Source organism: Camelus dromedarius, chromosome 1, assembly GCF_036321535.1.
Source record: "Camelus dromedarius isolate mCamDro1 chromosome 1, mCamDro1.pat, whole genome shotgun sequence".
NCBI lineage: Eukaryota > Metazoa > Chordata > Mammalia > Artiodactyla > Camelidae > Camelus > Camelus dromedarius.
The window spans coordinates 25,362,516-25,939,231 of record NC_087436.1 but is presented as its reverse complement, the minus strand read 5'-3'; the positions used below and the strand labels follow the sequence as shown (position 1 = coordinate 25,939,231).

General features: G+C 35.4%; 2 protein-coding genes, 2 long non-coding RNA genes and 1 other non-coding gene across 6 annotated transcripts; 2 read left to right on the top strand and 3 right to left on the bottom strand.

Moving 5' to 3' along the window:
* Nucleotides 1-133,895: 133,895 nt before the first annotated feature.
* On the bottom strand, nucleotides 133,896-146,463 carry PCDH18 (protocadherin 18). 2 transcript variants are annotated; one of them, XM_010977686.3, is made up of 4 exons: nucleotides 143,498-146,463; nucleotides 142,626-142,714; nucleotides 142,372-142,535; nucleotides 133,896-135,859 (listed from the first exon to the last, which is right to left on the bottom strand). In XM_010977686.3, exons 1-4 carry the CDS (start codon nucleotides 145,982-145,984, stop codon nucleotides 135,192-135,194), a joined length of 3,408 nt encoding a protein of 1,135 aa, XP_010975988.2. In that variant the 5' UTR covers nucleotides 145,985-146,463; the 3' UTR covers nucleotides 133,896-135,191. The 2 variants fall into 2 exon arrangements, with proteins under 2 accessions (XP_010975988.2, XP_031321831.1); XM_031465971.2 differs by having other exon boundaries at nucleotides 142,626-142,711.
* Nucleotides 146,464-161,227: 14,764 nt separating this feature from the next.
* Nucleotides 161,228-498,180, top strand: LOC135323238 (uncharacterized). The gene is made up of 4 exons (XR_010384543.1): nucleotides 161,228-161,441; nucleotides 245,880-245,972; nucleotides 406,086-406,191; nucleotides 498,131-498,180. It is a non-coding gene; the product is annotated as an uncharacterized LOC135323238 (long non-coding RNA).
* On the bottom strand, nucleotides 190,586-190,689 carry LOC116149153 (U6 spliceosomal RNA). The gene has a single exon (XR_004132783.1). It is a non-coding gene; the product is annotated as a U6 spliceosomal RNA (small nuclear RNA).
* On the top strand, nucleotides 447,680-448,508 carry LOC116157192 (calmodulin-binding transcription activator 2-like). Its single transcript, XM_064489540.1, has one exon. It carries the CDS (start codon nucleotides 447,683-447,685, stop codon nucleotides 448,364-448,366), a length of 684 nt encoding a protein of 227 aa, XP_064345610.1. The 5' UTR covers nucleotides 447,680-447,682; the 3' UTR covers nucleotides 448,367-448,508.
* LOC135323233 (uncharacterized) lies at nucleotides 494,294-521,671 on the bottom strand. The gene is made up of 3 exons (XR_010384532.1): nucleotides 521,231-521,671; nucleotides 501,480-501,501; nucleotides 494,294-499,035 (listed from the first exon to the last, which is right to left on the bottom strand). It is a non-coding gene; the product is annotated as an uncharacterized LOC135323233 (long non-coding RNA).
* Between the last annotated feature and the right edge of the window lie 55,045 nt (nucleotides 521,672-576,716).

Below are 576,716 nucleotides of genomic sequence, written 5' to 3'. Positions count from 1 at the left end.
CAAGATAATGGCCTACCTTAAGTCCATAGATGGATAGATGTCTTCCTTTAACTCCATTGCAATAACTTCCCTGACCTATTGTCATCACACTCCAATGATAGAGAAGTACTTGTATTTCCCTCAATATGCTATGGTATTAGGTGGCTCCATGCAGTGATTGCCCCAATGCAAACATAGGTAGGTAACACCTCTGCCTTCAGTTCTACTTTCACATAAGTATTTCTATCACAGCATTTACACAGAGTAACTTATCTGTCTACATTCCTCACTTTCATTACCTATATTAGGCTTTATTTCTTGTAGGTGTAATCTATGTCCTTGCTACTCAAAGTTGCATTCTATGGACCAGGAACATTGGGTTCAACCTAGGAGCTGTTTAGAAATGAAGAACTGTGTGCCTCATCACAGGCTTAGTGAATCAGAATATGGACTTTAACAAAATTTCAGGTGATTCAAATGCACTTTAAATTTTGAGAAACACTGATTTTTGACATATTCCTTATGTTTTAATGGCACATGTCTACCAAATAGGTACTTATACTTGATATATAGTAAATGATTTACCTATTTTAGATTTAATTGCATTGAAAGAAGTTTATTTGCATCATGATATTTTTTGAGCCTCAGTAAAAAAAAAAAAAAAAAAAAATGCACTCTTCCTTGAGTGCTGAGCCTCCTAAGAAAATAAAGATCCTGTTATTATGTCATTGTCTCACTATGGCTTTGATATTTGGCTACATCTCTTCTTCAAATCTCAGAAAATTTCTCTCTGTTTCCTCTAAGCTCACCAGTTAACCCTGAAAGAGAAAGTAGTGGTGAGGAAATATATTAATAAGAATTCAAGCTGAGGTGCAGCCTGTTGCAGGAGATTGACTGCATTATTGGCCTTCAGTTTTACAGCATTTGGTCCTGGCCTCCCATACTGACTCTGAGCTTGAGCATGTGATTGCTTTAGCTAATGGAACAGGGACACACTTGATGTGAGCAGAGCTTGTGCACTTCCATTTCCTTCCTCTTGCTTTTTGCCTCCATTATTAGGACAAGGAACAGAGCCCAGCAGGCATAGTTGTACCAGTAGAGGCCTAGACATTACAAAAGGCTCAGCCAAGATCAGAAAAGCCAACTTGTAGCTGATGAACAGCTGACTACAGACAGGAGTGATCCCATGATCCCAGTTTAGCTCAGCAGAACTGTCCAGCTGATACACAGAACCATGAACAAAAATATTTATCATAACATTGTTGCATGTCACAGAGGTTTTGTGGTTGTTTGTTTTGCACCATTACTGGGGCAATAGATAACTGCTACAGCAATAGAGAGCAGTTTAAGTCCACTCAGTTTCCGCTGTAACTCATTCATAACTTGAATAATTTTATAGTTCTTAAACTTAAAAATGAACAGAAAGTGTTTTCTATACTTAAATACTTTAGATATCAGAAATCTTAATAATAGGAATAAAAAGGTAGTTTACAAATACAATCAAACTGCTCTCAAAAGGCTTTGAATCTCTGTAGGAACTGGGTTAAGCATTTTTATTTTCTTCTAGTTATACAGTCCCTACCTCTGGGTTCAGACGTTCAAATAAGACTGTTTACCTAACTATTATGTAAGAGTTGCTGAAAAGTACACACACACACATATATATATATGTGTGTGTGTATATATATATATAAACATAGATATAGCAAGAAATGTGTTAAACTAGGAAATGAGGCAGTTGTATGACTAGATACTTCTAAGAAAGAAATGACAGGAGGAAGTTTTGCTATTTAAACATCTTTCTTGTTGGGGTCTCATGATTCTTAATTGGGAAATCTATTCTTTGGATTATTCTTTTCCTAATCAATCCTTTATCTTTCAGATGGTTTGAATTATAATTACTAAAGAAAAATCAAAGATTTTTATGAAATCTAGTAACAGTACTTGTTTCTTAATCATGCCAGGCAACAAATAGCTGAAGTATTTACACAGTAATGATGGTACAATGAAAATTACTTTCAAATAAAATTATGAACTAATTCAGTCAAAGCATTTCAGTCAGCGGTTGGCCAAGGCCTGGAGATGGAAGGAGTGCAGTGGAGGCAGCAGCTGGGAGTGATCAGCTAACACTCACAGCAGCTGTGGAATGAGTTTATCACCAGTGAAGGTGATCTGGGCAGATCTGGGGGTTTCAATTTTCCTGATGATAAAACTGAATTTTTATTCCTGAATATTTTCCCACTCATTCTTCTTTTATGCAGTAATATATTCCTTGTTCTTGATGTTTTGCCTGCTTGTGATTCTTTTCCCTAGATATAAACCAAAGTATCATTCTTTGCCATCCACACTGCCTAGCTGAGATGCCATAAGAAGGAACTAAATGAGTCTCTGATTTTCAAGTAAAATTCTACCACAGTGCCTAGGAATGATTGGTGATTTTTCTTCTATCATATTCTTAAGCCATTCTAATTATACAGTAGATTTTATCAGTTTCAGCTTGGTCTGAGTCTATTATTTACTCCAAATTTTTCTAAAATTACATTATAGCAACTATAATCTAATCAGTGAAGAGTGGAGGATAATTTTCTTCCTTAAACTAATGAAAGTTAAGTAAATTTTATTAATGTCGCTTATATATTTTTAATTATAGAACTACAAAATAAGTCCATTTATCTTTTGGATATTTTAATAGCCACTTTTGTAAAATACAACAATTGTTTTGTTTTTCTTTAATTGAATCTTCTAGTACATCTGCAATAATAATTCAATGAAGAAATGTAAAAATACTTTTCACGTTTTTTGTTTGCTCTACATCCCTATAAGCTAAATATATGCTGCAAGAAACTTGCTAATATTGCAGAAGAACAACATAAAGTGGAGGTTGATTTACTTTCTCCCTTAAATGTAGTAACTATTTACTAAAGACTATGGGTCTTATGTGTAAGAGATTAGAGTTTTAAGATTACATTAAGCAAAATCTAAAAGAAGCATAGTACTTACTAATGACAGTGACACCAATTATAGAATATTACCTATTATAACTATATGAAGTTATTACTTATAAATTAACCCATTTTCATTTCAAATCATATAGGCATGTTATTAAGAGATGTATTATTAGAACTGTATAGAATTAAGTATTTCAGAAATGTTGTTTTGTGTCAATACAATGGTTTACTTCTATTGTCCAATTTTGAGAAAATTTCTAAAAGAAACAATATTTTATTTGCTATTTTTAGAAATTGAATACCCTTGACTGCTTTATCACGTAATATCCACTTATATAATGTTCATCTAGTGTTTAGAAATCCCTAATATTCCTCCTACTTTAATAACTGAGGAAAACCAATACATTCCTTAGCCTACCCACAGAAGTTACCGAGAGTCATAGACAGACCAATAGTCTAACAGCATGAAAGTGACAGAATTCTCACCCAGTCGATTGCTCTGACTCTACTCAAGAATTGACCTATTTCATTATAAATTGTAAAATGCTGTATCACACCAATCAGAATGGCCATCATTAAAAAGTCCACAAAAGATATATACTGGACAGGGTGTGGAGAAAAGGGAACCCTTCTACACTGTTGGTGGAAATGTAATTTGGTGCAGCCACTATGGAAAACAGTATGGAGATTTCTTATAAAAAGTAAAAATAGAGTTACCTTATAATCCAGCATTCCCATTCCTGGGCATGTATCTGGAGAAAACCCTAATTTGAAAAAACATATGCACTCCAGTGTTATTTACAATAGCTAAGACATGGAAACAACCTAAATGTCCATCGATAGATGATTGGATAAAGAAGTTGTGGTATATATCCACAATTGAATACTACTCAGCCATAAAGAAATATAAAATAATGTAATTTGCAGCAACATGGATGAACCTGAACATTGTCCTACTAAGTGAGGTCAAGTCAGACAGAGAAATGAAAATATGATATCACTTAAATGTGGAATTTTTTTTTAATAACACAAATGAACTTATTTACAAAACAGAAATGGACTCAGAGATTGAAAACAAACTTGTGGTTACCAAAGGGGAAAGGTGGCGGAGAGGGGCAGGATAAATTAGGAGTTTGGGATTATCAGATACAAACTACTATATATAAAATAGATAAACAACAAGGACCTACTGTGTAGCATTATACAATATCTTGTAATGTTCAGTATCCTGTAATAGCCTATAATGGAAAATAATATGGAAAAGTATACATATATATATTCAACTAAATCACTGTGTTATACACCAGAAGCTAACACAACATTGTAAATCAACTATACTTCAATTTAGAAAAATGCTGTATCAGCCAGGTGAGTTGGATAATACAACAATTATCTTCTGATACAAAGAAAATTGGCAATCTGTAGAAATTAGGGACAAGAGCCAACCATCCAAACAAAGCAAATAAACAAACAAAAATAAAACACACAAAAAAATTAACCTAAGTTTTACAGTTAGTTTCTCAAAGTATTTTTCATTGAAAGAATCAATTTTCATATATAAATTGTATTTTCATGTATCTCTTTGCTTAATATGCTGGTAACATAAACTGAGAGAATTGTCTCCATATAATGAATATAAAGATAAATTGTATATGATTCCTGTTTTTTTCAAATCTTTATGCAACTATGGAAACTAAACAATACATTTTAAAATATATCATTAATCTTGGTCCCAAATGAGTAACAGATAGCTAAATACAGAGACTATCAATACAATAATTTAAGATGTCATTAATAAAAGTGTATTGGCTATTTTGTTCTAAGCATTATTTCCACAGAATTTTCTTCATTTTGCATCTTTGTGTTTTGTAATTTCAGAAATCAACAAGGTAAATCTATAAAATAAAATGTTACTGTTTGATAGAAGTTAAATTTTGACTCCCCTAAATAAGGGTCATTTTGGAAGAAATGGCAAAAGTGTTAGTATGCTTGGATTAAGACTCAAGGTAATCTGCCCAGAGTTTAAAAAAAAAAGGTGTTCATGGAATTTTCTTCATAACAAGAGAAACAGAATATAAAGTCCAATGGGGCCTCCTGAGCCATTAAAAAAAAAAACACATCAAGAGGTGAAAAATGAAGTTATTCTCACACCATTATTTTTGGCATAATATATAATATATATGCATTAGTGGCAAAAATTGTTACACTTCTTTCAAGCATGAATACAAATTTATTCAATTAAAGTCCAATACTTGATTAGGTCAAAAGGAGAAGGATGAAAATATTATCTTATGCCTTAAAGATAAACAATCAAGGAACTGATGAAACAGGAAAAGAAAAAGCTTTTAAAGGCCAACCACAGAACTCTCCCTGCCAATAATCCTCTATTATCCAAGCTGAGGATCATGAGTTAGAGTTGTCCTGCCAGTACAAAGATGAATTGTAGTTCAGGAATTCTATGCCAAGAAGTATCCAGGGCTGAAATCAGAAATATCCCAGGAGGTTAAAAGAAGAACACTTTCAAAGGCTTTTCAGCAGAACAGCTGGTGTCATCAAATGGTCAGAGAAATCTTAGGCGGCACGGTTGCTACGACTTTATTGTTGGGTTCACCTGCTTCACGGCTGATGGGGTCTCTATCCTTAATGCTCCTTGTTTAGACTTAAATATTTTAAAAAGTATTCTAACAATTCCTATCAAAATCTTAGATCTTCAAAAAGAGAGATACTATTTTACCAGTTTGTCAAACATCATTCTACCATTATCTTTCAAAACATTTCATAAAATGTTCTAGTTACTCGATTCTTTTATTTTGGAATTTTCTTTGTCTTCCAAATTTACGTTTTTTCAAAGAGGAGAAAATCATCAACTTAGGAATTTAGATTCTCTGTTGACTAGATTGCCACACTGTGGGATCATGCAGTTTATTTACCCCATTCCACATCAGGTAGGTATGCAAAGGGGCCACCTGTGACCTGATAAATAGAATAATAATAAAAATGTATTTGATCTAGAATGAACAAGTATAAATTTACAAGATGCATTCTTATATATCATTACAAAAACAAAATAATGCTGACATGGAAATGATTTCTGTGTTTAGCAGAGATAGATGGACTGGTCATTCTAGTGGTTAAGAACTCTTGTGTCAGAGAATCCTAATTTTACACCCAATTCCTCAGTTAGTATTACCATGAGACCATGGACAAGTTAGAATCTCTAAGCTTTAAATTCTTAATTTAAAATTATGTTAATGATTGTGTCTGTCTCAGCGGATTGTTGAGAATATTAAATAAGTTCCTATGGGTTTAACACACAGCACAATGCCTGGTGTATTATAGTATCACACAAAAAATAGACAATGCTTTATATCTATTATATTTTATCATTTAGTGAGTGCCTATTATATTCCAAATAAAATATTTTATATTTTATTGACTTACTCCAAATCATTATAACATCCCTACAATTTGATACATTTAGCTCCATTATATAGATGTGGAACTTGAGGTTCAGAAAGAATTTTATTGCTCAAATTTATGCAGATACCAAGTAGTTTCATGACAAATGGACCTATATCTGCCTAATTATTTTTTGTTCCACATGTATAATTGGAAGCAAGAGTTCTGATAGTAAAATAAATCTCAGTTATATGTGACCTCAGTTGAATGTGACCTTTTTAGACCTAGTGGGAACCTAGTTGTGGATCTGGTACCTACTAAAGGATTTTGGAAAGGACATCTGCCTCTCACGTCCAAATATTATTCCTATTTACCTGATAATAAATTTCACATCACAAAATGTGATTCCTCTAAGTTAAACACTTGTTTTACAAATTTGTTTCTCTTTTAAAATACACATATACCCAGAGAAAGGAAAGAGCTATAACAAATTAAGAGATCCTCATGTCTGTATTTTTTGTTTCTTTAAGAATTTTTTCCTTGTTTTCATAGTTTCCAGGGAAGACTTTATGGCAATTCAAATCATACTGGGTGCCTAAAACAATGAAAGTGAGAAAAACTTAGATCACTAAAGGTACATTTCTAGTTTTAAAATAATACTCAGTATCTGGCTTGTCTTTTGCAGAAATTCAGCATTACTCCGAATCCCTGTTGAGGCTCTACTCCTTGAATATGAAATATTTTAAATTTTGTCATAGAGTCAGCCACAAAACTCTTAGACTCAGATTGCTGCAGCAACCTTGAAGTCAATGAATCCCACACACCTCAAAATAACTTTCTGTGTAACTCTTTTTATAAAAGAAATATGACAAATACTTTTAAAAAAGTTCTGGTGGGCACGAGATTTATCATCTGAAGTAGTTATATCCCAAAGGATCATCTTATCTATCAAAATGTATGTTTAAATTCGTGGTGATAGATGTAAAAACCCAGACTTTTAAACAAACAAAAAAATATGTACATAGATTTTCTGAAAAGGCTGAGACAATAATAGTATTTATCCATTTCAAAATGGTTCCCAGATAATCAAAGTATAAATTCAAAAGTGAGATATTCACAGACAGATATTCTACTGAATATTTTTCCCTTTTTGTCATAAAATAATGACAAATTTTCATTTGGAAGTCATTACAATCATAATATTTCCAATAGAAATGGGGTTTTAAATAATATCCAGATGAAATCATAGTAAAATAAATAAACCAGGGAGGAAGTTTGCATCACTAAGAAATGGAAGCAGACTTTTCAAAACTCCAGAAACTGTCAATGACAAGGGTAGGATTTCTACTAGTTTATGTGCTCAAAGCTTAGCTGTTGAAAAACCTGTTTCCTTCTTCACATCCTCTTGTCACAACAGAAAATGAGGCAGAAAAAAATTTAAAGTCTGAAAACATCATACAGGTTAAGATTTTTCTGACTCCTGTTGGGACCGTATAAACCATCAAGTTGTTACAGTGCATTCTCCACAGAACAAGTAATGAGGTACGAAGTGGCTCCATTTCTGCTTCCTCCGAGTTGGAAAATGTGGAGCAAAAATCGGACAGACACAAAGTGAACAATGAGCCACATGCCATTGGCTGAACTCTGAGAAAAGGAAGTAGTACACATGCGCTCTTCTGCACAAGACCATATGCTTCCCAGATTTTTGCTAAAGATGAAAGTAATTCTTTATGATTCAGGGGAACACAGACGATCCCTTAGTACAGCTGTAGAGTAGGAACCAGAGAGAAGTACCTACAGAGAATAAAGGTACAATCAATTGCTATTAGTAATTGCACATTTCAAAACAGAAAATTCTTTTCAATGTATTTATGTTGTTTGAGACCAATCGCTCTTTCAAACCCCCCTGTGTTTTTATTTCAGGTAGTATAATCCTATCTTGGGTTTCATAATTCTAAACACAGTGCCAAATGCCATGTGGTCTTAATAAAAATTAATCTGACTTTAAGCAGAAAAACCAGAGAAGACTGTTTGCTTTTAAATTCCTTTCCAATAAATTTCTCTCCTAAATATTTATAGTTCTAAGTATCTGTTACTTCAAATATATAACATAATATTATGTTAATAATATTATATATTTTTATATGTAGTATATAAATAGAATGCTTACCTAGCCATTTAAAATTCTTAGTGTCGTCTCTGAAAATTTCAAATCTAGTCAAGAGGATAGGTGCTCAAAACTTACCTTCCTGGCTGGAGTCAACAAAAACGTCTTGCCCACAGACCCATGTCACAAGCGAGGATCTGATCCTCTTCTAAGCCTACTGACACCCAGATGCTGTGAATGAATTTATACCCTCAATTTCTTTCCCCATGAAATAATTCAATTTTAAGTGGATAAATATTTTTACTAGTCATACAACTGGTTTCTCAAAAACAGTTGCCAAAAGACAGAAAGAGCAGTACAGAACCTCTTGGAATAACTTTCTTTAAACATCTAAAAAATTTTAAAGCAGCACTAATTTTACCTGTTTAAATGCTAGGCTTTGTAGCAAAATTTCATTTAAATACAGGGATAAGTTTTTTTTTGTTTGTTTGTGTTTTTGAAAAATGATGAGGCATTAAAAATAAAAAGCAAACACAAACACAGTCAGAGGATAATAAAATGTTTTACCAAAGGCAAACCATGTATTAGTGATAGAGCTAAACTTACAAGTCTTCTTCAGTGTCATGTAGACCACTCACAAGTACCTATCTTTCTGATTTTTTTTCTGTAATGAATTAAAGAAGGAGCCTCTTGTGTGTTTATATAGCCTACTTTCTCCTATGCACTCAGTTGAACCTGATCTAATTCAACCTTTGTTTAAACTAAAAGTTCAAAATCCAAGAATAGATAACCCAGTGCTTGGAGTTATTTATACAAATGTAGGAAACTCTTAGAAAATGCCATGTTTTAGCAATATGCACTTGAGTACCAAACTAAGGAAATAAGGTAATAAGTATCAATAAAATAACTTTCACTTTTATACTTGTGTCAATTAACCTTTATTTACATTTTAAATGTCCTAATAAAAAAGATAGTCTTATAGAGTATTTTAGAGCTCAAATATTCTTGTTCTTAAAATTTAAATATTTCAATTTAACAAATTTGTTCAGAGATATGATTGTCTTTTCAAATACATTTCCTTCATTAGTTTGTTTTTTCAGCACTCTTGTCACATCTTTACAGCATGACAAAATGTCATTTCCAAAACCATCCTTTAGATATATTCTAACTAGGCTTTTAAAGCAATTTAGAAGAGAGCTGTAACTGCCTAAATTGAGAAGCTTAAAGTAGAAGAACTAAAATAAAGTGAAGTATTTGTAAAAGTTTTAGGGTAAGATAAACTTCTAGAAGGCTGATGTTCCATAGACATTTTAAAGTTCTGAAGTATTTTGTCCAACTAAAACTAAAGTACACTGGGAAACTGTGCAGTCAGTTTACTTAAGCTTGAAAATTCCATTTCATTCAAATTGGATACAGTAGTTAAGTAAAATAATGGGCCTTCTATTTTCTGCCACATGTTATTTTTTTTTTTTTTAAATGTATATAAGAGCTGTCATACGAGCAGGCTGTTTGCCTGCTCGGTGCTAGGTTTTATGTTTCTGAAAGGCTTCCACCCCCATCTCTTAATGCTGAAAATAAATCAATTTCATCTGTTGGTTGTTTTATTTCTAGGAGTTTTTTTCCTGCTTCCTTTTAGGCCAGGTTCCACAAAGCCATATGGCAGCTGAGAGAAGGAAAGCAATGAGCTCGTATTTTAAGATCTGAACAAAAGGGGCTGTGGTGTCAGAGCTGCCCATGAATGCATGAGACACAGGCATGTATAGAAGGACCTCCAGCCCTGTCAGTGAAGACTAAAGAAAAGGCTGATGGCGCTGCCACTGCTTAAGCAGAGAAATACTGAGTGCTTTCTTTGCTCATGTCATCCACTTTCGTCTGCCCCCTCCTTTACCACATCCCCTCTCAGTCAGTCTAGTGCCAAAATCCCATTAGCTATATTAATGACATATAATTGGAGGAAGAAGTGTGTGGCAGGACAAGAAAGGCACCAGTTGAGCATTCTTTTTATTTATTTCTGGTGTTTGTATCACAAGATGCAAAAATTCCAACAAAGATTGTTTCGATCAAGTATTTAAAGAGCTCAGAACACGTTACAGAAAAGATCTCATAAAGCACTGACTTGTCTCTCATCTACTCATCTACAGTTGAACTCTTCTGTTCTCTAGTGATAGGAAATATTAGGCAGACCCTCTAAATATTGAAAGAATATAACATGTTTTTTGGCTTTAAGTTTTTGAGTCATAAGTTTTGATACATGATGTCCAGAAATTCTTGATCTTATGCTACACACACACACACACATGCATACACACATTCACACTCAGTCACTTGCTCACTCATACATCTATTCTTTTGTAGTTTGAGACTAAATAAATAAATATATGTACACATATGTAAAGATTAAAGCTATAAACTTGGAACAGTTAATCTTCAAACCTTTTTAGACATGTTAAATAATTGCATAGCATAGGATACAATTTTGTTGATTACCATTTAGAATCATAAGTCATGATGTACATAAGACAGTGATTGGACATTTTCAAAGGAGTATATAAACATAGATGCTGTTCCCTCTCACACCAGTGCCTTATACAGAACTTTATATTCGCATTGGCAGTTGGTTAATAAGATGGAGAAAAAGTTAGGTATGCATAATACTTACCCTTTCTAAAGTGAGAATATTGAAAGAGAAGAAAGGAGGATACGGGAAACAGCTCCTACCCATACATGTGAATATTCCTTTCATTTCAATCCATTTAAAACTATGGCCAAATTGGAATGTACAGCTGCAACTGCTTCTAATCCTGCCCAGCCTCTCTGAATTCTTTACTCAGTAATTGGATATTAGAATTATTATTTAGAGAAATAATATTCATTTAGATATGTAGGTCATAAAATAATTAGATGTATGAAGGCAGAGGTTAATGGATAACTAATTATCTACTATTAGAAAAATATATGATGACTAAGGGCAGGGGCTTGAGCAATGATAATGATGATCTAAAAAAATGGCTCAGGAGAAGTGCTGCAAAGTCATACTCCACCTTGGATAATTTGGGGCAGATAGATAAGAATATTGTGCTGCAGCAAATATACAAGTGAGATTATGTAATAATCCCAGAAGAAATATGTACAAAAATAAGTAACAATGCTAGTATAGCTTGAAAAGAGCTGGAAATTAGAGTTATTTAAAAAAGTATTTGGGATTTTTGATAATGGCAGTGTGAAGAAGGCAGGCAATTCCTCCTATAGATATCAATTATAAAAGCATCAAATCAGTATAAAAAACCAAAGTCAGGCAAAAAAACTGAGAAAAGTTTTATTGAAAAAAACTACCCTGTTAGATAAGAGATGTAAGCATATGACTTTTAACCTGGGTTCATTCTCCAACCCCAGCTCCAGTGAAGGAAAGTCACTGCCTTACCAGCTCAAGGTGGCAGATAATTGAATTCAGGAAAGGAAAAGAAAAGCCATAGAATGGCTGAAATCCAAAGTTGAATATAAATTCTTTCCAAATCTCTGTCTGACTAAACACTACACAGCAATGTGGTAGGTCCTTGATAGCATGAAGAACAACCCTGTAGAAACTAGGGAGAGTTCTACCTTTGTAAGACGTACTTGCTCCTGGTGAGATTTCAGAGTTTGCTGCAGCTTTGAGCATGTTTGTTACCTGAACATAGCATAGACATCAGCAAGTCAGAGGCTTCCTGGCTTGAGGTTAGAAAGTGGAACTCTGGAATGACTGAGTGGCTAGAAATTTAAAGGGAAACTAGAAGAAAGAGAATCACAGAAAGAGTAAGCCCCTAAATCCGAGTAAAAATTCTATCCAAATCCATGGTTGATTTCTATACTATGCCAGCAGAGGGGAGCCACCAGATTGCAAAGCTAAAAATGTGAGCTGCAAGAATCTAAAAAGAGTAGGCCGAGGCATCATTATTGACCACTGTGGGTTGACAAATTTCACATTTTAAACTCAGTCAGGTTATCTGCCTACTAGAAGAAAAGTGAGACAGTTTCAGTAGAAAAAAATGAAACACCACAGTCAAAAAACATATGGTGTAAAATGTCCAGTTTTCAAACAAAAACTAATTGACATGTAAAGAACAGACAAATATGACTCATACTTTAGGGAGGAAAGAAGCAGTTAATAGAAACTGACTCCATTTGGGTTAGATATTACATTTAGCCAATAAAGACTTCAAATTAACTAGTACAAATATGTCCCCAAATTGTAGAAAACTGTATTTAAAAAATTAAAGGACAGTATGAGATCAATGAGTAAACAGGAACTCAACAACAGCAAAAGTATTAAATAATAGAAAATCCAATTCTTAAAATTGAGTGACTGAAAAATTTACTAGAGGATTCAACAGAATATTTAATATGACAGAACACCTTGAAACAAGGTAAATAAAAATATGCAAAACTTAAAAAATTAAAAATATGAATAAAAATAAACTGTGCCTCAGACACATTTAAAACATAGAGTATAACTCAGATATAATGAAAGAAAATACATGAATATATGTAAAAGAAGAAACATGTATATACACTTAATTGCTTAAATGACAAAGTTCATTGTTGCTTTTATCTTCAAAGTTCATTATGATTCTCTCCAATATAGTTTCTCCAGTGTTACCCCCAAATAGCCTATCAATATCAAGAAATTGTGCCTCAAATATATATATATATATATATATATATATATATATATATATATAGTGCATTCTTTATATATATTTCTGTCCTACTTGAGATGTCTTAGGTCCTCAGACTAGGTTCAGAATCTAGTACATGCTCACATGGGATTTTACTGTTTTTTTCATCAGGCTGCTGCTGCTGAGTGCCTACTCAGTGTCCACTTTTCTCTTTTTCTTTACTACTAGGTCCAATACTCTTTAATGTAGAATTTCACCCATGTAAAAATATGTGGTTCAGTTTGGCAAAGGAGAAGTGAGAGGAATTCTACAAATGGAGGATTTCATAAAAATAACTATTTTTCTGATCAGAAGAACAGATTCAGCAGGCATATGTTTTTTTCTTCTTTTAAATAAATACTTTTGTAGCACTCATGTTTCTGGCATGATTCCAAATGCTTTATCCTTATTAACATATTTCATACCTAAAAGAAATCTATGAGGTATCTACTGTTATTAACCTCATTTTACTAGTTTTTTAATTGAGGCAAGAATGTCTAAATAACTCATACAACACTTGCCCTTTGCCCTTATCCTCCCTCCTGTGTGCAATGGGATGCATCCTAGAAATGCAACAGCCATCTTATAAATATGAGCATAAAATTAACATGGTTAATGTGGCAAAGCAGAAAGCTAAGCTGCTCTGGAATGTTAGTGTTGTTTATGGTTATCAATGCCATGAACAGCCCTCTGGATTTGATTTTTGGTCAGAAATCATTTCTTAGTGTTAGCATCTTTTTTTCTATCTAATCAGATTAGAAAATCTGACCAGATTTTCTATCTAAATGAGAAATGTCATTTGTTGAACTCAGCAATTCCTGGTTTTAATCTAATATTTCTTTCTCGAGCCTCAAACTCTTCTTCCTCATATTACTGTAGGCAGCTCGATGAAGGTAGACAGCATCTTCAGCACTTTGCCTGGTCAAGTTCATTAGACAAATATGCCATTTTTCATGTTATTGCAGGTGACAGAATATCTAAATTTTCTACTGCCACATAACAATTGCTCATTTTCCTCCAGTTTACAATGATATTTTCCTTACTTTCCTTAAAGCTTCCACTGACAGCCTTTTTGAGGGCCATGAGGCTTCTATTAATAGCCTCTTCCTTTTTGACTTTCATTAACTACCTCTTCAAGATTTTTCAAGCTTCCTTTGATCCACTCTCCACTAATTTCCACAGATATATGTGTGTCTGTGTATATATATATATGTACTTATATACAAAGATATATATTTATATATATATATATATAAATTTTTCTAGCACCTCACTTAAAGTTAGCAAAGTCTGCTCAAACAATTCCAAAACTTAGTGATTTAAACAATACCAATTCTAATCTTACTCACAAATCTGCAGTTTTTCAGGGTCTATCAGGGACAACTCATCTCTGCTCCATGCAGTGTCAGCTGAGGAGGTTTGAAGACAGTATTGTAACTATCTAAAGGCTCAAATAACAGATGTTGATGCTTACTGTTGACTGAGACTTCAGCTGGGCCTGAAGGGGCTGGGGCTGGAATGCCTACATATGGTTCTATGTAGCCTGGCAGCTGTTTTATAAAATCAAGTGTAGCAAGAGGATGAGGCAAAAGCTTTATTTCCTTTTAAAATCTAGTTATGGAATTCACATAGTGTCACATTTGCCATAGTTGAACCTCACCAAATTCAAGAGGAGAAAATATAAGATCCACCTCTAAATTGTAGGGAAAACATGTCACAACAGAACTTAAGCATGAGAAAATAAATTCCTATTTGATTAAGCCATTTTAGTCAAATTCCTGTAACATGCATATATTGTTATGAGTGCATATTATATATATATATTTTTTGTCCCATGTTTTATATCTGTTTCTCCTACTAGACTGTGAATTTCAGGAGAGCAGAGATTATTTCTGTGGTGTTTCCCACCCAGATCACACTGGCTATTAATTTTAATAAACATTTATTGAAATTAATAAGTAGATTACACTAGGCACTAGAAAGAGAAGGCTGAGAGCTTTGGGATTTAAACGTCTTTCACTGAAGTTGAATATGAAATTCTATGTTGTGTTACACTCTGACTCAGGACGAAGCCTTGTGGACCTGATCTACTCTTGAGGCTTGAAGGTGAGCTTCCCTCTTAGAATGCTCAGGAATTCCAAGTAATTTGTGTGTATGTGTGTGGAAGCAAAGATTCTGAAACCGAACAACCAAAAACTGAACAGTTCCTTGGCAATAGCTTTTTAAGGACATTATTGGCAAGCTCAGTCTGCTCCACTATTTTATAATGAAAGCAATTTTTAAGTAACCCTGAACTTGTACAGTAGAGCAAGTTGAAAGAGGTTAGACTGTTTTTAATTTAAGTATTATATTATGGCATAAAAATGTTTGAATTTTACATGAGAGGGCATGAAAAACAACATCAATGTGGAAATCTCTGAAATAATATACCCAGAAAGCATTAAAAAATAGCAGTGATGCCATTAGTCATTCTACATTCGCTAGAAATGAGAAACTGTTACCACGATTAATAAATGTATTGTTTAAAGTACTTTTGCATGATTTCATGCATTGGTCTGAATAATATTTACATTCATGTTTCTTCCAAGACTTAAATTCAATAATTAGGGAAAAAAAGTGTCTCACAGAAAAAATTGAAACTTCTTTTCTTCCTCTATGACATATGTGATTACCTCATGCTCTAAGGAATGTATGTTGTAAATACTGGATTTATAGCAACACCTCAGATAATTACACAGTTTTAGGGGTATTGAGCAGGGAAAGAATTGCTGACTATCCAGACAATGCCCTCTTTTATTCAGTATTAGTCTCAGAAGAATGTGACCGTATAGGTTAGCTATGTTTATGTTGTCCTTAAGGACAAGAAAGTTTATATTTTTTTAGAGGGCAATATTCTTTTAACAAGCTAAACCAACTCGTAGGAAAGAAATAAAGCCTTATAAAAATTGGAATAAATGTCTTCAAACCAATATGTTATTTGAAACACTATTTTACATGGTACATTCATTTTTGTCTCACCCTCACATAACTCTGCAAATAGCTATTGAATTCAAGCTGTCTCAAGGGTAAAAGTATAAAGCTGAATGTTTCTGTTGGATTTAGTTGAGCTCAAAGAGCATCTGTATTTGTTGGTCATGGCATTCCCTCTTAAACCCTCAAGTGTTTGTTTGAGCCCAGTTATACTAGAACAATTCAACAATTCAGGGTTTCTTTTCCATGTAAAAACATCTGTTTACATGGCTTATGTCTGAATGAATATGAACATGTTATCATTTACTGAAAAATGATAAGATGGTTTACAGCATTTGTATCTCACAATTGCTATTTAAGTATATTTTGTATATTCAGGGTTTGACCTTTCCAAAATTGATTCATATAAGTTAAGAGAAAGGAAACAGGAAGAACTAGAAAGTATTTACGTCACTTATACTGCTTGGTGTTACAGCATTAGCAATATCTGGTTTTCAAAGGTATGTATGCCAAAAACAGAACCAAAAAAAAAAAAAAAATTAGCAAATTGGTATCATTACATTCTTGAAGTAAAAATGTTTTGTGCAATCTAAATGCAAAAATAAGATGTCAAACTAATAATATATACCAGGGAGATGAATTCTACAATTTGAGAGTACTACAAATACAATGTCTACAGAAACTGAAGAATGTAATTAACAAGATGAAGCAATTTGACTCCTGGACAGTTTTTGGGTGTTCTTTGGAAAGTCTCTAACCCTGGGGATATCTGGCCTACAATTTCCTTGCTAAGGGCCATTTGCAACTCTTTGCTAATCCCTTGGGCATCTGGTAGTTCAGCCAGTTTTTTGGCCCAAGGTATTTTTGCCCTTTCAATTGATTCCCTTTGATAAAATCAAAGATGATCCTTTTTTGGTTATCTTTTATGAGTAAAGCCATTTGGGGTATATATACTTAACACTTCTTTTTTCTGCATGCCAACGTTGGAGTGCATGCTGCCTTCCCAGGCAACCATCATTTCTTCCTTCCCATTTGTGTGGCCTCAATTCTGATCTTGAGTGAATCCCAGGGGATATATGTGAAGTGCTCTTCCTGGTCACTTTGAAGATTTCCTTTCTTTACTTGAAGTGAGGGGCAAGGACTTGCCTGTCCTAGCCCCTTATGCAGGAATGGGGGTAGGGAGGGGAACTCAGGACACAAAGAGAGTTCCTTGTGTAACATCTCCTTCTCACACTTAACAAGTCTTCTCTCTACCTTGTGGTGTCTTGTATAAGCTGTTAAAGATTAAAGCCACTTTATTCAACTCAGCATTATGTAGACATTTCAGCTGACACTGAAATTAAAAGAATTGTATTTATAATCCTGTCACATAATTATAAACACCATATTTATTCTCTGATGTAAGTTAGGAGTTCTAGATAATCCACTGAAGGAAAGTGACTTGTCCGAAATAATAGAATTTGAGATTATATTACTGCACTGACAGTAGAGGAATTTTGCTGCATCTTGATTACACAGTTGTTTTTAATCTGAACATGGAAAGAAGTCAGATTAACATTCATTGGGCAGGGAAAGTAATATTTCTTGAGTATGTATTATGTGGCAAATTCTGTGATAGGCATGTCAACATGGATAATTTAATTGTATTTAATTACATCCTAATATCCATAAAGGAGATAGCTAATTTTTTTTCTCATTTTACAAAGAAGTAAATTGACACATGGAAAGCTAATTTTTATTCCCAGAGTGAGTTATTAAGTAACAGGGCAAAACTGTTTTATCCAAAGCTTCTTGTTTCAGGGACACCTTGCCGCCTCTTCATGAACTAGGAAGTTTTTTATCTACTACTACTATAGTTTTAGAAATTTAGACTGAGTCCTTTGGTCCAAAAGTGTGTGCCCCACTCAACATTGTATTTTTCGTCTAAAGCCTGTATTAAATATCTGCTTTGGCTATAATCTTGCTGATATGCATATATTTAGAATTTTCAGCAATAAATGGTAAAAGCAATTTTGGAAATCGTATAGCTAGTAACTTAGGGAAAGTAAAAAGGATAAAGGAGGAAAAAACCTGGAGTACAATATTTCTAAATTGTTTTTTTTGGGTTAATCCAAAATAATTGTGCCAAAAATGCTCCATTTAGGGTCTAGAAATGCAGTCATTGCCAATATAATAATAGGGGGCATGTTGAACAGTGGCCACAGTGGAAGCGGGGACAGTGAGGACACAGGTTTCCTACATGAGAGGCCTGTTGATCAACTTTGAATCCTCAGTTGTCTTTTGTTACTATGAAAAGCCTTCAATTTAAGAAATTACTAACTGCTTTTTATGATTTGATTTTGCTTAATCGACATCTTCAGTAGCAAGCAGCAAAGACAGAATATAGTAAGATGATAAGATTTAATTTACATTTGAAATCCACAAAGATATTTTATAATTTGTGATTCATTGTGTCCCACTGTTATCGCTGTGGTCTGATGTGGCTCCTCAAATTCATACATTGAAATTCCAATGCCAGTGTGGTGGTGTTAAGAGCTGGGGCCTTTGGTAGATGATTAGGCCATGAAGATAGAGCCCTCAGGAATGGGATTCATCCCATTATAAGAGACAACAGAGAACTTCCTAGCCCCTTCCACCACGTAAGGTTACAATGAGAAATCTGCAACCCAGGAGAAGGCCCTCACTTAACTGTTCTGGCATCCTGACCTCAGACTTCTGGCCTCCAGAACTTGGAGAAATAAATTTCTGTTGTTTATATGCTACCTAGTCCATAGTATTTTTTGTTACAGCAGTTTGAATGGACTAATGCAGTTATAAATATGAAAACATAACTGTACTTTTTAATCTGAAACTGTGAACATGAGCTTCAATTTCTCATTTTCAGTAGTACTTTTATTGGCTTTAGTGTGTAAATGACGCAGTTCCTCATTCTTGGTCAAATGCTGCCTTTGGTTCTCAAATTTTTTTCTTGCCTACAGCAGTTTCACTCGAATATACTGACTTAAACTATAATTGATTTAGTTTGAAAATAAATTCCTAAATTGTAAGTAAACAAGAGTGACTTTTAGATAAATGATTGTTCTCAAATCAGTTATTCTGAATTGATGCCTGATCAATTTAGTGTTTCAAACCAAAGATCAATTTTAAATTTAGTTTCTCAGAAGAAAGCTTTCATTAAAGATATTAGCCCAAATGTCTTTCTTTCATCATTTGGATTAGCAAGGGAAGAAGAAGGTCTTACTGTGAAGTGATATGCAAGTGAAGTTCATTACCAAGGTTAGTAATAACTATTTTCTGAAAAAAAAAAAGAAGTGGTGCAATTCACAGGGGTATACATTTCTGTTAAAAAATAATAATCAACATTTCATTCAATGTACTTCCCTTCTTCTATGTACTAATTCCATAGACCATAATCAAAACTGCATGTTTGTCATCACAGGTTTCTGTGGCTATAAGTACTTTTCCCAGCTAGTAACAGATTCATTTCTGCTAAAATTCTATTACTCTGGGCAATTTCTCTCAAGAATTGTAACAATTCTTCTGAAAACAGATCAGCAGCTTTCAGTATAATCTTACTTTATCTAACTGGAACAAGGTCCACTTCTGGTAAATCCTGCAACTGGATGTGACAGGAATAGAAAACTCTATTTCAGTACTTTGCAGAGTGTGGTAAAAGGCATTTGGAAGGTGGTTTGGATTGTTTTTGTTTTGTTTTGTTTTCAATTCTTGTCTTAGAATTAGCTTTTGTTCTCTTTTATTTTTAGTAATGCTTTAAAATGAAAGCTTTTGTATTTTAAGAGAAATGAAATAAAGTAATAAGGGAGGTTTCCCTTTCAACTGTTTACTGAACATATAAAAATATAAACAAAGACCTTTTTGATACATTTTGAACTTACTACATTAAAACAGGTTCAGAAATAAACTGCTGAATTCGACACTTAGCTATACACATTCACAAATCATTATCAACACACATGTATGTACTCAGAGGCTGGTACTGAAGATACTAAAATTGAAAAGAAAGAAAAATCAACTTTACTGAATATATATCTGAGGGAGAAGGTGAAAGAGGGGAGAACAGAAAGAAAACAAAAAGGGAGCAAGAGACAGGGCAGCAGAGAGGGAGAAAGAACGAGATAGAGGAACTGAAATCACTTCAACTGTATTTACTTTAACAATCTACAGGAGCTTGATGCAATTATTTAAAATTTAATTTGTTCAAGAAAGTTAATTTAAAGAAAGTTTAATTGAAAGTTTAATCTAAATGAAAAAAAAATCTCATGAAGAATATCAAATCCTTAAGATAGTTAAATTGGAGACAGGTATTAATTATCACTTTATAAGGAAATTAAATGATCTGCCCAAGGCTATAAAGCCTAAAAGTGATACAACCAGGTCTGTGGCAAATTAAAAAGAAAAAAAAAGAAAGAAAGAACACTGTATAGTAATCTAACATGTAAGGTTTTTATTGATTGAAATGGTATCAGTTTTCTCAAATTCTTTAAAATGTTTAACAGTTCCTAAAAAGAAAAAAAAAAACTCTTTCTGGGTGTGTTCAGAATAACTCATTTTAGCATACATAACAATCTTTGTAAGTATTGCAGAGCAGTGAACATCTCTGGGAAGGATAACCTTTGGTCTCTTCTTTCTCCCCTTTTCCCTGTCCATCTTTTCTTCCTCCATCTCCTCCTCTTCAAAGCGGCTACCATGTACTCAGTATTTAGTAGCCTTACAAATATTCATATTCAATACTGAGTATTTACATATACTGTCTGGTCTCATCTTCAAATCTATTCTACACTGTAATGTTTATTACCCAAATTTATAAACAAGGACTTTGAGACTAAGTTTGGAGAGCTAACTCCATTGCTGTGCTCTTTAGGCCACACATTGTATTACATTATTTCACAATTGGAGTGAATAGTTGCAAAGAGGTCAATACATATAAATAAGAGAGCAGAGAAATAGAGGATTCAAAATTTCCAGATGTGAAACCAACCCAGTATTTCAGAGAAGACATGAAGTAAGGAACCAAAGGAGAATATTAACCCCTAATTTGGGCAAGGAAAAGGACAATAACCAATATACAAAACTCAGGGAATATATAGACAGTTTTAATTAAGTCAAAACAGCCAGAGTCCTTTAAGACCAGGCAAGTACATAAGATTCAGACATACCCAAGTCTTGGATGTTGAAGTAGGGTGGGAAGAATAAAAAAAGGTATCTAATAAGCAATAAGGATAGGACACCAAGGCGCTAGGCAGAATAAGACTTTGAATTTTAAGTAACTTCCATCTCAAAGATACGATTCCTGCTGGTGCAAGAGACAGTCTCTGAGTCAAGATAGGTCATTGTTTTTAAGATCAGAAAAACATATTGTAGAGATTAATAAGTGAAAAATATGGGTCAGAGCTTGTTAGATGTCAGTAGAAACATATAACTTCAAATACAGTAAAGAATTATAGGCTGAGCAGAAGCATTGCCTAAAATAAGTTAATTTCTGTTACAGACTCTAAAATGTAGATTGCTCAAACACAATAGAAGTTTCTTTCTTTCTCACATGATGGTAATGGGAGATGCCATCCTCCATGCACTCATTCAGAAACTCAGACTGACAGAGTTCCCACCGTTTTCAACATGTGCTTTCCAAAGGGCCTATCTTCCTTCCAAGGGAGAGAAAAGCATTCTGGACTCTAGAATTCAGCAAAATACTTCTCTCCAATTTCTAACTACAGGAAATGAAACTGACTGATGGTCCCAGCTGCTACACTCTGAAAACAAACCCTGCCATGTGTGCCCGAGTCACACCAGTGGCTGAGCGTGGCCAAAACACTAAGACAGGCAGTCCTCTAATGGCAACTTTGTCTTGAAGACTCCCCATGTGCCTTGCTGCAACTTTCTTAGTACTGCACTATAGTCTAAGATTTCTCCTGCACAATTTTCCTTCCTTCCCCTTCTCCTTCATAGGAATCAGAACTACATCAAGATCTGAGCACTCTATCAACATCTTCTGACTCCTCATTTTCCTCATAGATGATTTTCCACAAAAAAAAAAAAAAATGACTTGCATGTGTAAATGTGTCTAACATCTGTTTCTCAGAGACCCCAAACTAATGCAAAGGGTGCCAGAAGGCGAGCAGTAAATTGGGGTCAAGGACTAGGTCACTCACTAGCTGGCAGTGAAAGAGGATGCTATTCTGAAGAATGTGGGGCACCGGTAATCCCTGGCACATAGTATAATTTAATTGCTCATGATTCCCCTAGAGGAGACCTGGGAAATTATCCCGGTGGAGAGAATTCCTTCACAGATTTAATAATTCAGGCATCTGAAAAATATTAGGGCAACAATACTTAGACGGCAAAGTTCAATTACTGCCCTGCAGAAAGACAATATGAAATTCAGGACTTAAAGACTGAGAGGCAGAAGGGTTCTATGGAAGATTGCAGAGAGCCCCTTGCCCCGTAGTGGAAGAGGGGACACAGGTAAGCATCCAACTCCAGTAATCACAGCTGCAGAATTTCAGATATGTTTAAATGCTCAGTAAAGGCAGGTGTGCCCTGCTACAATCAGGGCCTGGAGTGGCACCCTGAAACACAGAATGAGGAGTTTTGAATGGACCCTTGTGAACGAATTGTCTCTACAGACATTTGTGCTCCAAACCCTTAGAGTTCACACAGTTGGTCTACTTTTCCTTAGTAAGAGCCAGATGTCTTGCTGAAGATGCTGAAGAGGTCCAACCCCTGCAAGATGATAGGGGCTCCTCTCTGGACCGCCACTCAGCTCCTCTCCTAGCTACTAAGCCAATTAATAGGGGTTTAAATCCCAGGATGGCTGGGCTGGGGAAATGCTCAGCTGAGAAGGAAGGAAAAGAATTATACCTGGAAGGAAACATAATAGTCACTTACATACTAATAACATGAGCCAGGGGACTGCCCCTAGGATTGGATTTTGGGAGGACTTGATCAAGGGGACTAATATATATGACAGGATAAGCAATATTTTGGTGACTTAGAGGCACATTCTAGGGTTACAGGGATTTATCACCCTAGGAAGGACCCCAGAGGAGGAGACACACTACTCACCACTAGAGTGACTGTCACATGCCTGAAAAAGGGCTGTGACAATTGCTGAACGAAATGGAAAGGCTCAAGTTGCCTGAATGACAGTTAAGGAAAGAATAAAGGGACCAGGTAAAGAGGGCATGTTAGACTGGATATATTATGTGAGAAAAAAAAATCACCAAGTTATGCTCTTTGCAAGGATCCAAAAGACTTATTGTTTCACAGCCATCAGGTACATGCTGGTGAGAGGGGAACTGGTGTCACACAAGAATTTCAGTAGTGGCCCTTCTCTGCAGTCACAGAGCTCTCTTTAACATTCAAAATGATGTTGTGCCATAAAGTAACAGAGGTCAGATGGTGGTACTTAACTGCTGGAACTCAAGAAGCCAGAATTACCATATAAACATCAAGGTTGTGTGAGCAGCCACAAAGAGTTGATGAGAGTGTTTGGAGATAACTCATAGACAATGGCATCCCTAGGGGCAAATAGACTAGTAGCTAATAAGGGGATTGATCAAATTTTAGGATCAGAACAAGGCAAAAGTGGAGGAACAGGAGGCTGAGGGCAGTTGTCCCAATAGAAAGTTATTATTACTTGCTCAATTTTCAAACTTGAACCAATTTTCAGATCCAGAACTTACTAACTGAAGAAGGGGCCAGGTGTCCAAAAGGAAGGACTCTGCCATATTCCAGTAAATACATACTATAATGATCACCCCAGTCCTTCCTCAGGAGGACGTATGGCCATTTACTACGATGAGTACTTTGGAAAAAGTGGAATACCCAAACATTTCCAGGATCATTGAGCACCAGGTCTGAGAAAACATTGATACCCAATGACCTAAAATACGACATATACATTAAACTAGAGACCTTGAGGTGGTGCTCTGTCTTATAAAGGAAGACTACGTGGGTCTAGGAAGTAAATAATAAAAACAGGAGTAGCTCAGTCACCATCTGTACTGCAGGCTCTCAAGGCCTGGCAGGTTCATGGATTTGGACAGACAGAAGAACACTCTGCAGCCGCAGGTATCATGACGTGCCTTTATTGCAGCGGAGTACACAGGCTTCAATGGCCCCGGGGGGAGGAATGTCCCGTCCACCTTATATAACAACGCAAGCAAGGCCAGCATCCAGCCAACTATGATAGGAGCTAACCAGCACGCTTGCGCGGGGCAAGTCATGCATATATAACACTACTTGGGTACTGCGCATGCGGGATAGTACAGCTGCGTCACTCGGTGACTGGCGAGGGAACCTGAGTGACTCCATTTTCCCCTACACCATGTGTGGTAGTTGTGTCAACTTGTCTGCATCACAGTGTCCAGATGCTTAGTCAAATATTCTGGATATTTCCCTAAAAACGTTTTTTGTTTTTGTTTTTAATTCTGTGACTGGTCCTTCAGTCCTTCCGGTCCCTCAGAAACTTGCACTTGCGGTGGAACACGACCTCGCAGAGGTGCCGCTGCGCGCACAGCGCCACTCGGCCGCGCCTCCAGTCGCTCAGCGGAGAGCCGGCCAGCACCTGGCGCTCCACTGACACGCCTCTGGCCTCAGCCGCCAGCCCGCCGAGCTACCGCTGTGGTGAAGCGCCCATGCCTCGGCCGCAGCCTATCTGGCAGGTGCCGGGCAGACGCCCGCCCGCAAGCGGCGCCGCAGCTCCTCCAGCTGTAAGACACCCGCCACCCGGCCCTGAACAGCACCAGGGGCCCCTCGTGGAGGAGGGCGAGGGCCACCAGGACTGTCTGGCCCAGGACTGGAAGGACGTGGGCCACTCCCAGGGAGTCTGCAAGGTGTTTTTTAAGAATGAGAATAACATTTAAATCTTTGAGTAAAGCAGATTAGCCTCCACTACCCTCCATAATGCGGGTGGACCTCATTAAATCAGTCGAAGGCCTTAAGGAGGAAGGCTGAGCGCCCACAAGTGAGGAGAAATTCTGCAGCAACTACTTTTGGACACAAACTGCGACTCTTCCAGGGTCTCCAGCATGACAGCCTACCTCTTGGATTTTAGACTTGACAAGCCGCCACAATCAGGTAAGCCAGTTCCTTAAAATCTGTGTATACGCTCACATCCTGTTGTTTTTTTTTTTTTCTCTGAAGAGCCCTGACTCATACACCATCATTTCCAAAGGCCCACTGAGGGGTTCTTTGCTTCCAGTTTCCGCAGCTCTAGTCTTTGTAGGGTTAGAGGGTTTCTTCCCCAAAGGGGGTGCACTTTTGTCAGGGCAAACAATAAAGTTTCCATTGAAATATGAACCTTAGAGCGTTTTAGATCTTTACATCAAGGGACCAGGAGGCAACAAATATATCACCGTATTGGCAGGCATAATTTTTTTGTATCTTTTAAAAATTTTATTTATTTAATTTATTTATTATTGTATTATTTAATTATTATAGTTTGGCCAGGGGAGAGGTAATTAGGTTTATTTATTTATAGAGGAGGGACTGGGGACTGAACCCAGGACCTTGTGCACTCTAGGCATGCGCTCTACCACTTGAGCTGTACCCTCCCTGCTTGTTAGGGATAATTGAACCTGATTAGAAGTAGAGCTGTTTCTATACTAGAGGGATATGGAGGAATTTGTCACCCAGGTGGTCCATTTTAGTGCCCCTTGGTAATTTCATGCCCCACTGGAACTGTGATTGGACAGGTGCAACACCCTTGCCTTGAGAAAGGTATGATTACCGAGGACAGACTCCTCAGGAATGAAGGTTTGGGTTATATCACCAGCTAAGCCACAGAAAACTGCCAAGGTGAGAACTAAGGGTGAAAGAAATTTAGGATTTCCCCAGAATTGAACTGCAGTTTAAGATGTTTCCTACCCACTTTTCCCTTCGTTTCTCTCCTCCCATTGGGCTCAGACCTGGAAAGGAGTCTGAAGGCTTTTCCACATGTCTTCCCTCGCTGCCATTTTTTCTCACAGGCATTTTTCCCAGTAAATCTTTTGCATTTTCAATCCCATCTTGACCCCTACTATTTTGAGGTGCTGAACTAAACAAGGAACATGTTTGTGCGTGGGAGACCTGGAAAGGGCATCCATCACTTCCTCTCACAGGGCAATGCCTATGACTCAGTCATATACCTGTACGGATCCACAACAGAGTTAAGGAAATGTGGTCTAACTGTGCTCAGACAGAAGCGGAAAGTATAGATTTAGTGAGCAGAAAGAAAACGCTGCTACAGCAGTGTTGTAGAAGACTGGTGACTAGAGAAACTGAGGAAAAACATTTAAAATGGCATCTTCATCAGTGTTCAGTACTCCAAAGTAATGAGGTTTTCGTTGTTGGTAGTGGTGCTTGGTTTGTCTCTAGTTTGTGTGTTTGTTTCACATGTACGCAAGTACCCACTTACATTTATAAAATGATATTCAGATGTATAATTGGAATCATTATTAATTCAACATAGGTATTCATGTGATCATACACATTTCAGTCATTTTAATAACTTCATAATATTTCATGAGCTGTTTGTACCATAATTTTCATAGTCAGTCAGTCATCCATTACTGGACTGTTAGTTTTTTTTTCTTTCTCTATAATTATAGATAAGGCTGGATGATATTTATGCATATAAAACTCTTTTGTTTGTCAGTTGGTTGGCATGGGGCATTTACCCCTTTTACCTAAATAACTCCTCATATTTCAGCTCTGAACTTTATTATAATTTTCTTAGGATGCCTTTCCAGACTCTAGATTATAGTTTATTCTATCTCTTTTATCCTATCTCAGTTTGCTGTATTCCACAGCATGTGTTATATAGTTCGTTGCTACAAAAGTCTGCAAGTATTTAAGTTTTAAAAATTCTCTCTTTTGCTCATCAAAATGTGCTCTGCATGAGGGCGGGAACATTCTTGTTTTGTTTACTATATTATCTGTGGCACAGTAGCCACCACATAACATATAGTCAGTAAATATCAGTTTAATTAATAATCACATTTGCTTTTCAACAGTTTCTAATTAAACAGATTTTTGAATGCTTTCTTTAATTTTTAATCTATTTAAGAAATGCATTTATATATGGAAATATGTATGTTTTTATTTTGTGTGAGGTCTTTAGTAGGAAAATTAGCTTGTTGAGATACTCAGTACAAAATATTTTCTGAAAGCATGTTGTTTCTTGTTGTTAAATAATGTTTAAGGAGGTTGTTTAATTGGCCAGATAGGTGAAGAAATCTGTGGTTAATAGCTAATACATTTGACATCATAATGTAGGAGTGTGATCTACATGAATATGAATTTGTATCTTCTTCCAAACCTGTAAATGGTCAAACTAAGAAGTTTGATGGTAGTAAATGTCAATAGAAATGGAGGTTTTCTTTTAATAAAACAGATTAGTCATAATCAAGTGAATAATCAAAACAGGAGAGTAACCTAAGGTAAAGTCAAACAAATACATTGGAAATAAAACTATAGAAAAGAATAGACAAGCTTATTGATCTGTAAAATGATGGTAGAAAAATTTAGCTGCCTGCATTACTGCCTCTCAAGAAACAAATAAATCGGGCAACCCTGTGTTGGCAATGTTATCTTACCCTCCTCTCCTTTATTCTGCTTGGTGCTTATGTCATTTGAGGGAGGGTGAATCCTGTAGGCTGTACACTACTGTGCTTCTGATAAAAGTAGTTTTGAGTCTTTATATAGTATTGTGTGGAAGTAATATTTTTAAATCTACAACTAAGTAAGGCAATACTTTCTTGTTTTGTCCACATATTAAAAATTACTCAGTTGCCCAGAGTAGATATTTCCTGGGTTAGTTTTATCTATATATTTCTTCATAGCTTGGATAAACCTGATTGGTTGAAGAAAAAATCAAATGAACTTGATAGGAATTGTCTATTTATACACCTATTTTCATCAACCAACTAAGCACCATATGGATTGTTCCTGGCATTGAATTTGTGTGACGTGTGATGTGTGTTATTTCAAAAGATAAACAAGTCTCAGCCTTTGCTCTCAAAAGTCAAGATTTAATAAGGACGGGAAAGGAAATACATTTTCATTTTAAACTTTGCTAAATGAGCAGACTAAGCCTTATATACGATTAGTGTCTTTAACAAGACATAAGCTGGAGGGTCAATCAGAGCAAAACACACCTCTAAGTTTTAAGCATATCAAAAACAGCCTCCAGGTGGTGTGGTATTTGACTGCAGCCTTTAGTGATGGGTGTGATTTCAAAACTTGTAAATGAGAGGAAAAGAAATATGTTCCAAAAGAAGGGATAACATAATTAAAAGTTCAGTTATTACAAAAACAAAAATCACATGCATTGAACAGAGGGAGTTATTTGCCAGAGTTATTTGAAAATGGGGGAGATATATGGAAGGACAGACAGTTGCCCTAATTCTCTGAAGGGTGACTGACAGCTCTTGCTCATTTGTAAATTGGGGACTGTGTTGATATGAGTATGATATGATACTCTGTCTAATCTCACAGTGATGTAGGCTGTGTCTGAGTTGAGAGATGTATAAAGGAAGAAAAGAATTTATTAAAATAGACTTGAATTAGTCTGAAATAGGGAGAAGTCAATACAGAAAAAGAACTTTATAACTGTACAAAGCACTTTCAAGTTAATGTAGAATCTAACAAAATATTCAAAATATTGCTAAATGGGCATTAGAGAAGAGAAACACAAAAAAGATAAAGATAACCTGAAAGTTTCTAACTAAGTGAATCTGTGACACTAAGAGAATTGGAGGAAGGAAGAGAAGGAGCTGCCTGGTCCATAAATAATTTTATCCATTTTTTTTTAGCAATTAGTAGCTGAATCTGTATGTTAGCTACTAGTTTATGTCATATACCTTGGCTCTTGGAATGCTGTAGATTAAAAATGAAAATATAAAAAGTACAAGATTTGGTTTATATCACATTGAGTTTTAATTGTACATTAGGCCTCGGTAGAGATGTGCAGATAGCAGGTGGAAATAAAACCTTGAAACTGGGTATTATGCTCTGAATATTTCTGTCCCTCCCAAAATTCATACGTTGAAGCCCTAACCTCCAATGTAATGGAATTACAGGTGGAGTCTTTGGGAGGTAATTTAGGTTTACATGAGGTCATTAGGGTAGAACCCCATGATGGGATTAATGCCCTTATAAATAGATGAAGAGACACCAGAGCTTTCTGCAAGCCAGGAAGAGGACCCTCACCAAGAACTGAATCTGCTGGCAGTAGAACGTAGGACTTCTCAACCTCTAGAACTGTGCAAAATAAATGTCTATTGTTTAAGCCACTCAATATATGGTATTTTGTTATAGATGCCCAAATGAACTACAACACTAGGTTTGAGAAGACTGAACATTAGCAATAGGTAAAATTCATGAATTTGACCAAAGAACAAAATGTTAAACTTATTGGAAAAACAATAGTACTAGAAAGTATGGAATCAAAGAAGACAAGAGGATAAATTTAAGAAGAGATATTCAATAGTATCATATCCTATTTCAGAAGCAAAGTACAAAGAAGCCTGAGAAAGTAAATAAACTTAGAAAAGTGGTTATATTAAGAGAGTGGAAATGGCAAAATGATTCCAGAAGATATGGAAATTTTTTATTTACTTCAGTGCATGTTAACACTACTATTTTCAAGATGTTCTGCAAATCACTGGAGATTCAGAAACAGTAGAACAAGATAGACACAATCATCCCTTGTACAGGAGAATGTCAAAATTGTAAAATAATTTAAAAAATATAAATTGTAAAAGGAACACACAAGCTTTGTGATGGATAACAGAGCAACTACATAGTGTTCAGGAAAGACTGTTTAAACAAATTTGAAGGATAAGGACGAACCAACCATGAGAAGACTGAGGGGATGAGCATTCCAGGCAGAGAAAAAACACCATGCACAACAGCCCTTTGTGAGAGTTTACTCAATTCCAGGAACTGAAAGAAAGCCAATAAGACTAGAGCAAAAGAATAAGGTCGAGAGTGGATGGATGTGAGCCTGGAAAGGTAAGAAACGGAAACATATACTTGTTTAGCAACAATAAGGGATTTGGGATTTCTTTTTCTTTGTGCACCGAACATCCACTTAGGGTATCTAGTATGAGGTAATATTATTTCTGTAAACATAATAAACATTTGACAGCATTATGTTGAATTTATATAAGATGGAGCCAGTGATAAAGAGTACTAGTCAGAAGGCTACTACATTTTGGAAGAAAGAATAGTGACCTGGATTAGGGGTTTGGAGGAAAAACAAATAATGTTTAATAGCCAAGGAGGCTCTCAGTTAAAAATACCTGGGTCTAATAACATTCGTGCCATGTACTACATTGTGACATTAATCTCCACTCATTTCTAAAGAGCCTTAAATTTACCATAAATAAAATAGAAGAGTTGCAAGTCAAGTGCCTGGAAAAGAGTTTCTCAATCTTTGAGTTTATGAAGGAGGACTCAGAATCAACACTTGTGGTAGAGGAGAAAAAGCAGAATTAAGCATTTATATAGAAATGAAATCAACTTAGAACAACAAAGGTAATTTTAAAAATGAGAATAAATCCATAGAACATACATTACCTGATTTTAAGACTTAAAAAGTTACAGTAATCAAAAGGATTGTATTAGTGAAAGGATAAACATATAGATCAATGGAATAGAATAGAGAGTCAGAAATGCACGTATATCATCCTTGCTTTTAAATAAAAGTTCTAGACAGTTTATTGAAGGAAAAATGTCTTCTGACATACGGTGCTGGAAAAACTAAATATCTATATGAGAGATAAGTAAACATCAACACATAGCTCACACAATACACAAAAATCAAATTAAAATGGATTGTGGATCTGAAACTAAAAGTTAATAATGTAAAACTTTTAGAAGAAAATTTAATAGAAAATGTGTAACCTTTTGGAGAAAAGAAAGATTTCTAAAATAGGACACCAAAAGCATGAGCCTTTATAAAATGAACAGAATTTTCTCAAAATTAAAAGCTTTACCTCTTTAAAGAGCACCATTACAAAAACTAAAAACAAAAACAAAAACAAAAACAAGCTGCAGAATGTAAATTAATATTTGTAATATATGTTTCTGATAAAGACATATATTCAGATTATATAAAGAACACTCACACCTCAATAATAAGCCAACAATGCTACAGGCAAATAGTTCAACAGATACTTCAGAAGAGAAGTATGCTAATAATCAGCAAGTGCACAAGAAGATGTACTATATCACTAACTGCAAGGGAAATCCAAAGTTTAAACACAATTAAGATACCACTTCACACAAGCAATAATGGGAAAAATTTTAAAGACTTATGTTACTAAGTGTTGGCAAGGATTTAAAATGCCTATAATGCCAAACTGATGTTTCTTTGTCTTTGTGTGACATAGCCCAAAGGTCAGTGAACAAAGGAGTCCATAGATTACTCTTCAGCTATAACAGAACTTATTTTAGACCAACTCTCCCTCTGAGATCTGAGAATCCAAAAGAAGTACACCCTGACAGTAGGGCTTACAGGAAATAGAATTCCTTCCTTTGAAGGAATCTCAGCTTTGAGGCATCTCAATCATTGATTAGATTAAGTTTTTCTGCTCTTAATTAAACTATCTACCAGAAATGAAACAAAATATTCTCAGGAGGAGTACAAATTATACACAGCATCAAATTAAATCTAAAGTGTTTTCTTTTTAATTTACATTGTCTGACATTTGACAGAATTAATCCAGCATAAAAGTATGCAATAGCTGAGTGGCAATAATCAAGATGAAAAATAGACAACAGAAACAGAGGCACAGGAGAGTCATATATATTTGAGCTGCCTGAGGGAGATTAAAATAATTGTGATTAAAATGTTTAGGCTATTAAATGAAAGTCAGGAAGTCTCATCAGAGAACTAGAATTTATAAATATATTATACAGAAATTCTAGATCTGAAGAGCACCATACCATAACTGAATTTAATAATTCAACAAATAGCAAGAATATAAACTAAAGGATAGCATTTAACAAAACAAGACAAAACAAAACAAAACAAAAACAACAACAACCACAACCAAAACCAGAAAGACACAAACACACAGCAAGAGGCATATGGTATTTACTAACAAGTGTTAATACTGATAGACGAAATATTTACATACTGAGGTTAAGGGGAAGACACTCTGGCTTGTAAATGATTTAACTTAAACTTCAGGGTAACCAAAACAGCCTGCTTGTGGCCTATTAAACACGCACTGTATTTCTACTTTAACCATTAAAGAAAAGAATGTATTTAAAAAATCAAAATGGAGTAACTGTGGTTCAGACATTCAACATGGAGCTGGGTGGCCATTGTGGACATGGCTTAAGACATGTTCCTGTTTTACTGAGAAGTTCAATTTTCTGAACTGTATCAGACTCAAGAATACCACCAGCCTCTCTCAAAACACTATTTACTAGCTGCCAGCTGGAACCTTAGAGTCTCAAGGTCTCCCCTTGTAACTGTGCAACTATTTCAAGCCCCAACAGATCTTTGCTTAACAAGCACTGTTACTTCTTGCCAGCTCAAATTATAATCCTTGACAAGCAATTTATGTAAATTTGTGTTTTTTACCTTTCTATGCTTCTCCCAGTTTGTAGTCCAGAGGAACACAGTTCAGATGTGTCTTGAATCTCTCTCTCAGGCTATAGTTCTCAATTTGGCTCAAGTAAAACTCTTTTCTACTACTGTTATAGATTTTTTTTATTGATTATTTCTGTTGACATTGCACATTTAATTTGCAGTTCTAGAATGTGAGAAACTTGATTGTACAGAATCAATATTTGCAGTGTTAAGAGAATTCTCTAATGTCAGTAGAGTTTAAGTTACAGACGTAAGAAGCACTGTGAACCCCAAGTCTTGAGTGAAGTTTCATAATGATGAAAGAGATAATCCACCAAGAATATATAACAGTTCTGAATTTGTGTGTACCTAGTAACCTAGCTCAAAATATATAAAGCAAAAATTTACAGAACTAACAGGAAAAATAGATATTTCTAAAATCAAAGTGGGAAATTTCAACATACCTCTATTAGTTATTTATAGGAGAGGCAGACAAATTATCAATTAAATATAGGAAATTTAATATTATCCTTACAAGTTTGATCTAATTTAACCAATTAAATTATATATAACCTTGCACCAAACAATTGCAGAAAGGAACATTTAGGAGAGCAGTCTCCTCTCCCAATTTGTACAAAGCTAATTAGATTTGAGAAGTGAATATTTTGGCTTGTGGTTAATTTCTTGATGCCTTGTTTTTAGTTTCTGAGGCCATTTCAAATAAGTATATAGTAAATGAAATACATTGTATTAATAAATCACAGACTTAAAACTGGAATATTTTACCAAGAATAACATTTGTTTACTTGAGGGTACATGGACACAAACTTTCATTGTTTAAATATTGGCTTTCTGATTATTTTGACTCTAGATAAGAAACATGTCTTAACTTACCTCACACTCTTTCAGCTATCTTTTAAACCTTTTTTAATTTTCAAAAAGAAAATTTTAATGTCAATAAAGGTATTAGTTTCTAGGTACCCAGTAATACTGAACAATTATCTGCATCAGGAGTCAGCAAATTACAGTGGGTATTCTGTTTTTGTAAATAAATTTTTATTTGGATGTAGCCATATCTCTTTTTTACATACTGACTGTAGTGACTTTCACATTACAGTGGAAGATATGAGTAGTTAAGAACAAGAGCAAAATGCCCACAAGCCTGAAAATTTTATTCTCTGGCCCTTTAAGAAAAAAAGTTTTCCAGTCCCTGATCCCTGATTAAATGTTTGAACAAGCAGAGGCTAATTTGAAGAAATTTAAACCATATGGCTATCCTAAGTCTACTACTCATGTATGTTTAAAGATTTGCAAAAAGGTCAATTGTTGCATTGCTCTGATTGTTCAAGTATGAACCCTTCATATTGGAAATTGCTGTGTGTCTGTATGTAAGGCCCTGGGAACCCATACTGGAAACTTTAATGACTGAGAACTAATATTACAAATATTTCAACATGGTATGAAAAAATTGTGTAAATGTATAGACTTACCATATCCTTCTTTGCAAGTTGGAAGTAATTTGGGGGCAAGGGAAATTGTTGAAATCTCTCAACACAAATATTCAATATACTCTAAGGACCACCACACGATGAATTAGATAAACAGCATTTTAAAAGCAGGTAGAAAATAACACCTTATCATTTATAACCGTCTTCCCTGTTCCTCAGCATGTGCCTTTTTTTTTCCAGTTTGTTTATAAGGAATATCAAATGCATCCCAAGCTCACTCCACCATATAGTTGTAACAAAAGAAAGGAGGGAAAAAAAACAGACAAGGGAAATGAAATCACATCTCTACATTTCTGGAAACAATCATGCTGTATGAGTCAGACAGCGGGTCACTGCTATTTTGTCAGAATACCATAATATAACTCTATTGAAAAACCAAACCAACACAAAAAGTAGTAAAAAGAAAAAAAAGGATAGAGATTCAAAATACCTATAGTTTGACGCTGCCTGGTTTATCTTCATTTATGGCTAGGTATTGGAGGATCTGTCCTAGTGCCTGTCAAGATTGCATTGTTTTTCAGTCTAATCACACATACCTGCATACATTTTGTGCTCCAAGTATCCTGTAATAACTAAAAATAATACTGTCATAGGGATGCATCTTTCTAAATTTTAAATCTAATATACTTATTTTAATTCCACTATGCATTTTGTTAGTTTGTTTGCTTAACTTCCAGACAAACATATTAATCAGGATAGAATAGGTCGGGAAAACATGACTTTGAATTCACACTTGAGGATATGAGTACATTTCTGGATATATGCAATTCCTTTTATTTTATTGCTTCTCATTTTTGTCTATTTGTGAAAATATATCCTTGTATATGAATGTGTATTTGTACATAATTATTTATAAATATATATTAAACATTTAACCAAAATGTCAAGCATTATTGGAACATTTCTTTTTCTCTATGAAACCCATGAGGAAAAAAAGTAAGAGTTAACGAAAAATATTGACAAATGGATATTTCATATCAGATATTAAGTTGCATAGAGTTTCCTTAGTCTTGTTTAAATCCGTATGAAGAAAAACAGCCACTATTAAGTGGCTATCAGTACTGTCAAGATGAATAGATAGATGCTAGTATAGATGGATAGATAAATAGATGTACAGATGATAGATGATAGATGATGGGTAGATACATGCATACATACATATTACCACACACGCACAAACACATGCACATATATATAGACTGTTGTACAATTCAAGGCCACTTGGAATTTCTGATAATGGTCAGTAATGGATATTTTCACAAGACCTCTGAAAATTCATTTAATTAATTTAATATTGTTCATCAAACTTGAGAATGACTTAAGTACTCATTGAAAACATTAACATTGTTCCTTTTAACAAGACAATTTCTATTATCTTTCAAGTCAAATATTTGCTTTATATCAAAATTTTAAACAAAAGACTAAAATACGTTTTAACAACATGCCATTTTATCTCTGTAAAGAATACAATATGATTAATTATCTAGCCCCCATATTTCTTCTTTATCTGAAAAACTAATTATGATAGTATTTGCACATCTATTGATATCATTAACAATTTATTGCAAAATTTACTCAGCTAAAACACTTAACACATGTATAAATAAAATGTCAAGGAATTGTGGGAGAACCAGACCATTTTCATTATAGCTTTGTTTATAATTGAAAAAAAAATTTAATAATAATTCTTTATTGTTTTCAGAATGAATAGGTGAGACAAACATCAGCTAAGTATATTTTGACAAAGAATTATTCATTTATATTATTTAAAATTTATTCTTTAATTGTAGGATAAAGTACTATTAGCAGGTGGCTATTGATGAAGCTGATAAAAGTTCATTCATTTATCAAATTTTCATTGCCTCCATACTGAGTTTGTCTTTTAAATATTTAGTACACAGAAATGAAGTACTCCAGTCTAGTGGGAAATAGTGACTAGCAAACATTAAACATTATGCATTCAGCTAAAAATGAAGACATATCCTAAGAGCCCCATAGCCCAGTAAAAAATTTTTATACATTTTTTTCTCCACTTAACAAATGTATAGAACTTTTTAATAAATTTCTACTTTAGTGTTAAAAAGTCTTTGTCTTCCTGTTCTTCTTGTTTTTTTCTTTTGCAGTGTCTCCAGTAAATGCATTCATTTATCAATTGTCTGTTTGCTTTGTTTGTGCCTAGAATAAGACAAACAAAATGAAATACTAAATGTGTTAATCAAATTATTTACACTAAAAGATATTTTACCAAATGAACTGTCCTGAAAATTGAGGATTTCTGGTTTTTGTTTTTCTAGTATAAAACTTACATGATTTTAGATTATCAGGGGAGTAACTTCTAAAACTTTGAGTTTAACTACTAAATGAATATATCAATACTTAATTTGAAATTTGAGCTAATGTTTGCTTTATGTCATTTACCAGAGTTATAATAAAATAGTGGTAAGAGAACTAGCTTTGTAGTGGAAGTCCAAATAGTTTATTTTCATGTTAATATGGAAGTTTTCTAACTTTCAATAGATACTTTTAAAAAAAAGCATTAATCCTTCAAGAACAAGATAAAATCAATTGAAAAAACTGTTAATGTGGAAATCATTTTGTTCTAGGAGCAAATGTGGAAAATGATATAATCTTCAGACAATAAAACTGTGGTTGTTTTGAGGTTAAAATGATCAGTATTATTTTCTCTTGAGCAACACAGGAAGTAAAGGGACTTTTTGTTAATTCCATCTGGCTCACAGATGTCATTTATGGTGAAAATTGGTAATATATGAAAACCTTATGGCAAATCTGTTTTGAAACTCATTCATTTTTATGGTGAGATAAAAGGCCTAGTACATATTATAGACATGTTGAAAGAGGATATATTTATATAAGCAAATCTAAAAAAATTATGCTGCTAAGTGGTAATCTTTTTCAACTAATGATTCTCATCTAAAATAATTTTCAGCATTTTTTTACCAGTCTAAAGATTGACCTTTGAATAAAGTATTTTTAAAGAAATTTAATTCTATTACTAAATGATATATGGATATGTGTAGCGAATATATTAGAGGAATACTCTTACTCATTTAATCATGTTGTTAAGGTTTGGCTTATGAATCATTTCTTTGGAAATTCTGCTATATTCTTTCTTTCAACTTGAATTTGGTTTCTAAGAAAACATTAACTAGATACTTTTCATTTATTTTTTAAAATGTATGTACAATATAACAGTTTAAAGATTTGATTGTAACAGTACTAAAGCGAAACTTTAAAATGATGTCCATAGTCATAGCACTATATGTATTGAAAGTATATATAAATGGTTTTTATTCCATACCTGGCTTTCTCACCAGGACTGTCGTTCGCATTAGAAACAATCTGGCTGATAATATGGTGTGATATTCTTCTGATAGAGTCAGTTATTGTCCTGAGCCTGAATTACTGAATCTTATTTTCTTCCTGTTCTTCCCACCGGGGCATAAATTCTCAAATGTATCTAGAGTCCTTACAATTAGAAAGTCACACTCCCTCCTGCGGGTCAGCTAAGAGGCAAAGGTTGTAAGTTCAGAAAATACTGCTGAACAAAGCAGCTTATGCTTTCACCTATAAACTTACAGACACACAGATATATTTTCTCAATATCACACAGAAAGATGTGACCATTGCTTGTAGTTTCGGGGCAGGCGTCTGTGCTGAGATGATAACACTAAGGCCCAGTGAACACAGCATTACTGTGATATACAGGGTTCTTTTTAAACCAACAACAAGGTTACACTTAATTATGGCCTCATTGAAACTGAGTTAGATGTGCAATAGGCAGAAATTGAAGTGGGAAGGAAGGGTTAGAGGAGGTGAGTGTATAATTTAAAAAAATGCTTATCTGTGCCTTTTCTGTGCCTCTACAATATTTGAAAACAATTTGAAATTTTGAATCCAGGAAAACATCCTCCATTCTTTTCATTTCTTTGACCAGTAAATACCGTATTTGTTTGACAAGGTGCATATTGCTAAAATGGCATCAGGAATTTTCATTATTAGGTTTAGACTGGGAGAATTTAAATATGATGTCATAAAACTAAATGTTAATTCAGTGCAACAAGGATGACTTCATAGCTTCTCTGAGCAATTTGGGGCACACTGTAGGCAATGGCAGTCTCTTTTCACAGATATGAACCCGGCTTTTGGGAAAATGGGTGGAAAGTAACCAGAAAGAATGATAGCCAAATATACTCAAATTGCCTACCAAATTGCCGCTCAGCTGAGATTTAGAAGACTTCAAAGTTACATGCAAGCTTTAAAGCTGTTAACAATACTGCTTATTCATTGAGGCATTCCAACAGCTAACAGTGCAAATGAGTGAAATATTCAGTACAACTTTCTGATGTAATTACTTGGGGCTTCAGGCCCTGGCCAGTTTTGAGCTTCTGAAACTAACAACTCTACAGTCAACTTAAAAATCAATAACAGTACTTGATTTTAGTCATATTTGTTGCTCTCTAGAATTCTGATAGGTACCATGATTTTATAGCGTTGATCATCTACTGTGCTCTTTGTCGATGTGAAAAACACAAACATCAATTTCAGTTACTTGGAAAAGTTTATGAGAACTCATGAAAGCATTTCATCCATCTTAACATTCTCCTTACAGGAGTTAGCAAATCTGTCCTTTCTTTATGAGAATGTAGCTTTGCCTAGGAAGATAAGTAATCAGGTACTATTCAAGTGGAATCACCCAGTTTTAAAAATGCCTATTTAAGGGTTTTGTTGTTGTTTGTTTGTTTTCCAGTTTCTTGGCTGATTAGGATATATTTATAATAGAAAATCTTTTGAATAAAATATAATTTATTATTCAAAAAAGTGGATCTGTAGCAGATTTAGCTGTTTTTCAGAGTGTACACCTGTGTAGTGCAATGGAATTACAGGTTTTAAAAAGGACTGCTTCAAAAGACAACATTAATTTTCTTCCTTGTAGCTTAGGTCCTCAGTCTTTCTGGTGTGTGTGTTCAGCTGGTTCTCCAAACCTTGGTCACAGTCTTGCTGACCTTGGTTGCCTAGTTACAAAATCCTCTTTGTGATCTGTGAGATGCTTGTCTTGATGGAGAGCAATGGATTATTTTTTCCTAAAGTAAACTTAAGAGAGTTTCTATTTCAGAGTAGAACATATTAAAACCAGTATATTTTGCCAAATTTAGAATTTGTACTTCTTAGCAACTAAAATTATGAACTGGAATTTTTCCTGTCCAAATTCTATTTAATATTGCCAACATTTACTGCCTGGTTCTAGAGAGTAGTTTCTCAGCTAAAATTTCAATCTAAGCTCCTGAAAAAGTGAGGCAACTTTATAAAACATAAAGTATAAATATAAGAATGTGTTACAGAATGTCATTGTATGTCTTCTGAAGACAAATATTTTTAAATGAATCAATAATGTATATACACTTAGTTTTTCCATTCTTTCTAAAAGTGAACTTGAGAAGGACTATATTTCTAATAATCTTTGATGCCAGAAAAAGGATCTATGTTGTACATTTCTTCATGTTTGTTATCATAGTATTTTTCTCTAAAAGTTCCACATCCCCGTGCCAGACTATCATATTATTTATCAGATAAATATTTGTTCAAACTTTTATATCTAACTTTCTGGGGTTTTCCCTAGAAAATAAGATCTGCTGGTGTGTATATACAATTAGACAGTAATTTAATGAGCTTAAATACACAAAAATAATAACGCTTATTGTGAGAAAATAGGTATATAATTCTGGAGATTACTTGAAACAGAAACCAATCGGCAAACTGAGCACAAGCACCATGGTCAAGGTACAAAATCACAAATCTATTATATCATAGATCCAGTTTGCTACTTGGACACTTAAGTGTGGAGTCCCATTGAAGTTAGTATAATTGGTACCAGCTGTTTAACTGTTGCTTTTTGTTTTGTTTTGTTTTGGACAAGAGCCAACTTGACTTGAAAGCAATGCCACTAAAAAGAAGAGACTGAAGACTGATGCCAATGTGGATGTATGTATTTCTTTCAAGCCGTTTTCCCCGAGCAGTTCATCTCAAGGGCATGATGATTCAAACACAGTAATAGTGGTAATGGGTTGCTTGACTGCTAAAAGACAGCTGGACTGATTGAAGCTGAATGGAGTTAAAAAAAGAAAAATTCCCTTTTAGACTTTTTCTTTATAAAAGAGTAATTTCCCCTCAAAAATGTGGCAAATGATTTATTTTCGTCCTCCTGATATTTTTCTGTAACATAATATTCTATAAGACTTATTTGTAGCTAAAGTAAAAATGGGCCCTGAATCTCCAAATTTTAGTTTCTTCATAATTATTTTCCTTCATGAAAGTATTAAGCAAAAACTATTTTTTGCTAGAATCCAAATGTCAGATAATATTCTTTCCTCCCTCCAAATCATACTGACATAAAAGACTGTATAACTGAGACATAGCTCAGATATCATCTAAGAGGTTTATTGAAATTGATACTATTTAATATTGAAACCTGGATTAACACTGAGTCTCAATTCCTAGCCAATGATAGTTCTATTCTATGACATAATAACCTTCTTCCCTATTTTGCTAAATAGTGATTTTTAAAAAAATATTTGTTATTTTAAATACACTGTAAAATTCCAAGCTGATCAGTGAACACAAATTGACAAATCAAACTTTGCAAAACTAAAAGATAGAAGTTTCATTTTAGACAACAGGGACCTTTTACATGTACTAAAAGTAGTAGAAAGTATGCAAAGAAGTATGTTTAAAAGGAATGTTTAATCTGGCAGCAAGGGAGTTAAAAGAATGTTAATATTAAAGACATGAGAATTGAGAAACCAAGGCAAGAATGAAGGTGTCACTCTCAGAGGCACATTCAAAAGCGACAGGAAGAAAGAATAGGAGGAAAGCAATGAAAAAAGAAAAGTCTAGGCTTGAAAACAACTCTATAAAACAAAAGAGGAGTATTAGTGCATGAAGGGAGAGTTCATGTTCTGGATGATGAACCGTTTATTCATCTAACCAACATGTACTGAGCACATTACCATCTTTATCGTTGCTCAGCATCTTTGTCCTTAAGCATATTTGTTTAAATGGTCTTTTTGCATTCCTTGTGTCTCTGGAAGAACGTGGAAAGGAAAAAGCATCTAACGTACAGCGTAAGAACTGGAAGGGCCTTTTGTTATAACAGAGTACTCTGCAAATAGGTAATTTGGCACACCTGAAGATAAAGATGAATTGTCCTACACAGTTTGTTTTATTAATTATCCTCTCTTCACTCTTTCCAGATCTCCTATAAGTACCTTCTACTTTCTCCAGTATTGAGGATCTTACCTCTTCCCTACTTATTCTGAAGGAACCTTGAGTCAACATTTGATTTATGGGCGAGGAGAACATATTAACTTGGTCATCCTGAATGCACTCCTATGAGTTGATTTAGTACTATGACCAAAAGGTCTTTTTAAATAGAGAATAAGTCAGCCTCACAAAGAAGTATTCGCAATTACTCATATATTCCACCTCTAATTTTTCTCCCATATTACTAAAGCACAATATTTTTAAGGCCAGGTGAGGGTTGGCTAGTACTGGATACAGTAGGGCTTTTCTTGGACCATAATGTTATCAGTAGGTGGGTCCCCAACCTCAGCTATCTGTCAATGAGGAGAAAACAATGAATCAGCTCAGAGTTCCTCTCCCCTGGCACTACGGACATTTTGGGCCAAATCATTTTTTTGTTGTGAGGGACTGTCTTGTGCACTGTAAGATCCCTGGTCTCTACTCACTAGATCCAGTAGAGTGCCCCTTCCCCCCAAATTATGACAAATAGATGGCTCCAGACATTCCCCAGTGTCCCCTGGGGACAGCAGTTGAGATTTGCTGGTATAGCCGGACCAGAGTCCATCATACAAATACTCATAAATAGTTCAGTTTATAGAAGTCATACCAGTTGACCCATGCTCTCAGACTCTTAGTGCCTTCTTCCATCTGTGGATAAAAAGCATACCTTAAGTTCTTATATCAGAAATAAGTTCTTTCTTCTCTGCAGCTTAAACGCTTTAAGTCTATTCATTGGAAACACAGGCTATATTCTTGTGGGTTCAGTGGCTTTTCTACTTAATAAGATGCAAGTTTATTAACACTAGAAACCAAAATACTTTCATAGTATTTGTCTGCCAGTAAAATAATTTTACTCTTTCTTTGTTATCCCATTATATAAATTTTATAAAACAAACATAGGCTTGCTCTTTTTTTCTCATATCCCCAATACAAATGATCACAAAGAGAACTTTAAATCAGTTGATAAAATTTACTTGAATTCTCAGAGTTATCAAAGTGCTGACCCACACTTATCATATCAATTTGGGGTTCTGTTTTGAACAACTCGGACTTTAATATGATGACAATCTATGTATGCCTGCTCTATTAAAGAATTGTTCATGCATTTTACACAATAGGTAAGCATATTAAGCATAACTTCTAATTCTTTGGCTATAAAAATAATATTTATATTTTTTAATAAAAGTATAAAATCTCAGTTTAATGAAAAGAATCCCATTTATCATGTCTGCTCATCCTCAATCAGCATTTAACAGGAACATGCATTCTCATCAGATCTTTGTGTGTCTAGATTTAATCAGGAAGAGACCAAATTAAACCAAGTACTTAGGATAATTGGGACTATAAACAGAAGCAAAAAAATTTGCCTTCTTTTTCTTTAAGCACTGAATATAAAGATATATATCCTCTATTCTTTAATATATTTCAATGGTCTAATGCTTATCAAAGTCATTTTAATGCCATGACAATTCTAAAATTATTCTTGTGTAACAGTGACTGAGTTTTAGCTATAAAATAACTCATTACTTATGTTATCAAGGGCCAAATTTGAATCATCTGTATTGTCTAATTTTTTCTTCCTTAACTTGTCTTCACTCAATTTGTCAATAATATGCACTGGCAGAGTAAAGCCTACAGCTGATCAGTTTCTGATTGGAATTCATCCTTAGGAAATAATGTCATAATAGCTAATGTTTAGAACAGGAAAAAATATTTTAAAACTTTTTCTGTATATAGTATTCTCTCATTTACTTGATATCCTTGTAAATGCTCTAATGATCCTGTTCTGAAGCTTAAATTTTCGTGTCGTTTCAGAGGACTGTATTGCCAAAAAGAACCTTACAGACTCCATATATATGTCTTTTTCACCAACTATAGATATTATAATACTCGAGGTCATGAACTTCCTCTTTGTATCCTGTATGGGACCCTGAGCGCAGTAGGTACTCAGCTAATATTTGTTGATAGGTTACATGATTCATACATGTGATGATTTTAAGACTCTAGCAATTGATTTTATACTTCTTTAACACTGAATGACAGAAAAATAGACAATTTACAGGTTAAGAAATTAAGAGGTTTTGTACTGCGGGTGAGCTAATTGCAACCATGGTTTCTAGGTACAAGATATTCTTATCTATTAATGTTAAATTTTATGTGTGATGTGTGCTATTCAGTAGGTAAACTGAAATCTTAAATGTGTTTAAGATCCAACTTGACATGTGTTAAGCTTATTTATCTTACTTAATTTAGAGTTTGCTTTCAGGAAATATAATCATTTCAAAATTTGGAAAACACACAAGAAGGAAATAGTTTTGCCCATATTTTTGGCAATTGAAAGTGAAATAGATATCAATTATTTCCTCTAGTTATAATATTTGAAGAAAAGTACCTGGAATATTTCATACTTTTGCAGGACAGTTTGACTTCTAATTTAAATCTATATTTGAGAAATAAGAAAAGGTATTATTTTATTTTCTCTGAAGATAATCTTTAATTTTTCATTGCTGTAATTCCGCTGTATATGACTCCTTACTCATTTCCGCATAAAACCATCTTTTTTTTAACTCCCTTGGTGAGACTTTGGTATTTTGTCTAAGATATTAGTGGAAGAATTATTATTGGTGTCAGAAATGACTCCTTATAAAGACCATATTAAAATTTGTGTAGCTAGGTCCAACATATTGTCAGAGACACTGACACAAGTCCCAGTTAAGACCCCTTTAGTCATCCTAAGTCTGTGCTTCTGATTAATCATGTGGGCACAATGAAGAGTCAGACATTGGTTTATTGACTTCTATTCAAAACTATAAATATATCACAATAGATTCATAAAGATTCATAAATTTAAATTATTTCTAAGGGTACCATTGTATTATTTATGTATTTTAGAACACAAGAAAAAAGTAAGGAATTCTGTTATTTACTGGACACTCAGAATTTATAAAGTGCAATTAAAAAATAGGTATGGGTGATTTTTTAAGCCTGTATCCAAGTAGTCACTTAGGAGTTTATAGTCCCAATCCAGTGATGGTCCCATCTTTTAGACATTTTGGAAAACCTCTTTGGGAAGTAGCTTTATAGTTTGTGGTGTATTTTATTGAGTCACCCAGTAGAACTGGACTTTGATACCTTAAATTTGGATTTCATTCAAGAAAAAAGATGGAATGTATTTGGAACCAAAACTCATGAAAAATGTAAGTGATGGAATTGGTCTGTGCCATTTTTAGCCCCCAAATAGTCTGTGTTTTAAATAGTTATAAGATTGATTTTTGTTTCTGCAGGACTCACATGTTTGCAAGAAAATACAACAAAAGAGGTTTTCCAAATTCTTTGGTAATGGAATAAATAGACCCTCTCTCAAGATATTCATTTTAAAGAGCAGCTCTCCTTTGATGGACTAAATTTAGGCATGTTTATTAAAATAGGAATTATTTATAGTTACACTTTGTACTTTCACCTAGGAAAAATAAGAGGCTATCAGATTGGGGTCATAATCCAGCTTTGAGGCTATCCTGTGGCTTGTCAGAGATCTGCAAGACAGTCAAGGGTGGTAACAAAATTGTTATCAGTAGCTTTTTACAAGTTTTTTTGAAAGACAAAATGCCTTTCCCTGTGATCTTCTAATTTGGTCCTTACCTTTATTAAATTAACTGTTATAGTGTTACTTGAATTTTTAGCCTGGGAATTATTTGGGCTTAAACAATCAATCTAAGCTAATAACTCCCTGTTTCCCTTACTATTCTTGTAGGCAAGAATTGGGCAGTTTTCCAACAAAGAAAGTGCTGACTATAAATCCAGAAACTGAAGAATTACATCCTAGTTTCAGTTGCTGCCATAAATTAGGAAGGAACATAACAAGAGTGGCATTTTAAAATTGAGTCTAAATGTTTGTAGAAAATTCATCAAAAAGTGAGTTCCTCCTAAAAAGCCTGTGAAACCAGCTATAACTGAACAGATGCAATTTTGTGGAATTTATTTCCACAGAAACTTAGAGCTTCACTCTAAACTCTTTTTAATTATACATCTTCAGGAAGGGCCTCTGTCTCTTGAGGCTAGGCCAATACTGACTTGAACTTGGAAGTTTTGAGTCATAGTTCTTTTTTAAGTCTTGTTTAAGATAGTTATTGATCTCAGTGTTTCTTCTCTTTTTAAATTAATGTCTTAGTAATAATAATTGGGGCTTCATATAAGGCATATGTTATTAAAATTCTTAATTAATAAAATCAGAATAAATGAAGCATTATTTCCAAATTCATTCATACATTCATTTAATATATTTTTATTGAGTGTTTTAGTTTGGATGCAATGCTAAAAATTAGAGCTGTAAATATAAAAACAAAAATGAATACGTTTCATGCCCTTGTGAATCCAATAATTTATCAAAGTCAGGAAATTACTTCAGAGAATTATTACCCTATTGTAAGCCATACATACATCTCAGGTTTATCTAAATTGTTAGAAGTAGACAAGGAAAGCCAATAGTATTATCACTGATACCACCGTCTTTGAAATAGACATTTATAATAATAAAGCATATATATAAATATTAATTTTGAAGAATGATTTTCATTATCATTGAATATTATGATTGGATAACACTGTATATAATTTTGATAGGAGCCAGCTCTATGACTTACCATTTCAGGAATTTAATTCATACCCATAAGTTTTGCTTCTTTAAACAAAACAAATACCTAGAGTATCACCCATTTGTTTGTTTTGCTTTTCCCAGTAGAAACAGGAAACACTTCATTTTTAAAAAGCTGAAGCCAGCATTTTGCACTTAGTTAATTGACTTCTTTGATAACCAAGATGCTAAGTAATTACTTTTATTAATGTTGTGTGTGCATAGATACTATATTTATTCCCTACCAATATGCTGTATACTTCAGGCAGCTATGTTTTTCTTAACCATGTCTCTTGTGAAATAAGGATCCAGAAACCTTTGAGACAAGTCCAATTTTTAAACACAGTAAGGCTTCAGGATTAGGAAAGGTATCTAGTGAAACTGACTTGACCATTTCAAACAATAATTTATTATTAAATTGTTGTACTTAATAAAGCTAGTTAGAACCTCATGTGAATTTTTGGTTACATTCAACCAATGAAAAATGTTTAACTGAATAAAAAAATTTTCTTGTACTTCTGATTTCTTATAGTCAAACAGAAAAATGTATATTTTCCCCTGCATTTTGTTTTAATCTGAAAAGTGAGTTGTTTCTAGAAAGGAGCAGTTTTTGTAAAAATAAATCTTTTATCTTTTACATGTAAATCAAGGGTTAGAGTTGGCTTCAGTATAAGATGTTAGATATATTAAAGTTTATAAAATTAGTAGTACATATAACATCTGTTAAAACTTTTTTGTTTAGCTTAATAAACAAAAAAGATTTTTGTTTAGTTACTAGAACCACATTTAAACTAGATTTAACCACATTTTAAACAAGATTTTTCAATTTAGAATAGATACTCTCTTATTTAATAATGTTATCTATGTGTATAGTTCCTTTCTTCAGTGTCTGAAAGCACTTTACTAATAATCTTTACATGCCAGAAAAATATCTAGAATGAAGATAGAGATCAGAAAATAATATGATGATTTATTTTATAGAATATAGACTTGAGAATCAGTATGTGACATCCAAATTTGTTTGGCTTTATATGTACAGTTAGAAGTAGCATGACACTGACCATCGATATAAGGAGTATTGTGTGCTGTTAGGTTCTTTAAGTGAAAATGCATTTTTTTTAGTTTTTATGAATAGCAATGTAAGGGCTGATAAATATGAAATATGCTGATAGTGAATTGTAAGCTCATGATGAAGGAATTATATGTTTTGAACAGAAAATAAATATGTTATTCCAGGAAATGAATGGTAATTCTAGATATGGCATTGTAGAAATAAATAGAAAAGAGATTATTTCCCCTGAAAAATTTGACTGATGAAAAGAATAGATATACTCTATTTCAGAATTATGTGGTTATATAAATGGGGTGACTTTTTTCATGAAAACAACCAAAACAAACCCTTGTAAATAATGAATGTCAGTTAAAATGTATAATGTCTTTCTTTTTCCCCTTGAATATATGACTCTGGAAAAGTCAAAGATATTTTCAATAGTGATCTTGTGGATATAATTAACATAGTGATAACTGCCCAAACCCATTATCAGATCTACATTTTAGTTTTCATTGCTAACTATAATTTATAAATACATTTGCTAAGTTTTATGTAACGTCTTCTGTCAAGACACTTCCAGGGTACCAACCTGGTATGATAATAGTCACTGGATTAATAACTATGTCTGATTAAAAATTATTTGGGCCTGGATTCTGATTTGAACAGTCTATATCTAGAAAGGGATTAGGATAAAACTGAAAAACATCATGAGAAAAATAAGATACTAGAAGATTTTTAAAGGAAGAAAGTTTATTATGGTTTGCTAATAAAAATTACGATTCAGGGTATAATATTTGCTTTGCCCTTGAAGAATAAAAAAGTATGCAGTTGAAAATGTGAAACTAGAAATACACTTTTGAGAGTTGTCTTCACTGAACGTATAGTTAAAGTGCCATGATTAGATAAAATGGACAAAGAAGGGAGAAAGGCAACTCTATCCAAGGCACACAACTTGCCTGCTGTACACAAGGCATGAAACTTGCATTATTCCATTTCATTTATCAGCTAGACTGTGATGCAGGTTTTATTTCTGCTTACTACAGATGAATAACCTGAGGCGCAGGCTATGTAACTTGTCAAAAATTCCAAAATTTATAGTGTAGATCAAGGAATTGATCTGATGGGACAGACTTCAAAGTCCATGCTCTCAAGAAAGAAGAGAAAACATACATGTGGAAGATAAAATAACAAGCAGGACAAAGGCAGGACCAAAGAAGATGTGGAAGATGCTACTTATTTGCTATATTCTGATCTTGACACCTTCTTTCCTTTTCTTGAGTGAATGTCATTTGCTGCCAACCAAGTATTTATTACAGGAGCAAATATGACAGCCTAAAATTGAATTCGTTTTCTTGAAGGGTGAGATGTCTGCCCTCAGAATATGTGACATGAATTAATCCTGTACTTTTGATAAACAGGAGTTGAGCACCCACTTCAGTAATTGCTATTAATGATACCTCTAGTGAGTCATTCCTGGCTCATTTTTATCTTCTCCTTTCCTTTCAAACATCTTAGGTGAAACATTATATCAGCAATCTTTGTAGCGCTGCCATGTCTGTGTTTGTAAGTAGGAGAAAACATGTTCCCTTTTAAGATAAAGACACAGGAAGATCTCTAGGGAGAACTTTATCCTGGAGGACAGAATTAAGGGTGATTATGTCACAAGGCTTTGTACTGAAGGTTCAAATATTGGTCTGTGCTTAACTAGGGAAAGGACTTGGGAAATGGCTCACTGATACACAATGAAAGCTACAACTTACCGAGTTTCTACTATGCACCAAGTAATCCATCAAGTTCTGTTCTTTGATTTTCTTGGGTCCGTACGTTAGCCCTTCAAAGTAGCTATTACATTTTTCATTTTGCAGTGGAGGAAACTGATGCTAATCAAAGTTTACATTAGGTCTGTTCAACTCCAGATTACTGTTACTCAGTATGCTAATTGTCTGTCTGTCATCTAGACTATGGTAAATCTGTTCCCTGACCCTTCTCTTTCACTTCCATTCCTTCCATCTTCATGAGAACCTGGCTCAATGGAATATCCATCTCATCACTCAACATCTCCTTTAGGTTCCTTCTTATCAACATCTAAGACTCAAGTCTTTTCTGTCTTAGATGTTTCCTTTTGTGTTTAGGCACACTTTGTTGCTGCATATATTTCTCAAAACTTATTTACTCCTCAGTCCTTAAATGAATACAGTTTGATGTCTGCCCGCATCACTCCAGGGGAATAAACATCTGCAAAGTTCAAACAATGACTTTTTACTAAATCATATAAACCCTAGTCAGAGCTTATTTCACTTGACTGCTCTTCTTAGCAGCATTTCACATTCTTGACCACATTCTTCTTATCAACCCATACAAAATACTCTTTAATAGATGGGCATTGGATTTAGTGTACATGTGTTTGCATGCCAGTTCTATCTCTTCATTATAGAATTCTGGACAAAGTTTTATTTTATTTTAAAAATTCATAGGGACCTATTTGGAGGAGACAAAATACGTACACATAAAAATATGTTGGCATGCAGGGAATTAAAAATAAGAAGCAATAGACAGTTTCTGGTGTCTATTTTAGATTGAACAGACAAGGAGGACTTTTCTGAAAAGGACATGTTTAGGCTGATACATGGTAAGGGACACTGGGGTGATAATCTCAGGCCAGTCAGAAGGAACAATCTTGTTATTTTTGAGGACTCAAAAGGCCTGTGGGTCTAGAGGAAGGCTGAGCAAATAAGAGAGTGATATAACATGAAGGGGAAGAGAAACAAGTGCTAGAAGATATAGGGCTTTGTAAACAAAGGTAAGGAGTCAATATTTTATTCTTAGAGTGTTAAATGCTTACCCTTGTATGTCTGTAGCCAACTATATATGAACAGTTGATCAAAAAGACCCAGTAGGAAGCTGGATCTCATTTGACTATAAATCTGAAGTACTTGGAGGAGAACAAGACAGGATATAGGGATTTCTATTTTACATCAAGAGAAAATCAGACAAAAATACCTAGCTCAAATATGGGTTGAGCCATCAGGCATTTGGTCTTGGTGAGTTCTGCTCTATCTACTATCTGCACTTTTGAATTAAGATGGGAAGGTTGTAAACAGTCGCCCTTACACGATGTTGGTGGGGATCCTCAGCCCATTCATTGATGAAATGCTTTGAAATTCACCAATATTGGTGAATTTGCCAATAAATAATTCAGAGGAGTTTGATGAACAGTTCAAGGGATTTCTCTCATAGTGATTTATGGTTGTTATATGGATTAACAGAAATGCAGCTAGTGCAGCATTTGGAACATAGTAGGTGCTTCTGCTATAGATAGATATAGATAAAGATATAGATATAAATAAAGATATATAGATCTAACCAGAGGCACAGACATATACATATAATAGTTAGAGATGGCCCAGGATTTTAATTGAGATACTTTTACATTTTTTTTGCATCTTTATTCTGTCATAATTCAAGTTAGTTTTAGATCTCAACTTAAAGCTGTGAATTTAATCATAATTCTGGAAATTTTATTTGATTTATAGTGTTCACTTACCAATACATTATCTCAAATAATGCATACACTCTTACTATTTGTGTGCATTAATCTCATTTCGCAGATAAATTGTCTAGATTAATCAAGGACCAGGAAAGATGTAAAGACATCTGAATATATCAATAGGGCCCACTCTTGGCTGAAAAGGATCCTAAACAAGGAAAAAATAATAATACTGCGTTTTTAAAACATGGTCATGCTTTGACCTATTGTCAGCCCAAAATTCTGGAAAAATAAGTGCAAGAAAAGGAGTTACAAAGTGTCTCTGCATCTTGCCAAAACTTACACAGCTGCTCAGTGATAACCCTAGACCACACAACTCTTTTACAAATCTGATTGCCTTATATTTATAATATTGCAAGAATTTATTAAAAATCTTGACATTAGAGATGGGTAAATCATCTGAAGCAATACAGGAATCTCAGCTTCCAAAAGCAAAATGGAAGGCATATGGCACTACATATAATTTGTTTAATTGTATAACAAAAAATACCAAAACTAGTATGTATATAGGAAATGTTAACTTGGGAAATATTTGCAGTACAAATGGTAGACAAAGGATTATGCTTACCATAAAAAATGGCAAATATGCATTTATGCTTATCATAAAAATTACAAATGCAAACTAATTAAAAAACAGATAAGCAATAATAGTGGCCAAAGTTTATGGCATTTCAAACAATGGAGGTTTAAATGGCCAAAAACATAGAAGATGATCAATCATAGTAATCAGAATCAGAGAAATGCAAATTATATAAACTAATGTAGCACATGAGGTTGACAAAAATTTTAGAAAGGAAAAGCATCTAGTGATAGGGAGATTTCTCATTCTGATTGATGGAGTAGAAATCTGGGGGACCTTTGGAAATAAAATGGGAATTGGCATAAAAATCTGTCAGTAGCTATTAAAATTTAAAATACCATAATGTTTGACCCAGAAATCCTATTTTTTAGATGACCTTATAGAAATAAAATAAAATGTAACATATATACAAGAATTTTTACTGCAAGGATTTTTATGTGCATGTATTTTATTATATTTAAAGCAGCAAAAAGTAAAAAATCATCAGTGGCAGAGTTATTCAGTAATTATAACAAATCTGAATTAGATGTATATTAATTTAATGAGAAAAATGGCCATTATATTTTTAGGCTAAAAAATGTATAAAAGTTATAAAAATATATGCACAAATGTGTATAACAGCCTTTATCATAACAACTATAACAATAAACCATGCATATATGTATGCATATTTTTATGTATGTCCAATGAGCATTCATAAAAGTATGAAAAAAATATGTCATGCTCTTATTGTTGGTTAATTCAGTATGGTGGAAGGAGATTAAGAACTTTTGCCTTACACTTTGAATTGATCTGCTAGCTTTAGTAAACATGTGCTACTTTCATAATTTATATAGATAATACATTTTAAAAATAAATATAAATTATTTTTAATGGAATAAATGCAATAGTGTTACTCAGTTTTCAGAAAAAAATATTTTGATACTGTTTTCTGTCTTTTCTAGCTACAGCCTCATTTCCAATATTGCTTTTTCAAACTCACTTTCATCGTAAGTTTATTTGGATATTTCTCTGATCCATGGTATCTCAATTCTAATTAAGGGTTAAAACAGCTGAAGTGCAGAGTTTATGCTCCACAGAGCCCTAATATGGCTTAGAATATGTAACTATTTGGCAGACGAATCGAGCACAAGCCTACTTTCTTTTTAAAAAATGAGAATTTATCATTTCAAAGGAAGGTATATTTTTCTTTCAAGTTTCTCTGCTTTCTCTGAATATTACAAAACACTGCAACATAATCAAATTCCCAAACAGTGCTTATTTATCACCTTAATATACCAGTGCTCTACTAGCCAATACACGAAAGAAATTAAGCAGCTATTATCACTTTATCCCTGCTGATCAGAAACTAATAAAAACACATTAATAATAAAATATAGTTAAATATAAAAGGTCATGTAACAAGATGAAGCAATAGAAAAAGTAAACATTATACAATTAAACACACACCTCCACAAATTCTCACTACTGAGACTGTTTTGGCTGCAGGAAGAGCCAGAGTTATGATTAGGGAAAAGAGAATAAAGGAGGTTAAAAGACATGTAGATTGTATAGAGATGTATAAGGATCTTATATGAATGATTGATTCTTACATAAAGAAATAGGCTGAGAATGTCAACTCTTAAAAAAAAACCGAAGCAAAGTAACACAAACTTCAGAAAGCAGACATACAAACAAAACCTACATTCTTTGCAGGGCAGAGTCAGATAAACAGAATTAACCATTGTCTAAAAGTATCCTATTTGCCCTAGATTTTATAGATGAGTGTGTCCACTGACAGCAAAAAAAGACATACAGTAGGTAAGACCCAGTCACTTGGCGACTAAAGGACATGGAATCTTATGTCAAGTTAGAGAAATAAGGCGGGAATCTCAGTCATGTAGGGATCATTTGAAAAAATCCAAGACAGCCCCACTATTGGTAGCCAATTCTCCATAGGTCTCACCTTTTTTTTTTTTTTTTTTTTTTTTAACATTTTGTGAGCCAGAAGCATTGATTGCTTTGGTCCTGACTGTCGTTTTAAGTATGTTTGTATAGCAAAAAGCCTTGAAGTTAAAGATAGTGTCTCCCTCCAAAGCAGAGAACAGACATGCGTATTATCTGGGATAATAAGGAGAAGAACTGCCAAAAGAGAAAGGAAAGGCATACTTTTTCCCCACCGTGAAAGATCTGGGTTCTCTAAGCTCAGTGGTCCTCCCTCTAATGCCACCCACCTGGGCCCGTTTGTGTTTCCCTGTGGGACTTGGGAAAAGGAAAACTGATGCCCATGTGCTGCTCTGCTCCTTTCTGTGCAAAATATGATAAGTTCTTTGTTTTTGACCCAGGAGTCTCATGTCTTCCCCCAGCATCAGTGAAATTTTGCAGGTTAACTTGTGAGCTTGCAGGTAGTGTAAAATCTCAGACTTCACAGTTCTTGACATTACTGGTGACAGGGTTGGGGCAATTACACAGGTATGGCTTTTTGGAAGTGGGAGGAGGAGGGTGATGTGGCACAAGTAATGGGATTCAGTAGAAGTCTGTAGGGATCAGGAGTGAACTTATATTTTACAGAAGTATTTGTTTACAAGGGGTTGGAAACTTTACAAAGAAAGAGAGAAAGAAAAAGGAAGTGAGGGTGGGGGTGGGAGGAAGAAAGGGTAGGAAGGGAGAAAGAGATGGTGGAAGGGAGGGAATAAGGGAGGAGGGCCCATTACCACTGTGGTTTTTGAAGCACTGCTTAAAGAAAGTCTTTTAAATCCAAAAGTGTATGTGGATTGTTATAACAAGAAGATTCTTTGGGTGTGATAAATCCAATGCTGTTGTAATGTTGGTTAGTAAGTGTTTTGATATGCTTAATGTATGTGGTTTTAAGTTTGTGTTTGCTTAAAGTGTTTTGACTGTACTAGGTGACAGATGTGTGAGTTCAGCCTGAGGCTCTTCTTATTTCTAATGAACAAATTGACCTAGATAACCCTTCTTAACAAAATTTGACCTTTTATTTAATGTGTTAGCAAAGCCATTCAATCTCTTTGCATGACATTTCAAATGTATATTATTTGCAGCCACATCATATTATGTGTGTGTGTCTATGATCATCTTTCTCTTTCTCTGTAAGTCCCAAATCAAGACATTAACTGTCAATTTAGGATGATAATTTAAAATAAATGATGAAGAAATTCTGACTTAACTAACACACATATATATAGAAACCTTGTTAAATAATATAATTTTGCAGACCTGTGACTTTATTGATCAAAAGCTGAGTATTTCTTAAATGAGACATCTTGGTTCTTACAGTGTCAAAACCTGCATTTTAAAGAGGTCTCAGGAAATTCTGTCAAAAAACTAAAGAAGATGACTGAAAAGAACAATGAACATCTTCATGTGCTAGGTTTCATACTGAGTCTTTTCAAATTCTGTGGCTTATTTAAGCTTACTTTTTTTAAAAGTGTTGTTTGGTTAACATTCATTAGCCATACCCTGCTGATAACAAGAAATAAACTTAATAGGCAGCTGGGTGAGAATGAATGTAGCAGAGTTGAAATTGCCTTGGGCTAGTGACCCAAAGACTTATTTTTCTCCAGTGCCACTGCTTATTAAACATATTACCAAATAAAATATATATTAAAATTCCCTCTAAAGTCTTTTGAATGTATTATTGAGACTCAGGTATCACTGTACACTGATGTATTAGTTGGCAATATGTGTGCATACATACATATGCATATATCTGTATATACAAATATACACATACATACACATATATGCATATAATCACACACAAACACACAAGATCATTTATAACATTAATCTGTGGAGCTCAGTACTCATTCTATCAGCACTGGTTTGATCCTCATATCTGATATCCACAATTTTATACTGGAGAAATTGAGTGACACAGGAAAAAGTAATTGTATTTAAAAACATGGTTTAAATAAAAATTCATGTTTTCCTAGCTTAGTTGGATTCTTAATACTATTTATCAGTTGTCTCTGGTCAACATCAGGATCCAGCCTTTTTTTTAATATATTTTATTAAAGTACAGTCAGTTTATGATGTGTCAATTTCTGGTGTACAGCACAATACTTCAGTCACATAGGAACATACAGATATTCGTTTTCATATTCTGTTTCACTATAAGTTACTACAAGATATTGAATATAGTTCCCTGTGCTATACAGTATAAACTTGTTGTTTATCTATTTCATATATATTAGTACCTGCAAATCTCAAACTCCCAATTTATCCCTTCCCATCCCCTTCCCCTCCTGGTAACCACAAGTTTGTTTTCTATGTCTGTGAGTCTGTTTCTGTTTTATAAATAAGTTCATTTATCTTTTTTTTTTAAGATTCCACATATAAGTAATATCATACCATACCATATTTTTCTTTCTCTTTCCAGCTTACTTCACTTAGAATGACATTCTCCAGGTTCATCTATGTTGCTGCAAATGGCATTATTTTATTATTTTTTATGGTTTAGTAGTATTCCATTGTATAAATATACCAAATCTTTTTTATCCAGTCATTTGTTGATGGACATTTAGGTGGTTTCCATGTCTTGGCTATTGTAAATAGTGCTGCTGTTAACATTGGGGTGCATATGTCTTTTTGAATTAAGGTTCCCTCGGGATATATGCCCAGGAGTGGGATTGCTATATCATATGATAAATCTATTTTTAGTTTTTTGAGGAATCTCCATACTGTTTTCCATAGTGGCTATACCAAACTACATTGCCACCAACAATGTAGGAGGGTTCTGTTTTCTCCACAGCCTCTCTAGCATTTACCATTTTGTGAACTGGTATGAGGTGATACCTCATTGTAGTTTTGATTTGCATTTCTCTAATAATTAGCAATATTGAGCAGTTTTTCGTGTGCTTATTGACCATTCATATGTCTTCATTGGAATATTGCTTATTTAGGTCTTCTGCCCATTTTTGGATTGGGTTGTTTATTTTTTTCTTATTAAGTTGTATGATCTGTTTATATATTCTGGAGATTAAGCCCTTGTTAGTCTCATCTTTTGCAAATATTTTTTCATATTCTGTAGGTTGTCTTTTTGTTTTGCTTATGGTTTCCTTTGCTATGCAAAAGCTTATAAGTTTAAAAGGACCCACACTCTTTAGAGACTTTTCTAAACACTTTTTGTTATTAAAAAAATCTATAAATCTAGTCACCTCATTCTTAAATCTGCATCTATGTCATGCTTTCTTCTTCTAATAGCTTATTGTGAAGACTGAGTTGTATGCACATCATCCAATTCCCAGCTCAAGAAAGATATTCTATTTACCATATCCTCTTTTTCCTCTAATGGAGTCACTACCTATCTACCAGTTTTTGGTTTTTTTTTTTTTTTTTGTATTATACTGTAATCTGTTCAGCTTTCTGACTCTTAAAATGATCCTCCTTTAACTTCTGATACCTTTTTCCTTTCCATCTCAGGCACACCTCTTGCAAGAATACTTTTCATGTTCCCACCCACAATTCATAGGTCATTGCAGGCTAACATATGCTCCAACCCTGCTGGTAAAGGTGTACAATGATCTGATTGCTAATTTACTGTAAATTTCTCTTTGTCATACTTGAAATTTCAGGAGAGTTTAACAGTCTTCTTTTTAAATATTGTGAAGCCACAGATGCCATAATGGTGTGTTCTCCTCAGTCTTCTACCTCTCTTTTTATTCTCTTAGATTTTTTTAATTTGATCCTCTGTCTTTCTCTTTGATATTGATGTCTTTGTGACTGATGCTTTAAAATATTTTTTATTTAGCATTAACAATCCTTTTATAATTTTGACCCAACCTTTTCAACAATAGCTACTAAATGTCTTTTTCTAACCCAGACCACTCCTATTAATGTTTATGGAGCTTAGTAGGTAGATATTAAATAATTCACTGAATATTGACCTAGATTTCTGAGAAACATTTTAAGTGCATCATCTTCTGAATTCAGCTAATCATATTTTCCCTGAATTTGTTATTTTTCTTGAGTGCTCTTTTTGGTGGCTCTTTCTAATTCCCAAACAGAAACTTAAGAGTCATGCCAGAATCTTCTCTAGTTGTTTTCCCTACATCAAATTATTATCAGTGACTCTCCCTTCCTATTTATCAAGTCTATCCATTAGTCTTTTCTTTCAAATATTAACACAGTCTCTCATCAGCTCTCTTGCAAATTCTTTCATACCCTCCTGCTTATTGTCTTGTCCTCTCCTCCTTTATTCTTCCCATGGCCACAGAAGTGATTCCTCTAAAACACACACCTTAACTTGAGTCTCCTGCTTACAATGCTTATGACCCCTAGTTTCTTATACTTAAAAGCCCAAACTCCTTAGTTTGCTTATAAAAGCTTTCTTTGATATGGTCCCTATCTAAATTTCTTACCTCATGTCTTTTAAACTTACTTTAAGTTTTAGTAGAATAGATACATTATACACCCATTCTTCATATATATATATATATATATATATATATATATATATATGTATATGTATTTCTTCAGTTAAGAATAGTTTTGTACACAGACACACACACACACACACACACACACTTTCTTTCACACTCATACTTCATCAGCCTGGCATGGATAGCTAGAAAAGCTTCTTCACACTCATAGAGAGAGTTAATTACTACCATATTTGTGACAGTCCTTACATTGTGCATGCTTCTTACTATTGAATTTACTCTCTTGAACTGCCATGAACTTGTGTCTATATTTGTTTGATTACCACAGTGTTCTAGAAGCTGCTTTGTGCAAAGAGCATCTTACTCTTTCATTCATCTTCAGTATGAAGGGAGTCAAAAAAATATATGGTGAATAAAAAAGTGGATAAGCATTTATGTTTGTGAGGATTGGTATGATACTTTACTGATGTAGAAAGGAGATGAAGCACCATCCAAACATACACTAATAAGATTTCATGAAGAGCTGTGAGCATGCTGCAAAGAACCTGAACTCTCTTTGCTTCCCAAATAGTGTGTAGACATACTTCCCAGTTGGCTCTGTCATATGATCTATGACAAAAATAGCATATAAGACTCTCTCTAAATTAAAATATAATCCTCTGGGTATAGGTGTTACTGAAAACATAGACAATTCCCATATTATAAAAAAGGTTTTATTAAATATTTTTTCTTTTAATTTAACCATATAGAACTCAGAAGCTTTTTTTCTATGAAGTACCATTGTGAACTTTTAATTTTCCCAAACAGGTCTCAAAAGACAGTTCTACCCATAAAACATCTGATTATAATGGAGAGTTCTCTTTCAATTGTACTTAACCATTATTCTCAAATAAGTATGTTCAAAAACACACGTTTTCCCCTTCTGAAGATGCTCCATCTCCCACCAAAGTGTTCTTTAATCAGAATACTGAATCTTAGGCAAGAAATGGGATGCGGATTTGAGGTTTTTATATTTCATTAAGTTATCTACATTTTTGTAATAGTGTTTTCATGCACTTAAAAAGGTAGTCATGACATTGATATTCCCATTATATCCTACACATTGTGGTAGGTATTACTGAAGAAACGCGGAAATCTAAGACACTGGCTAAGTTTTAAGGACGGTAGAAAAAATAAGGAACTCAATTTCCCTACTTGCCTATCACATAAAATACTCAATATTAATAAATGTGGCTGGGGAAATGTGGGCTGAGGATATTTCTTATGGATCCTTGAATGTCATGCTAAGAGCTTTATCCCTAAGTATGATACATGAAGATGTCATTAAAAGCTTTGGAAGTACACTTTAGGAAGTTTAGTTAGGAAGCAATAGGATTGAAAGCTTAATAGGGAGAATGACTATTAGAAGACCAGTTATGCCACTGTAATAGTTTGGTTTCTTTTCTTAAAATAGAAAAACAGTGATCAGGTATCTCCAGTGTAGTAACAAAAGCCTGCCTGTATAGTGATTTCAGTACTTAACAGGAATTACTACATTTAAGGTTTGAAAGAAAGCTCAAATATTTCACATTAGGTACCTTTATATTAGGCATCTAAAGCAAATAACTATTTTTTGAGAAAATATCTCCTTTGTCTGTCACAATGATGGATAATCAGATTGTATAGAAATATATACCCTGAGGATGAAAATGCTTTGAAAAATATGTGATTTCCCATCTGTTATACAGAAAACAAGGCTGATTTCATAAAATATTGTAGATATGTCATCTCTGAAAGCCTGAAAATAATGCTCCTGACTAATAAAAAATTAAATTAACCAGAGAAGTAAAGTTAAAAAAACTGAAACTTTAACAGATGCTCAAAGAAACCCTGATATTAATAAGCATTTTGAGGCAAGCCTAATTTTTTGGATCACTGAGATCCCACTCTACAGTGGCTGGTTACAGGAAAATACTAAGCACCATGAGGAAATGTGAAAATTAAAGAATTTAGTGGCAACATATATGCCGTCACACTCTGGCATTTTCCTTTTCAAGATTTCATAACGGAAGAAATTGGCATGTGGTTGTTTATGGCAACTGTCTTTTTCTATCAAAAGGAGGAAAAACTTCGGTTTATTAATTTTTCTTCTTACATACACACACAACACACACACACACACACACACAAAAGAAAAATGCCATCATTTATAGCTGGAAAGTTATATTATACTTAAAGATACATATTTTAAAATCTAAACTGAAAAGTTTGAAAATTTTTAAAGGAAATTTCTTTTAACATTGAGAAAATGCTTAGGTCTCCCTTTCCTCTCAAGTTGAAAGGTATGTAATTGTGAATATTGAGTCCTCAGTAAACTATAACATTTAGATGTCTTATGTTCCAGTAATTTTCCTTTCAGGCCCTTGACCAGTCAAGTCATTGGTCACTGTTAAAAATCTGCACATAGTCTCACCTTGAGCCACTCTTTCTTCTGTATAAAGTAGATGGCCAGGTGCACTACTCACAGTTCTGCCCAGTGGGAAGGTATTTCCTGAATGGCTTTCAGAATCACCCCTGAATGTGACTGTCATGTAGCTTTCATCCATTCTTTGCATTTGCCTTCAAATCGAACTGGCCTATACATAAATGAGAAATTGGGAATTTTCCACCTCTGTTAGCTACTGATATGGACTTCCTACCGTCTAATCTGGGGTAGAGACTCTGGTAAAACTGTGGTGGGTGACCTGGGGGGTCTGGAATCCCTGCTCACTCAGTTTATCCATGGCTATTCTTCCTGCTCAATCTCAGATATACTATTTCCATTTTAGGATGAACTGCCATTTCATCCTACCCAACTTTCATGACTTGAAGATTGTCTTAGTCGGTTCGGACTACTATAACAAAATACCACTGAATGGATAGTTTGTAAACAACAGAAATTTATTTCTCACAATTCTGGAGACTGGAAGTCTGAGATCAGGGTAGCAGCCTGGTTGGATGAGGGCCCTCTTCCAGGTTACAGACTTCTCATTGTATCCTTACATGATGGGAGGGGCTGGGATCTCTCTGGAGTCTCTTTTATAATAGCACTAATCCCATTCATGACGGTTCCACCCTCATGACCTAATCACCTCCCAAAGGCTTTACCTCATAATGCCATAACAATCAGAAGTTAGGATTTTAACATATGAATTTTGGGGGGAAAAGTGTTCAGACCATAGCAGAGCATCTAAAATAACCTAGATCATAGGAGCAGCCCTGTATACATGGTCATTTGGTGGCCTATCATCTAGTGTTCCATCTGTGCAGAATCCCAGCAGCATGCGAAGAGCTACTCCTAGAAAGGTGCTTAAAACTCTACTCAGGATGGGTTGGGTTTTTCCAGTCTCAGGGGACTTTGTTGTGATTTTTTTTATGGGGGCTTGACAGATACTACATACTGTATTGTTTTTCAGTGATGGACATCTCTAGCACCATAGGGCTTAAGGTGTCACATGGACCCAGAGGTATAACAGCTTGCCTTATACCTGAGACCTGCCATAAAGCCCTTTTGTGCTCCAGGTGCCACTCAAAATTGGATAGCCTCTGACACTCAAGTCTGTGTCACCCAGCATGTCGGGCTGGAGCAGTATTCCTAGATCTGGAATATGTTGCCTCAAGAACTCAAAGAGGTCTATCAAGGGCTGTGTTTCATTCATTGTGGTTAGGGACTGATATGCCTGCAAATAAAAACTAACTTAAGTGGCAGGACATCTTAAGAGAGTTTATTTTCCACCCCCTGGAGCATATGTGTGGTACAACAGGGCTCTAAATAATTTAGCCACCTCTTGATCAACCTGATGTCACTGCTTTAATGGATCAGTGTAATATCCTATAGACTAAGGTGGCCCAATGTTAGCTGGACTTCAGCTCGGACTCCATTTACTGCCTGGCCCCATAAATCTCCATTCTAAGAGTGGGATCATAATGATACGGTGAGTCTCCAGGTATCAACGCCAACTCAGACTTTTTGTCCAATAATCTTCAAAATGTATAAGAACCACTTTCTCCAGAGTACTTGAGTAAATGTCCATCATTTCCTTTGGGCACGGCCTGGAGAAATCATTACTGTCCATATTCACTGCAGTCTTGTAAGTTCTTCCAACTTAGAAATCTAGAGACCAGTTCAGTCAATAGATTCAAGTTTAAAAATTGGCTCAGGACAGAATTCTAAACAGAAAATCATATTTTCAGTTTCTAGCTCCTCTAATTTTTGCCTTATTCTAGGTGTAGATATTACTTTTGGCTGCCTGTCTGTCTTGTTCCTGTTCCCCCAGAACACCATATTCTGTAAACCATTTCCACAGTTCTTTGTGGGTCAGTTGTTTTTCTACCTTACTGCTTCTTATGACAATTTTAGTTTCCTGGCCCATTCTGTGGTTAAGTGATGCCATCTGGTCTTTGCTAATTCAGGGCCCGATCAGCCCCATGTAGGATTCAGCTCTATGACTGACCTCCTTTCCTACTCATAGTCCTTGTCTGCAGGACAAATGAACTTGATAGTGATGCTTGTGCTCCTTGAAACAACTCACTCTTTGTGTGTCCTCTGGGACACGTAATCTTGTAGTGCTTTTTTTGACTTAACATAATACATCCATTGCCACATGTCTATTTCCTTTTATGGAAGTAGACTTTTTCATGCTTTTCTCTGCTCTCTGCCAGGGCAACTCAGTCATTTTGACATGACTCAGAAATGACCCATTGCTTTTTCCAGGCCTCTAAAAGTCACAAGAGCAGTGGGTTTACCCCTTCCTCCAGGGTCTTTGTCAGGGTGTTAAATCCTGTGTCCCCAGGGACTGCTCTAAATCACTGAATTCTTCTTTATCCTGTCTTATATTCTGAATCCCTTGATTAGATTCCAGCCTCGGAGGTAGTTTCTTGACTCTTGTACATGCTAGCTATTTTTTACAGCTCCTTGGGAATATAATCTCTTTCTTCCTCTATCACCAAGGTATTGGTCCAGTGTCCAAGAGAGGAAATGGGGACCACTCCTTAAGGAAGCTCCTCTAACTGCTGTTCTGAGAGGAGGAAGCTTCTTCAGTGTCTTTGGCACAGATATGCTAATTCTTTCTAGGGAAAGGTGAGCACTTATGCCAGCTCTGAGGGATGGGGAGGGTCTCCAGAGACAACATCCTTGGGGCAAAAACACAGATATTTCCACCTCATATCTCAGGGTCCAAAGTTCTTCCAACCAGGATTTGACCTTAGCATAACAGATCTTCAGCAGAGCATTTAAATGTTTCTAGAGCCCTGCAATTTTCAGTTTTCTGCTCAGCTGTGTTTGTTCTTCTCCAAGAAAGAAAAGCAACTTTTAAAGCCACTAAAATACCACTCTGAATCTTGCCTGTAGCCTTTAATTGCTGGTCTTCAGCTTCTCATTTTCATTCTGCATGCCATCAAGGCAACTTGGCAGTACTCAGACAACTCCACTGACTTTGTAGGCTTTGTTCTCCTCTATCTTTCAAGTGTCTAAATTATCTCACTTTCAAGACCTTTTTCGTTGACTGGAACATTTTCCAGAGTTACTGTTGGTGAAGTACTTGGCAATTGTGCTACCAGCTTGTTTCAGTTACTTTCTCTGTTCCTCTCTTACCACTCAGATGGCCTTCATTTTGCCCACAGAGATTTGCTTGTATGTTTTATGTATAAATTCAATTACATCACAGCAAGAATCTCTTAACATCCCAGTTTGTCTGATTTAAATCTGTGTTCTGGATATTCAGGGTCTTTTGTGGTTCCATACAAATTTTAGGATTGTTTTTCTATTTATGTGAAAAATGCCATTTGAATTTTGTTAGGTATTGCATTGAAACATTTTAACAATATTAATTCCTCCAATCCATGAGCATAGAATACCTTTCCATTTATTTGTATTGTCTTCAGTCTCTTTCATCAATATCTTGTATTCTTCAGTGTACAGGTATTTCACTTCCTAATTAAATTCATTTCAAGGGGATTTACTCTTTTTGATGCTATTGTAAGTGGGATTGTTTTCTTCATTTCTTTTTCAGATAGTTTGTTGTTGGTGTATAGAAATACAACTAATTTTTATATGTTGATTTTGTATCCTAAACTTCACGGAATTTTTTATTGGTTTTAACAGTTTTTGGTCTTTAGGGTTTTCTATATATAATAATATGTCATCTTAAAATAGAGACAATTTTACTTCTTCCTTTCTGGTTTGGAACAAAGCTGGAGACATCAAATATCCTGATTTAAAACTATATTCCAAAGCTATAGTTATCAAAACAGTATAGTATTGGCATAAATAAACAGACACATAGATCAATGGAACAGAATAGATAGCCCAGAAATAAACCCATGGCCAACTAATATTTGACAAAGAACCAAGAATATGCAATGAGGAAAGGATAGTTTCTTCAATGAATGTTGTTGGGAAAACTGAATAGCCACAAGGAAAAAGAATGAAACACCTCTATCTTGCACTATACACAAAAATGAAGACAAATGGATTAAAGACTTGAATTTAAGAGCTGAATCCATAAAAATCTTACAAGAAAACATAGGGAAAGAGCTCCTTGACATTGGTTTTCGTAGAGATTATTTGAATTTGACACCAGAAACAAAGGTTACAAAGTGAAAATAAAGTGGGACTTCATCAAACTAAAAAGCTTCTACCCAGCAGAGGAGACTGTGAACAAAATGAAAAATGAACCTATGAAATGGAAGAAAATATTTGAAAACCATGTATTCAATAAGAAGTTAATATCTAAAATATACAGGGAACTCATACAACTCAAGAACAACAAAAATGACAATTTAAAAATGAGCAAAGTACCTAAACAGACATTTTTCCAAAGAAGATATACAGATGGCCAACAGGTTCATGGAAGGTGCTCAATATCACTAATCATCAGGGAAATTTCAAATCAAAACCACCGTGAGATACTACCTCACACTTGTTAGGATATCTATTATCAAAAAGTCCAAGAGATGACAAATGCTGAAGAAGATGTGGAGAAAGAGAACTCTTATGTACTGTTGATGGGAATGTAAACTGGTACAGTCAATATGGAGAACAGTATGTTTCCTCAAGCAGTTAATAGTAAAATACCGTATGATCCAGCAATTCCACCTCTGGTTATTTATTCAAGGAACATAAAAACACTAATGCAAAAGGGTATATGCATCCCTGTGTTCATTGTAACATTATTTACAATAGCCAAGACATGGAAGCAAGCTATGTGGTGTCGATTAGTGGCTGAATGAGTAAAGAAGATGTGATATATATGAATATTATATGAATATTACTCATCCATAACCAAGAAGGAAATATTGCCATTTTCAACAACATGCATGGATCTTGAGGGCATCATGCTACGTGAAATGTCAGATAAGGAAAGACAAATACTATATCTCAATATATATGAAATTTAAAACAACAGCAACAACAACAAAAATGAACACATAGACACAGAGAACAGATTGATGGTTGCCAGAGGCAGAGAGTCAGAGGATGAGTAAAATGGGTGAAGGTGGTCAAAAGGAACAAACTTCCAGTTATAAAATAAATAAGTCATCGTGATGTAGTGTAGAACATGGTGACAATAGTTAATAATACTGTATTGTATATTTCAAGTTACTGAGAGAGTAGATCTTAAAGGTTCTCATCACAAGAAAAAGAATTTTTGTAACTGTATAGTGATGGATATTGACTAGACTTAGTGTAGTGACCATTTCTCAATACTGTATACACAAATATTGAAGCATTATGTTGTACACTGAAAACAAATATAATATGTCAATTAAATCCTTGTTTAAAAATGAAAATTAGAACTACCATACAATCCAGCAATCTCATTTTTGGGTTTATATCCAAAGGAAAAGAAATCATTTTCTTGAGGAGATATCTGTACTCCCATGTTCATAGCAGCATTATTCACAACAGTCAAGGTATGGAAACAACTTAAGTGTCTATTGATGGATGAATGGATAAAGAAAATGGCATATATATATACACACACACACACACACATACATATATATATGTATATTTATATATATATATACATACACACACATACAATGAAATATTACTCAGCATTACAAAAAAAAAAAAAAAGGAAATCCTGTCATTTGTGACAACACAAATGGATCTTAAGGGCATTATGCTAAGTGAAATAAGCCAGGCAGGGGAAAATAAACACTGTATGGTATCTCTTATATGTGGAGTCTAAAAAAAGAAAAAAGTATCTAATTCACAGAAACAGAGGGTAGAAAAGCGATTGCTAGGGACTCAAGGGAAATAGGAAAGTTTGATAAATGGGTACAAACAATCAGTTATAAGTTGAATAAGGTCTACAAATCTAATGTATAACATTGTGACCATAGTTGCTAAAATCCTGTATTGCATAGTTAATTCTCTTGGGGAAAATCCTTTCACAATGTATACATATATCATCAAATCATCATATTGTACTCTTTAAATATCTCACAATTTTATTTGTTATTTATATCTCAATAAAACTGTAACAAAATCTGTAATTAAAGTAACTACCAGGAAATGCCAAAAACAATAACAAAACACAAAAACCTGTGGTCTGGCCATTATTGCTAATAGCACCTTCATTCACATTCTCAGGAGCCTACTTTGCATGATAAACTTTATGGTCATCCTAATTAGAACAAAACTCTCCTATATTTTACCCACATCACAGATATATACTCTTAGCTCTGTCGGTGATAAAGCTATAATTTGTTGAGCATTATATTCTGGGTTAAATTTCATTTACTTTATCTCATTTAATCCAGTAAGTTATCATCTCTCATTTCTAAAATGAGGAACCAGAGTGTTGAGAGTGATTAAATAAATTGCCAGATATTATCTAGCTGATAAGGAGTAGAAAAAGAATGTGAAACCAGATCAGTCTGATTCCATAGCATCTATATTATGATCCTTTCTATTCATACTTATTGACGCATTTTTTAAATTAATTGAAAATAGTTCCATTTCTGTCACTAATTCCATTGGTCCTTAGTTTCCTCATCTCTAAAAGAAAGAGGCTGGATATATCATTTCAAATGTTTCTTTTAATAGGGATCTAAAATTCTATGATTTAAATTAAGAAGCTGGCTTTATTACTATGGCTATCAAAGCAGTTAACTGTGGCCTGAATTTTGCAAACACTGGAGAAACATACCCAGTTAGAAATATAGTTGTAGAAGATTCTTTTAAAAGCAGCTGCCAAATTTCATGGAGAGTTTAATTATTCTTTTGAAAAATGACATTTCTGTAAGGGCAATACCTTAGAGATAACTTAATATTATTCAGTAATACCAAATATTGATATCTCATACCCATTCTTTTTCTTTAATTTAATTTTTATTTTTAACATAGTTTCAACAATCAAAAGGATCCATTAAGCCTATTAAGAGCAATGACAGTCACGTGTTCTCATCTCATTCTTTCAGCTCTTTCTTTAGACATTTATCTCTGTCTCTATAAATAATATGCTTACAGTGCTACTCTGAGGTTTTTTTAAAGCCAATATCTATTCGCTTCCTCCTATAAAAATTAAGGACTCAATTCTCTCTTTTTTGCCATGTTTCAAACCACTGCCTGTGTGTGCACTTACACACACCACACACACTTCACACTTCTGCTTGCCTCCTTTTCAAAATATATTTAGAATTTTATTAGTTTAATTAGTATTCAGCATTTAAATTATGGCAACTAAAGGTATGAAGACTGGTCACAGTTTAGCCTTCCTATGTATCAGGATGGTGTTTCCCTTCTGGCAGAACTTTGGTTTTGACGGCAATTATCTTATAATTTGCTTAGCAATCTGAGAATTAAATCACTAATTTATGCCAAAATCTCTTCCATTAGTATTAACCTTTCCTTGATACATTCAAACACATCAGATATTTGGCTGACTTGATCTGTTAGAGAAATATTTATCAGGGTGGCTGAAAGTCTCCAGTCTGGGCTGACTGCTCCCGAGGTCTGTGGCTCCGTTGTCCCACTTCAAGTATCTATCTCTATCATCCTTCAGACCCCTTTCTCCTCTTTTTGCCTTAAATCTTCTTCCTAGGGCACGTAGGTTTCTTTTTTTTTTCTTCCTTGGTTTACATCTTTTATTTTGCTGGAGTCCCTCAACCAGTCTCTTGCTGAGAAAAGAGACAGTGAAAATGTTTTTGAGGCTATGCATGTCTGAATAAAGTTTCCTACCATCATATTTGTTTGATAGTTGAATGAGTACACAATTATACTTTAGAAACACAATTTCCTTCAGAACTTCGAAGATGTTGCTTTTTATTTTCTCCTGGTTGCCTTGCCACTGTTGAGATATCTACTGCCATTCTGATTCCTGATCCTTTTCCTGTGACCTCTACTTTCTTTTTCTCTGGAAGCTTTTAGGGCCCTCCTTTGTCAAACTTCGGTATTCCAGAATGTCAATATGATATGCTTTGATAGAGGTGGCACCGGGCACCAGGTGGTTTCCTTGAGTCTAGGAAACATGTTCTACTCCTTTGAGAAATTTTCTTGAATAATTTCTTTGCTATTTTTACACCTCTCTTTTTTCTCTCTGTTTCATTTTGGAAATACTTTTTTCAGGTAATGGAATTACTGATCCTCGAATTTTCTTAACTTCTCACAACTATTTCTCATCAGTTTTTCAATTTTCCAATTTTCTAGGATGCTTTTTCAGTTTTATTTTCCAGCCTCTCAAATGAGTATTTTCAAGAAATTTCTGAACATACACATACATAACACACGCAGTTATATTTTCCCCAAGAGTTCTTTTCAGCTCTCTGAATACTCATTTTGTTTCATAGCTTAGGCTTTCTTCTCTTTATTTCTCTGAGTACATTAATAAATTATTTGAAATTTTTTACCCCTGATTGTTTGTTTTCTCAAAGTTCCTTTTTACTTTTTCCTGTTTTATATTTTGATCTCTATCATTCCTGAAAGATCTTTCCTCAAATTAATGATTCCCAGTTATTCACTAATTTTTATGATTAGTGCACCAAAAGGAGGATTGGAAATTCTTTGGGCATGAGTGCAACTTATGTACCTACAGGCTGATAGAACCTGAAGTAAGACTCTTTTCTCTCCCGTCTGTGAGAATTAAATTTATTTGTGAACATTCTGATGATCAAGAGAAGGAGTCAGGAAGTCACAAGTCTTAGTATATGGACTTTCAGGTAATCCTTTATTTTTAAATGGTATATGTCCTTTTAAATGAAAGATAGGAAGAAAATTTCTCCTATTTCCTGTTTATTCAGATTATGCACAAATTGTTAGGTATTTATGTGAAAGTTACATATGAATGTCTTTTAAATAAGCATACTCAACATACAAATAAAAATATAAAGAAAACATTCTGGGATTTGTAGACAAAGATGTAAAAGTGATGCAGGAAAAACGGGTCTGGGGCATGGGGAGGGTCGTGTCCCCGGTCACCGTTGAGTCACTGGGACGTGCCCCACCAGGTATGGGTCCTTGGCTTCACGCAGGAAAGAATTCAAGAATGAGCCACAGTTGAGTAACAGCAGATTTATTTAGAGAGATACATGCTGCAGAGAGTATAGGCTGTTTCAGAAGGCAAGAGAAAGGCCAGGAGGTGTGGGGGATGGATGCTCAGGTTAGAGTAAAAGCAGGTATACACACCACAGACAAATTGCGGCTGTCTCCAAAGAGGAGGGAGCCAAAAAGGCATGCTCGAGGTGCTGTGTTGCCAGTTTTTATGGGCTTGGTAGCTTTATATGCTATTAAGTGGAAGGACCAGCCTAACTACCCTAGGCAAGGGGCTGGGATTCCCAGGAAGTTGGCCATTTCCACACTTTGACCTTTTGTGACTAGCCTTGGGGCTGTCATGGCACCTGTGGGCATGTTATTTATCATGCTGGTATGTTACAATGAGCATATTATGAAGCTCAAGTCCTACTAGAAGTCAAATCTCCTGACATCTTGAGCCTCAAGGCCTACTAGGGGTTGAATTCTCTGCCATCCTGGTGTTAATTGCTGTGTTATTCCTTGAATGAATGTCTTTTAAATAAGCATACTCAACATACAAATAAAAATATAAAGAAAATACTCAGGATTTATAGATAAAGATGTAAAGGCATATGACAAATGGTTGTGGTGCACAGTATGTATGTATATAGAATATACCAAGTCGTGTTTGACAAAGTGTTCCAATAAGGATCTGGTTGGAACACAAGACAATTATAGTTTTCCCAGGTATATACTACCAGTCATTCTGTTCTTTATCACAGATGCCAGTTTACATTTTCAATCCGATTCTGGAGAATTAGAATTCCTTTATAATTATATTCATTTGTACATGGACTGTATTGTGCATGGGGAACTATTGTTGGTTTTTTCATGATAATAACATAAAAAGTCTTCACTAAGAATGGGACATTCTATTCTCTGCTCCTTTTTTTGGTATTAAGGATATAATATCAAAATAGCTCTCTGTATTATTTCTTTTCTTATTATTCTTCAAAACCGAAACCAAAGATAAATCCTCACATAAAAAGATTCCCATCAGTATAATCATTTCAAAATTTTCAATGAAGGCTGAGCTTTCAGGTTTGATTCTCTCATCTCTTTAGATAAAATTCATGGGTACTGTCATCGCATGTACTATAGGTGATGGAAGGAAGAAGCTGATGAATTTTAAAAGCTTTTTCAATATGGAGGAGGCTGGTTTATAATGTATATAAATCTTTATAAAATGTTCACCCTTGAGCGAGGTGTGGAATATGGCAATGCCTACTTCTGTGCTGGTATCAGGCCTCATAAAAGCAAATCTTATGAAATTCAGCAAGCCGCAGTAATTCTACCTTCTCTAAAATACATGGGAATTTCATACAACATAGTGATTAGGGCAATCCATGTAATAGTAACTTTTGCTTACCAATCAGTTGTGAATTTGGTACTGGAATACAATTTTCCTGATCCTAACAGCTTTCATGGAATATACCTGAACCCTAAAAGTTTGTACTTTGACCATAACACAAACGGTGAGATTTTAGAAAGCTTTGGTATGTGAGACAGCCCCTCTTGGCTGTGTGTGGCAGAGAAAGTCTTTTTCTCACCTTTCCCTACAGAGCAAACAGGCATTTGACTTCCATTATATTGGTATTCAGAAGAATCCTTACTACGCATCAACAGGTTTGCTCCTTTGCTTTCTGTAAACTGGGCAGAGTGATTTTACTACACGCAGAGAATAATCCAGCCTGCGTATCTCATCAGCTAGTGCTGTACTGCACGGGGAGATCCAGGTAGTAGGTGGACAAGGACAACACAATGCGTTCACTCCCCAAGTTCTCCAGGTTAATCTGAGAGTCCCTTTTGAAACCTTTGAACTGGTATATACTACTGCATTTTTTTACTAGGTGTCATTTGGTACAGCTTCTCTGCTAATATGAGAAATTAAACTATCTGTGTTTACACTGTTCTTGTCTCAAATTAGTGAATTTACCACATTAAAATCCACTTTTACAGTCCAGGAAGAAGTTTACTGCACTTCTTACTACATATAAAATAATAATAACAACAACAACAGCAATAAAACATTTTGCTCATAAATGTTATTACCCACAAAACTCATCAGCAGTATCATCAGGAAAATAAGTTATAACACACCTAATATTGATTCGTTAACAATAGTTCAGGCAATGCTACTTAACCGAACTGGAAAATTTTAACACTGAGTTTATTAATACTGATTTTGATACTCTAAGACAGGTTATAAAAAATATTATGCACATTGGTAACAACCTCTCCTGTTAGAGGAGTAGAGTGACAAGGAATAAATAACCAATGAAATAAAATAGTGCATAAATAAGCCAGTGCACTCTACTGTAATATAAATTCTCCAGAAGAGGTAAGCTTGAGGGAAAAAAGTTTGTTCAATTTCTACTATTCTTTGAATCATATTTTCGCTGAAAATTTTTTTCTCAAGTTTATAAGGGACTATTTTGGCAGTAAGTAGACAGAATCCTCCATCAGTGATTACACATTTTATGTTCACTTTGATATTTAAAGGTTATTATGGAAATGCACATTTTCCTTTAACTTCATTTTTTAACATAAAGAATTTCCAGAATTAAATGGAAAGATTCATTTATCCTACATCAAAGTGTATCTAAAAATCTATAATGCACATTTAGAAATACTCTAACACTCCAATCAATTTTGCCTAAACTAATTTGGATTTGCTAAAATGCAAATAAGGTTAATTTAGTTACTTTTGCATTATTCACCATTATTGTCATCAAAAAACATTCATTAAAAAATATATTTCCACTTAACCTAGTTGTAGTTGCTATACATAAAATTTAATGAGGTATAATTATTGGCTATTAGTGACAAATTCTATGATAGTAATATACAGTAAATTAGAAATTTGTATTGCAGTTTTCCAGTGGTTTATCAATGTAGGCAGATTATATAGACCAAAGTACTTATCTTCACATATGTAAACCAAATTTAAATAAATTGTTCAATATTTGTTTTTATTCTTACTTCACATTTAACACAAATAATTCAGTCTCTGATCTATAAAGAATTAGAGTGTCCGGGTTCATTCGCCTCTTGATCACATATTTTCTTATGTGGAAATGCTCTTACAAAAACAGAAGTCTAAAATCGGAATCTGATCTTGTGGAGTAAAGAGATTTTTTAATTGGATCTAATTGCTACATTGCTTCCTTTGTTTTGAGATGACTTTACAAATCCTCTGCCAGCACCATCACTTAGAGAATTTCAGATCAGAGATTTTCAAAATCAGTGAAACAATAGTATAAAGAGAAATTCTTCTCCCTGAAAATAATTGAATTTGTGAAAAATAATATGGGATGAGAAATACAAATAAAGCTCAAGGTGGGCAAAGGATTTTAAATGAACATGGACTCAGAGAGACATTGCAATTTGATACATACTCTGTGAACCCCCAGAGAGAAACAGCAATGTGGAATTACCATTAGTTTTCTGAGGATGTGGAAACTTTATTTCTCGTGCCAGGATATGTGAAGCAAAACCGAGTTTCCAAATGTGAAACTGTCTGGCAGGCAGTTTTATTTTTAAAAATTTTACAACTGTTGGTTGAAACTTCAGCCATTTCGAGATACTGGATGGATTTTTAAAAAATCCTGTAGCAAAAGTATTGATTTGTATTCACTCAAAGTTTAATAGTATCCAGAAAAGTTTAAGAGAACCAAATAGCTAGATAACTCACAAAAACACATTTGCTTTTGACAGAAAAACAAACAATAAAACCATTTGGTTTTTACATTTAAGTATATTGCGGTGCTCTTACTGACTAAGCAATGGGATGACATTCTCAGAATAAGAATAAGGGTAGAGGAGGGGACCAATGCCTCAACTAAATAATGAAATATCAGAGAACAATTTTGGCTATAAATGTACCATCTTCTTAAATGAATGTGCTAATTTCCCTCTTTCCCCCATAACAATCGATTTTCCCTATTATAAAAATGGAAATATTTTTAAATGAATTGAAACATTACTCTCATGGAAATGTAATCTTCAGATTTCTCCATCATATATAGAAGATTTGAATGTAGAACAATATTTAAAAATAGTATCTTGCTCATACATTCATTCTGTTTTTATGTTCTAAAAAGCATTATATTAGTCACAGTGATATTTGTGGTGATTTTTAACTCATTCTTATCTTTTCATATTTTTGTCCACTTTGCATTCATTTCTGTTTTTTCACATTAAAATTTTAAATATGCTAATCACAAAAAATGTAACTAATATTTTAAAAAATAATTATCAGTGTGGAATCTATGCTAATCAATGTATTGACAATCAATGGACAAAACGAGATGCACAGAATGTTTAGAAAATACAGAGAATCTTTATCTTTAATATATTTATTCTTTGTATTTATAATCTTAGTTTACTGTCTGCATTTGGTCTTCAGAATGAAAGGGCTCACAGCTAATATAGCTGGGATAATTGAGCATTGATGCAATTAATAGTCTCATACTCTCAGAAGTCACACATCACATATTTGAGAAATAGAAAGCTGGATTTTCCCCAAGAAATGGAAACTCTTATGAAACATACAGAAACATATTTTCATGGTTACTTTGATACCTGAAATTCTCTCATCTTTGGATTTTTATCTGGACCCTTTTGCATCTGTAACTTCAACTCATTTGCTGATACTGCTTTAAATTTTTTGTATGATCTGTTTCTGTTAATTTATTTTATTTTCCCCTCTTTATATCCTCACTTGCCTCCAGGTCTGAATTTTCTTTCTTCCTTTTTAAAAATTAAGTTCTTATTTGGGAAACCGACCATTTTAAAATCAGCACTCTGCTCTGTAAACTTGTCCTTGGAGTTCACCTCAGTTGTGGATACATACCCTGGATTTAACACTTTTTTATCCATAAGCACTTGAGCATATTCCTGACCTTGCCTTTCCTCTACATACCAGTATCCCTGGGTTCCTGCCTCTAGGCTTTCCTACTGCCATTCTTTGTCATTCAAAACTGAGATTTTTAAGTTTTACCCGCCCCTTGATACTATTACCTAATAATCTTACCTCCGGATTAAATATACAATACAAATAGAAAAAGATTTCTGCAGCATTCTTTAAGCCTATGCAGCACAAGAGATAACATTGCTTTTAAAATCTTTTTTCTCTCTTATTGACCAATAAAACTCAGTTGAGAGCTTGTATGTCAGTGTCATTACCCACAATCATGATATTTGGGAATTCCTCTTAGAGATTTGGGTTCTCTTCACAAAATTAATCAGCAATATTAAAAGCCTTCATAATATTGCAACTGAGCCTTATATCATAAACCTTCCCAGCTTGTGAGTGAGTAAATCATGTTACCTTCTGTCTTCAAATTTTGCTAGTCTAAAAGCTCCACTGCACAGCCCCAGGAAGTCCAGTGTATTACAACAGATGTCTTCCTAAATATTTTGAAAAGTCCAGGATGCAGCTTTATCGTCCACAGGCTTGGCTAGTTTATGGCTTGGTTTTGCTGCCACTCCATTGGGACAGCTCAAGCCTGACCAGTCTGCCAAGACACTGCCTAGAAATGGCAGTTCTGCTGCTAACTCATTCGCCACCACTGCAGGTGCTGTTGCAGTTGAAATTCCACTTCAGTATTTTTCTGTACTGAGAGAAAAGTGTCATTATCCGTGATGGGAGAAGGCAGAAGATCTCATAATAAGGTTCTTGAAGGCTCAGAAATTTACAGTGCTGAGTTTTGCCTTCTCCATTATGGCCAACTTAGGCATCTTTCATAGCTTCAGCAAACACTCCTGATAGAGATTTTACCGTAACAGCTCTGTCTGGCCACCATCGTCAGATTTCTCATTGCCATTATTATTGCTGCCACTTTACATATAACAAGAGAGGCCCTAAAATTACAACTGGGGATGCATCCTGTGCTAGAAATTTGTAGCATGGACTCTACTCCACTTTCTGTCTTCTTCTCATTGCTCTCCAGTGCATTCAAAGAATTCTTTATTAAATTTTGTCCAATATTTATAATTACTATCCATGGGAGGTAGTCCAATGGAAGGAGTGCTATCATTACCTGGAAGAAGTTCCCATACTGTATTTTGAATCTTACACTTTCATATACATTCAAAAGGTCCTGTCATATTCTAGCTTATTGTGGGAAAATTCCTTTAGACCTACTACTTTTATACAGATCCATGATTTCCTTCCACATTTTTTTACGTGAAGTAGTCTCACTCTATTGTTTACAGTTTTTTGTTATTCTTTTCAATATGTCGTTACATCTCATTAATTTTCACACTAGCTGCATTCTTCCGCTATTAAGAGCAGTCCAAGATTTTTTTCCTGTCATAATTCTCTATACATAGAGCATAAAAATGGTATGCATACAAGGATATGGAATGACTACTAAAACCACAATCCTAGTATATTTTAACACCATCTATTTCCAACTCTGTAAAATAACTGGCTTTATTTCATATCAAATCCTTTTGAAACATGAATGATAAAAACAAATAAATATCAGAAATGCAGTCTTCATTTTTTGAGTTTCAACTTTCTCTTTAAAAAATTAAATGCTTTAGACTGTCTTTTATTTTATCCAGCTTAAAAATCCTATAACTTTATGTTTCTGTTTTTCTACAAATTTTTCTATCCAACTTTAATGTCATGCTTTCTCTTTTCTTCTTTAGCTCATTTACTCTATTAAAGTAGATCACACACAAAAAATGTATCATCTAATCACTGGATTTTGTGGGGTGTTTAAAGTTCCATTGTGCTATCTGTCCTTGGTGTGCACCACTCAGCTCTCCCTTCAGAAGGACTGTTGTTTCAGTAAGACTGACAGCCTCCAACTGGTATGCCTTCAGATTCTTTAGGGAGCTCACGCTGAGGCTATACTTTGTCCAGGCTGCTGACAAAGACTGAGGATGTCAAGGGTACTAAAGGTGGGCCATTTCTACCCAACATGTCGCTGCTTTAATGAGAAACCATTCTTAGGGTCTTTCTCAGAGCAGTTCTACAACAGGAGCTCTCCCTATCTCATCCTCCTTCTTTCCCTCTCTCCTTTCGTTGATGTCAGACCTGGAGCATGTTGTGAAGGCTCTTTCCATCACTTTTGAGATGTCCTCCTTTAACTCTAACAGCCATTTATCACAGTATGTCTCATGTCTAAACATATGTTGATGTCTTCTTCTTAGATGGCATGACAGGCAGAGTCGGTACTGAGAGTAGTTCAGGAAAAGAAGCATAAAGATGGATTCGGGGACTGGCTCACTTGCTGTCTGCTGGTAAGGAGAACTCAATCATAAGAAAAATAGGAAACAAAAATTGGTGACCCAATTGCTTAACATTTTGCTGGTAGTGAGTTAGGGAAATTCCCTAATGGAAATAATGACTCTTGCTGGTGGTGCAGTGATCCAGTCATTTGAATGATGAGGTGGGGGTGGGGATTGGGGTTGAAGACATGCTATAAGGACAGTGGATTTAGATGGCTATTTCTGAGTTATATTCATGTACTGCAGAGGGAAAACAGTAAAGTGATGGACAGTAAAAGTTAATTTGGCCATGTACAATATGGACCTAAGAGTCAAGTTGCTTTTTGTTTGTATCCCCTGTCACACAAAAGCAGCACAATGTCTGGAAAGCCTCATAGAATTCTAAAGGCAACACATTCCACACTTAGAATTACTGCTTTGGCCCACATACTTGGAGACTCAGAAGGCTGTTAGACTTGAGTGGGGCTCTGAACAACAATAACAACAACAAAAAAGCTTCACAGCAGGTCTTGGCTGCAGTGCAAGCAGCCTGTGGCTTGGATCATAGTATCTGTCAGACTCTATGAAGTTAGAGATTTCAGTGGTGAAAAGATACAAGTGTTTACAAGATTCAGTGAGAATCACAATGCAGTTCCTTGAAGCTTAAGTGCAAGGCCATGTGATTGGCACTAGAAAATTACACAACTTTCAGGAAACAGCTCCTGGGGTGCTGTTGAGCCCTGGTGGGAAAGAGAAGGCTGTCTGAGGGGCAGCAAAAGAGCATGCCATCCATAAATACCCACGATGAGCAGGGTCTGTTCCACAGGCCTAGTCATAAAGTCACACAGGGCCAGTAGCAGTCCATTACTAATATATTAATATTTAGATCTAAATGGGACATCAACGGTCAGACCAAGAAGGATTAGAGGGCATAAGTAAGTGGAGAGCAGGTATCCCAGATCTCCATACCACCCACCCAAACTACATCCACACTCAACCTCCACCTGTCCCTGTGACCATGTGGGCTGTACCTATGACTAGCTGAAGAAGGAGGGAAAAGCCCTATGGATGGGTTTACCTTGCTGTATGGATGCAAGTGAAAATGGATGGTGGCTTCATTACAACTATTTTCAGGGAGTGAATTGAGAGACAGAGGACAGGGAAAATCTTTAAGTAGTTGATTCTGCAAGTGATGCACCTGTCACACTTTTGGTGAAAGCAGAAGTAACCCTAGTTAAGACTCTATTCAGATTCTTGTGCTGTGGCAATGACCTGGTCAGTTGGTGAAGGTAAAAGGAAAAAACTGTAAGATTGAATGAAGAAGTCTGTCATGGAGAGTGGTTGGTGGATGGATGGACATAGGCACAAAGTGGGAAGATTTTGATATCACTCATTAATATCTACCAGAAAACAACCCTCATGGAAGAGTAGAAAAGCCAAGGAGAAAAATGACTTAGTCAGTAGATGTTAGCCAGACTTTGCCAATGGCCAGCCCCAGAACTGGCTCAGTGGGCACAAACACAGAGTGAACATGGTGGCAGAAGTACAGAAGTGGAGACTACATGTGGACCAACAGTATGTTCTCCTTCTTCCCCAGGGCAGTTTGACCAATGTCACCCTCTGAATTTCCTACTTCCCAGTGAAAGAGATCAACATAGAGCCCCTAATAGGTTATGATTTATCAGGAAAACCAGCTGGCCACTCAGTGGCAAGTTGAGTACATTGGACCCCTTCTATCTGAGAAGGGCCAGTGAGTCATCCTCACTGGGTACATGTTTTATTTTCTTGCCTGCAGGGCCTCATCCACACCACTAACTGGGGGCTGATGGAATGCCTGATCTGTGAGCGTAGAACCCTGTAGAGCAGTGACTTTTTGCACATTTTATTAGCCTTTTTCTTGCTGTATTTAAAATTCAGCAAATGCTGACAAAATGTAGAGTAATGACTGTGTCAAGTTCCCTTTCCTGGGCCTGCCCTCTCTCTAGGATCTTGCCCCTCTAATCTCTGCAGCCTTGGCAGCTCTGAACTCAGATTTTTGTCTCTCCAGTCGTTTGGTATTTCCAGTAGTTCTTCTGGCTTCTCTGTTGCTTGCCTATAGCCCTTTGCCTGTATTTTCTTCTCACACAGAGGGCGAGCATTGGCAGATGCCCTAAAAAGAAAAGCAGCTTGAAGACTGATGACTACTTTCTCCGTGGTTTCCTTCTCTTTGGAATCCTTAGCCTCTCTAGGCATGGTTGTCTTGACAGCTTCCAAGTTTTTTCAAAAAGAATATTGTGCACTTTACTTAGATTTCTGGCTTTTCTCAGGGAGGGGCATGGGCATTACAGTGCCACCAGATACTTCTTCCTAGCTGGACATAGATGTGCTCTGTAAGTGCTTAAATGAAACCTTGAGGGTCAAATGTCAGCAGTGACTGCTGTACAAATTAATCGTTTAGAAGTGACACTTGTTTTTTACAATATCCCAATATCAATGCTCAATTATCTATTAAATATTTCTTTCAGTCATCTTACTTTTTTACTTCCATAAATGGGAAACCAATACCACCTGAAGTAAACGCAAAATGATAAGAGAAAAAAATAAACAGTAATTCAGTAGTTAACATTTTTGAACTCATAATATATGACAGAAAATAAGTTTTTGAAATTCTTTATATGAATAAATATTATCTCATTATAGTTCAGTGCCCTCAAAAGTAGGTATTGTCACATATGAAGAAAACTGAAGCATGGAGAGGTTGAGAAACTTACCTGAGGTCACCAACCAGTAGGTAGTAGGGCCAGGGACTGGACAAAGCTGGTCTGGCTTCGGAGCCCAAACACTTAACATCTATATTCTATTACAACAGGAAAACATCTCAATAATATTAAACATTAGTTAAACTCTATCTCATGCCAACAGAGAGTGGAAAGTGTTAGAATAATCTTAAAATATACTAGCAACTAACTGATTTTTCTCCTTGATACATTAAAAAGTATTGAAAGAGAATTGATAAAGAAATAGTTGTCTTATATGATTCAGTGCTACTTCGTGCCTGTTTACCAGCTAAAATCATCTTGTGTATACATTCTGCACCGTGGAAAACACTGTTCTAACCAAATAAGTTTTAACAAAAATGGTTATAGCATTAAGCAAATCAAAGGATGGATACACTTTGTATTAAAAACTATTGTTAAAGTTCTATCAGATTTAATCATAGAATTTCTATTAAGAAACATAAGATCAATTTATTATGTACTGAAAATTACAGAATATTGACTTTCCACTATAAAAATCTTTAAGGTTACGTGGTCAAAATGAACAAATTCTGATCTTTGTGGTTTTCAGAATTGTGAGGATTGCTAATACAAGAAAAAACAAATGTATCAGAATAATTGGGGCAAAATGGTAAAAAATAAAAGGGAGGGGTTGGTTTATATTTACTTTAGTTGAATTGTCTAGGATGTCTATAATAATCAAATTAATTAGATAATTTATCAGATTTTCCTAAGATTTTTTGCAAAGTCCCTTATCCCCTCAAGAAAAAAAAAAGCTATAAGACCATATTGGTTGAGTGCCACTAAATGCTGATTAGGAACACCAATTAGTTAGTATTTCTTTATGACAAACATCAGCTGACATACGGATTAGTTTTTAATTCGTTTTCAGTGAAAGCAAATGATTGAAAATCAGCTGGCTTGAAATAAATTTTCTTAAAGTTGTTTCTTCTCAATTTCTGCTACTCCAATTAAGGCTTTACCCAGACATATCAAGTAACTATTATACCTATTTCTTTTTCACTTAGAGACACTATTTTTAACCAGCTGCACACAGAAGGGTTTGAGAAAATTAAAAAATCATTGTTAGTTTTTGGATAAAATGCTTCTGCAGCATCACGTGCTTTGTAACTTTGGGGCTGATGTTTTGGTTCATTCAATTAATGGGAAAAGGTCTGACATATAATCTAATTCCCAATGTCAGGACTGCTGTTAACCAAAGCAGCAAGTTCATTTTTACTTCCTGTCAGAAAAAAACCTGACTTTATTTTCCAATTTAAATAAATGCATCAACAACAATCTCACTTCTGAATTCTAATTCTGAGATACAGAGATGTTTAAATGATATTAGACAGATGACGGATAGACAGGTACATGGGTGGATGAAGCAGGGGGCCTTGCTGGGAGTTTGACGCCTAATGGCACAATGCTTTTTATCTCAGGGACAATGTGTTATTTGATGACAGTTGAGCAATGAACAAGTCAAGGTCATTAAATGAAGATCCAGAAGTTGTAAGAGGTTTACCTTTCTTTTGTAAGATGAAAGCATGGCAACTATGAAAAGGGAGGTGGGGGAAAAGATGCATGATTGGTCATCTCACCTATTGGAAAGAATACAGGTTTACCTGGGAGATATTACAGCTTCAGTTCCAGACCACCACAATAAAGGGAGTATCTCATAAAATAAAGTGAGTCACACAATTATTTTGGTTTCCCAGTGCATGTAAAAGTAATGTTTACACTACACTGTAGACTATTGTGTGCAATAAATAGCATTATGTCTAAAAAGCAATGTACATACCTTAATGAAAAAAATACTTTATTGCTAAAAAATGCTAACCATCATCTGAGTCTTTAGCAAGTGGTAATCTTTTTGCTTCTGTTAATGGCTGCTGACTGATCATGGTGGTGGTTGATGAAGGTTGGGGTGGCTGTGGCAATTTCTTAAAATAAGACAGCAGTGAAATTTGCCACATCAGTTGACTCTTCCTTTTATATACTATTTCTCTGTAGCACGCAGTGCTATTTGATAGCATTTTACACACAGTAAAACTTTCAAAATTGGAGTCAATCCTCTCAAACCTTGCTGCTGCTTTATCAACCAAGTTTATATAATATGCTAAATCCTTTGTTGTCATTTCAACAATCTTCACAGCATCTTCACTAGAAGTAGGTTCCGTCTCAAGAAACCACTAGAAGCAACTCCTCATCTGTTGAAGTTTGATCATGAGATTGCAGCACTTCAGCCACATCTTCAAGGTTCCACTTCAAATTCTAGTTCTCTTGCTGTTTTTGCCACATCTGCAGTTACTTCCTCCACTGAAGTCTTGAATTCCTCAAAGTCATCAATGAGGGTTAGAATCAACTTCTTCCAAACTCCTATGTCTATTGATATTTTGATGTCTTCCCATGAATCATGAATGTGCTTAATGGCATGCAGGATAATGAATCTTTTCCAGAGGGCTTTTGATTGACTTTGCCCAGATCCATCAGAGGAATTATTATCTATAGTAGCTTTAACCTTGTGAAATTTATTTCTTAAATAACAAGATTTGAAAGACAGAGTTACTCCTTGATTCATCAGCTGCAGAACAGATGTCGTTAGCAGGAATGAAAACTACATTAATCTTGTTGTACATCTTTATTAGAGATCTTGAGTGACCGGGTACACTGTCAATAAGCAGTAATATTTGAAGGAAGTCTTTTTTAATATGAAGTAAAGTTGATTTACAATATTGTGTTAAGGAAATCTTTTCTTGAGCAGTAAGTTTGAGTTTAAAGTAATCAGTAAACCATGTTGTAAGCAGATATGCTATCATCTAGACTTTGCTTTTCTATTTTGAGAGTACAAGCAGAGTAGATTCAGCATAATTCTTAAGGGTCCTAGGATTCTTAGTAGAGGAGCTCTGGCTTCAACTTAAAGTCATCAGCTGCATTAGTCCCTTACAAGAGTGTTGGCGTGTCCTTTGAAGCTTTGAAGCCAGGCATTGACTTCTCCTCTCTAGATGGCATCTTCTTCCAATATAAGAAGAAGATCTACACTGAGAATCTGTTGTTCAGTATAGCCACTTTCATTAATGATCTTAATTATCATAGCTAGATCTCCTGGATAACTTGCTGTAACTTCTGCATCAGCTACTTCACCTTGCACTTTGATATTATGGGTGGCTTCTTTTCTTAAACCTCATGAACCAACTTCTGCTAGCTTCAGACTTTTCTTCTGCAACTTCCTCATCTCTCTCAGGCTTCACAGGGTTGAAGAGAGTCAGGACTTTGCTTTGGATTGGTCTTTGGCTGAAGGAATGTTTTGGCTGGTTTGATTTTCTCTCCAGACCACTAAAACTTTTTCCATATCCGCAATTAAGGCTGTTTTACTTTCTTGTCATTTGTATGTTCTCTGTAGTAGCACTTTTAATTTCTTCCAAGAACTTTTCTTTTGTGTTCACAACTTGGCTGTTTGGCACAAAAAGCCTAGCTTTCTTCCTGTCTTGGCTTTTGACATGCCTTCTTCACTAAACTTAATCATCTCTAGCTTTTGATATAAAGTGAGAGATGTGTGACACTTCCTTTCACTTGAACATATAAAGGCCTTTGCACGGTTATTAATTGGCCTAATTTCAATATTCTGGTGACTCAGGGAATAGGGAGAGGGAGAAAGGACAATGGCCAGTTGGTGAAGCAGTCAGAACATACACAGTATTTACGGATTTAAGTTCACCATGTTATAGGGGCACAGTTCACAACACCCCAAAATAATTACAATAGTAACATCAAAGATCACAGATCACTATAAAAATAGTAATAATGAAAAAGTTTGAAATCTTGTGAGAATTACCAAAATGTAATTACAGAGACATAAAGTGAGAAGATGCCATTAGAAATATGATGCTGATAGACTTGCTCGATTTGAGGTTGCCACAAACCTTCAATATGTAAAAAAAAAACACAGTATCTGTGAAGCACAAGAAAGTGAGATAGGCCTGGTATATATGGAAATCTGAAATCTGGAAACTGATTTTCTTTAAATTATCTATGCTTGTTTTACCATTTGGAAAATCTTCTTGACCCCCTTCACCATCAGTTATTATTCTTCATTTCTAGTTTAAAGTTGACTAACTGTATTTTCAGTTACCCTAAAAACATCATCAAAGTTTAGGACAACATGGAAGACATTTATTTTTATAAGAAACCTGTTAAACATTGGCCACTGTTCCCACTTCAGTACATATAGGCATTGTTTTCATTTTTTTTTCAATGTTGAATTTTCCTTGGTGTAGTTAATATATCAGATATATTCAGATCTGTTTATGGAATAAAAAATAAGTTATAAGCTACCATCACACCAGATTTACTAAATGATTAATTTTATTTTGTGTAAAAGAACAAAACAAGAGGTCAGCATAATTAAACTGGTATTTTGAATATCACTACATATGCCCAGCAGTAGATTTTCAAATGCATAGCAAATAGTTCTTTTATACTTTTTCTTTAAAAATTCCATTCCATTTCTATTTTCATTAGAGTGTTTAATATGTAACAGGCTTTTCTGAAGAAGCCATTCCGTTTGACTCACAAGAAGAAGAAAACATTCTAGATCAATATTCCTACTTGGGATAGGACTCTTGTATTGTTTCTAATGTCCAAACAGATCTTTGAGAGAGGTTACTAAAAATGGGGTAGAATGGTAATGGGGAAAGGAAGGCACAGAAAACTCAAAGAGCCATGAGCAGCTGAGTCCCAGGTATATGATGTTATAGCTAGGAGCACAGTCTTTAACTATGAGAAAGCTTTCCATGCAGTAGAAAATAATAATAGCAATGTTTGCAGGTCCCTCATAATGAAGTGGAATTTTAAGGGAAGTCTTTCTGGCTGTTGTTTAACAAGGAAATTTTATAGAAATTCAAGAAGTAGAAGTTAAAATAATTCCCCTAAACAGTTTTCAGGTGTATTGAACCCTATTTCAGTGTTGCTGACTAGTTTCAGAATGGCTTTGAATAATTCATTTCTAGATTTTATTTTTTTTCAGGAAGCAGGCTCAGTAAAGAAGCCTGTCCTATTCCATTGCTGACTCACTTTATTCTTTCTTCCTTCCCACCTGACAAGTATGTTTCTAATTGAAATGCATAGTAACATTTGCCTGCTCAGGAAAAGAAATGGAAAAAAAAAAAGTTTATAGTTAATGTTATTTTAGTTTGGTTGCTTAAATTCAAAATTAAATTCTCTTGAAGTCTTGAATAAAGAAAAAGGAATAAGGCCACATTTGTCAAGCAACATACATTGTAGACTTATTTATAGCAAAAATAGATTATTATTTCTAAAATAAATGCTTTCCATAATAGCACACTTTGTTTTATATCCCAGGTGGTGAAAGAGCAATGTATTCTGCAGAGAATGCTAATAAAACCACACTGGTCATGCTTATACTATCAAAGAAACTCATATACTTCTTCATTTATAATGTAGAACTTGGAAAGTCTGAACAAATTTATTAAAACTTAATGCCGAGTGGTACAGGCTTTTGGAGTTTTCAGTATTGTTCACAGTTTAATGGGACTGCTCCTAACACTCTATAACCTTCCTCTGTTAACTGGCTTCTCCATTACAGTTAATCATCTTCACTCCCCAAGTAGCCTTTTTCTTAACATGCCTATTTCTGTCCGTGGCACCATCAGCCTTCCAGTGCCTGGGTCTCTGCTCTTGGTATATCTGTTAACTACTTTTCCTTCTTTGCCACCTACCTGCGTTGAGATAAGTGCTATATATTCCACTTCTGTGATTTCCTTACAGGTATCCCTTCTTTTCCATTGGCACTGCTGTTAGTCAGTTTAGACCTTTGTTAACTTTCACCTAACAAACTATGGGGCTTCCTGGGGTCAGAACCCCCTGCCCCCTATATCCTCTGCCTCTTTTTTGTAGAAAATTTTTAGGTTGTATTCATGGGTAGTACATATTATTTGGATGCAATTAAGACTCTAGACCTTTTCCTTTTAGGAAGTGAAAAAATTCAGGTCATCTATTAATCACTGGGCTTCATTAAGTCTGAGGATAGGAGTGCATACAGATTTGGGAGATGGTGAGGCTATAAATATGAACTTTGGCTAGTAAGATCAAAGCTTTTTACATTTTACTTGTATGACTCTGACTATATTGTATTGGGTTCCTCAGATATACATTGGAGGTAGTAATACATATTTTTCAGAGTTATATGTTTCAAATAAAATATAAATTAAGATAATTATTTCATAGTTTAGTCTATATTAGATATTTGTATGCAAATGAAATTTACTTTAATACTTTGAAGATTAAGAAAGGTAAAAATGCTGGCCTAACTTTTCCCTAACTGCAATATCTTAAAAGCTATTTAATGTAGTTCTTAACAGAAAATGCAATAGAAGTGCATTCAAAAAAATCCCATGGCCTTGGTGAAAATCTATGTGAAAAAAATGAACAGAATTCAGAAAATCGATTTTATAAATTCCTTCATCTGTAGTGGTATAAACAAGTAAATGGAATCTAAGTTCAAATTAAATTCTAGATATTTAATTTCCTATAGGCATCCTAAAATACTGTGAATAATTGTCATCATCTAGCTTATTTAAATGTCAATATTGTTTGTAAACAGCACTGCAGTATATAAGAAAATAAGACTCAAACTCAAGAATGTCTCATAATTCCACTCAGTATTACAATATTTCTTCAATAAAGTGTTTCAGGTACTTCAGAATTATCCATAACAATTTATACTTAATGAATAAATAATTTCTAGAAAATCTTAAAAAATTGTTCTACCCCAAAGAAATGTTTTGTCAAATAGCATTTACAGAGTTAGTTCTTTCTTAAGTAGTATTTGTTATATGTTATCTTGGGAACTAACTGAAAAACTTAATCATTCAATTTGAAAAAAATTTTTAAAAAGTAATCAAAGTATAGAGTATGAGATAAATACATTATCAGAAAATCTATTCTGTCTTTTCCTTGAAACTACTCACTTTCCAATTATACTGCTATAGGTATGCTTCTATATTTGATTTTACTCTAATATATTTTAGTTGCTACTTGATTGCATACATAACATTACCTGAATTCTTGCCTTAAAAAGTGGTATATAATATCATATCATTTAAAAACATATGTTAAGCTGGTAAGATTATGTGTAAAGATCTATCCAAAACTTGAAATTGTTTTCTTTACACTGTAATTCCATCATAAGTGAAATGATTGGTGTTTCCCTTGAAAACTAAATGTTAAATCGTCTAGGAAAATAACATATGCAGAGAATATTCAGATTGTCTTAAATTCCAGTTCCCAGGTTAAATAAAATGCAATCACTAATTTTTTTTTATTCTGTTCCAACTACCTATATTATACCTATTAATAAAAATACAAGTCTGACAGAATGTAGTAATTGTAATAGCTTTTTGCATATAAAATGTATCTCCAATTTTTATTTTTAATAAAGATCTGTCATTTTAAGATACATCTTTAATCACCATAAATTATATAGAAAATAAAAAATTACACTCTATACTTAGTAACAAAAACAGTGTATAAAAAATAATTTACTTTTAGAAAACACTAAAAGTGGGATGTTTTCTTATGAAGTAACAGAATGACAATTTCTCTATGTAATCTGATTAATAGTGTTACCCAAAGTGGATGATTCAGAACTTTGTCATGTTGTCACTGTTCTATTCAGATGAATTAGAGTATTCATTTCAAATGTATCAATGGGTGATATACAAAAATTTATCAAAGTACTTTAAATAGATTTTTATAGTTTAATATATTCATTTAATATTTTTACTAATTAAGATATGTGATAAAGAAAATATACTAAGAAGATCATATAAATTAAGGTTAGGCAAGAATGAAATTGTAAGAAATGCATGCAGTCATTTTGACATGGTGCTAAAATAGTCTAAATTTTAGACTGAGGAATCTAAATTGAGAATTAGGAAATATCTATGTTTAAAATCAAACATTTTTTAGGAAGTACATGCCCAAAGTAATGACATCTGGCAGTTTTTTATGTGTAACACTTTTCATCCACACAAAAACCAAGAAGAGACAAGTACATAAATGTAATGTTTGAATCACTTCACTCAGCTTTGAAAGAAATGAGATTTTAGTATGTCTTACAGAAACTACGGAATAACTAATCGTGTAGCAACAGAATCTGGCTCTGTCATTTCCCAAAATTTCCAATACTGACAATAATGAAAAGGTCATTAGCAAAAAGTCAGATTCATTGTCATCTCTAAACAAGACATGAAATAAACAATTCAGAGGCCTTTGGCATGACAGATAATATCTGTACGGGAGTTCAAAACCCCACCAATAGGCTACTCAGGATCCTAAAGAGACAGATCACTGTCAGACAAATTATTGTTCTAGTGAAAAACATTAAGAACACGTTCTCGTCAAAGTGGAGTTTCCATTTAGGTGCAATCAGCAAGGCTTAATTAGAAAACATGAATAATTGAATGTGCTGCTGCTCTCTCTCTGCAACAAACTCAAGACTGATGGAGAAGCAAATTCTTGTTAGACAAAAGGGCATGTTGTACTGAATCTTTCTCGAATGTTTTCCCCTCTGTGACGGCAACCTTTTCAGTGATAATTCAAATGAATACCCTCTGAGCAAACACTGTAAATATAGGTCTTTAGTTGAAACAGAAAAAACAAGCAAACAAAACAAAAATTCCTGCAATCTCTACATAAGGCCAAGTTTATGAAAATATAATAGAGAATGGGGGAGAGGAAAGGGGTAAGGGTTGAAAATACCTTAGAATATTGAAGTCTTCATAGAATTAGTCATTCTGGCAACCGTATTAAAGATAAAACTCACAAATATTCTCTGTGGGAGCACAATTTTAATTTAGGCACCTATTTCCCACTGCATATGTCCCTCCCTAATTGTATACTAATTGAGCCAATGCTCCCTGCTTGTCTACAGTCCCTGTTAGCTATTTCAGGTTCAGTATGGTTACGGGCTCTCTAAAAAGTCAGAGAATTAGTTGAGATGATTAAGAATATATCCATTGTTAAGTAGTATATAAGTGAACTCAAAAAATGTGTAGACACAAATATGCGACAGAATCCGAATACTTAAAAACATTAGCAAAAACCAAAACCAAACAAATAGAACAAAAAATAAAACAAAAATGACAAGTTTTTACTACTACCTAGCTAATCCCACCGAACACTGACTTCCCTAGGGCCATGCCCAACACTGCTAGTTCTTTGTCTTGCTTTTGTTTTTGTTCTCTTTTCCTATTCTGAGCCATGTGTCATCATCTTGGATCCTCTGTTTTCAGGTGAACTAGCCAGTGGAGCCTCATCTCTTTTCTGTGTTTATGAGTTTGTCTACTATAATATGAAATTGCAACCCACTCTCTGAAAGTTATAGCAACTGCTTCTGCTCTTGCTCTTGGTGGCCTTGCAAGGCCTCCCACTCCCTCTCTATAACCTTCCATTATATTACCCTCTGCCTCTCTCAGCTTACTTCTCTTTCCGTGATCTGTGCTATGCCTCGGGACTCCTTGAAGAAGGAGACATCAGAATACACCTTGAAAGCCCAAGACCCAGGGAGGTCACAGGGCATTCTTTCTCATTGGTTATGCTACTTAGACTGAGCCCATCACAGTGAGACTAGTACATGCTGACTAATTCTTCTACCTTTGCTTTCTTGGCTCACTTAGCCCTTCCGCTTGCTTCTCTCAGCCTTCCCATAACAGCCAACACAGTATTTCCATTTGAAATAACTTTCCAGGGCATTTGGTTTAGAAGGTAGCTCCTCACACAAGCCTCAGAATTCTACTCTTATCTCTGCGGCTTGATCCTCAAATTCCAGGATGCCAGTGGGAGGTAAATTGCTCTAGGGGGATGGGGTGGAGAGGGCATTTACACAAAGTTACTGCCTAGAAAAGACCCTAAAACATCTTTAAATTCTTACCTGGGATATTTGAACCACACACACAAAATTCCTTAGCCAGTTCCCATTTACTTACTGCTATCCTCAAACATTTTTATGTGTGAAATTTAAAAGTACCAAAATACCTCAGTTTGGAGAGGCAGAATAGTGCAGGGGTTCAGAATGCCTACCCACCTGACTGCCTGAGATTCCAAACTCAAGGCTGCTACTTCCTACATAAATAACCATCATCAAGTCACTTTACCTCTCTATGCCTCAATTGCCATATCTGTAAAATAGGACAATATTTCTCTTGAGGTTAATAGGAGGAATAAATGTGCTTAATTATGTAAAGTGCTTAGACAAATGCCTGCCACAATAATAAGCACTGTATCAAGTGTTAGCTATTAATATTATTATGATAAGTATTAATGGGAGATAATTGGATATTAATATTTTACTTTTCACTAATTCACTGAATACCTATATAATCCGTTTAAGCTCTTTGCAGTGTATTTTACTGTTTAAAAAAGAATTGCCATTTCATATCAAAGATCTTTTCCAACATTAAATTTATATAAATTACTCAAATTTCCTTGGGTAACTATAACTTCCAAACTGAAGCAAAGTTTTTCTTAAAATATTTACAATTAAGGCTACTTAGGACCACCTTGTATTACCTACTGTCAGGAGACAACCTATTAGATATTATAAATGCTGTTAAAATTTTTACAAACTATATACATATTTTAGACTGTCATTTCATTTTAAAATTTATGAATAGATACTCTTCTCACATTACTTTTTCTGACTCTATTACTGCTGTATGCATTGTTTATGTTGAAAAACTACTTACAATTATTTGTAAGAAGAGGAAGGAAAGTTTAAATTTGTTGTTTTCTTTTTTGATAATGAAATCTTATGTGAATATATGGATCTGAAATTTCTTCTCATTTCATTTCATTTTGCATGTAATATTACATAGCCTGAAGTATAAACAAAAGCTAAAATAAGAACTCATACTTCTTAGCTTAAAATAACCATGATGTGCTTCCTGTAAAGAACAAATAACCTTACCAAGACAAAGAGAAATTATTTAGAAAAAATACAGTCTTAGATTTGGAAAAGAACTGAAATGTCACATAGTAAAATAGTGTAACCAATATATCAAACACCTTTATAAAGCATCCTTTTTTTCTAACAGTCACTGACCATTGCTCAAAAATATCTGGGATTGGGGGGGCTCATTATTAATAAGGCACCCTATTCGATTGTATTTCTGGAACATCCAAATTCAGTCAAAATTCATCTCCATGTCATTTCTCTCCACAAATGCTGCTTCTACCATCTGGAATAAGAAATAAGTGCATTATTTTAAGATACATCTTATGATAATGATGTCTAGTTTTTAACTATCCTAATTGTTCTTCTCTAATCATTTTCTTCTTTGCTAGCTTCCCTCTGAAAATCTCAAAGCAGTTTCAGAATCCTTTCTCATTTCATTTTAGGCATCAACCATATAAACTTAAATTTAATGAAGCACCTAGTTAAAACTCAGAGGGCAAACTTACTTTTCTTCTTCCTATTCTGCTTTTTCAGCAGTTTCCTAAGAAAATAGTAGGAACAAAAACATCTACTTGGTACATAAATTAGAATGACCTACTTTAGTATATCTTTGAAACTAAAGCATACCATGAATCTCTCTGTTTTCCATATTACCATCAAGCACTATGTTACTGGTTTTAAAGCTCAGTCCACTACTTACCAATACCAATTTGTGGCTAACATTAATTTCTCCAGGTTTTCTATCATTGGGCAAATCAATTCTAAAAAGAGCAGTGAAAGTGTTATGCCTTAATTGTAAGATTGAGAAATAGGAAATGAACTTGATTTAACACATTTTTCAAACTATTTAACATGAAAGATTCTCTCCTTCGCAACTTGTGAGAAACTGAGCTCCTATCTTCTCAAAGATGATAACAAGAAAAACTTTCCCCAGTGACTCATCTCTGAATGAATAGGTGCGTATCTGTTAGCTTCACCCATTCTTGGTGGATTGAAATCCCACCGGTAGGTTGTATAAGTTTAGGGAAAAATATTTGAGAGATGATGTCACAAATGCTGTCCCACTCAGGATTTCAGGTGATTGCTTTATATCTGGAGAGCATAATAATAATATTTGTGGGGATTAGAGGTAGAAAGTTAAAAGTAATGATAATCAAAAGAAAAAAGAAAACATAAACCTATTGCTTTTTGGAACTTGAAATAATTCATTGTCTAGCCAAGTTGATTTTTACAAAAATTGCATGAAAACACTAAAAATCAAAAGCTATGAAATTGTTGAATTGCTGTTAGTAATGTGCTGGTGGAGGTTGGAAGGAAGATACGTTGTATTTAAATAAAGTTAATGTAGGTGAATCAAAAACGATGGGAAGAGGACTAGGCACTCTAATAATTCTGCACTTTGAAGTACATGTTTTATACGTTAGTGAAAATGCCCCCATAAATTAAGCAATATACTAAAGAATGAGAGAAAAAAGCAAACATTCTATTCAAACCAGTTGTTTTTCATTTCCCAGTTTTATTATATACCATGGAAAAGTGATTTAAAATTCATAACTAAACCCTGGCTTGCATCAGAAAACAATCTTTTATTCCCTTTTTAAACTTATTTTTAAAGGAAAAAATATGTATTTTACTGAGATTTTATATCTTGCATCAATAATAGAACTTTGGCTTTTTATATAACATTTTGGCCAGAAATCCTGACTTTTATCCTGTGTACTTTCAATTATCTGATGCAGCCTAACAATAATTCTGCAAGAGTTTAGACAAAACCAGTAAAAAAAAAGATTTTCAGTTAAACCAAAGCAAATCTCTGCTGAGGGTTGTGACATTATTTGCAGTAATTTCCAAGTGAAATGGGCAGGAGCTAATGTTACCAACTCAAAGATGGTCAGGTACTGTACTTAAGGCAACTATCATATGCAACTTGAAAACAATCCTAAAATTTAGTGTACAATTTTCATGAGACCTGGGAGATAATTTGATTCTAGCTTATGTCTGGGCACCTGGGATAGGATAAATAATTTAATCGCATATCTTAGAATTAGAGTCCAAAACTCTTACTCATACTCTAGGAAAACACAATTGACTCAAAAAAATAACTGGATTTTTTAAAACTTATACTGTATCTGATGTTGAATTGACTATCCTTTGCTAGTCATTGTCTATTTAGTATGCCTTTATGGGCAACTGAGTATAATAACACTGAATTTGGTACTTTCAGGCGAAGTGTAATATGGCCTTTCCTGTTCTTCAGTAAAGAACTGTCTTCCAAGAAGATCATTTAAAGCTGCCCTCATGGTCTATAAATATAGCCCAGGGGCCTGTCTCACTAGTAACCCCTATTCTCTAAACATTGTGTGAATGTGCAGTTTGCAATTTTTATCCTTCTCTTTGTATACATTGTCACTAGAATTTTGTATAAGCTATTATTTAACTTCTTCAGATAGAGACTGCTAATGTCTAGTAAACACACAGTGGAAAAAATACCACTAATTACCCACTCTGGGGAATTCATCCAAAGAAAATAATTCAACAAAGGAAAGTTAAATTTATAAATATGAATTACATATTATTTATAATTGAAAACAATTACAAATATCCTATGTCCAGCAAAAGAGAAATACTTAAAGATTTTTGAACACCTATTTAGACAAATATTTTTGGCTATAAAATTATAATTATGAATATATTAATGAAATAATGTGAACTGATAAAAGCACAATATGATTTCAATGATATAAGAAATATACATGTGAAATTGGTTAGAAGGACAAATGGACTTAGTCTTGAGAGGATGTTTGTAATTGTAAATAGATTTTTTTCTTTAAAAATGCTCTATACTAACTTTATTGTTACCTCATACACATATGTATGTATATGATTTTATATTGCATAAAATAAAATCACTCTAATCATTTGATTTGCAGTAAGACAGAAATAGCAGAATCCTAGCTCTGTCAGAAAACTGTCCGTGTTCTGAGTGTGTCTGATTAAAGTGATAAGAGTGATACGTATTTGACTTTACTCTCTACTAAGTAAGTATTGCACAGTATCAGCTAGGAAATGAGATCTCCTATGACATATAGAGGGGAAAAAGTCAAAAAGTGTATAAATCATAATATTCCATTCAAAGCGGAGCCAAAAGTGCTCACGCAAATGACATGAGTACCATTATTGAGCCTGTAGGTGCCCTTCACCATGCCTTGTATTTATTATGTCACTTAATTGCCACAGTTATGTTATAAGATTGCCATTATTATCAACTCAATTTCATAGATGAGGAAATCAATTCCTAAAGGAATGAAATGACTTGCCTGAAATCATAGAGCAAGCAAATGGCTCAATCAAATTCAAAGCCAGCTCTGTTTAGCCCAGGAGCCTTTGACTTGACTCCTTGTACTGTGCTGCCTTGACATTTACTCATTTGCTCCACGAAAAACCTGGATGTATTGGGAGATGGAGAGCTGTTGTGGTTACAGTGTCCTGTTGTTGTCAGGTTCAAGTTGCTCATTGTGAGCATAAACAAGACTGTTTACTTCTGCCCATTTCAGATTCCTCTTGGTAAAATGAAAACAATAGAAATACCTCCCCCACCCCCCAGAGGATTGTTGTGAGCTTTAACAATATAAAGGTTGTCATCTGCTCCAATTATTCAGCCAGTACTCATCTAGCCTTCAGGGAGGGCCTGGAGATACAAAGATGCATCAGTGTAGGAAGAGAGAAAAACATTCATTAAAATACTTATGTAAATCAATGCATGACTATCAAAAGTGTTAAGTACCATGAAAAAAAAAGGACGTAGGGTCTTAGATCGTTCAGAGGATAGATAAGTCCTCCAGGAGGAAGTATTGCATCATCTGGTTTCAGAATGATAAATCGACAGCTAATAAACTAAAGCATGAGGAAGCCTTTCAGGTAGAGGACAGCATGTGTTAAGACCCTGAAGCAGGAAGAAGTGTGTTTGAAGAATCAAAATAAGGCAAATAAGTGACATTTTGCCCTGGGAACGAAGGAGCTGCATAAAATGATACTGGAGAGAGAAGCAAGGGCTAGATAATAAGGTGCATTTAGACCCTTTAAAAGGTGATGTTCTTTTACCTCAAAGTAATGATCAGCTTTTCAAAGGTTTTGAGTAGAGGAGGGATCTCATCAGATTTGGGTTGAAAAAGAATTGAGGAACTGTGGGAGAGGTTTGGAGTCAGTGGGCGTAGGGAGACAAAATTGCAAACACAGTGGGAGAAGTAAGAGATACAGGTAGTATGGATTAAGGCTAAATTCTGAGAATTTCCAACATTTAAAAGTTGGCTAGAGGAGAGTGAGCTGAACAAGCCCCTTGACAAAGAGCAGCTGAGAGGTGCAGGAGAGTCACGCTAGCCAGTGTCATGAAGCCAAGGGCAGGGTTTCAAAGAGGGAGTGGTTAATACTGCCAAGTGCAGTATAAATATCAGGTGAGGTTGGAAATAAAAAGTGCCCTTGGATTTGGGGATGTTGAACTTATTATAATTGAAAATGACTTACTCGTTTTTATTATTCCCAGGGATGTAGGCTTTGGTTCTGTTAAAAGATAAATTGAGGCACATTAAAAAAATTTGGTGTTTATTTAAGCAAAGATTGATTCCAGCCAGCCAGTGCCAAACTGGAAGTGGTTCATGGTGTTCCACCAACAGGAGTTAGGGCAAGGTGTTTATAGAGAAGACGCAAAAGCACAGCAAGGTAATTATTTGATTGGCTGTAGATTAAGGGGTTGCATGATTCTGGATAGCCTAGTTGGCTTTTGTGATTGGTTGTTCTTCTCAGCCTTGAGGCTTTTACAGGAATTGACTCTGGTTTAAGTTTCAGTTTGCTCCCTCAGGGTACCAAAGTATTAGAGCCACCTCAGACTAATAACTTCCTTTTTGATTACTTTAACAGTTTGGCTTCTGATCTGTTTGTTTGTTTGTTCCATACTTACACTGTCCTTGTTAAACAACAATGGGATATTATCATTGAACTTTGGAGTTGTTTACAAGGGCATTTCTTTTTCAGAAAGTTTAAAGCCTTTCAAGAAACAATGAAAATAGAAGGCATTTGGTATTAACAGAGGCAAATCAGTTTCTACTGAGAGTTTGGATTTTCCCTGTGTTTTGTCAGTTAGACAGGTTATTATTTTCAAGGATGACTAGATATTTACTATTGTGGAAAGGGAATGTTGCCTGCCATTCCTGTAAATGAAGAATTTTGCCAGCCATTCCAGTTCTACAAGAATCAAGCCACCAGCCACTGTAGCCTCCCCCTGCCTTCCTCACCACAAAGGACCCTGAAGGGAATTCAGGATGCAGAAAAACAGGAAGCATTCGATGTTTTGCATACTGGCTCTAGATAGTTAAGATGCATATCTAAGGATAATTTCAGTGAGCCCAGACTCTTGCATCTTCCTGTACATAGAAAAGCACTAAAATCTTTAACTTGAGATATCTGTTCTTTGTGACTAGCAACAATCTTTTGATTTTCAACTACGTGGGGTTTTTTTTTTTCTTTTCTTTTTTTCCCCAGCAAGAACTTCCTGTGTATCCTGGCTCCTCCCTTACCTCTTCTGAGCAGTTCCTCAGAGCTAGCTGAGAGGCTGTGTCCCAGGCTATAGTCCTCAGTATGCTCCCTGAATAAAACTTAACTCGCAAATTTTAGGTTGTGTGTTTTTCTTCAGTCACAGTACTTTTTGTGTGTGATGACTCTAAAACTTTCAATATATGAAATAAGGCAACTGAAGTTTAACTCCAGAACTTTAGACTAAGGACAGTAAACTGAGCAAAGTTGATTTGTCTCATTTATTTTCTAAGTTAACTCCCAGATTATTTTATAATTCCTGATTTGAAATGCAGTCCTATGACCAAACGGATAAATTAAATTCAAACTAATATTCATTCTTTCCCTGGGAATTCCAATCCTTAAACAATTTTATGACACTTTCACTTGATTCTATTGTTTGGTTCTAAGAAATATTATTTTCTGAAAAGAAATCTCAATAATTCTTATCTACAGAGACTATCACTAATTTCTTTACTCTCTGAGTTAATAATTAGTCAAATTAGCAACTTTTTATGAGTCTTTTAAATCTTATGTTTCTTGTTTGTACAACTGCTTAACAAAGTGAAGGTTTTTTCCCCATTTTAACTTTCTAAAGAAAATTACCCTCCAAATCATAAGTGAATTCACATTCTCTTTGGAAAGACATTTTAATATCTGAAGTGTACTTTCAAACTTTTAAATATATTCTCATAGTCAGTTACCTTCCTATGGACAAGTAGTAGTTATTAGGATTTGTGAGCAAATAAAGGTGCAGCAAACACTGTAGTAATGGGTTTCTGAATTCAAACTAGATTGACCTTGTGTATTCTATATAATGTCACATGTTAAAGAATAAACTGCTAAAGTAGAAAGAAAACAACAAAAAGAGAGAATATGAATTTAATCAGTTAGACATTTTAGTGCCTTGAGGAACTGAACTGTCTCATTCTTCATGAACTGAATGATATTTATAAAAGTGCTGCTCTTTCTCTCGGTCTTGTGCTGTTTCATACCCTCATCAGCTTTTCAAGTCTTAAAGAAACTGGTGCTTTTGTTGTTGTTGATGCTGTTACTGTTCTGAAGAAGTCACTGTCACATCTTATGTGACAGACATTAACTCAAACTAACACATTCTTACAAGTTAGTTTCTAGTTTAATGATACTTGCAAAGGACTGAGCAGAGTTCCTCTGAAGTTTGTTATAAAGCACTGAAAACTAGGAGTGATGGCATATTAAAATCTGTCCACAGTGGAAGTATACAAATATTTATAACCATATGTTGTAGATCTAGAACCTGTATAATGAGAAATGAAATAGCAACATAATTATCAACTTAATTATCAAGTATCAGTAAAAAGCACAATTTTGAACTATATTAAAATTGTTTGTATTGTACAAAGAGAATCGTACATGCAATCCACTTTATGATGAAAAAAATATAACCAAAGGACAGAAATACTTGCTAAGTCAGTTGTTAAAAATGATATTTGGGATAAATTTCTTCACTTTTCTCTCTTATCCTTCCTTTCCCCACATTTTCAAATTGGGAATTTCTTAATTTATAGCTTATTTTAGGGAAGTAGAGCCTGCTGTTTCATTTACTTTTCTTTCTTTTTTTTCAACAAATACTGAGCATGTACTATTTGTCACGCCCTCTGCTAGGCTCTGGGTATGCAACAGGAAAGAAAACAAACATTGCCTGTACCTTCATGGCATGGCATGGCATGACTGGCACTTACAGTCAGGTTGTATAGAAAGAACCAATCCAGTCACCTCTGAAATAAACTACACATTGTACTTTGCAGTTGTGGTAGAGGAAAGGTACCTCTGGGAATTTGATGTGACTAAGAAAGTCAGGTAATGCTGATCAACTATATTAAGGAATCTACTAAGAAGGGAGTGGAAAGCCTATATGGTAGAAGGAACGGGAGCTACAAAGGAGTAGAGTGGGCACAAGAAATCTAAGTAATTCTGCTGTGGCTGGAGCGGGAAAAAAATGACAGCAAAAATTAAGCAAGAGGAGTGATTAAACATAGACCACGTAGAGTCTCTCAGGCAAGGTTAAGAATGTTGCCTTTGTGTTAAGAGTAATTGCAAGGCTTTGAACTACTTTGAGCAGCTGACAGATTTTGAAAGGCTTCTGTGACTACATAGTGGAGAGTGGGTTATAAGAGTACAGATTAGGTATGGAGAAGCCAGTGGGGGTCAGTTTTATACGTTATCCAAGTGAAATATAACAGCAACGCTAATCAGGGTGTTGGATCGCTCTTTAAGGGATATAACAGAGGGTGGTGACAGATTAGGTAGAAAAGCTTTCAGTATCAGTGATTCCATGGTTATACAGTTGTTTTTTTATTTTTTCTCTGTTATTCAGTGACATAAACAAGTCTAGCTCTCTAAGGTTGAGAGTGGGTACCTTAGCTGGATTTTCTACAAATTGAGTTTGTTTAGCATCAGAGAAGGTTAACTGTTACCAAGAACAGGGGTCAGAAAACTACAACCAAATCCAGACCACTGGCTGTTTTCATAAATGTGATGTATTGTAACACAGCATCACTCATTCATTTTTGCATCATCTGTGGCTGCTTTTGCACAACGTTAAAGTTGAGTCATTGCAACAGACTTAATAATGGGCCGCAAAGCAGGTATGATTTTCTACCTGACCCTTTACAGAAAAAGTTTACCAAACCCTGCTCTAGAAGATGGAGATGGGTTTATTTTACTTTTATTTTCCTTGATACACACCCTATTAATGTTTGTGGCCAAAAGGGCAATTCTTCCTTCTAATCAGCCACATTAATTGGCTGGTTCGTTCATGTAAACATTAATTCTTAAATTTCCACTACTTGCAGGCGCTAGTAGTATTTGGGATCCTGCTCCTACTTTAAGGCAACTCACAGTTGCATCCAATCAGTATGAAAGTTCTACATGATGAGGCCCATCCCTTTACAAAGCAACTTTGCCCAAACAGTATTCCCCCAGAAGAAAACAAACAAGCACATGAGCTCAATTTTTTATAACTTTTAATATTTTAGAAAATTCCTGAAGCATAGCAATTTTATTTATTTGCTTTAGTATCTTTTGTGTTTCAATAGTATCACTCTTTCTCTACCTTAGGAGATAAACTGAGGCATAAAATGTGCCCATGGTCACGCAATGACAGAACCAGAATTCTAACCCTCGTTGTGTGTTAAGAAGCTGTTGTCTTTAATCTATTTCATGTACTAGAATGACCACTGTAGTAAAATTCTAAATAAAGTTTGAACTGCATATGAGCCTTATAACCCTGTTGCTTCATTCAGTCCAAACAATAATAATTAGAAAATATTTAAAAATCTACTACATACAGTAGAGCAACAGCTATCTCATCTCTTAGAGATAAAGATTTTTTGAAGGCCTAAACCATTAAAACTGTTTTTGAATCTTCGATAGCAAAGACTGCTTTTTCTAAATTAAGATTTCCAAATGATTATGGAATGAAAAAATCTGCTGAGTCATTTATTGATAAAACTATTTCACTATGGCTTCGTACGTAGGCAGAAGGGTGAACTAAATGACCTTTAATGTAGTGCCTTTCAGTAAACCTTTATGAGTGCCATGCTGCGTCCCTGGGGTGCAAATGTGTATCAAACACAGGGAAAAGAGATGTGTAAATAGTATTGTTTGGGATATTTTCAGCATCATCTTCTTGTATAAACAAAACGTGTAATTACATATGATTACAAAAAAATAGCCACTTATTCTAGAAACAACTGGAAGGAAATACACCAAAATATTAATTTGGTGAATTTTTTTCTTATTGTCTAATTTCCTTGTCTTCTAAATGCATATTGGTGAAAATTCATTGCCATTTCAATAAAAATACACCTTATATAAAAAAGCATAAAAATATTAATAGATATTTTCAAAGATTTGTGCAGATTAAATTTAATCTTCATTGTATGTTTGTGATATTGTAGATCAATTTATAAATTATAAAGAAAATACACTTTTAAGACTAGTAACTAAAGGCAAAAAATAAATGTTAGCAGAACCCAAATCTTCTGATTTTTATCCATAGATTCAATGATACTAACTCTCCTTTATAATATAGCATAATGTTATATACTTCATTTTACTGTAAACATATAATTATTAAATAATACTCACCAGCCTGTTAGTGACAAATGGCATTGTTAAGCATATTAATGAGCATGAAAGTGTGTTCATGAAAAAGCATTGTTGTCCCTCATTTGTATCTTAACCTAGGGTATTAAAATATGTTAGAAAGAGCACTCTCACAAAGAGGTTTAGAGTAAACTGGATCTGTTTAATTTCTCTCTTGTTATTCCCCAACATTGTCTTAGCTTCTTCAACTTCAAAAATGAGGTTTAAATCTTTTTCCTTAATTACTAAGTATTAATTTGTATTTGTAACAATAATAGGTAACTTTTGCAGAATGTTTCCTGTGAGACAGGCACCTTGCATCTATTAAAATTATCTATTTAAAGTGGGTCCTACTGTGATCTTTATTTACAGGTGAGAACATTGAGGACCAGAGTGATTCAATAACCAGGTCAAGGTCTTATTAATAGTAGGGGCAGAGCTGGGAATCACACCCATTCTCCTATTTGAGTCAAGCTCTAAACAACTGTGGATGCATTCTCCTTTCCTAAGAGAAACTTGATTTGGCTTTTCATGTCAACTAATCTGCTAATACTAATACTTTGATTTCACTAACATCACCAGATTTTGATTAACTCCAGTTTCTTTTATATCAAAAAATGTCTTTAGGCTTTCAGATGCAAGGAGATTCATACTTTTAGCCAATCTTTCGCTTTTGGTTACAAGTAATTCTCTTTGACTTAGCTACAAAGGAATCCCACAAATGATTTTGTAGCAAACCTGTTATTTGTTTACTGCTAATTCAATATGAAACAAAGCAAAAAAGAAGGGAAGCTTTTTTTGTTTTTATTTTTTTTGACTTATTAATCCTCACAAAGTACATCCTGCTAGGATGCTGCAGGGTACTTTAAACCAGGTCATTTTGACTAACCATAAATACAGCACAAACTGGATGTCCCCTCAGGCCTTTGAACTGACTTGAAGCGAAGACTGTACCTAGGTCTTCGGTTTTATCTGTGCGAGTTCCTGGAGTAGAGCCAAATTCTCAGCAGAAACGCACATTTGCAGGAATAGGACCAGCTGCAGTATCTTTGGAAACTGTGAGCGCTGGTACTTTCTAAAAGCTGAAAAATGCAATCTCTGAACTTTAACTACTTGACTTCTCCAAAGACATGTCTTTGTCTAAACTGTTCGTTGCTGAGGGGTAGGATGGAAAAAAAATAGCTTTGGAGCTCAGCTGGTTTTACAATCCTGGTTTGCCATGTTGTGGCAAATCACTGAAGTTTTATCCTCAGTTTTGTCATACTGTAGTGGGGATTGTGTGTTCTTGGAACAGAAAGAAATACCAAGAGTTTTATCACTGTTATGTTGAGGCTGACCACTTAGCATTACCTGCAGCCTGAAGTGTGTCCTCCTAGATATTCATTTCTTTAATAAGGTTTAAAACTTCTTTCTCCTTCTATAGCTTTCTTTCCAGCTTTCCACCGTAGCTGTCTTTCTAATGACTGTATCATTTGGCACCATCATTGTATGGAAGCCTCATCTTTTACAGCAAATAAAGCACTCAGATTTGTAAAGCATTCATGAAATAATTTTTCCAACTTATTTAGGCTGAAGTGTTACGGCCTCAAGTACCAAATTCCTTAAAAAAAAAGACTTGAAAGATTTTGTAGTTAAGTGCGGGGAAAGAATGTTTCCCAAGTCTCCTGAAAAGAAATGCATATAAACAGTTCGATTAGGAAAGACAAAACAGATTTGCTCTTTTAAGTATGACAGTGGGAAAAGGCATCTTGCCAGGCAGTGTCTTCTGAATCCAAGTACATTCATTGATTTTTTTCCCCCAAGATTAGCTTATCTTACTGAACTCTGCAACTATATATCCTGTTATGTCAATATGCTGCCCTGGTTTAATGGCATCATGGATGTATTCCTTTTCCTTAGGAAAGGAGGAGTAGGCTGAAGGGAGCGTTCCTTGCCCTGTGTCCGGAAACTCAGAGAGTACCATGTTCTGCTTCAGCGATGTGAACATCACTGTTAAGCATGCCTGCTTATAATTATAATACAAGTAAAAAATGACAAATACAAACTTTGGAAGAATACAAAGGAAATGAATTTGAAGTAAACTATAGAAAGCTGTCTGTTTTCTTTTTCTGGGTTCTTGAGGTTAAATCAGGTGATGAAACATGCACTCCTAAGTATCTGGGTGGAAGCCTTTCAAATTAGTTCAATAGTTTACAATCACTTAATAAGTTAAAATACCTGAATGGCTGTTGATTAGAAACATTGGCTTCCAGCTGTACTGAGTGTTCTGGTGTTAACAGAACTTTCTAACATATACAAAAGATATTCACAGCTGAAACTCTGGGACAGAGAAAAGAAGACCTTCAAAGTCTGATGAATGATATGCCAACCCAAGGCCCTTGTAGCAGCAGACTAGCTCACACACTGAGGGATAAATCAAGGCATTAATCGGTCTTGTCAGAAAAGCAGGTGTTTTGATGGCCTTTATAGTTCATTTTCATGCAAAAGGGTTGTGGGATACAGAAATCACAGGGGATTGCAAATAAATGGCACTGACAGGATTGATCCCATTAGGCGAGGGGACCCAAATCAGCCTGTCTTTTCATATTATGAAATATACCTAATAGCAGTGCCTTCTTAAGCTCTAGTTCTACAATAGCCTATTTGTGAGCGCAGGAGTTTTCTTCTCTTGTTTTTCTTGTCTTTTCTTTCTTTCTTTCTTTCTTTCTTTCTTTCTTTCTTTCTTTCTTTCTTTCTTTCTTTCTTTCTTTCTTTCTTTCTTTCTTTCTTTCTTTCTTTCTTTCTTTCTTTCTTTCTTTCTTTCTTTCTTTCTCTCTCTCTCTCTCTCTCTCTCTCTCTCTCTCTCTCTCTCCCTCCCTCCCTCCCTCCCTCCCTCTCTTTCTTTCTTTCTTTCTTTCTTTCTTTTTTATATGCCAAAAGCACTTCTTTTCTTTTCATGATAAACCATTCCAGCAGCCATAGCAGGTTTATAATGTTAAAGAACCATGGCACACATGACTTTACAAAAGGATTTTTGTTTTTTAAAGATTTTAAGACAGGATATACAAACTGTGTAATCTGGTTCCAAGAAGACAAGGCAAGAGGAGGAGGAGGAGAGGCAAATCCTCAGTCTTACTCTTACTTCAAAATTCAGTGAGAACAGAAATATTAGTAAAAAAAAAAAAGAAGATCCAGGAACATAACTCTCAAGATTCTGGCTTATTAGAAATTGCTTGTCTTAAAGTGTAGTTAAATTTAGAAAAATAATATAAAACTTAGAAAATTTCAAGCAAATGTATGGTCACTGTGGCATCTTATAGAAAGGCAATATTGATTTATTATTTTGGGATTTTGCTAGATTTGTTAAGTGAACAGTTATTGATACAGTTAAATATAAGTTGTAAAAATGGCTAAAATTACAGTTGCAAATTCTCTAGTAGATTTCATAAGTTTTCTTCTAGCATATACTTTCTAGCATATACAAAAGATATTCACAGCTGAAACTCTGGGACAGAGTAGGGTAGTAGACTTTTGGATAAATCCAAAAATGACATGTCAATTAGTTAATAGGCAATTACTGAGTACTTATTATGTCCTGGAAATTATTCTAAGTACTTTATATGTGCAGTACTCATAAGTGTATGTGGCAAATAACATTATCTCCGTAAGGAAATATAAACACAGAGAAGATAAGTAATTTCTTCTAGGCTGCAATTTAAAAATAGTCTGACTTCTAGGCTGGAATTTAAACATGAGCCCTGATGCTCATTCTTAACACTCTTCTGCCCGTAGAGAATAATACATTAGGTTCCTTGTTGTCAATACTAATATTAATATTTTAGATTATTACACTAAATATATAGGTCTTTTTAAATGCAGATTTATTTTATTAAAAAAAAAAAAAAGAACAAACTGAGATGTGAATTTCTTAGGCCAGAGTATGTTTTCCACATGATTTTACATAGAACCTTTTGTTCATAATGTAGAATAACATCTTGCTGGGGAGTTCATACTACCTTTTCTAATAACAATTTGAAAGGTAACCTATAGTTTCCCCATTTTCCTGAGTCTTATAGAACCTAGGGTTCAGGAACGGGGAATGGCCTTGGGTAGCAAAGAAGCTGAAAGGTCGTTTGGAGAAAACATTACCTCAGCTTGCAATCTGATATAAATATTGTCTAGTCTCTGTGTTATGAAACTGGCAAGAACTATCAGGGTAAGATTTATACACAGACTTCTAGAACTATATATTTCTAAGGGAATGAAACTGGTCACATCATCTGGCAAGTACATTAGTACCATGCAGACGATCTGCGTGAGGAGTCTGCTCAAAGTCAGGAATTTGTTTGTTGAATACAGATTCCCAGAGCAGGAGTAAAGTTGCCTAACAAAAATGTTCTGTGCCATTAGGTTAAGAATACCCCACACATCCATCATCATAAAAGGGAGATGAAATTCTTGAGTAAGAGTGATTTCTTTTTGTGTTTAGTGTTTCCTAACTGGTTCACCTTTTCTTACAAACTAAGATTAACCCCCTTTGATTGACACATTGCTTTTAGAGTTATAAATACTGCATATTCAATCATATAGCAATCACAACTTTCTGGCCTGGGTATATTTTTGTCTCATTTGGAAAGAATTCTTAGCACAAACATTCATAATTAGATCTTGAAGGCCCTCTGTTGAAATTACCTACTAGCTAAAATTAAATATTGAATTTGAGTGTTACGTTAAGAACTTAAGAATTTGTGCCTTTTTCTGAGAAACATGATCTATAAATTGCATTATTTTTTCAGAGAATAGATGTTTCAAAATAGTAAGAAAACCTAATTTAGTAATTTTGTAAAATTCTGCTCTTACTTACTTATTATGTGTTGCTAGTGTATTATAACACCCATGAGGGCAAAAGCCATGATCCATTAAGAGACTGCAGTTTTGTTAATATTGATTTTTTTTAACTGATGAATAAAGAGATATAAGCTTTTCTTTTTACTGTGATAACATATACATAACATTTTAATGTATTAATCATTTTTATGTGTGCCGTTCAGTGACATTAGGTACATTCACATTGTTCTGCAACCATCACCACTATCTACCTCCAAAACTTCATCATCCCAAAAATTTTTTTTTAAAAAAACACTGATAGCATTCCCAATTTTAAATATGGGAAAAATGTGACTGTGGTTTTAACAGAAATTAATCCTTTGATTAAAAAACAAAAGTGAGAGTGTATTAATTTGAAAAGTAAGAGATTAACATAAATCTTTAATTAACGTTATTGAAAAAGTATTATCCTTCTTCTTTACTTTTAAAGTTTTAATATCCAATCTAATTGAATTATAGAATGGACTCTGATTTAAAAACAAAAATTTTTTTTTCACTAATAACAATTATTGTAGAAAATGTAAAAATACAAATAAAAGTGGAAGGAAAGGAAAATACATAAGCTTTTCTATACCATCTCAAATTGTGATTTTAGGTGATGTTGTAAAATGAAAAAATATGTTCTGTATAAAAGTTGTATCTTAACCTCTCTGGTAACCTTATATTTTATGCCAAAAATTAAAATTTATATTCATATATGTACGTTAAATTAGTTTGAAGTGCAGCATGGACACTTGGGTTGCTTTTTATCATTTATTTAACAAATATTTATTGAAACGTATGATGTGTCCTTATACTGTATTTATTGCAGAAAACATTTCCACTCTCTTTATTGTTTATAAAGCACACAAAATACACATAAAGAGAAGAGATCAAACATTAGTTTACAATCTATGATAATGAATTGAAAGCAACCCTGAAGACTTTATGGCAGCATATTTACTTCTAAATATGATTTAGAATGCTTTCACAGGATTGCATATTGATACTTTCCACAATTAATGTTGGTGAAGAACAAAATTTGAAAACTGGCTCTTCTAGATCCTGTTCCAGAGATTAGCTTTTAAGATACAAGGCTGCATAAGGAAACAACCGCGATGCTGCGACAGTTATTTTTACAGATAGGCTTTCTGCATTCACGCTGACTTCTTAACTTTGTTTTTATGTCAAAGCAAATTGATCAGGGCTGTGGGAAACACAGTTCCTAACTCTACAAATAACCTCTGTCAATAATGCACCTAGGCAAATTCAACTATAGTTTGTTTAAGTGTAGAAGAGACATACATTGATTTTTCTTCTACATTTGAGCATCCAGAGAGTAATATACATGTATTAAAAATATTAATATGAGTGATGATGAGTTAAAAAATCTAATGCATAACATCTATTCAGCTTGGCTTCTTAAACACATTTTTTTTTAGCAACATTAATAGCCAATTTCAAACTAAAAATGTCATATATTCTTAGCAGAACAATTTATTTTTGGATGGAAAGAATGATCAAGAACAGGTTAGAAACATACTTACAAATGTTTGGCTTTCTTATGGGAAAATAAAAATCTTTTAATAAAAGCACAATTTCTCTTGGAGTACTAAAGCTTCTTAAGTAGATGATAGCGACCTTCATCCCCCCCTACCATATGCCTGCCTCACTACCTTTTACTGCTGACTTACTGAACCAAGAACAGTTTCAAGGCCGTGTTGTGGGCCAAACAAACCCTCCAACTTCTAGCTTTTAAACTGGGTCCAGTGATAGCCACAGATGGCAGTTTAATCAGAAACATTTAGCAGATACACCTACTAACCTGTGAAATTGAATGTTAACCATTGCCTGCCTTGAGTTTTAACTTGGGCAAGAAAACAGAGAACAAAGAGTAATATACCCTCTGTGCTGAAAGGAGGAACCCCCAGATTTACTACTGTATCAAATTCCTGTGGTAGCTGTAACAAATCATCGCACACTTGGTGGCTTACATCAACAAACACTTATTCTCCTACAGTTTTGGAAGCCAGAAGTCCTGAATCAATGTATGGGCAAGGCTGTGATCGCTTCCAAAGACTCAAGGGAGAAAATCCTGTCTTGCTTGTGTCTTTCAGCTTCTGGTGACTCCAAGCTTTTGTTAGCTTCCAGCGGCAGAGCTCCAGCCTCTGCCTCTGCCTCCACGTGGCTTTCTTTTCTGTGCCTTCTATTCTCTGTCTTAGTATAAGGACACTATTACGCAGCGCTCGACTGTAGTAAGCCAAGGTGATCTCATGTCAAAATCCTTAACTTAATGACATCTGCGAAAACCCTTCAATAAGCTTACACAGAGTTTCCAGGGGTTAGAACATAGCCATATCTTTTAACAGGGCCACAGTTCAACCCAAGCAACTATTTATCACTGCTTATGCTGTTGTATTGTATGTACCACATAGAACTTTAATGATCATGCTACATTTTCTTTTGTGATGGCTACCTACCTGTCTTCTCCAGTACAGTGGTGCACATGCAACTAAATTGTTTAATGAAAATAATACTAACTGTGATAGTTAATAAATATGGAATTTCATTATGTGAAATGAAGTTGTTTTTTAACTTATTTACTCTTAACACAACTCCAGAAAGTAGATATCATTACGCCAGTTTACAGACCAGTTCACAAAGACACAGAAATGTAAAGTGGTCAGTCGAATTTACACAGGTGAAGGAGTTGGGGTTTGAATCCAAGCAAGCTGAGTTCAGGACCCTTGCTCTTTGGTTGACGTCTGTATTTTGCAGCCTTTCATATAATTTGAAGATTATCTGGAAAAAAAATCTTATCCCTCTTTAAGAAAATTTCTTACTCATATTTCCAAAACCCATAAAAAGTTTGAGACCACAATAATTTTAACCTTGAGAATTAACCAGTATATTTCAACTATGAATGATATTGAAAAATATTAGATTCAAGGGCGAGGAGAGTCAATTTATCACAGATGGAGAAATAAAATTTTACAAAAGCAGAGTTAATAAAATTTGCTGAGTAAATTAGGAATTCTAGAGAGAGAAGTCAATCTCCCTCCTGACTTATGGGCCTATTTTCTTTCTCTTTATATGTGCTAAAATAAAACATGAAACAAATTTAAAATGAAGTTAAAGGCAATGCGGCAGATTTTTTTGCTCCAAAGATGGCTTCACCAACATGTATCTCATTCCATATCCTCACAACTTTAACATGTCCTGTTAGGAGGTGGTGTCTGTTACCTTCCCAGAGCCTAAGTGAAACTTGTAACTGTCTCAACCAACAAGGCAGAACCGATGCTATGGGATTTTTGAGGCTACGTCTTAAAGGCAATATAGTGTCCATCAGCAGTCTTTCTCTCTCTTTCACCATCTCTCTCAATACTTGCTCTTGTGATGCATATGCTACACTTTGAGGAAGCACCAGCCACATGTAGAGGCCATGTGTGATTGTTCACACTGGCAGCCCCTGCCAGGTCCTCAGCTGATAGCCCACATCAACTGTCAGACCTGTGAAGGAGTAAGATTTTAGATAATAGCAGCCCTGAGTCTTTGAGTTTTCTTACTGTAGCCGCAGACAAACCATTCCTACTGTGTTCTAGTTCCTGAGCCACAGAACCATGAGAAGTAATAAAGGATTCTTGTTTTATAAAGCTGCTGTATTTGGGGGTAATTTGTTACAGAGCAACTAGATAATTAACATAAAGAAATATGTCATCCATCCCTTTTTTCTGTATTACATATTAGTTTGTCTCTTATTAGTTTACTTTTTTGACTAGTCAAGTTTCCATTCTGTATAGCCATTAAAGCACTCAGTAAATACCCATTTAGCATTTTCTATGTACCAGTCTTGTGGTGGCCCCTTGTGAAGGAATAATAAAGGAGACAGTCGAAGTCTCTGCTACTGTAGAGCTTACGTTCTAATCTGGTGGGAATGGACTTCCTCCACTGACCCTGCAGCTTTACATTTCTAATCCAGAGACACGGGACAGACTCTGACACGGGAGAATATTCTAGTCATCCTTTGTGTCCTGGCTCAGGTTCCCTGGGAGCAAACCCTGAATGGTTTTTGTGCAAATTGTAATTTGTTAAAGAACCAGTCCTAGGAAAAACCACAAAAGGAGAGGACAGAGCAGGAAAGGGAAACAGAATAAGCCAAGTGAAACCTGCAGGCAAGGTCCCAGGCTCAGCTGGATCCCGCAGGGTGGCTCTGCGGGTGCACTGCATCTAAGAGTTACATTAGATGCAGCAGAACTGGGCTTTCACGCTCGCGGATCAGTCGGTCATCTTAACATGTTGATTACCACTTGGGTGACAGGTGTGTTTCCTCAGGGGCACCCAATCCACAAGCTGGGTGATCAGCACCTAAGTGTAAACTGCCAGGTACTCTGGGTGATCAGCATCTAAGTGTAAACTGCCAGGTACTCTGTTCTTTCTAAATCTGAGCAGTGAAATTCCAGCAATGCAAGGGAAGTTTTGGTAAGAGATCAGCACAAGGTAGTCAGGGAAAGATACACTGAAATGATAAAAGTTATCTTAAGAGATCTGGGATGAGCATGGATACTGTCTCCTTAATTCACTGAGGATAAAAAAGATCAAGTATTCAAAATATAAAAACTCTCAGAGTGAAAGTTAAGAACCAAGAAGGTAAATACTGATTTAGACTTCCAGAAAGTAAAATATTTTGTAGCTCCAAAATAAAAGCATAATTTCTGACCCAAAATATATTTATTACTGCATAGATTGTTTTAATCCTTTATTATTTACTTAGAGTTATTTAGTGATATGATATCATGATATAATAAGATACAGTTATTTACTAATACTACATTATAATAGTATAATAAATTTCAAGTAGAATCAAGAATAATATAGATAGATGAAAGGATGGGGAAAGGAGGGGAGGGCATTCATTTTTGTATATACTAGATACAGATATTGCTTGTTCTTTTTCCAGTTTGGACTAGGCATGGATAATTCTCCTGATTATAATCAGCGTCACTTCTTTTTCTGCTACTCTTTGACCACTTTCCACCAGCTGGAAATTATTTACCTCTCCATAATCCATATGCAGGCAAAATCATTGACTCCCTCGTTTGAGTTTACCCCCCCGGGGTAGAGATAGGGACCTCCAAGTGTGTGTTTTATACATTTATTGGCTTATTTTAACGGGGAGAAGTTTTGTAAATGTCAAGACAAGTTTAAATTGAGAAGTATTGATTGAATATAGAATATTTAGAAGGGGCATATAGCTGTCTTTATTGATTTCTAACTGTTTCTGCAGTATGGTAAGAAGAACCCATCTCAGTGGTAGTATTAGAAAATTCGTTTGATTTTCTAACAAAGGGCTGAACTTGTGTTCTTTGCTCTTTGTGGTTAAATAAATTAAACAGTCTTTCATGTCTGACCTTTCTGAATAAAAATTATTCTTATTTGACCATTGATTTGTATCCATTAAATTAAAAAGTTGGTATCAATAAAAATCAGCCATTTCATAAAACAAAGCATGAGCTTAGTGTGACTAAATATATATATATAGTTGTATGAGTTATCTAAAGCTGCATAATAAATTGCTACAGTTTTTGTGGGTCAGCGATCCAGGTACGGCTTGCCTGGATCCTTTGCTTTAGCTACTCCCACAAGCTGCAATCCAAATGCCATTCTGGGCTGGGATCTCATCTGAGGCTCAAATGAGGAGGGGCTTATTTCTAAGCTTAAGTGTTTTTTTTTGTTTTTGTTTTTGTTTCTGTTTCTGTTTCTGTTTTTTTGCCAGGATTCAGTCCATTGTGTCCTACCCAGTTAAGTACCTCAGTTCTTTCCTTATTGTCACTTAGAGCCTCCCTCAGTTCCTTGTCTCTTGGGCTTGTCTATTTGCCAGCTTACTTCATCAAAGCCAGCAAGAGTCAATAGAAAAGATCTGCTAACAAGATAGAAGGCACAATCTTAGGCAATATAATCATGAAAATATTCCATGGTCTTTATCATATTCTATGGGTTAGCAACAAATCACAGATCCCACCCACACTAAGAGAGGATCTTACAGAAGCATGAACAACAGAAAGCAGGGGAAATTGGGAGCCATCCTGGAGCCTGTCCACACAATATTTTATGTGGTGAAATAATGCAAAAATGAAAATGAAATGAAAAAAATCATCCAATGAATAAAAGAGTTCTTTGTTCTAAGAGTTTGTAATCTAGTAATGAAAATATGACAATAAGCAGAAAGCATTGCAACACCTTAGTAATAGCTTATATGTTGACACATTCTTATTTCATTTGTGAAGCATGCATAATGGGTATAATTCTGAGGAACTTAGCAGCACAAACATGCCACCTTACTTACCCAAAATGACTACTAGGCAAAGAAGGCCAGTTGACCAATGAATAGGCACATGAGACCTGAAAAAGTATTATTGGGGAAAATTAAGAGACAGGAGCATTCATTACATCATTTCCCTGTTGCTCATCATACTCTGAAGCTGCACATAGTGGGACAAGAATTTGGATTCTGGAAGAGAGATCTAGTTCTCTGGGCTGGGAGCTTATATAGCTTCATATTAGAGGAAGCACATGCGCTTCCACCAGCTTGATTGAGAATGAAGTCCAAGACTTGAGCTTGCAGCTGTGTGATATGCTGTTCCAGTGGCTTCCAGACTCCATCCATCACCTCAGCACTTTGCTAGAATGGATTGTCCTAGCACTGAAGTCTACAGCTGGTTTCAGTGGAGTAGATTTTAGTTCCCAAATATTCTGCAAGAAGCCAGTTCCCTCTTGGATAAGTTCATCTTTAACTCTGAGTCAACACCCCAGATTCCAAAGGATGTCCTGTGTATCTCCTACCCCATCACCGCCCCTTGCTGTTTCAGCCCATGTTAGTTATTTGCTGATATTGCAGTGATGCAGCATTCTCACTGATACACATGAGTCTGAGTTCAGTGTAAAAGCAGGTTATTTAGTTCATGTTTAGATGTTTCCATATGATCTATATTTCTTCCATATAATTCTTTTTATGGAAGAATATTTTAATTTTAGATGTTTTTATCATGTTTCTATAAAATTGTTAATCACCTAAATCTTCTACTTTTCCTCTACATTCTGTCTCTTTTATAAGACTCCACAATTTCTTCCAAAAGAAATGCTCTAATTTAACTTGAAAAATATATATATATGATCCTCAACTTGCAATGGTTCAATTTAAAAAGTCAATTTTTCGACTACAATGGTGCAAAAGTGATAGGCATTCAGTAAAAACCATACTTTGAATTTTGAATTTTGATCTTTCCCTGGCTAGTGATGTGTGGTACAATACTCTGTTGTGCTGCTGGCAGTCACAGCCACAGCTCTGATCAGCCACGTGACCAGGGGGTAAACACTCCAGACACATACAACCATTCTCTACCTGGACAACCATTTTGTTTTTCACTTTCAGTACAGTTTTCAAACCATTACATGAGTTATTCAACACTTTATTATGAAATAGACTTTGTGTTAGGTGCATTTGCTCAACTGTAGGCTGATGTAAATGTCATGAGTGCATTAAGGTAGGCAAGGCTAAGCTGTGATGTTTGGTTGGTTAGATGTATTAAATGCATTTTGGCTTACAATATTTTCAATTTACAATAGGTTTATTGGGACATAACTCCATCGTAAGTCAAGGAAGATCTGTATCTTTAATTTTTCATCTCATTTTATTTCATAACTCTAGATAATGCTTTTTAATATATTTTATTGAGTGGGGTTATCTTATAGGTAGGAGTGTTTTATTTTGAAGTTTTGTATGTTTCTAATGAATAATTCTGTTTTTAGTTGGTCCAGGAGTTATGCTACTTACTCCAAGTTCTGTTGGAAGCCAGTAATACTAGAACAGTGTTCCAATATATTTCTTTTTTTGTCTTTTCTAAAGGTTAATGATCTAGTTTCTGAAATAGCCATTTAGAAAATGTTAACTTCATGCTAATTCAAATTATTCTCCAAAAATCTGCCCTGAAATAACCTCTTGCCATTTTTATTCTACATCTGGAAGAAAATAAAAATGCTGAGATTCCCATGGTGGATCTTGCAAATGGAAAAAAGTGCATTAAATGTATATTACTAAACTGGCTAAAATAGTTTTTTTGTTTGTTTTTTGGTTTTTGCCAGAGCTGCTTTGGCAGATATCTTGACTATCTTTTTAACTGGAAGAAGTTAAAAATAACCATCAGTGCGCAGACTCAACATTTTTGCCTTGGTATTTGTGTCAGAAGAAAATAAACCCACTTAGAAAACAAAGAAATATGTAACATGGAGCCTGTGGTTTGAATGATGAAAACGGCAGCTTAGAAGTTACAAAACTGCAAGAACTGGTGACCCAGGGCTGGTTTGGAGTATAAATTTAAAACTTAGGTTCTTTGAAAATTCATTAAAAAGCGATAAATGGATAGTGATCTTTTCAGAAAGTTTCAGGAATCCAAAATATCAAAACAAAATACTGCCTGAGGGGAAAAGATTAAATTTTCCAGATGCCTTAGCATTAAAATATTAGAGTAGGGAGGCAAAGGTTTTAACAATAATTGCTAACTACCCTTTTCTCTACTGTTAGACAATTTGTCTTCAGACATTTTCTGTCCCATTCTAAAGGCTAAATTCATTAAGCTCTACTCATTTTCTTTAAGCAAAAAATAGGAATATGCATAATATTTAGTTACTATTTCCTTCAAAGTATTGCTGCTTACATAATGTGTAGTGTTCTCAAAAAGCAATTAATGAGCCTTGGCGAACAGCATTCTTTAAGTCAGTGCTTTCCAAAGTGTCCTAGACCATGTCTCATTTTGAAAAACAGACAATAAAAATTAAAAAGTAAAACCTAGTTTTCTCTTATAATGCTTTGAGATTTCTAATTAGAATAAATATTGTTATTACAAACAAATAAAAGGAAACAAATGTGGACCCATCTGTTAAATCAAAAATCTGTTATATTCCCCCAACTCTTCCTATCTGTCCCAACCTGGTACTCCTGGATAAGAAACATTATGAGACTACTGTTTCCCTGGGTTTCTCATATTAGGTATATAAATCTAAACTACAGAGATAACTTGTGTTCTTCATAATTTAGATATCTACATATCATAGCACCAGGATAGATTCTGTGGGATGGACAGATAGTCAGAGAGCACCTGGAGCAAATCTCTGAGGTGCGCTAACACTCCATTGGTGCGTAGAAGAGAAGACACGAAGAAAATTTACTTATGGAAAAGATGTACTTGGAGAAACCATGAGACCTTAGAATGTTGTGATTAGATGGCTGCAGTGGTTTTAAATAGGTCCACAAATTATTTGATGCTCCTTCTTTCAAGAAGTAGAATCTAATTCCCCTCCTCTTAAGTGTGGCTGGACTAACTGATTTGCTTCTTTTTTTTTTTACTGTATGTTTGCGTTGAAGTATAGTCAGTTTACAATGTTGTGTCAATTTCTGGTGTACAGCAGTACTCTAATGCTGTAATATGGCAGTGTATTAACAATAAATTTCAATGCATAAACAGTATAAAACATGTAAATTATGATTGGAAAAGCATAAAATGTAGGAGAGAAGGAGTAAGAGGGGAGAACTTTTGTATGCAAGTGAAGTTAAGTGATCAGTTTAACATAGACTGTATTTCTATAAGATGTTTTATGTAAACCTAGTGATAAACACACAGAAAATCTACATAGATACACAAAAGATAAAGAGAAGGAAATTGAAGACTATCACCATGGGAAATGATCAAATCACAAAGGAAGACAGCAAGAGAGGAAAAAAGAAACAAAGGAACTATTCAACAGCCAGAAAACAGTAAAGGAGATGGCTTTAGTAAGTCCTTACCTATCAATAATTATTTAGTTGGGGATCTAAAGTACATAATGTTGATTATAACTAATTATACTGTAGTGTATGCCTACCTGTTTCTAAGAGAGATCTTTTTTTAAATTTTATTTATTTCTATTTTTATTTTATTGAGGTATAGTCAGTTTACAATGTTGTGTCAATTTCTGGTGTACAGGACAATTCTTCTGTCATAGTGAATATACATATATTCATTTTCATATTCTTTCTCACCATAAGCTATTACAAGATATTGAAAATATTTTCCTGTGCTATATAGTATAAACTTGTTCATCTATTTTATATATACCAGTCAGTATCTGAAAATCTCAAAGTCCCAGTTTTTCCCTTCCCACTCCCCTCCCCTCTGGCAACTGAAAGTCTGTATTCTATGTCTGTGAGTCTATTTATGTTTTATATATAAGTTTATTTGTCTTTTTTTTTTTTTTTTTAGATTCCACATATGTGAGTGATGTCACATGGTATTTTTTCTCTCTCTCTGGCTTACTTCACTTAGAATGACATTCTCCAGGGCCATCCGTGTTGCCACAAATGGCATTATTTTATATTTTTTATGGCTAAGTAGTATTCCATTGTATAAATAAACCACAGCCTCTTTATGCATTCATCTGTTGATGGACATTTAGGTTGTTTCCATGTGTGGACTATTGCAAACAACACTGCTATGAACATTGGAGTACCGGTGTCTTTTTGAATTAGGGTTCCCTCTGGATATATGTCCAGGAGTAGGATTGCTGGGTCATATGGTAAGTCTAGTTTTAGTCTTTTGAGGAATCTCCATACTGTTTTCCACAATGGCTATACCAAACTGCATTCCTACCAACAGTGTAGGAGACTTTCCTTTTCTCCACACTCTCTCGAGCATTTATCATTTGTGGACTTTTGAATGATGACCATTCTGACTGGTGTGAGGTGATACCTCATTGTAGTTTTGATTTGCATTTCTCTGATAATTAGTGATATTGAGCAATTTTTCATGTGCCTATTGGTCATTCATATGTCTTCATTGGAGAATTGCTTTTTTGGGTCTTCTGCCTGTTTTTGGATTGGGTTGTTTGTTTTTTTCTTACTAAGTCATATAAGCTGTTTATATATTCTGGAAATCAAGCCTTTGTCAGTTTCATGTTTTGCATATATTTTCTCCCATTCTGTAGGTTGTCGTTTTGTTTTCCTTATGGTTTCCTTTGCTGTGCGAAAGCTTGTAAGTTTAATTAGGTCCCATTTGTTTATTTTTACTTTTATTTCTATTGCTTGGGTAGACTGCTCTCAAAGAATATTGCTGAGATGTATGTGAGATAATGTTTTGCTTATGGTTTCTTCTAGGAGGTTTATTGTGTCTTATGTTTAAGTCTTTAAGCCATTTTGAGTTTATTTTTGTGTATAGTGTGAGGGAGTATTCTAACTTCATTGATTTACATGTAGCTGTCTAGTTTTCCCAACACCATTTGCTGAAGAAAGTGTCTTTATTGTATGTTCATTACATGTTCTTGCCTCCTTTGTCAAAGATTAATTGACTAAAAGTTTGTGGGTTCATTTCTGGGCTCTCTGTTCTATTTCATTGATCCCTATGTCTGTTTTTGTACTAATACCGTGGTATTTTGACTACTGTAGCTCTGTATTGTTATCTGAAGTCTGGGGGGATTATTCCTCCAGCTTTGTTCTTTTTCTTCAGTAGTGCTTTGGCAATTTTGGGTCTTTTGTGATTCCATATAAATTTTAATATGATTTGTTCTAGTTCTGTGAAATATGTTCTGGGCAATTTGATAAAGATCACATTGAATCTGTAGATTGCCTTGGGCAGTATGGCCATTTTAACAATATTGATTCTTCCAATCATGGAAGAGTATGGGATAACTTTCCATTTTTTTACATCTTTTTAAATTTTGTTCAGTGTTTTGTAGTTCTCCACGTATAAGTCTTTCACCTCGTTGGTTAGATTTATTCATAGGTATTTTATTACCTTGGGTGCTATTTTAAAATGGATTGCCTCTTTACTTTCTTTTCCTGTTGATTTATTGTTAGTGTAAAGAATGAGTAGATCTTAAATGTTCTCACCACACACACAAAAAAATGGTAATGATATGATGGGAGGGAGGTATTAGTTAATGCTACAGTAGTGATCATTTTACAATATATACATATATCAAAATACATTGTACACCTCAAACTTATAAAATGCTACATGTCAATTATATCTCAATAAAACTTGGGGGAAAAGTAATAAGAAACAAAAATTAAGTTAATGTTTTGATGAAAGAGAGACATTTGTAACCTCAAACCATAAATTATGAAGAAAGTACCATTTTTCCCAAAGTTAGAAAGGCAAATAGAAATTTGCTAAGATCCTGTAGTTGACTGAATAGTGACCCTAAAAACAGTATGTTCACTCAGAGCCTATGAATGTGACCTTATTTGGAAAAAGTGTTTTTGCAGATGTAATAAATTAAGGATCTCAAGATGAGATTAGAGTGGGCACTAAATCCAGTGACAGCTATCCTTTTTTTAAAAAAAGGGGGTGAAGACAAGGAAGAGAGGCTCATGTGAAGATAAAGGTTTAGACTGGACTTAGGTTGCCACCAGCCAAGAAAGGCCAGGGGTCACCAGAACCTGAGAGAGGCAAGGAAGTGCTCTTCTCAAGAGCTTTCAGAGGAAGCATGATGCTGCTGACATTTTGGTTCCAGATTTCTGGCCTACATTACTATAAAATAATTTATTTCTGTTGCTTTAAGCCACAAGTTTGTAGTAATTTTTTATGGCAGCCCCTTGCTCTTAAAATTCAGAAAAAGAAGCAAAGCACATTCACCAAATAATAGCCCACTCTGTGAACGGTTTACCAGTCAAACAATAAAACAGTTTGGAAACTTGATTGAAAAGTGAGACCTTAGAGGAACTGCTTTGGATGAAAGCCTAAATTACTGTTGGTACTTTAAATGAAGACAGACTAAAGATATGCAAGTCTTTTTCTTAATGATAATATGATGAGAATTCAGAAGGAAATAAAATGGGAAAATGCAAAGCACAGGAAAAAAGCCTAGAAAAACACAAACATAGATCCACACATATTCAAAACCACCAAAAAATGAATCCTCATTGGATTCAGCAATTAATGAATTATATATTGCTGAAAACAGTCATTGGCATGGGGGATAAAATTGGGCAAATACTAGTGGATGAATAATAAAATGAAGACAAAGAGTTTTTAAAAATAGAGAACAATGAATGATAAAAAAACACAGGCAGTGGTATTCCATTTTGCAAAATTGGTGTCCCAAAAGGAAAATGAATTGATTACTAGAAAAGAAAACAGTAAAACTATTCTAAGATAAAATAAAACTTTACAAAATAAAATAAAATAATGTAAACTTTCTAAAAATAAAAGATGGGAATCTGTAGGGGATTAAAAAGTCACCTATAGCAAGAAAAACTAACACAGAACAGTCAATACATGAATACTGAAATACAGCCTGGTAAATTTTACTGCACCTTAAATAAATAAAAGAAAAAAAATTTTAGGAATCTAAGCATAAAAAGTCAAGTCATATGTAAAGGAACAGAATTATTCTGATTCCCCTATTCCTTGTCACATCATTTAACTCTGGAAACAGGAGAGCATGTTTACAAAGCCTTCAAAGTAGGAATGGACAATGTACATATTCTGTGTCAATTTACATAAGTATCCAGGCAACTATGGGAAAATAAGTGACAGTGGACATTAATTTACCTGAACAACTAGGATAAAAACAAATATGGAGAATATGATAATAGGATGAAAACATTATATGCTCTGAAAACATAGAAATGGCATAACTAAAATTATACTATGAGGAAAACAATGGAATTACGGTGAATGAGATGATTATCTAATCTTTTATAAATACAAGTTAAATAAGCCATGTAATGGTATAAAGTTATAAGTGTATACTTTAATGTATAAAGCTAAACAACATAGGGGAAGAAGGAAGTAAAGGGAGAGAAAAGGAAGTACAAACACTGAATTATGCCATTGCTCATAGCAGGAAGTTAATAGACATTGTCAAAGAAAGAGGATTAAATTTCTTATACAAAGTTAGTATCATAAATGTATAAAAAACAGGAATAAAAGAAAAATAAAACTAATATCAAAAATTACAAAAAGAAATAATAAATAGGTTAACGTAAACATAGAATTTCAAGAGCCAAGGGAGAAAAAAAATTCATACCACTAAATGCAAATGGACTACACTTATTTATTAAAATAATAAAATTCTCAGACTGGACCTCAGAGCACAATATGGTATAATAAGAAAACATTCTTAACACAAAAATATTTATACTGATTAGAAATTAATAAATGGGTAAAGACATACTAACTAGGTAATTATCTATGCACCAAAAAAAAAGAAAAAGTTTCAACATTAATGGAGCTAAATCTACAGAAAAAACAGAAGTAGAATCCCATAGTAATAGTAAATTTTTAGGCACTTCTCAATAATATGAACATTATAATATATTCTATATTAAATGAACATGTAAATATGTGTGTGTATTTCCAAAGGATGAGAGAATACATATTTTTTCAAATTCCTAAGTAATAGTCACAAATTGACCTTATATTGGGCCCTAAAGAACAGCTTAATAAATTCCAGATTAAAAATAATATGACCTCAATGCAATAAAGTAAAAACTAATAAGAATGATTTTTCTGCCAGGAAATGAAAATTTTCTATTATGCATCTCTTATATAAAATAGGAAATCAAACTAAAATTGTAAATGATTCAGAAAATTATGTCAGTTAAAAAAATATTTTTAAATCTATGAAAAACACAGCTAAAATAGTGCACAGAGGAAACGTAATATATATTAAAAACTGTGCTTTCAATTTTTCGATGTTTGGAACAAGAGAAACAAATGGAAGAAAAGAGTGAGTCATAAAAATAAAAGCAAAAATTAATTAAGCATGAAGAGTTAAATATTAGTAAATAAAACCTATTGCCCTGTTTGTTGCAAATAAAATTGATAACATGAATAAAAAGAACAGTTACTTAATTTTATCAATGACAATAGTGAAATAACCACAAATACTATAGAAATTAGTAGAATTCCAAACAACTAATCTTTTCAAATCTTTGCAATTTAGTTTGAGAACATGGATGAAATAAATGCTTTCCTTGTAAAATATAAATCACCAAAACTGACCCCAGAAAGTGGGTCTGGAAAACTACACTCATGATTTACCATTCAAAAGATAAGGTTGTCTGATAGCTATTGCCCAGATGCTTTCTCAAAGGAATTCTTCCCAAACTTTAAGTAATAGATAACTGCAGTTAAACTTCAGTTGTTCAAAGCATATGAAAAAAGAAAAAGAAAAAGAAAATTTCCTATCTCTTTTAGAATTAGGGTGCATCACATTGATAACAAAATTCCATTAAAGATATACACACAAAAGAAAACCACAGGAAATTCAAATATATTAAAATAAAAATATTTTAAAAATAACTAGCAAAATTCAGTTGTTTATTTAACAAATAATAAAGCAAGTGCAGTTTATTCCTGGAATGTTAGTGTGGTTATATAGCAGGATAGCTATAACTATAAATCAACACATTTAGCAAGTCAAAAGAGACAGTCATACATATCTTCCTATAAAGAAATTCTCTTAATAAAATTTAACACCTATTCTTGATTTTTAAAATCATAATAGTGTCTATATGACCTGTTTATACATATGCAAAAATAGCTTGTATATTCTAATTGAGAAAACATTAATAACATTTTCTCAGAAATCAATAATGAAGCAACAAAATTTGCTGTCAACATTTTGATTAAAAATTTTCCAGAGGCATTAGCCAGTGATATTGGGGATACATTGAGGAATAAATTTAGAAACAAAAATTGAAACATAGAATTTTAAATTGTCATTACTTGAGAATAATAATTTTTATTTTCCTTGCAAAACCTAGAAGGATCAATTGGAAGACTATTATAAATAATAAGACAAAGCAGTTACAGGGCTGGGTGCAGAACTGATACATGTGGAATAAATGGGCTTCTTATAGGGATGATAACTAGGTAGAAGAATAAAACACCAAAAGATAAAATACAAAGCTTAACAGGTAGCATGTAAAATCTATGAAGAAAACCTTACATGCCACAGAGAAACACAGAGGAAGACTTCAGTGCAAGGAAAGACACATTCTTGGAAAAAAAAATTGGAACATCATAGGAATGTCAGTTCTCCCTCAAATTAATCTAAATTTAATGTGATCCTAGTAAAAATACCAACAGTATATTTTTGGAAACTAGACAAATTGGTGCCAGTGTTAAAATAGGAATAAAATAGATATGTCCTAAAAATAGACAAAAAGAGAAAGAAAGGGAGAGAATTATCATTCTCTATAGCTTTATCATTTTACACTTGTAATAATTAAAACAGCATGATACCAAATAGAAAGACAATTTATGTACTGTCATGCATTACAAGGTTGATATTTTTACATGGTTTTATTTGTTAATTTGAAACTAATCAATTGCTCAACATCATATAACTCATTTTTATGTTTTCAGTCTAAGGATTAAAAAAACACAGTTGAGGTGGAAAAAACATATTATACAAATTGAAGGAGAACATTTATCAGCAGTAGCTTTTTGCCTACACTAGAACTAAATAAAATGAGAAAAGTGTGGAGTCAAGTAGAGATATGATTAAATCAAATTTTTTTTCTCATAGAAGAGGGTGATATTCAGGATATGAGATCCTGGAGAGTGGTTAACTTTCTGAAGGCAGGTTAACAGAAAAAAAGAAAACTGAAAACCATTGAGAATAAAAATCAAATTTCTTTAAGAAAAGTTATTCTATCATAAAGTGGATTATTCTGAGTGACATTCTAAACCACCATAAAAACTGTGAGTAATTAGTGAGTATTTTTGAATTTGGATATTTTCATGGAAACTCAGAGAGTTAAATATCAACAGAGATTTTTCATGCTACATGAGAAGAAAGCTTCCCTTCACAGTAAAATAAATTATGGAGTTGAGAGAGTCTTTCTGTGGAAAACCAGATAGTCTATAAATCATTTGCTTTATGTGTTCCTTCATCTTGGACATTAGTATAATGTCTGGCCTGTCTTTGCTTTTATCAAACTGGATACATTATAATAAAAATGAGGGGTATGGAGGAAGAGACTATACCTTTGTTTAGCTATTTATTTATTTGCTTGTTTGTTTTCATAAAAAAAGCTAATGCTGTGAATCACAAACCTTCAACAATGACTCACTCAGCGTAAGAGGAAGGTTTCTGCAAACACTTCCCAGTGGGGAGTAGCATCTCTGTTAACTTCATGTGCAACGCCTAGTATGCTGTGGGCAGGTTGGATGCCTAAGGCACAGTGTAAGCTCTAAACTGACAGGTCATCATCAAAACTAAGAGCGATTAATAAGTACTTTTGAATATGGATATTGTCACTCTGACCACTTCTCTCGCTGTTTTATTACTATAATTTTGGAGCAACAATCTTGTTGCTCCTCAGAATCTTCATGTGATAGTTCTGGGTAAGTCTCATACTTATCTTATATGATAGCTGACATGAAATATTCCAAAAGTACTTTCAGAAAATTTAGTGAGAATTCTGTCTGTTGCACTATAACAGTGTGTATGTTACACTGTACACACACACACATATACATGCTGTATGATCAGGCCACCAGGATGGCTGTTTTCTTGCTCTCTGTCCATCCCCTGCTCTACCACTGGACCAGTGTCTGCTTCACCAACACCCCACTCACATAACTGACCTTCCTACATACTTGCTTCTGGCCCCAGCTAGTGATTGTTCTAACCTTTAGATCAGAACATCTTCACCATGATAGCTTATCAGAGGGGCAGTGAGGGGCGTGCCTTTCTGCTGGTTTCCCTGGTAACCTATAGCGCACCTGATGTCAATTCCCCTTAATACTGCTAATCTCCCCCTCCCACTGGGAGCGAAGGCTGTGGTCAGGTCCTGCTGGCTGGCTGCTGCTCATGGTGTTCCAGAAGTCACTCCAGGACCTTGCATCAGACATATAAGCTCCCTCTTATCCATTAAACCATTGACATCCCTGTCGCTGACCCTGGGATTTTTCTTCGGTCTCTAGGACAGGCAAGTACAGAACTTGCAGGACTGTGGGGTGCAGCCCAGCAACTGGAGGAGAAGCCAGGAGACCGAGGAAACTCCCATGAGTGCTGAGATACTGGGAATAAGGACAAGGGAATACAAAGTTGTGGGGAGCGTCCACTAAAATTTGGGGCCTAAAAGTTTCCAGGGTAATCCTGGGGTGGCTGTCCACTGGCATGTGGGTCCTGTGGTGGCTATTCTTGAAGAATGGAGGCTGCTAAGCAAGTATAGAGAACTCATGGACACCCCTAAGAGTGCTGCGGAGATAGTGGCCGCCATTACAATGGGAAAAACAAGTGGCCACAGCTGTGGGCTGGCCGTTGCTTTCTTAATTAAGAAAGGCTACAGAGGCTGAGCTACAGCTGAGGTGAAGGTTGCCGTGAATCTGATCCATGTTTCTCTGAAAGTGAACCATGTGACTGTGAGTGAATGCTATGCCTTATTGTCTGTTACTGTTACTTGTTTAAATTGAATTGGCTGTTTAAAAACTGAAGAAAAAAAAATCCCTGAAGATGTCCTCTTTTGATATTCTAAAACTGGTTTTTGCATATGCTGTTAGAGGAAATGAGCTTTTCTAGAAGGAATTGGTCTTTCTCTTCCTTAGCCTTTGAGATGTAAATAATCTACCTGGGGTCCCAGAAACTTTAATTATACGTGATCTCTAAGAGTGAAAAAAAAAAAAAGACGCCTTTTTAAACTCTCTAGGGATAATTGTGTTTTGGGAATGTCTACCTAAAATAGTCTCTCCAGATTTTGGTAACTTGAAACTAAGCTAAGTTAAATGAAGAGAATTCATTGACACCTGGGTCATTTCAAGTAGGATAAAATATTGGAACATTAATTGTTGGGCAGGCCTAAGTTTACCTACCTTCTTCTTCTTGGGAGAGGAAGACTAAAGTGTAAGTTTTCTGATCAGGAAATGCTGCTATGACAAACAGTTTGCAATTACTTGCTTCTTGGTGTTTGCCAGAGATTAAGGTTTTTAAGGGTAAAGATTATAGTCAGTCATAATTCTAGTTATTCTAACCAATGTTCTTTATTGATTACATTGTACTCAGGTGTTTAGCCGTGACTTTTAAGTCTTTTGTCACTTTAGACAGTTACTGTTGTATTCTGATGCTTTTGCAAAAGTGCTTCGTCCTCCAAAAGATTCACAGGAAGGATCTTTTGACAAGTGTAGGTCTGATAAATTTCAGATCATTCTGCTGAACCGAGTAAGAAATGAAAGAATCCTAAGGGAAAACCTATGGCTTCATAAAAAGTTAAAAGGATTGGTTACTGAGTGAACTGGTGGATATCATTATAATTTGTATGGTTTTTGTCTGAAATATTACTAGTTTTGATCTGTGTTTTGTAGGTATAGGGAAGCCCTTCCCCTCAAGTTCACTATGACTTACAGTAATTTGGTAAACTACACCTGTGGGTAGAACTGAAACATTTCTCTTTTCTCTCTGCCTCATCTGTCCAGAAATTGGAGACTCTTTGGTTCCATACAGCCTTATCAGGTGAATGGGAAAGACTGTCTCCTGGCAGGTGCAGGAATCTTGATGTTTTGGAGACCTCTAGAAAGAGAAATGCACCAAGTGGAGCCTGACAGCTGGCCTTTGGCGTGGCTTTCCTGGCCCTGAGACTCCTTCTGAGGAGCTCCACCACAGCCAGTGTGGAGGAGCCTGGGTGATCAATTGCAAATAAATTAGTCGATTTGGCTGGGTTTGGTGGAGATGACAGTAATTTTAGAGAGAAAATAATATGTTTCAGGGGATATTAAATTCTAGTTCTGCTAATTGAGGTCTGTATTTATGAAAGTTATTGTGTTAGCCATACTTCTGTCCTGATGTTCATCATGAAAATGATCTAGTGAAGCTGTCAAAGAGTATAACCACTCATGATGTACCACTGCTTGCTTTAACTCTTCGCTGAAAGCACATGTATAATGTTTGTGTAACAATGCAATATAAGTGGTAAAATGTATAGCCTATAAAGTGTTCCCCTGTTTACATACCTCTGAGCTTCAGGATGCCTGATCAGTTTTCCCCCAACGTGGATAACTAGGCAACTATAAAGGAGGCCTAGCACCAAGAGGCATAACCTGGCCCCAGGGCAGCATTCACCCTGGCTTCAAGGGACATATGCTTTGGTCTGTTGAAAGATAGGCCATCAAAAGGGGAATGACTAAAATCTTCACATATGGAGGTATGAGGAAGTCATTTTGGCTTATACATGGTTTACTTAAACTTTCCTGACCAGAGTTGCCTGTTTTGTGGCATAACATGCATTGTACATCTGCTTTGGCCATTGTGAGAGGTATTGCATTTGAAAGTCAAAATGGAGCAGCTGTGGTTCAGACATCCAAGGTAAAACTAGGAAGCCATTGTAGATGTGATTTTGGACACGTTCTTGTATTACTGATAATTCGAGTTTTCTGAACTGTATTGCAGACCAGGACAAAAACCACAGGCAGGTGTAGGATTATCTCAGAATGTGGGTACTGCTTGTATTTTGCTTAATGGTCAGGATCTCCCCTGTGTTGTGCCTGTTAGATGTCTCACATCTCATCCCTAGCCTTAGCAGAGGGAATCTATTCAAGGACTGGGGAGCAACCATGGCCTCACTGCAAAATGAGTCTGATTGCTGGGTCTACAGTGAGATGCCTTTGTTGCCCTTCTCCAGACTTCCAGGAAAAGTTGACCCAACTAATGTGACTCTGTGGGGATGACAGATAGCAGGGAAAAAAGACCCTCACCATCTTCCTTTCCACATGCCAATCTATCAGAAGATCCCTGCTGGTAAACATTACTGTACAACTGACTCCCCATGAACACTCCTGGGCTATGCTGTGTGGAATGGAATAGGCTGGCTTTTGGACACACAAGTCTAACTAGTGGTATTAACTGTTTTTTGTTTGGAAAGACCTAATGGGTCCACCCCTAATTGCACTCAACATAACATGGGGTGGCAGAGCTGTCATATTGCCAACTCCTGGCTAGGTCAACAGAATATTTCCATTAAAGATAGGCCTTCCTCTCCCAATGGGAGTGCCTCTGGGTTTGTGAAAACCATCGGTGGCCTTACCTTCCTTATAACTGGATAGGATGCTGCCACCATTGACTCCCTCTCCATTGACCAGGTAAGCACTGGCTCCAAAATTTGCCCACATCCTGGCAAATGACTATTCTTAGCATACTAAGTATCTTACTCTTGAAATCCTTTAGCTGCTGGTGTCTGTATTGTATTTGTGGTATCTGATTGCAGTGCCCCTCTATGTGTCTCCAGGGATATCACTGAAGAGGGGGCAAACCAAGATAGTAAGGGTCATACAGGATTTGTAGGGGTGGAGTGTATGGTCAGGCCACTCAAGATGACTGTTCTCTTGCTCTCTGTCCATACCCTGCTGGACCATACCTGCTTCATCTGCACCCCAGTCACATTATTGTTACATACGTGTTTCTGCCCCAGCTGGTAATTGTTCTAACCTTTAGATCGGAACATCTCCACTGTGATAGCTTGTCAGAGGGGTCAGTGAGGGGCTTGCTCTTTGGCTGGTTTCCCTGGTAACCAGTGAGCCAACCTGATGTCAGTTCCCCCATAACTAGTAACCCGACTCCTAGGAGCGAAGACTGCCACTATATCCTGCCCATCGTCTTCTGTACATGATGGAGTATCACTCCAGGACCTTGCTTCATACATGTAAGATCCCGTATCCATTAAACCATCCATGTCTCTGTCACTGAATTCAGGCTCTCTTTTTGTTCTTGAAGCTGGGCAAGCACAGCGTTTGTAGGCCTGTGGTGTGCAGCCCAACACAAACACACACACACACACACACAAATTTGCAATATATTTTGGGGGGATATACTTACTTTCTCAGATATTGCCACCCTGTTAATGCAGGTGGATTTTTCTCCTGTGTCACAATTTGGATTTCTGTTAAAACTAAACAAAGTCATAAGATTTTTCCTAAATATAGAAGGGTCCTTAAATGAAGTTTGTTCTTCAGGGTCCATAATGGTTTCTTCAGCACTGCTTCTCTGGTCACTGCTGATGGTGTAAGGTTAAGATGATTAGATCTAATTAGCTGTTCTCTTCCGTAAGAAACTTGAGGTTGAAATAGGAAGACAAGCATCTAGGTCACAGAACTGAGTCACTGCCAATGCAACATGCTATAGAATATCCTGCTCAAGACTTTCTCTGAACCAACTTACTATCAAATTAGGGAAGATTTGATTTGACTCAGTGAGAGATCACCAAATTCTCTGTTTTTTGCTTCTCAGCCATTATTTAATTGTGATTTTTTTTCTAGTTTATTGAAATATAATTTATAAGCAACAAAATGCACAGATACTAAATATACATTTTGGTGAGTTTTGACAAATGCAGTGGCCCACCCCAATCAAAATAAAGAACAGCTATTTTTGTTGTTGTTGTTTTGGTTTTTTGTTTGTTTGTTTGGTTTTTTTGTTTTTGATTTTTACCATAGAGAGTTCCCTGGATCTGCTTTGCAAGAAGTCTTCACCCTCTCCTCTCCATACCCTCACAACCAGGAAGCACTTTTTTGATATCTGTCAGAATTTGGGAAGAGTAGTCATATTCATTTTGGAAAAGTGGGTTGATTCTGATAATAACTATTGTTACCAATCTTTTCCCATCACACTCCCTTGCCAGCCACAAAAGATTACTGTGTAGGATTTGGATGTTATTCTGTTTTTTCCTTAATTTTAATTATTTATAGATTGAGTACCTTTGACAGGTCAAAAATTATGCCAGTCTCTGGAGCCAGAAAAATGAATCAAAATAAAAATAAGTTTTCCTATCAAGGTACTGAGATTTTAGTATGAGAATTAGAGTAGTAAACTGAAACTTTTGTAGATATTATATAAATGACTTTTCATGACATTCTAAGAGTGCAGGCACTCCTAAATATTGTGTGGAGACTGTTCTGCTGACCAAAATACAGCAGGCAGCCTCTCATGGCCTCCCTGTGTGGCCATGTGACGGCTTTCTGCCAGTGAGCTCTCACTGCAAGTGACTTAGGACACTTTCAGACTCGGTTCCCAATGACCTCCTAATTGTACTCCTCCATGACCGTTTCCCTCGGGTCTGTCTGGAAAGGAGCTCCCTCCCAGGGTAACCATGGAAATGACCGGTTAATGATGGTAGAGTCTTCATGAGTCTGGTCTTCAAATGACCTTCACTTAAGACTGAGTGTTATATGAGAAGAAAGAAACTTTTGCTACATTTGAGAACTTATTCATTTTGAGTTTATTTTTTGCAACTGTTAGCCTTCCTAACTGATATGATATAAACTGTAGTTTCTTTTCTCTAAATAAAATTATTTTTTTCCTTTCAAGACATCTGCTAAAGTCTCAAATGGCAAAGAAACTTATTATTAAATTCTCCATATCTACACCAGAACGGATGAGCTTTTCTGTAGGAAAAAATAACATGAGAAAACAGACGCTCCTGTTACAAATTCCCTAGTGCTTTCCTCTTCTAATTTAAAAGTTTCATTATTTGTTTCAGTTGAGGTGAATGGTGCTATGACTATTATTAACATTGTAGTACAGGTGTGGAGACCAAATTGTTCACTGGCCATGTGATACCAGAAAGAGGGTGGTTCTGGGAGCATCTGCTTTGAGATTTGGACTGTAGCACCCAATCTAGAAAAAAAAATGCCCAAGGGAAAGAGCAAAATATTACCAAATATCTAATTATACACTCATATTTGGTCTCAGTTTTTCTTGATTTCCAACTCATGCTGCTCACAGAAAACACTGAGTTTTACTGTATTTAATGCTACCATGATTTTCTTGAGGCTTAAAACTTAAGCATGTTTAGGTCATAACTGTTTTTTTTTTTTTTAATGGTAATAATGCAGTGTTTTTTCAGTCTTTCTACCTGGCTAGCATATATGGGTTTAAGGAAAAGCATACAGTCATCCACACATTCAACAGATACTTACTGAGCCTCTGTAATAGGCCAGATGCTGTTTGAGGCACTAGGGGTGTATTGGTTAACAAAGCAGGGCCTCTGGTCATTTCTCTATCCTGTTGTTCATTACACCTGATGTGAACTGTCTGCCTGTGCTGGTGTTATGTTGATCTGTTCTGTCATGGCAGTTATGGTCTGGGGCTTTCTCTCTGCTAGCTCTTTGCTCTTCACTTCTCTCTTTAAAGCTTTATTTATTTATTTTTTCAGAGCAACTTTAGATTAACAGAAAAATTGAGGAGATTTTCCACATATCCCCTGAACCCACACATGCAGAACCTGACCCATTAATACCATCCGTCACCAGAATGGTACATCTGTTACCATGATGAGCCTACATTGACACGTCATAATCACACAAAGTCCAAGACTTACATTAGGGTTTATTCTTGATGTTGTATGTTCTATGGATTTGGAAAAATGTATTATGACATATATCCACCATTAGAGTAATATACAGATTATTTTTACTGTCCTAAAAGTTCTCTGTGCTCCATCTATTCATTCCCCTTCTAGACCTCTGGCAACCACTGATCTTTCTACTGTCTTCATAGATTTGCCTTTGTTATAATGTCATACAGTTGGAGTATAGTGTATGTGGCCTTTTCAGTGGCTTCTTTCACTTAGTAACATACATTTAAGTTTCCTCCGTGTATTTTCAAAACTTTGACAGTTCATTTCTTTTTGGCACGGAATAGTATTCCATTGTCTGATTGTATCACAGTTTTCATTCACATACTGAAGGGCATCTTGGTTTCTCCTAAGTTTTGGCAATTAGGAAAAACATCCATAAACATCTGTGTGTAGGTTTCTGTGTGGCCATAAGTTTTGAACTCCTTTGGGTAAATACCAAGGAGCTCAATTGCTGGATCATATAGGAATAGTACGTTCAAGTCTGTAAGAAACTCCAAATTGTCTTCCAAAGTGGCTGTGTCATTTTGCATTTTCATCAGCAATGCATGAGAGTTTCTGCTGCCCTGTATCCTTGCCAGCAGTTGTGGTCAGTATTTCAGATTTTGACCATTCCAATCAGTGTGTAGTGGTCTTCAAGCCTTTTGTCTGTTTTGTTCATCAGTGTTTCTCAAACATCTGGATCAGTATCTGATAGTAAGTGCACAGTAAATATTTGTCAAATTAAGGAGTGATTTACATCCTGCCCCTTCTGCTCAAATGCCATCCAAGAGGAAAGTGGGGAGAAAAAAAATAGTGAAGGATTAAGTCAGTTGCAGTGATCGGTCCTTTGCAGACTTTTCCTACAATGATACTTTGCTCATTGCCATGTGGCCTTGTCCTGTATTTGCTAGCCTACACCTTTGGCAATTACAGAACATCTCCAGAGGAGGTTTACAAAATCCATACTGACAGCCTCTGGACATAAGTTTGCAGAAGAGATACAAATCACAAGGCAGAGACAGGTGAAATATTTTTCCGGTGAGAATTTATGAACCATTCTTAATTCCATTTTTGGATTGTGCATCTCATGTAATAAGATTTACTGAAAGTTGTATAGATTATTTGGAACCTAAAACTCTAACACAAAGGTCTTCTTCCAAAGGAAATGTCTGTACTTCTTCTGTCTAGAATATTTTGTGGTTAGTGATTTTAAACTACAGAATGTACCTGCTAATAAAACAAGAAATGCACCTGGGGTTTTTTAGAAAGGTTTCCTTCATTTAGATAAAAGCAGTTTGAAAGGCAGTACAGTTTATAATATCAGCTTCTCCCCCATTTTGGGTGAGGAAGAAAATCTGAATCTCCTCCAGGCTGTCCAAAGGCAGTGAGGAGGAGAGATGCTACCCTAGAGGCACACACCTGCCCTTATTCCTTCCCTGTCCGCTCTCCTGTGCAGCGAGGGTCAGGGAAAGGAGAAACACCTTCCCCAAAGGTATTGCTTTGTTCTACAAGTTCCTCTTAAGATCATTGAAGGTGGGGATAAAGACACTAACATCTGATATTTTACCCTTCTCAGTGTATTCACCTTGAGGGCTTTATGCTCTTAACAATTGCTGAAGTTACCTTTCTTTCCTGTGGTGATGGACCTTTCCTAGTTAATATTCATTTTCTAGCACTTAACTTTGGCTTATAGGAGCACTCCATGCTCACCTATCCCAGCCTGAACCTTAATACATACAGAGAAGTGTTTTATATTTAGAAAAAACAATTTCTTTCCTCAATAAACGTTTTCTATGCTAGTGTCTCTGTAAGCACTCAAAACATTTAACTTAAAACATAGAACAAATGAAATGACCCCTTTATCCTTTTTTTTTTTTTAATTGAGGTATAGTTGATTTACAATGTTGTGTTAGTTTCTGGTGTACAGCATAGTGATTCAGAATGACCTCTTTACTTCTAATTGTATAAATTTATCCTTCTATTAAAATAGTGAGTCAGAGGAGCAAAGTTTATTGAGAATGAAAAGGTATTAGCTTCATATCTCAAAAATATGATCCCTATTATATTAATAACAAAGAAAAGACATGAAAAAAATTGATAAAATCTTGGTGATTATATAAAGAACTATATACATGCAAAAATTTGGAGAAGATTGCTATAAAATGTGGACAGTAGGATAAGTTATCAAGGAGGAGTACCATAAAATAAATAAATTGAGGAGATAAAATCTGAAAAAGCAAACAAGAATTAGGAGCAACTTGCAGACGTCATAAAAGGAAATAGAAAACTATTACTTTAAAGTGCCAGGGTAGGATGTGTTACTGCAATTTTAAAAGTCAGGAAGTATGTAAATTTTGGTAGCAATTTTTGCAATGCCATCTCCCCATAAAAACCTTTTAACAGCTCCACAAGTTGTATAAGCTATCTTATCATAAAAATACAAATTAATGAGAAGTATATAGTATTTTCAGATCGATTATACAGTACCTACCTGTTCAATTATGTTTTGGTTTAGATTATGTTAAAGGTCCTGTTATTTCTGGTATATAAAATGTATAAACTTGACTATGATTCCAGTTACACAGATGAAGAATGAAACCACAATTTGGGCAATAAAGGTTTGTTTTTTGTTTTTTTTTTTTTCCAATTGCAATGTGGAACTGTAGATATCCTTCAGTTATTTAAAAAAAAAAGTGACATTTTTAGTTTGTTTTAGAAACTAAACTGAGTGAGATGAATCTTCAGTGGCCCAAATAGGCTAATTTATTAATTAAAATGCTATGTAACCACATAGAATTGTTTCTATCATTCACAATTAGAGGCATCCTAATGTATTAAAAAAATGATTACAATCAGTTTGGCATCTTATACTTTCATAATATATAAGGCAGCTTATAAATATAAGATAGCTTTGTTTGATGAATTTAACCTGCAATTAAGGAAGTCAGTATGCTGGCTTTTTTAAAATTCCTACACTGTTTTTTTCTTTTTTAAAACAACACAAATCTTTAAAATTTTCATATGGTTTGACTTAAATTTTGTATAACAATATTTAGTGCCTAGTCAGTGTTCAGTGTGTCCTTAATCTTTGATATTGCGATGATATGTTATCAAGATACATTGAATTGAAATGGAGACATAAAAACTTTTCAGTAGTTTAGCAAATTATCTGAATTGGTTTGGAACCATTCTGTGAATTCATGTAGGGTTGCAATTTTGCTTAATCAGGCAATCCATTTTTCACCCATACAACTAAATTTTAAATAGATTCACTATTTTTTGGATTTTTAATGTGTCAGTAATTCAAACTCGGTCTTGAATATTTTCTGACTTTAGTCAGTATCAAAAGGATGAAGCAGAGAAACTAAGCCAGTTTTCACAAATGACACTTCTTCAGTGACTCCAATAAGAAGGTAACTTTTTCCTTAGTAGTTATCTACCGGTAAATGGTAAATGTGATATACGTGTGACAGGAGAAGTAACAATTTAAATGATGAACAAAGTGATAAGTCCCATCTGCTAAATACCAAGAAAGATAGAAATGTTAAATGAATAACCATGTTAATAACATAGAAGAATTTGAAAAAAGCCAATTCTCATCATCCTATAAACAAGCATTTAAAAGGAAGACTTGTTAACCAACAGATTCAGTGTCAATTACATTTTTGGAAGATGAGTCCCTTCATGGATGGTTACCATTTAAGAACATTAAAAAGACGCCAGTGGGGCCAAGGAGTTAAGAAATAATGCATGGAGAAAGGAATCTCCTTGATTTAAGTGGTTTTTGGTTGTTTCAAACTGAGGAGGGGCAGGGTATCAAAGAAGAGGAAATACAGATTTGATGAGAGGTCAGTTGTTCTGATGGCACTGGACTGTCCAGCTTTCACTGGGGTACTATTACCTGTGAAAGAAACAGGAGGGAAAAGTGAAGGTATCACACTAGTAGCCCCTTAACCTGTAGGCATGGAAAGTACGAAGAGGTAGGGGAGGCTGGAGAAGCAAGGAGTTTGAGACTCAGAATGCTTACTACATGGACAAGATAACACAGGTCTTGTGTTTAATACAATATTGCATTTTATTTACTTCACATCATTCCAACATTGATTCCTAGCTTTGCTTCCTAAATTACTGTTGGCACTTTAAATGAAGACAGAATGAAGTTATGCAAATCTTTTTCTTAATGATAATATGTACGGAAAGGAAGTGAAGTTGAAAAGCAAAATGTATTTAAATGTGGTTAGCCTTCATGTGTGTAATCTATGGAAAAAATAAATTGAAATTTCATTTGTAATTGCAATCACTTCTACAAAGGGAAATGTGCCTTTTGAAAAGACATAACACATCTATTTGATGTGGTACTCATTTGAGAATTAAACTATCTAAGTTTCAGCCATTTTAAGGTTATTTAACTTTCCCAGTACTTCCGTTCCCTACTAGTAAACCAAGGGAGATCACATTTTCACCTCTTGGAAACATTCTAAGGGTACACTTTTCTTCCTCTGACACAACTTAATGCAAAATGTTCTGAGAAATCATTTTTTTTTTAATTGGAAAAAATGTTCAAGCAGTTACCATTTGATTATTCTTTTTTCTTTACACTTCAAATGCATATAAGTTCTTTCATTTACTGGGAATATGTTAGACTACTTTCATTCCCATTTCAGGTCTCAGATTCATTCCTTTTTCATTGTGGTTTTCTCCTTCTCTATCATTCAAATGCCAACAGTGGATTACCCCTCACAAAGGGTATGCTTCATGCCAAGTTTTTGAAGGTATAGGTAGGAACAGACTCTGATTTATGGACAGTTTTTAGCTTTACTTTAATTTTCCTTTTATTTTCACTGACAGCAAAATTTTCTGGAGAGTACAATCAAGATAGTGTATTCACAGAAATAACATTAATAGAAGCTTGGTCATAAATGAGAACAGTCATAACGATCTCCCTTACCAAGGCATTCCACACAGAGAGATAACAGCACAATAAATAAAGAATTTGCCGTTTGTCACACAACAAATAAAACAGAATTGCAGTAACAAAAATGCAATTTTATAAATGTTCTTATACTAAAAACAAAAGCAAAAATATGAGATCATGCACTAGAGACAAAAGCTAAAAGTGAATAGTTATAGCAAAAAAAAGGTTGCAAAAAATAAAAATATTCAAGTTTTGTGAGAGGAGAGAGGATGATTCAAATAGAACAGTTTTAGGGTAAATCAATTATATTTACTACCCTAGGAGGGATACTGACCTAACTCTTTGTCTGTTAATACTTTATGCTGTTAAAATACACACTGTTACCCATTTAAAGGACAGATTCCATTTCCTTGGGGCAGGTCTCATATTACAAGGATGGTATAAAATTCATTGTTTATAAATAGATGATAATACTTTAGGAAAAATGTTCTCAAGAACAGACCACTGTGATGCTCTGGAATAGTAGGAGCCTGGGATTTAGGAAACTGATTCTAGTTCTATTTTTTACATCGTCTTTGAAAGATACTTCCCAGTCCTGAAATAAAATTTCACCTCATGTTTCAATTTTACCGTTAATAGTTGAACTATCAGAACTAGCAGAGAGCAGTAAAAATAACAAAAACAACAATAATAAAATAGTTAGATTTTTTTATCAATACTTAATTTTTTAAAAAAAGGTAGAAAAAGAAAGCTGGGTCACTTAATGGAACTAAGACTTGAATAATGCTTTAGTGGGGTTGTTCCTACAGCATAACAATTTCTTCCCCAACATAACTAATCTAAGCAGTGCCTTTATACTTTGTGGTTGAATATTATATCAGATTTGAACAGTGGCTAGTTTCTACATGATTAGGAAAGACATGTTTGTCATGGGAGTAAAAAAATAAAATTTGTCTGTTAAATTACACATAAATATAAGGTACAAATGTATTTTTAAAATACAGATTAAAATAATCACACTTGCATTGTGTACATACGAAAATACAGTATTTAATATTCAATATACACAGACACATTTATGATAAATGCAACTATTTGGCAACGCCAGTTCTTTTCAGGGCTTCCGCTGTCCCCGTTTCCACATACATAGAAACAAACATGCCTTTCTGTAGTCTCCTAGCTCTGGCGGACATCCTGAAGCAGTTTGTTAATCTCAGCCACTAGCTCACTGGCATCCATGAGTTCGTGTTTGCCGTCATTGAGGTGGTTGAGCACGTTGTCGAAATCATCTTCTTCGTAGTTTTCAGGGATCTCCTCCATGGCCGGCAGCCATTTTGCAGAGGGCTGCACACTGGAGTGAGTCCCCAGCGGGGGCCCTGAGTTGGTGGTGGGATTCTGGAAATGCGTGCTGGCCGCCCAGGCCGCCACCCCCTGCGGGTAACCCACAGCCTTGGTGGGCAGAGGCCCCTTCCTGCGTTCCAGAGAGTTGGACCGATCCGCCTCGCTGCACTCAGAGTACGTGTCCAGGGAGGCGGGCAAGAGGCGCTGGAACACACTGCTCATTTCCGAGAGCAGAGAGGAGGTGCTGGTGTCCCCAGAGTCCTCATCGCTTGGGGAGTCCTTCCCAAAAGTGGAAAAACTCTTCTTCTTCTCACCAGAATCTGCAGGCTGGGCGTCATCTTCAAGGCTCTGATGCGGATTTTGCTGCTGGGGCTGGGATGGGAATTCTTCCCCCGGTATGAACATGTTACTCCTGTAATCCGAGGAAGGCGAGGGCAGCGGTGGCATCCAGCACTGGTCGGAGTGTCCCAGGACCCTGCATTCTTCCGTGCACAGCCTCATAGCTGCACTCAAGGAACGCAATGAGGATTGGTCATTAGGTGTAGCGTGACTCAAGATAATAGGAAAATTACAATTTGATTTAAATAGAATAAGACCATTTTAAACTATGACTGTGATACTAACGGATTATTTTACACACGAGATGGACTACGATTACGGCTTTGATTTGACTGCTGGTTTTATGGACCTGGTATATGTTTTATTCTTGTCTATCAAATATGACAAGGAGGGTTATGACTCATGCACTTCTCAGGAATATCATCTGCTACTCAAGTAATGAGAAAATAGATTGAAAACTTACACATGAGAAAGACTGCAAAAGAGCAAAGGTGTGGGTGATGAAATATTTGCCAAACATAAACTCTAAACAGTCCCAGAGATGTAAGGTGAAATCTATAACTTTAGAATGCCACCAGATAAGCCTTGAGTAATAATACCTTTGAATACCTGCTAGATATTGAGATCTGTCTGACCTACTTTACTTTTACTGGAGGCATTGAGAATATAATAAACTATCAAGTAATTATACTTATCAATCTCTCTTAAAAATATTCTGGTTTATTTATTGACTTGCTGCTTAAAATAGCAGTGCAAATTACCCTCAACTACCAGGCATGTGCAGTTACACTGTTAAGAAGTCTTTTAGAGGTTTGAGATTCAGAGAGTTGGAAAAGTCATCAAAGGATGAAGAATATGAAAAATCCATTGGTTAGTTCTTCCAGATGTTATGATGACCTGTTGGAATGTGAGTGGCTACACTCAGAACACCATCAGTGATATGAGAAAAGCAGAAAAATGAAGGGGTGGGATCTCTAAATTTGGCAAATATAATAACTAAACTATATAACAACCAAGAAATGTGAAGATGTAAAATATACTCCACAAAGCATCCATTTCTTTCAGTGACAGTTAGGTCTCTTCAACATCATGATTTTGTTTGAGAGCAAATGACACAATACAGAAAATGCAAGGTAATTATCTCAGATTTGAATGAAAACTGGATTGATATCAGCCATACCTATATATTCAGAGCGAATTCCATCCTTTGAGACTTCAAGATAATTCTGTTCCTATACCTCATGAATCCTGGACCTCAACTCTTAATAGAGAAGGGGACATTGAGAAACAGAAATGAGAACAACTGTGAGAGAAGATGTCTGATTGCTAGGAACACTAGAAATATAAATTAGGGAGAATGTTGGACAGTGTGAATGCCAATCCCAAAGAAATCCCTATGGAGTAAGGGAAAGAGCAATATTGAGAATCCTTATGTAATTTTTCTCTGAAGAAAGGTTAAATTTAAACAAGCAAGAAAAAAAATATTTTACATGTGCTGGCTTCATGTGTTATTACTAGTTGGAAATATTTACCAACCATTGTTGTTCATCATTTAAATGTGGACAAAACCAAAGCAAAAGGTGGTGAAAGTAACTGGAATATCTTAATAGCAATGAGGTTTATCAGCAGTGAAATAACTATCAAAGTGGTAATGAATTTTTTTCCTAATTCCCTGGGTCTCTGAAAATGGAAAGGAAGCCTGTCTACACTGTCTTACTCACATCCTGTTAGAAGGAAGGGGAACAGACCTGTTTATACCTCTTCATTTGTTTTCTGGCCTTTAACTCTGTGGGAAGGACTTAATTGTTTGATTGGCTTCGTTTTGTTTTAATGTTTAATGACACAGGAGAAAGGGAAAAATCACATAGGCTTCTAAGAATCCTGAGTATAATCAACTTTCTGGAGAACTGAGTATAATGAAAACAACAATACCATCTGGGTGATTAATATGACAGTTTATATTCAAAAATAAATGTGGTGAGAGGAAGTTTTAGAAAAGGAATGCTATTTTATAACTTCATAACAAATAAACAAGGCTTTAATTATAAAATGATAAATTAACATACAATTATAAAATTCAAAAAATATGGAAAATTGATGAATAAAGACACATGGAGAGAAGGATGCCCAAAATAATACAAGTGGAAGTGTGCTGGAACAGAAGAATTTCTCAATTTCATTAATATTTTCAGCTTTTCCCCTGAGACTCAACTGTTGGAAAGTGCTCTCAGCATACATGTAAGTTAGTGCCACAGATATTCCATACCATGTCCAATGAATCAGGACTTGTTGGCAAGTGGTGCAGTGGGGAGCCTTCTTGTCACTCTTTGAAAGCTCTGTCAGGTGGCTGAATTTCTGCTGAGGAGGAAAAGCCTTGGGGAAGTAGACAGCTCTTCCTTCCCACTGCATGACTGTCAATTTCAGCCCTCTGCTAGATGTTCTAGGTAGGGCAGGAAGCAAGCATCAGATGTAAGAACAAAGATGTATGCTTAACTTCTGTCAAGCCATTAATCACTGAGTCATCAATCAATTATTTATTAAGAGCCTGCCATATGTAAAGTGCTATGATAGCTCCCTACCCTCAGATGGTTTCAGGTATAATTCTGGGTCATGCATAACAAAGGAGGTCATAAATGCCCAGTTAACATGCCAAACTATATGAAGCTGAGGGCATGTCAAAAGAAGAAAAAAGGCAAATACTCTATGGTATCACTCATATGTGGAATCTAAAAAAATACAGCAAAAGAATGAATATAACAAAAAAAAGCAGACTTAGAGATTAAGAGAACAAACTAGTGGTTACCAGGGGGGAGAGGGAAGCGGGGAGGGGCATGATAGGGGTAGGGGAGTAAGAAGCAAACTATTAGATATAAAATAAGCTATAAGGATGTGCTGTATAACATGGGGAATATAGCCAAAATTTTATAATAACTATAAATGGAGTATAATTGTAAAAAAATTGTGAATCACTCTATTGTACACCTGTGATATTATGTAATGCTGTATAGCAACTATACTTCAATAAAAATAAAATTAAAAAAATAGAGTAGACATGGAGGCTGAAGTAATTAAAGAGCAACTTAAACCAACTTTGAGAGATGAATAGGATTCAGACAAAGTGATTTTTTCAGGTAGAAAGAGGGCATGAGCAAAGGACTGGTGTATTAGGTAGAGAGGAGGCTCTGCCTATTGCAAAAAATTCAAAAGGAAAATTGACAGTTAAGCAAAGAGTGGATGTCTCTGACCTTGGAATGCCAAGATAAATAGTTGAATCAAGTGTTGCTGGGCAACAAAAGTCAATTCTTGCTTTTGAACCCCCAAAACATAAGGGAAAATATTCTGAAAAAGCTCAAGCTAAATGAAAGAAAGATTTGACAAAGGGAGAAGTGATTGGAGAGTGAGTATTGGTTTGTGGGCTGGTACAGTACACCAGCCATGGACAAAGGGCCAGAAAGAGGACACCAGCCGTGAGAATGGAAAGGACATGGAGTTAAAGAGGACTGTTTGAATTAAGTGATCACTGATGACAGAATGAGAAAAAATAGAATGAGCTTAATCAAGAAGGAGTACCACATGAACGTCCTGGCATAGCGAATACTTCAGGGAAAGGGAGATTTGGCGGCCATCTATGTAGTGTTGTAGTTCAAAGCTGAATTAGTAAGGAAGAAAGTATGTTGACAAACATGAGCCAACAGACAAAAATGCACAGTGACTTTACTGCTTAGAATGCAGGATCCTTCTGTGGGAATTAATAGAATGAATGACCAGAAATGACCCTGCTGGCCGGCAGAGCTACATAACATAATTTATATTTGATCACAGACTAATGCAGAAAAAACAGTTGGAATGAGACACTGAAGTTCTAAAAATATACATGCTTTAGAAAACGGTGCTGGTATCTGTTAATGGCTTTCAGATGTGGATTTACATTTTTTTTTCTACTTGGAGTATTTTCTGGGAATATAAGTTCACAAAGCACAAGTTTTACCCCCTAATGTGCCAGTAGAGGCTGCCAGGATGAAGAATAAACCAGAATATGGTGATGTATCATCAGAGTAAGGGTCATAATTAAGGGATGGTTATCTATGTGTAGATAATGAGTTATGCACATTTCTATCTATACTAGCCAAACCTAAATAAAGCTTAAGATATTTTACAGATCATTGGTGATTTCCTGGTGCTCTGTGCCTCCAGAATAATTTCCACCAAACCCCACGTAGAGGTAGGTGGCTGGTACGGCAGGCGTGTATATACTGGAATACAGTGTATTGTAATACAATACCATGCCCTAGCGAAACAGCTCTCCCACCGAATACTCAGATTAAGTATGATTGTGTAACTAAAGAACTGTTTTGTAAAGGATTGTCTATATATTAGGTGGTGTTATTAATGATAATTAAAGGTTGAGCCTGTAACTTTGAACACAAATGTAACTTGGGAGGAGTCTAAAGTCACTCACTAAACAAGACCTACTATTATCTAGACTTCATCATTAGCTACCTATTGTTTCTCCAATGTCTTTATTCTTTAACATGTATTTTAATTTAATTATTTTAATTCAAGCATCAGATAACTCTCCTACCACGAACATATCTAGTGGTGGTAACTTTGAAAATATAGGATAGCGTGAAAGAGGAATCTTGACCTTTAAAAAAAAAATTAGCCCATGATTAGCTATTAAGTTACAGAATTTCAGAATTAAAAAGGACTTTAGGCATTATTTAGGCCCAGAAACTGCAAAGTTATCTCAGTAGGGGCAGTTATTCTCCTTTTAACTATGCTGATAAATTAAAATTTCAATGAATCAACTTTCTACAATTTAAAAAATAACATATATAATGAAATATTGATATACCCATGATGTTACTTTTCTGTTTTATGAAATAATGTAATTTGGGAAATTGTATTATTCAAAATTAGGGATCAATATTCAAAATTAAAAGTTCTAGCAATATTATAGGATCATAGAAATTCAGCCACCTTTTTCATTTCATGGCTACGAATAAAACTGGTTCTCTTTGAGCAAGTTATCTGAGGCCATATATATTCTACTAGGTTTTCAAGGATTTCTCTTTCAATTGGTCTAGGGAGTCTATGAATTAAAAAAAAAAAAGACACCGTGGGTGACTGTGTAAGTACTGGCTCTCTACACCAATTATGCCCTTAATTACACTAGAGGTTCTTCACGTACATTCATCCTGCCAGAAATGCAGTGTCTATTACAGCAATAGCATAATCAAGTAAGCAGCACTTAATAGTTTCACAGACAGTAGTTAGTCTTTAGAATGTAAGAACAAATACGTCACTCAACATATTTAAAAAAATAAAAACTGGTTACTTTACTCTAGATAGATTAGTGTCTAGGAGTAGAGGGATTGGTTCAAAGCCCACCTCTACCACATACAAATTGCTTGATTTTGGACATTTTTTAAAAATCTTTATAAGTTTCAGTTTTCAAATCTAAAAATAAAAAATAAGAACACTATTGTTATTACCACCACCACTAATTCCTATGTCAAAGTGTTGGGAGGGGCAGTGCAGATACAGAGCTCCTCCTGGGCTCAGAGTAAGCCCTGGGGCATCGTTGGTAACTAACTACTCCTGCGACTGCTGGAACTAATCCTAATACTCCTGCCACCACTATGACTCAGTCTATGAGAGCTAGAGTTTCTATTTACTGATTTCGACTGAATTTCTGTGGCTTTCTGAATCTCCCTCGTGTCTATTTCCTAAACGCTCTTACTTGTCTGTATTTAGAAAACAGATGTTCAGTGGAACTCAGATAAGTAATATAATTTTGCTCTGCCTTTCATTTATCATTTCATTTACTCGTTTATCAAGTGGCAGTCATCTGATCAATATTCAGTGGAATCTGGAAACCTAAGTAGCCAAAGGAGCATTTATATGTTCCTAAGGCTTGATTTACTATTACAGTCTTTAGTAACTGGGTTGCTAGGAGTGATGCAGTCGGTATTTACCCAGCTGGATCAGAGAATTTTTGCTGCAGGATTAGAGAGAAGGGACTCTAAGGAAAATGTGGCTCATAACTTAATAGGACTTCCTCCATCTAGCTGTGTCCTTGTAAGTTCCCCTCTTGGACTCCTGTTCCCCTTCATTACAGTGGAGACATAAAATGAAAGGTGGCAAAAAATATTCCATGCTTAACCACCTACAGAGATGCATTCTTTCTCCTATTTTTAGTGGTTAAAGTGTACCATTCCCTAGTGTATTTTAATCTCTGATTATGTGAGTTGGTTACCATCGCAGGAAATGTGTCCTCCAGATTATAGTCCAGTTCACCACTAGGCACCAAAACAGGCTGTCTGAATAAAAACGGCCACCCAGTAATTTTATAGAGTTGCTCAAGAGTGTCGTACAGCAGTAGGGGATGGGGTAGAGAGAGGAGGGAAGTGGTGTGGTTTCCTATCCTCCTTTCCACACATCTTCCTTGTCCTCTTAAGCTCTCATGCTTACTCCCTTTCTCTACCAGCTGTTTACTATGAATTTTAATGAAATCATTTAAAATTGTTTCAGTTTTTGTCCATCACTAAGAGTGTGCATATTACAGATACTTTTGTGCAAAGGAGAAAGAAGACATAAAAGCATAGGAGAAACTGCTCTTTTCACTGGTGTAGTTGATCTCAAAATAAAGATTTATCCATCACTACCCTCTTACCTGCTGGAATTCTTCCATCTGTAAGAAACAGGTCACTGAAGCCTTCGCCCAGCAGCCTATCTATTGGAGAATCTCGCCCCAAATCATAATCACTGTCCCCTGCTTCACTGTCACCACGGCCACTGTCTTTCAAGCTAAATTTGTCCATGTCTTGAAGGGCATATCTAGAAAGAGAAATCAGGCAAAGTATAGTTTTTACTCTTCAGGTTGTATGTTATTTGAGACCTAATAGATAGCACAAGGGTCATTCATACCTATAGCTCCTGGAATATTTGTTTCCTCGAAAACTTGGCCTTGGCTGATACTGTCCCTGGTGAAGCATTGAAAGAAGCTGGGAGACCTGCTGGAAACCAAATAGACAGTACTGATTCCTGGAAACAACCTCCCAGTACACACGAGCTTTATGCAAAGAAAAACAGTCACTCACTATTTCATCCTAATTAACTGAACATAGTATCTCTGTTTCAAAGATTTACATATACTGGACTATGACAGACCATGCAGCCAGCCACCCAAACAGAGCTGAAATAGATCCCAGAGAGATCTGGATGATCTCATACAGCTAGCTTTTTCTTTTAGAAGGAAGATTCCTTTGTAAATAACTGATTGATTTCCTCTGTTTTATAGTTCAGATTAAAGTGACCAGTTACCAAAATACCTGGAGGATGCTGTAGAATACAACACTCTAACACATGTAGTTAAAGGCACAAAAAATTCAAAAGTTGAACAAATACACATGTACTGAGATGGGATTATGGAGACCTCAGTTTTTTAATTTTTCTTGCAGAACATAACTATGAGAATCAAGCAAGCCCTTTTATTTCTGGCTTGAAGTATCAATCTGGGAAGTAAGGGGATTCTAATTAGGTAGACCTTTGCTAGCGTCACACTTATTTTTCAATATTATATATAGTACATGCAAGGAAATTCTTTATAAGAAACTTAAAACACTATGTTAAGATGTATATACTTGTTACACCTACATGATGTAAGTTGCATTCTATTTAACATGCATATTGTTAGTATTGTTACTTATCAGTGGAAGCGTTTAAGAACTAACACATACAGAACTTCTGATCACTAACAGCTGACTTTGTCAGTGATTAGGTGCAGGGTATGATCTTACCTCAACAGCAGGGGTGGCGTGGGTGAGTTCTAACGAGAAATTCTCTGGCACGTGGTTCGAGGAGATTGTCACCAAACTGTTGAGGGACTGGTGACTGTTGTGACTCTGCCGGCTGCCCATTTGCCCTCTTTCTAAGGTAGGAGATGAAGACGGAGACGACCTGTGATGAGATCTGATAGGCAGGGTGCCATTTACAGTAGGCACCAACGTGATGTCCCCTTTATGAATCTGTCTGGAGGGTCTTTTTGGGTGGTGCTGGTAAGTTGATTCTGCCACCCTGCAGTTGTAGGATCTCGTGTCTTTCTTTTCTCGGTTACACCTAGTTGCAAACAGCACCATAATAACCAACAACACTGCACAAATTGCTCCTAAGGAAATAATTATAATCATGGAGACATCCAAGGATGTCTGGCTTACTGAGGTCATTGCTGTACTTGTCACTGACTCTGCATATTCAAAGATGATACACTTCAGAAGGACTTTGGTATGCAGCTGAGGATTGCCTTTGTCCTGGATGACAACTGAGAGCTCCCATTCTGTGTAGGGAACAGATTCCATGCTTACGTTGGTATGGATGTCACATGATCGTGGATCAATGACAAAGATATTCTCCTCATTACCTGCTACTATGGAGCAGCTGAGTTCAGCATTCACACCAGAGTCTCTGTCAATTGCCCTTACTCTTGTGATGTGAAAGCCGCTTTCAGCCCCTCTGGGGATGGAGATTTCTGCGGTGTTATTGCGCAGTGCAGGCCCTATAACCACGGGGACATTGTCATTTTCATCGATGATGGTGAGCACAACTGTGGTATTGCTTACAAGTTGCTTTGGACTTCCACCATCTCTTGCTTCAACCACAAAAGTGATCTGACTCACTTCCTCATGATCAAAGATTCTGAGAGCATAGATGGCTCCATTAGATGGGTCGATGGTTACGTATGTAGTTATGGAACTTCCGAGGATAAAACTCTCCAAAATGGTATATGTAACTTGCCCATTTTCTCCAAGATCAGGATCTGTGGCTGTAACAGTGGTGATATATGCCCCTGGCGAGTTATTCTCCGAGATTGCAAATTCATATCGACTCCTCTGGAAGTGGGGTGGATTGTCATTTATATCATTGATTTGAACAGTAAAATGTTTTACTGTGGAGAGACTGGGTGTCCCCTTGTCCTCGGCGATTACAGTCAAACTGTATTCAGATCTCTTTTCTCTATCCAGCGTGGCGTTCGTCAAGATTAAATAATTGTTTTCATAAGTCTTCTGAAGTTTAAAGTGACCATGTCCGTGAAGCTTACAAACTATTTCTCCATTCAGCCCAGAATCCTTGTCCTGAACCCTGACCAAGGCAACAAATGTGTCAACAGGATCCCCTTCAAAAATATAAGATATTTCTTCTTTTCCAGGAGACATGAGGTTTATGTTAATTTCAGGTTTATTGTCATTAACATCCACAACCTTAATTATAATTTTGCAATGAGCTGGGATTGAATTCGGACCCAAATCTTGAGCCTGAACATCAATCTCATAGGATTTGGTGATTTCATAATCCACTTGCTTGAAAAGAGTCAAATGTCCTCTTTCTGAATCAATCTTAAAAGTCTCTATAATTTTGGGAGACACATGACTGCTGAAGGAATAGACAATTTTCCCATTAGCGCCCTCATCTGGATCAGTGGCATTCAGGTCTAGAAGCAAAGTGCCAACGGGGGAGTTTTCTAAGAGTTGTATTATATAAGACTGCTGCTCAAAAGCAGGGCTGTTGTCATTAGAGTCAGAAATGCTGATTTTTAGGATGGATGAGCCAGACCTCTGAGGCACCCCCATGTCCGAGGCGGTGAGCTGAAGCTCGTAGCTTGACTTCAGCTCCCGATCCAGCTCTCTGACCACTATGAGCTCTGCATACTTGGCTCCATCAGTCCTGGTCCGAACCTCGATATTAAAAAAATCATTGGCTGAGAGAGAGTACGTGTGGAGGGAATTTTCCCCAACATCTGGATCAAAGGCACTGTCCAGGGGAATACGAGTCCCGACTGCTGCACTCTCCGAGATCTCAATAGGTATGAGAGATCTTGAAAACTGGGGAGAATTGTCATTAATATCCAGCACTTCAACTTCAATATGGAAAAGCTGCAGATGCTCAGTCGGTAGAGTGATCACATCAAACTCTATAGAACAGTTTAAGTTTTTCTGGCATAGTTGTTCACGGTCAATCTTTGCCCCTATGCTGATTTCCCCATTATCCTCATTTACTACGAGGAGAGGAGAATTTCCCCTTTGCATGGCTCGAAAACGAACAGTAGAAGGATTAGGCAGCTTCACTAAAACATCAGCCACATCCTCTGATAGTCTTGCAATTACCGATCCAACCCTCTGCTCCTCATAAATCCTGTATTTTAAATTCTTGCCTAGTACATCGGAGTTGAAAGATACCACCAGGAGTGCAAACACAAATCTAAAGTGCATTTTAGCATTCATTTGGTGCATCAGTCAGTTTATGAGATTCCTCTCACAGAGCGAGGTAAAACAGCAAAGCAATTCCCTCAACTTCCTTTGGCAACTTAAAGCTAAGCTACATTTGGTACTGGAAACTTGAAAGCGTCTCTTAATAACACAGCACAGCAATTAACAGCTCGCAAACTTTTGTTTCATACACACCGTGTCACGACTTCCAGATATTACCGGCGTGGAGTCCATCCAATCCTTGCATTTGTTTGGCTGTTTGTCCTGTTGGCAGGCAAAAAGGTGTCACCTCCGCGTTTTCCCCCTTGTGTAGTCGGAATCCGTCTATTGCAGGGTGCCGGCAGAGTCTGCGGTGGATCTTTCCCGAGCGATTCTTTCTCCCTTTCTCTGCTCGGCTGCAGACTAAACACCCGTGATTGCTGACTCCAGTCGAAAATCTGTACAACTTCACTTCAACTCAGACAAAGCTCTCTTGCCCGGCGTGTGTTGAATCGCTTCCAGCCAATCAGCGTCCTTCCAAATCAAAAGCTGATGGAGTCCCCAAAGCGAGGGCAGGGCGGGCGGGAGTGGCGGGTGGGAGAGGGAGGGAGATGGAGAGAGAATCGGGGAGGAGGAGGGCGGGGGCTGGGGGTGCGGGAGCGAGCGGAGCGAGCAGGGCCATTGGGGGCTGGGGTGGAGGATGGGAGAGGCTCCTTCACTGCTCCTCCCTTCCTCCACCCCTCTCCCCCTCCTCTTCTCCTTCTACTGCGTTCACTTTCTCTGAGCGTGCCACGACAAAGGGAAGACAAATTATAGAAGAAAAACTTTAAATCAACTTCTGGTCGCTTTTATTTATATGGCATTTTAAATTGTCCTGGTTTTCTTAATTGCTCGTTCTTCTTACACAAACATGTAATCTTGCTTTTCATAGTCTTTGGGTACTGGTTTAACTTAACATGCTTCTAAGTGTATTTTGCTGGTGGAGGAATTTAATAAAATTTGAAAACTTGCTTCTAATTATGCTTCTCAGCCCGCCCCCTTCCCCTCCCCCTCTGGAAAGACTTGGGTCTTTCTCCTTGTGTGAGCACAAGCAGATTCTTAGGGCTCTGTTTTAAAGAACAGAACAAGTAAAGAGGTTTCATTTTCTGTTTTTCTTTCATCTTCATTCTTTGAAGATAAGTAAAGGGCTATTTTGCACTCTTGATTTCTCTTAATTAGCAAGATTTAAAGGAACACCTTAGGATTTGAAACTAATTAACAGTACGGTTCTACGTTATAACACTTCTTTCCTAGAGTTTGGGCAAAACTGGCTGTGATACTTCTTTGTCCTGTAGTTCAAAAATCCTATTTACCTTTGGTAAAAGACATTTCATGCTTTAGCATGTCATTTTATACCAAAGGGGAGAATCTATACATGGTGAGTCTTCACAATGAATACTGGGTGGGGCAAGGGGCTTGGGGGCATGGACTCAGTCGTTTACAAGTCAAATTTTTATAATATATGTATTATTTATGAGAATGTTTTTAGGATATGTATTTTAAAAGCCCAAAGCTTGTTTACATTGAAGAATAAAATGCCTGAGCTGAAAATTGCATTTTGTGTGCATCAAAATGCTAAGGAAGTATCATGGGAGGCTTGTGCTCTATCCAGGTCACAGAAACTGATATGGTATTCTTATTTGAAAATATGATTATTTATGATGTTCTTTCTGCTCTGCAATTCCTTTTAAGTTTATCATCATGGCTCTAGTCTTGCTGTTTTTTTTCATACGTCTTGCATTATTCCTTAGCTGTCTTCATCCACTTGCATATTTGCTGTTTCACATAATCTCACTGTCACTTTTTTCCATTTATTTTCTCCCACTCTCTGTTTTGCCCCCCAGAAACATATTTTTTAAGAAAGCAATTTTCTGATTTTTCCACTTTGCTTACTCTCAGCAGAGCTCAGCTAAATTCACTAAGAAGGTTCTTGCTAAAAAAGAAAGCAGAGGAGTCTCAGCGTGAACTCTCCTTCTTTTTAGGCATTCAAATCATTTTATAAGCCATTGTCTTCCCCGTCTCCCCCCACCCCCCACCCAGAAACCAGTGCTGTGTGGCAAATTGTGCAGAATAGAAATGTCTATAATGAATGTAGTTAGTACTGGGTCACGCTGGTGAACATTCTGCCCCCTTGAATAATACTGTTTTACAAGTTTGTAGCCCTTTCAGATTGCTGATCTCCAAACCCTATAGGCAAACTAGGAAAACTACCACAAGCAACTGGGACTTTAGAAACCCATAGCCATCTGGTCTAGATCTCGAACAATCTAAGCCAATAATTATATCAGTTCAGGCTTTAGTGAACCCCTTTGCAAACACCAAAAGAGCAAAGAAAGGAATTAGTGACTATTCAAAGTTGGGGTGAGAATTCAAAAGTAATCTAATTCTGTTAGTTCTAGGAGAGTTTTCTTTATGGATTTGATAAGTCTACCCCCCCAAAACCCCAAGAGCAATGGATTTGATTACCTTAATGTAGAGGACATTTTCCCCTAATGCTTAAAAAGTAGAAATATTTCTAAAATCTTGCTTTTATTTCTGACAGTGAGCTTGAACAGAACTGATTTTGTGAAAAAGAGCTTCAGAGTAACTTACTGAAATAGTTAAAGCAGGTTGTAAATTAATATATACTCATAAATGTGTTTCCATGAGTAAGTCTCTGAAGAACTTGGAATCTTTTCATAGAGAAGAGCTTTTTTCACTTGCTCCATCATCTTTACCAAATATTGCTTCAATTTCAGCTGGCCAGTCTCTCCCTGAGGAATTATATAGACCTACTTGATAGTATTTTGCTTTTGATTTCTCCTCAGTATATACTACTCTGTTTTTCAAACTAGTTTTCAAAAAGTACAGAATAGAAACTAAATCTTTCCTTTGAACTTTTGATTGGTTCCAGCAATTCAGAATGTCCTTATTTGGTAGTGTTGAAAAGAAAATACCCCAAAAAAGTATCTTCCTTATAAGTTGCTATTTCTGAAAAGATTTGAATCAGGGGAGAAAAACTGATAAACTTCGTTAGATGTCATCTAATGGTGACTGGATTGAACTTTCGTCTGGAATTTTACAAAGTCATGAAGAAGTAGTAGATTTCTAGAACAACTTCTTAGATATCCCAGTGAAGAAGCAGTGATTGAATGTTCCTTGAAGTCCTTCCACCTTTGCAATGGCAGCATTTGTTGACAAGAAAGGAGGTGGCTCCACCTCTGGAGGATGACCATGGCATTCTGAGTGATAATGGGCACTCGGCTCCTGCAGGAGGATGTCTCTGCTTCCATTGTCTTGTGCATATTTTATTCACAAATCTCCTTTTACCACTTCTACCTAAGTTGGCTGAAAATTGCTTTTTTCTAGAGACTAGAATAAAGATACCAGCTGGCATATGCAATATATCCTGTCACCTCTAATAACACGTTCTTCATGCCATTTATGGTGATTACTTTTGTTTTAAAACAAAGCTTTATAATATAAATCTTTAATGCATTTTTCTTTCCTGCTGAAGAGGAAAGGAAATGTAAGACTCAATTGTAAAGCTCATACATCTCTCCACTACATGAAGGATAGTGACTTTTTTGGTACTGGAATACAAAATTAAAGTCATTAAAATTTCTTACAAGCAGTTGTGAATTTTAAAAATTCTTAGTTATTAATTTGTATTAATATAGGATCTCACAATCTTCTTGTAGATTGACATAACATGATAACCTTTCTCATAGCATTTGTTGTGAAATGCCTTGTAGGAGGAACTCATGGTCTTCTTGACACCATATGGCTATAAGAAGCTTAAATAATTACTGTGTATCTGGTGAAATTAAAGAATAGAAAATGCTTTACTAGACAAAAGTTGGTGAAGTTAAGAAATCTCAATACACTGGAACTCTTTAAGATAAAAACCTTGAATTTTTATATGAGCCCAACATATATATGAATACAGGTACCACCAATTGGTAGCTATGTAATCATGAACAAATTATTCATTTCCTCTGAGTTTGTTTAATCTTCTGGGAATGGTAATAATTTACTGTAAAGAATTCTTATAAGAATTAAAAAGTTGCTTTCCACAGAGGCTGGCCTGGAGTAAACATACAACAAAGGTTAGTTTCCTTTTCTTAGCCTCTGTGTGTCTATTTTCTTCCTAACATCCATTGAAGAAAAAAAAAATGAAGTGAATTATAGCCATGGTCCTTGTTGCTTTTCAAGCTTTTGGTTTAGATGCTTATATAATTTTATACTGAAAAGATGAAGGTCTCCCCATTTTTTATTTATGAAGGTCACTTGTGAAACATAATTGACAAAACTAATAGTACTGATCTATGATGGTCTTGAAAACTTATTGGTTCACTGAAGAAAATTCTACAGGGTCAATCAAATATACCTACGTATACCTCCAGACTCTAAACAGTAGAAACATGTCTAATGATACAGTTAAAAGAAGTCTATCAAGTGCTTAATTATATATTTGGTAGGCTACGCATCTGATATTGCCGGCTCTCAAATCCTTTGTGAAACAGTGATTTCTTTTTAATATCATGTCATACCATACTGAGAAGACAAAAGGATGTAATTTGATATGATAGCTTGTCAAAGACAAGGAAAGATAAAACTTGTCAAATAAGATTTTCATTTAAAAAGTACTATTAGACCTTTTATCCGTCATTTTACATCTCTTCATGTTGTTGTCCCTGTCTTCCATTGACTAATCAAGAATATACAATGTAAAATCACTGAACAGTATGAACTCTTTATTGGAACAAAGCTATCAACATACGATCAAGGGTTGGGAAATGAGAATGGATCCTAAATTATCATGAGACTTGTGGGCTAGAAATAGAGTTTAGTAGAATTCTGATCAAAACAATGGGATAAATGCCCATGGGAGGGCCACACACATGGAGGCATAGCTGTGCAGGTGCCAGGAGGCAGCATCAGTGGGAGGCCAGGAAGAGCTGGAGTCCATGAAATACAGTGACAGGTGCTAGGCCAATTTTGTCTGAGTGGGCAATCAGCATTTGGGATGTCCTGCCAAAGGTAGAATGCCAAGTTCCAGCAGGTGACTTAAGGTCTGGCAACAGGCAATCAGCTGAGTCCAGATGCAAGGCATGTAGGTAAACTGCTGTTCATTTTAGGACTTCAGGCCTTCTGAACCAGACAGGTTGTGAAATTAGATATTACAACGGAGAGAAAAAGACAGGCACCTAAGATCCAGTATTCTGAAAATGGGCACATACAGGGAGCCTAGACAAAATCTGAGACATGATCGCAACATTAAACTCAATGGCAGCAAAGTTGATTTTAGGGTTAATTATCTGAACTGTTACACAGTCTCTTAAATTTCCTTCCCAACAGGGCCGTATCCTGAGGCAGAAACTAAGCCTGCAAATTGTGTTCCCCAAGTTGCTGCTAAGATTTGAGGGACGCAGGGGGAGAGCTAACCCTTAAGTGAGTTGAATCTCAGTTCTTAATTTAAAGCATTTCTGCACTGTGTATGGTCCATAGAGAGCAGGCTGGGCATTATCTGGAAGCTTGTTAGAAATGCAGAATCTCAGACAGCACCTCAGACCTACTCAAACAGATTCTGCATTTTAATAAGATCCTTGGCTGATTTCTATGCACATTAAAGTTTGAGACACAATGCTGCAAAGAGTAAGCTATTGTCTGAAGTGGTCGAAACCCTAGCATAATGGTACTCAGACCCTATGTGCTGTGAGATTTTGCTCCTCCAGGGAGTTTAGACAATTGGCATATGGTAAAGATTACCATAGAAAGGGCCAGAGCTGAGATTCCATTTACTCAAGATTATAAGTAGAAGTGATATAAGAAAACTTCTCTATTTAGTTAAATTCATAGAAAGAAAAGAGTTTCCCCCTGGATCCAATGTTTTATACCAGTTATCTCCCTGTCCTTATCTATTTAAGCAGTATACTTATCATTAGGGAAGGAAATACTTCTCAGAAAAAGAGATCTAATTCTTTTTGAAGAGCTGTTCCTAAAGGCAAAAATATTTCCAGTGTCATTACATAGATGTGTATTTGTACATATGAATGTCCTTAGGAATCTCTGAGTGGGTGTTTTCCATCTGTCCGGTATACATACATGACATGTTTGCTTTCTGTTTTCTTCATGCCAATAGTCCTTCATCACTGAGTGCTGTGGGAAAGCACATCTTGAGTGCACTGTTTATATATCCTTAACTATTTCTTGCTCAAGATAAAGAAAAGAAATTGAAGTGTGACAAAAAAATTATTGCCAATGCTTAAAGCTTTTGTGTTCATATTAAAATCTGTTTTATATATAATCCTTCTGGGTGAATTCTGATTTATCCAACCATTTTTCCCCCAACTAAAAGCATCCCCTGTACAGAGACTGGTGTCTACACTTAAGAATCATTTCTAAAAGTGTAAATGAGGACTAATGACTTAGCTGTATTAGCATCCACTTAAATAATGAAAAATCAAATCAATGCTATTTTAGAATATATTAGATTACCTTAAAACTTTTTGAAAGAAGGTAGGTTAAGCTTAAATAAGTATCTATTGACTATTACCATAAAAAGTATACAAAAAAACTTACTGTTATTAAATACAGCTAGGTTAATTGCAACTTCAATGTCCAATTGCTTTTTTACGTAGAATTTGTGGGAAATTATTCACTTCACAGTTACCACCCACCAGTTGAACCATTTTTAAGAGGGGCAATTGAGGCTTTGTAGTGCACAAGAGTAATGTTTCAAATTGACGGATGCTTAATTTCACAAGGAAAAGAAAAGGTTCAAGGTATTCTGTTAAATAGCACTTTTCATCAAGAATAATTGAAATTTCATAAAATAAAGAAAATCAGTGATTAATAGATTTATAACATGGAGTAGATACCTAGCTATATAGCTGGTCTCTGGAAATGTTCTTGTCATTCCTTTACCAACCTACAAAAGAAATAGTTTGTACATATTTTTTACATAATAAATGTCTTAATGTATGTCACTTATACAGAAAATGTTTCAACTGGAACAAAACTGTAGAGAGTTGCTCAGCGTTTATTGAAAATAATGCCTGTTTCCTATAAGGCACATAGCAGGCTACCATTTGTGAAAACATGATGCCTCTTTATTATCATTTAGTATTTATTTTGAAATTGGATAAGTTAATTGTTGTAATAAATTAGCTAATGATAGTCAGTAGTCTTTATCCACAGGAATTTAATTTCCAAAGAAGATTCTCATTTTAACAGTACAGCATTTTTTAAAATGCCTGCCTAAAAGCAGTAGAACATTTTAGAAAATATCTGTTCCAAAATGTAATTAAGAACGCAAATTTAAGAGTTCACACTTAGAATGAGTTACTCATAAAAAAATACTATCTAAAATAGTAATATCTCCCATAGCCATTAAATGTCAAGGTCTTGAAACACAATAAAAATAAAGGTAACAGTTATTGACCACCACTATGTGCCAAGTTCTTTATATATATGTATTTCCTCATTTAATTTGTACTGTAATCTTAATAATGACATGTTTATAATTGCTAGAAATAAGTGAGATACAAGTAATAGAACCGAGCCAGAGTGTCAACGTGAAGGAGTTTATTTAAACAAAACACAAGATACACAGAGATAGGACATTTTTGACACTGAATAATTAAGCAGCTCCGTGATGCCACCATGACCCATGTTTCTTCCATCCTTCTACTCCTTCATCTTGAATGTGCTATCTTATCCTTCTTAACAGGGGCTTATTCACCTTCCCAAGATCTGTTACAAATCTAAGAAGTGTCTCCCACCCCAGCTAAATGGACAGTTACAACAAGGTGTTACTCCCTTTATAGAGTTTTTTCATCAAGAAAAAAATATATTCTAGGAGCCTTCTGTTGATATCCCCTTAAATAAGCTCATTGGTCGGATTTGTGTCACACGATGATTCTTTACACTCTAGCAAGGAGAGGGGAGTTGTCATAATTGGTCGAGACTGATGAAGTTTTAGCCCTGGGTTCCAGGGAAAGCTCCTCTAGTTCATACAAAGTGTTAAGATATTGGGATTCAGTTAACAGAGTGGAGGAGAAAGTGGTTATTGAGTGGAGAGCAAGTATTGTCGGCCACATTAATCCTAGAACCATTTTATAATAAAGAAACTAAGCTTCACAAAGTTTAAGCACACTTTCACACAGCTAAATAAATAGTCAATATTGAGTTTGTGTATCTGTATTTGCCTCCAAAATCTACTTCTGATATAGTAATAACTACTTGTGTCTTAGATAGTAAATGAAAAAGAAATTCTTCCATCTTTGAAAACAGTGAAGCTGTGAGGAAGGATATCAGTACACATCAAAGTGAATTATCTCAGGAAAAAATGCTGCAATTCGTGTAACAAAACAACAACGACAAAAAAATCACTGTTTTGTCTTTTGGATGTTATCTTTGAAAATTATCAGTGCTACAGGTTAACTGAAATGATTCTTAGGCAGAGCTGGGAAAAAGGGAGGAGGTCAAGAAAGGTAGAGATAATATTCTGACTCTGTCCCAGGCATTGTGGTTTTTCTGAGCCCAGGCTCATCTACAAGGAAACACAACTCAATCAATTGTAGATTAAAAGATGCAAATAGAAAGTCTGGGAATCTGCAAAAAGGAGAGTAGACATTTAGATTCTTATTTATGTTATAATCAGAAACATTCCAGTTTTTGAGCAAAAGCCAATGAGGGGACTGACACAAGGGAGTAGCATAATGTGGTACAAGAGAGACTGACTTGAGATCAAAGGAACCCACTTCCCACTCAAGGGCTCTTTGATGTTGCATCATTGTTCATACCATCACCAGCCTTCCCAGTGGTAAGTCACTCTCCACAAATGTTTTCTTATATAGAGGACAGAATCCTAAATTTAGGAGGAAGACATAAAAGTGCACCTGGATATCCTGCTTACATTGAGTACTCAAGAGCATATTATTTATTTTGACAAACTTTTCTAGAGACTCTGCTTTCTGTTGTGAGGCTGAATGAAAGACACTAACATTCCTGGCAAAGAAAGAACATCATTTAAGGCAAGCAAATGTGCTTTATCTTTCTCAGCCAAAAGTATTGAATGTAACTGTCTAAATAAATAAAAACACTAAAAAACTTTCTTTAAATTTTAAGAAACATATGTAGTCCACACATCATTAAGTCTGCACAGAATGTCTGAATTTCTAACATTAATTTAATGAAATAATAAAATAAAATTCACTTTCTCCACAGCTCCCAGTACAAATTTTCTTAGACAAAATGACTCTGAATTTGCTTTAATGTGTTCTTCCAGTAATAGGAATATGAAAAAGCAAATCTCAACACCCACCCCCCATTTTTATCCAGGGCAGTTTACCAAAGCATGATGAAATCATTTTAAAATAATTTTGCTGGATTGTGTTAAACTTATAGAAATCCCTGATTTGCCCCCCCCCCAAAGTAAACATATTTGAGATTTTTCAGAAATATTCAGCAACTACAAAATTTGCTGTGGTTCTTTCTGTTTTGCTAGAACTATACAGTGTTTGAAATTCAAAAGGTTTCTGCTAGCATTGGATTATGATTATTATGCAGGAGCAGATCCCAGAATAAACAGCTTGCTTGGCATTTACATATTGCTCCCACATGCTTCTATATCTGACTTCTCAGTAAGTCAGAAGCGCAGATTTTATTATTATGAAAAGAACAGAGTTTTTTTATTTACTATAGAGTCTTGGGTCTTTACAAACAGAATAATCTAGCACCAGAGGGCTTATGTAGTCCAAAATCTGCACTGATAATAGTGATACCAACTTACAAAGCATGTAAATATTTCTAACTCTAATCTGTATTGCTGATGCAAGATCATCAGAGGTTGTCTACAATGAATTCAGAAATTCTAGCCTAACTAATTGCTTTTATAATAATCAGGGTCAACCAGCAGAACCAAAAGTGAGAACTGAAGCAGCTTTTGTTTAACCCAGACAGAGACACTGAGCCTCTCTTCTAGGGCAGGATAAAGGCGACAAATCTACCACACGTGCAGTCGCCATTGAAACTAACCCTATTTTCCAGTATTAGAAATAGGTCCACTTTTTCCAACAAGGAATATGATACCAAGATTTCTAAAGAGTAGGTATCTACATCCTCAAAATTGAAAGTAATATACAATATAATTTCTTTCAGTTTCATACCATTTTACTGTCCTCACAGAGAGCCCTAAACTGCCCAGTGGAAAACACTGTCACAGAAACCTCAACACCCAATATCTGAGGGTCTCTTCCAATTTCGCTTGCCTCCATTCTTATCACTCATTTTTCTAAGAATGACCATTCTGGACTCCATAGTCTTAGATATCTTAAAAAAATAAAAACACTGCCTCATCAGTAAGCAGGAACTCTAACTTGATTCAAAGACAGATCATTCACAGAGTATTTTGGCTAAGATGATTCAAAAGGGTTTTTACTTTTATTTAGAAATGAAAATTATCAATAACAATTCTACATCCTACCCTTTTACTCTTTTGATTTTTCTGTAGGGACAAACATGGCCATTTTTCTTCATGTCATTAAAAGCCATGAGGCCTTGTAAATCTGCTGCAGGATAAACAGGAGTTGGGGGGGAGTGACGAGAGGAAAAGGCAGGCGTGGTTTATCAGAAGAATCTGCATCACATACTATATACTGAACATGTAAGTCGTTAACTGCTTCGGGTGCAAATGTTTCCCTATAAAGAATCAGATGTTCCTTTTCCTTCCATTCCTCTACTCTGGTAAAAACCAGTGCCATAAAGTCACTGCAAAAGATAGCAAACAACTTTGTTATTTTAATGGGCACCTTTTTTTTTTAACAATAGGTCTAGCAGGTGGCATGTGGCTATGGCTGGGTCTCTCTGTATCTCCAGGGTGCCAAGATGTCCCTCAAAGTTTCTGTGGGAGGAACGGGTTGGTGGGATTTGGATTGTAAAGGCACGCGAGCATCTGCTGCCGCCCTGGTCTCATTACCATTCACACAATTAACTCCTGCGGCTCTCAGCGGCCAGGACCAGGGACTCAATTTTACTGCCTCTTTGACAATGCTCATTATCATTCATCTGAACTTACGAGTTCTCAGGCTTTCAACCCAGTGGAAAGTTTTCTCAGGAAAATAGATCACACACTGGAAAGCACTAGGAATGAGAGAGAAGGAGCACAAAAATGGCTAAGGACCAAACCAGGACCTGAAAGAAACTGAGGTTCTGGAATGTGGACTTGTACTTTACTTCATAATAGCTGACCCCATCTTTCAAGACAGTATCATATTTCAAGGGCCTGTGTCTGGTCTCCTAGTATTTTCCGTTAAGGCACTATGATCAGTTAGCAGTTGTTTTTTTCAACTGTCTTCATTGATTCCAGCTCCAATTTTGTACCCTGTAGATGCTTTGGTCAAGACTAAATCTCTGTCTCCAAAAAAGGTTTTTGAGCAATTTTCAGTAGAGACTAAAATAGAGCATTTTGAAGTGCAAGGCAGAAGAGATTCATGAAAGATAAGACAAATTCAGGCAAGCTTGTGTTTCTAAAGCCTCAGTCAGTCTGATTAATCAGTGTTAAGTTGCATAGTTATCAGAAATGTTACCTGATGATTAAATCTGTCCTGTCTCTTTAACCACTTGTCTCATGATAAATATTCATAAACGGCAGTTATTAACAAGTTTATCTTGGGCCAGATTGAGGTGATAATATATGACTTTTTTTCTAGATTAAATAACATCAGTCTGTCATGTATTGACATGTAGACTACAAAGAGGTTAAAAGAAAAAACCTCCTTCCTTCTTACTAAATAAATGATATAAAAACTACACCTTCTCTTAAGGATAAAACTTAATTTTGAAAAAGAAGCATTTAAAACAATCTGGCTCAAATGGAATAAAGCTTCTTTGTTTGAAACAACAAAAGTGATTAGGCTGTTAAAAGCTGGGAAAGCTGTGTTATGGTGGTGAAAGCTATGAAGTTTTATTTGTACTTTTATGAAAAAATTAGGTTGTGAAAGAGAAAGCTTACAAAACTAGTTTTCTGCAATAAGTAAAACTACTGCTGTGACTATAGTTGAGGAAAAATTACAATATTTGTGATATCACTATTGAAAAATTTTGCAATTATTGGGCTTTATATTTTTTTACAAATGGGAAAGTCTCATTGATCCTGATTATATTGCTTTTCCTTTGAATTCCATAAGTCAAAACATATAATTTTATTCATATATATATTTTTTTTAATTTGGAATTAAGAACAGATGTTTTGCTTAAGATTATAAATTTATATTATAAATTTAAATTACCTAATTTTATATGCCATTCTATACTGCCCTCCAAAATGCACATTTTTACAAATAAAACCCTGGAGAAAGAAAATAAAATAAATCTTTGGGATGTGATATAATTCAAACTCACCATCATGTGAATGGAGAAAAAAAACTTTAGATATTTTAATACTTACTGTTTATAATAATTCATGTTTGGGAGATGGGTAATATGTGGTGGAATTACAGCAAATGCGTTGCCCCCAGGCTGCTTAGACAAAATAAATGTATCTGAGTTCAATATAGCTTATCTTGATATAAGTGATAACACTCCATTAAGAAACTTTATGCACCTAGAATTTCTTGACAGCCTAGAATAAAATGCTTGAAGTTATTTCCATATGCTAGAGGTCTAATATAAACATCTCTGGTATATGCATGCCCATATAGGTTCTCACAGTAAGGCTGTAGAGCCAAATCCTGACTGCTCTTTAATTTGCAGAAGTGTGGTTGCAGATTGTTTTAAAAGTTGCATCCATGGGAATGACATTTATGTTACTTATTTCTTGAATTCTGGTACCCATGTGAAATGCTGTTTGGTTTCCAACCTTTGTATCTTTCCTCTTTCTCATCCCAGTCCACTTGAACCCTACCCCTTGCACCCCCAGAGCTATGCTCCAGAATATCAGGAAACAATCTTGTCCTGAGTCAAGAAGGGTATGTGAACGTTGGTGCTCACCAGTAACTGATGCTTCATTGAGTCTGCCCCACACCTGATACCTGGCTCTGATTAGACTTTTTCCTCATACCTGATGTATCATTCTCACCTACTGTCCTAACTGTAATAGTTGACCTTCAGACCCTCCTTGGTTTTACTAGTTTTATCCTCCTGCCATTCCAAGTCCAAGTTACTCAATCCTGCTCCAAACATTTTTGGCTGTTGCCCTTTTATCAGTTGGTGAAATTCTGTGATACTGACATTCCTTTGGGAATCTCCCCTGGAATCTCACTGTTTGAACCACCTACCCATGAGAGTACTGATGATTCATGTTGTGCTGCCAAGTGCTCACGGATTGATAGTTTGTGGTTTACTGCCAGACCCTCTGGTGTTCTGCCCGCTACTTTGGATCTTCATTCACCACTCTGGATGAGTCGCCTAGCATTTGTTCTGCTCCATGTAAGAGGTTTTGTTTACAGATTCTCTCCCCTCATGCCCTGTTCTAGCACATGTTTAACCCACCCTTGCTTGTCATGCTTGCCTATGTCTATAACATAAATAAGATTTTAGCAATATTTCTGCTTATTAGCTCATTGTAGAAAACGTGAACTTTGTGGAAACTGAGCACATGTCAACTAGTACTTAAATTCTGTTTAAAGTCTTGCACAAGTCTACAGTATGGAATATTGTTAAAAATAACAGAACACCAGCATATATGTTTTAATAGAATTAGATCTTCAAAAGCAACAAATTGCATCTTACCTTTGTGAATCATGTTAGTGATGTTTCAGTTATCATTTTTTTATTGTAACTGAAATAATACAAACCTATAAGCCAGGATGTGTCAATTAAGTCAATTTCAGTAGTTGCTTAAATCATTATTATGCTAAAGGAAATAAGAATCAAGTATAATCATTATAGCAAACATATTTGCTATACTTTCTCTAAGGATTCTAAAGTGGGTGTATATGTATACATATAGATATGTGTGTATACATATATACTTTCATTATTTACTTACGTTGATTAATGACTATTAAAGGAAGTAAGACTCAGCCACATGCTAAAATATAATTAAAATAGTAGAGTGCATATTCTCTCAAGAGTTATAAATATGACAACATCCAAATGTTTACTAAAATGTTTTTTAAAAAGCATATGCTCCCAGGCACATGAGTTAAATCCCTGAGCAGCTACAATGCATAATGAAGCAGCTGGTCTACCTCTTAGAAATTAAAAAAATGTATTAATTTTAATATTTTCATTATGGGAATTGAAAGTAACCCGAATTTGCGACCTCTAGCACACATACAGTTATGAACAAATGTTATCGTATTCTGCATATGTGAAAAAAATCACTTTCCTTATAAAAAATAAAATCTTACCATTCACGTAGGGAAAAAAAAATCTATGTATGTCACTAACAAAATTGATGCACTGAATTTAGTTTTAGATGGAATATCTGCATTATACTCATGTTACTAATCAATGTTAAAATGTCATATTCACATTTTGCCTTTGAGTGCCCTTTGAAACCCATCGTGTTATTAAGATATTTTTGACTGTTTTGCCCTTACAAATGTCCCCTTAAATCATGGGATAAGGCTGTTAAGCAAATGTAAAATAAGTCAACCATGAATTGTATGGCATATGGGCAATTTCCATTAAGGAAGTTTGTATGTGGGTAGAAGTAAAACTCTATAAAATGGAATATAAGCATCTAAACAGATTTGGAGGATAACTATTATGAATGCTACACTAGTCAGATTCCTTGGGTAAGCTGAATATTATTTCTAGCGTTTTATTCTGTATCTTGAACAGGTAGTTTAAATATTAGGCACTTAACTCTTTTTCAAAAAAAATCACAATATAGAGACATTTATATTATATTTTTCAAAAGAGTATTTTACCTTGGCTATTTTCAATTATAAATATAGATTAGTTAATGAGACTTTTGATGAATGATTGTTTTACAGACTGATAACGTTGATTTGCAAAACTTTTTCTGCTCAGGGTCATAACAATCTCCCTTTTTAGCCAAAGGCTTACTTACTAAGTAGTGATTCTCAACTGTGAAGGTATGAGCCTTAGAGAAAAGCATTTCTTTGTTTCCTCTTGGTTGGACACTGGAATCACTTGAAGAGCTTTACAAACTACCGTTGGCTGGGTCTGACCTCTAGAGATTCTGACTTAATTGATCTGTCTTCCTAGGTAGTTTGAGAAATTCCTCAGGTGATTATAATATGCAGTCAAGGTTTAGAATCAGTTCACTCAACTCTTTCTAAAACCAAGCAATTTGTGAAGAAGATTATGTCCACATTATGCATGAAATATTGAAACAAGCAAACTGACTTCTGATTTGATACTAAAATTGATGTTATGTATATCTTTTTTTTTCAGATTTGAGTACAGGCATGGAAGAGGAGCATAAAGAACACGGGTCACAGGGAGGAAATAGGAGGTGGACAGGCAGGAGCATCTGTGGAGAACAGGAAGGGAGAGTGAGCAGGTGAGTGATGGAGGGAGATGAGGACATGGTGAGTAAAAGCACTTCTGTCAGACTTTCTTTCTTACAGTCCTTTCTCTTCTAATGGATCATGTGCAAGTACACATTATGTATAAATGATTATATGTTGGAAGGAGGAAAAAAAAACAGCATTAAACAATAGCTATTTGCTGCTCCATTAAAAAAAAAAAAAGACATTAAATTGAAAACCAGCCTGCCTTTGGTGTGATTCTTTAGAAATAATGAGTTTCCTCTTGACCAGTGAGAAGCCAGGACTCATCCATTCATATATTAATGTCACATATCTCTATGCAGCCATTCCACCCAGGAAAATCAGATCCTTGATTCTGGCTTAAAAATCACCTTCACTCTCTGAAAAATGAGCTGTCAATTCAGCGGCAATCCTGAAGAGAAATGGTGATAGATGTGTTCCAATATATATGTTATGTTACGCTTTAAATAATTTACAGTGTTGTGAGGGGGAACCAATAAGAACTCTATGAGGCAAATTGGGAAGCCATGTGGTCCTATCAAATATGAACTTAAGTGCAGTAGTTTTCAGAGGGAACTGGATTAGGCTGTGCTTGTAAGGGAAATGGGGTGTCTAGGCTAGGCCAGGTGAACAGGGATGGCAGATGGTAGAGTTTTAAAGAGTTAAGAACTTTCTTTTTTCCCATCACTATGGGGGAGTGCCTGGAAAACGATTTAGTACCTTAAACATGTGCCAAGTTACTTGAGTAATGTGAAATTGATGCCCCACTCTATAGCTGAAGTACTGAAATGATTAAACATTAATTTTTCTCTTAAATGGTGTATTATGGAGGACAATTGACTAAAAAGGGCAAGGAGCAAGTGTTTAAAAAAATTTAAAAATAGATGAACACAATGAAAGCAGAGGTATAATATCAGAGAATTAGAGGGAAGAGTCTGACTGGGGAAGATTTCTGATGGACTCCATGCCCACGGTGGTCTGGTTATCATGGGCTTTGCCACTAATCTGAGATTTGACCTTCAGCCAAATGGAATGTGATGAGACATTACCCTCTTTCTGTCCTAATTTCTTTCACCAGTATGTATTACAGTTATTTGGCTAGATTGATCAATCAGTCAATTGGTCAGTCAATTAAAATTATTTTCTTAGCACTTCATTTTCTGATCAATATTCATCTTTCCTTTTAAAATAATTACCTACCTTAAAATGATTATTATAACATCAAATCACTGATGGCAGTACTACAAAATAAATTATTTGGACAAAGCTATTTACTACAGCACTATTTATAATCATAAAACAGATAAAAATAAAAAAAGATTTAAACTGGAAATAACTCAAATACCTATTAATAGTGTACCTATCATTTACATAAAATATGAAAATAATTCATACTGTGTAAGACTATGTAGCTGGCTGGGTACCCATTCTATGGAGAGACCAGCAGGACATGGAGAAAATTATGTAGACCATGTTGCAGGTTACCTAAAAAGTTTGGTTATCTATCCAAATGTGTATGAAAGTACTTGTTTATATTGCAAAACATCAAAAACTTATCAATGGAGGAGGGAGGGAGTAGGGTGTTTCTGAGAAAGTAAATTTCTTTGCATATATCCTACTTACATATTGAACTTCGAAATAATGAAAATAATTATGAAACAAGTACATTTTAAAAATAACATGAAATGAACATACATGTTATTTTTTAAAAATATATACTCATTCATAGGTATATTTCCTATATCTTGCAAATGAGAAGACCTAGAATCAATGACCAATAAGAATGATTTGCTTTTGTGCCCAAAGTGTGGTCTCTCAATACCATTTTTCATTGAAAGGACCTATGGTTCTTTGGAGAAATAGTTGCTTACAGGTCTGAGACAGGAAATGTGTAAGACGGGCCCGGATCATTTTGTCATAACAGAAAGGAAAAATACTGGCAAAGCCTAGATGGTTAATGTCTTTAAGACTCAGGAGCAAACTTGAAACTGTCAGCCAATATGGAATCATTTTTGCAGCATTAAGGATAATAACTGCAGTATATTAAAATGCATCAAAATTGTTTAAATCCATGAGTTCATAATGATAGTTTAAAACCTTTTTATTGGTCACCTCTTAAAAATGCTAAAGAACTAAATATATTGTAAATAGAGGGAAAGAACTGTGATTTATTCTGCCTTTTCTAAATAATCTCTACTTCTAGTTAACCAGAGCTGATACAGGGACGTTCCTTCTTTTAGGAACTCTTCTATCAGATAAAAGAAGAGGGATGTTAAAATCAGAATATAACCATTTTTCAATCTGTAATGAAATAGAGGATCTAGGCAATGATTATCAATGACTAATAATATCACAAAAGGACAACCAGAAACATTAGGTGCCTCCTGATGGAAACATACACCACCACTTAGAAAGCAGACTTTTCAAAATCACTTAAAAAAATCTGATCAATTCTCTAGATTAATAAATTACAGGAAATACAGGGAAAGAAACTCATGCTAGAGACACTACTGGGATGCATTCAGCAAACCCTGAAACTCTATGTAAAAATAACCTAGATCTTCAACAATTTCAGAAAAATTAAAGAGATGAAATGGTAAATTCTACATTAAAAGATATTTTAGTTAATCATAAAATATGTCCCTTCTTTTTGTTCAGATTTTAAAGAAACAAAGTAAATTTGAAAAATAGAACAATTGGGAAAGTTTTATAGTATTAAAGAATTATTTTTTAACATGTGACCATGGTATTGTGGTTATGTTTGATTAAAGAACCCCCATGAAAAAAAAATCAATTCAGTAAAAACTTTCACTTCAACCCTTATAGTTTTTGTAAGAAGCCCCCTAAAAGATAATTTATACAAAAATAACTAAATGTATGGTAATAACTTTAAATTTAAAAATACCTACTTGCACAATTAATAGCATCAAAAATCACTGTCTTATTTCAGATGTCACTTAAGCCGGTAGATTATTGTTGTTGTTTTAATCAATAAATCGATATGACAATATCCAGTGCCAGTAATTCAGAAATAGTTCCAAGCAGTGTGGCTTTCTGGCAACTGTCCTTCCTGAATCTGACATACGAGTCTAAAAGTACTAGGAATTTATAATCTCTTATTGATTTATATACTAACAAGTAATCTCCAGGCTGTTGATTCTCATATTCATGTTTTGGTAGGTAGAAATACAAACATTTAATATTGTGTAATTAATACTTAGGAAATAGATCCCAGAGTAACTGAAATACAAGAGAGTGAAATGGTAAATGTTAGCTGAAGCACATTTATTGTCAGTTCAGCTCCTTCTCTATGTTTTTCATTTAATCACCCAAGTTCATGAGCTTATAAGACATCCATTTATATTTTTCCAGACATTTATATTTTTATAAGTGCCTAAATAAGTATGTTTATACATGTTGATATATGCATGTGTGTAAATGATTCTTTGGAAATTGTGTGTGTGTGTGTGTGTGTGTGTGTGTGTATGAGAGAAAGAGAGAGAGACAGACATCTCACAGTGATAAAGAGCACAAACTAAGGGGTTAGATTTTCCTGGATTTGATTCTCAGTTCTGGATCTAGCAATTACCACTCTAGCCGACTCGGCCAAATTACTGATACTCACTGATTCTCAATTATCTCATCTTAAAATAGGGATAATAAAATCCCAACTTCATAGTCTTGCTCTGAGTAGTAAGAGATAATGAATTTGTAGACATAAGCACTGTTTCCTGGCACTTCCTCCGTACTGAGCAAGTGATACTGCAGGTAAACTAGGATGAATTATTTCCATTGATATTTTAAAAATAAATTACTAGAGAATGCAATGTAGAAGGCGACTGAGAATGCATGGAAGAGAGGTTAAATTTTGAGGAGAATCTTCTTAATATTGCTCCTTGTTTTACTTAGGTTATCTTTAACAAGCCTGAAAAATTCTATCCCAAAGCACTAATGCTGTAAAGAAGAGTCTAGAAGTCTGTGAACACCTCCCCCAACACCAGAAGTAGCGTGCATAATGATCAGACTTGCTGTTCGGGTTTGTCATAAGCCAGGACCCTCAGATTAGTACTCATTCAAATATTTTCATAGGAAAGTGCATGTTATACAGCAAAGTATCTCTAAGAACACTGAGGGGTCAGTGTCTGGTCCCACAGCTTACATGTCATCAGATAAGATTTCTGGAACTGTAGAAGTTCTACTTACAAATGATCTCAAGATATTTTAAAATGGTATCAGCATTACTGTTATTATTTAATTTTCCCTCAACAAATTTGATTGATTACAATACAAATTCCAAACTTTATTTTAAGCAATCTCTGCAAATCTCAAATCTTTCCTTCAAAAAACGTGTATATTAGACTAAAGCAGTGTTTCAGAAACTTTAGTCATTTATGTAACACCTATATAGTTTTTACCATATCGGAGTACCACCTGTGTTATTACTTAAAAAACTGTATTTTCTTCAAACTGACTCAATATTTTCACTTAAACATTTGAAAAATGAAAAATTTATATTATTATTATAAATAGTGATAGAAGAAACCAAATGGAAAACCAAATTTCCATTTATTAAAAAGATATGTAAACCTAATGAAAACAATACATTATTTAAAATTTTAAAAATCTGATTACATCAGCATTCCTTTGTCATGGACTTGCATAGTTATAAGACCTTGGTTTGTAACTTAGTTACCTCTCTAGCTTCTTCTCTCATTATGCCACTCCTCACTCTCTTTTGCAGGAAAAAGTCATTAATTTCCACGTACTTTTCGTGATTCCTCATCACAAGGCCTTTGCATTTATCATGACTTCTACTGGGATATTATTTCCTCTTCTTTATGTCTAGTTAATGATTATATATTCTTTACAGCTTAATTGAGCATTGCTTTTTCAAAGAAGTCTTTTCTGACCTCTGTGATCAGGTCAAATTGCCCTATTATAAGTTTTCCTAATTAGCTCTTGTGATTTTCCATTCACTTTTGTGGCTATTTGACTAATTTCTCTTCTATTAGTGTCTAACCTTCAAGGGGGCAGTGATTACAAATGGTTATGCATATTTTGTCTCTAGCAACTAATATCATGCCCAGCTCATGATAAATGCTGAAAATATTTTAAGTAAATGAATGAAAGAATAATGAAGTAAGAAGTAAATGAAAGGATTTTCACCATATTTTTAAAAACATAAGAAAGCAAATTTCTGTATATTTTTAGGATAACCACCCCCTTTACTACTCTTACTCGGCATTTTTCTCACTCCTAACCATGTTGGATTTGGATTTGATAACCAGCCAAGTGACAATTAAGTACGGCTTTTGAAATATTGCTAGTTTTCCAGAGAAAGGCCGTGTTTGCTTTCTCACGCGAGCGAGGGATTGTCAAGGTGATTTTGTTGTTCAAAATTTTGATTTTCAGAATTCTCGAGTCTATCAAATTGTCCGCGGCAGTGCCAGGCAACACTGGTGCACCATTGTTTTCAGATTAGGTCTCTGTTTTGACGTAATATATCTGTGTAGGTTGTACGTTCAACAAACAGATCACATAATTATTGAAATAAAAATGGAAATTCCTTCATCGATTGTCTAAAATCATATCATATACTTCCATAATCATGAATACCAGACTGGTTTATGAATACCAGTTTCAAAGTCATATCACTTCACATTTATGAAGATTCTATGGTGTACAAGGCATTTTCACATATGTTATGTGTTTTGATCCTCTCATAAAGAGTAGGGCAGAGCAGGTATCTACATCCCATTTAATTAATGTGAAGCCTCAGTGAAATGGCCAAAATCTTATTGATGTTTTGTGGTAGTTGTCTGGTTCCAAGAATCATACTACCTTTGAGTTAGAAGGGACTGGCTACTAAGGTAGAGTAGATGTTAATGAAAGTCAAGAAACTTTGAAGTTAGTATTGGGAGTAGCTCCACAGAGACATAAAATTGAGTATAGTAATGAAAGGAGTTTGGTTAAGATAGAATCAAAGGCAGAATGTACCAAAGATTTCAGTGAATGATGGGGAGGGATTGAAGTATTTATAGATAGAAACTATAAAGTGAGACAATAAGGTAACAACTTACCATATAATCAGGTGAAGTAAACCTGAAAGAACAATTCAGTGATTCCAAGAGAATATCAAGATTATCTCCTGATCAGATGTACATGAGTCACAGAAAAATTAGGGTTCTAGACTCCAGGAATCTATAAAAGAATCAACAGTTTTAAGAGAGAAGCTAGTAGTGGTTATGGAAAGGAAGTTCAGGGATCATCCTATGAAATATCTGAGGCCATTTCCCTGTGAGATGGGAGGGGACTACAACAAAGAAAGTGGAAGAGAAAACACCTTCGGGCAGTCGGAAAGCACGGAAGAAGTGAAAGAGCTCCTGGCAGAGGAGGACGCCTGCATATAAAGTGATGAGGTGGAGAAAGAGCTGGTCTGGGAGACGTGCACTGTGGGGAGAAGAGGACGATTACTGACTCAGTAGGAGTCCGTAGCTTTTGTAGAATACTCTTCAAATCTATAGAGAAAGAAAAGCCGAGAGATAACACATAAAGAAATACACAATTGGAAAGAAGACCTTTTGTGTCACTATGGCCATGAAAGTGACTAACGGGTGAGAACTTCTGTACTATTTTCTTTGCATTTTCACATCTGCTGAGATTCTGAAAGAAAATCAACAAAACCAAACTATGGCATGTTCAGTCTTGTATTTACATTCTGAATTCAAGGAATGAAAAAAAAAAGTTGCTAAATGTTACATTTCCATGAATTGTTATTATGTTCTTCCATAAATGACATTAGAAGATAGGAAAAAGTAATGGAATTCGATGAACTGTGCTTTCCCATACTGTTGTCTAAAGGAGGACAGGGGAAAAAAAAGAAAAGGAATTTCTGAATGAAGACAGAAACAACTTGAGAGCTTGGTAAACAAGGATTGCTCCGATTAGATGCTCCTAATTTTACTCCTTTCCTCTCTTCATCAGGGAATGCATGGAAAGTGGATGGTTTGAAATAAACGAGGAACTCGGTTTGATTTCTGTCAATCGTGTGCCTTACTCTGTATGAGGCTTGCACTAGTTTTTTGGAGACACAAAATAAACAAGGCTTCATAGACATTGACTACAGTAGGTGAGATGTGATGTACTTAAGAGAGCAGTATACACAAGTGTTGAATAGGGCCTTGCTGGGACATGAAGCTGTAGGAGAACAGGGGTTTAATTCTCAGGGATGTCACAGACTAATGGATGAGACCATCTGTAAACTGGACCCCAAGCATTGTGTAAAATTTGTACAGGTGGAGACGGAGCAAAAGAAAATGCTCAGAAGCCCAGGAATATTAAGATGGAGGGCAAGTTCCAGGAAAGGTGCCTTTTTGGGGGGATAAAAATGACCATTTAGACCAAAAAGAAAATAGGGAAAGTCTTAAACACTTCTAAAGGCGCTGTTCAAAGGCATTTGTATTACATTGGTTACAAACTCCTTTGCTGATCCAGTGAAAGCTTTTGCTTCTCCTGCACACATGCACTTCAGCAACAGACTGTTTCAGGGTTTCACAGAGGGCCTTTAACCATCTATAAGTTCTGAATGTAGGGAATGGGATTTAAAGGAAAACACAGAAGTCAGATGATAAAGTGCAAGCCATTTCTTTGTTCTGTGTGAATTTCATCACTACCCAACTAGAATTCTAGATACAACACAGACTTAAAATCCTGATGATACTTTCTAAATTTGGAAGGATTAAAGCCCTTCTCTGAAGAAGGCTACACAAATCCAGGGGTAGATGCCTTCAAGAAGTAAACATCACGTCTCTGAGCAAATATGCCTGATTGTGTGTATGCAGGTATAGCCCCCTGAGAAGTGGACAGCATAAATTGAAAAGAGTTTAATCTATTTTGAAAGCCAAGGAAAATGACTGGGTTTTGTTCCCCCCATGTTATTTGCATGGACAGATTTTTATCATACAGACATTTCTTGAATTAGAAAACAGCTTTCCCAGATTTTACCCTTTGAAAATGACAATACCTAATCTCTTTGCTTTCATGAGCCAGCTCTGCATTGCCAAACATCTCAGAAGGGGAATCATAAACTATTTTTCACAGATCTTCCATAATAGATGAGATATGAAATGAATTTCATGGAAGTTGAGCACCCTGGAGGTTATTAGTTTGCCTTAATATATAACAGTATTCTGACATCATATCATTAGCATTATTTTCTTGTGCAACGAACCTAAAACATTTGAAAAATTTATCGATTTTATCATGTATGGATCTTAATAAAGAATATGTGTCCTTTTCTTAAAACCATTAAGCTATAGACATATTTTATTTTAAGGTATACATACATGCACTGAATGTTTACTACATCAACTTAAAACTATATTGGGAAAATAATTAACCAATTTTTAGTTAAAACAAGATACAGTTTTCTTAGAGAGGGAAATGTATATTCAATTAAGTCACTAAATTACTGACATAAAAATGTTTAATAATATACACATGCTTAAAACATGTGTAGAACTTTAAAGTCAAAATATAATAATAGTTAGTGATCATTTTCAAAGCATTATGCTTGTGGTGCCACTATGTATTTTTTAATATTAGTGTGCATACGTGTATTTTTTCTGCCTCCAGTTCTATGAGAGAGCTGCATGTATGTATGTGTTTATATATGTATATATAAAATATGTGTTTATATACATATGCATACACACACACAAACAATCTTTCAAAGATTCAGTCTTGAAATTCCCTTAAGTAATTTTCAAGGAAGCTTCAGAGTCAGTTTTAAAATTTAAGATACTGTCTTTTATTGATAATTTTCTCCCCAAAGACTCTAGAAACCAGTGTTAAAATGTTAATGAAACACAAATGTATATGTTTGTTTAAACTAATAAAACTGTACACTTGAAAGGATGAAAGTCATGTTAAGTGACTCAATAAATCTGACTTCAAAATACTGTGCATAAGAAAAGGGGCAATGTAAAAATTTTAATGTACTTCATTAAAAAAATAGATAGTAGTATTGTTCACAATTGTCAGTATAACCATGAACTAAAGACCCTTTTGTCAATCAAAAAGCATTTCTCTTAGAGAGTACCACAATTAGAAAAAAAAACCCTTAAAATTCCCCACTGATCAATAATATTTTTCTTTTAAAAAATGTTAACTTAGCATTAATTTCACTATTAGGAAAGAAACCCTCCAGCACATTAAAAATTAAACAAATACCTCCTCTTAGGTTTCTGGTAGGAGATGTCAAAGATTTTTCTTGATATATGTATGACATTTTCTTGTTTTTATCATTTAAAAGATCCATGGTTATTTGTCTATTTAGCTAGCAGATGGGAAGTGATTTTGTGATGTTCTATATTCATCACAGAGTCACTGCTCCTTCCTATTTTCCTTCCATTTCAGAGGAAACCAAAAGAAAAATAACTTCCATTATACTGGTGCTAGTTTCATTACTGTGCTATTGTCAGAATCCTTTACACTAATTCTTGATATGAGTCCGAGCACCGGGTAGTCACTAAAATGAAACACACAGCCTTATTGTACTGTATCCCATGGTCTGGTTGTGTGATTCTGTGCTTTTACTCCAGCAAACTGACTACACACAATTCCAGTATTTGCTGACCCAGTCTTCCCCCTCTGTGTTTAATTGTGTGTCTTCTCTGCTAATCTCTTATTGCTCCTGCTGCTACCCACTTTTCTTCCAGTTTTAGATAAGGCTTTATTCTCTCATTACAGCAAAACTAAGACCAAAGAACCCGATGCTCCATAATGGGTCCAAGGAATATTACTTCTTTCAAAAGGAAGATAATGAATTCTCTCCTCTTTCCTATGTCATTAAAAGGAGGTACTTGATCCAGTGTGAGGTGTTCACAGACTTTCCATTTTCCTCTCCAAAGGCGGAGAGAGTAAGAGAGAGCTAATTACCAGTATTTGAATTATTAAATATTCAGTTCCCCTGCTCACCTAGGAGTAGCATCCCAACTCAAAAACAGATGAGAGAGCCTGAGTTTCTCCATCCCGGGCGATTCTTGGCTTTAGTCCCAGGACTAGCTCTCCCACAGCTTTCTTCTCCCCAGTGCAAAGCATAACCTGTCCCACCTGTAAGTGAGGAAGGTCCTATCCCTTTCCAAAAACCATGTCCTGGAACATTGTTGTTACTTAGGCAAATCCATACCATCTATTCAAAGGAAGAAGGACTCCCCATAGTGAACATAAGGAAATTCTCCAAAGCAGGAGCCTGTGTTAGAGTTTGCCCTTGTTGTTTTTCACCTGTTGCATCATTCTTTTTAAGGTCCCTGTATTTTAAGGGCCCTGTATCAGTTGACACTACATTACCTGGAGGTAACTTTTATACAAATCCCAGAACAAGGGTACCATTTAATGGTATTCTTTTTGCTTCTTTTTCATAAAAAGACTTCTATTTACATTGTTAATAAATATGTTATTAAATCACAGCAGACTCTGTTTAGCTATTCTTAAAATAACATACCTAGTAGCTACAATTTGGATTCATTCATATGAGGAGATATATTTGGGATATGTAGTCTCACAGTGCAACAAATTGAAATACACTAGTTTCTCATTAGCTGATTTCCCACTTCCACGTAAAGATAACACTTATGGAAATATATTAAAACTTCCTCTAGTAACTTTACACATATCATATGACTGGTTCCTCACCAAGACTTTATTAATGCCCATTTTAATGTTCAAGAGAATGAGGTAGAATTCTTCTTAAGTAACTTGCTCAAAGACAAGCAGATAGTAAAAGGTTGTACTTAGATTTGCATCTAGACATTCTGTCTCCAGAGCTCATGCTCTTAACGGTGCCTCTGTTCATCAGTTTAGCAGATGTCCATTTTAATCGAGGCTCTTCCCCCTTTCTGTCAGACACCTGAGTGGATTGTTATGACTCACAGATTTAGTGGAGTCAGTCGACTCTTGCTCCCAATCCCATTGTCCTCCTGCTAGTCCATGATGTTTGAAATAGATGGATGCCACCAAAAGATGTCCTGCCAAAATGTAAGGGTGGAGAAGAATTTTCAGTTACTGGATGGCAAAAACAACAACAACAACAACAACAACAACAACAACAACAACAACAAGCACAAGCCACTGCAGAATGGAAATAAGATTTTGAATTATTAAATTTTTCAAATTCCTAATCAGAAGCATGTATATCAATAAGATTTAATATGGGCTTTCTGAATTTTTTATCCCTCATTCCTGAAAGAGAGCTCATTGATCTTTCACCTGCTTGTCATCACATACTTCAAAAATTATATATAAGAACTGTGAGTTTGCAAAATACCTGGGTTTTAAAACTTGTTTCCTCCATCCATATTACAGCTTCTAAAAAGCAGTATCATATTTCCAAAGGTGAGTGACATCAAAAAGCAGTTATTTATAGAGGACATCCTTTATGCCATTCTTATAGATTACAGTTTCTAGAGAAAGTAAAAACTCTAATCTATTGTGGTTTAGGAAACTATTTTCTGTATATTCCTGAATCTTTTTATCTCACCCCTTAGCATATCCTTATAATATTGTTGTTTTATGCACCACCTCTTCCATCATTAACAGAATATGTACCTCTTAATTATTTTAACCCTGGAGTTCTTAACCTCAGCTAGTGACATAACTTAACCTTAACTTAACCTTAACCTTAACTAGTGACATATTGAGCAGGACAGTTCTTTGCTGTAGGAGGCTGTCCTGAGTGTTGTACAATGTTTAGCAGTATCCCTGGCCTCCATGCACTAGATGCTAAAGGCAACCCTTCCCTTCCTCACCTTCATTGCGATAACTAAATCTGTCTTGACATATTGCCGAATATCCCCTGGGGGACCCCTCCATGCCCCTATCCCACCCAGGTTGTTAACTTCTGTCTCAAAGCATGAAAAAACTTTCTAAGCTTCCTAAATGGATACAGGATCATCTACATTGTTCTCAGCTTTAAATTTTACTGTAAGGAAAATTCAACGTGTTAAGATACACAGGCAACAAGAGGCAGTTACATTATCTGTCGTGGTCTTTGGATTCAGACTCTGCCTCTAGTACTTGGTGAATCTCTAACCACAGTCCCTTCATCTGTAAAGCTGATACAATGGCCTTGTATGATGGTTTTCTTTCGGTCCTCCAGGTTTTCTCTGCCCTTGTCTTCCCTGCCCAGGAAACTGGTTTCCCAGGACTGATCCCATTCTGAGATTCTGTGATCTTAATAGACAATTTGCCTGAAAGTATAAAGCTTGTATATGGAAGCTGTGGAGCACTGTCTGAAATCAAACCAATGCTCACAACACTAATGAAATACTAACTTCCTACTTTAACAATTCTACTAATTAGGAGAGTTTTATAACCTTTATTTACTGTTTTCTCTGCCTCTGGAAATATATAGTCCTGCCTGTGCTTTCCATTAACTTTCAAAAATGCACACAAAGATTATCATCATCCCCCTTTAGCAGATGAAGAAACGCAAGCTGTCCTACTCCTTGACCATCTTTCCCTCAATCTCCGCTTGACTGGCTTCCTCCCAACAGTGGGATCTCATCACAGTATTATTACCTCACCTGAGAGGACTTTTGTGGTCACTGTTTTATCTGAAGGCAATTCCCTCTGCTCCTTCTTTATATCCTGTATAGCACTTATCTGTAATTTCTAATTATTTTATCTGTATATTCGTTTACTTGGCAAATGTCTTCCTCTCCACTAGGATTTAAAAGCAGAGGTTAACTCTTGTTTAACTTTACCTCTCCAACGCTTAGCATGTCAATGGATATCAACGCATGTTTAATAAGTGTTAAATGAATGAATGAATAGAGTCACAAGTCTAAGAAATGATAGAGTGAGGAATTGAACTCAGACACTTCTGAATAAAGCAAAACTTGAAACCACTCTGGCTATTTCTTTTTGTAATCCAGAAGAATCTCTGCTCCTGAGAATACAGGTGCAGTCAGGGGATATAAGCTTCTCCCCTCTGATTTTAGCACCTGAGTTTCATCCTTGCTCTTTCTCTTGCTATGGACCACTCCTTCTCCCAGCATCCGTAGTCACTGGTCAGTTTCATTGTACCATTTTCCAAAATACATAATTGAGCCAATCACTTATGATATCCATTGCTACCTTAGTCTGTGTAATGTCTGTGTTTCCCAGGCTACAACACAGTTTTCTTATTGGTCTTCTTAATCTACCCTTTCTCTCTTGATACATTCTTCCATAGAACAGATGGTAGGAATTTAAAAAATATATCATAATACCATATTATTTTAAATGATCCAACCATTTTCTTTTAAAATGGAAATAAATACAAATTCATCATGCTAGCCAACAAGACCCTAGCCCCTGGCATCCTTACCTATTGCTCAGCCCGTCATTCACTGCCTCTCTATGTACTGGCCTTCTTTAAGTGTTTGGAGCAAGACATTGTGTGTCAGGCAGCCTCATCTTTCAAGATTCTGCTTAAAGAAACATCCCCTGAATATCCATCCATTAATATCCCATAGCTGTTGTTTTTTTCTTCCTTTGTAGCATTCATTACTACTTGAAATTATTTATTTATGTGTTTAATGTGTACCACTCCACACTAGTGGTTTTAGAATCCTTATCTAGGGCGTAACTGTACTTGCATGTCCTAGAACAATGCCTGGCACAAAGTAGACACTCAATAAAACATTAGCGAATAAATGAACACATACTAAATGATACTCATTCTGGACTTCCAGAGGATTTTTAGAACAATGGCTTGATGTCATGTTCCCTTTTCTTCTTATCCAGCATGTTTCTAAGAAAAAAAAAACTAATATGCTTGAAATAAGGCAGGAGTTTTTCAACTCCAGGTCGTATATACTCAACTTCAAATACCTTAGACTAAAATGTAATTTCTCAGCTCTTGTTTCTGAGAAAGCCAAGGGGTGATACTCATGGTAGAACCTGAGCTGAAAACACTGTTGGCTACCTTCTCTCTCTCTCTCCCAATCTCTGCTTTTTATTCTCTGTTGGCTTCATTTTCAGATGGTATCTCTGTAACTGGTATCAGTGTGATCATTAACCACTCTAAGCTCATAGTTACTGATCTCAAGGTAAAGAGAGGAGCCCTTTCTCTCACAGTATATGTATAAGTCTTCTCAAATTATTTTTGCCCCACCCCAAAATGTAAACCCACCTCTGTAGTAGAGGAATTAGGTTTATCCTTGTGTTATAATCTCAGGAGAAAAACACAGAGTGGAAGAAGAGAGATGACTCCCCAAAATTAAAGTTCAGAAAAAAAGAGCACATAATGATCACAATGTGACATATTGTCCTTTCACTGACTTACTGAAGGAAATGTGCTGGCCATTCAAAGACATCAGAATAAGCAGATCTGCATTTACACTAGTCCTAGAAGGGTAGACCCAGGTCTATTTGGTTTTCCTTTTGGACCTGCATGGTAGCATAACTGGTTCAGCCTCTAGGAAATCTATTCAACTTAGATTGAATTTAGCCACGAGACAAGAAAGTATAGGGACCTCAACTAGTTATGCTCCATTACTTACTCAGTGATGCTAAATGAGAGATGAAAGATCAGCAATACATTTGGTTCATCATTAAACCATTGTAGCTATTGCTGTTTTTAACTTATATAGGGTGTGGTGTTTCTCTGGACGTGTGAATACTTGCATATTCTCTCTGACATGTCCATAGAATAAACAAATGTCCCTAGTAGTAAAGGTGCATTTCTCCATTTTAAATACATCAATCACCTATGTATGTGTTCTAGATTATATAAAGCATCAATTCTTAGTTTGCCAATACTGGCTGGAACAATTTTCTAAGGATTCTAGTAATTTAATGACATGAATAGGTAGAATTATCACAATTCCTAACAGTAGAAGTTTCCATATAAAACAAAGGATTGTAGTTAAAATAAAGTGTAATTTTGAAAAATACCTAAAAAAAATCTACTCTTCTAAACTGCTTATCTGAATTATTCCTCAGGTAGTAATAATACAGGAGCAACATATTAAAAACAATAATTTCCTGAAAAAAAGCATATTTCAGAGACTTCTGGAAAATTTGGAAAGTTAATTTTATGGAAAGAAAAATCTTGCTAAGCAACCAAAGCAATAGAGTAGAATGAGATAAGTTATAATCATTGACCACGTTTACATAAAGCTTAATTCTTTACAACAACAACAGGAAAAAAAGCTTACCTTGGATCCAGGTTTAATTATGAGGTATATTAAAAAATTCAAGTGGATATTGTTTTAACAATGACTAATATTATAATTTTAGCTAAGTTCCTTCTGATTTTGTGCTGTCTTACTACTCTTTCTACCATATCTTAAGACAGTAAATTGAAAAAATATAGTAATAAAAATAGGATTCAATCTATAATAAATATATCAGTGAATTCACACTATCAAAAAAACTTATAATTCTATGTATGAGAAATACCCTTTTCCCTGAAGTTTTTCCTAAAGTTTCCAAAAGTGAGATCAATGAGAGTAAGCAGGATCTTCTCTAATAATCTCTCTCTAGTCAGGAAATAAGAAAAAAAAAAAAAAAAAGGCCAAAAGATTTCTAATAAAGAGGATTATTTACTCTTAGCTATTTGCAAACATCTCTGAATCTCCCTCACATTGATTATGTTTAATAATTTAAACAGTATGTGGTAAGCAGTAAAAATTGAGTACTATGTAATGAACAAAAATATACTTGCTAAATCCAGTGGTCCCTGTTTAGTTTTTAACTTCTTAGAATTCTCTACCATCTTGAATTAACGCTAATTACAGTCCTTTTTGACCCTTCTTTTCTCTTCTCCCTCCTTCCTCCCTCCCTTCCTTCCTTCTTCCCTCCCTTCCTCTCTTCTTTCCTCTCTCCCCTCCTCTTTCTTTCTTTTATCTTTAGTAATCCTTTCTTTTCCCTTTGCTGGCTTCTCTTTAGGCTTCTTCCTTCAAAGTACAAATATTCCTGCAATTTAGGTTCCATCTTTGGCTTTTAAAATTCTACTTACCTACCATCTATCTAGCTATGTATCTATTAATCAATCATCTGTTTTTTCCCATGGGAATTCCATTTGCTACTTAACCAGTTTTCAAGCAGCATGGAAATTCTCATTACTAGACCAAACTGCAGATGGGTTTTTTGTATAGTCTACATCACTTGTTCCATGCAGATAGTCCACTGTAAATAAGACTCAGCTCAGTATCCTCCCTAAAATCTTTCATCTTCCTGGTTCCCCTTCTCTGCTAATGATCTCACCATTCCTCACAGTCTCAGGTATAAAACCTCAGTCATATTTAATTCCTTACTCTCTCAAACCAGTAACAATGAGTCAGTTTTAAATAATGTTATTATATATTCCAAAATATATTTCCCATTCTCCCCTTATCATTTCTTTCCAGGACTACCCTAGTCATCACGCGTCCCTGCCAGACTATAGTCTCACTCATAGTTTCATGCCGCAGGGCACCTTGTACAGTGTCCTATACCAATTAGGCATTGAAGTAAATGGTACATGGAGGCTGTCTAATTTGTAATTTGTGGTCTTTGTTTTCTAAAGAAACATTAGCTAAAATTTGGAGCTTCCCTTTAAATAAATCACAAATAAATAAATGACTAGGTATCAACGTTAATGTTAAATTTTGCATATTATAAAAAAACTTTTTATAATGTATTTTCTACCACCAAAAATTTAGGCTTTAACAATTGTACAGGTTGGAAAAACCTGATTTTCAGATTGATATAACTAAATAGTAGCAACTCATGAAAAGCAATACATTCAATTAAAAAATCGGACAAGAGACAGGATACTAACATTTACTGAGTGCTCAGTATCACAGGTACTGTGATGGATGCCATACATAGGCAGTTCAATTCAAACCTTACAGTAAGCTGGTGGAAAGGTATCATTTTATGGCATTTTACACATGGGAAAACTTTCATATTTTTATTTCTCCATGATCACACATGAAGTAAATGTCTCCCCTGAAACTCAAATCTAACTTTTTGCTTTTTAAATCACATTTGCAGGTAGACACCTAATAATACGTAACAGGCTGCTGTCTTACTATGCAATGTCGATAAAATTAAAAAAAAAGTATTGTATTACGTTTGGGAATTTTCAAATAAGAAATAAAAGTTTGGGTTAAGCTAATGCACTTCCAGGTCTCTAAAAGCATCAGTCATGCTTTACCTAGCCTCCAGGCTTTTATACAAACTGTTTTCTCTGCCTAGTTAAATAAAAGCATACTTTAGAAATAAGTGGATGACACTGGAATCATTCACACATTGACTAATTTAACAATCAAAAGTTGGGTGCACACTGTGTATGGTGGTTCTATCTTTCCTGAAATTACAGTCCAATGGGGGAGAAATGTTTCCATCAGATGGACATCCCATTTAGCTGTGTGACCATAAATAATCTGCTTATATCTCTGAGCCTTAGTTTTTTTTTAACCTATAAACAGGATTTAAGAGTTCTTACTAATGAGACTGTTGTGCAGAATAAATATAGAAGCATTGAAATTCACCTTGCACAGTTACAGAACGGTTATGCCAGATTTGCATTTCAGCCATGTTTTTGATTCTTTCTTGTGTTACCTCTTCACTTTTCTAATTCTTACTCATTACTTAGCAATCTGATTACACATCATTTTTTTCCCAGAAAAGCTTCCCAGAAATTCCAGCACAAAATGCATTTTCATGTATATTCTTGTATCCACTTGTATATATCATTATCATATTAAAAGTCACTTTATTTTGTAATAAGCTGCATATGCTTTTCATCCCAAAGTAGACTGCTAGAGGATTCCTCAGGGTAGGGTAAGCTCTGTCCTATTCACCAGTGTGTTTGTAGCGCCTACCACATTCCTGAAGCACAGTGGACTTCTAATAAGTGTTTGAGGTTGAAGGTTCTTGGAGTGCAGGGGAGTAACAGAGGTAGGAGTGGTGAACTGGATGATGGCTGTGTCAGTATTTCAACTTGCATTGGGTCTACAGCGAACATTGCAGGAAGGCCATTATCAACCCAACAGCCATCTGAATGCTCTGACTCTCTGTGCTGCCTTTCTGTTTAACAGGCTCCATAGAGAAGGTGGGAGAACAGGCCATGGGCACTGTGTTCCTGGGACACTACAGAAAAGGTCCACATAGTAGAGGGAATGTTGAACTCAGAAAACCCCCAGAGAACAAATAGAAACTTACTACCTTCTTTGATCTTGCTTAGGAAAATATAGTACCTGTAAGTAAAATCTGAAAATATAGCGCTTATTGTCTCACTCATTATTATAAGGATTAAATAACCCTGATATGTGAACAGAACTTGTAGACTCAGGTAACATTAGGTATAATTTTGTCATGAGTCACATGATTTCATTATGCTGGCTCTGAAGATGAAAAATTTAAAGCTACTGAATCATTTTTTGTTTCCTCCAAGATATTAAGGAAGTTCGCTTAAAAAAGATTTTTTTTTTTTTAATTGAGGTATAGTCAGTTTACAATGCTGTGTCAATTTCTGGTGTACAACGAGGAAGTTCACTTTTGGAATGACTCTCAAAGCATCTTTATTCTAGCAGTGGTTCTTTAAGATAAACAGGGAGCACTTCATCCTTCATGATGGATGTGGGCTGCTCTGCTGATGTGACAGATTTACTTTTTTGTAAGGTTTTTCTTTAAGAAATATAGTCACTGATCCTCTTTTAACAATTAGGCCTAGAGTAAGAGGGGAAATGATCATTTATAACCCTCTACCCAACACAGCAAACTAGAAAGGATGTTCCTAATTCAAAGGAGATACAAACAGAACAACACAAGGGAAAGTGGAGAGAACAACAGCAAAAAAACCAACAAAACAACAAAAGAAAGAGAGGTTGGAAAAGCTTTCAAAACTTGTAAAGCTTTAATACAGTGTATCTGACATATCTCAGTGGAGTGTGCACCAGAGGAGAAAAAAAGCATGTCATTGCTCTGAAACTGTCTTTTCTAATTCAGTGCATCCATGTATTGTTATAAATCTGTTTCCCAATCTTGCTTTTTCACTGAAAGATGCAGACACAGGGGAACAAGCTTCACTGCTATCTATCAGCTCAGATCAGAAGTTCCTTTCAGTCTGACACTGACAGCTTAATGAAATGGAGTCCGAGATGCATGCAAATGAGAGAAAGACTGGTAAGGTAATGACCATACAGAGTACTAAAAATGGACCAGAGGTAGGATGACTTGTAGCTACATTTTTATTCTCTTAGGCAAGAGCAGTGAGACTAAGGTGAAAAGACGGCTTTCTATGGATGGTTTATGGAAACTGCCTTCACAACTTTATATACACAACTTAAATATGGCCTAATGAAATAATTGAAGCTATAACACTTTTTAAATGAAAAAGGCTATTTTTTTTCATTTTGATAAATGAAGATGATGATAGAATCTCAGGTCTCATCATGTAAACTTGCACTGTGTATTGCAATTCTGTCTTGTAGTTGAATTCTTTAAATTAAAGAGAGATTTACATAGAATGAACTGAAAATTGACCCAATCCTTTACTCAAAACATAGCAGACATTTATTAGCATTCATTTCCCTGTTAGTTTTTATTTCACATGCCTCCACCCTTCTTTAGCTTTTGTAGGAGAAGGAGAATAGGGGGAAAACAGTGGGAAGAATTTCTTGTTACAGACTCCAGGTTATCACTGTAAGCAGGAAGTTCTCAAAATATCATGAGACTATCAGAATTGCGAGAGAATTAACAGCATTAACTTTGGTGAGGAGGTGATGGTTGTGTGAAAATTCTTTGAATGAGAGTATAAAATTTAGTCTGCACCCATCCTTATTGAACCCAATTACTGCTCCTTAAAAGGATTACCTATCAGTGATTTCATTCTTGATTTGTACCCATTTATGCTGAGTATTTGGAAACTGTGTCTCTATATTTGTTATAACTTACCAGTATCCTCCAAAATAGACAAGTTACCTTATAAAACTATCTTAGACAAAAGTAGCATAAAGATATTGCTGTTTCTAGGATTTTAATCTCTTATTTAAATGTCTATAATGCCATTAGGATTACTAGTGTAAGAGAAACCTGATTTTTACCAATCACCAGCTAGATTTGTATCTAATGTCACTCTGTATACTCAGAGCATTTCAGAGCTTATACCAAGGATACAGCTGGAATCAGAATTAGCAGAAAGTTCATTGGTAGAGCTTTAAAGTAGAGAAAGACCATTCCTGAAATTCTGTTCTTAAATCAGTTTAAACTAGGTGCTACATTGTCCTGTATGGAAGGTTTTGACCGCTATTCTGTTCTCCATAATTTTTTCTTTATTCTCTTAACTAGAGTCACAAGGAAAAAAAATCGAGATGTATTAAATTAAATTCCCTCTTTTATTTAAAGTTAAGAAATACCCACTACTTTGCAGTCCTGGACTATCTATCAAAGGCCAGGAAGAGAAACATTATATTTGAGTGAGGATAACTTTAAAAATATATAGTCAGTCCATGAAGTTATCCAGACACTTAAAGTATATTCTTAGATTGCACCAGATCACCAGAAATGTGTATACCTAGTAATTTTATTGGTATTTCAGGAAAAAAAAAATGCATTTTGGGGGGCCATTACCTTATGGCAAAAGTAATTATGAAAACAAAAATCCTAAGGAACTCATTTGAAGGATCTACTGTGACAATTTTTTGGAGCCAAAATTGGCTAATTGTTATAAGATAAAAAATGTAACAATCTTTGGTTACTTAACACAATAGAAGCTTATTTATCTCAGTCTAGTTGGGCAACCTTCCTCAAGGTCATTCTATCTAGTGGCTTTCTCAGTGTGAGGGCCCCTGGAAGGTGCCCTCCATCTGAACTAGAAAAGAGGGAGGAGAGAGAGCATGGGGGTCTCATGAACAGTTCTTTAGAGGCCATACCTAGATTATATAAACCTTACGTCTTTCCATATTACGTCAGACAGAATTCAGTCAGATGTCTCCTTCTAACTGCTATTTAATATAGACTAGCTGGGGTTCTGTTAAAACACAGCATAGGCTAAGCTAATATTATTGGAGATGGTGTTCTTTATTATTTTCAGTATGTCAGAGCTCCAGGAGAATTCTCACTGGGCAATTTGATTTTTTTTTTTAATGGATGATGGCTATTGTGTAAAGGACAAATCTCTTATGTTGTAATGTAGGTATATAAGTAATTACGATAGGTTTGGATATACATTTTTTTTCTCTAAATAAGGTTGTCTCTCTTTGTTTATTCTCTTCATGTAGCTGATAAATTTATCATATATTTTACACAATTGTGTTAACTAATTGATGACTGCTATAATAAATCCATGAACAGATAAAAACAAATAGATAAGTGTATTTACATAAATAAATACATAGGTAATTACATAAGTAGATGGACAGATAACTAATTAGGTTAATGACAGGCAAATCAATGTACAGTCCTTAGTATGAACAATACAAGATGCTAGGTACTGAGGGTGCAGAGATAAAAAATTCTATCTTTCTTAAAGAAAATTATAATTTGATAGAAAAGACATTACAGTGAGGTATGTATAATGACAGATGGTATAAACATAAGTGGCATTAAAAACATTAAACCCATACAAGGGTAGAGAAAGAGATGGAAATTGATAGTCAATGGAAGCTTCTTTAAAGCAGGAGAATCTTGAAAAATTAAATATTGTGGAAATATTCCAGGTTGCTGGAGAGTCATATACAAAGGCAATACAATGTGAGAAAATGTTCTGTGTTTGGAAAAATTCAGTAAAACCTCAGTATAGTGCTGTATCATGTGGAGTTATAATTGGCCTTATATTTAATGCAAAATAAATGGGAATCCAGCCTACAACGCAAAGTTACATAATTGCTTAGAGTCTGACTCAGTAGGTAGGGCTTTGAGATACTCATTGTTAGCCAACATCTCAGGTGATACTGATACAAATAATTAGATAAAACTTTTTGGAACATTACTTGGTCATGAGAATCCTTTGACACTGTTCACCAGGCAGTAACAAGGGAAGGTTTCTTATGAAAGTAATAAATACTCTCATAGTTGGGTTACAAAAATGGGTTAACACAGGTTGGTAGTAGGCAATAATACAAATTATGAAGTTGTGGAATAATCTAGGTGAGAAATGCTGAAAATTAGACACTACTGGGAGCAAACAAAAGATGTGCAAAAGGAAACAGAATCAGCTGGAGAATACAAAAGCCATCACTCTTGTATACTAAATTCCTTACATAATTTAAATAATTTAGTCCTCACATCTCCACACTGAGCATGTGTTATCTCCTTTTATAGATGCAGAGCATTTCAATGACAGTTTCAATAACGTGCCTGATGTTACATGACAGGAGTAAGTTGCACAGGATTCCAGCCCACACGGACTTCAAGGCTCACTATTTTCAAAACCATGATGTACTGCCTCTTGGGAATCAGAGGACAGGAGCTCCACTTTGGGAAAGTTTGCCTGAGAGAGGAGAGAGAGAGAGGCCTAGAACCAGAGTGAAATTTATAGCGTAAGGAGGTACTTCTGTGGTTGTGGCTGTGATTTTTAAAGAGAGAATCTGTTTAAGAATGTTTATTTGCTAAGGGCAGTATATCGGTAGAGACAGAGACAGAGAGGAGTGGGGAATTTATAGGACACGGTCATGGAGAAGCAGGAGGAGATGGCACCTAAAGCATAGTCGGGAAGCAGCCTGGAAAGAATGACAGATGTGTTCTCCTCTGGGGCAGAAGAGCAAGGTGTAAGTAAAGATGTGTGTAAAGGAGCAAAATGTCAAAATCGGGGAAGGGACAGAATCATGGGAAGGCGGCTGACTTTCCTGACAGCCTTCATTCCTGTGGCATACATGTTTGAGATGAGAGATTATGTGGGCAAATCATGAATATCATCCTGGGCTGGTAAGGGGATAAAACATGGCAGTCAAGATGTGGGATCTGCATGAGGTCAGAGAAAAATTACATTAGATGTACCTGATTGAGAGCTGTAAAGGACAGTTACTAATATATATAAAGTAGATAAGTAACAAGTTCATACTGTATAGCACAGAGAACTATATTCAATATCTTGTAGTAACTTATGGTGAAAAGAATATGAAAACAAATATGTGTATGTTCGTGTATGATTGCAGTATTGTGCTGTACACCAGAAACTGACAAAACATTGTAAACTGACTATACTTCAATTAAAAAAAATACACGTAGTGGGTGGAGAGTATAGCTCAGCGGCAGAGCACATGCTTAGCATGCATGAGGCCCTGGGTTCAATCCCTGGTACCTCCATTAAAGAATAAATAAATAAGAATAAATGAACCTAATTACCTCCCCCCCCAAATTAAAATAAATGAATAAAAATTAAAAATAAGTAAGTAAAACTTAAAATATATATATATATATATATATATATATATATATATATATATATATATATATATATACACAAAAAGGATACATTACTTTTTTCTGAAGGCAGAGGAGTTCTGGGTAATAAGTTCCAGGATGGGGCTATAGATAGAGGTGAATGACATTTTCCCTCGAGTTGAATCAACACATATTTGAAGGCAGAGAGAAAATCACTAGTGAAAGGAAGATATTGAAAATAAACATTGTGGCAAATATAGGAATCTTTTTAATAGAAAGTGATCATAGATCACTTACTTTCTATATAAAAAATCATTCTAAACTTAACTTTACATCAAGAATGACAAATCTGAAGCAGAAGAGCTATTACTTCTCTCCCACCAGCAAATATTCCTTATCAATCTTAATACTCATTCATTAAAAAAAAAAAATGGGAGGACAGCCCCACATTACATTTTAACTTAGCACTCTAGGCAACCGCATTAGTTGTTGCATTCTCCTAAATCTATTTACTATACTTGATAAATGGTAACTAGCTTATATTGACAATTTTATAATAACAGTGCTGTTAATTTTGACTCCACTGGCTTATCATTTCTAAACCGTGTTATTAATATAAAATACATTTACTACTAAAACTGTTTTTAAGATTATTTGGATTTTATCCTAATTATGAAGGCAATTTGAAGAATATAAAATTCTCTTATAATTTAAATATGTAATACTGTGTCAGATATTTTGTCTAAATATACATGTCTGTACCTATCTTGATATATTCTTAATCGGTCTTTACAAATAGGGAGAATTGAAAGAGATCAGTAGGGAAAATGAGAAAAATCATGAGATTACTAAATACACAGGAAAAAAAAAACCCTGAATTTTTAAAAGTGCCTTCACTTTCTAAGTTTCCTGACATTTAGAATCCATCTGAACTCTTATTTCTAGCTGCAGAAATGGAGCAATTTGTTCTTTAAACACTGTTCTTGTGAAGACATATTGTTCTCCATGCACTCCATTAAGTTTTCATTTGCTAAACTTGAGTCAACTAAGGCAGAAGAAATATATTTTGAGAGCAAGATAGAAATAAAGCAATTTATAGAGAAAATTTAACTAGTTTTCAACAGAATCTTGTGTTGTCAATTTTATCTTTTTTTGTGCAGGAAACTTAATTAATTAAGCCTGGAGAATGATAAATTCTAAGACTGCAAGGGAAAGAACAGTTTCCAATTTCTGAAAAGTGATTAAAATGCTCTTTTACTGCCTGAGTTAGTAGACTTTTCCCTCTCTATGGGCTTGCTTCCCCACCCCCCCTTATAGAAATGTCTTGGTGAATACATCCCCTTTGCTACAAAAGAAACAAATGATAAGATATTTTTAAATCTCTCTATGCATAACCCAGGATTTCTGAAAAGATTAAATAAATTTAGATGAGGAAGAAGAGGAATACATTCATGCACACATGGAAACCCCCAGTTTTTAAGTAGGATTTAATTATTGTAAAAATGGTCGATGTTCAACTTTGGAAACTTTAGATAAAAACCAAAGAAAGCCGGAAATTATTGTAAGGAAGTGAAGGAAGGTGGGTGTCATCAAAGCTGAAAGAATAAACAGTGATAGTTTATATTAGTTTGTTTTCTTTTTAGTAAAATAATCTCACATAAATTAGTTCCTTTAGATTTTTCCTTTGACCTTAAGTTGTTCAAGCCTAGAGGAATTGGCAGAAATCCTCTTCTGTCATTGAACTCTATGTGAACGTAGATGCTTAGTAGTTCACACAGTTCACAGACTTTTGATCTGAATAGATGAGAAACAGAGGATGGAAAGTCAGGAATTTCTAATAGAAATTAAGATAGCATTTCCTCCAAGATAAGGGCCTCTCTGGTTATATTTTTAGTTTGATAAAAACCTAGTGCTTTATAGCATATAAAACAATGCTTTTGAGTATTCCTTGCATGATATTTCTGCCATTTCCCCATAATCATCATCTTCACTACTTCGCTCTCAGTATCACATCAGACCCTACAAGATCTTTCTTTTACTTTGTTTTTCAAAATAAGATCATATATGGAATATATCCACATATCAGACAAATCAATGGCAAGTTCTACCTGTGAAGTGTGATTGTATCCCGCTTTGATGGAATTGTATCTACTCAGGTTATAGTCCTTTGCCATGAGTCTTTCTCTGCGTCAGTGATGGTAAGACTAGTGCAAACATGGCCATTTACCTGTACTTGCCTCTACATCACTGTGTAGACCAAGTATTCACTGGTCTGTGGTGAAATGAGAAAAAGAAGAAGAACAATATGGGACATTTTAAATTAAGTTACATGTATTCCTTGAAATTACTCTCTCTATATAGTGTACATATTTTCTTACTTTTGGTGCAAAAATGCCCCTCTTTAAGGTAAGAGTATATGGTAAGTCAAGAGCTCAGTTTTGCTCCCCGTTTTCTCATTTGACAACCTCTCCCTGCCTACATATGCACACACACTCACAAAGCCAAGCACACAGCACAATGGTCGTTCCCTCATCTACCCTTGTCAATTAAAAAAATCATTTTAATTAGCCCTTGAAAAGAAACCTGAGCATCTTCATCACTATGGTTAAGAAGTTCACCTAAAACTGTTAAGCCATGTCTTACTGTGGTCTTCTTTGGGCAACTCTTTCATGAGGTCATTTAGAAATAGTGTGTGATTAAACAACAGTATATCAGCAACTCTTGAGAATTTCATACTCTGCAGATTCAGAGGTAAAACTATCCATCAATATCTGTGATTATATCCAGGATGATAAGCATATGAAAACAAGGATCTTAAAGAGATCCTTTATGTAATGATATGATCATAATTCCCTTATGTTTCATGACCGTACATGTAATTAGGCAAAAATACAAATTCCTAGCATAGTCATTATTGAAACTTCTCATTCCTGTTAAAGTCAAGTATATGTTAAGCAAACTTGAAATTTGTGCATTCTTCTGCTCTCAGAAGTAAAAAATAAAACATTTTTATGTTTTATATTAAAATTTTTGTATTACTTTCTTGAGTTTTAATGGTTTGAGAAGAGCCCCAGATCATCTGTTACTTCCTAACTCTACTCAGGTCATGTGATTCAATAATGGGCTGTCCACCTTCTCTCTATATATATTTCACATCCAGGAATAATTGTCAACCCAAATGAGTGCTGTTTCCATATAATTCTTCTAATCTCATTAACAGGAGTTACTGGTTTTGCATTCTCATATATACTTGGACCTGATTTTTGGTGGCTTTCAGCCAGAGTTCTTATAAACACCTTGTTTTAATATTCTAACAGCAAAAGAATGTTTTCAATTCTGCCTTTAGAGACCATCTTTTATTTTCTCTCAGTACTAAATAATACACATGTTAGTTGAATTCAGTCTGTAGCATCCACTGTATACTTGCAGGAGTAAGCATCTCATTAAACATCTGACCATGAAAACAAGTACTCATAATTCTTTACATTGCTCTCATAGGAAATCACAGGTTAGCAGTTATGTATTAACAGAGAAGTACAGTCACTCATATTGCTTTAAATTTCTCTTTGTTTAATTAGATGGTACCATATTGTCAAAGTGTTTTTTGTTGAAGAACATTGGGTATTTTAATAATTTATGTAAGATCAATTTGAATTATTTGGACTCTCATATTTAAGTAAATGAGAGAGATTAGCAGTTGTTTTTAATACATAGGTGCACATTCATGCATACAGGGGTCTGGGGCTTCCACTGTGATTGGAAATAGATGGACGTTGTCAGGGAAATCACTCTTTATTCAACAATGTCTATGTCAGGACTTGGGTGGAGGGGATGTGGACAACAGAGATTAGTTGATTTGTCTTGAACTTGTATGTTTCTGTGCTTTCTGAGATTGAAGACTTCTTTAGGTGCTTGAGGAGGACTGAAGGAGATTATGGGGGGCTGAAACATTTAAACTTATTGTTAATATATTCTTACTAAACACAGAATCTTTGAGCATTTTTATCCTCACTTAATGACTATGTTGTTAGCTTGTTTATTTCTTGTAATGTCTGTTTCATACAGAAGGAGAAATGGGTTTACTTTGAATAATAATCTTTGCTCCATCCAAGCACAGTGATTACTTGGGCACATTTACATCACACTATACTTAGAAGTTTTATGCTTTAGTTAAATGAAGCTCTGAAACCTAACTGTTTTTTTAAATGATACGTTTGAATTTCCAGTCATGTATTTTCATCCCATATACTCCTCAGATAAAGGAAAAGCTCCTATTTTCCACTATCTTAAAAGAAGTATTTTCCTTGGGTAACAGCTGTAATCCATGCATTCATGTACAAGCACCGGCTTATTAATTTAGAATCAGGTATTTCACTATATGTGACACTGTAATTAGAGTCTAAGCTAAATTTTACATTTGCCTGGTGAACTCTTTATAAGATTTCTGCTGAAGTCCAGGCCCAGAAAAATCTGGAGTTTTCAAGCAATTCTCACATGAAAAAATATTTTAAGTAAAGGTGTATTCAAAGTTGGGAAGCTGGTTGAGTTTAGCCATACCTTTCATACCGAGTTTCTCAATCAAAGGCAAAAATACAGTCCCTTACTGTTAACTTCTGCCTCCATAACTCCTCTACCCACAATAGTCTGTGCTCCTCCAGAAGCTCTGTTCCTTAGAAAACAAAATCAATTTCAGTCTTGCCCCAACAGAAATCTGTCTCTGTTCCTAAGGATACTAAGTTCTTGTCAGCTACTTATTATTCTAGACCTTCATGTTTTCAGGGTAGAAAATAGCATTCATATTCACCTCTCCCACCCAAGTGTATTGCTAGATTTTCACTTTTTCTTTCTCATTCAGATCAAACAAAACAGCAACAATATAAACAATAAAATTCCTTTGGCATACAACTTTATGTAGAACCCTATCTGTCATCATTTAAAAAATTTAAAACACGCTTGTGATTTAAAAAAATCATTTACTACTGAAAGGCTATAATGAAAGCAAGCATATCTATTGCACCCCTCAGTCTCATTCCCCCAAATTAACCCATTTTAGATGTTATTTCCGTTAGTTGGCCAAACCTTTGAAATACATATTTAGTAGTGATTTAGTGGTGTAAAATAAAAAGCCAAAAGATAGTTATTGAAATTTTTCTTAAGGCTAGAGATTGGTTTATGGGGGAGCGCTCTGCTGACTGGGTGGGACTTGGCTGAACTTGGCTGAGCTTACTCATACATTTTGTTTAGTTGTCTAGGTCAGCTTGGGACATGCTGGTCTAGTATGGCCTCAGCTAGTGTGGTTGACAGATTTCTCACATACACAAGTCTCTCTTCTCCAGTAGACTCGCCCTGTTCTCTTGACATGGTCTCATGGCAACTGAAAGAACCAAAGGGAAAGGAAAATGTGCGTGCACTCTTTCAAATCTCTGCTTTCATCTTCCTATTCTGCTATTCAAAGCAAGTCACATGCCAAGTACAGAGTCTTCTTGAGAGGATATCTCCAAGGGGAATGGTTGTGGGGAAGCCACAGATTGGGTCCATAGATGAAATCAAGCTGGCTTCCTCTTCTAGAATATGAGATGCATATCTCAATTAGATCCCTAATCAAAGATATTAAATTTTCTTAGTCATTGTGTATGTGAAAAGTCTTTTTTTAAACATTTTTTATTGACTTATAATCATTTTACAACGTTGTGTCAAATTCCATTGTAGAGCACAATTTTTCGGTTATACATGAACATATATATTATTCATTGTCACCTTTTTTTCTCCGTGAGCTACCATAAGATCTTGTATAAAAAATTTGGAACGCTTCACGAATTTGCCTGTCATCCTTGTGCAGAGGCCACGCTAATCTCTGTATCATCCCAATTTAAGTATATGTGCTGCTGAAGCAAGCACTGTATGTGGAAAAGTCTTATCCTCACATAGTTTAAACCTTTGGCTATCTTATAGAATTCTTGATTAGAAATCATATTTTACGCATACATATAAATTGTCCTTTCATTGTAATTTCATTGTCCTTTAGGGTCCAATATTGTTATTGAGAAGCTCAGTGTCATTTTTTCTTATTCTTTTATTTGTGTCCTATTTTAATAGCTTTTGGAAGATTTTAGAATGTTTATTTATTGCTTATTCCTTTTCTCTTTATCCTAGAAGAGATTTTAATGCTGTGCCCTAACATTGATAGTTCCATGGTTGTCTGAGCACCCCGTGGACTCTTTTATTATGGAGACTCATGTTCTTCAGGTCTGGGAAAATTTCCTATATTGTGTCTTTGATAGTTTCCCTTCCTCTATTTACTCTGACCTCTCTTTCTGGAAGTTTCAATTACTTCGATGTTAGACTTCCTTTATTATTCATTTAAGTCTTTTATTTTGGATATATGTAATCTCTCTGACAATTCCCATTAACTTACATTGCATGTGTGGACCTCCAGTTAATCCCTTTGATTATAGGCCTGCTCCTCAGCATTGCTTCCTCACAAGCCTAATGTTCCTAAATTCTAAGCCTTTCTATTTTGTGTTGTCAGAAATTAAATTCCAATAATCTGGTCTTAACGCTTGAAATTTCATAACATGAATGCTGTGCATGGTTCAGGAGATGAATCTTCTCTTTCTTACACTAACTTACAAATATTTCATCATCAATTCCTCAGCCACATTTTTGGTTGTAAAGTAGCCACCCATCTGCTATCTGTCTTTCAAAATATGCTATATTCTGTTGTCTCTCTCCAAATATCATTGATTTTTAAGACTTAAAAAGAATTCTTATACAATCATTTCAGTGATGGCTAAGAAGGTAGTTAAATGAATGTGGCAAGTTTAACATCTTGAAACATAAGCCCATTAACAATAGGCTTGTTTATAATATTCATATTATTACTCTCTTGCCATCAATCCAGTTTCCTGTTGGGCATTGCTATATGAATGTTCTACTTCTAATTGGGATCAGTATACTCCCAAATTAAGTCACCATCCTTCCTATAATATCTATAAAATCTCAAGACATACTCTGGTATTTGGGAGAAAAAATATTTTATGTAGCACCATACACAAAGATGGGACAGATATTGACAGATACTTAGACTAACTCCAGAAAAGTAAACTAGCCACACACATTCAAAATTTATAGTTTTTCTCTTGACTTTTTGGTTTTTTAAAGATATCTGTAATAAAACAGGTCAGATTGAGCACTTAGAAAAAAAGTAAGCAAATCTCAGAGACTGGGCCAAGAAAAAGCAATAGTATACAACATAGGGTAAAAAGTCATTTTTTAGAATAAGAGGTAAGAACAAGACAATATTATGGCTGAGGTGCTGAAGCTGAGTTCACAACTGTACTATTACATAGGAATTCTGATAATAAATACAAATTCTAGACAGAATAGGGTAAAGAGAAAAAAAATGGAAGTCTGCACAAGTGTAGTGATGACTCATGATTTTAAAATGGGCATTAGGGTGTGATTCTCTCGGAGAACATTATATACTTGGAGTGAATGGAATCAAATGAAACTCAAGTTGCAGAATGAGAACCTACTGTTTATTCCAGAGACTACATTTCCTGAGTCTATGAAGGCGACAATGTTATCATTGAATAGATTGGTAGAGATGAGAGAATGTGGCTATTTGCAAATACATCACAGTAAAGTCTGATCCAGGAATAGCACAGAATGACCATATTGAGAATGAGAAGGATTAACAGTTTGAGAATTTGGTAGAAAAAAAGAAAATGGTCACTAATAACTACTATCAAAGCTGTGTTTTCTTGCTGTGTTCCATGCCTTCTTAGTTACCCAATATGATCCTTAAGCCTTGAAATTCTAGAGTCACTTTTAAACAGCTCCTCTTCTTTCAGAGTTTAAAATCAGCTGATAAATCAATTCTTTGACTACAATATAACCAGCTGTTTTTTTAAATTTAAGTTGTCATTATCTCTCAGTTAGATTATTCCAGTTGTCTCTTAAATACATCCTTTTCCAGTTTTTCATTCAGTCCACCTGTAGGACCCCAGAATGGCACTTTCGAAGCATAATCCCAACCATTAACTTTTCTGTTTCAAAACTTTTGAATCCATCATATGTATAGAAATTCATATATTATTACTGAATATTATTCAAGTTTTTCCTTATAATCTGATCTGAATCTCCTATAATTTAAATACAATTTTCTAAGGCACTTCAGATTTCTCAACATTCTTTAATGTACACTGTATATTGTCATTTCTGCTCCTGTGTTCACATTATTGTCTCTAAAAAGAAAATCTCTTCCATCTCTGCCCATGGAAATCTTATCTGAGCACCCATCTCCAGCCTTTCCTGATTCTTTAGGTCATAATTCATTTTTTCCCTTTCCCTGATTTCATTATACTTTTTCTGTTCCACTACATGAGATTTCATTATGATACAATGTTCAGTCCAATGTATTAATGCACCTCTCTGTTTTCCCATAACTTAGGAACTAAGACAGTATCCTTTTTGTCTTTATCTTTATTTTATTTGCTTGTTCAATGTCTTGCATGGTAGTTGCTTAATAACAGGTTGAATCTGATGACCTTCTTTGTGCTGTCCTACAACATTTGCTACATTTAGAATCCATGTGAAATCAACAATCTTGCAGGCCTTAATTTTTGTGATTACCACAAGAAAGTTTATGATTTTCATTTGTATACCTTAGTGTTTATTAAGTTATCTGGCATCCTAAAATTATGTATTTTTACTTTGCTCTGCTTACCTCCATGTTGGTAGTTTGTTACAAATTAGAAAATGGACTTGATTTAGGCATGCATATGTTAACAGTTAGACTGCATGTGCAATGGGAAAATCTTACTAGCTTCATGCAGAAAGGTCATCTCAATACTAAGAATAGTCAAATACCAGTTAGTAGTTTTGATAGCAAATATATAGCTATCTTTTATGAAGACAATAAACAGCAAGTTAGACTAATTCATTTGTGTTCCAGAGTCAGTTCAATGTCAGTGTGTTGACATATTCTTACTGCCAAAGAATACCTTATGCACAGAAACATCCAAGGACATTCTGTAACTAAGTGTTACAGAGAGATTATTAGATAATTTTTAAAAAGTCAATTATAGCCTTATAAACACAGTATGTGAAACTGGAAAGTTCTCAAGGAAATAAGTTCAAGGACGGTGACCTTCAATAGCATAGATAGTAAGTTAAAATAATCAAATGAAACCAGTCTAGGAAGAAACAAACAAGATAAAGGGTAAGGAAGTTTATAGAAACAGTATTCTTGAAAATAAAGAGATCCATGTGAAATACTAAATTTATAAAAACAAAAATCCGAATGGAAAAAATCCTGTCTTCTATGGGAAATCTGAAAAAATGGTGAAATACATGTATTTACAACACGACTGAACATTCCCTGGATAGAGAATGAAGTGGAATTAGCATTAGCAAGGTAGACAAGAAAGTGGACCCTTTATTCACAGAAATCAGCTTTCAGTATTTAAAAAAAATATTCTAAAACTTTGGTACTAGTCTAATTTGAGACATGGAGAGAAAAAGGAGAAAAAGATTTATGTGCCTTTTACTGAGTCACTTTTACTCCTGCTCAGCCTTGACATTATTCTTTTATTTCAACTGCATGAATGTATCTTGGGATGAATAAATAATTTGCAAATATATGAGTCAACAAAGAAAGAAATGCAGACTTGCAGACTGATAATGGAAATTAGAGGCTATAAAATATCATATATTGTATAGCCATTAAGACGAAAGAAATAGGAGAAGTTATAAATAACCCACATAATTTTTTAAAGGACTGCTTTTTAAATATTCTTTGTGGAAGTATAACTGATAAAAGTCCAGCCATTTTTCATGTGAAATCATTCTTCTCAATAAGCAACTTGTTAAAGTGAAAAATCAGAAATGGCCACACTGGCATTATTCTATTCAGGACTTCTGAATGCAATGTCATCTCCTGTCCACAGTCTCATACATGAGTAAAATGTTGAATAGTTTCAATATACAGGTGTCACACAACAGAAGTGTAAAAACCTATAAAAATAATGCGTATATTGTGGAACGAAAAGAAACTGCAAAGGTAGGAAACACATGGTATCGCCAACTTATGTGATGTTTACAATTTATAAAGTATTTTCAGGTACGTTTTTTCAACTTAATTCTCCTAAGAACTCTGTAATCTGGCCATCCTTAATCCTCTTTTGCTGATAAAGATACCTAACATCATTAAATGACTTGCCTGAAGTCTCGCAGATTGTTAGATCTTTTGATTTTAAAGTCAAGTGGTAGAGAAGTGATAAATCTAGGAAAAGGCAAAAAATAAAAAGGTATGAGAGAGTAGTATCTTATATTTGCAAGAATGGCTTAGGGCTTACACTTACTGACTTGGCTTGCTGGACTTACTGTCAGATAGGAAAGAATAAGATGTCAGAGAACAAAAAATACTCTATCGAAAGACCCTCATATTAATCCTCAGGTTGACAGAAACAATTTAATATTATTCCTGATTATCAGTTAGTTATATAACATCCTGACAAGTAAAAGGGACCAACTTACTCAAATTCCATGTTGGAAAAGTTTGAAAGCTGGGGCAAATCAGGTCTTCTAACTGCTACTGATAGCTGCAGGTTGGGGAGCAAAGCTGGCCAGCGGGATGATGTTGGTAGGTAGGGTGGGTGAGAGTAGTTTATTTATTGAGTCCATACTTACCAAACCACCCAACAAATACCTCATGAATGTCACCTTGGTGAGAGACAATTGTGAGTCATGGAGAATATCCACAGCTGATTTTAATGACAAAAATATGATTCAAGCAGGATCTTAAAATATTAGATTCCAACGTCAATGTTAGTATATCATTTGCATACTAATATATTTATAGTAGCTTTCAAAGTGGCTAAAAACTAACAAAACTGGTTTTGAAGTGGAAGAGTTATTCAGAGGAACTAGTATGCTGAAAAGTGATTGGTTTATACAACACAAAAAAATACTCTCTGATCCACTGGTCAGTCTGTTTATTTAATTTCAGGGAAATACTTGCCACAACACTTTCTCTGTGGATAAAGATGACTAATAATTGTATATTTTCTAAATATGTAAATGAATTAAGCCTCTCAAATAATTCATCTGCCCAGAATCAGCTTTCTTTGTCTCTCACTTAATTTTCTGCAGTTAGCTGCTACTTGCAAAAATTACTTAGTCCTGAAAATAAAATCCACAAAATGTTATAATTTCTTGAGCCTCTCTTCCATTAAAATGATTGCATTTATGTTAAGCCAGCATTTTAAAAACGTATCTGTAGTTTTGTCTCTAATTATCTCCTCATGAGAAAAACTGATCATTCAAATGTACTTAATAATTTGGCCTACCAATATATATTTACCTAAGCAAGCCTGCATGCACATGAAAAAGCAGGTATTTAAAATGACTTCTGTTTTCATTATCAATATTTCTAAATACGAATTTTTCAAAGATGAGAACCCACTCATTGATTTGTTTTCTAAGTCATGCTAATGAACATTTTGGGAAAATCAAGAAGCATACATATTTTTTGAGACAAGATGCTCCTATATTACAACACTATATTAACAGCACAAAGCTTCATTTATCCTCAAAATCCTTGAGGAAAATGACATTCCAGAAAGATGAGCCGTTTTAAACTGTGATTTAAAGGATCACTGCCTCATTGCTGAAAGATGGTGAACACTATTTTGTTACGTTTCAGCTACCATATTGAGATTCTTTGGAACAGAGCTGCTATCTTCCAATCTAGAACATTAGTTTATCCAGGAAGGCTGTTGACAAAATATTTTTTACCCATATTTAATGGAAATGTTTTTATTTTCAACTAAATATATGATCCTATTAAAATTATTGCAAACAAAGTATAATGAAGCAAACATAAATCATGTGTGTCTAATCATTCTAATTCTGGTGTCCATATATCTGCCTTCTCTGTCTCTTTTTCTTTTTCTTACTCTTTCCCTCTCTCTTGCCTTTCTTTATCTCTCATTTCTCTTTCTGTGTGTTTTAAGGAATAATGAGATATTACATAGTTTTGTAACCTGCTTTGTATATTGAATGTCAAATCATGCATTTTCATGCCATAAAACCAGATATACATCATTATTTTAAAGGGTAGCATATTTCATTGCATGAATATTTATTTTTAATGCATTTAATGAATCCTTTCTTTTAAAGTGCTCTTATTTTCTTTCCATTTTTTTCTTCAAACTATAAACAGTTTAAAGAACATTGTAAAGCTGGTAATTTTCTAACTGTAAATTTTAACAATAGGGTGCCTTGTAAAATGGTATATATATTTTTGGGTTTTTGACCTATTTTATCCTAGTGATACTTGGAAAGTGTGTATCAGTTCTACATTCCTATCAACAAGCTTTGAAGGTCATTTAAGTTTCCCCTTTCTACTTGTTCTTAGTCTTAAAATTCTGCTATTTGTAATAATCAATAATGTTTTTTTATAGTAATTGTAATGTCTGCCTTTGGTTCACAGTTACGTTGAAAACATTTTTCTTTCTTTTTGCTTATTTCGATTCCAGATTTCATGAAGCACCTATTCATATCTTGAATTTGTTTTTATTTTAACTGACTTATGTATTTTATATACTAAGAATGTTCAAACTTCTGGGTCTTGTTTCAGATTCTCTTTTCCAGTATTATTTGTTTTTCAATCTTGATTGCAGTATTTTAGACACTTGTATTTAGTTCTGTGTGCTCAAATCTGTTTTTATATTTTCTGATAGTGGTATACCTTTTGAAATGCATTCAGTGCAATACAAGAGATGGTTTTTCTCTGTTACTTTGCCGGCTGGTGGGGAGTTACTAGGGAAACATCAGGAATATCAACTGCTGACAGCTGCTCTTCTAATTTGACAGGTCCCAGAGTGTCACACAGCCTGAAAATATTTTTATGGATCGGGCCCAAGTGAATGATCTGTTTGCTTTTACTCTTTTAGCACACGTATCTCCCACAACATCCCCATGATGTCCCTTACTGTTACCATTCCTGTCTTACATGTGGGGGAGCTAGCACATGAGAGGGGAAGACGTGTTACTAAGTTTGCATGGTAGAAATTGGCAAAGCTGAGTTCTGAACCCAACCTGTCTTATTTCAGAGTTCACAGTCTTAACCCCTTCACTCTTACTGCTTCTTGAGTCGGTCTTGTCTTGCTTTTTAATGAGCTTCCCTGTAGGTCCCTTGTGTGGCTGTGTGGCCAAAATGCATCCCCTTTAGAAACTCAAACTGTTTATTTTAAGCTTCACTTCCATGAACCTCATTTATGAACTTTTCCTGCAGAGAATGATTGTGTTTTAAAACTGCACTAATTTCTCTGTTTCTAGCTTCTGTGATAGACTCACTCTAAGCTTTTTGTCTGTTCTTGTACCACTGGGAATCACCAGAAGGAAATTTTCTTTGAGCTCCCTATTACTGTAGGTATGCTAAATGCTGGCTTTAAATAGAATGGCACTCTTTGATACATTCAAATTATTTATATAGAAATGTAGCATTCCCCCAACTTTAACTTTATTGTACATTTTATTATATAATGAAATATTAATTAATTAATACTTGTGAGCAACCCTGGGGTCTGTTTATCATTACTTTGCTTCTGCTTCATTCAGATATGGCCATTTCATGGACTTCAAAGATGTCTCTGTGTTGCATAGCACAGAAATGTGTCACAGAACGCTATGGCTGGAATTTACTGATTGTCTTTGTCATTGGCTGTTTTAGAAAATTCAAATTTAACAGCTTCAATTTTTCTAAGGAATGTAGACTGTTGGGAAGATGTATTTAATTAAGGCATGTACATGAAGGATGTAAGAAGGCAAGAAAAGAGCCCTGAGTATAAAGTCAGAGACCTAGGTAACATTTTAGTTTCCTCACTTCATAACTTTGTGATTTCAAAAATGTTAAGCTTTTGAATCTTGGTTTCCTCAACTGTAAAATGTCAGTAATAAAATATGCCACTTACACATTGCACAGATACTGAGATAACTGGAATGGAAATGAAGAAATGAAGTAATATGGTAGGTGAATATAATTTGTTAACAGTACCCTGTAAGCATATGAGATTCTGTATGTGATTTAATATAGAATTATCAATAAAAATCATGGCAATACCAGACAATGTATATAGGCAGTGGCAAAGCATAAGTGCAGTGAATTATTTTCTATTTAAATTTTAAAATAACAAATATCCGATATTACTATTGTTATTATAATTTTATATAACCATTTTGGGAGTAGTTTATTAAATATAGAATCAGTCCCTGCTTGATGAGCAAATATTTGGCCATTATATGCTAAACCATTCTTAAATGTTTTTGTATTACAACTTCTTGTTAAAATTAGGTAAGTTAAAATTTGTATGTGTGTTCTGTATGTCACTGAAATTAGGTTGAAGTTCTAATTTATGTGTGTGTTAAATAATTTGTCCATTTGTTTCTTCCTCATTTTATGTTTCTAGTGGATTTCATTAGTTTTTGGAGAAATAATACATTTTAAGTGAATTCAGTGATTTGGAATGAAGATTTATTTACAGAAATCATTGTTTTTCATAAAAGTGTTTCTAAAAGTGATTGCTAATTATTCTCAGAAACAAAAAAGCTTGTATTTTCAGTACCAGGAATGGCTTCATGTTTTGCTCTGAATACAACACCTGGGAAACATCATCTGAGGGTGACTTTGGTTATGATGCTTTTTAAGACTGCCTTTAACTGCTTTTGCATTGAGCTGTATTCATGAATGTGCATTCATCAAAGAATGAAGAGCAATGTGACATTTTCAAGTTTTACTAAGTCAACTAGCATCCGTTGCCATAGTACTCAGAAATGAGGGAACCAAGAAAGAGCTGAGCTGCTTTTCATTATGTGTTGAAAGATGTCAGCAGGATTAAAGTGTCAGAGCAAAAAGAAGAAGAAAAAATGATGAAGAGAAAGTGAATTACTTTGCAAATGGTTATTAATGAATATAAAAAGCAAACATAACAGCCAACATTTTTTGGAAGGTGACAAGATATGAAAAAGTTGTACTTATAGGAGGGGTGATTTTATTATTTTCAAAAAGCATACAAAATGTCTGAACTTGCCCCTTCCTTTGTAAAATGAGAAGTAATCTCCATACGCCTAATGTCTCCTAATTTGGAAAGACTCTCTCCTCTGTTAGGGAATAGATCAGGCTGTTTTTCTGCCTTGGAGAGAAAATAGATATCTGAGAATAATTTGTGTGCCCTTAAAATATCCTTTGAATGAAATTAATATTCAAGCATGTACTTGATAATTAGGTCTGAAACTGCGTAAATATGTATAATATTTAAAAATAAAGATACAACCTTATTTATATATGGTGGCTTCATGACTTGTCCTTGTAAATTTCTTGATTTCGCAGTGCCTGAATTTTGATAATGATACAATATTTATGCGATACAGGCAGCGCATTTGGTATCATCAGTATTCCAATCTCTCTTTTCTGAGATCAAGATTTCTGGACTTCTTTCCCTGATCTCTGCTTACTATTCTGAGTTCTGTCATTTTCCAACAAGCTGAATATTGTCCTCAGTCAGTCAGCATCCCAGTGACTTTACCTCCTTCCATACTTCTGCTTCACTTCAGAATCTCCATGGTCTTGACTTCCTGTTGTACCTGCCATTTAATCCCTCAACCCACCTCCTGATACTTGAGCACTGCTGGAGAAAGCTAACCAAAGAGGTTGATTGGATCCACTACAAATCCAGACTACCAAATCTCATGTAGATCTGCTTCACTGCTGAGAAAACTGGGATTCCCAATTTCAGTATTTTCTCTTTCAAACGTCCTCCAGTCTCCATAACTTTAGCCTAAACTCCCATACACATCCTAAAATTATTCTATCCTCCTACTCTGTATTTATGATTAATGTTAAATGAAATGATGTCCTTCAGCTTCCCTATTTCACCTAAAAATGTACATTGGTTTTCACTCACTTTTTTTTTCATTTTGAGTCTCTCATCACCAGACCCTCCACCTGAATTCTTAATCTCATCTTCTTTGTCTTGCAAATTGGAAGTAGGAATTATGATGGATTAAATAGGACCCTAGTCTAGCAGTAGTGCAAGCCTAAGGAAAAGCCTCCATGGTTGACGTGTGTAGAAAATTCATTCAACATTATTCTAAGACTCCCTTCAGGAAATCTTAGCCATTTAAAATCATGATTGCACCAAGAGATTATGGGAATGAAAGCCACGCACTTTTTTGTAAAGACTGAGTTAAAATAATCAGTAAGCAAACAAACCTTCCATTAGCGTAGGCACTACTTTGAATAGTTCTCCTATATTGTCTTTAAAATTAACCAAGAGTCTGCAAATAGTAGCTCATATGATTCGTTCACATCATTTTACTGAAATAATACATCAATTAGAACATTGTTCACAAAAATCTCTTGTTATAGAAATAATTCCTGTTCTTTTTTTCTACAATTAGAAAAATTGAAATTGAGGAAGGGATTTCCTTTGACCACAGGATGAGAAAAAATGTGCCCCCTAATAGATTAAAATAAACTTGCATCTTGTAATTTATTGTTAATCTCAGTGAAGCATTGTTGATGATAAAATATTTCATACACAGCAGATTCTTTAGGAAATGAGACAGCCATGTCAACATTAAGTTGGAGGACTTCTGAGATGAAAATGTCAAACTCAGATGAAATGGTGACTCAGAAGGCAGAAATTCAAAAAATGGACTCCTAGCAAATTTTGCCAGAGTGCCTGAGGCACTTCCCCATCTGTATGTGTAACATGCATTTAACTATTGTAAAGTTTCTCCAACAGTCCTGGGAAGTGCTATGACAGTAACAAGGAAGATTGATAGCAGATTCCATGCCTCTTTGTTAATCACATTAAGAACACTGCGTTGTACTCTCTCATGTTGTGTCTGGAAATATATATGACCAACACACCATATTGAAAACTTTTATCCTATTACCCATCTGCTGCCAGTAAATGATCAGTTTAAATGCAAAAATGGGTTCTAGGGGTGTGAAACTCAAAGAATTGCCAAGCACACCATTTTTTATAACCCTCATTCTTCCAATTGCCTTTTGGGAAATGAAAGAACCTAACACATACCACATTTTGAAATGCTTCCTTAGGGGATTTAAATTATGTTTCTGGTAACTTGATTTATATGCTAATGACAAGCATGTCTTCAAATATTAGAGTTGATAATTTTAAATACATAGATTTGGCATAGTGACTATTATTTGTTTTTCATCATAGTTTATGATGAAACTCAGTATTAGAATGTGGAATTTATGAAAACATATTTCCTTCCATTTAGCTGGAGGAGTTCCTCATCAGTTCCCAACCCTATAGTCAGATAAATAAAAAGACCTTAAGAGTTGCAGCAAGAGGAACAAATAAATAGTGGTGAGTACATTTCATCAGTTGGGGAGATAAAATTTATTTCTTCAATTACTTTGTGATCATCTGCAGGTTATAAAGAGGAATGTGCATTAACACAATTAACCATCTATTTTCTCTTTTAATTGCACTTGTGGGTTCATTTCTGAGTACTCTAATCTATTTTTCTCTATTGTCGGAAGTTAAGAGCAATGCCCAACTTATTTTTCTAAATAAAGAGATTATTTGGGTAATAGATTTTTTTCAGTACTTCTGGAAATAATTAATAATAATAAAATAATTCTATAATAAAGATACAATCAATCATACTGATAAGTTGTTCACCAGAAATATTTCAAAAAGATTAGGACTGTATCCAAATTGGAGGCAAAATTATTCAGGTCAATAGACCAGTTGCAATTTGCTCACATGGTGGAATGACCAATTGGAACTGGTAAACAGTATAACATAGTTGTCAAGTGCAAGGTATCAACAGGTAAAGTGTCTAGGTCAGATCCTGGCTGTACCACTTAACAGCTATGTGATCTTGGGCAAATTTCTTTATCTGTAAAATGATGCTAAAAGCTGTACCCGACTCTTGTCATGATGGTTGTAAATATTAAATTCACAAATCAGAAAGACTATCTATTACCATACATGTACTATCCCATTGTCTAAAAATTTTATGAATAAAACTGTACAACCCTGTAGATGAGTCATAAATGAGTCCTAATAATACAAACTACTGTGTAGAATGATGAAATATCTTTGAAAGAGATCTACAACTCTGAAGAAGCACAGTCTAAGAGAATAGCCTATGTCAAGTAGGAGCATCAAACCCATTTTCACCTTAATGGATATAAATGTCTCATTGACTATATTAATGGTGAGCATTTTACCATATATAATTGATTTTCAGTTGAGATTATAACCAGGCTTTATTTCTTCTAATGAGGATGTTTGTACTTTTGGGAAACACAGCTTAATTTAAACTTGGAAGGAAGGAAAACATATCAGAAAACATGATCTGTAAGTTAACAAAAGATCAACCAATTTCATATATAAAAAACCAAAGTATTTTGGATAAGGTACCTCACTGTTTCTTTCTTTTAGAATAGGTAACAAAAACTTAAGGCTAAAAGATTTAGAAAAAAGACCCGTTATATTACCAATAAGATACTTCCAAATATTTATCTGAAACTCAACAAAATTTAAGTACAGTCTTCAAATAGGCAGTAATTGCTAATCATTACTTTGATGTAGAATCTCAACTGTTACAGCTATAAATCATTCTTATTATGGTTATTTAGTTCATTGCCCTCTTAATGGTTATTTTCGTGGTTAAGAAGAAACACAATATTCTCTGTAGAAGCAGGAACCTAGTTCACACATCAACTTCTCAACCCAATTTGGGTGGAGACACCGGATTTGAAGGGTCCAGTTGAAAAAGAGGGAATTGGAAAGAGTGGGAGTAATATTCATGACTTATCTGAGAACAGGGATGTGGTTTGGACTCAGAACTGATGCAGCTCTCCTTTTCAGTCCTTGTATGGGCTTTTCTGATTGATGTTATGGCAACTGTCAGCCATCTTGGCACAGGTGAGTGTGTCATCCAACATACTAATGTTTTACAAGGAACATATAAATGAGGCTCAGCGTCCACTGGAAGTCAAATCTTCTGCCATCTTTGGCCTAGTTGATTCTAACCAGTTCTTGTTATTTCTCTTTAGAGCTTCCTCCTGAAACTTAGAGTAATCAGTTTCCATTCAAGGGAGGGGCAAGGGTAAGATTCTGGGGCAACAGCTTTGGTGAAAATTTTACCAGAGAGAGAGAGAGAGAGAGAGGTACATAGATCAGCAAGGCTGGTTGTGTCTGACACAGAAAACTGTGCCTAATAGGAAAAATGGCAAGATGCTGAGTGAGTCATATGTTCTTTCTCTGGAATTTGAACAGAAAAATATTAAGATAGCCACACAGTAGCAGAAAGAGAAACAAGAAAATAGGTAATGAAAGACAGATCAAGAAAGGAGGATGACCATATGAACAAAACTAGAATGAGCAAAGAGTTAACTTCCTTTCACTTAAAAAAAAAAATTAATGGCACTCTCTCCCACCCTATTGGAAACAGATGTTTTTCAACTCTAAAAAAAAAAAAAAAAAAAAGAGTTAGTGTAGATAATATAAAAGCATACTGAATATAGTTGCAAGGCTAAATTGTCATTGCTCCTTGCCTTTTGAATTAATTTTTTTAAAAGGGAAAGTATGTAATTTTATCCTTTATTGGAAAAATTAAAAAAGTATTTTTATTGAAGTATAGTCAGCTTACAATTTTGTGTCAATTTCTGGTGTACAGCACAATACTTCAATTATATAGGAACATACATATATTCATTCATTTTTTTTAACCATGTTACCTCAAGATATTGAATATAGTTCCCTGTGCTATGCAGTGTAAACTTATTTCTCTTCTCTTTGCCTTTTGAATTAATTTTTTTAAGGGAAAGATACGTAATTTTATCTTTAATTGGAAATTTTCTCAAGCTGGAGAAATTACTTAGAAATCCTATTTACCTAAAAGTAAAATAACTGAGAAACGTTTCCATTTTTGCCAGTAGAATTATCTTGTGTGTTGTTCTTAATGTTTTGAGGATGCATTGATTTTATAAACTGAGGATTAACTGCACTAACTTAATTTTCTCCCTTGATTTTTGCCTCAAAGTTGATTTTCCCATTTCCTGATAGAACAAATAATGGAAATTTGGTTCTTTATGCATATGACTTCTGAGTGAGGATTTTTTTGAGGGTTATAAAAATAATGAAACACAAGAAATACAAACTGCTATTAAAAATAATAAGATAAAGTTATTCCTTAATTAAAAGTAGGACTGTATATTTTGTGCCCCAAAAGAAAATTAGACCTTAATATAAATCATTTTTTTCTTTGAAATAACAGCTTAAAAAAAACCAAGAAATACCAAAAGACATATTATAGAAGTTCACTCATAACTAATAGTTTATGAGGCATTTTTACTTCTGAATTAGATAATTATGCTAATACTTCTCTCCTCAGTAGTGGCTGGTGTAGCAGGCAGATTGGTGGTGTTGGGGATATCGGTCTGATAGTTCTGAGCAGATTCCATTCCCATGGATTTGAAAATAGAAAGCAAAAGAGGCAGGAAACAGCCGTGAATGCAATAGTTAAAACTCAGCTTGTCATGAAGAGGAGAGGGGGAAGGGTGGAGGGAAAGAAAAAAGCAAGAGAAGACAGACAGGTCATGTAAACCATGAGCCAGGAAGTGAATTCTTTAAAATGATACTTGCCAGAAGCTAAATTCTTGTAAATGTGGGTCTTTTAAAAATTTCCTTATGCTATTACTATTGGAATGAGGAATACTTGGGGACCGGATGGGAAAGAGGTCAGAAGTCTTTTTATGAAGAACACAATTGCTCTGCTTCAGTTTTCACATTAAAAGCTATAAGCCAGTGAAAAACAATTCTCCTTGTCATGAACCACCATTTCCAACATTTCTAGAACATTTGTTTTATTTGAGAAACAAATTTTATCCCAAAGCATTGGTTTATACTTTAAAAGTCTGTCTCTAGTTTAGAGTCACAGGGAGGAGGAGGGAGTGGAGAGGAAGTTGTTAGTCAGAACGGCTGCTGCTTGGGTTGAAGCTGGAGGAATCTAAGAGAATTAATAAGCTCAGTTATCTGAAGCTGTTTCATATCACAATGTCCAAGAGAAAAAATAATTTTGGGCTAGTAGGCATAAAAAAATCTCTCAATAATTAAAACCTCAAAAGTGCTAATCCAGAGTTCAGGTTAGCTTCAGTGCATTAAAGATGAAATTGGAAAGTACATATTCATCCCACAGTATGCATACTCAAACATATAACATTGATTTCTTTTCAGTGATGAAAATCATGCATCAGGCATATAGCTAGGATCATCTTATTGTTAAAAATCAATTAATGAAATAGATGTTTGATTTCTAACAGTATTCTTTTGCCCTAGTTGTAAGCCAGCCAATCACTAGCACGTAAACCAAGGCAGTACCACCATTAAGGAGCAGCTCGAGTATAATGATGTTAGCAATATTTAAAACTGTAAGTCTTTTAGAAAAAAAGGGGGGAGGGAATGAGAAATGCCCTTTTTGTATTAGCCTCAATTAAGTCTCACTATAAGAACTTCAGTTAAGGGTGAAAATGCATGCTTACAAAACCTGCACAAACTCTTAATGGGACTTTTATCATGCAAAAGTACCTTCATTTTTTAAATTCCTTTAGTGTAACTGATTTTACCTATTAGATAAAATGTGTTTAAATTTCAGGCACTTGACATACAACTATGTCAAATGTACACTGTGGAAATGCCTAGCTGTGTGTTCAAGAAGAAAAATACCTGCCCGAGGGATTATATCCTTTTAAGAGAAAATGTTTGTTCCTTCCTTTCAAGTTAAGCCTTTAAAAAAGTCTGCTATAAAAATACATAATCAAAGGGAATAAATGCTAGATAAATAAAATCATTCAAATACCCAGAGGACATTTTCTTCTTTGCATGGTTAGCAATAAAGTCTAGATTTTCATATTCAGTGGTAGGATCTTTAGAGCTAAATGTCCCTTTTCCAACCAGTAAATTGCTCAAGAATTTTGGGAACACTTTTTAGTAATCTAAGACTCAAAGAGCTATTATGGTTAATAAATTGCATCCCACCTTGGCTTTGAGTCATACTGCCCAGAGAGCTTCTAGAAATGAGAATATACAAATAAGTAAAGGTTAAGATACAGAAAATTTTTTTTAATTCAAAACATAACTTTATTCATTCTCTTTGAACTATTGTCCGTTGATTTATCATTTCAAAATACAGTAATTAATATAACTATATATAATCTTCAATTTCTTCAACTATGGAGTTAGACAGAGACAATTTTTACTCTACTATATATATTTAGTAACAGTGCTTTTTTTCAGTAAGACATTGTATGGGAGAACAAATATCTTCTTCCTTCTACCTTTCTAGGTTCTAGCTTGGTCTCTGTAACAGGAGACCAATTAACAGGAGAAAAGCATACAAACTTATTTAACATACTTTGTACATATCAAAGACCTGCAGAAATAGTTAAACCTGAACATTTGTATGCTGTGGAAAGTTGTGGGAAAATAGGACAAAGGGTATGAGCCTGCTGTAGTAAACTAGGGGGAACTTAGAAGGTCTGTTGGTTGAGATTCTTCCAAATGTTCCTCATCTTCGGAGATAAGGATACTTCTTTCCTCTGGGTATAGGGAGGGCAGCTCTCACATGAGGAACTAACGCCCTGCTTCAACGGAGAGGGTCAGAGAGTCTTTCCAGCACTTGCCATTTCTCAATTTCCTTCAGCTTAAAATAATATAAGAAGGTGCCAGATTTGGGGGTAAAGCGTCCTGAACCCCATCCACATCCCATTGGAGATGCCTAGAGTGTGAATTCCAGAAAATGAAAGTTAATTAGACAAGTAGTAACGTTGATCTTATTAACAGATCTGAGTATTTGTTAGAGAAAGTGAAACCTCGGTAATTTCATCAGAAGGCAAAACAGAGATAGTATTACCTTAACTGGGTTCAAGCAACAGCGAAGGAAAAAAATCTCAGTGGATATCCTTCATGAGAGATCTGGATGGTGAAAGAGGCATTAGACTCAGGCACTGTACCAAATAGACTGAAAGTTGTTTACATTTGAAACAGGAATGATGTTATTCAAATATGTTAGTGGGCATAACGTAATACCCATGTGAAAGTAAGTGTTTCCCCAATATTCTCTGGGGTGTCTGCCTCACCTGAATATCTCTACAGTTGGTATAAAAATAGTCTGCCAGTGGTCAAAGCAGACTGAAAAATAGCAGTCTTGACTACTCCAGCTCATTTTTCAAATTACCTTTGTGCACCAGGGAATGAAGCTTGCTTTTAACTCCATGACTATACAACAAACATAGTCCTCATGGAAAACATGTGGAGGAGGTCATATTTCCTCATCACAGCCTGTGTCAGTCCTCTTAGAAAAACAGAAGAAAATGAATGCAATTATTTCACCTCAGTTAATTTGTGAGTTTCCCCAATAAGACTTGAGTTTCAAATTATATTTTTGTGAAGAATGAATTTGTCAACACATTGAAAGTTGGAGCTGTGTGTGTGTGTGTGTGTGCACGTGCACACGCACGTGAGAGAGAGAGAGGGAAACATGGTGGAGTGTGGGAATCCCTGTCTCTCAGTAAGTAGCACAAATGGGTTCATTTTCCGTTTTAGATAAATTAGAAAGTGAAATATACAGTTTGAAAAAAGGCCCTTTGAAACTGGATCCATTCTTGGAAAAGTTGGGAAAAAAATTTTATTGACTGAAAAGTTTATACTCAAACTGTTCTGCACCTCAGCTAAGCAAATTATGACCCAGAAAGAGAAATGTCTGAGTCTCTAACTGAAGATATCTTAACATGTTGATTTTTATTTCCTTTCTAACAGCTTTTTTTCTTCTATTTTTTTCTTTCTGTAGTTTCACTTTCTATGACTACTCACTTTCACTGTCTGTTATATGACAAGCACCATGCTAAACCTTGTTTGGTAAAGAATGCTAAAATGGAAACCTTGGTCTAAAGGAATTTATACCCTACTTGGATAAATAAATAAACTTACATGAAGAAAATAAATTAATAATTATTGAGCACCTGTTATATTTCAATCACATATTCGTATAAACTATATAATTTATGCACTGTAAAAATCCTCTGAGGTAAATGCTATTAAGATGCCTGTGTTGAACATAAGGATAATTAATTTAAAAGAGGCCCAAAGTCCTACTAGTAATGAATGCCAGACCTAGGGTTTGAGGTAGAGGATGCTATCTCTGAGCCATAATTCTTTGTTGTGCACCAACCCTCTCTTCTCTACTACTTTTGTCTCCATATAACTTCTTTGCTGTATTTCTCACTTTTTACTCATTCATTCCTTCATGAAGGGTGCACTCAAGAGCTGCAGAGGACCTAATTGTAATGACTCCAGTGACAGCTGAGAAATAAGAGAGGCAGATTTTTCATACAAACACAAAGCAGGCAGACAGAGTTCTGTGGGTCAAGATGAGGTTGAGAGGGTATTTCCTTCAAATAAATTGTATAATAACATGATATCCTCACTAGAAAAGCCTTTTTTGTCTTTTAAGGCTTGGCTCCAATGGCCTTTCTTTGGATTACAATTAACAATAGGTGAAATTAAAGATGGTCATAGCTCAGACCCTTAATGTTATATATCAGTTTATTGTTGCATGGTTTTTTAGACAGCACATTATGTGAGAATATACTGATTGAAATGAATATTTGGTAAGCCAAAAAGTCCAGAACGCCTTGTGAGAGGACAGTACACAGAAAGAAAACAAGAGCTCCAAATTTAAGTCCTCTAATGTACTGGTAGTGTCCAATTTTCTAGATGACAGCTTTTGTCAATATGAAATAGGTTTGTGTCATCTAGTCCTGTTTGATATTAGGCTTATCATAATGGGATTACTTAGACTTGAAATCACAAGATATGAGTTCAATTCTGGATCTCTTTTTATATTAGGTGTGTGATTTGAGACAAGATATATTAATCACTGTTGATCTCAATTTCAGTGGCTGAAAAACGGGGAATCAGCATGAACTTTATATATATAATATATATATATGCAATATATGTCATAAAAGTAACACAAATATTAAATGAGGGAAAGTTAGTGAAAATGCCTAGTTTAATATCTTGTACAGAGCTTTGTAGATGTCATATGACACTGGGGATGGTTTGCTCAGTCAGAAGACCTTGGACTTAGCACATCTGCCATCTTTGACATATATTACTGATCATTTGCCAGAATAGACAAGGCTGCTTAGACAGTTTATGTACAGTGAGCTAAAGGGAAACCACCGCAAGAAGGAAGAGAGGAGGACAATGTAAAATTTGGTACCCTACTGCTTCAAATAATGTGGTAGGGCTTAAAGTGCTGAAAAACAGCCGCAGCACTTAGGATAGTTCCACAGCAGATAAGAAAAGTGGATACATTAGGCAAAATCGAGATGATAACTATAAGCATAAAGAGCAGACATGCCTAAAAAAAATCTAGGATGCGGTCTCTAATCTGAAGTCAGCATCACTATTCTTACCGGTAATATTTTCCATCACTTCATAAATTCATTACCTATCTGCTGCTTGGCAATGTGTTGTGGACCTAATGTAATGTGTCCCCCAAATTGATATTTTGCAGACCTAACCTACAATGTGATAGTATTTGGAGGTGGAGCTTTGAGAGTATTCAGATTTAGATGAGATCATTAGGGTGGGGCCCCATGATGAGGTTAATGCCCTTATAAGAAGAGGAAGACATCAGAGCTGTCTCTCTCCCTCTGCTATATGAGAACACAGGGAGAAGACTATCGTCTGCAAGCCAAGAAAAGGGTCCTCACAAAGAACTGAATGTGCAGGCACCTCTGGGACTTCCCAGCCTCCAGAACTGTGAGAAATGAATGTCTGTTGTCTAACCCACCCAGTCTGTGGTGTCTGGTTATAGCAAACTGAGCTGACAAAAATACAACAAAAGCACTCTTTTAACAACCATACCCTCCCTCAGCTTCTCATGAACTGAAGCTCCCCAAAGTTTCTGAATTCAACAACAAATTCATGCTGATTCCCAGAAATAGGTTACCTTCATTTTTGAAAAATTAAAGAAATCAAATTGTGAATATTAGATAAGCCTTAGATTGAGCCCAGGAAATTCTCTACATGCTATCAGGTAGAGATTCTATATATTTTAAGATTCATTTGAGAAGAAACATAATGATAATCAAGGTGCCAGGTGTCCCTATCATTAATCAAGATTTCTGTTTTTTTTTTTAATTGCTCCAGTTAAAACTATAAAGAGCATGTTATGTAAAATTAAATTGAAATATCATGAACTTCTAAATTTTAAAAGGAGAAACATGATTAAAAATGATTTCCATACCTCTTTTGTATATCATTTCATATATTATTAGATTAACACTGACAATACATGCACTGTTGTGAGTACTTTCTATGCGTCAGACCGTGTCTTAGAGGCACCTGTTAGCATCATCACTGCAGTGGTTTGAGGTAGCTATCGTTCATATATACCAGATGAGGACAAGCTTAGAGTAATTAAGTCTTGACTAAGCTAACTAGACATTTGAGCTGGGGTATTAACCAGTGCTGCTGACTCCAGCACCCAGGCTCTTCCACATAAAAGTAACCTCTGGTGATTTTGTTTGGATATATGAATTCAAATGACCTTCTTTCCATGTTTTGAATACCTTTTCACTAGACAACCTGTCCTCAGCAAGTTCTTGCAACACACAGTAGCAGCAGTAGAAGGAAAATGAGGACAAGTAATAGACTGATTAGAACCTTTGTCTACTTCCAAACAGAGGAATATTTTCTTCTCACCGTTTACTAAATTTACAGAATATATCTAGTGTTTTGGTTATAATCGCAATGCATATTTTTTCTAAGTTTTTCATTTAATTTATCTGTTTCAAGGGATAATATTTAGGCTAATTGAGGTTACTACTTTCATTTTTCTAACTTTCAGTTACTTTTCTGTGTATAGAATATTACTCTTAACTTCCCTTTTATTGCTGTTTTTCCTTTTATCTTAAAGTCTGTTTAGTTTGGGGAACTGAAGAGTAAGTCCTGGAATCTAACGTAGATCAATTCTTCATTTTTTGGAAATGGGTGAGAAAAAAGATTAGCAAGTGTAGAATGTATTTTGGTGAATCATATATATTTAAGTAGAAAAAAAATGAAGCCTTTTTTTTTTTAATCTATTTCTGATAGTAACTAGACACAGTAACTATAATTTAGGCTTCACAAGAAGACACATCTTATATATTTTCAATGACTCCAGTGCCGCATGCTGCTATTCTCACAGGAAGAAAATTTCTTTTGGAAGTTAGAAAGTGAAAAGTGCTATGGCAAAGATATAACAAGGAAGGGGGATGATGTGTGCTGGGAGGAGGGTTAACATGTTAAATGGAGAGTCAGGGAAGGTCTCATCGAAAAGATGACATGTAAGCAAAAACTTAAAGGAAGTGAGGGAATCTGGGGAAAGAGCATTCTAGACTGACAGAACAGCAGGTGCAAAGGCAAGAATGTGATGGGTGCACTTGCAGACAGGAAGGAAGGTGGTATGACTGAGACAAGGTTAGAGAGGTAACGGGTAGGCAGATTGCTCACAGGTTTTTATACACAGAAGGACAAGACATAACATAAGAAAGTATTACCAGGAGTGCCCTGGCTGCTCTATTGAGAATATAGTATAAGAACAAGAATAAAACTGGAAAGGCAAATAAGGAGATATTGCAAAAATTCAGTGAAGAAAAACACTGGTGGCTTGGACCAAAATGGTAGCCGTGGAATTGGTGAGAAGTGTTTGGATTCTGGATATTTTTTGAAGACAGAGTCAATAAGGATTGCTGATGTTCTGGATGTGTGCTGTGAGAGAAAGAGAGGAGACGGTGATGTCAAGCATTTTGATCTGAAGGACTAGCGGGATAGAGTGATCGTTAACCGAGACTGGGAAGCCCACAGGAGAAGTAGGCTTAGTGGGTACCGATCAGGAATTTAGTTTCGGGCACATTTTTTTTTTCACATTTCTCTTTATTAACCTTTATCCATTAGAGGTGGCCCAAGGCTCAGCCTATGAGATCTTTTGCCTCCGACTTCCCCAGACCCCACCCTCCGACATTGCACACAGAAACCATGTACCATTGACAATCACAGCAACACTGAAGGAGGGAGATGGAGTCCAATATGGCCATCGCTTTATGTTTGTGCTTAAGACCAGCACTACTGAGGTGCTGGCTTCTGGCTTTACACCCATGCCAAAGCAAGGCTGCTTTTTTCCTCTTTCTTTAAAAATAAAAATTCAAATGAATAGAAACAGTGGCTATGATGTGGCCAAAATGCTCTATCTGGAAAGCACACCTCTAGGTGATCTTCCTACGCTTTGACTGACGGTCCAAGGTCTGGGCTGGAGGCAGCGGAATGGAGAGAGTGCCCAGTGCACATTCAGTTTGAGATGCCTATCAGCCAAACACAAGAGTATGCCGAGATGGCAGCTAGAAATGTGCAGGTAGAGTTCAGGAGGTGTGAATGTGGGTGCTGTCATCATGTGGATGGTGTTTAAAGGCATGAGATTAGATACGATCCCCAAGTGAGTAAGTGCAGATGGAGATGAAAACAAATCCAAAGTCTGAGCAACTGGCTCACTCCAACTTTAAGAGACAGAGAGGTTAGGAAACATCAGCCATGCATACCGAGAGGGAGCTGTCAGAGTCCAGGAGTGCAGCTAGCAGCGTGTGGTGTGCTGGGCTTCAGGTCAAAGGCGGAACTTCAAGGGGCCTTTATTCTTTATGATAGGTTGAATAATTATATCTGAAATAAGTACTTGATAACTTATATCACCTTGTAATTTTTGGATATTCATATATGCCTTCACGTGTGAAACACTAATTTTCACACCACATTATTTTATCAAACATTATAAGGTCAGAATTGAATATGACATACTGGCCAGCTGCACTACTCACTGTACTACTTACTCATTGAAGAAATGATCAAAATTATCAAGGTATTCTTACAGCAGAAAGGTATACTTCTGCCCCTTCTGATGCATGAAACATAATAAATACGGCAGTACTTTGTATTAGGTAGAAAGTAAGTGGCGGGAAAATCAAATGTTTCACCCTAATTAGCATAAACTTTTTTTGAAAGTGCCGAGATATATTAGCATTATGTATTCTAGCCACTTTGACTTTAAAATTTAAAAATATTTATATGCAAGCCTATAAATTAGGAATGTTCATGTGCTTTCACAATAAAAGTAGGAATAGTGTCTCAACAGGATTGGCCATCGACTCCTGAAAAATTAGGCTCCCTAGATGCCCCCAAAATACAATTGGGTGTTCATAGAACTATTGAAGAGTACATCTCCAGACTTAGGGGAAAAATATACGGACATTACAATTTTCCTGTGAAGAGGGTGGCTCTACAAAACATTAAAAATTATCTCAGAGCAGGAATGTGAGAATATGCATAAAAACACAGCATGTGTGGTTTTGTTAACCATATCATTATGACAAAATAAAATAATGTAAGCCCTGATCATGAGAAAGAATAGAAATAATTTTAAAACTGATAACAAAAGATAAACCACTGCAGTGGACATTTTCTGTTTTAAATTCCATATTTGGAGAATAAGCAGAGCCTGCCTCTCCCAGGAAAATGCCTGCTTGCTTATCTGTGAGAAGTTTCATATTCCAAGAACATCCTCACCCCATGCTCCCTCGGTGTCACCCCGTACCCTCTCACTTCTCAGCCCCACCTTGCCTGCCTGCCCCTTGAACACTGGACATAAATCAGCTTCATCTGCCGGCTCTTGATTTTCTTTCTTCCCGTCCTCTTTCAGCCGTTTGCTCTCCCTGTCTGTCTTTGTGCTTCGGTCTCCACTGCACCATATGGCAGCTGAGAGCAGGGAGGGCGATGATCTGGCTCCAAACAAAAGAGGCTGTGGTGTTGGAGGGCCCATGAATGCATGGGACACGGCCATGTATAGAAGGGCCTCCAGCCCCGTCGGTGGTCGGTGAGGACCAAAGGGAAGCTGACAGGGCTGGCTCTGTATAGACAGAGAAAGAGGGGGCTCCCTGGGCCTCAGATTGAAATTCTTTCTCTTAGTGTGCCCCTTTCCCACTCTCCTTCCCTCTATTTTTTTTAAATTCTGTGCCCAAATCATATTTGTTTATTAATGACAAAGTCAGAGTGTGTGGCAGAACAAGAAATTAAAGAATTGAAGCAAGCCATCTTCTTTACACACTTTAAAATATCTCCAGAGAGCATATAAAACATCACACACGTGTTGAAATGTGGAAGGGAAAAAAGATACATTTCCAGAAGACCATATCCTTTTTTCCCTTTCTCCTAAAGAATTATTCTCCACACCTACATAAATTAGGGAACTCATGAAAGAACAATATCTGGATAATATGAGAGGATACAGGCATTAAGGAGAGACTTCTGATTATAATAAGTTAACTGTAGTTTCTAAGATTCTGCCTTTTTTTTTTTTGTTATCATTTAGTATGTCATTTACGAAAAGAGACACATTCTCAGTGTGTCCCTTCTTCTTGATTTCTTGTTCTTGAACTTGCATCCCTCTCCTGTGCCCAGATATGCATGATTTGTTTCAGTGGAGAATTTTCTGCAAAGCAGACACAACATTTTTATTAGTGAAGTTAACACCACGCTAGAAGAATAGTAAATTCAAGCTGTAAATCCACCAGCTTTCAGGAGACTCATTTATTCTGTTCCATATGAAATAAAAATCTACTACAGGGAAAGAGTTGAAGATGACCATATACATTTATGAAGGAACATTTTATGCTTTATGGCTGTAGGCTACTACCGGCCTTGGAGGCTGGTGTTGATTTTATCTGATGAAAATAGGAGTATAATAAAAGTCACCCCCCTCACCTCTCTCAACTGCTGTCCACCTACCCAACCTTGGACAAGGCATCCCGAATCAAGGAACGCCAGGCCCCTCAGGTTATTTAAAGGAACAGGGGCAGGCTTCCACATTCTGGTGTCTGACCTTCTTTCATAAGTAGGCAACAGTGCAGTTCCTCATGAAATAAATCAGCGAACGTGTGTAGAGCACTTCATCAGTGCCACGTACTGTTCCCCCGGAATCTTTAAGAATAGAGTGAAGGTTATGTTGCTCATTTCAACACATTGTCTCCCCTCCTAACAGAGCTCCTTTTCAGAAATAGTTTTACCATGAACATACCTTCTCTCTTTTAGCGCTCAAATCACTTAATGTCTGTCAATAATAAGTGCAACTTTTAGAAACTCATAGATAGCGTATTCCTTTGTTCCATGCGGTCTGAGATGGATGGTTATCTGTCAGCAGATTAAAAAGCAAAATTACATTGGCTTTTCAGTTATGTTCTTCATAAATTCTCTTTCACAGTTACCATAAAAGTTGGGCCTTATGTGAAACATTAATTAAAATAAACATTCATTCCAATAAACAGAGCCGAGAGCTGAGAGTGCCTGTGTTTAGCAAAGATCAGGTTCTGTATGTTTCCACGGGCGGTGAGAGTTATGCGGTCCATCATCTGCCAGGAAGATTTGTATAGAGAGGACCCTCTGTGGTACAAACAGAAAGCAAGCAACAAAGCCACCATTCAACCTTTTCTCTTCACTGCAGCCACATCTGTTTACATGGCCTCTGTTCCATCCTGAGAGGTTTTGTCCTGCCGCCTCCATTTCATTTTACACAGCTCTCAGGGCCTGGTGGTTTGGAAGATTTTTCCCTCCTTTAAGTCTCCTTTAGAGATTCTGATCTATTCTGTGAAACAGAAATCTGAAAAACAGGCTTTCAGATAGCAGTTGGTCCTTTTTCTACTCTATCTAGTTGGAGTTTTAATGAAGGATAACTATAAACTCCAAGTCTCTCATTAATTTTTTAAGTAAATTTAATGCACAAGATACTTTTCTTTAGCAGGCTAGGAGGCTGTATTTTTTTCCCAGTTGCTTTTTACTAAATCACAGTTTGCTTTCTTCTGTTTGACACAATTGATTAAAAAAAAACCTCTTTCCAAGGGAAATTGTAAGAAATGAACATGCTATATAGAAATCAAATATTACAGAATTCTCACTACATGAATACTTTATAATAAAAGGTTATATTTTTATGACACTTTTTTACAAAGTGATTTTACCCATGTTAGTTTATTGGATCCTCAAAAAAAGCTGAAGAAGGTAGGGCTGATACCATTATCACCGTTTTACAAAAGAAAAACTGTTAAACTCACAAAAATAGTGGAGGATTACCTCTGTTAAAAACCAACAATTCAGCCAAGTAAATTGTAAAGATCTAATTGGTTTTATTATTGAACAATCGTGAATTGGAGGGTATCCCATCTAGCAAGGGGAGAGGTGCTCCGAGGAGATGTACAAAACGGAAGGCTTTTACAGGCAGAAAAGGGAAAAGAGTGGATTATTTCAGGTTAGGTAACCTATCTGTGGGGGATGGAAGGACCCCACTTAGCAGTTTTCCTCACTGGTGCTGACCAGAAAATTCCAGACAGACCAGTTAACACTACAGTCCCCTGGGATGTTGTCACTGCAGTTAGGTTAGGTATTAAGTCTTGGTTTACTGACATGGGGCTTAGTACAAGTGACTCCATTTTGGACCCCATTTTTTTTTAACGAATTCCCCATTTTGATCGGACTCTCAGCTTAACTGAGAGATGTGATCAAAATTTAAGGCATTAGTGCGACTCTTAGCTACCACTCCAGTTTTTGCAGCTTTGTTGACCCTCTGGTGTGGTATCCACAGGTCATGATGTTTTTGCTTAATTCCTGTGATATTCACAGGTTCACAATCTTTAAATTAGTCACCCTTTTCATTCCTTTTCTGATATTCCAGGCTTGGAGAGATTGTTTGCTTAATAGGCAGTGGCTACCAACACACATTTAAAACTTTTGAGAGAATATAATGTACCAGAGAGATTATTATGATTATAATGAGCAGAATAATTCCCATGGTCCCTAAGACCCACACCAATCAAAATCAGCTAACTCAAAGAAAGTCATAGGTTGGTCTTCCATCCAATGACATTATCTTCAATTTGTTTTGGGTAGAAGGCTTAAAATTTTTTTCTATCAGGCTCTAAATATCAGCTTTCAATAGCTGACCAATTCTTAGAACTACCTAATAAAAACCCTTTTAAATATCTTGTCAACTTTTTAGCCGGACAAACAGTAAATATATTTGAAAATATTGAATGATTCCTTGGACTCAAAAGGTATCCCCCAAAAGGATGCAAAAGATATTTTATTTTTCTGTCTCTGTTGGATACTACTGACAGAGATCTGGGAGAGCTGACTCTGTTATGAATTTTAATTTTATTTTATTTTCCCCTTGGCTATTAAATAGAATAACATAAGAGTTTACCAGAAAAAAAATCCTTCAGAGTCTCATCAACTTTGGAAGAGGCGGGGTCCCCCATATGGAGTCCTCCTTCGAGGGAAGTTATGGAAGTGTCTGTAAGGCCACTCACTTGGCGACTTTTGTTTCTAGTCCTGTAGTCTTTTTAGAGTGGAAAAACAATTCAGGAAGAGAATGACTAGAATGAGTGTCCAAGTAAAGGAAGGAGCGGAACCGCAGGAGTTATGTTAGTCTTAACAGTCTTTTGTTTTAGGTACCTCTTATATCTCTAATTTTTTTCATTAGCCTTTTACAACAAATCTTTCAATGAAGCTATTTTGGAATTTTGAAGTCTTTTGGAGGCTTCTGCATATCAGTTAAAATAGGTATCCCATTCTGTTTGTTTGATTCAGAAGACCTTGCTTTTAAGTGCACTTTTAAAGTAATCTTATCTAATTGGAATTCCTTCTAATGGCCCTTGTAACTCCCCTGAGGGCTGGTAGCAGTTTGGTAGGACCCTAGCTGTAAATGAAATTTAACCCACTTTTTTTGAATCTGTCATAGTTTTGAGTCTGGTCATATTTTGAGACCCTCAACCTGACAGTAACCAGACCAAGTTCTTAGGACACAGTAAGATTTTTGCCATTTTTGTAGATACCTACAGCTTCTGGAATTATAGTTCTTAGATATAAAATAAGTAGATGTGCTGGAAGGTGGCACATCTTGTCTCTAGAAATTAAATATCTCAATTCTTTTAGTTAACCTTTATCTACACAAAGCAAGACAAACAAGCATGTGCACCTAAATGTGTCTGCAGTAACCAATTTCTGCAGCCTGGCCAAGAAAAAGGCCCTGCGTGCACCACCAACTCCCAGTGTGGAACCTGGAACTGGAGGAAAGGATTGAGACCTCAGATGGGATCTACAGACTGTTTCCAAACAAATGGGGAACTGCAGCTGCCACCAGCAGTTTCCATCGTGGAATCAGGGGAAGGATTCCAAACAAATGGAGAGCTACAGACTACACCACCAGCAGTTCCCAATGTGGAATCTTGGGACAGAACCAAGAGCTGGGGTTTCCAATCAAATGGGAAACTGTGGTTCAAACTACCAGCAGCTCCCAATGTGGAAATAGTGATTCCAGACAAATGGGGAACTGACTGGAAGACCAATTAGATGGGGAGCTCAATGCAAAGACAGCAGAGCTCAGAACCAAGAGGGAACTCACCCACATCTCTCAGAAATGGCAAAAATGGGGTTTGCGGGTATCATGCCTGTGTTTCTCATTGTCCCTGAATGCTGTTAGAACTTCTCTTTAGATCCCATTGCTGCCACCAAAACTGCTAAAAAAACAAAAATTCAATTGAGTGAAATTTAAAGCTCTAATCGGCTTTATTGAATAATTCATGAATCAGGCAGCAGCCATCTAGCAAGTAGAGAGGCGCTCCAAGGAGCTGTATGAAGTGAAAGGCTTTTATAGGCAGAAGGGGAGAAAGAGTTGACTGTTTCAAACTTAGGTAACCTACCTATGGGGGATGGAAGGAGCTATGTGGCAGACCATCTCCTTGGTGCTGACCAGACAATTCCAGATTGACTGGGTAAGACTACATTCCCTTGGGACGTGGTAACTGCAATTAGGTTAGGTATTAAGTCTTGGTTTACTGACATGGGCTTAGCACAAGTGACCTCATTTTGGGCCTGGAGTTTCTTTAACACATCCCTACTACAGACTGCAGTTTGTAGCCCTTCTGACATAGGGCCATATTGCCTTCTACTGCATTGTATACATTTAATAACAGTTTATGCACACCCTTATTATTTATAAGAGTGAGTTATGAGCATGATAATCTCTAATCCTTCTCATATTTCTAAAGTTCTGGTGTTCATAATCTGATCCATGATAAATTAAGTACGAAAGAATGATATTCAAGATGATTGTGCTCATATGAATGTAAAAATTGAAATCTAAAGCACTTATATTTTAACCATACTTATAAAATTAGACAACAATTTGATTTTTCTCTATTTTCTAAGTTTTACTAGATTGTCCCAATGTAGTACAAAGTTTCAGAGACAGAGAAGAGGCTCATGAAAAGACATTGAAATAATGCACTTAAAATTCAGAGGTACTGATTTCAATCCTGATTCTGCTATTTTCTAGTGCAATGACCTTGTCTATATGTATTAATGTGTCTGTATGTATTAACTCAGGTTTGACAAGAAGAAGTAATAATAAACCAGTGGCACAAGATTTGAGTGAGACTTGAGGCAACTGCTTAGAATCTGTGAAGGGCAAATAGTAAACTGCACAGCATTGTATCAATATTAGTGACTGCTGTTAGCTCTGGTTGTTTCTGAATTGTTAAACAATTGATTTCAAACATGCAGACAAAACTCTGGGATGTTTGAAAACCAGATACTGAAATCTACTAATAGTAATAGAAGAAGAGTAGCCAGCAGAAGAAATTCTAATAGTATGCCACGCACCACGCATTGCTTTATGTGAAAGAGAGTGAATGAGAGCAGGAAAAAGAAAAAAGAAAAACAAAAGAAGCTCTTCACTGTCAAATAACACTAGTGCCCAAGATGGAAAGCCTGTATAGAGATACTGTACCACCATATTCCTCATTCTATACATTAGTCAATAAATATTTACTGAATGAATTAATAGTTATGGACCAGAAAATTTTTAAAAGGTAAATGTAGGTTATTCTTGGGTAAGTTTAGAAATGCCAGCCAGGAAATTTTAGTAGAAAAGAGGAATTTAAAAATATCTCCCAATGAAAAGAAGCAAAATGATATATTTCTTTAATTCTAATTATTTTTATTATTTATTCTTTATTAGAAATTCCATGTAAGTAACTTAGGGGGAATTGATACTCAAAAAATAGCACATTTTAGTCTATAAAATACCTGTAAAATTAACAATGAGAACAGTCTTCAGCAGTCATAAAACTCAACTATAGCAGAGAGTAGAAGATATTTCTGATCTTGCACAGAGTTGGCTTGAGTATGTGAAGAAAGACACAAAACTAAACTGTGAACTAAAATCACATTTTCCCCCTTTCATTCAGAAAAAAAAAAAATCTTTGAGAAAAGATCAAACATAACTTTAAGAAAAAGATAAAAGGCACAAAAGTGAGTGACACTGATGGGGAATTGCATATAGTTGCCAAACTGGAATTCAAAACCATGCCTACATTTTTAGGAGTTAAAAGAAAAAAACAACAAATGAAGGTAATTGGTATTTCCTGAGCTTAAGGACTAGCCTTAACAAGACATATGGTTTCAGTTTGGAATCTCCAGTTTCTTATGAAAATGTTACTATTTCTGTAGGCATCTTCATTTAAGGGAATGAGAAAAATTACTAATTAAACCAGAGTTGTTGAGCTGATTTTTATTTTATCTTATCTTCTGGTTTTCATGTTTTTAACATGGTAAACAATAGGATTCTTTAGGGAAAAAAAAGTTCTAGTAAGTAAGGAAAAAATAAAGCATTTAAAAATCATATTGTCTGCAATACATCCCAAATAGTATGTGTTAAAAAATCATGAATCTCCTTTACTCTAATTCTTTGGAGCTAAGAAGTTTTATTCATTTTTAATTTTACAAGTTTCAATGAATGAGAATGTGATATCCCTTGAATATCAGTTTACCACAAGTTATTTACCTGGCAACTCCAATAAGTAACAAAAATAATTTTCCCAAAGTTATGGCATGATATAATCAAGACAGCATTTGTTCTATGATGAATTAAATGCTAGTACAGCCTTGACAAGATAAACTTTGGACTTCCATTAGTGAAAGGAAGTCACCTTGTATCTTACAACTCAATAACAAGAAAGCATACGTGTAAAACAAAGAACAGATTTTGCATATTCACATGGTTGAGTGGTTTTGCTTGAATTTTTTGGGTAACATTTCCAAAAAACAACTCCGTGTTTTTGCCAGTTCATTAACTTATTCTTATTTTTCTATTTGTAAATTACTCAGTAGTCATCCAGTACCAGTAGAAAATAACAAAATTTGAAACTCTTCCTATAAAAATAATGATTTCCAGCCAACTTATAAACAAGCTTTGTGTTAATATACCTTCCCTTTTGTTGTGGTTCTGTCTCATTAAGACATCTTTAGTTGGTCATAAATAGTCTCTGATTAAAAAGCTCGGCTCTGAACCAATGTGGTTATTTGGGTCTGGTCTACACAAACAACATTTGCTGTGGCTACATGGATTTTTATTTACCTCTGCAGCATTTGTTCCTCTGATCCTGAGAGCCTCAGAAAAAGAAAGGAATGTTCAGGGATTTTACGGTAGAATGACATTTGCTTTCTAAGGTTGGCAGCCACCATTAAGTCCAGGTTTGTTTCCTCTGGGCTGTTTCTTTCTAATTAGCTTGTCTTTGTGTGATTTCTTTTCTACATATGGCACTCACGGATCTTTGAAAACTGAAACGCACACACATAAAAATGGTTGTGAATTCAACATGCATTCAACTTACCTATCAAGAGTATGGAAATTTACAAAATAACAGCGCTATTTGGATAAACCCTAAAGCATTTACCAACAGTAATCATCTCCTACTTGGGTTTACTGAGGATTATGCTTTTGTGTTGTGAAAGTTATAAAATTAAAAATGGATTTAGAATGGTAAGTCAGCAGAAGCTGCTAGAAGGGATGGTGCCATAGAAGAGAAAAGAGACTTTGCAAGGAAATAGGAATGAAGTGGTTTATAGATTTATTCAAGGCGCAGAGAGTTACAGTGAATTAACAATTACATTTAATTAACTAAATAAGAACAATTTATTCAGGAAAGACCCCAAAATTATAGGCATTTTTTTTCCTAGGAAGGAAGTATGAGGCTACGGTGGGGAGACTTATAAAGAAATAAATGTTTTATTCCGAGGGCCAAGAGAATTATTGAATGATTTCACAGAAGGCAGCTCTCATCTAAAAATAAAGGGAAATACCAAGTGCCTGACGAGAAGAGAATGGCCCACTACCACTTGGAGAAATAGCAAATTGATCAATTTGATAGACACATAATTGGAACAGTATTATTATCTTAATAATCTTCACCCTCCCTGTGAATCTTTACCTGTACTCTCATGAAGCCTTCATGCATTCTCCTTCCTGACCCCACAGAATGTTAAAGTCCAATATAAACATCTATTGAGACTCTTACCATATTGTTTTGATTGTTGGTTTTACTTTTTCATCTCTTCCAGGAGACTAGCATAGAACCTTATGTGTAGTTGGTTCTCTAAAATATTTCTTAAATTAGAAGATTCAAGTTCATTTCCACTGTTGGCTGTAGTGCATCTCCCTGTTTGTGTGTTTTACGCCATACATTCCTCCTCTTATAGAAAATCCATCTGAGAATAAAAATTTAAGTCCAATTATGATCAGGAGAATGAGAAAACAAACCACAGTCTGGGAGAAAATATTTGCAAAAGACACATCCAATCAAGAACTGTTATCTAAAATATACAAAGAACTAGGCAATAAGAAAACAAAAAACCTAATTAAAAGATGGAGTAAAGACTTTAAAAGACACCTCAGCAAAGAAAATATATAGATGGCAAATCAGCATATGAAAACATGCTCCATATATATGTCATCAGGGAAATGCAAATTAAAACAACACTGAGATACTACTACTTACCTATTAGAATGGTCAAAACTTGGAACACTGGCGATAGAAAATGCTGGTGAAGATGTGGAGCAAAAAGGACTCACATTCGTTTCTGATGGGACTCTAAAATAGTCCAGCCACTCTGGAAGATACTTTGGTGATTTCTTAGAAAACTAAACATACTCTTATCATATGATCCAGCAATCTCACTCCTTGCTTTTTACCCAAGAGAGATCATAACTTATAACCACACAAGCCTGTACATGATGTTAATAGCAACTTTGTTCATAATTCCAAAACTTGGAAGCAACCAAGATGTGCTTCTGTGTAGGTGAATGGAAAAATAAACTGTGATAGATACAGACAATGGAATATTATTCAACGTTAAAAAGAAATGAGCTATGAAATCATAAAAAGACAAAAAGAAAAGTTAAATGCATATTACTACTAAGTGAAAAAGGCCAATATGAAAATGCTACATGCTTTATGCTCCAATTATATGACATTCTAGAAAAGGCAAAACTATGAAGATAGTGAAAAAAGAAAAAAAAAAACCGTGGTTGTAAGGAGTTGGGTGGGAGGGGGTTGAATAGGTAGAGCACAGAGAATTTTTAGGACAGTGAAAATCCTCTGTATGATACCATAATGATGGCTGCAAGTCATTATACATGTGTTCAAATCCATAGAATATACAACACCAAGAATGAATAGTAATGTAAGCTATGGACTTTGGGTGATTATGTGTCAGTGTAGGTTCATCAGTTGTACAAAGGAACCACTCCGGAGGGGGATAGTGATGATAGGGAAGATTGTGCACGTGTGGGGAAAGGAGCTACATGGGAAATCTATGTACTTTCCCCTCAGTTTTGTGGTGAACTTAAAATTGCTCTAAAAATAGTCTTAATAAAAAAAAATGGAAAATGCTATTATGATTCATACAAATAAATGAAAGAAATGGGAGAAGTAAAGAACATGACTTCTAGTCTAGACTCTTAGTTCGCCTCTCTTAAGATGAAGCAGTAGAATCCTAATAGCTGTGAAAATTAAGAAGCTCATTTTTTGGACTACGTGAAGGATAAGGCTAGAATTTTACAACAGGAACTAGGAGAATGGCCAGGCTGAAGGCAGTATTGTCCAAAAACTTTGAATCAATTCTTGCCACTAATGGTTCACAGTTGAGAGAGTTTGATGAATAGAGACAAAGTAGATGAGACTTAACTGAGCTGTCTGTATGGCTGAATGTCCTTGACACACATCTTTGGGACCTGGGACCTGATGGATGTGTTTTGCTACCATATAATCAAAGGAACTAGTATATGTGGACCTCTGCCACTCAACATAGCTTTCAGGTTAATTTAATTGGATTGATAAATTTTATTCAATAGTAAATAAGGCCTACTTATATGTGTACAACCAATAAAAATGTTCATGGCTGTTTACTAAGATATAAGTAGTATGAGCTAAATGCAAGTAATTACAGATCTGCAAATAAGGAAAAAATGTATGTACACTGTAGTTGCACTGACATCATGATTCTGATAATTGGTTACGTAGGAGCACAGTGGGAATTTTGGCGAGGCACATGCTCACAGAACAACAAAGGATCTTTTTATATTATATATTACTCTGTTTCTGTCTTGAGTGTTGTTGTTGCTGCCCTGGGATGAACTGGGGAGTTGGGTCCAAAAGTTTTGATGAAACATTCTGAAACCAACCTAGTTGGTAATTTGATCAGCAGCACTCATCTTTGCCCTCCTCTTTTGTCTCCTTACTCTACTGTTTTTCATATCCTGCAGGTCCAAGGATAGCAGTGATCAGTCTGAGTTTTTTTCTTTCTTTAGCCAACATTAGAAGTCAAGATGAGGATGTATACTTTTATTAGATTTGCTAAAATGTTTTAATTTATAACACACAAACTCATTTAGAATATATGCAGCTTAACCCTCAATTTGCCAGGAAAAATATTCAAAACTATTTACTCTCTGGGCCTAATGAACACCTTGAATTTAATTTTTAAAATATTTTAAATCATTTTACAAGTAACCTGTAAAACATTTAAATTAAAAGTTTAATTTATGTAATTTTTATTAAAAATTTAATCATAATTTAGTCACAGTAAACTATCAAATTTTAACAGTAGTATCAAGACAGTTACCGTTTTTATGAAGTAAGTTTTGGCATGAAGCTTCATAAAATACGAAATGATATAGTCATACATCCTTCTAAAAAATGTGATGTCTAGATTTTTGTCAAAAGTTTTATGTTATGAAGTCCTTCTTCCTGATAATTGGCTAACTGGATGAGAAAACCATATTACCTTTTTGTCCTTAGAAGTATATTGTTTCCTCTTCCATGTTGAGTTTGAAAAGTTTTTGTAAGGTTTCATCAATCTGAAGACTTACAGTCTGAGATTTTGCTTATATGACCCATATCACCATCCCATAGTAGTCCAGAGTGCTGTTCTCATTCCCTTTGCATTCATCTTCTGATTTGTCTAATGATTGTGAAATGTCTTTCTCTGTCAATATCCATCTCTTTGCTCAGATAGGCAGAAAAAAATTCAGAGATTTTACTGTGCTCAATGAAAGCTAAAAGCAGACTACAAAAAATAATGACAGGCAGATTTCCTTTATGCCTTCTTGAAAGATGATGCATTACTTTGGACAGACAACACAGTAAGAAAGCTGAAGAATAACAATTTATTTCACTTTTGTATTATCCCTCTAAATGTTTCTTATCATTCTTCTTTATTCTTGTTATTTTAAGATTTTTTGGATAGTTGAGAAGAACTGATGTGTAATGAAGAGTTAAGATGAAATAATTTCTAGAGTTATGAAATAGCATATTTCAAGATATATGAAAAATAGATCATTAATTTCACATAATAAATCTTTTAATCCTTTTTTTAAAAAAATAAAAGTGTCCATGGACTCACATGGTAATTACAAAATAGAATGAGTTTTATTCTTTTAAAAGACTTTATCTTTGAACTTTGGAAATCTTTAAGGAAGAACAAGACTCATGAAATATCAACCCTTACAAAATGATTAAAAAAAGAAACTCAAAAGTTAAAATTGCATCTAATGATCCCTGAGTCTAATAACATTCAGCAATACTGAAAGTAAAAGGAATGAAGCTAAGAGGCCAAGGATATACACAAGTCAGTAGACAGTGAAATAATCAAAGATTGTGTACTGAATGCATCTGCTCAGATGTTCTGAAATTTTGGAGAAAAAGTCACCTTCTACATGAAATAAACTAAGAATATAATAATAACTCGTATATTCCCAAACAAATTGTGACTTCCATATGTTTTAAAAAGTCAAGTTGCTGAAAAATAAGTAATATTTAACCTTTTGATGTTAAATAAAAAAAACTTATATAAAGAATCTTATTTTATTATATATCATTATTTTGGCTTCACATAAATCCAATTCTGAATGACTTTTAAGTTTTACCCATCTTTAATTTATAAGAGTAACCCTCTGTAAAATTATGTTTGGTGATCGGAGTAATACCAAGAATATCATGTCTAAACTCTTTTCTTACCCAGTAGTTTTTGTAATATTATCAAACAGTTTAATTCTTATAAAAACATTCTTAAAATTCATGTTTAAGGAGGTATAGTTTGATTGTGCATTACTTTGATTTAGTTTTGTATACTTGTTTTCAGACTGCATATTCTAAAAAAGAATTTGCGATATATGCTTTCAGGATATAGATGTTTCATTGGCTGGTAAGTAGAAACATGCCCCCCTTTTTTCTTCTGGGTGATTGTGTTTCACTTTTTATTTTATTTTATTTTTCCCTTAATAGAGACACTGGGGTTTGAACCCAGGACCTCGTGCAACCAAGCGTGCACTCTACCACTGAGCTACACCCTCTGCCCCCTAAAAACATGCCCTTTTCAAGGAGGGACAGTGCCGTCTGGAGAATGACTCTATATCCAGTCAGAGGACCTCATGAGTGTAGTTAGAGCCCATGTCCCAGAGAAAACAGATGTTTTGGCAAAGGAGTATTATACAAAGGGGGATGCAATCTCACTGCCACCAGACTCTTCCACGTGTTTGGTCACTCCAGTGATTTGGTTTTCTCAGCCCCTGATAAGCCTGACTTACACATATGACTATCTCTCCAGAAACGTGTGTATGTCTCTATCACAGAGAGAGTTCGGAAACCGCAGCAGTGGTATGTGCTTCTGTTGGGACACAAGCCTCAATCCATTCAACCAAGTATAGACAAAGAGAATATGAATGCTTTAGTGCTTCCTTGGCTTCTTCCCTACAGTAAAGAATAAGAAGGAGGAAGAGAGGAGGAAAAAAGAAGAGAAGAGGAAGATGGGGAGGGGGAGGAAAAGGGGAGGCAGCAAAGGGGAAAGGGAGGAAGGAAGAAAACTAAAAAAAAAAAAAAAATTGAAACAAGTTTTGGAGAACTTAAAAGAGAAAATATAGATGTCATTTTGCACTGTCAGTCAGATATGCAAACTGATATGGTTGCCAGCATCTCTCAGAAATCATTGAGGGATCACTTGACAGACTGGGGATAAAGCCAACAGGAGGACTGTGTATTCTGGTTTAGCTCACATGATATATTCATCTTGAACAACAGGGGGTAAATTTTCTAAATAGGTCACTGGGGATTCCCACAAATCCCATTAGCTGGTAATAGGATTTGTGTGCATAAATTCTCTTGCCCTGAAATTTTAGATTTTGGTGTTTAATTTTCCATATGATCTTCATACCCGTTAGTGTAAATCAGAAGGAGCTTCTCTGGGAAATTTCACATAGGTTTTTTTTTTTTTTCCTTTTGTTTATTCTTTTCTAAAAAGACAACTTTTTCCAAAGGTTAATCTCTGCAAAGTTCTTTAGTGCCTGAAAGCATTCGAGGGGGGATTATATAGCAGAGAAAATCTTGAAATACAGTTATTCATGTTTGTTAGCTTATTAGGAAGAGCTCTAAGGGAAAAAAGTAACCCATTTCTTTTGCTATACTTCTAAACTATTAGAACAAACAACATTATAGTCATGTATTTTTAAAATACTCTGCTGGTTAATTTTTATATAATCAAGTAAACGTAATTTTTGTTTGCCCACAGTGGGTATCTAAGATAATCTTACCAATTTTGATTTTGTGGGAGAAAATTCTGTCTTTGGATCCAAATTGAGGATCATTAACTTTTCCAGCTGATGATGGTTAAGAAAAGCAGTGTCAGCCATCCCCTATGAACTTAGGGGAGGAATACAAGAAAGTCACAATTGGGGAAAAAAAAAACTTGATAGGCTTCTCTGAGTGTTGGTTTTAACTTTTAGGGTTTTTTGAACCCCAAATCAAAGTGAAAACACAAGGGTTTTTTTCTTTGCATACAGACATGTAAAATAAGGGTAAAAAATTTGTGTCCTGAGTTCTTTCAGCTGAGTTTCACACGGTTCCTTTTGACAAAATAATAAAAGTCTTATTATTTACGATAGATAATTGTACTGCTTAGTAGTAGCAATGACCATGCAATATAATATCACTAGTTTAAACAAAAATTAGGAGAGCATAATAAGGATACTGTGGGACACATACCTTTGGTTAGAAAAGAATGGAGGCTGCCTATAACGACAATAAATTACTCCAGTATGTTTTTCTCATTTATCCCTCTTAATAAACAGAAAAAAAAAATAGATATTATCCACATTTCAGCAAAGGAAGACAAAGATGCTTAGAAAACTTAGTTTCCTAAGCATATACAGTTAGTTGTTGCCTCACTTCAGTAACCTGGTTCTGCCTCATTCCAAAGGCATCTCCCTACTCATCCAGGAACACAATTGAGTCACTCTTAACCATCTTCATGTGTATCATGTCAAGAGGTGTGGTTGCTAACGCAATGGCACATTTTCAGTCTCTGTTTTGTTTGGATCATCTTAAACAATGAATTTAAATTTCAAAGTAGTTTGAATGTAAGGGATTGTGTGAGAAGGGTTGCATAGTCCCATCCATGGAGTTCCCATTCTTTTTCTTAAAAAGGACCTTGTAGTTTCTCTATTATTATTTCAAAATAAGTTTCTTTTACACTTCTTTTTATGGCTGTAAAGGGGGAATGTACAGATTGAATAGGGAAGTGATTATGTTGATGCCATGTGGAATAAATAGAAAGACAAACAAAGAAGAGACCAAGTGGGAGAAGGTCTGCAGGGCTTGGTGCTGATCTCACTCCCAAGGCGCCAGAAGTGATTGACTTGGGAGGGTCAGTGTATCAATTCACAATTGCTTCAGTAAACCTGCATGACACGCAACCGCAAGTTCTGAGCAGCACACAAAGTAAGAATTGGTTTATCTCATGCAGCTGTGGGACATCTTCGGGCTGGTTAACCTGGCTTGAGCCCACCTGGGGCAGCTCTTCTCCACGTGTATGTCATCTCCCTTTGATGAGCTGGATATTCAAGGCGAGGCCTTCTCCTGGCAATGGGAGCGGTTTCGGAAAGCAACTTGAAAGCTGTAAGACTTCTTGAGGCAGAGCCACAGAGCTGGGGCATTGTCATTTCTGCCGGATTCTGTTTGCCAAAGCAAGTCACGAGGCCAAGACCAAAGTCAGAAGAAAGAAAATATGCTATTTCCTGCTAGAAGGAGGAGCTACCAAAGTCACGTGGCAACGGCAAGCATATAAGAACAGGCAGAGCAGGGAAGTCCTTGATGCAAGTCCTTAGAGCTGGCGTGGTCTCTTACGGACGTGAAAAGACTGCAGAATCGTCTCACTCCAGGCCAGAGTGTTTAAGGATTTATCAGCTATCAAATATAGTCTATTGAATCTTATAACCCCTGTGAAAAACCTCAATTGCCAGTAGTTAGTTTGAGGACTCTTCAGGCAACGGTGGTAATGTAGTTTGGAAGACTTAAAGAGGTACTGAAGCATCTGCTGTGCTGTTTAAAGGATTAAGAGGTACGTGATGTCTTGGTCAGATGGATTTTTTTGCACGTACACTACCCTCTCCTTTTTTTTTTTTTTTTTTTTTTTTTTTGGAATGAGAAAAGAATTTAAAAATGACTCAACTAGAGAATAATTAATATCCTAATAATTTAAACTTCTTCCGTGTCCCTCGTCCTTTCATTTGGTAAAATAGCTATCATCACTTACAACTAAAACTTCACATTCATATTGTGCTTGAATTTTTATGAAATGGTCTCACATCTATTATCTCAATTGATTCCAAATAATCTTATTACATGAGAAAGCCGGAGCTTAATCACACTGAATTCCACATGAACCCACCTAATTACGGGCACTTTGCTGGTTCCAGAATTGTTCAAATCTGAAGTCCTCCATTCCCCTTTCACTTCTCAGTTTCCTCTTCTCTGAAGCCTTTCTACTCCTCCACATTTTTTTCCCCAGTCTCTCACTGATCCTAACAACTACCCTGTATAGTTGGTTCTCATTTTCCAAATGATGTTGCCCAGGGCGCAACTCTGGCCATCTTCCCACTTGCATGGGAGGGAGAGAGCAAACAGGTGCTGCAGTTAGAGACACGTAGGCATACTGGGTGGGAAAAAACCACACTTCACCTGGCCAGGGCTTTGGGGCCTCCGATAAGTCTTCCCAAAGGATTTACCTGTGCCCTATTTGCAGAAAATAGTCAACTCAAAATCTTTTCTGGAATAGGAATAAAAAGGTAAAAAAAAAAAAAAATACTAGTATTGTGTATTGTGCTTGTGTTGGAGGTGGAATAGTGGTGATATCTGCAAACAGTAAAAATACAGAATGCAGGTGGGTGTTCCTTGTTTGACTGTTTTTTTTGCATCTTAAATGAGAAACCTGTGCATCTGCCACATAACCACCTTTATACCTTAGTCCTAGACAGTACCCATCCCTCAAAATGGGCAGGAAAGAGGCTGACTTGGTCTCTTTTCAGTAGAGAATGTTGTCATGTTTTTTGGTAAACACCAGTAGCCATGAAATTTCTACGTAGGCTTGTTTTGTATACCTTCAGTGGATATGGACATAAGCTCTTTGAAAACATTGCTGTAATCGTTAGTTATTTCTAAGATACCTACATCATCTTGTGTGAAAAGCTACCATGGGTCTAACCTGCTGGAACTAGTGGGCAGTACCAATTACTTTCATATGTAGTGTCAGAGTTCCTTGGAAAAGGTGTGATTCTTTTCTTTTTAACAATATCGGAGAACAAAGAAAATAGTGTCTTAGGTGTCATAATCTTTGCAGATATTTTCCTGTGCTTCTAAGAATTCTGTTTCATTCCTGATGGGTTCAATTTGAGTTCCTTTGGGGAGCTGTGGAGAGGAATTGCTGTTTTGTCTTTCCAATCCATTAAATCTTACAAAGAGCCCTTAAGCATATAACCATGTGTACCTGGGGTAAATGCTGAAATAGGTCTCTGTGAACATTAATATATTATTAGGTAGTTTGCTTCATGAACAATAATTTTCTTCACATATTGGTTATTATGTTTTAAGAATAGATTTGCTAGAATTCAAGTATTTTTATTAATGTGAAACTGCATTTTCTTTGTATGTGTTTCTCTGTTACTTTATTTTTTTCAATGTACAACTTTACCATGGAAAATATATATTACATCTAGTAAAGGTGTTAACTGTTATCTTAATTTTCTAGACAAAGATCTTTTTACCTACTTTTCTAATTTCTTCTCTAGTAACAATAATGACAATAATTGAACCAGCAGTTATGTGACAGATACACTAATAATGCATACTGGCATTATTTCTGTAACTTCTCCAAACATGTAAAGAGGTAGATATTTATTATTTATACTTTACAGAGAGGTAAACTCTTACATAGAGTTTGGGTCACTTTCCAAAAGTTACATAGTAAAATACGAGAAAGAGCCAGGTTTCAAAACCAGGGTCAGCTAATGACATAGGTAATTTTATAAACCATTTATTAATACCCAGAACTGTATAAGAAACTTTAGAGTAATATGAGCACAGACTGTACATTAAAAAAAATTTTTTTTTCCTATCCTAGCCTAAGAAATCGAAAAGCATGTTGATACTGGAGAGAGCTGCTTTCACAGAGTACAAAATAAATAAAACAATATCTTAAGTAAAAATGTATGGGGAGAAACTTTTCTTTTCTCCAACTACTTGAACACTCTCCTGTATGTTCCTGTGTCTGGTGCAGGAAGACAGGACCAATTGTTGGACAGAAAGGAACTAAGTTGAGAGGATAATGTCATCTCATCAATGTCACAGAAATCTATTACTTATAAAGCAGTGGGGCCCAGAAGGAATGGCCCCACCAAGAAAGAGCAAGCTGTCTCATTGGCCAGGGGATTATAATAGCTCCTAATGTGATTAAGTACTCTACCTCACAGCAAAACAAAACACGTTATACCAGCACCGAGGCGGGGCTGTCAGCTTGTGGTGATGGAGCCAACAGTGGGGCTATTTATTCCACAGTACACATGACACATTCAGCTAAAACCATAGGGGGGCACATGTTCAAACAAGGCCTCATAGATCTCATTATTTAGCAAGAGGATTTGTGGATATCAAGTCTCATGCATGAAAAATCTACAGCTAGGTGACCAGTTTTCCATGTGACAGAGCAATTGATTGAACTTTTAAAAACTGAGCAAAACAGTGCAAATGATTTGGCAACTTTCATAGTTTTTTTTTTTTTTCTCTTCTATCTCTGCTTTGTCAAAAAGAACACATTGGTAAACTAAAACTAATGGTACATTTACAGAGTGTGAAATGATGATATGATACAAAGTGAATTTAAAAAATTACAAGTCATCTATATTTGGTGAAATTTGTATGTCAGGAATAATACTGTAAAAGTGAATGGAACCAGCACTGTCCCTGGAATGTAGGAAAGACATCTTGAATGTGTCTTGAATCTGATGGAACAAGCTGCTCTGAAAAGGACTTAGTTTTAATTATTAAACTGCTGCTATCATGCAGAGGCTCTGTGGGCAGAATTGTATAATTTTGCTCTCCTTAGTGGTGCTGGAACCAGGTTATAAAATATGCATGCTTTATTTATTTATTTTGTCTTGAAATTAGTGGCTAAAGCCTTGTTAATTTCATAACCACGGGCTTGCTCATTTCCTTTCCTCTCTTTCTGAATGTGGATGAGGGTTTTTATTCAGGAGCATAAATTCTGTGATGCCATTTTGCTCACATGAAGTTGAATTTTTGCCAGGTGCTATGTTAGATGCAATCACTGCTGGGGATTCTGTGGGTGTTACTGAAAATTACTTGGACAGAAAAACAATATGTTGCCTCAGTACAGGCTGAGAAAGTGGTGATGCAGGGGCACAAGGGAGTGCTTTGCAATATGTGGCAGTGGCTGGAACTCTTTCTGCTTCATTTGCAACTTGAACATCTCCACTCAGAGCTTTGTCACTTTATAGTGATGATATTTGGGCCGAAACTTCTTAGACTGATTTCTTAGTTTAGACGTTTCTCCTTACTTAGCACCTACTACTCCATTAATTTTTAACACTGTTTAAAGACAGGAAGTCTGTTTAAAAATGTGAAAATCAATAATGAAATGATCAAGGAACACGAAGTCTTGATAGAAAATTCTTAAAAGAATTAAAAGAGCTTTAGCCTATAATAAAAATAGAAGCTTCTCTTCCTGTTTTCTCTATTTTCTTTCTTTTTTTCTGAACTCTTAGTATATGTCTTTTGCTTCTCTCAACTGGGGACATAAAGGGACCATCTGTTCCTTAGCTGTTCTCCACATCAATGACTTTCAAATTTTTTTTTTTTCAGTTCCTCTCTCACTCTTAGTTCTGGCTCCTTAATTCAACTAGTTAAATAGAATTTCCCACTTAGATCGAGTGCCTACAACTTACTTTACTTTTTAAAAATAAACAATAAATTTATGAATAAAGTGTATTTATTGAATAATGCAGTTTTTTTATAAATTTATTGTTTTTAAAATTTCAAACTCAAACATATATTTCTTTTGAAATCAAAAGTAGGGTGACCAACCTTCCTCATTAGCTTGAAACTGTCCAATTTTAGTACTGAAAGGCTTGTGCCCTGAGACAGCTAAGAATCCCAGGCAAGCCAGGATAATTGGTCATCCTAAGAAGATAACAGTAGTTCTAAACATCCTGGCAGCCAACGCAAAGATAAAAAGTTGCTATTTATCATGTTGCTCTTAAAGTTGGAATAAAATATATCAGTTCTTCTGTGAAACCTGATGTGTATATGTGTGTGTTGTTTGCTTATTTTATTGTTAACTACTAAATTTGAAGAAAAGTTAGGTAAAGCATTATATAGGAGGCACTGAGTAATACTTAGGATTCTATGTCAGTTTCTCAAGAGAACCAAAAAACCAGATATAAAACCTATAGGGCTAGTTCTTACATTGATTTTTGGAAAAGGAAAAATCTAAGCCTGGATTGCATGTAAGGAAGGTAATTCTGTGGGCATCTAAGGAGCTGATACCACTTTCTGGCCAGTTATGTATATAAAAATACGTGAAGAATAAGCAGCTAATATCTCCGTAAGCTATCATCCGATAACACTGATTTCTCTCTGCTAGATATTTCCTTGGACCTGGATAGCAGAGTTGGAGGTTCCTTGTTTAATCGGGGGCCTTACTGCTTGGTATTCTGGACTGCTTAAGACAGATCAGTCAGTGTAATAGCTTTGTGTTATCTAAAGCAGTGAATCGAAGCCCTAGTCCACCCAAATGTTATTACCACTTAAACTTTTCCAGTGTTTTCATAAGTAAAAAATTCCCAGGTGTAATCAGGTGGTTCATATTTTCCATGTGTCTTCCTGGTCTTGCTGCCTCTCAGGATGAATCTGATCTCTTACAACTAAGAATCAACTAATTCATTTTTTAATTCCATGCATATTTGCTGAGCACTTACTCTGTGCCAGTTACTATTGTGAGTACCAGAGATATAACAGTGCACACACACAGGCGAAAACCCCTGTGGTCAGGCAGCCTACAATCTTCTGGGTTGATAGAGACAATAAACTAACAGCAGGGTGGTGATCAATTCTTTGGAGAAATGGAGATTGGAAGAATTGGGAGGGTGTTTCAATTTTAAATAGTCACACTGGATAAAGGCCTAGAGCAGATGAGACAGCAGGCCATGGTGGTAGAAGGGGAAGCTCTGGGCACTCGTGCAGCTCTTTTTTTGATACGGTTTTTTTTTTTTGCATCACTACACTCTAAGTACCCATTGCTTGGGTGTAATACAAATAGATCAATCTCAAGGCCTCAGTTAAAAATATGGACCATTAAAACAATAAACTAGGCACAAGATTGGCATCTTCATCTTTCATACACTGAAACTGGAAAACAGCTATAATTCTGATAAACAAATTTGCTTGTTGCTTGTCTCATGGCCACAATGAATGGAGTGGTATTATGAAAAATACTGCTGAATTAGAGGGTCAGGAGCCAAGATTCTGTTTGTGGCTACACTTCTAGTTATGACTGTACAGTTCATATTCTGATTTTGTTTATTACTTTATAAATGATAGAGAATGTCAAGGTGCATTCTACAGCAACTTACAGTTCTGGAATGACATAATCTAAGATTCTGGAATTAACTTGTACCAATTCAAATCATCACTCTAGTGTAGAGAAAAATAATACTTCTCATGACTACTCCCTTCCCACCTCAGAAATTTACTATCCTAATATGCTGACAGAGCTAGCTAAAAAACACCCTAGGGAGGTTGTGCCCTGCAGTGTGAAACAGAAAATTCCCAGTAGACCTCTCTTTTAACACATTATGTTAGGCAGAATTCTAAAATAAATGACAATGATCTAAGCCCTTGTATAACCTCTCCTTCATCGTGGGCAGGTCCTGTGAATATGATGGGATATCACTCCCAAGATTATGTTATTTTATATGGCAAAAGTTAAAGGCTTTAATTAAGGACTCTAATCATTTGACTTTGAGTTAATAAAAAGAAAGATGATCCTGACTGGGCCTAACATAATCAGCTAAGACTTTTAAAACCAGGATTAGGTTTTCCCTGAATTCAGAGATGCTGTAAAGAAGCAAGCTCCCATGAGCTGTATATCTACAGAAAATTTAATTCTGCCAGCAATCTGATGAACTTGGAAATGGGTTCTTATCTAGTCAAGCCTTCACATGAGACCCCAACCCCAGATGACACCTAGATTGGAGTCTTGTAAGACCCCAGGGAGAGGACCCAGCTAAACAGTGCCCAGAATCCTAATTCATAAAAACTCAAAGATAATAAATGGGTTGTTTTAAGTTACTCAGTTTGTGGTGATTTATTATGCAGTAATAAGAAACTAATACATCAGTGAAATGAAATTGGTACAACGATGCCATCTAATTTAAAAAAAATCAAAATACATTGAAGGCCAAAATCTCATTCACTGTCATATCATAGATGAGACACTTAATATTTCAGTGAATTTTCTTCTAGTACATTTTTAAGAATAGTTGTTGTTTTCAATACCAAGCACAAACGTACTACCACTTTATAGCATTTGTTCTAGCTGCAGAGGGCTGTGGGCCCATGGGCTTTGGCAGATGGAAAGATTTGTTGTGGCTAGCTGAACTACTCTTCCCCTGTCAATACCCAGCCTTGAGGCTACTGGTCAGTTGTGTCATTGTCACCTGTTTTGAACAATTTTCTAACTTAAAGTGAAAGCAACAAATTTCTGATTCTCAGAACTGAGAACTGAGGCAGCAAAGCTGAAAGCTAATGACATCCCGCCTACATCCCAGTTATAACCCCTGTAAGCCTTTCAGTGATTTTTATAAGCTCCCAAACCCTTGTTTTATTTATGTGTTTATTTTGTTTTACTATTTTATTTTATTTTTATTTTGTATTGGAGTATAGTTGATTTACAATATCATGTTTGATTCAGGTGTACAGCATTGTGATTCACTATTTTTGCAGACTATACTCCATAATAGGTTATTCCAAGATAATGAGTATAACTCCCCATGCTATACAGTTAATCTTTGTTGCTTAACTATTTTATATATAGTAGTTTGTATCTATTAATCCCATGTCCCTAGTTTGTCCCTCCCCTTTCCCTCTCCCCTTTGCTAACCGCAGGTTTGTTTTCTATACCTGTGAGGCTGCTTCTGTTTTGTATACGCAGTCATTTGTATTATTTTTTTTTTTTGATTCCATGTATAAGTGATAGCAGATAGTATTTGTCTTTCTCTGGCTTATTTCACTAAGCATAATATCCTCTAGGTCCATCCATACTACTGCAATTGGCAGTATTTCATTCTTTTAATGGCTGAGTAATATTCCATTTTATATATATATGTGTGGGTGTGTGTCTATATGTGTTTATATATATCACATATTCCTAGTGTAATCATCTGTTGATGGCCAAAAGGGTTGCTTCCATGTCTTGGCTATTGTAAATAGTACTGCTATGAACAGTGGGGTGCATGTATCTTTTCAAATTAGTGTTTTCATTATTTCCAGATATATATCTGGAAGTAGAATTGCTGGATTATACAGTAGTTTTATTTTTTAGTTTTTGAGGAACCTCCATACTATTTTCCATAGTGGCTGCACCGATTTACATTCCAACCAACAGTGTATGAGGGTTCCCTTTTCTCTACATCCTCTCCAACATTTGTTATTTGTAGACTTTTTGATGATAACCATTCTGATAGATGTGAGGTGATATCTCATTGTGGTTTAGATTTGCATTTTTTTAGTGATTAGTGATGTTGAGCATTTTTTCATGTGCCTATTGGCTATTTCTGTGTGTTCTTTGGAGACACATCTATTCAGGTCCTCTCCTCATTTTGACTGTTGTTTTTGGTTTCTTTTTTAATATTGAGTGTATGAGCTGCCCTTGTCAGATGCATCATTTGCAAATACTTTCATCCATTTTGTAAGTTGTCTTTTCATTTTGTTGTGATTTCCATTGCTGTGCATTTTGTTTACTTAGGTCACATTTGTTTATTTTTGTTTTTATTTCTTTTGCCTTAGGAGCTGGACAGATTAAGAAAATAGTGCTGTGATTTTTGTTAAAGACTGTTCCACCAGTATTCTCGTCTAGGAGTTTTATGGTTTCAGATCTTACCTTTAGGTCTTTAAAACATGTTTAGTTCATTTTTGTATATGGTGTGAGAGAATGTTCTAATCTCATTGCTGTCCAGTTTTCCCGGCACCACTTGAAGAGACTGTCTTTTCTCCATTGTATATTCCTGCTTCCTTTGTTGTAGATTAATTGACCATGTGTTCATGGGTTTATATCTCACCTCTCTATGCTGTTCCATTGATCTGTGTGCCTGTTTTTGTGCCAGTACCATGCTGCTGTTTTGATTACTGGAGTGTGAAGTCTGGAGGGTATACCTCTAGCTTTGTTCTTTTTCCCTCAAGTTTGGCTTTGCACTTAAGGGTCTTTTGTGGTTCCACATAAATTTTAGGATTATTCATTCTAGTTCTGTGAAAAATGTCATGGATTTTTTGACACAGATTGTATTAAATCTGTACTTTGGGTAGTATGGTTATTTTAACAATATTAATTCTTTCAATCCAAGAACATCAATCCAAGGATATCTTTCCATTTCTTTGAATCATCTTCAATTTCCTTCATCAGTGTTCTATAGTTTTCAGAGTATAGGTCATTCACCTCCTTGGTTAAGTTTATTCCTAGGTTTTTTTTTAATGTCATTTTAAATAGGATTTTTTTTACTTTCTCTTTGATATTTTATTAATAATGTAATGTTAATGTATAGACCCACAACAGATTTCTGTATATAAATCTTGTATCCTGCAACCTTGCCGAATTCCTTTATTCAATAGTTTTTGGATAGAGACTTTAGGGTTCTCTATATAGAGTATCATGTCATCTGCAAGTAGTGACAGTTTTACTTCTTCACTTCTAATTTGTATACCTTATATTTCTTGCCTGATTGCTGTGGCTGAGACTTCCAATGCTATGTTAAATAGAAGTGGTGAGAGTGGACATCTTTTTCCTGTTCCTGTATTTAGCAGTAAGGCTTTCAGCTTTTCACTGTTGAGTATTATGTTTGCTGTGGGTTTGTCAAAAATGGCCTTTATTATGTGCGGATATGTTCCCTCTGTACGAACTTTGAAGAAAGCTTTTATCATGAATGGATGATAAATTTTGTCAAATGCTTTTTTGGTGTCTATTGATATGATCATGTGATTTTTATCCTTCCTTTTGTTAATGTGATATATCACACTGACTGATGTGCAAATGTTGAACCATACTTGGTGACCCTGGAATAAATTCAGCTTGATCATGTGTGGTGTATGATCCTATATATATATAGTTTTGGATTCAGTTTGCTAATATTTTGTTCAGAATTTTTGCATCTATATTTATCAAAGATATCGACCTGTAATTTTTTTGTAGTGTCTCTTTCCAGTTTTGGTATCTGGTAATGCTGGCCCTGTAGAATAAATTTGTGATTTTTCCCTTCTCTTCAATTTTTGGAATAGTTTCAGAAGGATAGGTATTAATTCTTCTTTATGTGTTTGGAAGAATTTGCCTGTGAAGACATCTGGTCTGGACCTTTGTTTTCTGAGAGTTTTTCTGTTTGTTTTTGTTTTTTTTAAACAAATTCAGTATCACTTCTAGTGATCTGTCTGTTCAGGTTGTCTATTTCTTCTTGACTTAGTCTTGGAAGGCTTTATGATTCTAGAAATTTGTCCGTTTCTTCTAGGTTGTACAATTTGTTGGCATTTAACTGTTTATAGTATTCTCATAACTTTTTGTGTCTGGGTGTTATTGGTTGTTATTCCTCCTTTCTTTTTTTTACATTTTGTTTATTTGTGTCCTCTCTCTTTTCCTCTTGGTGAGCCTGGCTAGAGGTTTATCAATTTTGTTGATCTTTTCAAAAAAACAGCTCCTGGTTTCATTTAACTTTTTTTTTTTTTAACCTCAAACCCATGTTTTAAATCTCTTTCTGCAAGAATTACCTAGTGTGGTTTCTATTTTCTTTAATGATCCAGATACATAACAATACATACTTACTGACATATAATAATGATCTCATTAGCACTAGTTGGTTTAATAACTAATTACTGTTATTTTATTATGATTGCTAGTCGTAAGTGAAAACATGCAACTAAAATTTTTTGATCTTTGAAGGTTTTAATCTATATTGATACTTTGCCTGGCTTCACATTAGACTTGTGGAGTTGCAAATGTTATTTTATCTTGTTTATACCTTTCTCATATGAAGAAAATCTTTGGCAGGAAGAAGTTAGTTTAGCAGATTCTGGGATGTGTTTACATAAAGTTATAGTAGCTCAATCTAGGATTCTAACAACTTCTCACTCTCCACATTGCCCTTCACTTCTGACGGATCACCTCTTGGGTGATGATTCACAACTAAATAAACGTAGATCTTAGATATCCCCTTAGCCAAAAAGCTAGTTTAATGCTGAGTACATATTATGCACTCTTTGGTTATTCTTTTACTTAAGAATTTTATAGTTTCACAAGTAAAAAATGCATAACTAAGCATGGCATAAAGAACATTTACAATGAATAGAGTAATTTTATTTATTGATTTATTTATTTCTATTGAGATATTGACATACAACATTATATTAGTTTCAGGTATATATCATAATAACTAGATATTTGTATATATTGTAAAATGATCACCACAGTAAGTCTAGTCAACACACATCACCTCAGATGGTTATAATTTTTTTCTTGCCATGAGAACTTTTAAGATTTACTCTCTTAGTAACTTTCAAATATGCACTGCAGTATTACTAACTATAGTCACTATGCTGTACATTACAGCCCCAGGACTTACTTATTTTTTAACTAGAAGTTTGTACCTTTTGGCTGCCAGAAGTCCTTTTTGTAGTGTGATAGAGAGACAGAAGCCTATGTTTTCTGAGACCCCTGAAATACACATGTAGGTGCCTAAATTCTCTCCTATTCTTCAAGGCTCCCATGTTCTTCTCACAGCTTTCATGTAACTGATGCTATAAAGACAATATTTCAAATCTTTACCCTCACCCCAAATATTTACGTGAACAAATACTCAATATACATCTCCAATTAGACTAATTTATCTACCCCCTTAGACTGCAAGGTATGGGGATGTGTATTAAGAATCTTTTAGTTCTCAAGGACTTAACTAGCCTGCCTTGAGGCAGGCTATCTGACCCCATCAGACACATGAAATGAAGGCTATTCAGAAAAAGACCATCTTGTGGTACTGAATATGAAATCTGCTGTCTGACAGAGTGAAGCATAACCACTTAGCTATTTCTTTCAAGCTCCTTCTCCCCTACAAAAGGCTATTCTTTGTCCTTATAGTTCAGTTCACATCAGTATAATGCAAACCTTTGATGTCTAAAGCTGGTTTAAGTACAGCACAGAAACTGTGTATGTATGCTGCAGTGGTCAAACAATATATCTATGTCTTGAATAGGGATCGACTAATTTAATAGAGACATTTTAATATATCATGTCTCAAGTATAATTCATAAGAAAAATCTGAAAGCTTTACATCAAAACCTCTGACAGAAAAAACTGTTAAATGAAGAATTTGTAATAGCAAGAAAAGCTTAATGTTTATGTGGCTTTATTTTACATTTAATTAAATGTCACTCTTGTTGGACAGAAAAGAACATACAATTGAATTTTACCAGTTTGTTTACAGTGTTATTAAGGGGGTACCACAATTTGGTATCTCAAAGCCATTATTTGTTCTTGAAAAATTAATACAACAGAGGAAAACATTGTGATGAATGGTTCACATTTCACTGTTTCATAGAAGAAATATAAACATGGGTCTCCTGTGGAAAAAAAAAAGTTAAAAAATAAACTTACTTTTAACGTTAGTGGCTATTGGTGAGACCTTAAGCAATTGTCTTAGGAGACAATTAAGAGATTGTGTGTTAGATTCTTATGTATTGCATTTTTGTCTCACCATCACCTATACCACAGAGTAGCTCTGATTGGTTAAAACTATTAGATTCAAGTGTATCAGGAGAACCAGTCAAGAGAAGGGCCATGCAGCTGAGCAATTTCATTAGCTCTACTAGAGAATCTATTGTATGGTTATAACTTACTGATAGCAAATAACAGAATACTTATTCTTTAACTGAAACAGAAATTTAGAAGTAATCCAGTTAACTTTATTTGGTTTTCTTTTCTCTCTTTTTATCTTTTTCTAATTGAAACTTCATTGAGGTAATTGTGCATTCACATACATTTGTAAGAAATGACAAAGAGAAATCTCTTGTTTATTTTGCCCAGTTTCTCCCAACAGTAATATTTTACAAAACTATAGTATATCACAACCAGGTTACTGATTGATCATTTACCTTTTTTCTATCTCTTTAAACCTTTCCATATTATTATGATTTAGATATGCCTTTTGTAAATACTTTATACTTGGATTTTATTTCTCTTTTTTATCCAATCTATTTTAATAGGCTAGTTCAGTCCATTTACATTTATTAAATTACTAACATTTCTCCTTGTTTCCACTTTCTATTTTTTTCTTTCTCTTGTTTCTTGTTTTTTTTCTTCTTTATGGTCTTTTGGGTTTAAAAAAATTTTTTTTTAATTGAAGTGTAGTCAGTTACAATGTGCCAATTTCTGGTGTACAGCACAATTTCTCAGTCATTTATATTTTTATAAAAATAACACAAAATACAAGGTAAAAAATCTAAAAAAATGCAGACACTCACATACATATGCATATGTATATTTTATTTATATACATACAGAGAGAATTGTTGAATTCTTGAGGTTCCTTCAGGTTAAATAAGTGCCCAAGGATGTATTGCTAACTAGCAGGAGATCAAAAACCAGAAACCTGGCCTCCTGATTCCTATACTAATGATACTATGTTTAAGAAACAGTTTAGATGCAAAAAGTTGCTCAATATGACAAAGGTTAATCAAAATTAATATTTTAAAATTTATTTTTAAGAACAGAGCTTTATACTACAGCGAGACCATCTTCAAAGTCTAAATTCAACTTTTTGCAAGTATACATAGATTCTACCAAGTCATTGCAGGATGCAAACCCATCATTTATACCTGAATTTTTCAACATGTGATTTGCAAACCATTAGTGGGTAATGAGATTAATATAGTAGATCATAAAGAGCATTTTTTATAAAATTAAATAGCTATACTGAAAAAAAAATAGGGTATGCCATTCACGGTAAGGGTAAAGTTTTGTAAAAATTTTGTTTAACTTTTATTTAAGTTACATGTATAACTTTATATATTTAATTTAAGTATAAATGTGTACATGTGTTGAAGAGTGAAGCAAGATTTTATTTTGTGTGATTCACAGTTCTAAACATTGGATCACAACTCATTAACAGTAGCTTTCAAATAGGTGAAAGGGATCTATCACGAAATATAGATAAACATTGGTTCCATTCCTCCCTGGTGCAAAGCCAGCCCTTCCTCAGCCTGCTGATACTGTCTTTTCCTTTTTAACACTGGAGAGTATGTGATTAAAAGAGGGCACAGATGTGTTACCGCAGCCCCTCCAGGAACACTGTAGCTGGTACACCATAATGACTGGCTATCTTCAATCAAGCAGTAGCATACAAAGCATTTTTAAAAAATCAAAATTTGGGTTTAAAACTTCTGATAATCAATAAACAGTAATAGTAAAACTACCCTGCAATAAAATATTTTAGGCATAAATACAGTATATGATGAAGTAATTTTTTTTACATACGAAAAGTGATGGTATTTCCACAAGCTCTGATTAAGCTGTTTTCAGCTAAGTCATATTTAAGTGTTAGTAGCAAACAGCCTAGGGTTGCATTTATAGGAAGTCTACTGATCTCAGTAATAAATCCCAGATTCATGTAAGAGTTGAGGTTACAAACTGCAAATCCTGATCACCAGTTCTCAGAAGCAAAATCCAAATTCAAATTTCTAGTTCTGAGCTATTGTACCTGCTCTTTTGAATTAGAAAAGTATTACAGTCAAGCTACCTCCCAAATTCAGTGTTCTAATTCTAGGCATCAAGCAGACTCTTAACTCAGGGATTGTAGAAATCAGAACATGAAGATTGGTTTGGGTTGTGATCAGACATAAAAAATTAGTTAATTTCAGAGACATACTTTTAGGGTACAAGATGTGGGAAATGAAACCTCTTTCTGAAAATAGCCTCTAGATTTATCTGTGATCACTTTTCTGAGTGCCATTTCTATATTGAAATTGAATTTCCTAATTTTCTCCCCGTAGGTAAAAAAACAAACAAACAAACAAACAAAAAAATCGGTGTGTCAAGGTTTATGATGCCATTAAGAGACTCTGATTGCTAGAGTTGCAACAACATAAATTGTCATGTCTGCGACAATAAAGACTGACCCTTGGAGATTATATATTTCTGAGTGTGGCCTTATCTACACACACAGAATGAAAATAGAATTGAGACAATGTAATTTAATAAATCAGTCCAAAGAATATGTTTGCTAATTGAATCAAAGGAAGCTTCAATTTTTCCAGATAATGTCTAAATGTTCCAATTTCTCATTGTATTTATGACTGGAACCTCTGGGCATTAGCCCAACATGTTACTTCTTGAATATGATATTATTCCTTAAATCTCAGCAGAAGATAATGTCTGAGTTGGAGAATTATTTAATAGTTTAAGAGTTATCATGCATGCAACAATTTATAAGGAGCTGCTCGCTAGCCTCTACATAAAGTCTCTTAAGTATCTTAACAACACCTAAGGTCCATACAATGAAATAATACAGATACACAAAACAAGGGTAAATTCTTAAAGTGTTCGACTAAGTGAAGGAAGCCAGACACAAAAGAGTATATAATGTGTGATTGCTTTTTATTCATGAAATCTTACAAAACAGCACTATAGTGACAGGAAGCAGATCCACGTTTGCCAGGGCCTGGGCTTCGGGGAGGTCCTGACTGCATAGCAGCATAAGGGAACTTTTCAGGGTGATGCAAAGGTTCTAAATCATGCTTATGCTGCTGATTTTGCTACTGTACACATTTGTCAAAAGTCCTCACCAAAAAACAATTTTACTGAATGAAAAGTATATCCCAATAGAGTTGATATTTGAAAACTGGAAAAAAAAAATTACTTGAGGTAAAGCTTGTGTATCTATTTTGTTGCTGTTTTTAGTGGAAGAAACTGAGGCCAGAGTTGAGTAATGGGCACAAGGTCACACAGTCAGTGAAGCGGACCTCGCCTGAGATGAGGACCTCTGCACACGAGGTAGGAATTTGCGTCGCACCCCCAGGACATCTGCAGTGTCCATTGATGTGTCTTATACGGAGTATACTCTCAATACATATATGTAACACATCTATAAATAAGTGCCTGGAAGCCCACATGTTGCCCACTCTATGGCACAAACTTTCAGAGTAAATTTTCTCCTCTTGCAGTCTTCTTTAGGGGAACCTGAGAAAAATCAGAAATTCCTCAAATGGCAAAGATGGTGTATAAATATGTTAAATCCCTCTGGACTGTGAAGCTATCAATTACAATCTTTACCTTTCAAATCAAAAAGTCATTTATTCTAGGGGGCCAGAAGTATGAATCTTTCTTGTTGGTGTTGAAATGTTAGGGCTCGTTTCTTGCAAAAATTCCTTCACTGTCTTAATGCAATCCTGAATAAGAGTATCAGAAATGCATATTACTCTTCGCTTTTTGAGTTGCTATCTTTGGGCCTTTTCTCTCCACAGTTCTTTCTAATGAGTTTCATCTAAGATTTTCACACCTTGAAAGTGGTACAGATGTTCAGTGCTGGTTCAAGAGGCCTAGGCTTGAGCTGTCTGGTTTTCATTCTCTTTACAAATGGCCTTGTATCCTCCCATGTACTCTATAAGCATACCCAGTTTTTTTCCTCTCTCTCAGATTTCAAATCCCACAATCTCCCCTTGCATGTGGAACACCCATGTTTACTGGAGAGAATTTCTTATAAACAATTTCAATGTGGTTGTCAAAATCCATGCCAGCTGCTTCAGCCTCCTCTCTGTATTCAGGATAATTACATCTGCCAGTTACAAGGAAACAAGGTCTCTCTCTTGCCCTTACTCCCCGTGTCTCTCTCTTTTCAAAGGCTTCCAGACCCACTGCCTAGTTAGTTCTCTTTCAGACTGATGAAAAGTATAATATGAAGAATGGCTTTTCTTCCTTCCTACCAAAAAAAAAAGAACTTTAAAAAGCTTCAGTGGAGGTCTAGATTGTCTCTACATGAAGTACATCCAAGGGGCCATTAAAAAAATAGAAAACAGAATCAGAGATAAAATTGCAGACATGGATTTGGAGAGAAACATTTCTTTATAAGAATCATAAGTCTCTTGCTATCCATTAGCTAGAAATACCACCAAATGATGCATTGCGTTGGCATTTAATGGAAGGCAACAAAATAATCAAAGCAATACCAAGGGCAATAGCAGGACAATCGTGTGTACGCAAGTAAAGAAAATGCTCTTCATCCCAATTATTTAAAAACATTCATCTAGTCACTTCATGGCTTGCGGGAGTTGCTTAATATGTACACAGAATCCAAGAAGAAAGAGAATGTATAATTGCATTTACAAGCTTGGTCAAACTATTGAAAGTAATAAATTCCCTTAAAAAAGAATTAAGGATGCTTTTCCTTTAAGCACTTGACTTACAGGCTTCAGATGAATCAATATTTACACATCAATATCAGAAGTACTGCACCTTTCACTGACAGTGATTAGAAGTTGTGATGGTTCCACTTCAGTACATAAACTGCGTTATTTTTTTATAACTAAATAGAAAATGCTTATAAGGAAATTGAGGTTGGTATAGGAACTAAGAAAATGCTCCTCTTAGCAGTCTGGAAATTATAATATACAGATATTCTTGGTGACAGTACAGATACATTTTAATAGTAAGTACTTCAGCGTAGATTACAAATGAAAATGTACATAGAAACTTCTTGAGGCAATTTGGGTCAGAGTTGACAGATTTGGCAAGTAAGGATACAGGACACTCAAATTCAATTCCAGGTAAATTACAAATACCTTTTTTACTATAAGATGTCCTATGAAATATTTGGAACACACTTAAACTAAAAAATTGTTTGTTGTTTGTCTGAAATTGAAGTTTACCTAGATGTCCTGTATTTTATCTGGCAAACCTAATTATGGCATAAAAATGATATAAAAGCAAAACTGATTTACTCCGTAAGTACTAAAGTGACTCCAAAATTAATATTATACAAAATAATCTTGAAGTTTATTGTCAGTCTTTAGAAGATGGGTTAGTGTTGTGGGCCAGACCATGAAGCTTTCGTTTGTCAATGAGTAACAAGAAAAATAAAGAGAATGGATCAAGTTTGTAACAAAGGTAAAAAATATAATTAAATGTTAGAGATTAGTTCTGCTATTGTTTTAAAATATGCTTAGTTGATGAAATAAAAAGACATCACAATAGTGGTCCTTCTTTTTAAGGTAAAATCCAAAAGTTGTGGTACTATTGGATTCTACTGTTGTTTTTCATCATCTGAATTCCTATTATTTTTATTTGGTTAGTGTTTAAGTAAGGAAACTGTTTTACTTTTTTATAACTGGTTTCCTTCTATTAATTGATGCTTACATGATTATAGCTTTTTTTTTTTTTTTTTTTTTTTTTGCTTTGGTCCAATCACCACCACACAGAAGTGAGGAGAACTACTCTCCTATTTGTAATAAAATTTACCAAAAAAAAAAAAAAGCTTACACTCCGAACTTACTACTGAGTATATTGTACAGCCTGACTTGGACCAATTAATCCTTCACAGCTACCATCTTAGTCCATTTCACTCTCTCCTGTACATCTGCAATAGCCTCTTTAACTGATTCCTCACCCTTCCTTCTTGTCCCACTTCAGTTTGCTTTAAACAGAGTAGCTGTCTGATAGTTAAAAAATAAAATCAGCTAGTATCATTTCCTTGTGCAAAATTCTACAGTGGCTTGCCATTTCCCTTAGAATAAAATCCCAATTAATGACCAAGCCCTAATGATATGATGACTTAAAAAACAGTACCTCTCCAGCTATATTTCTCCCACTACTTCCCCACTCTGTCTCTTGTTTCTCAAACATGCCCCTAGTTCATCCTCTTGCAGGGCATTGCTCTTGTGTTTCTTTCCTGTAGAATTTCTTCCTTCATCGTAATTCACTTTTTCACTTCAAGTTCCAGCTCTAATATCACTGCTTCAGTATACATAAGCTATCACCTAGCCCCATTTCCCATATATCCACTTTAATCTTTTCTTCTTATCTTCCTTTTTCTTCACAGTACTTCAACATACCCAAAACTCTTACTTATTCATTATATAACTCTACATATTAGAAAATAAGAGACACACACACAAATTACCTTGTCTCTCTTGTTCCTTGCTTTGGTCCCATTGCCTAGCACCTAATAGTTACTCAGTAAATATTTGTGGAATGAATAAATGAATTGAACATCCCTTAGCAGAGGAACCTGACCTAAGTCTTTTAAAAGTCTGATCAGAAGACAAATTTAGTAACATAATTTTAGTTACACTGAAATTCCCCTTTCCCTATGATCTTAAACTGTGCCGCCTTATCATTTCCTTTCCGAAAGAATTTCAGTGTCTCTTGAGAACACTGACCTAAAGGTTAAGAAGCATCCATTGCATACAGGTATTTGCTCCAGGGTTGAAAGGATAGTCTTGCTGCTTATCCTGCTAGCCTGTCATATCTTACCAAACCAAATATGCAGTTGCAGCAGGCAGACAGCAAAGGTCCTTATTCTGAAATTCTTACTGTAAATGCAAAATAAAACAAAATGAAAACCTTCTCACCTGTAAGCCACGATAATTGTTGTTCCAACTAATTAACAAGAATTTAATAATGATCCTTACAGATTTTTTTTCCAACTAGAGCCAAAATACAGTCTCCAAGAGAGAAATCTTGTAAGATCATTTTGTCTGAGGATTTCTTGCACTGAATAATCCAAAGAGATCATGGCATTATTGACTGACTTGAAGGGGAGAGTTTACACTTACTAGAGGTAAACATGCTGCAAAAAGTCAAGGATAAAGAGGAGTTGATCATAAATAACATGAAAAGCATCAGTAGAATTGGCCTAGCACACACTATTTGTTGAATAAATAAAAGAATTAATGAATAGCTTATCTCCCTTTGAAGCAATTGAAAACCTGTTGTTTAGTGAAAATAGTCTGGAAACTCACATTTTTCTCACAAAATCCAAATGTCCATTTTAATTCTTTATTATTTTCTACTTAATAGATGTCTTCCTCCCTGAAATTGTCTCTTTACCTGTTAGTCTGATACTGCCCCATGCTGAATCCCTTTTCACCTTTCATGTTTCTTCCTACTCCCTCTCTCTTGGTTTCTTTTCTTGCTCCTACTGGCCCATACATCTAAGTTTCTCTGTGACTCTGTATTTACCAATGGCCTTTTAAGTTCACTCCCTCAGAGAGTTCATAAATTTTCAGAGGTCTAAATATTTCCTCTATACTGATGACCCAAATGGCATTTCCAGTCCTCACTGTTCAATGAAGCTTCAGCCTCAAGAATTAGAATGCCTACTGCCAAATTTCTGATTCCACAGAAAAACGTTTTTCAAGAATTCAGTGACTCCACTTTGCCTCCTAAGCCATATTTAGGGAATGACACTTTAAATTTATTTTATTTTTATTATTTTTATTGAAGTATAGTCAAGTATAGTTTACAATGTTGTGTCAATTTCTGGTGTACAGCACAGTGCTTCAGTCATATAGGAACATATATGTATCCATTTTTATATTCTTTTTCACCGTAAGTTACTACAAGATATTGAATATAGTTCCCTGCTCTATACAGTGTAAACTTCTTGTTTATCTGTTTTATATATATTAGTATCTGCAAATCTCGAACTCCCATTTATCCCTTCCCACCCCCTTCCCCCTCTGGTAACCATCAGTTTGTTTCCTATGTCTGTGAGTCTGTTTCTATTTTGTAAATAAGTTTGTCTTTTTTTGTTTTTTTTTTTTAAGATTCCATGTATAAGGGATATCACATGGTTTTTTCCTTTCTTTTTCTGGCTTACCTACTTAGAATGACATTTTCCAGGTCCATCCATGTTGCTGCAAATGACATTATTTTATTATTTTTTATAGCTGAGTAGTAGACACTGAATTTAAACCTCCAGGTGCTCTTTCCAGTGTGCCCCAGTGTGAACCCTCTCCCACTGATGTCACTAATTTATGGTTACATCTGCCTTCTCCATGTCTGTATCTGTAGCAACCTACAGTATTCTCTCTTCTCAGAATGCCTCCCACTCTTTATTAACTATTCAAAACCAGAAAAATGCAGTAGAAGTGATTATTTGGTGGTTAAGTCAGGGGGAAAATATAAAACAAACAAAACACACATAGAAGGAGGAGAATTCAGTGTGCATAGAACTGGGTGACCCCAGGAGAGTAATTTCTCCCTAGGCCTCAGTTTCAACAATTTGGGGTGTTACGGGGTTAGAACTCTAGATTAACTCAGTGGTTCTGTTCAGACTCATTAGCTGTTCTTCATATGTGTGTAAACATTAACCTTTTTCATATTTTGCCTTTTTCATATAGTTTGCATTTCCCCCATAACTCTATGTATAATCTCACTATTCTCCAACTATAACAAATCCGCGATTCTGCATAGTTTTGCTGGAGGAGATGGAAATACTCATAATAAGTCTACATTATTATGACATGTTTACTAATGAAAACTTACCTTCATACCAATTTAAGAAAAAAAAATACATGTATACGTTACCAAAAAGAAATCTGGGGCATTCGTAAAATGAGATACTTCGTATCTATCATCTGGAAAAAGTAAAATCTAATTTTTTGGATAATTGTGTTTAACAGTGAAACTTAGAGCATAGTAGAAGTGAAATGCTATTTTCTTTGAGGAAAGAAGCAAAAATAATAAATGCTCTTTTGACATTTTTATCATTTAAGCCAAATTAAACATTTCGGGTAAAGCTTTGTTGGCATGACGGTGGCCATAGCCACTGCTGTGAGTGTCTCCAGAGGAATTCTGGAGACATTGATCAGTATATGAGCACCCTCTCCAACCCCAGGCTCTGTCCCCAGACTTGATTGGTCAATCTTAAGTGTTTAAAAAAATTTCCCCTAAGGGTAGAAAAAATACCTAATTTTATAAAACTAAGCTCAGAGAAAGACCTCTTCTCAGTGAGGAAGTAGTAACTGCCAGGCTTCTGGGTAGGTTTATCCTCATAGATAAAGGGCACCTGAGAGCAGGCCAGACTACTGTTGCTGTAGTCAGGTGACATGATGCCCTCCTATTGCACCATAAGGAACATGTCACTGTGAAATAGAGCTAGAATTAAAACTGCATCTGTGAGATGAGAGAGAGAGAGTATATGTGTATGTGTGTGCTAGACAAATGCATTAGGCAAATGCATGTGGGGATAGAAATAAATGTGCAAGTGGTAGAGTTTGTAGAATGTGAGGTCATAACTGTCAACAAACCCCAAGGCTTTGGGAGTTTTGAATGCATTCACAGAAAGGCAACAATTTTTCTTTAAAACATAATATCTATATTTTTTTCTCAAAAGGTTTAGGAAATATCTGGACATAGCCATGCATTAGCTCCTTGTGAATAAAGAACTCACTATTTTCAATGTCAGTAAATAGGAAAGATGAAAATGAGATTCCATAATATTTTCAATCTAACATATTCATTCCAAAACTGAGCTGTCATATGAAATGAGTTTATTGAGCAAACTCAGATAACCAAGTTGCAAACATGGAACAATTTTATTTTTTTCAGTGACTGCCCACATTTCTGCAAAATTGAAGCACCTATTCTTGCTGGCTGAAAGCCAAATTTGTTAATAACTCTTTGGCCCAATTTCATTGCTTTTTCATCACTTTTAGTTATTAAGGCTCCTGTTGGTCTATACAACAGATCCTCCCCCCCCCCCCATTTTTTAAAAACTGAAGTAGAGCCAGTTGCAATGTGTCAATTTCTGGTGTACAGCATAATGTCCCAGCCATGTATATGTCCCAGTATATGTATATGTGTATGTATATATGTGTGTATATACACACACATGTATTTGTTTTCATATTCCTTTTCATTAAAGGTTATTACAAGATGTTGAATATTGTTCCCTGTGCTATGCAGAAATTTGTTTTTTATCTGTTTTTATATATAGTAGTTAATATTTGCAAATCTTGAATTCCCAAATTTACCCCTTCCCACTCCCTTTCCCTCGGTAACCATAAGATTGTTTGCCATGTCTGCAAGTCTCTTTCTGTTTTGTAAATGAGTTCATTAGTGTTCTTTTTTAGATTCCACATATGAGTGACATCATACAGTATTTTTCTTTCTCTTTCTGGCTTACTTCGCTTAGAATGACAATCTCCAGGTCCATCTATGTTGCTGCAAATGGCATTATTTTAGTCTTTTTTTAATAGCTGAGTAGTATTCCATTGTATAAATATACCACAGCTTCTTTATCCAGTCTTCTGTTAATGGACATTTAGGTTGCTTCCATGTGTATGACTCATTCTTGTTTATTTTAAAGGTTTATTTCATATTCTAAAAAAGCCTTTTATCCCCTAGTTGAGTATGAACTGAAGTTCTAACGGCTACCAGATGGAGTGGGTTTGATGTGACTCTTATACTTCTTCTTACTCATTTTTCTTGATATCAGCTCCTCAGGTATTGGTGAATGGAAGGGGGGAAAGTAAACACAGATCCCTTCGTACATGATAGTAGCAACTCTTCTACCTGCTTCCCCGGTCCGGACCCAAACCCACTGTTCTAGTGCTTTGTCTACAGCCTCAGTGTGGAGAGATGGTAGCTGACTTTTTAGCAGCACCCTTAGGTACTGGCAGCTCCTTGAGAGTTCATCTGTGCTCTCCCAGTGGAACCTCAGGAGGGAGTGGTCTTAAGCTGCTATGCTCTCTGCAGCTGTCCCACCAAAACCACAGACCCCAGTTGCATCTGTTTGAGAGTTAATTCTAGGACCTGTGGGCATGGGCAGGATCCATCTCCCTCACTCCGTGGGCGGTGGCAGCTGCGGGGGAGGAGTGAGGTTGTCCCTGACCCCGGCCCCTTCCGCCAGACCTTTTTCAGTGTGTTCTCCCACACTTCATTTCTCTACTGTTCCATTAGCACAAAGCATGACAACCAGCAGACTTCAAAGAATATAACACCAGTTTTACCTTCTTGCAACTCCTCCTGATTGCTTAGCTTGGGGAAAAGAAAAGCATCCCCTAGTTTCCAGAAGAATGGGGTTACGTATCAGATAGCATTGCAGGAATCAGGACACTTTTTGCTTTCACTCATGCAAACAGACTTTGTAAGACTGACAAAAATGCCTCTTTTTGTTCTTCTTTTTTTTTTATTCTATAAAGTTTCCGTGACTTTATATGACAGTTTGTTGCCCTTGGCATCTTAGCATTTTTACAGCCAAGAAAGGCAGAGCTAGGCACTTCTGGCAAGACAATAGGATTTGAAGCTCAGCAGGCCTGTGATTTTATAATAATGTCAAAGGACCAAACAACTATAACTTTTAACCCTTCGTGTTTGGGTTGATGATTCCAGGCAGTTGTATTATTTGACTTTTGGAGTCTCTCTTTTCAGAGCTCAGTGTTGAGATTTGATTCCTGAGGGAGAAAAAAGTACTTTGTGCATCTTGAAGCAGGATGGCATTAAATTTCTTACTTCCTCCTCATTGTTTGGTTTAGCTGGCTGACACCTCGCGCTGACTTTGGGAGTTTTAGGGGGGTTAACTATTGGGTTTCAACGTCTCTAGCTTCATGTGAAGCATCTGCAAATAATCAAGATACAGAAAGCCACTCAGAGTGGGAGCTGCCTCCGGGATTTGATTGAACTCAACCTTCCTGTGAGCCCCATTTCTTTGTTTACATACATTCCTGCTCTGTAGGCCAACTTCCTGTCAAAAAGCAGCGTACCAAATTTGAGCATTTAGAAAACAGTGTGGCTGAAACCATTATAACTCTGGCAACAGACTTCAAGTAATTATTATTTTTAAAGGATATGTTTAAAAAAAAATACAGCATCTCACCCTAACTTTCAGGATTCAGATCCTTTCCATACAATTACACACATTCACGCACTTCTTTATAGAAAGGGAAATTAGTGCTATTTTCTGCACAAAAATATCTGTCAGTACAGACCCTGTTTGGAGACATCAAAGTGACATACTACAAAGACTGAAAAGGAAAGGAACTTATTTTTCAAAAGTGATAAATCTCTGTGAGAAGAGACACAGTGTGACCAATCCCATATGGTATAAATTTGAGCAATACAAGTTTCTCAAATCACTCTGGTGTCATGGTTCCTTTGGATCTTTCCGTGTATCATCCTTTACCAGTTATTTTCTACGTTTTAGATCTAGTTCTACCTTCTTTTTCAAAATATTACTTACTATATATACTCTTTCCTTCTCGCTCTTAATATTTCATTCTCGCTTTCCCCCAACAAATCTTAGTTTTCTTTCCTAGATGATACCTATTTTTACCATACACCCTAAATACGTAGTTTCACCCCCCATTCCTTGCCTACTTCTCTCCGAGATATACATCATAGTGTCAAGTCTATGCTAGATCTAATTAGGACTAGATTGGATCAGGTCTCTACCACCCAGAAATCATTCTTTCCGTGGTCATCTGTGACCTCCTTATGATTAAATCGGAAAGCAATGGGCAGGTTTCACTGTGTATTTATTATCCTTTCCCCAGAATTTGATTCTCTTGATGGCACCCCCCCTTGAAACGTCATCCTCCCTTGTTTTCTAGGACATTATTGTTTCTGCTTTAATTACCATTACAGGCTCCTTTTCTTCCCACATATTGTAAATCTAGGCGGTTCCTAGGCTGCCATTTTTAGATGCAGTGTTTTTCTAATCTGCACACTCTCTCTCTTCCATAGCATTAGTTGCACAGTAGATGCTGATGAGTCCCGGATCTATACATCTAGCCTGTGAGCCTCCTCACTTACTACATCCTTTGAGTGGCCAATTTCTATCCGTCCTACCTGCACATCTCCCTTGAATCTTTTATTTATCACCATCTCCTACCTTAGAAACAGTATAATATAGAGGGATCCAGAGTCAGACTCCCTATGTGTACATCCTGGCTCTGCCTCCTGCTAGCTGCATAACTGAGGCTGAGTTATTTAACTCCTCTGTACCACAGCTTCCACATAGTCAAACGAAGATAAAAACAGACTTATTCACAGTGTGTGCCGATGTTATTATTACACTTATTACAATTCCATTTATCATCATTTTAAAGAAATCTCCATAGTTATAATTATAATCACCACCTAACAGGTCACCCTCTCCCACGCCCCATTTTGACTCTTTTAAAATTAATCTTCTGCCAAAGAGATCGATCTCCCTGAAATGTTAGTGTATCTTTTCTTTCCAGTACCTACAATTGTAGGATGGCTCCGCTTAAGTTTCACAATCTAATTCTGACCAGCCCCGCTTTACAAGATATGATTCCTGCCAACCTTTTGAACCTAACCTATTGGCACAGAGGAGAATGGAGGACACCAGATCTCTCCTCCAGCTCTCCAGCAGCAATTGTGATGCCATATATCCAACCTCTCAGTAATAGAATTATTTTCCCTTTGGCAAAAAATTTCTACTTGTCTATTTCCTAAGCTGCATTCTAAACAGATAGGCAAGTTGAAAACGAGATTTAATGATTTTTATGGGTACAGCCACGTTGTGAATTGAGGCAGCAATCCTGAAATACAAATATCATTACACACCTTCTGTGCACAGCCACCTATCATTTATATTCTGTATTAGTCTGACCTCCTTTACATTTTGTTCCTGGTGTTTCATTTCACTCTGTCATGCTTCACTGTACTGAAAGCAATAACCATGGACATGAAATAAATTGATTGTGTTCAAGAGAGATAGTGTAGATGGTGGAGGTAATTAAGTAGAGAGGTAAATCTTCCTACAAAACCAAAACTGACATTCTTTTCTGTAGTCCTGAAACTTTAGTTACTCCACTTTAAAAATGTTATTTACTTAAGCAAAAGAGGACAGCTCAGTATGCATTACACTAATGTGAGTTCTAGAAAGTGTGTAATGAGGATAATCATGAATTAGGGTCCCTAAGGGTCATCAAAGTTGTGAAGAAAAAATTTAATCAAATTAATTAAAACAATCCATTGGAACATGGCAGTATGCTTGTGTACCATACTACAGTTTCTCAGCATTGGAAAGGACACAGAACTAGTATTTTTTGCTGTTCATTAAGGATAACTTATATATTGTACTTTTTACTTAAAGTGACACAATTAAAGTTCAGAATAGTGTAGTGTAGTCTCATCACTTTATATTTGATAAACAGAAACAGAAAGACACAGTGACTTAATAGAAATGAATCACATAATTGGAAGAATAAAACACACCTCTACCAATTCCTGTATTACCAGAAAAAGATTGATTTATTTCTTTATTATTAGTGGACTTGACATGAAGTGCTTGAGATAATTTTATCAAATAATATAATACTTAATATATAACTTCAGAATTCCCTCTTCAATTTTTCCAACTCATTAGAACAATAATAATTTGGTTAGTATCAGTATTTTTAGGTATTTAAAAATATGAGTTATCTCTTCAATAGAGTCACTCATATTAGTTTAGTTTTAGATGTTACTCAAAGCACCTTCTTAGTAAATCATGATTTATGATGTGATAGTTAGCATTACACATTTATTTTCTAGCACTGGTACAAATTGATTGTTGGCAAATTTCTTTTTTTTGGCAAATTTATTACTCTGCCTTGAGTGTTTTGGAAATAACTACAGCTTCTCAAATTATTTAAATAATCTATTTTAATAAATAATATTGCATATACTTACTATATGTCAGTGCTCAGAGATAGGTGAGATGACACTTATCAAAAATAGACAGAATGAAAACGTCTTTCTTTGTCTATGAGTGTTATTTAAACAGCAGTCCTCTGTCTTCTTACATTTGAGACTATTGATCGGGTCACAGTGGCAGAGGAACGGGGGCACCAGTGTGCACGCTGTCCGCGTGAGCAGTGCTGCCTCATGAGCCCCTCAGAAGTGAGTCAGGGAACAGTCAGCAGAACTGCTCCAAAGTTTGCTTCGTGGAAAGCAGATAAGTGGTCCCTCAGGTAAGGAAGACTCAGACAATAAAGCTTCACAGATTGTAAGCAACACCTTAATTGTGTTTGAATGTGAACAGGAAGTCAGTGCAGTTCTCTGCTGTAAAATGAAGTTTACATTACTAAGGAAGCATGTGCTTTATTCTGTACCCTTGGAAACTTCAGAATAGATGCCAGTGGGGTATTAATATTTGATCACCTTTAATATTTCAAAAGCCTTAATTTGAAACAGTCAGGTGCCACATGGAATATGTGATCTTCCTGAGTATTTGTGATATCTTTATGCTGTAACTGGATTTGTGCTTATCCAGATTTAATGAAACATATTGTACATAAAAGGAATAGTTACATATCAAAATAGTCTATCTTGTCGCATACCATCCAGGTCCTTCCTTTGCTGTATTTTCAACTATTTTACGTTGACTCTATTTATAGATTTTGTTTTGTTTTGTTTAAATATCCTTCTTATGAATTGGACTGTAAGCTCTTTGAAGACAAGGTCTATGCCTGCCTAGGTTTATTACCAAATAATCAGGAACCAGTTCAGTCTCTGGAATTGGAGGGGCCCAATAACCATCAGTTGAATGAATTAATGTTCTTTTAATGTTGTTTTGAAAGGTATGGGAAGGAAGATAGTGCTGTGTGATTTAATCCTAGAGCATACAGAACAGGAGTGAAATAAACTCAAAGCATGTTTACTTTTAATAAACAAATAATATTAAACCAAGAATTCCTTTATAAAAACTTTTATATTCTTATTATGAAAAACAACAAAAACAAACCTGTTTGTACAGTGTAAAATAGTAGGACCAATACAACATTAAAAATTTTTTTAATGTTTATATTTAGAATTTCAAGTATCAGTAATATTTTCCCAGAATCTATCCTGATATTCTTTATAAACAGAAGAAAATGTGTAATATAAAAATAATATGGTCATGTCTTTTGTACAAAATAATGCAATTGATGATACATTATTATTCTAGGTTTATATAATTTCCCTTGTCTGTTCCCTATTGTGACAAATAGCATGGGTTTGTAAAATGACTGTCTAGAGAAAGGGCAAAAAATTGTGTCCGTGGAGTATGGAAAAGGTAACAGGCCTCCACAGGCAGTAAACTCATGGTTTCATTGTGTTAGTTCAAGGCTCATCCCCATGGAGCAGAGCGGCAAGGATTTGGGGTCCATTTCCTTTCTCACACAACATCCTTAACACTCATCATTGCACTCAGCCTTTTCATAGCTTTGCAGCTTGGAAATTCCACAACTTTTGGGTTGTACAACTAATGTAAACTCCAGATCACAATCCACTTCTTAATATAAGCATGTGTTCAAGACCATTTCCTAATATAGAAAGATATGCTCTCTATTCTGATTACATTCTGCAACATTTGGTTATTTTTCTTTGGCCCACCCTGGAACCTCATTGTAATGTGGAAAGCTCTCAAATATTTAGATAAGAATATAAATAAAAATTACTTCTGTCTTCTTTTATAAACCTATTGCTACTGTTACTCCTGCCTCATCTGCTGTCACTTTTAATTTTTCTTATTTGACTACAAACCAAGATTCTTGATTTCACAGTGTTTTTTTTTCTCACATAGCATTTGAAGTTTGTAATTGTTTTTACTAAAGATCAGTTTACTAAAATTCCTCCACATGCTTCTTTGTTAACATTCAGTATCTCAAACAATACTTTTATGTAGTGGTTGCTTAATAATTATCCTATATCTATTGGAAAAAAAAACATCATAAAAGTTAAATTTACTTACTTTCTGAAAAAATACATACATATTCACACACACAGATGTGAATGTACATATGTATACATTTATCTCTATATCTACATTTAAGATGTGTAGATATATATGAGGATACTACAGAAAAAATATATGTCAATATGTCCCTCAAAATCACCATAGTAGATGTTCTATGGGAGACATATATGTGAAACACTTTCGAAGATGGTACTTTTGAGACAAAAGATAGTGATCCCTCATTTCAAGAAGGTCTTACTGAATCTAGAAATAAGATCTAAATAAAACGTATTGAATTGAGTGTCAAAAATATTCCAAAATCATGCATGTGATAAGCCAAGAGTTGCCACAGTGCTTTGGAAAATGGTCAACAAATAACGTTAAACTTCAACCCCAATGCAAGGAATACTGTAGAACTGCTGAAAGTCACTCATCCTATTCTTTGATATAAACCATTAGCAGATTATAATCAAACAGAGATCTTAACCATACACTTTGGTGTCATAGGAGTATGCTTGTCATAATACTCTGCTACTGAAGAGAAGGATGGAGAAATAGGGTATGAGGATGGAAAGAGAATGAACAGATAAATATTTTTCAGAGAAATTTTATTTTTTATCTTTAATGAGATATGTATGTTTACTATCTTTGTTTTGAAAACAAAAATAATAAACAGACCCCAGAAAAGGAAAAAGAAAATAAAATCTGAGCTTTTAGTTTAAATCCAATTTTGTAAACTCTTCTTTCATGTAAAAAAAAATCTATCCTCAGACAGAAAAAAGCTCCCTCTTTTATTTGATATTACAGATTTAAATAACTTTGGGTATCTATTTTGTTTAGGTGAGGTAAGAGGGCATGATACTTACTATTTTGAAATTATTTTGTCAAAGGATATTGCTAGATATGAATAACAGAAGATTCCATGTAGTTTAATTTTATAAGAGAAATTTAAGAATTAAAGTTCTGTTTACGAAGCTGTAAAAACCCACGTCAGATTATCATCATCCTCATGGTATCATGACTATCCATTTACTGTAAATTAATCTGCTGGAATGCTGTATTTTTTGTTTTCACTAGTGTCCATTGTGCCATCCTAAATTTGGGGTGATCTCACTACTTTCCATCTTTCCTGGGTTTGCGATTGCTCCTTCCCTGTTCTCTTAGAAGTCACTTTACATCCCAGAGCAAAAACCACTCAGGCCTTACTGTGACAGAGATCTTACAGTGACCACACTCCTTCCATTTCCTCCCAACACTTACTCAAGACATAAATTCTGGCAATTGAAACAGAGTTCATGCTGTAGGTATCATATTTCTCAATCAACATCAACAAATAATAGCTTTACTCTGGGAAAGTGAAACTATGGAGTCTGTCTTTCTGTTCAAAGTCGGCACTGGCTGGAAAAGGCATTATTAAACCTGAATTTCCTTTAACTTCAAGAGACAAAGCTGCAGGGTTTGTTGTCAGTGATCCAAGGCAAGAATTCTCAATGTGGGTACATACTTTCCTATAGAATGTTATTAGGTGCCATGTAGGAAAGAAAATGTTGTCATTTAAAAAAAAAAAATTGGGGGGGAAGGATGGGTTGAAGAAGTTGAGCAAGTGTCCTTACTGCAAGGATCTTCAGTATCTTAATGTGTAGCATCTATTTACAGAATGTGCTGAGCTCTTTGGGAAGTTCAAGTCTAACCCGAGCCCCATTGTAAGTCAGCATTAAGGACAACTGCCTTCACCCTGAAGGAGCCACGGTGGTGACTCAACCACATTATCAGAGTATGATTTTCAAAGAAAATGAATGAGTACACATGGGCATAGTCTCTAGCCTCTCTTTTCCTCCTATAAAGCCTAGAAAGGCTCCTGCGAAGTGCCTACCTGGAAAAGCATAACGTAGGCAGCTCTAAGAACAGAACCAGAAAATGGCTTCCACTTATTCACAGCCTCCAGGTAGAAGAGTGTGATGAACTCTTGATGCCTGGTTCCAGACTTTGTATGGTCCAATCTAGCTTATACAAGGTTTTTTTTTGGATTTGAGAAAGCACTCCAGCTAGCAACAATTTGTTGTTTTGTCTCCCCTCTGCAAATACTCCTCTTAAAGGCTTTGTGAGTAAAGTTGTTTTGACTGAGGGCAGAATCAAAGTATTTTGGGTACTCTAGCCAAAATCAGCTTAATATTATTTGAAATCCCACCTTGGATACATCCTTTTCTTTAATATTTCTTTCATATGTAACAGTTTTTGTGTACTTGCTTAAACCCATAGTTTTTGCTTTTTAATTTGAGTCTATGGAATAGCTGTTAATTTAGTAGGGTTCAGATGTTGGCTCCACTACTTACTAGATAGGTCGTCTTCATTTCTTAATATTTTTGAGCCACGATTTCCTAAAACATAAATGAAATTATTAATACCTACCTCATAGTGTTATTTCAAGTAATGCCTGAAAAGATATACATAGTCATTAAAATAGTACAAGGCATATCATAAGAGCTAGATAAATTATAATAGCTACACATTTGATATCTTAATACCATCCATTGTGTTCGATTACTTTATTTTTTATTTTTCTTAATTGAACTATAGTCGGTTTATAATGTGTTAATTCCTGGTGCGTAGCATAGTGTTTCAGTTTTACATACATATATTTTTATATATATTCCTTTTCATGTTTTTCATTATAGGTTACTACAAAATATTGAATATAGTTCCCTGTGCTATACAGTAGGGCCTCGTTGTTTGTTTTATATATAGTAGTGTGTATCTGCAAATTCTGAACTCCCAATTTATCCCTCCACCCTTCCCCTTTTCCCCCTAGTAACTATAAATTTGTTTTCTATGTCTGTGAGTCTGTTTGTTTGACAAATAAGTTCATTTGTGTCATTTTTTAAAATATTCTACATATAAGTGACCAATTACTTGTAGAATAGATTCCAGACTTTTTGACAATCACATGTGAAATCGTTCTCTTTCTGCTTAACTTCCCCCATTTTGTGCTACTTTTCACTTCTGTATCTAGCTGGTCCCACTGGCCTTTAATCTGGTCCTTGAATACATCAAGCTTGCTCTACTTATTTGTACTTGCTCTGCTTATTTCCTAGAATTCCCGTCTGTAACATTTTTATTTGGTTGAATCCCTCCTGTCACTCAGGTCTCAGTTCAAATGTCACCTTTCCTGAACATAAAAAAGACACTGTTGTTTTAATGATATTTACCATTTGTTGAAATTCTCTTGTATGTTTCTTTGTTTACTTGCTTTTGCCTATCTTCACCATGGTGTAGGGCATAGGGGCCCCCTCTGTTATGTTCAACACTATATTCAAAGTGCTTAGAATAGTGTTTGGATCAAGGTCAATTCTCAATCAATTTTTGCTCAATAAAATAAATGGGGTAGATTGTGGCATAGTAAGTGATTCTGCTGTGGGTTTGGCCAGGACTAGAAGTTGTGGCTATTCTGGTACCTGGCGCCAGAGTGAGGTGCCTGGGAGATAGCTGAGTGAGATACGTAGTCAGCAATATTAGCTCTTCATTCTAATCATTAATCCATGTTATGGTGCAGAAAGAAAAGGACAACACTGGGACGTTATAAACTTGATGCACCAACATATATTCATGACTGGCAGTGTCAGATGATCATAAAGTCACCATCGCACTCTTGTTGACTGGCAGCCTGTGTGCTCAGAGCCAGAAACATGCATCAGAGGAACACTTTTGGGACTTAATCTAAGATACACATGGGAGAATGGTCTTAAGAGTTTCTGCCTGTAGGACAAACTTAGATATCAAAAATAGCCCAGGGCACCTAGCACTCAATTCTTGATTTCTAATATCATTCTTCAATAAAAGGAACTAGGGCTACTTGTTAAAATGACTGAATCTGGGGCTAGGGCAGAGAATATACAAGATGACCCAGACTATCTTATAGTGCCCCCAAATAAGGAGGTACTCAAATAGCAAAAGCAAACAAGAAATCCTTACACTGATGGGGATATGTCAAAGGTACACAGGTACCAATTAAAAGAGTTCTGAAAGGCCAAAGAACAATTTGAGCAACAAAATAAATAACGTAGTATTGGATTATAGCCCAAAATATAAAACAAATATTCATGAATCTAAACTACTATAAAGAAATAAGTGAATGAGTAAATAAATGGGGGGAAAAGAAACAAATCTCCCTTGCAGAAGAATTCCAAATGATTTCTGTAGATACTCTACTCTCAAGGAGGTAAAGAATTAATACCTCTTGAATGTGGGGTGCTCATAGTGTCTTTCTTCTAATGAGTAGAGTATGAATGAAAAAGGAAGGAATAACTTTACAGTGGAAAAAACTGACAAACACTACTTTAGTCAGGTGATCAAGATTAACATCAGTGATGATAAATCTTATAATATGTGGCCTTGATATGATGTGATGGTACTTTGATACTTTGCCTCTGTGGTCTTCCTCCCCAGAACCCCAGTCTCATCATGAGAAAAAATATTAGACAAATACCAATTGATGAACATTCTACAAGATACCCAACTAATACTCCTCCAAAATATCAGGCTTATCAGAAACAAAAAAAGTCTGAGAAAATATCTCAATCAAGTGGAGCCTAAAGAGACAAGGCTGACTAAAGGTATAGTGGTATCTTAGAAGGGATCTTGTAATAGAAAAAGGACACTAGGCAAAAACTAAAGAAATATTAAAAAAAAAAATTGGCTTTAGTTAATAATTTATCAATATTGGTTGGTTTATTAGTTCTTATAAATGTACCATACTAGTTAATAAGAGCAGAAACTAAGTTTCAGTATATGGGAATTATTTGTGTTACCTTTGAAATTTTTCTATAAATTTAAAATTATTCTCAAGTAAATTTTTTTTTCAAAATCCATGATAACCATTCATACTTGACTTTATGGAAACAAGCGATGAGTATACTGAGTGACAGTTTAAATATACTTCAAAAACACTTAATATTCTATAGTTGTTATTAAATCAACTTTTGTGTTTATATATTAAATGTAGAAAAAGACATCTGATGTACAAATGAATGAATTAATGAAAAACCAAGATTTTTATTTTTGTGTATGTTATTATAAAAATTAATCCTTAGATATTTTATGATTTTGAGAGGAAAATAAACAAATGAAAAAGAAGCTAGACTTTTTAGGTTTAAATCAAGCAGTGAAGAAGAAAATCCTTAGGTAATAATTTTATTTTAGCTAAATGTAAAACAAAATAATAATAGCATACTTTTATGTGGTTATTTCTATAATAGGAATCAAAAGCTTTTTAGAGCCATTATCTCATTCTTTCAGCATCATTGTGTAGATTAAGATATGAAAAAAAAAAAGCCCTTTTTTTAATATAAAGAATAGTTCTTTAAAAATTCAGGCTGTGACAAACATTGTTTAATTTAGTCATTTCTAAGCCTGAATGGACCAACTTCCTTTGGGTTGTGTAACTATTTTTAGTATAAGGCAGATATTTTTATATAATTCCCCAAGGAAACCATCTATTCTTATCTCTGTTCTCAGAATCCTGATTTTTTTTTAAATAGAAAAAGACAGAAAAGATGCATGAAAATAAGGTTAAAGAGTTAGAAACTTAAGTTTACCATAAATAAAGACACTTTTTCAAAGTTGGCAAAAGTTCAAAAAATGATAATAGTATATTGGTAAGATACAGTGAAATTGATGATCCTACTACATCACTCGTGATAATATCGATGGATTTCTTTTTGAAAAACAACTAGAAAGTCTCTCTCATTCCACTTGGAGCAAGTAATCTCATATCTTTAAATGTATCACAAGCAAAGAATACAGAATATTAAAAAAGGGGGAAAAACTGCTGGAAAATGAAAATTAATTTTAATATAGTGTACATTTGAAAATAAACAATTTAAAATGCACCCAAATAAATAACTGGGTAAGAAAATAACATTATTGGAGAAATTTATGCATTTATTAAAATACTTGCAAAGAATACCAACGAATTTAAAGCCTTAAAAAAAAGCCAGTATAAAAATATAGATACTCTCAAAAACATTAGCTTAGTATCCTTTATTCTAAAGCTTACATATCATTTTGACAACTGTTCGCCAAAGCAAATTACTAGTTTTATTTATATATGCTATATTGTAATTAATTCAGTTTGATGGAAGTATTGAAAGCTACGTTGCCCAAATTGACCATTTTTGAAAGCATCATTAAGGCTTTTCTAGGGTTGTAATGGTTAACTAATGACATGACATTAAAATTTTTTCAGCCTAAAACCATATCGGTCATGCACCACTGAGTAAGACTTGAGGAACTCAAGCAATGATTCACATGTTGAAGTGGACAAAAAGAAAAAAAGAAAAGAAAAAGAAAAAATGTCTTAAAAAATAAGTGCTGGTTTTGCTTTTAGGTATTCTGTTAGTTGCAGAATGGTAATGGAGACCAGATTAAGCTTCTCAGCTTTCCATGAAGGTTTACAAACTCATCTTCTATTCACTTGGTTCTTAAAATTATGCTCTATCATTAAAGTAAAAATATAAAATTACCATGGTAGGCAGGATTTTGGTCTCTAAGATCTCCATCCCCTGGTGTGAATGTTACCTTACATGACAAAAGGAACTTTGCATATGGAATTAAGATTGCTAATCAGCTGACTTTAAATTAAGATTATCATGGGCCCAATGTAGTACCACCCAATGTAATCACACTTGCCTTTATAAGCAGAAGAGGCAGGAGAATAGAGACATGAGAAAGACCTACCCACCACTCATGTCTTTGAAGACAAAAAGGACAAGAGTCAAGGAACATGTGGTGGCCTCTGGAAATAGGGAACAAGCCATACTGACAAGCAGTCCTACAACTGCATGAAACTAGACTTCACCAGTACCCTACAGAAGCCAGCAAATGGATTCTCACCTAGAGCCTCCAGCAAGGGACAAAGAGCTGCTGACACCTAGATTTCAGCCTTATGAGACTAAGCAGAGGAATTAGCCCAGCTCACCTGACTTCTAAACAATGAGACATCCACACCCACTGAAACCCACCACCTACGGAAATATGTTATTATATAATAAATCTGTGTTGTTTTAAGCCACTAAATTTGTTATAGCAGCAATATGAAACTAATACACTAGTAGACCATACTGCCTTCATTGATGGGTACCACTATCTCAAGACAACACCCTCCAAAAGCCAAAAAAGATAAAAAAAGGCTATTTATGAATGAGTTGGAAAGATACAAACTCACATTCTCCCCTACATGCTTCACTAAAATTGGATTAAGCCTGAAAAAATTACCTTAGTTCTCTTTAGATTCATCTTCTTTCTCTTAGTTGGATTTTAACACTGCCTTTTTGCCTTTATAAACTTTTTATTTTTTGGAAAAACCTGCCATATGAGCACTATTACTGTATTCACTTTTAAGATTTTGATAAATTGACCAAAGCAAGGCAGCTTTGGTCACAGGCAGGGGTTGGCAGCTCCTGTGAAAACCATGATGTATGTCAGCCACCTGGTGATGCCCTCCTCTCATGGTGATGAGCATGTTCTGAGGCATCTTCTGCTTCCTGGTGCCCTGGTTCATCCCCAAGGGTCCCAACCAGGTTATCATCATTACCATGTTGGTGACCTGTTCAGTTTGCTGCTATCTCTCTTGGCTGATTACAGTTCTGGCCCAACTCAACCCTCTCTTTGGACCACAGTTGAAAAGTGAAACAATCTTAGCATCACTGGCCTTGAGGAAGAAGGCCTGCTTTCCAATGCACAGTAATTGAGGTCATGAAGAAATCCCTCTCAATACAAAATTGTCTCCATGCCAAAATCACCTTCCTTGACTCACCTATTTTGTCTATCAGCTGCCTTAAATGTTCATACCACATTTGAATATCGTATTCTACAAAAATGCAGTATTTTTTCCTGTCACCTTTTGTTACCCTCTGATGAGTTATGTGCCTATTAACCTAAACCGTGCTAACTCCACAAAACATTTATATACTCTTCTGAAATCAAAAGTGCTATTCTTCCAAGAAATACTTTACTCTCTACTTGGAACCTGTGGATGTGAGGATGGCTCCTGGCTGCTCACAACAGGGGAATCAGCAAAGAGTTTAAGAACTGGTACAAGACTCCAGTGAGGCAGTCAACAGGAGAACATGTTCAGAGGGCAGATCTGTCCCAACAGACTTATACCAAACTTTATTTCCAGGATGGATTTCTTATTTCTGCCATCTTTTAGAATAAATTATTCTTCTGCCTTCTATGGAAAAAAATTCTGGAAAATGTGTGCCTCTCTACATTAAGTTTCCACTTGATCAGCCACTTGCATAACTACATGATGAGAGAGAAGTAATACTTTCCTCTTGAAAAGTTTGATAGCTAATTACACTGATTCTCTTTTTACTGCTAGAAATCTAAGAGCTAACTCAGTATTCAAACATAAATATAGAACGTTTAGGGTCATAAACAAGAAAAAAACATATGTATGATCAGCTTATTTTTCCCTTTTGTTGACTTTCTAGTCATATTCAAACATCCATGTTCTGCTTTTGAATTGTTTTGCTTTTCTTCATTTAAGTTTATTGTCTGACATTATTTTTGCAAGGCCTTTCAAGTTCTTTGGAGATTAAGGTAGGAATATGTACAGAATAAATATGATTTATTTCTGACAATTTATCCATGGATATTTTATTTTTGAGATTTCTGAGAATTTATCCACGTACACTTTTTGAATCAATGGCTAAGAAGAGCATCTAAGCTTTAGGGGTTTTGTTTCCCTGCTCCTTTTTTTTTTTTTTTTTTTTTCTCTTTGAATCTGTGGATGAAGTGTGCCCAAAGTGCATTTCTCTGGCAGGTTCTGGTTAATGTAAGTACTGGTGTTTATGACATGAGAACTGTTTCAGGGGGAAGTAAAAACCTAACTAGTAAAGCAGCACTTAGAAAAAGGCTTATCTTTTAGTATTTTGTTATTACTTGCCGTTTTGTGTTAAATTGTGTTCCTCCCACTGACAAGCAAAAGAAAATAAATGTCCAAGTCCTAGCCCCCAGTATCTGTGAATGTGACCTTATTTGGAAACAGGACCTTTGCAGATTTAAGTTAAGGATCTTGAGATGACATCGTCCTGGATTTAGGGTGGGTGCTAAGTTCAGTGGCTGGTGCCTTATAAGAAAAACCCCACAGTAAGACTGAAACAGGGAGGGCATGTGAAGGTGAAGGTAAAGATTAGAGTTACACTGCCATCAGCCAAGGAGGGCTTCGGATCAGAGAAACTGCCGGTATAATCTCCCTCATATCCGTTTCTCCATTGGTATCTAAGATGGAGGCAGAGGGGGAATAGCAACAGCAGCAGGGCAGGAAGACAAAGGAGGACTAAGAGACAGAGGAGGAAGAGGAAGAAGGAAAAGAAACAGGAATAGATATTAAAAAGAGAATGCAGAGGGGCTCACAGATATTTCACTTTAATCCATTGCTTAATTACTGAGCCAAGATTTTTGACTTTGAGTGCAGGTAAAAGGAATGATCTCCTTTCTGTTTCTAAAATTAAGAAGTTCTAGAGCACAGATGTTGAACTGATCGCATTTATACTTTGCCATCTCAATACTGTGTCACTAGAATGAACAGAAAAGACCACTCTCTTCAAATTAACAGGTGTGGAATTGCACTGTGATTCACCTGTCTTACTCCCTTTAAGAGACTGGATCATAAACTTGTCTATGGAGGAAAACTCTAGCATCAGGTTTGCTAGGGCTTACACCAGCCCAAGTGTCTAATTCTGCTCTTAGACTCCATTTGAAGCATAATTATCCCATCTCCTCTGCTTTTCTCCTCAGAAGTATCTTAATTATTGAGATAACTCTAGGCCTACAGGGCTATGGTTAGACCCCAGGAACCCTGAAAATCTTGGATTGAGTTAAAGCACATTTTTATATATTAAAAAGTAACAATTCATCCTGGGATTGACTCAGGGCAAGTTAATTCCTTTCACTGAATATTTTATTCTAGGGAAAAATCCCCTTGAAGATTCCCCTGCTGTGGCTTTTTTTTGGGGGGGGAGGGTGGGAATTGGCTTGAGGAAAGAAATTTCCTAGGATGAGAAGTTTTTTGCACTAGGGAAAACACAAAAACAACTGTTTTAGAAGCTGAGTGATTTAACTTTGGTACACTGGGGTGTTATTAATACTAAATATTAGTATGAGACTATTCTAATGTCCCCCTCTCCACTTTCAAACCTCCACATTTCCTCTCCATATACATAATTAATTTAGGTGTACCCCAAAGGCCTCTTTCCTCCAATAAGTAGTCTGCAGAGAATAGTGTGTTTCCCAACGTGGAAAGGAAAATAGGGCTGTGAGTGCTGCACAGAGTAGATTCAAATACATACTTTCAGAGATAGATGAGAAAAAAAAATCCCTGTGTAATTTCACTCAAGCATCAAGCTATCCTTGTTGCTTTGTAAGAAGGCTCCTGGGCTGCTAGCATTACCTCTGAGAATCTCACAGTGACACTTGGCTAGCTTAGTTTCTACCAGCATTCCAAACCAACCAGTCTTAAATAGACAGAGAAGTTACTGACCTGAACTCAGATTATTATGACTGTGGTGAAACTAAATAAATGCTATCAACATACATCTCTTGTGTGGAAATGGAGGTGGGGAATGTTTCCTATGCTTCCTAAATTTCTACCTCATACTGTTCTTTATGGTTCATTTCTCTCTTTTAATGTTTCTCTCCCTCTCTCTCTCTCTCTCTCTCTCTCTCTCTGTCTCTCTGTGTGTGTGTGTAAAAACAATCAAAGTATAGTCAGTTTACAATGTGTCAATTTCGGGTGTACAGTGTAATGTGTCAGTCATGCATGGGCATACATATATTCACTTTCATATTCTTTTTCACCATAAGTTACTACAAGATATTGAATATAGTTCCCTGTGCTATACAGTATGAACTTGTTGTTTATCTACTTTATATGTATTAGTATCTGCAAATCTCAAACTCCCAGTTTATCCTTTCTCACCTCCTCCCTTGCCCCAGTAACCATAAAATTGTATTCTATGTCTCTGGTCTGTTTCTATTTTGTAAATAAGTTCGTTTATTTATTTATTTATTTTTTAGATTGCACATGTAAGTGACATAATATGGTATCTTGCTTTCTCTTTCTGGCTTACGTCACTTGAAATGACAATCTCCAGGTCCATCCGTGTTGCTGCAAATGGCATTATTTTATTATTTTTTATGGCTGAGTAATATAGTATAAATATACCACATCTTCTTTATCCAGTCATCTGTGGATGGACATTTAGGCTGTTTCCATGTCTTGGCTATTGTAAATAGTGCTGCTATGAACATTGGGGTGCAGGTGTCTTTTTGAAGTAGGGTTCCTTCTGGATATATGCCCAGGAGTGGGATTCCTGGGTCACGTGGTAAGTCTAGTTTTAGTCTTTTGAGGAATCTCTATACGGTTTTCCATAACAGCTGCCCCAAACTACATTGCCACCAACAGTGTAGGAGGGTTCCCTTTTCTCCACACCCTCTCCAGCATTTGTTTGTGGACTTTTAAATGATGGCCATTCTTACTGGTGTGAGGTGATACCTCGTTGTAGTTTTGATTTGCATTTCTCTGATGATTAGCACTATTGAGCATTTTTTCATGTGCCTATTGGCCATTTGTATGTCTTCATTGGAGAATTGCTTGTTTAGGTCTTCTGCCCATTTTTGGGTTGGATTGTTTGTTTTTTTCTTATTAAGTTGCATAAGCTGTTTATATATTCTGGAAATTAAGCCCTTATCAGTCTCATCTGTTGCAAATATTTTCTCCCATTCTGTAGGTTGTCTTTCTATTTGTTTATGGTTTCCTTTGCTGTGCAAAAGCTTGTAAGTTTAATTAGATGCCATCTGTTTATGTCCACTTTTATTTCTATTGGCTGGGTAGACTGCCCTAGGAGAACGTTGCTGACATTTATGTCAGATAATGTTTTGCCTATGCTTTCTTCTAAGAGGTTTATAGTGTCTTGTCTTATGTTTAAATCTTTAATCCATTTTGAGTTCATTTTCGTGTATGATGTGAGGGAGTAGCCTAAATTCATTGATTTACATTCAGCTGTTCAGTTTTACCAGCACCATTTTCTGAAGAGACTGTCTTTACTCCTTTGTATGTTCTTGCATCCTTTGTCAAAGATTAATTGACCAAAAGTCTGTAGGTTTATTTCTGGGCTCTCTATTCTGTTCCATTGATCCATGTGTCTTTTTTATGGCAATACCATGCTGTTTTGATTACTATAGCTGTGAAATATTGTCTGAAGCCTGGGAGGGTTATCCCTCCAGCTTTGTTCTTTTTCCTCAGTATTGCTTTGGCAATTTTGGGTCTTTTGTGATTCTGTATAAATGTTAGGATTATTTGTTCTAGTTCAGTGAAAAATGTCCTGGGTAATTTGATAGGGATCACATTAAGTCTGTAGATTGCTTTGGGTAGTATGACCATTTTAACAATATTAATTATTCCAATCCAAGAACATGGGATGTCCTTCCATTTCTTTAAGTCATCTTTAATTTCCTTAGTCAGCATTTTCTATTTCTCCACATATAAGTCTTTCACTTCCTTGGTCAGATTTATTCCTAAGCAGTTTATTATTTTGGGTGCAATTTTAAAAGACATTGTTTCTTTACTTTCCTTTTCTGATATTTTATTGTTAGTGTAAGGAAAGGCCACTGACTTCTGTATGTTAATCTTGTATCCTGCTACCTTGCTAAATTTTTTTATTGGCTCTAGAAGTTTTTGTGTTGAATCTTTAGGGTTTTCTATGTATAGTATCATGCCATCTGCATATAATGACAGTTTTACCTCTTCTCTTCCAATTTAGATCCCTTTTATTTCTTTTTCTGTTCTGATTGCTATGGCTAGGACTTCCAATACTATACTGATTAGAAGTGGTGAGAGTATGCATCTTTGTCTGGTTCCAGATTTTAGTGGGAAGGCTTTTAGCTTTTCACCATTGAGTATTATGCTGGCTGTAGGTTTGTCATAAATAGCTTTTATTATGTTGAGATATGTTCCCTCTATACCCAGTTTGGTAAGAGTTTTTATCATAAATTGGTGTTGAATTTTATCATATGCTTTTTCTGCATCTATTGAGATGATCATGTGGTTTTTGTCCTTTTCTTTTGTGGATGTGTTGGATCACATTGATTGATTTGCGTATGTTGAACTATCCTTGTGTCCCTGGGATGATTCCAACTTGATCATGGTGTATAATCTTTTTATGTGTTGTTGGATTCTGTTTGCTAATATTTTGTTGAGGATTTTTGCATATGTGTTCATCAATGATATTGGCCTGTAGTTTTCTTTTTTTGTAGTATCTGTCTGGCTTTGGTATCAGGGTGATGGTGGCTTCATAGAATGAGTTTGAGAGTATTACCTCCTCTTCAGTCTTTTGGAAGAGTTTGGGTAGGATCAGTATGAGCTCTTCTTTGTTGTTTGATAGAGTTCCCCAGTGAAGCCATCTGGTCCTAGACTTTTGTTTGCAGGGATGTTTTTTATTGCTGATTCTATTTCACTTCTAGTGATTGGTCTGTTCAAATGATCTGTTTCTTCTTGATTCATTTTTGGTGGACTGTATGTTTTTAGACACGTGCCCATTTCTTCTAAGTTGTCCGATTTATTGCCATATAGTTGTTCATAGTATTCTCTTATGATTTTGTTTGTTTTTCTGTGGTGTTGGTTTTAATCTATCCATTTTCATTTCTTATTTTGTTTGTGTCCTCTCTCTTGTCTTGGGGAGTCTGGCCAGAGGTTTGTCAATTTTGTTTACTCTTTCAAAAAACCAGCTCTTGTTTGGATTTGATTTTTTTTTATTGTTTTTTAATCTCAATTTTATTTATTTCTGATCTTTATTATTTCTTTCCCTTTGCTGACTTTAGATTTTGTTTCTTCTTTTTCTACTTCTTTTAGGTGGTAGGTTAGGTTGTTTATTTGAGATTGTTCTTTTTTGAGGAAGTCCCTGTTAGGACTGCTTTTTCTGCATCCCATAGATTTTGTGTGGTTGTGTTTTCATTATCGTTTGTCTCAAGGTATTTTTTTAATTTCTTCTTTGATTTCATCATTGGTCCATTGATTTTTTTTTTAGTAGCATGTTGTTTAGTCTCCATGCTGTTGTTTTTTTCTCATTTGTTTTCCTGTGGTTGATTTCTAGTTTCATGCCATTGTGGTCGCAGAAGATGCTTGGAATAATTTCTATCCTCTTAAATTTTTTGAGGCTTCTTTTGTGCCCGAGTATGTGGTCTATCCTAGAGAATGTTCCATGAGCACTTGAACATAATACGTATTCTCTTTTGGGGGGATGTAATGTCCTAAAAATATCAACCAAATCCAACTGTTCTATTGTATCATTTAGTATCTCCATTGCCTTATTGATTTTCTGTCTGGAAGACCTATCCAGTGATATCAGAGGGGTGTTAAAGTCTCCTACTATTATTATATTCCCATCAATTTCTCCCTTTCTGTCTGTTAGTATTTGTTTTATATAATTAGGTGCTCCTATATTGAGTGCATATATGTTAAATGAGTGTAATATCTTCATCTTGTATTGCTCTTTGATCATTATATAGTGTCCTTCTTTATCTCTCTTTATGGCCTTTGGTTTAGTCTGTTTTGTCTGGTATGAATATTGCTACTCCTGTTTTCTTGTCATTTCCATTTGCATGAAATATCTTTTTCCATCCTCTCACTTTAAATCTATGTGTATCCTTCACTCTAAAGTGAGTCTCATAGGCAGCATATTGTAGGCTTTTTTTTTATTATCCAATCTGCCACTCTGTCTTTTGATCAGATCATTTAGTCCATTGACATTTGTAGTAATTATTGATGGATGTGTGTTTATAGCCATTTTGAACTTTGTTTTCCAGTTGATTTGATATTTCTTCTTTGTTCATTTTTCCTTTTTGATCTTCTTTTTGTAGTTTGATAGTTTTCTTTTGTATTAGCTTGGTTTCTTTTTGGTTTTTGTGACTATTGTATGTTTGATTTGTTGTTACCCTGCTTTTTAAGTATGTTATCCCATTAGTATATCTGATTGCTTTAGAATGATAGATAGGGTCAAACACATCCTGAAAAGAATGATGAAAAAAAATAAAGAAAAAAACCTGTATTTTCTTGCTCCTCTCTCTCACTTTTTATGATTTTGAGGTCTTTTTTTTTTTTCATATCTACATGTTTATTCTCTTGTAACTCTTTGCAGTTATCACATTTCCATTTATGGTTTTCTCATTTCTGTGGCTTCCTACTTCTTTTCTATTTAGAGTAGACCTGTCAGTATTTCTTTTAGGATAGGTTTAGTATTGCTGAATTCATTTAGTTTTTGATTGTCCATGAAATTCTTTATTTCTCCTTCTACTCTAAAGGATTGTCTTGCCAGATAGAGTATCGTAGGTTGCAGATTTTTCTTACTCAGGACTTTGAATATATCTTGCCAGTTCCTTCTTGCCAGCAGCATTTGTGTAGGGAAATCATCTGAGAGCCTTGTGGAGGTTCCCTTATAACTAACTCTTTTTATCTTGCTGCCTTTAGAATCATTTCTTTATGTTTAACTTTGGCCATCTTAATTATAATATGTCTTGGTGTAGGTCTGTTTGTGTTCTTCTTGTTTGGGACCCTCTGTGCTTTCTGTACTTCGATATCTGTTTCCTTCTTTAAGTTTGGAAAGTTTTCAATCGTGATTTCTTCAAATACCTTTTCAATCCCCTTTTCTCTTTCTTCTCCTTCTGAGACCCCTATTATGTGTGGGTTGGCACCCTCTGTATTATCCTATAGGTCCCTTATATTGCTTTCATTGGTTTTTACTTGCTTTTCTGTCTGCTGTTCTGAATGACTTTTATTATCCTGTCTTCTAAGTTACTTATTCATTCCTCTGCATCATCTAGTGGCTCCTCTTTATAGCTTCTATTTCCTTTTCATAGTATTCTCTGTCTCTTTATTCATAGTCTCTCTTATTTCCTTCAGTGCTTTAATCATCACCTTTTGAAGTCATGATCTAGTAGACTCTTGAGGTCTATCTAATTGTTCATTCTTTCAGGGGACTTCTCTTGTTCTTTTAATTGGGGGTGGTTCCTCAACTTCTTCATTTTACTTGTATTTCTCTGGCTGTATGGATTAGAAGTATCAGTTATCTACTGTGGTCTTGAGGGGCTGTTTTATTTTTTGTTTGTTTTTATTTAAAGTGGGAACATTCCTGGGTAGACTTTGCATCTAATAGTTTTTTTTTGCAAGGGCTGTTCTTAGTATGGATGGTTGCTACATCTTTATTCCATGTGTGTTGGCTGTTATACCTTTGATTGGGGGTGTGGTTGGTGTCATGGTGATCAGAGCCTACCCTGACTGTTGTTGTTGAGCAGGGCCTCCTTTTTTCTTCTGTGGTTGTCACAGCCTTGACAGTGACCAGGACTTCTCCCTTGTTGCTGGAATAGAGGCTTCTAGACCTGTTTCTGAGCTGTAGTGTGTGGTAAGCAGGGTTGGAGTGCTTCAGTTGGGAAGAAGAGTCGGCAGGAGATGTCCACTGGGAAGTGCCCTCTTTGGTGGTGTCTGTCACTTGTTATGCAGGCTTACAAAGTACTCTTTGTTGATGCTGCCTTTTCCCCTACCTTAGTCGCAGGAATGTTAGTCACCAGCTCTGGGTCCCCCAGATTCTGGACCCCAAGAACCACCAGTGCAGATCTGCCAATGTCAGGCACTAGGACCCACCATAGTGAGTGTGCAGTCACATACCTGAATCTGTGATGTGTCACAGGGTCAGTGCAGACCCCAGACCTGCCTCCACATACAATACGGTATACTGGCCTATTATAAATATACGTACTCACCCCTGTCGTCCACCAGAACTCCACTCACTGTTTATTCATCCCCAAGGCACAAGTCCCATAAAAGGTCCAGAGAGAACAAATCCACCCAGTCTGCCTGGGGCTGTAAGCAAATCTCAGTCCCGCCTGTGAAGTCGCAGGGCCGCCTCCTTGCAGCAGTGATGGCTATGACCAAGCCCCACCTCTTTTCTTGTCAGTGGAACCAAGCCGAGAATATGGCTATGGCTCAGCTGCGTTGCACCCCTCCCCACCATGCACACCAGCAGTGGTGCTTTTTTTATGGGAGTCCCAGGCTGTTCTCTTCTGCACACACCCCCAGCCAGAGCTCACACTGCCCTTCAGTCCCCTGAGGCTGCCTCTGCAGTTGGCCCCAGCCCTCTCCCCGCACTTCTCACTGATCTCCAGCAGTCAGTCTCTGTTTGTCCCTGCCAGCTCATGTGTAGGGCTGAGGATCGCAGGGACTATCCATCCAAGTTTCCCTTAGTTCTGTCTGCCAAATGGCTACCACTTTGTCCTCCAAGCCTTGGAAGCTCCGCTTCTGTTCCCATTGACCTCTTGACTGAAGAATGCGCATCCTAGTGTAATGGTGCCTTTCTTCCTATATCACTCCCTCACTGATTTTTTTTCTTTTTTTTTCTTTTTTCTCTTACTGGATTTTGTGAAAATCCTCCTAAATTTCGAATCGAGAGACACTCTGCCAGAGTTCAGTAGGTGTTCTGTGCAATTCATTGGGTTTGTAGATGTAATTCTTGTTGTATTTGTGGGAGAGGATGAGCTGTGAGTCTCTCTACTCCTACATCTTGGCCTATGGTTCATTTATAAACCGTTTTGTGAGAGAGAGAGAGAAATATCCTCCGTGAGTTTTATATGAAATAGTAAAGTATATTTTTACTCCATTAGATAGTATTCAATATCTTACAATAACCTGCAATGGAAATAATCTGAAAAAATATTTGTAACTGAATCACTTTGGTGTACACCTGAAATTAACCCAATATTGCAAGTCAATTATACTTTAATAAAAAATATTTTATAACAACACTACTTTTCCTGTACTACTATTGATATTTTACCTCACACAAATAACTATTTGATTTTTTTCAGTCATAACATGATGAAAGTTAATCAGGATGAAGTGATGAAGATTGACATTATAGAGATTGGACAATTTAATAATTCTAATACAGAGCTCTCTTACCAAACATAGTGGGTGTTTTTCAGAATGTAAGCATAAATACCCTCTGCTTTGCAATAAAATACAATGACAGCGAGAGTTGGAGGCTGTTCTGTCCTAATCAGTGTAAATGGGGCCTTGCCTTCATGTTCAGGAAAAGGGACAGTGTATAGGCATCTTGGTTCCCCCATGCAACTCAGACTTACAACTACAGCTATTCCAACAGTTTTCTTTCCCCTTAGGATATAAGTAGACTGAGTCTCTGTTTGAAATATATTACAAATAGGAAATAGAAAACTTGATAAAATGAATACAGAAGAGAATAGTGATGGTGAAAAAAGGAAAAACAGTATCTTTCCTGAAGATCTTGGCCACCCTGTTAAGATGCTTATTGATCACATCGAGAGACTTGTAAGCATGAACAGATTTGAAAATAGTAATAACAAATGTGCTAGTCACCTCATCTATCAATATGTGACGTCTGTATAATAAGCCGTTCATTGATATTTGGCAGTTATTTATGATTTTCAAGTGAAGCACTGTTGTTTATTTGGATTTTGATTTATAATTTGAATGAATCTTCCCAGAGGAATATTAAATATTATGCTTGACACATGAGTTGAAGTTGAGTCATCATCTATTACTGAAATATACCAAAATGAAATATTAGGTGTTTTTCTGTCAACCTGAAATACTTCTGACAGTGAATTTTAAATAGATCATTAATGTTCACACTTCTGTTACATGATGAAAGATTCAGTTGATATTTGAAGGGCCTTTTCAGCTTTCAGAGTTGTGCTGAGTTTTATAGATCATAGAATCCCAGAGCTGGAGGAATCCTAGCTCCTGTTTGTGTTCAGAAAAGCTAAAAGTTCAAAGAGGTTAATTAAGTGTTAGTAATCTACAATGTGAAATTTATTTTAGGTAAGATTGCCTTTTAGTTATAAACATTGCACAAAAATTCAATATATCAAAGAAATCTGCAGAAAACATTTCCAGCCTTGTGAATGGCACTGTCACTGATACTTCCAGACGAGTTAGTACTCTGAATATGAAAGAAATTGAAGAAGTATGTTCCATTAGGATTCTAGATAGTGATGCAACTAGATAGTTCAAGCCTTTTAAAATAGAATTCCTAGAACAGGTTAGTCCCACTTGGACAACTACTTTTCTGTCAATAGTGAAAGGCCAGTGAGATGTTCTAATAAAACTTAGATAGTGGGACTTTGGTAAATATGCTTTATCCAGTTTAACAGAGTTTCATACAAACAGTAAGCATATTAATAGATTCTATTATGCTGATTGAAACTGTGCAAATGGAAAAAGCCCAGACCACACATATGGGATTCCATTTGCCTTCCAGTAATTTATTTTCACTTCCTGGCCTCCAAATTAATAGTAACTAAAATATGTCTGGAAAGAAGTCCTGATTATTAACATTTCTCCCTTTCCAGACTCTGCAAACTAATAAATCATAATCAACATTACGGACATTTTAAACAGTATCTATTTACTACTATTTCTATGAAAAATAATTGCAGCTACAAATTTATGTCCTCAAATGCCTATTAAATACTTTTTTTAGAAAAAGACATTTGTTTAAAGTGTAAACACTTTTAAGACAAGGGGATTGTGGGATTTACAACCTATATAAACATACTCTCTGATTTTATTCTGATTGCTTTGTTTCTTAAATTTGACAGTCATTCTGTTTTCAATGTAGCACGTAATTTCTCCTCTATTTATCCATGGTGCCATTTAGTTACTCAGAAAATGCATTATATTATCATTTCATCACTAATTTAAAGAGTTGATGCATATTCCTAAACGGAACAATTTGCTCCATTCCCACTTAAGAAAAATGAGGCATATTCCATTAAGATTCTTATTAGATATTAAGTTTCAGTGTTAGGGGACACCTTTTTTAACTGAGCTAGCTGAATTTCACTCGTACTGCTGATAATATAAATGGCGCTTAAGTATATTGATTTAAACAAAGAGTTAAGAATTGAAATTAACTGAGACAACTGTAGAATTAAAAACCTACTTTGAACATCAAGTAAGGAACAGGAAAGGTGCAATTTTCAACCTCAGATTGCTATGAAAAAGGTCAATTCAGCATCTGTATTTGTTATCTCTAGTTCAATATGATGTATTTAAGAGAAAACCTTTGATTTGATAAAGGTCCCTGGAGTCAGAAACACCAAATCCCATTAGTCTTACTCAGCTGATACAAAAATTACCTATATGCCTATATGCTTAATACAAGGTTGCTTGATTTAGTTGTTAAATAATTATCTAAAGAGTCCATATTTCTTGAAACATGTTTGTTCCCAGGAATGAATCTTTAAAAAACTATTTCATTGTATGGGAAAGTTAAAAAGATTTCTGTTCTGCCGGCTGAGGCTCTTTGTCTTACTTAAAAGCTTTTATCCATACATTAAACCGTAACTAACAGTTTAAATGCTAGCAGAAACAAATGTATGCACAGAACACAGCATTTCTCCAATTTTATAAGGATTTTTTTAATGGATGAACTTTAAACAGAAAGCTCAACATTTGTGCATATGGTCACACTGTAGTGAGGGTAATTGGAACAAGCTGTTACACTTTGTAGTTTCTGAAAGCCTGTGTATTGCCTTCTAGCTACACTGACTTTATACAGGCCTTAATAAAAGAAATTAAAGAATGTGCAAGCCTGAATGACTTCCACATCCTTCTTCAGAAGAGCTTTAATTTAGGCCAGATATGGGAGGCATAGCTTTTCCATTACTACCTGTGTGTCTGTAACCCACATGCAGATGAAATAATGATTTTTATTGTCATGATTTAATAATTTGCAAACTTTAACCATTCTTCCAGCTTCATTTAAATGTCTCTATTTATTACAAAGCAGCTTACCAAGTTAGAGTCAATGTTATTTAAACACACACACATGTACAAACACCCTATATCTAGCATCTCACCCTTATATTTATTTAAAATATTTTCTGGTGTAACATATGATAAAATAGCAGATATCAAGTTAGATAAAAATTTTTAAGGGAGGTATATAGAATAGTAATATTCCAAATTCATCTTCTTTCAAAATTTCAGGCTAACATCAGTATTTAATTATGGTGAGAAAAAAATGGTATTTCAGGAGGGGATTCTGGGGAGATTGTGGCAGCATCACTTTTTAATCTCACTGAACACCCACTGTGGTAGACAGAATAATAATGGCTCCCTCAAAGATATATGTGCCCTAATCCCCTACACCTGTGAATATGTTACTTTATATGGCAAGAGATTTTGCAGATATGATTAAATTAAGGATGCTGAGATGGGAGGTTATCCTGGATTATCCATAAACCCAGTGTCATCACAAAGGAAGGAGAGAAACAGGAGTGTCAGAGCCAGAGTGAGATATGAAGGTACTACACTGCTGCCTTTAAAGATGGAGAGGGTGGCTGTGAGCCAAGGAATGCAGGCAGCCTCTGGCAGCTGGAAAAGGCAAGGAAATGGATTGTCCCTTAGAGCCCTAGCAAGGAGTGCAGCCCTGCTGACACCTTGGTTTTAGCACAATGGGATCGAGTTTTGACTTCTGACCTCCATAACTCAAACATGATAAATCGGTGCTGCTTGAAGCCATTGAGCTTGTTGTGATTTGTTACAACAACAATAGGAAACTAATATACTAGTATAAAGGAGACAAAAACCAATTAAACAGCTTCATAAAAATAACATGGACAGCATTTGCCAAAAAAGCAGATGACGAAATAGTCTTACAAGTACAAAATCTTAGGTGGGTGGAAACAACGCCTACATAGTATCAGCATCTCTATGAAAGGAAACAGAAGGAAGCAACACTGTACCATCAGATATATCTGAAAACGGAAGAATAGCGCCTTAGTGGACAGCACACATGGCGTTAACCAGCGTCGGGGAGAGGAATGGGGAGGAGACCATTTAACAGCAGATGAGTACAAAGGGCTAATAGTAAGAAGGACCAAAGCCTGGAACTGTTGGGTTCCTATAAGCCTTAGAAATGGACCTATCAGGATTCCCTTCTAAGAAAGAGAGGATGCTGTAAGTGAAATCCAAATTGAACAAGACAGGAATATCAGAAATGAAGTTTAGAGAAAAGATTTTATCAAAGTTTTGGAAGGGTAAATGAAAAACAGAAAAGTATTGGGTCAAATCCCACACAAAACTACAGTAAGGAAAGAGAGAATACAGTTGACCCTTGAACAATGTGGGTTTGAATTACCTGGATCCAGTTATACATAAAGATTTTTCAGAAGTAAATACTGCAAAACTTCTTAGTCTGAGGTTGGATGAATCTGCAGATCTACAGATGTGGAGGAACGGTGGGTACTGAGGGGCTGACTGTAAATTATAAGTAGATTACTCCCTGAAGTTTTCAGTGGTGAGCTGTATACTAAATGCTCTAAAGACAAGGAAAGCATACTTTAAAGACGTGCTCAAAAAAACAAAAACAAAAACACAGATCAAAAGATATCAAGAAAATGATATAAAAGCTGGCCAACATTTGGACAGTAGGAGTCTCTGAGTAGAGAAAAACAGAACAGGTCCATCATTAAAATCATAATTCAAGTAAACTTTCCAGAAATGAAAACTTTCCTGAAATAAAATATTTGAATTTACATGTTAATGGAGCACACTGTGTGACAAGATCAAGACATTCTAATAAAATCATTGATCTTTCAGAAAAAGAAAAATAATGCTTTGGTCATCAGAAAATCTACACAATTTTTCTTAAGATTTTTCCCAGTAATACTTTTACCAGAAGAAAATGAGACACATATTATAGAAAGCCAAAGAAAGAAAATGTGAACCAAGGATTTTATAGAGCAAAACTTACTTTCAAGTATAAAGGACACAGAGAAATTATTGGTGTACAGGATGGGGATGGGAGTCTTGTCCCTGAGTCCTTCCTCAGTGTTGGGTAGAACATGTACTTCAGATAACCAGAATCATCTAGTCAGATAACCAAGATGACTGGACCTACATCAGCACAGGTACTGGTGGTGCTGAGCTCTAGAACAAGGGTAGCATGTGGTAGTTGTGTGCTCCAGGAATGCAGAGATAGTACAGGTATTAAAAAATCACGGAAGAATGTAGAGAGTATACAAAGAATTTAATGTTTTTATAATCATATTAGTGGTCGTATTACTATCGTCATTCTACTACTGCTGTGTGCAATGTGAGGATTAAAGAAGCAAGGAAGTATGTGTGTCCTTGAAAACCAGGATTTGTGCTGGAAGGAGACACACAGTGGCACTGAGAAGAGGTGAAATCAAGCCTTCCTAGTTTTGATTTTATATTGGAAATATCAATGTAATGTCATTCAGTACTTTGACTATATATTTACATACATATATATAAAATAAATGTGCATATATGTATATATACATATACATATATATATATGATGGTCCATTGAAAAGATCTAGAAACAATGACCAGTGACCAATGCAGTAACAGCAAATATGTCTAGCATCCAGTTCAAATGTCTTAAAGTAGCAATAATTACTAAAATAAAAATTTCCTGGAAAAATGGCTAATTCCAGGTCTGGAGTGGGACATGTTCAATATGAGCCTCACCTTAACAATCCAGGTAGCAGTGACTTTCTAGTGTTATGCCAAAGGATTCAGGTGTCAACTTCAGGAGGCTTCCATTGCCTGAAAATGAGACTATTTGAGCTTCAGTGGTGATAACAGTTGCAAGGGACTTAAACCCACCAAATGTATGTAAAATCACATGTTTGTAATTTTATCTAAATAACTGGTCACCTTTAGAGTATGATAGGAACTGGTTCATGAAGTGAAAGAGTCAAATATTTATTCTTCTTTTACATATGAACTTTTCCACTGGATCACCAAGTAATTGATTTTGGGATATATCAGTATAATAGCTCCAGTAATAAAGAAAAAAAAAGTGATAGAATAAAAATACCATCATTTTACAAAGTCCAGTTAATTAATAGATGTAGGCATTAGAATCAACTGCTATGATGTCACACACAAACACCCACACACACTCACACACACACACAAAAGAGAGAGAACCAGTTAGTATATGCTTTCTATAGATCTTACCAAGCATCATGTGTAATTAGGCCACAAGGATCCAAGTTTCTGGATTCAGCAGCCATTTTGCAGGAAGTACAGAGAAAAGGGCCATAATCAACTAGACCAAGAGCATGCAGTCAAAATATCCAGCTTCTTCAACAGATAAATTACAAGGAAAGAAAGAATAGGTGGTATTATTTACAAACTAGGTGATATTGCTTATAATCTTATAAGTTTATAAACCAAGAGGTATTATATTTAACCAATACAAAGTTGATTCCTATTGCATACCTGATGCTGTGCTAAATTTTTAGATGTCTTTTCTTTAATCCTCAAAACAATCCTGTGAGTTAAGCTGTTTTTTTTTAACTAATTTGCAAAGAAGAAAATTGATGTATGTAAAGTTTAAGCATTTGTTACTATTTTATTTTTCTTCCAGTTTTATTGAGATATAATCAAATACTGCACTGTACAATGTTAAGGTGTATAAAATAATGATTTGACCTATATACATCATGAAATGATTATCACAATAAGTTTAGTGAACATCCATCATCTCATATAGATACAAAATTAAAGAAATAGAAAATAATTTTTCCTTGTGATGAGAACTCTTAGGATTTTTTCTTTTAACAACTTTCATATATAACAGACAGCAGTGTTAATTATATTTATCATGTTTATATTATATATCGCTAGTACTTATTTATCTTATAACTAGGAGTTTGTGTCTTTTAAGTGCCTTCACCCAATCCCCCCTCCCCAAACCCATTTCTGGTATACACAAGTCTGATCTCTTTTTCTATGAGTTTGTTTCTGAAATATAAATGACCTACAACCCTATGTTAGTTCCTGGTACACAACATAATGATTTGTTACTTCTACACATTGCAAAATGTTCAAGGTCAAAAATCCACAAATTAGTGATTCTAAGATTCCAATATATATATCAATTAGAACAAATACCTATAATTTTAATACTGTGGTATATTTAGTACCATATTATATTCTATATAATTACAGTTAATTCCTATTTAAGGAATTAGAAAGTGCAGATTTATAGAAATTTAAGTAAAATATTACAATATAATAATTAAAGTTTTTTACACTCAAAGAAAAGCATCTTGTATTTCATAAATATGTCATAGTCAAGGACTTTCATCACTTTGTAAAAGCAAAGTAATACTCTTCCAGTGAGATCATTTAAATTCATAGATGTGATGAATGACATAAAACTTTGAAATGAGTAGAAATTCATTAGATGACTGGGTGCTGGTGGAAGGGAGTCCAAGGCAAATACAGCACGCATGTGCAAAGGCACAGAGGCACGGTATACTCTGAAATAGGTTTTGTTTGGAGGGATAAGACAAAGGCTGTTTCAGCAGGGAGATGTAGTATCTAAGAACAAAGTCATACTCTGTAGAGCCTTGTGGTTTAGGAATGATGTTGATGTTTTAAAATCAGGAGATGGCATAATCATAATTGTAGTCAGTTGACTCTATATGTAAGGAAGGGAGTTCTTAACTGGCTACAAGGATAATAAGAGATCCACAGATAAACCTTGCAGGGTCTAGAAACTTGTGAAACTGTCTGTGAAATTTTGAATTGTATGTTTGTGCATCTTTCCTGGAAGTTCTGCAATTTTCAACTGATTCAAAAGCATTCCATGAAGAATCATGGAATTAGAGGAAGTTACCAATGCTACTTAGGAAATGTATTAGGTTCCTAGGGCTGTTGTAACAAAGTACCACAAACTGAGCGGCTTAAAAGAACAGAAGTTTATTCTCTCACATTCCTGGGGGCTAGAAATCTGAAATCAAGGTGTCAGTAGAACCTTATGACCTCTGAAGTTTGTAAAGAAAAATCCTATCTGCCTTTCCCTAGCTTTGGGTGTCTCCAGGCATTTCCTTGGCTTGTACAGTGTAACTCTGCTTCTGCCTTCTTTGTGAGTATTTCTGTGTCCTCTTCTCTTAGGGATACCAGTCATTGAATTTAAAGCCCACCTTAAATCCAGGATGCTTTCATCTTGAGATCCTTACTAATTACTCTGCAGATTCTATTTCCAAATAAAGTCACATTCTGCAGTTTCAGGTGAACATGAATTTGGGGCGTCGCTATTTCACTGCATGGAACTAATTATTTTAGTCTAGGAGAGCTGTGATGCCATACAGTAAGTGGAATAATCAAAGAGGGAGTGTTTAGAATATCAAATTTTGCATATGATTGGGTTTAATGACCAGGAGGAAGAAAGAATTGAAGACAAATCCCAGGTCTCCAGTTTGGGAGATGGAAAGATTGTTATGCTATTTATTAGCCGGGATAGGAAATAAACGATATGGGTTTGAGAGCCAATCTGTATAATTTGTTTTGTTTTGACCTGTCGACAGTTAAACTCTCTAGAGAGAGGTGTCTCAGAAGCAATGGGAACTAAAACTTAATCTTAGCCCAAGTTGAAAGAGATTTTGAAACAAGGACAAAATTAAAAAAGTAAAGAAGGAATTCAAACAGCAGAATTCTTACAGGTGAAAATCTTTGAAAATGAAGCAGTTCTGAATCCCAAGCTGTTTCACTTAGGATTTCAGGAGAAGATTCAGACTGCAGGGAGGAATCAAAATTCAACAGGAAGAGAGGACGCCATGACGGAAAATGTTGACAGACTTACCAGAAGCATAAATGGAAAGGGAGCAGGAGGCAGGCAGAGGACATTACAGTACCAAGTGAAAAGTTTGTTTTTTTGAGGTAAAAGAAATATATTCATATGCTAAAGAAAAGGAATCAATGAAAGGAAAGTGATGAAGAAAAACTAGGGGTAAATCTGATTGGCGATTTATAAGAGAAGAGACGGAATGGAGCCTTTAGCACATGGGGGAGTTTTAGCCACAGTTTAAACCTCCCTGATGAGCAGAGAAGATGCTAAGTTCGTTATCTGCAAAAATGTTTAGAGACAGAGATGGGAAATGGAAGGCGATCACCTTGTGTCTTCACTTGTCTGAGAAGTGGGAGGTGTTACCTGCTGAGAGTGAGGTTTCTGACAGCTGGAGGAGCGTGGTGACAGTTTGGAAGAGCCACTGCCTGGCTGAGAACACCAGCGGGGACTCGGGGGTTGGTGCTGAGGCTTTCGTTATACTTAGTTACCTAGTCACCAGGAATCTCCCAGATGGGTGAGATTTCGCACTGTCTTCATTCTTGAGTGGCAGGGAGATACTCTTGGAGGCTATTTACCTATGAGTTGGTAGATGACATTGCCTTCAGTGCTTGTCTACAAATACCAAAGAAAAGTCAATTCTGTAGTTCATTATTTTCTAAAAGGCTGTTGGAAATTTATTCAGGATATAGGCTTCCACAGAGCCAACATACAGATTGTATTTATGTCCTGCTGACAGCAAGCAATTTATGAAGCTAAATAGAAAGATCAGTCTTGGAAACAGGGTCATAATATTTCCCTGTAGCTATCACCTAAGTAAAGTGAAACGTATTAAAGAACTCATTATAAAGAAACTTATCATACACCAAGCCCTGGAAATGAACTCCGAAAACTTGCCAACGACTTTTGAGATTTAAACAATTTCTTAGAGTCTCATTGGTCCTAAATTTAATCTGTAACAAAAGAAGAAAATGGGATTGAATTTGTCATACCACTTCTCAGAGTACAGCCCTCGTTCAGAGAACTGGTTGGTGATTAGGAGAATAGGCATTGGAGCCTGGACCCTGGGTTTGACTCTGTCTCTGATCACTTCTGTGACCTAATGTATGTTACTTAACCTTTTGATGCCTCAGCTATGCCGTATGTGAGGTGAGAATGGAAGAAACACCATGCCTTGTTATAGAAATTAAATGAATTAGTATTTATGAATACACAGGCAGCACTAGAAAACAATCTTATAACTTTAAAGCATTCCAGATGCTTTAAAGATCAGTCAGGTTTCATAGGATAAGAATAAGTTTATATACACGCACGTGTATATATACACTCACATGTGTACTCATATGCACGCTATTGTTTCTCTTATTGTTGGATAACTGAGGATGACCAGTATCTCCTCAAGGCAACCAGGATACAATTTAACCCTATTACAAAATAAGGTGAATCAGATTAGCAAAATTATTTTTGGGGGAAATGTATAGATGAGCCTCTGGACATTAATAAGGAATGCATTCTTATGTCTCCTCTTGCTCCCAATGGCGTTTAAGAAATAACTGATTCTAATGTAAATACAGGATAGTATGTTAGGTTCACTTTTTGTACTGTTCACATTCTTTCTATTCTTTCTCAATAGGTTGCATATATTATTTCATTTAATATGTATAACAACTTCATATGGGAGGTAGGTAAATATTGATACTTATTATCTATTATAAAATATCATGAAACTCTTCAGTCACTTATGAAGCTGCAAAAGTTACATTTAAATATGCCGAGAATCCACTCTTTACAGTTAAATTTTGTACATGTGCTCCCTAGTCTGTATGTACAGAGAATTACATGCCTTGCGTACTAGAAGTCTGTGTGCAATCTGAACAATTCTAAAGCATTTTCACTGGCTGCAAGAACTTTTGCATTATTTTCAAAGTGGACATTTTTCACTCAGCCACCCACCTGCGTGGTTTTCCCACTGTGTGTTCAGCAGTGTACAGTAGCCTACCATCAGCAAGGTACAGATACACACATATGTTAAGACCATGGAAGGGGGGGTAAATTTATAAATAGGTGACTAATGAATATGCTTGTTTTATGGACATATATGCCTTTGTAGTTTATCTTAGTTTCTATGACTCCCTGGACTGAAAGCTGACCTCAAGAAGTACAGCATTGCATAGGAATGTGTATCCATTGAAGATGTATCAATGCACAACAGTTAACATTCGTGACTAATCCTAAAGGCACCCTAGGTACAACTTAATATACTGAAGCCCCCATGTGATTTAATAGTGTATGTTATTTCATAGTGCTCTGTGATTGGTTTGGCTGTTACTCTCTTGTACTTACAAGACTCTAAAATAAATCCTCCAGCATTCCTAACAAGGGCTGCGCATGTGATACTCCAGAGGACTGTGGACTCAATCTCTTGTTGCCTAGGTATATTCTGCATATACATTAGGATATAACTCAAATTCCACATCAGCAATGACAGTCTACATTAATTTCTCCCTCTCCTGAACTTCCACAGCAGTACTCTATTCGCAGCAGTTTGCGAGGATTTTTTTCCCCCAGATATTCATATACTGACCTGTGCTTTTATTTGGAACTGCACATATTTATGATTTGTTTGCCGTGGTCAGTTGTAAGCTCTTTGGTACCCTTCATGCTCTCTTGGATGGGCCTCTGTGCTTCCTTCATTGATTTGCATATAGCATGAAAGAACAAACACCTGGAGAATCAAAATTAGTACAACTTATACCCATCAAATACAGCATCCATGTCTCCTATTTCTTTTTTGTCTTCTATATTACCTAGAATAGCTGAGAGGCCATAGTACTTTTTCCAAAAATGTGTATGTGGTGGCTGTTATCCCACTGATAGCCCCATAGAAAATCTGTCTAGACATTCTGATGGCTTTAAGCAAATGTGACGGAGCATAGAAAAAGAAAATTGTTAATTTCAAAACCGTAGTAAAGTTCTCTTTAGTCATACATAAATGATGTGGATTTACAAAGAAAGGTATACATTTATAGGAAAGACAACAGGCATGTAGAAGAATAAACATGGATTTTAAAATCTGACTAGAGTTTTACCCCGACCCTGTTTCTTAATAGCTGTGTGGTATTTGAACAAGTTTTTTTTTTTTTTTAACGTTTCTGAGCCTCCTTTTTTATGTAAGGTAATAAAACTTGTTCCATAGGGTTTTGTTTTAAATAATAAATGTGACAGTGACAAAAGTGCTTTTAGCTATATGAAGTTAGGATTTTTAGAATTATTTTGATATTAAAATACGTTACTTCAACACAATTCAATATTTCAGTTCTTCAAATTTTAAATTTGTTTTAAAATTTTAAACACTGTTTTACCTAAGCAATATGGAACCACATATGAATATTCTCCAGCAAAAAAAAAAGAGAGAATAGAAGTAAACAAAAACCATCTTGTATTTCTCAAATATTTTCTTTGTGACAATCTGTAATTCAACCGGAATTTATTAAGTACTTACTGAGTACAAGACACACTGTTATCTATAAAGAACAGGAAGACCTCAAGAAATGAAATACCAAGAGTCATCCTTTTATGCTGTCATGCATGCATTTTTATTAAAAATGTTTAAATCAATACTTGAAGTGAAACTGATAACATTATAAAACACTTATTGTATTCTTCCATCTTCCACAAGTCCATGAGAAGTTTAGAACATTTGTGAGGAAATCAGATCCTAACTTATTTTCTGCTGTACATCATTCATTCATTCATACATTCATATTTACTGACTATATATATATATATATATATAGTCAGTAATATATATATATATATATATATATATATATATATATATATATATATATATATATATATATATATTTTTTTTTTTTTTTTTTTTTTTTACCAGGCATGGTAATAGATTCTGGGTACCTGGGTGTAAACTACATATACATGGACTCTCCCTTTACAGTGTTTATAGGCTAGTCTGGAAACAAAATATATGGAGGTAAACAATTTAACACGTATATAAATGTAATTTGTGATAAGTGAAAAAGGGAATGAAAAGAGTGCAGATTTTGAGATCAGCAATATAGGATCTACTTTAAAAGAGAAGGAAGGAAACTTCTGCAGTTAAGTGACTTGTGAGTTGAGTCCTGAGGGATCAGCAGTCAGTGTTATGAAGAGCAGAGGAAAAGCCTTTGCAAAGTCACTGAGGGAGGAAGTGTCTTGGTGCACTTGATCAGTCTAGAAGCTTCTGTGGCTAGAGAGAGGACAATGGATAGGCGGTCAGCACTGGGATCAGGCAAGACTTTGGGAGCCATGGCAGGAAGTCTGGATTTTCTGTGAAGTGCGAAAGCCAGTGCAGTTCTTAAACAAAGGGTGACATATTTGGACCTCTTAAAAAACGGATTTTTTTTTATTTTCATTGGAAGAGAGAAAAGAGGGAAGCAGGGAAAAAATCTGAAGCCTCCTGTAGGAGTTTATGTCGTCTAGGTGACAGGTAATGGTGTCTAGTGTGCGAGCAGAAAGTAATAGCATCTGTCTATAGCACATTTTACTTTAAAAGCAGAACTGGCAGTGGAAGAAATTAAACTGGGGGTTCACTTAAAATTCTTGATTTCCTTTGGGGAGAGGAGGGAACAGAGATTTTTATTAACTTCGCTGCTACCGGTACAAATATATTCATAGAAATCCTATCTCTGCTCTGCTTGGTCCTAGAATACTTTATCCTGGAACATTCTATTACTTCCAGGAAGTTATGCTCTACAGATTGTCAAACACTTTTTACACATATATTTAGCACTTCCCATGTAACAGATACAGTGATGGATGTTTTCTGTATATATTTTCATCTAATTTACATAACAATACTATCTCTATTTTTGAACTAAGGAGAGAGAAGAAAATAAGAAACTTGTCCAAGGTCATACCACTCACTACATTCAGTGACAAAATCTAAACTTGCCTTTGACTGACTCAACCTCATGTTTCTGTCCTAATTCACCAGTTATGTCTTTCCACCTTCCTTCTTTCCTAGAAGGTATAAGTTTATTCATATTTCAATTTTTACATTAATTTATATTATTTTATTCATAAAACTTACTTTCTGTGTTCTACAAACAAGTTCTTAATTTCTTCTTACTATTCTGAAACTAACTAAAACACAGAGGGGAGGTATTAACAGGTGACTCATCCTGAAATAACTCGAAATCATGGTTTCCATTCCCAAACTTCCAGCTCCCCAGAGGCAGGCCTGGCTCTGTCCCAACGTGCTGATAGAAACTTGGATGAATTTCCTCCTTGTCACTGGCCAGTGGGACATATCTTGACCATGGCTTCTTGTCAAACATTCCTATGTCTTCACTATGTATATTTCATGCATTTAAATGAAAATGGGCTCCAAATGGACCTATCTACTCTTAGTTCCTTAATATAAGTTTATCCTCAGAACTTGTTGATATGAGAACAAATGAATAAAGAGTTAAGCAGTACAAAGTCATCTGAATCCATTTAAGTAGAATGGGGAATCACCTACAGGAGAGGTTATAGGAAAAGGAAATTTTAATGCAGAGGAATATCCTTGACTGATCTAGATCTTAGTTTCTCAGCCTCAGTACTACTAACGTTTTGGGCTGAAAAATCCTTTGTTGTGGAGGCTGACCAGTGCATCGTGGGATGTTTAGGGGCATCTAAAGCCTCTACTCTCTCTTTTTTTAAATATGTGTTGTCTTTATTGACATATAGTCAGTTTACAATGTTGTGTCAATTTCTGGTGTACAGCATAATGCTTCAGTCATACGTGAACATACATATATTCATTTCATATTCTTTTTCACCATGTTACTATAAGATATTAAATATAGTTCCCTGTGCTATACAGTATAAACTTGTTGTTTATCTATTTTATATATATTAGTATCAGCAAATCTTGAACTCCCAATGTATCGTTTCCCACCCCCTTCCCGCCGGTAACCATAAGTTTGTTTTCTATGTATGTGAATCTGTTTCTGTTTTGTAAATAAGTTTTTCTTTTTTTTTTTTTTTTTTTTTTTTTTTTTAGATTCCACATGTAAGTGGTATCATATGGTATTTCTCTTTCTCTTTCTGGCTTACTTCATTTAGAATGACAATCTCCAGGTCTATCCATATTGCTGCAAATGACATTGTTTTATTATTTTTATGGCTGAGTAGTATTCCATTGTATAAATATACCACAACTTCTTTATCCAGTCATCTGTGGATGGACATTAAGATTGTTTCCATGTCTTGGCTATTGTAAACAGTGCTCCTATGAACATTGGGGTGCATGTATCTTTTGGAATTAAGGTTCCCTCTGGATAAATGCCCAGGAGTGGGATTGCTGTATCATGTGGTAAGTCTAATTTTAGTCTTTTGAGGAATATCCATATGGTTTTCCATAACAGCTGCCCCAAACTACATTCCCACCAACAGTGTAGGAGGGTTCCCCTTTCTCCACAGCCTCTCCAGGATTTACTGTTTCTGGACTTTTAAATGATGGCCGTTCCTACTGGTGTGAGGTGATACCTCATTGCAGTTTTGATTTGCATTTCTCTGATAATTAGCACTATTGAGCACATTTTTTCATGTGCCTATTGGCCATTTGTATGTCTTCCTTGGAGAATTGCTTGTTTAGGTTTTATGCCCATTTTTGGATTGGGTTGTTTAGTTTTTTCTTCTTAAGTTGTATAAGCTGTTTGCATATTCTAGAAATTAAGCCTTTGTCAGTCACATCATTTGCAAATATTTTCTCCCATTCTGTAGGTTGTCTTTTTGTTTTGCTTATGGTTTCCTTTGCTGTGCAAAAGCTTATAAGTTTAATTAGGTCCCATTTATTTATTTTTGCTCTTATTTCTATTGCCTGGGTAGACTGTCCTAGGAAGACATTGCTGACGTTCATGTCAGATAATGTTTTGCCTATATTTTCTTCTAACAGGTTTATAATGTCTTGTCTTGTGTTTAAGTCTCTAATCCATTTGAGTTTATTTTTGTGTATGATGTGAGGGAGTAGTCCAACTTCATTGATTTACATTCAGCTGTCCAGTTTTCCCAACACCATTTTCTGAAGAGACTGTCTGTACTCCTTTGTATGATCTTGCCTCCTTTGTCAAAGATTAATTGACCAAAAGTCTGTGGGTTTATTTCTGGGCTCTCTGTTCTGTTCCATTGATGCATATGTCTGTTTCTGTACCAATACCATGCTGTTTTGATTAGTGTAGCTCTGTAACAATTGTCTGAAGCCTGGGATGGTTATTCCTCCAGCTTCATTCTTCTTATTCAGTATTGCTCTGGCAATTCTGGGTCTTTTGTGATTCTGTATAAATGTTAGGATTATTTGTTCTAGTTTTGTGAAAAATGTCCTGGGTAATTTGATAGGGATCACATTAAATCTGTAGATTGCTTTGGGTAATATGGCCATTTTAACAATATTAATTCTTCCAATTCAGGAGCATGGGATATCTTTCTATTTCTTTAAATCATCTTTAATTTCCTTAATCAATGTTTTGTAGTTCTCGGCATATAAATCTTTCACTTTCTTGGTCAGATTATTCCTAAATATTTTATTGTTTTAGATGCGATTTTAAAAGAGATTGTTTCTTTACTTTCCTTTTCTGATATTTCATTGTTAGTGTAAAGAAATGCCACTGACTTCTGTATGTTAATCTTGTATCCCGCTACCTTGCTAAATTCTTTTATCAGCTCTAATAGTTTTTGAGTGGTAGTCTCTACTCTTTTGATGCCAGTCAGTTATGATGATCAATAATTTCTCCAGATATTGTCAAATTTCCTTTAGGGTCAGAATCACCCCTGGGTGAGAACTGTTGGTTTAGAGCCCAGGATTCTACTCAGAAAAACAAAAACAAAAACAAAAACAAAAAAACCCTGCTGCAGAAAGATACAGAGTTTCCAGGATATTCTCAAAATGCTGAGTACTGGCTGGGGATGTAGAAATGCAGAGGAGGCACTAAGCATTGGGTAAGGTGAGTCAGTGATTCCCTAGTGGTACAATGATAAAGATCTATGTGAGTTCAGAAGGAAAATAAATGAGTAACTTTGGAGTTTGGGCTGCTGCAAAGATGGCAGAGTCTGAGTGCTGCTCTCCAGGTGACTGGAGCCGGGGTGCTGATGGCTACCAGACAGAGTGGTACTCCAGATAGAAAAGAAATACGCTCGGTACAAACACTGTCTGTAAAAGTGCTTGGTTTTATTTGGAGAAATGAACATTATTTATTAACTGCACAGAGTAGAAAAGAAGTTTGACGACCTGCTATGGACTCAATATAAAAAGCCTTTTTGTGCCTAGGAGTTTGTCATATTCTGGAGGCAAACAGAAGTAATTAAATGGTTGCAAGCAGGAATTTTGTGAAATCCTTATAGAAATGGGGAAGATGTGTAAGTAGGTAAGAAAGTTAGAATATTTGCAAGTCGATATTGCCCACTGCAGCCTGTGGGCAACATCCAGCTCACTCACTGCCTCCTGGTGTACATAAAGTTTTATTGGAACACAGCCGCACTCACTCACTTATGCTGCAACAGCAGTGTTGAGCAGTTGTGATAGAAACTGGATGGTCTGAGAGCCTAAACTATTTTCTGTCTTCCATTTTCACCAAAAAATTTTGCTGTCCCCTTTACCAAAACTCTTTGCTGGCTCTTATGGACTGAACTGTGTCCCCTCAAAATTCGTATTTGAAACCTTGGCCCCCAGTGTGACTATATTTGGAGATAAGGCTTTTGAAGAGGTAATTAAAGTAAATGAAGTCATAAGGGTGGGATCCTGATCTTTTGTCCTTGTAAGAAGAGGAAGAGGCACAAATTTCTTGTTCTCTCTCTGCACATGCACACACACACACACACAAAAAGGCCATGTGAGGACATAGCAAGAAAGTGGCCATGAACAAGCTAAGGAGAGAAGCCTCATCAGAAATCAACCTTGCTGGCACCCTGACCTTGGACTTCCAGTCGCCAGAACTGTGGGAAAATAAGTTTCTGTTGTTTAAGCCATTCAGTCTATGGCTTTATTATGGAAACCTGAGTAGACGAATACCCTGACCCTTGGCCTAGATCATTTATTTTTTCCAAGGCATCATGCACATATGATGTGCCAGGAATTTTATAGGGTTTTAAAATGACAAAGATGAGAAAATCATCATTTCTACCTTATCAAAACTTATACAGTCTAGTAGAAAGAGATAGATGTACATTTGACATAATATCCTACGTACACAGGTTTTAAATCATTTTATTGAATAGATTCACCTGACTCTTCTTTTTATCCCTATGCAAAGAATGAAAAGTAAATATATTTTCTTATCCACTGGAAGAGTATAATGATTTGGCCTTCTCTTGCTTTAAAAAACAGATAAACGGAATTATTGTACAAATATTTTGGTATCTCATCTTAATGGTTTTTCAAAGGACATTGTCAAAAACAATGATTTGAAGGAAGAAGAGAAATACCTTGAAAGTACAAGAAAGGGGCTGACATCACACCAGAAAGGGATCACCCTGGCTGGGGGTGGGCTGGAAATATCCATCTTGTTCTAGGACCTTATTCCCTTCAGCAACTGAAGGACATGGCAAAATTCTAGACAGGATGGCTGCCTGCTAGGTCTGGGGCATGCATTATCAGCAAGGGTGATTTGCTCCGAGAGAGCAAGAAGTGGTTCTTGAGTGGTGAAAAAAATCTTAGATATTACGATACACTGTAGCCTCCCAAAGATCACAACAGAATATAAACAGAGGGACAGTGTAGCTATACAAAGGAAATCATTAAGAAACTAAAGTTGAGGAACACTGGTCTAGGAAGATGGACCAATTCTGGGTCCCACCCTCTCTGTGACACTCCTGCCCCAAGCTTAGAAGCAGCAGAGGAGTCACACTTAAGAATCAAGTAGACATCGACAAAGGATATTTCAGCAGTAAACTAAAATGACCGGTGACTGAGGGGTCTTACACACCTTGGTACTGCATTAGAGTCCTTCAGAAACTTGGCAACAAATTTAGGATAAATGATCTCTAAGAACAGGTGAGGTTGAATTCCTTACCATAATGGGGGCTCAAGTTGAAAATTTAGGAAATGGACTACTATGCTGAGTTTACAGATAAGATTTAGACTAGCTGCTATGGAAACAATAAGAAGGAATGGATAGTTAATAATGATAAAAGACTGGAGGAGAGGGTGCTGAGAAAACAAAAGAATAATAAATCCTGCCTAAGACAGGAAGTAGAGGGATGGGGAAGATATTATTAGAAAAAATCAGTAGGTGAGATTCCAATTAAGGGATGTGAATAGTCTGGTGGAAAACAGTGGTAGTAGAAATTGGATAGTAGAGATTTAAGAGATGTTTAGAAGGTATAATGGATGGGTTTGGGCTACTCATTGTATCCCAAGAGGATGTGCATGAAGGTAGTGAGAATAACTCCTAGAAATGCAGGAAGAGTGGCTGAGATTGTGGGACAAAAAAAAAAAAAAAAAAAAAAAGCCTCTCTCTTTAGGACAAACCCAAATTTCTGAATACTTCATAGTCGTGAATCTGGCAAAGATTGTCTGTTACAGCAAAGTTTGTAAATTGATGGCCTTTAAGTTAAATGCTTTCAGAGGGTTGTATTCATAGAATTGTATTGGCAACATTTTTAAGAATATCAATCTTTAAAATAGAAAATAATACTTTGTCAACATTTAAAGATCAGACAACTTCATCATAAACCAGATTTGTGAGTCCGCGGGTCTTCATTCCCACCTGAAAATAACAAAAACCTCAGCTGGAGCTGAGACTGAGACGTGGAACCCCCCTTTAAAGGGGCACATGGTCCCCAGTTAACTGTAACCTTTCCCATTCCCTTGAGACGTCCCCTCTGCTTCATTCATTGCCTGACTGGCTCCACAGGACTCCAGCAAGCCCCATCACTGCAGAAATGAAACTATCAAAGACATCAGAGGACAAAATATGCCTCCAAACAGAGAAGAAAGGGTGTGTAATATGGAAATGGAAGTTTAACTGAAGTCCTTCATAAGTATGTCATTCCATGTAAGCAGTGTTTCAAGAAAAGAGCAAGACTAGCTAGGATGGATTCACAAGAAAATAAAATGAAACATGAAATCAGAAAATACGCATTCAGAAGAGATGCCATAAAATTAATGCTATAATTGAGAGAAAAGGTCAAGTAGGCTTTCTAATTCTGATAGAATTTCTATTTCTTTCTAATTCTGATTTAATAGGCTTTCCAACTCCAGCCCCAGAATATAAACTTTAGAATAATTATTTGGTATAATTATCAGTTATGCCTATCTCTCTCCAAGAAAATCTGCAGTCTGCAAATTATCATATAACTTTTACCTCTTCAGAAATTTTACTCTTTGGCCCACCCCTCTTTGCCACAGACATGCTTATCTGAAAGCTAGTCTCCTCTTAAGCTGATTTCCTCCAGTACTAGCAAGAAAAGCGCTAAAGAACAAGCCCATTTTATCACAGAAAGTTCACTGTGGTGACATTCTTCTTTGATTTCTGAAAATACTAAATCATTTTGCACCCAGCTTGACCCAACAGCTGTAGCTCTTCTGTTCTCCCTCCCTAATTTATTTGCATTTGGCTTATATTCCTAACCCTTTGGAGTGCTGATAATTATACTGTCTGGAAGGCTTGGAAGCTGTAAAAAAAAAAAAAAAAAATCTGGACCTCTTCACATTTCAGCACAAGTAGACAAGGCTCAGGCTCCAATTTGGAACTGCATGGGCTTAAATGGGGCATGTTAGCTCAGAGACATCAACAGCAGCCTGCCAGCTTGAAGACTCTTCTCCAAAGCCTCTCACCATATGTTTGGCTACAAATTGTGGACCAAACAGGCCAAGATGTTCCACAGGATTCAAATGGACCTCTGTTAACATATGTGGTTGGCACAGGGCAGGTGAAGTGTTGACAGTTAGCCTCATAATCCCTGTTACAATGTAACTGGGATGTTTCCTTCCTCTTAGAAACAGCTTTACAGTCTTATTAATTAAAAAAAAACTTGATAAAATAAAATGATTACAGAGTGCTTTGAATGGAAGGAAAAGTAAGAATACTAAAATTTTATAATAAAGTTTGTTTTTAGGAGATGTGGACAAGAAACAAGGTCAGATATGTTTGAATGACAGTGATAATATTAGTTTTGGTAATCTTTTCTCTAACAATTTTGCAGATATATCAGAAGAATTCATTCTTATTTTTCACTTACCAATAGCTAATAATGAATTCAGTACTAAGGCTGAGTACATGGAGAAATTTAAAATCTAGCTCTCCCTAGATTTGTAATCTAAATTGAAAACCTGAAATGAAGTTTAAGTTCATGTTACAACATTAAAAACTTTAAGCTGGAAATCTAATTTCAGGGATTTGGAAATGTGTTCTATGGAATTTAAACTTGGTTTCTTCTGTCTCACACTGACCCAGTTAACAGGGAGCCAAAGATGGCCCTAGGAAGTGACTTTATTAAAGTTATTTTTGTTCAGTTTTTGGAGAAGCAGAAGTCATATTGGTGACAAACTCACTCATCTTAAATGATTGTCCTTGTTTAAAGACAAATTAAAACCTATGTAAAATGAGCCAACAATTTGAGACTTTAAAAAAATCTTTTCCTAAATGAAGACTTTTTATCTGTTTGGATTTGAGATTGACTGACTAAACAATTAGAAGATTGAATTACTTTTCTCTATTTTCCAACCCCTTCTGCGAATAAAACTACTACCTTACACTTCAGAGATGCCAGCTGCCTCAAAGAACTATTACATTCATGATAAAAAAAAAAAGCTTTGTTTTCTAAAGACTGCAAAAATAACACACCTAAGAGCTGTTAATTATAATTAAACAGTGAACACAGACCTTTTTAGAGCGTTTCTCAAAGTCAAGTCATGATTCCCAGGAAGAAGGGGAATTAGAGTTACATCAAGCATGAAACATGTGTTTTGAAACGTGACTTGACTCACAGGACTAGGACTTCACATGGGAGCTTAAAAGACATTTTGTTTAGTTTTAGCACTTAATGAGATAAAGTTCACAGTTTTGAAATGTGGCTGCCCTGGAAAATCACATTTGGAGAATGTGTATGAATCTATAAAAACAAACACACACTATAGAGAGCTTTTCAGCATGGTTGGAACTGACAGAAATCCAGATGTTCTCCTTTTACATTCTTGGATCACTACCAAAGAGCAAGAAATAGCATCTATCAGAGCTGACCCATGTCACTTGAAGAGGAAGTACTAGCCTTAAGACAGCAGGAATTATTCAACGTTCTTCAACAGAGGGCTGGAGAGCCTCACAACCTGACACCATTGTTTGCACATATGAGTCCCAGTTAAACTTGCTGTAATGAAAATATTCACTTGACTATATACCACCTACCATCTGCACACACTCAAATCAGCCCGATTGCCAGTTTTATTGAGGCTTCAGCTTTTAAAACAAACACTGAACAGATAAGGGCTCTGGCTCTTCTAAATCAACAAAAAACAGAACATAAGATAAGCCTACTCGAAAAGCCAACTGCTTGCCCGTCAAGAGTGTGACAGTCTGCCAGTGAGAAAGTTTGAACCAAATTCTCATCTTTTCCATTCACCACCTTCTTTTTCTGTGGGTCATTCAAAGAACACAGTCTGACAAAAGTACCAAACTCTGAGGGCATAATTTCCTTTCTCCTTTGATTTTTTAAAAAAAGTTGAATTAGTTAAAGCCCAAATTTGAAAAGTAAAATGTATTACTAATAATTGAAAACTACCATTGAAAAGAGAAAGATATCCCTTACTTTAGTTGGGAGTGTGTGTGTGTGTGTTTGTGTGTGTATGTATATAATTTTCTGCAGCCTATTGAGGCAAATGCAGAGCTAGTATGGAGTGTGATGATGGGTTGGGAGGAAGGATGGGGGATCAGAGAAACACAAAGTGTGGGAAGAAAATAAACAGGGTCTGAACACTATGGAAAATCTGCTACCTTTGTCTTCAGAGAATGACATGTCTGTGGGAAGATAAAAGGCAAAAAACTAAAAACTATTCTCAAAGCAACAATAAAACAGCTGGAGATTAAAAGGATCAATAAAAGTTAAACCAGTGACAAGCAAATCTTTGAAAATTAAGAATACAAACTACCAAAAGAAAATTAAAATCTGATGAAAATAAATCATGCTATATTTTTCCTTAAATTGTAAAAATATTTATGAAACATAAAATTTTATAATAAAACTTAGATTTACTCATTTTATCCACATATTCTGAAAGCTATGTTAAAACCTATTTTAAAAATATATGGTCAAATTTTGTGATATTCCTTTCATTTGAAACTCATAGTTGTTCACTCTGTTATATGCATAGATATTTTGAAGTCATGTATCTAAAGAAATAAAAGTAAGATATTGCTACAATTCCATGTAAGCTAATTTATGTGGATATTTTTATCAAGAAATATTATCTCTATAAGCTTACTATTATTTTCTCTAAAAATCATTCTACTTCTGTACTTTGTAGAAAATGACTTTGGCTAAAGTCATGTGATTTTCTTTAAACTTTTAAGAGTAAACTAAGATGACAATACTAGGAAAATGAGTGACCTTTTTTAATATGTTGAAAAAGTAATGGTATTTCTAGATACATCAAAAATATAGTTTAATACAAAAAAATGAATCAAACAATGCACTTCATCAAATCCATAAAGGGAACTTTAATATGTGGCAGTCCCTTTCAAGCTAATGAGTTGTCTGAATCCCAGGACGATGATTTTCAGTTGCAGCAGTTCTTGGCAAGTTGATAGGCAGGCATTTAACTGGATCTCAAAACTTGATTCTGTCAGCTAATGACAAAAACAGCCTGATGGTATGCAACTATTTCAATCAATCAATCAACAAGGATTTTGAGCACACACCATCTTCTCATCATTGTGCTAGCTGTAAAAGAAGTAGATAAAAGATAAGTAAAAGAAGTGTAAGACATTGACCCAAACTTTAAAAGGATGCAAATTGTTCTGAAGAGGTAAAAACAATACACATGAAATAATTAGCAAAGTTCACAGCATATTCTTAAAGGGTGATTTACGTTGAAGAGCCAAAAATACCAGAGAATGTTAGGGATGATAAGATAAATGTCAAAATGATGAGTGGCAATTTCAATGGGACAAAATTGGGAATGGAGTAAAATTTAGATAAGGAAAAGGGGAAGAAACTGATTTCCCCTTAAATGAATGAGCATGCATAACATAAACATGGGGGACAATGGGAAATAAGAACAAAGTGTGGCTTGGAATGTGAAATGAACCACTTGATCAATGTAAGTGGATGTATCAGAGAGCAAAGCTAGGTACAGTCAACACATAGGCTGTCCCTGGGGAGGCTTGACAATAAGGCAGGATTTAGGTTTAATGTGATAAGAAACTTGGAGTTAGCAGTGATTTTAATTCAGAGGAAAATCTGATGAAAAGGTAAACTTGACAGAGAATACAGACGAAGAGGCGAGAAAAGGCAGTTAAAAGGGCCATAGTGTTCTTAATGAAGACAGAATAGTAGTAGTATTCAAAATTTTCCTAAGTGAACCTGGTTTTTAGCAATCAACCATGCAGTGGTATAAGAAGTCAATTAACTGTAGACTTAGTGTCAGAGACCATGACGTGGTCATTTGCAGTACTAGATGATGGTGGTATTACCAGGGCTCAGAGGGTGGTGATTCAAAGGAATACTAAAATGGTAGAAAATGAGCCACGTAGAATATGGGGCCACGTCCTTACTCAGACCCCAGTTAATTTTACTGCTGCCTTTAAGCAGGCCTTATTTTTGTGCGTGTGTGTGTGTGTGTGTGTGTGTTGGTTTTGCTTTTATTTTTTATCTTCCAAAAATAAGAGAACAGTTGCAGTTTTCTCCATCTGTCTGATAAATTCTTCCTGGTTTAGCTAGAACCTTTAGTGTTCCATGACAGTACAGCAACGCTCTTTTCATGATGATATGGATCAATTATTTCAATCAATTTCATTAGGTTTTTTTTATGGAGGCCCCTATTAATTAGCTACAACACTACTTTGAAAAGCCGCTTGGTAGGACATTCAGGTTCATTGTTTCTTTGACTATTTCTGCCCATTCATTCCTTTAAATGTTCCTGTCCAATTAAGACACGAAGAAATGACCACTAAGAAGAAATCCTATAAATGCTCCCTCTGTTGATATCAAATGGCCATGTGGAAATAAATGTTTGTAACTATGTGAGTGTAACTGGTTGCTTTTTTATTGTACCCATATATATGACCACTTTGGGAACCAATTATACTGCAGCATGTGTTCATAAAAGCCTAAAAGCTTTCAGGAGGCCAGAATGAAAGTAATCTGATGAAAGTCAGTTACCAACGTTTCACAGCTTCTCATGTAGCTCTAATGAGAAAAGAATTGTCAATGTCACTCTCTCTTTTTCCCCAATAGATGAAATGAGGAATTAGATATCCAAATGGTCAGTCCATAAATACTTATAAAAACGTATTAGTATAAAAGGATAGAAGTTATTTCATTGATAAATATTATGATTGTATGTTGATATAGGCATATTTCTTCAGTTCACATATGAATGAATACTGAGTAAAATTGGAGTCTAAATGTATTAAAGCAAAATATGTTACTAATATGCATTAAAATGGTACAAGAGACAGAATGAGAGTATGGGAGTAAGAACATCTTGTTTTTTACACTGGCTGCACTATTCAATGTGCATATCTTAAGAAATCATATAACTTCCAAGGATCAAGTAATTTTCATCTGCTGATTGATGTAATTTGGGCTAGGTCAACATGTCAAAATCACGTTACAGCAAATAACATAATTCTCCTGGATATAAACATTAAGGAACAAAGGTAAATTACTTAAGCTTTGTAAAAAACTTAAAATGCAGCAATTCCCAGGGACTTGGATATACTCAGATGTCTCATAACCAACTGAGTATTTGTTTATTGCAAATCTTCAAACAAGATGATTGGAAAGCTGGGTATAAAATCAATATGACTTCCCAGACTTAATCTGTTTTGTGTAATATTTTATGATGACACTTTAGGAAATATCAGACTAGACCCTCTCTTGCATTTTATACAGTACTGAAAATCTTTTGGCACTATCCTCTGCCATCCCAATACAGAGGACTTTTCTAGGGCTCTGCATTTCTCAGTGTGGTCTATCTAGTCCCAGAGTCCCCTGGATCACCTCTTTCTGAGTATTTGTTCCAGCAGGTTATGACTGAAAATTAACTGGGCTAGTTAAAGCTTAATGTCTTTAAACAAGAACAAAAAGAAAACAAAATGAAACAATAGTCTGGCGAATGACTCAAAAATCAGGATTTTAAAATCACTATATTACATGGTTTATTATAGTAATACCACATTAATAATCACTTCTCAAACCACTTTGAGAATTAAAGTGTCCTTTATATTGCTCTCATTTTACTTGATTACTGTCCTCTTTTCCATTTATTTGACAAGTTTATTTTTCAAGTTATTTTATATTACTTTAACTTTATGTGTAAGACTGGCCTTTTGTTTAATATTGGTGAGCATCTAATCCTGCCACTTCAGGTGCCACTCTCACAGATACCCTCCTTGTCCCACCAGAGCAGACTAGTTCTGATGGGCTAGACTAGTTCAGACTAGAACAGACTGGTTACATGATCTTACAACACCCTCCATTGGTTAGCACATCACTTAGGGCAGTTTGCAGTCACATACATACATAAGTGTGTGTATGTGTGTGTGATTATTTGATTAATTTTGGTTATTTGATTAATATTCTCCCAGGTCTCATCCAAGATTATAAACTAAGGACAAAACCTAGTCTGCTTTGCTCACTACTGTTGATACTCAGTCTAGTGCCATGCCTCACCCATAGCAGTTCCTAAACAAACGTTGAATGTTGAACATCAAGGCACTTAGTTTATAGCCCTTAACATATACGTATTTACTATTAGGTATAACTGCTCAAATTTAGCAAACAGATAGAAGCTATCTCTTTCTTTAATTTAAAAATGTTAGTCCTTAAGAAAATAAAATTTTTCCTTTCAGGGTAGTATTTTAAATAATTGTTAACCATTTTTACCTTAGCTGAGAATGAAGTATCTGATAATAGTACAAAATGAGAGAGGGAGAGAGACTGGGGACAGGAGATCTTCAAGAGGCAAAAATATGATCAATGAGAGATACCTTTCCTTAGATTAACTTTACTACCAAATAATTGTGTCTAAATCTGGCTCTAGTCATAGTTCTCTCATAATGCTCTATTAATAGAAACCTCAAATATACTCCTGTTGTTTTATTTTTAAAAAGGGGATGTCTTTATTTTGTAATGACAATGTTTTCTAAGAGGAGTTATATAGCAAGTCAATAGAGAAATAGGAATTAAACCAAGCCCTCAGCGTACTTCTGTACAACTCAGGAGGATTCTGCCCAGAATCATTGTAAGACACACAGCCAAAAGATACAAGGGGAAAATTTGTCTGCATCTGTAGGGAACATATTTTGTTTTTAAAGTTTAAGTGTTAATTTTTTTTGTTTCATTAAAAAAAAAAACCTATTATGTACAAAACCCTACTTCAGAGCAGTATAAATGTCGAACTATTAAATATGTATTATGAATTTGAAATTATAGTCCCCACAGGGACCATAACCTAGCTGTCAGGTAAATATGTAGGACTTTGTGGTATTTTATACAGTGCAATGTTGTGTGCCACCAAATACAATAATGTTGCTTACTAGTGGATTTTGGAATTACTTTAGTTTGAAAGTTTAAAGTTTATGCCACCATAGTCTGAATGGATTTGTTTTTAATAATAAATTCATTTAAAAAATAAATAAATTCATATAAAAAATTCATTTTTTATATGATAATTCTTTGCATTACAATTTGTTCAGTGTAAATACGGACAAGAGAAGTAGGAGAGGTCCTAAGTTTCTCCTAATTTTTTATTGAAATTTTACTTTTGTTACTCTCTAGTATACTATCAAAACAAAAATCCAGATTTAATTGCATAATAGTGCATCTCTAATGTGCAAGCAATTGTGCTAGCTAGTGTAGTAAATGAAAAGATGAATAAATCACAAATGTTTCTTCTTTAGGAACTAATGCCCTAGGAATTCATATTCAAGTAGCTAAATACAATGGTTATGTACATGAAAAAAAAAAGGAATCTTAGAGAAAAGCCTCAAAAGAAATACAAAGAAAAGAGGGGCTACATCTACTAGGATGCTCAGAAAAGGCGGGACTTAAGAGGGTGAGTTGATCTGGGTTTATAGGAATTAGCAAGATTTCAATATGAAACTTCTATATAGATAGAGTGTATTTTAGCATATCACAGTTACATTTGTAATTAGGACATGGTTTCAAAATAGCTTTTCTATACAATCAGCACTTTTGATTTCAGACCTAGGTAGGACTCTCTCCATCATGATGTTGGTAAAAATTTTAAAGGAGCAACTTCTTAACATCAATTATTTGGAATCATGTAGAACTGTGAATAAAATCACATTCCAACCTTACATATTTTTACCACCAATATACATAACATACAAACACAGGCACACACGCGCACACGTATATGGCACTAGGCTACAGGCTCTCTTAAAGACAAACAGGCCTATGTCAAGTTCACCTCTCAACTAACCATCTATGAAGATCCATCTGTATGGCAAAGTGCTAAGTGAAGCAATTTAAAGGTTAAAAGAGACAGGCAATTTCAAGAGAAATAATTCTAAGTGCTCTTTTATTCAAAGTACAGGCAGTTCCAGATGACACCATAGTACATCTAGTCTAGCGGAATTGAGAGGGAAGAATGGATCTCTGGTTGAGATAGAAAAAATGCTTAATTATTAACCAGACAACATGTGTAAAGTGATAGGAGGAGTGTTCTAATCTGCACACACACACAAAGAAACCATTTTCAGAAGTCAGAAAATACAGAAGTTTGAGAAACTGACTTTAGATATATATATGCTTAGTATATACATTATGAGTTCAAAGAGACATGAGATGAAGCTGGAAAGAGATAACTTGGACATAAATCATAATTTATTTTAAGGATACTAGGTATTGGATGAAAAACTTCTAAGTGCTGAAACACAGCTACTCATTATATGAAATAAAATTGAAAAATATATAGAGAAATTTATAAACACATAATATTTAGATCTTAATATAATTCTTTCAGAAATTGATATATCAAGCAGAATATAATACAAATACAGAAGTTCTGAATACAAGATCTAATGTCCACATATAGATCACTATAGCCACACAAATTATTTTCAAGCACACATGGAATCTTTAAGCATAATAAAATTCGAAAATAAAACACTGATGTCGTTGATCAGATAGGATGTTGCTGAAGAATAGACAGGAAGTTAAATAGGATCAAAGTAAGGTACATGAGATGGTTCAACAGCATATATATTGTTTTAATTATTGTCTTTTTTTGAAAAAGAAATACAATGTTGAGGGTTGACAAAGCATAGTAGTAAGTTTGGGTTACTAATGGGTAACATGGGTTTTCATTATTTTTGTTACAGTTTCCTAGAAATATGAAATATTTCATCATTAGAGGAAAAGGGTTAGAAATGAAAGGAAAAGCTTCTAAGAAGACAAGGATGAAGGAACCAGGAAGGAAGGGAGATTTCCAGAAGAACATGGTTATGGAAACTAAGGGAAGGAAGGAACTGTTGCAAAGAAGAAATGATCAGTAATAATAATATAAAATGCTTGTGAGGTACCAAGTGAGACAATTACACACATACACAAGCTCACACACAAATACATATGCTGTTATGCTGTAAGGGAAGATGGTCTTGTTGAGAGATGTTTAACATATTGATGGGGACAAATGCCAGATTTCTAGGCATCGCAGAATGAATGGGGAGTGAAGAAATGAAAAAGCGTATGCACAGCTCTTTAAACAAGACTGACTTTGAAGGAAGGAGATTGGAATTGAGGGAGGTTGTTTTTCTATTTTTTTTTAAGTGACTGGAAATCTTTGAAGTTATTTAAATGCTGAGGAAATGAAACCAACAAAAAGATGAGGTTGATTGCAATTGTCAGAAGAGATTAAAGAGTGAACATTAAGAAGGAAGAGTTTAATGAGATCCAGAGTATCATTACAGGGATTAACCTGGGGCTAGAGAAACACTTCTTTGTTTCTACCAAGAAAGATAAAGATGCTTCCACGTGCAAGGTGTGCGGCAGAAAGTGAGTGAAGATCTCTGGATTCAATATCCTTTGTGATTGGAGAGGCAACTTCTAAAAGTAACAGGGACAGAGTTAGCAGAGTTGTTTTGGAGAGAGTGATGACTATTTTAAATAAGTGGAGGCAAATGAGAGAGACTATTCAATAATCCACTGGCAACTGAGGATTCAGTTAAATTTGGATATTGATGAACTCAGAGTCACAGACTCTGCCTTGTTCCATGATTTTCTCCAGCAGTTCAGGAACCTGCATGTTGCCATAGGAAGGTGAATGTTTAGAAAAATCTTTAGTGCAAGCATTTGTGAGGCATGTATACCAGAAAGGATGGTAGATGGCAAAGTAAAGAATGACAAGAAATTTAATGGTGATGGTATATACAAATAATGAATCATATCTCCCCCCATGGGGTCTTTTCTCATCCAAATCCAACATGCTGTGTCTTAACAATTTTGTTAAATTAATGAACAATATACAGGTAGTCCAAAACTGTCAATAAATAGAATATATATATTTTTTCTTCATTTATAACATGTCAATCAGTATTTCTTTGCACTTCTCTGAACAAATATATTTTTAAAGATTTATTTTAAAATTGCTATCTTAGCCTACATTGTTGAAAACTAATAGGACATTTCTAATTTTATTAAAAAAGACTTTTATTTCAAAGGTATCAAGTGATTACCTACTAAGAAACTATTAAGGTAGATCATTTATGCTGGTTTTGATATTAAAATGTCACTGTTATTCTCTGCTGATACTTTTTCCTTTAATATCTACTTTATTGTATGACTCTACTACCATTATTTTGGTTAGTGTCTATGTGTTAAGACTGTTACTCGTATTTCACTTTCACATTCTGCATCCTTTTTTTATTTTATTTTTTATTGAAGTGTTGATTTATAGTGTTAGTTTCAGGTGTACAGCAAAGTGATTCAGTTATACATACATATATATTCAGATTCTTTTTCATTATAGCTTATTACAAGAAATTGAATATAGTTCCCTGTGCTATACAGTAGGTCCTTGTTGTTTATCTATTTTATACTAAGTAGTGTGTATCTGTTAATCCCAAACTCCTAATTTACCCCTCCCCGCTCTTTCCCCTTTGGTAACTATAGTTTGTTTTCTATGTCCATGAGTCTATTTCTAGTTTGAAAACAAAATTTGTATACTTTTTAAATTCCACATATAAGTGATATCATGTATTTGTCTTTCTCTGTCTGACTTCACTTAATATGATAATCTCTAGGTCCATCCATGTTGCTGCAAATGGCATTATTTCATTATTTTTTATGGCTGAATAATACTCCATTGTGTGTGTGTGTGTGTGTGTGTGTGTGTGTGTGTATACACACTACATCTTCTTTTTCCAGTCATCTGTTGATGGCCATTTAGGTCACTTCCATGTCTTGGCTATTGTAAATAGTGCTGCTGTGAATATTGGGGTGCATGTGTCTTTTCAAATTATAGCTTTCTCTGAATGTATGCCCAGGAGTGGGATTGCTGGATCATATGGTAACTCTATTTTTAGTTTCTTAAGGAACCTCCATACTGTTCTCTATAGTGGCTGTACCAATTTACATTTTCATCAACAGTGTAGCAGGGTTCATTTTTTACTACACCCTCTCCAGCATTTATCGTTGTGGACTTTTGAATGATGGCCATTCTGACTGGTGTGAGGTGATACCTCGTTGTAGCTTTGATTTTCATTTCTCTGATAATTAGCAATATTGAGCATTTTTTCATGTGCCTATTAGCCATTTGTATGTCTTCTTTGCACAAGTGTCTACTTAGATCTTCTGCCCATTTTTGGATAGGGTTGTTTGGGTTTTATATATATTAAGCTGTATATATATATTTATGTATTAAGATTATTAATATATTTATATATATTAAGCTGTTATGTGTGTGTGTATGTGTATGTGTATATATATATATGTGTGTGTGTGTGTGTATATATATATATATATATATATATATATATATAAAGCTGTATGAGCTGATTGTATATTTTGGAAATTAGTCCCTTGTCAGTTGCATCATTTACAAACATTTTCTCCCATTCTGTAGGTTGTCCTTGTGTTTTGCTTATGGTTTCCTTTGCTGTGCAAAAGCTTTTAAATTTAATTAGGTCCCATTTGTTTACTTTTGCTTTTATTTCCATTACTCTAGGAGATGGAAAAATATTGCTGCAATTTATGTCAAAGAGTGTTCTATGTTTTCCTCTAGGAGTTTTAGAATATCCAGTCATATATTTAGGTCTTTAACCCATTTTGAGTTTTTTTTGTATATGGTAAAGAGTGTTCTAATTTCATTCTTTCACATGTAGCTGTCCAGTTTTTCCAGCACTACTTATTGAAGAGACTGTCTTTTCTTCATTGTATATTCTTGCCTCCTTTGTTGTAGATTAATTGACCATGAGTTTGTGGGTTAATTTTTGGATTTTCTACCCTGTTCCATTGATCTCTGTGTCTGTTTTTGTGCCAGTGCCATATTGTTTGGATTACAGCAGCTTTCTAGTATGGTCTGAAGTCAGGGAGCATGATTCCCCCAGCTTTGTTCTTCTTTCTTAAGATTGTTTTGGCTATTCAGGGTCTTTTGTGTTTCCATACAAATTTTAACATTTTTTGTTCCAGTTCTGTGAAAAATGTCATTGGTAATTTGATAGAGATTGCACTGAATCTGTATATTGCCTTGGGTATTATGGCCATTTTAATAATATTGATTCTTCCAATCCAAGAACATGGTATCTCTCTCCATCTATTTGTGTCATTTTCAATTTCTTTTGTCAGTGTCTAATAGTTTTCAGATTTCAGAGCGCAGGCCCTCTATCTCCTTAGGTAGGTTTATTCCTAGATGTTTTGTTCTTTTTGATGCAATGATAAATGGGTTTTTCCCTCAATTTCTTTTTCTGCTATTTTGTTGTTAGTGTATAGAAATGCAACTGATTGCTGTATGGTATAAAGTAATCTATCAATATAAAAATATGGTACTTAAATAAAAAAATGGATATCATTATAAAATAATGAAATCCTGTTCTAGGTCCCAGAACTTTATCTCTTTGTTAGGGATTTCAACTGACAGAAAGGAGAGTGACTATAAACGTGCACTAGAGACTCTGAAGGACCATGCTCTTCAGAGAGCAAAACTCGTGCAGTAGAGCAGGTCATTACTGATATTGGGGGTAAAGAGTAGATTTTTTAACCAAGTATCAAGACCTTTCCTAAAAGTTCTGTAGTGTTATAAACTTAGAAAGATTCACCATATAAGAAAATTTGAGTAAGGGATAAAATTAAAGAATTTTTCCAGAGTCCAGAACAATAATCCAAATGATGGCTCTTATCTTGCCATTGGCCCCAAAGAATCATAATCTTACCAGGAAGCCCATTTATAACTGCCCTGCCCTGATATACAAAATCTATACATTTAACATTTAAAAAGAAAAATCCTATCTCCCGTTGACTGCTGCAGGCTATTTAGAGTAGCTTGTATCAAACTGAGCCTCCAACTGAGAATAACTATGAAAGCTAGATTTTTTTTGAAAGGAGGGCATTGAAAAACAACCAAGGCATCCAAGAAGGGAGAAATTGAGGGACAGGATCCCTGAGAAAAAGAAATCAAAGGGAAGTGAGTCTAACATACTGCATGCAGTTATCCCTCTAGGCATCTGCCAAATGCTGTGGATGTGGAAGACAAGGGCAGAACACCAAGTAGAAAACACTTGCCAGAAGGCTAAAAAATGCAAAACAGAGTTTTGTTTTGTTTTGTTTTGTTTTGCTTTGCTTTTTACAATCTCATTCTCTGGGGGAGACACCATGTAGAATTTAGGGCTCAACAATAAAGAGGGGCCCTTGTAAACATCAGCAGGTCTCAGCTCAGGTGCTTAGAATGTCTATAGTTTAGGCATAGACCATTTAGAAAGGAACCTTTGAAAATGCTTTTCCTGTTTTACTTCCTATATACGTGTAAATCTGGAACATTGAGGCACCAGCAGGCCTATTCAGATTACACTAAAGTAACAGTCATTTAAAAACTTTTTCTAACAACTTATCTGTTAGGACTCTGTTTCTCAAGAGTCCCACTGGTCCAGAACAAACCTTTATCTGTAACATAATTTATCACAACGGGGTATATGTTGCTGCCAGGGTATTCAAAATCATATCAAAAACATGCCAGGATACTTTACCAAACTTTCATTCAAGAAATTCTCGTGACTGTCATATTTCTCAGTAGACTTCTGGATATCTTTTGTTCATATGCACTCAGCAGATAAAAGATAATAACTCTTCTAAGTATGAGTTTTAAAATCTTTGAACTAAGGGGCAGGATAATAACTCTATTCTTAGTTATCATTCAAGCTTAATATATCTTAAAAAAAAGCAATCTATCAATGGTAAGGCAGTGCCAGTGGTAAGACAGTGGTCATTCAGTTCTTTTAATAAAATTGCTTTATTTTTGTTAAGTGTTGGTGGTTATTCCTAGAATTACAACACCCAGATCCATGGAAATACGATCTCTTCCTCAGAGGATGTAAATCTTTCTAGTTCTAGTGCTAGAATCTAATAGTTGTAAAGCAATTTGGGGGCTATTGTTCACTTGTACAAATGTTTATTAAATATCAATAATGTGCCTCAAAATGTGCTGGGCATTATGGGATGTAAAATACATACATGATAACACCTTTCTTTCAGATTCATAAATTCCTATAAAAACTTGTTCCCAAAATGATTTGAGAGAGCTTTAGAAACTATGATAAAACAATCACAGGAACCTATTATAAAAATGATTTTTATTGAGTATTATTTTTATTATGTGTAGGCATTATGCTAAGTTGTTTAAATTTTATCTTCACAATCATGAAATAGATACTTTGTATGCCAATTAAAAAATGTGGATTCTGAGACTTTGTAAAATTTTTGGAAAAATTCCCATAGGTATTTGGTTGGAACATTTCTAACCATTACACTGAAACTTGAAAAAGTAAAAATAAAAAAATAAAAATAAATAAATAAATAAAAGTAGTGAGAATAAGATGATGATTTTGTAAGGCTAGATATTTCTATTGGTGCCTGGATTTCTGCTAACATATACAAGATGTATACAGCAATGTATTTGTTAACTTAAAGGAAGAAAGGTGATCTTTCCGTTAGAGTAATCTGGTAACATAATATTTGAGATTCTATTGTAATCCCTAGCATACACCATTTGTGAAAGCGAGGGAAGCAGAACACTATTTGAGATCCAAGTTCAAATTTTTAATCAGGGATTGTTTCTTTTATCCTTGTAGTAAAACAAAGACCATTCATTGCTTCATTGTACGGAGTCAAAATGCCAAATCATAATGCAGTGTTACATGAGGACACCCTTTCTTTTAAAACGCAAATGCTCTACAGCTCTTTCTTTCAAGAATGAGTCAGAGCTGCTAAAAGTAAGCTAACACAATCATTGTTTTGTACCGTTTATGGACATAACTCAATGTATTAATTCAGGAGGTTGATGACGCCACCTTAAAATGATCTCTAAACTATAAAGAAAAATTTGAAAACAAGTTAGTTTTTACTTTTACACCTCAGGTGACTCTTTAAATAAGTTTTTCAGATTGTTTAGTGAGTTTTTTCTTTTTCAATTGCTTTCTCTGTCTGAGGGGAAAAAAGCCCTCCAAGTGTTTTCAAACATATAAATGTGGTAGATAAAAGAAATGGAACAAGATACTTAAAATGAATAATTTGGAACCAGAGTAAATTTTTGCAGGCATCAGACTGGAAAGGTCTTGACTGATAGAAAGTTCACTGTATTTGACATTCAAACAAGCAGTCAATATTTAAAGAGAAGTTCTTCTCCCTGTTTTTTAAATATTGATTTGGGGAGAAAATAAGTTGTTAGGAGTCTAGCTACTTGAAGTTCCAATCTGTGTGCATTTCAAAGCCATCTCAAGGAATGCTTGCCCCTGTGAAGATAAAAAGCATAAATACATTAGGAATGAGAAATAATTATCTTGAACTTCAGGCCCAATATAAATGCGGAAACCTTTTATAACCAATGTGCTCCATTGGCATGGGTGACTCTCAGAAGGTAACTAATGTCAACATGCTTAATGATCATATAAAAATCTAGGTAGGAGCAAAACAAAACAAAAACAATGATGTTTTTTCATAAGTAAAATAAATAAACACCACCATTTGTACATTCTTCAATATGGTTCATATACAAATAGATATTATCCATGTAGATATTTCCTCAACTTAAAAAAATGTTTGCTTGTGCAGAATTCATAAATAAGAGGGAAAACATTGTCTACGTTGTGATTTAATCCCAAAGTTAAAAGTTTTCTATTATTTGCAAGGTAGATCTAAAGCAATCAGTAAGAATAATTCAAAGTAGGAATATTTTTTCCTCAACTACCTGAGTAACATTTGAGCTTCTAGAATATTCCAAATGATTTAGGTAATGACAACCTAATTTCTAAGAACTTTGTGCACTTTAAAAATCACATGTTTTTCAGAGTATGGCTGCTACACCTGCATGCAATCAGAAGTTTTTCTGTTTAGTTTTTAGAAGTTCTTTCTACCTTTCTTCAAATATGCAAGTTCACCAGGTGTTTGCAATGTTAGTTTGGTAGCAGGGTTATAAAAACTTAATGGTGCTTTTTCTCCCTGTCACTTTGAACTAACTTCTTCATCTGTGCTGTAACAGACTTGTGGGTAGTGTATTTGTTATGTTCACAGTAAACTAAAATTTCTTCCATTTACTTCAAACATTTCTCTCTTCTTTGAACAACAACAACAAAAAAAGAAAGAAACCACTGCCCCTCAGCCACATGGTTTTACTTTTACTTTTCTTTAAAAACTGTAGTCTGTTTACTGTAGTTTCTTTTTTTTCCCCTATCATTGACTTTCCCTGATTTTTCTTTCTAAAATTCAATAGGGTCTTTTTTGAAAAGTACTTTAAGAAGCAACAGATAAACATGTTGAGAAATTTATCAAGTCTGTAATCCAAAGTAGGAATGAACTTTTAAAGTAGTACTACGAAGGAAAGTAGAATCATCTATAAGGAATAGACTTTTAGAAAATAATACCAACTTTCCCTATGCCTTTTAATCAACCAGCTAAAAATTTCCATTAAAGGTGATGAATGGTATGAATAATAAAGAACATGATCTACATATTTGATCCATTAATGGGAAAGTGAGAGATGACACAAAAGGTGATTCAGTGATCCCTGGGTTAATCCACTTGAATTGTAAAAATATCTAGACCAAGTTAAAATTAACATAGAACACTCAATAAAAGCATGTTACCGGTTGTTGTATGCTAGGTTGTCTCTAATGGACAGCTTTGAATATTTTATATTTATATGAATCTATATTTAAATATGGATCATTATGTTTGCAAGGGAGTAGAAGATTTGGGGAAGACTACAGAAGAGAACCTGGAGAAGTAATAGGTTAGTGTGGTGATGCAGGAAGGTGAAAAATCTTGGTGAGGAATCATTGTTTTGAGAAACAAAGAGCTAAAATATTTCTTCAAGGTTTTACTGAGCATTTGTCAAAGTATGCTCTACCTTGGGTGTTCTAGGGGATCCAAATAAGAGTCTGGATTCTGACTCTTAAGCTTCTAATACATTTTGGATTCAAGTTAACATTAGCTTTAGAAAGCACTGATGATGTAGATAAATCTCTCAAACAAAATATTAAGTGAGAAAAGGTGGATACAAAAGAATAACTTACATTAATGATAAAAGTAAAGTCTAAACAGGGAAACCCAATATATTCTTTAGAAAATTAGAATAGTGATTGCCCTTGAAGGAGGTTGTTGCAGAAGAAAGTACAAAGAGAGCTGTTGACAATATGCTGTTTCTCAATCTGGTTATGAGGATCACAGTTACATGCATTTTGGGATAATTCATCAAGGTATGCACTTATTATATGATAATGAGTTTTTAATTCTGTAAATTATAGTTCAAAAATCTAAATGTATTTGATAAAATGACAAATAATCAGCTTTAAGATAAACATGGCGTTTTCTAAAGGTATCTATTTTGCACAATTTCTTAAAAGTGGTGAATGGTTAAAGGCTGAATGATTTCTTGGTTGAGGAGGTGGGAAATTTTTTTCTTAGGCTCAAAATATATGTAGGAAACTTGGGCAATAACAATCACAGTAACTATAAAATGGTACTAATAATCATCACTGTTACAATTGTTGGTATTGGTTCACAGCCATGAACCTAAGCATTTTACTTAAACCTTAACCTTTACAATGACTCTTGATAGTTGCTTTATCTTTGTTTAAAAAATTCAAAATTAAGATACAGAGTGAAGTAAGTTGCCTGAGTAAGATAAAGAGGCCACATTATTCATAATTCATGTATAATGAAAACAATAAAAATAGAGGCTGTGCAGATATTCAGGGTAAGGCTGAAGATCGGGAAGACCAGGCAGCTGTGTTCCTATCTTGAATAGAAGTGTTGGTGGTCCCATGAGGGCCGGGGAAGCTGTGTAGAAATTGGCTCCAATTGTGCCCCTAGAAGCTGGAGGCTGGGACTCCCTTCACCCATTGTTGGAGGTTTGTCCTGGGGACATGAGCTAGAAAGTTCTCAGGTAGAGAAGATGAAGGCAGGTGCTTCATGTGAGATTGTCCACAGCTTCAGATGAACTCATGTGGATGATCAAGAATGTCTGAAGCAGTACCTCCTAAAAAACCACTTTTCTGAGATGTTTCAAGATACATAATCTGTCTCAAAACTATCATTTCCTTCAGCACTGAGAAATCAAGTAAAAATTTACAAAGATTACAAACTTGCAGACATGAGCTCTGAGGCCAGGAACTGTCTCTTGAAAGACAGGATTGCAAGATGTTGCAGAAAATCACTGCTTTGAAAAGCCGAATAGACATCTAATTTGCAAGCTTCTTCAGCTTGGCCTATTCAACCCCAATTCTAACTCGTGCACCGTGGACCCCCTTCCAAAATTCATCCCTTCCAAGCACTCAGGTTCCAACCTTAACTTATTTCTATGAGAAACAACAAAAACAAATCAAAACAAAACTTTGTAAAACCTCCTTTATCAGGTGTGTTTGGAAATATGTTTTTAGCAGTATTTTTCTTTTCTGGCCAGGTAACATTATAAGACAATTCAACATGTTTGTTTCACATAGGCTTTTCTGGTGTTGGGTGGGGAGTGAATTCGTCACCTTGAAGAATGTTACCTTTTCTCTATTGTATTTGACTCAAGCATACTCTGTTTATGGCTTACTTTAAAACTTTATTCTTTATTGATGGCTATGGAAAATTATTAATTTAATTTTGCCCCATCAGTCAACTTTTCCCTTTATTCCTTTGTTATTTTCCAAAAGTTTTTCTAAAATTTAGAAAGTTCTTTTTCCTTAGTTTCAGATCTTAGGATTTTATCATTTTTTAATCAAAATTTTGGTTTTGATTTATAAAAAATTATATGCAATACTTAAATGTATTCTTATCTCAAGTAACAGATGACTATAGTCAGTTAAATGTTCATTTTTTTCCAATACCATTATCCTTAGTGTTTCTCAAATACTCCTGTTTCCAGAGGCAACCACAGTTACAAGTTTGCAGTTTATTCTTTATAAACATAAAAAGAATAGTTAATGAAATAAAATACATAGTTATGGGGGTTTTTTTATTTAGCATAAATGAATATATGTCTTATATATTCTTTCATTTGCTGTTTTACACACCGATATACTTTTGACTTAGAAGTCAGCCTTGCTCTGCTATTGTGTGGGTACACTGCAATTTATTTAACCACATACTGATGATGGAAATATAGTTCCTTAACAGTTGTTTTTCCATGTATCAAGAATTAAAATTTTGCTACATATATTTTTATATAAAGAACAGAAATTTTACAGGATAACTAGAAATAGAATTCCAAGGTTGATGTATTTCAACGTATTAAATTTTCTGATACTGCTAAATTGTTAACTAAAAGGGCTGTTCCAGTTTATAATATTATTAATAATATAGTACCATGTTTATTTTCTGATTAATATTTTAATATCTGAGTGATAAAAATTGGCATTTCTGTGTTGCTTTATTTAAATTTCCCTGAATAATTGTGTTAGGTCATACTTTGATAAATGTATTGGCCAATGTCACACTGTATTCTGGGAGTAGGCTGTTTATGTTTTTAAAATTTTTTATTGAATTGCAAAAGACCTTTCAATATTAAATACAATAGCACTTAAAATAGAGAATTATCGATATATCCACATCATTATCTTTTCTATGATTTCTAAGTTTAGTGTTTACTTAGAAAGCCTTCTTCACCCCAAAATTATTTTCCTAATTGAAATCCCACTGAACAAATGTGTTTGTGTATATACTGTTAATATTTATCTACACTTATATAAATTAAATCAATTCTAAATAAATTAAAGTGTAATTTCTAATCCATCTGGAATTTTCTATATTATTTGAATAACTAGAAGAACATTTATTGTATAACTTACAGTTTTCCTTCTGGTTTTCAGTCCTACCTTTATCATTAGGTAAATCTTCAGATAGACGAGTCAGTTTCTAGAATTCTAGTCTGGGTTCCCTGGTTTGTTTATTGCAGTTACTTGCTCTTTTAATTCCTATCATTTCACAGTAATTAATCCGTGGAAAATACTCTTCTTCACTGTTTGCTTTTTGCAGAACTATTTAGAATATTCATCTTCACTTTCTCTTTCAAATATAATTATCTTCATACAAATGACTGTTGTATTGTTCAGAAGCACATTGAATATATGGATTTATTTGGATGAACCGGCATCATTAAAATTTTTAGTCTTTTTATCCAGGCTTTTGGCATGTCTCTCCATCCCTTATATCTTTTAGGGCCATTAGGTAAAGTACTATTGTCTTTATTTTAATAAGGCTTGCATACTTTTTGAGAGTTTTACTCTTTAATATTTTATTTTTGTGACTAAAATCAAATATATTTTCTAATTTTCTTTTCTTTTAAATTATCTAATGGTGACCTATAGAAATCTACTTATTTGTGTGTAGTGGACTTCTTCTCACTTATGTTATTGAAAATTCTTTTCAATAACAAAGAGCAAAACAAAGAGGGCAAGCACCATCCACTTCCCAGTTGATTTTATTGCCTCCTAATTATATGTGTTGACATTATTAGTTCCCAAAACATAAATTATTTTCTGCTTTTGTATCTTTACACTATGTTATGGGATTATGGCCCCTTCATTTTATTTCCATCTATTTGATACTTTTAAGTAGAATTTAAGATAACTTTTTCAAATTTCTAAAATAAAATTAAAAATTATGATTCAGGTTGAAATTGCATTATTTTTTAAGAAACTATATTGCAAATGTTCAAACTTTCCATTCTATAATATGCTAAACCTCTCATTTCCTTCCTTTTTATATATTTGATAGTTTATATTGCTTTCTTCATATATGATCCATACTTAATATCCTTAAGGTTACTCCAGTTATTTTGTGACTATGTATGCTATTATGAAAGAGGGCATTTCCCATTATATATTTCTATTAATCTTTGCAGGATATAACAATTATTAATTTCCTCATCAGAATTTTTCTTATACTGATCTATTGCACTAAACTTTCTTTACAAATCTAATAATTCATCAGTTAAATATCATTCAGAGTGTTATGCCTTCTGTAAATAAAAACACTTCCCTTATCACTTACCTTTTTTTTTCTGTTTTATGTCCTGACACATAAGCTATAATTTTTAGAACAAGATAGATAATATGAGTGATGTTGGGTAGCATCTCTTTATTCTTGAATTGGGTAGAAATGCCTCCAATGTAGTAGTTATTAGTATATGAGGTCACAAACCCCTTTGAAAAATCTTATGAGAAGTATAAACTTGTTTAATGATGACAAAAAGTCTTGGACATATTCACAAAATTCAAATGTTTACTGAAGACTCTCAAAGAGACTCCCTAATTTACTAGACGTGGACATTTGTCACACCTCATAATATATAATGCTATTTTTATTTGAACTTATAAATATGTAAAATAAACAAAGCAAGTTTGTTCTATTATCGATATACATGTATAATCTGTTTAGACTTATTATAAAGGAAATAACCTTCTTAGTATTAAAACAAAATGAAAAATGTACTGTGGGTGTCCTTGAATTAGAAAGTGGCTATGAATTTTGTTAATGTAGCTTTTAAGTCACTATTTTATTTGCCAGTTTTAATATACAGTTCAAATTTGATCAAATAATTTTGAAGCAGCACTGTTAAAATTGCATGGTAAAGTAGCACATTTTTGAATAGAGAGTATTTAAAAACACACTTTACTGGTACTATTTTTAGTACTGTAAACAAGCATAATTATAACGCTAAATCTACCCAGGGGAAAATCAATTCAATAGTCACCTTTACTCAGAAATGCATTGTAAAGACCCTGCACTCCAGAAAGATACTAAGTAGGGATAAAACAAATATGGGAAATGGGCTGGTCAACTTTCTGAATTCTGCTAACGTTGATATCATGATGTTACACAGAGACTTTAAGCTATGCCATGATTCCTTTATCTTCAGAGTCCTTAGACTTTTAAAAACTATCCTCCTTATTTTCCTATCAGAGAAAAAGCACAGATTATATTGGTACCAGCATCTGAAAAAGCAAAATCTTTGTCATTTGGATAATCAGAATCTGGTACAAATACAGCTGTAAAAATAGAACATATGACAATTAAATGATGCTCTGTTTTTATATACGTATGATCCCTGACCTGGGAACATGTTTATTATGCTAAGAAATGCACTTCATCTCTGTCGCCGCTCCCATCTAGCTGTGCTTCCTATCTCCAAATCAATAAACCTTAAAAGTGCCTTGTAATAGTTACAGTATGTTTCTCCAGGGAGAAATTGTTGTGTTAGGTTTTTGATGGTTTTTGACACTATACCAATTTCATTTGACAATGAATTGAAAGTTGAACAGTGCACTTAGCCATGCTGGTCATTTAATACTATCCTCAGGATATTGTCTTTCAATCTCGGAGAAAAGCCATTCTTTGTGAAAACTGGCCTAAGCTGGTTCTCATACTATTGGTTTGGCTTCATCATGAGAGAGAGAGATTAAGAAGAGATATCTCACCATAAATATGTTCGGGTCTTGTTGTTGATGATGTAATCATGTTTTTTAAGGCTGAATTTCCAAGACAGCAAAGTGGGTAACAATCTCATTAACACCATTCGCCCTACTCTGCCTATCTCACAATTGCTTCAATTTTCTGGTATTAAAAATGGCCAGAAGACATTGCCTCATAAGTAGGTCATTCAAGTGATCTAAGATGCAGTCCCTTTATCAGTAAGAGGAAATAATGATGAAACATTTTTTGTCAAATTTAAATCATTATACAAGTGCCATTGCCTTGATTTTGCTGCCTGATCTGTAAGAATCCTGTCCTGTAGTATCTCACACTGGCAACTTGCTGGGATCTTTCCTGGCCTGTCAAGTGACCATTTCTAATAGTCAACATTTCTGAATCAAGAAATCCATTATAGTTAACTTCTAACAGGAAAAGTTTAAAGTCAATATAGGGGGAAGGGTACAGCTCAAGTGATAGAGCACATGCTTAGCATACGCAAAGTCCTGGGTTCAATTCACGGTACCTCCTGTAAAAATAAATAACAAAATCTAATTACTTCCCGCCTGCCAAAAAATTAATAAAATAATATAACAGTGAAAAATTAATTTAAAAAGTAAAGTCAATATAATGCATAGCTAGATCATCTAATTGGAGATGCTGATGAAAAATTTGTAACTTCTAATATTAAATTTGTCATACTAGTTATAAAAATGAGAGAAACTATTATGGAAACCCAAGGATGCCAGAAACCCTTCCAGAATTGAATGACACTCTGGGGAGTACGAAAATGTGAATGGATAAAAGTACAAGAGCTAACTTCCAGGGAATTCTTAGGAGCTTTTCTTGTAGGTGTTGGAGCTCTGCTGAAGAGGCATGAACACAGGAGACACACTGTGAACTCTGAGGGTTCTTTCTACTGCAGAAAGCTTTTCATGACCAATTCATTGATAAGAACTGATCTGACTGATAAAAATAAAAGGTGATAATTTAAAATTATGATAGTAGATATTCACTAGGTCCTAGAGGTGCTTTGGAGAAGTAATAACTGGGATTTAACTCCTACTAATTTTATATATGTTGAGAAATTTACCAGAAAATAATTTATGTGGAATCTAGATCTAGTGTCCTTCTGATACATTTATATGCATCAATTTACTAATCTAAGAATAATATGGTAATAAAACACAAACCAAATAAGCAGTAAACATACAAACAAATGTCACTCTCCATATGCTTGAAAATTTATTGTCCTCATCTCTGTGCTACTATGTTTTGGTTAATAAAGGGAATGCTTAAAGAGTTTGAACATCTTTGTTCCCTGTTAGGAATATTTATTTTTAATTTAGAATCTAAAATACAAGGAAGAAACTTGAAATCAATTATTTCAACAAATTACACTTGGATGGGGAAATAAAAGATCAAAGGAATTTTCTCACTTATTTCAATAGCTAAGAAGACATAAATATTTCCATTCTTAAATGTATGAGATGAAATACTGGGTATGTGAATAGTTGCTTAGTGTGAAAAAAAAATTGTGCAGCTCTCAATAAACACACGGAGGAGATAGAGTATAGAAAAGGAAGATATTTAAAATAAGCAAGAAGGGTACTTCATAAACCACCTTAGGATTAGAGGCCTCATTTAGAAAATTGTAAATTCCTAAATATAGTCAGACAGAAAATTGTTACTCTCTTGAAGGAAGTGGCTAAGAAGCCCAGCTCTGTCATTTTAATGAGAGCAATTGGAGTAGAAAGCAAACTAAAATTTTTATACAAGGAAAACCTTAGTCGTAAAGTGCATACAAACACACATTTTTTGGTGGTCATGGAGTTTCAAATATCTATTTATTATTTTGATTCTGCTACAGAAATTAGAAGGTACCCAGTTTCCAAGGGAAAAGAGGTAAAAGCATTAGATCTAGAGAGACATAGGCTTTTCTAAATACCCAGGACTTATTTCTCCAAGTACCTGAGGACTCTACTGGCTTGTATAACATGTAATGCAAAAGAGCTAAATACTCACCAAAGAATTCTGTGCAGATGTACAATCAAAACATAATGTATAGAATACTACAACATAGAGAATTCCAATCACGAGGATACTTAAGGTTTCCAAATGGAATGCCAAAAAAATAAATGAGTTGTTTAGATTTGGGAAGATAAGAAATAATGTTTTGAAAAGTTCTCTGGATAGATCCCTGGTATATACCTTGATTGGTAGATTTTAGCATCATTTATGGGCTGAATTGTGTTCCTTCAAAATCCAGGGTGGAAGTCCTGACCCCCAATACCTCAAGATGTGACAGTATTTGGATATAGGGCCTTTAGAGAGGTATTCAGTTAAAGTGAGATCATTAGGATGGGTTCTAATCCAGTACAACTGGTGACTTAGAAGGAACAAATTGGACAGAGACATGCACAGAAGTAAGCCCAGGTGGCGATGGAGAGAGCAGTTGGCCAACCATAAACCAAGGGAAAAGGCCTCAGAGGAGACTAACCCTGCTGACACCTTGATCTCAGATTGAGTCTCCAGAATTGTAGGAAGATACATTCCTGTTGTTCAGTCCATCCAGTCCGTGGCCCTCTGTTAGAGCAGCCCAAGCAGACCAGCACAGCATCCTGAAGGGAAAAAGCCCGTCCCATTGGGAATGTTAGCTGTCTGCTGTCTTGTATCACAGACTGGGAAAACATAGTAAGATGGACAAGGACATTTTTCCAAAATACGAGATAATTTTTCCACACTGAGGTGCTGGGGCAGAGGGTAGGAAAATGATCCTGGGCTGAAATTTTGCATTTAGTGAAGTGGATGAAACTTCCTATGAAGATCATAGCAAATTTAAGGATAGTAAGTAGGCAGATTTTCAAGAACTTTTGACAGTCATTTATACTCATTGGTAAAGACAATGAAATAAATTTTTGCATCAAATTCTCAAGAGTATTTTTCTCGAAATTACTTACACAAACACCTACTGACACATTATGGTCTGTAACCTTACTTTTTGGAGTGGTCTGTGCATATACTGTTACATAGTGGACAATCAACACACAGTTGTTGAATGAATTTGCACAATGAATAACACTAATTTTTCCACATAACATTTTACTACCCAGATTTTATTGAAAAAATTTGATTATATTCTGTGGCTAAGCTAGCCAAGAAAATTTTATTAGCAAATTGGCCAAGTTATTTCTCTCTTTCAAATGTTTACTAAAAATAAATTTTTGACCCTGGTATTAGCTTTTGTAATTCTAGAGATCCTATTAAATTATGCATTTTAAAGTTCTTGGCTTCATGTGAGTATAGTTGTACAGAGGACAGGTTTGGTCAAACAGAATATTTTATCAATTATATAAATAAGCTACAGCATCATAAAAAATATAGGAGTAAATATGTATCAACAATTACATTCATTGACAGGTAACATGAGTTATAATAAATAGTGCCATGTTTTCGGCTCTTCACAGCGCTCTTTGCTCTTTTTAATTTCAAAGAAGTATACAAGATTAACATTTACAGGACTGAAAACTCAGGTGTAAAATTATATTTAATAATTTATTTACTCTAAGCTAAAGGACATACATTTGTTTAGTGTAAATCAAAGATACTAGGCAAATATCCTGAAAATAGAATTTCCACATAGCTTTTGACTAAGGCGTGTTAAGAATCAGTTTGAATTATAAATATTCTATTTTAACTATTTCTTCTGACATTTATTGGAACATATCACATTATTTAAAAAATTATTTGGGTTAGTTATTTAAGATTTCTTAAGATATTGAAGAATGATGCATGATTTTGTGTTAATAGAAAAAAGCAATGACCTTTCTGCAGTTTTTAACCTCTCTCAGCCTCAGTCCTGATCTGTGAAACAGAAACAACTCTACTGACCTACATAGCTCACAAGGTGTGTAAAAGTCAAATAAATTTATGTACATATAAGGAATTTACATAAAAGCACTATATTTAGTACAGATAAGATTATTGCTAACTAGGCTGCCGTAACTTTTGTAAACGGCTGAATAGCATAAGGTTATCTTGGGCATATTCTAAACAAAGATCTTTTTAGCTCAGTCTCATCATCACCAGAACAGAGAATCTATCATATGCGGATCAAAGAAATCTTAGAGTTTTCCTTTATAGATAGGGTACTCAGTAGCGAAAATTAGGGGGAAAAAATGGATGAAAACTGAGGGAAAAAGCTGGCAGCAACAGGAAAGTAAATGGGACAAAGATGAAACCAGAAGAAAGTGCCTCCAATCAAAGCATGTCTTTTACCAGAATTGTTCCCAGTGTAAGTTTATAATAATCCTGGAAATGACTGAATTTCATGAACCAAAGCTGACAATTGAAACAGGTGTCTGGCATTAGGAGAGATGAAAATGCTTTCTCTTCTTTCTGCTCTCAAGATGAGGAAGACATAACAGGAATACATATTGATTCCAAGGAGAGCACCATGCCAGCTCTCTGTAGCAGATGGAATTGTGCAAGGCATCCCAAATGATTGAGAATCAAAAATAGGCTAAACGAGGATGCATGATATACAATAAAATAAAAATAACTTTCTTTTTCTCTTGAATGTCCATTATGTTTCACAGCTGTTGAGACCAGAAAGTGACAATGTTTCTATTTGCTAATGACAACTAAAATAGAATGTATAGTAAATTGAGACAGTGTGAATATTTTTTGATTGGTTAAACATGAAATAGTTGCAACTGAGATGAAAGATAGCTGTGCACATGATGTTTCTGCATCAGATGATGGAGGTGAGAGTCTGGAGACATTGTCTAAAATGATACCAAAAAATGAGTCAACTTATGGTCAGAAGTGAAAATTCATTATTTTAAAAACCTTCTGGAGTTTTAAAAGATTACTGAAAATTAAACACATTGATGCAATATATCACTATCTCCTAATAGATTTATAATAAAAGGCATTGCAGTAACTATTCAGATTTATCATTGATGTCAGGATAACCAAAGCCAAACATTAATACTAAGCACAAGACCTAAGAAATAATGTTGAGTAATATTTTCCCAGGACATTAGTTTCGTTCTATTTAACAAAGATAAACAGGTAGTTATTTTTACCAAGAACTCTATAAGGTATTTAAATCATTTTTTTTCTTGACCTAGTTTTGAAACCCTGACTAGTCAGTATTCCTTGAACAGCTGATTAACTCCACACCGGAACTACTTCCCTTATCAGGCTCTCATAGTGGGGGCCACCATGCACCTACCCTAATTGCCGCAGGCCAGGTACCAGAAAATGAGAGAGACAGAGAAAGAGAGATCAAGTAAATGCTCCTCTATTTCCCAGAGCCTGCAAAATTATTCAGATTAGTCCATCTCTAGGGAGCCCTGGAAACCTAGCTAACCTCATCCCTCTTGCTATATGTAAGCTTCCCCCTAGAGCTCCAGATTGTTGTTACTCAGTTCTCAGGTGCAAGTGCCAGTGTGGCCTTGCTTGACACCCATCTTTTGTTTGGAGATATATAACAAATAGTTCTTCCTTTGACCTATCTTGGTATCATTTTGTGTACACTATCAAAAGAATCTTTAAATCTTTTTTTTAAATTATTGAAGTATAGTCAGTTTACAATATTGTGTCAATTTCTGGTATACAGCATAATGTTTCAGTCATACATATACATACATGTATTCTTTTTCATATTCTTTTTCATTATTGGTTACTGCAAGATATGAAGATATGCTATACAGTAGAAACTTGTTGTTTATCTATTTTATATATAGAAGTTAGTATCTGTAAATCCCGAACTCCTAATTTATCCCTCCCTACCCCTTTTCCTCCCTGGTAACCATCAGTTGGTTTTCTATGTCTGTGAGTCTGTTTCTGGCTTGTAAATAAGTTCATTTATGTCTTTTTGTAAGATTCTACATACTAGTGATATCATATGATATTTTTCTTTCTCTTTCTGGCTCACTTCATTTAGTATGACAATCTCCAGGTCTACCCATGTTGCTGCAAATGGCATTATTTTATTCTTTTTATGGCTGAGTAGTATTCCATTCTCTCTCTATATCACAACTTCTTTTTTTTTTTAACATTTTTTATTGATTTATAATCATTTTACAATGTTGTGTCAAATTCCAGTGTTCAGCACAATTTTTCAGTCATTCATGGACATATACACACTCATTGTCACATTTTTTTCTCTGTGAGTTATCATAACATTTTGTGTATATTTCCCTGTGCTATAAAGTGTAATCTTGTTTATCTATACTACAGTTTTGAAATCCCAGTCTATCCCTTCCCACCCTCCACCCCCTTGGCAACCACAAGTCTGTATTCTCTGTCTATGAGTCTATTTCTGTCCTATATTTACACTTTGTTTTTGTTTGTTTGTTTGTTTTTGTTTTTGTTTTTTTAGATTCCACATATGAGTGATCTCATATGGTATTTTTCTTTCTCTTTCTGGCTTACTTCACTTAGAATTACATTCTCCAGGAACATCCATGTTGCTGCGAATGGCATTATGTTGTCGGTTTTTATGGCTGAGTAGTATTCCATTGTATAAATATACCACATCTTCTTTATCCAGTCACCTGTTGATGGACATTTAGGCTGTTTCCATGTTTTGGCTATTGTAAATAGTGCTGCTATGAACATTGGGGTGCAGGTGTCATCCTGAAGTAGATTTCCTTCTGGATACAAGCCCAGAAGTGGGATTCCTGGGTCATATGGTAAGTATATTCCTAGTCTTTTGAGGAATCTCCACACTGTTTTCCATAGTGGCTGCAGCAAACTGCATTCCCACCAGCAGTGTAGGAGGGTTCCCCTTTCTCCACAGCCTCTCCAGGGTTTATCTTTTGTGGACTTTTGAATGATGGCCATTCTGACTGGTGTGAGGTGATACCTCATTGTAGTTTTGATTTGCATTTTTCTGATAATTAGCCATACTGAGCATTTTTTCATGTGCCTTTTGATCATTTATATGTCTTCATTGGAGAAATGTTTGCTTAGATCTTCTGCCCATTTTTTGATTAGGTTGTTCATTTTATTGTTACTGAGTTGTATGAGCTGTTTGTATATTCTGGAAATTAAGCCCTTGTCAGTCACATCATTACCAAATATTTTCTGCCATTCTGTAGGTTGTCTTTTCTTTTTGTTTATAGTTTCCTCTGCTGTGCAAAATCTTGTAAGTTTAATTAGGTCTCATTTGTTTACTTTTGCTTTTATTTCTATTGCCTTCATAGACAGTCCTAGAAGAACATTGCTACAATTTATATCAGAGAATGTTTTGCCTATATTCTCTTCTGGGAGGTTTATGGTATCTTGTCTTATATTTAAGTCTTTAAGCCATTTTGAGTAATTTATTTTTGTGCATGGTATGAATGAGTGTTCTAATTTCATTGATTTATGTGTGGCTCTCCGGCTTTCCCAACATCACTTGGAATCTTGAAATCTTGTAAAACAGATATGTGGATGTAAATTTGATGCAACATGCACATTGTCGTTAAGCATTTCTTGGTCCATGTGGGAACAAAATGATGTGGAATCCAAATCTATTAAACACTATTATATAAAAGGAATGATACATTGATCATCCTTATTTCTTAAAATAAACTTGAAATTTTGGCACTATTATCATTCTGTTTTATAGACCAATTAAAAACCCATTGTACTTGTTAAGAGGGAAGAGAGATAGAATGAGCTAGCCACGTAAACACTGATAAAGACATTTGGAAATGCAAAGGGAAGATATAGAGAAGACTCTATGATGATGGAGTCTATGTGATCACCAAAACCCATTTTATTTTCCTTCTGGACACCCAGGTGCCTAAATTTTGCAACTGTCATGCAGTTCGGTGTAGTCATGCATGGGGATCTACTTAATAAAATTATGGCAGAAAAGTTGTATGCTCTTCTAAGCTTGGTCAATAGAAGCCACTGAAGAGTAAATCTGTATGCTTTCTACCCATATGGAGAGGACACTTACAGTCACCTTGGGAGCCAAAAGTTAAACTTGGAGACAAAAGATATAAGGAATTTGCATTTCTGAGTCAGTATTGCAGGAGAGATACCAACCAGCAGGAATACTTGTTTTGGTTTTTTTTGTTTGTTTTACTATGATGAGAGTGAGAAATAAATTGTGTTACATTAAGCTATCAAGTTCAAGGGGTTTGTCAATTATGTCAACTAGCCTATAAACTGACATCCTTACTAAGATAAATGATTTCCAGTAGTTTGGCTTTGTGGCCAGGGATTGTGGTTAGGCTACAAATCAAAATGGGACATACTGGAAGAAAAGAGTTTTGATACATTTGGGAGAAGGTAATGGCTTTCGTTTTGGACTTGTGGAGATTAATAATGTGTGAAGTATCAAGTAGAGATCCTGTAAGGCAATTGGATGTATGCTGGTGGAGAAAATGTAAGATAATTCTGCAAAGGAGATTTTGATTTGAGTATCAGTAACACAGTCCACAGCTCAGCAAAAGGAAGATAGAGTATAAAATGACCTAAAGAGAACAACGTGAGATAAAAAACCAAGAAAACAATCTGAGGTGCCACCGAGAGTAATAGTAACAAACTATTTAGTTAATTTATTTTAAAAACAGTTTCATCTTGATTATATTTAAACAATACCAAAATAAATTTAAACAGCAGTATGAACTCAAAGTTGCAAGGAATGAAGTTAAATGGAGTAGAAATAAAGCAATGGGATTTCTTTTACAATAAAAGAATCCATTCCATTATGGAAAGCATCACCATTTGGGGAGGAAAGTAATGATGAGTGTGGTCCATTAAAATTTTAAATAGTGATCATGGTAGATCATATTCTGGTCACAGATTAGTAGGTTTGAAAATATACATAATTCTAGTAACTGGTTCATCTACTACGAAACAAAGCTGGATGGTAGGTTTACATCCTGTCCGTATAGCTGTTTATTCAACCCAAGTGGAAACCATTCTTTTAAATGTATGGTTGTAGGTTTATACTGAGAATATATTTTTTATTATATAAAACAAAACAGATTCAAACAAAGTCTCTCTGATAGGAATTTCATGACAAACTCATCAGAGGGCCTTAACTGTTTTTCAAATCATTATTATTTTGTGAAACTGACAATATGCTGTACTTCACATTGACACCTAAAATGGAAAGTGACCTCAAGAAAATAATGAATAGCAAATGTTACTCTTGAATGTTAATGGATCAAGCAATGGTTTATATTGGACTAACAATCCAATTTCTAAAACATTTATAGAAAGCATTTCTCTTAGTGCCACAGTCAACAAAAGGGAAATCTTTGTTATTACATACATATGCATATTTATATACATATTTATTATAACATTTATTCATCTATGCTGTTAACCATAAAGATATGTTCTTATTCCCCTAGTTTAAATACCAGAGAACATACGTGCCTGCACAGTGCCTGAAACTTAGAGTTCATAAAATATTTGTTAAATTAATTAATATATGACAAAGTATAAAAGAACTATTGGGCCTCTATACCCAAGAATTCAGTTTATTTACCTTACCCTTGAGTTTCCTATTGCTCCCAGAATTCTCTGTGATTGGTAACAGATATTACTGCTTCTCCAGGTTCTAAATCAGGAGATATCTGAGGAACATCTCTTAGCTTACTTTGATTTCACACTGTGTTTTATTAGCCCCAAACAGTTTAATCTAGGGTATCTCTTCTCGTAGGAATTTTTTTTAAATGATGCAGTGTCATACAGCTTTAAGAATAACATTGGAAGAATAAAAATTGAAACTCTTCTTCAAAAGGAAAGAGTAAAGAGATTTTAAAAGACAAATATGATTTCTTTTTTAAAAAGTTGAACTTTGAAAATGAGAAGAAAAGAGAAGTTTTAAACATCATGGCTATCTTGGTATCAGTTTTTCACTGGTAAAATATAGCTCAAAATATAATTGGTATGTGCTGAAAACTGCAAGCCATAAAATTTGGGGTAGTTTTATTTTCGAATACCTGGAGAAGCATGGGATTTGGCAAGCAATTGCTAATTCTTTAGCGTTTCTATTCTGATGGCTAAACAAGACATAGTGAAGATGAAACAAAGAGGCTGACAATAATACACATTCCTTGACAATAACACACGTTCCTCTTCCAAATATTGTATAATCAACATTTGAAGAGGCAGAAAACACATCTGGGTCTCACTGTTAGGCATTTTTCCAAGCATCAAAATGTTCATAGTGTGTTGATTAATTTACATTTAAGACTAAATGTCTGATTACAGTAGAATTTAAACATCAACATGTTAGTTTATATCTCAAGTGTAAGACAAAGAGTAAGAATCTTTTCCTCAAAAATCAAAGCATTTTTCTCCCTAGACTCTGAAATGTCTCTGTTCATGCCCTGCTATGGCAATGCCTGTCCTTAGAGTTGTGTAATGTTCCCAGTAGCTGAAGTTTTTAGATGACTTTATTTTCTAAAACTTGTTTCAGTAAGGTTTATGACAATATATTTACGCAATATGCAAATCCACAAAATCCCCCGAATTTCATTTTTGTATTTAATTTCAGGCAACTTTCTAATCAGATTCTTTTCACCTTTTTTCATGGCCGTCACCAACTACCATACATGTTGCCCTATGTCATGGTAAAGCCTTATTCCAGAGCCACATATTTAAAAAAAAAAAAAAAACTTCATAGGAAATAAGTCATTATAAACTAAACTTTGCTGTCCTGATCTTCAAACAAAAATTGATTCAAAACATCACAGACATTGACACAGAAAAAAAAAGTCATACGACTTGAGATATATGAAAGACTTCAGTAAAAAGAAACATGTGAGTGAAAACATTTCTTGTTCAAAGAATTTCATTCCTTAGACATAAAAGGCGGTCTAATTTTCTCCAACTGAATGCCAGTTCTAGTATATTTTATGAGTACCTTCACTGATGTCAGATCCTGATATATAATGAAGTGACCCTAAAATGGAATCCCTCAAGACATTTACTGGACTCTCCAGGAAACTGTATCAGCTCAGAATTGGATGTGCTCCAAGACTGTGCTGTAGTAACTCTTTGGGGAGATTTATTTAAAAGAATTTCACCTGAATAAGTAAGTCCATCTCATTTTTAATGATTATTTAAAATAACATTCTTTCATGTCAGTGTTTCCTGCTCTTGAACTGGTGGCCGTCATTCTCTGAAGATGGATTGGGTTCCAGCAACTTCTCTGAACACCTGGGAGGAGTAAGCCTTGGCTCCTTGCCATTACTACAGATACATTTGTCTTCTGTCCACCTAATTAATGCGTCCTGATCCAGAGATCCCAATGTGATAGAAGGTGTTAAATGACTGTGGACCACCCTGTGTGAAATAATGTCTACAATAATCATCATGGGGCACAGTATGCAAGTAAAACAAAAGAAAAATTGTTTCACCAAAGAAGCTGTCATCTTAAATTAACATAATGTAAAATGGCAAAGCACAGATGTTTTGGTGTCTTTTTTTTAAATAATTAAACCTCTGAACATAACACTGGGTCCTGGTGTTTGTGTTATGGCAGTGACTTCAACTCAATGGGGAAAGAATGCATGGAAAGCATGTTCAGAATAAAAAGTACCTGTCACTCTACTTTTTGTAACTGTGAATTTCAAGACTTGATTATAGATCCATCTGTTACTGCTACCAGGGACATGTAGCTTCAATATATACCCTAGAACAGATGTAGGGCTTTTTGCCCCCTTTCTTATCTTCCTCCCATCCGCTATGGCTGCTCCAAAACTACAGGTAAATACAGCACTTGTATTCACTGGAAAGCAAGAGGATTGTTTAGATTAGAATTATTCCTCAGTAGGTTAGATTGCATTTAGAGCTAACACAGTAAAGTCTACCAAGCAGTGGCATTTGCCAATTTCTATCAAAGTCCACCATCTATAGTGTTCGCCCATATAAGCTTGAATCGGGACCATCATAAACGTCTCCAGCAGTCTTATCTCCAGGACAATAGACTACTACTTGCTGTCTCATATAAATGATCACATGTTCAGTCTCGGGAGTTCCTGATTTTTCCTTCCTTGTTATTGGATTCTACAATAATTCCAATTCCCCAAGGATGCTTTGACTTTAGCCACTTTGTTTAGAACTTGCTGACCTTCACACCTTTCCAGGATACAACCAACAGAAATTGAGGGATATCTTCCTGCAGCCATGAAGATACACCACTTGGATCTCCTGCTGTGAGGAGCATAATTGATGAAGAACCCCAGCTGCTGTGGTCAGAATCCACCACCAAGTTCACACAGAAACCACACCTGTGTGGGCTGATCTCAAGCAACAACTGAGCCTGCGAGGATACTGAGACAGGTCCATTTCTACTGGTCATAGGGCTCCAGGAATGTACATTTCAATGAAGGCAGTTGGCAGCAGATGATGTCTGAGATTTGCTAGAAATCTCCACAGAACACCAATACAAGATCAAAATTAAACATTGTACTTTTCTTCAGGTTCTGTTAGACAGCTCAGGAGAATTAAGTGGTTGCTTTTATTCAAGTGATGTAAGAAATTAGTTTTTTCAAGAGGGCATCTAATACCTTTCTAAGAAAAGATCAGTGTCCAATAAATGTTTTTTTCCTTTTACAAATAAATGTTGAATTAACTGATACCAGTTTTTTATCATCCACTTTCAGTGAAAAATGAACATCAGCATTGTGCATATCAGATCAAATTTTATGTAGAAAATCAGGTAGTCAGCATTTCATTTTTATCATAAATGTATATATAAAAAATAAACAATCCACAGAAAAAATAACATTAAATAAGCACCTAGAAAAGCCCCAGTTTTGATAATAATATAAGAAATACAAATAAATATATAAAAGATACATTTGAGAGAGGGGAGGATATAGCTCAAGTGGTAAAGCGCATGCTTAGCATGCATGAGACCCTGGGTTTAATCCCCATTACCTCCTCTAAGAATAATAAATAAATAAACCTAATTACCTCCCCCCACCAAAAAAAAAATTAAATAAAAAATACATTTGGGATATTTATCACCTATCAGTTTAGCAAAAGTGAAAAAAGATAAATGCCCAGTAGTTAGGAATATATAGAGAAGTAGGCCATTTTTTACATTTCTGAAGTCATATCAACTTTTTAGGATAATTTGACAATATAAAAATTTCCCTGTTTTCCTTTCTTTACACATAGAGCAACTCTTAAAAATATGCATGACTTAAATTGCATTGATAATAATTAATTTGTACAACGTTCATAAAATGAACCCAATACATCCTCTCAAAAAATTAAGACATCCATGTACTGATGAGGAAAACATACGTTGTCCATTAGTACATAAATATGTTCTTAATTTTTAAAAAATGTTTATTTACTTGTGTGTGCATGTGTGTGTGTGCATATATATTTAGTCATGGTTTGTTTTTTTTTAAAGATTCTGGGAACCATTATTTATAGCATAATCTTATTTGGTTTTAAAATAGTATGTGTACATGTGATTTAAAAAGTCAGGAGAGATACGAATCACATTATTTACGTGATTTACTTTAGGCAGAGAAGATTATTGGGGATTTTCATCTTGTATTTTATAAGATTCTGTATTATTAGAATGTTTTGGTAATAAGCATAAATCCCTTTCATAATCAGGAAGGTAAAACCATTCATTCTAAATTTATTATAATTATATAATATTATACTTTTATAATTATAATATAATTATTATATACATTTATACTTTTGTAATTATCCTTTTATAATTACGATTATACCTATATCATTATACTTATGTTTATGGTTTTGGCCTCATTCTGTGAGCTAATTCCCTTATTTCTATTTTAATAATTCTGGGCTCTGTCATTAAGCAGAAAATGCACTTGACTAATTAAAACTCATAAAAAATGGCAACTCACAATCCAGCCATGTCATGCTTGCCGATATATCTCTCTATATTGGTAATATTGTGTGTGTGCATGCACACATGTATATATGTATGATTCAGATATTTTCAATTATTTGGTTTAAAATAGACAGGTGGGATCCCATGTACACAAAAGTATTCTATGAATTGCTGCTGCATGCTCAATGTTCTTTGTAAATAATGCCTTGTCATGATGAAATAAAAATTTACTACCACTCTGTCTAGAGTTCAGCCAGCCTGTGAGCATAGATTTATAGAGTCAAGGGAACTATTGAAACAGTCATTCCTTAGGGTTAATTTTCAATCTTCACTTCCCTTTTAATGATTAAGACAATTTCATTGCCACCTATATTTCCAATTTACACAGGGATACCTCAGAAGACCTCAAGGGTCCTGTTGACAATCTTCCAATCTGAAGGCAGGGATAAATGACCCACTGTGTTTTATTGAAGAGCCCTAATGCAGGAACTGACAGGCTGTGGGAATTGCTGAGCTGTTAGATCATTTCACAGGGAAAGTACTATGCTCGTTTTTGTGGCTCCTTTCCCTCTACAAAAATGATAACTCATACATAATTGAAGGAATGTCATTTCAACACTATGGCTAGAATTTTTGAAAATCTCAAACATCTTGTGTTATTTCTTTAGACTATAATTCCTTCTTTGAAAAAAAAAATGTCTGGATGTGGGGGAGGGATGAGTACTTTGGCTTTTCCTTTCATGAATGTTCTTGAACAGAACTGCTCTCCACTTCCCCTACCAGATGGCGGAGTAGCAACATGCTGATGTTACTGGCAAAAAAGGAAGAAGAATATTGCAAATCATACCAAAGGGGCACATCAGGGGGATCCCTGGGGAATTAGCCAAGAACATGTTGTAAGAGAAAAGGGAACTGGGATACTTAGAAGTTGTTTGTATTTAGTAGATTTTTTTAAAAGGCAGATATTCAAAGACAAGGAAATGTGTAAGTCTGGTTAATACTGTGAAAAAACCATACAAACTGAGCTGTGTCCTTTTAACAGTTATGAAATCTAGACAGAAAGTATATACATTTGAAAGTCCTTGTGTTAGAACTGGATTCACCATTGCCATGCACCTTACCAGAACAAAAATATAGCAGTACTTCTCTTCACAAAGAATAAAACAATTGATTGGCGGCATTACTAGGGAAGTGGCTTGCTATGTATACTGTGCGGAAGAAAACAGGTTTGCATTACTTTGTTTTGAAATTGATCTCTTTTTAAAAGAATGGTATAATTTTTTATAACTGGCCAATATGGTTTTCCCAAATAATTGTCTATACTGCATTGTGAGAGATGATAATATACACAGACTCTCTTATCAGTTACTGTAGTTGCAAGTACCCTGAGAAAATAAAGAGCATTAAAAGAAGAAAAACGAAACTGGTTAGGGTAATTGTCAAAATTCTCATCTTGAGAATGAGCTGCCTAAATTTCCAAAAAGCTAAGGAATATGCCCAAATTCCCGTAGCTAATCAATAATATAGTGAGGGCTTAAATCCATATTTGACTGACTCTGTTTTATAACCATCATACTTTGCCCTTCCTATGGAACTGTTCAAATTCACTTTTCTCTGTAATGTTGCAAAAGTGCTTTCATGAGAGGGAAATTACATTATCACATATCCTTTCATAATTTGGGACATTTTAAAATTAGTTCCTCTAATGTTGCTTTAAGATATTTACTTATTTATCTTCTATTTTGTACCAAAAAAGGACTTAAATCAACTTAGGGTGTAAGAGTAACAAAAATTACAATGACAGTTCTGACTTATATGAATTTTACTCTTACTTTTTGTAGAGTTTACGCTGGGTAATAAAGAAGTTAGTGCATTTACAGACTGATGTATTCAGTGACTGCTGGGCTAACTATGTTTTAAATAAAGAATATAGTAAATATAAATGAATCACCTGAGTATACTGATCATAACTAAATGTTTCCTGATCTACCTAAAATATGGTGATTTTTCTTCCCAATTTGCTCATATTTTATTTTATGGAATTCTATTCTTACTCCCACATACTAATTTATTGAGTTTTATTTTACCATTTATATTTCTCTGTTAATTCTTCCATTAAACATGAGCATATTTTTTTACATCTCAAGCATAGTTACACCTTTTTCTGTGAATTCAAATATCTTGTATCTTGACATTGATTTCCATTGTAGATCAAATTTTTATTGTCCCTTGGACATTGTGAATATTATGTTGTAAAAATTCTGGATTCTATTATATTCCCCTGAAGAGTGTTGATTGTTGTTGTTCATCAGTTAATTTAATTGGAATCAAATTGTAAACTCTCTCTTGGGTGGCAGATCAAATCTCAGTTCAGTGCTTTGATTCTTGCCCTGGGCTTCTTGAAGTCTACCTCACAAATGCATGGTTCAGAAATGAGCCACAGATTTAAGCATAGTTCATAAACATAGTTCATAAAAAGGCCCCTATCTGTGACTCTACCTTCCTTGTAATGTTCCCTTCATTTTCCAGCAGTTGTGATTGTCTGAAACCAGAAAGATCGTGGGCTTTTTATCAGCAATTTAGCCATCCCATAAAGCACAGGCTAGAAACCCTCAGACTAAAAACTGCAAGGAATTTTCCCTATGCCTTCCCTTCATTCAAGGGTTGATTTCCCTCCTGAGTCTCCTTGCTTTTTGTGAGTCTCCTGTGCTTTTGATAGATTTATTTGGGTTTGGTTGTTTTCTTCTTTTTTCCCGCTTATCTGAAGTCAAATTTCTTTAATTTTCATTTTACATTATTTGTGTCAATTCTATGTTTTATTAACAGAATTCCTGGGTTATGGGAAATACAGCTCAATCTATCTTAAAACAGGGAAGTAAATGGCTCACACTACTGAATTCATGAAAGATTAATTTCCAGAATAACTGGATTAAGATTCTCAATATCACCAGGAATTTGTTTTTTTTGGCTTGGATTCTTCATGGGTTTTTTCTGAAGGATCCTCTCCCCAAATGGTTTTCAAAGCTACAGATCTAAATGCTACCAGCTTAAGGACCTCAGTAGAAAGAGAAGTCCTAATACCCACTAGTTCCAGGAAAAGTCTTGGAACCAACCTCTGCATTTTTGGTTGGTTGATTGATTCCTAAACTAATCCCCATGACTGTGATTGACCAAATGTAGGTCATGCATTTGCCCCTAGAACTGACTGTGAGTTCAGTCCCATCTAAGCCACATAGCCTGTGAATGGTTCCCTAAGGAAAACCAGGTGATAATACTAAACAAAAGAGGCTAGCAGATAGGTGAAACAACACTCTCTCTCTGATGGCACAGACAGGAAAAGGAAACAGATCAAGTTGAGGGAAGGGAAATAACCAGGAACAGATGGTGCCAAAAGTAGGCTCTTGTCCATTGTCAGCTTTCTCCTTAGTCCTCTGAAGAGCCAAGTCTGAGGTCTCCTCTTGGGTACATTTCCTTTCTTTGACTCTTTTCATTGGAGTTCTGATCACCCTTCCCTTTGCCAACAGAAACAGGGATTTAATTCAGTTTCATTTTGCCAACAATAATCAAACTATTTTCCCTACGCTGCCCCACAGCCGCTAAGGACATACATCTAACCAAAAAAAGTCTCCCTTTCTAGAAGATTCTGAATAGGCACGATAGCTTTGTTGACAACAATAACCATAATTTACTAAGAAAAGAAAACAAAATCTCCATGTTAAAAAAAACAGTAAATACAAACATTTTGTAAACAGGAAGAGTCTAAAGAAGACTAGTTCTTTTGGGTTACAAGATAATTTTTGTTATTTTTGTGATTCATACAGATTCATACAGATACATAAAAAGAATGTATAAATTTACCAGCTTAGGATATAAATAAATACAGATTTACTTCAATGTGTGCGTTGTAAAGGCTCTCAGGCCCTAACTAGTCATCAGGGAGTCTATTGTTTAGTGCAGGTTGATCTTCCTAGTGACATGCATTCATAAGGCATCTTTGCAATGCTAGTGAACTCTACCCAGTGAACTCACTTATAATGTGATTATTGCCTCCTTTCTCTCTGCTAATTGTCTCTATAGGGAGAGACATAAAAACCTTTCATGGTTTTTATTGATCCTTGAAAGTTTTTTCTTTTCTATTTGGAGAGAGCTGCTTCACATCTGTAGGTTGACCTTCAGTAGCATGTTCAGACTCTTAATCTTCTGATTCCCCTCCCTTACTACATCATAGTGTATTACATGCAAAAGCCCGCTGGAGGGAGCAGAAATGCTGGTTCTTATTTCTCTATTGTAAGAGGCTGTCTATTAAACAGAAGATTCTCTTGAGATTTCGTATTAGAGAAACTAGGTATATTTTTCCACTTTAGTTTCTTCTACTATAAAGAGAAGCAAAATCCCAAAGCAAGAACTGGGAATTGAAATCTGTTGTCTTGGTCACACACCTTCTAATAGGCAAGCTTTCCACTCTCCCCATAAACAAGACTATCACCTCATAAGAATCATTGGTGCCATACACCACCATATTAATTGGCCTTTACCATGTTCTTAAGTCATTAAGAGGAAAAAAAGCTTAACTTATGATTGGGCTAGACATGTAAGACCAAAGTATAAACTCACTTTCAAAAGATGGGCTACTTTAACCACTCACAGGAAGAAATAAACTACAGCAAATGTTTGTTTTTCCACCTTTCCATGTATCGCTGTATGAAAATTAGCAGCACTTTGTCAAATGGCATGTCTGTATATGTATCTTTGTGTGTGTTTCCACTCATTTGTACACTCGTATAAATATGTTTATATAATATATATCACTTACTCAGTACTTAGGGACGGCATTGACAAAGTCTTGCATCAGCAATTTGCTCATCTACTCTGGGAGTAGTGTTAATTGCTCTGTAATACTAATGGTTTATATACAACCCGGCATTCAAATGAGCTTCATTTAAAGTTGGCACTGTTAGTTTACACCTGCAAAAAGGTGAGTATTTTTCTCCTAGCTTGGGAATAGAACAGACTGTTTCTCATCGCTTGGTATATGCCTAAAGAATAATATTTTTGTTTGCTTTGGTTATTATGCAAATTCACAAGGCAGACTTTGTATTAAAAGAAATTTGCTATAGAACTTTAGAGAAAATCATGACTCTCACAAAACAACCACATGCTGGACAGGATGTTTATTTAAAACATTTGTTTGAATACATATGAGGCAGAGTGAATAGAATTATAGAATTATCCTGATTATAAATTCATTATTCCATTGTTTAGATAGCATTGCCAACTTTAAAAATAATTTTCACCCTTAAGATATTTTTTTAATGGAGACTATATTTTCTTTCTTTGCATAACATAAATAGGAAACATTCATCTATTTATGGGTATTCTCTTTCTCACAGTTTATTTTAATAGCATAGATTAAGTTAGAGATACATGGGGTAATCTAATTCTAGCATGCAAAGTGTGACAGTGAAAGTATTAGCTAGTAGCAATCTCCCTTGGTCCATGATGAAGCATGGAGGCTTTGAACCATCCCATCACTTTCAATATGATATTTTTATTTCCCACCAAGGTAATCCCTACCAGGGCAGGGACCTTGCCTATCTTATTCATGTCTATATCCAGAGTCCATAGGATGCTACCTGGTTCTGTATATAACTGTTTAGTAAGTGAGTGGAAAAAAAGAAAATCCAAATATTTATCCAGAATTTCAAAGTGTATGTGTGTGAGAGGGAGAGAGAGAGACTGAGTATACACTGAGACTCCATTTTTAACATTAAAAGCTATTCTGACTTCAGAGGTTCCGTGACATTTGTATTTTTCATGAGAAATTTTTAGTTGATAATTTGGAATGAAAAATTCTGATGTAGTTTCTTCCTTGAATAGCTGTGTCTTCTCAGAGTTCATATTAACATAGCATTTATTAAGCACCTGCTGTGTGCCTCCAGGGACTCTGAGAGGGACTGGGGATATAAGGAGGAAAAACGTACATGTTTATTTCATTATTTTTGTAGTTTGATAAAGAAATGTTGTCTTCAACTAACTGCTTCAGCAAGTAGTAATATTTTAAGGCATTTCCTAAGGAGTTAAAAAAACAACTGGAATGAGAACCACTGCTATTAGATTCAGTTAGCTCTTTTCCTTTAGAATAGTTTAGTTTTCTTTTTCAGGTCTCTAAACAATTAACAACATAATAGGTGAGGTAGAAGAAATGTTGACCTCTTGATCTCAGCCCTACTCTTTGCCTTATTAATGCCATCGTCAGGCATTCACTATTAATGTTGAGATAAACCTTGGTACAGAAGAAGTGCCTTCTTTCTGTATACAGACTCAGTAAGTGCAATGAATAAAATGAGTGCACTTAGGAAGAGAAACCAAGATATGCTCACCCTTTGCTGTGAAGATGACTGCAAGATAGCAGAAATGGCTAAAAACCTACCTAGGTTTCTTGGTTCAATCAGGTTACCTAGGTAAGTAAGAGCTCAAACTCAAAAGAGCTTCTGTGCTATGTTGGTCTGAATGGAGATCATGAATTAAGGCCTGGAAACAGCCTGTGAACTTCTGCCAGCAACAGCTAATTTGCAACAATGGGGGCTTCGTGAAAATGACATTTCAGCTGGCATGCGGAGGCAAGCAGAGCCGTTTGAGAGGATGGAGAGCGTGGTGCCTGCCAATTGCTGTTGGCAGGGGATTGTCAATCCACTGAGTACCAGGACTCATCAGCATATTTAATGTTATGAGCACAGACATTGTCTTTAAAAACATAAGCCATGAGAGGGCAATGTGGGCTGCAGACTGCAGAGTAGCATCTCATGCAGGTGGATGGCACAAATACTTACGAAAGTCATGACAAGGGGGGAAGCAGGAACAGAAAGGAGCCAGATACAAAGGAGAAAGGGGTGAAAGGCCAGAAGTAAATTCACAAGAAAGGCAAGTGTACAGAATTTTAAGAATTATTTTTTTCTAATCACACAAGTAGCAAAAAAAAAAGCATAGAAAAAGCACAAAGGGAACAAGAGTTACTCTGCTACCATCACTAGAGACAGAATTGCTAAATCTCTACTCTGAGATTTTCCTAGGATTTTTAGCTCCAGAATTTAAAACAATGAAAAAGGGGTATCAAGAGTTAAGAAGGTAGAATTAACTTTCCTCTCCCACATGTCTTGCGTTATAAACAACTAATCTGTAAATTAGGGTAATAGCAGCAAACTACCAAAAATATTACAAAGACCCTCTATTAACTTACAATTTTACCTACATTATAGCAAATAGATATTTTGAGAATAGTTGCTCATATGTATATATTGATAGAAATTAATGACACTATAAACTAGTTCTAATTACATTGCATTAAATTCCTTTGTTTCAAAATGCTTGTGAACAGGTGTTACATGCCACAAGAAAGCCTTTCAGTTGTTCACTAAATAGTCTTACCAAGTCTTAGCTATGTCATGCTTTTTATACAGTATTAGAAGTGCAAGTAATAATATAGCATCAGGTATGTGGGATGCAATGTTAAACCATTAACTGATGAGTTTTCCTACTTTGAGCTTCATAGAATTTCTCCAGTTGTATCTATCTGGTCTCTCAGCCTGGGACTCAAGGTCACAACTTTCCCCAGAAAAAATCCTCTTTTTGAGGCAGTGACCGCCCCCTCCTTGCCCTTCAAACCTTTCCTTCTCAAACCCAGAATAGGTCAAGACACTCTAAGGAGGGATGAAGAAAGCTTAGGGTAGAAGTAAGAGAAGCTCTGGGCTTTGCAGAATTAAAACAGGACTTTGTAGAAGTTGTTTGGAGTTCGGCAGTGTAGCAGGAGGATCTGATTGGGATGCTGAAATTGGGTGGGAGTCGGGGGTGGTCTTTCCACATCCTTTGGGAGCCAGAATGCCACAGAGGGAAAAAAAATATTCCAGTATCTTTAATAAAATGTCAGGCTTTTGTTAAAAGAGAAAGAAGCTACTGAGAGGCTCACGGGAGTTTGAAGCCCAGGAACCTCTGTAGACACTGAATTGATAAAGTGTCCTCTTCATCTCCAGAACCACAGACTCCATAGCCTGGTGAGAGAGAGGACTGCCTCGGATCCACCCACCCTGTGCAAAAACTGACTGCATAATGGTAGATTCGGTTTTTCTGTCATCAGGTAGGATAGGTTTTGAGATTTTTTTAATAATCCAACTACAAAATTGAAAAAAAATTACTTCATTTTCACCCTTGAGTATCAAATTCAACAAACCCGCGTGCCTATTTCTAGTATATTTTAGAGCTCCTACTTACATTCTCAATGAACCTCACAATATCTCTATGTTGTAGGTGTCACTGGTCCACTCTTAATTCACTCATCGTAAGTAAAACATATTAGGGCTGTTAGGTGCCAGAGTCTGCACTGGGTTCTGGATATTCTCTGTTACAGCAGACACCTCTTGTGCCCCTCCTAACATCAGCTGAGCCCAAATTAACTCAAACCATTCTTCTATGGCAACCAAGTTTGAGATGGTGCCACCTGACAAGCACTTAACATCTCAGCAGCTGTGGATTCATGGCATTCATGCACGTGCAATCTGGAAATGTGAGGAAGTTACCATATCCCGAGTAACCCTTGACCAATGACGCTTGGGAGCCAGTAGACAAAAGTTCCACATTTTGTTCCCTAAAGTAAACGATTTTAAAGTACGTGGTTTGTGGCTTTTTAGACTCTTGGCATGACTGAGCCTCAGTTATCCACAGCAGTGACCTCTCCTTCTTTGTCACCGTCCTCACCTCCTCACCCTGCTCCCTGCCACAACTTCCCAAATAAACCATCCATCCATCCATCCATCTCGCACATACTCACTTGTGTGTGGTTGATGTCTGTGTATGTGGTGGAGGGAAATAACTATGGCACTAATTTTTAAAAAAAGTATAACTTGTGGTCTCAGGAAGCGAATGGTTTTGTAGGAAAGATGTTAAACTAGAGATTAGAGAAGTTTAGACACTGTTTTTGAGACTAAGTAACTAATGAGAGGTACAGCTAGAATTAGAAACAGGGCTGCACAGTCTCAAAATGTGTTCTTTCCACTATAAAATGGAAATCAGCAATTTATGATGTTATATAGTCCATGTTGCTGCATTATTAAAATTTTCCCTCGTTAAATGTACCATATTTTCTTCAGAATAGACAATGAGGTCACAGAAGTGAGAGAAATGGGATATTCTATATGCTGATTTAGGCTGTGATGTTTAGCAGCAGGTTCAAAGAAAGAAAGTTTGGGTTGACCACTAGAAAAGAGTCTGGGAAAATAAAAATACTAATAAATTCTGTGTACTTCTGAAGAGATGAAGTCAATGAGAAAGACATCAAAGAATTCATATAAATCATTTGAACCCTCAAATCCAAATAACTTAATCTGTTTCTATCCACAGATTCGAAATAAAGACTTCAGAAAAATAATGTACTTGAAATTACAAAATTAATTATTCCAAAGATCTCCACTAAAACTTCAGGGCCATGTCTCTCTATTGCATTGCTTATGCCAAACAGTTGTGTACATTTTATTAAGGACTCTGTAGAAAGGATATCTTTCCAAATTAATACAGGTAGTCTTTAGTTATGCAATTTGAATTTCAGTGTAATTAACATTACACTGTGATACTCTAAACTGTAAGCTCTCTCTGTTTTCTTAGATGTCATCTTCTTCCAGTCAAGGGTCCATGTGAAATAGCATTATCATATTTGCAGAAAAATATACAAGCAATCATTAATATTTGTTGCAGGGAATTTAAAAGTGCTCCCACAGGGCATTAGAGTCTTAAATGCCTGAGATCACAATTGAAAGTCTAATGGATGTCATGAGGGAGTAGCTAGATGAACTCAAGTGCCCCTACCTGGTTTCAACCAGAGGAACCTTCCTTTATTATGTTGCATTGGCCTCCTGGTAAGGTATAATCATAGAAACTTATTTTATTAAAATAATTGAGAAATAGAAAAATTGAAGTATGAGGCCAATTGAAAGAAACGTGTTTAAATTTAAAATAATTTAATGTCAAGATGTGTCAAAAATTTTTAAGTCTTTAGCTTGATTTGCAAAGTAACTAGACTTAAGGAGGCAACTCTGTTCAGTGCTGCAGGAGTAAGTGCAGTTAAACAACAAACGTGACGTTGTAGAAATACATGGTCGGGCATCCTATATATAAGGTAAAGTTAGGGATATCTCACAGTTTTAATCACGGAAATTTGAACAAATTTCTTCAACATTTATTGAGCAGCTGTTTTGCGTCCATCACTTTCTGACAAATAGGGCTATACTAGCAAACAAAACGCCCTCTTGGAACTTTCAGGTGGAGAAAAGGAAACAACAATGAAAAAAAAAAATAAATTATATCTTAGATTGTGTATTAGTTACCTATGGCTACTGTAACGATTTAACACAAATTTGGTGGCTCAAAACAATGCATGTTTGTTTTCTTGCAGTCCTGGGGGATGGATGTCTGAAATCAGTTTCACTAGGTTAAAGTCAAAGTGTCAGCAGAACTCTAGCGGAGAGTCTGTTTCCTTGCCTCGTCTGGCTTTCAGAGGTCCCCTGTGGCCTCTGACTTATGACCCCTTCCTCATATCACACCAGTCTCTTTCTTTTGTCATCACATCTCCTCCTCCTCTTCTGTATTCAAATATCCATCTCCCTCTTATAAGTCCACATGTGATTGCATTTACAGCCTGGTCCACATAAGTAATACATGATAATATCCTCATCTCAGTCTCTGTAATCACATCTGAAAAGTTCCTTTGGTCATATACAATAACATTCAGAGGTTCTATGGATTAGGACCTGAACACCTTTATAGGTCCTCACCACAAGTGTTTATCATGCAAGATAAGACAGATTAAGAATACCCTTGAAGTGCTATTTTTAATAGTGTCAACAGGATAAACCTCACTGACTGAGGAACAATTGACCAAGGACAGACAGGGAGTTGGTTATTTGAATATCCAAGGCAGAGCACTACAAGCAGAGGTAATAGCCATTTAAAGAGTTTGAGGAAGTTTGTCCATGTGCCCAGAGTTGAATCAGGAAATAGCAGAGAAATGGAAGATAAGTCAAGAAGTAAATGGCAGGGTTATGTGGGATTTTTAAGGAAATCAGCAATTATTCTCAGTGAAATGAGTATTTTCAGGTTTGGGGGTTGAAAAGTGACATGGTTTAACTTATGGCAGGATCACTCTGGCTGCTATGTTGTGAGTATACTAAACAGGGCAAGAATAAAAGAAGGGAGACACGCTAGAGAGACATGGCAGAAAGCTGACAAATAGCTTATGGCTGGTCCCAGAGTGGTATAGGAGAGGGTGGCAAGAAATACTCTGATTCTGAATGTGTTTGAAGATTGTGTCAAAATGACTTGTCAACATACTGAATAGAGTATAAGAGAGCAATTGGTGAGAAAGACATCTCAAAGTTTTGGACTGAGCATTAGAAGGGAAAAACTGTAGGAGGATAAATTGCAGAGGAAGGTCAGAAATTCATCTTCGGATGTGTTAGTTTGAGTTTTCTATTTGGCAGGTGGAAGTGTAGAGTAGCCACCACTTGAGCAGGGTGTAAAACGAGCAGTGTTCTCAGCAGACAGTCATGCTTTCAGAGAGTTTCAGAGAAGTAGCGAAGGATTTAAGGAATTATGTTAATAATGGTCCATGAACTCCAGAGGATGTGGTAGATGGGGAGAAGGTGAAGAAGAAGACAAGATAGAGAAGATGCCAATCCCTACATGGGTAAAGTCCAGAAGATAAGGTATAAACTGAGTCACTCCTGTCTCCTTTAAGGGGAGAAACCAACTTACTCAAAGGATATATTGATGAAGTTTAGGGAGGGTAATCAGATAATACATTGCCCATTTCAGGATACTCTGGGGATGAAGAAGGCACTGTTCATAATTCCTGGATAACAAGCCTAAACTGAGACTGCCTCAGGAAAGCTGGGACCCATGCTCATCCTAGATTAGAAATCTGGGAAAGTCAGATTATTTTTTCTGAATACATCGTCCCCTCTAAGCCCCTGGCGATAGGAGTAAATGGTCTTAGGAGGAGTGGTCTTGGTCCGAGAATGCAAAGTCCACTCTTAATCTGTGCTGAGGGTACAGCAGATTTATTAAAAGGTTCCCCTTTAATCTGTGCTGCTTAAATTGAGGAAGCCTGGTTTTTATCCCAGTGCATGGTGCCAAGTGCTGATCTCTGTCTGGCAGGATTGCTTAGAGAAAACATGACTCCCTCTTGAAGATGATTGATGAAGTTGAGGACATCTGGAAAATATACTCTGCTTAGCTTGAGTCTCTTCTGGATCCCTGTGGATGTAAGGCGGAAGCCCTCAGGGAAACATGGTCTTACTCCCAGAGTGCAGGTTCATAGGGAACAGGTGTTTATCGTTAGACTTTGGCATATTAGTATGTTCCATTCTTTATATCTATTTCAGCCTAAACCAAGTTATTCAGAGCGCACACTAAGTTCTTAATTTCAGTGACTACATATCTTATTTCCAGACATTCCATTAGATACTCTTCCAAATCTTTTCGTGTTTTTTTCCATAATGGGTTTAATTTTTATTATATTTTGTATTTCTTCTTTCATATCTTCGACCATTTAAAAACATATAGTTTACAGTCCCTTTCAAGTTGTTCCATCATCTCAAGTTCTTAGGATGGGTACCAGTCCTTCTATTTATTTTGTTTGCCACTGACTTTCTTTAGAGTAAATGGATTCCATTTTTTCTTACTGTTTCTTTTAGCTCATTAGCAACTAGTTTTTGTATAAATGTGTGTTTGGGAGGTAAGGGGCCTATCAGACCTGACAAGAATTAGTTGTTTCCTTCTGATTTCCTTTGGGATTACTATGAAAACTGAGAAGAGACGTTTTCCTTGAAGAGAAAACCAGCTTACATTTGCTTCTACAGGGTATCTCATCAGAGTTGGTCCCCAGATGGGCTTGATTTAGTCTCCTTGGTCGTGTTACTCTTAAGGCTTGAGAGTCCCTCAAGATACTGTACATTCTGAGCCTCAATATTATGTAGTTCAGACTTGTGTTTTTAGTTCTGTCTCCAGCCTGAAAAGTGGAGACAAACTTCCCGGTCAATGCCCTGAGCCAGGGAGAAAGGTTCTCTTGTCCTTTATTCACATCTTTGGGTACTTCTTCCAGCATCCTGGATCTGTATGAGGATTTCAGTCCCAGAGGCTCACCTTTTATGGGCTCATGGTCTGTTCTGTAAGTCCTTGTGTTGGCAACTGAAGCTCTGGCTCTGTCTGTAAGGGTCAGTGTCTGGTCCATCCTCCCCATGGATTCCTGCACTGCCTTCTCTCCCTGTGACTCCCCTCCTTATTTGTGGCACTGGGGAACTCCTTTATTTTATACATACAGCTTTATATTTAATCATTTTGTAATCTGTGGAAGCACAGATATATTTGTACTGAGAAAGTAGAAAGTAGCTCAGTCTACCAACTTCATGAAACTGAACTTTCCCTCACTTCTTTTTCAGTTTTTAATATTTCCCTTTTTGGATGTGAGTGGGAAAGAATTATTTGTTTAACCATATTAAACTTAGTATAAGCCTGACCTTTCATTCTTAGTAATTTTCTTTACTTCCGTGATGTTCCCCTGTTTTTATTAATATTGTTTCAATGATTTATAAACCCTTGAAGATTGATCCTACATGCATGTATTTTCAAGATAATATTTTTAAACAAAATTATCAAATAATGAGACTATTATGTTGGTGTTTCCTCTCATTATTTGATAATTACATGAATTACTCAACAAACCCCTACATGAAACCTAATTAGAACACTTACTTTCCAAATTCTCAACAAATATACTTGTTTAATGATTGTATTTTATTAGACATTTTAGGAAATAAACCATTATTTAAAACTACTCAGACTCTAAAAAATTGTTAAATCAGGGAAACTCTTATGGGGAAAATTATTGTATTAAGTGCAATGACAAAATACTTAATCTCTGTTCCTTAATTATATCAATTCAATTTACTAATTACATTAATATTAGTACCCTGTGTCAGAATAGATTTAATGCAAAACAATGTTAAATCTTATCAAGAGTAACTGGTAAAGATACAAAGCTTCATCACAAAGATAATTATCTGTGTAATAGCATGAGAATTATGTGCTTTGGGTATTTTTTAAAATTCCCATTAATAATTGATTTGTTTAAGTCATATTTGTTTAAAAAAACAGAATACATTTAAAATTTAACTCACAAATTGGAGTTGATTACAAAAATATTTGCCAGATTCTATATTTTGAACCCTCTAACAAATGGTGTAAAACTGAATTGCACTTACAATTTTTTATTTTTTATCTCTGATTATTAAGATCATAGCCCGAAATCAGTATGATAAAGTAGGAAGGAAGAAAATATTGCAAACCAGAATATATGAGGAAATAGCATTGGATGAAGGAAAAATATAATAGGACTTCAAAAACTTAATTGAATATGACATAAAACATAAAAAGAGGACTGTAATTTCAAACAGCACATATGGCAAATGAAATACTGTACAATCAGTGAAGAAGGTACTGCAATTTACGATAATGTGGTGTGTATAAATCTCTTTATAAGGACTATGCGTGGTCCTTATAAACAATGATAATCATCAACACGTTATTTTCTCTGTATAGTTATCATAACCATTATCATCATCAATAGAGGACCAGGAATATAAAGTAGAAAGAACACTGCCATCATTTCCCAAGAACCTATTTCAAGTCCTGGCTCCACTCACTTATTAACAATATGATATTGGGTTAGGTCTATAACATTTTTGTATTGTTTATTACTGAAAAAATTGATAATAATAATGCCACCCTTACTTAACTTACAATGTTACAAGAATCAATTTTTAAAATACATCATAAAACACTTCAAAAGAATATCATATGTTTTATTATATATATATGTATATATATATATATACATATATATATGAATTAAGTTCCCTTTATATGCCTAGAACTGAGTTCCATGCTAGAATAATTTTAGAAACTAAGATACCCTCATTTTACGTACTATAATGTATCTAAAATGTACCACTTACCATTTAAACATTTACAGTCTTCTTTTCTACTTGTTACAAATATAAAGCAAGCACATTTGGCATTTATATATTGTTTCATCACTATATGAAGCCATTGTTTAGACAAAGCTATGTTTCGTGCTTCATCGGTAGCAGGGAACCTTTTATGTCTATGCTTATTTGCCTGACTTATCTCTCAGCTGCACCTTTTGCAGGAAATATTCATGGTTGGCATAATTTCTAAGTCGTTGCATATATAATAGTTGCTTTCTGTTGACATTGCACATGACGTGTGGTATTTGTGTGGATGGAAGGAGTGTATGACCAGCAATAATGAGAAACAAAGGAGGGTTACTTCTGCCTACTTCCAGTCTTGGTTACTTCCAGTTGGATTGTTGCTCCTTCCATATCTGTTTTCCATTACAAAGAACTCTCTAGGGCTGTACTGACAAATATATGTGTCTATTTAAATTAAAATTAGATTTAGATAACATTCAAAATTTGTTCCCCAGTCACACTAGCCCCGTTTCAAGTGCTAAATAGCCACATACCTGGTAGCATAGATGTAGAATATTTTCAACATAACTAGAAGGCCCACTGAACAGCATTACTCCGAGGTGTCTGGCTTTGTCTAAAGAGTTCTCACAGCCACAAATTCAGAACTCCACTCATGGCACTGGATTTTACTTTTGCAAAATTCAGACCCTTTAACTTTTTCTAGGTATCCTTGTAAGCCTCTAAAATGAATTGAGTGTCTTTCTCCAAGTCCTTACTAGCTAATCAACGACTTTTCATCCTCTAGTTGTTCTCCTGATCCGTAGTTCATTCATTCACCATTCAATTCTTCATTAAACATTTGCCTCAGAATTAAGGACACTAAATAGAAAATGGTAGATTGTTGGGGATTTTCAAGATGGTGAGGTTAGAGAAGAGACAATCTTTAACCAATGTAAAACTATATGGGATAAATCCTAAATTTATAAGTACTGAGGGGCCAAGTGTCAGATCAATTATATTATAAAAATGTACAGCTTCAGTTCACTATGATCACATATATGATGTCTTCATCTTACAGGGTTTTATAAATAATAAAACTTTATTTTATTTAGTTTATTCCTAATTTTTATACTTGTCTGTGTTTATAAAATATACTTTCAAGTGAGGTTTATTAAATTTAAGTTCACTGATAGATAGATAGAGGCATACATAAAATCCCTCTCAAAAATCAATGAAATATTTGTCCCCCTGGAAGAACCAAAGAATACATATTGTGGTGCTTTGAGTAAAGAATGGTTTTCAACACAATTTTAGAGAAACTGTAACATAAAAGCAAACGTATTTTCAACCACAGATGTACACTATAACTGAACTACTGCACAGCCAAACAAATGGAATGAAAATAAAAGTCTTCGTCTACCCAGTTATTTGGCACAACACAAATTAGACAAGGGAAAAAGAGTCTTTATTTTAGTGAACTCAGTGAAACCAGAATTTGCCTGAAGTTAGCCTGTTTCATCCTGAAATCGTGAGAGAAAATGAGAAGGTATCACTTTATTAATTTCCCATATTTACTACATGAAGAGATTGGAGAGACTGTAGCTATGAAGCCGTGCTAAATGCCAAATTACAGTTGTAATGACTATAGCAAAAAAAGATGACCAGGCGTATTGATGGCCTAACTACAAATGTGAATGGAATTGGACCAGGAAGGAGAACATGAAAATTAGATCTTTGAACTGACCAAGGAGAAACCATCCAAAGGATATTAAGCATAATATTTAATGTTAGAGCAGTGGTCCTGCTGTTTCAGAAAATAAATTGTAAATAGTAATGAAAAAAGAACTAAACATCTTTCTCTTGTGCTCCCTGTTGAGGCCCCCGTTCTCCCTTCCAAGCCATTCTTCTTACTTTCTGTCAGGAAAGTGAGTACACGGCTGAGAATATGTCAGTTGCCCCAGAGCAGTTTGCATATTCCCCAAAAGACCACAAACTAGAGGCCCCAAGGCGGGCATAAGAGAAACTAGAGTTACGAGTGCTAAATGGAAATGCTACCTGAGGAGGTTGTAACTTCTGACAGGTAGTAGGTTAGAACAGGTGAGTTATGTTTTTTTTTTTTTAATTGAAGTATAGTCAGTTACAATGTGTCAGTTTCTGTTGTACAGCACAATGTCCTAGTCATGCATCTATATACATATATTCATTTTCATATTCTTTTTTATTAAAGGTTATTACAAGATGTTGAATATAGTTTCCTGGACAGAACAAATTTGTTTTTTATCCATTTTCTGTTAGTGGTTAACATTTGCAAATCTTGAACTCCCAAATTTGTCCCTTCCCACCCTCTTTCCCTGTTAACTATGATTGTTTACTATTTCTGTGAGTCTGTTTCTGTTCTGGAGGTGAGTTTATTAGTGTCTGCTTCTTTTTCTTTTTTTAGATTCCACATATGAGTGATATCATATGGTATTTTTCTTTCTCTTTATGGCTTACTTCACTTAGAATGATGGTTTTAGGTCCATCCATGTTGCTGCAAATGACATTATTTTATTCTTTTTTATGGCTAGGTAGTATTCCGTTGTATAAATATACCACAACTTCTTTATCCAGTTATCTGTCCATAGATATTTAGGTTACTTCCATGTCTTGGCTGTTGTATATAGTGCTGCTATGCATGTATCTTTTTGAATTAGAGTTCCCTCCAGATATATGCCCAGGAGTGGGATTGCTGGATCATATGGTCAGTCTGTTTTCACTTTTTTGAGGGATCTCCATGCTATTTTCCATAATGGCTGCACCAAACTGCATTCCCACCAGCAGTGTAGGAGGATTCCCTTTTCTCCACATCTTCTCCAGCATTTATCATTTGTGGACATTTGAATGACGGCCACTCTGACTGGTTTGAGGTGATACCTCATTGTAGTTTTGATCTGCATTTCTGTGATCATTAGCACTATTGTTATCTTGAGTGAAACACAAAGATCAAGAATTTGGAAGCACGGGAAAATGCCTATCACTTTTATAAACTGATCCTTGAATTAATATCTTGATTTCTTATTCTCTGACAATAAAACTTGTTTTTAACTATACAAAATATCCATGATATAAAGATGCATGCTTTATACACAGGAAAAAATACTGTTGGATTTCAATGTAACTGATATTCCTAAGGTTTATTCAAAGAGGAGTATTCACCTGAATCATAATCTTGGATCTTTACAGAAGATTATTTATCATTGAGAGTCATCAACTGTACTAGAAAAACACACTGTTTCTAAACATACTGCTGATTGGCCTTAGGCCACACCAGTTCTTTATTTTGTGGGATTGTCCCATGCATTTCAGGATATTTGACATTCTGAATAGCAGCAGTGTTCCATAGTCATTCAAGGACAAAAAAAATGCCCCTTCTCAACATATACACCATGTTTCCAAGTACTCCCTAGGATAAAAAGGTGGGCTGGTTGCACCTCCATTAAATACAGGTAAGAAGGGTTGCAGAAGAGGACCTCTAACTACCTGAGAGTATGAGGGTATTAAGAAAGGTGTGAGAGACATCCTCTCTAAACTATCTCAATCATTGATCTAAGGAGACAGTTTACAGAAACACATTTGTGAAAAAGAGAACTTGTTGGGGGAAAAAAAAGCAACACAGGGGAAATATGCAGAGAAAGTGATGGTCTTCCCTCACCTTACTACCTCTCCTATTCCACTCCCCAGCAACATTTTCTTTACTTGACTTTAAATAGCCTTTCTAAGAATTGTAAGTCTATATTTTAAACTCATTTCAAGCTTCTGTGCAAGGCTAAACCCATCTACATGGAAAGTTCAAAAGATGTTGTCGGTTCTGTAGCTAGACTAACATGGTCTCAGAGCTAGATGAGGAAAGCAACATTTCAGGGGGGTAATGAAATCATTTGTTATGGTGTGTCCCTCCCCTGGGGCCTTCTAACCTCAAACCTGACCTTACCAATTAGAGAAATTTGGGTTGTGCAAATACAGTCCAGTCCAACACAACAAGCGTTTTTTGAATCCCCTAGGTTTTGTGGTAGTCCTAGGCAAGACTGTGTAAAGGAATGAGTGGCAGGTCTCAGAATGCTCAGTGTTCAGTGAATGGACTAACCGCAATAAAACATGGCAGGTGCTGTAACTGTGGAACTGCCACCATCACCCCCACTCCCAGTCAATTCTGTTTTAGCCTGAGTGTCATCCTATTAGGGCTCTATGGCTCCACTGGAGGATCTAATTCAAATGATAGAAGCTAGCAGCTCAAAGGACCCTTAGAGATCAATAATTCCTAACATCTCACTTCATAATTGGAGACAGTCTGATCTAAAGCAATAATGACCTGTACACACATTCACTTAATGAGCTTACCCGTGACAAATGCTTATGAAAGGATTAAAGGGCATCTAAGCAGCGTGTGTGCATTTACAATGGCTTCTTGAAGATTAGGTGGTCAATTTGTTTGTATTTTTCGTTTTGATTTTATTTATTTCCTGTAAGGATGATTGGTCTCCATAAGATGAGGAGAAAGTACAGAGGAGCATATTTGGAGTGAAAGTAGGGTGAGACAATGATGGAGCTAAGGAGATAGTTTAGAGAGGATGTCTTTAACCATGGTGTAAAACATTTTATCTTTGTAGGGCCTCAGTTTATCTAATTAATTCTTTTCTCCCTAAGGTCTTCTACTTCAAAATTATAAACCTTATGTGAAGAAATTTAATTGAACATTTTGTAAAGATCCATAAATGTCAGATATGTATTATAATGCTGTGTACCTGATATCCTTAATTCATTAGAAACACAGTCTGCACGTTAAAATTGAGGATGACTCCCTGTTGATCTATAAGAAAAAAATGAAGCCCTTTATACATTTATCATTAATTGATTATATAGATGACCAAGTCTCATACAGATGAACAGACTAGTTTTTTTTCTCCCAAACAATAGCCTTCTCCTTAAAACCCTAAATGAGATGTCATGTACAATAGTGTGCTTTCATTAAAACAAATTACTTTCTGCTAAAAGATCCCCTAGTGGCAAATCCAGACAACACGACCTGCTGTCTAGGTTCGTTTTCATTTTAAAACGCACCTTAACCAGGAAAAATGGTGAGTGCATATTTTTCACTCAGACAAATATTAAGTAGCAAAATCTGGAAGCTCTGCATGGTTTTGTGTTTTACACAGCGTTGGCATCTTAGCCAACTAAACTGCAAATGGAATACACAGGAATTATTTCCTACGTACTTAGGCATCTATAGTATTCCTGTTAATGGAATGTCCCAGAGGCTTTATGGGGAGAATAAAACATTATCTCAAATAGGATTGAGCAGTTGTGTACGTCATGGTTTGGGGGGCGTAGGAACAGAAGTATCCCCTAACAGCACTTAGCACTTGTTAAATACAAGTTGACGATCATGATTGATACAGGCTGCAGTAGGGATTAAGCTGTACTTTTCACGTTCCTTGCCCACACACACTGTGGGGGGTGTTTACACGCTATGGATACACCAGAAATATGAGCAAACGTTGATACACATGGCACACAGAAAACACAATGATTTAGATAATTTCTACTGGTGATCCTAACTCCGTGTGTCATACCATCAGTATGCGAACATTTTGACCCCAAGTTGAAAACTTTAGAATTAAGTGAATAGAAGCAATATGTCCAGACTTACATCTGAGTGAAAGTTGTTAATGGTTAGTGATGTGTATTTCAAGGGTCATAAATCTTTATTTTTCATTGTTGGCATATGCTAAAGTGATACTGAAAAATGCATTTTGATTTAGCTTCTTATTTAAAAAACTATGTATATAGTCAAAGTTTCAGTTTGGAGATAGTAATTCCATTGTGCTTCTCACACAACTATCCGAGTGGATAACCTTGCTCCTATTTTAATGATGTTATAAAAACAATTGAACATGAACTCGCTCACTTATCTCCAGTAGATCACCAGCTCATTTGCATTTCTGTAGTTTTTGCCTCCCTCCAGTTACAACTGCAGGTAACATCCTTAAATGTTCACCTCTCCTGCCCTAGATGCCATCTGCTCTTCCTTCTCAAGGATTTTGCTCTTTTTCTTGCACGATTGGTTTATCTTTCCCCTCTCTAACAGTTCAGTTAACATAGAAACAGGCATTAGATCTCTGATTTTTTAAAAAAAAAAGTAGTAAAACTGTCCTTTCATCTCACTTTTCCCGTCTGCTACATTTCTCTAATCCCCTTCACAGTAAAACCACTTGAAAAAATTGCCTTCAATCACAGCTTCACTTCCTCTTCATCTTCCATTTTTCTTCTAAAATCATTTCAAAATGACTCCACATCCCACACTTCATGGACACAGCTATTATCACAGCAGCTTTGCCAATTTAACAATCACTTGTTTGAGTTTATATTTCTTTATCTTTCAACAGCGTTCAACACAGTTGTCAAGTCTTAGAACATTTTCTTCTCTTGACTTCAGTCCTATTTTCCTGGGGGCAGTTTCCTTCCATTTTGGCTTGTCCTTCTCAAACTTCATGGCTAATTTCTTCTATTTCTATTGGATATGAAAGAGTTGAAGTGCTCTAGGGCTCTAGATTATAAGAGGCTCTAAGCCCCTTTCTCTACTTCAAATAATTTTTTTTCCCTCAGATAATAAATCTCATCAAGAGTCATGGCTTTAAATGATATCTGTGTAATCCAAAATTTATTTATTTCTCTATTACTGAAGTCTGTAGAGTCATTTCCAAGGGGTCCATTTAATTCTCTTCACGGGGGAGAAAAAATTCCATCTTAAATTTAACAGGATCAAACAAAATACTTTCCAAAACCTGCTCCTTCTGCTTTCTTATTTACATCAGTAGACGCCACCTTTACATATCCAGATGCTCAAGCCAACATCAAAGAAATGTTCTCGATTCCTCTCTTTCTGTCACCACAGCATCCCATCCACTAGCAAATCCTGTGACAAAACTCCCAATATGTATTCTGAAAATATGGTCCCCTTCACTCAAATTTCTACCTAGCAGCAAAGTGTTCTTTTAAAAACTTAAGCCAGATTATGTAGCCATGAGTACTTTACTCCAGTTTAAGTACTTTATTCCAGTAACTTTTTACCATCACATAGAATATTTGTATCATGCTTAGAATCTCTACATTTTCTTAGAATAGATTTAATTCTAGCTTATGGAATCCTGATCTGGTACCTTTACCTCCCTGTGCAAGTCTCCTTTCTTTGTGTGCTCCAACCACACTGAGACTCCATCTGTTTCTTGTTTGTCTCTTAGCACATTGCAGAGGCTTTCTCCTTTGCATGGAATACTATTCCCTCTTGCGGGAATACTCTTTCCCTTAATCTCGGAATATCTGAATCTTTCTTATAATCCAAGCCTAGAGCTGCAGTGCTGTTTATACAGGCCATCCACAGCAGCCGTATTCAACTCTTAACTCAAGTTTCATCCATAGAGAAAGGCTTCGTTATCATTGAACCTAAAACAAAACAAAAATTTAAAAACAACTCAACAGAACTCAGAAGTAATTTGTGGAATTTTTTAGATGGAGAAATGTAAATAAATGTGTTCCAACTGCTATTTTTACTTGGAAGTCTCTGTTGATATTTAAAAAATTATTTGTAAAATCAATGAATTTGATCCATCTCTCCCTAAGAGTAAACTCTACAAAATCATAGAAGTTGACAATTAGATCGACTACTCTAATTTCAGCCAGGAAAATAACAAGTGCGTAAAGACATATTTCTTGAATATAAAGTGAATCAATTAAATAGAAAGAGCATATCATTTGAAATCAAAGGATCTGAGTTTAAGTTCTGGGTTCTTTGGACTGTCTGCAGCTTTGAGGAAATCTGTCCTCTCTAAGCCTCGGTTGCCTCATTTTAAAAATTGGGATACTAATTCCAAATAAAATCTCTCAGACATAGAGAGATATTTTGAATACTAAACAAGTACTCTATGTCTGTACCTACACATATATCTATATCTGTAAATATATAGATATATTTATATCTGTATCTGTAAATATATAGATATATTAATATCCATAAATATCTATCTACCTACCTATCTCCTTTGCACTGTAAAAGATCTTATAAAAGGAAGTATCATTATTAGGTAAAAATCTCACTCATTAATCATGGTATCACTGGCAGTTTTAGTGTTACAAATAATGTTCAAAACTAGACAGAAACCACTATGTAAATAATTGAGGGAAAAAGTGGGCAATGGGATCCTGAATAGAACTTTAATAGTGAAGCCCTATGCATATACATATCATCCCTGAAGATCACTATAGTTGGAAATGAGAGAGGATAAGAAGATAGCTGTAGGAATGCCGTTGGCATTAAGTTTGGAGACCAGTAGTAATTTAATGCAAAAGCATGAAGAGAGACAGCTTGCATTATTAGAGCAAAAATACCAAGCAAAGTGAATACAACTTTGAAGTATAAATTGGCAACTTGAACAATTCCTACCAATATGATAGTAGGCCAGTTTTATTTCACTCACAAAAAAAATGATGATGGAAAGAGAATGGAAGAAAAGATAGAGTGACAGGATTTTTAAAGCTGGACAAAAAAATATAGCAAAGACCTTAAAGGACTGGAAAAAACTAAATTCTAATAGTGGGGAAAACCAAGAGTTAATCTGATGAACAATTCAGAATTTCCAAAAGGCTCAAAAATTCGTAGCACCATCACTTTGGGATGGTATGAAGAGAAGGGAGAGCTACAATAAAAGATAAGGGTGAAAGTCTGTGTGATGTTAAACTGCTTTCTCAGGGACACTTGCAGTAGCAACTGTTCTTCATAAGTCAGTGTAATCTCACAAGGATTGCCAAGAATGTGAATGTTGGAGCCCCAAATAAGCAAATAAGTGAATAGAATTTGGGGAAAAAAAGATGAGGCTGAAAGATTAAAACTTGAGAAGAGAAAGAGTATACTGAGCGATAAGAGAACATATTGAAAGCAATAGAAAAACTAGGATATTATATTTTTAGAAAGAGGGGGAAGTTCTTGGAAATTAAAACTAGAAAAGGAACTTTCAGATCTTAAATTGCACCACTGCATTCCCCTAGTAAACTTCTCAAAAATAACGCTTTCACACTCTACCTTCTCTCTTCAGGCCTCTCATGCCTTCTCTTCTCCTCTCTCAGCTCCTGACCTGACCTCCTATTTCCATGGAGAAAATAGAAACAAATGATTGTTTACTCAGTTTCCTACTACCAAATCTGCGACCTACCTCTGCTCCCACACCCTCTGCTTCTCTCTTCGCACAATATTTAATGTGGTCCTTCCCCATCAGCAGCCAATCCCTCACTGACTTCCTGGATCTCACCTTCTCTTGCCTACTCCAGAGTCCTTCTCTGGTAGCTCTCCTCTATCTGTTGTACCATCAGCTTGTCCTTCTATACTGGATCTGCCCTCCCAGTGTGCAGATATGCCTCCACATCTGTCATCTTCAAAAGTGATAACTCTTTGATCTCCCATCTTTCTCCACCTACCACCCCATGCCTTATCTCTTCTTCTGGATCAAAGTGTCTGTGGTGACTGCCTCTGCAACCTTACTTCCTCAGCCAAATGTCTAAATCTCACTCCACTATTGAAAACTACTCTTGTTGAAGTCACCAGGGACCTCTTTGTTGCCAAACCAGTGGTTTCCTTCTATCTTCTTCCTACTATCCTTAACAGTTCAACTCAGCTGACCATGCTTTCCTTTCTAAACACTTTCTTGGTCTAGAGTTCATGATCACTCATAATTCGTTCTCTTCTTACCCCTCAGGCTCAATCTTCTTTGTTATTCTTATTCCTCTCTTGATTTCTTGATGTTAACGTGTCCCAAGGGCTTGGTCCTAGGACCTCTTGACTTTTCTTTCTACATCTCTAGAAATATCATCCAGTTTCAGGCAGTAAACATCACCTAGATCCCAAATGAACCCTACTTTTGTTTTGTTTTAGTCCTGATCTCCATCTTGGGTTTCCCACTCATATAACATAGTGCTTACTCAACATAGCACCATGATTTCTAGAGAAGACTTGCAGCAATGGTACATATCAAATGTGTATACTGAATCATATCTGTAATGATTAGAAAAGTGATTCTTCTTATTAGTGGGTTCCTATAAGAATGTCACCTTTTAATTATTTTAATATCATTCCTGACATTGCAATTTTAATGTGTCCAAAGCCAAACTCTTTGCTTTCAAAACCATTTCTCCTCTAGTCTCTGCAACTCAGTGAAATCACATCACCACAACCCAGTTGCTCAATTCAAAAATCTGCTCATCCCCATGACTTTTTTTTTACCCTTCTTTCCCTACTGTCACTTACACATAGTATATCACCAAGTCCTATTGACTCTACTTCCAAAATGTATACTTAATCCATCAATTTCTTCCCACCTCCCTTATTGTCACCCCAGTTTCCATCACTACCATCTCTCACCTGGCCTAATGCAACAGTGTCTCCCAAATCCTTCTCATTGCACTTAGAATTAAAATCTAAATCTCTTACTGCAACTTAAAATCTCAACATGATCCAGGGCCTTCCCTCCTCTGACTTCATTCCATACCCCTCTCTCTTCTCTCCTATATTCACTCCCTCCCGACATAATGGCTGCATTTGAAGTGTTTCAGTCTGAGCAAGTCTGAATTTTTCCTTAAAAGCAACTTGATGTATTTTGTTATTATCTTTGCTGTTTGTTGCCTGAAACTTAGAGGAGTGATTGTCTTTGAAGTCTCATAAAATTAGGACATCCCCTGGAGTTGACAAATCCATATTGATTTTATCTGAAATGTACCACACCCTTTCAATCTGTGGATTACGCCCTGGATTTCAGGAAAGCGCTCTTCAATTACATCTCTGGATACTTTACTTCTACATTTCTTTTCCCTCTTCTACAGGGTAACAAACTATGCATACCCTGTTTCTCCTTTGGCTTCCATATCAGTAACTTTCTCTTTAAGTCCTTTTAAAAAATATTTGTGTTGTCTATTTTTCAGATATACTCGGTCTGTTGCTGCTCTGTTTTCATCCATATCCTTTTTCCTTCTTTCTGTACTCAGTATGACCTCACAGTTTGTGATAACTTACTTTTTTCTCATCTTTCTTGAGCACCACCAACTAATTTTTCATCATCTTTTGTTGTCTTATTTCATCCTTAAACCTATGTCTCTACCATAAGTCCCTGATTCACAGAGGCTGTGTATATCCTCCATTTACTTGAACCCACAGACAACTGCATGCATGGTTTTCCTCTGATCTGCAGCAACATTATTCTACTGTGAGTTCTGCATCTTCTTTTTGTTTACCGTATGTCTTCCTTCCTTCCCTCTCACTTCCCTTCCTCCCCACCTCCCTGCCTCTCTGTGTGTGGCTTGGAATTTAACCATCTTCTGTTTGCAAAGACCTGGAATGGCCAGTAGCTTCCTTTCATAGCCCCTTTCCCTATTTTGGCTCAGGCAATTCAGTAACTCCTGCAGCTGGTACACTACCCCAACCTTATTTCAGACAAGGGGTCCTGGAATTAGCTCACACAATCTGGACATCAATGTACAGCACATGCTCTGCGAGTGCAGTCTTTACTCAGCCCACCAGGCATCGTCTCTTGGGTCTACCTTCCCCAAATCACCTCCTTGATGCACGTTGTATATTGTCTGTCAGCTCCTCACATCCCAATCCTCTGTCAAGTCCATACTTCCCACATCTGTCAGGCCTGCATATCTCATGTCATATCCTAGATTAGCTGGCCTGAGGTGTCAGATCCTCATGTCTCATGTCATATCCTGGATCAGCTGGTATGACATCATCTGTCCAATCCCCACATCCCGTGTAATCTTGAGGATCTGCTTGTCTGACATCCTCCTGCAGTGGGTGGTCTTTGTCTGTAGCCCATAAGGGTGGCACCCTATCCTGTGATCCAACGGGTGACTGTTCCCATCAGGGAACAACAGGCAGGGACTGGGAAAAGAGGAGTTCACACACTGCTGGGAACTCTCATGCTCAGAGAAGTGTAATCCAAAGATCCCTGGTGCCCTGACAAATCCATTTTTTGCTGGCAACACCTTTTCCCTGTGAAATGTAAGCTCCATGCAAACTCCTGCTAAGACCTGCTTGAGATGCTCTGCTGTGACAGTGCTGGACATTTCCTCCCTTACAGGACATGACTCTGTCAGGGCCTTGGCCTCTGGTCTCACCTGGAGTGAACATGGTATTGCTCTGACCCCCTCAAGAAGCCATTCTGCTGTGTGGACCTTGGGAGAAGGTGGGAATGAAAGAGTTAAAGCAATGAAAGCTGCTGGAACAGACAAACACCTATCTGTATGATGATCAATAGGAATTCAGTTTCGTATAGATCATATAAGATAAAAAATATGAACTTCTGATTGAAGGTGTATCCTTTCCAAAGGCACCTCGGGTACTCAAGTCATTTCCTTCTTGTGGCTTCACCAGTTTCATTATTTGGCCTCCAAGATCCAAGGTCAAGCTTGTGGAAGGTCAAGGCACAATGGGAGGTTCATGGGTGGTTTTATGTTTATGGGTCAGCCCTGGCAGGACAAGCACCTCTTCTGATCACCTTTCCTGATCTCAGTCTTATTCCTTGGCCTCACATCACACCTGAAACCTGGTGTGCTTGATCTGGCTATGGGTCCAAAGGTCTTGGACGCATGCTTGGTCACAGTAGCCAGTTCCTGCCCACAAGTGTCCATAAGAATGATGTGGGTCAGGGCAGTGCTGTGTGCATGGTAAGTTTCTGTCGTGTCAGCAGGATGGGGCTGAGCTGTACTAGGTGGGATCACAGGGTTACTATTCTTTGTGCCCACACAATGCTTAGGGACACCTGCTCATCCCAGCACCATGACTCTGGCATTACTCTTGGGTAAAGGAATGCAAAGCAAAAGAAAGGAAAAGAAAAGAAATGCAAGAGGAGGAAAAGGAGAAAGAAAGGAAGGAGAGAGGGAGGAAGGTAAAAAACAAAAAAGGAGAAAAAGAAAAAGATAGGGAAGGAGGAGATGGAAGAAAGAGAATCTGATATATTTGAATGTATTGAGGGAAGATTTATACTTATGAAGAAGATTGGAGAATACTTTGTAGAAAACCAAAAAGAATGAGGCAATTATAAACCTCAGGGAAATCAATAGATTTAAAAAAAAATAGAAAAAGAAATATAGTTAAAATAAACCATTCAATATAGCTGAGACATAAAGTATAATTTGATAATAATAAGTGAAATCATAAGGCAAACATTGACTATTGATTGAACTAAAAATTATTGCATCTCCATCTGGGAAAAGGAGAGGTATTTAGGTGTAGTGGGGAGAGAGGGTGTTATAAAGTCTCTCTCCTTGGCCAAGCTTTAGACAGGTTCCTTGAATCCTGTCTTCCATGAGGCCAACTCCTTGAGCGATGTCTTCAGCCTGCCTAGCCCAGTTCTAGTAAGGGTCCTGTTAAGTGAGTATAGAAAGAATTCCTCTCACCCTCGATTGTTGATCACTCTTAATATCTGATCAAATTCCTCATTCCCATTCTTGACATCTGGTCACCCTGGCATGGTCAGTGAAAATCCTAAGTAAGTTTAGCAAGCACCCCCCCCCTCATATCTCCTCTTGGTCACTTTCCATCCCCTGACTCCCTTGCTCTGCTCCCTGGCAACAAATCCCCAGATGTGTTTGCTGTATTCAGAATTGAGCCTGATCTCTCTTCCCTGTTGTGAGAGTCTTGACACCTGTTGCAATAGTCCTGAATAAAGTGTTCCTTACTATGTTAACAAGTATCAAAATATTTTTCAACAGGTATGTATAAAAGAATAAATCCTAATCTTCCATAGGGCAAGGTAATATGCCTAAAAAAAATTATACCAGCTTTAGCATGTTACTAGACACAGGGAGGTAAATATGAAATGGAAAAACTAAAGTTTTAAACGGTCGCTTTTGTGGGTGAGGGGATGCGGGGATTACTTTGGGAAAGGGGAAGGGGTGCTATTGCCTTTTCTTCAACCGTGTAGAAGTACTTTGAACCAGATGCATGTATAACTTTTAGTTTTTCTTTAATGCACATGATACTGAATTGAAAAAATTGTATCATGTGTGTTTATACATATACACATAGATATGTTACAATCTATGGATTTTTAATACTTGGATAGATCAAGTCAAAATTCTTTCTTATATATTGAGTTCTTAATTACTAAATAATTAAGATGAGCTTTAAAGTTGTTCAATGAGGAGTTAGGACTATTTTCAGAATAGATGTCACAAAAGCTACATGCTTTTCCGCTTGGGCTAGAAGACTGGAAACTGATGAGATGAATTGACCCGACATTTCTAGTCTGATGTCGAAGAGTGGTCCATCTCCTGGGCAACATGAAAGACTTTTCAGGGAAGTGATCTCTTCCTCTAAAACCACACAGGAAACCCCAGTTGACACTTCTCATCCTTAGCCCACTGCACTTCGGGCCTTATTTTCTCTTCTCTTTCATCTTTTCCCTTTCCACCCACCCACAAACACGTAGTAGCAAATTCAATCAGCTGTGTCTAGGAGCTATCCATACTTGAAGCAAATAGCTGAGATTCATTCAGTCTGAGTTGTTCTTTGTCTCTCAAGGAAAAGAACAGGAAAAAAGGGGGTGAGAGTGGGGAGAATATATGCCAATGAGACAAATGCAAAAGCTCCCAAATCATCTCCCTGCATGCTTGTTTCCCTTTTCTCGGATGTCTAATTGCAAGCTGTGAATATCCACCATCCCACTGTTTCTCAGAAGTCTAATTAGAAGCCAACGTGGCTCTGAATTAGAATAAGTGCAACATTTGCCAATGACGTCTGCATTTCGCAGGTGTCACTGCCAAGTGCCAGTGCTATCCAATATTTGCTCACCACTGCCCACATGGGACCAAACCCACACTTAATAAGACAGAGACTGCATTGTCATGACATATGTGCAATAATATTCCTTGCGTTTAAGCCCCAGAAGCACGGTTATTTAGCTAACATAGTCTTCTGCTATAATCATAGCAGTTTTTCTTCCAGCAGTAAAAGTCTCACCAACTACAGTTAGGCATTTTCTGCTTTCCAATTACTTGCTGATGCTATGCCAAGTACAGAGTAATATTTTCATGTATCATTAAACAAATGCAGTTGTGCTCCCCAAACAGGTTTCATTTTGGGCTAAACTACATCCATTAAAGCTTTCATAAATGGCACACCCTTCAGCTTGTAGTTTCTTTTTCCTCATAAATATTTAAGCTGCACAGATAATACCTCAACTTCCCAGCAAGTGCTGCATTAGCTGGGCAATCTTTAAAGCATAAAACTTTGTAGCAGGAGAAAACTGGGAAGAGAGAAATAAGCTGTACTCCTATCAGAAAATGTAGCAGAATCCTAACATTTCCTTATTTCTAAAAAATAACCTTTTTCTATAAATACAAAAGTAATCATTTGAAAAATATGTATATCAATGACAGCATATTTAAGTGTAGTAGGTACTATGGATTTATACTGAAAAATGGGCAATATTCTTTTTTTCTCAACACTTACTAAAAGTGAAAATTAAACCTAAGTCCAGAGATGTGAATGTAGTAAATATAAGAGGGAAATAAAAGGATAAGTCTAATGCTGTATTTTTGTCAAGGAAAATTCGTGGTGAGTCAAGGAATGTTCTATACAGTGGGTGAATTGCCTTGGCCCAGTTAATCAGGGATCATTTGATTGCTAAGAACTGAAACCCAGACCAGCTATCATAACTGAAAGGAGATTTATATTAAGAATGTAAGGAGCGATCCCAGAACCCAAATGCAGAAAGTCATGGGGCACAACTCCTTCTTCTTCCTCTAAGCTGGAGCCTCAGGCAGCCAGGATCTGCTCACCTCTCCTTCTGCTCTTTTCAATTCTCTCTAGAAGAACCTTTCTCAGCAAGGTTTCAATTTCCTCATAATTTTAGTTTACCAGAGGATTCACTTAAACCCTGAACCAACACCGACCATGACTTTATATAACCCTGTGGTTCCAGGGACATGATCTGAAAGCTACTTTGTGTAACTCAGTTCAAATTCTCTGGAGAAGATGACAACGTCAGCTTGCTTCACACGCTCGGTTCAGCTCAGGCACTCAATGCCAGCATGCATTTCTAGGCTTACCTTCATCAGAGACCAGAACAATGCAAGGAAAGCAATGTGAATGAGAAAGATATTCCACAAATGTCTATGAAATAATCTTCAAAAAGATATAAATGAAGGTTGAGATTCTGCAAGAAAAGTGAACCCTTATCAAAACAATTGTATATTTCACATTGGAATTTATAATTGCACATACATATAATCCTTATGATACTCTTGTAATATATAGAAGATGGTGCCATCCTGATTTAAGAATAGAATACTGAAGGTCAGAATGGCAGGACAGAGTGGCTTTTAGATTAATAATTTGGATGCAGCCTCCTTAAGTACTCCCAGTGTGCTTATACAGTTGAAGCACTTCAGCAACTTCAAACCAGGCTCTTATAAAAAAATAAAATAAAATAAAAAAGCATAGGGGAGCTGTATTGATGTGGATGCCATGAACAAAAAAGTAGCACTAGCTACTTATCCCCTCATTGTTTTCTCCTGGTCTACGGGAAGAATGCTTTCAAGGAAGATCAGCTATTTCTCAGCTGGTCTGAATGCGGCTTCAGTTTAGCATGCCCAATAACCATCTATTTAACTGTTAAAGTTGCAAAATAAAAGACACATTATTAATACTTGAGATATATTGAGAGGCATAGTCCTGATTGTCCTGTGTCAACCAAGTTGTATCACTACCCTCCTTAAGGTGTATGTAGTGTCAATGGCTCTGTCCTTCTGGAATACAATTCAAATTTATGGATCAGTCTTTCCTTTCGTGGGGAGAACCAAAATACTGCAGTAAATTTGGATTTCAGGGATCGGGACAGGATGAATATTATTACAGCAGAAAATCCCTTGAAATGCTGCCAGGCCCCAGAATTTTCAGTGCTTTTCACTCCTATAAGCTAAAGAAAGCCTGGTTCTTCCACCATACAGTGATCAGAAATGAGGTCTCATGACTTTGGAGAAATTTGAGTTATAAGAGTTCTTTAGTAAATATAAAAACCCTTTATAGAAAATGTTTTGTAATAGTTTCTCTCGAACTTTGGCTTGCTTTTACAATTTATTAACAGTGGCTTTTGAATAGTAAAAATTTTTAACTTTCATGAGTCTAATATATTAACTTTTATTTTAATTTTCATGCTTTTGTGTCTTATCTAAGTCACAAAGATTTTTCTTCTATATTTTCTTCCAGAGGCTTTTTATAATTTTAGATTACACAGATACATTCAATATCCACTTTGAGTTAATTTTTGTATATTTTTGTGTGAGATATGCTGTGAGATACGATTATGGTTCAATTTTATTTTTGTTTCTTTATTTATCTATTTATTTGCATAAGGATATTCAGTTAGTTGAAAAGAATATTCTATGTGGCTGGATAATATGCCATTTTTTAGATAGATCGTTTGTTGCTTATCAGTTCATCCCTTGATGGATATTTGGATTGTTCCCACTTTTTGACCATTATGAATAACACCATTATGAACATTTATGTACAAGTGTACACAAATTGTACACAAATTGAAAATTGTTTTCAGTTATGTTGGGTTATACTTAGAAGTGGAACTGCTGGGTCATATGGTAGGTACATCTGTAACTTCTTGACGAACTGTCAAACTGTTTTTTGTCAATGGCTGTAACATTTATATTTCCACTAGTAATATACAAGGGTTCCAATTTCTTCACATCCTGGTCTACTTTTGTAATCATCTGTCTTTCTGATCATAGTCGTCCTAGTGAGTGTGAAGTGTTACCTTACTGTGGTTTAGATTCGTATTTCCCTAGTGACCAATTATATTGATCATCTTTTCATATGCTTATTGGACACTTACATATATTCTTTAGAGAAGTGTTTATATAAACCTTTGCTCATTTTTAAATAGGGTTATTTGTCCATCTATTGTCGAGCTACAATTGTTCTTTTTGTGTTTTGAATACTAGGTCTTTATTAGGTATATGATTTGCAAATATTTTCCTCCATTGTATAAGTTTACTTTCTGATTGTGCCCTTTGATGCACAAAAATTTTATATTTTGATGAAGTACAACTTATTTATTTTTCTTTGGTTGTCTGTGCTCTAGGTGTCACATCTAAGAAATCATCACCTAGTCCAAGGTTATTGAGATCTATACTATATTTTCTTCTAGGAATTTGATATTTTTAGCTTTTACCTTTAGGAATTTGATTTCTTCATCCAACTTGGGTTTTGTTGAGCTTCTTAGAGGTGTAAATAAATATTTTTCAGCAAATTTGGAAAGATTTTGGCTAGTATTTTTTCAGACATTGTTTTCTTCCTGCTCTTCTCTCCTTCTGGAATTCTCAGTTATGTGCTGCTATACTTAATAGGGTCTCAGTTTTCTGAGGCTCTGTTTATTTTTCTTTTCTTTTTTTCTTCTGTTCCTTATGAATAATCTCAATTGATCAACCTTCAAGTTTGCTGACTTTTTCTTCCATCTGCTAAAATCTGCTGTTGATTTCCTCTAGCATATTTTTCATTTTAATTACTGTGTTTTCCAACCCATAATATCTAGTTTTATTTTATATTTTCTACATCTTTATCAGTATTATTATTAATATTATTTTTTAGTAAGACATCAGCCTAATGTTTTCCTTTAGTTTTTAGATATGCTGCTTTAGTTCTTTGAACATATTTCAAATGAAGGATTTAATGTCTTTGTCTAGTAAATCCAGCAGCTGCATTTTCGTAGGGACAGTTTCTATGGGCTGCTTTTTTCCTGTATGTGAGCCATTATTTATTGTTTCTTTGCATATCTCACAATTTTTTGTTGGAAACTGGACATTTTAAATTATAGACTGTGGCAGTGTTGGAATTCAGATGTTTCTCTCTCACCAGGTTTGTTGTTGTTGTTGTTGCTGTTGTTGTTGTTGTTGCTGCTTGTTTAGTGACATCTCTGAACTAATTCTGTAAAGTCATTTTATCATATGTGGCTACTGAAATCTCTATCTGGCTGTCAGCCAGTTACCGGACAGAGATTTTTCTTAGATGCCTCAAACCCAGTGAGCCTCCCAGTCTTTACCAAGGGGTTCTGTATGTGTTCTGGGGCATGCCTTCAACACTCATTCAGAGTTTACAACATCATCTTAGCCTTGACTTCCTTTTTGCACAGAGTCTCGAGATTAGCTGAAGATGAGAGCTTAGGGTCTTCTCAGGCTTCTCCTTGAGCGTGCACACTGCTCTGGGTATGTGCACAACTGTACACATGTGTGTAGCATTCTACATTCCCAGGAATATGCTGTAGCCTTTCGATGTCCCTTACAGACACTGGATTCATTCTGTAGTGTTTTCTTTTAAGCTTTTGGCTAGCTTATCATTTGCCCCAACTCTTATCTACCTCTTCAATATTCAATAATTGTATCTGGTTGTTTTGTGATAGTCAAGACTTGCTTGTGATTGATTTTGACAAATGTCTCTAGGAAAAGATTGAAGTAAACTTACTTAATAGTTCTTGAGTACATAGGTAATTATGTCTTTTACAAATACACATTGTGTTACTTTCTTTCCAATTTGTATGCCTTATTGCACTGGGTAGAACTTCAACCACAATGTCAAATAGGAGTGATGATGAATGTCATCCTCACTTTCATTCTGATCATGGGGGAAGGAATTCAGGATTTCACCATTATCCATTGGATTCTTGTGGATATCCTTTATATAATTGAGAAAGTTCTCCTCAGTATCCTGTTTGCCAAAAAAATGTTTATGACAGTATGTTGAATTTTTTCGAATGGTTTTTTTTTTTTTGCACCTATTGATTAATCATATGATTTTTCCATCCTTAAAATGGTAAGTTAAATTGATTAATTTTTCAAATGTTAAACCATCCTTTTATTCCTGGGGTAAACCCCTCTTGGGTATAGAATATATATACATTAAGCTTTTTGTGTCTGTATTTGTAAGGTATATTGCTTTGTGGTCTTGTTTTTTATTTTTTATACTATCTTTGTGTCTTTTGATAGCAGGATAATGCAGGCTTCATAAAATGTGTTGGCACTGTTTATTCTCTATTACTTCAAAGAACTTAAAAAATCGATATTTTTTTTCTTAAATTTTAGAAATAATTTAACAATAAGGCAGTCTGGGCCTGGAATTGTTCATTCATTGTTTAACTATGAATTTGATTTCTTTAATAGATAGATATAGAGCTAGTCTAGCCATCTATTGCTCTTTAACTGCATTTTCGTAGTTTGTCACTTTCAAGGACCCTGCCTATTTCATGAAAATTACTGAATGTCTTGTCGTGAATTTTTTTCAGTAAAGGAGGACTCCAAAGAGCTTTTGTTGTGAGAGTTATAGCTATCTTACTGAATTAGAAACTAAAAATCATTATTTGAACACAAGAGCATACATAATACTATTCTATTGTCCAACAGGCAATGATGTTATCACACAATGTGTAATCTCTGAAAAATTTCACTCATGAGAGAATGAGAAGTAAAAAGGCATATGATGTCTGAGAATTATTATGATTTCACAGACCCACTTAAAGGGTCTCAGGGACTTGCAGTGTTTGATAATTTGAGGGCTGTTGGCATAATCCGTCTTAGAAATTGTCATTATTATTCATTAAGTTGGTTACAAGAAACTTGGAAGAAATCCCGCCTCCATTTTTCTCCTTCAAAATCCATATCCAATTCATCAACAGTACACAGCCAAAATACAGGTATAAAAGTATTCAGTTGTTTTAGTTGGCTTTAAGTTCAGTGTGAGTTAAGTGTGATATGACTCCCATATTCTGAACCTCCTACCACCATTATTTTTCCATCTAGCATAATTGCATTCACATGTTATAAAAATTTCTCTTCTTTCCATCAATCCTTCTTCTCTTTCCTATAATTTTAGGAGGGAGTTTTCATCTTTAGAAAGGCTAACATGTGCTCCACACCTCTGCTCACTCCATCATGTTTTCCTCCCCGTCTAGTGCTTACACATTCTTCCTGCCTGAAATACTCAAGCGTTAGAACATGAGCAAGAACCACAGATCTCCTAAAGCTGTTTGTGTCCTTGTGTTCGCTTCACTGGTTCCAAACCCACTTTCCAGTTCACTGTGTATCTAACTTATTTCAGACTATTAGACCAGTACCCACACTGGATCTGAGCTCTCATTCCATGGGGAGAGATTGAGTTCTTGTTCTTCCTAGCATTCCATAATTGGTTTCCCTTAATTGATTTGTCACTCCAAATTCTTCAATTCTGGACTTCCTTAGAAGGAAGTCTCTGGCTTCATCCTCTGGTTCCAGCCTCTGAAAGTCAGCCTCTAACATGGACAATCAGGACTTTTTGCCAAATTGTAGCCCTATGACTGAGAATGGGGGTCAGACAACTTCACCTTCAGTTATGTTATTTGAATTACTCATCTTTTCCTCTTTATTGCATATGCTTGAAAACCCCACAGAATTCTCATTCTTGCATCCTTCTTTACTTTCTTTCCACTTTATTCTGCTCTATATAATCGGACAAAAAATACAACTTACAAAAGAAATAATTTTTCTAAGTGGAATGTTTTAAAGGGAAGAACTTAACATTCTCTTCTAGAATGGAATGTTGAGAGATAGCCAGCAAATTTTAAATACTATCAAAGGTCTGCCAGCAACATATGGTTTTGTTTAGAAACTGTGTTCATATTGAAATAGGATTCTGCACATCCTTTACACAACCAACTAAATTTTTCAAATACATTTTTCTTAATTGTTTACTGAAACCAAATAACATGTTTTGGAACGACGCCAAGGATCCATTAAATTGAAAGAATCTTACCAAAATGTCACAAGAAATGACTCAAAGTCAAAAAGTTAGTTTTAAAAAAATCACATTTTGAAAATAATATTTAAAGATTCTTCCCATTCTGTGAAAGTAGTTGGCAAACTTAGATATGCAGTATAAAAAGAAAAAAATAACAATTTACAAAATATTTTACATGTTAAGAGATAAAGCCATTCCAGGTTATAGTAGGCATCCTATATAGCTATTAGAATTAAAAAAAAAAAAGTAGTATCAGTATATTTCAAACTTAAGCAGAGCCACAGAGGAAAAAAGTTGTCACCTGGATTCTTGGGTTCTTCAACTATTTTGTTTTGGGATGACTCGTATATTAAGTGTTGTTATTAATAAAGCTATTCTGATAACATATAGGATTATTTTATTGTAAGAATCTATCACACTTTGATCCATGGGGCTAGATGATCAGAATCTCTTTATTTTTCTTCATTTGACTGCTGTCCAGACTCCATTTATTTGCTCTCTCAACCAGTGTTTTAATACCTTATTTTCTAGAATCTAGTATTGTATAAAATGAGAGTAATAACCTTTGTTTGCTAGAAGATTATAAAGAGTAACTTGAACATTTGTTATGCAAATCTTACAAGAAAGTGATTTTCATGTGGTAAGCATTAATATTTATCAAATAAAACTTACATTCTTTTCATGAGTATTATTATTTGCAGACTTGTGGATAAAAACACAATATATGACTCCAATTTAAATCCCTGTAATCCATAGTTTTAGTTAATGTATATTTCTAACCCTTCGCATTATTACAGGATGTATACAGGCAGCAGTTCTGAGGACCTGGGTTTACAGAAAACAAGAGCATCACATGGGAAGGCCAGGGTGACTTGTGTTTAGAACTATAACATCAGTTTATGTCCAGTTGGGACCTACACAAATGAGTACAGGGTGCAAATTATTAAAATGAAATTCACATCATTAAGCTGACAAGCTCCAAGAACTCTTATGTATTAGTTCATATTAAAAATAATTGTTTTCATTGTATCAGAACACCTCATTTCATCGTATCAGAACTCAAGTCTGGTATAAAATTAAATCTTGTTATATTGATCCTCTAGGTTAGCTTCTGCCTCCTCTGGACTGTCTATGAAAAAGTAGTTCAAAAAATCAAAATTAAGTTTGGTGGGAACAGAACATTTAAATGAATAATAGCTGGATTCCACCGGTAAACTCTTCTTCTCAAAATAGTCTTACATTAAAAGCATACTTATGAAATAATGTAACTAGAATTATGAGGATTTTACATGATTTAAAGCTATTCTTATGACAATTTAATCCATCATTTATAATACCAACAAAAGCCACCCTATTACCAATAACCAGGGCTTCAGGTGTTTTCTTCCCAAAACACAGATTAGAGGTCATGTTTTTCAAATTCCTGATATTTCTCTCAACTTTTTAAAAATAATATTTAAAATTTTGAAGGCTCTTGCTACAAAAGCTAATGCATTTCCATATGTTGTTTGTAATAAATTTAGCAGCCAGAAGAGAGAGATACTGTTATTCCCTGTTTATAGATGTGGCTTAGTGGAATGAAATCACTTACCTAAGAGTAAACCCATGAACTTCTAACATGGACCTTAACCAGGACAACATAGAGCATATTGGTTATTATGGAGCTTATATCTGATGAGAGTTTAGCAAGACTTTTAATATCAAATCAGACTCACTTGTTTTCAAAAACTTGGACTGCTCAGCTTTGGAGGTTTATGTAGTTACACAGAATTTGTGGTATATTAAGTCATTCAGCTAATACTAACATAATGTAAGATGTTTGTAGAAAGAGGAATGAATGAATGAATAAGTGAGTAACAACATTACACTCAGTAGCAGTGACTATTTTTCTGAGTGATTATAAATTAGAAGGTTCTAAGTACAGTCTTAAAGAAAAATGCTGAGACAAAAAGCTTATTCCTTAAGATTAGAAAAGATTATAACTATTTACTGTTAAAACTAATCAACCACTAGGAATTTCACATATAAACTTTTCATATTTGGATGTCAGCATTTGATTAATCTAGTTTATAATTTTTGCATAGTACCAGTTATATGAAAGTAAAAATTATTGTTTCTTTTTAAAAATTTTTTATTGAAGTATAGTTGATTTACAGTGTTGTGTTAGTTTCTGATGTAGAACATAGTGATTCAGTTATACATATATGTATTCTTTTTCATTATAGGTTATTATGAGATATTGAACATAGTTCCCTGTTCTATACAGTAGGTTCTTATTGTTTATCTATTTTATATATAGTAGTTTATGTTTGCTAATCCCAAACTCCGAATTAATTCCTCCCCCATCTCCCCTTTAATAACTAGAAGTTTGTTTCCTATGTCTGTGAGTCTGTTTCTGGTTTGTAAATTAGTTCATTTGTATCATATTTATAGATTCCACATGTAAGTGATGTCATATGATATTTATCTTTCTCTTTCTAACTTACTTTATTTAGTATGATAATCTCTAGGTCCATCCATGTTGCTGCAAATGGCATTATTTCATTATTCTTTATGGCTGAGTATTGTTCCACAGTATATATATAATATATAGCTACAACTTCTTTATCCAATTATCGGTCGATGGATATATAGCTTGTTTCCATGTCTTGGCTTTGTAAATAATGCTGCTGTGAACAATGAGGTACATGTGTCTTTTCGAGTCGTAGGTTTCTCCAAATATATGCCTAGGAGTGTAATTGCTTGATCATATAAGTCTACTTTTAGATTTTTAAGGAATCGCATATTGTTTTTCATAGTGGCTGCACCAAATTACATTTCCGCCAACAGTGTGGGAAGGTTCCCTTTTCTCCACACCCTCTCCATCATTTATCGTTTGTGGATTTTTTAATGATAGCCATTCTGACCAGTGTGAGGTGATAACTTCATTGTAGTTTTGATTTGCATTTCTCTGATAATTAGTGATATTGAGCATCTTTTCATGTGCCTATTGGCCATTTGTATGTCTTCCTTGGAGAAATGTTTGTATATGTCTTATGCCCATTTTTGGATTGGGCTGTTTGTTTTTTTGTTATTAAGTTGTGTGAACTGTTTATGTATTCTGGAAATTAAGCCTCTGTAAGTCGCATCACTTGCAAATATTTTCTCCTATTCTGTAGGTTATCTTTTTTCTTTTGTTGATGGTTTCCTTTGCGATGCAAAAGCTTAAAAGTTTAATTAGGTACCATCTGTTTATTTTTGCTTTTATTTCTGTTGCCTTGGGAGACTGACCTAGGAAAACATTGCTATAATTTATGTCAGATAATGTTTTGCCTATATCCTCTTCTAGGAGATTTATGGTGTCCTGTCTTATGTTTAAGTCTTTAAGCCATTTTGAGTTTATTTTTGTGTATAGAATGAGAGAGTGTTCTAACTTCACTGATTAACATGCAGCTGTCCAGCTTTCCCAACACCACTTATCAAAGAGTCTGTCTTTTCTCCATTGCATATTCTTGCCTCCTTTGTCAAAGATTAATTGACTGTAGGTGTGTGGGTTTATTTCTAGGCTCTCTGTTCTGTTCCATTGATCCATATATCTGTTTATGTACCAATACCATGCTGTTTTGATTACTGTAGCTCCGTGTATTGTCTGAAGTCTGGATGGTTTAGGCCTCCAGGTTTGTTCTTTTTCTTCAGTATTGCTTGGGCAATTCTGGGTCTTTTGTGATTCCATATAAATTTTAGGATTGTTTGTTCCTAGTTCTGTGGTAAACCTCCTGGATTATTTGATAAGGATTGCATTGAATCTGTAAATTGCTTTGTGTAATATGGTCATTTTTACTATATTAATCTTTCCAATCCAAGAGCATAGGATATCTTTCCATTTTTAAAAATCATCTGTAATTTCCTCAAGATAATTCTTTCTTGAACAATTAAAGGTGTTATTCCTTCAAATAAGCTTCATTATGAAATCAGTAAATATAAAAATATAGAGTGTTTCATAGGAATAATTAATGTATTCATTTTAATGTGTATATGATTGTCATTATAGACAAAATAAACAGTTAAAATAATTTTTCAAACATTTTCTTTCAAACATAAATCCTGATACTCTGAAGAAAACTGGTTCTAGTTCATTAGTGAAATAAAGGATTATACAAATGTCTTTGTGTTTGTTTAGAAAGATATCTCATGTTCTTCTAAGGATAATTTAAATTAACTCTGTTTTCATAGTAGTCTCAAGACTTCTCTATTAAAATTGATTTTTCTTAAAGTTTTTGAAAAAAACACCTGATTTTCTTTTGAAGTCAAAAAATTGATAAACACTTTTTAAACTCACTATATGGCACCTAGAAGTATGGCTATATACTGCTGTAATTTGTAGCCTATGTAAATTAGCACGGAGGGGCTATAAGTTAGTGGTAAAGCACATGCTTATCATGCATGAGGTTCTGGGTCCAGTCCCCCGTATCTCCATTTAAAAAAAACAGAAATAAAAAGTTAGCATACTGGTGTCAGGGAGGAAAATGAAATTAAGTACAACACCTTACGTTAATTGCCTCTGCCTCAGTTAAAACAACCTTCGTAAAAGTATAAAGTGAAGCCAGACACAAACAGATGGTTTAAGGGCTCAAGTACTGACAGAGCGGTCTGCACACAAAGCTGTGTGTGCACTCAGCAGTGTGGCTTTGGTGGATGTGTGTGGTGGACCTGAAGTGGTGTTACTTAATTCCAGACCAAACCCATATGTGCAGTCACTACCACTGCAGTGATTGTTTGACTTCTCCAAATGGTTAACAGTCACTTTTTATATTGCTTATAAAAATGGTCATTGAACATATTTAATCAGCCAGTCAGTCTCAAGGTTGACTGACAAAAATTGCAGAGAATTTATTTACCTTCAATCTGTATTTCCGTACTCAAGATGTGGTCAGAATTTTAAAGAAGCTAGATAGCATGCAAACAGACATCATATAATTCCTCAGAGCCTACTTGTGGGAAATATGTCTAAATTCTAAGATGAAATTACATGTTCATAAATCACTCAGCGGCATTGTGGGAGCTTGCAAAGTTTTCCCTTTGAAAAGAGTTAGCTTGACCCACAAGACAAGAAGGTGACTATATCCTCATTATGCTCAGGTGGGCAAAGTGAGGTGGTCAAAGCACCAACCCTGTAGTGGGCAGCCTGGGTTCACAGACTGCTCAGCTGTGTGAACTGGGGTAGGGCTGGGGCCCTTCAACCCTCAGTGCCTCAGTTCCCTCACCTGCGATGTAGATAAAACTATTGCTTTTTCAAAGGGCTTGTTGTGAGGACTGAGTTGATAAAGTATTTTGACTGGAACGTAATATGCAGTAAACACTGTGTAAATGTGATCTGTTGTTAAACAAACTGGTATCTTCCCTCATTTTAACTGCCTGGTAGCAGGCTGTGACTTGGGATAGACAGAAAGTAAGGGAATATTCTACGGAGGGTGCTCTGTGGGTATGAATGCAGTCCTCAGGGTAATGCTATGAAAAAAGGGCTATCGTGATCTCTTTTACAGGGCAAGTGGCCACCTAGGCTTGAATTCCAGTTTGTCAATTAAAAGCAGTGTTGTTGCCGATAGATGCAAATGGTGTTCCAGGTTCTTGTCCCGTCCCAGAAAGAATTCAGAGACAAGACGTAGTGGTTAAAAAAGGTAAAGTGAGGATTTATTAAAGGATGGATAGTACACTCTCAGGGGGAGAGCGGGCAGGCTCAGGTGAGCGGCTGCCCTGAGTTTCTTTAGCAAGTTAGTTACATAGGGTATAAAAATGAATGGGCAGAATATTCACTGGGGAGGGAATGGTCTGGGGTCGTATTCCCTGATTATCATCCCAACTCCACCTTCCCAAAGGGAGGAGGAAATTTTGTCCTTATTTAGTCTGGATGGGAAGTGTCTTGGCTTCAGTGCATGATGGGTACTTCTTATCTGCAAGGCTAATTTTATTGAAATGAGGGCATAATGAGCAAAAGGTTACATTCGGACACTGGAAATTGCTGCCTTTTCTCACCTTTCTTCATTATTCTCCAGGCCACTTGTAACCCCAAAAAGCATGACCCCTTAGCCCAAAGGTTCCTGCTTTACTTCCTCTGCCCAGAGACCCCTGCCATTTACATGATGTGTGGTTTCCTGCATTTGGCTTGTGCTCCTCCTTTCTGCCCAATTCCTGCCATATGGCCTGGGTCCTCCTTTCTCTGCTCATATCTAGCTATCTGCCTGCTCTAACAGTGTTACCTGGGGAAAAATATTTAACCACTTTGCGTCTCAGTTTCCCCTTCAGTAAAGTAGGAAAAATAACCTACCTCTCAAAATTTGGGGGAAGATTAAATGGATTACCACCTATAAAGGGTATAGGACATTCTCTGGCATGCAGTAAGCAGTCTATAAAGGTTAGCTGGTTTTATTCAGACAAAGAGAGTGTAAGGCAGAGTTGATTTGGATGGCATTATGTGGGAAGGAGTAGTGAGAAGTAAGGAATTAATAATGGGATAAAATAATTAACAGTAACAATAAGTATCCTCAGAAAGGCAGAGATTAACTGATGGCAGAAAGAAGGAGAAGATAAGGATGCTCGAGAGTCTACATTTTTAAAATTTACTGGGAAATGGGCCTCATATTGATGAACAGACTTGTAATTTTCTTTTTTCCTTTAACAAAGTATCCCTAGATTTCAAGTTTAAGACCTAGTTTAGATATTCTCCTAATTTTTATAAACTTATATTTTTGAGCGGGGTTTCACATTTTTACCACCACCCACTCCATACAGTTACAAGTATTTCCAAAATGTTTTAATCCTTTGATATCTCGGAGACCGCTAATACTGGAGAGAATAAAAAAGATCTAAGGTAACAGTAAGAGTGAGGCTCATCCCCAAATGAGCAGGCTAGCCTCCTCTTTACCTTCATAGCCACAGGACAGGAATGTTACCTCATTGCTGAAATGGGAGAGTGTCACAGAAATGGAGGTAGTTCAAATAAGACATAAAGCCCTACCTGGCTAGTTCCATTACCCACATACACTCACACAAACTAGTCTTCCTTCGTAGGGATTAACTAAATCAAATATTCAACTTCAATGTATTTTATCTTCTATTTTAGAAATTTCTTAACATTCTGAACACTTGGGGAGAAAAAGATAATGATCATTATTCCACAGGATAATTTAAAATGAAGTGCTCACCAAGACAACATCAAGGGTAATGATGTTGTCAGATGACCGTAGGCAAAAGCCTCCTGAAATATTTTTTATAGCCCAAAGAATACACCTGATATTTATTTAATACCTATCCCACAGATTCTTCATTATATTACTTATAATCACATAATTAGGTAGTTAACTACTTTCATTTAGACCAGCAGCACTGAAATCATCTAGAAACTTGTTAGAAATGTAGGCTTTGGGGCTCCAACCCAGAGTTAATGAATTAGAATCTATAGTCTGATAAAGTCCACAGATGATTTTTATATGTGTGTAAGTGTGAGGCACATTAATCTAGAACAATGTTTCTCAATATATGCTTCATATCAGAATAATCTAAGATATATATAAAAAAAAATAATGCCCAGAGTTTACCAGTAGAGATTTATTTAATTAGCCTTCAGTGGGACGCTGGCATCAGTTTTTTTTGTTTCTCCCATGATTCTGTTGCACATCTAGTGTTCATAACAACTGATCCAGATAAGCAAATGGGTAATTTTGAAAAACTCAAAAAAATCTGCTTAAAAATAAGTAAAATCTCTTTCCTCCAAAACTGAGCTTATCACAATGTGATACTGACATTTAAACAAAATTGAGAAAGATCTCTTTTATTACAAACCAGAGAAAACCTCCTCACCATTGGGGAAACAGGCTGGTATAGGAGGAAAGCTTTTATCCAAGACGGAATCTTGATGAGGAACAACAAAGGGACACAGTGGACAAATAGGAAGGTGTATGAATAAAGCTGAGTTCTCATGACGATCAACAAAGTAGAGATAGAATCTGGAAATATCAAAGCATTTTAGAGAGAGAACATGTAATTACTCTAGTCTGGAATAAGACAAAATTCAAGCCAGATATAAGATCCAAAGGAAAAAATACCAAAAAGGGAAGGCAGTTGGTCAAAAAAGAAAAATGATCAGGAACCAAAATATTCACCAGTGAGTCCTAGATTTTCTGGTTAATTTCTAGCCTTGACAATAAAATTTTTATTGGTTTATTTGAGGTATTTCATTTGTCTTCTAGTTTCTGCACATGCAAAGACCAGTTCCAACTGTAACTATCTCAGAACCCACAGACAGAGGAAGAAAGCAATTGCACAGATTTAGAGCAGAGAGAGTGGGGATGGGAACACCAGGCTAAGTCATTCCATGTCATCTTCTATTTCACTGACTGACTGGAGCCCGGGTGTTCTCCCTTCTGAGTTTGTTAAATGCACGATGTTCCTCACTGTAACACTAGACATTATATATACATGGTGAGTAATGTACAAATGGTGAAAATTAATGTTATAGGTAAATATTGCCCATTTGGCTAGATGGATGTAATTTTGTAAATTCTGGAAGGTTTCGGTAATGACTTGCAGATGTGCTAAAGGAAAGACGTCTTCATTGTTACTCTTACTGTTGATGCCTTTACTAAAACCTTTGTTAAATTTGCATTTAGTCACATATTTCCAAGGTGATAATTAATAGTATATAAAAATTCACAGTTAAATAATCCAATACAAGCGAAAGAATCCACATAATTCAGAAATGAATTCCTAGCAAAGTAATAGGCAATGAAACTTTTATAGCCTCTCTTAAAAAGATAGTCAGAATTCCCTTTTTGTTTTGTTTCTATTACCAATAAGAATTTTTAACTTACAGGGACCACATATGTGAGAAAAGAAAGACTAGCCATGGAGAGAAGGTTTTTTTGGTAAATGAAAGGCTGAAATATTTACAAAATTACTGATTTTAAAAAAATGTTTGCAATGTTGCAGAATCTGTTCTTGCCATTGAAGATCTTATTATCACAGGCTTTCCTAATAATTTTCATGTGGGGTCAAAATCATTGTTGATACAGGCCAACACTGTGTCTGCTCTTGCTCCAGGTAAAAATCTGCTAAAGTCAGGATTATAACATCTAAATATTAAGGACATTTCTGAAATATCAAAGACTTCTTAGATAATCCATTCTGAATGAGTCACTGAAAAAGATACTTTTCCCGGAAGCTGGTTCAATACTAAGTGGGAAGTAAATTAAACTTAAAATCCCTATCAAGTTTGAAAATATTTTAATTTATCTTTTTCATCTATTTTAAGAATCACAATATTAACGGAAATAAAAACGTTTGAAAATTACCTCTGCAGTGCTTGGAATTCTTAATAAAACTCCTAAGCAGCCATAGGCAATTATAGTTAGACTTCTCATTGGAAATCTAATCCTACGTGATCATTTTACAGAATAGAGAACGTTTCATTTACAGGGTCCTTTTTTAATCATAAAATGCTGTCTGTTTCTGGAAAGTATGTGTGATTGTAAAAAAAAAATATGATATCATTTCTCATTTTGGTAAAACTTGGCTCTTCTCAACAATCAAATCTACAGTCTGTCTCTCATTTTGGATGAGGATAAAATCTTTTCTGCCCTGCCTTTCCCAATCTCTCCTTACTTTTTCTGATCCTTTAAAGTTTTTAAGTGAAATTTACCTTTAAACTTACTACACTTTTTGAGCAACTCTTCTGGCATATTCATACTAAAGTATTTCTTCTTGTAAATTTCAAATTAATCCCACAAAGTTAACCCTTTCTTCACTTATGGCGAGCCAGAAATGAAATTAGTATTGCAGAAGCCTTCTTTTAGAGTAAGACAAGAATTTCATAGTCTCTTCATTTGGTTGTACAACTAACACCCCTGGGACTTTTCTGGTTACCTTCAGAGGAATGGTTTAGATCTTGAATATTAATGTTTTCAATCACTGAAGAAAATGCTGTGATTGTTGTGGGCTCTGTAACACTATTTTTCTAATGAAACACATAAATTTATTTCAGAATTGGAGGGCTGTTTGGCCTTCACATGTTCAGTAAACTCTGTAACTTAAGTAGGTCTGTAGATGTGATAGGAAATTCATCTGAAAAACAAAAAAAATCAAAACAAAAAAGGAGATTGACAATAAAAAAGAGAAAATGTAGTTAGTCCTAGAGAAAAATAAAAGTTATAACCCATAATAAGCAAAGATGACTTAACTCAGAAGTCATTCAACCCAGCAGCAAATGAAAATGGAAATTTATGGGAATTAGTAGAAAAGGGAAATAGAGGGAAAATGAAGGTGTTGTGGTGAAGATATTGGATAATGTCAATGAAAAAGTAATTATTGGAGAGAATAGCCGAAGGAAATCTGTGGTTATGCTTGCTTCCAAAGGAGAAGTGAAAATTTACCACCTAGTGTGTTTCTTGTCTTGAATTCAATTCCTTATCTATCAAAATTATATCCCCTCATTTCAATTATAAATCAATTATTTGAATACTTTTTGATGAGATAAGTTGAAGTTATCCAAGATTTATATATTTTTCAAATAGGTTTATTCCTTGAGTCTGAATCATTTCTCACCTCAACATTCTAATAATATACAAACCACTATATTGAGTTGATCAAAAGTATCATGCCATTGCTCTAAAGTAAATAGCTTTTTTTTTTTCATATTTTTTTATTTGAACATTTTGGAGGTTTTAAATCATGGCCCTTAATCTTTGGTACCCTTTCTATTCAATAGTAAAGACAAACTCCCTGCTAAGCCCTGTTCAACTTGCAGATTTGTGAGCAAAATAACAAATTATTATCGCTTAAAATCACCAAGTTTGGGGTTCCTTTGTTACACAGTAATAGATAAGTGATACAGAAATTTTTTTTTTAACCTGAGGCAGGGTGATTCCATAACAAAAAACAACATGGGTCATTGATAAGAGGTTGGGCAGCAAGTGGAAGCCAGAAAAGCCTTGAGAGGGGAGTCTTGGTGTAAAAGAGCCCAAAGGCCATTTAGGAGGTTGTTCCTGAGGGTTTAAAAGAGAATAAAGGAAATAGTACTGGCAGCTGGAAAAAAGGGGACTCACTATGCAATGGTGGAAGTGTTGGCAGCCTGCCTCCTGCAGTAAATGTGGAAAATAGGAAATGACTCTAGTAAATTCAGTGATCTAGAATATTGAAAAAGACCCCATAGCTGCTTCCTGACAGCTATGATCAAAATGCAGGAGGAGTAGGGGAGGGTATAGCTCAGTGGTAAAGTGTGTGCATGCACGAGATCCTGGGTTCAATCCTCAGTACCTCCATTAAATAAACAAACAAACAAACAAACCTAATTACCCCCTTCTCCAAAACAATGCAAGAAGAGAGAGGGTGCAAGGTGAGGGAATGCAGTGTGAAGTAATAAGGAGCCAGAATTTGCTAAGTTCAAAAACAAAACACTTTCTTTCTAGGCCATTTTGTATGACCAAAAAATTCTCAAAACAAATACTCTTATGCCCCAAATCTAATTCTGGGATAGTTTTTAATATCTCAGAAAGAATTGAGGTGGTGGTGACTCAGGAACCCTTCCAAAGAGAAAGGCTTATAGGAATCAGAAGGGCATGTCTTACAAATCCTCTCCATTTAACAATGAAGCTTCTAGAAGTCTTAAAGCTGTGGTCTCAGAAGTTCTGCTTCAGGGAGCCCAGCATGAAAGAGGACTTACTGCAGAAAGACTTGTGGTTGTGGCTCTTACGTAATAGAAATGAATTACATTCATGGAAAGCTCACTCAATTTTTAATAGAATTGTTCTGGTCAAAATAACTCTGGTCAAAATAAAATGGAAACAGGTCTTTGGATCCCAAAACTTTAAAGGGATTCAGAGAGCAGAACCGTGAGCCTAGAAAAGGGAGACGGGAACCATAGACAGTAATTCCTGAAGAACCACACTCAGGTCTGACTATCCAAGTCCCAGCTGGAGTTTATAATTGTGATATATTAGTGACTGCTGTGTGCCTCTTGTTACTCCCTTTTTAATGGGAATGTCTATGGCAATTATTTTATGCCTGTTCCCTTGTTCTGTGTCTTATGTGTTATAGAGAAAATAACTTGCTTAGGTCCCAGGTCTTCAGATGAGCAGAATCATCCTTAAGGAGCTGTCACAAAAACAAAAACAAAAACAAAAACAAAAACAAAAAACCCAAATCCAAGGAGCCTCACCTACACCCTGGACTGACCTGGACCTGCCTTAGTTGATGAAACCATTACAGAATTGGTCTCAGGCTTTGACACCTGAGACCAATTCTGTAATGGGGTAAAGCGTTGATGGGTCTTGAAAGAGAATCTATTTCACACGTGGAGAGAATGTAAATAATTTGTGGCCAGAGGGCATACTGTGGCACTTTAAAAGCATGATTCCAACTGCTTTGCCGTTCCTCCTATTGATCAGGTTTATGTTCTTTATGCTTAAATTTCGGGTCTTCAACCGCTTAACCAACAGTAGATGGCTGAAGTAATTCTATACTAGTTTCTGGAGCCGGGGCTTAAAAGTGTGGATTCCGTTTCCCGTATTTTGTGATAGGTCCCGGGACGTAGCCCCTTCCCCATAGGAGGAGGAGACTCGGGCAGCCCGTGGAGAGGCCAGTATAAGTGAAAACCAAGCCCGAAGCTTTCAGTTTGCACTAATTTGCCAGCGTTGCCTGCGAGCTACTTTGGAAGTAGATCCTGCAGGCCACAGTCATACTTTAGGAGAAGCAGAGAACTGACCTCACTGAGTCCTGTTCAAATTGCATATACGTGAGTGAAATAAATGATGCATGTTTTCTGTAACGAAGTTTTACGGGATGGGGGTGGGGGGTGTTGTAATGCCGCAATAGGTAACTGACGCAAATTTACTGTTGCAAACCAAAATGCAGTGATCCTTTACATCTATAAATGTGCATCCCTACGAATTCTTAAACCCTAAGTGCTCTCAAAAGATCTCTCTGCTAATTGACATGTTGTCTTGATACAAATTTGTTGCCATACATTATTTCTATAAGTTCCGTACAGTAACTTTGGAGCGGGATCTATTATTTGCACATGGGATAGGTCTTAATTAAAATGTATACAAAAATTAAGCTTTTGTAGAAGGCCAGTATTAATCAAGGTTCTCTAGAGAAACAGAATCAATAGAAGAGAGGAAAAGGGATTTTTTTTTTTTTTTTTAAATAAGGAATTGGCTCATGCTGTTAGGAAGCTGGTAAGTCTAAAATCTGCTGGGCCAATACCTCAGTTCAAGTCTGAAGTTCTGCAGGTTGCTTTATGTAGAACAAGGAACAGCTGATCTCCCAGTTCAAAGGCTGTCATTTAGGAGAATTTCTCTTACACCAGGAGGGTCAGTCTTGTGTACTACTCAGTCTTTCAGTAGTTTGGATGATCACAGAGGGGAGTGTGCCTTACTCAGTCCACCAGTTTACTTATTAACCTTATATAAAAGCAACCTCATAACACCCCCAAAAGCATCTTAAAACACCCAAAATAACGTTTGATCAAACATCTGGGCACCCCATGGCCCAATCAAGTTGACACAGAACATTAACCATCAAAATGAGTATTTAGAACAAATAAATATTTCGTGAAATATATGAGGTAAAAATACTACCCCCCAAAAAAGAATTTCTACTCTTGAAAAAAATTTCGTTTTTTCATGCGCTCAAAGAAATATCACTGTCTAAATTAACTTCTATGTGTGCCTGACTTTTCAATCTGTCTTTGAAAGCATCTTATCATTATAGGCTTACATTACTTCCTACCACTGAAAGTCTTTAATTGGATACCCTACTGCTTTGTAATTATACATACAAGGCATACAACTTGATCTTGTAACTGGATTCACACTGAAATTTTCTCCAAATGAAAGCACTATAGATTAATGCCACATTTCCAGTTACTCAAACATTTTTGAGGGGAAAACTATTTCAAATAAATGTATTTTCTACTGTTCAAATCTTTTACAGATTCTTGACTTTATGCAAATATTTTGAAATTGCAGTTGTCAGTGGTTAAAAACAACTACTGATTACCCTTGGCCATTTTCAAAGACATTGGAACTCTTAAACATTATGCTATATTTTGTTACACAGCATATATGGCATCTAATTATCATTTAAAGGCAAGAATGTAAAAAAATGTAAAGAATTTCAGGCACAATCCAGGCAGAATTACACAGTTAATACTACATCTTGCTTCAAAACTTGGAAAGATTATTTCTCTTTTTTCAGAGTTGGAAAGTATACTATCACTTTCAGTAAATTCAGAAATCACAGTGTGGCGTTAAGAATTGTATACAGAGGTTAATTTACAGAGATTAACTTGTTTTATTTCAGAGATTTGAATGTGCTTATAGAGCCGGTTAAGTAATCATTTAAGCCCTGAACCACCATTATATATATTCCTCGCTTATTTCCCACTGGTTTATCAATACTGCATTTTAAAATAGTTAGAAGTTAACCCAGGACTGGGCCTGATATCTGGATCTGTCATTAATTAGCTATTTGACCCGGCACAAATTATTTAACCTTCCTGAAACCTAGTTTTCTTGACTGAAATGGGAATAATCATAGTCCCTACCTGATAGGAAGATAGCAAAATTTAAATAAGGCAGATACCTGAAATGTTTAGCAGAGGATGTTTTAAACTTTCAGTAAGTGCCATCTATAATTATTTTAAACACAACTTAATTGGTGTTATTTCTGAAATGAATGTTATTGCAAATCCTCTCCTCAGGAAATTCAGCTGTTTTAAGGGAGCCTCTACGTCACTCAGATCTTGGGCTTCAGTAACTATAGGACTATAACATGTGTTGACATTTTCAACTGAACATGAAGATAAGTTCAAGCGTCCTTAAGTTTTATCCACCGCCCGCCCCCTCCCGTGACAGATAACTGTGTTCATTTGACTTCTTACAGTTTTCATGCACAGTTTCAGGTATCTCCTGTTTGCTGCTTTTAGACATTCTCCCTCTTTGTTCTTGTTTTTTTTCATTCCTAATTAGGCATCTCTGTTGGGTAGCTGACTCTTCTTTGCACCAGGCACAGATGTCTCTTCAATAAGTGCCACTTCAGAAATTTAGAAAGGGAGGTACAGGTAGGGTCAAGGCTATGAAATAAAATTAAGTTTGTGAAACAGATGGATGTTAACATCTTCCTTCAAACTGGACAAATGAAATAGGATATGGAGATAGTCTTTCCTCCTTACATGACATACTTGCTGCAATTCGACCACTCCTGTCAAACATGGAGTTTAAAAGAACTTAAATGACTCCCATGACCACTGTCATGGGCATACCCAGGCATGTACATGTGTGCATACAATAGTTTTCTAAAAACCACACCATACTACTTATTTTCAGGTCTGAGCTGTCAGAAACTTGGGTAGCATGAACACATCAGCACAGTTTCTTCCTTGAAAGTGTTTTATATAGATTTGAGTTAGAAGTTAGCAAACACTATCTAATAGTTTGATTTGTGATTATTGAGTTCTTACATATTATAAAACATGATAATTTCCTTAAAAATACTTGCTGAAACATGTGGAAATCATGCATAATGCATAAATTTTCCTTGAATCAAATTGATGACATGAAGATTTTTCTTAAGGATTTTGAAAAGACACATTACCATACTCTTGGTGATGTAGTTCTCAATCGTTATTGTCATTCACTCAGTCATTTCAAGGAAGGGTCTCAACTCAGGTCTGTCCTTCCCAAGTGAAGAACAACACAGCCTGTGTCAGCCTAGCCCAAGGTCAGAAGGGTCTGATCTTTTCATCAGGAGCATCATCTGTTTGCTGGGGTTGGTTCAGTCATCATGTTCTTATGAAAATGGGGGCGGGAAGTAGACTTCATCAGGTGTTGCTCAGGGATCTCTCTGTGTTGATGTTTAATACATGCTGGGAGTGTTGTAAAGATCTCAGATGGAGAGGAAGTTTCTGTATTTCATTTCCATGACTATTCTTTGTTTTGAGCTATTAAGGGGGAAACTACAGTGATAAGGTACTTTGGATCTTGTTCTAGAATGCAAGTTAGACTTGCTTGTCTGCTCTAAGTTAAACTGTGGATGGATTAAAATAGCTTGTGCCAGCATTCTGAAGTTACAGGAATGAAGTAAGCTCTGGAGAATCAGGTTAGTAGCTGTGGCCAGGGTTCCACAAATAACCTAGCATCGCCATATTTAAATTAGAAACAAAAATGTTGTCTGGAGCTAATGAGCTGTTTGAGGGCCGCTGTGAGATAACTGTGCCAGAGAAATCTGCTTTTGCCATTATGCCCACAGTTCCTGCCTCCTGAGGCAGCAGCATCATCCACTCCTTGGAGCACTTTGAAGATACCATGGGAATGATTTGCCCATCACATAGCCCTCATAATGCTCATATCAGCCCTGAACAAAATGTTTTTCAGAGTGAAAAATAAGACATTAATGACTTATAAATATGCATTGAGATAAATAAGACAAAAAATGAAAAGTCAATATTGGAGCACACGTTTCTGATCCGGCAGCCACCTCAGCAGCCCAGCTGCTATTACTGTGCAAGTCCTACCAATTAGAAAACTTCCTCCACTACTACTAACTCAGCCTGTAAAATCCATTTCCCCCTAGAGATTATATATCGAACAATAATAAATACAGTGGCAGCATGTCTCGTCTTAACTGTTAGAAATTCATATTGAAATATGAATTATATTAACTTATTATAGGATGGTTACAGAAGTACATAGGGAAATGTTGTCAGTTATAATGAGATCTTGATGGTATTTAACATAACTAGACCTCTTAGGTGGTAGACAAGATGCCCTTGTATATGAAAAATTCTAAATCAAAGTAGGTCAATTCTTTAATCCATCCAACAAAAATAATAGTCTAATGGTTACTTACTGTAGGCCAGGCATTGTGCTTTAGTTCCTCATGAAGATGACACTACTAAATTCTAACCATGATCAAGTCTGTCATTCCCATTGTGCAGATGCACAAATTACAGCTTGTAAAGGTTAACTAGATTATTCAAGGTCGCAAAGCTAGTTGTGGAAGAAAATCAGAATTTAAGCCAGTGCTTATCTTACTATCATGAACAATTTCTTACTATTATTCTTTACTATCCCAATTAATGTTCTGAACACAAAAATCATGTGAGGCATTAAGTTAAATGTAAGAATACATAAATATGAAAGTTCTCCAGATTTCACACTCCAGCTATTAAAACTAGTTCGATGATAAAAGCAGTACTGAGAGTCTTTGTGACATCTGTTGTAGCCCAGGGCAGGGAGTGGTTAACCCTATTTGGAAGAGATATATCAAAGAGAAGTTTTTGAACTATAATTTGAAAAGTGAATATGTGGACAGCAACAGAGGGGAGGGGAGGCAAGGTAGACTTGTGTGTGAAAACACATTGGGTGTGGAAAAATGTCAGGTATATTCAAGGAATTAAAAATTTGCCAGTAGGTTGCTTTATCTGGAGTGTGGAAATCAAGTAAATCAATCAGGCTGGAAAGGGATAGGGTTGAAAAGCTGAGAACTAAGCAATCTTGCATGTCATGCTAAAGAATTTGCATTTAATTCAGTAGATGATGGGAAGCCATTGATAAGTTATAAAGAAGGGCAACATTAGCAAAGCTGATATTTTGGAAAGCGGTGGTCAATGAGGAATCTGTTGCAATCATTTTCAGTTGAAGATGAAGAAACTGAGTACAACCAGCTATCTGATACTGGTGATGGAATTGATGTTAATCATTTTAAAAACTGGCATGTAAAACATTTTTTTCAACCTCTAAAGCAACCCTTGACTCACAAACTTGTACTATAAAAATCAGTGAGCTTCTGAAGCTGGGCAAGAGGTTCCAATGTCCATTTAAGGTATGGCCAAGGAGGATGATAGATCAGGAAGAACCAACCAGAGTGACAAGCTAAGGATATGGAAGACCACTGATGTAGAGTTGCTCCAAATTGGAAGGAATGAGGGCCTAATCAAGGATTTATTTCCCTGCCAAGGCAAGGAAATGTTATCCTGCATAATAAGATTTCAGCAGTGTTATGGTCCCATGACCACTGTATAAATCCTAGAGTTCCTTTTTCTTCAATTGAATGTATTATTTTGAGTATTCTGTTCTTAGGATACCATTATACATCGAGGGCAGGGGTACAAATTACTTGTTTATTAGTTTGTAGGTCACTGGGCCAAGAGGAGCCATAGTTGGAACAAACAGAAATGTGCAGTAGCCAAAGATCCTTGTTTTGATCATGATAAAAGATAGAGATTAATGAGTCTATAGTTTGGTGCCCTTGGAAAAGAGTATTTTCAATGTGCATCTAAATGGGAAGGAATGTGTGGATATGGGATTGGCCAGAGAGGCAGATGGTAGCATAGATAGTCACCTGACCACCAGGATCTAGTCTACACTTTTCCTGTAAGTAATAACTTACTGAACTAGAGACTACAATACCTTGCTTTCTCTGTGCTGGCCTTGGACCAGGCTGTCACTAGCAAAGTATAATCAAAAGTGATGTGTGTAAGTTCTGTGTGATCTCTGGCTTTCCATTTTTCTTTTTTCTTTTTACTTCCCACAAACTTGAATTCAAATAAGTTACTGTTGAACAAGGTTTGACTGAGTGAATGAGAAGTGAGAGGGAGAGTGCCTACTAGCAGTCATGTACAAGAGCTGGTTGTACTGGCTTGCAAGAAATGATTTGAAACAATTTTATGAGTTAATTATTAAACAGAAGCATATGTAAAAATAAATCATATAAACTTATACAATTATATTTTAAATTTAATAGATATTCAAAATCATCGCTTTGTAGTTATTTTACTACATCCACAGTATTACCTATGTGCTTAGGTTTATTGTTTTCGTGTGGCGGAAATACTGTGTAATGGTGTTCTAATGCCCTTCTCTTCCTCATGCTGCATCCAGTAATGTCACACTGGTAGCCTGAAACCGACCAGGTTAGAACTATTTGTCACAGAACCCAGCAAATGCTAGAAATTAAGGCTTGATTTATCATTTTGTAATTGTCTGGAGTTAAGATAGTAATGTGAAAAAATGTTAATAATACAGACTGAACTTTAAACTGCCTCGTGATTGGATAGCCTTTACATTGTGAATAGCAAACCACAGCAAGAACAACAAAAACCCTGAGGAAATAGCCTCCCAGGACTCACAAATGATCTAATTCAGCAAAGAAGTCACTCATGATAGCAAGTATTGAAAGTCTGACCTTTATTTTTATTTTATTTTTTGGTCTTTCATAATGTAAAGGAAATATGAACATCATGTTAGAACTACAGTTGGAAAGCTGGTGGTTAAACTTCTTCTGAGATACCGCTGTCTGTAGGGGACGGTAGAGCAAAAAGTTAGGAGGAAGCAGCTGGGTAGCTGGGAGAGTCCAGGCAGTCTCCTCGCAGTCCTGATGTGTACGCCCGTGAGAAAGAAGTGAACTTTTAAGCTTTGGACCACAGTATTCTGAGATATCTTTTTTGCAGAATTTTGGCCTATGCCTGAAAATAATTCAAATAGCTAGATCCATATTGAAGAATTATGCATGGATCCAAGGGCTAAGTGTGCAGAGCTGTGCTGCCTACCTCCCGGCTCATGTAGGCAGGACCAGACCTAGTGTGTCTCTCCTTTGTCAGATTCTCTGGAAGAATCTCTTCCTCAAATGTCAGTATCTTGGTACTTAAGGATCTCTTGAGGAACCTCTCCTTTCTCAACTACCCAGTACCTTCGTCTACCTACATCTTAGTAGCTGACAGTGTCCCCCATTATGTTCCACCTACGACTCCTATTTCAGGTCCAGCACCTATACTCCAGGGTTTCCTTGATCCTCTTCCACAGAAGATGTTGTTGTTAGATATTCCATTCCTTCAAGGTCTGGCTGGTTAGATGTCTAATTTTATGTGCATTTAACCTAAATTATTAATTAAAAAGTTACTCGTCCCAGAGAGCACTGTCCATTATTTTAACTTATAGTAAAGAATACCATGGCTAAACCAAATGGAAAAATATTGTTAGTATAATCAACAATACATTGTTCCACAAATTCTTTCAAGTTAAAGACTGAATTGTGTCCCCACCCCCAAATTCACATGTTGAAGTTCGAAACCCCTGTATACCTCAGTACATGCTTGTATTTGGAGGTTAAATTAGGTTTGTAATTTTAAATAGGTAATGCAGGTTAAATGAAGGTATACAGGTGGGCCTTAATCGAATATGACTGGTGTCCTTATAAAAAGAGGGGGAGACACCAGGATGTGTGCACTCAGAGTAAGCCATGCGAGGATGCAGCGAGGAGGCAGCCATCTGCATGCCAAGGAGAGAGGCTCAGGAGAAACCAAAACCACTGAAGTAAGCAACCTCACCTATAATGAGCATATTTTCAAAAAATGCAGAGGTAAAATGTGATCCCGTATTATGTAGAAACTAGAATGTTAGTGTGATGCCAGAGTGCAGACAAAATGAAGGAGATTCTCCTCCCCTTTTATTTAGGAGATAAATGTACAGTAGAAACATTTATATCTGAATGTTAGAGTGTGATCTCTAATTATATTTGCTTGTCAAATGTATTACTACATCTATGAAATCCCAAAGGAAAAGTCTTTATAAGAGTTATAGCCACTTATATAGATCTGCCTAGGCAGGAGATTCAGATAAATGTCTCTTCTCCCACTCTGCACCTCTCTGGGGGCACATGAGACATTAGTTAATGATGCTTCGGGTGATCTTGGGTTATCCTGAAAAACTAGGTAGAAAAAAGATTTGTATATGTTCTACTTCTCTAACTATCTCACTAAGTGATATTTTGAGTATAGCAGAAAGAATTTCTTGTTTATAGCAATTTTTTCAAGACTGTCTATCCCTTATTTTCTTCAATATTCACATTACTAGCTCAGATTCATTCTCAGATCCCATCATAGAGTAAATATGGTGATACATTTCCCTTAAAAATGAAATTGGTATATTACTCTTTTTGGTTTAAGCTAGTTAAAACAATGATTTTTGACTCTTTAATCCAGGAAAGTATATGGTAGGCACAGAATCAGAGTCACTGAGTTGAAGGACAAGTTATATCAACTGTAAGTTGAATTAAATTTGTTTTGGCAACTTGTACAGTGTTTAAATTTGAATAGATCCAACTGAGTTTTTAAAGAACGATTTAAAAACATCCCTAAAGCTATTTTCAAGAAATTTTTGTGATTGAGAGAAATAAAAATAAGAACAATTAAGTTAGCTGAAGTGATTAGATTCTGACAGTTTGTGCAGAGTAGGAGTTAGAGCTTATCAAAGGCAGGGTAGATGTAATGTAAAGAAAAGGAATCAAATATGAAGGTATTAAATTATGTAATAATATTTTACATAGTTTTGCATTAATAAGATTAGGCAATGTTCATAAATAAATATGGATGTATTTACTTAAAAGATAATATTTAAAATGTGATTTTAATGAGTCTCTTTTAAGGGTACATGACATGGTTGACAGAAATCTGAATCACTAGCGTTCTGATGTTTTATCATTTTACATTACTAAATATCAGATGCATAAATAATTATCACACATAAATATAGCCTAGTTGTTGAAAATAACTTTTGCACCTTTCTATCCAGTCTGTATCCTACTGGACTTCAAATCTTGTTCTCCAAAGTTCAGCAGTACTTTTATCCAAATCACCTAATGGTCTATGTTGTTTGCTCAAAGTTACATTTTTATTTAAATAAATCCGATAGTTTAATTTTCAGTTACTCATCTGATACTGTATTTTATCTAGAAATATACTGCATATACTTCATTGAATATAAAATGTTCAAATTACATTTTTCCTAAAGCTTGAACATCATTTTACTATGGATACTGGGAGAATGCGAAAATCAGGACACTTGCCCATTCTTCCCTGCTCATTAGGGAATAAACATCACTAGAGGGAACAGGTGTCCTTTCCGTTTCCTCTGCCAGCTTCCTGCCCACTCCTGAGCCCGTGGTTCTATCTGGATTAACTGGGTGCCAGAGGTTGACAGGCCCTCTGACATTTGGCGGGAGCACTTTCGTATATGGTTCTGAGAAATGACTGTTAAAAGATCAAAGGTGGGGGGCACCTACCACAACAGACTCTGGGAAAATGTCCAAAATACATGAAAAATCATGAAGGAGGGAGGCAATGATACTGCCCTCTTCTGACTCAAGGAAGAAGGCAAATCATTTCAAATGAGCTCATGAAGGGAGCCATCATCTGGCTACTTGATGCTATGACATGAGGTGAGAAAATAAGATTAACTGCATGCATTACTAATGGAATCAGAAAAGAAAAAATATTCTGAAATTGTTTAATCCTGCTATGTTGAAATACATATCAAGTTAAAATATGTTCTGAACATATATGTAGGAGCAGTTTAATGAAACTTTTTAATTTTTTTCTCTATTTTAATAGAATCATTTATTGAAACTGAATCTAATCTGTAAAGATAAGCAGTATTTAAGTAGGTAGAAAAAAGATTCATAGAAGGGTCACAGGATCAAAGGTATAGAGGTGGAACAGGGGTGAAAGTTAGAGGGTGGGCAGCAGTGGTAAGACCCCTCTGGCCAGATGAATGCAGAGTTGGGGGAGTGGTATATAGCACCAAACACCAATAGGAATTTAAGTGTTGGAGGACATTTAAAAGTGAAAATATTGAGAAACAAAGGGCAATGTGTAAAACCTTAACCATGGAGTAAAATGATACCAGTGATATTTAGGAAAAGGTAGGCAGACAGCAATATAGTACAGAGAAAGCTGAATAAAGACCAGTTAAGAGTTTGATACAAGAATAACACAATAGCATATTACCTTATTTCATTGACTCTTAAACACCCTCTATGGAAATATGCATAATTGTATATTGATTATTCTAGAACCAGGAGAAAATAAACTCTGGCGCATAATCTATGACATGCTATTGATTATAAAACACAGTCTGATTTCTAAGATGTTAAAATGTGAAAAAAGTGCATCATTTAGTAGATGAATACAATAAGATCTACTACTTAAGGAGTGCTTTTGCTTTTTATGTATCAGAAAGTGTGCTAAATGTTTTATTTACATCAATTCACTCTCAAACAGCCTCTATGAACCCTTAACATCATCGGGTATTTTTATAGTCCTGTTTGCAAATTCAGAAAACCAAAGTTTAGAGAAGTTAAGCAACCTTCCCTTGGAGGAGGCAGAGAGGGAATCAGAATGTGCACTCAAATCATACCCAGCATTTTAAAAAACAGGTAGGAAATGATGAATGCACAATCGTGGACTGGCAAAAGCATTGCGTATGCTCACATAATTTATATCATAGGTAAGAGAGAACTCTATGAAGGACTGAATCTAATGGATAAAGTAAAAACACGAATTCATGCTGTTTGCAAAAGTTGAGATACAGGGAAGTACAACTAAAGCTGTTTTCCTGGCAGTAGTGGGCATATTCCGAAGAGTAACTGGTTTCAGGGAAAATAATATTTGTTTAGGAAAGGTTGAGTTTCTAATCATGTCAGGGAAACAAATTTGTATTGCCATTTAGTTTTGCATGTATGGGACTGAAGCAAAGGTGAGAAGCCGGGGAGTGGACTGTGAAATGGTGCTTGAAGCTCTAAGAGGACACATCATGTGAGTCTTTAGGGAGAGGAGCAGGAGACACAGAACCAAATTAGAGTATAAACCACATTTATGAATCAAGAGGGAAAGTGCCGGCTCTGGAGAAGGAGAAACCAGCAGAAAAGAGCAGAAGAACAAGAATCATAAGGAGGCTTAAAGATCAAGAGTCTAAAGAGTTCAAGAGATTGAACAAAATACGAACTGAGAAAGGTTATTGAATTTGGGTAGGCAGGTGGTGATATTAAGAGAATAATTTCCATCATAGGGTATTTTCTGCAGCCAGACACAAGGGATTAAAACGTAAATGAGTAGAAGCTGTGGCCCAGGTGTAGCTCACACATTTCAGGAATTGGCAATAAAAGGAAGAAGGCAAATAGAATGTTAACATGGAACTCTGTGAAAAGGAGAAATTTAAAATGTCAGCAAAGTAGGCATGGGTAACTAGAACGAATCAAATGCAGAACATATCTGGAAATAGGCTGTAGAGAGGTGTTCGGAGGTTTGCTGGAGTTCTTCCATTCGCTGCCTAATGTTTTATTAACTGTTCTGAACAGCACTGCCCAAACTGGAGTTCCAAGGACAATTAAAACCACAATTTCTGGCCTCAAGTTGTTGAAAACCTAGAAAGGAAAACTGAGATGTCAAAATGCAACTAAACTACAGCAAGTCAAGTGTAGCAGGCACATGAAGCACAGAGGAAAGGGCCCACCTCAGACTAGGGGGCTGCAAGGTTGCCATGGACGTGAGGTCCAGACTGAATTTTAAAACCTAAGTGTGTAGAGGGCAGGGGGGCAATGAGAAAAAGCCAACATTTAGAGGTGAGCTTAGCTTTTTTAGAAGGTGCATGTGGAGTGTGGTGTGGGTCTCGAATGAGAGGAGAATGATGATGCGAGATGCAGCTGAAGAGGTTAGCAAGGGTCATGCCAAGATGGTTCATGTTTAGCTGACATTTAGCTACAGGCTGTTTAATAATCAGGCTGCACACACGCAGAAGACACTTATGGAAAATCTAAGCTGAGTATGAATGTACTCTTCATATGGTTTAGAAAATCTCAGTAGATTTTCTGTAAAAGTCTATGTTTAATATTTTTATAAAATGAATGGCATATTAACTATAAGTTTCCTGTGACTGCTGTAACAAATTATTATAAATGTAGTAGTTTAAAACAACACAGACTTATATAGTCTTACAGTTCCGGAAGTCAGAGCATGAAATTGGCCTCCCTGGGCTACAGTCAGGGCTACCCTGCTTTCTAGAGATGCTAGAGGAGAATCCATTTTTTTGGCCTTCTCCAGCTTTTAGAGACCACCAACATTCTTTTATTTATGGCCCGTTCCTGAATCTACAGAATGAGCAATGTGAGGGTGTTACCCCAAAAGGGGAGAGCCTCAGTTCTTGTCTTGCTCAAAAGAGAAGGCTTCAGATGGGAGACAAAAGCATCGTGTAGTTGAAGATTTTAAAGATTTTATTAGTAAAGCAAAAGTACACCTCCAAGAGCGGGGGCAAGTTGATCGAAGAGAGGATGGCAGTCCCGGTCTTTCTTTGTCCCTGGTCTTTTACCCTTACTTGGAGGCAGCCTCTTGATTGACAGCTCTCATCCCTGGAATGCTTAGTCATGCCCGTCCCCCTCTGTGCATTTCCTTACTCATGATGCACACAGAAGAACCCACGGGGGAGTGGGGCTAAACAGCAGTGTTAATTATAATGCAGTCAGCATTGGGTCATGTCTGGTTAGGTCCTTGTCGACAGTGCAGTTGTGGCCATCCAATCCCAACCAGTTTCTTGCTGCCACTCGTTTAGAGGAAGTAAAGCCCCTTATGTTGAAGGCGGGCTTATCACCATTTTCCAGACCGTCTCCCTCTCCTCTACCTCATCTGCATGGTGCTCCCACTTATCTAACTGCCTAACAAGGGGATTCCTTCTTGTGCTACTATGTCGCTGGTTCTCTCTCTTCCACCTCCCTCTACTGCTTATAAAAAATCTTGTGATTGTGTTGAGCCCATCTGAGTAACCCAGAATAATCTTCTTATCTCAAGGTCAGCTGATTAACACATTCAATTCCATCTGCAACTTTAATTGCTCTTTGCATTTAACCTAAACTATTCATAGTTCCTGGTGATTAAACTTGGATATCTTTGGGAGGCCATTACTCTGCCTACCACAAATAGGTGTAGAGTCTGACAAAAAAGGTCCTTATAAGGGACAATGTGTGATGGAGAAGACCAGTAATGATGTGTGCAAAAAATTTTACTAAGTGTTATATTTTAAAATATCAGAAGACATACTATGCTCTTAAAGAGCCAAAGGTAACAAAACATACCAAAGTGAAACAAACTATAAACTAATACAGCAAGTAAAGATAGTGTAGTAAAATTTAAATAAGTAAGTATGGAGAACAATTCACTTAATTCATTATTTTTAAAATTAATACAAGTAAGAAATTCTATCCAAAAATGAGTTTCTAAAGAAGGTAAGTTTGTGTTCTTAAGGAAATAATAGATATGGAATAATAAAGAATAAGGAAAAACATTTCAGGTGGAGGGGTTTTTTTGTTTTGTGTAACCTATTATTGAAGAAAAATGTCACTATGGGGACATTTGATACATATGATGGTATTGATCATTGTATTTTAGAAGATCCACATTTGAAGGCAAAATATCTAAATTCAAATTGGGGTGTTGTCAATTGCCCCATTACTTCAGAAAAATCATTCTGTCCCTTAGAAAAATAATGCATGTTAACTTTCTCTGTTAATGTTATGATCACAGCATGAATGTGCCTTGTAAACTTTGGAGTGCTGTGCATGTTGGTTGTGCAGTTTAAGTTACAGTAACTATGATGGGCCTTAATTATTAGATTGAAGAATTAAGATTCTAATTTATGAAGAACATAAACATACTTTTGATTTTCAAGCTGGGAGTGATGTATAGAGTATTACAGACATTTGCTATAAAACTAAGGGGATTAAATCAAGAAGTACAACTTGAAGGCCACATAGAAGTTGATTTAAAAAGAAATGACAGTCTTGACCTGGATGAGGAATCAAGAATTTCACAGATTTGCAACAAATGCATTATAATGAAAGGCACTGGAATTGGTAATTGATTTGGCAAGGAATAGGAAGGAGAGCAAGAACATAAAATATAAGATTGTGCATAGGAACAAGAAAATGCATTTATTTGAAGGATGGATGAAAAAATAGTAAAAATATTCTATTACAAACTTGGCTAGAATGAGATTATTGTTGAAAATGCAGATTTGGGCATCTTGACATATATAATGTGTTGTTTTTTTGGAGAACAATTGAGGAAAAAAGATGAATGGGTGGATGGGATGATGGAGACACATAAGAAATGGATAATAGCTTTCTTCTATCATTGTCACTCAACTTGTAGTTACTGCCTGGAATGCTGTGAGTAAAAGGGTTCTGTTCAGGCTTAGCAGTATTAAAATTTGTTATCCAATGTCTGCCACTGAAATGGTAGCATGTGCATAAATATAGTGTATAGCATCTTTGATACAGATAAGGTTCAGAGATTCGTTATATATGTGTCTATGTTTTTATATAGCAATTATTATAAGCACTTCTTATGTGCTTCCTTGTCTATCTAAATTTTGATTACAAGCTCCTTAAGATCAAGTCTGTGTCTTTTTCTCATATGACCACTGCTTTGCATAGCATGTCTGTCATATAGCAGGAGCTCAGCAAATGTATAAATCAATCAATTAATTACAATGATTTTCCAAATTTGTCTTATACATTTTTTGCAAGTAACTATCTCCTCCATAAATTGGCAGAGGCCATCTTTAATCAGTTTGGCATCACCAGTCATTTATTGCACAATGCTTCACAGTCCTTGGCTCTCACTGTTTTCTCAATTGAATTGAGGACATAGAACATTTAAAAAAAAAAAAAAAGTCACATAATATACAACCACATACTTTGTAAATTACCCCCAAACTACAAAATGGGCTTGATATTCCTTTGACATATTCAAAAGCTGAGTCTTGGAAAACCATACACTATCGTTAAAATGAGAGAAAAAAAAATCTAGACATCTACTCCACCTAGGGAATGTCCTGCCATCTTGGTTGTTATGGGTGATGGGACGGAGGAAGAAAAGAAGCAAAGAAGGAGCAAAGGAAAAAACAAATCAAACTCTTTTGGAACTCACTTTTTCCCCCTCCTACTTTATATCCAAGCTAAAAAGATTTTACTATTCCCATAGTATAACAAATAAAATTCCTTTTATTAAACTATATTTTTACAATTGTCTGTCATAAATTGTTACTGACACTGAATTCACAGTATATATTTTGTATCTCCTCTGAGGCTTTGTTTAAGTCATATTGCTATATGGCCTGAAAATTGGGCAGCTGTTTGATTGGATAACCTGACAGACAAATCTTTGCTTTGCTTTTAAAAAGTCAGACTAGCCGAAGACCATCAGTGAGAGAACTTTGCAAGAAATTCTTTTAGTAACCATATGATGCAACATTTTCTTTCTATTTATCAGTGAGAGGCACCTAATGAAAAAGACAGAATACCTGCTGGAGCCAACAGGACTCTTTCCCAAGGGAAATAAAAGAGAACGAAATGATTACTTGAATAAATTTTGAGAAACGCTAGTCTTTTCATTTCCTTCCGTAGGAAATAAACAGAAAATAGCATTTCTAAGATGCAGTTCTGAATAATGAACTCCAGCGGCCATGCCAAATCCCCAGCAAATTGCACAGCTGGCAGGGAAATGCAAAGTAGGGGGCAATGACAGCCTGGGGAGAAAATCACCACCTTTAGCACCTACAGTTACAGTTACTGAAATAGCACCTTGCCTGGACTCGGAATAGATAACGGCTATGTCACTGCTCCACAAACCTCATTATGAAATAAACTGCATACATTTTACTTCACCCAGGTCAGTCTGACAAACGACATCACAGTTCATTCTCAAGTCACAAAGTCTTGATATCTTACCAGCCTAGTTCCTAGGTGTAGGAGGACTCAGAAAGATTAAAAACACTTGTTGCCAGTTCAGTGCCCTCCTTTAACAATAAGCTGCTTCTCTCTGGTCTATCTGCCTTTCAGTGATTGTACAGCTCCAGTTCTATTATTGAAGAACGCCTTGAAGAAAATGATACTACTCTACAGTTTATAGCTTCCTTGGCTCCCTTCAGTTTTTTAAGATAAAAACCAAAGGACATAGAGAACATAGTTGAGAGCATCTTGCTTGGATGCCAGTTAACATTGATAGATCTCTAAGATCAATATTCTCCTGGCCACTCGTGATCTGAGATGATTTCAAAGGGATTTTTTTTTTCTAAGTTCATTCTAATTGTCTTAGTATCTTCAGAAACCTTTAGCCTAGGCACTAATGATGGCAATTAAGACCTGCAATAGATGGAACTTTCGAGGTTCATTTATCTATGGTTTCTATTGCTTTATTTAGAATTGATTTAGTTTATAATGTAGAAGCACGTACATTACTGGCATTATGTTGTCAAAAGATTAACTTTCAGAATTTTCATATTTCTCCCAGTCCATTTTTGCATATAAACACGTGGTTATCTTACTGTATTTCTTTAGGTTTCTCAGTTCAAGAAGAAATGGATGAAATTGATTTACATGTGTAAGGCAAGGCAACCTAATATAAATAATTTAATTTAAGCCAATAACTGTTTCTTCCTGAAAGTATATTGTTAACAAAGTTTATAAAATTATCTATGTAACCCCTTTTTAATCTAAAAATTATAATCTGATACCCTTTATACAGTGTTTGCATTAGGCAACTCCCTTGGGAGTAGGCACTACTTAGTATAACAGAAACAGTATATATGCCTTGGTACCACAAAAACTTAGCCTCCACTGCCCAGTCTTTAGGACCACTAATTAAAGTGCACAGAGCATTTTAAAATTTTTAGACGTTTAGTACTGAAAATGTGACCTGTGGAACAGCAGCAGAAGCTCTGGGAGGAAACTTAGAAATGCAGAATCCTTGGCCCCACCCCAGACCTATTGCATCATTATTTGCATTTTAACAAAATTTCCTAGATGAATTTTATTTAGTAGATTAGAGTTTGAGAGGCACTGCTTTAGACATTTTATATTGCATCATGTTTCCCCAGAGGATGGCAGCCATACTCCTGCCCCTCTTTCCTTTAAACGATGGATGTTTTTGGAAAGAGAAGATATTGGCTTCCAAGGAGAGAGGTTCACTGATGGCATGTCACACTGCATAGAATCAATAGCTTATGAACCCAGATCACCATCCAGTGGCTACTGTTTAGTATCCTCATTTAATCGCTTTTAGTGGTAGTAATTTTTCCAAAAGCACCACTCTTACTTCCTTTTTTTCCCTCTTTAGACCTTCTTTTTGTCATTATCCCAGCTGAGCGCTTTTTTCTTTAATTGTAGTATAGTCGGTTTACAATGTTGTGTCAGTTTCTTGTATCCAGCATAATATTTTAGTCATATATATACATACATATATTCCTCTTCATATTTTTCATTATGGGTTACTACAAGATATTGACTATAGTTCCCTGTGCCATACGGAAGACTATTTTTTAAATCTATTTTAATAGATAGTAGTTAGTAACAATAAGTACCATAGCTCTGGAACAACCTGTACATCAGCTAGTGACATTTTGTCTTTTTCTTCTGCTTGTGCCCACCATTCTTGCTGGTAGAAAAAAAGCATCATTCTAGACCCTGGGTGAGTTGCAGGAATTGTTATATCTAATCCTTTCACATGGTTCTTGTAGGCATCGACATTTTCTTCAAGCACTTGTGCTTATCAGGATTCAGCTGAGGGTTCCACGAGAGACCCTCTCCATACCTGAGTCTTTGTGTATCTTTCTCTCTCCTGTACTCTGTCTTGTGAACTCTAGCTGCCTTGGTCTTCCTGGACCTCACTCCATCCCCTCACTCCAGAGAGACTTCCAGGCTCCTTCTGGATTCCCCTTCCTGCCCTGTTGCTGGGAACTCTCTTGCAGCAGTAAACTGAAGCAATTGAGAGACCCTCTTGACTCCCTCTGCCATCCTCAGTTGCTTCTCTTTCAAGGATAATTGGTTTTTGCTGCTTGATATCCACTATCTTAAAAATCACTGCTAGTTGATTTGGTTTTGTTTCTGCTATCTGAAGTGGGAGGTATATCCAGTCCGTGTTATTTCATCTTGGCCTGAAGTAGAAGTCTCATTTTCATCTTGATTTGAAGGTAGCAATCAGTATTAAAATTATATTTGCATAGGGAAATCATTTACATTGGTTCTTTAAAACTTTAGCTTTTCTTTTAAGGAAAATTGAGAGCCATTGTAGTTTGGAGCATAAGAATGATAAGAAAACATGCATATTTTAAAAGGAGGAAATTAAGGAATTAGATCCATTTTTCTCTGCAGCCTGTACATAGAAAGTGCCCAATAGATGTTTTTGATTCTGTAATCTAGTTAATTACTTGCCTTAGCATCTGACTACAGACTTCTATCCATTTATTTAATATAAACTTTTAAAGGATCCATTTGAGTTACTATTTACTTGCCTATTATACTACGTCAGACTTCATGCTAGGTAAGTGATTCTTGCTATTCCAACTAGTTCTTACAAAAAGTTGGTAAGTATATTACACTCATTTTTGCAGAAGAGATAAATGAGACTTAGGAAGTTTAAGCATCTTCCCTGAGTTCACACTTTTGGTAATAAAAGTCAAAGTCAAGTTTGTTTGGCTCCAGAATCTGTGCCCTGAGACATCATGCATACTGCCTGCATTCAGGGTACTGTGTAATAAGGACCTTCAGAAAATGCAACTTTCCTTTCACCAACTTGTTCTAACTGAGATCTGATTTTCCCCTGAAATCACGGTTTGCCCTGAAACCTACCAGTGGGCCCTGAGGTGGGACAGATCTCTTCCTTGCTCCTTATTGCTGCTTCCAGACTATTATGGTTCCTTTTCCATAAACCCCCCAGGTTCAAAGCTCACTTGCTCTTATGGGTGATATCACCTGCTACCTGTCTTTACTGCTATCTCGGTAGGGCTTGGATTACTCCTCCTTACTCCTAGATTTCAGCAACGGACTGTGACGGGATTCAGGACACACCATCCCAAAATATGGTGCCTTGTCGTATTGAATACTTTAAGTTGAGGGAATTTGAGAAATGGCAGGTAGAGGAAGGGCTTTCTGACCCTCTCTCCTGAAGCAGGTTGTAAGACTGATGTGAGAGGTGTCCTCCGTCTCCCAGGAGGAATGCAGCGTCCTTCTCTCCAAAAAGGGGAAGAGCTGAGGGAAACGGAACCAACAGGATTTGCCAAGTTCCCCCAGTTCACTACACTGAGCTGGGACCCTTGGTCCTAGCCCATTGTTCCATGATTTCTACTCTTCATCAAACCGAGCATAAAGATGTTCAGATTTAACCATTTATTCAGGTCTTCATTTCCTTATGAAATCTCCCGTTGTGTCACATAAAACTTATTATATTAAATAAATTCGTATGCTTTTCTCTTGCTAATCTTTTTTGTAGCAGACACAGTTGAGAACCTAAGACACAGAGGAAAGACAATGTTCCTCCTCTACAGCTCAGTATAACTCTTCCTCCTGGCATAATTGTTGGGGATTTCAATATCTATGAAAATATCCTAACTTTTAAATTTTCTTCTTTTAAAATGTATATAGCTTCATGTCTTCCCACTGCTTGAAATTCGACAGTGGCTCTTGATTTCACTTATGTATCATTGTAAAAACTTTAGCTATTATTTTTAAGCAGGGTGAGTATGTAATTTTTTATCTAAATCAAAATACTTTGAGGAGTAAAAGAAAGCAATAGACAATTCAGTTGGAAAATAGGCAAAACTCTAACTCTTCTGGACAAACTATGACTTACAGATACCTTAGCAATGAGGCCCTACACGAGATGGCTTCTACCATGTTCTCTGTCTTCTAACACTTGCCTCCTCACTCACTCTCCTCATCTGCACTTGGTTCTTTGCTTTTCCTCAACTACACTGACAATTAAGGACTATTCACTGGCTGGTCTTAAACCTGGGGAAAGATCCTCCTTCCCTTCATCAGAATCTCTTGCCAGGTCTTCCTTAGCAGCTCAATACAAACAGCAAACCTGCCTCAGCTCCAAGAATTGTCCATAGCCCTTACCCTATTTTTTTTTCCCCACACAATACCTATTACCTCAGAGAAAGAAATTGCTGTTGAATCAAAACCAAAAACTGACTAAAGACATTTTTGTCCTCTAGAGAACTGACGTAATTTTACATCTAGGGGCTGGTTCTTTGGTTCTTTGATTTAGAAAAACATAATAATCAATCTCAGTGGAAAATTGCAATTGACCAGTTGTGTCCTCTTGGGCATAGTCAGGTCCAAGGATGAGATGAAGAGGATGCTCAGTTTATTTGCATAATAAAGTAAGGAATATTGGATTTCTGTAGGCCATTGACAGTGAAGAGATAGTTGAGAATAGTTTAACAGTAGAAACTTTAGAAATAACTACAGAGAAGAGTGGCCTACGTCTTTGGCTAGTAATACATAATACTAAATGTTAAGGTTCTCCTTTTCTGTGCTTTTGTTATACAGCTACATTAGCATTAGTCCCCAAAGTGTTGTATATCCCTTCAGAGAACCACAGTATTTCAGGAACAAATGAAAAAAGTAGGATTCCGTATTGTTAATAAAACAGGCAAGGAGAAATGGAGCATTTGAGCTGTCAGGAAAAATTGTGAATTTAAAATGGGCCAAAAAGGACTGGCAGGAGTCCTATCTGGTTGCTCCATCTGGGTGATCCTTGCCTTTCATGGCTTCGGAGCTATTTTACAGCGCTGTTAGTTGTAGAAAACAGATACTAATGCAGACGATTCCTAGTCATAGAAATGTATGTTTGTTGTGCCCAGTAGCATGCAATTGATTCTTGCCTGTGGCTAGACTGTTTTGCATCTTTTTAAAGTAAATTTTAGCATTTCTTTACTGCATACCAATTTTTAAAATTCTCCTTTGAATAGGTAATAACATCTTACAAGTTCTCTCATTAATTGAGTTAAATATTTGATATATGTTTACTTTATATTTCTAAGAGAACCACAATTTTACCTTAAGAAAATATTCTTTAACAGAGCCAAGACTATCGGAAACCAGACTTAGGGAAACATGGGACTTAATCTGGATTAAGAAGAGAATATGACAAAAAAAATTCCTATTTCCTCCAGAATTTATTGTAGAAAGTTTGCCTTTGAAAACATAACAGGAAGACATGGGGTTGTAGGGTTTTGTGAGTGAAAAACGGGTATTTACGTAGCATTCTATGTTTCATGGTAAACATAAAATGTCTCAGTCCCCTTCCAGGCCACCACAGTTCTTACAACTTTTTTCACTTACGAAATATTTTAAAATGTTTTATTATTCCTGTTTGTTTTAGTAGTTTTTACTGTGGAAAGTCTTAGAACCTCTAGCTGTTTCACAGTAACCTAGATCAAGGTCAGCAAACTTTTCTATAGAGGAACAGATAGTAAATATTTTACGCTTTGCAGACCATATGGGCTCTGTCACAACTATTCAACTCTCCTGTTGTAACGCAGAAGCAGTCACAAAAAACACAAACAGATGAGTTCAATAAAATTTCATGCACAAGAGCAAGATTTGGCCAGTGGGCCACAGGTTGCCAACCACTGACACAGATTATAATTTATTTACTCAAGAGCTTATTATGAAACTATAAAACTAATAATTATTTAGGACTTTTAGTGTTGTAAATTATTTAATATAATTAAGGAGAATATAGATTTTTAAAATCATTCTAGGTACTAAAATATGTATAGATATAAAAGATTATAAAGAAGGCTAACTAATGGCTAATGAATATAAAAAGATTCTCAAATTCAATAATATTGCCAGGTGCATGGCAAGATGAGTATAAAAGAGACATAGCTAAAGACTGGCTGCTTAAAACAAAAGGAAATTTGGTCAAAACTATGGTAGAAGTGACTCTTCTAGAGAAGATATAAAAATATAATCAACTCTGAAGCCCTAAAACTGATATTTTGAAATTTCAGTCAACTTCTTGTCATGGCATCAAAACCCAAGAGGAGTGCATGCTATCTTTTCAAATTAAAGTTCCTGCCAGATATATGCCCGGGAGTCGGATTGCTGGATCATATGGTAAGTCTGTTTTTACTTTTTTGGGGGAATCTCCACAATGTTTTCCATAACAGCTGTATCATTACTACTCCTACCAACAGTGTAGGAGGGTTCTCTTTCCTCCACACCCTCTCCAGCATTTATTGTTTGTGGATTTTTTAATGATGGCCATTCTGACTGGTGTGAGGTGATACCTCATTGTAGTTTTGATTTGCATTTCTCTGATAATTAGTCATATTGAACATTTTTTCATGTGCCTAATGCCCATTTGTATGTCTTCATTGGAGAGTTGCTTGTTTAGGTCTTCTGCCCATTTTTGGATTGGTTTTTTTTTTTTTTAATATTAAGTTGTGTGAGCTGTTTATATATTCTGGATATTAAGCCCTTGTCAGTCTCATCTGTTGCAAATATTTTCTCCAATTCCTTGGGTTGTCCTTTTGTTTTGCATTTGGTTTCCTTCGCTGTGCAAAAGCTGGTAAGTTTAATTAGGTCCTATTTGTTTATTTTTGCTTTTATTTCTATTGCCTGGGTAGACTGCCCTAGGACAACGTTTCTGAGATTTATGTCAGATAATGTTTTGCCTATGTTTTCTTCCAAGACGTTTATAGTGTTTGATTTATGCTTAAGTCTTTAAGTCATTTTGAGTGTATTTTAGTGTGTGGTGTGAAGTAGTATTTTAACTTCATTGTTTACATGCAGCTGTCTAGTTTTCCCAGCACCATTTGCTGAAGAGCCTGTCTTTACTCCATTGTATGTTCTTGCCTCCTTTGTCAAAGATTGACTGAAAGTCTGTGGGTTTATTTTGGGGCTCTATTTTGTTCCATTAATCCATATGTCTGTTTTTGTACCAATACCATGCTGTCTTCATTACTCTAGCTCTGTAGTATTGTCTGAAGCTTGGAAGGGTTATTCCTCCAGCTTCATTCTTTCTTCAGTATTGCTTTAGCAATTATGGGTATTATGTGATTCCATTATAAATTTTAGGATTATTCTAGTTCTGTGAAAAATGTCCTGGGTAATTTGATATGGATTCTATTAAATCTAATATAAAAGATATATGCACCCCAGTGTTCATAGCAGCCTTATTTACAATAGTCAAGACATGGAAACAACCTAAATGTCCATTGATAGATGACTGGATAAAGAAGTTGTCGTACATTTGTGCAGTGGAATACTACTCAGCCATAAAAAATAATAAAACAATGCCATTTCCAGAAACATGGATGGACCTGGAGATTGTCATTCTAAGTGAAGTAAGCCAGAAAAATATTATATGATATCACTTATATTGAAATCTAAAAAAAGACTGATGATGCCACACACATGAAAAAATGAAAAATTGATTACTTTACATAATTGCAGCCCCTGGGGAGTATAGGGTAGTCTCTCAAGCAGGTCTGAAATGGCTTGAGAAAGCAAAGAAAGGAGATTGGCTTGGGTTTTTATCATCTTTACAGGATAGGGCTGAAGTTGGGGTTCACCTGTGAGAGGAGGCTTGCATAGTTTGAGTCTCTCACCTGTGCCAAAGGATGGCAACGCACGTCTCCTTATCAGCTTGATCAGATGTGGGATGCCAGGGAGAAGAGGGAGGGGTGAGGCTTAAAGCTGTCAAAGTCAGACATCAAAATAATGGAGTCCATCTCCTCTTATACATATCAATATACCCATACCATTATCAGCATTCAATTAATTCATACATTAAATTGAAAACATACATAAAAAGAACATATAAACTTTATTGTAATTCTATCCCATTAAGACATTCATAGCTAAGAACTTAGCAGATGGTTCTGTATCCATTTCTTAAACTTGGCTGCATATTGGAATTATCTTAGAAGTATTAAAATATTACTGACTTTTATCTCACCTCCAGAAAGTCTGATTAAATTGGTCTGAATTAAGTCTTGGTAACTGGATTTTTAATAATCTCTCCAGGTGATTCTAACTTGCATCAAAGGTTAAGCATCTCTGTTTTAGAAGGGGTGTGTGTGTATCTGTAATAAACATAGGATCAAATTATTCATACAATTAATGTGCATTTTTCCATTTAATACACCATAGAACATCTTTCCATGCCCATAAATACAAGCATCATCAAAATGCCTAAATGAATATACTGTAATTTCTATTTCAATAAGCCACTGTTACAGAATATTTACATTATATCTAATGTATTATGCTTATAAAAATATTTATGAATATCTTTCATATATTCATGCTTCTTCATTTTTATAATTCCTAGTAAAAATTTTCTAGAAATAAAATCATTGGCTTAAAGTGTACAGATATGTTTAAGTCTATTGTTCTATCATTCCTCTAGCAGGAAAGAGGTTATACATTTCTCTATAACTCTACCATTCTGGGTATTATCTATCCTTAAATTTTTGCCTGAAGATAGAAATAAAAATATAATTTGCCTAAATTTACTATCTTTTTGCATTATGTCTCTGGTATCATGCTTAAAGAGGTATTTTTTGCTATTAGTTCATGTAAATAGCCCACCATGTTTTTAAAGTTCTGTCAATTGTTTTTTAGATTTAATATAACCCATTTGAAATGTATTTTAGAGTAGATATATTAAAAAAAAAAACCAAAAACTTCTGACTTTATTTCTTTCTTAACAGTAAATCAGTTTTCCCAAATTGGTTATTCAATCATTTTCAATTTGCTAAACTCAGAAAACTCATCTCTAAAGTGAGGAAATAATGATACCTACCTCACATGGTTTCAGAGTGGACTAAATGAGTTAATATATATTAAGCACTTAGAATAGTATACAGCCTATAATAAACACTCAGCATGCACTATTATTTTAATGATCATCATCTTCATGACAACATTTATTATGTAACTTAGGTCGATTTCTTGACTCTGAGTTCTGTGGCATTGGTTAACATGTTTAACCTTGCCCCAGTACCTCACATTTCAATGGTTGTAGCTTTGACATGCAGATCTTTAGTAAATGAATATTCTCTGCTTTGTCAAAACTATTCTGGCTATTTTCGCATATTTATTCTATTAAAGAAACTTAAAATCGTGTTGTCAAATTCAAAAGAGAAGTTAATGAAATTTCATTCTGGGTTTTGATTGAGATTGAGTCAATTAGAGCAAGATTTACATTATGTACAATTGTTTATTCTTTCCACCTAATAGAATGGCATGCCTCTACCTGTTGTCAGGTCTTTTTATGCTGTAAATTAATGTAGTTTTCTTCAGAGAGGTTTTGCATATTCTTATTATGTTTCTTGCTAGGGATTTTACATTTTTATTGGGTTGTCAAAGGGTTGTTTTTTTCTGTTATATTTTCTAACTGTTCATACTTAGTATATATGGAGGATAGCTTTTTTATATTTACTTGTAACTGACTGACTTCACTGAATTCAAGGACATTATAATTCAAGTCTTCTCTTTGTGTCAATAATGCTATCTGTAGCAGCTAAATCTCCATTCCAAATTAGGATGAGATTGAGAAGGAGGGCTGGATGGGGGATATAAACTCTTTTCCTTTGTTTCACCTTTAGGATTAAAAAGTGTGCTATCCCTTTTATTTAAGAAGTGTGTATTTCTTCTTTTACAGAGCCAAATATTAGCAACTAATTACTGAAAGTTTTAAGTCAAAGTGACTAAGAAAATACATTAATGTAGACTTAACTCATAAAATTAACCACTGCCATCCTTTTACCTTCACAGTTGTAGTCAGTATACCCCTAAAGTTTATTTTCACCAGTATATATTTGAAGTAAGGCGGTTATTCTCACAGTGTACTCCAATGGACTGCTAGGGGTGTCCAAACATTTTTTTTCTTTCAGGTAATCTGTGATATCAAAATAGTCTTTTACAATAGCATTGTTACTTACTTTTTCACTGTGTTGCCATTTGCAATAATAGTGAATTATCCGCAGTAAAACTGCTGCTACCTTAGCAAGAACCAAGGCAGTGGTACAGAGCTGCTAGGAATCATGGTATTGTTCATGCACTTGCAGATAAAACAAAACAAAACAAAAAACAATTTCAATTACGAATGCCCCAATGAAGTAGTAAGAAATATTGATGTGATTAAATCTCAACCCTTATGCATGCATCTTTTTAATGTTCTCTGTGACAGTGAGAAGAACACATAAAGCACTCTGCAGGGTAATATGTTGGTTGACTTGAGGAAAAGCACTTGTATGATTGTCTGAATAGTGAGGTGAACTGGCCACATTTTTCATAAGGCACCATTTTTATTTGAAAGAATGACTCCAAGCTGATGGTTCTGCAGACTTTGGTATTTGGCTAATTATTTTCTTGAAAATAAATTCACGGAGCCTGTCACTTCAAAGAAAATAGCTTGACAATATTTGCAACAGTGATAAAATCTGAACTTTCAATTGAAAATTGGAATTTTGGAAAGCTTGTATCTGCCGCCACAAGCTTGATAACTTCCTAGTGTTTAAAGGCTTTCTGATGAGACTGATGATGATAGCAAATGTGTTTTTTATTATTATTGTATAAAGAAATCTATCAACATTTGGAATATCTACATAGCATAAGGAATCAATTTTCCAAATGACCAATTTATGATATTACAAAACTGTATATGGGCAGATGATCCATTCAAAATGCATGAGCATTGAATGGATTTTAACGTAACAGAGTACAAAAATTCACTGATGGTTTCAGATTCCGCATCGGAGCTCATCCTTAAGAAACTATTGCTTGTCAAAGAAGAATATTCACAATTATCTAAAAAGTCTGTTAAAATACTCATCCCTTTTCCAACTACGTATCTGCATAAGGCTGAGTTTCCTTGATACACTTTAGCCAAAGCAACGTATACAACAGGTTGAGTGCAGATTTGGGAATCCAGATTTCCTGCTTTAAGCCAGCCATTAGAGGGATTTGACATAACTGTAAAACAGTGCCACTCTTCTCACTGATACTTTTGTTAGGAAAAAATGTAGTTATTTCATAGTTTTTATTAACATATCATGGATTTATTATTATCTTAAAGTTAATAAGTATTTTAAAGTTTTCTCAATTTTCTGATTGAGAATACACTAAGTATTGATAGCTAAAACCTACATACACAGTTCTTTGCGATTTGGGACACTCAGTAGTTTTTAAGAGTGCAAATGGTTTTGAGACTAAAAAAACTGAGAACGAGTGCTATAGGGGAAGGAAAGGATTATCCAGCATCATGGTGGAATTTACCTCAAACATAACAAATAGCATTTGATTGAACTTTTTCTGACTGTAAGAATGCCAATGCCCATGAGAAACTCAGATATCACTAATCCAAAGACTGTTCTAGAGTATCTAAGATGGTTTCCTTTGTGAATTTCTGATTTCATCCTTCCTTTGAGAGCCTTCTGCTCCTGGCTAGGACTGGACGAGACTGTCCATGTCTCGGGTACAGTGTTGTGACTGTGAGTGGAGAGAGTCAGAGAAATACATGCCATGGGGAGGCTTAGATTCTATTTGCATTTTGAATACTTACAACCATTGGTGACCTTCATAGGAACACACTACCTAAAGCAAAGTTTCCTGAGATATTTAGAAGATTAGATTCCAGATATAATTATGGATTTGTTTACTTCTCTCAATTCTTTTATTATATTATTATTATTATTATTATTATTATTTTATTTTACTTTATATTTTGAAGCTCTGTTCTTATACGCATAAACTTTTTCATCTGTTATGTCTTCTTGATGAGTTGACCCATTTTTTTTTTTATTATATAATGTCCCCCTCTATTCTGGTAATATTCCTTGTGTGATGTTAATATGGCCACTCCAGCTTTCTTTTGATTTACATTTACATGATATTTAAATTTTTTTTCAATTCCATTTAAATTAGGCTAGTTGTAGATAGTATCTCTTTGAGTCTCTTTTATTTGGTGTGTTCACAGCATTTATATTTAATGTCGATATTAATGCCCATCTTGGTAGCTATTTTCTATCTGTTCATCTGTTGTCCACCCCTCCATTTCTGCCTTCTTTTGGATTGATGAGTTTTCATGATTTTATTTTTTCCACTGTTGTTATTCATGCATTTCATGAAAAAGTTTTCTGCCTTAGAGTGTACAATATATTTGTTAAATTAGGAGTAGATTGAAACAAGTTAGCTGATAACATGTCACACAGCAATAGCACAGGGAACTATATTCAATATCTTGTAATGGCCTATAATGAAAAAGAATAGGTATGTATATGTATGACTGAAGCATTATGCTATACACCAGAAATTGACACAACATTGTAAACTGACTATACTTCAGTTTAAAAAAAAGACCTTATACTGTAAGGACCTTACACAGCATATTCCTAACTCCTTCCTCCCATCCTTTATACTGTTGTTGTCATATATTTTACTCATATAAATGTTATCAGTTTACAGTAAATCGCTTTCCTTTTTGTTTTAGTTATGTTCTATAGCAGTTAAATTTTTGTTTTATATTTACATGAATTCCTGCTACCTTCAGTACCTTTATTTCTTTGATTTGATCCATCATCCATCCAGCAGTGCATATTGGGCCCCCAAATCTGTGTTAGCTTTCTGTTGCTGCTTAACAGGTTACCACAAACCTAGTGACTTAAAATGACACTCATTTTTGGAACTAAAAAGAGGTTGTGGTTGCATAATATTATAAATAAACTAAATACCACTAAACTGTGCCCCTTAAAATGTTAATTTTATGTTATGTTCACCATCTGTTGAAGCCAAGGATTTTCATTCCCTTAAGGAGCTGATTAGAGCCTATGCAACTGAAGGTGATAAAAAATGGAGGTGAAAACAAAACGCACATTTATTATCTCCTAGTTCCTTTGGTCACAAGTGCAGATGCAGCGTCTGCTCAGGGTCATCAGGCTGAAATCACACTTTTTGCCAAAGCTACAGTTGCATTTCAGGCTCTGGTCTATTCAGGTGTTGGCAGAAACAATTTCTCATGACTATAGGACTGAGGTTCTTACTTTCTTGGTGTCTGTTAACTGGGGGCCATTCTTAGCAGCTGGAAGTGCTTGCCTTCCCCTGCAAACCATGGCAGTTTGCTCCTTCAAAGTCAACACAAAAATCCCTATGACTTCAGGATGTTGAGGGACAAATTTAGGATTCTATCTCCCATCCTATGTTATCTACAATACATCAGAGGCTTCCCATTTGTCTAGTGCTTATTTCTTGTATTTGGAGCAAGATGGGTTTGGCAGGTTTTTCTCAATATCTGTTCCATCTATAGCTTTAAATCTTCCCCTTCAGTTACACTTCAGAGAGGGTCTTTCTCCATGCTCTTGACCTTCTTTAGCAGTGGACTGCTATTATTTATAACTCAGATTATTAACTGGCTGGTAGAGGAAAAGGGAGTGGTTCTCGGTTGTCCTGGGTCACCTCTATTTGGTATATTTGTACAATGGAATACTACTTAGCCATAAAAAGAATAAAATAATGCCATTTGCAGCAACATAGATGGACCTGGAGATCGTCATTCTAAGTCAAGTAAGTCAGAAAGAGAAAGAAAAATACCGTATGATACCACTTACATGGAATCTTTAACAAATGACACAAATGAACTTATCTACAAACAGACATAGACTCACAGACATAGAAGCCAAACTTACGGTTACCAAAGAGGGGATGGAAGAAATGGGGTGGAGGGATAAATTGGGGGTTAGGGATTTGCAGATACAAACTACTCTATATAAAATAGATAAACAACAAGGTCCTACTGTATAACACAGGGAACTATGTTCAATATCTTACAGTAACCTGTAATAAAAAATATGAAAATATAAATATATGTATGTAAATGAATGACTGAAACATTATGCTGTACACCAGAAATTGACACAACGTTGTGAACTGACTATACTTAAATAACAGATAGATGGATGCATGGATAGGCACCATGTCCCTGATTTTTGATTGTGGAGCCTTTTCAGTTCTCTTACCAATCTTCATCTGTTGTGGGAGACTGCTATTTATCTGGGCCCAAGATGTATTCCTGCCCCTTCCCTAAGGGTAGAAAGAATTATTTTCTGTTCTTTTCCCCCAGCTGGAATGGTCTTCACCCTTACCCTAAAGGTGATACGATTTGCTACCCAACTTTTGCTGATTGAAGGCTTTTGGTTCATAGAGGATATGGAAGCTAGATGTATATCCTTCCTAGGAATACACCAGAAAAAGCATTCCCCAAGAAATAGGCCCAAGCTATCATGAGCTTATAGTGAGGTCTTTTGGGAAGAACCTGTGAGTTTGTCAAAACTCCCCTTGTGTGTGTGTGTGTGTGGCTTCCAATACTTCTATATTCTCGCATTCACCCATACTCAAGCTTTAGCCATTTATTAAAAATTTTGAGTGAGTTCTTATTGGTCTCCAAGGTGTCCCATGTTTACTCCAGGTAAGCAAATGCTAACCTCCTGTGTCTCCTTGGAAATGTCTGCTTTTCCTTATTATTGGCTTAGTTGGCTGCCTTGCAACCACAGCTCTCTGAGAGGTTCAAAAAAAGCTGTGATTTTGTATATCATCTAATGCTATATTGTTATCAGAGTGGAAGCAATCCTCTTTTCAGGTTTTTACATCCTAGGAAAGTCCTCCGATTTTTGTTGTTATTGTTGTGAATCTCCCTTAAAAATAATACCCATGAAGAGACTGAGTATATTTGTTTTATTCACCAAACCTGACCCTTATTTGGTGAACATTATATATTTGTTGAATGAAGGAATGAAGATATGACTCAATGAATGAGTAGGTGATTGAGTTGTATAGAGGAGATTTAACCAGAAGCTAATGGGAAAGCATAGTACATGAGGAAACTTGTAGCAATTCAGTAGAATAGTCAGGTTAGATAGAAAGCCATGTCATCTTCCACAATTCTGTGTGAAAACAAAGAAAAAGAGGAAGTAGTTTCTAGAAAATGGAATTTGTAGGATCAGGACAGAGGTCAGGCACTTGCCTATTAAAGTGGCTGACACTAAGAATGAACTTTCCTTTGGGGGGCTCATTACCTTGAGAGGAAGGAGAAAGAGAAAAATGGTACCCTAGACACCATAAAGGAAGGTAATGAGGTGGCTAGCTATTTATGTATTTTTGAATACTCATGGATTCAACCCTTGATAGAAGAACAATATAGTGGTTGCTCTAATGAGCTAACCAGATCCCCTTTCAGAACCAAGCTAAGGCTCTCAGTCCCTAGCTGCTTGCATTGTAGGCTGTCAACATGTCACAGCTGTGTTCCTCTGTAAACAGAAGCAGTTACTCAGGGGTTTTCTCCCTGCCCATTCCCTTCCAACAATTGCACTAATGACCCCCATGCATTGCCCCTTCAGAGCTCTCTATGAGGTTGTTTGAGGTCCCTGTTACAATTGTATCACAGCTTAATTTGTGACTAATCTCACTTTCCTTAATCTCAAAGAAGTTGTTCTCTAGCATATTTTCAATATACTTCCCCCCGGCACATATCTTGAAAGCAGTTTCCTGGGGAAGCAAATCTGCAACAAGAAGGAACAATTATTTTCAAATCTTGCTAACTTGTAAATTTAGGATTGTTCATATATGGATTATTTGCTTAGCTGCTCATTGGTTCCAGAAGAAACTAGAGTGTGATAGGCTGAATCATGATCTCCCAACAATATTGACATCCTGGTCCCCAGAACCTGTGAACATGCTCCTTTACATGGTAAAAGTGATTTTGCATGTGTGATTAAATTAAGGATTTTGAGATGGGGGATTATTCTAGATTATCCTGGTGGGTCCAAAATATTCACAAGGGTCCTGTTGGGAGGGAGGCAAGAAGATTAGAACCAGATCGAAGATGATGTGATGACAGATGCAAAAAAAAAACAGAGAAATTCGAAGATCCACTGCAGGTTTGAAGATGGAGAAAGAGGCTAAAGCCAAGGAATGTAGGCAGCCTCTAGAATCTGCAAAAGGAAATAGATTTTCCCCCTAGGATCTGTGGAAGGACTGCAACCCTGCAGATCCTCCTTACATTTTAATCTTTTTGAGACAAAAAAAAAAATTTATTTTTAAGCCACTCAGAGTGTGGCAATTTGTTATAACATCAATAGGAAACTAATACCCATGGTATTTGTTAGGAACAGAAAGGATGAGTCTTAGACCTCTCAAAGTATGATCAAAAGTTTAGAGATGGACCCAGTGAAATAAGACTATTCATGTCATTTCTATTTTTATCAGTTTATAGGATGATTATATTCTTTCCATAATAGAAAATGAATTTATAATTGAACTTTTAAAAGCATTACCATTTGGAGGAGAGAGTATAGCTCAGTGGTAGAGCAAATGCTTAGCATGCCCTAGGTCCTGGGTTCAATCCCCAATACCATCATTAAGGAAAAAAAAAAAAGAAAGAAAGAAACATTGTAAATCAACTACACTTCAGTAGAAAAATTTAAAAATTAAAAAAATTAAAACATTACCATTTACATCTGTTCTGTCTCTTGCATCTTACTTGTGGTGAGCAATTGAAATTTAGTATAGTGCATACATAAAAGTTTATCAGAAACAACATGGTTTTCAATTGCTTGACCGTGACCATGCTAACCATATTACCACTTAATAGTTTGACTCATCTCATCCCTTTGGTGTTTGAATCCCTGGCTTCATATTCTGGCAAGTGACATTTTTAAAATCCCTCTCTGACCCTTATTCTTGGTTTTTTGTCCAACCTTGATTTCAACTTTCCAGAAAAAGGAGATAACAGTGACCTAAATAAACCACATTCTTTTCAACATAAATGCTCATACCAAAATTTCCTGTCAACATTACGTGCATGAGTTTTCCTCTCCTAAATGCATACCTTTAAATCTCTCTGAAATTCAGTGTTTTACCTGAAATACACTGAAAATCAATTAGCAATAATGGCAAATTTTCACTAGGAAGAAAGTTTATGAAATGTGAATGTGTGGAACAGATGGTTGCATTGAAAACTTACTTTTACCAAGTGCTTAGTGTAGAAGATACACCAAGAATTTCTCAAAAAACCATGACTATGATTGGATCATTTATAAAATTGTTCACCATATATTTGGACAACTAATTTCATCTATGCTTTTATAACGATAGTTTTCTTAGTGATCCAAAAGTTGTTCAGCTGAAATATTGGAACGATCAGGCGTGATGTAATACACTCTCGTCTTCAGACTTAAGTTTCTAATCCCAGAGGTCATCTGTCTACTTATTCTTTAATAGACCTCATCATACTTTGCCAATATCTTAAGTTTAAATTTTTTGGAACTGATTTTCCAATGATTTAGGTTTAGGTTCAATTATTATTATTTAAATACCTATTATAAATAGGCCTTTTTATATACATGAGCGTAAAAAATTACCTTACTGTAGATACTTTATAAAGTTTTGTAATATGGCATTTGAGTCTAACTTATAAACAACAGGTAGGAAAAGAGATACAGATGGAAAAGCAAAAGAAAGTAAATGAATTCTATGGGCTTTATATTGAAATTACTAATGTTCAGATGTTTCAATCACCTACTTGAGTTTGTTCATACAGGGGCAACGGCTCTAGTGTGCTCTGATGCAGGTGCCCATTAAAACAGCAAGAAGATGCTGGGATGGGCATACAGAGAGCAGAAGGTGTGAGTTTATCTTTTATCCTTGCCCCTTCTTTAACTATAAGCCTGTGTGCAGTTTCCAGACTCCCGACAGAGTGAAGCTTGGCATTGTGATTTCATGAGCACCCTGCTTTGATGAACCGAGCTCACCAACCATAAACGTCTAAAGTGTGGTGACAGGTTCATTTGAGAAGGCCTTTGTTTCTGGGAAACATAAGAAAAATAATCCTACATTATTTGTGAAGCCTCTCTGAGAGCCCTGAGTGAGCACCCGGTTTTCTTAAGTGAAATAGAAACAATTTCCTCTCAAATTGCTAGGGCTTCCTCCCCTTGACAGGTACTCAATGAAAGAGACTAAAGCTGCTTTATGTAATTAAGTATTTGCCTGCAAGAGCCAGTCTGAGTCATTCCTCATTTGAAATTGTTTCCATCTACTTCTTTGTGTCTCTCTAAGCTTCTGTTTGGTGTTCTGTCCACTTTTCTAACATATTCTTTTACCACTACTATTTCTTTGCCTCTAGTCTTGCCCGTCTCCTAAAATTCCCTTTGTCCCTGCAAACAACACACACCCATAGCTTTATTACTTTTTTTATTTCCATCTTTTTTGTTTGAAAATAAAGCTTAAGAGCTAATGAGAGTATTCAACTATAGATATCCTCAGTTTAAGCAAATAGGGGCTTTTAAAAATGAATCCTGTATTTCTTTGTGGTGAATACTGTTAATGGAAGAATTCTCCCCTTTACTAAGGGCACATTAAGATAAGTTTAGCTTCTCTAGGGCTCAGTCACTTAAAAATAAGGGTATAAAGACATTCTGGGGAAATGCTAGACCTTCAAATTTATCTTACACTGCAGCCAGCTTTTATAGCCTATTTTAAGAACTTGGTACTAGCTCTCCTGTTTAATGAGCAGTTTCATTTAAAGCTTAAAATTATTAAGGATTCCAGTGGAGTCATAAATAATGTGGTTTATAATATTCTTATCAAGCACATAAAGATATATTTGTCTTCCATTAACAACATACTTTTAAAGTAGCCTGACCTCTTCAGATGTATAAGAGCATGCAATTAATGCAATTTGTCACAGGTCTTTTACACATTAATAAGATGTAATTAATTGTCTGTTTGGTCTAATTAACTTTTCAGACACTGGCAGCTCTTGTTCTTCTAATACAAAGCAAGTGGGCCCTATTTGCAATTCTAATACTTGACAGAAAAGTCTGACCATAAACTCAAGTCTACGAATCTTAGAAAAAGAGCATAAGGCAATTAAGAATCCAACAGAGAAATCGCATATATTTTAGGATAGTAATATATTTTTTAATGCAAAGAGTAAGAAAAACACTACACAGAATAGGCTACTCTAAACCCATAAGAGTAGAGGATTTTATATTCAAAAATAAATGATGAGAAAACATAGATATTCCAAGGATATTTTAATACATAAGTAGTTCTGTACAGTCGTCCCTCAGTATCCATAGGGGGTTGGTTCCAGGACACTCCCCCACCATACCACAATCTACAGATGCTCAAGTCCTTTATGTAAAATGTCCTATAAATATTTTTACATGTATTATATATAATATATAGGCAAATATTTGCCTATACCCTACGCACATCCTCCCTTATGCTTTAAATCATCTTGATTACTTACAATACCTCATACATGTAAATGCTACGTAAATAGTTTTAAATACAATGTAAATGCTATGTAAATAGCTGCCTGCTTGGCAAATTCGAGTTTTGCCTTTGGAAAGTTTCTTGAGTTTTTTTTTTTTCCCCCAAATATTTTTGATCCAGATTGATTGAATCTGTGGATACGGAACCCACGGATATGGTGGGCTGATTATAATTGTTTTCATATTTGTTCAGTCATTTATTAGCCATTTTCTTGTTAATACTAATTCATTTTTTGAATGGTAACTTTCTGCAAGATTATTAGTACCTAGAGATCTGAAGATTACCAAGATAAAAACACTACCTTTAACGGAGTGTATGTTACTTGATCATGAAATTAATAGTGAGATTAACTGAGCCTTGGAGTAAATGCCTATACGCTATGTGTAAACTTTTATTTTCCTAGTGAAGTGTAGACCAGAGTGAATTTTTGTGCCATATTTGTTCAACATGAGCCAATATGTTTACTCTGTTCTTCATATTTTTTAACTGTAAAATTAATATATTTGAAATCAAAATTTTGAAAATATTTAATATAATGTTCAATATTATTTTAAAAATTCAATGTACAAAAGAATTCTAATAGGTACTATAATTTATTTAACACTGATTCTGCAACAGATCAGCAGTGGGTCTTTTTTAAATTCTGAATCTGTGATTCTGGGTACAACTCCCCAGGGGACTGTGATAGTCAGGTTTGAAAAGTGGTTTCTCACTATAATATATTTATACAAATGACCAGTGTGACAAATAATGGAACATTGTACATTCTGTATCACTAAATATTTTCTTAGAGTGCCCTCCAGATTTGAAATCCCTAGATCAAAGGCCAAATGTAAAATTTTTTAAGGCTCCTGATTCATATAGTCAAATCACTTTCTAGAAAATTCCGAGAAATTTGACACCCTATATAAAAATACCAGTCTTACCAGACCGTATCATTTTTAAAATTCATTTTTGATTTAAAAAGTCTTTGTATTTTGCAAATTTGAATAATGTCTCTCCTATATGTATTTGAGTTGTGCACCTAATATTTCCCTATCAAATTAGTAACAAACTTTTTTTTTCATTTTCCATTTTCATTGTGATACAGTAGAATACTAATTTAAAATTGTGCTCTGGAGTTAGATCATCTGGGTTCTAATCCTGGCTCTGTGCTTATTGGCTATGTTACCCTGTGTGAATTCCTTAACCTGTTCCTTTGTTTCTTCATCCATAGAAGGGAGGCAGTAATAGCATCTATATCACTGGGCTATTTTAGGATTAGGTATGTTAATAAATCTGAAACTCTTTTTTTTTTTTTAAATCTTTCTTTTAAATTGACTGCTGTCCCTTCAGCAACTATAATGTTAGATTGGATTATCATTCTCTGTTCTTCAGGGCTCACACCCACTTTCATTAGAATGGGTTGTAATCTTCTCCCATTCACAATAAACTCTCAGTAAATGTTAACATCAATATATTGTTTCAATATGATGTTAAATATATAGAGACATTTTAAGTCTATTTACCATCTGCCACCATACAAAGATGTTACATTATTATTAACTATGTTCCCCAGGAAGTACATTTCATTCATGTGACTCATGTATTTTGTAACTGAAGTTTGTACCTCTTGTACAAATCTCTCTCACCTGTTTCACTCATTCTCCCACCCCACTCCTCCCCACTCTGGCAACTACCTGTTAGTTCTCTGTATCTGTAACTCTGTTCATTTGTTTTGTTTTTTTTTTAGATTCTACATATAAGTGAAGTCTATGGTATTTGTCTTTCTCTGTCCAACTTATTTCACTTAGCATAATACCCTCTAAGTCCATCAGTGCTATCACATGGCAAGATTTTAATTCTTTTTTATGGCTGGGTAATATTCCATTGTGTGTGGGTATGTATCACTACTTCTTTATTCATTCATCTATCAAAAGGCACTAGGTTGCTTCCAGATCTTGGCTATTCTAAATAATGCTGCAGTGAATATGGGAGTGCATATATCTTTTCAAATTAGTGTTTTTGTTTTCTTTGGAAAAATACCAAGAAGTGGAATTGTTGGGTCATATGGTAGTTCTCCTTTTAATTTTTTAGTGATACACCATGCTGTTTTTCATAGTGGCTGACCAATTTACATTCCCACCAACAGTGCATGCTTTTCTCCACATCCTTGTCAACACTTGTTATGTCTTGCCTTTTTGATTGTAGACATTCTGACAGGGTGAGGTGATATCTCATTGTGATTTTGATTTGCATTTCCCTGATGATAGGTGATGTTCAGCATCTTTTAATGTGTCTGTTGGCCATCTGTGTATCTTCTTTGGAAAAATGTCTTTAAGTCCTCTACCTGTTTTTAATCAGGTTGGTTTTTTTTTATATATATATATTTAGTTGTATATGAGTTATTTGTATATTTTTGAGATATTATATATTTGAGATAAATATATTTGAGATATTATCCACTTATTAGATGTATCATTTCCAAATATCTTCTCCCATTCAGTAGGTGGCCTTTTCATTTTTTTTTTTTTTTGATAGTTTCCTTGGCTGTGCAAAAGCTTTTTGGTTTGATGTAGTCTCATTTGTTTATTTTTGCTTTTGTTTCTCTTGCCTGAGGAGACAGATTGAAAAAAAAACATCGCCAAGCCTGATGTCAAAATGCATACTGTCTGTTTTCTTCTTAGGAGTTTTATGGTTTCCAGTCTTATGTTTAGGTCTTTAATCTATTCTGAGTTTATTTTTGTATATGGTATTAAAAAGTAGTCCAGTTTGATTATTTTGCATGCAAGTGTTCAGTTTTCCCAGTACAGTATGTTGAAGAGGCTGTGTTTTCCTTATTGTATATTCCTGTCTCCTTTGTTGTAGATTAATTGACCGTATAAGCAGGGGTTTATTTCTGGGGTCTCTGTGTTGTTCCGTTGATGTATATGTCTGTTTTTGTGTCGGTATCATGCTGTTCTGATGACTAACTTTATAGTAAAGTCTGAAGTCAGGAAGCTTGATACCTCTAGCTCTGTTCTTTCTCAAGATTGTTTTGGCTATTTGGGATCTTTTGTGTTTCCATACAAAATTTAAAATTGTATCTTCTTGTTTTGTGAAAAATGCCATTTTGATAGAAATTGCGCTGAATCTGTAGATTGTCTTGGGTAGTGTAGTCACCTAAACAGTATTAATTCCAGAAATCCATGAGAACAGCATAATTTGAGCAGTCTTACACTAATTTTATGAGTGTCTTCTTATTTTCAAAGTCCAGGTCTTTTACCTCCTTAGTTCGATATATTCCTAGCTATTTTATTATTTTTGATGCAATTATATATAAGATTGATTTTCTCTTTCAGATAGTTCACTATTAATGTATAGAAGTGCAACAAATTTCTGTATTTTAATGTTGTATCCTGAAACTTTACTGAATTCATTGATGAGCTCTAGTAGTTCTGTGTGTCTTTAGGATATTCTATATATAGTATCACATCATCTACAAACAGTGACAGTTTTACTTCTTCCTTTCCAATTTGATTCCTTCCATTTCTTTTTCTTGTCTGATTGCTGTAGCTAGGACTTCCAATACAATTATGTTAAATAAATGTGACAAGAGTGGGCATCCTTTCCTTGTTCCTGATCTTAGAGGAAATGCTTTTAGCTTTTCACCTTTGAGTAGGATGTGGCTGTGGTAAATAGATTTATAGTGGTGATTATTTTTTAATCTATAGAAATATCAAATCACCACTGTGTTATGCACCAGGAACTAACATAATGTTGTAGATCTATTATACTCCAAAAAGCAAACTCATAGAAAAAGAGATCAGATCTGTGGTTACCAGAAACAGTGCAGGGAGTGAAAGGAAGGGGAATTGCATGGAGGTGGTCAAAAGATACAAACCTCCGTTTATAAGATAAATAAGCACTAAGAATATAATGTCAACATAATTAATAAAATTAATACTGCTGTGTACAAAATACGGAAGTTGAGAGAGTAAACTGTAAGACTCCTCATCAAAAGGAAGCTTTTTTTTCTTTTATATCTATATGATATGATGAATTTTCATTAAACTTATTGAGGTAATCATTTCATGTTGTATATAAGTTGAATCATTATGCTGTACACCTTCAATTTATACAGTGCTATATAAATTATATGTCAATAAAACTGGAAAAGAAAAAAACAAAGACAATGTCTAGAAAGAAGCATTTTTTCCTTAATAGCAAAATCAAGGGAATAAGCTAAGTATTTAACAACTAAAGGATAAAGACATTCATATAATAGGGCACAATCTCAGGATGAAACATTATAAAGCAGATAGAATGTGGGTACATCTCAAAAACATAATGCTGCAAGATGTGAAATAATCTGTATATCTTTAATTTGTGGCAGTTAAAAAATACACCAAAAACAATGCTCTTAGACCATTTATGAATGCATACCTATGTGTGTAAAATGGAATGAAAGGATAAATACTAAATGTATGAAAAATAGGAATATAGGTCTTAGTAAAAGATGAGTTTAGTCATATTTGTAATCCCTTCAGATGAAAAACTGGGAAACAGTTATGAAGAAATGTTACCATTAATTCTGAGGGTTGGATATATTAATGTTTGTAAATATTTATACATTAAATTCCTCAAAAAGTAAAAAATAAATAAATAAATACAGACATTTAAGTTCAGGTTGAAATTCACAGTTTTGTGGTTTAATTTCTATTGCATATTGAAAGGTAATGACTTTTCCATGATCAGTTGTTATGTTTTCTTTCCACAATGTTTTATGTTCTATGTTTCACTTTTAGTTCAGCTGGAACTTGTCTTAGCATATGTTGAGATGAACAGCTGATTTGATTTTTTTTTTAACTCCCATATATCCGTTTTCCCCCACATACTTTCTTAAATACCTAATAATTACATACTGGCATATGTGTATGCCTTTAAAACATGCTCAGTTTTATGTAAATTTCTTTCCAGAGCTATGTTCTGCTGCACTGATCTATTACTTATTGTGCCAATTGCATATCTTTAATTACTATAGTTTTAAAATATTATTGAAGAGCTGGTAATACAAGTGCCCTTTTATTAATCTTTATCTTCAACATTATATTAGTTACTTTATTTTTTTAATTCATCAAAATGGACATATGTATTTAATAATTAAAATATTGGTTTTTGATTCATTTTAGTCTACTTAATATGGCAAAGACTAAAAAAAATCTATAATTTTGTTTCTCTAGCTTTCCCTTTGTACTTCTAAAAATTATGCCATTTTAAGTTTTGATGAATCACATGAAGACTAATGATTATTAAACCCCTATTATGGATTCAGCTTTTTGATGATATAACATTATTTTGTTTTCCCTTTTCTTAAAATAAATAAATAAATAAAATAAAAATAAATGTGTCTACCATCATAATCAAAATGTTTAGCCCAGTTTCTGAAATTGGGGGAAATTTCTTTGTAGCTTCCTTTCTGTGACTAAACAGATTATTTTGTCTGAAATTCTGTGGTTATTTTGATAGTAAGAATTCTTTTTTAACTGAAGTATAGTCAGTTTACAATGTGTCAATTTCTGGCATATAGCATAATGCCCCAGTCATACATATAGATATGTATATTTGTTTTCATATTTTTTTGTTATAGATTGGTACAAGATATTGAATATAGTTCCCTGTACTATACAGAAGAAGCTTGTTGTTTTTCTATTTTATATATACTAGTTAATATTTGCAAATCTTGGGCTCCCAATTTATCCCTTCCCACCCACTTTACTCCCGGTAACCATAAAGTTGTTTACTATGTCTGTGAGTCTGTTTCTGTTTTGTAGGTAAGTTCATTAGTATCTTATTTTTTCTTTTTTTAGATTCCACATATGAGTAATATCACATGGTATTTTTCTTCCTCTTTCTGGCTTACTTCACTTAGAATGACGGTCTCCAGGTCCATCCATATTATTTTAAATTCTAATAGTTTCCTTAGTTTATTGAACAAGTCAGTATTTCTCTAATGCAGGAATGTAATTCTTATGAATTTGTAAACTCAGTTTTGGAATTAATGAGTTTGTCTCTTGCCCTCATATTAACAATTTTACTGCTCTCATTCCTTTTGAGTTGGTTGTTCTGTCAACAACTAACTGTGTTAGATTGGATTACTATTCTCTGGTTCTCAATGCTCATACCCACTCTTTCATTAAACTCACTTTTAATCTTCCACTGCCTTCTCAGTGAGTCTTTCAAGTCTCTCAAGTGTATGCTTCAAATCACTGATTCATGTTTCCAAAAGTTTCAAATATAATCTTTGCCATTAGTGTATTTTGCATTGCCAAGCATTTTTTTCCCAGTTAACTCTCTTTGCATTTTTGTCTTCATCCCAGTTGTGATTTCCCTTTATGAGTCCAAGCTCTTTTTTCTTAGAGACTCTATCTTCTTTGATATATTTGATTAACACCAAGCATATAATATTTATATATTTCCACATTTTAGTTTTAGAAAGCTATTTTTATAGAGGTACTTAGTCTCTACTTTTCTCCTAATCATTTTTGGGAAGAGGATACTTTTTTTTTTTTTTAAATAACTTTCAGCCCCCTCTCATTGAATGCGGAGATATTTTCTAGGCTTGTTGTTTTGCCAACAAGTAGAGTGGGTAGAATCCTTTTGTTCTAATTGCTGACATGCAAACTTGTGATGTTCTGCCTCTACCCCCAAAATAGACGTAGGTCAACTTGAAATGCCCTGCATCTTTTCATTAAATGTTTGCCTGAACATGAAGATTGAAATTTATTTCAACATCTTCAGAGACGTAGAGGGTTTAGAATAATGGCATTGATGAAATATCTGAATTCTGTTGTTAAAAAGCGTGTCAGGACATACTGACCATAATCATTATTATAATACTTGTATTATTGTCAAAGTAAACTAGCCACATCCAATTCACAAGTGTTATATCAAGCAACTGACAATTAGAATCATAAAACATTAAAACTGGAAAGCAACATTATCATTCTGACCAAGTTCAGAATTTTAGATATTAAGAAGCCCTATTAGGTGGCAGACTGGAATTTGAGTCCAAATCCTAAATGTCAGGGATTTTCCATGATACATCTCTAGCACTTAAGGTTCAGGAAAACAAAATATTCACCAATTTGAGAGATAACACTGGACAAGATCAGGCAGGTGGTATGTAAGAGAATAAAGACAGACTAAACACAATATGAAGATGTTGGCTAAAAAATGCACAACCTGTAAGTTGAGAGTTATATTTATTTGCTGGACTTTCTGAGGATTCAAGTGCAGGAGACAGCCTCTGAGATTACTCTAAGAGACTACACCGAAGAGGCAGGGAGAAGCCAAAATATGTGAGTTTCTGCAACAAAGACCAGGTAGTCGGAACATCAAAAGAGTACTGTTAATTAAAAAACAAACAAACAAACAAACAACCAGAAAAACAGATACTTCAAGTTAAGGAATTTAGTTCTTTTCTGTGTATGGGAACATGCAAAGGTCTGGGCTCACTGAAATCTTTCCTTTGATATGCACCAGTATCCTGTTCTTTCATATCCCAAGTTCCCTCAAGGTGCACAGTTGGGGGTGGCTGCAGAGGCCAGGCTGCCTGCTTGTCACCACCCCAGTCTCCCTTTGCTCACTGTCAGGGGCGGCAGTAGTGATTGATGACTGGATGACCACAGCATCCTTTGTTTACTAATATGGCTGGCAACATTTTTTATCACAAAGAGAATGAACCATTTTTCTTGGCCCCCACAAAGATTCTTCCAATAATGCCTGAATGGATGTCATTGCATTAGGAAGTGAGAATGTGCCCAGACAGCCATGAGTAGATGAGTATTAAGGAGGCTGACCCTTGAAAATGGAGAATTGTAATTTTACTCTCACCTGGGATTTGGTATTAGTTGATAAAGTTGACAAGGCATGGGAAGAAAGAGGACTTTTGTTGTTGTTGGATTCATATCTCAAACCCATCACTTTAGGAGTTAACCTAAGCATAGGTTTTTCATCAGTTATAATATCAAAAATGAAATACTTCCTTTGCCATCCAATTATTAGGATTATGAATGGAATTATTTATCTCATGAATATCTAAAACCCCATTTGCTAGTTCATCTCAGTGAAGAATCAATCCCTTTTATGCCTTTAAAAACATATAGCTAAAGTTACCAATAGTCAAGAGAATGTTTATTTGTTGCTACTGTATTAGTGATACAGGAAAAAAATTATATGTTTATAAATAAATACAAAATGCAATGTTTTGTTAACTGGTTACCAGAGGCACACTGCCTGTTTAGATTTGGCAATGGACACACTACTTTGACCTCTTGGCAAATTATGTCAATTGCAGAGTCAGGTCTGGTAACAGAAACACTAGTTTTGTTTTATTTCTTTTGCTTGTTTCTATGTATAGTTAATTTTTCCCAGCTTTTTTTGAGATATAATTGACATAAAACATTATGTAAGTTTAAGGTTAAAACACAGTGATTTGATATACATATATATTTTGAAATAATAACCATAATAAAGTTGGTTAACATGTCCATCACCTCACATTGTTACCATTTTTATGTATGTGTGGTGAGAACATCTAAGTTCTACTCTCAGTGACTTTCACGTACACAGTACAGTATTGTTAACCGTAGTCGTGATACTGTACATTAGATCTCCAGGACTTACTCATTTTATAACTGAAAGTTTGTGCCCTTTGACCTGTTTCACCCATTTTCTCCACTCCCTTATCCCTGGCAACCACCAATCTACTCTGTTTTTATGAATTCAGTTTTTTAGATTCCAGATATAAGTGACATCATACGGTATTTGCCTTTTTATTCAATTATTTAGTTAAAGAAAAATCACTTTTATATCACATACATTTTACAATTAATTTTGAGGCAAAAGTAGTCATTATTATAAAACCAAGCTATGATTTATAAACAGTTCATAAATGAAGAAAACCATTCAATATTATTATTTTTAAATGAATAGTGAAAGTACTTTGGCTTTTGTATACTTATGATAGGCTAAGTAAAAACTCTTAAAAACCTTTTATGCTATGAGTGTAGGTAAGCTAGGTATTGCTGTTATTTAAAGCAAAATAACTTGATGTTGTCATGCATTTTTTAGAAGCTTTAGTAAACGAAGTATTTTTGGAATTCATTACAAATGAGTTGCTTTTGTATCTTCCATTAATTTTACCTGCAAAACAGTCAAACAGTGGTAAACAGCAAGAATAAAAACTCTCTTCATAAATTGATAATACATGCATGTACTTTTGCTAATCCTAGTTGACCCAGTTATGCCCTGAGTATTCAGAAATAATGTCACGCTCTCCAGCAATCCTTGATGAATTTAAGGATCAAATTAAGTACTTCCTCATTAACTGCCCCAAGTCTTTGTAGTGGGACATGTTAAGGATGAATGTACATTTTTACTTAAACCAATTTGGGAAATAAGTTGTTTGAAAATAACGATTTTATTTTAGTGCTTGGTTTGCATTATCAGAATTGAATTGAAACCTAGATGTTTGGTAAAATCATTTTTTCAAATGTCTCAGTAGTTGAAATCTATCATGAGACAATACTAAGCAACATAAAAGCAATTTTCTCATGTTTTCTTAAATTGCCCAGAATAGTGACATTGTTGAAAATTCTTTCTTTCCTTGTAATTTGTTGACTATTTTACATATAAATTATCATACACATATATTACAAACTTAGTGGAAAGTGTTCATTGCAAAAAGTAACATTTTTAAGAGAACCATAGTATTAAGTACAGATTTTTATGCTTTTATATGAAATTCTGTGGGGAAAAATTCGACTAAGGTGAGGATTCTTTGTCTGATTCTGGAACACCCAAAATGATGTTATATAAATCTTCTCTTGCTGTACTGTATATAGACTGACAGGGACAGAATGAAAACCAAAGCAAATATGAGGTAAAAATGATTTTTTATTACTTTAGGTATTTCTAGATGTCAGATAAAAATGAGAACATTGCTAAAAATTTTACAGAATGACAGCTTTGCCTTATGGATAAAATTCTATAGTTTGATGTATGAGGCAGAAAATGTGAAAAATATTATGAAGTACTAGCCTGACATAATGATGGAAAGCTGCTGGCAGTGTGCTAACACCAAAGAAATATAACAGAATAAAGCTAAACTAGGAAGAAAGCAATTCTTTTGAATCTTGCCTACCCCAGAAACATGAATTTTGGCCTTCAAAAAATGCAAACCATGAACTTTCATCTTTTATTGACTTCTGATTGTTCCACTTGACCGCTTACATGGAGATTAACTTCTCAATGCATGCCTTTACATATCTATCAAGCATAAAATAAACACAGGAAGTTCTTTAAGAACCCTAATTGGTTTGCCACACTCTGCTCTACTGCAGATTACTAGATTATGGTGTGATGTGTTATTAATTCAGTGTTGCTACACCTCTGTTCTCTGCATATACTTTTCTAAGTGATAGTAAGCATTGGATTCCTTGGTCCATTTAGTAACTATTACCTTTTATTTATGTTCACATTAGTAAATTTTGTCTCTTAGAAATGATCTAATTCAATGTGCCCTACCTTTCATCTTTCAAGAGGTGAACACCTAACTCAGATTCAGGCAACTGCCTCCTCTCTCCTGACATTTTGCCCTTAGGCTAATTTATATCCATTGGTTCCTGAGAAAATCTGCTCTTAACTATCTGGAAACCTGGATCCGCCCTGATTCCTAAACCTTCCTAAGCTTGATACATCAACTACTCTTGGCTCTATAAGAAACCCTTATCCTTCAAGTAAATGTTTTTGTTAAATTGATTTTTTTGTTAAAGTGATTTATGAGGCTTGCAACAACAAAAAAACAGTACAGGTACCATATTTCTTAGTTGAAGACGTAATACGGTATAAAACCTCGTGACAGAGGCATGTGGTTGAAAGTACCAGGATATTAATGCCTTTAATAAGATATACCTCTTACTTCTATGAGTAATGCTGACATGAAATTTTATTTTGAAGGAAACCCTTGTTCACTGATTTTTTTTCTCCCATGTATTTCTGATATTGAGAAGACTCCTTATAAATTAGTAAATTAAATCAAATATTATTTAGTACCTCATGTATACATATAAAATAGTTTCTACCTTGATTCTACCTTAAAAAAAGGTATCTATCTTTGTGAATGCCATCCATATAATATGTATTTATATAAGACCTAAGTTTTTATAGAATACAGACTAGAATATGGGCTACTTTATTTTTTACCAAGGATATGGTTTATTAAGTTGAAGTTTTGCTATATATATTTATAAAATATATATAATATTCAACAACTACAAGGAAAGAAAGTCTGTTTCCTCAAGAATGCCATGATTCTGGACAATTTAATGGGAATTTTAGAAATTCTATGTTGCTTAGCATTAGAAAAACTATGTTATTTACAAGGTATATGCATTATTTGGGTTTAATGTATCATAGTCACCAGTGAGAATCATGGCTAGAAAAAATAATTATGCTAGAGTTTATTTCTCCTTAGATACAGTTATATAAATGTTGACATTGAACAAATTAAAGATGAATTGAAAATATTTTTTACTCATTTAATTTGCTTTCTGTAATAGTAATTATCTCCAGATTTTTATGCATAATAAATGAGATAATCCATGAAAAGCTCAGCAGAAAACTGGAGCCATCCCAAACTCTCAATAAATGTTAGTTATGACACTGAAAAGTTAATATAATAATGATGGTGGTGCACATCAGCTTGAGAATGAATCTTATCTAAGCATTATTTTTTAAGAAATTTAATAATCCTGTCATCTGGCTAGGACAGTTTATATTTCTTACCAACACTTGCAATAATAAAACTTTTATGTTTTAATTAAACTGATGGTTATGAAATAATGTCTTATTGTTGCTTTAGTTTGTATTTCCCTGAGTTCTAGTCCAGTTGAGCTCTGTAGATATCTTAACCACACATTTTGTCAGTTTTTAAAAATTTAAAGATGTTTATTAAGATATAATTGACATATAATATTGTATTAGTTGTAGGTGTACAACATAATGATTTGATATATGGTACATATTGTGAAAAATTACTGCAAGAAGTTTAGTTAACATTCATCACCACACAGTTACAGACCACTTCTTTCTTATCCATTCAGTAGATTCTTAAGTTATTTCCATGTCTTGGCTATTGTAAATAATGCTGCAACAAATATGGTAGTACATATATTTTTTTGAGATAGCGATTTTGTTTTCCTTTGGATAAATACCCAGAAGTGGAGTTGCTGAATCGTGTTATCTCTACTTTTAATTTTTTGAGGAAGCACCATATTGTTTTCCATAGTGGCTGCACTAATTAGTATTTCCATCTACAGTTCACAAGGGTTCTCTTTACTCCACATCCTCACCAATGCTTGTTATTTTCCATCTCTTTGAAATAACTATTTTAACAGTTGTGAGGTGATATTTCATTGTGGTGGTTCTGATTTGCATTTTACATGATGATTAGTGATGTTAAGTACCTTTTCGTGTACCTGTTGGTCAGCTGTATGTCTTTTTTGGAAAAATGTCTTCAGATCCTCTGCTCATTTTTAATTGTATTTTTTTTTCTGTTGGGTTGTATGGGTTCTTTGTATATTTGAAATATTAACCCTTATCAGATTTATGGTTTGCAAATATTCTATCCTATTCAAGTAGGTTGACTTTTCATTTTGTTGATCATTTCTTTTGCTGTGCAGAAGTTTTTTGGTTTGATATAATTTCACTTTTTATTTTTTCATTTTGTTGCCTTTACTGTTGGTGTCAAATGCAAAAATTCATTGCCAAACCCTGTATCAAGGAACCACTCCCTATGTTTTCTTCTAACAGTGTTGTTTCAGATTTTATGTTCAAGTATTTAATCCATTTTGAATTGACTTTTGTGTATGGTATAAGATAGTGGTCCAGTTTCTTTCTTTTACACGTGGCTATTCAATTTTTTCAACACCATTTATTAAAGAGACTGTCCTTTCCCCATTGAATAGTCTCAGTTCTTTTGTGATAAATTAATTGACCATTGTATGTATGGGTTTATTCCTGGGCTTTCTGTTCTTTCACTGATCTATGTGTCTGTTTTTATGCCAATACCACACTGTTTTGATTACTTTTTATATTATATTGTAATATAGTTTGAAATCGGAAAGCATTATGCCTTCTTTGTTTTTCTTAAGATTGTTGTGGCTATTTGGGGTCTTCTGTGGTTGTCATAGACATTTTAGGATTGTTTGTTCTCTTTCTCTGAAAAATGCTTATTGGAATTTTGATGGAGATTGCATTGAGTCTGTAGATTGCTTTAGGTAGTACGGACATTTTAACAATATTCTTCTAATCCATGTCCATAGAATATCTTTCCATTTACTTAATGACTTCTTCAGTTTCTGTCATCACTGTCTTACAGTTTCCAGTGTACAGTTGTTTTGCCTGCTTGGTTATATATTGCTCCTAGGTATTTTATTCAATTTCAATTATAATGGGGTTATTTACTTAATTTCTCTTTCTGATAGTTTGTTATTAGTGCATAGAAATGCAACAGATTTTTGTATATTTTGCATTCTGCTACTTCATTTAATTCATTTGTTAGTCTAACAGTATTTTGGAAGACTCTTTAGGGTTTTCTTTATATAATATTAAGTCATCTGAAAATAGTGGTAATTTTACTTCTTCCTTTCCAATATGAATGCCTTTTCTTTCTTTTCCTTTCCTAATTTCTTTGACTAGGACGTCTAATACTATATAGAAAACAAGTGCAAGATGGGACATCCTTGTCTTGTTTCTGGTCTTAAACAGAAAACTTTCAGTTTCTTATTGTTGAGTATGATGTTAGCTGTAGGCTTGTCATGAATGGCCTCGACTGTATTGAAATACATTTCCTGTATACTAAATTTATTGATGGTTTTTATTATAAAATCAATGTTGAATTTTTTCAAATGCTTTTTCTGCATCTATTGAGATGATCACAAGATTTATATTCTTCATTTTGTTTATGTGGTATATCACATTAATTGATTTGCAGATATTGAATCACCGTTGCAACCTTGGAATAAATCCCACGTGATTCTTTTAATGTACTGTTGAAATTGGTGTTATAAAATTTTGTTGAGAATATTTGCATCTATATTTGTCAGAAATATTGGCCTGTAATTTTCTTTTATTGTGGCATCCTTGTCTGGTTTTGGTATAAGAGTAATGCTGGTCTTGTAAAATGAGTTGGGAGGTGTTCCCTCCTTTTCTATTTTGTGGAAGAGTTTGAGAAGAATTGATACTAATTTTTCATTAAATGTTTGGTAGAATTCACCAGTGAGACATCTGGTCCTGAACTTTATTGTTGGGAGGTTTTCTGTTCTCATGATTCGGTCTTGGTCGGTTGTATGTTTCCAAGTAGGTTATATATTTCTAGGAATTTATCCATTTATTCTAAGTTGTCCATTTGTTGACATTTAATTGCTCATAATAGTCTCTTGTGATCCTTTGTATTTCTGTGATATCAGTTTTAATGTCTCCTCTTTCATTTGAGATTTTATTTCAGCTCAGTTTCTTTTTATCTTGGTGAATCTAGCTAATATTTGTCAATTACTTGCCCTTTCAAGAAAACAATTCTTACTTTCATTGATTTTTTTCTGTCATCTTTTCGGTCTCTTGCATTTATTTCTACTTTGATCTTTATTATTTCTTTTATTCTACTAAATTTGGATTTTACTTGTTTTTCTAGTCCCTGGAGGTGTAAAGTTGTTTGAGATCTTTCTTGTTTCTTGATGTGAGCATTTATTGCTGTGAACTTTCCTCATAGAACAGCTTTTGCAGCATCCCTTAAGTTTTGGTATGTGGTATTTACGTTTGTATTTATCTCAAGTTTTTTTTTATTTCTCTTTTGATTTCTTATTTGACCCATTGCTTGTTCAGTAGTGTGTTGTTTTATCTCCACATATTTGAATTTTCCAGTTTTCTTCTTGTAATTGATTTTTAGTTTTGTACCATTGTGTTCAGAAAAGATGGTTGATATGATTTCAGTCTTCTTAAATTTCTTTAAGACATGTTTTGTGGCCTAACATATGATCTATCCTGGAGAATGTTCCATGTGCACTTGAGAAGAATATATATCCTGTTGCTTTTGGATGGAATGTTCTCCTCATGTCTTTTGAGTCCTTCTGGACTAGTGTGTCACTTAAGGCTAATGTTTTCTTATTGATTTTCTTTGTGGATAATCTAGCCATTGGTAAAAAAGGGTATATTAAAGTCCCCTCTCATCATTGTACTGGTGTAATTATTTACTTACATACTTAGGTGCTCCTATGTTGAATACATATATATTTACAAGGTGCTATATCCTCTTGTTAGATTGACCCTTTGTCATTATATAATGACCATCTTTATTATATTCTTTATTTTAAAGTCCGTTTTGTTTGATATAAACATAGCTATTTCAGCTTTCTTTTGGTTTCCATTTGCAGGGAAGATCTTTTTCTATCCTTTCACTTTCAGTTTGAGTGTGTGCTTACATCTGAAGTGGGTCTCTTGTCAACGGCACACAGATAGGTCATGTTTTATCCATTCAGCCACTCTGTCTTTTGATTGGAGAATTTATTCCATTTACTTTTGTAATCTTTATTGATAGACAATGTCTTTATTGCTATTTTGTTCATTGTTTTCTGGCTGTTTTTTAGTTCTGTTTTTTTCTTGTTTTGCTCCCTTCCTTTGTGATTTGATGATTTTCTGTAGTGGTATGCTTAGACTCCTTTCTCTTTATCTTTTGTATATCTATGATCAGTTCTTGATTTGTGTTTACCATGAAGATCATATAAAAAACTTATATTTATAACAGTCTATTTTAAGTTGATAGAAAGTTAAGTTTGAATGCATTCTAAAGCTGTACAGCTTTTACTTCTCCTCCCCATGATTTATGTTTTGATGTCACAGTTTACATCTATTAAATCACTTTATATCTTACTTTGTTTAGGGTACTGTTGTTTTTCAGAATCCCCTCCTAAATATAGGAAACACTTTATGTGGGATGCAAATGTAAATTAAAAAAAAAACTTGACACATTTATCTGCACAAATATTCTCCCAAGTCATTTGAATTTAATAACTTCAATTATAAGGAGCTACACTGAGTGAATATACCTTTTTATGTCAAAATATAAATAAGTTTCATTTTACTGGTAACATTGACTGTAATTATAAAATATAATTAAGTAACTTCATTGAGTTTTTGTCTCAGGTACTCATTACAAATATCTCTAAACATCTGCTGTGACCTTTATATTGATATGTATTGGAAAGAAATAAAATATTTAAGATAAAATCTGTTATTTTCTCTGGAGACTAAGGCTCAGTAAGATGTGAATATGATGGATTTCTGCTTAGTATTTTTAAATGCCTATAGAAAATGCCACACATACATAATTCCCTTCTGCTCACGCTATGGCCTGTTTTGTTCTTAATGGAGTTGATTTTTTCGTTTCCCTGGTCTTCAGTGACATTTTTGTTGTATAAATGGCTCTTTATTTAGAATATGTGCATCCTTTGTTTAATGTGATCTGTTACAGTGACATTTTGGAACAACTCTTTATATTTTCTAGATCAGTACTAATTATGCCACACATTTTCCTTTTACATTGGGCCTGGAATTGGTAGCGGGCATCTGAATGCGTGTATAACACAAAATACATTGTGTTACCAAAGGAAAATGATCACTTAAGTACAGAGTTAGAGTGAAATTATGCATAACCCCACACAGCATTTACAAACTCAAGTATATATAAAGCATAACCATTGCCTGTAATATATTTTAGATGTATATTGTCATTACTTGCCCAAACATTATAAACTGTAACAGATGGACCACTCTTAAATAAGTATTTATCAAGCTTCCGCTTTAGAGGAGCTAAAGATACTTGGAAGAAGAGGGGGATTAGTGGGGTCTTGCGCCTTCCCTATACCGATCCTTAAAATTTGTTTCATTTAGAAGTATATAAAAAGAGATTTTAAAATACTAATCATTTTTGTCCCTTACTTTCATCTCCTACCTGCATCCTGTGACATATTCCCCTTACTCATGCTCTTTTAGTGCATCGGATTTCCTACTATTTAATATTCCAGCATTCTCCCGTCAGTCTTCGAATTGCTTGTTCTTTGTGCTTAGGATGTTCTTCCACATGATTGCTACATTGTCTCTTTTACAACTTTGCTTAAACGCCCCTTCTCACTGAGTCCTACTCTGACCTCTCTATTTAAAATTGCTATCTGTCCCACACAGTCCACTGTTTTCATCCCTCTTTCCTTGAGCTTGTATTTCCTACAGCACAACTTATAAATGTTACCTTTGTCATTTTCTTCACTAGAGTATTAGCTATATGAGGGCAAGTCTTTTTTTAAATTTTTGTTAGTTTTGGTTTTCCAGTTTTCCTTTTTACAAGTGCCTTAGTTGTTACCAAAGAACTCTATACCTTGAGAACAACTCACATAAGATGGCTAGAATTCAATATTTCCCTGTAACTCACTGTATTAAAATAAAACTCTTTATTAAATACATTCTTCACTAACTTTTGTTAAGTGTGTATAACCAAGAGATATTGATTGCAGCTAATTGATTGCATTCTGAGTTCTTTATTCTGCTAGTTTATTTGTTTGCCTGTACAAAAGAGAATTTTTTAAATTTTTTTTTGAAAGTTTAATTTTAAATTTAGTTTCTGAAAGGAAAAGAGGCCAGCTGTCCCGTCTTTTTCTTTCAAAATGTTCTGCAACAGTGTCTTCTTATTTCCATTATGTTTTGTAAACATTCTGTCAAGTTTTAAAAATGTTCTCTTAAAAACTGTCATCTAGGAGTTGTTTAAATTTATATGCCTAACTCAGAAAATAGATAAATATTTTTTAATATTTAGTATTTATATCCAAGAGTATGATATATGTCTATTTTCTATCATTTTGATAGTTAAAAATTTGCCCTTTTTTAATAACTTGACCACCTTTAATTTATATTTATGGTTTTATATATCATGTATTATTTTTGTGATAGTAAATGGAGTCTTTGCTTTTTATTATATCTTATTTAGAGGTACTTACATGGTATCATGTTCAGCAATTGATCATCTTTGGAATTTTACATACAGTTTGGATTTCAACACTATATAACCAGGCAGAGAAAAATAAAAATTTAGTAATGGAAAGAAGTTTATATAAGTTCCTGAGTCATCCCCTACTTCCTCTCCCGTATATTTCCCACAATATCTCAATAATCTATCCAATGATGATCACCTTATTTCCATACAAATTAAGTTTTAACATATATTCAGTCATGTAGGCTACCCCTTCAGTCCCTCATTGCTCCTCTACTCCACTAATTTAGTAAAGGGGTGTTTCAGTTGCCCATTGCAGTTTTCAATCTGTACACTGCTTTGGTAGATGATAAAGTGTATGATAAATACAGTGCATATGATGCTTCTTAGCCCATTGTTGTGCTGCATCTTTAATAAAAACCGATTCATTGAACAGGTGACAAATAAGCAGGGAATCCAATCCGAAATAATACTTTTGTCTCTAGACCTATAGTAACATTTAAAAAATTGTGTCAGTTACTGGGTATGCAAATACAAATCCAGAATGAGTACATATCTTAGCAAGACCTACTAGCATCACCTGGAGCCGTGCATAATAAGCCAGCTCTGGGTCAACTTGGAATCTCTCCGTTCTGGACTGAATGTTTGTCCCCCAGAATGAACATGTTGAAACCCTACCCCCCCCCCCCAATGTGATGGTATTAGGAGGTGAGGCCTTTGGGAAGTAATCAGGTTTAGATGAGGTCGTAAAGGTGGAGCTCCCATAATGGGATAAAACTCCTTATAAAAAGAGAAAGAGACACCAGGACTTTCACTTTTTTCCTTGCTAGAATCTAGCAAGAGGGCAGCTGTCTGTAGCCAGGAAGGGAGCCTCATCAGGAATCTAATCTGCTGGCACTTTGATCTTTGACATCCCAGACTACAGAACTGCGGAGAATAGATGTCTGTTGTTTAAGCCCCGCAAGTTTATGGTATTTTGTTATAGCAGCCACACTGACGAAGACATTCTTAATAGGTATTTGTCATGGCTGTCCTGTCTCTTACATTTCTGTTGAAAACAGAATAATTGTTACTATATTTCAAGCTTTTTAGTGTCATAAATTAGTGGAATCCCTTTTTATCCACCAGGTGTTTCAATGATTAAATGTCTCCATGCCATTCATCTCATATATGGGAGATATTTCTGTGAAAGAATAAGGGCATCCACTTACTGGTTCCAGTCCCCTCTGAAGTCATAAGATGGATTCTTTTGAGGTTATCAACATGCCCCTTTTGATTTTCCCTCTTTAAACCCAAATTTGTATAACATAGCACCCCAAATTTAAATTCAATTTTCCAGGTATCTAAGACCCATTTTCAGCCATACTGTTAATCCATTGTTTCCCATTCTTATATTGCTGAAAACCCATTCCATGTAATTATTCTTATTATCTAGTTCTTTTGGATGCCACTAGGAACACTGATCTGAAGTTTGCTCATTAAGCAGAATTACCTTTTCCTTCTTTGATCAGCCCTTACATAGGCAATAAAACTACTTTCCAAGTTACCAGTTACCACTCCACTCTTGAACTACCATCTTTAAATCATGCAGCTTGTCTGGCACCCTCAGATACTGATCATTGGGTGGGAACTATTTAGCTTTGGAGTATCTAATGTAGGACCCCAAATTATGCCAGTTACCTATTCATAAATGCAATAACTATTCCCAAGTGTAACCCACTGTGAAAATGTCCTAAACATACCATATCTATTTGATGTGGAAACCTTTCTTTGCACTTCCTTTTATTTTGGAATGCTGTTGTAACATAAACCATGGTATAACGGGTATTATCTCAAAATAATTTTAGGTTCTTCTGTTAATAGAAGTAGTTTAAACTAAAGCCAAAAAACAACCCACTAATTGACTTTCAAAGGGTGTATATCATAAGAAGACTCAAATAATTTTCTAGTCCAAAATCTTAGCAGTCAGCATGATGTTAAGTTACTGTCACTTTTAATATCATTCAAATATTGAGATCCTAAGAAGGGTGATCAACTATCCTGATTCATCTGGACTGTGTAAGTGAAAATCTTGAATCCCAGAAATCCCCAACCCTGGCTACAAAAGATTTCAGTAGTCAATGTAGAAAGTAGTGGAAAAGTATAAAACCCGTATGATGGGCCAAATATAGGGACTGAAGGAAACACTGTTTTGAATATCAAATGGATATGGTATAGATTATATAACTTCCATAATCATGGTCACTGTTTTTACTTGAGTGCTAATATGGGTAACCATGATTGACAATTCACAATCATGAATCATCCATTGTAGCATTATTCTGAATGATGCAATTTAAGTGTGGTGTGATCATTTGTGGATTAGCTGTTGTGCCTTGTATTGCAAATATTACTAGTTTTATTTATAACATTGTGGATGTTGTGATGTTTTCTGAGTTCAGGTGGTGAATATGAGAATGATTATAATACCAATGCCAGCAAGTCTCGGGTGTCACTGACAAAGTTAACAACTAGGTTAACAAATGAGTTGAATAAAATTTCATGTACAAAAGCAGGATTTGACCAATAGGCCATAGTTTGTCAACCACTGAGACAGATTATGATTTATTTACTCAAGAGTTTATTATAAAACAAATAATAATAATAATTATTTAGGACTTTTAGAGTTGTAACAACTAGGTTATTTTATTGGCAAAGGAAGGACATACACAATGCATTAGGACCAACATAAAGCATACTGTATGATATGCAAAAAAGAATTTGACATTGGCCGAAGTGTGGAGAAGGAGATACGAAATCACATGTGGAGACTGAATCTCGCAAGTCTAGGATGATATAGGCAAGTGCCTCTAGATCAATGGAAACATTTTTTGTTTCCCAAAAAGACACCAATGCTCAGTCAGAAATAGCACTGAATTAGCTTGGGCATACCATGGGAATGAACATGCATTGTCATACTGCTCTTTTATTGCTTCCTAAAACAGGATAATTATATTTCCTGACTCACAGATTGCAACTATAATGTACTGTGAGCAAACAGAAGAAAAAAATTGATAACAGTTATGTTAGTGTCTTAGAGTATTATACTTGGGTGAACAGTGTCTCTGAAAATTCATATCTTTCCATATCTCAAAATATCAGTCTCTTTGGGAATGGAGTCTTTGCAGATGTAGTCAGGTTAATTTAATCATGTTAAATTTAGGCATATTGGATCAGAGTAGGCCCTAAACCCAATGATTGATGTCCTTATAAGAAAGCCATGTGAAGACAGACACACAAACACAAGGAGAATGCCATGTGATAACAAAGGCAGAGATTAGAAGGATGCATTTATAAGTCAAGGAAAACCAAGGATTGCCAACAACCAACAGAAGCTAGGAAGAAGCAAGGGAAGAAAGGATTATTTCCTAGAGCATTCAGAGGAAGCATGGTGCTGCCAGTGCCTTGGTTTTGAACTTCTAACCTTCAGAACAGAGAGAATAAATTTCTGTTCTTTGAGGCCATTCAGTTTACCATAATTTGTTATGGTAGCCACAGGAAACTCATACAAGTATAGAGCTCATCCTGTCAGATCTTACCATCATGCTTTCTAGAGTTTATAAAGTGATGTATTGAATCACAGCATCCCAAACTGTTCTCCCTAACTCTTAGATACTTGGACTTCCAAAAAACATAGCTTAAAATCATTTCCTTGTTTCTATGAAGATTTTAATGAAACCACAGAAAACATAAAATATTACTAAAATCTTGTCAAAATACAAACTAAACTTTGTTAACCTCTTTGCATATTTGGCAAATTCCATTCCATCTATAAATTTCATATCAGGGAAAATGAAATAACTTTACCTATGTAATATTCTATACATGTAAAATAATATATGTATTGTTAATTAGGGGTATAATTTTCTCACCTGTGATTTTTCGTAATGAAAGTCATAGATAAAATGTGGTATGTTGAGTAACGGTCCCCAAAGAGATCCTGATCCCAATCCTTGGAACTTGTGAATATTACCCTGTATGGCAAAGGAATTTGCAGTTGTGATTAAGTTAATCTTGTGATGGAGACATTATCCTGGATTAGTCATGTAGGCTCATTAAATATAATCACAAGTGTCCTCCTTAGATCTGTATCTATAAGATGGCTTTCGCTATTGTAACCCATTAAAAAAAAAAAAAAAGGCTAAAATGTTGGTCTGTTGCATGTAAACATTGGTCTAGAAATATTTGCAAAGTATAGAAAATGAAAATTTCCTTCTCTAATTTGGAAATGCAATGAGGATGAGAATAAAGAAAAGCATTACAGTCCAATAGAAACTTATATGCTGTTTCTCTAAAATGTTTGATAATTTTTGAGGCCGTAAGAAATCTAGAAAAGAATGAACTAACACTAAATTGACCATTATTATGTGTAGGTTGTGACAAAAATTCAGACTGGAAAAAAACAATTTTTTTGAGTAACATTGTTTCAGAATGTTTTTTAATAACCAGAAGAGATATAAGTGAAACAGGACTTTTAAAATTTTTTAAATTAAAACTAATTTACACAGAATGCAAATTAAATTTCACAAGATCAGCTACCTCTATGCTTTAAAATCATTTTCCCTGAAAAAGAAAGATTTAACTTTTTGAGTAATATTCAGTGTACTTCAGAGTGTTTACAAATGATGGACATTTCAATTTGGTCTGTATGATGAGTTTATGGGTACAGAGAGCCTGACTGGCAAATAGTTGGTGATCTACCAAAGTAATCCAATGGATACAGCATGAGCATTTTTGGAGCGCTGAACAATAATTTCTTAATCTAAAAATATGCTGTTGCTAGTAAGTTAAATTTGTAAGTTTTTAATTTTCAAGTATGTTTCTGAGACTGTTTACCTTGACGTTATCACATTAGATTAGTATCAGGACTTGGTGGCATGTGGTCTTGATAAGATCAGAGCAGCTGCAAGTTAATTAATTTTACATTTGACTATACTCAGTTTACCACTACCATAACCTTTTTTAAAAAGAAAATTAAAAACGAACCTTCCCTGCTAAATATCCTTCACATATATGCACAACAATTTTTACTGTAATTTGCTACCAAAAAGAAAAAAAAAAGAAAGAAAAAGGAAAAAAGGATATATTGAAGAATGCAGGCAGTATAGAAAAGTATTATTTAAAGAATAAACTGAGTAAAATTATCTACTGTAGTACAGGACAAAAAGAAACATTGTGATTGGCAGACTCTAAGATGGCTGCTATGATGCCCACTTCCCACTATTTCCATCCCCACATAATCCCTTCCCTTTGATTGTGGATGGGAGCTGTGGCTTGCTTTTCTTTCTTCTTATTAAGACTTTTCTTTTATTAGAGCAGTTAAAGGTTCACAGAAAAATCAAGAGGGAGTACAGAGAGTTCCCCTATATCCCCTGCTCCTAAACAGGCATAGCCTCCCCTATTATCAACATCCTCCACAGAATGGTACATTTGTTACAATTCATGAACCAACATTGACACATCATAACCACCCAAATTATGTAGTTTACATTATGGTTCACTCTTGGTGTTGTGCATTCCATAGGTTTGGACACCTGTGTAATGACATGTATCCATCATGACATTATACAGAGTATTTTCATTGACCTTCAGATCCTCTGTTCTCCACCTCTTTACCTGTCCCCTCTACTCCCAGCTGCTAGAGATCAATGATCTCTTTATTGCCTTTATAGTTTTGCCTTCTCCGTAATGTCAGAATTGTAATCATACAGTATGTAGCTTTTTCAAATTGGCTTCTTTCACTTAATAATATGCATTTAAGTTACCTGTCTTTTTTATGGCTTAATAGATGGGGGGTTTTTTTAGTGCTGAATAATATTCCATTGTCTGTATGTACTGCAGTTAATTAACCCATCCACCTGCTGAAAGACATCTTGGTTGCCTCCAAGTTTTGGCAATTATGAATAAAGCTGCTATAAACATCCACGTGCAGACTTTTTGTGGACATAAGTTTTAGACTCTTTGGGTAAATACTGAGGATTACAATTGCTGGATCTTGTGGTTAAAGTGTGTTTGGTTTTGTAAGATACTGCCAAACTCTTCCAAAGTGGCTCTACTATTTTCCATTTCTGTCGGCAACATATAAGAGTTCCTGTGGCTCCACATCCTCATCAGCACTTAGTATTCTCATTGTGCCAGATTTTGGCCATTCTAATAGATGTAGTGGTATTTCATTATTGTTTTAATTTGCATTTTCCTAATAAGAGTTGGAGCATCTATCTATATGATTATTTTCCATTGGTATGTCTTTTTGTTGAGGTGTCTTTTAAGGTCTTTGGCCCATTTTTGATAAGGTTGTATAGTTTCTTATTGTTGAGTTTTGAGATCTTTGTATATTTTCAATGAATGTCCTATATCAGAGATATTTTTCCAAGTATTTTCTTCCAGTCTGTAAGTCATCTTTCATTTGCCTGGCATTGTCTTTCATAGAGCAGAAGTTCTTAACTTGAATGACGTCCAACTTACCCATTTTTATTTTGTAGATTGTGCCTTTGGCGTTTTATCTAAAAAGTCATCATCATTCCAAAGATCATTTAGGTTTTCTTCTTTATTACCTTATGGTAGTTTCATAGTTTTGGATTTTAGATGCATGCCTGTGATCCATTTTGAGTTAAGTTTTGTGAGGGGTGTAAGGGCTATATCTGGATTTATTTGTGTATGTATTTATTTTTTATTTAAGTATAGTCAGTTTATAATGTGTCAATTTCTGGCGTACAGCATAATGTTTCAGCCATACATACATATACATACATGTATTCATTTTCATATTCTTTTTCATTATAGGTTACTACAAGATACTGAATATAGTTCCCTGTCTGTACAGTATAAACTTGTTGTTTATTTTACATATAGTAGTTAGTATATGCAAAGCTCAAACTCCCAGTTTATCACTTCCCTCTGCCTTCCTGCCTGCCCCCTGGTAACTATAAGTTTGTTTTCTATGTTCATGAGTCTGTTTTAGTTTTATAAATAAGTTTATTTGTGTCTTTTTTTAGATTCCACATATTATTGATATCATATGTTATTTGTCTTTCTCTTTCTGGCTTACTTCAGTTAGAATGACAATCTCCAGGTCCATCTATGTTGCAGCAAATGATATTATTTTATTTTTTATGGCCGAGTAGTATTCCACTGTATATATGGAATTTTCCAGGTGGAAAATTTCCAATTTTCACAACTTCTTTATACAGTCATCTGTCTGTGGACATTTAGATTGTTTCCATGTCTTTGCTATTGTAAATAGTAGTTCTGTGAACACTGGGGTGCATGCATCTTTTTGAATTAGAGTTCCCTCCAGATATATGCCCAAGAGTGGGATGGCTGGATCATATGGTTAGTCTATTTTTAGTTCTTTTAAGGAATCTCCATACTGTTTTCCATAATGGCTTCACAAAACTGCATTCCCACCAACAATGTAGGAGATCTCCCTTTTCTCCTATGTATTTATTTTTGCATGTGGATGTTTAGTTGTTCCAGCACTATTTGTTGAAGAAACTGTCTTTGTTCTATTGTGTGGACTGTATTCCTTTGCCAAAGATCAGTTGACCATATTTACATGGGTCAATTTCTGGTCTCTTTTTTGTTCCATTGATTTGTTTATTCTTTTGCCAATACCACACCGTCTTGCTTATCATAGACTTAGAGGAAGGCTTGAAGTTGGGAGCATCAGTCCTCCAACTCTGTTTTTCTCCTTCAGTATTGCATTGGCTATTGTAGGTCTTTTGCCTTGCCATATAAAGTAACACTAGTTTGCCAATTTTCACAAATAACTAGCTGGCATTTTGACAGGGATTACATTGAATCTACAGATAAAATTGGGAAGAACTGATATCTTGACAACATTGAATATTCCTATCCATAAACATGAAATTTGTCTCTATTCAGTTTTTCTTTAATTTTGTTCAGCAGGGTTTTGTAGTTTTGCTCATATAGATCTTGTACATATGTTGCTTGATTTATACCTGAGCATTCAATTTTGGGGGGTGCTAATATAAATGGCATTGTGTTTTTTATTTCCAATTCACTTGTTCATTGCTAATGTATAGAGAAGTGATTTCATATATAAATCTTATATCATGCAAACTTGCCAGATTTGCTTAATAATTCCAGAAATTTGTCAATTTTTAAAAATTTTATACATAGATGATCACATCATCTGTGATCAAAGACAATTTTTCTTTCTTTCTTCCCAATTTGTATAACTTTTATTTCCTTTTCTTGATTATTACATTAACACGGACTTCTAGTGTGATGTTTAAAAAGCCTGGTGAGGGGGCATCTTGTGTTGTACCTGATTTTAGTAGGTAAGCTTCAGTTTTCTCACCATTAAGTATGATATTAGCTGTAGTAATTTTGTGTATATTTTTTATAAAGTTGAGATAATTTTCTTCTATTCCTTGTTTACCTTAGAGTTTTTATCATGAATGAGTGTTGGGTTTTGTCAAATGTTTTTTCTACATCTACTAATATGATCATGTGATTCAGGGTTTTTTAGCCTGTTTATGTGATAAATTATAATAATTGAGTTTCAAATCTTGGGTCTGCCTTCCATAGTTGGGATAAATATTACTTGATCATGATGAATGATTACTTTTATACATTATTGGATTTGATTTGCTAATTGAATATTCCCAAGAATTTTCCCATTTGTGATAAACAGTATACCTTATCCAGAATAACCAGCTTCACACTGGAAATTATATGATTAACCAGAATTTATAACTCAATCTGAGCTTGATTTACCAATCGAGAATCAACATATCATCAATATTATACACACACACACGTGTGTATTATGTACTTCCAATTTAATATTAATTTCAAGTATAAGTCCTTCTCTCTAGACTCTGGCAATAAGGGAATTTAAATATCCCTATGTAAGCACAATATTATAGATTCTGAATGTATATTAGAGTTTGTCTCACATGATTGCACATTGGTTCTGGCTTTTTACCCCCAATTTTCTTCTTTAAAAAAAATTGAAGTAGTTACTGAAAAGAAAATGTTAGCCAAATTGAACACCGAATCTGCTTTAGTTTCTAGGACAGTTTGAATTAACCGCACATTGGGAAGAACTGATGCTGTTGAAGGCAACACTCCACGTAGTCCTCTGTAGTCTAAAGTTAACCTCCTGGACCCATCACCTTTTCTCTAGACCATACTGGACTGCTAAAGAAAGAACTTGTGGGTACTGAGAGATTTGGATCTAAAATATCCTTAATTAAAGCTGAAATGTGTTGATATTCTCCAAGGTATCTGATACTGCTTTAAATTAACCACTGAAGTATGTTTAGGTAATGTAAAGTTTCTTATTAGGCATACAAATTAAAATAGTATGACAGCAGATTTGAATGATATCCCTTTTCCAATGGTTTGGAAAAGGACATAGTCTCCCATTCAAACATCTGTCCCATTACAGTTATACACACTGATGGGGTGGGACAGTAATCATAGGTAACATTTGTTCTTAAATTCTTCCTCATACTTTGAAGTCTTTTATAGTGGCATCACTGTATCTTCTTAACATAATTCTATTGCCCTTTAGGCTTTGATTAATGAGTTTAGTTATGACAGTACTTTGTGCACTAGTGTCAAGAAGTCACAATAAAGTTTATTCACCATATCTAGACCATTTTATTAAGGCAAATGGACTTGGTCCCCTGCTGGGGTTACACTAAAAGATCCTAGTCATCCTGCCACTCAAAATTATAGCATCTCCTTTACTTCACAACATTTAATTGGCACTATTTAGAAGGAATTTTACATTCCTCCTTTGTGTTATTTTTTAAAATTCATCAAAGCTATAGCAAACAATAAATTCACTGTGGTCTTTGTGCAGTATTAGGGGTGGAGAGTAGCTAAACCACCTATTTTTTTTATAGTAACCCAGTAAATTTTTAATAGCTATTTCATCTATCTCTTCCTTTTTTATGTCTTGTTTTAATTAACTATCTGAACACTTCTACCTGGTTTAATTGCCCTTCTACTTGGTTTAATTGCTCCATGGGTATTTCATGCATTTAATTTGTATTGTTTACTTCTTAAATTGCAACTATTTTCCCATTACTCCACCCCGTACTGGGGAAGCTCAGCAAGGAAGTACTCCACAACACCTGTCACATCACTCTGCCTTATGTGACCCTGTTCTGACAATAGGGAATTGGAGACCCAATGCGGGAGCGGACGGGGGCTGTGGGGCTCAGCGAGACCATGTCCTGGCTGGCCAGCTACCTGGAGAATGTGGACCATTTCCCCAGCTCAGCCCCTCCCAGCGAACTGCCCTTAGAGCGGGGTCGCCTGGCTATCCCTCCAGCACCTTCCTGCGCCGAGTTTCTCTCTGCGTCTGCCAGTGGCAAGATGGAGAGTGATTTTGCCCTGCTGACGCTATCGGATCATGAGCAGCGGGAACTGTATGAGGCAGCCCGGGTCATCCAGACAGCCTTCCGAAAGTACAAGGGCCGGCGGCTGAAGGAGCAGCAGGAGGTAGCAGCAGCTGTGATCCAGCGCTGTTACCGGAAGTACAAGCAGTTTGCACTCTATAAGAAGATGACCCAGGCAGCCATCCTGATCCAGAGCAAGTTCCGAAGCTACTACGAACAGAAGCGATTTCAGCAGAGCCGCAGAGCAGCAGTACTCATCCAGCAGCACTACCGCTCCTACCGCCGCCGGCCTGGGCCTCCCCACCGGCCCACAGGCAGCCTGCCTGCCCGAAACAAAGGCTCCTTTCTCACCAAAAAGCAAGACCAGGCAGCCCGGAAGATAATGAGATTCCTGCGGCGCTGCCGACACAGGATGAGGGAACTGAAGCAGAACCAGGAGCTGGAAGGGCTTCCCCAACCGGGCCTGGCCACCTGACCTTTCCACCGCCTTTCTCATCGCCCTGGGGGCCGCTTCTCACAGTCTTAACAGGAAGAGGGCTCTCTGGGGGAGGGGGAGCCCCCTGTCGGCAGCTTTCCCGTCACTTCTTTTGGAGCCCGTCCTCGGTCTCCAAATAAGCAATTGGAAACTCCTTTCTCACAGCATCAAACATCACTTTGGTCAAAGGCATAGAGTTACTGACTACTTCTGTATCATCATTAAAACGAATCCACGTGTGTTTGCACGTCCCACATTTCAGCAGCCTCAGAAACAGTATTCCATTTAATAGCTTGGGATGGATTTGGACAATTTCTTTCTCAGGCTGTAAATTACCTATCTCTACTTTATGTCATTCAACAGTTTGGGAGTTTGTCTATCTAGCTATATTTCCTGCAAAGTGGAAGTTAATGAAGATCCTGAGTTAAGACCAAATGTGCCTTTTCATTTAGTAACATCTAATACAAGGGAATAGCTCCCTGATCACCAATGATCTATTTAAATAATGTCTTAGAATAAATCTACTAATAATGTTCCACAAAATGACTTAACCATTTGAATCAATATTCCCATCTTTTAGGTGTATCTTAATTCATATCTCCTGTAATCCATATAATCCTTGCAGTGATTTATTATTGGATGAGAATCACATTTCATTAAAAAAAAAAAAAAAGCCTACCTTTCTTTGGTGTCATGTTTGTCCTCTGAACACACAGGTTCATGGACTGTAATTTGAGAGCTTGACAGCCTTGAGATTTTTATCAGTTACTTTTGTTTTCTCCAAAGCAATCAAAAGCAACCAAAGTACCATATTAAGGGGCTAACCTCCCCTTTGTTTGAATTTTTAAGAATCCATTTGGCTACTCCCTGCTGTTGTAGATCTAATGTCTCCAGTTCCCACTGATAAGTGTTTCTTCCTTTCAGTTGTCACAGTGATTGAGGACCTCAAAGCAGAGGTGGTCAGGAAGCCATCCTGGCTCTGCATATTCTCCATTCTGCCATTCCTCATCTTTCTTTTTCCTACACTAAGTCTTAGCAATTATTTATATTATTGAGTCAAGAGTATTACAATTAACTTGCTCACCATGCCAACTGCAGCAATTAATCAGGTAATTGAAAGAACATCCACAGGGTAAACTCCTGTAAAGGTGTTCATAAAGATAAGGGATATGGTACAGCAAGAGAAAGGAACTGCAAGAAATCATCTCAGAGATCAGAAAACTTTTAAGCACAGCCCCCAGGGATTTTTCTTGGTTACACAGAATATCCTTCATTTTCAAACTATGTGTTTAGTCTTAGTTTCAGGGAAGTCAAAACACAATACTCCACAATCCTCTGTACTCCACTGGTAAAGTACCTAAAACCAGGCTATGTAACCAATTAAACTAGATGTAAATCATTGATAATACATTTTCAGTTAACAATAGACACAAGAGTATTTTGTCTCCAGGGAAACTGTGAACTTTAACCAGCACATTGAAAGTACTAGGTAGCACAGTTTATTTTCACCGTGGCCAAGAGTCAGTACCAGATTTCCAAGCATTAACAAACTTAAACATGGAGCTACCCTAGACCAGCTTGAAGGCAAATGTATTTTCACATACCTTTTCCTAATTTGCAAAGATGTTTTATTTATCATGAAAGCTTTTTCTGCACGTATTGAAATAATTAGGTAATTTTCCTCCTTTATTTAGTGATATGGTGAATCAAATGTATTTTTAAATATTTTTATTAATAGACCTTATTTGTTAAAGCAGTAATGAGTTTACAGAAAAGTGAACAGAAAGTACAATTCCTATATGCACCCTCTCCCCCCACCACAGTTTCCCTGATTATTTACATCTTGTACTGCTATGGTACATTTGTCACAAGTGATGACCCAACATTGATACATTATTATTTAAGACCATAGTTTACATTTGGGTTTATTCTTTGTTTTGTATAGTTTGATGGCTTTTGCCAAATGCATAACATCATGTATCCACCACAATGGTATCATCCTGAATAGTTTTACTGCCCTGATAATCTCCTAAACTTGACCTATGCATCCATTTGCCCTCTGCTCCCCAACCACGGGAAGCCTGATCTTTTAACTGATCTTTTTACTGTCTCTACAATTTTACATGTTCCAGAATGCCATATAGTTGGAATTATACAGTATGAAGACTTTTCAGACTAGATTTTTCACTTAGCAATATGCATTAAAGTCCCTTCATCTCTTTTTATGGCTCAAAATCTCATCTTTTTTCATCACTGAGTAATAGTCCATTCTATGGACCTACCAGTTTGTTTATCCATTCACCTGTTGAAGGACACCTTGGATACTTTGTTGCTTCTCAGTTTTGGTAAAGCTGCTATAAACATTTGTATGCAGGACATAAGTTTGTTTGTTTTGGACGTAAGTTTTCAATTTATTTAGGTAAACACCTAGGAGTACAATGGATGGATCATATGTTAGGATTATGTTTGCTTATAATAAATTGCCAAACCAACTTCCAAAATGGCTATGTGATTTTGCGTGCCCCTCAGCAACATAGAGTTCCTGTTGCTCCACATCCTCACTAACATTTAATGTTTAGGTATTGTGGATTTCAGCCATCCCAATAGTGGAGTGGTATCTCGTTGTTTTAATTTGCATTTCCCTGATGACATATGATGTGGAGCATCTTTTCACATGCTTATTTTCCATCTGCATATCTTTTTTGTTGAGGTATCAGTTAGTCTTTGGCCCATTTATTAATCAGATTATGCGTTTACTTCTTATTAAGTTTAAAGAGATCTTTGAATCTTCCAAATACAAAATTGATTTTTTTATGTTAAAGCTGTATTTCTGGGATAAACTCCACCTGGTCCTAATATATTATTCTTTTTATATATTGTTGGATTTTATTTGGTAATATTTTATTAAGGAATTTGCATTGATGTTCATGAAGTTATTTCAAGTTAATTTTTTGTGATGTCTTTACCTGGTTTTAGAGGAATCTTAGCCAAATAAAATGAGTTGGGAACTACTTCCTACTTACCTATTTGTAGAAAGCATTCATCTTGGCTTAGTATTTCTTCTTTTTAAAAATTTTTGTATTGAAGTACAATCAGTTACAATGTTTCACTTTCTGGTGTACAGCACAATGTGCCAGTCATGCATATACATACATATATTCGTTTTCATATTCTTTTTCATTAAAGATTGTTACAAGATACTGACTACAGTTCCCTGTGCTAGACAGAAGAAATTTTTCAAAAATCTTTTCCTTCTTAAATATCTGATACAATTCAACAATGAAACAATCTGAGCCTGAAGTTTTCTTTGTGGGAAGGTTTTGATTACTATTTCAATTATTTTAATAGATACATGAGGATTAAATTTTTCTATTTAAGATTTATTTAAGATTTCTTTTACTAGTTTTGGTAATTTATGTCTTTAGGAATTTCTCTTCATTTGTCAATATTATTGGTGTAAAGTTGTTCTAATGTTCCCTTACACTTGTAATTTTTGCAGGATTTTCAGCAGGGCCCACTGTTTCATTCTTGGCATTGATAATTGTATTCTCTCTCCTTTTTTCTTAATCTCAGTCTAGGGAATGATCAATTTTGTTGATGTTTTCTAACAACAACTTTGGACTTTAAAATTTTTTCTCTATTCATCTGTTTTCTATTTTATTAATTTCTAATCTTGTTTTTATTTTCTACCATTCTACTTACTTAAGTTTCATTGTTTGTTTTCAAACTTCACAAGGTGGGAGATTAGGTAATTAATTTCAGACTCTTTTCTTCTTTTCCAAAAGAAACATTTAAAGTTAAACATTTCCTTTTAAGTGTTTCTTTAGATAAATGCTTCAGATTTTGGTGTTTTATTTTTATAATTACCTAGTTCAAAATATTTTCTAATTTTCTTTATTATTTATTTTTTACCTGTGAGATATGTGTGATTTGTCAGATTTCCAGATAGTTGAGTGCTTTTCTGAATGTTACATTTTTACTGCTTTCTAATTTAATTCTATTGTATGTAGTCAAAAAAGATTTCTTGGGAGATTCATTATTTGTTTTTGAAATCTATTGAGACTTATTTTATGGTGCAGCAGATAATCTTCCTTATTGAATGTGTTGTGTGTACTTGAAAAGAATGCACATTCTGTAGTTATTGGATGCAGTGTTCTTTAAATGTTAATTTGGCTAAGATAGTTGATAGTGTCAATCAGATGTTCTCTATCCTTAATCATTACTTTTGTCAAGTTCCTCTATCAATAACTAAGAGAAGTGTGTTAAGGTCCCTAAACATTATTGTGAATTTGTTTATTTCCCCTATAAGTACTGTCAATTTTTGCTTCATATATTTTAAAGCCCTATTATTAGGTGATATACTTTTATAATTCAGAAAAGTATATTTAATATGGTACCAATTTTGTGAAAAAATAAATGACCAAAACATTCTGTATCTATCTAAATATACACACACACACTTACATGGGGGAAATGATGTATGGAAGAACACACAATATATTTGAAAGAAGACAAGAAGGAAGATGGCAAGTAAAATGTACAGTTTAGGAGAATTTTTTAATTGAAATTTTACCACACTTGTAATAATGATAGAATACATTGTAATACTACTACTTAGAATTCAAATTACGAATTAATATTTTCAAAATTACTAACAGTTGGTAAATATAAATCCTTATTCTCATATAAATATACGTACACCTGTACATGCAATACATATGCGCACACACACACATTGTAGTAAGAAGACAAGATTGAATGTTATTTATTCATCTGAAGAGATTTGGTTTTAAAATATGAAGGGTTAGTTTCTGCATTTTGGTTTGTTGTTACATTTTAATTACTGTTAGTGAAAAATATAATATAACTCTTAAAATTTCAATAATCATAAAAACTAATTTAAAAATATTTATTGGGTTCCAGGCAGTCTTCTGAATGACTTGTGTTGTTTCATGAAAATAATTTTAGGAATAAAGAAATGCAATTAGAATAACTGTGTAACTTTTCCCTATCTTGCATATTTTACCATTCCAAAAGAAAAGAAATATAGTTATACTTTTCTCCAATATAAATTGCTTCTGTATCATAAAATTAAATCAATGTCACAGCCATAAAAAGCAGTATCAGTCTCTCCAAACTAGCTAACATCGTCATGCTGAACAGCAAATAAAAGTGGCTTACATTTTCCTAAGAGACTTGGTACTTTCCCTTAGCTAAACAAGTAACTCATGATTTGAAGATGGCATTTTATTAGGAAAAAAAGGATAAAGTCTCTTGCTATATATAGTTTTGCTTAGTAATTGTGAGTTTATTCTAATACATGAGTACATGAATTTATTATTTATATTAAAATTGTAAGTACTCTCAAAGGAACAAAGCTAGAAAAAAATGTTTCTATGCCAAAAATCTACATGAAACAATTTAAACATTATTCATATCACTTCACTGGATTCATTTCATTTTGGAAATCATCTTGATTCTTTAAAAATAAACTAAAAATTGAATTAAATTGATTTTGAATTAATATCAGGGCTCACAGCAAAATTACCACATCTGAAGGACAGTATTGCAACTACTGCAAATAGTAAAAATGTATAAATTTGGTATTCATTATTTTTGTGGGATACTAATGTAAACTAGCATACAGTCTTTATTTTGATTAGTGCAATTGTGTAAACATTTAGATTCATTTATGAATTCAACTCAATAGAATTCAATAAATATATGTTGAACATCTATAATGTACAAAAACTAGGCTAAATACTGCAAAATATAGAGCTAAGCAATAATAATGAATGTTAAATATAATGATAAACACAATCAGTAGCATTAGATACTCAAACTGCTATAGATTTTTGGAGGAAGGGAAAAACTACATGACACTTGATGGGTTAAATTCTTCAGTGTTATGGAAATGATAGAGGAAACAAGAGAGAATGAAGATAAAGAAGAGAGTATGAAGATGCCTACCTTGCCAGGATATTTCTTTCTTTATTAATATTCATGACAAACCTGAAATGTTGGTACTTTACACTTCATTTTAGAGATGAAGATTAAAGAATTGAAGAAATCTTCTTTCCATTATTCCATCAGAAACTTCCAGGGGCTCCCACAAGTGTTCCTCTTCCAAAATCTAGAACAACTTAGAATCTATCTAGTTTTCTGTGTTCTCCTTTTTCTTATTAAACAAACCCCAAATTGTCAAGCTATTTTTGAGACAGTCTAGAGAGTAGAGCAATTTTTTATTCATAAGCATTCTTGTGTCCATCAGACACAGATGTACAGCCTCTTTTACCCACTGCCCACCCTTTTCTGAAAGAGTTTTACTGATAATCACCTTGAGCCACTGTGAAAGGATGAAAAGATAATAATCAGAAAATTCTGGAGGTAATAGGGTATTTTAGAGCTGGTTTTTCTGATCCTTATTCACACTTTTTTCAGAAAATAGCTGTGATGGGCAGCAGTGATGCCCACCCCTTGATATTCATGCCTTTGTGTAATCCCCTTCAATGTGGGCTGAATTTATCAACCCCCTTCTTACAAAGAGAATTGGCAAAATGATGATATGTCACTTCTGAGATCAGACAATAAAATGATAACTTTGGTTACCCTGGGGAAAAGCAACTGCCACATCATGAAGTATCCTTTCATGTTGCATTATTCCTTTATGAAGCATGATGAGGCCCATAGGGCAAGGGACTGAGGCCAGCCACCAACCATATGAGTGAGCCTATAAATTGGATCCCACCCCACAGTAGAGCCTTCAGATGAGACTGCAGCCCCAGTTAAGAGGTAGACTGAAATCTCAAGAGAGACCAAATTCAGAGGCACCTAATTAAGTTATGACCAGATCCAGACCCACAGAATCTGGGAGTAAGAGATATTTGTTATTTTCGAATGGCTGAATTTTGAGATATTTGGGTACATAGCAATAGATAAACAGTACTGTAGCATAAAACATTGTTAGACTCTCACACTCTTTCACTTCTTAATGACACAGCAATCTTCTCTCCAACCCAAATGTTCCAAATTGTCATGGAGCATCTAAACCTGCTGAACTCAACATGTGAAGTCACTATTCAAGTACCCACATTAGGTAACCAAAGTCAGTAGTAACTATTGGAATTAAATTTGAAATAAATCAAAATATATGAGAAAAAACATATACTGTCTTGGAAATAGGAATGTAATTTGAGAAAATGTTTTGTTTTTATGCATACTCTGTAAAAAGACACAGACAATGTAGTTCTTAAGACCCAGATAATACCAAAACAATCAAAACACTTCAAATAACAATATTACAGATATATAGCACATTTTCCCCTTGGTATCATGCATATTTTTTACATTTACATAATGGATGTAGGGATACTTAATATGTTATTGGGAATGTATATTAACACAATTTAATACAGAACTTGAATTTCATATTGTGGTATATTTTATACTGAATATGATATATGATAATGTCATATATAGATGAGACGTAAGGCTGCAAGCTTTGGAAAAGGATAGAATTGTTAAATATGTTAATGCACTCATCCATTACTTTTACATCAAGTTCATTTTATATTTTAATTATTCTGTGTCCTGAGTATTTTGCAAGGCCTTACATCAAAGTCTAAAACATGATTTGACTTCTATTTGTAGATAACAAAGGTCACTTTGTCTACCTTCTTCCTGAATCCAATTCTTTAAGACAAGGAAATGAGAAATAGAAAAGAAAATTCATCTATGATACACTGAGGATGAAACACACAGGGAAAAAAAAAAATAAACATGGAGTAAGGTTGCCAACAGCAGAGTATTGGACCAGAGCGATAAAGAGAGACAAGAGAGGAAACTGTCTCAGTGTATCTGGAGCAGAGTGAGAGGAACACAGAGAAATATACACACACTGTAACTTTCTGAGAGGCCATTTCTAAGTGTCCTTGATTGAAATTACAATATATGTATAAACAAGTAAGAAGATGGCCTTAAACCATATTTATCTCAGAGGTAATTCAGGGGAAAGGGGTTGAGAAGGATCCACCTGGACATACTGTCTTTGCAAGAAGCATGCTGTTGGGAGGAAGGATAAAGCACCTTTGGGGAGCTGGCAGCCCTGCAGTTTTCCATCTTGTCTGCTAAAAAGAAGAAAATGCCGTATTATCATACAATAGGTCTGTGAAGGAAGACAGAGAACCAAGGGGATTGTTTGCTACCTCAAGGATGGAGAAATCAAGAAACCACAAGAAAAAAATATTCAGTCTGGGCTTTTATAGTTCATGGACCTTACCCCTCTCTCAAAAACACTTTGAAAAGCTAGACCATGGAGAACTGTCTCCATTCAGGCATGAGTGAATTCTAGAAGGGATTGAGCAGAGCACGTATGCCAAGACACTCCAAAACAAATGACCTGGGGTGGACCAAAAAAAGACAAATGAATTCTACCATAAAGTAGGTCAAATCTTAAAAATTAACATTGAATACAAAGAACAATGAAAGATATGGCCTCTCTGAAATAATTGTCCAAAAAAGCAATGACAAGATAACATATAGAGATGAAAAGTAAGCAAACTAGTTCCAGGAAGTAAATGAAAAAGCTAAAGAAAACATATAATGAAAATTCAAATAATATCAGTCAGTAAAAGGGTTATCGAGCAAAGGTTTGAAAATGTGCAAAATCAAATTAGAAACAAACACTGTAAAGAAGTAGAAAGATGATGAGCAATATGGAAAGTAGCATGTAAGAAATTAGTGTTTGTAGGGAACAGAATACATGAACCTAGAAAAAAATTTGTATATATAATCAAAGAATTTTTTAAACGAAGGCCTGTATTATTACCTTAAATAGTCCACACTGTCCCAAAAAGAGGAGAAAAAAAGACTATCAGGCTAATCTTCATGAAGTTATAGAACTTCAGTAACAAACAGTAAAATTATAAGGGAATTTAGGTAGATGATCAAGTCACTTAAAAGGAGGATAAAAAATATAGAGCTCATATCAGACTTGTCGTTAACACCATTCAGTGCTAAATACTATGGAGCAATGTCTACAATGTTCTTAGGGCTATATCAGAAAGCATAATATTTTATACTCTTCACGTGCCAATAATTCAGTAATTCAAATTGTAGGTCCACCAACTATAGTATGTAAACTTGAGCCAATCACTTAAATTCTCAATATCTCAGTTTCCTTATCTCTAAAATGCAGATGATAGTACTTTTTTCAAAAGGTTACTTCCAGAATTAATACTTATGGAAGACTTAGAATGAAATCAGGTACATAGTGAGTATTATACATATATTAAATAATTAAGGAGCATTAAAATTAACAAAGCAAGAACTCTCTAGAAAAAACACCAGGAACTTAAACTTACCTATTAGTCAATAATAGATGAAATAGTTCCAATAAAATTAAGTATATATAAGAACTAAATAATATATTTATGATAGGATACAAAGATATAGAAATGTATTTATGTACTTCTACATGCTAAACACACAGAGCATACTTTGAAATCACTCAAGCTTTTTAATTTAAGAATTCATTTTTCCAGAATTCTTAGAAATTATTGTTAAAGGACCACTTTTATCTGAATGAAGTGTAATAACATTAGAAATGAATACATTAACAAAAATGGAAATTGAACACAGACCAAATAAATACCAGCTAAAAATGTAAAATCAAATCTTAACTGTTAGTTCATAAAATAAAAAAAACTGAAATTGCAGAATACAAAGGCAGTAACACTATCAGTTCTTTTGTGATATCTGGTGAAAATGTTCAGATAAAAAATACTATTCATACTATTATGTACTTAGGTTATAAGAAAAAGGAAAAAATGGAAATGAAGGAAGATACTGAGTTTAAAATAATTTGAAAAGCAGCAAAACATAATAATGGAGAAGAAAATAATTTTAAAAGATAAAAGCAAAATTTATAAAATAGAAATCAGAAAAATGGCAAAGCTTAAGCACAAATGATAATAGAAAAGTTAATGGCAGAATGTAAGACTTCTTTACTTCTCTCAGCTCCATATGAGTTAATTTGAAAAACTGCATTAGAAAAACTACCCAAAAGAAATGGAAATCTAAAAGAACAATTCTAAAGAATTGTTTGAGAAAACTATTAAAGGTTATCTTTCAAAAATGTTATGCCATGTATGAAATACAAGAGAAACAATATTCATCAGTGTGATTTTAGATAATGATAGTTTACTCTTTTTCATTGGTGTGTATTCACTGCACAAATGTAACACTTATTCTATGGTTACTTCTAATTTTTGACTATTACGAGTAAAATTGTTAATGAACATTTTTTTATCTGTCTTTGGTACACATATGCACTCATTTCCCTTGAGAATCTACCTAGGAGACGAATTGCTGATTGGAAATACGTTTGGCAGTATTCACTAAACAGTCTGATTGTACCTGTTTACACCCTCACTAACTATGCAAGCATTTTCACTTGCTACAGAAATCCTTGCTGACATTTGATATGGGCAGACTTTCTATTTTAGCCATTGATGGGTGTGTATTGATACCTTCTTGCAGTTTAATTAGTTATTCTCAGATTACTAATGATAAATACCTTTTATATAATTATTATCATTTTAATATATTCTTTTGTGAAGTGTCTCAAGCCTTTCACCCATTTATTGTTTAGACTTCCTCACTGATTTGTAGAAGTTCTTTATAAAATTTGAGTATAAGTCCTTTTTGAGTTGTATGTATTTTAAATGTCTTCCAATCCATGACTTCCTTTTAATTCTCTTACTGCATCTTCTGATGAACAGAAATTCTTAAGTTTAATTCTTAAGTTTAAGCTTCTTTCAATACTCCATTGCTGTGTGATTACATACCATCAAAATGAGCAGCTTAATACATTATATTATTTACTCACAATTCTGCAAGTGGGGAGGGAATTGTAGTCCCTGGTAATTGTGCTTCTTGCTTGATAACTTGCTTCCCATAACATAAAAGCAGCATGATGTCTTGTCTTCCACATTCTTTTAAGGTACATCAAAGGGACAAAATTGTGCAAAGACACCTGAACAAAAATTCTCATTGTAGCAGTTTATATTAGCAAAATGCTGGAAATGAATCAAATGTTCATTAATATAGGGCTCAATAAATGTATCATAATACATTTGTATAAGGAAATACTCATTCTGCTGACGTTAAAATAATGAAGTAGATCTAATGATTGACGATCTGGAATAAGCCAAAATATATATTGGATTATGTACTGAAAATAGAAAACTGCATGAGAGAAAACATATATATATATGTGTATGTGCAAAAGATGATCTCATTTTTCTTAGAAATATAAATGTATTTGTGCATATTCATAAGCAAATTATTGTAAGATGCACAAAATAATAACAATGTTTGCATATCAAAAAGAACCCAGTGGAACCTTGTATAGAAAGGAATCTCTCCTTTTAACCCCTTTTTTATTTATCATATACATATATTTATTTTCTAATAGAACATTATTAATAAAAACATGTAAAGGATTAGCAAAGTAAATGGTACTAAATGTGTGTGAATATATACATACACAACTAACATGCCTGTCATAAATAAGTTGTTGTTTTTGGTTTTTCCTGTTTTGTTTAAACTGAAGTACAGTCAATTACAATGCATCAATTTCTACTTCACAGCACAATGTCCCAGTCATGCATATACATACATATATTCATTTTCATATTCTTTTTCATTAAAGGTTATTACAAGATATTGAACATAGTTCCCTGTGCTATACAGAAGAAACTTTTTAAAATCTATTTTTATATATAGTGGCTAACATTTAATCTCAAACTCCCAAATTTATCCCTTCTCACCCCCTTACCCCAGTAACCATAAGTTTGTTTACTATGTCTGCAAGTCTCTGTTTTGTAGATGAGTTCATAGTGTCCTTTTTTTTTTTTTTACATTCTACATATGAGTGATATCATATGGTATTTTTCTTTCTCTTTATGGCTTACTTCACTTAGAATGATGATCTTTGGATCCATCCATGTTGCTGCAAATGGCATTATTTTATTCTTGTTTATGGCTGAGTAGTATTCCATTGTATAACTATACCACAACTTCTTTATCCAGTCATCTATTGATGGACATTTAGGTTGTTTCCATGTCTTGGCTGTTGTATAGAGTATTACCATGAACATTGGGGTGCATGTATATTTTCAAATTAGAATTCCCTGCAGATACAGACTCAGAAGTGGGATTGCGGCTTATATGATAGGTCTATTTTTAGTTTTTTGAAGAATCTCCATACTGTTTTCCCTAATGGCTGCATTCCCACCAGTAGTGTAGGAAGGTTTCCTTTTCTCCACACCCTCTCCAGCATTTATCATTCATAGACTTTTGAATGATGGCCATTCCTGACTGGTGTGAGGTGATACCTCATTGTAGTTTTGATTTGCATTTCTCTGACAATTAGTGATATTAAGCATTTTTTCATGTGCTTATTAGTCATTTGTATGTCTTCATTGGAGAATAGATTGTTTAGGTCCCTCTGCCCATTTTAAGATTGGGTTAATTGTTTATCGTTATTAAGTTGTATGAGCTATTTATATATTCTGGAAATTAAGCCTTTGTCAGTCCAATTATTTGCAAATATTTTCTCCCATTCTGTAGGTTGTCATTTTGTTTTGATTATGATTTCCTTTGCTGTGCAAAAGCTTGTAAGGTTAATTAGGTCCCATTTGTTTATTTTTGCTTGTATTTCTATTGCCTGGGTAGACTGCCCTAGGAGAACATTGCTAAGATTTATATCAGAGAATGTTTTGCCTGTGTTGTCTTCTAGGAGATTTATTGTATGTTGTCTTATATTTAAGTTTTTAATCCATTTTCATTTTATTTTTGTGTATGGAGTAAGGGAGTGTTCTAACTTCATTGATTTACATGCTGCTATCCAGTTTTCCCAACACCACTTGCTGAAGTTCTTGCCTCCTTTGTCAAAGATTAATTGACTATAGACCTATGGGTTTATTTCTGGGATTTCTATTCTGTTCCTTTGACCCATATGTCTGTTTTTATGCCAGTACCACACTGTTTTGATTACTGTAGCTCTGTAATATTGTCTGAAGTCTAGGAGGGTTATTCCTCCAGCTTCATTCTTTTTCTTCAATATTGCTTTGGCAATTCTGGGTCTTCTATGATTCCATATAAATTTTAAGATAGTTTGTTCTAGTTCTGTTTAAAAAAAAAATCCTAGGTAATTTGATGGGGATTGCATTAAATCTGTAGATTGCCTTGGGCAATATGGCCATTTTAACGATACTGATTCTTCCTATCCAAGAGCATGGTCTATCTTTCCATTTTTGTAAGTCATCTTTAACTTCCGTAACCAGTGTTTTTTAGTTCTCCATGTATAAGTCTTTCATCTCCTTGCTTAGATTGATTCCTAAGTATTTTATTGTTTTGGATGCAGTTTTAAAAGGGATTGTCTTTACTTTCTTTACCTGCTAATTCATTGTTAGTATAAAGAAATGCAACTGATTTTTGTGTGGTAATCTTTTATCCTGCTACCTTGCTGAATTTTTTTTATCATCTCTAGTAGTTTTTGTGTGGAGCTTTCATGGTTTTCTATATATATAGTATCATGTCATCCACATACAGTGACAATTTTACCTCTTCTCTTCCAGTTTAGATCCCTTTTATTTCTTTTTCTTTTCTGGTGCTGTGGCTAGGACTTCCAAGACTATGTTGAATAGAAGTGGTGAGAGAGGGCGTCCTTGTCTGGTTCCAGATTGTAGTGGGAAGGCTTTCAGTTTTTCACTGTTTAGTACTATGCTGGCTGTAGGTTTGTCATAAATAGCTTTTATTATGTTGAGATATGATCCCTCTATACCCACTTTGGTGAGAGTTTTTATCATAAATGGGTGTTGAATTTTATCAAATGCTTTTTCTGCATTTATTGAGATGACCAGGTGGTTTTTGTCCTTTCTTTTGTGGATGTGGTGTATCACATTGATTGATTTGCATATGTTGAACCATCCTTGCGTCCCTGGGATGAATTCAACTTGATCATGTTGTGTGATCTTTTTTATGTGCTGTTGGGTTCTGTTTGCTAATATTTTGCTAGGGATTTTTGCATCTGTGTTCATCAAACGTATCGGCCTGTAATTTTCTTTATCCGTAGCATCTTTATCTGGTTTTGGTATCAGGATGATGGTGGCTTCGTAGAATGAGTTTGGGAGTACTCCTTCCTTTTCAGTCTTCTTGAAGAGTCTGATGAGGACTGGTATGAGTTCTTTGCACTTTTGGTAAGATTCCCCAGTGAAGCCAACTGGTCCTGGATTTTTGTTTATAGGGAGGTCTTTTTATTGCTAATTCTATTTCATTTCTAGTGATCAGTCTGTTCAAGTGGTCTGTTTCTTCTTGATTCAGTCTTGGTGGACTGTATGTTTTCAGAAACTTGTCTGTTTCTTCTAGGTTGTCCAGTTTGTTTCCATATAGTTGTTTGTTTTTGTTTTTAAAGTTTATACTTCTGCCTATGTATTTCTGAGTACACAAAAGAAGAAGAAAACTGGGTGGTGATAATACAAACAAGATGAGAATCCTAGCAGAATTTGAACGTAATGAGGAACACCCTCAGGCAAAAATAAATTTTCTGGAGGATGTTTTTAAATGGTTTTGAAATCTTACACAGATAATTGAAAATAGTATGTAGATGAACTGAAATTTACATTGGGCACATGTAAAAACATCTACAGGAAATTGCATAAATTTCATGATGCCACAGAGTATGTGACAGAATGGAACAGGTGACATCACTGTGTTTCCTATGACAGCTTCTGTCCAGAGGGGTTTTGCTTATTCTTGTTTATTGTAGACATTTAATCTTGACTTTAATAATCCTGATAGTAACCACCCAGTCTTGTGTTCTATATGCCACATTACTGAAGATGTGAAAAGGTATTTTTGAGACATTTAAAATGTCTATTTACTTGTTTTTTTAAAAAAAAAATCATTAAAATGCAGCATTTTGTGGGGTCCTGATGTCAACTTCCTAGTTTCTCCCTTGGAATCTGGTATAAATATGGGCCAGTCTTAAGGATTTTCTGGTTGTCTTTTCCGTCTTTCCTTTGTATACAATTGAGTTTTCCAATTTATCATTTAATTCATCTTTATTAAAATGTCAGATTATTTCTTACTACAGAGTACACAGGAGCGTATTACGCTCCAACAGAGAGACTTTAATTATCACCACATATCTGATTTCTGAGTCAGTCTCAAAATGTCAGCACTATAAATACTATAAAACATTTGTTTTTCTCCTTGTTTTTGAGAATTTTCCAGTAAATAGACTCATATATTGATGAGCTCTGTAGGGTCTAGTACTACATTATTATTAGAGATTACTCTGAAAGTTTTTTTTTTTTTAATCATTTGAATATTTGAGCTGTGGAGGTGGGGGAGCAGGAGTGTGTTAATGATAATTTTTTTAAATATAGGAAACCTAAATGTGACTTCATATTCAAATAAAACTGTTGGAAATGCAGATTTGAAAAGTAACCAAAGCCGTAAGTTTAGCCTGGAGGAGGGCTTCTAGGCAAGCTAGGAAAAAAACTGGCTTCTGTGGACATTTGCCCGTAGGCAGCGTCTTTTGTTACAGCGGCTGCACAGCCAGCTGAGTCTCCAATTAGGCTCTCTGAGCAACTGCTAAATACTAAGGTTTAATGGCTTCCCCCTCTTTCTCTGTAACCTCTCCCTAGAGCTGGATGGGAAAAATAAAGTTATAGCCTAGAGAAAGAAAAATGTTCACATTCTATAGCTTTCAACTTTAGAAACTCAGAGCCAGTACCTACATGTTGCAGAAGTTTTGATGAGAAGTTAAAAAAAAAAAAAAGTCAGTACTTTCTGATTCTGGTGATCCTCTGTGATAGGGCCATCACTTGATTTATGGTGAATAAAGTCATTATGGCAGCGGAGTGAACCAGGAAAATCTAGACTCAAAGATCCAGACCTAAATTATGATAGAGAGTCAGATGTCAAAATGAATTTTCACTTTTTTATTGCTTCGTGTATTTTATTTACTGTAGTAAGCACATAGACTGTGAACACATAAATGTCATATGTGTTCTCTTCCTAAAAACAACATGCTCTAGCCTAGTAGCATTGAAAAGAAAATTCCTAGCAAAATGGCAACATTGCTGATTTAATGTAAACAAAGAAACGGAGCTTGGATGTTGCCTTTGTTATGTAGTGTGGACAGTAACCTATTTTATGCTTCAATTACTCTATATTGTAAATGTGGAAAATGATGATATTAAGAACGGGTGGAAATAATTAAATTACAAACAAAATAATTATGATGTAATCTCCAAGTACAAAGGCAAATGGAGTCACAGCAGCTTCATGAAATATGTAGAGGGTCATGAAGGCACTTACGGAATTAATTGCCTAGTTCTGAATTGCAGAACTCTGTGTAAGCATATTACTCACACAGGTAAGAAGGCTGTTCTTCAAGGCATCCGTGTAAACATTTAAATCCCATATTCAGTCTCCAGAATAAAGCAAGTTTAATAAGCAATGCAAAAATGTCTTTCCTCCTTCGATCCTGAGAATGTATGTCCATTTAGCTTATTATTGATTTTTGGCAATTTATGTTATTGATGGGGGGGATAAAAGATAACAAGAATAGGAATAATTGAAATCATTAATATAATACTCAGTTCTCACTTTCGGTTAATACTTTCTGTATTTCATCATTAATATTATCACATGATTATTTTTACTTCACCTATATTTATGTTAAAATAAAAGAATACCCAAGGCTATACTCTCTGTAAAAAGGAAATTACAAAATATCTTGGGGAAAGAATAAAAAAAGAGCATTGATTACAAAATCCAATGCCCAATGCAGCTCTATAAACCAACTACACACAGAACAGGGAAATACAAGAATTAGAAACTGGGTGCTGAATGACTGTGAATGCTGAAATTGATTGAAAATTTTGTTAGTGCTATGCACTGTGCTTTGTATACATGATTTCTACATCCCTACATCCCTGCAGTGTGAGTTTCCTTATGTAGCTATGTTCAATAAAATTGGCAAATCACCCTTCAGTTTCTTCAGCCAATAGGAGGCAGCACTGGCATCTGAGGCAAGTTGGCCTTAAGCACAGGTGCTTGCCTTGCTCCTGAGCTGTCCCTCAGGTTTAAGAGAAGGCTTCTGGGTTTATTAGGGAAGAAGAGAAAAGTCTCCTGGACAGGAAGAACCTGATCTGAGAATCATTTGACAATAAAACTCTGATAAATTGTCTACCAGGATGCTGAGAGAATTATCAGATAAAGTTACTTACAGGGGTTGCATTACTATTGAAAGAATTGTGAAGAAGAGAAAGAAGGAAAGATGAAGCTTGTGTTTTCCAGAAGACAGATAAATCACATTCTGATAATTATAAGCAGATGTGATTATATAGATCCTGCTTAAGTTTCTAGAATTAGATATTTAATACTCACTAGGAGTATTAATGGCTTCATTTAGTACATGTCATTATGACCAACCTAATTTTCTCCCTTTTTCTTATGTGCTGTTAGCAAGGTATTTGTCAAGGTTTTGCATATAACCTAGTGGATAGGAACAGAAATATGGGTGACGAAGTTTATAGAGCCTTTTTCATAAAATTTTAACCAATAATATGAATAAAAATTGAATACATTTTACAAAATTTGCAAATAACAGGAAGTGGTCATTAGTGAAAGTAATTAGAATCTAAAGGAAGTTCAAAGTATTAGAGCAATCAGCCTAGTAGAATGAACTTAAAAGTAGGTAAATATAAATTATTGCATTTGGTTCCAGAAAGGATGGAAGAAAATGGTAATTTGATTGGATAGCAGTACCTGGGAAGTAAGAAGTTATGACATCTGAATGTTAGATACTAAGCTCAATATCAGTCTCAATTGACATTTAGTATATTGGTGTAATATACTAATCCATGTAACTAATACAGTGCTAGCCTAGATTAATAGAATTGTAGTTGTGTTAGACTGCAGAATTTCAGAATATTGACTTGGGTTTCAAAGTGGCCAAAACTTTCCTCATTGCAGAGCTATCCAAAGATGAAATAAATTTCCTCTGTAGGTTGTCTATTCTCAACTATTGAAGTTCTTAAAAGTGCAAACTCTGGTGAGAGTATATCCAAATAAACAATCCACACATAATAAGAGATAGATAGGTAGATGGGTATCTAGATAGATAGGTAAGTAGGTAGGTAGGTAGTTAGGAATGTGGGTGGGTGGATGGATGGATGGATGGATAGATAGACAGATATGCAAGCTATGTTAAGCACTTTAGAAGTAACCACTTATATATATATATATATATAATTGCTATGCTATTTATAGATACTTAAATGGCTAATATAACGTAAGGTGTCTAAGAATGTTAGGTCTCAGGAAACTTTCACACTTCTTAAAAATATTGAGAACCCCAAAGATTTGTTTTCATGTGGATTATAGCTATCAATATTTATCATATAAGAAATTAACATAGACATTTTTAAAATATGTGTTAATTCAATCAAATGTAACAATAATTAACCTATTTAACATAAATAACATTTTATGAAAAACAGGTATATTTTTAAAAACAAAAATATTAGTGATAAATTGGCTTTTTGCAAATCTGTTTACAAATGAGTCATTCATAGACAACTGGATTATCATATCTGCTTCTGTATTCAATCTGTTATACTCTGGGTTTTGGTTGAAGTACATAAAGAAAATCTGTCCTCACACAAATACACAGGTGGAACAGAGGAGTATTTTAATAGCATTTTCAGATAATCATACATATTTTTGTTGATATTACACCAAAATTAAGCAAGTAGTATTACTGTAAAGGTTATTTGCAAGGTGTAATCTAAAACTATATCAAATAATTTTTTCCTTCTGTTTTAATAAAATACCTGGATCTATTTTTACACCTTTTCTCAAAGAAAAAAACCCTCATATTTTAGTACTTTTTTCAAATTAAAGAATTCCTTGAGGTAAACTGACACAACATTTATTAGTTTCAGGTATACAATGTGGTGATTTAATATTTTACACTTTGAATGAGTGGGTTAAAATGAACCATTTTGTAAACATCATGCATTCGTTACTTGGAAAATATTGGTTCAGTGAGTTAGGCAGATCTTCCAAAGGGTGACATATTTCATTAGAGAATATCGAAAAATCACATTCAGTAATACTACCACCAGTCTCATCAGAAAAACATTTCAGTATTGGGAAGCTGTGAATTTCATAGTGCTGGTGAATACAAGGTTTTTAAAAGTCCAACTTGAGCTGTCAAGTTCAAATCTTATTATTGGCAACAGATACCGTCATTAGTTTTCCCTGAAGTTTACTGTATTTATTCTTTGAGAAAACGACTTCAGAATACCCAAATCTGGATTACCTTAGTTGATATGACAATTGATTTTCAGTTAAAAAATGACGTTTCATGAAAAAGTGGTCATTTCAGTTCATAACTCAGTTGCTCTTCCATAGAACAACCAGCATGCTATACTATTTAACAGAAATGTTTTATATGTACTTTCTATTTAGCCATACAGGTTAATAAAAAGATGTGTGCTCAGAGAAATTCTCAAAAATTAATAATTTGTACTGTTTTCAACAAGGAGAATCTTAAGTAAACTGACTTTCTTCTTTTTCTTCCTTTCCTTTTATAAGCAAATGCATGGTGATGATGATTATAATGATTATTAGTACACTTGGATGCTGCTGCCTTGATTCATGCTGAGGCACCAGTGTTTCCACCTGTCTCTGCTTTTTGCATCATCAGTGCAACAGCAACACTATGAAAAAAGGCAAATAATGTCTCAGTATTATTATGAAAATAAATTTGACCTTACAACCCCCTGAAAATTCTCAGGGAACCCTGGGATTCTACAGAACACACTTTGAGAGCCTGTGGCATATTGGTTGAAAGTGTTGGGTAAGGAGCTTTCCTGCCTGGGTGTAAATTACAACTCTGACTCTATCTCTATGAGCAAATTACTTAAACTTGCTTTGCCTCATTTTACTCCTCTGTAAAATTGAGATAAACCTTATCAAAAAAGTTGTATGAAATTTAGAACAGTAGCTGATATGTAATAAATACTCAGTTTTTCTTAGCCCTTAGTACTAGTATTAATAAAGCACACTATGAGTTTATTAACTTGGTAGGGTTACTATATGTACTACTCCATTAATTACTTACGCTGCCCTATTATCTTTGAAATATTTAATAATTTAAATTTTCCACTTCTTTGAACTAGTTTTCTCCATGAGGTAAAAAAAAAAAGTGACAGTTTGAGTGATTTTCTAAAAAAAACAGTACTTCCCTGCTCCAATTCTATTTTGTTTTCTGGAAAATAAATCAATTTTTTTCCTTCATATATAGCACTTAAAAACATCTTTACTACATTGTTTTTCTTTATTTCTTAATTGAAACATATTTGACCTAGAACATTGTGTAAATTTAAGGTTTATGGCATGTTAATTTGATACATTTATTAGGATTACCATTAGGATTACCATCGTGGCAATAATGAGCACCTCTATCACAATGCACAATTATCATTTCTTTTTAGTGGTTGGAATAATTAAAATTTAATCTCTTAGCAGGTTTGATTACAATACAATATGGTTGCCTATATTCTCTATACTGTGCAGCAGTAGATCTCTAGGACTTACTACTTGTTGCAAGTTTGTATTCTTAAATAACGTTTGTCCTTTCCTTCCACCCTCACCTACGATTCCTTGGTAACCACCATGTCACTCTTGTTACAAATTTGACTTTTTAAAGATTCCACAGATATGTGATACCATACATTATTTGTCTATCAGTATCTGTCTTATCTCCCTTAGCATAATGTCCTCGAGTTCTATCCATGTTATTGCATATGGTAGGATGGCCTTCTTTATCACGGCTGAGTAATATTCCATTGTTCGTGGGTGTGTGTATAAATATCACATTTTTTTTCTCCATTCATCCATTGATGGTCACTTAGGTTGTTTCCTTACTTAGGCTAATTTGAATAATGCTGCAATAATTGAGAGTACATATATTTCTTTTATATCCTATTTTCATTTCCTTTGGGTATGTACCCCAGAGTGGAATTGCTGGACCATATGGTAGATCGATTTTTAATTTTTTGAGAAACACTCACATTGTTTTCTATAGTGGCTGCACAAATTTATATTCACACTAACAATGTGTGAGGTTTCTCTTTTCTCCACATCCTTGCCAACACGTATTTCTTGTTTTTGTTTGTTTGTTTGTTTGTTTTGATGATAGCCACTCTGATATGTGTGAAGTGATATTTCAATGTGTTTTTGACTTGTGTATCCCTGATAATTCGTTCTGTTGAGCATCTTTTCATGTACCTCTTGGCCTTTTGGATGTCTTCTTTGAGAAATGTCTCTGGTTCCTCTGATCATTTTTAAATTGGATTTTTGTTTTGTTTTTGAGTTGTATTAGTTCTTGATATATTTTGGATATTAACTCTATCCAGTATGGTTTGAAAATACATTTTTTACCCATTCCTTTAGTTGCTGTTTCATTTTTTTGTTTTTCTGTTCAGAGCTTTTAAGTTGATGTAGTCCCTTTTGTTGATATTTGCTCTTGCTTATGTTTTTGGTAACACAGACAAAAAGTTGTTGACAAAACTAATACTGAGTACTTCTTCCCTATGTTTTCTTCTAGAAGTATTATGGTGTCAGGTGTTATGTTTAAGTCTTTGATCCATTTTGAGTTATTTTGTGCAAGTGGTATAAGATAGGGATATCATTTCATTATTCTGCATGCATTTGTACAGTTTTCCCAGCACCATTTGTTGAAGAGATTTGTCCTTTTCCCATTGGATGTTCTTGACTCTCTTGTCAAATATTAATTTTTTTGTATATTTGGGGTTTAATTCTTGGTTCTCTATTCTGTTCCACTGGTTTATTCATCTATTTTTATGCCAGTGCCATGCCATTTAAATTATTGTAGCTTTGTACTAGTTTGAAATCAGAACATATGGTGACTTGGGTTTTGTTCTTTCTAAGAGTTCTTTTGGCTATTTGGGGTCTTTTGTGGTTCTATACAAGATTTAGGGGTTTTGTTTGTTTGTTTGTTTTCTGAGAAGAAGACCATTGTAATTTTGGTAGAAATTTTGTGAATCTACAGATGGCTTTGGGTAGTATGGACATTTTAATGTTATTACTTCTTTCAATCCATGGACATTGGGGGCGGGGTCTTTTAATTTTTTTTATGATATCTTTGATTTCTTGCAATGCAGTCTTGCAGTTTTTATTATGAAGATCTTTCACTTCCTTGCTTAAATTGATTCCTAGGTATTTTATTGCTTTTGATGCTATTGTGAATAGAATAGTTTTAATTTTTTTTCAAATGTTTCATTATTAGCATGTAGAAATGCTATTGATTTCTGTATGTTGATTTTATATCCTCCAACATTAATGAATTCATTGATCAGTTCCAACAACTTTCTGGTCAAGTCTGGGATTTTTTTTATAAACAAAATCATACTGTCTGCCATCAGTGACAATTTTACTTCTTCCTTTTGAATTTGGATGCATTTTATTTCTTTGTCTTGCGTTATTGCTCTAGCTAGGACTTCCAGTGCATTATTGAATAAGAGGGGTGAGAGTGGGCATCCTTGTCTTGTTCCTAATCTTAGAGGAAAACTTTCAGTATTTCACCACTGGGTATAATGTTATCTGTGGGTTTGTTGTATATGGCCTTCATTACATTGAGGTATGTTTCTACTGTATCCTATCTGTTGAGAATTTGTATCATGAAAATGTTTCATTTTGTCAAATACTTTTTCTGCATCTACTGAGATGATCATGTAATTGTTATCTTTTATTCCACTGTCACATATTACATTTATTGAATTGCATATGCTGAAACATACTTGCATCCCATGGATAAATCCCATTTGGTCATAGTGTATTATCCTTTTAATGTGTTCTTTAATTCAGGTTGCTAATATTTTGTTGGAAAAATTTACATATATATTTTTATCAGGGATATTGGTCTAGTTTTTTGTTGTTGTTTTGGTTTTGATAGTGTTCTTATCTGGTTTTACTATCAGAGTAATGCTGGATCATAGAATGAGTTTGGAAATGTTCTCTCTTCAATATTTTGGAAGAGTTTGAGAAGCACTGGCATGAATTCTTCTTTAAATGTTTGATAGAATTCACTAGTGAAGCCATCTGATCCTGGCGTTTTCTGTGTTGGCAGTCTTTTCCTTACTGATTGAATCTCTTTACTCATTATTGCTCTATTGAGATTTTCTATTTCTCCCTGATTTAATGTTGGTAGCTTGTGTATTTCTAGGAATCAACATTTTCCCTAGGTTATATAATTTGTTGGCATATGATTGTTCGCAGTACAGGTGTACTTTATTTTTTTGCCCTTTGCTTTAGTGCACTTCCGAGATACTGCATTTTTAATAAATTGAAGGTTTGTGGCAACCCTAAGTCAAGCAAGTCCATCAATGCCATTTTGCAATAGTATGTGTTTGCTTCATGTCTGTGTGTCACATTTTGGTAATTCTCACAATATTTCAAACTTTCCATTATTATATTTGTTATGGTGATCTGTCATCAGTGATCTTTTGATGTTAATGTTGCAAAAAGATTAAGACTTGTTGAATGCTCAGATGATGGTTAGCAATAAAGTATTTTTAGCAATAAAGTATTTTGAATTAAGTTATGCACATTGTTTTTTTAGACATAATATTGCACAGTTAATAGACTACAAATAGACTACAGTATAGTGTAAACATAACTTTTACATGCACTGGAAAACCAAAACACTTGTGTGACTTGCTTTATTATAGTATTTGCTTTATTGGGGTAGTCTGAAACTGAATCCATAATGTCCCTGGGTTATGCCTATAGTCTCCTATGACCCTATGTATTTCTGTAGTATCAGTTGTAATCTTTTCTTTAATTTCTGTTTTTATTTATTTGAGTCTTCTCTCTCTTTTTCTTTGTGAGCCCAGCTGAAGGTTTCTAAATTTTGTTGCTCTTTTTGAAAAACCAGCTCTTAGCTTCATTGATCCTTTTTATTGTTTTTCTCATCTCTATTTCATTTATTTCCATTCTGATCTTTATTGTTTCCTTCCTTCTGCTACATTTCTACTTAAATTGTTCCTCTTGTTCTAATTCCTTGAGATATAGGTTGTTTACTTAATCTTTCTTTTCTTGATGTCAACATTTATTGCCATGAACTTCCCTGTTAGAACTGCTTTTGCAGTATCTCACAGGATTTGATAAGTTGTGTTTCCAATTTTATTTGTTTTGAAAGGTTTTTTTATTAATTTCCCTTTTGATTCTTTGTTTAATCATTGTTTAAGTCTGTTAATATTTGCTCTATTTAGGTGCTCCTAAGTTAGATGCATACATATTTATAAATACTATATCTTCTTCCTGGATTTGACCTCTCATTATGTAATTACTTTCTTTGTCTCTTATTAAAGTCTGTTTTGTCTGATATTAGTATAGCTACCCCAACTTCTTTGGGTTTCCATTTGCATGGAATATCTTTTTCTATGCCCCCACTTTCAGTCTGTGTGTGTCCTTACATCTGAAGCAAGTCTCTTTTAGGCATCATATGAATAGGTCTTGTTTTTGTCCATTCAGCCATTTGTCTCTTGACTGGAGAATTTAGTCCATTAACATTTAAAGTCATTATTGAAAGATACGTACTTATGGCCATTTTGTTCATTATTTTCTGACTGTTTTGTAGTTCCTCTCTGTTCCTTCTCTTGCTCTCTCCCTTTGTGGTTTGATGACTTTTTCTACTGGTATGCTTAGATTTCTTCTTTATCTGCTGTGTACCAAACTATAGGCTTTTGCTTTGTGGTGACCATAAGACTTTCTATCTCTTTGAAGTTCTTACTTCAAAGTGGTCATGCATTCTTTATCAGAGTTAATGAACATCTTTTGACCATTACTTTGAACTCTTTATCAGGTAAGTTACTTATCTCTGCTTTATTCATTCTCCCGCCTGAGGTTTTATCTTACTCTTCCCTTTGTAAAATATTCCTCGATTTCTTTATTTCCCTTGACTCTCTCTGTTGGTTTTTACACATTACATAAAACAGTGGCCTCTCCCAGTCTTGAAGGAGTGGCTTCATGTAGGAGATGGATCTTATTGTTCTATCCTGTCCTGGCTCTTGTTTTTCTTAAATCTGTGTGACTGACAGTGCAGTCTGTTTTACTTTTAATGGTTCCCAGTAGTTAATGTTGTGCAAGACTTGTCATTGTCCTAAAGGTGAGGATCTTATTTAGCACCTAGATTCAAAATGATTGGAAACCAGACCCTCAGGCAGCAGCTGTTAAGGTATACAAATATATGCAGTCCTGTGGGAGTGCAAGTGTAAGTATCACTGACTGCCAGAGCCATGGAACCAAGGGGTATAGCCTGGTCAGCAGTCACAGAAATCAGGGCTCCAAGTAAGTGTATAAGCTCCTTCCCAGGAGATACCTGTGAGCTGTAGCAAGGCAGAAGGAGAGTAAGATGGCATCCACCTTTCTGAATTACCTGAGAGTAGCTCCATAGTCCCCTAGGTGTGCACCATACCTGAAGCCTGCTCCTCAGGCTAAAACTCCAGAATAAGCAATGAGTCCTCTTTCACACAAAGACTTTGGGTGTGTTTCAGTCTGCTGTGTGTGTGATGCCATGGGGGTGGTAGCCCACTGAGAACTCTCTCTCTGATTGTTAAATCCCATGGGACCCAGGAACACAAGTTCCCGTGGCCACCCGAATCAGGGGATCATGTGGCATCCCTTGGGTGGCAGCTGCAGAAACTGAGGCATCAGACACTTGTAAAAGCTTCCCTTTGGGAGGCACTGTTCCTCCAGAGCATGGCAGTTGGGGAACACAGAGATAGCATCCACTCTCCGAGGTCTCCGTAAAGATTACAGTGTGTTGAATTAAAATCCTGCCCCTCAGGCTACAGCTGTGATGATAAGCTAAGAGAGGCTGAGTACCTGAGTCTGCTGCCTTTTGCTGTGCCCTGTGAGAATTAGCCACTTGAGCTTTTTTTTTTTTTCTCCGTTGGTTACAGACCAGTGGGACCCATGAACATAAGCCCCATTGGCCACCAGAGCCAAGTAATATACAGATGTCCCCTAGCCACAGGCAATAACTCAGGTGCCAGACAAAGGTGTAAGCGATTTTCTGAATGATACCACTGAGCTAGACTGAGGCAGCATACAAAGACTGCATCCACCAGCCTTTGTTCTCTGAGAGCACCGCCACAGGGCTCTAGATGTGTGTCAAACCAGAAGCATGCCACTCAGACCAGAGTTCCTGGACAAGCAAATAGGCTTCTTTCACAGAGAGACTGAGGTGCATTTCCATCTGGTATCTGTGCAGCACTCTGGGCTGATAGTCTGCCAAGAACTGTCTCCATGATTGTTTCAGTCCCGCAGGACCCAGGATCACAAGCTTCCCTGGCCTCCAGAGCCAGGTGATCAAAGGGTGTCCCCTGGGCTGCAGCCATTAAAACTGGGGCTTCTGACTTAAAAACCAGGGACCTAGATGAGTGTACAAGTCCCCATCTGAGAGATACTTGTGCTCTCAAGTTACCCACTGACTGAAGTAGGCAGAAGTAGAATGTAAAGGCTGTAACTGCTAGGGGAGGAGAAAAAAAAAAAAAAAGATGGCATCCACTGGGGGGCTAGACAGAAGGAGAGTATACAGACAGCACCCACCAGGGAGGAAAGTGAAGAGAAAAGAAGGTGGAACCCACTGGCTAGAGCAAGGCAGAGGGAAAGCATGTAAATGGCACCCACTGTGGGGAGGGAGAGAGGACAGATGGTGCTGGCTGGAGTGAGACAGAGGACAGAGGGAGGGCAGGAAGATGGTACCTGCCAGCCAGCAAGTCCTTAGATGTGTACTAAATTGGATTTCTGTCCCTGAGGCTGATGCTTCAAGATTAGCAAATGAGCCTCTTCCACCTAAAATCTGGGCATCTCTTGGTTGGGTGCCTCTGCACTGAGCCCTGAAGTGGGTGAGTTTGTGCATGGGCCCTTTAAGAGCCTTGTGCTCTCATGGATTTGAGTCTCATTGGTTTCAAAGCTAAATGTTTTGGAAGCTCATCTCTCAGGTGCAGGTCTTAAAAGTTGGGTCACCCAATGTGTGGTTCAAACCCTTCAGTCCACAGAGAGAACCTCCAGGTTTTGAGTTCCCTTTTGATTGTGGGTCCTAGCCCTGGGAGTGGGATTCATGGTGAGATTGTGTTCCAGCCTCTCCTACCCAATAAAAGGTGGATTTTTTTTTTTTTTCTCATTTGCCCAATGTGTAGGAGTTGCTCAGCCAGTGTTTTAAGTTTTTCCAGAGGAAGTTGTTCCATATGTAACTGCAGACTTGGTGTGTCCATGGTGGGAAGTGAGTTCAGAATTCTGCTAAGTTGCTTTCTTGAACTGGAACCCAGCACTTTGATTATTAAAATGCAGATGGTTATCACATAGGGACAGGCTAGGAACAGATAGCCCCAGTTGTCTGCTTGCCGTGCAATAATAGTAAAATCATCGGAATGGCTACTTTTCATCATAAATGAGTTATTCTTCACAATCAATTCTTGGTATACTAGGTCTAACCATAAAAATATGTATAGCAGATATATATAGCCAATTCTTGTCTTCAATAGATTCTTGTTTCAAAGTATCTCAAGCACCTAGCTGGACAGTCAGGTTCGATGTCCTTCTACAATACAAGACATGGTATTATCCTTTAATGATTTAGCTTTTTAAAAGATAGAATTAATATTTCAATTACAGAAATGTGTTCTGCTCTTCCAAAATAAAATTTAAGTAATTTACATAATAGAAAACTCTTTTCATTAGTTTGAAAATGCTCTTAAAGTGAAGTCTTATTTTATACAGAGTTCCAAGGATACTTGAAACTTCAAAATACTGGGAGTATGAAGTTAATGAATTAAAATTTCCCTGTTTTTCTGGAAAATATAAACATTTTATATAAATACAAAAATGTTGCTTTTTAAAAAACTGTGATTGCAGTTGGAACATGTAAATACTTGCATGTTTCAGCAAGGAATTGTCAGTGTTTAGCTTCATTTATTGGTGGAATCTTATTTCCTAACTTGCCTTAATAGTATCTTACCTTTTTCTTATGGTTTTATTTAAGTTTTAATATTTAAATGAGCTAATTATAAAAATTTCATAACCAGTCTCTTCTAGTTGTCTTGAAATTTAAAACTATTGAGCAGCAATTTAGTCAAATTAAAATCTTCCACATTCAGAATAAACAGAAGAAATGAGACTGAAAAATCAGAGGCTCTGAATATTTAAGCAATAATCATTGTTATATGGAAGGAAGAATAAGTAACGTAATTAATTACTAACTTTATTAAAATCTTTTAAAATGAGATAAATTTTTCCCTGTGATAAAAAAACATCAGGAAGCTGGGATGGTGGGACAGGAGCTGGAAGAGAAAGACAGAAAGAAAAGAGGAAGGGCCGAAACGGTTACGACTTGTCGTTCTCCCTTGACTGAAGCTGATCTTCTTGTCGCCTGGCTCTCTGGTGAAAAGAGGTCCCTCATTTTAGAAGATGGAATTTGAGGGAGAGTAATCCATTAGGATCAAGGGCATCCTGTTTCATAATTCCCAGGAATTAGAAGGAATCGGAATCTTCTACATATTGATCGGAATTTAATTGTGAAAACTTTGTGACATGAAAGAGTTATATATATTATATAAATATTAGGAATAAGAGTTATAGAAAGAACAGTCATAGAAGAACCTTGGAAGTGTGGAACAATAGACGGGTGGGGAAATCTGGGTAGGTTGTCATGGTGGGGGGTGGTCAACCACAAGCAAAATAGTAAAGTAAAAGTTACTGAAGGTCTTGGAGACAAACAGATTTCGACTATTCAGCTGAAAGTGAAACACCTCTCATAGCCATTTTATCTAGCGCCCAGCTACTTTGGACCACTGTACTGCTTTTGAATTATTAGCATAGATTTTCATTTCTATTTATAAATACCTGTACTTTAGTTCTGAAATACAACCAACATACAGCACCTAAAGCAAACTCTGCCATACCTTTGGGGGCCAACTACATTACAAAGGTTATGAAAAGGAGAGCTTCAGGTGGGTTCAGGGTTGTTGTTATTATCAAACTAGCAGAAGCCAGGCAAAGAATTTATGAGGAAAGAATTAATGTGATTGGAAGCAGGTCCCCAATTCCTTCCTAGAGCCTCAAAGAGGTACACACATATTTTGGTCAGGACTGCCTTTGTGATGGGAATAATCTGATAGACCAGAAGAGACCAGAGTCAGGGGCTTGCAGCCTTTTTCTCCAATCCACTAATCTTATTTCATTGAGGTTCCTCACTGTTCAACCACTGTTTGTCATCATGAGTAAGTATAGATCAATACAGGCAAAGTGGACAACCAGGTGCACTGGTCAAAATTCTACCAATTGCAAAGATTTCTCTTCCCACTGACTCTCTAAAGAAGGTTTGTTCTTTTTTTTAAATCTCATTTTGTATTGAAGTGTAGTCAATTTACAATGCTAGTTTCATGTATGCAGCAAAGGATTCAGCTATACATATACATACATTTTTTTCAGATTCTTTTCCATTAAAGCTCATTACAAGAAACTGAATATAGTTCCCTGTGCTATACAGTGCGTCCTTGTTATTTATCTATTTTATTTATAGTATTGTGTGTCTATTAATGCTACAGACTTCCATTTGAGTTTAGAGATATAGCGCCATCTAGAGGACAGGTACAATTTTTTTTCTTAGTCACCCAGTCACAGGAACTCTTCGTGAGATGACAAGGGTTGACAAAGATACAGCAATAAAACAGGGATGAGTGCACGCACTTGGGAGCTCAAGGAACCTGCTCAAGCAGCACAGTTGTGTCTTCAGGACCTTCTTCAGGACCACCTCTTCTAGGCACTGCGGACTCAGCAGTGACGTATGGAGTTTACCTTCTAGGAGATGCAGATTGAAAAAAAGTTAAAAGGACATGTTTTATGTACAGTAGTGAATGCTAGAGAGAAATTTCTTTAAATAAATAAAAGAAGGTAGAGGAAATGATGGTTGTGATTTCATATTGAGCCCCGTGTGGCTGGAGCACAGTGAAAAAGAAGAGTGGAAAATTATGAGAATGCTGCTGACGGCAGCCTGATGATTTACAACCTACTAAACGTTTATTTCTCTGTGTGAATTAGGACGCCATTAGAGAGCTTTGAGCAAAGATGTGACTGCATTTGGCTTACATTCAAGTAGGATCGTACAGGCTTTAGAGTGCAGACTGAAGGCATGAAGTTAGGAGTGTTTTGCAATTATCCAGGATAATGATAATGGTCGCTTGGACCAGAGTGGTTAGTGGTGAAGGTGGTAGGAGGTATTAGAACCTTGGGCCCACAGGATTTTTTGGTAAGTTAGATATGGTTTATAAGAGAAAGAGAAGAAATGGTTTTAAGAACTGGAAGGAACTAAGATGAGGAACACTTGCAGGGCCAGACTGTGGGGATGCGAAATGATTATCAGTTCTGGGCATGTTAATTTGGGGTACCATCAGGCAGTTGTATGTATGTCATACATATACATAGGATAGAAATTGGGAATTAACATCCTGGAGATGTTTAAATCTCTGGGACCATGTGAGATCACGTGGGTGAGTAATCCAGAGAGAAAAAAAGGAGTCTGCGCACTGAGCCCTGGGTGACCCAGTGCTGAGGTCAGAGACATGAGCAGGAACCAGCAGGGGAGTGAGATGCAGTAGCCAGTGAAGAAGCCAGAAATCCAGGAGTGTGCATGTCACGTGAGTGTCAGGGAAGCGTGATTAGACTTACAGGGTCGACTTTTACATTTCATTCTCCGCATTTTATAATCCCTTCCATAGTACCATTTATTGTGACTCAGCGCTGAATTCTGGTACTTTCCTTAGGGGCAGTACAGCAGAGTGGCTGATAGCGCAGGTCGCAGAGCCAGTCTGCCTGTCACTGACAAACTCCAGCCAGCCAGAATGTACTGACAAACACACTTATAATGAAATTAATAACAACCAGCAATAGAAAACATGGCATGGCAGTTACTTGTTCAGCACTTGTAGGCTTGGCTAGCACTCGAGGCCTTAGTTATTATCTCATTTCTAGGTCACTAATTTTCTGTTTACCTGTTTCTAATCAACTGTTTAACTCAAGTTTTTAATTTCAGTGAAAATTTTTAATTTCTGAAACTTGTATTGAGTTCTTTTTAGATCATCTTGTTACTTAATTTTGCTTTTTATTCTTTCTTATAGCTTCATTTTTAGATTTTGTTTATAGTCATTTTAAACATACATTTCATAATGTCCACCAGGTTGTTTTAAAACCTAAATTTCTGAGGTTCTGTTCAACTGGCTTATCATGGCCGTGTGACTCTTACAGGGGATGTTTTTGTTTGCGTGTGTTGTAACTTTGGATGTGAGCGTGCCTTCTGGGCTTTATTTATAGGGACCCTGTACGGTCAAAGAGATTTTGTACTTGCTTTTCCCTAGTACCCCAAGCCTACCACTGTCTTCTGGGCCAACACTTATTTCATAGTGTAGGTTTCTTATTGCAGAGTTTCCAGAACCACTTGGTTAATAGACACTGAACCAAAAGCCCAGTAGATAAAGATCCATTGTTTTGAATTTCGAGATGTTTTCCCACTCAGGATCCAGGAAGACACACCATCTTCCACGTCATCCCCATGTGCAGTTAGGGAGACTCTGAGGGTCTCAGCTTTATCTGGGAGCCTCAGTACTACCTCCTTGTTTAGGCTACGAAGAACAACAAATGAGACCCCCTTGCAGCCCTGCTGCCAGCTCACTCACTTCTAATCCACTGACGTTCTATTTTGTTTTTTTTGCTTGGGAATTTCCCTTTCTTCCTTGTGAAAATGCCTCTGAAATTTATCCCACATCTCTAGCAGGGTTCGTTTTTTAGGTCAGGTTCAGGGATTGAAGCCACATTATCTATTTCACCATAGTACCAAAACCAGAATTACTCTACATAGGTTTTCTAGCCTGAGATTCTATGCCAAGATTATGTAAGAAGATTGGTCACAGCTATATGGAAGGCATACACAAACACACGTGAGTCAAATCTGCATAGTTGGAGATCAACTTGTAGTTTGTATACACTTTCAGCTCAAGGTGAAAGTCTCCTGGAATGCCAAAGACAAGACGACATGATGGTCTTATCATTTGACTATTGAATCCTTATTTTTCTATCATTTCTTTATCCTAGCACATGACTTTCCATTATGTTAATAGGATGTAGGATAGATGAAACAAAAATGAATACATTCTCAGCAAAATAGCTAAATTAGTCCTGCTATTTTGTAAAGTAAAACTGTCAGAAGTGGTCTTAGTTTCTATATCATAATCTTGATTCTCTCCTGGTATTCTTATTTTAAAGTAGTTTGTTATGATGTTATGGACTCTGCAGAAGTTACAAGTTTCATGAGTTATAAAGCTTAAGCTGCAAGGAAGAAGGCGCTGAGATAAATGTGACTAATTGAATTTTGCTTTATCAGTCATTTTTAGAATGCTATATGCTTGGTTATACTGAGTTTTCAATTCAAATATCAAAGATAATTTGCTACTGAAAAGCAATCATCTTTGATTTAGCATTAAGAAGATCCATGTAATTCACTGTGCTATTTGCCTGTTCAGGAAACCAAAAATGTGCTAACAGAACAACAACAAAAATTGTTACAGCCCTGTCGGCTTCATTTTAACATGGTTAATGTTTAAGTGCAATTGAAACAGGAATCAGGACAAGAGTATGATTTGGTTTGCTCTAAACGGAGTCTTTGTTTTTGAGCATCCATACTGCATTTGATAAGACAATACATATTTAGTTCTATTGAATAACTACATTTCCAGTTTTATGAATGCATTCACTGCAATTGAAATGATCATGCAGGCAAATAAATTTGGAAGAGTAACATTTTGATTCTGTGTGATACTAAGTTATTGTTAGACTTGTCTGCAATATTTTACATTTGTGGGAATCACAGGACCACATGTAACAAAACTTTCATAAATCAAATGTGAAGGAACTTATTTAAAGAAGACAGCTGAAGTTTTTACATAGCACCACCAAATTAGTTTGAGAAGAGATATATAAAGATATATAACCTGTGACAGTCTAAGGGAACTTGAATCCTGTTTATATTATTTTGTATGTTCTAAATTTGATTTTTCAGCTCTAATTAGGAAAAATGTATTGCTTTCATGACTCAGTTTTCTGCCAAGTATGTTATTAGTTTAAGATTAGTCTAAACATTCCTACATAATTCCCAAGTCGTTTGCACGTATTATTCTTATGCTACTTACAACAGACCCATTAACTCAGTGAGTTTCAATGTCATGATTGTCATAAGTCAGTGTCTTAGGTCACCTGATGAGCCAGGTGGCAAACCCGTGATAGCTGGGAACTAGACATACCCTGTTTCTAGGCGGCACATCGTCTCCCCATGTCATGTGCTTTTATAAAGGGGACTGTAAGATAGTGCATATTCATATCCTCTCATGTCGTAGTTTTGCATATGTGTATTTTTGTGGTACTTACTTCCAGTGCTTTGCTTAGTACTTTCACATTCATATCCATATCTTTTGATAAGTCAGAGGAAACTCTGACTTAAAACTTATTAAAAAATAAAGCAAAATTATTGCTCAATTAAAAATTGTTAAATAATACCTTTTCAAGGATTAGGGCTTGTGTGTGTGTGGGGGGTGTATATTGTATAATATATACAGATATTAACTATGTTCATTTTCCTTCTTATTTTTTTGTCCTCACTATTCCATATAACTCATACATTTCTTTTTGCTTAAAAGAATTGAATTTTAAAATGAGATGGGAACTGCATTTGATTAAATGCTGAGATTTCTTGGTAAGGAAATAATTGTTTGGATTTGCAGCAGTACAGCTTCTCTATTTATCCATTACCTTTTCAAACAATTCTTTAATGCTAAATAGGGTTGTTTTCTTCCTTTGCATCGCTTTTCAATATTGTCAGAAACATTTTCATAATGAAGAGCAAATTACTTCAGTGAAATTTTCATCTTACTACATTTCATGTACAGTTCACTTTAATGAATAACTATTTAACTATTCCTTTCAAAGACTCCCAGCTCAACATTATTTCTGCTTTCCTCATTATTGCCGGTTTATAACTGCATCATTGTAGCCATCAGATTTTTTGCTTCATAATGATGCATCTTTAAAAAAACACTGCTTTTCTTTTAGAGAAGCCATACCATTGCTGCAATAAATTCCAGCCCAAGAAAGCAGTCATTCACAGGCTGAGATAGTATTTCATCCATGTTGTAAATGTCACATGCCGTAGCATCTGAGGCCAGGCGTTCTTTGAACACTGAAATGATAGTTATATTACACGTCAATATGCCCATACCAAGCTCAACAATATAAAGTAAGCCATTCTTTTCTTACAGAGTAGAAAACCTGAAGAATTGAACTTTAATTTCAGTGATGAAAAACAGCAAAAACAGTTTCCTCTGTGCTATTTGTGAAGGCTACAGGTCTTCAGCAGTATGGAATATATCTGTTGAATCTGACAGGGTTGGTTTGAGGAGTCTGGCTCCAGGCCAGAGTTCCTGTGTGACCTTTCAGGCCTGCCCATAGGCAGTTACACAGGTTCTGCCCTCTTGTCACCAGACTTGCTGTTACAGTCTGCATGTTAGAAGTTTCTGGAAAGAATCAAGTTAAGGACTTGAGGCCCCTCAGGCAGCCATGCTCACACACACACCTGCATTCCTTGCCTGGGTGCCTCCATTCAGAAGCGTCTTTATTGGGGGATCAGCCTGGGGCACTTTTCAGAAGTCTCTGCCAAGACCTTCTTAGTGGGGACCTTGACTAAGACACTCTTCTCCGTCCTGACTCAGTATGTCTCCACTCTTAGCCTTTCCCCTTTCTCTCCCCCAAGCCCCTAGGGTCCATAAGAAGACAGGAATCTTCTGTTTTGGAGTCCCTGGGCATCGGGGTATTTCCTTATCATTCTGAACGTGCTGTTTGTTTCTCATTTGTGTAACTAAGTTCATGTGAACCTCAAGGATTTTGACTTAGGCAAGTAGCTTCTGTGTAATTTTCAGTGATTCCATCTTAATAAAGTTCAGTAATTGTCAAAAAAAAAAAAAGATTAGACAGTGGGCACATTGGAAACTGGCATCTACTTTTGCCTTGGGTTCTACTGTTACAGTAAGTAAACAGGCTTGGTTGTTACCTTCGGTTGGGCTTGTCCTGATTGACTACCTGGACTCCTGAGAGCCCCACGCTATTCCTAACTCTTCCCTTTTCATTTGGCGGTTTTCCTTAAACAACTTTCTTTTGTAAAATGAGTGACCATGTTTCAACAGACATTTTTGTATACTGTCCATTTTCTAATGGAGAAAATGTGCTCTGACTGAAAAATACTGGCTAGGTAGACTCATTTATAAATAAAGGAGAGTGTAAGTTCTTCTATTTAAAAATAATAGCATCTAAAATAAAGTCATGGAAACCATATTCATAATATCTCCCAGATGCTGCTAAGGTGATATTTCCTGGGTTCACAGTTGTTGGGTTTTGGTTTCCATGACTACATCTTAGAATACGCGGCTTTGTGCGATAACAAGGCCACAGTCACACCCTGACAATTAATGTAATGCAAATGTTGAATCTTTCCTCCTGGCACTTTAGGCATCAAATTAATCTCTTGAGAGAGAAGTTGTTATTCAAGCTACATTAGTAAAGAGACCAATATTATGTGCAGGAAACAAAGTTTCATTGTCTAACAGATGCCTAATTAGGGAGTTGAGCACTTGAATCAAGCGAGGCATGGAAACGGATTATATAGCATTTACATGTGGAGCACTATTTATCAGTAAGGGTAATAAATGCTGCTTTCAAGGGAAGCTCACCAAAGCTTAGTCGAGCTGTTAATTTTTCTTCTTTTTTGATAATTTAAATGGCAGAACATAACTTTATCATTATAGCTTCTGTTAAGTTAAACAATTGATTAGTTATCCCAGTGAAAAAACTCAGTGACCATAAAATTTGAATCTTGTAAAGTTTTATTTTCAGAAACACACCATAGATGTTAAATTTAACAAAGAATCTGTGAAATACTGATGAAATAAAGCAAGAGTTCGGGCACTGCTAAATTCCACAGATGAGCTGAATTAGGAAGATAGCATTGGCAGAAATGAAATGTTCTGCTAAAAAAAAAAATAGTTGCTTTGTGTAATGCATATGTCTAACCATAATGGATTGCTGTATTCTTTTGTATTCTTCTTCAATTATTTTTTTCAGAAAAGGAAAAGTTATAGCTTCTTCAGATTTTTACCATATGCATAGCTGGGCTGATTTTAACATGAATTTCTGACTTTTGAACAGATAGAATCTTACACCAAAATTACTTAATCATAAGTATTATATATAAAATGTGATCTAGCACAAAATGCTCTGGGAGCAGCTCTTGCTCTGCCAGTAAGGGGATGGTAAGTGAAATTTAATCTGACTTTAGCAGGAGGTTAGCGACTTCTCCCACAACACAAGTAACGGCATAAAGAAACTTGCAGTTTTAGACCCAGACCCTACTATATATTATCAGTGTTGTCAATTTTCTTAATCAGAATTTTACCTTGACAAACTAAAATAAGTAGATAAATACACAGACATTTGGAAAACTCAGATTCCTTCTCTTACCATCTATATGTATGTCAACTTCTGTTCTATTTATCCTTTCATTTTTCCCTTCTTTTCTCTTTTCATACCTGTCTTTCCCTCAATTCCTTCCTTTCTAATGGGAATTCACCTGCTGTAGGGGTGTTTATGTGGAACTTCACAAAAAGAATCCTTCTGTAAATGTCTGTAGTAGGGTTAGGTAAGGAAGTGTATTGACTGTGATTGTATGGCTGTATTCTACGAATATGTTTAATTCTTGATAAAGGCAGCTCAAACTATAGTATTGTTTTGACACCTCAATTCCCAGAAACCATTTGTACCATTGAACTTATCTATATCAAGATGAGTGTCTCCAGGAATACTAAATAGTATATAATTAAATGCCAATGTTCTATATTTGGAGTATAGTCCACCGTTTATGAAGTGCTTTGTAATATTGTGGTTATTAAGAGTCTGATCAGTTTAAATTGGTGTCCACCTTCCCCATCCCTACTCTCCTACCTCTGGCAGGCACTTTCCAGGCTTGTGAGAGCCAGCCTGCTCTGCTCTTTACTCTTCTCACTCTACCATCTTAGAGCAGAAGAGTCTGATGCTGGACTGGCCCTACAATATCCCTTCTCCTGCTTTAAGAGTCAGATGCCTGGACTGGTCTTACAGCATCTCTTCTCCTGCTACATTGGTTCAGTGCAATAGGAAGGAGACAGGGAAGAAGTGGCAACTCTTTCAATTCAACTGCCAGTTGAAGGACCTGTCTGTTGATTGATTGACACTGTGTTTAGCTAATAATGTCTGGCGATTGATGACTTCCATGGGGCAAATATAAAATGCTGGCTCTATCTTGAAAAGTTCTGGTGACTCTTTTGAAAGGCCCAAGGTAGTTTCTAGACATAGGAGTGCCACTTCTAAGGCAATCATGGTTGTGCTTGACTGGTAGTGCATGGTAGCATTGGACCCGTTCAGCTTCTTTACAAAGATTTGGAGGGTTGTCTGGTCCCAATTTTTGAAGCTCATTTTATGAGGCACATAAATCCTCTTGCTCCTTAGAAGTCAGTCCTTGGTGCCAATTGAGGAACACCTTGAAAATCCTACTAAGTGTCTTTTTTCAAAACTATAGTTCTTTAAAAGCACTCTGATGCAATGAAACCCACAGACTGCTGACTTTGTTGAGAACATTAGAAGATGTCTGTGTGATGTTAAATGTAGATGTATGAGTACTGCCAGGGAGCTTCGATGATCCATTTAATTTTCAGGGAATGCTTTAAAGAAGCTACAGAAGATTGAAAGGATTATTGAGTTAAAGAATTATATCTCTTAAGAAACTGTGTGTGTGTGTGTGTGTGTGTGCGTGTGTGCACATGTGCACATTCTCACATGTGTGTAGAGAGAGACCTAGAGTTAGGGAACCAAAAAAAAAATGACAAAGAGAACAATCAATGTAACAGGGTTTCACTACAGACTTCCCAGTTAGCTTCAGAATTGGTGCGTGGGGAACATAATTGTCTCTTCAAAGTCAAGTGACATGGAATTCTCACTGAATTATAGTGTAATTGAAGATGTGGCAATCAATTTCTGAGATACTACTAAATGCTTCAAAGAAACTAAAATACGAAGGAATGGATTTGAGATGTTTAGATTTCTTTTTTAATACACCGAGAGTAGGAAATAAAAGATCTATTCTGATGACAGTTCATCTTCTATCTTAGTGGAAGAACTTGTGGGAAAACAAATGTTTTAAAGTTTTGATCAAATAAAGTATGTACATGATCTGAAAAATGGAATATACTTGACATAAAAAGCAATTGTCTCTTCTCTAATCTTTTTTTTATATTCTGCCCTGATCCTTGCAAGAAAAAATACTTTGAATTCTCTTGGCTCTTTCTTCTAAAACCTAATTTTATCCAAAATGTATTTACTTATAGATATTTCTTAATCAATTTTAATCATTATCCATAGACATTTTACTCTGGAAAAAAATGAGAATATAGCTGTACTACAGACTTCCGTATCTTCCCTTTCCTCCTCTATTCTTCCAACATAGTTATGTCAGTATATTTGCAATTCCTCTTTTTTAAACCTTAAGTAAATTTACTAGGTACATATACATAATGTACCTGCACATCCATTTCTTATTCAATAAATTATGCAGAGGATCGTGGAAGACGCTGCTGGATATCTATACAGCAGCTACTCCCCCTTTTCTTGCTTGGTTTACAGGACAATATTTTCACCTGATCTCCCTCCTACCCTTGCATTCTGTTTGGGATTATCCCATGTAAGGATGCAGTGTAGAGCTATGGCTGACCTTGTCAGATAAACCATTAATGCACTAAGGATGGCCAACAAGAAAGATAGAGCCTAGCCGCCGATAACTTATGAATGAGTCTCCAAAAAAGCTCTGGGAACGCTTAAATTTTGCTAAATCATACAGCCATTTGTTATTTTCTTTACGTCAGTTTTATTGGACTGGTCTGTTACTTGCTGCTGAAAATACTCCTAATGCATCATCACTCGATGCTTTCATTCTCTTCTGCTCTCCTGGCCTTCCACTTTCCAACTTTATTTTTCTGCTCTTTTATTTTAGCCTCTTGGAGTGGAATAACAAAGATATAACTCAGGGTGAGATAACAAAGATATTAAGTATGGGAAATGTTCGATTGTGAGGTGATTTCCAGAAAGATTCAAGAATATCCAAAATTAGCCAGAGATTTAACAAATGCAAGAGAAAACCAGTAGGAAATTAAGCCAGAGAAAAGCTTAGGAGATAGTACAAGAAAAGCCAAGTATATACATACTCCACTTGGATCAACAGTGAAATAGCATTTTTTTTTTTAAATTGGATCTATTCACTATATACTCATGTGCATATGTATACAGATAACTGCAGTGACATTCAACCTAAATACTTATAGCAAAATATGAAAACTGTAGGAAGTATAGGAGAAAAATCTGCCTGAATGCAAGGCAGGGAACGACTCTTTTGGCAAAAATCAAAATAGCATAAGCCATTAAGTAAACATTTAACGCACTTGACTACTTGATAATTAAAATTTTCTGACCTGAATCAGCATAAACAAGTTAAAAGTCAATCCATCCACAGGGAAAAGATACTTGCTACACACATAAGTGAGAATAGAAATACTATAGAAAATATTTGACAAATCAGATTAAAAACAACAGACAACTTGGCAAAATACACAATGAGGGGGGAAACCCCAAATTTTAAATGTATTTGAGAAGAATAGCTAATCTTAGAGTAGTCAGAAAGAATACTTCTCCATTACTTTCTTTCCTTGAAGGGCTGGAACTTTCCCTCGTGTGCCCTGCTGTCCTGTTAATAGGCAACTCTCTAGACTAAGTTACTCCCCTGTGTGTTTTCATCTTCCCCTAGATTGACTTCCCCATCTTCTGGATTAAGCTTTTCAATCAGACTCACGTAATTGACCTCTGCAGTTTACTATACCATCAGGTCTCTTGGATTTATATTGGTTAGGGCTGTCCATGGAGTCTAATTTTGATAGCTAGTTGCTTTTCTAGAATTGATTCCTTATTCGCCAGTGAACAAAACTTATCCTGCTATTCAGTTCTTTTTCTCCCTACCCAAACTACAACATCTTTGAGTCTCGCATCTTCAACTTCAACCGCCCAGGTGTATTCTTGCTTGATTCGTTGATTTGGCCTATCTTTAAGATGACGATACATTTTGAAAAATAGGGGTTCTTTACTATGTATTACACTGTTACTTCTCCTACGTAGGTAAATATATTCTACAACACACACTTATGTTTGCTGATATGAGACTATAAAATTTAGTAAGAAGACAAATGTGATAATGTTTTAAAACATAATAAATATGAGCTTTTGTTAACCTCACTATGCACAGACAGGATTTTTTTTTTCACTAGTATCACCTTCCTTGGAACTTTCCCATTATTTTAACCAAGAAAATATATCTAAATATATCTAAAAGAAAACATATTTTTTCAAAAGTTCTGTCTTCCCATTTAGAAGAGATAATCATAGATTCCAAAAAGTAGTTGTAAAATCGGTCATATTTTCTAACTCTAAGAAAATCTTAAGTCTCATTCTTAGGTAGCACAGTGCTAATGACTGTAAAACTGAGACAGATGGCTCTTCATTACTCTACGTAAAGGACAGTCTCTTGGATATAAAGTCTACAGCAGATGCTTCAGGAGCTTTTTTTATGAGAAACAAAACAGTGGAGATGTTCATAAAAGGCTCATTATCTTGTTAAAGAGCAATTAAGCCATACCAAACATTTATTAAATAAAATATTAAAGAGTTAATTATATATCCTGGAAAAAGTGATTTTTTTTTTTAATGTTTTAAGTCACTTTCACATGTCTTACCTACAGCTTAAAATATTCTATACACTTTAAGAAAAACCCAGATGGAATTTCATTTTGCCTTCCTGGAGAGTCTCATGATTGATGTGCTCTGTTACGATGCCAGAGTGCTACAGTATTTAAAGTTGTGCTCAGAAAGCTATATAAATTATATGCAAATTATAAACAACCCTGTCTAACTTAGTATTGCCCAAGCTTGTCAAATCTTGTAGATAAAGTTGACTGCTGAGTGCATTTTTTGAGGCTTATGTCACATCTACTGGTTGTTCATTTTTTCCTTTACTATTTAAAAAGTGAGCCATTTAAGTGCCAGCTGCAAAACACCTATATTTCTGCCAACATACAACATGATAATTCCTCGTAAGCGAGTGATCGCTAACATCTGGGCTAAACTCAACCACACTGCTCGACATTCAGAGGAAGTCAAAAGAAAGGAGCCAGTTCCATTCTCAAATAATAGGTTGTAAATTAATCACACATTTACAAATCAGGCCAGTTGTAAAAATTTAAAGGCCAAGAATCAAACCTCATATGCAATCTTTTCTGGCAAGTATAAGCTTACAGAGCATATTTTCACTATGAGCAGCATATTCCAGGGTTGCACCTTTAAAGGCTCTTTTTCACTGCACTTTTTTGACAAAGAAAGTTATTAGTTTCCATTCTCTCTTTTGGTCTTGTCAGCATGTTCTGTTTTAGATGTTTAAAAAATTTTCCCCAGGGTATCCTGATCTTCTAATAAACTTTCTTAAAACATGGGTTATAACACCCGTGTCAATCAGAATCATCTGATAGCTTAATAATTTCTATGTCTCTTGAGGAATTGTTCTAGGCACCTTAAAATCTTCCAATTATTGCTGTAGCCTTCATTGTTATCCAGCAGTCAACATACAGGTGATGGTAAGGCTTAATTTGCTCAAATCATTTTTATACTTAAAGGGTCTTCTTTTCCATAGCTTTGTAAATTCTCAATTATTCATGGATTCTTTTCACATTCGAAGTGCCACACTCCCACATTACAGGGATAAAAGTCCAAGGGATGTGAGCTTTTTTTTTATACCCAATAAGATTTTTAACTTGCTCAAAATCAGCTGGGCATAGAAAGCTTGTTAATAGATTTTGAGGAGAAAATGAGCTAAAGAAATGGCTTTCAGAGAGAGAGGGGGGAAAAAAAGATAACTGCCACTATGCGTTTTCTAGAGATCATAGAAAATGGAGTTTAGGTAGCTGTGATTTCTTCTAAAGTTCGGGAATTCAGGACTTTCAATTTAGCTAGGATTCAAATCAATGCACAATATTGACAGGGCTAATGTACAGAATGTGTCAGGCCATAGATTTTTGACTGCTTTGGTTAACCCTGAAAAAATCTATAAGAAGCAACCTGTAAAGCTTGACATTGGTCCCAGAACAGCTACAATAGCTGAAAACATTGCTGTCCCTACCTGGGAATCCTACCTTAGAGCAATTTAAATGTAGTAATAAAATTCTAGTAATAAAAGCATGTAAAAACATAAAAAGCTGCTTCACAGATTATAGTAATCACTTTATACCTGTGTGTGTCTGGTATTTTGAAATAATCCCTGCACTAAAAATAACCACCATTATCTTCTGAAATCGTTCCATTCTAGTGCTAAAGCTTGTGGAAATTATGAAATTATTTCCTTCCTAGTTTATTAGGTGAGATACATGCACCTGAAAATGTAATACTGGTTAAATCAACAAAATTCAAACTCACAGGATCAATAAATCATACAGAAATTGACAGCACCATCAAGTGTCTTATGAAATTCACAGTCTTGCAGAAAGTCTGATATTTGGAGAAAGTCCAAATTTAAGTAGAAAAATAAATGGGCTATCAAAGAGCAGTCTAATTGGGATAACAAAGGTATAAGCCCAGGAAAATAATTCAGTGAATGTATAGGGTATGTGTGCTATGCACCAGTCTCTGTTATGCTATCGGTCTTCGTTTGTGTAGAGGAAATGTTTATGCTGTATAATGTAAAGATTCATTGAAATCAAAGCACATATATATATTTACTGAAATGGCTGTAGTACAGTTTACAGCACTTGAATCTCAGAATACCAGTGTAGCGACGCAATGATCTAGCAGAGTCATAATCCAGCATTCCCAAAGTCAAGCAATATCCCTATGTATATTTCTATCACTAGTGATCTTGTGTGTTCATGCATGCGTGTGACTTTTTCCAGTACTAGAGAGCTGAGTTCCAGCGACAAAAAAATTAACTAGTTGATCTAAGAAATATAAAATTTTATTCAAGCTAAACTGAGGATTATAACCTGGGAACAGCCTCTCAGAAAGCTCCAAGAACTGTCCCACCCGTTAAAGTTCAAAGCATGTTTTATAGATTTTTGAGACAGAGGGCTGTGCATTAAATGATGTAGGTAGTTAGCAGAGTCCGGATCTGCATGTAAAAATCGAGTAGTGAGTCATGGGTCATCGTGGCCCCTTGTAAGATTAAGAAAGAAGATTATCTAAGGAGTTGTCTTGATGGTGCTGGGAGAATGTTGTTCTTTATGGCTGAGCAGGTATTGCTGCCAATGGGGAGGTTTGGTGGAGTCATAATGGAGACACACAATGCACAGTAGAGGGAGGGAGGAGGCCAAAGGGCAGAGAAAATTTTTTATGTTTAAATTTTCCTTGTCTTGCCTTAGAATATGAATGTTTGTTTCATCAGTTCAAAATACAGCTCTAACTGACTAGGTAACCTGGGTTAATTTTCTTGTGCTTTTCATTTCATCAGTAAAACAGAGATAATAATGGTACCACACTTCTGTGATTGTTAGGGAGAATAAATGAGTTAATACATGTAAAACCCTTCTGGTAGTTGTGTACTCTCAGTAAACGTTGGTTGCTATTTTTCTCATTCCTTTGTTGAAGCTCTTTCCTACGACATCCCCAACCATCTATGCTAAGAAATCTGGTACAGCAGTTTGGCTGGATAAGAACTAAGGTTTCTGATCCTGGATCTCTGTCCTCTTAGGGATGTTAGAAAAAATTACTAAGGATTATTTTACTAGCTGAAGGTTTTGAAGGTAGTGACTGATCTTTAGGTATCTTTATGTCTGTATTACTTAGTGTGGTGCTGGATAATTTTGGCTTCCTAAATGTCTGATAAATGACAATCGTGCTATGAGCATTTATATAATGGGAAAAAAATACTCTGGGGTAATGTACCAGGGAAGGCTCATGGAATTAATCTCAAAAGCTCTGCATCTAAATGCAAGACAGGGCAATCCAAAAGGACAGCCAGATCCTACACACAGCAAGTGAAAAGCCAGGGTGGCCACAGTGGCAGGCTCACTGCCACAGCAGGCAGGGAAGACGTCTCTCTGCTGTAACTGTCCTTCCAGTCCTGTGATGGCAAGCAAGCACGGTGTTGTAGAACTGGCAGCTGGAGCACCTGGAATCATGTCAGTCTTGAAATAGAATTGGCAGAAAATAGGACTTAGGAGACAAGCAGGAAGGCAGAGCAAAGGCCAAAAAGTCACTCTGTGGAAGGTGAACATATCCAAGCTACATTTCTCAGACCTAAAAGGAAAGAGGCAATGTGGTTTTGTCTTCCCCCAAATGATTGCTGGCTAGAAGCATTGTGTTTGGGGACTTCCAGGTTGTTTACTTGGCTTTGCACCTTACAGAGACTGGGGCTGTTTTATGTGAATGCATTGTGCGGGCCAATACTCTGGGAGAATAAAACAGTAATTACTGAACATTTGATAAATTGCAGGCACTAAGTTGAGAGATTTCTCATTGCATCATTTAACTTAATCATCATCATAATTCTGTGAGTTAATGTCCTTTTAAAAATTTTACTGATAGCATTATCATTACTTAATTTTTAACAAATAAACACAGATCACATAATTTGCCAGACATCAAATTGTCACTGATAATTAAGATTCCCCATAAATATTTTTGGATAAGTGAGCAGTAAAACTGGTATTTTCTTCTTTCTTGTGGTTTACCCACAGAAAAAGCCATTGTGTTTTACTCCAATATAGATTTTTTTTGCCCAATATGATCAAACTGAATTAAATCTGGCATCTGTTTCATGTGTATTTCCTGAAATTTTAGAAATTTTGAAGAGGTTAGTGGTTACATGCAGGAAAAAAAAGATTCTTTGGAAAGAAATCTATGGTACACATAATGGATTAGGATATAAGGATGTAGAATTAATAAAGTAATTTGAAGTTAAAATAGGTCGAATAGAGGCATTGTGTTCAGAAACGTAAGTTCAAAGCAGAGTCTGTAAATTTCCATTCCACAGGTAATGTTACAAATAAGGAACAAAGAATGTACATAGAGTTCCAGAAAGATTTGTTTAAACACAGTGAAGGCTAGTTCTGGCTCTTACACAGAACAGATGAACTTTTGAATCTTGTATATAATAATGGACTGTTGAGAAGGCGGGGTAAATGGTATATTGAGAGAGAAATAGGGTCTCCCATTACAAAGGCTTAAACCATTGTCATTTCGGTATCAATAATGCCCAAATTTGTACAAGATTTATTTTTATACTTTATAAATGGAATATATTTCTATATAAGGAAATGACACTTTTAAAACCATAGCTTCATCATTCCTGATTTGTATGTGCTAATTATCTCTTGGTTGAATATCTTAATTTTTCTTTATCAAGAAAGGTTATTTGGTAAATACATGTCTCTATTTGTTAAGTGTATATACTTAGGAAAGACTTTGTTTTTGTTTAAATTTTTAATTATTTTTAATTGAGATAAAATTGACATATAACACTAACATTATATTAGTTTCAGGTGTACAATGATTCAATATTTATATATATTGCAAAATAATTACCACAATCAATCTAGTTACCATTCATCATGTTACAGTTACAAAATTTTTCTTGTGATGAGAACTTACAAGATTTACTCTTTTAGAACTTTCAAATATGCAATACAGTATTAACCAGAGTCACCATACTGTACATTACAGCCCACGACTGGAAGTTGGTGCGTTTTGATCTTCTTCACCCATTTCACTCACCCCACATTCCCACCTCTTGCAACCACCAATCCGTTCTCTGTGTCTATAAGCTTGGTTTGTTTCTTGTTTTGTAGGGTTTTCTTTAATTGTATATGTAAGTGAGATCATGTGGTTTTTGTCTTCCTGACTTATTTCACTGAGCATAATGTCCTAGAATCCATCCATGTTGTTGCTGCAAATGGCAAGATTTTCCATTTAAGGCTGAATAATATTCCAGTGTATGTATGTTTATCTATCTATCCATCTAAACAAACTCATGCTTTCTTTATCCACTCATCCATCAGTGGGAACTTAGGACGCTTCCATATCTTGGCTATGATAAATGTGCTTCACGGAACTGGGAGTGCAGATATCTTTTTGATACTATCTTTATTTTCTTGGGATAAATACCCAGAAGTAAAATTGTTGAATTATATGGTAGTTCTGTTTATATTCTGGAGGAATATCCATCCTGTTTGCCCTAGTGGCTGTACCAATTTACATTCTCACAAACAGTGCACAAAGATTCTTTTTCCTCACATCCTTGCCAGTACCTGGTATTTCATACCTTTTTTATAATACCCATTCTAACAGATATAATAAGGTGATATTTCATCATTGCTTTGATTTTTATTTTCCTGATGATTAGTGATGTTGAACATCTTTTCAGGTACCGGTTGGACATCTATATTTTTACTCTGGAAAAATTGTCTGTTTAGATGCTCTGCCTATTTTTAAATAGATTTCTTGTTTGTTATTGAATTGTACAAATTCTTTACACATACTTTGCATATATATTTGCATAAGATAAATAATTTGAAGATTTTTTTTTTTCCTCATTCAGTAGGCTGTCTTCATTGTGTTGGTTTCCTCTGCTGTGCAGAATCATTTTAGTTAGATGTGGTCGCACTTGTTTACTTCCACTTTTGGTATCAAATTGAAAAAATTATCACCAAGACCAATGTAAAAAGCTTACTGCGTATGTTTTCTTCTGGAAGTTTAATGGTTTCAGGTCTTACATTCAAGTCGTTCATCATTTGGAGTTAATTTTTGTTTATGGTATAACACGGTGACCCAGTTTCATTCTTTTGCATGAGACTGTCCAGTTTTCCCAACAGCACTTACTGAAGAGACTGTCCTTTTCTCCACTGTACACTCTTGGCTCCTTGCAAGCACAAGTCTCACTGGAAACCAGACCTACGTCATTTAGAGGTGTTCCCTGGGTGGCAGCCACAAAAATTGGGTGTCAGAAGTGTGCACAAGCTGCTTTCTGTGAGATAATGGTGAGCTGTTGTAATGCAGAGAAAGAGCACAAAGATGGTACCGAATAGCTTTCGTCCCTGGATGGCACCTAGTTGTGTGTCAAAGGAGAAGCCTGCCCTTCAGGCAGAAGCTCCAGGTCAAGCTAGTGGTCCTCTTTCATAGACTTTGGGTATGTTTCAGTCTGCTGCCTGTGCTGCCATGGGGGTGGTAGCCAGCCAGGAACTGTCTTTCCCTTTGTTACAGTGACACAAGACTCATGAATTCGAGCCCCAATGGCCACCACAAACGATCAAGCAGCAGCCCCTGGGCAGCACCTGCACAACCGGGGCATGTGTACAGGCTCCCTTCTGAGAGGTACTGGCTGGCTGGAGCATGGCAGAGGGAGAGGACAAAGATACTGCCCACCCTCTAGGGTCTCTGGAAAGGATTAAAGTTGGCTCTTAGATATGTATTTAATTAGAACCCTGCCTCTCGACAGCAGCTGTGAGTATTAGCTAATAGGCATCTTTCATAGAAAGACTGGGCATTTCTGTTTGCTGCCTCTTGCTGTGCCCTGGTGATGATAGCTAAGAATTCTTTCTCAGTTTGTTATAGTCCTAGGGGACCCGAGAGCCTATGCCTCTCTGGCCACCAGAGCCGGGTGACATAGGGATGTCCCTTGGGTAGCAGCCACAAAAATGAGGGTGCCAGCAAGGGTACAAGCTCCTTCTGGAAGACACCAGTGAGCTGGAGTGAGTAGAGGGAGAGGATAAACTTGGCACCTGCCAAACTCCACCCCCGGAGAGTATTTCAGCAGGCTCCTAAATGTGGGTTAAAGAAGATGCCTGCCTCCGTACTGGGCGGTAGGACAGCTGAGTCTGGAGTGCCAGGGCCCTGTAAGGACCGTTTCTCAGCTCACTGTGGCCCTCTGGTTCTCATGGATGCAAGCCCTGTTAGCTTTCAAAACTAGATGGTTCGGGGTCTTGTCTCTCAGCTGGACGCTTACAAGTTGGAATACTTGATCTGGAGTTCCAACCTTTTGCTTCTCAAGGAGAAGGTGGGGATTTGAGCCACTGTGCAGGGGGTGGGCTGGTGGCCAGTTTGCCTCTCCGCCACTCCCACCCGCTTCTTAGGCTTTCCTTCTCACTTACCTGGCGTGCAGGGGTTACTCGGCTAGTTGGTTTCTCTTTTTCCAGGCTATTGTTCCACATGTAGCCTAGATTTAGTGTGTCTGTGGACGGAGGTGAGTTCAGGATTTCTGCATCATCATATTAAACCAGAAGTCCCATTCATATTTTAAATGAATAAAAATATAAGTGTTATAAAAAAATTTAGGATATGTCTGTGTGGAGTACTCCATATTGCTCAACTGTTGGCTAATATCATTTACTGAAGAGAACCCTGAAGCCAGTTATTTTATGCTTCATCTTTACAGGTAATTTAATTTTTCTGTCTGAATGCCATAGGTTTCTTTCCTGAGCCTTCAAGTTCAATAATGTTATCAACGTATGCCAGGGTTCATCATTTTAAATCAACTTTTCCTGGGACAAATTTTGCATTTTTGGTCTAGAGAGCCAATTCTCCTATTATTTCAGGAAATGTTCTTTGTGAATTTTTAAAATAGTCTCTTTTTAGAATTCCACTCGTTTTCTGTTTTTTCCATGTCTATCATCCCATTAATCACATTCATTAAAATGTTTTAAACTATTTTGTTTTTCCTACTTTGGTTGTGTTTGTCCTTATTCCTTTCTCTGTTTTCAGTAGTATTTCTTCTATTTCTTCCTGGTTCAAATGTAGTTTACATTAGTGTAGTGGTTTGATTGCTTCATTTCTACATTTTCTGTGGTTTGCTGGTTCCTATTTTATCTGCTACTGTGCCTTCTCTCTTTTTTAATCACTATTTTCAATCTCCTTTATCCTTTACATTTCATTTTATGTTAGAATTTTTTTCTAAAGGAGAGGTTTGTTTAAGGGTATGGAGATGTATTTGTGTGAAATGTTTCCTGTTGTCTGGGTAGAATTATTTTTTCTGAAGTGTGTTATTTGAATTTTTTAAACCTATTTTTATATATAGTGGCTAACATTTACAACTCTCAAGCTCCCAAATGTATCCCTTCCCCTTCCCCCAAGTAACCATAAGTTTACTGTGTCTGTGAGTCTGTTTCTGTTTTGTAGGTGAGTTCATTAGTGTCTTTTTCTTTCTTTTTTTAGATTTCACATATGAGTGATATGGTATTTTTCTCTTTCTGGCTTACTTCACTTAGATGACGCTCTGCAAATGGCATTATTTTTTATCATTGAGTAGTATTCCATTATACACACACACACAAACACCCCCCACAACTTCTTTATCCAGTCGTATGTCCATAGATATTTAGGTTACTTTCATTTCTTGGCTGTTGTATATAGTGCTGCTATGAACATTGGGGTGCATGTATCTTTTTGCAGTGAGTTCCCTCTGGACATATGCCCAGGAATGGGATTGCTGGATTGTAAGGTAAGTCTATTTTTACTTTTTTGAGAAATCTCTATACTGTTTTCCATAATGGCTACATCAAATTGCATTCCCACCAGCAGTGTAGGAGGGTTCCCTTTTCTACACAGCCTCTCCAGCATTTATCGTTCATGGACTTTTGAATGATGGCCATTCTGACTGGTGTGAGGTGATACCTCACTGTAGTTTTGATTTGCATTTCTCTGATCATTAGTGATACTGAGCATCTTTTCATCTACCTATCAGCCATTTATATGTCTTCACTGGAGAATTGCTTGCTTAGTTCTTCTGCCCATTTTTAGATTGTTTATTTCTATTAAGTTGTATGAGCTGTTTATATGTTCTGGAAATTAAGTTTTTGTCAGTTGTATCATTTGCAAATATTTTCTCCCATTCTGTAGGTTGTCTTTTTGTTTTGCTTTCCTTTGCTGTGCAAAAGCTTATAAGCTTAATTATTATATTTATCACTCCTCCCTTTCCTACAGTATCAGTGCATATGTTCTGAGCTGGAACTTTTTGCCTCCACTTCGTCTTCGAACGAGGTAATTTTATGTGGTACAGCTGTTTGCTCGGCAATAGTTAAGGCAAACAGATGAATATTGATTTGGGATCACAACTCCAGGAAGAAAATGCTGAGAATTCAGCTTTTGGCATTCCACCCTCAGGACACGCAGTCACCCAGACAGAAGATGTTTGTTAGTTCTTGGTGAAGCTTGTAGTGCTTAGGTATTTTGTTTGATGGTTAGTTTTGATTTCTGCTTAGTCAGTTCAGTCCCCTGCTGTAACACTGGATGCTACTCATAGTCTAGCCTCCATTATGATTCACCACCACCATTGCTGTTCTTGGTGTAGAAACAGTCTGGAAAAAATAGAGATGGCCCATCAATATCCTTCCTTCATCCATCATATTTATAAATAGGCTACTACTTTATCAAGAATCTTTTTCTTTTTTTCCTCATTTTGACCACTAAATGTGTCTCTTATGAATTTCACTTTATAAATTGAATCTTAACTCACTTGGTTGTATACAGACACAGCCTAATTAGTATTCCCGTGAAACCAGAAGTGAATTTCTTGCTCTGCACTGATGCTTCATGCGAAAGTATCAACTGCCTGTCCATTGGGGTAAGGCCTGTCACTTTCACTGCTTTTTTCACAGTAGTTTTAAATGCAGTTGTGATTCAAATGCCATAATGCAAAATTATGAAAAGTATTTAAAATAGAACTCTAAATTGTTTAAGGCAAGAAAATATTTCTGGACCTATTAATAGCATTATTCACACCCTGAGTTATGGTACAATTAAGTGAACTAGCAACTGTTGGAGATTGCATGAGTCTTTCATAAGGAGAGCATATTAAAGTTAAAATATACCACTTCTAAATATCATTTTCACAGACAATGTCAAATTTTATTCTTTTCTGAAAGATTTTCTTGCATCTTTTGAGTGAGGCAAAAGGTACAAAAATGTCTTTGTCTTTTAAGTATCATACTTCCAATCAATGCTTAACTTTTCAGCTCTTCTGAAGTAGTGTTTGTTTTGTTTCCTTGGCATATCAGATCATTTTCGTCGATTTCTGCATGAGCACATCTGCCTTTCAATTGTAAGCCCTCAGTAATAAATCTTTAAAATGTGACTCTGCTCTCCCTCAGTGTATCATGATACTGATTTTTTTCTTGCTACCTTAAGAAATTTCCTATTGCCAATATAACTTTGAAGTCACCCTTAATATAATGGTGTTGTCTATATTTTCAGTTGTTTCCTATTTTCATTTAGTTGTATGATTTAAACTTGTGCTTATACACAAATGCTATGATGTGAAAAAGAATGTTTACATGTTAAAACTATCTGCTCTGTCTCAAAAGTAGTTGGACAGAATAAGAATCTTGAGTTAAGAAACTGTAAATATTAGAAACTGCTGAAGGTAAGGAGCAACAACATAGAAATGTTATTTGAAAATGATGCCTATGCACTTGGACGGCACACATTGTTTTCTGTGGTATAAACTTTGGGTTCTCAGACCTACAACTAAAAAAAAAAATTAATTTACATACACTCACAGGTCATTGGTTATCTCTAGGGGAATAATTCGTGTTTGTCATACATGAATGCTGCTGCTGTCTTCACCTGCCCCAACCAGATCAGTGTCACATGGAGTGAGCTCTTCTAGTTTAATTCTCAGGGCATCTCTCTGCCTCTCAGTCTCATGGCAAATAGATGACTTGCCAGTTTGACGGCCTGGGCATGCTTGCTACCATCCTTTTTAATTTTTTTTAATTGAAATAAATAGTGATTTACAATGTTTCAGGTGTATAGCAAAGTGATTCAGTTATATAGATGTGTATATGTATATGCATATATATCCTTTTTTCAGATTCTTTTCCACTATAGGTTATTACAAGATATTGACTATAGTTACCCGGGATATATGGTAGGTCTTTGTTGTTTATCTTATTTTATATATAGTAGTTTGTATCTGCTCATCCTAAACTTCTAATTTATCCCTCCCCATTTTGTAACCATAAGTTTGTTTTCTGTTTGTGAGTCTGTCTATTTTGTAAATAAGTTCACTTGTATCATGTTTTAGATTACACATAAGAAATGTGTCTTTCTGATCTTTTTTTTTTTTTTAAAGTAAAGGTAGATTTACTTAGATACATAATCCATAGACAGATTGTGGGCCATTTTACTCTGAAGGGAGAGCGTCCATGAGATGCAATGTTGCTAATTTTTATGTGCTTGGTTATTTTATATGTTAACAAGTGGGAGGATTATTCCAACTACTTTGTAGAAGGGGCTGGGATTCCCAGGAATAGGGCCACTGCCCACTGTTTGACCTTTTATGATCAGCCTTGTGAGTGCCATTTACCGTGTTAATATATTACAATGAGTGTATAATGAAGCTCAAGGCCTACTGGGAGTTGAATCTGCTGCCACCATGTGTCCAATGCTATGCTTTGCTTCTTTGTGTCATAAACCATATAGGGGAAACTCTGTAGGAGGTGGTGTGCATCCTTCCAGCATTGCCTTGATTGGAAGGGTAAACCTGTGTAATTCTGCAGACATATGTCCCAGTTTCCAGTATTAACTTTATTAATGTAAACAAGTCATATATGATCTCTCATCTACCTAACTCTATTGGTCTTCTTTTTCAATTGATTTCGAAATTGGACAGGGAAATTAGTACTATGAAACTCTAAAACCTATGCTAATTTACCTCATAAGAGATTGATGTACTAACCAAAATGCTAATGAATTGTTTTACACAGAGAAATAAAACAGCCAGGCAAAACAGAATACTTACTAGCTAGCAGTATCTTCTTTTCCTACAAGAAAAATTTATGTGGGAGATCATAGGATTATTAGATGATTTTATGTTAAATATGCAATTATACAATCACAGTAAGTCTTACTGGATAATCTCAATGGCTACCATCACCAACATACACATTTGACGTATCCATTCTATACAGAATAGGCCTGTCAGGATTAGATGCTTAATGCTACTGGTCTGTATACGTTCTTTTCTAGAACTGCTGGAGATACTAGATTTTTCCTCTCTGGCACCCTTTATCTAGCCTCTAGGTAAGTATTCAAATCATTTCTTTCAGGTAAAGGAATCATTCTTCAGACAGGTATGATATATTTGAACATGCTACATTAACTGGACATTCTATTAGTTATCTTCTTTATATACTAGACAACATGAAGAGAGGTTATATACTTTTCAATGTCTTATAGCAAAGATGGCTAGTTGTCTGCCAAAGATTTTTGCTCCCTATTGTGTATAACTCAGGCTGTTAGCAGTTGCCAAAGTAGACAACATATTCTCCAGCCTTCCTTAAACATCCTAATGTCCATGTGACTGGGTTATGATCAGTGGAATGTGGGCCAAAGTTCTTATGCCATTTCTAGGACTGTCCCATAAAAACCTCTTAAGATCCTGTAATTCTGATCTTTTCTCAAAATCAAGCTGATGTTGATTCTCAGGTGATATTGGGAGCGCTGTTGAAGATGGGAGAGTGTCCATCAGGCTGGGTTTCTAATGAACATGTAAAGAAACACTTCTAGAGAATGATATCACCAAGGTTGTGACGTAAGTCAGTTGTTCCTCTTGTGATGGGGAGCAAAGTCACAAATAACAACTATTCATTAATGAGAAAATCCTAGAACATGGGAGTGAGATTGAAGCATCACCTGCATCACAGAGACCAAGACCGGCTGCATTAGAGGTAAAAGAAATAGTTGTATGCTGATTACACTGCCCTCCCTCAGGCCAGCACAGCTCCACACAGAATGATTGTCCCTGAGCCTATGGTTCATTCCAAAGGGGAACGAGAGCCCAGGGTAACATCTGTCTCTCCCCCACATCATGGCTCAGCTTCAGGCTGCCCGAACAGGTGACCTAAGCAGAGCACGTGAGAAGCTGCTTACCCACTCAGCAGACCCGCATACAGTGTAAGCTGAACAGAGAGCATAGCCTGTGGCTTTCCCCACCTGCAAAGCTAAACAGGTGGTTTGTCTGGCCAGGGAATTCAGTCCTGCCTAATTTGGGTCCAAAACAATGAGCTATGCAGGTCCTGGGAACATTTCTCCTGTTCTGCCAGGGAAGGGAAGCTAATTCATAGCCCTAACTGCTAAGAACTAAGCCCCAACTGTCTCACCAGAGGACCCAGGCAGCTGCAGAAACCATATTTCATCCTTGTTTGGTGAGGGAAGCAAGCCAGAAGTCCTATCCAAATCCTCAGCTAGCAGCCACCCCACTCTGACCTCAAAGCTCAGGCAGTTGCCTCACCCCAAAACAGACCCTGTTATCAAGCCTAGACACCCAAGGGAGTTATCTGTGAACAAATCCAGAGCTAAACTGAGCTGACTAGTGAAGAACTCTCTCTGCCACAGAGAACAGGTGAGGAGAATGCTTAATCAAATTCACAGATACCAATGAACAAAATCAAGGACCAGGAAAAATGGGTGGCTGGATAAGTAGGTATATAGGTTTGTAGGCAGATGGAAGGGTAGGTGGGTGGAAGATGGGGAGAGAGGGAAGGAAGGAAGTAAAGAAAGTTATGTGGGTGGCTGGAATAGGTACTTAAATGATTGATGTGTGGAAGAGTGGGTAGCTGAATGAATGGAGAGGTAGATATGTGGGTGGATGCAGGGGACAGAAAAAAGGAAGGAAGGAAGGTGGGTGGGTAGATATGTAGGTACATGAGGTAGTAGATGGATGTATGGAAAACTGGGTGGCTGGACGAATGGAGAGGTAAGCAGGTAAAAAGATAGTTGGGTGGGAGGATGCGGAGGGAGAGGAGGGGGAAGGAAGGAAGGAAATGTGTGTGGCTGGATAGGTACATAGATGGATTGATAGATGTATGGACGAATACAGAGGTAAGTAGGTAAAGAGATAGACATGTGGGAGGGAGATAGAAAGAAGGAAGGAAAAAGTTGGGTGTCTTAATAGGTAGGTACATGGGTTCATAGATAGATGGATGTATTGAAGGGTGGGTTCCTGGACAAATGTATAGGTTGGTAGGTAAGTGGATAGATAAAGTGGGTGGATGATGGGGTGACAGGGAGGAAGGAAGAAAAAACGTTATGTGGGTGGCTGACTAGGGACTTAGATGGATTGATAGATGTATGGAAGGGTGAGTAGTTGGATGAATGTAGAGGTAGGTAGAGAAAAAGGTGGGTGGGTGTACGTGGAGGGAGAGAGAAGAGACAGAGAAAAACAAGGAAGGGTGCATGGCTAGACAAATGGAGAAGTTAGTAGGAAAAATATAGATAGGGAAGGGGAGGATGTGAAGGGAGGGAAAGGAAGAAAGAAAGGTGGGTGGCGGATGGGGTGGTAGAGAGGGAGGGAGAGAGAAAGGAGGGAAGGCAAGAAGTAAAGAACATTACATGGATGGCTGGATAGATACGTACATGGATTGACAGATGTATGGAAGGGTGGGTGGCTGGACAAATGGAGAGGTAAATAGGTAAAAGATAAATATGTAGCAGGGAGGGAGAGAGATGGAAGGAAAGAAAGAGAATGAAATGTGGGTGGCTGGATAGGTACTTACATGGATAGATAGATGGATGTATGGAAAGGGGGGTAGTGGATGGAGGGAGAGAGAAAAAAGGAAGGAATAAAGAAGGGGAAAAAAAGGTGGGTGGCTGGATAGGTCAGTAGATGGGTTGTTATATAGATGCATGTAAGGATGAGTGGGTGGATGAATGGATAGGTAGATAGGTAAAAAGGTGGGTGGGAGGATGCAAAGGGAGGAGGAGAGAGACAGGAAGAGAGGAAGAATGAATGAAATGTGCGTGGCTAGATAGGTAGGTGAAAGGATAGAAAGGTGGGTGGAGGGAGGAAGGAAAGTAAAGAACATTATGTGGATGGCTAGATAGATATGTATATGGATTGACACATAGATGGATGAATGGATGGGTAGGTACATGGGTTCATAGATGGACGTATGGAAGGGTGAGTTCCTGGACAAATGGATATGTGGGTGGAGGATGGGGTGGCAGGGAGAAAGGAAGGAAGGAAAAAAGTAACGTTATGTGGGTGGCTGGGTAGGCCTTTAGATGGATGTACGGAAGGGAGGGTAGTTGGACAAATGTAGAGGTAGCTAGGGAAAAAGGTGGGTTGGTGGAGGCGGAGGGAGAGAGAGGAAAGAAAGAAACGTAATTGGGTGGCTGGATACGTCGGTACATGGGTTTACAGATGGATGTATAAAAGGGTAGGTGGCTAGATGAATGGAGAAGTAAGTAGATAAAAATATAGATAGATAGGTGGAGGGGGAGGATGCGAAGGGAGAGAGATGCAAGAAAGAAAGTTGGCTGGATAGGTAGGTACATGGATTCATAGATGGATGTATGGAAAGGGGTGGCTGGATGGTTGGATTGGTAGGTACATAAGAAGATAGATGGGTGGATGCAGGGGACAGAAAAAGGAATGGAGGGAGGAGTGAAGGAAAGAAATAAAGAAAGGAAAGTGGGTGGCTGGATAGGTAGGTAAATTGGGTTGTTACATAGATGGATGGGTGGGTGGATGAATGGATAGGTAGATAGGTAAAAGGATAGATGGGTGGAGGATGGGGAGGGAGAAAGGAAGGAAGAAGTTAAAAAGTTACATGGGTGATTGGATAGGTAAGTACATGGATTGATGGATGAATGGATTGGTAGGTGGGTAGGTAAAAAGATATGTAAATAGGAGGGTGTCTGCAGGGGACAGAAAAAGGAAGGAAAGAAACGTCGGTGGGTGGCTGGATACGTTGGTACATGGGTTCATAGTTGGATGTATAAAGGGTGCATGGCTAGACGAATGCAGAAGTAAGTACATAAAAATATAGGTTGGGGGGAGGATGCGAAGGGATGGGGAGAGAGACGGAGAGACAGAAAGAAAGCTCTGTGGCTGGATAGATAGATGTATGGATGGGTAGGTGGCTGGATGAATGGACAGGTAAGTAGATAAAAAGATTGTGGGAGGGAGGGAGAGAGATGGAAGGAAGAAAGAAAGTTGGCTGGATGGGTAGGTACATGGATTCATGGATGTATGGAAAGGTGGGTGGCTGGATTGGTAAGTACATAAGAAGATAGGTAGATGGGTGGATGCAGGGGACAGAAAAAGGAATGGAGGGAGGAATGAAGGAAAGAAATAAAGGAAGGTGAGTGGCTGGACGAATGCAGAGGGAAGGAAGAAAGGTGTCTGGATAGGTAGGTACATGGGTTCGTAGATAGATGGATGTATGGAAGGGTGGGTAGTTGGACTACTGTAGAGGTAGGTAGGGATAAAGATAGGTGGGTGGGTGGATATGGAGGGAGAGAAAGAAAGAAAGAAGGAAAGAAATGTAGGTGGGTGTCTGGATATGTTGGTACATGGGTTCGGAGATAGATATGTGGAGGGAGAGAGGTGGAAGGAAAGAAAAACATGTGTGGGTGGCTGGACAAATGGACAGGTGGACAGGTAAACAGATATATGGGAGGCAGTGAGCGAGATGAACAGAAAGGAGAGAAAGAAGTGAGTGGCTGGATAGGTAGGTATATGGTTTGGTACATAGGTGGATGGGTAGGTGGAGAATGGGGAGGCAGGGAGGGAAGTAGAAAGGAAGGAAGTTAAAAAGTTACATGGATGGTTGGATAGGTAAGTGTATGGATTGATAGATGTTCAGAAGGGGTGATGGCTGGACAAATGCAGAGTTGAGTAGGTAAAAAGTTACATATGTGGAAGGGAGGGAAAGGGAAGAAAGATAGGTATATGGGTTGGTATATAGTTGGATGTATGGATTGGTGGGTGGCTGGACGAATGGAGAGGTAGGTAGGTAAAAATATGTGGGAGGGAGAGAGACGGAAGGAAGAGAAAGAAAGGTGGGTAGCAGGAAGGAAAGAAAGAAAGTAATATGGTGCCTGGATAGGTACTTACATGGATTGATAGATGGATGAATGGAAGGATGGGTAGCTGGACAAATGGAGTGGTAGGTAGTTAAAAAGATAGATATGTGGGTTGGGGGATGCAGAGGAGGAGAGAGACGGAAAGGAAGGAAGGAAGGAAGAAATAAACGCAGGTGGGTGGCTGGATGAATGGAGACGTAAGTAGGTAAAAAGATAGGTATGTGGGAGGGAAGGAGAAAGGAAGAAGGAATTTAAAAAGTTACGTGGGTGCCTGGATAGGTACATACGTACATTGATGGATGAATGGAAGGGTGGGTAGCTGGATGAATGGAAAGGTAAGTAGGTAAAAAGAAAGATACATAGATAGTTGTGTGGGTGGATTCAGAGGGACAGAGAGAAGGAAAGAAAGAGGAAAAAAAAAAACCTCACTGATCTCTAAGGAGAAATAAACCACAATTTATATAGTTAAGGACTTTAATATTCTGCTCTAAAGACAGAATCAGTAAGGAAGTAGCAGATTTGAACAATGTAGATCAAAATGAACATGAGAGACATGTACAGAACACTATCTGACAGCAGCAGAAGACACAGTCTTCTTTCACACACATGGAACATTTTACTGAAGAGGTCGTATGTTCAACCCCTCAAAAAGACAGTAAATTCAAGAAGGCTGAAATCATACCAATAGCTTCTCTGACCCTGTCATATGAAACTAAAAATTAGTAAGAGGGAAGACTGGAAAACTCACAGATACTTGGAATTAAACATTCTCCTAAACAACCAATAGATCAAAGTAGAAATTAAAGTTGGCGGGGGATGGGTCAGACAAATTGAATGCCATGTTAGCAGAAGTAAAGAAAAAGATTAGATCAGAAATAAGTAAAATAGAGAATAGGAAAACAATAGAATAGATTAACAAGACTACTGTTAGTTCTTTGAAAATATAAACAAAATTGAAAAGAAAATTACCTAGACTAATCAAAAAAGAGTGGAGACCCAAATCAACAAAATTACAAATGAAAAGGGAGAGATTACAGTTGACACCATAGAAATACAAAAGCTTATAAAACCCTACTGTGAATAACTATGTGTTTTACCAAACATTTAAAGAATTAACATTAATCCTTCTCAAACTCTTCCAAAAAATCCTAGAAGAAGGAACCTCCCAGAATCATTTTACAAGATCCACATTATTCTGACACCAAAGCTAGAAAGGGATACGGCTAGGAAAACAAATAACCCTACAGGCCAGTATTACTGATGAATATAGATACAAAACTTAAAGTGAATTCAGCAGCACATTAAAAGGATCGTTCACCATGATCAATGAGATTTATCCCTGAGATGGAAGGATGATTCAACATATATAAATCAATATATGTAATATATTAACAGAATGAAAGGAATATCTCAATAAATGCAGAAAAAGCATTTCACAAAATTCATTATCTGTTCATGATAAAAACTCTTAACAAATTAGGTACAGAAAGAAAGTACTTCAACCTGATAAAGGCTCTATGTGAAAAGGCCACAGCTTTCATCATACTAAATAGTGAAAGTCTGAAAACTTTTCCTCCAAGATCAGGAAGGCACAAGAGTGCACAACTCTCACCACTCCTATTCAATACAGCACTGGAAGTTCTAGCTTGAGCAATCAGGCAAGACAAATAAAAAGCATCAGAATTGGAAAGGAAGAAGTAAAACTGGCTATATTTTCAGATGACATGATTTTATGTATAGCAATCATGCTCCACCAAAAAAAAAAAAAAAAGTTAATCATTTCAGTAAAGTTCCAGGACAAAATTAACATACAAAAATTGTTTCTCTATACTAACAACAAATTATCTGAAACAAAGAAAATGATCTCATTTAGAATACAATCAAAAATAATAAAATATTAGTAATAAATTTAACCAAGAAGATGAAAGATCGCCACCAAAAACTACAAGATACTGATGAAGGAAACTGAAAAAGATGCAAATAAATGTAAAGATATCTCAAGTTCATAAATGAGAAGAATCAATAGGATTAACAGATCTATACTACCACAAACCAATTCCTATTAAAATTCTATAGGCTTTTTTTTTTTTACAGAAGTAGAAAAAATAGTAAAATGTATATAAAGAAACAGACCACAAACAGCCACAGAAATCTTAAGAATGAAGCACGAGGCATCATACTTCCTGATTTCAAGCTATATTTAAAAGGTATAGTAATCAAAACATTATAACACTGGCACAAAAACAGACACATAGACCAAAGGAACAGAATTGAGAACCCAGAAACTAAGCCACACATATATAATAAACTAATTTTTGACAAGGGAGCCAAGAATATCCAGTGGAGAAAGGATAGTCTTTTGAATAAATGGTGCCAGAAAACTGGACAGTCATATATAAAAAAATGAAACTAAACCCTTATTGTACATCTTCCACAAAAATTAATTCAAGATTCATCAAAGACTGAAATATAAGGCCAAAAGTATAGAACTCCTAGAAGAAAGCAAGTGGTAGGTCCATTACACAGGTCTTGACAATTTTTTTTTAATATGACACCTAAAGCACAAGCAACAAAATCAAAAATAAAAGGGGACTACAACCTAGAAAGCTCCTGCAGAGCAAAAGAAATGATCAATAAAATGAAAAGACAGTCTACAAAATGGAAGTAAATATTTGCAAACCATTTATCTGATAAGGGGTTAATATCCAAAATAAAGAACTTATACAACTCAGTATCAAAAAAACCTACCAAACCCAAATAATCTGTTTAAAAAATAGGTAAAGGACCTGAATAGAAATATGAATGGCCAAAACGTACACGAAAAGATGCTCGAAATCAAATCAAACCACAATAAGATATAACCTCACCATCTCACCCATATTGTCATAAAAAAGACAAACGATAACAAATGCTGGAGAGGATGTGGAGAAGACTGAACCCTCATGCACTGGTTGTGGTAACGTACATTGGTAGAGCTGCTATAGAAAACACTTTAGAGGTTCCTCAAAAAGTTAAAAATAGAACTACCATATGATCCAGCATTTCCACTTCTGGAAATATATCCAAAAGAATTGAAAATACTATGTCATACAGGTATCTGCACATCCATATTCACACAAGCATTATTTACAATAGTAAAGACATAAAAACAACTTCTGTCCATCAGTGGATGAATGGATAAAGAAGTCATAGTATACGTATATGTGTGTGTGTGTGTGTGTGTGTGTACATACACACAAAGAAGTATTATTCAGCCATAAAAAAGAAAATCCTGCCATTTCCAACAACACAGATGGACCTTGAAGGCATTGTGCTAATGAAGTTAGTCAGACAGAGAAAGACAAATACTGTATGATCTCATCTATATATGGGATCTTAAAAAAAAAAAAAAAACTCATAGGAAAAAAGAGTTCAGATTTATGGTTACTAGACAAGGTGGATGGGGAGAGGGGAAATTGGAGGAAGGCATTCAAAAGGCACAAACTTCCAATTATACAATAAATAAGTACCAGGGATGCAACATACAACATGATGACTATAGTTCACATAGCTCTATGGTCTATTTGAAAGTTGTTAGAATTTACTCTTAACAGTTCTACTCATAAAAGAAAAAACTATATATACATATATGGGATGAGGGATGTAAAGTAAACTTAATTGTGGTACGTATCAAAATATATGTAGATTAAATTATTATATTATATACCTTAAACTTACATGGTGCTGTATGTCAATCATATCTCAATAAAACTAGAAAAAATAAATTAACATTAGCTGTACTAAGGCAAACTGTAATCATGTTCCATGTAATGTAAAGAAATCACAAAATCACTTCTGAGATATTCCTGGCAAAAATGCATCACCTGAAGGTAATCTCGAGGAAATGTTAGACAAAAAAAAAAATGGAGGGACAGTTTACAACATAATAGTTATGTAATCTTCAAAGATTCCCTGGTCATGAAAGACAAGAGCAGGCAAGTCCTCATGACTACAACAAAACCACAACTGACTGCTAAACAACTATTGGAAAAGAAGATTGGAACCTAGCAAAAAAGACCTTCAACTGGAAGGATGAAGAGGGAACCACAGCAGGATGGTAGGAGGGGCATGCTCATGATACTACTGGGCCCCATACCCCCAGGTGGGTGGCCTACAAACTGAAGAAAAACTAAGTCACAGAGGCCCTTTCACAGGAGTGAGAGTTCTGAGCCCCATGTCAGGCTCCCCAGCCCAGGGTTCCAGCATTGGGAGGAGGAGACCCCAGGAAATCTGGTTTTGAAAGCCAGAGGGGCTTAACTCCAGGAGCCCCATGGAACTAGGGGAAACAGAGACTGCATTCTCTTGGGAAGTGTACACAGAATCTTGCATGTGCCAGGTCCAAGGGCAGAGGCAGTGACTTCATAGAAACTTGGGCTGTACCTGCCAGCTGGTTTTGGAGGATCTCCTGGGAAGGTAGGGGACAGCTGTGGCTCACCCAGGGGACATAAAAGCTGGTGGCAGACATTCCAGGAGTGTTCATCTACATGAGCTTTCCTGAAGGCTGAATCTTGATTGGATCAGTAGCACCAAGACCTAGCCCCACCCAACAGCCTATAGGCTTAAGGGCTGGGAAGCCTCAGGCCAAACAACATACTGGGTGGGAACACAGACCCATCCATCAGCAGACTTCCTGAGCCACAAATGCCTCTAGACACAGCCCTGCTCACCAGAGGTCCAGGACTAAGTGTCACCCAGCTGTAGGCAGGCACCGGCTCCTCCTGCCAGGAAACCTGCATAAGCCTCTAGCCCAGCCTCTTCCACCAGGAGGCAGATACCAGAAATAAGAAAACAGTAATCCCAAAGCCTGTGGAAGGAATCCACAAATACACTGGGACCAGCTGGACCTTGGCCTTGGGTGACAAAAGAGGAGTATACTGCTGGGATGCATAGGACGTCTCCCACAGAGGGCTACTTTTCCAAGATCAAGAAACATAACTAACATACCTAAAAATACAGATAGAAAGACAGACAATGCGAAGCGGCAGAGGAATATCTTCCAGGCCAAGGCACAAGGTTAAATCCCGGAAGAAGACATAAGTGATGAGGAGATAGGCAATTTATCTGAGAAAGAGTTTCAAGTAATGATGGCAAAGATGTTCAGAGAACTCAGGAGGAGTATAGATGCACAGAGTGATATTTTTAGCAAAGAGTTGGAAAATATAAAGAATATCCAGAGATGAAGAATAAAATTACTGAAATGAATAACACACTAGAAGGAACCAAGAATAGAATAAATGAAGCAGAAGAATGGATCAATGATCTAGAAGACAGATTAGTGGACATCACTACTTCAGAACAGAAAAAAATTATCCTTACTTCTTTTCATTCTCTAAGAGAACTCTGGGACAACATGAAGCACACTAATATTCACATTATAGGGGTCCCAGAAAGAGAAGAGAGAGAAAGGACCTGAGAAAATGTTTGAAGAGATAATAATTGAAAACTTCCCTACCTTGGGAAAGAAACAGTCACTTAAGTCCAGGAAGTGCAGAGCTCCACACAGAATCAACCCAAAGAGGAACACACCAAGGCATATAGTCATCAAATTGACAAAAATTAACAACAGGAAGAAAATATTAAAATTAGCAAGAGAAAAGCAACAAATAACATACAAGGGAACTCCCATAAGGTTATCAGATGATTTTTCAGCAGCAGCTCTACAGGCCTGAGGGAGCGGCACAATATACTTAAAGTGATGAAAGGGGAGAACTTAAAACGAAGAATACTCTATCCAGCAAGGCTCTTGTTCAGACTTGATGGAGAAATCAAAAGCGTCACAGATAAACAAAAGCTAAAAGAGTTCAGCACCACCAAACCAGCCTTACAACAAATGTTAAAGGAACTTCTCTAGTCATCAAACCACAAGAGAACAAAAAGAAGGAGAAAAAGAAAAGAAAAAAAAAAAAAAGACCTACAAAAACAAGCCCAAAACAATTAACAAAATGGCAATAAAAAAATATATAACAATAATTACCTCAAATGTAAATAGATTAAATGCTCATCCAAAAGACATAGACTGGCTGAATGGATATAAAAACAAGACCCATATATATGCTATTTACACGAGACCCACCTCAGAGCAAGAGACACATGCAGGCTGAAAGTAAGGGGATGGAAAAAGATGTTCCATGCAAATTGAAAACAGAAGAAAACTGGAGTAGTAGTATTTATATAGACAAAACAGATTTTAAAATAAAGACTGTTACAAGAGACAAAGAAGGACACTACATAATGCTTAAGGGATCAATCCAAGAAGAGGATATAATGATTGTAAATATATATGCACCCAACATAGGAGCACCTGAATATATAAGGCAGTTGTTATCAGACATAAAAGGAGAAGTTGGCAATAACACAATAATTGTGGGGGGACCTTAACACCCTACTTACATCAAAGGACAGGTCATCCAGACAGAAAATCAATAAAGGAAATACAGGCCGTAAATAATATATTAGCCCAGATGGACTTAATTGATAGCTACAGAGCATTCCATCCAAAAGCAACAGAATACACATTCTTCTCAAGTGCACATGAAACATTCTCCAGAATTGACCATATGCTCGCCCACAAAGCTAGCCTCAGTAAATTTAAGAAAACTGAAATTGTACCAAGCATCTTTTCAGATCAAAATGCTGTAAGATTAGAAATCAACTACAAGAAAAAAAAAAAACAACTTCAAAAACTACAAACACATGGAGGCTAAACAATATGCTACTAAACAACCAATGGATCACTGGATCAAAGAGAAAATCCAAAATTACTTTGAAACAAGTGAAAATGAAAACACAATGATCCATCCTTCTGGAACACAGCAAAAGCAGTTCTCAGAGGAAACTTAATGGCAATACAAGCCTACCTCAGGCAACAAGAAAAATCTCAAGTAAACAACCAAATCTTACACCTAAAGCAGCTGGATTAAGAACAAATGAAACCCAAAGTTAGTAGAAGAAAAGAAATTATAAAGATTAGAGCAGAAATAAATGAAATAGAGACTTAAAAAACAATAGAAAAGATCAATGAAACTAAAAGCTGATTCTTTAAAAAGATAAACAAAATTGATAAACCTTTAGTCAGACTCATCAAGAAAAAAAGGGAGAGGACCCAAATTAATAAAATCAGAAATGAAAAAAATTATAACTGATACCACAGAAATACAAGGGATCATAAGAGGCTGCTATGAGCAACCATAACCCCCCCAAAAAAATGACAACATAGAAGAAATGGACAATTCCTTAGAAAGGTATAATTTGGAAAGACTGAACCAGGAAGAAATAGACAATATGAATATACCAATTACCAGTACTGAAATTGAATCAGTAATTAAATTCTCAATAAACAAAAATTCTACCAAACATTTAGAGAAGAGTTAGCAACTATCCTTCTGAAACTATTCCAAAAAATTGCAGAGGAAGGAACACTTCCAAACTCATTCTGAGCATTCACAGCAGCCAGATGGCCATCATTAAAAAGTCTACAAAAAATAAATGCTGGAGAGGGTGTTGAGAAAAGGGAACCCTCCTACACTGTTGATGGGAATGTAAATTGGTACACTTTACATTGGCCACTATGGAGGACAGTATGGAGGTTCCTTAAAAAACTAAAAATAGACTTACCATATGATCCAGCAATCCCTCTCCTGGGCATATACTCAGAGAAAAAATATAATTGAAAAAGACATATGCACACCAATGTTCATAGCAGCACTATATACAATAGCCAAGACATGGAAACAACTCAAATGTCCATCAACAGATGACCGAATAAAGAAGCTATGGTATATTTATACAATGGAATACTACTCAGCTATAAAAAAAAGAATGAAATAATGCAATTTGCAGCAACATGGATGGACCTGGAGATCGTCATTCTAAGTGAAGTAAGCCAGAAAGAGAAAAGTGCCATATGATATTGTTTATATGTGTGATTTTTTAAAAAAGATACAAATGAACTACTTATTATTTATAACTTAGATGATTGATTTCTTGAATATGTGTAAGCACATTTGACTGTCCTTTATGACTGGATTACCATATTCTGTTGATTCTTATTTTGTAGTTGGCTCTATTCCTTTGATAACTATGTAAGTTTAAAAAGCTAAAGCTCTAATATTCTTAAAAACAATAATCAGCACATATATGTAAACTAAAAAAAGTGCAGTGTACTGTATATATGTATTTACAGGCAATATAATACATATGTGCAGTTGAACTGTAATAATTCTACCTAATAAAACTGAAAAAGGAAAAAAATAAACTTAAAAAATAAAAAGCTAAAGCTCTAAACTGTTCTTAGAAACAATGAATAGTATATATTATATATATAAATTTAAAAAAAAGAAAGACAAGGACACTGAGAAAATGTTCCAGATTAAAAAGAACTAGAGACATGACAACTAAATGTGTGATCCTGACACTGGGATAATTAGCAAAACATGAATCGGTGTGGGGATTCGATTATAGTAACAGGTATGAGTTAATTTCCTGACTTTTATGTTGCATTGTTACTATGTGAGAAAATGTCCTTGTTTGTAGAAAATACAAATCATAATGTTGATGCTATTCTTGGAACTGAACTGACCATTGTTTGGGAGGAAAAAAAAAAAAAAAGAAAAACCATCTATCAACCTTTCCCTCCACACATCCTCATATCAACTTCCATAAGCCACTGAGATTTTAGGGCTGATTTGCTGTGATAGTTAGGCTACCTTAACAAATGTGCCTCTAGGCTGTCCCAGTGACAGATTATTTATTAGTGTGGGACTTGCTGCTCCTTAGCAATTATTGATCCCAACTGAGACATGCCAGTTGCTACTAAATTCATCCTTACAATGTGTGTAACCTCGCCTCCCACACGTCAGGTTTCTGGCTGTCACCACTATACACTATAGGAAAGGTCCGCCAACCAGAGCCTGCAGGCCGAGTCAGCCAACAGTTCTCGTGCGACCCACAAGCAAAGGATGGCTTTAGATCTTCAAATGGTTGGGGGGAAAAATCAAAAGAATAACATTTCACATCATGTAAATTATATAAAATTCAATTTTCAATGCCCATAAATAAAGTTTTATTGGAACACAATTATGTCCATTCATTTACATATTTTCTCTGGCTGCTTTTATGCTACAGCAGCAGAGCTGAACAGCTGTGACAGACAGAGACCATATGGCCCACAAAGCCTAAAATATTTACTAGCAGGCCTTTCACAAAAAAAGAAAAAGAAAGAATGAAAAAGAAAGAAATGTGCTTAAGACTATACTACAGAAGTTTCCTAAACCGAGCTTTCATTATTAAGAGGCTGGATAGCTCCTCAGAGCAGAGGCTTTGAAGCGTGGCTCCTCCATTTACCAGGTCTGTGATCTTGGGAAATTGATGTATCGTCTGTGTGTGTCAGTACTCAGTTTATAACAATAACAACACAGAGCTCAGAGGGTGAGAATACCATGAATTATTACATGGCAGGTCCTGAGACTACCGACAATAAAATCAGCGTTTTTTTCCTTTTCAGATGTCCTTTCCAATTTAGATTGTGTAATATTATTAAACATACGTGTTTTTTTCAACACTGATCTCTGGAAAAACAAAAATAGCTTTCAAAATTCACAAATATTATATAACAACAATCTCACAATGTAAATTAATTCATAAATCTGTCTATATTAAATCCTAATGAAGGATTAAGGGGCAATGGCAGAGAGATTTTTAATCCTGGGAATATTACTTAAAGTACAAAAAAGGATAAGAAAAAAATGTACATAGTAGGTGAGAGATTAAAAATAACTGGAAATAGAAAAGAATTTCTTCCTAACATAGTGGAGGGGTTAAGTTTACGCAAAAAAATGAATCTATAGTCTGTATTCCTGAACCCATTTGACTTAACCCTTAAAATCCACTTAACCTTTAAAATCCACTTAACAAAATAAACTCAAGATGCTAGAATATAAAGAAATATAATCATTTATATTTTCCCTCCCATATATTTTTAAAGAATTTAATGCTTTTAATAACACAAAAAAATTTTCTCCAATATACTGATTAGTTGAACACAAGAATTTACCAATGCATCCAGGTCTCCTGGAATAGTAAATCAAGTCTTTTCATTTTTGTTCTCCAAGTTTTTACAAGATTTCTGTAGGCAAGTTAACTGTTTAGGTATTTAATAAAAATAGATTCAAAGAGCAGCAACTTCTAGCCTTTCCAGGAAATTTTAGGATTAGATATGAATTTGGATGTGTTGGTACAAATTTGCTTAAATTCATAAATATATTTGCATATTTGTAGCTCATTTTTACTTCTGCTTTTAGGTTTGCTTTCAGCTTATGTGATAATATTCATGGAATTTTCTTTTTCACTGGCAACATTGTTAGCAGTGTGAGATAAAGTTTTATTGATAGTCATACATTCAGTTTATTTAACTTAAGCCATATACATTTGTTGTGTTATCATAATGATAACTTTGACAAATCCATAGCTCGTGTCATGTGTAGAACTAAAGTAGATACTTTTATTAGAAAGTATACACCTTTATACCCTGACTAATGCATTTAAATAAACCTGGTTTTAGTTTTGTTTGTTCTTGTCTCTCCATTTCCCCATCATCACACAGTGGTTTTATATGGGTAAAAAATTTCACACACACAAAGATAATACAGTATGTTCCATTTATGGGAAATTCAAGAACAAGCAAAGCTAATTGGTAGTAATAAAAGTCACAATAGTGGTTACCTCTGATTGCGAGTGGGTGCAGGTATCGGCTGCAAAAAGGCACAAGGAAACCTTCTGGAGAAATGAAACTTTTCCTATCTTTAATCTGGGTAGTCATTACAGGAGTGGACATGTGTAAAAACGTATCAAGCTGTATACGTTTATTTCAATAAAGTGTGTATTTCAATAAAGTGCACCACAATGTTTAAAGAGAAAATGAGAAAGAGTAATATCCGGATTATCCCACAGTAGAGATTTAGAACTGTAGCTCATCAGTAGAATTGGAAACAGTTGTGCACAAAGTGAATGAAAAGCGGCCAAGTCACGAAGTAAGATTCCACAGCGGGTGGGAAACTAAAAGTCATCCCGGGGACACTGAACAGTGGTGAGAGCAGTAGCAAAACACTCCAAGTCTAGCTTTCCATTGTTCTTCATTCACCCTCTGAAATCACCACAGCCTTTTCTTACTCCTGTTGCCATCCTCAACATAAAAAAACATCTGGGAAAGCAGGCAACACACAACAGCAGCTGTTACTATTGGCAGCGAGGAAAGGAAGAGAAGACAGAGATGGCAGCGTGGAGCAGAACAGCCGTAAAACCGGGCCAAGTAGCAGCAGCGTGCCCAAGGATGGCAGAGAACTGAGTACCAGCAAGGGCGGCCAGCAACATTTCCACTTTCTAAAGCTCCTAAGAAACTTAAACACAAGTAACTGTTCTTAGTCAAATCATGGATCCATAACCAATAATTCAAATGCCCTTTTCATAAAAACATGCCCAGCTTCTCAGTACCCCAAACCACTTATTCTCACCCTGATATTTTTACTAACATCTTTCAGCTTACTAAGTACTTAAGAGTTTGCTAAGTAAATCTTGGGTAAGAGGAAATACCTGGCAACACATTTGCTGGCTTCTTTGTATTTCTCAGCAATTTCACAGAGCCTTGGTAAGTAAGCTGTGAACCTGCCATCAACATGCCTGCCAAGGACAGGCGAGCAAGAGACAAAGACTAGGACACCAGGGCACTTAGGAGGAGACCCTGCATAAAGCCCAAAGGAAGATAATAGGATAAATCCAAATGTAAAGTTATTATGACAAATACGAGTAAATGAAAAACCCATGGTAGCCGTGGTACTCCTATGGTAAAAAAGAAAAGTTGTCAGGTTGCAATTTTTTTTAAAATCAAAAACAGGAAAACTTTATCCAAAAGAAAGTTGGTACTGACTAGAATTTTAACAAAAACCAATATTAAAAATAAAGTTATATATTGATAAATGAGTTGACTTTTTTTTCCAGTAAGAAAAATTCTAAACTTCTATTCACCAAATAAAGTTTTGTAAAGTAAAAACCAACTGAAAGAATTACAAAGAGGAATTCACAGATTTACCACAGCAAGAGGGTTTTAACACAGCTCTCTTGGATAGATCCATCTACCCAAACCAGAAAGTATATAGAAAAATTAAAGAACAAAATAATAATGTAAAGAACATATTCCTGAGGAATTATTTTAAGCATACATCAAGCATTTATGAAAATTTATGTAAATTTCTATAAATTCAAAATAATCATTATAAAACACCATGCCCTAAGTTAATTTTTAAAAATTTAAGATAAGTAGATCTTCCCACTTAGCTAAAGTTTAAGAATACAAACCTATATAAATCCTGAATCAAAGATAAATCATACTGAGATACAGTGAATTTAGATGTAAATCATAAAATACTTACAGGATTCAGGTTATGTGATACACTGAGGTAAATAAACTTTAAGTTAAAAGCATATTTTAAATGCTAATTTTAGGACAGATATGTGTAAAGGATTAAATGAAAAGACTAATTCACTAATATAAAAAAAAAAGATTAGAATACATCAGAAGAATATAAAAACAAGGAATAATAAAAACAAAAATTCATTACACAGAAAACAAAAATACAAAAGAAAAGCCAAAATAAAAATATTTTTAAAGACTAATATTTTAAAATCTATGGTAAGAGTGGTTAAGAAAAATGTACTCTAATATATTTGAGAAGCTATAAGAAATGACAACTTTCTAGAAAAATAAGTTGTATCAAAATGGGCTGAGGAAGAGACTGACAACTTGAATAGTACAATAACTATTTAAGATTGAACTGATAGCTGAGTATCTTTCTCTCGTTAAAACCCACAGATCTAAGTGATATCAGGATTACCAAATAATCAAAAGACAAGTGATTACAACTCTATTATGATTCGTTCAAAGAACAGGAAAAAAAAAATAGCTTCAACTTATTGTACAAGCTAGCATAATCTTTGGTTTTTTTTTAATAGATTTTATACTTTTAGAGCAGTTTCAGGTTAGCAGCAGAATTGAGAAGAAAATACAGGGAGTTTGCACATAGCCCTCCCCACCTACACATACATACTCTCCTACCCTCAACATCCCTCATCAGCGTGGCATAGTTGGTACAATCGATGAAACAACAGGGACACATTATTATCAACCAAAGTCCATAGTTTACATTAGGGTTCACTCTTGATGTTGTGCATTCTATGGGTTTTGACAAATGCATAATGACATGTAGCCACCACTATAGTATCATATAGAATAATTTCACTGCCCTAAAAATCCCTTGTGCTCCATTTATTTATTCCTCCCTCCCTCCCTCTCTCCAAACCCCTGGAAACCAAGATCTTTTTATTGTTTTTGTAGCTGTGCCTTTTCCAGAATGTCATCTGTTTGGAATCACACAGTTTGTAGCCTTTTCAGACTGCAAACCAGCATAATCTTATCAATACCATGTATGGACATATGAGAAAGAAAAAAATATGGATAAATTCCATTCTTAAATATGGAAACAAAAATTCCTGAGTAAATAATCAGGAAGGTGAATCTTTCAATATATAAAACCATGACCAAGTTGGATTTATCTTGGGAATTCAAGTTCGGAACGACATTGTGAAAGTTCACTAATTAATGGATTGAGAAAATACTGTTAAACATCTTAAAGACACTCCTGAAGAAGTAAAACAAGGTGAAGAGATTTACCAACCATAGGTACCATGCCACAGAAACCAATCCAAAATGTTATGAATGTAGAAATAGAAAAATAAATTAATACAATAGAACAGTGTCCAGAAAAAAAGATCCACTCTAGACATATATCCTAGAGCGAGAAGACATATGTACAAATGTTTATGGAAGCACACTTTGTAATAGCAAACAAACTAAAACAACCAAATATATATCAGAAACTGAGTAAAATAAATTGCCTTACATTAATATAAAGTCACACTCTTTGAAAGTCAGAAGAAATTAAATATGGCTACAGGCAGTAACATGAAAATGAAGTTGAGAAACAATGCTAAGTGAAAAATTCTAGAATAGTACATATAGTGATTTAATTTAGACAATTTTTTAAAATATACAAGTAATGTATAAATACATATGTGTAAATACACGTGTTAATTTATAAATAAAAATGTATTAAACCATAAAGAAAAATAATAAAATAAGAAACAATATTTCAGATATAGATTGTGTATGGAGGGGAAGGGGAACCTGACAGGATCAGTAAAGAGCACTGGGGATTTCAAAGGAACTCAAAATATAGAAATAAATAATATAGCTAAATACCATACAACTTAATAACAACAACAACAAAAAACCCAATCCAAAAATAGGCAGAAGACCTAAACAAGCAATTCTCCAAGGAAGACATACAAATGGCCAATAGGCACATGAAAACATGTTCAACATCACTAATTATCAGAGAAATGCAAATCAAAACTACAATGAAGTATCACCTTATACTGGTCAGAATGGTCATCATTCAAAAGTCCACAAATGATAAATGCTGGAGAGGGTGTGGAGAAAAGGGAACCCTCCTACACTGTTGGTGGGAATCTGTTGGTTGCAGCAATTATGGAAAACAGTACTGAGATTCCTCAGACAGGTAAAAATTGACTTACCTTATGATCCAGCAATCCCACTCCTGGGCATATATCCAGAGGGAACTCTTAATTTGAAAAGATAAATGCACCTCAATATTCATAGCACCACTATATACAATAGCCAATACATGGAAGCAACCTAAATGTCCATTAACAGATGAATGGATAAAGAAGTTGTGGTATATTTACACAGTGGAATACTACTCAGCCATAAAAACGAATAAAATAATGCCATTTGCAGCAACATGAATGGACCTGGAGATCATCATTCTAAGTGAAGTAAGCCAGAAAGAGAAAGAAAAATACCATCTGATATCACTGATATGTGGAATTAAAAAAAAAAAAGAAAAGAAAAATGAGGACACTATCCATTTACAAAACAGAAACAGACTCGCAGACATAGTAAATAATCTTATGGTTACTGGGGGAAAGAGAGTGGGAAGGATAAATTTGATAGTTTGAGATTTGCAAATTTTAGCCACTGTATATAAAAATGGATAAAAAACCAGATTTCTTCTGTATAGTACAGGGAACTATATTCAATACCTTGTAATAATTTTTAATGAAAAAGAATTTGAAAATATATATATATATATATACACATGTATATATGTGTGTGTATACATATATATACACATACACATGACTGGGACATTGTGCTGTACACCAGAAGTTGACACACTGTAACTAACTATACTTCAATTTAAAAAAAAATTTTTAAGAGAAAAAAAGAAATAATATTATAGAAATATATGCAGAATAACAGAATATAATTAATAATATATATAGCATATATAATATATATAGGAACATAGAAATGCTATTTATTTCTTACTCTGGGTGGTTGACAGCTTCACACGTGTGTACCTTCTGTTTACTCTATAGCTTACCGTAGGTATTTTGTATGCCTTTGATGCTTTAAAAAGCTATCAGAAAATATATAACCATGCATACAGTAGTGTTTTTTAAAAAAAAAAAATTAAGTATTTTTCTTTCAACAATAGACTTACCTAGATGCAAAGATGCTGAAAGCAGACAGCTTCAGTTTGCATAATGACTTTTTCACTAATTAGTTCTGTAACCTTGGGCAACATCTCTAACCTCTCTCTGCTTCAGTTTCCTCATCTGTAAAATAGTAATTTAGAACACCATCAGTCATGCAGGAAACATTCAATAAATGTTAGCTATACTGGCATGGAGTAATAAAAATCACTTTAAAACAATATTAATCAAAGGATACTGCCATTAGCTTTGAGAAAAAAATATTTGTTATGCATGACCTTTAGATTGTAATTATTAATTTTTTTTAACTATTCTGACAGGTAAAATCTGTGACACACACAGACAAATCTGATAAAACTAACTTTAACAGCTGAGAAAGTACAGTATTTAAATCCACTTACCACAAAGAAGGACAAGCAAGTTCTTAAAACTGAGGGGCCTACAATAATTTACTGAGCAGATGCTACAAGCTCACCACCCTAAAAGGTCTCCCGACCTATGCGACCTTAAGAGGACCATCTTCACAGCAGAGCCTAATGAAGCCTGCCCTTCTGTCTGGTACATTAACTCAAGCACATAACTACCAGCTGGAAAGCTGGGGCCTTAACAATTTCAGGCACATGCAGAAGAACTTCCCCAGTGGTTTGCACCCTTAGCTAGACACTAGAAATACCTAGGGAGTTTTAAAAACATTCTTATGCCCAGGTCACACCCAAGCCAATTTAATCAGGATTTCTGGGAATGGGACCCAGGAAGCACTAAGTTTAAAAATCTTGGCAGGAGATTCTAAAAATGCAGCGAAGGTTGAGAAAAACCATCCTAGAACAAGACCCCATCACTCTACCCTGAAAAATCCAGTCTGCCCCACGTGGGTGGAATTTTACTTGTTCCTAGATAAGCTAGCCTACCGAGGATTGATGGTCTGAAGTCGTAAAGGTTCATTTTTTTTTTTTTTTTTTGTGGTAAGGTAAAGCCTTTGTTTTATGTATATAAAAACCGTAAAATGAACAAACCACTGAGGAACCTATGGATTAACCTATGGTTAAAATCCTGTGTAAAGTCATACAACTCAGGAAAATATCAGTCACAAGTATACATCAGCATGCATTACCCCACCGACCACGGAGTCCTGAACGATCACGTCATGGTCGTGAAACTACTTACAATTCACAATGACATTGAAAAAGCACTCTTCAGTCTCCATGAGACGTGTACCAAATAGGCAAAAAATGAGATGTGGGTTCATCCCCTTTCATAGATGGGAAAGTCCATTTAGACTCTTTTAAAACAAAAACTAAGATCTGGTATGATTATTAGAAAGTATGTTCCTAACTGAATCATACAATGTAAATCAAAAGTCTGTGGGCACCAACTATAGAGTCCTGCAGTATAAGACTTCTGAGTTTAAATGTAGGCATATTTCTTATACTTAAGTTATAAGAAGCTGCCTATTATTTTCTTGGAGACATTTACTTATATTATACCACTTTCAAAAAGGTTGACTAAGCTGACCCTTTTCAGCACAGATACACAGATTTTAAGACATTTTATTATTTAGTTCAGTTTTTGAAAACAGACTGTTTTTTCAAGACAATTCTTTATACAGATGCTTAAGCCTAGCTCAGATATTTCTGTTTACCACTCACTTGGAGGATTTTTTCCCCCTGTTGTGCACTCTGATTTAATCATCATCTTCATGTCTTGAATACGTTAGCAGAGAGGCAAATGCTATCAATTATTGTGATTCTTACAGTGAAAATTCATCTTCATCTATTAGAAAGACTAACCATATAGTGATTTTGAGTAGAATTATTAATAAGCATCATTCTCCTCTTGTAAGGGAAAGAAAAGTACAAGAATGATTAAAGACACAGGTAAGAGCAGATCTTAACTACACTGGGAAAAAGAAAAATATTTAAGAGAATTGGAATAGAAGAGACAGAAATGGACGTAGGTTTCTAGAGATGGTCCCTAATGTCATGGTAGATGGAATTTTCCATTTACTCAAAGGCACATGAATCTAACCAATGTATAAAGTATCCTTTTGTTATTGGCAGGAAAATTAAGATATTTGGGTGAATTAGGGTAGAGATGCGCCAGAAGACAAGGGGAGAGTAGGTCCAATACTGGAGATGATGAGCAGAACTGTATCAAAACTAACCAGCAAAACCCATGGTAAAAGACATACACAGAACTGAGGGCTGTGTAGAGATGCCGTCTGTGCTCCTACAGTTCCCCTTTACTGGGCTGGTGCACCACATCCACCGTGGATGTTGCTTACTAATGGTTCCCCACAGCTACCCCTTTCTCCAGAGAACTGACCTCGGCCTTGGAATGTTTATCGCCATCACCTCTTCCCAACAGTTCAACTGATGAGAGAGAAAAAAGGTTGCCCCTTATCCTCAACCCTTCACTTCACCAGCCTCCAAACTGGATCAACTCTGTGGTATAATTCAGCTCCAGAGTCCTGTTTGGGATCAGGATAAAGCTAGTCTCACATTCTCTGAGAATACTCCCCCAAACCCCGTGAGTAACAATCCCCAGCTTGGGCTGTCTTGGGAACCTCATCTAAACTCTTGAAGTTCTGTACTCTTAGCCAGCATGGAGCGAGGGATGTGTCAATTAAGAGAAAGCCTGAACTCATGGCTCATGGGATTTCTTGCGGCTGGGGACGAGGTACGCCAACACCCCAGGACCCACCTTCTTGTTGTGTAAAAAAATATAAATTGCGTATCTCCACGCTCCAGGTCTTTCTCACATCATAAGGCTACTGGTAGTTTTAGTGCACTGGGCCTGTCATACTTTCCAAAGAGCGTACCTTGATTGTGAACATGGGTGTCCAGCCCTTGTGGACAACCAGCCTCCAGCTCCCGATGGCACATAGGAATGACAACAGTATAATCTGGCAGAAACACATTTGCATTTTACATTCAACAAACTCTTTGGGTTTGTAAGGCTTTACTTTTCAGTGACTTGATGTGTTTTACCTGAGGTACAAAGCGGTGATGATCTGGCCTGCCTCCACCAGACAGTTCCTCAAGACTTACTTGTTGACCTTTACTCTGTAGGACTCACTGACAAGGGTGTGTTCGCCACCCCACAGGAGAGAACACAGTCAAAGGCCCACCTGGACTCGGCAAGTTCCACAGACTTCCGTTAAGGAATCCTGAACGATAAATGTTGGCAAATAATTCTCTGTTCTACACCAGTTCTAAACTAGCTGCAAGAGACAGCCCCCAAGAAAAGATACTACTTGAAATTCAAAGTCGAGTAGAGGGTTGCCAAATTCAGCAAATGGAAATATAAAACACCCAGTTAAATTTGAAATTCAGATAAGCAATGACTAATTTTTTTTCCAAGTAAGTATATCCAAATATTACAGGCGAATCACTTATACTAAAATTTTTAATTGTTTATCTGAAATTCAAATGTAACAGTGAGTGCCATGTTTTCTCTGATAACTCTACCCAGGGGTACACCTAAGCGGAGGAGGATTCTCACCAGGAGGTGCTCTTCGACCACAGCCATCTGTCACAGGTGGATGGCGGAAGGTGGAGGAGCAGTGGCTTCCCCGGGAAGGCCAGCTCAGCCCCCCAGGCCTCCAGATGTCTGTGAGACCATCACACCTGAGACAACCCAGGCTTCATCTCGTGTGCCACAGGCCGCCAAGCCAAGCTTTGAACACTCCACATGGCTAAAGGTACAGAATCCAACCCTTTCCTACTGTAAAATTTCTCTGGTATCATTCACAACATTCCAGAGAGTGACTCAGCCTCCCACACCATAACCTTTCTCTAAATGCCTTCACATAGAGTTCATCACTCAAGTGCGATAAAAAAAATTACTCCATTTAAAGTATGATGTCCTCCTTGCCTATCTTGTAGACTGCATCAAACAAACTGGCCAGATACAAAGTTCCGTCTAAGTTCAGATGCTGATAAAAATGATGACTCAATTTTGTTTGTATAATCTTTCATTTCACTGTTGAAAAAGAAGCCAAAAATATATATTTGGCTTCTGTCACCTGACTAGTTTGCCACTAAGGGGCATCCAGTGTGTGGCAGTCTTAACAGCCCAGCTGCATTTGCTCTGCACCATGCAGAGCCCGCTTTCCAGGGGAACATGTTGCAGGTCACAAACCACCAACCTGAGACTGGCTCCGACCTCCCCAAGGGGCTGGAGAACCATGAGAACACATCCTCGAGAGTTATTTATAAAAAGTGGAGCAAGATAGAGCCCCCATGTATTCATTTGATGGAATTATGTGTGATATAGGATGAACTAAGAATTAATGAACATATACAATCTGTAAATAGTATGTTTAAATCATTTTTAAAATGACATAAAACTCAATAGGAAAATAGGTAAATTATAAAACAGGCACTCACAGGAAAAACACAAAATTGACTCAATACATAAACTCGCAATAGCCAAAGGATTGAAAATTGGAATGCACACCCTAAGTAGCATTTTCATCCATTAGATTTTTAAAAATTGAAAAGATAGATAATATCCAGAATTGACAATGATGAGGGAAAAGAGGCAGTATCATATAGTATTGCTGAAGAAAATGTAAAATGATAATGCCTATTTAAACAGCATCTTTTTTTAATATTAATACCCATCAATTTACCAGTTCCACTTTGGGTATATATCTTAGTGGACTTCTGCACTGTACCAAGAGCAATGAAAAGAAACAATATTGCATGCAATAACCAAAAGTTGTAACTAATCTAAATCTACAAGATATAATAAATATATCTATACAATATAGAATAGGCAGTAATTTCAAATTACACATGCATGTATAAATTAAGATATCTAAAATATTTTGTTAAATGAAAAGAGTAATTTTCAGAAAAATAGGGACTTGATTTTATTTGTGTAGAAGCAAAATCAAAATATACTTAGTAAGTAGAAAAACATTCACATGGATAAAGACCAACTAATATTAATAATAGTTGAAAAGAGTGCAATTTGGGGAGAGGAAAGGAGAAGGTTTTCACTCTTACTTCGTATGTTTGAAATTTTAAAATAACCATGGATTTATGTATTGTATAATTGTAAATGCATAAACACACACATATATATAGTGGAATAAGAGTGATCACACATTTTTTTTGAGATTCCTTCCTTTGACAGGTGACATCTGTGTACCTTCCCCATGGATCGGGACTCTGTCTATTAAGCTGTACTGACTAATAAAATATGGCAGCATTGATGCTGAAACAGTTCCCAGGCTCACGTCTTGACAGATTGACCACTTCTGCTTCTGCTCTCTTGGAACATTCAGTCTCAGGTTGTTCCCTGTGGGAGACTAGCCAGCATGCCGTGAGAAGCCTGAGTCATGGGGAGTCAACAGTCCCCCGGCCAGCAGTCAGTATCTACGACAGGCCACGTATGTGCGCCATCTTGGACCTTCAGCCTAACCGAGCCCTCAGCACATACTACTACAGCACCAAAGACTGCACGTAACAACTGCCCAGCCGGGCCCAGACAGCACCCAGGAATTATGAGAGATAATTAAAAGTTGTTGTTTTAAGTCACTCACTAAGCTTTGGGATGGTTTATCACATGGCAATAGTTAACAGGAACAATATAACCAATATGCTTTAAAACACTCAGCAATGTATATAATAGGGCTTTAAATTACGGAGAAGAATACAAAATATCAAATCTATGTACCTGGAAAAAGTTAACGAACATAAGTCAAAGTCAAAGTTTATCTTTACTGCCTAGCGCAGTCTTTGACATGTAGCAAATTTTTCATAAATATGGTAAAATACAGACAAAAGAGAGCCGTATAGTCAAGAAAAGGTTAAGAGAGGGGAGGTTATCTACCTAAGTGAAAGTGATAAATATGTTTTCTCTAGGATTCATCAAAGTCCCTCACCAATTCAGAAATTACATATTCTATTTTATTTCATGTGTGGTTTGTTGCGATCATCTATTTATACATAGTTAATACTTTACCTAACAAAAGAAAGGAAGACATAAATAATCATGCTTTGCCCCTGATGCCTTCAATTTGCCCAGAAAAGTTTATATGCATAGTTTTACATAAACATAAAAAAGTTTCTAATAAAATTATGGAAATATTTTAGTAAACCTAGAAGACTTTGCTTGAAGATATGCATTTAAAGCACAATCATAATGCCTCTTTGTAGCAGACCATATAATAACCGTGATACTATGAGACAAAACAATATTATAGGCTTCTTCAAACGGAGGGAAGGTTACCTCCTAAAGAAGCAAGGCTCACCTAACGAGTTTTGAGTTCAGAATTTTGAATAACATGATAGTTTTATCCTGAATAACTGCAAATATGTACATTGTATTTCCAGATTGTTGGTGTTGAACGTAACCCACTGTTTGTTATTTTAAAGAATGCTGACATTGGGAGGAGGCTACTTACTACAGGATAATACTGGGGAAGATGAAAGGCTGACAGAGCACATGAAGGGGGCATGACCACACAGTCCCTGGGATGGCCTACGGTTTGGGGCATAAATCTTACGGCCACCAATGAAACAATAAAAAAGGACATTTCATAATATTAGCACTGAGGTAAATTATCATCAGGCTACGAAGAGAACATCACACATACTTGAAAGGAAACCAAGAGACCCCCTGCTCCTAGACATACAGTCAGAACAGCTTGTCTCAGTGCACCCCTCCAATCGACAACCACCATCGTCACTGAACAAAATAAACAGAAAACAAGCAATGAAAATCAGATTCTTTGTGGCACTACAGAGTGATCATGGCATCAAGATTTGAGGGCTCGTGACCTCAGAGAAAAAGGCAAAATCACTGAAGGGAACTGACATTTCCTCATTATTTTCCTTGAAGTATTTGTTTATTCTTAATCCACGTGCATTAAGAGAAGAATCCAAAATTAAAGTGGCATCAGAGAAGCTGAGAGTTGAGCAGAGCTTTCAGCAATCTCACAACACACGGAAAGAATAATCGAAATTTGGGTTACCATAGCAGCCAGGACTTGGCAAGCCAAGCACCTAGGGGAAAAAAGGAAATGATGGAGAAGGGACCCAGTGTTCTGAGCTGCACTGTCACTTGAGACATGTAGATTCCAGAGTTCCATGGGGTGAGAAGGTGAAGGTGGCAGAGTGGAAGCAAGGAGGCTAAGAACCTAGGCAGAGCTGCCGGCAATCTCTTATCGCTGGGGAGACAAAAACTCGTCTGGGCTTCCGGAGGAGGAGGTTTTGATTAAGGCACTGCTTTCACTTGAGACTCAAGAAGAATTTTCATGCATTACTAGTGGAAATGTAAATTCTTCCACTGACCTTGCAGAACAAGAATGGGTATTTTTGTTTTGGCCGAGGGAGATCCTGCCTTACAAAGTCACTCAGGAATCGAGGCTGTCAGTGGCCCCAATATCTTCAAAATACAGCTTCCAAGTGAAATACGTCTCTTACTCCACTGCAGACTGGGTGATACAGACGGTAGAGGGAAAACAGTTATGGGCTGGGTCTTATAAGTGGTCAACATCGCTTCCATCCACGTGCCACTGGCAGGAACTCAATTATATGGCCACCTTTCACAGCAAGGGGAATTTAGCTCTGAATCCAAAAGGCAGGTAAATAAATTTGATGAACAGCTAGCCAGTCTCTGCCACAGTCTGTTTCTCATCATTTACACACATATAAAATAGCATTCCTTAAACATAAAGACGTAAGACATAAAAATGCTTAATAGATATTTCATATCTTAATTTTATTTTACTACATGCAAGTGAAATTTCTCTATGAACCAGTCTCTTAGAACAGGTAGTTGCCCTACACTAAAAGAACAACTATCTAGGCTCAAAAGGTTATCCTCAAGCTTTTTGCTGATTTAACAGGAAAATTTAATATAAACTCCTTTAGTTCTCACTTTATGCACACCAGTGATAAAACTGTTAAAAAAAAGAAGGAAATTCTACAGAGTTGAAAAACTAATGATATAAGCAGCTATTAAAGACTGTATCGCCACGTAGGATGGATAATCACAGCCCTTATTGGAAGTCTTAAAATAGAAGTGCTCATGGCATTCTGGGCATTAACCCTTTACAAAAGCTAAACAAATTGCTTTGTGATTAATCTCTAATTTGAATCTGCCATGGTAAATGATCCTAAGCAGTTAGTTTAAAGAGAAACTGTCATTTTCAGCAATTTATTTGATTATGCTTTTGAAATTTACCCACTAGTGTTTAAGGATAAACGTAAACCTGTGGGCGCTATCCCCGTCACTGTGTCGTTCACTAAGATTTTTCCAGGGAGATTAAAATGTGTTTTCTGCAGAGGTATTAACTTACCAAGCTTTATTTTAGCAATCAAGGAATTGCAAATAAGCACAAGGAGAGGTCACGATTAGGCAGAAAATGTATTGCTTCCTGTGTCCTTCATTTATCATGGAATTTACATTATAAATTTCATCCTAGTAAATAGAAACTTTTTTTTGTAATAGTTTACCTTGCCTTTAGCCAAGTTTAAGCAAGAATTGGGAATTATGTATTTTTAACATAAACATTTTAAAATACTTTGCTCCCTAATTTTTATAGTTTGTTCAATTAATGTTGAGAGAGCAGCCAAAAAAGGAAAGAAAGCTCTCTGCTAACATTTAACTTGGCTAACATCTGTTAAGCACTCTTTCCTTGTTCTTTACATATATTGTCTTAATTATTTTACGTCTCCAATTCGTCTCACCTCTCATGGAAGGTAGCTATTATAGGGACTGACATTCAAGTGCTTTGCCCCGTGTGACTTAATTAGCACCTTTCCTTCTGACTAGACCATGCCTTTCTGGTCATTAAATATCTGAAGGACCCTCTCTGGGAATTACTATCCCATTTTATAGAGATAAGCACTGTAAGAGAAAAGAAGCATCAACAACCATTGATAAATGCACGTCTGGGAGAAGATGGAGTAGAGACACAAATATATTAAAATCCAAGGAACAGAATCCTTATAACATGTTATACTTAATGCTCATATAAAACAAATCACAATCTGTATTTATTCACATACTTACTTTTGCATGACTTATTAAATCAAAACTTTTTAAAACTTGAGTAACATATGAGGAAAACATTTCCATGCATTAAAACATGTGCTTAATTATCAAAATGAGAAATCACAAATTATCAGAGAGTATAGTGTATTCACTGTTATGAAAACTGAATCCAGTGTGTCTGATGTTATCTGTGCTTTGACTCTTCCTTTACCATAAGCAGACTATCACAACATTATCGCAAACCAAATACTAAAGTCCTGAAAATAGCAAGGTAATAGTTTTGATGTGGGCAAGTGTGTGTGTGTGTGTGTGTGTGTGTGTGTGTGTGTGTGTGTGTGTACTTGAGAATATAAAAGGTAGCAGAACTTTAAGGTAGCAAGTGGGAGTTTCTTTCTTTCTTCACTTCTTTTTTTTTTTTTGGTTGGGGGAGGTAATTAGGTTTATTTATTTATTCTTAGAGGAGGGATGGGGGTTGAACCCAGGACCACTTGCATGCTAAGCATGCACTCTGCCACTTGAGATATACCCTCCTCCCTCCTTTACCTTTATTTTACTCACACACATACACACAAAAACATTTACAACATAAAAGAAATCTTTTTCTCCCCCACATGACAATGATGAGATACCTTTAAATAAAGCAATCATATGTATTGCTTTGTTTTGTTATCCTTAGACTAATAAAATTAGGGAATTTGAGTATTTATGATTATAATAAAAATTTGGCAATCAACACAACTTATTCATATTTACAAAAATACATGGCATCTGGCTCTATCTGGAGGGAATCTATACCCTAGTTCAATCTTAGTTCCCTACAACATATCCATAAATCCCCAAACAGCTAATCATGAAAATATTAATGAAATGAGCACATGCTTTATTTATAAGTCTTGGCTTCCTAGGCCCTTATTACATTGCCAGAGAAGAGGGATATTAAAATAAATGATATCTGTGTTCAGCACTGAAAATAAATCAAAAGAGCCATAATGTCAGTTATAATAGATTCCAGTCAAATGTCATTTTGCCACCCTAAACTGAATCAACATTTTCAACAATTCTAGAACAATTTCAGCTAGCTGTAATTGGCTAAGTGGAATAATTAAAAACCCCAAATATATAAAGTATTGCAAGATAATACTTTATATGATATCAATAAATCAATATCCTTAACACATTTTAGATTTTTCAGAATTACGTATTAGGGATTTACACACTGAATCATAAGCTTGTAATTCACTACACACTTTATATTTATAAAAATCATCAGTATAACTTAATGGTAGTGCTTTGTAAAAGCAGAATTTTCTTCTTTTTGATCTTGTTAAGGTGAAATATTTGGCTAGAGCAAAAAATAATTGTTTGCTGGAAGCATACTCATTCACAAAATCATAAAGGAATAGGTGGATGTTGAGGCTGACCTCACCTCTAGGGGGCGCCATTCTCATTGGACAGTTGTGCGGTTTACAGCCACATGTAGTGCCTTTGGGTGGAATGATCTCCAGAATTCACTATTTAAACAAACGATATGTCTTCTCTAATTTCTAGCCTATTATATTTCCTTATCCTTTGCAAAAGAAAAAAGAAAAAAACTTCATGGCATTTCAAATGGTTTGGGCCTCTTATCCACTGAGCAGCTGACTTTTTGTGAAACTTCTCTTTCCTCAATTAGTCTTGCCCTGGCTGCTCCTGCAGAGGCTTATAAAGCCATTTTTCCATTAGAGACATTTTAAACCCCCATCTCTCCAGGCACCCGTGCCTTTGAACAGCTCTAACACATCTAATCTGTGCATTCATCTAGCTGCTTAGACTTGGCTAATTCATACATATGGCAGCAGTCAAAATTTAATAGAAAGTGCATTTAAAAATTGTGTTCAAAACAAAGTATGGCCTAAAACAGGAATGGCAAGTTGAATCTGCCATGAATTTATGGTGTCTCACAAATGACCCACCACAGAGTTACACTCTCATCAAGAATGACCAGTTAATTAACCTTCGTATAATTCAAAGTCATTCACTCATTACTGCAGGCAAGCAAAGTCATCACAAGGATAGCATACTCCTCCTTCTCAGTACAAGGAAATTGTCACCTTTATTCTCCAGAATTCCTGTCTTTGGATCTCAGCACCAAAACTCCTGCCTTGCTTTTATGTTATAACAAAATAATATTAACAATTCAAAATACAGCAGATGGCGACAATATCAAAAACACAACAGATTTGCTAATAATTTACTTTCCTATCTTTATAAAAATCATTTACATAAAAATGCCACTGTGACATTTAGTATTTCATAAATGTATTCTGTATTTAGTTGACTACAGTCCAGGTTTGGGGACTCTTTAAAACATCTCATCTTGGTATCTCTCCAAAAAGAAATAGGTAACTTCTTTAAAAGTTTTCCCTGTGGATACCTACTGTACAACTGATGCTTTCAAAATGTCCATTCCCAGCTTAAACGTCTCTCCTGGGTTTGCAACCTCTACTATTTCTCAGCACATCCATTTAATTCTCATTCTAAAATTGAGCTCACCATCCTCCCCACAAACCTGATCTACTGTCCTGCCCCCTATCTTAGTAAATAGCCCTGCCGTTTAACCCAGTTACTCCAGATAGAAACCTAGGTGTTAACCTGGACATCAACTTCTCCATCATCTTTCACATCTACTCAGCCACAACCTGTACATACTGCCTCCTAAGTATTTCCGTCATCTCTTCTTCCCTCTCCCCAGTGTGAAAGCTTCCTAGTCCAGCCATCAGATTCCTTTGCTTGGGCAATTGGAGCAGCCTTCTCTCTCCAATTCCAGTCTTGCCCCATTACAATCTACCCTCCATTCTGAGAGGATAAAATCCACACTTCTTAAGTTCCCTCCATGAATTCTTCCCAACATGTTTTTCCACCCTCAAATTCCAGAATGCTCACCATTCCTTCACAGGGACTGTATTACAATGCTTTCAGTTTCGCTCACAAATTATGATCTCTTACCATTGCGTGGTCAGACTTTCTGCAGCATCGGCCTGAAATTCACCCTAAAAGCCCCTGGGTGACACCTGTCCATCATTCATTTATCAGTTTGAACATTACAGAGGCCAGGAGACCTACTCTGGCCTATTACAAGATTAAATCATGTCCCTGCCTGAATTCCCAAAGGTATTTCCCCTATAATTAACACTCTCTCTCATATCCTCTCTTGTCCCTCTTACTTATCTCTTGTGAGCTTTTAAATCTGTGCGGGTGTGGCTCTCTTCCTCATTCACCTGTGTAATGCCAGTCTCTATCACATGTCTATGATTTTAAAGCAGAAACTTCCAGCTTGAGGTCAGACTTTAGACATAATATGAAAGAAACTGAAATATTTTTTTAAAAGCCAACAGATTGGGAGGAGAGGGATTTTTAGCACCCTGGGCTCTGAGCCAGACAGCCTGGTTCAAAACTGAGATCTGTCCCTCACTAGTGGTGTGACCTTGGGCAAGTTACTTAAACACTGCTGTGCCTCAGTTTGCTAATCTGTAGTGTGAAGACAGTTATACTTACCTCACAGCTTTACTGTGAAGGTTAAAGGATAAAATACAGTGCTTACAATAGTGCCTGGCACAGAGAAAAGCTACAGTAAATCTTTATTATTATTACTAATGTTTTAAGCGGGAAAACATAGAGTCAGACTGTGTTCAAAGTCTTACTTTGATACACTCTAAATCTTGTCATCTTGGTCAAGTGACTCCACTTTTGCAGTGTCAGATTCCTCTTCTCCATAAAACAGGGGACAGAAAATGCTTGGCAAAAACAAACCAATGTTAATGTTATGCTATATTAGACAGCTGAATTGAGAGAGAGGAAAGTTCTTGCTTAAGTTGAAATCTTGTTCACTTAAAGTCGTAGCATTAGTAAATCTGACATATAAGCTTCAGTTCCTCTAACCTCAGTTAAAAATCTTTATCACTTACTGTAATTAAAAATAGATGAACCTACAGTGCACATTAGGTACAAATGCCCAAGAGAGCCAAATGCAAGAAATTAAAATTAATAGTAACTTGTATGAAAAGAACCTTCCTGTGAATTGGCTCATCTGGGGGAAAAAATGCAATTTCTTTTTTTCTATAGAATAAAGGTAAAATATTTACTCTTGCTGTTTTTAGATTGCCTCTCAGGAGTATTGAAGGTTACAGCTCTGGACATAACTTTATAGATTTTTTCTTATGTATATTCTTTTAAACATAGATTATGTTATAGTAACTCTATCAACTGAAAGATAAAAATTTTAACCATTTCTACTATGTTCTCCTTGGGTCACAAAATTTTAATAACATTTCTCTGGTTCCCTCATTCCGTTGTGTAGCATTTACTGTGATAGAACTTGTTATCCAGGACTCATTCCTTTGCTGTTTCATCATGCTGAACCAGAGGAAGTTTTAACTAATATCAAATCATGATTATCAGCAAACTCATCAAGGCATTGTATTTAAGTCATTTACCTTTATTCCATGCTGAATGGAATCTTTATGTGTGAAATCCTAATATACGTATTTATTAGCCAAACTGCTCACAATATGTACAGATCATTTAGCAGCTGTCCATATCAGCATGTCTACCTTTGCATAGGGTTTTAAATGTCCTACTGAATGATGCAAAGGGAAGAAGTGGATTCTAATACATCATGAGACAAGTAGCCAAAATGTTCTGAGCTGAATCAGAGGCAAAGCACCACAAATCAAGCAGACCCTTCACTTATGAACGAGAACAGAGCTTCTCTAAGGTTGCAAGACTGCATACCTGCATACCTGGCTCTGAAATAATTCCAGTAGGGGTGGCAGTAAACTGGAATTCCAGGCAGAGAGGTGTGGAGGGTGGGTGTGGCAGCAGTTCAGTCAGCAAGCCAGGTCTGCAGCATGGTTTGGGGCAATGTTCCTGGAAGCTGAGTCTTGGGCCTGTTTATTTAGTCACCTTAGCATTCTATGAGTTACCCTTTGAAAAAATAAAAATAAACGCTTTTCCTCCTTCATCAGTAAGAGTCCATTTCTGTTGCTTTTAACAAGAATTTCTATGAATAGCCTAACACAGAATTCTTTTAACAACTCCAAAGGGATCCAGTCTAGGTGGAATTGCATCGAGAGTAGGAGAGAAAGAATGGAGCAATTAAAATTTTAAATTATCATTTTCAAATGCTAATCATTACCAGGCTCTGTGTTGAAGCTTGTCACACATCATCTCATTTAATCTCCACAATAGCTTAATGAGAACAATATTATCGCTATGATGTTAAAGAAGAAACAGGGACAGAGATTAATTAACTTGCCCAAGGTCTCAGCGCTATTGATGACCAGAGCCCTGAGACACTGTAGCTCTAGGTCACCAGTATTCTTGCTTATGGCCACTCAGTTGTTTCATATTGCTGATACGTTTAAAGCAAGGAGGTAATGAATCAGCTCACCATTTGCACCAGCTATTGCTATCCACACAACTCTTTTTTCCAAATGCCTATAATAAATGTGAAAGTACTGGCTGACTTCCTGTCCTTTCTTGGCACTTTCCCCATGTTTATCTTCAGGTCCGAGGTCCTTCGAGTGTAAGCCCTGTATCTGCACTTTAGCACATTAAACATCAACTTTCAACCCTGCCTGGATGAAGAGGTTCATCTTCCCTTAGATGTCAACATAAAGTCAGAGCAATCCTTGGTCTTCTCTTGTCAGTTCCTAAGAATACAAACATTTTTATATGGGTTTGTTTTAGAAGGAATCCACCAACTTGAAACACAAAAGCTTCTCAAAATCCAAGTTGAAAAAATATTTTTAAATTCTCTGGAAATCGACAAGGCAGATCCCAATTCGAGGTGTAATTAACACTATTAATCATTTATTATCCCTAAAAATATATGACTACAGAAGCAAAGTCCTTCAAGAGATTAAAAAAATAGATTTTAAAAATACAAACAACATTTAAAAAATTCAAATCATTTATAGAATATCAACAGTCAAAAAAAATCTCTGCAAAGAAATCTAAACTATGTGTTTGTTTCCCCTACTCCCAAAAAGGTCCCCAATATCTTTGCAAGGGATTACTGAAGAGGGGCACTTAAAGTCCAAATAAAACATTAAATAAACAACAGAAAATACATGTGGAAAATATTTGATTGAATAGATATATAACCAGCACCCATCTCTAAGGATTTCTCTTGCAGGTTACTTAATTGACCTCAATCCTTCACAGACACAGTGTCCATCATGACATCATACAGACCATTTTCCTAAATAATGTAAGTTAGACACCCAAGCAGAAAACTTTCCTTCGGTGCTAAGTCTCCCTTTCTGGAGACTTCTCTTCCCAGTTTGTCTTCTATCTCCCTCTGTGACCTCAGAACCTATCAATTTGCGCCCATTTCATTGGCCACTCCTATTGTTTCCTATGAGGCTGACTTGATTTTATTACATGTTTTTAACTTTTGTTTTTATTTCTACATTATATCTGTGTTTAGCACCATTTCCCTATCTGTGTATATGGGGATGGTTCTAATTCCCCATTTTTGTCTCTCTGCATATTTTGATCAGTTCCTGGGAAGGAAGGTGAGTCTTTTCTTAGTATCAACTCTAAGCTCCAAAAGAATAGGGACTTCCGGGATTTTTGATCATCACTTTGTCCCCAGTAACTAGATCACCTACTACCATCATTATCCTTAGGTAATGGTTCTTCCTACTTAGCAGAGGGTAGTTAAGCTATAATCTGCTTTCACAGATTTTTGGAAACAAACAGATGAGCTAGCATGAGCTCTAACTTCCTGATCTGCAGACTGAGAACAAAAGTAATCCTGCTGCTTCATATGATAGTTTAAAGAAGCGATCTCTAGTATATGTGATAATGTTTCGTAAAATACAAACATTCGTATCATTACTTCTTTATTCATAGAACTTTTGTGTAAAATACTTTTCATTAGTTCCTATTTCTTCTGCCTTGGTGTATGAATTCACTTTGATTTCTTTCTGTCAACAGTTTTTCTTCTTTTCCTACATTACTGTAAGCTTTTTTAAAATGGTGTTTGTGGAAATTAAAGGTGACAGAAATTCTAAAAAAAAAAAAAACAAGGTTTTTATTTGCTAATAGAAATTTGTCCATTGGAGTACTTATTTCTTAGTGATCAAAACCATGACTGCTGGTTGAGGAAAGGGATAAATTAGGAGTTTGGGATTGGTGGATACAAACTACTGTACATAAAATAGATGAACAGCAGGGTCCTCCTGCTTAGCACAGGGAACTATTGTCAATATCTGGTAATAACATATAATGAGAAAGAATATATATGTACAACTGAGTCACTATGCTGTACATCAGAAATGAACACAACATTGTAAATCAACTATACTTCAATTAAAAAAAAAAAACACGACTCCTGTCATTGCTATACCAAGGACGGTCTTCAAGGATAGGCCACTGAGGTTTTATATAGTTTTGATCTCAGTTAATTTAAGCTTTGAAAACATGCAATGTAGGAAAACTGTATTCAAATTTGAACTAAGTAATATTTTATTAATATGTTGGAAATGTATTTCCTTCTCCTTCCATTTCTAATTAACTAGAACCTTTCATTTAAATAAAGATAAACCATGTTTGGTTCTTGGTACTTAAATTCCTGCAAAAATAATTCCTCTGCCAGCTTTTCAGAAATACAAGTCTGTACCTGATGTTATTCTTTTACTTAATCATGTCAAGAAAAGACAGGATTGTACCATTTATTCATTTTAATATTAATTTAATTTTTCTATTCAAAGATGATTCCTTTATAGTATAAAAGGGAAAATGAGAACTAAATTGGAATCACTCTCATCCTTTTCCAGTCCCAAAATGAAAAACGTCCCTGTAATCATTTATGTTCTAAAAGAGCACCAATTTTGAATACCAGAAAACCTTTAAAGAGTAAATTAAGCTAGGGTGCTGTTATGAGTTAAATTGTGTCCTCCTTAAAATTCATATTTTGATGTCCTAACCCCCATACTTCAGAATTCGACCATATTTAGAGACAGAGCTTTTAAAGAGATAATTAAATGAAAGTGAAATTGTTATGGTGGGCTCTAATCCAACATGACCCGTGTCCTTATAAGCAGAGGAAAGGTGGACACAGATACAGAGAGAAGAGTATGTAAAGACACAGGGAGAAATTGTCCATCTACAAGCCAAGAAGAGAGGCCTGGAACAGACCTTTCCCTCACACCCCTCAGAAGAAACCAACCTCGATCTCAGATGTCTAGCCTCCAGAGCTGGCAGAAAATAAAGTTCCTTTGTTTTAATCATTGTTGTTAAAATGATCTGTCAAAGTCCTCTTAGCATCCTGCTGTAGCAGGTGCTAGTAATTCTCTATCCGGCCGCCTGTCTGTGGATTTGTTACGGCAGCCCGGGCAGGCTAATACAGAGGCTATGCAGAAAATAGGGGGAAATTACCTCCTAGCCCTAAGAACAGGTCTGCTTTCGCTACAGCATAAACTAATCACTAAACTCTTTTTATATGCTTCATACCCTAGAATCTTTAAAAATAAATGCCTTTTTAAAATTCAGTAACATTGTCTGGAAGAATAAATGATGTTTTCTTTTTAATTACACAATTCAGCTACCTGTTCATAATAAATGGAGATATACCATTTAATATGTTAGTGAGAGGGGATAAAATTATATTATCCATCTTCTTCATCATTGCTTCAAGTCTGAATAAACCAAAAACCATATCTTATCACTATTCTAAAATATTACAACATTAAGTATAACATAAAAATTGATTAAGAAATCAGGTAACCCATAATCCACGTCAACTAATAAAATAGTCGAAGTGCTGCTAGTGTCTGCTGCAGTAGGTGCTAGCAATGCCCTATCCAGATCCCACTCACAGAACAGGTGCAAGATCATCCCTCAGTTGCTATGAATGATGACTGTTGACAGTTCATGGATCTCTCCTCCTATAGAGAATTGCCCATGGCCAACTGGGAGCTACCTTTCCCAGAAGGTTAAGACTCCATGGAGGATGGAGGCAACCAGTAGCCAATAACGGATCTACCTAGGGTACCTCAACATGGGACCAACTCCATGGTGCAGTTCATACTTCAGATCTTCCAGGGGACCAGTTTGAAGCATGCCTCCAGCAGAAACCTTGTGCTGGTGCCCCCTTCACCATCTTTATTCCTTTGCATTGGGTGAACTGAGACAGCATCTAAGTGGAAGGGCATGGACTAGCTGGTGCAATAAGAGGGATACAGGAACTGTCAGTACTGGGGAGTTAGGTGCTATGGCAAAGTGTTCTGTCATATTGGGAAGAGAAAATGAGAGGCTCACATTTAATAATAAAAACGTTTCAATCAAAGTATGAGTCAGAGCTTTCTTGGCAGCATTTAAAATGCCAACAATTCACTGTAGCTGAAGGGCAGTAGAGCTGAAATTCTGGCATGAGTCTTAATTGTAAGAGAGGCAGAAGTTGAAAGAAAAATGCATTCGTGGCTTAGCCAAGTATTCCATAACAAAGTCACAGCCCTACTAGACAAGAAGTGGGAATCCTAAGACTTTGGATGGACTCACCTGGGATAGATCCCCTTGAGTTCTTGAACTTCCAGATTCCCCTGAACCCTGTGTGATGACAGATGGAGCCCACGTTCCTTTGAAGATAGGGTAAACCCTTTACTTAAAGCCCATGCAGAGTTCCCATACATAACCCTGTAAGACAATGCTTGTTCCCCTTAGGATCTACCTCCACCTCCATTCTTGGCCCCCTGCATCCACAATTAGGGTCAAATTTCAGCAAAATCTGACCAACAGTGTTCTAAGTCTACCAAGAGAGGACAGAGGTTACATATCAAAGGCACTGCAGAATCTAGCTAACATGTAATAGCAGGAAACAAGAATACTCCTGGGAGTGAATTCTGAGAGTGCTGGATCAATAGAGGTAGAATATCAAACTAGATAGGAGAGAGTTTGTCAGTATAGGAGACACACTCCCATGACACAAGATTGAACATCCCTGAGAAGATGAGCCAAATACATGGCTTGGTACAGCTTTTAGAAGCTTACAAAAGGTGATGGGCTCAAATTAAATAAAGTAGAGATGCCAGCGCTGCCAATTGAGACCATGGAGGAAGAAATAAAAAACTTAGAGTGGTGGGCATTCTAGAATGGTTCTACTATTTAAGTATTAAGAAAACAATAATTGACTGCACTTTTTGGAAGAGCCTGGAACACACTCCATTTACCACAGCAGTGAGAAAAGCAGATTGCAAAGGGGCACTCGCATCGCTGAGAAGCTCACCAACAGTTGCTCTCTGAAGGCTGGGACTGATGGGAAGAGACGCTAACAAAGAATAAGGCTTCCTAGTAGCAGTGAGACCACAGTACCCCAAACAACAGTGGATATCATTATTGGAATGAGCAGCAAGGTCAGAACACAGTTTTAAAAAGATCAATCTGTAGGGATCTATTGTCATGGAGAGTAGAACAAATTTCCTATGGGCATGTTAGATGGGTGGCCATAAGGATATTTCTTAACATACATAATCAAAAAAAGCAGGTATAGACGAAAAGGCTGAGGTCAGCTATACAAATGGAAAATCATGATCCTTTCCCCTAGTTTCCAAACCTAAGCCAGTCCTCAAACTCAGAGCCCACTAACTGAAAGAGTGACCAAGTCCCCATTCAGAAGGACTATGAAACACCACGCTAATTACATACAGTGGTAATTTTCCCAGTCCTTTTCCCTTGAGGGACCTATAGTCACATACTTAGGTAACTATACCTTGAGAAGAGGACTGTTCAGATCTTTCTAGGGCTGTTGAATAGAGTTGGATCTGACCCCAGTATCTGGAACGCCGAAGTGCCCTCCTGGCTCCTCTGTTAAAGTGAGAGTATATGGAGTCAGGCAATAAGTGGAGTCCCAGCTTAGGCTTGGATCCATCTCATGGTAGGTCCACTGGGTATACAGACCCAAGCAGTAGTAATTTCCAAGGTTCTCAAATGTATGATTGAAATGAACAGACTTACAGTTGGTAAAACCCTCCTATAGGTTCCTTGACCTATAAAGTAAGAGCTATTGTAGTAGAGAGGTGAAATGGAAGCTCTATGCATTAGTTATCCATGCTGCATTAAATGAGATTACCACAGAGACTTAATGTCAAAGGTCCAGGTGGGCTCAACTGTAATCTTTGCTGAGAGTCTCACAAGGCTGAACTGTTCTCTTATCAGAAGGCTCTGAAGGATCCCCTTCCAGGCTCATTAGAGTTTGGGAGACAGTTCATCTTCCTTCAGCTGTAGCACTGATGGTCTTGTTTTCTTGATGGACGTCAGCTCCTAGAGGCTACCATCTTGTCCTTGCCCTGTGCCCCTTCTATCTCAGCCATGGAGAGCCTCCCTCAGTTCAGTCGCTCTTACGGGAATTTCTCTGACTTCTTTTGCCACAAGTTGGGAAAAACACTGCTTTAAAGGGCTCATATAATTTGATTAGGACCACCCAGATAATCTCTCTTTTACCGTGTCATGTAGCCCCATCATGGAAGTAATGTATGGGGCCAAAGATCTTGCAGACTGGATCAGTTTCCTACTGCTCTGCCAACAAACACAAAATGGCTTAAATGATACAAATTTATTGTCTTATGGTTCTGGAGGTCAAAATCTCAAATGGGTCTCACTGGGTTTAAATCAAAGTGTTGGCAGGGCTGCATTACTTCTGGAGACCCTAGGGGGGAATCTGTTTTTATTGCCTTTTCTAGCTTCTAGAGTCAGTCCTAATTCCTTAGCTCACTGTCCCTTCAAAATCAGCAATATCAAACTCAGTCTTTCTTACATTGCCATCTCTCTGGTTCCTTCTGCTGCCCTCTTTTCCTTTTAAGAACTTTTTGATTACATCAGGCCCAGCCAGACAATCCATGTTATCCTATTTTAAGGTAAGCATTAGCATTCATAATTCCATCTGCAACATCAATTACCCTTTGCCATGTAACCTAACACATTTACAGGTTCTGGGGATCAGGGCATTGACATTTTTAGGGGCCCATTACTCCATCTACCACAGAGGCCATCACAAAATTCTGCCTACCACACCCTGAAACAGCACCCACTAGCCTAGATAATAAATTAAAAAACAATTGCAATTGGTGAGGAATGGCAGAAACAAGTGCCACCTCCAATGGCACAAGGATGCAGAGGGATCATATTCCTTTTTAAGTCATCAGTTTGGCCCCTGGGAAAACTAGGTAAAATGTGGTCAATGAAAGTAGACTACTGTAAACCTAACCAAGATTAATCCCAGTTATCACTGCTGTTTCAGCTGTGATCATTTCACTAGAGCAGCTCCTGGTACAACGTGTAGTCATTATACAAAATAACCAAAGCTGTTATTCAAAATGGTGTCAGATGGCATTTGTCCTCAGTACTTGTGTAATAGACTCATAGACAAAGTAAGAATGTTACAGAGGTGGAGGCTCTACATGAGGCCAATTGCATGGACTCTCAACAAGAGAGATCTAGGTACTGTCACTGAGGAGTGTTTGACAATCCAACAACAGAGGCAAAACCTGAACCCTAAAGGAGGATGGTCCCTTGAGAAGATTAGCCAGCTACTTGGTGCAAAATGACAATACTGGACTCTTTCCACATTGACAGGGACAAGCTTTCATTCTGATGGAACTGATGGGTTTATCTTTCCTGCTCACAAAACCTTAGGCAATATCACTATCACTATCAGAGGACTTGTGGAGAGACTGGCTTATCTTAACAGGAGTCCTTCTAACATTGCCTCAAAGCAAGGGACCTACTTTACAGCAAAGGAGGTGTGTCGTGACCATGCTGCCCAATGTTCTACCATACACCACACTATCCAGAAGCTGATGACTTGACAGAGTATTAGTCTCTTGGGAGCACAGCTGGGGCACTAGTTTAGAGAGGACACCCTGGAAGGATGGGAGTCCTACTTCAGGATGAGGCATAAACCCTAAACCAAGAAACATTATATGATTCAATGTTATCAATAGATTGATGTCAGAAAGGAAAGGTCTGGGAAACAAGGGGTGGAAATAGTTGTGGTAACCTCACAGTATCCAACTTGAGAAATTTATGCCTTTAGTCCCTGAAGCTTTAGGTTCTGACATCCTGGAGGAACTATCTCCCAGAGGAGGGAGGTTTCTTCCAGGGGACACAGTATGAGTCCCACTAAACTTAAAGAAAGAGCTATTGCCTGGCCATTTTGAGTTCCTCGTGTAAGTGGATCAGCAGAAACAGAAAGGAATTGCCATACTGGCAGGGCCAACTGACCCTCATCTTCGTGATGATGTTAAGACTGCTGCTACAAACTGGATGACAGGAACAAGTATGTTTGGTACTCGGATAGTCTGTGGAAGCATGGTACTCCTATATCCAATTTTAATTGTAAATGCACAAGTATAGCAGCCACAGACCAATAAGAAGAGCCTCATAACCAATGACCTATCAGAAAGTTACTCCACCAGGCAAGCCATCTAGATAAACAGAAATGCTAGCCAAAGGAGGGAGGGAATATAGAGTGGGTGGTGGAGGAGAGAAGAGTAGTTACCTCCTCAGGAACAAACAACTAGGGTTGTGGTCCATCCCACAAACCATCCTCTTATATATGTTTCCTAGAAATTGTGGCCAACCAGAAACTTTTTTTTTTTTTGAGACTCAAGGTGGCTGATATTTACTTAGGTGTACATAGTTCACACAGATAAGCAGAACTTTTTTAAAAAAGATATTGGAATTCTTTTAATTGAATGACTTTTAAAGTTGAGCTTCCATTATAAAATGTAGGTAAAAACACAGAGGATTTTAGAACTTAGAATAAATCCCCCGACATTAGAGTTTAGAAGGAGTGGAATAACCATTCATTCAATATCTACTGTGTCCCAATCATCACAAGACTGCTAACTGCAAATAAAGGATCTCATTAAATCTTTCCAACATCTCCCAACAAAAGTAATGATCACTGTGACCATTTTATACTCATTGCCACTGTCACTAAATAAGCTGTGCCTGAATGTAGTAAACTAAATGTAAGAAGCAAGAGGACCTGAGTGGTGCAAGTGGTAGACAATAAGAGATGCTCTTGGTACCCCATCCAGATCCCCTTTTCCAGACCAGGACTTCATCCCTCAATTACCTGCTATGAGTATCACCATCAGAGTCATAGCTACCCATTCTCTGGAGAACTGTTCCTGCAAAAAAGCAGCTAATTCCCCACCAGCAATCCTTGGCCAATGACTGACATGGATATGAGGCCTCCAGGTGGGACCAGTGGGGTGCTGTCCTATGACATACAATTTGTGCTCCAGCACTCCTATGGCACCAGGCTTAACCTACTTTCCAGCAGAGACCAGAGTCTCTGCTTTCTTCTTCCCGCCCTGTCCTGCTTACCTCACCTTCCCCACACTGAGAGCATTTTCTTAATAAGTCATTTTCATAAAAATTCCCATCTCAACCTCTGTTTCTAGGAAACCCAACCCAAGACACTCTCCCTGATCATATTCCTTTCCTACATCTACCAGAGATAAATAATCTTAGAAAGGTATTAGTTATATGTTCATCTGTGTTTACTATATATGCATGTATGTCTAAATAATATACAATATTGTTTGAATATTTATTCAATTTATAGAAACTGTATTAACTTATTTGTACCTTTCAGAAATTTGTTTTTTTCAGAGTTTCTGAGAATTATAACATTTATAAATAGATGCTAGATACAGATATTTATTAGTCTTAATTTAATCATTCCACAGCATTCCTTAACTATGGTATTTCAAGGATTTTTAAAATTTCTTAACTATAAAAAATGCAGCTCTCAGCATTCTTGTGCCTGAAAATATTTATCTAAATTTGCCTCTTCCCAGGAGAGAAATTGCCTGGGAAAAGTGTATATGCATTTTTAACCTAACTGCCAATTTTTTTTTTTAAAGTAATGTAGTTGAAGCAATTCACAGTATCACAAGGGGAGTTAATGCGTTCACAATAGTCTACATTCTTACCAATACTGGTATTCTAATATTTTAATATTTCCTGATTTCTCGAGTGTATGGCAGTATCACTGAGGCTTCAAGCTTCATTTATCTGATTACTCATCAGGTAGAGCATTGTTTCATTTCTTTATAATAATTCAGGTTTCCTCTTTTAGGAAATGTCTGTATATATATTTGAGTATTCTGTAGAATTGTCCTTTTCTTATTGATTTGTGGGAAATCTTTATAAATTCTCAATACTAGTATTTGTGAAAATTTTCTCCAGTCTGCAGGCTGTCTTTTCATCTTGTACTGTTATTTGCTGATGAATACAGTTTTAAAATTTAGTTTAACTGAATTTATCAATCTCTTTTTGAAGCTTTCTTTTTTAAGAAAAGTTTCCCTACCCCAAAATCAGGAAGATACTGTCCTAAACTTCCTTCTAATTTTTATAATTCTTACCTTCAAATTTGTATCTTTAAATGTTTAGAATAGATTTTTGCTATGAGTTTATCAGTTGTCCCAGTATCATTTATTAAACTGTCTTTTCTCTTATCCAGATCATCAGTGGCAGCCCTGTCATTTATTACCAATCTATAACTATATGGGCCTATTTTTTTGTTTTCTGTTTCATTCCATGAGTCCCCTTCTGTATCTGTAAACCAGCCACGCTGTCCTAATAATTATGTCTTCAGTTTTTCTTGGTATTTGGTAGAACAGGTCTACCATCTGTTCTTTCTTTTGTCAAAATTATTCTGGCTATAATATACCCTTCCATGATACTTGAAAAATAGACTTACTGAGTTCCATTAAAAATTCTTTGGGTTTTTGACTGAATATATAGAGTAATTCAGTGAATTGACATCTTTGAGATACTGATTAACTTATTCTTCCCATACAATTAGATATTTTACTCCTTTTACATCTTGACATTATTTTTAGTTTCTTACTATTGTTTCATGATTTTTTCAATCCTTTATTTCTAATTTGTCTAAATTTGCTGCTATTTCAGTAGACTTTTTCAACCTTTATTTTAAATTATTTTATTAACTTACTATTTAACATTTAATATAATTATGCAGTTCAAAAGTCAAGTCTTTCTCTAATTTCTCTTCTTCAAAACATTTTCCCTTAAACAAGTGTCTAATGTTATAAAATTTTAAATATAGTAACATTTCATGCTTATATATGAAAACATGCATATATTTTTTTCCTTTTTATATAAATGGAGTGTTTTAAATAAATGGAAGAGTACATAGAAATTTATGTAACTTATATGAATTGTTTGGGGGGGTAATTAGATCGTTTATTTTTAACAGAGGTTCTGGGATTGAACCCAGGACCTCCTGTATGCACGCACTCTACCATTGAGCTACACCCTTCCCTGCCACTTGTATGTATTTTTTAAACAATAATAAAATAAACAACTGTGCATAAGCATCAGCTTAAGAAATGGCACACTGCTAATCCCTTTGCATCCCTGTTATCACCCCCAATCACATATTCCATTTCACCCCTTAATAGTACTTAAGGGATGTGCTTTCTAAAAGCACTACACAGAAGAAAATCCAGTTTTTCTCTCACCAAGGTCCACAACAACAACATCATCATCATCATTTCTTCTCCTTCTCCTCCTCCTTCCTCCTTTTTCCTCCTCCTCCTCCTTCTTGGTTCATAGATTCTTTTTTCTACAACAATGTATAGCTTTTCTCCAGTAGGTTCCCTTGTCCTTCCTGCACTCCTCGAGTGTGTGTTTCAGTGTCCGGCTCAGGTCTACACTGAAGTGACTTGTGTGGACATCATCTAGAAGGATGCCCAGCAACACTGAGCACAACTTGGCAATGGTTGTGAATTGGCATTAACATACTACTAACTCACCACAGAGGCGCATGGAATGTCTCCTGGTAATGCCAGATCATCTACTGTCTTTCCAGGTCCCCAGACAGTACATTTGTAATTTCAATTAGGTTAAATTCTTGGTATTTTACAGTGTGTCATTATAAAGAACAGTTCAGTTTACAATTTTTTTCCTCTTGGTGATTGCTTTTGTAAATTGTTTTTCTTTCCAGAACTAATAGATCACACTGCTAAGTTCTAATTGTTTGTTGGTTTTGTTGTTGCCATTTCTAGGTAGATGGTCACACAGTCTGTAAAGAGTGAGCTGTTTCTCTTCTCCTTCAATGCTGCTCTTTTATGTTTCTTTCCTTATGCAATTAGACATAATTGTCAGTATTCTTTTAAATACTAGTAAAGATAGTGGGCATCTTTGTCGTGTTTCCTATCTTAAAGGGAATGAATAATATTTCATTAGGGATTGGGATATAAAACCTTTTCAAATTAATGAAGTTTTTTCCCTTATCCTAATATGCTAAGAGTTTTATTTTTAACAAAAAATAAATGTTTAACTTGATTAAATGCTTTTTCTACACTGATTGAAGTTGTTTATGACTTTTCTTATTTAGCCTATTCACATCCTTAAATACAGTAATCAAATTTATGATATCAAAAAACTTACATTTTTGTGATAAAATCTACATTTTCTTCATCTGTTATTTTTAAATGGATTATTACATTCATTTAGCCAATGATTTATTTATAAATTTTACATTTCTTTCCACTAATATAAAATAGGAAATAGCTCTTTTTTGAAAGTTTGGTAGAACTCACACATAAAACCTCCTCATGCTGTAGCCTTGCGAGAGAGGAAAACTTCAATGACCATTTCAGTTTCTTTATTGCTTATTGATCTGTTCAAATTCTTTTTTCTCATTCTCAGAGAGAAAAGTAATTTACCCAATTTTCTGTTGCCATTTACTGACAGAGACAAAAATTTAGCTAAGGTTTCATTGATTCCATTGCTCATGCTCTTAACCACTGTAATAACTATCATTCAGCCCTATCTCGTTTAGACAATATCCTCCCTAAATATGGAGTATGAAAGGAGAATCAAATAGACAAACATAGTGAAAATTGTGTATATAGAAGAAGACTTGTTAGCCTGAAATGTAGATTGAAGGCAGGTGTAATGAAGGGAGAAAAAAATAAATGAGAAAAGTTATTACAACAACCAAGGCACAAGATGAAGAGTACAGAATGTATTACTGTTGATGGGAAACAAAAGAAAAGAAAATGGTAGATGGCCAAAACGAGAGAACATGGAGTGAAATGTAAAAATAAATAAATACCCCGAAAAATGTGAAGTGGAAATATCCAGTTTCTTTGGCAGAAGACAAAACACCTTAAATCATAAAAGAAAAAGACTGAAAGGAAGAAGTGGTCATGAATGAATTCAGTTACATATCCCTGCGGTGTAAATATCCATTCTTTCTCCTCCTTGAGTTTCTCTCCCCTGTGGAGGGCAGGTCATTCATATAGCCTTCCTGGCTTCTCCTACTCACTCACTCCTCCCAAAGGATGGAGGAATGATTTAAAGAGGATCTTGGCAGAGTATCCCCATCCTTTCCTCCCTGTTTCCTTTGGGATGAGCTCTAGAGAGTATTCTGCTCTGCCCCACCGCCAAGCCACCAGTTCTAGAGAATCAAACTTGAACCTCTCAGTGCGGGCCCTGCCCCAGGCCAAAGCTGTCAGTGATGAGGTGGCTAGATCTGTCTGATTCTGGGTCTTAATATTAGGATTAGGCATAAGCCACATCTTCCAAAACAGCTTTACCATTCATAAGGTTTCTATTTGGCTTCTCAGTTTGCCTATTGTGTTTTGTCAATTAGTTCAGAACTCAGAATAGGAAAATGAGTGGTATTTTTTGACTTCTTCAAGCACCAAACATTCATTAAGACTGATATACAATACACTAGTGTTTAGAAATTTAAAATAAACAGTTGATTTGTTTGAAACGAAAACAAGAATTCATGAAACAGTCACATAGAGGTGAAAGTTAAAGTTGTAGGAAAGAATTACAGAAACTGATTTTGAAGCTCCAGCTTTGAGAGTTCTTTACATAAGATGAAATAGAGTTCATATTCCAGGATGCAGAGAACTACTTGAAATGATAAGAGGTAAATCAGAAACCAAGGAAAAAGTAGTTTTTAAGAAAGAGGAGATTCTTGACAGGATCAGATTCCCAGAAGGCTTGGTAAGAACAGCGTTCATATATCTATATGTGGTGGGGGGTGAGCACCATGGTGGTTGTCCTAGGATTTTGCAAAAGAGAGATAAAGAGAAATTATGGGACTCTTGAGGAAAGAAAGTACCCAATGTTTCTTCATTTCGTGGGAAATTTCAGTTCTAACACAGTCCACAAATACACTTAACACAGACCCTTTTACATAAAGTTACTTGAAACCTAGGAAGACTAGACAGTACATTGATGAAGGGCTTTGTGGCATGTGTATGTACTTGTGTAATTGTTGGGGAAGGGGGGAAGGAATTAACTTTGTCAAAAATGTGATTAAAAACTGGCTTTTGTGTTCAGCTGTGAACTTTCCATTTTCAGTTGACTCCTTCAAGGTCAAAATAAAACACCAAACAGCAATGAAAACCAAAACCAAATCCTGCCGTCTTTTATTCTCTCTCTTCTACTGGCTTTATTCTGCATTTCCTGAATTCCCATCCCGATTTCTTTTCAGTCTTTCTGCACTTTGCAGAAGATACTTATATAGTATTTAAATCCAGAAAAATCTTGCTAAGGTTTGATTTGATTTGAGAGAGAAAAAATGGATTTGCTTTGCTTTTTACCTCTTAGTTTATCCTCATCTCAAAGTTCTAAGTTGTAATGAACTAATTCTAACTTGAAAGAGAAGCATGAATCCAATCTCAATAGGGAAAACTTGGTTTGTATTTTCACTATTGCCTCTATTCAAAGTTAGGAATTCCCAGTATTACTGACCTATATCCAATTCTGTGAATATTGATCCTGGAAGGATATAGAAATGTACCATCATTGTCTTCAGATTTTTCCTCTGGAGAAATAGAGACTGGCTCCTCTAAATTTTCCACACCTTAGCATGAATAATTACTGTAGGAAAACTTAAGGATATAAATAAACATGCAATAATAACTCATGAGACCAGCAGCTTGACCATAATTGCTTCCCTAGACCCATCTTTAGTCTATATTTAGACTCTATTTCTACTATTGACTATTTCCCCAAATCTCTATTCAACCAAAAGAGAAATATTTCCTGAAAGCTTTTGTTTAATCAGTACATAAATTATATGTATCTAATCTGTTGATTGGTTGATTTTCTTAGATCAAATTCAATCAACTCTGGTCGGCTATAAGAGTGAGAGGGAGGGGTCATTACATGGTGTAAATTATTGCTCACCCACATGGCTGAACAGACAGGATGGATGGCGAGCCAGCAGGAATGAGAAATAATGATTCAGTACCATGATTACCAATATTTTTTAATATTACTCATACACATAATATTATCCCATGTTTGATTAAAGACACCTGCTCTCCTCAGACCTTCAGACAACTCATCCCATATTAATGATACAGTTTCATGGCCTATGCTCTTTTTAGTATCAAAAGCCAATCCTGATGTTAACGCCATTCTGTGACCTTTGACATTTTTAGTCATTACCAATATATCCTGTACAGAATGATTGGGGAAAGCAAACATAACATTCAATAATTGTAATTCCTATTTAATTTTAAGAAAAGAGAAATTACTATGAATCTCATTAGTGGGTATGAACCTCTGCAGCTAGTTAACAGGTCTTTCCTTTACCCATTTCTATGTTCTACAGGCATTGAGCCAGTACTTCCGAGAAGACTCCTTGCCAGATTATCTTTATTACAGATGAATCTAAGTCCATGTTGTAGTTGCCCTGTAATGTTCAGTTATTCTTACAAATGGTAAGATAAATATACACTTGGAAATCATCTGCATTTTACCCTTAGTGTATTTGGCCTCCACTAGGCAGCAGAAATATTATTTACTATTGAAAATTAGTCATTTATTCATCCAACAATGTAAATTTGTCTACCTTTATATAAAACAAACACAAAATTGTGTTCTCGTATGTAATAAGGAGCCCACGTTTCCAAGGTTTTATTTCAAATTGATTGGAACCATTATTATTTCCCTCAGTAGACATGTCACTCCATTTGGTGGTGAACCTCAGACCCATAGACACAAGAACAGAGTTCAGGAAAATTTTGAGAGTTTATTATGTGTAATGTTTTGATGAATTCTTAGCCATTATTTCCTTAAATATTACTTCTACCCCAATTCTCCCTCCTCCTCCTAAGAAGCAGATTGTGTGACTATTCAACCATTTTACTCTACCTTTGGTGAAAGGTGTTTTTTCCCTTTATTTTCCTGCTACATATCTATCTACACCACATTTTGGATATTTCTTTCTCATCTGTTTTGCAGTTCATTTATTCTCTCTTCTGCTCTGTCTACTCAGCTTAATTTTAGTTCTCATTCATTTATTTATTTATTTTTACTTTCATTATGGTGTCTATTAGTTGTAGAAGTCATTTGGGGTTATTTTTATAGTTTTTAGATCTCTACTGAAATTTGCACAATTACTTAATTCTACACACTAAGAAAATAATTGTTTTTGGTTGGGCAAGCAGGTCTTATAGAGGAGATCCCCATGGATCAAATATTTACTTATTGTATATATATTGCAAAGATAATTTTCTACATTAAACTTTCAGTAGGTTTGGTTCAATTTTCTGTTTTTTTATTGGTTTTTATTTTATTTTCTCCTGATGTGCATTGTTTAAAGTATATGGAGGCTGTCCCTTGATCAGAGGCACAAGTTCCATCTCACAATGAAACTTCTTAGGACTTTGTCCAGCCTATGTGGTTGTGATTTAGAAAGGATGCATTAGAGAGTTGGATATTGGGTAAAACTCCTGAGGGTCCTGACTTCCTATCAGATAAGTCAGCTCTCTACTGGGGCCTAGTAACAGATTCAGACTTAGCACACAGCGGTGGGCTAAGGGGAGGAGGGCTGTGCTCTACACCTAAAGCACAGGTGAGGATCAGTACCAAAAGCACCAACTAGTTGTGAAATTTTTGCGTCCAAACACCAAAAACCTGGTCAAAAACACCTGTAATTTACAGATTTTGAAGGAAATATGTGGCTCCAGAGAAGACTTTGTTATCACAGCTCTCATGATTGGTTCCAAAGTTTCTTACTGTAGGGGACTCACTCAGATTTGTTTGGTGAGTTGGTAGAGAGGATTTAATAAAATGTCCAGGTCTAGAATGTACCATTTCCAAAATGTAAAAGCCCAATCAAGGATCAAGCCTCTATCTTTGTATTCAGTAACTAGAGATATAGAATTGTTGCTGTTGTTTTTGTTGTTATTATTAAGAGGAGGAGATGGAATGTCCCCTTGGATTCTGAGGCAATCACTGGAATGCAGAGCCTTAGATACTGACCCCATCCATGGCCCATTTATAGTCAACTGGCTTGGATGACTTACAATATAATGAAGCCATTTTTATCAGTATTTCTAAGACTATCAGCATCTCATCAGTGTAATGGAATGTTCAAATTTCAACTAGCAGTATAGTATTCTACAGTTGGTCCAACTGATTGATAACATAGTTTGGGATTTCAAGTAGTAACAGTCTATGGAATACCTTTCTGAATGAAGGCAAACAGACATCGACTGTGTTTTTGGAAAAGTGTTTTAAAAAGACAGCATTAGCTATGAGCAGTGGGGTGCATGTCTATTTTCGAATTAGTGGTTTTGGTTTTTTTGGGTACAAATCCAGGAGTGGAATTGCTGGATCATATGGCTGAGGAACTCCATATTGTTTTCCACAGCAGCTGCACCAATTTACATTCCTACCAACAGTGTACAAGGGTTCTCTTTTGTCCACATCCTCACTAACACTTGTTACCTGTAGACTTTTTGATGATAACCATTCTGACAGGTGTGAGGTGGTGTTTCATTGAGGTTTTAATTTGCATTTTCTAGTAATTAGCTATGCTGAACATCTTTTCATTTGCCTGTTAGCCATCTGTATGTCTTCTTTGGGAAAAAAAATGTCTATTCCAGTCTCCTGCCCATTTTTGATTGGGCTGGGTTTTTTTTGATATTGAGCTGTATGAGCTGTTTATATATTTTGTAGATAGTTTCCTTTGCTGAGTGAAAGCTTTTAAGTTTAATGTGGTCCCGATTGTTTATTTTTGTTTTTCTTTCTTTTGCCTTAGGAGCCAGAGCCAGAGCCAAAAAAAAAAAAAAAAAACCAAAAAAAAAAACTTCTACAATTTATGTCAAAGAGTGTTCTGTCAATGTTCTCTTCTAGAAGTTTTATGGCTTCAAATCTTACATTTAGGTCCTTAGTCCATTTTGAATTTATTTTTCTGTATGGTGTGAGAAAATGTTCAAATCCCACTGTTTTACATGTAGATGTCCAGTTTTTCCAGCAGCATTTACAGAAGAGACTGTCTTTTCTCCACTGATATTCTTTTCTCCTTTGTCATAAATTAATTGACCATAGGTACATGGGTTTATTTCTGAGCTCTCTATTTATTCCATTGATCTGTGTGTCTGGTGTGCCCATATCATGCTATTTTGAGGTAGCTTTGTACTATAGTCTGAAGTCTGGGACAGTGATACCTCCAGCATTGTCCTTTTTCCTTAAGACTGATTTACAATTCAGTGTCTTTTATGGGTTCATATGAATTTTAGAACTATTTGTTCTAGTTCTATGAAAAATGTCATGGATATCTTGATAGGGATTGCATTCAATCACTTTAGGCAGTATGGTCGTTTTAACAATGTTAATTCTTCCAATCTAAGAGCATGGGGTCTTTCCACTTCTTCGTATCTTCAATTTCTTTCATCAGTGTTTTATAGTTTTCAGAGTATAGGTCTTATACCTCCTTGGTTAAGTTTATTCATAGGTATTTTATTCTTTTTGATGCAATTTTTAATGTTTTCTTTTTTTACTTTTTCTATCTGATAGCTCATTATTAGTATATGGAAAATCAACAGATATCCATATAATATTCTTGTATTCTGTAACTTTGCTGAAGCCATGTATTAGTTCTAATTGCCTTTGTTGGAGACTTCAGGGTTTTATATATGAAGTATCATGTCATCTGCAAATAGTGACAGTTTTATTACTTCCCTTCCAATTTTGATGACTTTTATTTCTTTTTCTTGTCTGATTGCTGTAGCTAGAACTGTAAAAATACTGAACTACTATGCTGTACACCTGAAGCTAATATAATATTACAAATCAACTATACTTCAATTAAAAGAAAGAAATTAAATATGATCCAGGAATCCCACTCCTGGGCATATATCCAGAGGGAACTCTAATTTGAAAAGACACATGCACCCCAATGTTCATAGCAGCACTATTTACAATAGCCAAGACATGGAAACAACCTAAATGTCCAACAGATGACTGGATAAAGAAGCAGTGGTATATTTCTACAATGGGATACTACTCAGCCATAAAAAATAACAAAATAATGCCATTTTCATCGACATGGATGGACCTGGAGATTGTCATTCTAAGTGAAATAAGCCAGAAAGAGAAATAAAAATACCACATATCACTTATATGTGGAATCTAAAAAGACATGAACTTATTTACAAAACAGGCTCACAGACACAGAAAACACACTTACCATTAACAGCAGGGAAGGGGGTGGGGAAGGATAAATCGGGAGTTTGAGATTTGCAGATACCAACTACTATATATAAAATAGATAAACAACAAGTTTCTTCTGTATAGCACAGGGAACTATATTCAATATCTTGTTGTAACTTATGGTGAAAAAGAATATAAAAATGAGTATTTGTATGTATATTTATGACTGAACTATTATGCTGTATACCAGAAACTGACACAACATTGTAAGCTGACTATACTTCAATAAAAAAGAGAAATTAAAAAAGAAAGTATTAGTAATATTCAAAAGAGCATGTCAAGGGCCAACAGTGTTTGCAATTTGCCATGATGTCAGGCACAGGAGGAACGATGGAGACTACTTCCTCTGTGGTGTACAGAACCAGTCATTTTCACCAGCCAGACAGGGCTGTTAAAGTAAAAGACAGCACTGCATGTCATCCCCACCTATTTTAAGCCTTGTAATAAAAAGACTAAATTCTTGTTCTCCTCTTAGCACAGGAATAATGTCTCCATTGTTCAATCCTGGTGACCTCTAGGCTTTTAAGACTTTCTTGACTATACATGTGGTTCACAATTACAGAATCCTACAGCAGGTTGTAAATGAATTTATCTCATCAACAATAACACACATTCATACACCTGGGTATTATTATCAGTTATACAGCCTGACATCAAAAACAGCCAGCAAATCCCAAAACAAAAAGCTAAAACAACAGCCACCTTAGCTCTGGTAGCCACCAAGTTTAAGAATTTGGAGGGATTCCTCTAGGGAGTTCAGATTGTGTGCACTAGGTCTTGGACATGCTCTAGCTTATTCTGTCAACACAGTTCTCTGAAGTCTGGATTTTTGTTCAACCAACTGGTTTATTTGTGTCCTTTGCCCCCTAGAAATAGCCAAGGAAAACAATTCCAGGGTTTGGTTTTCTTTCCATGAGCTGGTTAAGATCCATTTGAACTAAGACTGTTTGTCCCTTTCATATTATGAGAAAGGTCTGCAACAATAGCTAAGGTGACTCACCCTTGTGATTGTGTCACCTCCCAGTTTTCAGCCACAACATATGACTATTCTTGCAGATTCCCCCCACACTGCAAAAGCTAGCCTCCTTTTCACTGCTGATCTGCAGTTCCAATTATCCGTGATTCACTTTTATGACTTACTTCTCTGTAAAGATTCTTGCTTGTCTGGGGGCAAAAGTGACTGAGTACCCCCCCATTCCAGGCCTTGACTATGATAACTGAGCAGCCACCACAGGTCCTGGCTTCTGGATTCCATGGTTATCCTGCTTACTCTAGGGCTTCTGAATACTTGGCCCACCCAGCTTGATCCTAGGCTATGAAATAACATTGTGGTCCCCTACCAGTGGCAGGAAAAGTGGTTTTCTCAGCATTTCTGCCACTTTTTTATAGTCTCCCTACAGCCACTGTCCCTAGGAGGGGATGTTTCTCATCTCCAAGATAAGCCAGTTGAACACTACTACTTACAAGAATATATTGCACAGGGACAGTATAATGTTTGTCCTTTCATTGTTGCCAACTCTTTCATAAATGGCACACCCATCCAGCTAGTAAAAGTATAAAAATAGGGCTTGTTAAGAAAAAATAATTAATGAAGTAGCAGAGCACACTCTAACCTCCAGACTTTATTTTTTTCCAGAGAGGAATACTTAGACCGGATAGAGTTAGACTGTATGCACCATGACAAATATTCCAATAGAGAAAAACTTGATCTTCAAAATGCCCTATCATTTATAAGGAATAGGATCAAGGAACATCTATGTAGCAATGGAAGGCTCCTGGTGGAGAAGTTTTCTCAATAACTTATAATTCCCTGTTCTGCTATTGGTCCAACTCTGTTAAATTGCCAGAAATGGGAAGAAATGAGCCTCAGGACCATCCATATTTGTTTTGTCTCCTAAAGGTATCTTGGTCTGATTTTTTTTTTTTTAGGGTTTTTTTTTTGGGGGGGGGGGATGAGGGGTAATTAGGTTTGAGACCAAGATGCAGGACTTGCAAAGAAGTTGTAAGAAAACCAGTCATATACTCTTACTTAATCACACACTTCTAAACTAAAAGTTCCTAGAAACTTAAATTGGAACTCAAAGAGGATTTATTTGAAAAGAGTTTCTCTACGAGTCTCACCACTCCAAAGAGGAATACAGAGTTTACTATACCTCCTGAACACAAGCCCAGTGAAAGGGCTTCCAAACTATTCAGTAGAAATCTTGGTCAACATCTCTGTTATTTGTGAGATGATCAATAAACTACTGTCTGAGCCATTCCTTAGAAATTTAAATGGATAGAGGGGCTGGCTGAGGGTCTTCAAAAGAGCAGAACACAAGCCATAGTTTTAGGATTTCGTTTTCAACATTAGCAAGGAGAGAGAACTAGTATCTCCTTGGACCAACTATGGGCCCTAATTAGATGAAAGAGCTGGTATGGGATCGTGTTGGATACTTCAAGACAAACACCCAGATAAAAGTAAAAGCAAAACAACAACAACAACAACAACAAAACCTTAGCAAAAATAAGCTGAAGTTGATAATGGATGCATAGCCACTGAAGAACAAATAAGGAACCAGGGGAAACAGTGATTTATTTACTCTTTCAAGGAAACTACAGTTGACCAATTCACTGAGATTGGGGGATGGCAGATGGGAACATTTTCAAAAGAAAAATGAAAGCACCTGATGAGAGTCTACTAGGTTCAGAAAAGGATAATTCCAGAACAGTGCCTCATAGGTACAACTGCTCCTGTCCCTTTCCTTCCTTTTCTTTTCCAGGATCAGAAGTCATGGCTGAGTAGAAAGGTTGGAACTGACAAAGTAGAGTGAGAAGAGCCTGACCTTGCTAGCTCTGTGACAGACTGACTTGGCTCCAAAAGTGGAGACTCGAGTGGAATTTGAACTTCTATAACTGTTGCACTGAACCAGGCATATCGACTCCTCAACCGAATCTGTTTTCTGTGAATCTAAGCAGTCAAAGAACTTTCTTATACTTAATATTCACAAAAAAAGACAAAGTACTCTTTTCATCTAGTTAGAAGAACTGGAATCACAAAATCTAAAGTGGCAGTGGAAGAAAAAAGATTCTTTATGTTCACATTTCATGAATTATGTTTGTTCAACTATATATTATATACAATTACATCTTTTATTTAATTATATAGTTTACTATATTACAATGTATTAAAATAATAAAACATTTAAAAGATAAGTTTTTTAAATGTCTTTTAAAACTTACATCATGTTTAGACTTTAGTTATTGCTAATGTTAGAGTCAGCACTTTGACTAACATTGACTATGACACTCTTTGCAAAGCACGTGGCTTATTAACACTTTGGATTCCACTTGTGCGTGGAAACGTTACAGATCTCCCATCTAACATTTCATTATATGCTATTTTTCATCCTAGATTAGAAAAAAGAAATTTGAATCTTGAGAGTAAGATTAAATTTTAAAAAAATATTTACATTTCTAAAATAAATTGCTATGTAATGGAACTGCCAAGCTTTAAATCATCCATGTGAAACTGACTATATTCAGAAACATTCTAATGGAAAATGTAGCAAAGGAAAGGGAGGGAAAAGGAAAAACTAATGAGCCATGGTTTAGTAAGACATCTGTAATATTTTTTTCTCTGTTTGGGCTTTTCCATTGTCAGTTTGATTAATGGGATGTCTTTAAATGTATCTCCTTTTGGATATCTTATATCTCAACAAGTCCATTTCATGTTCTTGCCACAAACATTTCCAGCAGATTTCTTCTAACATGTCAGAATGACAGATAAGTTTCCATAGTCAGCCTTATAGAGAGCTCATTATTTTTTCAAACTAGTGCAATTGCCTTGAAGTTCCCCAAAGCAAAGGACCTTATGATTTCCAAACCCATGCTGAATAAAAGTGTCCATTTCTGGGCTTAAAATAAGAGTTCAAGTCACTAGTCAAGGTCAACTACTGATTTTTGTAAATACTCATGAAAATCTTCTGAGTTCGTAGGATCTAAGTATTTTAAATATCTTAAATATATCAAATGGACTTTCAACTTTTAATGTAATCTATCTGTGATTTTATTCATATGATTTGGCTAGTAACAGTAGAAAAACAGATCTTCTGAAATTTACTTAATTCAGCGTGAAAATGTTTTCCTGATTGAAAGTTTGAATAAAGCAGCATTTCTATAATATATAATTGCAATAAAAGCTCCAATTTTTATTCCAAAAAACCTTTATAAAACATGAACATGTTTATGTCCTTTCCTTTTAAAGACTCTCAACTAGACTGTAAGGTTGAACCATCTCTCCTAAAATTATTTTTTTATCAAATATTTGTTAAAAATGCATGTGGATGTTTATGAAGAGTTTAACCTGTCACAGAATAACCTAACAAAGATAAAATAATGTGAAGTATCTATAAATCAGTTACATAATATCTTAAATAGCCTCCGAAGTTGATACTGAAAATATGCAAGAGTTCAGGATTTCATTAAGTTCTAAGGTTTTTAGACTCAAAGAGAAGACACTGATACTGTTTTAAGAGAAAACACAATAAATAATTCCATCATGTGAATAACTTGGTAAGAGCTGCAGACTGAGGAGAAAATGCCAATTAGGTGATGTTAGTAGGTTATGATTTTTTTAGCCCAGGATATTACAGTTCTAAAAAGGAGCTCAGTGTGATAGCTAGGGAGTTGAGAAGCAACTACAGATACTTCCAGCCTTAGGCCAAAATTTCTGTTGACATGATTTATCTGGATTCCTCTGTGTCCTTTTTAGTGTGTACACACCTTTTAACTCTGGAGAGGAAACCAGTTACAGTAAAGTTTAAAATAAAACCCTAGTATTTATAGCTTTGTGTTATGAAGGAACCTGTTCCTTTAAAATAATTATTTTACATATTTGAATATATTTTAGATAATGTGGCCTATTGGAGTGGCAAAGAGGAATTTTCAACAGAGTAAAATCCTATCATACAAATACAAAATGAACACTGTCAAAGATTGTATTTAACTTACTAATTGCTGATGGAACCCACAAGATGTTAAAACTGGTTCAAATAAGAATTCGCCTTGCTGACCTTTCTATTCTCTATCAGACAAAAACTCAATTGTATTATCATCTGCAGGAGTGATTTGTGTTTCAATGGTCAACAAACATGAATTGTTATCAGTTTCTACAATGTAACTTCTATCTCTATCAAGTTGTAAATCAGTTAATCAAAAGTGCACCCCCACTATGGAACCTTATAGTGTCTAGAAAGTCTAGTTGACATGGCCCAGAACTCCATAGCCAGTAATTTCTCATGTCTTTTCCAAACATTTGACATTTTTCTGACAAGAATTAGAATCCTGTAACTTTAAGTTCTAATATGTAGTAAAGTAACGAGCTTGGATTTGTGATTATAAATAAAGATATTTATAGTCAATTTTCAAACTTCAAGGAGACTTTAAGCTTCATTCTATTTAAGTTTAATTTAGTACATTTCTAAGTATTCCTTAAATATGCAGAAAGGTATTTAAAAACTGAACTACTTAAACTGAATATTAAACTTATGAAGTTTAAAATATTGGAAAATGTTTAAATATAATTTTAAATGAGACCAGACATGACTCAATGTTGAAATGAAAATAATTACTAAAATCTGAGTTTTATAAAATATAGTAATATTTCCATGCTGAACTTAAAAGCATAAAAAAGAATTAGGTTTGGAACTGTAGCTTTATGTATCTGTATATTAAATATATAAATGATAAACCCATGAGATCTTTTCTGCATACAAACTCTACCCAAAACTTAATACATATGCAAAAATACCATCTTATGCCTCCCTTTTAATATGTTTTTCATTTTGCTATTGCATTCCTTTTCTTGTTAATTAAAATGCTATATACCGAGGAAGTCAAACATCAACAATATGTCAATATTTTAACATCTCATACTAAAAGATACCCCTCATAATTAGTAGGCAAAATCTTTTCCGTGGTGGGTTAATCTTTCACATATGTCATATTTCTCTTTTTCTATGTATTTCAAGTACAGTATAAACATTTTAAAATTCTTCCCTCTAGACTTCTTTTAATCTTCTTCCTATCATTCCAAATTACTTAATAAAGATACTACTAAAAGCAAACATGGGACAAATATCTGGTTATGCACACCTGATAAACTCATTAGGAATCTCTGCCTCAGTTTCTGAGCCAATGCAAGTTACCAATTCATGCTTTAGCCAGGTGCATTCGATTTGAAGAGTTCAACAATAATTTATGTTTTAATAACTTTGAATTATGAGTTACTAGAATAATTGATCTTTTCCCCCATTTGCTTGGCCCATTTAGGTATTTTTTTCAGTATAATTTAATGCTAAAATCCACTAGCAAATTCAGGAAGTTATTTTGTGGGTATCAACTAACTGATTCTAAGGTTTCTATGGAGAGGCAAAAGACTTAGACTATTCAACACAGTATTGAAGGAGAAGATCAAAGTTGGAAGACTGACGCTACCTGATGTCATGACTTATTATAAGGCTACAATTCAATTATAGATCAATGGAACAGAATAGAGAGTCCAGAAATGGCCACTCACGCATACAGTCAACCACTCCTTGACAAAAGAGCTAAGGCAATACAATGGGGCAAAGATAATCTCTTCAACAATTAGTGCTGTAACAACTGGACATTCACATTAAAAAAAAAAAAAAAAAGAACCTAGACACAGATCTAACACTCTTCACAAAACTTAACTCAAAATGGATCATAGACCTAAAAGTAAAATGTAAAATTATAAAGTGCCTAGAAGATAACATAGGAGAAAACCTAGATGACCTTAAGCATGGTGATGATTTTTTAGATATAAAACCAAGGGCACAGTCTAGAAAGAAAAAACTGATCAACTGGATTTCATTAATATTATAAACTTCTGCTCTGTAAAAGATAATATCAAGAAAGAAGAAAACAAGCCTTATACTGAAAGAAAATCTTTGCAAAAGACACATCTCATAAAGAACTATTATCCGTAATACACAAAGAACTCTTAAAACTCAACAATAAGAAAATAACCAACCCAAGTTAAAAAAAGTCAAAGACCTAAACAGAAACACCACAAAGAAGATATACAGATGGCAAATAAGCATATTAAAAGATGCTCAACATCATATATCATCAGGGAAATGCAAATTACAACAACAGTGAGATGCCACTACACACCTATCACAATGGTCAACACCTGGAACACTGACACCACCAAATGCTGGTGAAGATGTGGAACTATAGGAACTCTCATTCATTAATTGTGGAAATATAAAATAGTATAGCTATTGTAGAGGACAGTTTAGCCATTCCTTACAAAACTAATCACACCCTCATCTTAGGACCCAGCAATCTATTTACCTAAAGAAGTTTAAAACTATGCCCCCCACAAAAATCTGTACACGGATGTTTATAGTCATTTTATTCATAAATGCCAAAACTTGGAAGCAACCAGGATGACCTACAATAGGTGAATGGATAATAATCTATTGTATATCCAGACGATAGAATATTATTCCATTCCATAAGAGAAATGAGCTATCAAGCCATGAAACTTCCTCTATCAAGACAGAGGAAACTTAAATGCATATTATAAGTGGAAGAAGTGAATCTGAAAGGGCTACATAGTAATGTATGGTTCTAACTATCTGACATTCTGGAAAAAGCAAAACTGTAGAGACAGTAAAAAGATCAATGGTAGCCAGGGGTTGGGGGTGGGGGGAGGATGACTAGGAAAATCATAGGAGTTTTTAAGACAGTGAAGATACTCTGCATGTTATTTTAATGGTGGATACATGTCATGATACATTTGTCCAAACCCAAATGTACAGCACCAAGAATCCTAATGTAAGCTGTGAGCTGTGGGTGATGATGTGTCAGTGCAGGTTCACTGAGTGCACCAAATGTAATAGTCTGGTGTTGGTTACTGATAATGGGGAAGGCTATGCATGTGTGGGGACAGGGAACATATGGGAAATCTCCCTACCTCCCTCTACATTTTGTTATGACCCTAAAGCTGCTCTAAAAATTAAAACAAACAAACAAACAAAAAATACTAAGATGAATTCAAAGATTCACTTTTGGTGTTTTATAGGGAAAGAATTATTCAATAGTCACTGTTAAACTACATACAAAAAGAAATGAATGCATTTTTAAAGACAGTCTGTTTCATAGTCAACTGAGAATCAATTAGGTGAGTGAGTAGTTTCCTAAAAACAAGTTTTAGTCCCACTGTAATTCATTATATATTTTTAAGCTTTTTATCAGGAAAGTTAATTTCCTCCCAGGAGAAGATCATGAACTACATCATACAAAAAGGTTTTATCCCAGAAAAGGTTTATAATATCATCTTTCTTGGGGCTTTGAAAAGTCATGTCTTATTACACATGATGTGCATGTGTGTTACTTGAACTCAAGTCTCCAGAATATCTTAACTGTTCATTACAGCATGTGAAATTCATTAGAAAAATTATTTTGTAGGATCTTCTTTAGGGAGTACTATTACAAGTCCTCCAAATGAAAATGATTAATATTTAATTTCTGAACAAAATCTGGCAATCCTTGAAAAATAACAAAAAGAATATATTAAGTTCTATCCTAATAATTAAAACTAATTAAATATCAGTGGGACTGCTTGTTTAAATATTTAAACTAATTACTAGTATGCATTTTGTGATTATTCTAATACTAAAATGTAAGTACGTGTGTAAGAAACTTTATCCAGCAAGGAGAGGAGACCCTTTAGTAGACAAATGAGAGGAGGCAGTCTCAGAATTTTAGGCTGCCTTGTTATTCTTCTCTATGAAAAGACAGATACTCCATTATTGATGGCATTTTCCATTATGATGTCTCATCTGGATTTCACAGAGAAGGGGTCACTTTGATGAAATAATAAAGCAGAGAAAGCAGAGTGGATTAAAATGTTTATTTTTGTTTTAAAGTTCAGCATGTTACTTCGGTAAAAATATACACAAAGTTGAATGTGATTGTGACTATGCAATGTGTGTTTCTCACCAGCACAAGAAGAGACATGAAGTGTTGAATGCTATGTCCCTGTTGAATATTGTACTATTTTGAAATTTTAGTAGACAAGTTTACAATGAAAAAAACATCCTACAGATAATAAATTTGAAGGGGAGCAATCTTTTTGCTTTCTGCAAGATTTTTGAATAAGAGTATGTAGAATATTTTTAATATAGGACACACATATTTATTGATTTTATATGGTTCTTACTAAATGGTTACCTAATTCATCATAGTGTTCAAAGCTCATATTCATTGAGCTTTCAAGCAGTAATCACTGGTGTAGCAAATATACTGAAGGGTAACAAAAATTCAGTATAATTCGAGATACACAGTATAATAAATGAGAAGTCATTGTTTTATAAATTTGAAAGATTAATAAATTAATCATTAAGATGATCAGTAGTTAAATATAGTTACTATTAGATCACAGAGGAATACTTGTTTGTCACCATATTTTGATAATCTTAAATAGCTAAGTAACAATGTTTATAATTTAAATGTTACAATTTGATAGGTTTATTAAATTTACCAAAGTATAGAGGTAGGACACATTATGTTTGTTAGTCTTAAGAAGAACAAAAAAAAATCATCAGAACAATTTCTTTAATCTCACTCAAGTAATAAACCTGATGTTAGATCTCCAAAATGTACTATGGGCAACATTATACTGTGGACAATAGAAATAAAAATTGATAATTTTAATTCATTCCTAATCTATAGAAGGCACTTAGGATGCCCCTAACACACCCAACAATCATGTGAAAATTAGAAGTAGGTACAAATTTAAGAAGTATCCCCTCCTCAAGGCTGATGTAGTCCAGGGTCAGGGCGTACATCTTGGCAAGCTGAACTAAGGTTAATTTACCTCTTTTATGAATCCTTGCTGAATTATTTCTTTCTGTGAAAAATTTATACCAAGCATTGTTGGATAATAGCACTATCTTATTATATGTAAGGTAAACATAGAACCCTGTCTTTCTCCCCTAAGAAATCATAAGCTCTCCAACGTCAGGGACCATAAAGAGTAGAAACTAATTGTTAAATGTACTGTACCATTTTCTACTGAGCATCTTTTAAAAATCTTAAAAATATAATTGCTTCTATTTGTAGCATTTCACAGTTCACTTGAGATTTTATATTCATTATTATATATAATCCTACAACAAGCTTCTGATGAAGGAAAATTGGGTGTGATTATTGCGCTCTTTAAAGGTTGCACAGCTTGTAAGCACAAGAACTAAGACTACAGTAAGAATTTTGAGACTTAGTCTCTGCTGTACTTCCTTTATAGCAACTTATCAGGAAAGACCTGCTATCATTAAAACAATGAGACATCTGAAGGGTATTATTAAATAGTGGTTTAGCATAGAAAACTTATTAAACATGAATTCAGAGGCAGCTCTAAGTTTAAGAGACAAGGTGCCCCTAGATTCAGACTTCATTTCCTCCTTCCTGAAGAATCATAAAAACAGTTATAAAATGTGTCTGATGACTCTGATAAAAAGTAATTTACCTACCAATTTTTAACTGAGAAATATTAATCCCTAGGTAGGGGGAGGGGCATATTCTTGAGGTAGCATTTTTGGAATTGCACTTGCTTGAGGATTTCCCACATTTAATGGGAAAAAAATGTTGGCCTGAAACGTAGCAGGTGAGTTCCCATTTATAAGCCTTCATGAAGCCCACCCTGACCCCAAGGGTGGGACAAAATAATGTCCTTTTTTCTGGGATGCAAGCCTCTTGAAGCCCAGGATTTCCTCCTACTTATCATTGCTCTTCTCCCACTAAGTCATTAACTAGCACTTGGAAGATACTTAATAAAATTTTGCTTAACTTCATTGAATTTTAAATTACAAACATTTGCTTACTTTTAGCCAGTTTCAATCAAATTTTAATATCTGGCTCTTATTCATTGACTAAAATAGGCTTAATGAAACTTGTTTTTCATGTTTATCATGTTTTTGAAATTGAGAGGCATGGATAGAACAATTAACTAAATACCTGAGAGGAAGAAAGCACCTTTTCAAAGCACCTCTTTATATAAAAATGTGTGAGTTTGAACTTCAGTTTTCTGTTGTTCGATCTCAACCTGATATAATTAAATTTAACCTTATTTACTTAACCTCTGTAAACATTACCCAAAGTCATTGAAATAGCTTTGATCTGGCCTTGGATCAGGAGTTCAAGAGATGGTTGGCTCAAAGTCCTTCTTAAGTACCTATACCTGCCTCCTCCCACTGCCACCACACGGCAAGGACAGTGGGCAGCAGCTGGGGATTCATTAAATGAAAGAACCCAAAAGATGGAGTTTAATTGATTCAGTAAGAAAGTGTTCATATATGAGCATGTGTGTGTGTGATTCACATACATATGTAGTTAATAATCTATTGATGTTTGTTTTCTAAATATACATAAACCATACTGTATACTGCTCATCACGAGATTTTTTTTAACAAATTTGGAGATTATATATAAATTAATAAGACTAAAATATGTAAGAAACTTATAGTGAGATTCAAAAGAAATAATGACAATTAATTTCATTCTGGAAAAAAAGACACTGCCTCTCCATAACCCCACTCATTCCTGAACCATTGGCATTGGCAATGTTGCTTGTATGGCCTGGAATTCCTTCCCTTCTCTATTTCTACTTATTCAATTCTACTCATTCATCAAATTTCAACATATATATCTTCTAATCCATGGAACCTTTCATGAAAACCAGATCCACACTCATCCTTTATGTCACATACAGATACTACCATGAGTAATGTTTAACTCTCTAAATATCTGTATACAGTTTAGTTTTTTTCTATCTTATACATCCATTTCATTTCTTGACTGCAAGTTACTGAACCAACTCTAGATAACTTCAGGAGACAAAGAACTTACATAATTAATGAAGCCTGTAGAATCAGGCCTGGGATAGAAGCAGGATCCAGGGATGCTAGGAAACAGGAAAATAGTCCAGGTTGGTTCCAGAAACAGTCTGAATGAGATGTGCTGTGTGTCTCTGCTGCTTCGTACCTCAACCTCAATGCCAAAAATAATGTCTTAATCTCCCTATGTATTTGCTTTAAATCCTTAAGATTCAAAGTCTCAGCACATTATGTCTTTCTTTCCCAGCTGTTGGAAGAAGGAATATCTAAGTTTCTCAGTTTCAATATGGTAGCAGTGGAGCCTTGACTCTCAGCATAACTTACTTTATGAGAGCTCCTCCTAAATGTTTAAATTTGAATAAGCTAAAACGCTTAGGGGTTGTCTACCATATTTTAAGTCATAAAATAAGCTCACTGAAGTTATAAGTTAATGGCTTTAATCATTGAACTCTAACAATAAACATTTGTAGTGTACACATGAACTGCAACATGAACTTTAGAGAATCCTAAAGTAGTATGTAACACAGTCCATGAACAAAAGACCCTCATAATCCTGAAAGAGAGATGAAATTTTTCTCATGGGAAACAGCTTGAAAAAAGGATTAAGGCAGCAATAAGCAAGTACACATGATGTATAGAGGCTCTCGCATGGGCGTTAAGAAAATATCATGTGACCAAAAGATTAATGTGGATTGTGTTTACCTCAAGATCCTGAGTATAAATTGATTTATACAGCCTGAACTCAAGGGCAAATAACATTCTCAAAGTAAAAATCTGATGAATAATATTGTGAAGCAGTTTGATTTATACAACACTAATAAAAAGTCCCTTGACTGCATTGTTAAAATAGGTTTTATAATGCCAATTGCAGTGTTTCAACTGAATCTGTTATCTCTTTTAAAAAAATTTTCAGGCAGTAGACCTGATTTCATTTCCTTGAAAAACCCAATGAGTTTAGCATTTTGAAATTGACAGATTTAGTTCATTAATTCAGATGTCTGTGAGCATTTCCCACTGAACAACTTCCCTTCATAATGCATAACTGTTGCATTCTTTCTGTAAATAAGCTTGTAAAAAAGAGAAAGAAAAAAGTCACCGAATGAGAAATTTTTCTGTCTTTCAGTAATTTCATTTTGAAAAAGAAAAAAAAAAAAAAGAAGAAGAAAGCTTTGCAGAGATTCAAATAAGGATTTAAAGGTATTTTTATTACTTTTCCTAAAGGTTCTCTTAACGTTATCATGTTATGTTGTAGTCTTTTTTGAGAAAGGTAATGTTTTGATACTGTAGTATTGAGCATAAAAGTAAGAAAACTTTCTTCTTGTGGGATCCCAATAGGAAACAAATTGAATGCTCAAATTATGATTATTCCAACAGAATTTAACAAAGTATTAATAAACAAGTGTAAAGTGTGTAAAGAAATCATTAGAAGGAATGTCAGATCACAGGGCTGTCCCTATGTCCCTAAAGCTAGGCTGGAGGAGTCAAGGCTGCTATAGTTACCAGGAAGAGCTGCCTTGAGAGAAACTGTAACCTTCTTTCAAAAGGTCTCCATATCCCACTCCCCTTTTCTTTCGATTTGCTTCTTAGGTTCCCCATTGCCCAAACTCTTTTGGAAGCCAATGACGTTGTCCACCCTACTCAGCCTTCCAGGAGCAGAGAACAAGGCAGAGAAGAACAGAGAGCCGACATGGAGGGGCAAATGGGATTGATCTAGCATGCAGAATTTTGGAGTAGGTTCCTAGATTTTTAGTCTGTTTTCTGGCAAACAAACATGCGGCTAGGATTCTGCTAAACTAAAACCCAACATTATAAAGATCCATGGCAACCTCTCATAGCAGATTTTACTGAATAGTAAGAAAACACAAAATCAGAATTGTAGGCATTAAGAGGTTAATAATGAGTCAAAGCATAACTTTTATCACACTAATCGATTGCTTATTGTTCAAACAATGCGGAAGAACAGCTTAACCACCTGTACGTTTCTTAGGCATTTAACAGAGTTTTAAAGAAATTGGTCAAAAACTTTTTCCATAGAAAAATATTTTAAATGCAGGTAAATCTTGTTCCCTTATTCAAAATAACATTATATGTTTATTCATTTAGTTACCAAGCAAGAAACATTTTAAAAAGTCTACTATGTATTCAGTATCATGTGTTCCTAACCTTTGGAAGTTCAGTGTAGTCAACAGATTCTAATGGAAGGTAAGTATCTATGAACAAATTAAATTCACTTAAAATAAACTGACTTGATGAAACCTTCAGAGTATAAGTTCTTTTAAATCATCTACCCTTTGTAGGAAAATATGCCATTTCCTTTCTCTGTTTATTGCTGTTTTGATCTGTGCTGAAAAATCAGCATTTCAGGGATCAGCTATGTATATGGCTTTGCTTTCTAAAAAATATATTTGAGTTATTTGGTCTGCATAACATCAAAAGGTTGGAATATCCATCAAATTGCAAATTTCCTAAGGTCAGAAATCACATTCTCTGTTCCATCAGCAATTTCACACTTCCTTATTAGGGGCTACAAACAGAGCAGTTACTAAGTCCATAGAGCTGCCGATCTCAAATTTCAGTTCAGCACTCATTTCAGGTCTCTGCTAGAGTGACTGACCTGCACTGTGCCTTATTTTTTCTCACATATGAAAATATTACGCTCATCATTGCCAAATGTTTCATTATGATTCTATCTACCCTCTTGAAATGGTATTCAATTTTTCCACCTCTTATAGTATTCTACTAGAGAATCATTGCTGTTAAATTAAATTAGTTGAGCTCACATTTTTACATATCTTAATGGCCAGAAATATTCCCAATTCAACAGCTTTAAAACAATATGGCTGAACTGTCTGCAGCCCAGAGTTTATCTACTACTGCATTTAGAACAGAGCTCAAACTGAATAATCTGCTCTCACAACTGAGATCTGAAAAGGAAGGCTGCAGTGAAATTCTGGGAATGTATCTAAAAACAAGTGAGCCAAACCAAGACCACAAGATTCCTCAGCTTAAATGTTATCTGCCTTACCTCTTTCAGATTCCTAAAATATTTTAAATGACACAGAAAATATGAAACCTTAAAAATAAGGCTCAAAGACAACTTATTCCAGAAATTTGGGAGAATACTTACTTGTTATTAAAAAGTAGCACTGGTCTTAGCAAATCATAGCTTTGCCCTGGTAATATACACATGTAATATTATAGCACAGGCTCACAACCTGGCAAGTTGCCTCTACCTTAGATCTAGAATTTTTACCAATCAGAAAAAAACAGGCAGTCATCTTAATCAATTTTTTTTTTTTTTTTGAGGCAGAGTTCTTCTCCACACCCTTCTAGCTTTCTACATTAATTCTGAAACAGCTATACTAAGATCAAGTCGAATTCATCCCCAGGTCACAAGGTTGGTTTAACACATGCAAATCAATCAATGTGGTACACCACATCAACAAAAGGACAAAATCACATGATCATCTCAACAGATGCAGAAAAGGCATTTGATAAAATTCAACACCCATTCATGATAAAAACTCTTACCAAAGTGGGTAGGGAAAGAACGTATCTCAACATAATAAAAGCTACTTACGACAAGCCCACAGCCAACATAATACTCAATGGTGAAAGCTGAAAGCCTGAAACAGCTGGCCTTAAAGTCAACAGACCTGGAACAAACCACGTGGGAGTGGGGAGTAAGGAAAATGGGTTTTTGGGAAGGGATGTTGCCAGTGTTACACCACTTCCTGGGACAAATGATTCCAAAAAGTAAAGTGCAGTATTTTTGAGAAAATACAACCCTAATGATAACGAGTTTGGAGAATGAAAGGTTTTATTTGTTTTTTGTTTTAGTGTCTTTTTAGAGTAATAGGGGTAGGAAAAATTACATTTCAAATGAAAAGAATGTTTTCCAGAAATTGAGTGTTGGACTGGCACCTGAACAAATCAACCTAAATTCAGCTGTGGGGCTGGAGGAACCTGCAAACACCACCCAGACAACAGGGAGCCAAGGCAAGGACATTCCAACCTTTTACCTCCTAAGCAAAACTGAGTCTTATGGGAGGTTATCTCACTTTAAAATGAGGGAGGGAAAAAAGGAAAAGAGAAGGGGAGGGAGGAAGGAAGCAAGCAAGCAAGAAAAGAAGGGAGGAAAAGGAAAGAAAGGAAAGAAAAAGTCCTCATGGTTGATGAACACTACAAAAAAAAAAGAAAGGGGCCACGAAAACATCCTAAAGATTTATGAAAACTAAACACCTCTGAAAATACTCTACTGCTGTATCCAGAAAAAAATTTCAGGAAAGCATTTGCCATTCCAAAAAATAATGCAAGAAGATACAGCATGTATGAAATCAGAATGAAGATCCATGAGACAATATTAGGTTGAAATGATGATAAAAGTGGACTCGGAAGGAATTTCAAGGAATCTGAAAATTATAATTTTCTGTGAAGATTCTCCAAAGCTGAATTTCTACCAAGGACACCCTGAATATACATGACTTCATTGGAAGCAATGACACAAAGAACAGCCATCGGAAGAAAGATCATCATTAAAAGCAATTTTCAATGTGTACAGTACATTTATACATAAAATCTTGCGCTCATCTCAGATTTTCTTAGGAAATGTGCCCTTGTCATAAGTAGCCTGAGCCTGCCACTTGACCATGCTCTACTTCTCCCTAGGTGTGTCACGTAAGGACTTCAGTTCTTACTGCGTGAAACAGGGAGGGAGTCACTGAAGGGGTGAAACACAGTGATGCAAAGTCATTTGAGGAACACAAGAAGTAAAAACAAGACTTACTGAGTGACAGAGTGGGAACGGTTAGCTAAGGGTGAACAAGGAGGTAGAGATGGCTCCCGGCTTTCACATCTGGTGACGAGCAGCAATGATTCTGACAAAACTCAGATGTAGGAATATAAGAGAGTTTCGGATGAAATGATTAGCTCTACCTATAGGTACGATATAGATATTATAAAGATAAATGAGCAAGGGATATAATTCCAGATGAAGTTAGCTTTCAAGGGACAACATACAAATTCCAGTGAACTATAAAACATTCATATTTTAGTCTAAAATTTTGCTCAGATGCTAGCTGCTTTTACTAAAACCACCTACATACTTTAAAAAATCCCTACCATGAAATAGAAGGATGCAGCAACGTGCTGCAGAACAGGGACTTCCTCAGCACCCAGGTGCTGCTCACTGGGATTCAGATTTGCTAGGTGGGTCATGTGAAAAGAATCGATGACGAACAGGACATGCCACTCAGTGGACTGACGGAGACAAGCACATTTAAAGGTATGCCAGTGACTTACTGGGGCACGACCTACAGCAACACACTGAGCTTGGGGAGAGACAGTAGCTGCCGTTGAGAGAATCTGCAATTGGGAGGCAATCAACCACAGGGTTAATTCATTTTAGCAAAATCTTTGTGTTTTGCTAAGAGACAAAAAAAAAAAATCAAAAAACAGACATTACACTCAAAAATAGGCCATGGAACTGAAAGTCCAAGACTATAATCACGGAAAATCATCTCTCAGCATCGTATTTTGCAGGTGACTCTGGGTTAATGACAGTCACAGCACTGTAAGCCCATTTGCATGCATAAGCAGAAGTGGTTCACAGAATAAATTTAAACTATGAAAGACCTTCAATTCTTATGTTATACCCTTAGAGGTAGTTTTCCATACTGCTAACAAATATGTCATTCCAAAAGGCAAATAAGTAGTATTTTGAATATGAAGAACTTTAGGTTGAATAAATAAGAGAAATGGATATAGTTTCTCCTGCTTCTAATAAAATGTAAAATGACACAATTTTCCATGTGAAATGTAATCAGTACGATTTAAAACATTTTGGCATTTACATTTATGATATTCAGATTTTCTACTGGCATATCCTGAATGGCACTGCGCTACCATACTCGCCTCAGCTCAAAAGTTTGCTGCTGTGTGTGAGACGTTTCCAAAGCAGGTAATATTGTTCTTAAAATCTAGCCCAGGATATTATTATTTGGATACCGTGTATGCCATTTAAAATGCATTTAAAAATATTTTCTAGCTATGCAGGAAGAATAAAATTCAGAAATTACGTATGGAGAAAGATTTAAAGATCAGTTGTCTTGTTAATCTGTGTATAAAGGAAACTACATTACTAGAAGAAACATGTCAACAATAGTTCCACAGACCGTTCAGTGTGCCTTTAATAATTCAAAGGCTGCTTAACTACAAACATAAAACTATAAATGTGTATTATGATTGCAACTTAAAAAAAAATACCTGAAACTGGGTTTATACTCTGCTCAAGGATACAGCAGAATTGACTGTACGTACAACCTGTTTGTACTTGACCAAAATTGAACTGAAAAGGGATTCTCTTTCCAGGACAATTTTTAAGTTGTGTCTGAGATTAAGGACAGCATATGAAAGGATCACACCTAACAGATGATGTGCGAATCACTTTTATTTCATACCAGGGGAAACTAATCAGAGCACTGACAGTGATGAGACACACTAAAATAAAAAGCAAAGGAAAGCTAAGGCAAGATACATCAAAAGTGAAATTTTAGGGCAATATTTCTAGCCATTTCCTGACATGTTATTCAGTTTGTAAATGAAAGGAAGAGCTACTTGATGGGTGGTATATTTGAGATAAACTTTTCTAATAAACCTTTCATTATATTGAAAAGTACAGAAGTAATTTTCCCTCAAATCGTTCACCTTAGAAAGTTTAAAAATATGAAGGTATGTGTTTTTAAAATTTAATATTTTGGGTCCCCCCAAAATGCTTCTTAAGGAATATTAAGTGTGATAATTTAGCATGTCTTCACTCTCAGGAGACATGGAAAAGCGTTAATACTAGGCTGAGAAAGGATCTGAAACAGTGTTACTGTGTGTGTGAAAGACATACAGACCAGTGCTGGTACACACTGAGACACACACACACACACACACACAAGTTAAACCCATCAGTCAGCTAAATTCAGAAACTGAGTGTGCACTTTATAATAATCTGACTTTGTTGTGACACCTAAATATGTCCTCAATGTCAGTACATGTGGTTTGGAGTTTAGTTCTGGACAGGATTAACTTCTGTTAGTCCAGCTATAACCACAGGAAAATAGTTCTGAGTCGATACTCAGATTAAGAAGATTGCACCAGAGTGTAAATCAACTCATTGCTTTTTTCACAGAAAATCTGATGAATGTCAGCTAAACTAGACAGTGTGTTTCATACCACAGCAAAAATTGTGAATTATATAAAGGCTAATGCGCTGAATTACAGATTATGCTCTTCACTGTATGATAATGGAAACTGATTATAAATAAATGTTATTGCATACTGATGTATGACTATTATCCAGGAGAAAGATTCTATTGTTGAATCATGGAACAAACTTCTAGCATGGCTGAAAATAAATTTAAGTTTTGTCCAAATTGTAAAAAAATGTAAATTATTTCACCACACTTGATTATTTGCCTGATAGTTTAGGTATTTTAAAATTTATCTTAATATATCTAAGCAATCATAAATGCTTCAGGTATTTCTTAATGAAAGATAAGATTGAAGGACTAAAACAAAGTTAGACATATGAAAGAACAGTGAAACAGATGATGGACATGGAGATAATATTGCAGTTAGTGAAAGTTATTAAGTATGACTTATGAATTTAAAAATTTTTATTCTTCATCAAAAGAAGATCCAAACATGTGAAAGTAATAGATCCAAAGTCCATTTTATTCAACTAAAGATAATTTAAGTTTGAACCTAGTTTTAAAGGCTAAATTATTGGAAATAAATACTGACCAAGAATTTAAGATGAGTTTTGAAAATAAAGAATCACTTGCCTCATTTTGGATAAAAAATAATAAATGTCCTGAGATTGCTATGTAAAAAATTGATAAACAGAATCCACAGTTAAATAGAGTCAGGAGACCAGAAGGGGGAACTCACACCCCATGACAACAGCAAAGCCCAACAGGAAGAATGACTCCTCTTCTTTTCTGGCAGGGACTCAGTCAAGGAAGAGCCTTGGACTCTGTTTACCATAGCCCCCTCACCAAGTTTTTCCTTTCCCCTCTATAAAAGTGTTCTCTTTCCCTTGCCATGCGGGGGACTTGCACGTGTCTCGCTATGGTTGCAGACCCTGAATTTCAATTCTCTGCTAATCCAGATAAACCCATCTTTGCTGGAGAAATACCTAGCAGTCTTTTTGTTTTAGACCAACAACTAAAATTACTTTAAAAACTCTTCTGTCATTCCCCTTAACATACCATTGTGAGACTGTTCCTCTTCTATGAGTGCTGTTAGAACAACACACAAAAAATTCTGGAGTATATAAATCAGCAAACAGGAAGTAAATACTTGGTCACTTAAAATTTGACATAATCATATGCACAATGTTCATTCAAAGTATTCATATAGGCATTTAATAAGGGGAATTGCTATTTTATTTATACATTTTGTTTGTTGCATTTGTGGAACAACAAAATTACAAGTGTGATAGTAATTCTCCATGTTAATCATCTCGAAGAATACTTCCTATTAAAAATCTCTGCAATTTCTGTAATTCTCATTTTTCATCTTATATTTTAGTTGTATTAGTTATGCTTATTAAAATGTAATTTTATGTCTGTTGAATCTAATAGCAAATAAGTGGGGGAAGGGAAGGAGAGTGTAAATATAAAAGGACAGCACAGGGATCCCCATGGTGATGCAACTTTCCTGTATCTTGACTATGATGATAAATAAATAAACCTATATGTTAGAAATCTGAATAGAACTAAATACACATACACACAAGTTCATGTAGAACTGGTGAAATCTGAATAAGGTTGCCAGATGATACCCATGTCAACTTGCTGATTGTGGTATCATAGTCCACTACTGCAAGATGTTACCGCTGGGGCAAACTGGGTGAAGGGCACTCTGCATTCTCTTACTACTGCATGTGAATCTGCATTTATCTCAAAATTAAAAAAAAAAAAAAGTCTTTTTATAAGTACTTTAGAAACAAAAGTAATTCAGAAAACTAACATGAG

Bases quoted from the DNA above. Each gene is read 5' to 3' on its own strand.
- PCDH18 (XM_010977686.3), bottom strand. From the start codon at position 145,984: ATGCACCAAATGAATGCTAAAATGCACTTTAGATTTGTGTTTGCACTC. The intron at 142,715-143,497 runs GTAAGATCATAC...TTTGGTTTCCAG, and splicing joins ACGCCACCCCTGCTGTTGAG to CAGGTCTCCCAGCTTCTTTC. The intron at 135,860-142,371 runs GTAAGAGGGTAG...CCTTGAGTGCAG, and splicing joins AGATGGAAGAATTCCAGCAG to CTATGAGGCTGTGCACGGAA.
- LOC116157192 (XM_064489540.1), top strand. From the start codon at position 447,683: ATGCGGGAGCGGACGGGGGCTGTGGGGCTCAGCGAGACCATGTCCTGG.